At 41.8% G+C, this 561,705-nt stretch overlaps 2 protein-coding genes, 2 long non-coding RNA genes and 2 pseudogenes across 7 annotated transcripts; 2 read left to right on the forward strand and 4 right to left on the reverse strand.

The window, feature by feature from the left end:
- Nucleotides 1-24,074: 24,074 nt before the first annotated feature.
- Nucleotides 24,075-24,274, reverse strand: LOC118154118 (small nucleolar RNA U3; annotated as a pseudogene).
- A 116,069-nt stretch (nucleotides 24,275-140,343) lies between these two features.
- LOC118154052 (uncharacterized) lies at nucleotides 140,344-165,452 on the reverse strand. Of its 2 annotated transcripts, none has more exons than XR_013536339.1 (3): nucleotides 165,204-165,451; nucleotides 164,080-164,265; nucleotides 140,344-140,745 (listed from the first exon to the last, which is right to left on the reverse strand). It is a non-coding gene; the product is annotated as an uncharacterized LOC118154052 (long non-coding RNA). The 2 variants fall into 2 exon arrangements; XR_004743979.3 differs by lacking the exon at nucleotides 140,344-140,745 and adding an exon at nucleotides 155,493-158,042 and having other exon boundaries at nucleotides 165,204-165,452.
- Nucleotides 165,453-210,837: 45,385 nt separating this feature from the next.
- Nucleotides 210,838-317,973, reverse strand: LOC118154053 (uncharacterized). The gene is made up of 4 exons (XR_004743980.3): nucleotides 317,775-317,973; nucleotides 212,943-213,032; nucleotides 211,873-211,959; nucleotides 210,838-211,382 (listed from the first exon to the last, which is right to left on the reverse strand). It is a non-coding gene; the product is annotated as an uncharacterized LOC118154053 (long non-coding RNA).
- Nucleotides 222,633-478,459, forward strand: PCSK2 (proprotein convertase subtilisin/kexin type 2). 2 transcript variants are annotated; one of them, XM_002747466.5, is made up of 12 exons: nucleotides 222,633-223,073; nucleotides 251,524-251,628; nucleotides 363,530-363,643; nucleotides 365,975-366,083; nucleotides 374,471-374,508; nucleotides 416,129-416,205; nucleotides 430,480-430,568; nucleotides 437,389-437,564; nucleotides 454,592-454,807; nucleotides 457,152-457,252; nucleotides 462,420-462,647; nucleotides 475,451-478,459. In XM_002747466.5, the coding sequence occupies exons 1-12, from the start codon at nucleotides 222,897-222,899 to the stop codon at nucleotides 475,935-475,937; spliced, it is 1,917 nt and encodes a 638-aa protein (XP_002747512.1). In that variant the 5' UTR covers nucleotides 222,633-222,896; the 3' UTR covers nucleotides 475,938-478,459. The 2 variants fall into 2 exon arrangements, with proteins under 2 accessions (XP_002747512.1, XP_008994039.1); XM_008995791.5 differs by lacking the exon at nucleotides 251,524-251,628.
- On the forward strand, nucleotides 331,307-340,088 carry LOC128932029 (ATP synthase F(1) complex subunit gamma, mitochondrial pseudogene; annotated as a pseudogene).
- Nucleotides 478,460-487,912: 9,453 nt separating the features above from the next.
- BFSP1 (beaded filament structural protein 1) lies at nucleotides 487,913-524,835 on the reverse strand. Of its 2 annotated transcripts, none has more exons than XM_035298403.3 (8): nucleotides 524,403-524,835; nucleotides 518,207-518,267; nucleotides 508,344-508,439; nucleotides 504,930-505,022; nucleotides 501,127-501,234; nucleotides 492,735-492,955; nucleotides 491,009-491,094; nucleotides 487,913-489,036 (listed from the first exon to the last, which is right to left on the reverse strand). In XM_035298403.3, the coding sequence occupies exons 1-8, from the start codon at nucleotides 524,777-524,779 to the stop codon at nucleotides 488,081-488,083; spliced, it is 1,998 nt and encodes a 665-aa protein (XP_035154294.1). In that variant the 5' UTR covers nucleotides 524,780-524,835; the 3' UTR covers nucleotides 487,913-488,080. The 2 variants fall into 2 exon arrangements, with proteins under 2 accessions (XP_035154294.1, XP_078227544.1); XM_078371418.1 differs by having other exon boundaries at nucleotides 508,344-508,529.
- Nucleotides 524,836-561,705: the final 36,870 nt, after the last annotated feature.

The following is a 561,705-nucleotide window of genomic DNA, read 5'->3' on the forward strand; positions in this document are numbered from 1 at the left end:
TCCTTGAAATTATAGTTTAAAACTATAATGTCCAAAATGGATTTCATGAAACCTTAATGCCTTTTGACATATATCAGTAAGTGTTGCCCCTAGAAATAAAGACACGTGGTTAAAAAATTTAGGAAACACTAAATACTGTATCTCCTCTGGAGAGCTTCAATGCAGATTATTAGATGCACTAGACTGATTTTAGTAACTCTGTTCCATTACAGTCCCTGCTTTATAAAATTCAAAAAATCTTTAATGGTGGGCACAAAACAAAGATACTCAACTAAATGACAGACAAAACTCTTAGTTACTTACAGCTCTGAAGGAGAGAAGGCTGCCACGGAGGACCACACAGGGAATTGCACCAGGGATAGGATAACGGCAAACTGGAGATGCAGGGAACAATTTATGTTTGCTGTATGGCAAGCAGGGTTTCACAGGCTCCCTGTGAATTGGCCAATTTGAATAATTTTGTGGATGCCAGTACATAGAGGTGTCCCTAATTGTCTGGGGTCTAACCCCAGGGTGAGTGGATAGTGGCTTGCAGTGTGAGAGCCCAATTAGGAAAATGGTTTGAGTGTAGGTTTAATCAGTTGCCCCAGAAAAGGAACTGACAGGCCTCCATCCGGGACCTCAAATTGGGTGTAGATAACATTTCCAAAAACAACAATAAGCAAAATAGACCAGTCTCTTCTGTGATCTCTACTGCATTCTAGGGGCTAGAAGCCTGATAACTACATTACTAAGATTCCTGAGGGAACAGAGTCCTGACTAGATGCTGCTAATGGAGAAGCACTTCCATAAAACTTAAAGGGCAAAGGGAGCGATCTACTGTTCTTTCTCCAGCAAGTGGCAGGAGCACATCTGAGATCTGTTAGATGCAGTGTTTTCTAGTCCTTTCCAGACATTTCCCCGAACGTTAATCACCTCGGGTCTGGAAACAGTAGTGATGGCGCCGGCAACTTCCTAACTATGGTGCTTTTTGGATCTAATGGTGGCTTTACCTGATCTTTGCACCTTCAGGCCTTCCAATAGAGTTGTAAGCTCCCAGTCTCCTGCATTAAATGTTTTTCTGCTAGAAATCTACACTGGTTGCTGCTTTCCTGACTGTGTCCCAACAATACAACATAGTTAAATGTCTGATAACCCATGCTATAAAATAAAACAAAATAAGATAACTTAAACTAGCATTTCCCAAACGTGTTTGACCATAGAACCTGACTCCTCATTTCCCCTTCTCCCCAAAACCACCTTCTAATGTCTTGAAAACTCTGTTTCATGGTGCACCCTTTGGAAAACATCTGTGGACTTATATGTTGAGAACTAGGAGTCCAGAAATGTGAGCTTAGTCTCAGCTGTGTGACCTTAGGTATGTCACTTCTTGTCTTTAGTTTCTCTGCTGGATCAAAAGAAGAGTTGGATGCAGGTAAACCAGCCATAGCTCTAATTTTTTTCCATTCTGTGAGAAATGTTGTCCTTATAAACTATCATTGTTCAGGTAGAAAGAAATAAAAATTTAAAAAAGAACTACTGTGTTTTCCTTTGCTTCTCTTCTTTTTTGACTTCGTTTGCATGAATATTTTGTCAAGCTAGGAAAATTCCAAGAAAACGGGCAGCAAGTAAATAAATGCTGGGTAGCTCTTGCTAAAGCGATGTGGTATTTTTAGAACTTTCATATGTTAGTGCTGATCCTAGAAATGGTCCCTTCAGGAATGGGTTTCCTTTTGTACTGACACAGTACAGAAAAAAAAAGAGATAAAAGAAAGAAACCTCTAGCACTCAAACTGAGTAATTTTAAAGTGTAGCAAGCTCCCTGTCACTGCGAACATGCAAGTGGAAACTAGATGTCGGCATGGCAGGGAAACAGAATTAGTTTTGTCTTTATTTTGCTATTTTTCTGAAAATAGCACAGATCATTTATACAGATCCCCACCTTTTACAGACAAGGAAACAAAAAAATCAGAGAGGTTATATGGATTTCCCCAGGTCACACAGCAAATCCATGGCAGAACTGAAAGACAATAGACATCTCCTCCCTATTCCCCACTGCACTCTTCTGTATATCTGGAATTCATCTGAGCCTCTTTGAAGAGTAGTGTTCCATCACTCAACCTTCATTTTTACATCTCTTTAAAGAAGCGGAGTCATTTTAATGTGAGCTGAAAAGAACTCAAGGTTGCCAGATACTGTAGGAAGCTGACGAAGTTGGAAAGTTAGAAGGCAACTTTTGCCCTCAGAATCCTTTTATTTAGGCATCCATGGCAGGGAGACCCCAAGCTCTAGCCTTGCTGTGCCCACTGGTAACAGACCAGGCACCAAAATTCTAAATATCCCACATGGCCCCCCTATCTTCAGACAGTCCCTCTTGCCTCATTTTTGAAACTTCAGTCAAAAGCAGCATTGAAGGCAGCACTGAAAAACCAACCTGAATACTAGCGTCTTCTACATGGCTTGAAAGCAAACCACTCCCCTCAGAGAGGCCGCAAAATACAGCCTAAAGGTGACACCATTTGCACTGTGGCTGCTTGGAGCTTGGAGTTAGGAGCTGGGCTTCCTCTGCCAACTGCTTGACAGAATCCGCGTTCCTGTTCTCAATGCAGCTGGTAGTGGGTGTGTGTGTAGGGTAATGGCCTTTTCTTTTATTATTGAAATGCTCTTGAGGAGGGAACCAAAAAAAAAAGCGCTGCTAAAGCAGAGAGCTGTGTCTGTGACTTTGCAAACAGGTGCCTAGTGCAGATCTGATTTTAACCTGAGCATTTCCCCCAGAGAAAACCCAACCGTGGTGAAGAAGAAAGCAAGCCACTCAGGTTTTCTCTTTTCCTAAGGATGATAGAAAGAAAGACAAAGTAGCATCTTATTTTAAAATCGGAATTTTTACCTATTGAGTTCTACGCTTGCTATTTGGTTGATGGAACCACTAGAAGCTCAAACCTCAGCATCGTGCAATGTACTCATGGCAAACCTGAACATGTACTCTCTGAATCTTAAAAACAAAGAAGTCTGAGTTTTAAGTGAGCTATTTGTTCCTTTTGCTTTACATTATGTGGGATTCATTTAGACTTCTGTGAGAACTTCCAACAGTGAGGAAGCAAGGGACAGTTGCAAAAAGGCAGCCCTGACTTTTCAACAAGTTGTGCTTCCTATGTGGAATCTAGGCAGAGAGATTGTGCTGGAAGTCAAGAAGGCAGATTAGACTAGGATGATTTGTGCCTTGCACGTTTTTTTAAGCGTTAACACTAAGCAACACCTTTAACTCTGCTCTAACACCCTGGCCCCCTTGCTGAATTGATCGCAGGTCCTGTTGATGATTTCCTGTTGATTCCACATCCACTGTCACTCTATCACTCTTCCTTGCCTTTTACTCTTGTTGTTGGCTGCTATAGTCTGAATGTTTGTGTACCCTCAAATTCGTATGTTAGAACCTAATCACCAATGTGATGATGTTAGGAGATGGGGCCTTTGGGGGATGACTAGGAAATCATTAGTGCCCTTATACAAGAGGCCTCAGAGAGCTGCCTTGCCCCTTTCACCATGGGATGAGAATGAGAGGTCACTATCTATGAAACAGAAAGCAGGCCCTGCCTAGATTCCACATATGCCAGCACCTTGATCTTAGACTTCCTAGCCCCCAGAACTGTGAGAAATAAATTGATGTCATTGATAAGCTCTCCAAACTATAGTATTTTATTATAGCCTGGACCAATGGCCTGAATGGACCAAGACATTGACTTCTCACTGGCATGCTTCTTCCACTCTCAGCTCTCTACATTTGGCCCATGTGGCCCCTGGACACAACCTTTTCAAGCCCAGAGGTAATTCTATGAGTCCCTCATTCAAAATCCTATGACATCTTGACCCTTAAGTCCCTTCATGACTGTGATGGGTACTGAGTACCAACTTGATTGGATAGAAGGATGCAAAGTATTGTTCCTGGGTGTGTCTGTGAAGGTGTTGCTGAAGAAGATGAACATTTGAGTCAGTGGACTGGGAAGGCAGACCCACCCTCGATCTGGGTGGGCACCATCTAATCAGCTGCCAGTGTGGCCAGAATAAAAGCAGGCAGAAGAACGTGAAGAGACTAGACTGGCTTGGCCTCTGAACCTTCACCTTTTCCCCATGTAGGATGTTTTCCTCAAACATCCAACTCCAAGTTCTTCAGCTTTGGGACTTGGACTGGCTTCCTTGCTCCTCAAGTTGCAGTTGACCTCACCTTGTGATCATGTGAGTTAATACTCCTTAATAAACTTCTTTTTATGTATACATTTATCCTATTAATTCTGTCCCTCTAGAGAACCCTGACTAATAATGACCTAGCCAATTCTCTTCCCTCCTGCTCCAATATTGAAGCAGACTGCATATTCTTGCTCCTGTTCTTCATACAAGACCTGCCACACTTCAGAGGAAAGGTGTGGCTTAAATCTACCCTTTTCATACCTGAGGATTGTCAGTGATGTGCTCAGGGCTTATGCAGTGTGTCCCGTCTCCTCGTTGCTTTCCTCTTTATGGAGCAAAGGGAGTATATGTGATTTCTCCTTTGAGCAGGACAAGTATTTTGTAAAAGTCTTATTTATTCATCTGCTAGACACTTGTTTAAATAGCAGCTTGTCTTCTAGGCTCCCCAGATACATTAGTAAAGAAGAAAAGCGAAGTTCTTACTTGTGGGGAGCTTAAATTTTGTGTGAGATGTAGATAATAAACAACTAAAGAAAAATAATAATTATGGTTAGAAATTTATCAGGTGGTGTGGTATATTGTACCAGGATAGGAAGGGATGCTACTTGGTTAGGTCAGTCCAGTAAGAAATCTATGGCAAGATGTTATTTAAGTTGAAGTATCAAGGATGATAGGGAGGTCCTTATAGGGGATGAGGTTTTAAGAGAGAATAGGCCTGGAGGTGCAGAAACGGACCATACACAGTAAGAAAGGTATGTTTCAGGTGACCACCTCCCTCCTTCTGGGGTGAAAGCAAAGAAATGTCCAGGGGACTCTTTGCCATTCCTTATTTTTCTTCTATCCAACATTGCATTGGAAGTCCTAGTCAATACATTAAGGCACAAATAAATAAATAAATAAATAAAGATACTGGAAAATAAGAAGTAAAACTATTCTTTATTTGCAGACAGCAACATTGCATATGTAGAAAATCTAAAAGAACTGATGAACTCCCAGAACAAATATGTTAGGTTATCAAGATCACATAATATAAGTTTAATGTAAAAATATCGAATGTGTTTCTAGGGAAGAAATGCCAATTTAGAAAATGACAGTAAGAATGACTACATTATTTACATTACCATCAAAAAACATTACATTGGAATAAACCTAATGAAAGATTTGTTAGACATCAAAGAACTTATTCACCATGATCAAGTAGGCTTTTTCCTAGGATGCAAGGTTGGTTCAACAAACAGAAATCAATATGATCATCACTTAAACAGAACTGAAAACAAAAACCATATGATTATTTCAGTAAGTACAGAAAAGGCTTTTGATAATATTAAACATTCCTTCATATTAAAAACTCTCAATAAACTAAGCATTGAAGGAACATACCTGAAAATAGTAAGATTCATCTATGACAAACACACAGCCAGCATCATACTGAATGGGCAAAAGCTGGAAGCATTTTCCTTGAAAACCAGCACAAGACAAGGATATCCTTTCTTACCACACCCATTCTACATAATATTACTTGTCCACATAGAGGGAAATAACACACACTGGGGCCTATCAGAAGGTGGAGGGTGGGAGGAGGGAGAGGATCAGGAAACAATTAATGGGTCCTAGGCTTAATACCTGGTTGATGAAATAATCTGCATAACAAACCCCCATGATACAAGTGTGCTTATATAACAAATCTTCATATGTACCCCTGAACTTAAAATAAAGCTAAACAAAGGATGTGCAAAACTATACTAGGCTGAAAACCACAAATATTGCTGTGAGAAATTAAAGGAGTCCTAAATAAATGAAGTGATATGTGTAGTTTATGAATTGGAATAGTCGATGTTGCTGAAAATGGCAATTATTTCTAAATCGATCTATAGTTTTAATGTAACACTAATAAAAATCCAAGCAAAATTTTTACAGCAATTGGAAAACTAATTCAAAACTTTTGTGAAAATAAAAAAACCTACAATTTTGGAAAAGAACAAAATTAGAGGACTTACACTCCTTGATTTCAAGACTTATTATAAATCTACAATAATTATTGACATGTAAATAAATGAAACACAATAAAGAGCTCAGAAATAGGAATGCACATATGTGGCAAAATGATTCCAAACAAAAGATCCAGTGAGATTTAAAAACAAAAGAAACTCATTTCAACAAATGGTGATGTAACAACTGGATATCTGTATGGAAAGTATTTTGATCCCTACCTCACGCATCCCTCCAAATTAGAGATTGTTTATAGAACTAAATGTAAAAGCTAAAACTAAAAAGCTTCCAGAAGAAGGAATAAGAGAATATTTTCTTGTTTTGGAGTAGCCCAAATTTCTCTTTGTCAAAGGTATTAAGTACAAAAGTTTTTCTAAAAAGTAAAATTTAATTTGTCAGCAGAATTGCAAACTTCTCAACAAAGATGTCACTAAGAAAGTGAATAGGCAACCCATAAACTGTGGGAAAGGACGAAGGGCTTGCTATAGAATGCTTGCTATTATTAATGTGTAGAATTAATAATACAAAGACAACAACCCCATAAAAGTGGTCAAAGACCTAAACAGCCACTTGACAAAAGAAGATGTAAGAATGGTCAATAAGCACATGGAAAAAGGGCTAAATATAATTAGTCACTACAGAAAAAAAAATTTAAACCTCACTGAAATACCATTATGTCTATTGTAATGGCTAAAATTTTTAAGAGACCATTCACACCAAGTCTTGTCAAGGTTGTAAAACAACTGGAGCTCTCATATAATTCAGTAAAGGAGGTTGTAAAATGCTACAGTCATCCTGAAAAATTATTTGGCAATTTTCATATAGCAATCATGTGAACCAAGCAGAAATCCCATTTCTAAGCATTTAGACAAGGTAAATTAAAACACATGTCCACTCATATGCACTAACTGCGAGAATATTCATGGCAGCTTTGCTTGTTATAGTTACAAACTAAAACCAACTCAAACGTCCATCAACAGGTAATGCATAGACAAACTGTGCCATATTCATAAATGGAAATCTACTCAGCAACAAAAACTAGTGAATTACTGATATGAACAACAACATAGATGAATCTTCAAAATGCTGAATGAAAGCGGTCAGATCTAAGGGGTATGCAGACTGTGAATGTGATTATGTGATGGGCAAGAACAGACAAAACAAATTCGTAATGATACAGATCAGAACAATGGTTGACTGCGGACCACTGACTAGAAATGGTCCGGAGAAAATTTCCAGAGGTGACAGAAATATTTTATGTTTTCATTGGGTAATAGTTCCAGGAGTGTTTATATTTTGCAAACTTAAACTGTACACTTAAAGTCTGGACATTTCAATAATCATAGAAAATAGTTCAATTAAATAAAAACTTAACCTTTCCCTCCTAACTGCCCCAAAAGTAGTGAAAGCATCCTTTTAAAGATTTAGAAAGTCAGAGTGGGAAAAATACTGGATTTGGAAGCTCATGCTTTTATGTTGTTTTTTATCACACCTTCATTTCTATAAATTGTCTTAAGGACTAAAGTTTGACATTTTTTCACTTTTCTGTATTCTGTCAAAGGGACCTGGGGAGTCACGCCCAAAACCATGAAATCTCATCAGATGGGTTTTATGAACACTGTATAACGCGGCTTACCTTCCAACCTGACTCTGGTATAGCATCGCATGGCAGATAGCAGCAGTTAAAGTCTGGACATTTCAATAAACATAGAAATGTTTATTGATGTTGAAACAAATAAAAAGACATATTTGTTTGCTCCAAAATATATTTCCTTGACATATTTCGAAATGGCTGGCACAGAATTAACAGATTGAAATGTCCTTGCAAAACTCTTTTGTGGGGAAAATTTGCATCTGTAGAAAATCACCATTAATGTAGCCAGATCTTTTCCATTCTAGGCCTTTCTTGGATCTGGGAGAGATTAACTGAGAGTCTGAGACCTTCAAAGTCTTAACTCAGGTATTCCTTTCTCTGATTTCAAGACTTTAGACAATAGCTTAACTCTTCCAACCAATTATCAACTTAAGAATCCCTAAACCTCACCTATGACTTCTAAGCTCTTGCTTTGAGATATCCCACCTTTTTGGGCAGAACCAATGTATGTCTTCCTTGTGTTGATTTATGATTTACCCAACATGTTTAAAACCAAACTGTAACTAAAAATCTATAACTAAAACCAAACAGCACACTTTCTCAGGATTTCTTGAGATTGTGTAATCCAGCCTGCAGTCACTCATATTGGCTCAGAATAAGCCCTTTGATGTATATTTTGGCAGAATGTTTTTTCCATCATCAGTCTGGATTGCTTAAAGTGACAACATCAAAAAAATTCACAATAATAACACCATGTACGTGGAGGCTGCACTTCTCTACAGATATTTTTTAACATGTTTTTCAAATTATTTTCTTTCTGAGTAGCACAATATCTGATATAAGGCCCACAGATAGGAGCTGGTTGCTTTGGTAAAGGCAGAGGCAGGAGAAAGAGGTAGGAGCTTCACTCTTTCTTTCTCTCCCTCTCTTTCCCAGCTCATGTACCCTGAGGCATCTCTGCTCAGCAGGAAATAGTTTGCAAACCGCAGTTGCAAGGGATTCTTCTGTGTTACACTTGCCATGTTGGCTTCCACTAGAGTAACTTAGTAATTACTGGTCTCTTGGCCTCACTGGAAACGCATCATTTCTCAGCTTGTGACTAGTTTAAGATTAACAGAGGCGGCCGGGCACGGTGGCTCAAGCCTGTAATCCCAGCACTTTGGGAGGCCAAGGCGGGTGGATCACAAGGTCAAGAGATCGAGACCATCCTGGTCAACATGGTGAAACCCCGTCTCTACTAAAAATACAAAAAATTAGCTGGGCATGGTGGCACGTGCCTGTAATCCCAGCTACTTGGGAGGCTGAGGCAGGAGAATTGCCTGAACCCAGGAGGTGGAGGTTGCGGTGAGCCAAGATCGCCCCATTGCACTCCAGCCTGGGTAACAAGAGTGAAACTCCATCTCAAAAAAAAAAAAAAAAGAATAACAGAGGCAGAATTCCTTAGCTGGTACCTGTCTTTACCTACTCATGCATAGCACAGCCTGTGTTTACAGAGGATTCAAAATCTGATGTTTGTATTTGTACTTCCCCCACCTCCCAGGACCATTGGGATCTGCGCCTGGCCCTTGTATACTAAGGTCCAGAGCTGGCAGAGCTGAATAAACAGTACTGATTCTTGCCACTTTATTTTGCATCCTTAGCTTTGCTTTTTGCCTTTGTTTTTGAATGTTTAGGCCTTTTCCTGTCTGTATGTAATGTTCTGTGTTTGTTTGTCTTTCCATGCTCTCCACTTACCTCCCTCATGTTTTTCCCCTTGCTTTTTCTGGGCCTCAGGAAAGGAAGGAATATATTTATGACCACAAATCTCTTTTCTAGGAATTCATTGATGTGCAATTCTTTACTGTATCTCTGATAATGGACAAGTAGTCAAGGGGAAAGGTCACAGGAAGGGCAAACACAATTGAATAAACACACAGCAAATTCTGAATTGATTTGAGGGAAGTGCAGCAGGATACTGCTCGGGGTACACCTTCCACAAACTGCCTTGCAATTCCTCTGAGAACGCCTTGCTTCTTCCATCTCAAAAAACTTTAAGTATTAATTAGTGAGTGATTAGTTCAGCCTTGAGTTATTGCTCTAATAAAATGGCTGTTGAAGCAGGAATCACGACCAGTTTGAGTATGTTATTGCTATTCTAAGAGACCTGTTTAACTCAACAATTAAGAGGCATGAAATGTACTTTAATAGGCATAATTTGACGATATAAAATTGTTCGTCTGGTGTGAGCCATTCGTCTTCATTAATACATCTAGGGTCCTGTGGAAAATCACTCTTCAAGGAGACCTACAGAGGCTGTTTGTGTTTTTTCTCCCTGTCCTCCAAACTACCTGTGCTGGGAAAACCAATGTTTTTTCTTAATGTAGTCTCTGTTACAAGCTTGAGGTCTTGACTGCTCGATAAAAGCAAATTCTGAGGTAGAAACAGTGTCTTATGTCTCTCCTGTCTTTCCTCACAATGTTATGATTAATAAGCACTTTAAATCAAATTAAAATTGAATTTCAATTGTTGACTTAGGTATAAAATTAGAAGACCTTCCTGTGGAATTCAGTGTATTTATGGAACCTGTGGATGATTTATTAAATTATGCTTTTTACCTTTTGCAGTGGTTCTCATTTTGTAACCAGAGGCAAGCCTAGGTGGGGTCTTCAGTCCTTGGTTCTTGTCTTCTTGGAGGAAAGAATTCAACCGAGAGACAGATGTAGATTTAAGGCAGAAATGACAGTTTATTGAAGCAAAGAAAATATACTTGAAAGGGACGAAGTGGGCAACTAGGAAGATTGAATGCCCCCCATATTTGGGTCAGGAATCTTATCGATTTACTATTTCCTGTTTGTTTTCCTCAGTCTTCTCCCTTCCTCCTTCCCCTTGGGTGGGCTGTTGGCTAGTCACTGAATGTGCAGGGACTCCTCAGTATCTGGGAGGGGCCGCATGCTCCTTTGGGTAGTTGAAGTTACAGGCACGTTCTTTTAGGGAAATTTTCCCTTCCTGGTCAAGCACCCCCAGAGGATGGTTCTATGCCAGTCAAAGTGCCATTTTGCCCCTTACCGTGCATCTCTGGACACACTTGCTCCATTCCTAGGAATTTATTAGAAAGTCATTGCCCACAAGCTCAAGATGTTTCCTGTTTGTTAGGAAAATTTCCCCTCCCTGGCACCAGCTGTGACTATCATTCCTGAAGAGGCCACCTGACAATTGCTTGACAGTCACCTGACGGTTTCCTTACATTCCTTAGGGTTGTATCTCACCCTGCTCATATCTGCCTATCTATTTACTCTAACACTTTCACGTGTTCTAAGAGAGTTAGTGGATTCATCACTTCTTTCATAGATCCTCCCCTTTTGCTTCCCAACATTGCCACCACCCAGCCCTGGCCCTCTCCTGCCTCACTCACCTGCATCCGAGTTTCTGTCATCATGTTTGTCATACATAAAGTCCTGGTGAAGCTTCTCTTTATTTTGGCCTTTTCTTCAATTCCTGGTTTTATAATTCTTAACCCATTTGAAATTGCTTCTCAACAAAATGTTGATAATTTAATAGAGTGTTCTTATATTTTCTTATTTGAAAGCACATTAGTTTAGATAACGTTTATTTGTTCTTCAAGAACTTCACATTTTTCTTTTTTCCCAATGGTTATTGGCTAAATCAGCAAAGTTTTACATTATCCTAAATTTGAACTTTAAAAATAGCAGCATGACAAGGGAAGAAATTAAAATTGATTAGCAAGGAAATGTTCTGGGTTCCTCTTCTTACTCTGCTGATAATTCAGCTCTTTATATAACTATGGATGAGTTTCTAAGCCTCTCAAAACCTCACTTTACTTATCTATAAATTGAAGATAATTATACCTCCCAGGGTTGCTGCTAAAATCAAATGAGGATAATTGATGTGAAAATGCTTTGAAAAATAAGAGTTCTATACTAAGCCAGGTTAGCAATGTAGTCATGCTGGAGAAAGCCTCAAGGGTTGCCTTTCTCCTGCACAGCTGCTTTGTATAAAGCTTTTCTCAGCTTCACCTTCAACTTAGGTGAATATCCATTAGCACTTCAGTCCCCAGTGTCCAAAACCTAACTCAGCATTTTTGTTTTTCTGCAGAAGCTGTAACTTTAGTTGGTTCAAAACATGGCTAATAATGTTACCATCTTGGTCACGCAGACCTGAAACATGAAAATTATTTTCAACTTTGACGGCCATGTCCCAGTATGGGCAGCATTACGGTGGTTTACAATGATTCCCAAATACCACATCAGAAATTTATATTTCTAGGGTTCTGGAGGTTGGAAGTTTGGAATCTAGGTGTCAGTCAGCGTGGTTGTTCCTTTTGGATGTCGTAAGGCAGAGTAGAGTGCATTTCATGTTTGCCTCCTGGCTTCTGGTGGTTGCTGGCAATCCTTGGCATCTGAAGACACATCACTCTAATCTCTGCCTCCATTTTTACATGGCATTCCCCCGTGTGTCTCTGTCTCCTTCCTTTCCTTCTGAGAACACAGGGTCATTTGGTTTAGGGCCCACTCTAACCCAGTATGACCTCATTTTAACTTGAATACACACCCACAAAGACCCTATTTTCAACTAAGGTTATATTCACAGGTAATGGGGATTAGGACTTGAATATATCTTTTGGGAAGATATAATTTTAGTCACTATACACTGAAATATTGTCAGAAGTCCACCTTTAAACTTCAAAATGTCCTGGTTTGGATGATAAATTTGATTGTGACCAAAAACTGACTCTTCACTCTCCTCTCCAGCATCTCATCTTTTTGCAAAGCCAGGAAAGAATGGTTTATTGCATTTTGTCTGTCGAAATCTCTCCCTGTACCATGCCCCTTCATTTCTGACATCTCTCACTCTATTATTTTCCTCAACATCTGACCTTATTAGCCCACCTCTACTGATCTAGTCTGCTATCATCCTCAAACTGCAGCTCAGCCTCTGGCTACCTCCTACCTGTCAGTTCCTGGTTGCCAAATTTAACTCTTAATATGTCAGCCATCACATGCCAAATCACCCTCTTAAGTGGTCTATTTGTCCACATAGACCATTATTTCAATAGGGTGAAACAACTTATTCTTTTTGTAACATATCATCTGGAATTTATGTATTTAATTAATCAATTAATTTTGAGACAGAGTCTTGCTCTGTCACCCAGGCTGGAGTACTGTGGTGCAATTTTGGCTCACTGCAACCTCCACCTCCCAGGTTCCAGCGATTCTCCTGCCTCAGCCTCCCAAGTAGCTTGGATAACAGGTGCCTGCCATCACATCTAGCTATTTTTTGTGGTTTTGGTAGAGATAGGGTTTCACCATGTTGGCCAGACTGGTCTTGAACTTCTGACCCAAAGTGATCCATCTGCTTCGGCATCCCAAAGTGCTGGGGATTACAGACGTGAGCCACTGCACCCAGCCAAATTCATGTATTTTTCTCTCTTTCTTTTCTTATGCAGATAATGTCTAGGACTAGAAAATAGTTTTCTGCCTTTTGTTCAAGACTAAATTAAGTATATTTCGTGTTTGTTGATAATCATCTTTATGTTCATAGAACTTCTTTTAAATCCTTGAATTAAGGGTAAGGATAATTCACAGAAGAGGGACAATCAGCTGAAGGTGAGACATTTGTATGAACACACTGTTTTATAAGGACTGTATCATACGCTTCTTTGGGTAAATATCAGAATTTTGAGTAAAGGGCACTCATGATTTTCTTGATTCTACTCTTCGTTTTGTAATAACTTGGTGTAGATTGCTTTGTGTTCGTACAAATCGGTGAGATCCTGTGGGAGAAAATTATTTTGGAGCATGAGTGGGTTTTCAGCCAAAGACTGTAGGAGGCACACATGACGTCTGTCTGCTTTTTCTCTCTCATAACTAAAATTGTAGTATTTTTGACAGACTTAAACTCTCAGGGATGGTAGCAAATTAAAGTGGTTTCTAAACAGCCAAGTGTGGCCTGAATTCTGCTATAGGAATGTGTGACAGATTACCATCAGGCAGGACGTGAAAGTTCACTGTTTTAAAAATCTATAAAAGAGACGTGAATTTCTCCCATTTAGTAGCTCAAAATGAATGCTTGTGAGAGAGCCAGCAAGCTCGGTGTGAAACCTGTACCATTTGAACATATTAAAAATAGAAAAAAATCCCAGAGAAACATCTTTTCAGAACAGGTTTAGGATGGGCTGGAGGATTCTGACATGGTTAAAGGTTAATCTTTGGCATTCAGAGCAAAGAAATTTAATCTGTTTAAGCTTCAAAGGACAGAAAACTCAAAGATTTCCATTTATTCTGGGGTGATTTTTCTTGGCTCTAGCTAAATTATTTAGGGCAAAGGGGATTTCTTCAAAAAACAAATAAAAGTAAGAAGGAAAAGGAAGAAATACACAGCTCTGGCATAGCCAAGAGAAAATGCTAATGGAAGTGTGAAGGAAATCCTTCTCTAATGAAGAAAGTGAAAGCAGATGAAGGCTAAATTGGAGTTCATCCAGATCCAACAGACATGGAATCATGTTTCTAGATCCTCATTTTTCTAGTACAAAAGAAAGATGGTACAAAAATTCTTACCACGGTGAGCCCCAATCACTCTGGGGCTCACCGTGGTAAGAATTTGCAGGTGGACCTCCAGGAAACGTAAGGTTGGTGCTTGCCAGCTGCACCAGCTGACCCCTACCTGAAAGTATTTCGGTATTAACCCCTACCTGAAAGTAAGTGATTTACCTATGTAAAGTTTGGCATGGGAAAGATAACAAATTATAGTGTTGGTCTTAACTATATTTTAATGTGTATATTTCTGTATTTATACATAGCAATTAGACATAATTAGAATGTGATGCTAATTATGTTAATAAATGATTATACACTTAAAGGAAATACTAAATTGACAAGATGGCAGGCCATCCTCCTTCCAGCTTTCTCTTTGATTGCCTATGAAATACTTTCAGGTAGGGGTAGCCAGTGCAGCTGGCAAGCACCACCCTTACCTTTCCAAGAGGTCCACCTGCAGAGCATAAATGGAGACAAATGCTTGGAAGGCTATTGTTGTAAATATGGATCTCAGTGTGATAGATCGCAAATGTCAGACTGCTAGAGTCCATCGCTGGATTCCTAAGACCAACGCAGAGATTTAAAAAAATGTTTTTTCCCCTCCCTTAAAAAAGAACAACTTTTAATTTTCACATATTTATAAGTAAGGAAATTTGCAGAAGAAGTTGTAAGAAAAGGCAGCATCAATGGCAAATACTTTCCCAGAAATTGATTTAAAAACATTTTTTATTTTCCATTATTTTCATCTTTTTTCATTGGAAGGAGGCTTTAAGAAAATGTCTTTGTGTTCCAGAGAGATGTGAAGCAAACAGAAGCTCTGATTAAAAAGCACAGCTTCCCATCTGGAGGATAATGTTTGTTCAACTCAGCCCGAGATCCTCTAAATTTGCTAGTGATGACGTGTCACTGGAAATTGACAGCTGAGGAACCCAAAGAGCTGTAGCCAAGTAACTATCTCCTCTGTCTCTTCTTTCCTTCCTTCACGTCTGGTGTCCCTAAGAACCAACGACAACATGAGGCGGGGGTGTACATGTATTTCTGAGGGGAGACTTAATTAATTTCCAAATTAAAGAAAAAATTTCAGGGGCTGTGAAGACAGTGATTATGAAGGCTACACATCCCTTGGACTGATAGAAAAACAAGTGCTTCTAAATCTCCTTGTTGTGGATGGTGCTAAAACGGTCATTATATCAGTTTACTGATGAGACATTACGACTCCCCAGGCAAGATTTTCATCAGGCTAGTCACTGTCTCTGAGATGTTCATGGAAACAGCATCCTTCTCGGATAAATTCCTGCTTTTCCATGTCGAGTTATCACGGTCTGATCTGAGGCGCCACTCTTTGGCCAGTCCTGTGGCCTCCTTCCTGTGGTCCTGAAAAGCTAGGTCTGTGTTCTGCTCCAGCTGGACAGAGGACATCAGTATAAGACTGATGAGGGTGGTTTGAGTGTGAAGACTTGGTCTTGTTATTCCCCTGCAGCAATCAGTCACCCCAGAATATTCCAAAGGGACTGAAATAGTGCTGTGTCCATTCCATTTTTACTGCTGTTCCTATGCCAAATGAGTTTTCAGAAAAAATAATTAACAGAAAGGGTAAAAACAAGCTGGACTGAGCAGTTTTACTTCCTGTTGACTGACAACATAGCTACACCAAAATTGACAACTGTGTCAAGAAAACAGTTACTCACGATGTTATGACTCAGAGTAGCATTTTATTGTGCACTTGTTCTGCACCTGAAACTTTAAATATGTGTCTGTCTCTTTTGTTTGTCTTAAAATAATTGTGCATGTTGACCACTGTTCCCTTTAAGGTCACTTACTTCCTGCTTTTGAGTGTTGAAATGTTTCCTTTTTTACGAAGTAATGTTTATAGTAGATTACTCTTTTGGTTTTACATTTACTTTAGGTAGAATTAAAAATTTGATAACCATACATTAGTCCCCAAGTTAAAAAAAAAACATACTAGACAGTGAAATTCAAACATTTTAGAATCTCTAGAAAAAAAATGCTCACCTTATTAATGTAGTCATCAAATATTTATTGAATGTATTGAGTATCCACTTACATGTGGCTTTTCTTTTTTTTAAAATTTATTTATTTTACTTTAGGTGCATACTATATCTGGCATTTCTCCCCATGTTATCCCTCCCCACCCCCCGTGTCTCTCCCCTAACCCCCTCAACTGCCCCCAGTGTGTGATGCTCCTCTCCCTGAGTCCACATGTTCTCATTGTTCGACACCCACCTATGAGTGATATGTGGCTTTTCTAAGGCAGCATCCATCCAGGAGAAATATAATGTGAGCTATAAATATAAGTCACTCATGTCATTTAAAATTTTCTAGTAGCCACACTAAAGAAAAGTTATCAAGAAATAGTTGCTAGATTTTAATATATATAAACATTTATTTTAAGCTCAGGGGTACAAGTGCAGGTTTGTTACATCGGTAAACTTGTGTCATGGAGGTTTGTAGTGCTGATTATTTCATCACCCAGGTATTAAGCTTAGTACCCCTTAGTTATTTTTCCTGATCCTCTCCCTCCTCCCACCCTCCACCCTCCAATAGGCCCCAGTGTGTGTTATTCCTCTCTATGTATCCATGTGTTCTCATTATTTAGCTCCCACTTATAAGTGACAACATGCAGTATTTGGCTTTCTGTTCCTGTGTTACTTTTCTAAGGATAATGGTCTCTAGCTCCATCCATGTTCCTGCAAAATAGGAGATCTCATTCTTTTACTGGCTGCATAGTATTCCAGGGTGTATATGATGGCAGCAGTGGGCATCCAGAGGGTTGCTGCCACTGCGCTGACGGCGGCAGGGAGGTGTGAGCTGTGGCGGCAGGAGAGGCTGTGGGAGCAGCAGTGGCAGCGATGGGTCTCCTGTGCCTTACATCCCCAAGGCAGCTGACTGCACTGCCCTCGCCCTCACACAGCCAGGTGGGACCTGCCCTCAGGCCTGGAGCCTCTGCCACTCCAGACCCTGGCTCCCTGTTACTGTTCTCGCCCGCTGCCACTGCAGGAAGGGTCCAGGAGTGGCAGGGGAGGCAGAGCTGGGCCTGGAGCGGAGCCATGCTCCATGGAGGCCCCAAGAAGGCCCCCACTACACCTGCAGGCTCAGGGGTGTCTGCTCCTGCTGCCTGGCCTCTTCCTGCTCCCAGTGCCAGCTCCAAACTTGGAGTGGGGTTGGGGTCAAGCCCAGGTGCTGTCACAGCCTGGCTGGGTTTGCCCATGCTCATGGCAGTGCTGACACACAAGCCCCCTGCTGCCTTGGCCCCCTCCGGATTTTGGGTGCTGATGAGTGCAGGGGGATGCCAAGAAGGGGCTGAGGACAGCTTCCTCCTGGCCCACAGGTGACCCTTGGCACTAGCAGCCTGGGAGCCATGGACAGTGGCAGGAGGCAGGAAGACTCCTGGGTGGAAGGGGATGGGTCCCTGGTGAGTCCCCACCTTCAAGCCAGGAAGAGCCTGAAGACTGGGAGCCAGGCTGCCTCTCCACAGGCCAGAGTGGGAAGTTGTGTTGCCTTTTCCTGTAGCCCATGGCTGCCCATGGACCAATCCCTGCACATGTCCTCCCCTCTGAGGCCCATAAAAAGCTCAGGACCCTGCCAGAGCTAAGCAGATGATGAGATGACTAGCTGCAGAGAGGAGCTACCCTCTCCACTGGGAGCTAAATGCTTGGGATAACCTGCCTGCAGAGAGGAACTACCCTCTCTGCTAGGAGCTGCACATTTGACAGGTCACCCTGGCTGCAGAAAGGAGCTGCCCCCTGCAGGTCTCCTCTGAGCTATTCTATTGCTAAATAAAGCTCCTCTTCATGTTGCTCACCCACATCTTGTCTGCATACCCCATTCTTCCTGGTTGCAGGACAAGGACTCCGAACCCACTGAATAGCAAGGCTAAAAGAGCTGTAACAGAAAGAGGGCTGAGACATGCTCACTGCTCACCATGTTGCAGGTAGTGAGCAATGAAGAATCTCACCCCAGAATATTCCAAAGGGACTGAAATAGCAATGAAAGGCTGAAAGGCTCTGTGGCCATTTGGGGACCCCAGACCTGGGGGCTCCCTGAGCTGGGGCTGCAACTCCCTCTTTGGCACCCTATGGTTTCTGGTGTCTCCAGGCTTGCAGGTACCACCATATTCCCCAGTGCCAGCCATGGAAGCTGCTTGCAGTGTGCCTGGTCCAGCCGCAGCCTCCCAGAGAGTTGGGGCCTATGCCAGCACCTGGAGCTGCCAGACCCACTGCAGCAGCCAGCATGTCTGACTGTGTGCAGTGGCCAGACTCCACATTTGCTCACACACTCCTCGCCACTCCACACTTGACTCTCTCTTGGCAGGTGTGGGATCCAAGCCTTTGGCAGGTGTGGGATCCAGGCCAGTAGCATGAGCCAAGCACAGCCTGCCAGGACAAATGGGCAAAACAAGCCCAGTGGGCTCGAGCAAAACTCAGGCAAAGGCATCACCGGCCACAGAGGTTTCCAGCCAGAAAAGTGACACCGTAAGGATCCTGTAACATATATGTATCACATTTCTTTATCCAGACTATTACTGATGGGCATTTAGGTTGATCCCATGTCTTTGCTATTGTGATAGTGCTGCAATGAACATATGTGTGCATGTGTCTTTATAATAGAACAATTTATATTCCTTTGTGCATATACCCAGTAATGGGATTATTGGGTCAAATGGTATTTATGTCTTCAGATCTTTGAGGGATCACCACAGTTTTTCATGATGGGTGAACTAATTTACACTCCCACCAACAGTGTATACGTGTTCTTTTGCCTCTGCAAACTCACTCACTGGTATCCTTCACAGGACTGCTTTTGGAGGAACCCAATTTAAAACAGCATGATACCCCAAGCTCACTGGGATTATATATTTTAGGCTATAGAATAATTCACCTCGTCTACAACCTATGAGTCATCAGTTATAATACTGACTCATCTGTTGCATTCTGAAACAAATAAATGCGTGTTTAAAAAATTCTTAATATGCTTTGAAGCTGTGAACACACGTTGCTAAAACATCTGTTTAATTTATTTACTTCAGTCCAATAATCAGCCTGTTCAGCCAGAAATATATCTGCTTGTATAAACTGAACACTCAGGGGACCCTTGATATTTTCTACATTTTAGTTACTTAGTTTGGTATTGCTGGTACACATCTGCCATCTGAACCACCTCCACAATAAACTGAAATAATCACAGCACTGCACTCCCTTGGCTGTTGTGAGGATAATTCCTAAATATTGCTGTGAGGCTCATGGCACATATGAAATTGTTAAGTAACAAACATGGAATGCTCTATTTAAGGGTATCCCCAAGAAACAGATTGAGGTGTATTCATGTTTTGAATTTATCATAATTTGAATTATTATTCTCCTGTATACCACTAGTTAAAAATGTTTTTCATTCAATAGGTTTCCTGGTCACTCAGTTTTATTCTAAGCATAAACTGTACCTGATCATTGTTTTGCTCATGAAGTTCTGATAACACAGAAATTACAAATCAATAAAAGCCCAGAATGACTAATGGGCTAGAGTATAAAGACAAGCCAGTACTTTTATCTCCTTGTTCCAACTCCTTTGCTATGTGACTTTGTCATATGTTAATTTCCCATTGTAGGAAACTTGCTCTGCACCTTGACTCTAGGCTCAGCCATGTGACTTGGTTTGCCCAACAGGATGTTGGCATACACGATGCAAGCAGAGGCATGAAATGGTCTTGTTCTCTCTTGTAGCTGTATCATGCCATGGACACCTGGGTTAGTTTGCTAATGGCAAAGGTGGAGCATAGCCAGGTCACCCAGTTTTGATGAGCTAATGGCAAGCCATTCTTTACAGAGCAAGAAATCCCCCACACATGTTTAGAGCCAAGCTGAGAGCAGAAGAACCACCCAGCTGAACCCAACACAAATTCTCAACTCTCAGATTCAAGGGCTAAACATGTTTATTATTTTAAGTGACAGAGCTTTGAGGAGCCATGTGAGGTAGTGCTGTTACTACCTCTAATATGGTCAAATTCACAAGATGCTTCTGCTACGGCATTGACTAATCTAGATTCCTACCTCATCTCCTCTGTGTTGATGTTACTCTCAGTCTTTCTGACACTGTCTCACTGACTCATTGCCAAGATCTTCTTCCTGACTCAAGAATTCTAAGGCTTTCCAACATTTTTCTTCTCTTGACTTTATCTCTCTTTCTATTCAGCTAGGAGTCAGATTCTGTCTTTGCCATTAACCAAATATGGAAGCAAATGGTTCAGTCTTATAATCCCTCAGTAAGTTTCCTGCCTCCTTTTACCCTGTATAACTATAGTTTATTATGACACAGCCAGCAGCAACAAAAATATTTTATTACTGTGACGAAGAAAATAAATTTTCTTTGACATTCTTTCAGCCAGTGTGGGAGCTGGAGAAACACACAGTGGGTTGGAAGAAGTTGATTGGCAGGGGTATTTTCAATATTTTTTTACACAAAGGGATGCATCTATAATTTTTTTTTTTTTGAGACAGAGTCTTGTTCTGTCTCCAGGCACCAGGCTGGAGTGCAGTGGCTCGATCTCAGCTCACTGCAACCTCCGCCTCCCAGGTTCAAGCAATTCTCCTGCCTCAGCCTCCTGAGTAGCTGGTATTACAGGTGTGCGCCACCACACCCAGCTAATTTTTGTACTTTTAGTAGAGACAGGGTTTCACTCTATTGGCCAGTATGGTCTCGATCTCTTGACCTCGTGATCTGCCCACCTCAGCCTCCCAAAGTGCTGGAATTATAGGCATGAGCCACCGCACATGGCGCATCTATAGCTTTTATGGCAATTGACACTTGAGTCTAAACTGCAATATCTGTTTTTTCCACAAAATTGTGTTAATACTATATTCCAAATAAGACTTTCTTATTTCCATTAATACACTTACTCAGGAAGTGCATACATAGTAGAGTTCTCTTTGTGAGGCCTATTTGTGCCTGTAGCACATTGCAGTATGCTCTTTTGCTTCCTTTGTCTCCTCCATCAAGGCTCCAAAGTAATCTTGAAAGTATTGGGACTTAGTGAAGACTTACTCCCTACCTCCCTAGTGAAATTGTCACTAAGTCTCTTGGTTTTCATGAAATCTTTTCTGGTTTACATTCAGATTCTTCCCACTGTTTTTGTCCTAGGCAGAAGGAGTTTCATAAGCAAACTCTGAAATGAATACTGAAGCTCCAATGTTTAATATTACTTGAGGACTCCAGAATATCTGGAATTATGTCACTGCCTCCTGAGTTTGGTTTTGGAGAGAATTCCTGAACATTAGCCAAGAAGCAACGGTATATGCAACAGAAGTGTATATGAAGGGGATTCCAGAGATGAGTGCAATATCTTTCTCAAGCCTTCTTAAACTTGCAGCCTTAGTATCCTGAGGAGGCTTGGAGTGGAGGAAAAAGGAAATGGAGCCAGCCACTCAACTTCTAACAATATTTGTTTGTGAGCAAGCTTGGGACACACCCAGAAATATATATGGGGCTTGTTTTATGGAGGGTATGCTATATTAGACAGGACAAGAGCCAATGAAGTAAATACTATTTCTGGTTCAAAGGGAAAGTGTGAATTATATATAAATAAAAATTCCATGGACTGGCAATTCAACTTTTTCCAAGCTTCTCTAGTTTTCAATAGTATTACTTTCTGAAATCTTTCATTTGCCTTCATTTAATTGCAAATACTTTGTATTATGCATGACAGAACCAAGAGACAGTGTGGGCCATAAAATATTCACTGCAGATTTTAATTTTGATTCTGGAGTCAAATAATAGAATGGAAATAAGGGGAAAATATTCCAAAATGAGTCACAAGATCCACAAAGGTCTGAAAAAAGTGATTTTAAAATTCAAATTGTATTAGAATATATGTAAGCTAATGAATCATATATCAATGCTACTTTTTTGGAGTGCTAACAGATGGCACTTCCACTGGAGGAAAGTCAAATACTCATCTCTGTGGAAATCCACTTGGGTACACGCAAGTGGCACAGAGTCCATTGGCACTCAGGCAGCTAGTTTTGCACCGCTGTGTTCAGTGCTGTGAACTGGCCTCTCCATAAAAGTCCATCTCAATCTCTGCACAATGCAAACATATAAGCATATGATAAAAGTAAGATGTAGAAGTGTATTGTTGCAAAGAAGCTATTATATCCAGATTCAAAGAGAAGAAACTGTAAAAGCAATGCAACTATACTAAAAGCATTTGCCCCTTTATGAGGAAGAAGAGTTACATTTGGTTATATTGAATCCATTTGCATAGGAAAGGGATAGATATTATTGAAAGTGAAAAGGAGGAAAACTGAGATACACGCTCATGGCCTAGATGCAATGGTTGTTGACTTGGTAGGGTTGCATGGGGCGCTACACAACTTTCTGTAGACACTCTAGGTGCCATGCCCACATCTCCTTAATCCCATTTACCATTTCTTTACTCCAACCTTGGTTTCTGTTTGGTTTTGCTTTTAATGTTCTTTACCCTTGACACTGTCAAGGAGTGTCTGTCATTGGAGGCCTGTCATTGGGCTACTGGAGCCACTTTGCCCACATGTGCGGATTTGAAGTGCTTTGGATTAGAGACCCTTTGAGATGGCCCTTAGCAAAGGTTAATGAGCATGGAGATGTGAGAGCCTAGCTCCTTTGCCTCCAGTCATTACAAACTCTGAGATGTAATTCATGCTTTAGAGCTCTCCTGCAGGATGAGCAGAGACTGGGCTACTCCCCAGAACAGCACCCTGGCTGCAAGACTTCCCCTCCTCTTGCCTTGCATTCCCTCACTGGTTTCTCCTGGAGCACTTCCTTAATAAATTCCTGACAAATTCTTGTTCTGGATCAGCTCCTGAAGACTCAGTTTAAGATACTCTTCGATGGAGAGTCTGATCTACCCACGTCCTCAGCAGAGCTTTCTGCTCAGCGTCAGTGACCAGCTCCAGATCATAGACTCTCTTACAGACAGTGCCACAAACATTTCCTCGGAATACCCAAGGAAGGTGTAGACAGCAACAGGATTCAGAACTCCTTTTCAATCTGAAAAAAACAACTGAAATGATAATAAGCCACAATCTTCCAATGATAGGAATAAAAAGTAACCTTTTTACTTTAATAAATACATTTAGGGAGACTGACAAATTGGCTCTTTTGATAAACAAGAGAATAATTTTACTTCTTCTCAGTCAACTGAAGTTAACAGCTTTCCTATTGAAACCGATTTAAGTTGACAATAAGTTAGAAACTAATCTGAGTCTGTGAAAGAGCTATCATCATTAGCTTATTCAGAATGTTTCTTGGTGTAATGGTTACTATTTATCAAGGGCAGAGGACATTTGCCCTGAGAATTGGGAGGTGCCAGGTGGTGAATTTACACAGGGACAGTGAAGAGATCTATCTAGAGCTCAGAGACATGGTTGATGACAGGAGAAAATTCAATTCTTACTTCTCTTTCTTTTCTTTCTTTCCTCTCTCTCCCTCTCTCCCTTCCTCCTTCCCTCCTCATCTCCTTCCTTCCTCCCTCTCTTCCTTCCTTCCTTCTTGCCTACTCTCTTCCTCTTTTTCTTCCTTCCTCTTTCTCTCCCTCCTTTTCTTCCTTACCTCCTCCCTCCCTCCCTCTTTTTCTTCCTCTTCCCCTCATTCCTCCTTTCCTCCTTCCCTTCCTCCCTTTTTCCTTTCCTCCCTTCCTCTTTCCTTTCATCCTTCCCTTCCTCCCTCTTTCCCTCCCCTTCCTTCCTCCCTCTCTTCTTTCTTCCTCCCTCCTTTCCTGCCTTTCTCTGTTTCTTTCTAGAGCAGAAACCACTCAGACTGCATTCTGTCCCTCTGACTCTGCACAGTCACCAATGGCAAATAGCAGTTGCAGGAAAGCAGCACCAGGAGCCAGCTTCACACTCAGGAGAGAACCCTGCTCTTCTTCCTCGTGTTTCTGGGGCTCTGCACATTCAGAGAAACCTCTCTAATGACAAACTATAGAAATGATCCCTGAAAATATAATCTTCATTATACATTTTCCAAATGCAGGGGCCCCCATCTGAGGAAACAGGCCACACAGCCAGGGGTGAGCGGGGGCAAGCCAGCATTACCGCCTGAAGTGGTCTTCTGGAACTGAGTGGTTTGGGGGTTAGGATTATTCTCCAGGAAGAATAATGATAAGGCACTAACTATGTGTTGGAAGCTGTGGTGGACATTTATTTTGGCCCACTCAGTTGAAACATATTTATTAAAACAGGGTTTAATTGATACTAATTCTGTTCAACATGGAAGCAAACAGGATAATAAGGGATGAGTTAGGCTCTGGTTTGGGGAACCAGAGGACTGGTACTTGGGGTGGGGAGAAGGATTGGTGGCAGTGGACGGGAGATGTTATTATCAGGGAGAAGTTTCAAGATGTTCCAGGCGTTTACAACATTCTTATTTCCCAAAATACCCAGAAAATCAGGTCAAGTAAGACATTCTAGCCCTTCCTTCATATAAGAACATACTTCTTACTTTTTAAAGAAAGTCTTCAAAAAGCAAAACAGGGGTCTTTTTATCAGAACTGACTGTAATGTGAGCTACTTGTGGAATGTGAAAACTGCTTGTCATTCTCAGCGTCCAGTCACCAGAAGGTTTCTCCCCAATGATGAATTCATATAAGAACCTGGCTCTAAATTTTTCCAACACTAAAATTATCTTTTCTAGGAATTCTTTTTTTATTGAGACCACTAATCTTCCTTCTTCTAACTTCGAAGACATCCTCGGCCTTTTCCTCTCTTCATTACTATACTCAGCCTACAGTCACATGCAAATAATTTCTTCCTCACTGTGCCTCTTCTTTCACCTCAAGTGACATATCCATCACTCAAGGACAGGTCCCCGTCACTGGTCATCTAAATAGCGCTGACAACCTTCTAACTGGCTCCAGGCTAAGTGAGTGCAGGTTGCAAACCCAGATTTCTTTAGTGGGGGACTCTCAGATAATGTAGAGAAAAGTATAGAAATACAGAGGAGTCCAGTTATAAGTAAAATTAGCCAGAATAGATATTTTCAATGTAGCTTAATCAGGAGACCCTTTGTTTTTCTCAAGAAACACTCAGAGTTTCATTATGTAGTTATTGTTCCAGCATGTCCGGTGAGGAAGAATTCAACACAGAAATTTTTTTCGGTTTCATATATATATATGAAGAAACATGCGGTCACCTGAGAAAAGATGTTTTGTTCTGCTCTATATTTATGGAAATCGGGCCCCTTACACTGGAGGAAAGCTGTATGGTAGATTGTATTGTTTGTTTGCAATTCCTTCTATCCATGGATTTGCTGTGTCTTTTTTTTTTTTTTTTTTTTTTTTTTTTTTTTTTTTTTGAGACGGAGTTTCACTCTTGTTACCCAGGCTGGAGTGCAATGGCGCGTTCTCGGCTCACCGCAACCTCCGCCTCCTGGGTTCAGGCAATTCTCCTGCCTCAGCCTCCTGAGTAGCTGGGATTACAGGCGTGCGCCACCATGCCCAGCTAATTTTTTGTATTTTTAGTAGAGACAGGGTTTCACCATGGTGACCAGAATGGTCCCGATCTCTTGACCTCGTGATCCACCCGCCTCGGCCTCCCAAAGTGCTGGAATTACAGGCTTGAGCCACCGCGCCCGGCCCTGCTATGTCTTTCTTGTGGGAGGACTTTGCTTCCAATCCTTTTGATTTGGGGTTTGACCGTGTGACTGACGATAACATGGGACTGTAAGGGGAAGGGAGAAGACGACAGCTCTGCACAGAGGCTTGAAAGGCCTGCTCCGTTGCAGCTTGCCTTCTTGAGTTTCCAAGTCCACCACGAGCAGAGGATTCCCCATGCAACTGTGGCTCATTCAGCTCAGTCCCAGAGTGTAAATATGAGGAGCAAACCTGAAACTGACACAAGCCTAGAGTCCAGCCAGCCCAGCCGATTGACCTACAGCTGATCCATGGGTCCATACACAAATGAATATTTATTTCGGGTCACTGTGTGTTAGGTATGTGTGTTACAGAAAATCATGGCATGACATCCAGAATGCATCAATACAGGTTACAAGGGGACTATGTGCCCACTTCATGTGTGGGGCACACCCAAACTGCTTTGCCCTTAAAAAGAACTTTTCAGTCCCCCATTTTAGTTTTCACCCCACTGTTATTATGATTCTTATTATTATTTTGAGACAGAGTCTTGCTCTGTCACCCAGGCAGGAGTGCAGTGGCATGATCTCAGCTCATTGCAACCTCTGCCTCCTGGGTTCAAGCGATTCCTCTGCCTCAGCCTCCCAAGTAGCTGGAATTAAAGATGTGCATCATCACACCTGGCTAATTTTTGTATTTTCTGTAGAGATTTGGTTTCGCCATGTTGGCCAGGCTGGTCTCAAACTCCTGACCTCAGGTGATCCACCCACCTCAGCTCCCAAAGTACTGAATTTACAAGCATGAGCCATCTCTCCTGGCCTCATCCCACTCTTCTGACTTCTGCTCTTTGCTCTTGTGTTCCACTAACATCACATCAAGCACTGTGAGCAATCTGCAAAATGACCAGAATTATACCAAGGAGTTGGAGTGGGAATAAAATAGGTTAATCCTGGGCAGAAGAGAAATTCTGTCATAACTGAGGATGTTGATCACATTTTTAAAGTAGATTAGGTGAGAAATAAATTTAAATCTTCCAATTGACAATGGCTATCACTGGCAGAAATTATCAATACAAAATCAACTTGACAGTGGTGGCAACTTCACATTGTGACATTTGCTCTACAGGAAAAATGAAAAAAAAAAACATTATAAAGGAAGTGTTGAAAACTGCAATGGTTGAGAAAAATTAGACTTGATAGGAATAATCAGCAGAAAATAAAACAATGACAAATTGAGTAAAAATTGACCCAAGAATCAAATTATCGCAAGAAATATTAATATGAAATGATAGTCTTGGAAAAATTGGACCTGGTATGAATAAGGGCCACAGGAAAATACTCTCAATAGCAAAACTGTGATTTGAGGATCTAGACGACCATGGCAAATTTCTGTAGTGTTTTTCGTGTGGGTTCCATGTCCCCTTGGCTATAAGCGTTTGTGCTGTGGACCCATCCCCCTACCTCCAGCCTGGCTGCCTCCTGGGAGTGAAGAAAGTTGTTGTCTCCTGCAAGTGCAGAATCTATCAGTGGGACCCGGCTGCCCCTGTTCTCCTGGTATAGCTTTGGATCTTGTATCAAGGGTGAGTCCATGGATCCAATTCAAAGGGCTACCCTCTCCCTTCCAGGCAGGTTACATTTCATGAGGCCACACTCCAGAGTGTGGAGAAGGCAGAGCGTCAGTGTGCTTTCTATGTCTAGCTCCATCAGTGGGATTTGCTCAAATTCTGACATTTTATTGAAGCAGTTACCTCCTGAAAGGGTGTCACCATTTTATACCAGAGCTTTCTGAAACAGTGGAATTCCTCTTCATAAGGCACTGTTGCCTTGTCTGGCATATATGTTAGCATGCATGTGTGTGTAAAAGCACATGAACTGTTTATGTGTGTGTATGCCAGCATGTGGCTGTGTGTTTTTATGTATGTGCACTGGTGTGTAAATGTAAGTGCATTTGAAGGTGTATGTCTGTATGTACACATGTGTATGTGTGAGTATATGTGTGTCTGTGAATATGATTATGATTTTAAGTGTTTGCCTATGACTGTATAGGAGTGTATATGCTTGTGTGTGAGTGTTTCATATTGTATGTATGTATATGAGTGGGTATACTGGGTGTGTGTGTGTGTGTGTATGTGTGTGTGTTTTTGTGCATTCTAATGAGAACTTTTTCAATTAGAATACACACTGTTTTGGTCATTAATATTATTTATTTTATTCATTTTTGGGGGTGCTTATATTTTTGTTTGTATTTATTTATTTATTTTGAGACAGAGTCTCTCTGTTACTCAGGCTGGAGTGCAATGGCACAGTCTTGGCTCACTGCAACCTCCATCTCCCAGGTTCAAGCAATTCAGGCCTCAGCTGGGATTAAAGGCACCTGCCATCAGTCCCAGCTAATTTTTGTATTTTTTTAGAGATGGGATTTCACCATGTTGGCCAGGCTGATCTTGATCTCCTGATCTCAAGTCAACCACTTGCCTCAGCCTCCCAAAGTGCTGGAATTATCGGCATGAGCCACAACGCCCGGCCAGCACTTTTTGTTTTAATCATACCCCAATACTTTCTTCAATGAGCATCCCTATTTTTTCTCTACTGGATTCTTTTTTTTTAAAATGTTTTTAGTGTCTTTGAAATCTCTCAGCAATTTGTTTCTCTTCTAAATATTTCTGCTACTTTTCAAAATTTCCTTTAATAATACTTTTATATTCTATATATTTTACTGGCCCAATTTCCTTTCAAAGAATTAAAGCCAATTAGACTTTAGGAATGTGGAGAAAAGTGGGGGGAAATCTGTTCATTCATTCATTTAGTAAATATTAATTGAGCAGCTGCCAAATGAGATGTACTCTTTTAAACACTACAACTCTAGTTGTAAATAAGATCCACCTTTCTGAGACTCACATTCTAAGGCCATTATAAGCAAAGGGAACAGCATGTGCAAAGGTACAGTGGTCTGCTCAGTAAAGCTGGTTACCAAGCTAAGGGATTGTGTCACACTGTCATTTTGCTCCGTTGTATTGGTTATGCATGTCACAGGCGCAGACCAGATACGAGAGGAGAGAACCCACAAAGGCAGGAATACCAGGAGGTTACATGGTGGACACCAACGTAATGGACATTTGCTCATACCATGCACCAGGCAAATATACTAAGTTGTGAGGTAGCCCTACCCTTCAAAAGATTGAAGGATCCTGAGGGGTCGAGGGATCAAGAAGGGAATTAATTCCAATGTTGCACTTGGAACTAAGTGAAGATGTCTGGTGAGCAGGAAAATGTATGCTACAGAAACATTCAGGAAAGGTCAGTACTGACAAAAAGGGGCCTGTTTGTCCATAAAAAGCTGCTGAAGTCACACATTGACCATGATTGTTCCAGGAGTGAAAGGAGGATGGAAGATCAAAGCCTAAGAGACAAAGGTACTTAATAACAGACTATTCCACAAAGAGACTATGAAGCAGAGTTGTGGGATTAAAAACCAAGAGAGGAGAACAGATAAATACATTGTAGATGTTAAAAACTTAGAAATAGAAATTACACACACACACACACACACACACAGTGTGTATATATATATGTAGTGTACAACACCATGCTCTGAAATATGCATACATTGTAGAAGTTGTAACTTGAGCTAATTAACATCTGCATTGTCTCAACTACTTTTTTGTGGTGAGAACACTTAAAACCTGCTCTCTTTGAAATTTTAAAAAACATAATACAGTGTTATTTACTACAGTCACCATGTTGTATGATAGATCTCTTGAATGTATGCCTCCATCTAACTAAATGTTTTACCCTCTGCGAAAGGGTATCCAACCGTCTCCACTAACCCTAGCCTCTGATAACTGTCATTCTACTCTCTACTTCCATGGCAGAACCTTTCTTAGAGTATACATGTAAGTGAGATCATGTGGTATTTGTCTTTCTGTGCTTAACTTATTTCACTTAACATAAAGTCCTCCAGGTTCATCCATGTTGTGGCAAATGACAGAATTTTCTTCTTTGAGAAGACTTACTATTATAGTATTCTATTGTGTAGATCTACCACCTTTTCTTTATTCACTCAACCATCAATGGACACTTAGGTTGATTCCTTGTCTTAGCTATTGTGAGTAATGCTGCAATGAAGAGGAGAAAGAACAGGTATCTCTTTAACATGTTGATTTTATTGTCTTTGGATGTATATTTAGTAGCAGGATTCCTGGATAATATGCTAGTTATATTTTTAATTTTTAAAGGACTTCTGTACTATCTTCCATAATGGCTATCCAGATTTACAGTCCCACTAATGGTGTATGAGTTCTCTTTTCTCCACATCTTCCCCAATATTTGTTCTTCTGATTTTTTAAAATAATAGCCCTCCTAACATGTGGGGGTGATAGCACATTGTGGTTTTAATTTGCATCTCCCTGACAGTGTTATTGAACACTTTTTAAAATATACCAGTTGGACATCTGTATGTTTTTTTTTTTAGGGAAGTATCTATTGAGGTTCTCTGCCCATTTCTAAATTGGGATATTTGGTTTTTTTCTATTGAACTTTTTGAGTTCTTACATATTGTGTATATTAACCCATTGTCAGAGGCATGGTTTCTCCTATTCTATAGGTGATCTCTTCAATCTGCTGATTATTTCCTTTGCTGTGCAAAAGATTTTTAGTTTAGCAAAATTTAATTTGTCTTTTTTTTGCTTTCATTGCCCGTTTTTTTGGGGGGTGGGGGTTCATATTCAATTGTCATCCATTGATCTGTTCAATGACTTTTGAATATGAACCCCAAAAACAGGCCCATGTTTACTTCTAGTAGTTTTATATTTTATATTCCCTTATAAAAAATGCTTCAGATAGCTGCCTGGCCCTGACATCTTTTCTGCCATGTGAAGACACAGCATTCAGCCCTTTTTACCCTTCCCTTCATGAGTCTTGCTGTATCATCCAGTTTGGAGTGCAATGGAATGATCATAGTTCACTGTAGCCTCAACCTCTTAGGCTCAAGCAATCATCCTGCCTCAGCCTACCAAGTAGCTAGGACAGTAGACACAGGTGTGCACCAGCATGCCTCAATAATTTGTAAAATTTTTTTTTAGAGGTGGCGTCTTGTTATTTTGCCCAGGCTGGTCTCGAACTGTTGGCCTCAAACTATTCTCCTGCCTCAGCCTCCCAAAGTTCTGGGATTGAAGGTGGGAGCCATCATGCCCAGCCAAATTTACTTTCTTTAAAATATTTCTTTATCCAGTCTCAGGTATTATGTTATAGCAGCCAGAACAGACTGAGACAAAGTCGGTGCTCATGTCCCTCTCATCCCCCATGCTTAGGGCATTTCTCTCTTAGGCAGTGCTGCTTAGGGTTAGGGGAAGGGTGATGCTGTTAATGTGAAAATGTCCTTTCTATCTTCTTCAATGCATCTTTTCTTACTTCTCTGCTGTACTCAGGTGCTGTAATCGCTCATCTGGTTTCCTTGGCTCTTGTGAAGGTATTTAATGAATGGATTGTTGTTTAAATTGATGTTTCTATGGAGGATGGCTGCTGGAATGTCCTATTCTGCCATCTTGCTGATGTCAGTCTCAATAAATTGTAGTTATTCAAGAATGGAATACTACTCAGCAACAGATTACCTACTGATATACATAGCCACATGGAGGAAGCTGTAGAACAGGCACAATTCCTCTAGGGTGGTTGCTGCCAGAATAGTAATTGTTTTTATGGGGCCGAGGAGGGGCGGAATTTCCTTGAGAAAGGAGCACAGCTAACTTTTGGAGGGAAGGAAATGTTTTGTATCTTGATTTGAGTGGTGGTTACAGGAGTATATATTTTTGTTAAAAAATCAAACTATATATTTAAAGTCTGTGCATGTGTGTTATATAAATGATATCTTAATAAAACAACACAAAACAAGAAAAAAATAACAATATATATACTATACTGTCTCTATCAAGAGATGTTTTACTACTCTCCCGGTTTTCACACCCAAAAATGACCCTGAAGTAAAGGAACATTTGGGCATGAGCACTTATTTTGCCTCTCTAAGTATTTCTTAAAGATAGATCCATAGATGGAAGATTAAATATTCCAAGTTCATGAGCACTTTTAAAGATCTTTATATTATTTGCTTTTAGCAGATTTGTTAATAACTGTCTCTCTCTTTCCTTCCCTCTATTTCTCTTGCTTTCCTTCTTTCCTGCCCTCTAGCTTCTTCCTCCCCCTCCTGATTTGTGTAACATACATTATATACATATATGTCTTTGCTGACTGATCACTCTCCTCCAATAGCATTATTTTCTTTAGTTTGTGTTTCTTCGTAACAACATCGCACTGCTTTAAATACTATTGGTTTCTGAAATGCTTTGGTATCTGTAACACCTTTAAAATCAGATCAACATGTCATGTGACACTACTTAAGAGAACGTTCCAAATCTTGATTGCTATTTTTTTTAATGGAATTATCATAAGGTATGTGAATAGTTCTAAAACTGTGCTTAAGGTTTGCCTGAAGCTCACAAATTTAGAAATTCTTCTAAAGATATTGAATAAGTGCAGAGTGTATTGGAACATTATTTAAGCCTAAGTCCTTCTAGCACCAGCATGTGAAGTGTGCATTTTCCGTCTCACTTGGTCCATGTGACTTAGAGTGCATTCCATGAGCCAGTAATGCTGGCATCACCTGGAAACTTGTTAGAAATGCAGAATCTCATACAGTGCCCAGACTTACTGAATCAAGCCTGCATTTTTACAAGATTTTCAGATGATGCATATGAGTAGTGAAATTCAAGACTGAAAGCCCTATGTGGTTGCCAAATCTGTGTGCATTAAAAACCTCTTGAAATATTTCCAAAATGTAGAACAGGTGTAAAGTGTGGCTTTTTGGGGGCAGGGCCAGCTAGGCAAGTAGGATTCCACTGTGACCAGGGAAAAAGTCCACATGCAGGGAAGAGCTGAGAATGTCTAGATGCTAAATATAGTATAGTCCCTAGTAACACCTAATAGAGTAGCCCAAATAAGCAGGGAAGATTCCAATCTAGAGCCCATGATCAAGTCAGGAGGACAGACTATGACTCAAGGGAAGAGATTATGGGGAGGGGAATTGCCTTCTGAATATCTATCCATTTTCTGATTGTTTATGGTTGCTAATGAGGTTGAAGCCTTCTCCTTTGAGTTCTGTACAATCGAGCAGCTTGCATGAGAGTGGCTCCTTATTATTAAAAAAACTCCGTATTTTCCTTTCCAACTTTCATCCTTCATTCACAGGTGATCCTTGCAAATTCTAAGTCACCTAAAAGATAAATTCCTAATGACAGGAATTAGGACAGTATAGTCTTCCTAGTCTATAGATGGGAAAACAAAAACACCAGAATTTTATTAGGTTCCTAATTTTATTAGGAAACTAGGCTATCAGGCTGATCCTAGTTTCTGAATTTATTGATCAAAATTCCAGGTACTTATGGTGAGTATACACTGCCAACCCTTTCTGAAGTTTACTTCAGAGTTTATATCAAATCAGTATCCTACAGCCTGTCGACACCAAGTAACGTCTAAAAGTGCTGTTCAAAATAATAATATTAGCTGGCTTGTTTTGGACACATTGCACTGAATATAATTTTGGTGGCATAATACTGCATGGAATAAATGGCACAAATGAACTAAAATAATAAACTGTGAATGTGAATCATGTTTGGTAACGGTAAGCTATAATGGGTTATGTGTTGATATGTAATTAGTTTAAAATGATTAATTTTGCATTCCTAAGGTAAAATGGCAAAATGATGCTGTATACAAACTCTTTATTTTTTAAACTTACAAGTTGTACAACATTGGACATATTGAGAAAGGCAACCAGCAGAAGTTCAATGAGAAAACAGGACAAAACTTTCCACTCTCTTATTTGAAAAATGGCAATGCTAGAAGTGATTGCTAGAATACTAGAATGACAATGCTAGACCCCGCCATAGTGCTTAGTGCTGATAACCCACCCCAAGGCAGGGTGGAGGAATAAAGTTGTGTGGGGGAAAAAAATCTTTAGAAATGTCAAATTTTGAGAGGCCTGAATAAAAAAGAGGTGTAAGCAGTCCAGAAATAAATGAAACAGCTATGAAAATAAATGCTCCATCCAACCACCTTGAGGTTTCTACAGAGACAAAAAGTCTATCAGTCTTTGCCATTTTGTTTCTCCCCTACTGGGAGGAAAGGTGACATAGGAGACTACATGATCACAGTGACTCTGAACTGATTATCTCCAAACATGGATAGGAACCTAGCAGGGCAGGAGACCACAGGGGAAATAAATACGCTGGAGGGAAAGGTCGGAACAACTGTGGGATAACTTTCCTTCTCCCTCTTGAAAACTCATGGGTTTCACTATACTTTCCCTACATATGTTGGACGGTTGTGAAATGGACTTAGAGAGAAGCGAGAGGTACTGGGGAAGGGAACAACTGCGGCTCTTTGATGAAAGCGAAGGCCCTAAGGCCTGGTTTGAATTGGGAAAGGGATCTGAACGGTGCAGCTATCTATATATATCTCCCAGACCAGATTGAATGAACCTTGGCTCATAAAAGTTACAATTTCAAAGGAGAGAATAGAAACTAGAGTCTCCAACCCCCAACCCACTAAGCTATAGAAAAGTCCTCAATACACAGCCCTCAAACTGAAGGTCTGAGGGCAAGAGAAACCGGCCTCAGGGATTCAAGGAAAATTCACTAACATCATTTAAGAATAAATTGAAAGTTTTGATATAGGTTGAATTTGGTGTCACTTGCAAAAAGCATGAACAATGTCATAATGAAAATAAAAGCAAATAGTCTATAAACACTTTAAAATCAAGATGTTCATCCTTAAAATATATGAGTAGCTCAAAATTAATAAATCTATTTATATGACATATGCTACAATATAGAGTAAAATATGTGCTATATACATTACATACTATAAATAAACATGATTTAAGTCAATATTAAGTAGTAACATGAAGTAAGTCAATCAGTTAAAGGAGAAAATGAAGCAAATTCAATGCCCATTTTTTGGAAAACCAAACAAAATTGCCTATTACAAAATGATTTCTTTTTTTTTGAGACAGAGTTTCGCTCTTGTTACCCAGGCTGGAGTGCAATGGCGCGATCTCGGCTCACTGCAACCTCTGCCTCCTGGTTCAGGCAATTCTTCCTTCTCAGCCTCCTGAGTAGCTGGGATTACAGGCACGCACACCATGCCCAGCTAATTGTTTGTATTTTTAGTAGAGATGGGGTTTCACCATCTTGACCAGGATGGTCTCGATCTCTTGACCTTATGAGCCACCTGCCTCAGCCTCCCAAAGTGCTGGGATTACAGGCGTGAGCCACTGCGCCTGGCCTACAAAATGATTTTAAAATGTATCAACTGAAGCCAGGATTTTGCAAGGTAATATTTGTTAAGTTAGGGGGACTTCATGTCTAGGCATTCTATTTGGGAAAATTTTCCCGTTGAGTTAGTGAAAAGTTCAGTTTTTTCTCCCACATCAGAAATCCAGGGAATGAGGTGCTCATTTCTTTTGTCAGTAGGTAGAGACATTGCAGGTACGTAGCCTAAGCTTAGCATTTTTTACACTTTTATCTAGGAATTCAAACCATGAACCAGAGGCTGGGGCTGGGGCTTACACCTGTAAACCCAGCACTTTAGGTGGCTGAGTCAGGTGGATAACTTAAGGTCAGGAATTCAAGACCAGCCTGGTCAACCATGATGAAGCCCCATCTCTACTAAAAACACCGAAATTAACTGGGTGTGGTGGTATGCACCTGTAATTCAAGCTACTCGAGAAGCTGAGGCATGAGAATGGCTTGAATCTGGAAAGTTGAGGTTGTAGTGAGCCAAGATTATGCCACTGCGCTCCAGCCTGGGGACAGAGTAAGACTCTGAAATAATTAATTAATTAAAAAGAAAATAAACAATGAGCAAGAGACAGAGGAAAAAAAGAATGAACGATCATTTATTTTGGAAGAAACAACTGAGAAGGTAGGTAATGACAAAGATAGCAGTGTCCAGTGGTGGAGGTCTCAGAAGTAGCATAAAAATCAGACAAATCTTGGTTTTTCATTTCCCAAGTCTGGTTTTCTAGCCTCTGCTGACTGTTGGAACTACTTGATAATCTTCCAAAACTTACTTCTTGCCTCAGGTCACCAAGGCCAGTTTTTGTGGCTTGTACCTGGACTCTTGGCTGGCACTGGGAAATGCTGCTTAATGGCGGGGGGCAGATTTAAAATTTCTATTTACGTCAGGAAAAATACAAGGCTGTATGTCACCATTACTATTTTTGGCATTGTTTTGGAAGTAAAATGTAATTAGACAAGAAGAGTATGTTTGGTTTACAGATTGTAAAGAAGGCAGAAAATGCATGATTATTTGTAGACCATCTTATTATCTACCCAGAAAATCTAGGAAAAAGTGAGGAACAAACACAAAATATTATAAGCAATATGATAATTCAGAGGTTGCAATTCATAGGTTGCTGGTCACAAAATTAAAGTACAAAAATTAAAGTTCTCTACCTTCACATAATAGCATATTTGAGACAACAAAACAAATATAAACCATGGCTTGAGCAAATAGAAATACATTCTCTCTCATCAAGTTCAGAGGTGGGCAATGCAGGTATTAGTATGCTCTATCTTACTGGGGAGGTTTTTATTGGAAAGAAATAAGAGGAGGTGATATACTGGGGCATGGTCTGCTCTAACAAGCTTGAAAATATAATTGAAATGTAGATCTCATGTAAAATAGAAACTTAGTTTTAAACTATAAATAAACTTAATCAGATGCATGAAATATTCTATTCTGAATAGAATGCATAAAAATGATATCCTGTGAAAATGCAGAAGAAATAGTGGAACGTTGATGAGGATAATTGTCATGATGCTCAGGTAGCATCCTATAGAAGCACTATAAACCTTTACAGTGCAAGATCACCTGGACCACCTGCTAAAACTGAGTATCACTGACGTCGTAGCAACCTGATGCTAACCTGAGTCAGTCTGAAGGAGACAGCATCTCCTATCAAGTGCTCTCACCAAAAGTGGTGAGTCTAGCCAAGCCTTTTGACTTCACTTTACGTTTACGGGATATAGGGATGAAAACGTAAAACAACTCCTTGAGGAAACAATCATATATTCTGAAGGACCCTTGGCCTGGTCTTTCAAAAAGTCATTGTCATAGACAATTTTTTTTTAACGGTGAGAGGTCTGTTTTATATTAAAGAGATTGAAGACACACAACAGCAGAGTAAAATGAATGTCTTTTGACTGGATTTTGGTTGTAAAACAAACCCAAATGTTCATCAGTTGATGAATAACTAAATAAAATGTGGTATATATTCACACAAGACTGATTCATGCTATAACATGGATGAACCTTGAAGGTATTATCCTAAGTAAAAGAAGCCAGACATAAAACTACATACTGTGTGGGGTTCCATTTATAAGGAATACTCAGAATAGGCAAATTCTTAGAGACAGCAAGTGGATTAGTGGTTGCCATGGATGAAGAAGGAGAAAAGGGAGAGCCATTGCTAATGGGTATAACATTTCTTTTTGTGTTAATGAAAATATTCTGGAATTAAAATTAGATAGCAGCTCTGGTTACACACCTGTGCTAAAAACCACTAAATTGTGTACCTTAAAAGGCTGATGTTTAGAGTGTACTTCAAAATAAATTTAAAAATGTAGTGAAGCTTCAAACCATAACAAAACCCAAAAGCTTCATAAAAGCCATTTTTAAATAAGTGAGGAGATTTGAGTATAGATTGCACAGGGAACATTAGGAAATTATGTAGGCGTGATCATGGTATGGTGGTTAATCGGGCAATGTCTTTTTTAGGAGACACATGCTGATATATTTAGCATTTAAAGTATTGCGATGCATGTAATTTGTTCTCAAATAGTTTAGAAAAAACATAAATAAATTAAATAAAAATTATAAATATAAATAAAACATGGCAAATAATGTGTATTTCAATGGTGAGTATATGGCTTATCATTGTACTCTTATTTTAGCTTTTCGATGTCTTTAAATTTTTTCATGAAGTAAGCTTTGGTGAGGGACGAAGGTACTTAAGACATCACTCAGGGTACTAGAAGGACAACCAGAAGGAAATGGTCACATGGAGATATTAAGTCTATGGTCATTATCTATACTTTCAGTGTCCTCCAATGAGAATACTGTTGGCACTATTTTTTTTTATTGTACTTTAGGTTCTGAGGTATATGTGCAGATCATGCAGGATTGTTGCATAGGGACATATGTGGCAAGGTGGTTTACCACCTTCATCCCTCCATCACCTGTATCTGGTATTTCTCCCCATGTTATCCCTCCCCAACTCAAGCTTAAGATGGGGAAGGTCAGCTGGAAAAAATAAACATGTGAAAATAACCAGAGAAATTCTAAAAACGCAAATGAAGAATGAAAGTGGTCACCAATCTTACGAGCTATTAAACTATTATATAGCTGGGTACAGTGGTTCATGCCTGTAATCCCAGTACTTTGGGAGGCTGAGGCAGGCAGATCACTTGGGGTTTAAAGACCAGCCTGGCCAACATGATGAAACCCTATCGCTACTAAAAATACAAAAATTAACAGGACATGATGACACGTGCCTGTAATACCAGCTACTCAGGAGGCTGAGGCACGAGAATTGCTTGAACCCAGGAGGCAGAGGTTTCAGTTAGCCAAGATTGTGCCACTGCACGCTTAAAAAAAAAAAGAAAAGAAAAACCATCGTATAAATCTAAACTATTTTTTAAAAGTTTGATATCAGTGAAAAAAATCATTTTAAAGAAAAATGGAAGCTCAGAAAGTGACCCAAATATATGCAGTATTGTTCATATTTAAAGGTGGGTTTAAATATCAGTGGGAGAAGGATTATGTAATAACTTGCTTTGAACCAAATTGCTAGCTGTTTGTAAAAGGGCACATGTGGATCTCTTATTCCTTAAATACATTTTAGATGCTGTAAATCTTTAAAAATTGAAACCATAAGAGATTAGCCTGCAGATAATGAAATCATAGCTGTGTTTTCATAATTGAGCAGCAAACAGAGACTTAAAAAAATCACTATACATCTGACATTTCCTCAGTGGAAACTGATGCTATTGTTGCTACTGGGAAGATGAGTCATGAGTCCCCAAATTTAGAGGTGCTGGGGATGTTCACTGCATTGTATTTGTAGAAGGCAGACTTTGTGGAGAAGTCTGCTGTTCCAAACATTATTGAAAAGGAACGTTACTGTTACTCCCTTGTTCAGAAAGAGAGAGCGTGTATTAGTCAGGGTTCGCTAGGGGGACAGAACTAATAGGATAGACGAATATATGACGGAGAGTTTATGAGGAGAATCGACTCACTCAATCACAAGGTAAAGTCCCACAATGTGTCGTCTGCAAGCTGAGGAGCCAGGAAGCCAGTCCAAGTCCAAAACCTCAAAAGTAGGTAGAGAAGCTGATAGTGCAGCCTTCAGTCTGTGGCCGAAGGCCTGAGGGCCCCTGGAAAACGGTGGTGTAAGTCTAAGAGTCCAAAAGCTGAAGAACTTGGAGTCTGATGTTTGAGGGCAGAAGCATCCAGCAGGGGAGAAAGATGAAGGCTGGGAGACTCAGCAAGTCTGCCCTTTCCCTTTTCTTCTGCTTGCTTTTATGTTGGCAGCTGATTAGATGGTGCCCACCCAGATGAAGGGTGGGTCTGCCTCTCCCAGTCTAGTGACTCAAATGTTCATCTCCTTTGGCAACACCTTCACAGACACACCTAGGAACAATATTTTGCATCCTTCAATTCAATCAGTTGACACTCATACTAACCATCACAGAGAGGATCTCACTTTGAGTCGGGGAAGGAAAGGGCATCCTGTGGCTAGAGATGCTTGTCCAAATATCTCAAGGTCAGCTGGGCTTGTCCAGATATCTCAAGGTCAGCTGCAGCCAGAGATGCTTGTCCAGATATCTCAAGGTGAGCAAGTGGATTTGGTTTCAAAGGCAAAACCAAGTATCTGACACCAGCATTTTGCAGCCTTCAAGGGACATCCTGGGGTCCTGCATACTTAGGTGAGTTACGATAATAATGCCACTTTCTGACTTCAGAGTTGCACTGTGAATGTGGAAATGGATCCTAAGAATGAGCGCTCTCTATCCTTGGTTTTGCGATAAATCCAATGCTCATTCCAAAGGTTTCTCCAAATCCTGGTGAAGCTTATATTCTCTTGTTGTTTCTATGTAGGGCAGGATTTACTGAAAACTTAAGGACCAGAGGGATTTTAAATGCCTGAAGAATTAATTCTCCTAACCCTAAGACTTGAAGTCACAAAAGTCACATCCTCCTGATTGTTTCAGGCCTCTACCCTCTGACGTTCCTTGAAACTCAGCTCCTCTCTTTCCAATATGCAGCACAGTCTAGATAGGTCAGCTCCTACTCAGCCTAAGGCTGACTTTTACACATCCCAAGCCTGATGTTCTGCCAAAAAAAAAAGAAGAGATAAAGAGAGAAAAAGAGAGAAAGAAAAGAAGGAAGGAAGGAAAGAGAAAGAAAAAGAAAGAAAGCCAGCCATCACTAGCTGTTAGCAGCATGGAAAATAAAACTAGATAAATCTTCAGAGAGAGAAAGAGAGAGAGAAGGAAAGGAAAGAAAGAAAGCCAGTTGCTAGCTTTTAGCAGCATTGAAAATAAAATTAGAGAAATCTTCAGAAACTTACTTTTCTTTCCTTCCTGCTCCACACCTTTCGATTTCATTATCTGTAAGTGAAAGGGAGAAGCAGAGCAAAAAAAAGGGTTCATTTTTTTTACCACAAATTAAAATTTCGACACAAATTTTTAGGAGGCAGAATGTTTGTTTTAAATAGATTTCTTTTTCTTTATCACATCACTATTCTCATTCACACACTTAGGGTTATTGAAATGGAAATGGATACTTCTGCCCCAGTATCCATTCTTCCCTTCTTTCTCAAGAAGAGAAGCCAAACCTTTTACCTCAGCTTACCTACCAAGGATAAAAACAATTTCTGGTCTACTTTAGAGTTGAGTGTTACTGTGTGACTGTTTCTGGCAAATGGGACAAGCTAAGCAAAAACATCTTGTGACTTCTGGGGAGTACATTTAATGGAAAGGGCAAGCACTAATTTGCTCCTTTCTCCCTCTGCTATTCAAAGCATCACCGTGATGACTGGAGCTTTAGAAGCCATCTTGGTACATGAGTTGGAGTCCGCAGGCTGATGATGACCGCATAGTACACAGAGCTGAGTCCTTGGAAAAGCATGAAGCTGCTAGCCCTGAAATGCTTCCCTCCAGACTCTATTTTTATGGAGTAAAAACAAATTCTATTTTGTGTCACTGTCATGTTATATTTTCTGCTATTTGCAACCAATTTATTAATAATGTATATGCTTTTAACTATGCTGGTTTGCTTGTTGGTTTTGCCTGCAAGTCTTCATTTTCTCACCAACATACTGCATCCTACCAACAATCTTACAGAAAAGTAATCTCCATACTGAGTGAAGGTTGCCCTTTTTCAGCTCTAAGAGAACATACATTTCCAAGCTTCTAAAGCAATTATAGTATACCTATCAGTAGGTGTTCAGCTGCAAGTAAGAAAATTCCTCACTCAAACTACCCTAAGCAATAAGCAACTTGATCATAAGTTGATGTAAAATTCAGATGCTTAACAGGTTGCTCAATTCAGTGGCTCCATTATGTCCAGGTGGACCCAGGTCTTTTTCCTCTCCTTATCCTCCCATCCTTGTTGTCAGCCTCAGCCCCAAGATGGTGCCCAGATGTACTTCTAGGCATCATATCCAGACACTGTCATGTCCACAGAAATAGAGAGACTTTGTTTCTTTCACAGAAACAGGGTTCCTCGCATTGACCAGACTGGGTCACATACCACAGACTCATTGTCAAAGACAGGGGATTATCCCTAGAGGATCTGGAGCTAGGGCAGTGATGAAGGGTTGCATACAAAGAACCAGATGAAGTCCCGTCTGGATGAAATTTGGATGTTTAAGCAATTTAGGACTCTTTCAGTAAAGAATGAATGTCAGGCAAACAACCAATGGCAGCCACCAGAAATATCAACTACACAGTTACATTACATCTTGATCATTAACATAAAATCTTTATGTCAAGTCCAAAGATATGAAGAGAAATACAACTGTACTTCACCTAGTAGTCATCTTATAAAGTAACTTTCAGTAATAAGGTTGAGACCCTCTCTCTAATTGTATCCACTTTCCCTTCCTCGTACACAGATGCTTACTCTTACATATTTAATGTTCTTAATGTCTACGTATTTATGTAAGAATTAAATATTTGTTGGTATCTCTAAGAAACATTTGGTATTACCTAGTAAACCTAAAGATTAGCATACCCTAGGACACAGCAGTTTTATTCTTAGGAGCATACTGTTTTGCATGTTCTAAAAATGTACATAAAAGCATAGAGCTATTATATATTTTTTCAACTTGATTTTTTTCTCAATATAATGTTTGTAAGACTTTGCCATATTGTTATGTGTAGTTTCAGCTTGTGTATTTTCACTGCTGGCATTGTGTTTCATTGTGTCAGTCTGCCACAGTTGACTTACCCATTCCCCGGCTGATGGAATTATGCTATTTCCAAATGCTTGCTGTTATAAAATTCTCTATGAACATATCATATATATCTTTTTGGTCAACATGTGCAAGAGTTTCTCTAGAAATAGTCCTAGGAATGAAACTGCTAGGTCATCAGATGCATACATTTTCAGTTTTAGTAAATGCTGCCAAAGTCTTTTCCAAAACGTTGGTACCAATTTACTCACCAGGCAGCAATGAATGAGAGCTCTTTCTGCTCTGTATGTTTTCCAATACTTGATAGCCTCAGATTTCTCATTTTGGCCAATTGATGGTTAGGGAATTCTATGGTACTGCTGGAATTTCCATTTCCAGGCTAGAGTGTTTCTTCACATATTTATTGTTCTTTGCTGCTCTCTCTTCTGTAACTCTTCCTTTCACGTACTTTATTCATTTTGTTGTTAAGTAGTTTGTCTTACTGATTTGTAGAAGTTATTTATATATTCCGGATTGTACTTCTTCCTTTGTTACATGAGCCTCAGATATATTGTTTCTAGTGGTGGCTTGCCCTTTCACTTTCTAATGGCGTTATTGATGAACAGAAATGATAGATTCTGGTATATTCATGTTTTCTTTCAAAGTTTGCACTCTTTTTCATAAGAAGTCATTTCCTGCTTTGAGGTTGAGAGACTGTTTTATTATATTTCTCCTTCTAAAGTGTTAAGGATTTAAAACACCACATTATCTTTTTATCTTATATGTTATATTACAGAGGGTTTTTATGATTCAATTCTAAGATTTAAAAAATTATTTTGATTTCTTCTTTTACTTCTAAGAAAAGTAGAATAAAAATGATAAATACGTGGGGCTTTTATGTTGCTTAATTTTTTTAAGGATAGTAAAGTAAACATAAAGATAACAAAATTTATTATCTTAACTATTTTACCTATACAGTTCAGTACATTTACATTGTATGCAACCATCATCATCAATTCCATAATTCTTTTTATCTTGCAAAACTGAAGCTGTTCTCATTAAACAACTCCCCATCCTCCATTTCCTATCCTTTTATATTCTTCATTCTCCTTTCTGTATCTATGAATTTGATGACCCTACATACTTCATATAAGTGGAATCATACAATATTTGTACTTTTGTGACTGGCTTATTTCACATAGCATAGCTGTCTTCTGGTTCATGCATGTTGTATCATGTATCAGAATTTTCTTCCCTTTCTTTTTTTTTTTTTGAGATGGAGTTTCGCTCTTGTTACCCAGGCTGGAGTGCAATGGCGCAATCTCGGCTCACCGCAACCTCCGCCTCCTGGGTTCAGGCAATTCTCCTGCCTCAGCCTCCTGAGCAGCTGAGATTACAGGTACGCACCACCGTGTCCAGCTATCAACCCGCATCAGCCTCCCAAAGTGCTGGGATTACAGGCATGAGCCACCGCGCCTGGCCAATTTTTCTTCCTTTTCAAGACTAAATAATATTCCATTGTAGGGTAGAAATTTTGTTTGCCTTTTCATCTATTAGTAGACATTTGATTGTTTCCACCAAAATGAATAAAGGCTATTGTGAATAATGCTGCTATGAGTATGGATGTACAGATACGCATTTAAGCCTCTGATTTCAATTTTTTGGAGCATATGCCTAAGAGTGAAGTTGCTGGATGATATATGGTAATTGTGTTTTTAATTTGTTTAGAAACTGCCATACTGTTTCCATAGTGGCTGCATCATTTTACAACTCTGTCAACACAACAGGGCACAAGGATTCTGATTTGTCCACATCCTTACCGATGTTTGTAATTTCTGTTTAACAGCAGTCATCCTAATGTGCATGAGGTGGCATCTCATTGTGATTTTGATGCATTTCCCTAATAATTATTGCTGTTGAGGATTTTTTTCATGTGCTTATTCATCATTTATGTGCTTTCCTGTGAAAAAAGCACCAATTCGAGTCCTTTGACCATTTAGGAGATTTTTTTTTTTAAGAAATATTCTGGACAGTAATTTCTTGTCAGATATATGGTTAGAAAATATTTTCTCCCTTTTTAGAGGTAACCTTTCCACTCTGTTGATTATGCCCTTTGATGCATGGAAGTTTATCGATTCTTATGATGTTCAACTTTTTTCTCTTATTGCCTGTGTTTTGGTACCATATAAAAAAATATATTGCCAAATCCAATGACTGAAGCTTTTCTCTCCTTAAAGAGGCGATGGTAACAATACTTGCCTGTAAGAGTCTGTTTGGGCTGCTGTAACACCATCACAGACCAGATGGCTTAAACAGTTCTAGGGGCTGGAAGTTCAAGCTCAAGGTGCCAGCAGAGTTGGTTTCTTGTAAGGGCTCTCTCTTTGGCTCACAGCTGCTGCCTTCTTGCTGTATCCTCTCATGGCCTTACCTCTGCACTTGCACATTCCTAGTACCTCGTCCTCTTCAGGAAAACACCAGACTTTTTGATTAGGGCCTCACCCTTATGACTTTATTTAACCGTAATCACCTCCTTAAAGGTCCTGTCTCCAAATGCAGTCACATTAGGGGTTAGGGCTTCCATCTATCAATTTTGAGACTCAGAATTCTGTGAGATAATAAACGTGACTCATTTAGCATAACGCTGCTATACATTTTATACGCCATTAATCCTAGCAGTGGGCATTTACACCATCGCTATTATTGTTTAAGAGTATAATTAAGGGTGTGTGAAATTGAGCTGAGAAGTTCGATATAACAAAAAGTTTATGTCACTTTTAAATGCTTGAGAATCAATTCTACCCCTTAAAAGTTATGTGAATTCATGCAAATTGCTTAGTTCTTCTGAAACTCAGTGGCTTTCATTGTAAAATAGGATAACAGCAGCAGCCTCATTTCAGGTTTTTGAGGGGATGAAGATGTGAATTAAATAAAATAATGCATTTCAGGTGCTAAGCACATGACTGGCACATAGAAACAACAAAATGAATGGTAGCCACTGTAACATCCAAAATAGAGTGGATTTATAATAAATGAAATTCCTGAGGTAACTGATAATTATGTGCAGTGAAAATGACAGAGCCGGAATAGTATGAAAACTTCAAGCCATAGAGTTTATCCATTTGCCAGAGATGCGCCACTTCCATGGTTTTAAACCTTCTAGGAACCATCCCAATGAAAGAAACATGAGCAGTTAAAAATTTCACAGTATCTACGAGGTGAAAACCAACCAGCTGTTTAGAAGAGGCACAACTATTTATGATTTTACAAGTGGACAGCATTTTATTCTGTGAATCTTCAAGAGGTTCTCTATCTCCTTCTGCTGTCTATGGTCTCACAGCTGCTGGGTTCCTGTCCCTCCCAAGCCTGTCAGGTTCTGTGAGCTTCTTTGCATTTAATTGCCTTTTTTGCTCAATTTAGGCTAATTTTGGTTCCCTTGTATGGAACTAAAGATGCCTGTTCCATCCAAATACCCTTACAGGGCACATATTTTGCCTTGACTCTGTGAGAGCTACTGTCCCAAGTCACTGATATATGTTAACTTTTAATCACATGAAGTACATGATGTAGGTACAACTGGGACTCAGAAAAGTTACATGAAGTAGGTACTACTGGGGCTCAGAAAACATTGCCCTAAAGTACGGCACTTTGGAATGCTGAATGCTTTGAACTAAAGGAGGACCATTCCCTCTGACCTTCTCCAACCCACTGTCTCTCACCACTCTTTCCCTTTCAAAGTGCAGGGAGTGGCTTTCTTTGAAGTTCCCTTATATCACTACAGGAAGTCCCATATAAGGGAACTCCAGAGGCATGTAATTTCCATTAGCCTCCCCACTAGAATGTCATCAAACAGAGGGTGATGAAAAATGAGAACACATGGGCACAGGAAGGGAGTACTACACACTGGGTTCTACTGGGGGGAATAGGGGAGGGACAGTGTGGGGGGGCTGGGGAGGGATAGCCTGGGGAGAAATGCCAAATGTGGGTGAAGGGGAGGAAGGCAGCAAAACACACTGCCATGTGTGTACCTATGCAACTATCATGCATGTTCTGCACATGTACCCCAAAACCTAAAATACATTAATAAAAAAACAGTAGATAATTCATAGGAAAGGAGACTTCTGAGGACTATCTGAGGGACTTTACCTGTATACTAAGACAGCCTACGCTCATCATGCATTTCCTCCCTTAGCCTGCCCATAGCTTGTGTCACCACCTCCTCAACAGAAGCCTCAAGACCCCATTTCTTTCTGTAACTCAAATATCTATTTGAGCTTCAACTGCATTGCCCATCTTTGAGCCTTTTGCTATTTGTCAGGTTCCTGTGTAAATGCATGTTAAATCTGTATGTCTTTCTCCTATTAACGTGTCAGCTGTCAAGGCTCTACCAGAGGCTCAAATGATTAAGACTTCAGAAGGTGGAAAGAAAATTCCCCTCACCCCATAGTTCAGTCAACACCTCCATTTTACAGGTGAGGAAACTGAAACACGGAAAGGTTAAAAAGTTTTACAAGCTCACCCAGCTACAAGTGACACAGCAAGCATACAAATAAGACTGTCCATAACCTTGACCACTGCCTTTCCATCCTAGGAACCAAGGTCAGTGCCGCCAGGCTGTTTCTGACAACATCCCTCATTGCAGGCTTAAGGCATCAGGTCATAGCACAGTTAAGAATAAGCAGTCTTTGTGGGGAGCAAAGTGATGCGGATCAGGTGTGTGGCTGGTTATAAATCTACCTTAATTCAGGGATACCTCAAAGTATCTAGAGGAATGAAAGGATTTCATATCCATCACACATTTCTAATTAAATCCTATTTCTTTTTGCTGAACATTTGAAGACGTTGACCAGCTAAGCAATCCAAATTATACACCCTGTCAAGTACCAGGAAGTCAGAAGCAGGGTAAGTATTAGTGCAGGTCAGCCTTGTTAAATCATAGTTCTGTTATTTCCTAGCTCAGGTATCTAGAGAAGGTTATTTAAGCTCCCTAATTTTGTCCCCTGTAAAATAATATCTATCTTATAGGGTTGTTGTAATAATTAAATGAGAAGAAAGTTTTCGGTAGCATAGTTTCTGACAAACAGCAGGTGCCTAATGTACATTAGCTCCTGTTACTGTTGTCCATATGTCCTGCGGCTACCTGCAGCGCAGCCATCCTGAGGTGTCAGTTAACTAACTACAGGACCACTGATTAAATGACTCAAGAGCTTGGGGGTAGGATTGCTACTGTCTAAAAGACAAGGAAAAGGACAAGTTCCTGAATGAACATCTTCTCCATTTCCCCTGAGAGTTGAGCAGAGGAACCATTTGTCATCCGGTCCACAAGTTTTCCAGAGAATAACCTTTGGTTGCTGTAACTACATGGACAATTGGGCAAACTATATCTTCCAAACGTGGTTGCTGAAAAATTCTAGTGCTGATCTAACCACCAGGCACTTTGGCCTCATAAAAAGTAAAATAAAGCTCAACAATCAGAAAGTCCAATTTGGAAGGTTAACTTCTTATAAAAGTAGCTAATGGCAGAGTGCATACTTGAATGAGATGATTTGTTTCATAGAGATGTTAAATATGCAGAGTTTGATGGAAGGTGGGTGGAGATGGAGTGGTTTGGCAAACCAAAGATTTTGGCTGTAGATGATTGCCCTTTATCTTTATAATAACCAGCATAGGTGGTAATGATAAAACCTTGCCATCTGGAGAGAATGCTTATCCTTTTACCTTTACGTTACCACCAAGGAGCGTGCACCCAGTCTAGCCAAGTATTTATGTAACATCACTAAATTAAATAAGCACCTAGGAGCTATTCCTCCAGTGAATATAAGTGGATCACAAGCATAAAGTAGATATGTAGAACAATTAGAACCCTCACACACTGCTGTCGAAAATGTAGAATAGAGCAACTACTGGAAAACTATTTGGGGATTATTTAAAAAATGCAAAAATAGAGTTAAAGTTGACCCAGCAATTCAACTCCTAGGTATATTCCCAAGAGAAATTAAAACACGTGCATGCAAGAAAAGTTGTGTGTGCACATTTATCATACCATTATTCATTATTACAAAAAAAAAAAACCCCTGGAAATGACCTAAATATCCATGAGCTAATGAATGGATAAACAAAATGGTGCTTCTACACAATGAACTATTATTCAACAATAAAAAGGTGTGAAGTATTGACATATGCCACAAAATGGGTGAGCCTAGAAAGTATTATGCTGAACGAGTGAAGGCAATCACAAAAGATCACATATTGTATGATTCCAAATATGCAACAATTCCAGAATAGGCCAATCTATGGAGATAGAAGTAAAGTAGTGAATGCCTAGGGCTTGGGGGAGGGTGGAGCAGGGAGTGATTGCTAATGGGTAAGAAGTTTATTTTTGAAGTGATAAAAATGTTCTAAACTTACATCATGGTGATGATTGCACAACTCTGTGAATGTACTAAAACCATTGAGTGGTACACTTTGGACTGATTCTGTGGCACATAAATTGTATCTCAATAAAGATGAAAAAAGAAAGGATTAAGTAGGCAGTTTGGTTGAAACTAGGGAGGGAAACATTACCCTAAATGTAGCTATGGGGATGAATCACGGATGGAATATCCAGGCCAATAAAATCCAGAGCAGTGCCTCCCAACTGGGAGCGACGCTGCCCGCCAGGGGACATTACCTTTGGCAGTGTCTGGAGACATTTGTGTCATCACACGAGAGAGGGTTGCTATTGGCACCTAGAGAGTGGAGGTCAAGGATGCTGCTAAATACCCTAAGATGCACACAGGACAGCTTCCAACAAGAAAGACTTATCTGCCCTAAATGTCAACAGTGCTGGAGTTTAGAGACCCTGCTTTAGCTGAAAGGAGTTAGGCAAATAGCAGCACCTGCTTCATGGGATTGTTCTCATCTCCACCCCACCAAAAGAGTCTGGGTTAAGTAGAGATAGGAAGTTGTCGCCTAATGGATCATTTATACTAAGAATTTCACAGTCTGTCTACAATCTAATTCCTAGAGTTGCTTACCACCTGGGGTCCACCTTGGTAGAAATTTACCACCATTTAATCAGTTTCCAAGAGCTGGTAGTTTAGAACTAAATAGAAAATACTTTATCATTCATCTGCTCCAACCAGCGTGTTCTGTGTTTAGTGAATCTTTCATACATTCTTGGGAAACAAAAAAAAATTATTGGTAATTTATTTCCAAAGACTGGAAAACAAATTTGTGATAGTTTACAAATAATTGGAATCCATTGTCCCTGTATTATTTTGAAATCTAGCTGCACAGGCTCATAAAATATTGGCAAAGTAGAGGAAGGGATTTTTAGCCATTATGTAGACCAGAAATATTTATTTCATGGAAAATCTATACTGAAGCCAATAAAAACACATGGCAGCTGGAAGACTTCTCATAGTACTTCTAGAGATACTTTATAATTAGCCACACTTAGAGACAAGCCAAGCAGCCAGTCAATCAAGCAAATTAGTGGCAAGGAACTCGGGATAAGGATATGTTATAAAACTGGGCACATAACAAGCACATGCAGAGAATTCTCCCAGAACTTGAGAACATTAAATTGGACTCAGTTGGTCTGTCAAATATAAATAAATTGCCAGGGGGTCAGGAGGTTTGGTTCACTTATATCCTAGAGACTTTAAAATTTCATTTTCTTTATGTATAAAATAAAAGGGTTGGAGTAAATGATGAACTCTTAAAATTAGTGGAGCTTATTAAATATGTCTGGATTTTCAAACCGAATTCCTAGGAAGTCTGAATCCATTAGTCTGGAGTCAGGCATAGGCACTCAGGCTTCAAGTTATGAATGATGTTCATGTACATTCTGGTTTGGGAATAACAGGACATAGTTATCATATTGATCCTGGATGCTTTACCTACACATAGATCCAGGGCTTAGCATGGTGAGGCAGGGATCATCCCCTGCATGGAAATCAGAAAGGAAAGAAATCTGCCAGGGAAGATGAGGGCCTGGTGAAGAGGGTGCTAAGGGGAGGGAGGATTCCCCAGTGCTGGATGCTGTTGCTATGGCAACTCATCTTTTCCCAGCATGTGTTCTGAAAGGCTGCCTGTGCTGTGCGGGGCAGTGGGTGGGGGAGGCTCCAGGTCTGATGGAGTGCAGATTGTTCATGTCATCAATTTGGAGATGAAGCCTTGTGAATAGAGCAGGATAACCAAATAAAAGCATGTCTTAATATTACGGATGAACAGCATTTCTTACTAATCTTAAATGTTTGGGTGTTTGGTTCGCGTTCATTGCAGGTAACCCAAATGGAACCCTGTTTTCTACTTTGTTTTGTTTTCTAGAGATTTTTCTGAGTTGGATACTGTAATGCTTCTCTCCACCTCAAGCCCTCACCTCATGGAGGTTCATTGTATCCTTATTTAGAAGAACAACAAAAATGACCCAAAAAGTTTAGACTGATTGAAGTGAAGCAGCATGCCTAACCTCATAGTGAGCCCCAGGCGACTCCTCTTCCACTCTGAGTCAGTCCTTCTGCATCATTTGTTTTCTCCTCATGCTCCCTGGAAGATGGCAATGACAGGAAGGGAGGAGGTCAGCTGTAGAATGGAATACTAAATGTGGGGAATGAAGGTCACTTGGAGAGCCTGACCCACTCAGGGTTGTTTCCTTGCTGATGGATCAGTACAAGGTGATGGACAGGAGGATGTCTGAAATGCACACTGCATCACAGCTTCTCTACTAACCCATCAAGTCTAGTGTTTATGAGAGCCTGCATTATACTGGATGCTTCCCTAAGCATTTTACATGAAGTACTTGTTCAGTCCCCAGAACAATCCTCTAGCGTAGGTTCTATTTAAAATGGGATAAAATGGGTTTATCCCATTTTACAGAAGGAAAGTTGAGATTTGGAAGGTTTCTATCACTTATTCAAGATCTCGTTGCTAAGTATGTGATAGAACAGGCCCAGACATATATCTGTCAAAGCTTGTGTTCTTGACTACCACTGTCTCCTAACTAATGAGCCATACAGCTTTTCTTCTGTCTATATGAAGGGGTTGGCTTAAGAAATGGTATCTTTGAATAGGTGTCACTTGAAATAAGTTTGGGGAATATCCAGTGAGATAAATATTTTTTATAGGACTTATCAAAGGCTACTTATGATGCTGATATGTACTGATAAAACATTCATCCATTTCTCACATTTATTTGATCTTGGAATAGTTTACTCTCATCTTATAGGACTATTGTTGAACACAATTCACTTTAGGTAATACAGAATTTGCTGAGTGTTAAGAGCCCGATTAGTACCAAAGGCTCTTCTTTCTCTGCTCATTCTGGCTATGTTCTTAATCTGTCATGCTTTCTCTATCCTTATCCCCTCATCTTTTTTTAAAATGACAACTTTATGCAGGTACTTTTTGGTAATAGCCATTCTTACATGTGTGAGGTGACATCTCACTGTGGTTTTGATTTGCATTCCCTGATAACTAGTGGTGTTGAGAATATTTTCGTGTGCCTATGGGACATTTCTATGTCTCCTTTTGAGAAATGTCTATTTAGGTTTTTTGCCAATTTATAAACTTTTTTGTGTTGTTTTATTGTTTTAATCCCTGACATGTTGTGGATATTAAAACTTTATCAGATGTATGTATAGTTTGCCAATATTTCTCATTCTATAGCTTGTTTCTTCACTCTGTGTCCTTTGCTGTGCAGAAGCCTTTTGCATTTGATGCAGTCTCATTTGCCTATTTTTGCTTTTTCTCCTGTTCTTTGGGGTCACATCTAAAACCATCATTGCTGAGACTAAGGTCAAGAACGTTTTTCATGTTTTTTCTTCTAGCAGTTTTATAGTAGTTTCAGGTCTTATATTTAAATCTTTTTAAGTTGGTTTTTTTATATGGTGTGAGATGAAGTTTAAATTCCATTCTTCTGCATGTGGATATCCAGTTTGCCCAACACCATTTATTGAAACTCTTTTTCTCATTGTATACTCTTGGCACCTTTGCCAAAGATCAATTGACTGTAAAGGCATGGCTTTATTTTTGGGCCTTCTATTCTCCTTTATTCCAAAACCATGCTGCTTTGATTAATATAGCTTTGTAGTACATTTTGAAGTCAAGTAATGTGATGCCTCCAGATTTGTTCTTATTGCTCCAGATAGTTTCAGCTACTATGGATTGTTTGTGGTTCCAAACAAATTTTAAGATTGTTTTTTATTTAATTTCTATGAAAATGTCATTTAAAATTTCTTAGCGATTGCATTGATTCTGTAGACCACTTTGTATTATGGACATTTCAACAATATTGATTCTTCTGATCCATGAACAGGGATATTTTTCCATTTACTTGTTTTTCTCCAACTTACTTCATCCTTTTTTTTTTTTTTTTACAGTTTTCAGTGTACAGATCTTTCATCTCCTTAAAGTTATTTCTGTTTTGGGTTTTTTTTGTGATGCAATTATAATTGGGATTGATTTTTTAAATTTCTTTTTTCAGGTAAGTCATTGCATATAGAAAGTTCATTTCACATACACACAAACACGGTCACACACATATACATACACATACATAGTATATTGAAACTTTGTTATATATGGAAATTTCATTAGTGTATAGAAAGACAGCTGATTTTTGTATGTTGATATTGCATCCTGCAACTTTACTGAATTCATTCATTAGTTGTAACCGAGTCTTGGTGGAATCTTTGGGGTTGTCTATCTATAAGATCATGTCATCTTCGGCCGGGCGCTGTGGCTCAAGCCTGTAATCCCAGCACTTTGGGAGGCCGAGGTGGGTGGATCACAAGGTCAACAGATCGAGACCATCCTGGTCAACATGGTGAAACCCTGTCTCTACTAAAAATACAAAAAATTAGCTGGGCATGGTGGCGCGTGCCTGTAATCCCAGTTACTCAGGAGGCTGAGGCAGGAGAATTGCCTGAACCCAGGAGGCGGAGGTTGCAGTGAACCGAGATCGCGCCATTACACTCCAGCCTGGGTAACAAGAGCGAAACTCCGTCTCAAAAAATAAATAAAATAAAATAAAAGATCATGTCATCTTCAAACAAAGATGATTTTATTTCTCCCTTTCTGAATTAAATGCCTTTTATTTCTTTTTCTAGACTAAATACTCTATCCAGAACTTCCAATGTTATGTTGAAGACATTAGACCTGGAGCCTGGGGCCAGTAGAGTCAGGCTCACATTTACTGGGGACAGGCCTGGTGCTGGGGTCCGTGGTGAAGTCAGGTACTCACTCTACCCCCATGAGGAAGGCATCTCCCTGTGCTCTTCTGTGTGGGCTTTGGAGAGAGGTGATGTGGGTTACATGAAGCCATCCTTCCTACCCTCTTCAATATCCTTCTTCCTTATTTGTGCTCCACCAAGGTGTAATCTCTCACCTGAACTCCTTAGCTCTCCGGAAGGTATTTTACCTGTGGATGGTTGTTTAAACTGATGTTTTTGTGAGGGAACAAGCTCTGGGAACTCCTATTTCACCATGTTAGTAATATCACTTCTGTCCATACAGTTTTGAAGTCAGTATTCTGACTTCTGGTCAAATTGAGGATTATTTCTGGGAATGTTCAAATGTTGAATGGTTTCTCAGTTGTTTTACTGGCCAATAAGAAGCTTTTCATATTGAATTAATTTCCAGGACTTTTATTTTTTTCATTTCCCTTTTTATTTCACTAGCACAAAATAGTATATAACCCAGACTGCACCAGACATGCAAGTGAATTTGGCACAAGAGCCGGCATCCTGCCTGTCACTGTGACAGGTAGTTCATCAAAACTCTGACCTGCAGAGGAGAAATCTAAAACTCCCATGTGTATTTAAGGGAACTGGGGAATGTTCATCTTCATTTGCAATAGTAAAGCAATTGGAAATAATTCACCGAGTTTTTCAAAAAGATGCATAGTATTTCGCAGACATTTATGTAAAGAGAATTGCACAATCCTCTTTTCTTTGTAGAGAAACAAGAATTTGAGGATCTGTGTCATTCTGATGAGCTGTGTGGCCCAGAAACATTCCTCAATTAATTCAAGAATTATCTGTGGGCTTTTTTATTTTATTTAATTTTTTTTTTTTTGAGGTGGGGTTTTACTCTGTTTGCCCAGGCTGGAGTTCAGTGGTGTGATCTTGGCTCTCTGCAACCCCCACCTTCCAGGTTCAAACAATTCTTCTGCCTCAGCCTCCCAAGTAGCTGGGACTACAGGCATGTGCCACCATGCCCAGCTAATTTTTGTATTTTTGGTACAGATGAAGTTTCACCGTATTTGTTAGCCTGTTCTGGTACTCCTGACCTCAGTGGATCCACCCTCCTTGGCCTCCCAAAGTGCTGGGATTACACTTATGAGCCACGCTCGGCTACAAGCTTCTATTACAGAATTAGCACTTTGCTAGATCCTGGGGAGATGGAAACAATAAAGCACGGTCCCAGCTACCAAGGAGTTAAAGTCTGATGTCTTCATGTTATTAATATTCATCTCACCATTTACAGTTTCTAGTTTTCTAGAGAGAAATGAATACAGAGGAGGTTTTACTTACCTAGTTTTCTTTTGTGACAGAGCCAAATGTTTACAGATTGTTTAAAGTAACATTATTAAATATCTCCTCCAGTAAGTCTGATAAAACTGATCCCTTCGAAAATAGTTTTGTCAAAAATGTCTTATTTTGATGTTGTGTCGTAATATCAACATCTTCAACAGCCTTTGGCATGAATTAGCTTATGTCACTCCCCAGATAACCTGGTGAGACAGGTAGGGCAGTTGCTACAATTCTGATCCAGTGGGCGTCTTAGAAAAATCTCTGAAGAGACAGAGGGAACTTTTCTAATGCTGGTTGAAGGATTGCACCTTACAGCTCTATAGCACTATGAGATAGCTGTGATCATCTCCACATGACAAAGATAAATGATGTGTTCTGCCCAGGATCATATAGCAGGTTAGTGCTAGAGTAAAGCAAGAATTTATCACTGGAAATGAAGCAAAATATTAATGTGAATTTGCTGCTCTGCAGTAGGATGAAATCAAACACCCCTAAAAATAGTGGGCTTAAACCAACACGAGAGGAGCCAACCCCACACCCACAGTGGAGTGAACCTGTGTGGACTGACCCCGGTCATTCTCCCACCACATTCCATCAGGCATTTAGAGAGTGCCTAAAGAGAGAGTTGAATACCCTGACTTCCCTCTCTGGCTTTCAGGGTGCACAGAAACCATGCTCAGCCCTTTTTAGGTTTTGACTTTTAGGCAGGATTTTGCTACACAGAGCACTTATGCAGAGCTAAGGGAAACTCAAAGAGGTTGATTGTGGCATGAATTATATAAGGCATTAAGGCAGGTTCATCTCCAGAGTTTTAGTTCCAGACATCTCTACTTAACAATTTTCATTATATTATTCTTTAGTTTATTAATTACTCATTTGTTTACTTTTCCATTCATTTACTCATTCATCCACTGTCTCTTTATTTTTGAATTCCCAGATATACATAGCAAGAATAACTGCAGTCTTAGTATAATGGATCAAGCTGCCTCATACTGCTCCATTTCTCAGCTAACTAAAAATTTCCTCCATAGTTTTGGTTGTTAGAACTCTTTAAAGGTTGAGGATACTTATTTTGAATGCAAACTCTAAAATGTAAATATATATGTTTTATTTGAGGTTTTCTTGTATTCGAACTACATCCTTTCCCCACACTGTCTCTCTTGAACATTTAGATATTTTGAAATTGGCTTCCATTGTTTTTATGATTAGTTCTGCTTCCGCATTTAAAAGATATCCTGAGCTGTGGGCTATAATATAATTCCTGCCCCAAATATAGTCTAGTTATTAGGAAGAATATTGGTCAAAATTCAGACACCAGGGCAGTAAGTGATTTCAAAAGAAGCCAGTCAGTGAGCCGAACACCTTTTCCCATTTAAAGCATATTGCTTTTTCCTAATCAAATTACCATATGCTCGTCAAGTTGTTTCTTTCACAAAACTGTTTCTAGTATTTTCCAGTGAATGATGTTAAGCTGGCTACCCTGTAACTAGTTACTCCAGCTTATATTCTTGTTTAAAATAATGGTATTTCAAAATTTTCAGAACTCAGATATGTTTCTGTTATAAGACACTTTGGTTATTTAGCATTTGGACTGCAAGAACTGTGCTTTCTTCACCATCCTTGGCTCCCTAGAACCCAGCAAAGTACTGGGAATATAGTGCATGCATAATTATGGTGGAAATAATTATATTATTTCAATTGTATTTTAGCTCTATTATGCCATTTTCTTTGTCTCCTGGTCCTCACCGTAATGGAGGTGAACTCCAAGACTTGTTTCAGGTTTGTTAGGCTGGGCTTGCTTCTCAGAATGTCTTCTATTGGCCCTACTTCTAATCCTGGCACCCCAATAATTATCTCATAGTTTCCTTCTAGGAGGAGAGGATATGGATGAACAGCTCCAAGGTTACGTATGGTATCTCATTTTATCTTCCCAGCTGGTGCTTAGAGATAAGTCCCCTTATTGCCTTTTCACAGTTGAGGAAACCACAGAGCTGAAGGAACTGGCCTGATTTGACTGTAATAGGAAGTGGGAAATCCAGGGTCTGAGTACTGTTCTTTGACTCCAAACTTATGTTCTTTCTTTTAGATCATTCTGCCTCATTTTCCAAGGATATCTTCTTCTTCAGTTTTAGAGGTCAGCAGCTAGCTTTCTCTGTTCCTTTGCTTCCAAACCTCTAATGCTGCCACTGCCAATACTTTTCTTTCTCCAATCTCTTGTATCTAGATCTACAACACTTGTCCCTTGAACCCCATATTCATATAAGTTTCTGGCTGTGTATCCCACCTCTACCCAATCTCTTCTGGCTGCCCCCTCCCCTCTACCTTCCACTCTATCCAACAGCGCCATTGCCTTTCCTACCAGAGCTGATGGCTCCCCTCTCCAACTAGTCACGTTGAATGCAAAGCTTGCCTTGGAGAACTTCTAAAACTCAGTAAAGAGACAAGGCTGCTATATACAGGAAGTTAAAATATGATTCAAGATCTCAATTGTCATTGAAGATCACAATGTGAGAATGACCTCATAAATATGTATAACTCTCTATCGAATGGACCATTTGTGCTATGAAAGGTGGTCAGGGAAGAACACTTGGAGGAGCAAAATTGAGCTGGATTGTGGAGGAATACGAGACCAAAATAGGTAGAGGACAGTGTTGGGGGTATGCCAGTCTGGGACAATGGCAGAAGGAAATGTGCCAGGGTCCACGTGAACATGGCGAGCTCAAAGGTTGAGGGGGGAACTTGAGTCAAAAGAGCTTCAGGATCTCACCATGAGAAATGATGTGTTCTTTTGAAGAACAGATTTAAAGGCCATTGAGGTTTCAAGGATAATGTTCTGTTTTATTATTTCCATTATTCAGTTCATTCTTTTTTTTTGCAGATTGTTTAGAACATTGCTTTAGCATCTCAGAGGACAGATAAATTTAGAAGCTATGATTTAAACGCTGACTTGGGTATTTATCTGGTTCTATAGAAATGTACCTTTCATTTCTGTAATAATTATAATTATTTTTTCTTCAATTATCTGTATTTTCAGCTTTGCCTCTGCTAATTCTTTCTTAGCAATGACTGAGTTGTATCTATTAAAATGAAATTCTTGTCTGTCCTTTTGTAATAAATTCAGCTGCAGCCTGAGTATTCTAACTGAATAGTCTGACTGCAGCTCTGACCTGACTTCATTTTTGAGACTGTCAAAAGTAATTAGGGATGGACAGATTTGCCCACTCAGCATCTAGAAATGCAAAGATATGGAGAAGGAGTCTCACATATCATTAGCATCACCTTTCTGCCTGCTTTTCATATCTCCATGTGAAATACTCTGCTTCACCGCTGGCAAGGTCTCTTATGGGAGCTGTCCTCCTTCCTATGGAGCATCAGATTTTCCCCTCGATTGGGAAGGAAGAAATGGGTACATCTTTAGAAGATAGGATGGATTTTGTTGTCACATTGGCCTTCCACTGAAAGATATGTGACATAGGGCAATTTACTCATTCTTGCCCATGTTAGTTTCCTCATCAGGAATTAGTTACTTCTGGAGATTTTGTGAGGATCCCATGAAGTAACACATATAATACAACTTGCAAAGTAATAGTTTCCTTTAATAAAATGGACAGAAATTGTATTTCAGAAAGACTTCTTTCTCCCCCAGGAACAACATGACTAGGAGTAGCAATACTTTTAGATGAGGAGAGGTGAGATGCAGAATGTCAGAGAAGTGAAAAGGGGTATGGGTTACTGTTGGAGACTATTTTTCATTTAATAATAAATAAAATCAAAGTATATTTAAAGTATTATTAATGATTTAAATCTTACAGAAAAGTGGAAGTTGCAATACAATACAGTTAGAATACTCAATCAGGTAAGGGTTAAAGATCAAAAAGGAGGCTGAGGACAAAGACGATCTTTCGTGAATTCACAGTTTTGCCAAGGGCTGTTCTTTCTTACCATCCTCTTCTTCAATTAATGGATAAATATCCATACATTTGCAGGACACTTTTGGCTAGTGGAATCCAGCAACATACACTCAGCTAAGCTTTGCCTCTAGGCTGCAAGATAATCTGGCTTCTCAGGATTTAAGTTGGACTCTGTTTTAAGCACAAATCCCTTTTTGTTGAAAAGGACTTAATAACAAAGCTATTCTTCACTGTAAAACCCAACTAACAGGGCTAACCTCAGGCTAACTCTATTACTGTATTTTCTTTTTGGGCATTCCATTTTTAGAAGAAAGGACCAAATGACAAGAATGAAGTTTAAGTTATTCTAAATGGCATTTGATTACAAGAACTCTTCATCCAAGAGTCATGATGACTCGTGGGGTCATGTAATCAAACATAAAAAAAATTGGTTATTGATATAACCCTATACAAGATAATTAGTGAAAATGGAGCATGAAGTGCATAAAGGAGTATTTAGTTTTGGCAGGAAGCAGCGTCAGATAAGACACACTGCAGCCAATGGAAAAAGTGGTTGCCATGGTGACATTGATCAAGATTGGCAGATGTCAATTCTCAGGGTAAGCGGATGGTTACCAGGGATGCAAGGAGAGCTCACAGTGAGGAAATCCGAGGGTCTGAGGAGGATTCTGGGCGATTGACATCTAGACAGAGTGACTGATTCATATGCCCTTGTATTCTCCCTGCCTCAAAATTACCTTTATTTTATTCTGCATCTAAGCACCCTTGAAAGTTAAAGGTACATTCCCAGTTTGGCTGGACTCACCATGAGTCTGGACTGATCTTTTTTTCCTTTACCTGGAAAGATCTGCAAATGTCATGCAAGAGAGACAGTTCTGTCTTCTGGGAGGATTTGAAGCCACTTAGGAGTTCTGTATTTCTGAATTGGATTAAATGCCACCTTCCAAAATTAAAGTGGGATAATCAGGTGTGCTATCTATCACCTTCCAATCCCAAGCCTTCCTCGGTTTGCCTAGAAAATTGGAAACAGCTGAGGCTGTGATGATGCAAACTGAAAAACAAGCCCATTTATAGGAGACAATATAGGATCGGTGCACGTGCTCAGATACAGACACACACACACACTCACGCATGGTTCTGTGATTCAGTCTTTAAATTTAAATTCTCTAAGTATGCATTTAAAAACACAAATTCTCAGGCCTCCCCACAGATTTCCAAAATCAGAAACCCCAGCGTGGAGCCCTGCAATCTGTGTTTCAGTGAGAATGCTAGGGCAGGAGTCTCCAATCCCTGCGATGCGGACTGGTACTTGTCCATCATCTGCTAGAAACCAGGCCACACAGGAGGTGAGTGGCAGGTGAGCAAACATTGCTGCCTGAACTCCACCTCCTGTCAAATCAGCAGTAGCATTCGATTCTCAAAGTAGCAGGAACCCTGTTGTGAAGTGCACATGTGAGAGATCTAGGCTGTGCACTCCTATGAGAATCTAACTAATGCTTGATGATCTGAGGTGGGAGAGTTTTATCCCCAAACCATCCCCCTCACCCCCAACTCCATTCCTGAAAAAATTGTCTCCTACAAAACCTGTCCCTAGTGCCAAAAAAGTTGGGGATCCCTGCTCTGGGGCATTCTGATGGGCGTGCAGGTTGGAGAATCACTATGTTTAAAGAAACAGTAAGTGCTATGAGCCAGTCCCCAGAAGGGTTCCCCTCTTTTGTTTTAGATACTTTAGAGATTAAAGTAATGTTGGCATTATTGTTAATTGTTGTGTTTGGGGAATGAAGGCTCGGGTGTTTATTTTCATGTAGAAATGAGTCCCATATTCTCTTTTAGGTGACTTCAAGAGGGAAATATGCTATAACTTGAAAAGTTTACATTAATCCTTTTTAACTCCTGTATTCTGAGATTCCAACTTCCGTGTTGCATAGAACTGTGGGCTCCTGTCCACTGCATGCCCTTTCAGTGAGTCGGAGGACATGCTCTCCTTGACTCCTACCATGGCTCTTCCATTAGCATACTACAACAGAGAAAAGAATCTGCACAATCACGCAGTTTCTCCAGGGTTCAAAGAGAGCGGCATCGTGCTGATGTACGGAGATGAAATCCTCATTCTCTTAGTAACTGCTACATGAATGCTTTTTATTTGTGAAATTAACCTTTGATTTGGTAGCTGAGATCATGAGGATAAAAAAACACGCTATCTGAAGGAGGCGGAACTATAAAATAGTACCAAAGGGCTTTGCATCATTTCAGAGGAGGAAAGCCTGCTGTGCCTGAGAGAGGAGAGGAGAAGTGAGAAAGCAGAAAAAGGTGGGAGGGGGAAGAGACAACAGCACAGGGTGATGCTGAAGCTCATCTTGAGGAAAGGGGCAGTGATGAATCCTCTGTGGTTGAGTGGTTGCAGTACATTTCTAGATGCCTCATATTAAGTTAAAAAACATTTGTGTTACTGCAGTAGAAATGCTTCTTCTCTCCTCTGCTCTACTTGTAAACATTTTCTGTGTGCAGGATATTTTGTGTGTGGAAAACAAAGTGAAGAAGTTGATTGGATTCTGAGGCAGGGAAGCAGCAGCCAGGAGACAGAGATTGCATGCACATAAACATGCCGTGAGTATGTCTAGAAATCTGGGGCAGGACTTTAAACTTCCACAGAGTATGGAAGTGGGATTTGGACTGTGCTTCATTCAAGTCTGTACGACAGAGAGACCTCAGTGGATGACAAATCTGCATTTATTTGTGGTGGTATTTGTTCATAGTCGTCATTCCGGAGAGCAATTGTACACTGCCAGGTGCAGAGATAAATTGTGGATATTGCCCTCGACAAATGAAAGCAACAATAGTCCTCTCACCACGCTGGACTTCTCTCCTCTAGGTCAATATTTGTGCTGCCTTGTCTCTAAAAATGTAATCAAATTCACCATCGCCCTAATTTAATCCGTGAGCAGAGAGCACGTATAAAGAAGACCTGAGCTCAGTGTACTTAGAACTCATCTTCAAAAATCTCTGTACATCCTGCTTCCTTGACCTTGAACATTGTACAAAATCTATATGTTCTTGATCACAAGGACCTCTGAAAGCAAGTCATGAACATCCAGTGATAACTATCTTGGACACTCTACGGTCTATTTCCAATGGCCACCATTTTGCTCAGCTACTGACCCCTGAATTTTTTTCCTATTTATGCACATTCCTCACTTTGATCCTTGGGCCAGGGGTTCACAAACTCGCTACCTCAATGGTACAATCCAGATAACACAAAAAAGTGAAGTGAGTTTGGAGTAACTAATATGGAGCGGAAGGGAATGCGGCGAACTAGAGAGCCAATGCACCATCCAGCAGGCAGTGGCCACCAGCGCCAGCAATGTGCTCCTGTGGGTGAAATGTAGACCCAGGTTGATAGATCTTCCAATCTTCCAATGACAACTCATTGCAAATTATTACAAATCAGTGCTTGAGCAAAAAAAAAAAAAAAAAAAAGTAGAAAAGAAAGAAGCTCTAGCATAGAACTTAGGATCCCAAGCTTCAGAGACTTTCTGGGTTCAATTTCTGAGTCCTCTACTTCCTTACTGAGTGACTTTGGCCAAATGGCTTAACCTCCAGGTGCTTCAGTTCCCTTATCTGCAAAACGAGGAGAGTAATAATCTTCACCCCTTAAAGTGGTAGTGAAGATGAAATACATTAACAGATAATATACCTGAATCCCTCAGAGGCATGCCTGGAAAGCAAGGCATGATATAGGGGCTGGCTGTTGTTATTAAGACTGAGGGCTGATTTGATCCATGGCATTTATAACCTCTCAAATGGAGGCTTTGGCTCTATACTTTGTGATGCCCCTGGCTGCCCTGGAAATACATTCCACTTGCCTGGCGCACCAGCCGGAGTGGAAATGTCGGTCGTCTGTTATGAATTACTCTGTAGCTGGATTCTGATGCCATTGTTCAGGCCTCCTGTGTCTTGATTCTGTTGGGCGCTGACTCAACTGTTCAGTTACTTGGGATGCAAGTTTCTGCTCCTATAGCCCAGCTCCTTAGCAGGGCTGCCTTTGTGGCATTTCATACGTTCCCTCTGCTCCACTGTGCTGCTGTCCCAGACCCAAAACCTCATTTCCTGAATGGGCTTGCCCAGGCTGCATGTCCTTGTGCCTTTCTGCCCTGTGTCTCCGATGTTGACCTACTCCAGCCTACCTTTGCCTAAACCACGGCTAGAGAAAAAATAATAAGCCGCTAAAGAGTTAAGCTTAGCCTCTGATTTTTTCACACCTACAGTTTAGGAGCTCTGATCCCAAGTAACAGAACATCGTCAACTTTCTCATATTTTCAATATGACACCTCCTGGCCACCTCCCAACACACACACATAATATTAGACAAACATCAAGAAAAATAAAATAGCCAAAAATAAGCTACATAACAACAAGAAATCTATAAATACGAGAAAGGCAAAAATCTGCAGGAAGAAAAGCTGCGTAAGAAAGAGTGAAATCTGTAGCTTCAGTATCTAAAGAAGTAGTAATCAAACTGCCGTACAGCACCAGGGCTCCAACAGCAAGGAACAGGACCCTGAATGCACGATTACACTGAATATTGGACCCTAAAGATTACAAACAGCATCGCTAAAGGTAAAAGCAATGAGAGGAAACTTTGAAAGCTAGACTGGAGGCCATTTATATTTCACGTTGCAGGTTGTAAGGCGCTGTGCCCTCAAGAAATTATAGTCATCTATTTTTACATCTCTCTGCTGAATCAGACCATTTGCTCTTCGAAAGCAAGAACCATGTCGTTCCTATTTTGATCTCTGTGCCAAGCACATAACAGGTCTTCTGCATAGCTGTTTCCTTCTACCTTCACAATAATCCCACAAGACAGGCAAGGCTGGAGATATACCAGATATTACTCCGTTATCACTAAACTTCCTTCATGCATTGTGCCTTAAGGAAAGAATCATGGTTTCTGATCCCACAGAAAATGAGTAAGGACAATGTAGAAACAGAGAAACAAGATGTCTTCATCCAGAAGAACCTTCAAGTTGGCTATTTATCCTCCAATTTGGTTGATTTAGAGGGTGTTGAACAAAGCAAAAGTTGGGCAACAGGAAGAAAACAAGGTGTTAGAACATGATAAATAAAATCAGCATTCTGTCCTATTCTTTTGTACTCTCTGAGCTGTCTTGGGAAACACCCCATCTGCCTAGACGGTCCTGGTTAGGGCCCTTTTTGCCATTCTCCTTGAGGAATAAAGAGACTGAATGCCTTTATGGATCACTCTGTAGCCCCAAAATACGGCCCTAAATTAAATTCACCCCAGATAAACCAACAGTAAACTCACCGGAAATGAGCAATTCGCCTACGACCATGATCACCTTCTCCACATCTCTTGAACTTCTTTAGGCCTCCATTGTTTTTCCATCCACGTTTCTCTACTGAAGTCTCCACCATGACCAGGGAAGGCAGAGGCATGAGAATTCATTGAAACTTGGGGCTTGCCTTAGCTGAGATACTCAAGTCTGATTTGAAGGCACACTCAAGAATTGTCCAAATGAGATAGTTGCGCTGTTTGTTTATTTTGTCAGCAGATTTAAATTACTGGCACTTCTTCCATCCCATGGGTAATTTAAGTGTGGCCGTAGAAAGCAGAAAGTACATAGAACAGTCTTTGTCTTAGAGTGGTAAAGAAGGATCAATATTGAAAAATGAACAGGGTTATTTTATGAAGGTAGAATGAATTGATCTTAACTTCATATATACTGTCCAATTTCCTTGTGCCTTCCATTTGCTTTCTGTAATTTATAATTCTCAACTTAAACATTTAGCCATGAAATTAAAATAGTCTAAAAATAAAGGAGTACATTTTGGAGCCAAATAAATCCACTGCCATTAGCACACAGAAATTTTTATGCTGCTAATTGCTAATTATTCATATGGCTAACATAATCCAAACAAAGACAAAAAGCAGATCTGAGGAGAACTGAAAAAAGGAGCCGCCAGTCAAGCAAAGCAACTTCATCAGATTCCCTGGCGATACATTAACAGAGCTACCTTGCCTACTCCCAGTTTCTCTTGAGATGCCAAACTGCGTGTATCATCTAAAAACAAACAGGCAGGAGAGGAGGGCGCTGGACGGGAGCTCTTCTTTCAGCCTTTTCTGGGCCCAGTTGTGAAGTGGTGAGTTTCGGGGCCCCAGCTGAGCAATGAGCTACTGTCTTTACCAGGTTGTCATTAAGGAGAACTTTTTCTCCTTTTGTGTTTTTGGGCTCAGCTTCGGCAAACGGAATGACTTAATACGCTTTACTGATTATCCTTAGAAGAATTTTGTGTCAAGGAAGAGGCCAGGCTGAAGTAGGGAAGTGATCTTTCCTCGTTCCTTTCTACTCAGGAGCTCCCGTATGCATTTGTTCTGGGAGTGAGTGTCCCTGGCCTCCCATTGAATGAGACAGACTTTCAGAGCTGATTGAGAACGAAGAAAGCATCCACTTCAACTCTGACAAACTGAAGACGAGAGAGGGGTGGCAGTTTACTCAGGGCCACATGCTACTAGGAAGCAGAACAGGGATTTCAAGCCAGATTTGCTGATGCCTGGACCAAGGCTCTTTTAAGAAACTCCTGTGCCCGCCCCTCTTCCCGATGAAAGCTTGTTTCTGCCCTATGCCACGAGGTCTTTGATATACTTGCTGTATCTTAATGGGTGACAGTTTGTATGAAAATAATCTGTGCTGCCATGTGATGTGGACATGTGTATTTTTTCTCTTTTGAATAACAAGCATTATTTGTCTAAATGCTGCAAAGCATAAACATTATGGTCTGAAAACTCCACTCCTAGATAACCTCTACAGATTTTTAAAGGACATGTACACTTTTAGTAATAATAAATATAACATTTATTAGATTCTTATTATGTGCCAGAGACTACTCTAGGTACTTTACATATATTAACTCATATCATTCCCGAAACAGCATTCTGAGGTAAAAGTTATTGTTCCTATTTTTTTTATAAATAAGAGAACTGAGGCATGTGGAACTCACACAGCTGTTGATGGAACACGGATTTAATTCCAGAAAGTTTGGGTTTGAGGCTTGAGCTGCAAGCCACTGATTGACTGGATGCAACAAAAGTTGTAACATGTAGATTTCCACTGTGCCCTGCTGGCTTTCTCCCCCAAAAGTTTGCCAATTTTTAGTCTCTTACCAGGAAAAAAGTCATGCTTGTACAACATACGATATCAATACACTTCTATTTGTGCCACACAGAGACACACGGGCTACTGTGCTAGGGATCCCCCTCTGCATGACTGACCTCCGCCTCATGGTCCTTGGGCCTTTACCTCTCTCTGGCTACCACAGTGCTTGGCCCTAGAGTCTGGGGATTTCCCAAGCTGCAATGCCTTAGGCTCTATGAGTGGGAGTGGGAGTGGGAGTGGGAGTGGGAGGGGGAGGGGGAGGCAGGTGGTATTCACTCCCTCCCTGAGTCAGCCAGTGGCTCCAAGAGAAGCAGAAGGCAGACTCATTGCATTTACCCAGAGAGAGTTTAATGAAGTGGGCAGAATTGAGGACACCAGCAAGGAAGGGTGAAGCCCTCAAAGACCAGCAGCAGTAGGAAGCTATCACCATCTCAAGGGTGGAAGGTGCAAGGGGAGAGAACATGTTATTGGAACCTTTTCCAAGGAAGATCCTTGGAAAAAGGGGCTCTGGACAGGAGCAGTGGCCACGGAGGGGTGCAGCCAAACTGCAAAGAAGCGACAGGGAAATAGGGGAAGGAATACCAGGACTGCTCTCTTTGTCTCCGCCCTCCGGTCTCGCGACGATGGTCCCCCTCAGCGGCTAATCCAACTAAGGTCAGAGGGCAAAGAAGCCCAGAGGATGCCGCCCTTAGAGGTCAGTCTCCCTGGGGCTAGAGAAGGATGGAGAAAAGCAATGAATAGATGGGCGGCAAGAGAATAAGAAGCCGCCGTGGAGCCCCATGATGATGGGCAGGGCCAGGAAACCCCTGGCTCTTTCTCTACAGAGACCTTTAGCCAATCTCCAGGAGCTCAGCGGCGCGCGGCCCTGTTCCCTGCTGCTCCAGATTCCCTCTTGTTGAGGGTCTGAGCAGCTCTTGAAGCCCATTCGGCCGCACCCTGCAGTGTAGACGGCGTTTCTGCTCCTCTCATATCTGCTGCTTTCCTTTCCTCCTACACTCAGTAGACACTTCTCATCCAGTGAGTGTTGTTTCTCACTCGTTCTCTTTGAATTTATGAGTTTAAAGAGTCATCATTTTTAAAAATGCTATCTTAGTAAGGTCTTGAGAAGGAGAGAATTAAAATGCATGAGGTCAAACCACTAAGTTTAACTGAAAAGTTCACCAGAGCCTTGAATCTTTAAATATATGTTTTTCTGGGTAAGTTTATTTATAGGTATTGTATAGTTTAGGTTGATAATTGGATTTTTAAAATTTATTTTCAAGCTAAATTTTAAGATTTTAGGTAAGGATAAGATTTGTAGTTTTCATGTTGTATATTTAATTAGTTACTACTTATCTTACTAAATTCACTTTTTTTAATCATTGTAATTTGGCTGGAGTCATCTAGGTATATGTTTTATATCAGAGCAAATAATACATGTTGCATGCTTCTTATCTTAGTATATTTTTCTTGTGTAACTTCTTTGGTTAGTACTTCCAGAATAATGTTAAATAAGTCTTAATAAAACTTTTGTCCTATTTACAAAATAGAAATATTTCTATTTTACCTTTAAATATGGTAATTCATATTTTATATGTGATTATTCCACTATTTTTATCATGCTGTTTTTCCTTTTAAATGAGAGGGAAATGTAGGATATTTGCAACTTTCCTTTTAAATGTAATGAGCTAATCTTATATTTTATGCCATTTGACTTACATTATATTATGTTAACAAGTTATACATTATATTAGGTTTTTGTATTTCTGTTATAAATATTTGATTACAATGCTGTGTTATTAACAATATGCTCCTGAGTTTTATTTGCTAATATTTCATTAAGATATTGATATTGATCTTTATAAATGAGATTGTAGTTCATAATTTTATTTTCTATAAGTTTTTAATATAGATATTAGAATTTGAACATTTGCAATTTTCTTTTGTCTTGAGAGGTTCAGAATAGTAAGCCGTGTAAGCTGCTACTTCTTGGAGACGTAATTCTTTAAAAGCCTTCTTCGTTTCTTCTGGGGCTCTTCAGCGTTTCTATTTATTTTAGAATTGACTTCAGTAACTATTAGAAAATAGTTAACTTGATCTAGGCTTTTGATTTTATTTCTGAAGTTTTTATACATGTTCTGTTTTGTGATTATTTTAATTTTCTCTATATCAATTGGTGTTTCTCTTTTTACTTTTGCTTACTTCTTTGGTGCTTCCACATTCTTGCTCCTTTTTTTTCCTAGTTAACTTTGTCATTTTCATAGTTTATTATTCCCATGATTTAAATATAGTTTTCCTTTTAAGGTGTATAATCTCTGCTCCCCTCCCCCCATTTTTAGACTCCTTATTTTGTTTTATTTTTATTATTTCCTCTCTTCTGTTTTCTTTAGATTATTTTATTCTTCTTTCTCTTTTTTATTTAGATGCTTAATTTATTTAATTTTGCATTTCCTAATCTTTATATAGTATTTAAGACTTTACAGCGTGTTAAGAATTTAACTTTAGCTATAATAAGTTGTGCTGATTTTTAGACATTTCTTGCTCTTTCATTCGCTGAAGTTTTTTCCCCAAAACTGCCATAGTTTTGACCCTTCAATAATTTATAATGAGATCCTCTTTGTTATTATAATGTTTACTGTTACATTCTTGGGAGTATTGTTATTTTGTGTGGCAAAAAAAAAATAGTTTTAGCAGCCTGCTTTCAAACTGCCCCTGTGAGCCTCAAGTCCTGGACATGTGACTTTCTGACATGAGTAATTTCACCTGCCACCAGGTCAAAAGGTTTTTATTGTTTTGTTTTTAACATGAGGACATGGTGACAAGTGCAAAAGAACAAATTTTTAGATTTAAAAATATATTGGGTTATAAGCCAGAGTTTCAAACCCAGATGTGTCATATTGGTAGTGTTCTCTGATTTTATAACTGAAAACATTGTGACTCTGCACCTGTCTCTCCAGTACTATTTGATCTAGCCTATTCCTGATTTTCGCCTTGTTGAATCTAGTGATTTCTTTTTGTTTACTTTTGTGTGCAAGTCACAGACTAGAACTCAGAAGTTCTAGCCACCTAGATGGCTCCACTATCCCAAGGAAATCAATGGGGGCATGAGTAGGGGCTGGACTGTATCCACTGCTCCTTGGCTGAAGTGATCTTCTTGAAGCCAGTAGCGCACATGTCTTTCTCAGGAAGAGTTTCACTCTCACTCTGGCTGGTGGCTGTACTCAGTCTTAGAGCTCTAACTACATTTACCCCTGGCTTCTATAATGACATATGCAACATGAACTTGCGATGAGATAATATGTATTGTGTTGCTTAACCAAATGACCCCAGGAGCACATGCAAAGCTGTTTGCTTTTTCTTTCTCTCTCTCCCTCTCTGCCAACCTCATACCAGACTTGGGGTCATGATAAACTATAGGATCCTTGTGCACACCACTCAAATCCAAGGGAAGTAGAAGTGTCTTTGACACCAAGAGGAGTGTGATGTCATCTTCCCTATGCCCTCCTTCATAAGGATGAATTGGGCAAAAAACACAGTGTTTCCATAGTCCAAAGGCCCAGACAAGAAACAGAAGCAGAGCAGTGGTTCTCTTCTACTTTCACTTCAACTAACATCAAGGTGTGAGTTCACTTTGCCCACTTCCTTCTCCTAAGCCTTTCTTCTCTTTTTGTCTTTGAAACTCCCTTTTATCTAGTAGACTGTGCCCTAGAATTGCCCTAGTAGAAGGAATTTCAAATCACCATGCAAATCTGCACAACCCTCCATGGGAGAATGCTGGGTCATTGAAAGACTAATGGCGGTAGTATCTGTGCATTAGCTATAAATTATAACTGCAGCTACCTCTTACTTCTCTGTAGAAGGCAAGTGGGAGAGAACCTGTAGCTACACCATGTAGGTTAAAAATTGAACATCAGTGAACACTTGGAAATATCTTACTATACAAAGTAATATGCTAAACAAACTCTCTCGGATCCTTAAGCTTTTGCTATTCCTTATCACGAACTCTTGGATTTGTGTTAGGGATAGAGTTATGTAATCTCAGAATTGGGAATGGTAAAGATTTGGTTCAGGGATTTGGGTAAAAGTTCAGAAATGGAATTAGGCTGGAATTGAAATGGTGTCGTTGCCTGGGGTAAATACCTGGGGTTCATTGTCTCGACCCAAGAAGATTAAAGACATGGACACACACACAAGGAGTGAGTTTAGGAGCAGAGGTTTAGTAGGCAAAAGATAAAGAAAGGAGAACAGCTCTCTCTCATGAGAGAGAGGGGCTCCTGAATGGGAGATTCAGCCCATGGCAAAAGCATTAGATATTATAGGCAGGCTTGAGGAGACAGTGTGATTTACATAAGGCCCACAGATTGGCTGGGCCAGGTGTGATGCTTACATAGCCAATGGGGAAGGGTGCCCATCCAACCCCTATCTTATTATGCAAATGAGCTTTCCACTTGGCCAGTGCCATCTTGTCTTCTCCTCACTGTACACGTGGCTGGCAAAGAAAAGGGAAGACAGAGCTTCCATGTTGGACATGTCTAGCCCCTGGTAGCCTTTTCCTATTGGCACAACTGCCATCATTCACCCATGCTAGCTTCCAGCTTGCTTGCCTGTGTCTCCAGCTCAGTTTTACAGGCTGTTCTTCATTAGAAAATGATGTTGAGTCTGCTTACACTATCTGCCTAAATGATTTCTTTCTAACTCTTATATCAGAGTTAGGTTGCATCCAAAAAGAGTGTGATAAGGAGTCATCTGTTTACCACACTTGATAGTCTCAGGAACGATCCTCAAATGTCATGCTTGTTTATTCTCTGAGCAGACACAAGAATCTTGAATGATGTGCATCTCTTTTGTTTTTTTTTTTAATTGCATTTTAGATTTTGGGGTACATGTGAAGAACATGCAAGATATTTGCATAGGTACACACGTGGCAGTGTGATTTGCTGCCTTCCTCCCCTTCACCTATATCTGGCATTTCTCCCCATGCTATCTCTCCCCAATTCCCCACCCCCCACTGTCCCTCCCCTATTCCCCCCAACAGGCCCCAGTGTGTAGTGCTCCCCTCCCTGTGTCCATGTGTTCTCATTGCTCAACACCCGCCTGTGAGTGAGAACATTTCATTTTCTGTTCTTGTGTCAGTTTGCTGAGAATGATGGTCTCCAGGTTCATCCATGTCCCTACAAAGGACACGAACTCATCGTTTTTGATTGCTGCATGATATTCCATGGTGTATATGTGCCACATTTTCCCTGTCCAGTCTATCATCGATGGGCATTTGGGTTGGTTCCAGGTCTTTGCTATTGTAAACAGTGCTGCAATGAACATTCGTGTGCATGTGTCCTTATAGTTGAATGATTTATAGTCCTTTGGATGTATACCCAGTAATGGGATTGCTGGGTCAAATGGAATTTCTATTTCTAGGTCCTTGAGGAATCGCCACACAGTCTTATACAATGGTTGAACTAATTTACACTCCCACCAGCAGTGTAAAAGTGTTCCTATTTCTCCACATCCTCTCCAGCATCTGTTGTCTCCAGATTTTTTAATGATAGCCATTCTAACTGGCGTGAGATGGTATCTCAATGTGGTTTTGATTTACATTTCTCTAATGACCAGTGATGATGAGCATTTTTTCATATGTTTGTTGGCCTCGTGTATCTTCTTTTCTAAAGTATCTGTTCACATCCTTTTCCCACTCTTGAATGGGCTTGTTTGTTTTTTTCTTGTAAATCTGTTTTAGTTCTTTGAAACTACAATAGGTGTCTTCATTTAATTTCTGCTAATAAATAGATTTAGCTACTTATTATTAATTGAATTCATGTCATTTTCAACTTGAAGTTTGCTGAGTGTACACAACATTCTATTTTAGAGACTTCCTGGTTATGTCAACCTTATTTGGTATAGTAGTTTTGGACTGTGAGGGCATTGGGAGAGTTAGTTCACAGTGGGATCTCTTATTCTCAGCTCCAGGGTAGATCTTTATCTTTTTAATCACAAAAATCACAAATTATAAATCATTTAAACAATACAGGAATAAATAAATAAAGGTCCTTATACTTGGATTTTGAGTTAAGATTGGGGTGAGATGGGCACAGAGTAATATACAAGTACATCAACCATATGCATGAACAGGTAGTAAGAAACAATGATTTCACGTTTTAACTAGGCTGACAATGCAGCATGAAAATGACTGAACTAACCTAACCCATCACCAACAGGAATGCTCTTCTTGGGAACTTGGTTGTGAAGATGAGAAGGGCAGTAATTACATGGGTCTGCATGGTTGAGAGAGTTTAACTTTTTTGTTGTTATTGTTAATTAAAGGCAACTCTTGGGATATGTAAAAGCTGGTAAGAGGAGAGACTCTTCCAACACAACTGGGATTAAATCTGCAGATGGCAAGCGAAGTAGAGCCAACCCCCCTCCCACCCTTCTGTTGTGTAGGGCTGATGTTCCTGGCTTTCCTTAAGGTACCAGATGGAAACCACTCTTGAGCAACCTTCCTTGGTGACTCACTGGCTCATTATCCCACAGCCAGCTCAAGTATTTATCCACATTGTCATTTGATCTGGTGAATTCTCCAGAACATTTGGACTTGATGGGCCATTTTATTGACCCCATTACTGACTATCATGTGTAGTATTTAACTGAAGAGGTAGTTTTGAAGACTCATATATGCTTTCCTATATAAAGGCAAGCATTTGTCCAAGTCAGACAGTCATAGGAAAGGGAAGTAAAGACGTTTGCTCCTATTCTCTCGAGTTCTTGCAATATGCAGTCCCTTAATGAAGCCAGATGCATCCACTTGCACTTCACTCCAGAGTGATCAGTGAAAGTGACTCAGAGCTGTAACTTTAATATGCCACTTATTTTCTGAAGAAAAACATAAGACTGCTTTATATGCAAAAAGTCATTTGTGTCTGTTTCACACATTTTAGGTTCTTTGCACTGGGTTTGAATTTTTACTCTCTAAGAAAATCACCGTATTTATAAGGTTTAGTGCTGCTATAAAATTTTGGTTCCAAAAATATTTGTGAATTCTTTGTCATAAATCATTTTTAAGTTTGTAAATTTGTCAATTGTATAACATTACGTCAGGTAAACTGCGCATGACCAGACGCTGTTATGACCAGAAGCAGGGCACAGTCTATAGTCTCATGCCCGCTTATACACAGGTTGGCAGTAGACACATTCAGAAAGAAAGAGACAAACCTAACTCAGGCTTTATAGATTACTCATTTATTGGCACCTTTTACTACCATTTATAAGCTCACAATTTTTTAAATAAAAGGGAATCAGCCATTTAAAACTAAATGTTTTGGCCAACATGGCGAAACCCTGTATCTACTAAAAATACAGAATTAACTAGGCATGGTGGTTCGTGCCTGTAATCCCAGCTACTCAGGAGGTTGAGGCAGAAGGATCACTTGAACCCAATAGGTGGAGGTTGCAGTAAGCCAAGATCATGCTATTGCACTCTAGCTGAGGAACAAGAGGGAAACTCCGTCTCAAAAAAACAAAAAAAAAGCCTAAATGTTTTATTTATTTATTTAAGATATAATTTATTAGGCTTCGGGAAAAAATTTTAAGTAAAAAGCACTCACAAATCCACCCTTCTAAAGATAACACTGATAACATTTTTGTTTTCCCTATGGTTTGGTAGTAAGAATTGGATGTGAAATCTATTCTGTTAGGGGAGGGTGATACATTTGCATAAGAATAAAAACATATAAAATATAACTGGTAGACTGAATTGGGTTTAGGTATGTTTGAATATGTTCTAAGTGTGATGCCACTAGTATGTGTCAAGAAAAGGACGTTGGGAGAAACAGATTGACAGAAAGAGACTGCACAATATTTACATTTTCGAAACAATAAAGAAGTAAGTCAAGAATTTATTTTGGATTTCAAACAAATAAAGCAGAGGTCTTGCTAAGATGCAACTGAGTAGGAACAACTCCTTTTCGTCCCAATTACGGGGGCCCCCTTCTTAGGACTATGATATTACTATGTCGGTACAAACATAATTGCAGCTTTTGCCATTTAAAAGTAATGAAAAAAGCGGTAATTATGTTTGCACCATCCTAATAAAATGAGAAATGCTGCATGCAATTGAAGTGAGCAGTAATTAAGGACAAAGGTATTTGTGTTCTAGGAAGCTCTACCAAGGGAAGGCCAGGAAAGGAGTTTGAGAGCTTTGCTCAGTGGGAAAAGGAAGAGATCATGAGGGAAATGGACTGGGATTCTAAGCAGAAAAAAATGTTATTGGGCTCTCAGGTTGGAGAGGCAGATTCAGACAGTGTTAAAGGGGTGGGCTTTGAGTTCAGACTCCCTGGGTTTAAATTCTGGTTGAGCAAATAACCTAGCCTCTTGGTTTCCTTGATAGAAAAATGAGAATGGTAAGGGTTGTTGTGAAGATTGTGAGAATGAAAGGATACAGGATGCTTAAAACAGCACTTTAGTTGGCTCACAGTAAAGTAACTGGAGAAGTATTGGCTTTATTATCCCCAGTGACTTGATTGTGCTTAGTGTAGACAAGCTGAGGTCTTGAAGCATTGCTTGCCAGTTGGAGATGGAAGAAACCTGAAGATTAAGACATGGTCAAATGGGTTTTCCTGCAGGGTTTATAAAATGGCACACATTAGTAACAAGGGGAGGGGGCTTCTTCTATTTCAATAACATTCTCTGCACTTTAGAAAATGTATCCTGTTCTATTTTCTACCTAGGGGTTTAGGATTGAGAGATGAGAGACACATTTGTCTATTTTTACACTTTGGTGCCCTAACATGGGATTTGCCTCTTGATTTTTTATTTAATATTGTAATAAGACTTTTCTAGTTAGATATTTTTATATTGTTAAATCTTAACTAATATTATAATATTAATATGCTTATTAATGTCCACATGATAGAATACAATATGATTGTATTATGATGTACTTAACTATTGTTTACTATTAGAAATTTTATAAATTCTGATATTTTACTGCCATGATGTGGCCAAGAGCCTCTCTTATTCATTTATTTCCTTAGGAGCTGCTTATTTAGCACCCGCTATATTCCAAGCTCTCTGGGAGGCACTGGGAATAGCAGTGAACTCAGAATAAATCGCTACATCTCTGATGTTCATTAGGGTAGATTGCTGGAAGCAGAATGACTGTTTGGAAGAAATGAATATTTTAAGGCTCTTGATATCTATTGCCACATACTCCTTAGAAATATGCTGATTTACATGTCTGTAGTAATAGGTCATACAATTCACCTTGAACCAAATATACTGTTCCTTTTTGTTTGTTTTTTTTTTTAACCTTTTTTGTTAAGTCAGGGTCTTACTCTGTCTCCCAAGCTGGAGTGCAGCGGCTCAGTCATGGCTCACTGCAGACTCAAGCTCCCGAAGCAGTCCTCCTGCCTCAGTCTCCTTAGTATCTAGAGCCAACAGTGTATGCTACCAAGCCTGAATAACCTTTTACTGTTTTTTTAAATGGTGGGGTCACTATGTTGCCCAGGTTAGTCTTGAACTTCTGGCCTCAAATTATCCTTCTGCCTCAGTCTCCCAAAGTTCTGGGATTATAGGCATGAGCCACCACACTTGGCCAAATATGATGTTTTTTAGGTATTCACATAAATCTAAAAACATCTCCACCCACTGGAGAAAGCAGATGGAGACTCAATTCTGAGAAATGGTTTTCCCTTTCTACATCAGGACCTTCAGCATAGTGAATAAGCTACAGAGACTCATTTAACTTGGTGAAATCATTTTTAAAAACTGGAAATAAGAATGAGAAAGATGGAGAAAGAATAAAACCTTTGCTATTGATTAACCAAGCAATACACTTTTATAAAACACATACTTCCATATTTTGAAAGCAAAGGGACATGGTTTGAGGATAAGTGTTTAAAAGATTACAACAAAAACAATATTATGGTGAGATTCTAAATGACTTCAATTTCCACCTTTATTTTAAACTATTGGATATGTGGAAATAGGATGCATTGAAGATTGGCCACATGGAAAAAGAAAAAAATGAAGTGATGGGGCAGAACACATTAGGTGCCAGCAACACAGTGAAACTCAACAGACATTAAAAGTGAATGCAAAACTCAGTCCACTGATTAAGCTGTGAGTCTTGTTTTAGTGGACTTTTTATTAAAATGAAAATCTTCCTTTACATCAATGGAATTATGGATTAATTCCTGTCTTTATTCTTGTGGATAAAGGAGCTACCTGCTCAGGATTTTTAAAAAAGATCTCCAAAAACAGTTTCATTTGAAAATGTTTCATTGGAGAACATTTTCTTAGTGTTAAATTTAGAGCCTGATCAGTGGCAGATTAGGTGGAAATGACCCCTAGGCTCACAGCAGGTAATCAGTGTAGGTTCCAGAAGATAGTGAGTTGGTATCCTCCTTAGAGGTCCAGAAAGAGGCACTGGCTCATCTCCTGAGAGGAGAAAGCACAAAATCACATGAGTCTGATACCAGCAAAAGACTACCAACAAGGCTTGGCTCAGAAGCAGGATGCTTGTTTCTGGAGTGGTTAAGTGTTCAAAATCACCATCCTCTCAGGAATACTACTACCACTACTGCAGCTACCATTTAAGCTATTACCGTGTGTTGAATACGCTAACATCTTTCATACACAAATTTGCCATACCTTCTCAAAAGCCAGGGAAAGATATTCTACTGGACCTCTATAGGGCAAAGAAAGCGAGCCATGGAAGGACTTGATTGCACGTGTAAGATCAGACAACTCCCATGAAAAGATCTGAACTCAGTACTTTCTTACTTTAAAAACTTTGAATGGAGGGTTGCTCAAAGAATGTACTTGGAAAACAACGTAAGAGTCCAGTTTCCCAAACTGAAATAAATACAAGGTAAATAGGAGTACCAACAAGATAACTTAATGCTAAATGAGGAGATCTGGAATCCTGAAATCCCTACCAACTCAAGATAAGTTCAATCTCAGGCCCTAGGAAATTGGTAAGGATTAGATCTTAGTTGTAACGGTTAATATACATCATAGGGAAACCTTAGGTCATTCTTGGAACTATAAGCCAGTGCCTCTGTTCTCCGAAAACAGTTAACGTCCCAGGTACAGGTTTCCTAATCAAAATTTCCTTGATCTTAGCTCAGTTTAAAATGACCCTTATTGGTCGCATAAACTATTAAAAAGAAACTAAAATGGGCTTCGCCCTACAGTTCTCCTCAAGTAACACATCTTAGAGTGAAACTTCAGAAAGCAAAGAAAGGAAGCCCCTTTGAGTTGACAATACAGGGGATACCCCCTGCAGATTCTAGTCATTTCCATAACATGCAAAGCTCGCTACAGAGAGGCCCAAAGCAAGCTCAGGTAAGACAGGGCTTGTCCCTCTCCCCTTTTGTAAGTCCCGCCCGGATTCCGGGTAAGCAGATAAGCTGATCTCACGCAAAGTTGAAGTCAGGGCTTATTAATGGCACACACTGAGAGAAGTACAAAAACTGAGACTGTTTTGACATTTTTATGGCAATTCGCCATTGCCATGTGTTCTTGTTAATGATTGCTGTTTAACATACCAATATAAAACAAAGTGGTCTAAAACAAAAATATATTATGTCTCATGGTTATGTGAGTTGATTGGGCTCAGCTGGGCATTTATCATGTGGTGCCTGTCTTGTGTTTGCTTTTAGAAGGCAACTGGAGCTGGAGAACTAAAGACTCAATTGGACCAGGGCTCCAGGTTGGTTCCTTCATTCACATACTGGGCACCTCATCTGGAATGGCTAGAAAGGCTGGAGGCTGGTTGGGCATCTGCCTCCATGTAGCCTCTCCATTTGGATAGCTTGGGCTTCCTGTCATCATAGTGGTCTCAGGATAGTCCTACTTCTTAACTGGTAGCTGACTTCTCCTGGAGAACACATAGCAAGAGACCAGGGCTGGGAACTGCCAGGCTTCTTGTGAACTAGCCTCGAAGTCACACAACATCACCTCTACCACATTTTATTGCTCACACCCACAGGCACAGGCCAGATGTAAGAGGAAGAAGGAGACATATAGAGATAGGAATACCAGAAAGTGTTCTTCATCAGAGTTGTCTTTGGAAACTAGCTACCACAACATGATATCCAGGTGCATGATGAGCAAACTCGTCTTGAACTAGGTATAAACTGGTTCAGGAGTAGAATTCACATGGCAATTTGCACATGGCATGTGCTGCCTACTGGTCATATACATTGGAATCAAGCATTACCACAAAGGGTTTGAGAACTCTAGCCTCTTAATCTCTGCTTCTGCCCAATCTGTCCTTATTTCTACAACTACGCTTAACACTGGCGTTCAGTCTCAGTATATTCCTTTGATCTCACATATGAAATTAACTTTTTCTTCAGCGACTCCCTGGAAGCAGTTCTTTTTCTAGCTACATACATTTGATCTCAAGCTCTCCTCCCACCTGACCCTCTTCTTATTTTGGCTGTGCTGTATTTTTCTTCAACCACTCTTTGTTTTATAGCATGAGCAGCTCAGCACTACCAAACATCACTTGCAGACTTCTGTGACATTCGCTTTAGCTTCATGAAATTTACATTAAGAAAAAGAAAACCTTAATGGATTGATGGTAGTAAAAAAGCAGGCCTCTTTAGTATCATTAATGTCATTTTTTTTCTTCTTGTCACAGATTTGGAGATACAGAGCTTTCTATTTTAAAAAATTATTTTGGGCCAGGCACAGTGGCTCATGCCTGTAATCCCAGCACTTTGGGAGGTCAAGGCAGGTGATCAGGAGGTTGAGACCTGCCTGGCCAGCATGGAGAAACCCTATCTCTACTAAAAATATAAACATTAGCTGAGCGTGGTGACACGCGCCTGTAGTCCCAGCTATTCAGGAGGCTGAGGCAGAGGAATTGCTTGAACTCAGGAGGCAGAGGTTGCAGTGAGCCATGATCACGACACTGTATACCACCTGCGTGACAGAGTGAGACTCCATCTCAAACAAAAAAATAAAAAAATTATTTTCTTGAAATATTTGAAAATGTCATAACACCCAACAGTAGAAAAGTAAGAACACCTTTCCCCATTATCCATATTCTGCTGTCACTGAGACAATTGATTTTTCAGAAAACCCATTGATTTATTACAAGACTCCATAGTCAACTTCTGTTGAATTGGAGAAGACAGCACAATCAAAAGTTCTGAACTATTCTGGTCTTATTCAAGGACAGAAATTTTATCTCCTGAATTTGTGGATAATTGGCCTTCATGATATCTGGTTACCATATAGCAAAATGTTTTGAGAAACACACACCCCTAGAAAGGAGCAAAATTCCTTCCCAAGGATCAATTCAGCAGCTAGAGTCCTAAATATGGGTTTTATAAAGATGTTAATGTAATGACATTGTCAGGGGTGGTCAGTGTTGCCGAGAACAACTTCTGACACCCTCAGATAGGACACACCAGAATTAGCAGACGCATGGCTGAATCTCGCACTGGGTATACCAGTTATATTCCTAAATATAGATAGATTTGGTAGAGTTAAACAAAAAATACTTGACATGTGAAACTATTATGGAGCCTCTTGCACAGTGGCTTTGTGTAAATGATCCAAAATATGTTTAAACAGCCTTGTTTTCTAAGGCAAACGTTCGTGTTTTAGTGCATAAAGAGAACACTTAAGGAGAACACAATGTTGCTCTTCAAATATTTCAGTCCGTCCTACAGAAGAGGAATTCCACTTACCCACTCTTATTCCTGAGGTCAGAACTAGGACAAGTGGGTAGATATTGAGGAGAGATGGACTTCACGTCAACTTAAGAAACACGTAGTTAAAATTAACCTTTTCAGTCTTTAAGGTTGTTGACAAAAAAATAAAATAAAAATTAGCCTTTGTTTTTCAACGTGGAGAGAGCTTCCATGTAAGATAGTGAGCTTCCAGTCATGGACAAAGTTAAGCACATGTTGGGTAACTGCCTTCGGGGGAGGCTGAAGGGGGATTTTTACAATACAAAGGTTTTTTAAGCTCTGTGTGTGTGTTCATGTAATGTACGTGTAATCGTGTATTCACGACAAACTTTGAAAACTAGAATTTTTGGTCGTCACAGAAGAGAGTAAAAGACTCTAAACAGCTTTGCATACATCAGTGATCATTTCAGTCCTTTCACCATTTTGGCACAGCCATACCCCAAAAGCTCTGTAAAAGTTAGACACAGTTTATACATTACTCTCTTCACCTTTCTTCTAGTGCTGGGTTGAACTTTTTATTGTCACAAGAAACTCATGTCTGTATTCATAAGTAAATTGTTAGCATGTCATGGTATTTTAGTAAAAACTTGGTTTCTCTCTAGTGTTGGGTTGATGCTACCCCATACCTTGTGGAAAACTCAATTCAGCTCAACCTTCCATCAGTGGCACTGCTATAATTATGATTGAAAAGTTTGGGCACTACACAGGAAAGTTTCCAGTACACTGGTGTGCCTTACCATGTCAGTTGTTATGGAAGGCACATTGGACCTGGTCATTTCTAGGGGTTTGAAGCTACTTCTCTCACTTTGTGCTACATTTGCTGGAAGGAAGTAAACTAGAAATGAACAAATATTCTCAATGTCTTATGAAAGGAGGGAGATTTTTCTCCTGTAAAGATAAGTTTATTTAAAAATTAACCAAGGGAATCCAAGAAAGCCTTCCGATTTCTTTCTTTTTTATCCCCCCAGGGGCCTAGAATGTTACTGAGTACCAATCTCAGACACATGTTTTACAAATAAAATAACATCTATACACAAACCATTGATCATTATATTAATCATTATATGATCTGCCTTATCTTGAAGGGTATATGGTATAGCTTTTGTGAGCAATAGAGTCATAAAAGAATCATATTTGCTCTGCCCATGCCAGTCTCTTGAATTGAATGCACATGTCCTTAGAAAATTGCAGAGAATTACCACATTGTATTTGATGCTTTTTATGTGACTGCTTGACAAGTTTAATTTTTTTCTAATGGCAGAAGTAATAAATCTTCAGTGCATAAAATTTGAACAAATACAGATAAATGCAAAAAGGGGTCATCACTAAATCAGATAATTTTTGTGAACATGTTAGTAAATTTTCTTAGGTATTGCATGTAAACTTTCCTGGGACTGCAGTGATAGATCATGTTAAGGAAAAAGAGTTACTAATAAGTCAGAAAGCCAGATCTTCTGCATATATGATCACTGTTGCTATGGAAACCAACCCTTTCCTGGATGTGACAAGCAAGCATGCTGAGAAAACGTGAGCTGGTAGCATCATGGTAGGAAGCTGGGAGGAGGAGGCCTGAGCCTGTTGGAAAGCTGTGCCCAAAATGAGGACACCAACAGGAACATGCAGTGCACATTGGTGTCACCACCAGGCTAAAAGAACCTCCAAGGCCTGGACCTGACAAGGGGCAGACCTGGGTGACCTCATATGATACCCAAACCCTAGCTGCAACCCAACCACAGGGCACTCTTCACTGTTGTATCTGAGCACCCAGGGCAAGGCCTGGCAACAGATAGGCAGGACAGATGCTCCCCAAGTATGTGTTGAATGAATGAGCAAAATAGTTATGGTGCTCAGGACCAAGGTGGTCTTTCTCCAAACCTTTCTTTTACTCGTAAATGAGCCGTGATAAGCATGTGTTGTTATTACAAATACAAAAGATGATACAGCAAGCTGACTTTGTTTTTCCTAAAAACGTGTCTCCTTGGCTCCAGCAAAACCCCCAGAACCAGGAACATTGAGCACAGTAGAACTTTGCACTGAGATGCCAGTTAGAGAATCACTAGGCATGGATAACCTTCCTATGGAAAGTGATTTAATCATAGTGTGCTCTGGCTTTGGGCTATTTGCTGTAATCTGAATAGAGAAATTATTTTATAAAAAAACTAAGTGACAGTCTCCCACATTCATCCGGGATCCCTCTTACTATAAAGCTGTAGTTAAAACTGCTAACTACAATTTTAATCAGACCCTCCATGTGGTCTCTGTCACTGACAATTACAAAATTTCTATTCGAAGGGAAGAGAATGAGTTTTTACATATCCCTCCAAGTTTCAAAAAATACAGCGTCTTATAGTCTTTTTTTCTCTGTTTTTGTTCCAGTTGAAGGTGATCTCTTGATGAAGGCTAGATAACAAGGCCCATAATTTTACTATAATATTACAAAACAGGTGAAACAACTCTTTTAAAAAATAATTTATTCATCCATTAATTTTTAATTTTTCTCAGATTTATTAAGGTATGGATGACAAATAAAAGTTGTATATGTTTACAGTACACAATATGATGTTTTGATATATGTATACATTAGTGAAATGGTTAAATCAAGTTAGGTCCTATTTATTTTATAAATGAGAGCAATTTGTTTCCTAGAGATTAAGAAAATACAATTAATAAGAAAATGTGAGCTACTGATAAAGAGAGTAACCTGAATAAAGCATATTAGAGTCAGAGCTATAAGCTTTTGTGGCTGGTTATTAGGAATTTGGAAGCCACCAGCTCTCTGTTAAGGATGAGATCCAGCCTCACATGTCTTATTTCATCTGTACTGTGGAAGTTGCAGCTCTTTTTCTCGTCTCATTGAAAGGATCAGCACATTGTCTTGACAGTTATTTTCAAGGTTCTCCCAGTCATCTATGGGTCAGGATTTACAAGGAAGGTTCTCCTTGTGCATTTTCCGAAGCAGTAAATAAAATTCTAACTTTAGCTTCCTCTTCATCATGATTACGTGAATCTGAATAAAACGCTCACTGTAGTTACCATCCATGTGTATTTGAGCCCCTATGGAAGGGGAATGGCCCATTTCATGTTTTAATGTCACATGACGATATTATAATCCAGATGTCAATTATATTTAAATACAGTCCTTAGAACTCAATGATTATCTTTATTAGGGAGTAATAATTTTGTGGGGTTTTTTTTTCTGCTCTTCTCCCATGGTAGGCAGAATGCTAAGATGGCCTCCAATATTTTTGATTCCTGGTGTAAACACCCTGGATAATCTCCCTGACCTTGAGTGTAGGCAGAACCTGTGAATATGGTAAAATATTACTCCTATAAATAGATATGTTATATGGCAAAGGAAGAAATTTTGAATATATAATTAAAGTCACTAATCAATTGACTTTGGGTTAATCAAAGGAAAATCATCTAGGATAAACCAGACCTTATCAGTTGATCTCTTAAGAGCAAGGTGAGAGGTCAGAGACAGGAAATCAGGAGACCTGCTTTTGCTGGCCTTAAAGAAGATGAAATATGCCATGAGTTCCACAAGCAAAAGGAGCTGAATTCAGTCCATTTAAATGACCTTAGAAGAAGACCCTACAAATGGCAGTCTTGACTGACACTTTGATTGCAGTTTTTCAAGACATAAGTGGAGGATTCATCTAAGCTGTGCCTGGACTCCTGACCCAAGGAAACTGTGAAATCATAAGCAGCTCTTATTTTAAGCCACTGAATTCGTGGTAATTTGTTAGACAGAAATAGAACTAATGTCTCCTCTCTTACACATGTACGTGAGAACACAAACACAGACACACACGCACAATGTCTAAGCTGGCCCCTGGCCCCTTTTGATTTAAGGAAACCTTTGTTTGGGAGGGAACAAAAGAATGTGTAACTACAACCTCATCATAAGAAAAATGCCAGATAACCCAAATTGAAGGACATTCTAAGATCAGAATTCTTCAAAAGTATCAAGGTTATGAAAGACTAAGGAGAACAGCAGCCACCATGCAATGTCGAACCCTGGATTGCATTCTGGGACAGAGAAAGAACATCAGTAGAAAAACTGGTGAAACCCAAATAAAGTTTTGTTCAGAGTACTGCCCCAATGTCAATTTCCTAGTCCCTAAATGCACCATGATTTTCTAAATTGTTAACCTCAGGAGAAACTGGGTGAAGAGTATAGTGAAGCACTCTATATTATTTCCATCAGTTTTCTGTAAGTCTATTTCAAAATTAAAAATTAAAGTATTACATTTGGAAACTGAAGAAAAAATAATCATATTTATTACCCTATCATATGTCTTTATAATACTTTGGTAAAGTATTTCAATATAATTATTTTCCTTTGAAATCCTGTTATTTTGTGATTTAAAAAAGTCATCCTGAGAAGGGGCACACCCAACAGAGGAATCATGGCAGATAAAGATGAAGAATCATTGATTGAAGGCGATTGAAAGTTGCAGATACCAAATGCCTAGGCTACTGGATTAATATCTATGAGGAACGCATTACCAGAGGAAACTCATCACATTGGCCTTAGTTTGGATCGAGTTGATCTGAATCCAAGGTCTTTTCTTTAGCATCCTTCAATGTCGTTCAACAGCTGTATCCTGGAGGGAAATCAACCTAAAATGAAAGGCGAGACCAACACACTGAAAGCTTCTGGCCATAAGTCACAAACCCCAGATACGGGACACTAGCGTCCTGCTACTCTCTCTGTACAGCGGTGCAGAGGCTCATCTTTCTCTGTCATAACACATTTGTTCTGAGCTTGGGTCAGGGTTTAAAGTATTAATTACTTCCTGGGATGTTTGTTTCTCAGATACAGTTCCAAACCTCTAATGTGCACACACAGGCTCTATCCTTCTGCCAGGCAGAAAACAAGTTATGAAAAAACAAACAAACCTTGGAGATATTACTGGCCACCTCCGCAGGTGTTAGTGATGAAGCCAGATTGAAAACAGAATCACATTGGGAGCAACACGTTAGGATGTTTGCTTTAGCAATGGATATTTATCCAAATTGCTGTGTGATGCAAGACGCAGAGAGGAGAAAAGAGGGTTGCCAAGAAAGAAAGTGGGATAAGGAATTTGGCTGCATCATCAGGTCTACTCTAAAGACAGCCACAAAGTCTACCCCTCAGTAACGGACGAACACTTGAGAACCAAACCTACCTCCTTCTTCTTTCCTCTTCTGACCTAAAAAGGCCATGGAGCCCTACTGGAATAAACTTCCTTGGCTGAAAATGGAAACATAAGTTTGCTCTATTTCATGCTAAAACAGCTCTTTATAAATAATTTAATAAAATGAAATGAAAGAGTACAAGCTGTTTTGGTGGCAGTGAATTATGTTTTAGTCAGCTTGTACGGAAGTAGAGCAATATTAAATCACTATGTCAAGGACGCAGGGATGTTTACTGCCCTTCCGCACTTAGAGTATGCACTCCTACTCAGACCTCTGGAGCAGAGATGCCACAGAATTTTGCCTTGTTTGGCTGTTAAATGTTTTGATGCTGCCCCTATAAGGGCCATTATTATCTGTGAGAGCTAGCAATATTCAGTCAGATTCGGAACTCAGAATGGCAGAGAGAAATCTTAAAATCATAATTGAATGTAAATGTTCACTGAGGGTCTGGAAACATTTCATTGGGGCTCTTGAAGGAAGTATTTGGAGGAGCTTCTGATAATCTTATTTAGGGATGAACAGAGGTTTAGGATGTTTCTAGGACCTCAGCAATCTTTCATAAATACTGTAAGGCTATATAATCTAGCTATGAGTTTTCTATATTGACCAGATTTTAAAACAAGGCAAATGTATCTCCAGTTCCCTCCAAGAACTTCCTGACCTACTAAATAGAAAGTGACTTTGAACACCTACTATCTGCCAGATAATATTCTAAATACTTTGTATGCATTACTTCCTTTAACTCTTGCTGTATTCTTACGAGTTGAGTACTACTGGTCCCATTTTACATTTGTAAATTCTTTGTGGAATAAGGGTTTTTTTAATTGTTGTTACTGTTATTTGCTTTTTGAGACAGGGTCTCACTCTGTTGCCCAGACTGGAGAGCAGTGATCTGATCAGAGCTCACTGCAACCTCTACCTCCTTGGCTCAAGCTATTCTCCTAACTCAGCCTCCCAAGTAGCTGGGACTACAGGTACGTACCACCATGCCCAGCTAATTTGAAAAATTCTTTATAGGGATGGGGGATCTCATTATATTACTAAGCTAGTCTTGAACCCTTGGGCTCAAGCAATCCTTCCTGGCTGCCCAGGGAGTGGTGTGTGAGGAGGAAGAAGGAATAACACAAGGACAAGGGGTCTCAGGTGGGAACACGTTTGCTGCATCCCAGGAGGCCGGTGAGGCTAGGGCACCAGAAGAAATGTCAGGTGGGGTTGAGAGTTAGGGCCCTAAACATTATTCTAAGAAGCCCCTTTTGGAGGGCTTTCACATGATGAGAACATGAACCAGCATGCACTACAGAGTTGAGATGCTCTATTTTGTCTTGTGACAAAGTAAAGGAGAAAGTCATCCTATTCTTGGTAGTTTTGACTTAGCTACAACCCACCCTCCAGGAGCACGGTCCCTCTCCCTACATCAGTCATGTGTTACTTGACCACAGGTCTGTTCTGGGCTCATTTCCACTGGCTGATGGATGTATGTTATCATCCCAATATATATTATTCCACACAAAAGCTTCTTGCCCGTAGGACAGGGATTATGTGTTTTTCTGTTACCATTCTCATTCCTGCCCCTGGCATGGTGCCTGGAGTACAATGAGCACTCTGGAAAGACATGCTAAGGAGAAAAAAAAGTCAGAACGAAAAGACGTGGAGATGAGAAAGGAATGATAGAGGAGTGGTGGAACAAAGAAGGGGAAGAAGGAAGGAAAGGGAGGAGGGTGGGCAGAACTTGGAAGTGTAACTGCCCAAGGGGTTCACCTTGCCTGCTGCCTAGACAGAGCGATTTATCAAGACAGCAGGATTACAATAGAGAAAGAGTAATTCATGCAGAGCTGGCTATGCAAGAGACTGGAGTTTTATTATTACTCAAATAAGTCTCCCTGATTTGAGTAGTAAATTAAATAAATTGGGGATCAGGGTTTTTAAAGATAATTTGGTGGATACAGGGCCGATTAGTTGGCTTGCAGATGAAATCATAGGGAGTTGAAGCTGTTCTCTTATGCTGAGATCCTGGGTAGGAAAAACAGATCCGGTTGGCAGGTTTAGGCGGGGCCATCCAGTTGTTAGAAATGCAAAAACCTGAAAAGACATCTCAAAAGGCTGATCTTGGGTTCACAATAGTGATGTTACCTGTAGGAGTAATTGGGGAAGTTGCAAATTTTATGACCTCCCGAATAACAGCAGGTAATATTTAGAATTCCAGAACGTCTTATTCTAACTTGGCGGCTGGTGGCCTTTCATTACTTTTACAAGAACAGTTTAGCTTTTGAGAAGAGCTATTGTTTAAACTATAAACAAAATTCCTTCCCAAGGCTAGGTGAGCCTATGCCCAGGAATTACTAAGGACAGTTTCAAGGTTAGAAGCAAGATGGAGTTGGTTAGGTCTGATGTCTTTTGCTGTCATAATTTCCTTAGTTATAATTTTGCAAAGGCAGTTCCAGAAGGAGGCAAGCAGGTTGCCCTTGGAGTGGGCATACCCTGTCTGCTACACCTGGCCTCTCAGTTCCGCTGTCTTTTGTAGGCATTCCCTGTTCAATTCCTCCTCACTGTAGTCTATGGCAGAAGCAGTCTGAAGCTGACCACAGGCAGAATCTCTTTGTCTTTTATCTCTGCTGCTTTTTCGCCTGGACTCCAAGGAAACCCATCTTTCCTTATGTTTACTGCTTTGTGCAGACACCAAAGAAAGAAGAGCAATGGTGTCTGGACCAGCATTTCCCAAATGTGCCTGGCTAAAAATCTTTGTCGGCCGGGTGCAGTGGCTCAAGCCTGTAATCCCAGCACTTTGGGAGGCCGAGGCGGGTGAATCATGAGGTCAAGAGATCGAGACCATCCTGGTCAAAATGGTGAAACCCCGTCTCTACTAAAGATACAAAAAATTAGCTGGGCATGGTGGCGCATGCTTGTAATCCCAGCTACTCAGGAGGCTGAGGCAGGAGAATTGCCTGAACCCAGGAGGCGGAGGTTGCGGTGAGCCGAGATTGCGCCATTGCACTCCAGCCTGGGTAACAAGAACGAAACTCCGTCTCAAAAAAAAAAAAAAAAATCTTTGTCACGTGACAAAAATGCCCTGTGAATAAGCTGGCAGCCTGGTGGGCCAGGCAGGATCTGTGACACAGTGAATGGGACTCTGTGGAACCACTGAATTGTCTTATTACAGTGCCTGCTCTGCACAGCTCACACTCAGACACTGGAGCCTGCGTTCTTTGTCCTTGAGGAGACCTAGAAGGTAGGCAGGGATCAGTGACAAGGCTGCCGCTTGTACCTTGCCTTCACAGTGGTAGGAGGCCGACTGTGATTCACACACACCACAGCAGGCTCTTCTATGCTCTGCTGTATCAGTTGCTCACATGGCCTTTTTGGCCTCATGTCTTGGCTGTTCACAGTTCACTGGAGTGGCTCGCACTTCCTGAGCACTGTGAGTGCTGTCAGCACTTTCCCATTGCCTCTTGTAATCCTCAGGACTGCCCTATTAGCCAGAGGTGATTCTTGTCCCCATTTGAGAGATGAGGAACCTGTGCCTAAATCAATCTTAAGTCCAGATGGATGGATGAAAACGCTTTCCTTACTGGGCTCCCTGAGGTGGTGTCTGAAGTGGAATGACTATTCAAAAGGCTGCTGCCTGGCATCTGCTATCCCCTTCCCTTTCTAACAGATCCTGGATTTGCTCAGCGTGCCTGGTTACCAGGTATCAGCTTGCCAGACTCCTTTGCCATGGAGGGTGCCCATGGTAAAGTTGATATTACTAAAACTGATGTTCTTCAGATCCTGATTGAGGAAGGTTAGAACTCTGATTGACCCACACCGAGGAGAGGACAAAACAAGGATCACCCTCAATTGTGTGGTCATCCATGCAAACTACATGGAATTGATCATATTCTCAAGTCCATGGCCTTCTATCCCTACACTCTGAGTTAATACCTGATGGGGAGATTCTGCGTGTGACAATCAACAATAATACAAGGCAGGATGTAGTAAGTACTTCAGGTGTGACCGAGATTGCTAGGAGGACACAGGAAAGGGAGACTTGTTCTGACAGGAGGATCTGAGGACACATTATGGCTTTGAAGGAAGCAGGGAGGCAGAAGCAGAAGGTCAGCTCAGTATGTGTGAGTACACACACAGAGGTGGCAGTGTTGAGGGATGGCAGGACATCAGGGGCCAGTTCCGTCTGTGCACACACAGCAGTGGCGGGGAGGAGTGAGGGGGTTTTCTCCAGTTTTTCAATCAGTACCTGTTTCCCTTTTTCTCATGGTGTGTCCTTCATCTTTCCCACTCAGAAAGCATCTTTCTCTTCCTCTCTGGCCATTCCAAAACCACAATTAATGCTCTTTCCTGGTTAAATATCCTTATCCCAGTAGCACTTTCTCTTCTGAGTCAGGTAGGTGCCGGAAAGAAAGAGATAGCTCAGATTCCATTTGGGGAAGATTTATCTGCATGTTACTTATGCAACTCAGTTTTCACAGTGCAATGATTTAGTCACAAACCCGGCCCAAGCCACCTTCAAGACAGGTGGCACAACCCTGGGAAGGGCACTGACAAGGACGCCCCAGGGCCCAGGAGCCCAACGTGGGGATTTGTTGTTTGCTTCGGTTTTGTGTCTGTTTCTCTGTGGTAGCGTTGTTTTCTCTCCCATGAGGATGAAACCATGGCTGATGGCAGCTCCCAAGTTTTATATTTCACAGCTTCAAAGAGAGATTTTGAATTTCTCCTCTTTTTATCCTTCTGGGACAAGGATTTGTTGTCCTGGATTGGGCTAATTGAGGACCCAAAGTAATGCCATGGCAGCCCAAAGTTGCCAGTTGGATCATGAAGTTCAATCCCACTTGATCCTGCTCCCAGGAGAAGAAGGTGACAGGGAAGATGGATCCCCAGATATGTGACTCTTATTTTCATTCTCTTTTAGCGTCATCTCAGCACAGCCTCTAAGGCAAATATATTATATAATTTACCAAATAGTAAATGATTTCTGGACATTTGAGCTGTTGCTTATTGCTTTCTGTTTTAATGCTACATGCCTTGGCTAAGATCCCAAGGCCTCCTGCTTCCATCTCACTTACCTGCGCTATTTCCTGTTTTTCTCCCTGCCATGTACCTCTCTAGGTTGTACTAATTCAAGCTGACATCTTTTACTTCTTTCTCACTTCCTGCTTATACCTTCTAATTAGCACCTTTTCTATAATTTATTAAGCCAGAATACAGTGGTGACAGACATCATGCTGCCTCACTGACTAGATATTTTATTGGGTGTTCCTTGTTTTCCAACCAGATTGTAGGTCCTACTAGCAAGAATCTTGTTTTATACTTCCTTCTCCTGTACCTCATATCATAATGTCAACCATATCTGTTAGGTTTTGCTGCATAACAAACTATCCCAAAGCTTAGTAACTTAAAATAATGGCCATGGCGCCGGGCGCGGTGACTTACGCCTGTAATCCCAGCACTTTGGGAGGCCGAGGAGGGTGAATCACGAGGTCGAGAGATTGAGACCATCCTGGTCAACAAAGTGAAACCCCGTCTCTACTAAAAATACAAAAATTAGGTGGGCATGGTGGTGCGCGCTTGTAGTCCCAGCTACTCAGGAGGCTGAGGCAGGAGAATTGCCTGAACCCAGGAGGCGAAGGTTGCGGTGAGCCGAGATCGTGCCATTGCATTCCAGTCTGGGTAACAACAGGGAAACTTCGTCTCAAAAAAAAATAAAAAAAATAATGGCCATGGTATTTTTTTTTTTAGCTCATGGTTCTGTGGATTGGCAACATGAGCTAGGCTCAGTTAGGCTGCTCTGCTGGCCTTGACTGGGCTCATTCATGCATTTGTGGTTAGTTTTTTGTCATCTAGGGAGCTCTGCTTCTGGGAGTTGGCTGGTTATTGACTGGAGTGAAGGGGTGGCTGGGCTGCATGTCGCTCATCATCCAACAGGCTAGCCCTGGCTCATTTACATACAGTTAGCAGACTTCCAAGAACAGCAAGAGAAGAAAGCTCCAATGTGCTAGTACTTTTCATGTTTCTGCTTGTGCCACATTTGGTTCTCTTGAACCAAAGCAACTCACGTGGCCAAAATCAGAGTTCGTATAGGAGGAAAATAATGGAGCTATAAAGAGGGGAATAACTTGTACCCATTTTTGCAATCTATTACATTAGGTAGATTCTATTTTTTAATTAAACATACTTTTATAAATGTGCATCTGCCTGCTTAAATTGTGTATATTTTTAAAAATACCTCTTCAAAATATTAGTAGAAGTGATTGTCTTGAAATGTTTTCCTTCTGTAGCTACATGCTATTTTTTATTGGCCTTTTTTACATTCCATTTGCTCTCTCTCTGTTTCTCTCTCTCCCTCTCACTCTCTCTCCCTCTCCCTCTCACTTTTCTTTTTGGTCTCACTTGATCATTTCATTGAATGGATGGACTATGTTTATCACTTTGAAGCTGGATCCTGTGCAGTAGGTTTGTGCTACTGTGTGTGCACATGTATGGTAAATAGAGAAGTCTTTCTCTTACGTCAAGGTTTGATTTCTCATTATTCAGAATCACGCTCTTTAGACCCAAGTCAGGCAAGGATGAGAACAAACTGAACACGTGACATTTATCTGTGCCAATTTTCTCAATGTCCTATGACAGAAAAAGCAATGATACTAAAACTGGCGGGACAAGGCATTCATCACTTAGAATGTGTAAGTCCTGTGCCTTCTTCCAAGCACACTTGGGAAAGTCATTCTGAGGCAATAATGCTACAAGAGTGGCAAAGAGCTGTGGTCTATTAGCTTTCCCATTGGACAGCCAGGGATCCAGGGATGTTGCCATTTATCTTCATGTATGATGCCCATCCCATCCAGAGAAGGCCCAAGGATGTCACTGACATGCCAGGCCTGCAAATTACTTCAACTATTTTGACCAGTGGTTACCCAATATAAGTTTTGTTCCCTTAATTTAATGCCTCTATATGGAGAAATGTATTGTACATCTAGAAAAACTGCTCAGACCTTCTTCCTTTGGAAGAGTTGTATCAAATTGTAAATCTTTTTGAAATAAAATGCCAAAATAACAGCTTAAGAGATTGCCTTGAGAGGAAGATCCAGAGGGACAGACTTGCACAGACTGCTCAACCAGCTTCTAGCACTGCAGAAGGTTTAATCCCCATCATAAGCCCTCATTTTATATCATGCATAGTAGCTCTGCTTCTCTGATCAAACCATTACTAATACAGACAGTTTTCCCCTGGCCCTCTCAAATCTTACCAATTCCTGCTGCCTCAAGCACTGGGGAGGAGTATAGTTGGCCTAGTTTGGGTTCTTCCCAGAAACAAATTTTGAGAAAAGGACTTGAGAGTACATCATTTATTTGGGAGATAGTCCCACATGACACAGTGAGAGAGTGAGGAGAGTGTGACAGGGAAGAGAGCAGAGCCAATAAAGGGCATATTGATGGGTGTTCCCCCTGGGCTCTGCACTGCAGAACAATCAGCCTCAGAGTCAATATCCCTGTGGGCAAAAAGGCTGGACCTTTGTCCACTTGCTTCCATCCTCTGTTGGGTGAGGGTTGCCCAAGAGGTATGAACTCCATTGCTCTTCTTGTGTGATCCTGCGTGCAGCTCCACAAGCTCCGAAGGTGCCAAGGAGAGCCCTCAGGCAGGTGGAGACAGGTAGAGCTGCAGCTGAACTCAGGGAAACTGGGAGATGTGGATTGTGGCATCAACAGCATCATCTACATAAAACACCCCCTAATGAATAAACCCAGGACAGAGGATCAGCAAACATGGGTTTTGGCTTCCTCTCTGTGATTCAAACATGAGCTTTGCAGTGGCAGAAAACTACCTACTCTCTCTGAACCTCTAACTTTCCACCTGGGAAATGATGTCATTGGACTATTTTTTTAGGCCATGTAAAGGTATACTAGACAAAGATGTATAAGGAGACATGGCATTATCAGGAGATGGAGAAACACTAACTCTGTCCTCCTCTTAAAGTTGTGTCTCTTCTCCATTAAAATCCTAATAAAATCTTAGTTCCATTTATGAGAGTGAAATGTTGTCACCTTTTCCTCTTGTCCTTTAAACATCCCCATCACTATGAATCAGGTTTTGCTGCATACAAAGCAGTTGGTTTCCAGCAACATTTATCTTCTTGTTTATAGTCTGTGAATCGGCTGTGTCTCAGCTGGGCTTGGTTAGAATCAGCTGGACTTGGCTCATGGCTGCAAGTTGGCTTTATGTCTACTCCACAAGATTCTCTTTGACCAGCTACTGGGGATATGCTCTTCTCATGGAGATTCACAGCATTGGGAGAAGAAAGCCAAAGTGCGTAAGCATGTTTAGGGCCTCTGCTCCAATGCAGTTCATTAATATCCCATTAGCCAAAGCAAGTGACGTGGGTCAGGACCAAATCAAGGAGTGAAAAAATGTACTCAGCCCACCATGAAGCCATGGAAACTGCAGGGACATCTAATTCTATCACTGAGAGAGAGTGAAAAGTTGAGAGCAATAATGCTACCCGCCACACTGTGCTCACATTCAAAGTCATCTTCCATGTGAGCCTTAGTAATACCCACTGTCTTGGCCTTTCTTTAACCATTGTAGTATTGCCTGGTGTCTTCACCTGCTTTGTGCTGCTATAAGAGAATACCACAGCCTGGGTAATTTAAAATGAAATAAAATTAACATCTTACAGCTCCAGAGGCTGGGAATTCCAAGATCAAGGGGCCCACATCTAGCAAGGGCCTTCATGCTGTCATCCCATGGTAAAAGGTCTAAAGTGCAACTAGGGGATGGGAACCGAACTCATCCTTTTATCAGGAACCCACTTCCAGGACAAGTAAACCCCTTCCTCAATAATTCGTCACAAGGGAAGATACCTTATGACCTAATCAGCTCTTAAAGTTCCCACTTCTCAACACTGTTGTATGAGGATTCAGTTTCCAACACGTGAACTTTGGGGGACACATTCTAACTGCAGTACCTGGCTATGTCTGTCAAATAGGACTTAGTCTTACTGGTCCTGACATCTGTTCACTCCTGGGGGGAAAATGCTTGTAGTCAGTGATCTGAGCACACTGTCCTGCAGCCATTCTCCAGCTGCTGTGAGTGAGTTTTGGCTGTTAACGGTCCATGGTGTTCTCGTTCTCTGGGGCTATTAACAGATGGGACATCTTTCTACTGATGGGGCATCCTACCCTGGGAATGGCAGCGCAGAGACGTAATTGATTTATATGGAGTACAGAAGCCAGCCTCCTTGCCTCAAGGGGAGGATAATTTGGCAGTATAATTTGTGCTCTAGAGTCTCCTGAGAATCAGGCCAAGTCTAACTTTCCTTTGACATCACATTCTTGAATTTCTCCTTTCTATCTTAGTTCTTTTATTCCCTGCAGTTTTCTCCTAAAGGATGTCCTCAAAAAATCACATGCACCTAGGTCCTTTTTCTCAGACTCTGCTCCTAGCGAACCCAACCTATCTTTTGATGTCTCTTAGTACCTTCCCTGTATTCCCCCACACAGGTCCCAAACTGTAACTATACATGAAATACATAAAAATTTAGAATTTTTTCTTATTTAGGGTGTACAACAGAAACTACCTTGAAGTCTACTCCATAACCCTAGTCATCTAAAATATTCACTTCACCTGGACCATGTGGCCATCATGATTTCTTATCCAGTATCTTACAAGATACGCATATGTCTGTAGGGCCTCGGTATTCATCACTAGAAAGAATTGTGTCTGGTCCAATGGGTTTTGACCTGGTGAGTCCTGAGGGTTTCTAGCAGCTGCTTTCCCTTTTCTTTCCAAGAAGATGTTAACCTGGAGCCCCAGGAGAGTTGAGATTGATGTTCAGGGAAGGAGAAGGGCATCAAGTAAACATGGGCTCTGGAAATTACCCATCTATGTTCAAATCATGGTTTTGCTATGTGTAAGCTGTTTTCTTGGCCAAGTTTGCTAACGTTAAGCCTAATTTGTACAAATAAAGGACAACGATACTTGAAGAACAAAAACGTTCTCCTCTACACCCAGAAATAATGTGTGTTAACAACTGTGATTTCCTACAAGACTGTGAGCCACTGGTTACTGACACGTTTTAGTGGTAGCCTGAATCTGAAGTTTGTTTCAAGAGGAGCCAATGGGATGATACATGATTACGAGGCAGCCCTGAGCCTGGAACATTATGGTGATAGCTTTCATTCATTAACAGCTTCTTACCTGGCAGCCCCTACACTCAGCCCTTTGCCTGTGTCGACTGGAAATCCCATTAACAACTTTATATTATTCCATCTCCTGCCTCCTCGCAACTATGAGCAGTTGGTTAGCCAAGTGACCTTAAAAATGTTTGCAGCTGCTAACTTCCATCTCAGGAAATCAAGTTTTAGAAGAAGGTAAAGGAATTGGTCTTAAAAACATGGAAGTGTGTGGACTGGAAGGATTGTATGTCATGAAAAAACTCAAACTCTACACTCAGTGGGTACCCAGTTAGAGCATCTAAAATATTTGGAGCAAAGAGGCTTGCAGCGTTTTTAATCAATTATGCATTGAATGATGCATTTTTGTTTTCTTTCTGCAGAAGCAGGTCTTTATCACCTCTTCTAGACCCACTGGTTCCATCAATTCTCCTAAAAGTACATGATACCCTTATTTCAGTTTCCTTCTGTATGTCCGAATTCTTTCTCCAGCGTCTTCTTCATGTTCGTATTTCTGCCTTACCCCATATAAATTGCCTGGACTTTGGGGCCCTAACCCTGATTTAGAGGAAGAGAGATCAAAAAGATAAAAATATCCTCCTTTCTTTTACACCCAGGAAAATGCGTGGTTTTCTACAAGGCTGTGAGCTGCCGGGTGCATAGTGCTTATTAGCAGTGCCCTGGCTCTGAAATGATAGCTCCGTGGGTTTTTTCCATATCCACATCTTACACTGGCACCAAATGCAGCTGTATAAATCTCCAGCCACTAAATTCTGCTTTGCAATTCCCCAGGCTGTTCATTTATTATTAATTACGACCATTATTTACATAGAACTGGAGAGTTTTACGTCCAGGCTGAGGCCTGGCTAGGATGCAAAGCAGTAAGATGAGCTCGGGGCAAAAAACTCCGGGTATCAGTGGTCTTGTCTGTATGCACCATCTTCATCCCCTACTAAAGGCAGAGGTGGTGAAAGGAGGTGCGAACAGGCACAGACAGGAAGTCAAGGGAGGAGCAGGCCTCGCATGAGTTTTTTGTGCTCTAATGAGTTTCCTTCTGAGGCACAGGGAGCTGCTGAGAGCCAGGGGGGCAATGCATTCTGAAGTTTTGCAATAGATCATTTTATATAGGAATTTATGTATTTAATCCACAGCCAATCATTGAGTTTAATTATGTGCTAGGATAGAGAATACAGAGATGCACAAAGCAAACATGGTCTCTATCCCCCTGGAATTTACATTCTGTTGAATCCAAGGTCAAAACTGAGGTTGGGACAGGAGTCTGGGTGTTAGGAGAGGGGAGGGCCATGGAGAGGGGTAGCCAGGTGTCAGGAGTAGAATCAAAAAGCAGGCAATGACTCAAGAGCAAACAGCGTGAATGTTCTTTTTTATGAAGAGCCATTCCCAGCATGGCAGTTTTCTAGTCCTAGATTTTTGTTCTGATTCTCTCTTGGAAGATGAACTCGCAGGAGACTCCAGCATCAATGGAGTATGGCGTCAGTTGCATTCAACACTCCCTACACCAGCCTTCTAAGCGCCAGGCACCGTTCTGGGGGCTTTCCACACATTAACACATTCAATTGTCATAACAACTTCTAGAGGTAGAAACTGTTATTGTTCTTACCTTGTAGGTGAGAAAATAGAGGTACAAGAGCTCAGCTATCTTGCTGGGCTACCCAGGTGACAATTCTGAGGTAGTCTGGATCCAGCGATCCTCTCAACTGTGGGGTGCCTTGATGTGAAGATGCTGCCATGCTGCCCTCGGCCTCTTCTCACATCCAATTATCATTTATTTGCTCCCCCCCACAAAAAATTGATCCAATACTGACTACATACTTAGTGCTAGGAATACAGAGACAGAAAGCAGATTGATTGGTGGTTGCCAGGGGCTGAGGCCATGGAGGGTAAGAGATAGGAACTGCCTAATAGATTATGGGGTTTCCTGTTGCGGTGATTAAAATATTTTGGAACCAGATAGAGGTGGTGGTTACACAACATATACTACATGCTACTAAACTATTCACTTTAAAATGATTAATTATGTTATATAAATTTCATGTCAATTAAAAAAAAAGATGGAGGAGGAGGCAGGGAAAGGCGAGGGAGGTGTCCCCACTGCATCATAATGATGGATTCTAATGGAATCTTGCACATTTCTTATATATTGCTGAGGAGACCCAGGGGAGGCAGGGATTCATTCAGCCTTAGTAATCAGCATTTATTGTATTCAGCTCTTTTCTTGCATCAGTTATTTCTTTATTCAATCATTCAACCAAAATGTATAAAACCTTCCCAATCCCAGGAGCTGCAATAGGTTCTGGGGGCAAAAGCATGAACCAAACAGGTGCCACCTCTGCCCTTATGGAGAGGATAGACAAGTTGAGGGGGAAAGGCATGAGCTGGACAATTGCATAAATAAATGTATATACTGGGATGAGGCACTTGATGGATAAACTGCACCCCACGATGATCAGATTAATTCGTAGTTCAGAGAAAAATGCCCAAGAAAATGGCATTCAAGTTGACACTTGGAGGATGAGCAGAAGAAAACTAAGAGAAAACAAAGAGCAAAATATTCAAGTAGAAGTAACAGTAGGTGCAAAGGTTCCAAGGGAAGACAGAACACAGACTCTTAAAGGAACTCAGAGTACATCAGTGTAGCTGGGTCATGAGGAGTCAGGCAGGTGAGGTGAGCATGGTGGGGAGGAGCTTGCAGACCAACAAGGATGCATGAAATGTACAAGCAGTGGGAAGCCCCTGCCAAGTTAAAGCTATAGCCAAGGGGAAGAGAAGGGAGAAGAGTCAAATTATGTTTTAAAAGATTGTTCAGGTTCCAGAGTTCTAAATGGTTGCAGTAGGTAAGCTGCAATCAGGGAGACCAGTGAGGAGACTGTTCAGGAAGTTAGTGATGAGGCAAAAGTAGCCCGGGAGGATGGCAGGAGTAGAAACAGTAGACAGGAGTGGAGTGGGGAAATCCCAAGGAGCTTGAGTTTATGAGTGTGAGGAGTGAAGAGAGGAAGGTGCCAAGAAGGACTCTGAAGTTCTGGGTTATGCCATCTACTCAAATGAAGACTATGGCATCACTCATTTTTTTAATGCTTACTCAGCTACTGGAGATGGGTACTGATAGTATCTTGCTCATTTTTTGAATAAGGAAACAGCAGCTCAGAGAGGTTAAGAAATGTGCCCAAGGGCATACGCTAACAAGTGGCAGAGGAAGAACATAAATGAAGGGTGGGTGGACATTATAACCCAAGCTCTGTCACCCTCTGCGTGGCACCTTCTCCATGACTGGTCCTATGCTATTGCCTTCCACATGGTGTCTGTGTGTCTCCATGTTTTCTCTCCAGTTAGATCATTCAGCCACTGAGTAGTTGTTAACCTCTTGGGAACCTTCTCAAGACTGGGCACCATCCAATAAACTAATCAATAAAACTAATTTGTACCAATGAGGGCCAGATGCACACATTTTATTACAGGCTTTCTGAACAGTGCCTTTGTGTGACACTTCATGAAAAGCACTTAGGACTTTCACACATGACCTGGTAGCCGGTAACCTCACTAGAAATCTTGCATGGCGTTTCTCTTCCCACCTGTGTACGACAGCACTAGCTCTGTTGGAAGGAAAGGGCTTAGGGCCAGGTCAGAGTCCCCAAGTGAACTGCCTTCATCCATCAGATCAGGTTTGAGAAGAAACAGAATGAGAAGTCTGTGGTGTTGATTATTTGCAACTTCAGCAGCCGTCCTTCTTGAAAGCACACTCTAGAAAGAGACATTGATGGGCCTGGGATTTTCTAGAAGCTGTTGGCTAGCTCTCAACTTATAAATCAGGAATTTTAAATGAAATCTGGACTCCCAAAAAGTATTCAAACAACCTTTCTTTCCTTTTTTCTTTTTTTTTTTATTTTATTGCATTTTAGGTTTTGGGGTACATGTGAAGAACATGCAAGGTAGTTGCATAGGTACACACGTGGCAGTGTGATTTGCTGCCTTCCTCCCCTTCACCTATATCTGGCATTTCTTTTCAAACATGGTTCTTTATATTATGAAAAGGTGATAGTAAGTCTAATAAACCCAATGTATTCGCATATCACACTCATGATTTCTTTCACTCTCAGAAATAACGGAAAGTGAGCAACACAAGAAATCTAAGGGAAAGTTGTTGTCCAAATTTAATGCAAACTTGTACAGATGACCCAGCCCTGTTGATTCAGTATCACACATGTTCTCAAGCAGTTTCAGATATTCTCTCTCCTCCTGTGGAACTCTGTGGCTGGAGTGGGACCTCACCGCTCAGAAAGTACCAACCATTCTTTTGTTTTAAATTTTTTTTTTTTTTTGAGATGGAATTTCGCTCTTTTTACCCAGTCTGGAGTGCAATGGCACGATCTCGGCTCGCCACAACCTCCGCCTCCTGGGTTTAGGCAATTCTCCTGCCTCAGCCTCCTGAGTAGCTGGGATTACAGGCACACGCCACCGTGCCCAGCTAATTTTTTGTATTTTTAGTAGAGACGGGGTTTCACCATGGTCTCGATCCCTTGACCTCGTGATCGACCCACCTCGGCCTCCCAAAGTGCTGGGATTACAGGCTTGAGCCACCGTGTTTTAAATTTTTAATTTTTGTAGGTATATACTAGGTGTATATATTTATGGAGTATGTGGGATATTTTGATACAGGCATACAATGAGTAATAATTACATATGGATAAATAAGATACCCATCACCTCGAGCATTTATCCTTTGTGTTACAAACAAACTAATTGTATTCTTTTTATTATTATTATACTTTAAGTTTTGGAGTACATGTGCAGATCTTGCAGTATTGTTGCATAGGTATACACATGCCATGGTGGTTTGCTGCCTCCATTCCCCTGTCACCTACAGTAGGTATTTTTCCTAATGTTATTCCTCCCCAATCTTCCCACCCACTGCTATCCCTCCTGTAGCCTCCCACCCACCAACAGATCCCACTGTGTGATGTTCCTGTCCTTGTGTCCATGTGATCTCATTGTTCAACACCCACTTAGGAGTGAGAAAATGTGGTGTTTGGTTTTCTGTTCTTGTGTCAGTTTGCTGAGAATTATGGTTTCCAGATTCATCCATGTCCCTGCAAAGGACATGAACTCATCCTTTTTTATGACTGCATAGTATTCTCCATGGTGTATATGTGCCACATTTTCTTTATCCAGTCTATCACTGATGGACATTTGGGTTGGTTCCAAGTCTTTGCTATTGTGAACAGTGCTGCAATGGACATACCTGTGCATGGGTCTTTATAATAGAATGATTTATAATCCTTTGGGTATATACCCAGTAATGGGATTGCTGGGTCAAATGGTATTTCTATTTCTAGATCCTTGAGGAATCACCACACTGTCTTCCACAATGGTTGAACTAATTTACACTCCCACCAACAGTATAAAAGCATAACTATTTCTCCACATCCTCTCCAGCATCTGTTGTCTCCAGATTTTTTAATGATTGCCATTCTAACTCACATGAGATGGCATCTCAATGTGGTTTTGATTTGCATTTCTCTAATGAACAATGATGATGAGCATTTTTTTATGTTTGTTGGCCACATAAACGTCTTCTTTTGAAAAGTGTCTGTTTATATCCTTCACCCACTTTTTGATGGGGTTGTTTGTTTTTTTCTTGTAAATTTGTTTATGTTCTTTGTAGATTCTGGATATTAGCCTTTTGTCAGATGGGTAGATTGCAAATGGGCAGAAAAATTTTTTCTCATTCTATTAGTTGCTGTTTCACTCTAATGATTGTTTCTTTTACTATGAAGAAGCTCTTAAGTTTAATTAGATCCCATTTGTCTATTTTGGCTTTTGTTGCCAGTGCTTTTGGTGTCTTAGTCATGAAGTCCTTGCCTATGCCTCTGTCCTGAATGGTATTGCCAAGGTTTTATTCCATGGTTTTTTATGGTGTCAGGTCTTATGTTTGAATCTTTAATCCATCTCGAATTAATTTCTGTATAAGGTATAAGGAAAGGGTCTAGTTTTAGCTGTCTGCACATGGCTAGCCAGTTTTCCCAACACCATTTATTAAACAGGGAATCCTTTCCCCATTGTTTGTTTTTGTCAGGTTTATCAAAGATCAGATGATTGTAGATGTGTGGCATTGCTTTTGAGGCCTCTGTTCTGTTCCATTGGTGTATGTCTCTGTTTTGGTAACAGTACCATGCTATTTTAATTACTATGGCCTTGTAGTATAGTTTGAAGTCAAGTAGCATGAGGCCTACAGCTTTATTCTTTTTGCTTAGGATTGTCTTGGCTATGAGGGCTCTTTTTTGGTTCCATACGAAGTTTAAGGTTTTTTCCAGTTCTGTGAAGGAGGTCAATGGTAGCTTGAGAAGAAGGTCAGTGGTAGCTTGATATTCTTTTAGTTATTTATAAATGTACATTTAAATATTATTGACTATAGTCACTCTGTTGTACTATCAAGTATTAGATCTTATTCATTCTTTCTATTTCTTGTACCCATTAACCATCCCTGTCTCCCCCATATTGCCCCCACTACCCATCCCAACCTTTGGTAACCATTGTTCTATTCTCTATCTCCATGAGTTCAATTGTTTTAATTTTCAGCCCCACAAATAAGTGAGAACATGCCAAATTTGTTTTTCTGTCAGTGCCTTATTTCACTTAACATAATGACCTCCAGTACCAACCACTTTTTTTTTTCTTTTTGAGACAGAATCTAGCTCCGTTGCCCAGGCTGGAGTTCAGTGGCACCATCTCAGCTCACTGCAACCTCCGCCTCCTGGGTTTAAGTGATTCTTCTGCCTCAGCTTCCCAAATAGCTGAGATTATAGGTGCCTGCCACCACACCCAGCTAATTTTGTATTTTTTTCAGTAGTGACGGGGTTTCACTGTGTTGGCCAGGCTGGTTCGGAACTCCTGATCTCATGATTCACCCAACTCAGCCTCCCAAAGTTCTGGGATTACAAGAATGAGCCACCATGCCCGGCCACCAAGCATGCTTAAGTAGGTACATGTAGATATGTGTTAAGAAGAGGTTTGTGCCTGACTAAGACCCTGATGAGTTAATCTGCTCAATGCCACTGATATATAGTCAGTAGGAAATGCCATATTTCCTACTGGCAGTAGTCAGGGCACTGTGTTTAATAATCACCTCTATCTCAGGTATGCACCCTGTGAGCTCAGAAGCAGGTACAGTCAAGATGAGAACATCTGGCTGCTTGCTTTCGAGTGTGTAGCTTTCCTGCCAGCCTTTGTCTTCTTTGCCTTCAATGATGGGCTGGCTTACTGTCAACAGATAAAGAAAAACATTCCCAGTAAAATCCCTTTTATGTATTCGATTTTCCAAATCAATGAGAAATTATGTTTATAAAGACACCCTCCATCAGACCCCTGTAGAGGAGTTTTTTGTGTCGAAAACTTACTCTGATGGAAAACATTACAGAAACATTAAAAATTCTTCATCCAAAAGCTTGGAAATTATGTTTTTCGAAATCCCTCAGAGGCGTTGATAAAGTCTCTAAATCCTAACAATCTTAAGTTTGCTGTTGGTTCTAATTTTTAGAAAGTTGTTCTAGGGCCATAGCAAGTTCTCCATTTTCCTGGAAAACGGAGCAATGAAAAAATAATGCCCATTTTAGCAAGGAGCGTATTTTAGTCTTTTAGGAAAACCTTGGAAATACCAAAATATAAGTTGGGCTAAATCATTATAATCATTATAATAAATGTCTTAAATGGTAACATGAGCACTTCATGTAATAGTATAAACATGGGCAAGACCTCATTTACCACTGGAAAGTTCTGCCAAAGGAGTAATCTTCACATTGAGTAGGCTCCATATGCTTATGGCATATATTGTATATTGGCCAGGATTCTTCAGAGAAACAGAACCAGCAGGACACACACAGACACACACACACACATGTACATATATAAACCAAGTTATTTATTTATTATATATGTATATATATCTCCACAGATACTGATAGATTGATTGATTGGTTGATTGATGTAAACAAATAAATTGGCTCCCACAGTTACACAAGATTAAAAAAATCACATGATCTACTATCTGCAAGCTACAGATCAGGAAAGGTGGTGGGGTAGTTCCAGTGTTCCTGAATATGACAGAGATAGTACCATACATTGAATACAGATATGGAGCATATGTAGCCTTCTGGAGTACCTCGCCTCCTAGCTGGTACTATAATTAAATCCTCCAAAGGCCATTTTGTCATTTTATCAAGCCAGCTGCTTTAAAATGATGGGAAATGTGGTAAGACTAGTGAATTCCAAAAGCATCGGCTCATTGCCACATTCCATTGCTGTGAAGTGAATTCTGTGATCAGCAGCAATGCTGTGTGAGATACCATGGAGGTGGACAAGGCACTCACATACCACTAAGCTCCTTGTTTCTTATAACTGATTGACTAGCAGCCTTCAGTCTTCACTGAATATTTTACACATCTCTAGGAATAAAATAAAGATAGCTTTTTGGTAATTTTCACCTAAACTGTTGATATTCAGCACTGTAAGTGAATGAAATCATTGCAAGCACTGAAGGGTAACAAATAAAATAGTCACTATTTACTGATGATGTGATTATCTGCATTGAAAAATATCCCAATGTACACACTATTTATTATTACACATTCAGGAAGATTGAAAGACTGTGGATACCAGATCAATATACATCAGCAGCTAATTAGAAAATACAATAATGATGATGATAACAGTAATAAACCCATAATCAAAACCAACAACAATTCTATGAGGTGAGAAATATTTATCAGAAGAAAGAGATCCTGTCTTTTGTGGGAACATGAGTGGAGCTGGAGGCTCTTATCCTCACCAAACTAATACAGAACAGAAAACCAAATACCACATTTTCTCACTTATAAGTGGGAGCTAAACGATGAGAATATATGGACACAAATAAGGAAACAACAGACACTGGGGTCTACTCAAGGGCAGACGGTGGGAGGAGAGAGAGGAGCAGAAGAGTGAACTGTGGGAAACTGGGCCTCATTTCTGGGTGATGAAATAATCTGCACAACAAACCCTGTGTAACAAACCTTCACATGTATCTCTGAACCTAAAATAAAAGTTAGGAAAAAACCAGAAATATTTATCTATCAAAATAAGTATAAAACCTTCATGAGGAAAAATTTAAGACTTTAGTGAAATATATACAAAAGAATCTAAACAAAAGGAAAGATTATATAGCATGTTCCTAGGTAGGAAGTTGAAATTGCAACTATTCTGAAAATCCAGCAGTTTTATTTCTAGGCATATACCTTACAAGAATTATCAGAAATGAACACTGAGAGGGAAAGATTATAGATGATCTAGAATATTCATTGTAGAACTGTATATAAAGGAAAAATAAAAATCAAGTTGCTTAACTGTCAATCAATAGAATAAATGTATGTATGTATCTGTGTATGTGTGTATATATATGCCACATATATATTACAGTATTTAAATAAAATGGGAAAATATCGCACAATTAAAACATATACATAAACGTGAAAATTTAAGACAATGTTGATTCATGAATGAAGATTGGGAAAAAATATACAGAATGTGATGCTGTGTAAAATTTTAAAACAAAATAAGACTGTATACTCTTCAATGGATATGCTTTTATGTAGTAAAAGTATAAAACTATGGCTGCATGCCAAATTCAGAATCATGACTGCCTCTGGGTCAGAAGGACATGTAATGGGTGAAGGAATCAACTGCATGTGGAATATTTTATTTTATGAGACAAGGTCTGGCTCTGTCACCCAGGCTGGAGTGCAATGGGGTAATCATGGCTTACTGCAAACTCTGCTTCCCAGACTCAACCAATCCTCCCAAGTAGCTGGGACCACAAGTGTGTGCCATCACGTCTGGCTAATTTGTGTATTTTCAGTAGAGAAGGGCTTCACCATGTTGCACAGGGTAGTCTCGAACTCCTAGGCTCAAGCAATCCACCCAGTCTTGGCCTCCTAAAGTGTTGGGATTGCAGGCAGGAGCCACTGTACCCAGTCAGAATATTTTATTTTTTAAGTAAAAGAGGAGAATCTGAAATAAATGATGTTGATATTTGTTGTAGATATGAGTGACAGGGGGATTCTCAGTTTAGAGAAAAAGGTCAAGAGCCCAGTACTGGTTTCATGAGGCAAGGCAAGAAAGTGGATGGAAAGGTCAACTTCAGAAAAATAAACATTAGAGACCAGCAATTTCATCTAGCATATTGGCCAAAACTACCTCATTCCCCAACACACACACACACACACACACACACACACACACACACACAGGCATGCACACCCCCACAGCAGTTTCCAGCATCTGAAATTTCACCAATGCTTAACAACTTCTTTGGACGAGAAATTATTTCTGATAAAAAAGAAACTCTTGTTAAAATGCAAATATTTTACCTTGAGGTTAACAAATGAAGCCTTTAATAGTTATAAATAAAAGGAAAGTAATATTCAGTCTAGTCTGTACTGCATAAAACTCTATGAGGTAGCTCTTGTTATCCCTCACGTATTATATAAGAAAACCGGTTCAGCACAAAAGGTCGATGAATATTGCTGAAGCCCTCATGGCTGTCACTGGGATTTCAATCCACATCCCTGTGACAACAAATCCCTTACACTTTCCACTGCTGCATGTGCTTCCTTATCAGTTACTGGAGAACTCAGTAGACCCTGAAATTGGCACCTCCAAGAGCAATTTTGAAGAGGAGTGAAGAATAGACCCCACAAGGGAGTCCCTAATTATGGACATGGGCAGATTCTGCAGCAGGTCTAGATCCCTGGTGAGGGGACACGGTAGGTGAAATAAACCTCCCTCACAATTTGGTCTCTGGCTAGTCCCACAGTCGAGCTCATTAATCTTACAGATTTGCCAGGTGGTTCTTCACTCAAGACCTCAAGCGACAGCCATATATAAAGTTACATTGGCCTCACTGGTATTCTGATAAACTACACTTTATCCACCATTTCAGAACCCAGGACTGCTCCTCCTTCCCAACCTACACTGCAGAAGAATTGGTGCCCCAGCAGGTTTGAAAACACCATCTACAGCTTCCTGGCTAGAGTCTGAATCTATAGAGACAGCAGGCAGCATCTGAGAGTGGACATTTAAAGGGCCATTAGTTGTTTCTGGTTCTGAGATTGACATCAAAGGCTAAGTAAATAATGTAATGTTTCTGATCAGAGTCATGCAGATAGCAATTAGGACTGCATTACAGGGATTATTTATGTCTATCTCTGTACCTAAGATCAAACTCGGCTAATTTACCACTCTTATTTTAATTCCATCAATTACAGAAATAAATTGCCAATAAAAGCTTATCTTTTGAAAATGTTTGTTTTAACCTTTTATAAAGCACTCAGGGAAAAACGAAAGAAGTACTTCCTAAGTGACTAGTAATTGATCAAGTTCGGGAGAGGGATACAGTGAAAACTACTACTTCAAAACAACAGCAGAACACTAACAAATGGGGATAAAAGAGGGATGGAAAAGTCTCCCTGGAGTATTCTGAAGCAAAGAATTTCAGCTTATAATGGAAACACATGTGAAAACTGAAAATTATGTTTAGAACATTACATAAAGATGAGCTAATGTGAAGAGACTGGTCTATTCAACTCACGCATCCATTCTGTCTCCCAAGTGTTTATTGAGTACTTACTAGGTGCCAAGTTCTAGAAAGATGGCAGTGCGCTCCGTAGCAAGGTCCCTGCCTCTGTGGAGCTTGCAGCTTTGTTGGGGAGATGACGATTAGATATATATACATATAGTCAAGTACAAAATTGTTGTATTAAGAAGAAGTGGGTAGGCGGGAAGGCAGCTATGATGTCATGCAGCAAGATGATATAAGCTCAAATGAAGAGTTCAGAAGAAGGACCCTTCAGAGTAGACTTACATAGTGGATTCAAGTTAGTCAGGTGGAGGACAGGGGGATCATTCCATGCAGAAGGAATGGCCTGTGACAAGGTCAGAAGGCAGGAAGAACACTGGAAGAGCTGAAGGACACATAGAGTGGCTGATATTTACTAAGCCCTGACTTCAAATCAGGTTCTATATAAAGCATTTATCAATATTATCTCATTTTAATTGAATTATTCTTAATTGATTTGGCTTCATGAAGTTAAGTCACTTACCTAAGGACACAGAATCAGTACGTTTTCTATTTTGGTACGAAGGGATGCCTAAGGCTCTGGGGAGAAATCACCCATGTTTTTGTTTTGAGGGGAGGGATATGTAGTAGGGAAAAGATGATGGTGCGGGTGGGATCACTGAGATCTCTTTCAAACCCTTAATGAGATATTCACTGGCCCAAGGGTTCGTGCTCAGCATTATGTGATCAGCTGGTGAGACACAGAGGATTCCCAGGTTCTTTTATTAATGCACTAAGGCAAATATGCCATTGCTGCAGTCCAAGAATAATGCCAAACACATCACAAATGATGAACTAAGAAGAGAGAAATAAAGGGGACAGAGTAGCCTATTGCAATAATGCAGGGCTGGGAGAAATACTAAGAAAAGTGGTGTAAAGAAAGACCATGAAGGAAGCTTGGCTGGGATTCAGCAACTGACCGCATGGGGTTGGATATGGGCCAAGGAGGGTTATAAGTCTTGACGATTTCCAAAGAGAGTAATAGGTCTTGGCCTTTCCAAAAATAGATTGATAGGCCTTGGCTATTTTCAAGAAAACTGGTATGTCCTGACTATCTCGGAAAGTGATAGGTCTTGGCCATCTCCAAGGACGTTTGTAGGTCTTGGCTATCTTCAAAGAAAGCGATATGTCTTGACCATCTCAAAGGAGGGTGATAAGTCTTGACTATTGACTATCTGCAAAAGGAGAGTGATAGTTCTTGGGCATCTCCAAGAGGCTGCTCCTGACCAGGAAAGACATAACACACTGGAAAGAGAGAAGTCAAAGGAGCAGGCAGTTCACCTACATGATGGGAGCAAGATGGATTGTCATGAACGTGAATGAGAGGTTAACCAACACAAGCCCAGGGATCTCCAGCCCTGGTGCCAATGGTGCTGCTTTGACAGCAGATGATGCATCTGTACCCCAGCCACCACATTCTCAGACCATAGTCATTATGTTACTGTTTTTGTGCCGAGATAAATGTAAGACTTAGTGCATACCCAGGTCCGTGTGGCCCCCTGGTTGAAATGTGGGAATCCAGAAGGGTAGTCTAATAAGCGGCAGGCAGGCCTCCTCTGTGCTTCATGGACTTTGCACGTTCCTTCCTTATGACAATTTGTGCCACCTTGTCCTGAAATACCTTTCTATTTGTCTTGGTCTTCCCAGCTGAACTAAAGTTTGCTGAGGGCAAGAATTGTCTCATGTCCTTCTTGTGGTTTGTGTCCCCAGCATTTGGCACAGCTCCTAATTTGTCAATTGGAGCCCTCACTAATGTCTAAAAAAGGCTTACTTATTCAAAGTCTGTCCCTCATTACCCTTACTTGGAGGATGGATTTCAGGAGAAAGTCTAAAATATAAACACTATGGTTTGAGACAGAGAATCTTAGCTCTAGAAGGAGCCTTAATCACTCAGCCAGACTTCTGGATTACACAGGAGATAAAATTCAAGTCCCCAACACAGGAATGAATTATCCAAGATAGCAGAGCTAGGGTGAAAAATCCAGCTTGCACAACTCAGTATCTCCCCATGCTCCATAGTAACACCTAAGTATTCTTTCCAAGCTTATTCTGGCCTAACTGTCATCGTGATTTTCGCCATGATGTCTTAGAAGACCAACGTGCCTAAGGTAAGGTAGAGGGCCTAGAGAAAGAACACAGGTCCAGGAACACACTCTCTTAGCCTCTGCTTCTGCCCTGACCTGCCCTGGTGCACTAAGTGCATACATATGCATGGGGTTATGAATTAATGATTTCTTCCCAACTAGAGTGCTTAGACTCATGAAGGCAAGGACAAGGTCTGGTTTGTTGACTCATGTATTTATGGCTATGGCATATGGTAGACAACAAAAAATATTATTTACATGACTACATAAATAAATGGATAAATAGCCTCCTCTATTAATCTTCAATTCAGGAATGCTATCATGGCCGGGGAATTCCAAGCTTCCCAACCTCTTTTGTCCCCACTGATTTCTATAGCCTAGCCCAAACTTACAGGTAAAGAGCAACTGGTTAGACCCAGTGCTGGGAGAGCTGGTATGAGCTGGATTAATATAGGGTTTATAAGTTCTCCTATTTTGTTGAATGCAGCGAGAACTAAACAACTCCTTTTCATTTCAGGCTTTTTGAAGAAACAGCACGTATTATTTAAAGAACAACAACAAAAATAAACCCTTGCAAATATTGCACACCCATTCACAAGCAGAAGATTAATACAATAATAACACCTTGGATATGAAAAACAAACAGTCAGTGAAATGCAAACCTGGCTAAAAGAAATTACCTTCTTTCTTAGAGAAAAGTCACAGGAGACTGGGGCACCAATTATTTTTCTCAGCTCTGGGCCTTTAGGGTGTCAGAGCTTCTTGAAAAGGATCATGCATTATGGAAAGTGTTAATGTACCTTATTATTCCATTTCTCTCTGATGAATTCTTTGGAATCAATAAAGGCACTTAACAGTTAAGAATTTTGTTAGGTTGTGTTTCAATACCAGGAATCTCTTAGATTTATATAACACCTATCTTCAGCCAGTCCTTTTGAAGCAATTGTAGAGGAAAACAGGTTCTCCTGCTGTGCAAACTCAGTGAATCATGTCGACTTAGGGTGTTTTTCTCCTTGTGGACTCATTGAGTATTGAGTAGGACGGAGTTTAGGCAAGTATTGCAAGTTTTCCGTATGTTTATCTTGCTGTTTGTATGTTTTCAAAATATATAATTCCACTAAGTATGTATCCAAACAGTGGCCTGAATGATGAGGAGGAAAATAACTATACTGTTTGATAGAGAACTTGACTTGATATTTGGCTGGGAAGATCAGACAAGAAGATAGGGAAAGTTGACTAATTTTGCAAAACAATAATGCAGAAAAAAAGTCATAAGGCAGCCCTTTGCACAATCGTTCCATGAAGGGTAAAGCTAGAGAATTCAAGGGTGGGCATTTTTGATTGAGGCTAATGTGTTATGAGAAGAAAGGAGTTGACCTTGAAGGGAAGAAATAGAATTGGCAGAAATGAGCACTGAGACTAATCCAAGAGGCATCCTGGGGTGACACAGTATTTGTGTTGATTATGCATTTCTTGTGATTCTCATCTATTTTAAATCCATTCATGAAGACAGTGATCAATGATAAAATGTAAAGACCTGAGTGGATATCATCAGATGAAGGAAAAGAAATGAAGGTCAGTGTTCTACCAATGCTGATGTACCACTTTGAGCTGCAGAATCACCTGCTTTGCAATGTCTTATTTATCTCAACGACTTTGTACACCTCAAGCCATAGAAGATCCTGTAACTAGAACATTCTATTACTTTGTGATTTAACCATCCTTTGATCTCTTAATTATACCAAGGTCCTCTGATAAAATAACCTGCTTCAACATAAGACTTAGCAGGTTTTCTGTGAGCCCTACACATAATGTATAGCTACCAAAGAGTACAGAAGTCTCTCATTGTTAAAGCTGAACCACCTATACCAACTGAAACTCATCTGTACGTTTATGTTCATTTGGCTGAACTTACATTGAAAACCAACTTCTCTGAAACCCCATATGGTGCTGAGCATTGTGAGAGATATCACAGCCCTGAGTCAAGCTAATTCACAGGAACCATGAATAGTCTTTAAATAGGCACATGCCAGGGGAAAAAAAAGGCTATTAACAGAATGAAAATATTCAAGAAAGTTGTCATGGAATAACAGTGATCAGGGGTTGCGGGGGGAGGATGACAGGATAGGTCAGTTCAATCCATGCACATTAGTTCAGCATTCGGGGTTCTCTTTGCTTATATACATCAGACTTTCTTAGAATGTACACATTTTGAGAGACATAGTACATGTGATTCATTTTGGAGAAGTTTTCTTTCTCAAGCGCAATGAAATTATTTTGCTGTGCAATGAAAATTCAGCAGCCATTCTGATAACCTTCCTGGTTTCTATTCCATGTGCCTGGGGCAGGTTTCTTTGAACCAGTCATATCTCAGTACATTATAACGTTGGTCTTGTCTTATTTTTTCTTCTGTGCCTGCCAGCATATCAGTCATTTTCCTAAAGTTAATAGGAAGATTATACAGTAGTAAAATCTACCAAGAAACTTCTATGGCTTGATAAACACCCCCTCTTCCACCTCCATACTAATTAATTTCAATTCTAATCACTTTATTCTTTATGTGAAACAAAACATCTAAATTTGTTCCCTATAATCTTTGTCTACCTTCAGATTCCTAAAAATATCTCAAAACATGCATAAACATAAGGTTCTGAGAAGCAGGCTTTATCTCTTAACCCTTACCATTTTTCTACTTGAAAACTGCATTGTCAGAGAAATCAGATGCAAAACATTCTCCTTTTAGCCAAAGAAACATTTCCTATATCTTTGTGATGTGGCTTATTCAAAGCGGATTTTATTTTGGTTTCATATCACATTAATTACACTGTTTATTTCTTTTTTCTTTGAGATTCCTATTTATCTTTTCTTGCTGTCTCCAGAATACATTTCCTACTAGCAGGAAGCCCTGAACAATGAATAAATAGAATCTAAACTTTACCAGGGTTGAAGCCACTGATATCTAAATTTTGTTTGCTGATAGCAATAGACTTTTTAGTTAAAAAAGAAAGTAACAAACAAAAAAGATTAAGCATCAAATTGGAAAAAAATAGGTCATTGCCTCTAGATCAGGGTGTTACACATCAATCTGTTGGCTCTAGGGAAGTTTGTGGGCTACATAAGTGCTTGGACTGTGCATTACCAAAGGAAAGTAGCAAGAAGACCTTATGGCTACCTCAAGGACCTTCATAGAAGCCCTAAACAAGGTTTCATTCAATCTTCCTATTTTTAAATAAAACACTGTGGAAGTGTATGAGTAATGAGACATAAAACAGTATGCTTGTAGTGGAAAGAGCACGGATGGAGAGTCAGGGAACTTGGATTCTAGTCCCTAAGTTACCTTCTCTGGAGGCATTTGACCTTTGACTGATCTTGTCACCTTTCCATGGCTTGGCTTCTTCATTTGTGGAATGAGAAGTTGAATAAAGAAAATTATCTTTCCTAGTTCTAATGAACTATGGGTTGTTCTGAGAGTGGAGTGAAACTCATCTAGAGGATGATTTTGAGATGTCATATCATATATTCCATAATGTCTGTGGTCAGCAGCTGGACAAAGAAACAGTCATGACTACCTATAGAAGCCTTGGTTCTAACCACATCAGTTTACTGAAATGTAGAGCTTGTGTTAGATTGACCTTTTCCAGTTTCTCTTCTTAATTCTCTCTATCCCACTTCTCTCTCCACCTTCTACTCCTCACACCCAGAGGTGGGGAAAAGCCTAGCTCATTCTGTTTTGACTAGTGGTCAAATTAGAAATATATCTGTAGAGGTGAATCAATGACATAAATGTTGATTTGTCATGGGACAGCTTTGTGGCTGATGGAGTCTAATTGGTTCTTTATTTCTATATTTGGTATTTTGCTATCAGATTTTTTAAAAATTCAATTAATTGCCATGGGATGGTTAAGTCAATTGCTTTACATTCTAGAGTTTAATCAGTCAGTGTTCCCGTACACACCACTGACATTTTGGCAGCATAGCAATTAAGGCACTACTTGCCCTATTTATAGGTAATGAGTGCTTTTGAGTTATAGAAAGGCAATAATCCTCAATTATAGCTTTCCTAAATTCAATTTAATTTAAAATTTTTCCCAGATTATGTCTTTTTCCATGGGAGAACATTAAGTATTCTTCCTTGTATGCCCCGATTTAACACTGTAACTTGGTCCGATATTTAAACAGCAATGTATAAAGTAGGATGCTTAGTAGTTTATGGGTGCACACTTGAAGATTATGGAATAATGGTGCAGGAAATAAATGTATGTGACTGAAAAATGCCCAGGCCACTTGAGAAGCAGTACCTTCAAAATCACTAATGTATGAAATCATGCTGGAATACTTGTGAGCTTTGTCTTGCCACTTTGTGAGGCCAAAAATGCTGGACTCTCTTTCTACACTTTTCACAAATGCAGATCACGAACTAACAGTACCGATTATGAAGTCAGTGTTGAAACTGCCTCATACTTAAGTAGTGATGAACAATGATGATCAGTTTATATAAAGGTTATTTACATATATATCTGCATATAATTCTGCCAACTACACGATAAGGTATTATTGTCTCAACTGTGCCAATGAGTTGGGAAGCTAGTTTGAAGTTAGAAATGTAGATTTAAGAGTCATTAAGATCCATCTCACTTTGGAAAATAATAGACGATGCCACTTTCCAGAATCTTAGAAAAGGAGTAATGATATGCTGTTCTAGAAACTATATGAAGGAAGGGAATGTTATTTCCTTCAGCTTACTTGTCATGAGAACTAGCCTTAGCTGAAGCAAAGTCACTTTTTGAAATGCACTTGTTTTCTTAAAAGGATAGCTGGTCTGATCCCATGCATCGAAATGTCCAGGACTCAAGTTCCAGTCCAATAGCTCGTTAGGGTCTTTTCAGTCTGCAGGCTGCACTCGCACACCGTGGCAGGCAATGTGCCTCTGGATTTTCACGCTCCTGGAGTAGTTGAGCTGTGTTTGCTGTAAGGTGTCATGTTTGCTGTATGTCTGGGAAAACTTAATGAAGCATTGTGCACGCAGAGGCAGGATGATGCTGACATTAATCATCGCTGCTAACTTCTAGATGTGAAAGCAGATGGTGAAACCCATGGCTTCTCAGACAGTGCAGGTTGAGGATGTAAGTTGATCCTACTGGTCTTCCTTTAGAATCCTATTTTCTTTTTCTGTTGTCATTTTGATATTCCTATTGAAGGAACAACTGTTAACAGAAACATTTAAGGACTATATGGGAATGTGAATGAGTGTGCAAAGCTGTGTGAAACCGGGTTTACTTTAATCATCCTCTTTTTCAAAAGGAAGTTAATAAATATGATCAAAAACAACAACAGGAAAAATCATAATAAAAAATACTTTCCAAGAAGAACCCAAATACTTCAATCATTTGAAGGGCTGAATTCTGGGATCTATGAAACTCTTTCCTTCCAATGAGACTGTCCTCTCCTTTCCCAGTTGATTTCCTTTGTTATGAAAGCACCTGGGAAAGGTGTTGGGTTCACATGGAGTCAACCAGGCATGGCACTCCCACAGCACTTTACTGGCAACAAGAAGGTTGACTGTGTTATCTGTTCCATTTGTGAAGTGCTCCAGGCAGAGGCTTATAAAATAACTGTGCGACTGTTGGTTTTGTGGCACTATGAGTCTTCTTGCTCTCTCTCACATCTTCTTCTTGCCCAGAATCACCATTAAGTACTTTTAGGCATACTGAAAACATATAAAATCATGTTAGACTTTCAAGAGCCACTTGGTTGATAACTCATGGCAACTACTTTCAGAACACCAGTGCAATTGCCAAGTGGGCTAGCAGTACGCCTTGATCTATTTCAGTATATAAGTAACTGTTTGGTTTTAGAGTTAACTGTTTACGGAAAAATTAGAATTCCTGAACTAATACTTTCATACATGAAAGTGACATGGGATCTAGACTTAAATGGCCAGAGCCAGGTCTCTGACACTTTGGAAAGCAGTGTACCCAGCCTTGGGATCATGCTGACAGGTTCCCAAGCACACTACAAAGTGAAGGGGCTACCAACATCAGTCCCACAAGTGCAGTTCTTATAAAAGAGATGCCCATAGGATATTTTTAAAAAGCCTTTTATCACTATGAAAGCCTTTACTACTGTTGAGAAGAAGATCTTTTGCACCTTCTAATGATTTTATTAAATACTAAGCTAACAGAATAAGACCCTTTTTAGTGCCTGAAATAAATCATCTGACTTTTAAACCTCTCTAAAGACTATATAGAGATGAAATTATATATAATGTTAAGAAAAACAAGAATAATTAATTGCCCTTTTATTTTTCAAAGGTGATAATGTTCATTTGTAATTCTTACAGAAGGTGCAAACTGTGAGTTGAATCTCCCAAAGAACCAGAACCAAAATAATTATTCTTAAAACATGATAGCCTCCAGCCAGTAATATAAGCAAATAGATACAAGGTAGCATTGTACAGTCAAGTAAGCTATACACTCTTCATGCAGCATCCCAGGAGTTAATTGAACACCCACTCTAGATGACAGACCAACAAGCAAAAGGAACTTGAGATCTTTAGGACCACCTTTACATTTCTGTATAAAGATGGGCACACTTCTCAGTCACCAGCAGAAGTGCATGTTACGTTGTTTGACTAGCAGTGGAGATTGATTTTCATTAAACTCTCTGCAATGGACCAAGTTATTTGTGTCTCTTCAAAATTCATACATTGGAATTCTAATCCCAATGTGATGATATTTGGGAGACAATTGGGTCATGAGGTTAGATTCCTCATGAATGTTAGCAGTGACCAAATAAGAAGAGAGCAGAGAGGTAGCTCACTCTTTTTCTACCCTGTGAGGAAACAAGAAGAAGACAGCAGTTTGCCACCCAGAGTAGGGTCTTTATAAGAACCTGACCCTACTGGCACCCTGATCTAGACTTCCAGTCTCTAAAACTGAAAATAAATTTCTGTTGTTTATAAGTCTATGGTATTTTGTGATAGAAGTCTGAACTAAGACACTCCGTGAATTTTCCTCCCTGATCCCTGTTGTGACCAGCCATACACATTTATAAGTGTGTTCATGGTAGAGACTGTTGCCTTAAGACTACAGGTATAGATGTCGTGACTGTGGTCTACCTCAACTTTGCTATTTCTGCAGTGAAGGGTTGGGCTGCTCTATACATTCCTGCACCCATCACTAATCTTTCTATCTCCCATGTGATTCTAAAAATCATTAGTGTCTGGCAGATTGTATTTTTCAAACATGACTGTACTTATATCTCCCATCCTATGTGATCTTCTTACAATGTGATTTTAACACTCCTCCCATTGGGTGTTAGAGTCTGTGTGCTCTGTGCTTGAACATGGACAAAACCTTCTCATTGCCATGACCAATAAAGTATAGTGTACATAATGCCATGTGATTTCCAAGAATATGTTGTAAAAATGCTATACATTCCTGCTTTTGGAGCACTAGGTCTTAGAACCCAGCTCCATGCAAAAAAAAAAAAAAAACAAACTAACTCACGCAGAGAAGGTACATGGAGATTCCATGCATAGGTGTTCCATCCAATACATGGGGATCCAGCCCAGCTGAGATCCCAGCCAACTGCCGGCAAAATCCACCAGGCATGGGAGTAATAATGCTTCTAGATGATCCCAGCCCAAGCCACCCAGTCACTCTCTTTGAAATCCCCCAGCTTGGCCCCAGACATCAGAGGGAAGCAGCCAAAGCATTTTCACTGTGTCCTATCCAAACCCCTGACCCGAAGAATCAGATAGCTGCTTTGTGCTATTAGGTTTTAGGGAAATTTGTTATACAGCAGTAGTGACTGGAATACTGGCAGAGCTTAGACTTGGCTTGCTTGCAAGCCCTGAAACAGAACATTGTTTTCTATCCTGAGAGATATTCTGCAGCCCACAAAACCCCTCAAATTTCCACAATTGGCAAGCTTCAGTAAGAGCCAGTTGGGGATTGTATGAGCTCAAAGTGGCTCAAGAAGAACTTGGCTTTTTTCTGAAGCACACATTTTTAAAAGTAAATAAAAGTCTACTTTATCCTTTTTTTTTTTTTTTTTGAAACGGAGTTTCGCTCCTGTTACCCAGGCTGGAGTGCAATGGCGCGATCTCGGCTCACCGCAACCTCCGCCTCCTGGGTTCAGGCAATTCTCCTGCCTCAGCCTCCTGAGTAGCTGGGATTACAGGCACGCGCCACCATGCCCAGCTAATTTTTTGTATTTTTAGTAGAGACGGGGTTTCACCATGTTGACCAGGATGGTCTCGATCTCTTGACCTCGTGATCCACCCGCCTCGGCCTCCCAAAGTGCTGAGATTACAGGCTTGAGCCACCGCACCCAGCCTACTTTATCCTTTTTAAAAGCAATTTCTCAATCCTTTGGTGCCTCAAAGGATTGTATTCTCTTACAGGAAACTCTTAAGTGGGAAATATGTCCTCCTCGCCTTACACAAATTTGAAAGTTCTCCTCTACCTTTAGGCTGACCTCTCCTACTTCTTACCACTCCCCTTCCTCCACCTACAGAAAACAGGCTCTCATCCAGACCCACAGAAAATGATCTACTAATATTTTATTTTATTTTATTGTTATATTTTGAGACAGAGTCTTGCTCTGTCACCCAGGCTGGAGCACAGTGGCACAGTCACAGCTCACTACAATCTCTGCCTCCCAAGTTTAAGCAATTCTCCTGCCTCAGCCTCCCGAGTAGCTGGGACTACAGGCATGCAACACCCATGCCTGGCAAATTTTTGTATTTTTTGTAGAGATGGGTTTTTATCATGTTGGCCAGGCATGTCTCAAACTCCTGATCTCAAGTTATCCACATGCCTTGACCTCCCAAAGTTCTGGATTACAGGTATGATCCACTGTGCCTGGTCTGATTTACTAATATTTTAGACAAATTGAATGCCTCAAACACTTTGAAGACCAGTTATAACATTCACAGTTCTATTGCTTAGTCACCAGAAAGAGCATCCATCCTTCTCCCAGCGTCACTGAAGCTCTGCTCTCGACTGAGCTACCTGGCATGAACCTTTCTCCATGCATATATCTGAAAAGGAAAACAAAAAAGTCACTAATTCAGGTGATCAGACCAGCCTCTACTCCTGGAGCTTGTCCCAAAGTCCACATCTGTGGAGTTCGGTGGTAAACAATGCCCACGCACCCAAGTGCCCCTTGTCAACACAAACAAGTCAAAGGCCTCTTCAATTTCCTTTCCTCATCTATCTGAGAGGACAGACAATACATAATTTCCGCCTACATCAGGCTACAGCAAAAACACATCTTGTTCGGAACTAGACACTTGCTCCTAAGAATGACAGTTTGATTCTAATCCGCGGGAGTAAGAGGAAGCAATGAAAGCAAAAAGCAGATGCAAGGCCCTCAAACTGCCATGCCCTGAAGTCGGGTCACTCTCGGGATCAGCTTGTCCTGACAGCAGGAGGGAAACATCTGATGAAATGCAGGATTTCTGTGGCAGAAGAAAAGACCCCTGCATTATGGATGGAAGTCTCTCTGGGGAAAGCAGAAAAAATGTTCAAAGACCAAGGGATGATTTGTGACAAAGAGAGAGAAATAAAAAACTGTAAGCAGCAGTAAAATCCCAAATTACTAGCTACCAAGCTGGTTATTGATTACCAGTGTCCCGTTTGAAATCAGCCCAGTTCTCAATCGAAGGGTATATAGATATTACGCATGTTACAGTCTACAACAGCAAAGATACTTTTCCTGAAGGTTTTAGCCACTTTTGAGGTCATGCTTGGGCATTTTCAGCCATGTTTGTCTTACAGAAAACAGCACTGTACCAATTGTCACAATATTCTGGTACTTGGAGAGGGCTTTAAACGACATTCTAGATCAAATGGGCCAGATACAGATATGCAGAGCATTTCATTCAACAGCTGCAGAATACCCATTCTTTTCCATTGCAAATGGAGCATTCTTCAGGACAGATTATGTGTTGAGCCACAAAACAACTTATAACAAATTTAAGAAGATCAAAATCGTATCAAGTATCTTTTTTGACCATATGGTATAAAACTAGAAATCAGTAACAGGAGGAACTTCAGAAAATTTACAAATGAAGTTACAACAGCATGCTCCCAAACAACCACTGAGTCAATGAAAAGCTTAAAGGAAATATTGATTTAAAATTTTTTCGAGACAAAGGAAGCTGGAGACACAACATACCAAAATCTATGGAATATAACAAAAGCAGTTCTAAGAGGGAAGGGGAATTTTCAGCAATTAACGTCTATATTTAAAAAGAAGAATGATTTCAAATAAGCAACCGAGCACTGCACCTCAGGAAATTAGATAAACGAGAATAAACTAAGAGCCGGGAACTGTGGCTCATGCCTGTAATCCCAGCACTTTGGGAAGCCGAGGCAGGCAGATCACAAGGTCAGAAGTTCAAGACCAGCCTGGCCAACATAGTGAAACCCCATCTCTACTAAAAAACAAAAATTAGCTGGGTATGTTGGTGCGTGCCTGTAGTCCCAGCTACTCAGGAGGCAGAGGCAGGAGAATCACTTGAACCCAGGAGGCAGAGGTTGCAGTGGCCGAGATTATGCCATTGCACTCCAGCCTGGGTGACAAAGCAGGACTCCATCTCAAAAAAAAAAACAAAAAAAAAAAAACAGCTAAGACTAAAGTTCATAGAAAGAAGGAAATAACAAAGATCAGAGCAGGAAATAAATTAAATAGGCATTAGAAAGATGATAGAAAATATCAATGAAACTAAGAGCTGGTTTTTTGGAATGATAAACAAAATCAACAAATCTTTAGCTACACCAAGAAAAAAAAAGCAAGAAGACTCAAAGAAAGTCAAATATGAGAATGTGGTCATTGCAACTGAAACAACAGAGACATTATGCATTATGAACAATTATACACCAGCAAATTGGATAACCTAAAAGAAATTGATAAATTCCTCGGTGTACACAAGCCACCAAGACTGAATTATGAAAAACTAGAAAATCTTAACAGACAAATGAGTAAGGAGATTGAATCAGTAATAAAGAGTCTCTTATCAAACCAAAGCCCATGGCTTGATGGCTTCACTGCTAAGTTCTATCAAACATTTAAAGAACTATTACCAATTTTTGTCAAGCTCTTCTAAATAATTGAAGAGTGGGGAATACCTCCACAGTCATCTGGACAGTATGTTGTACAAATGAAATACATACAATTTTTTCTGTCAATGTAAAAAATACAAAGTAAATTAAAGTTTCTAAAAAGGAATATTTTGGCACTGAACCAACTCTATTAGAAAGAACCCATACAATAAACCCTGGTATCCACTGAGGGTTTCTAGTTCACTGAGACGACCTCTATCAATTGCCTCATCTCAATTTTCCACATACTGGGGAAGTCCACAGTCTACCAGGTTTTTTTGTGAATTTCTGGAATGTAACAAATGTTCTCATGGTACCTCTGACTTGGTACCATGACATCTTTCAGTTCATGTTGTTTCTTCTAAACCCTCCCAACCCAAAGATAAAACCCAGCCTCTTCCCCAAAATGTACATAAAATACCTACTCTCATGAAGCATTTTGGAAGAAGAAGACCACTATGCATCATGTAGCAAGCAGTGCTGGAGCACATGGCAGGTGTTCCCACTCTATAAAGTCTTTCTCATAAGCCTACCATCCCCACAGTCTCCCTGGCCCTCGGCTGTCACTTTTGACTGTGAGCTGGGTGCTCCACATGCCCCTCCCTCCTATCTCCTCTTTTCTCCTCTCTTTCTCTTCTGAAGAACAACTGACCTCCATCTCCTCCCTCCCCCCGCAAACCCCTGCATTTTCTCCTACAGACCATTTAAATTGTTTCTTTGGTTTTCAAGCTCCAGGGAACAAAAGATCCTAAATAAAGTTAAAGTTAGTTCTGTACCTAACTGGAATCGTGATGGCAACTAGAAAGATAAGGTGAGACTTGCCTCTTTCTAGTAGCAACAAGAAAAACACTTCCCGTCTTGATGCTTGAGTTTCTCATCTCTGAAATGCCAAGGTTGGATTGTGATTCCCCACTTTGGCATTTCCCTTAAGCTCACTGGGGAGCCAACATTGTGCATGTGGAAAAGAAATGTCAGCATATTGGCATCTGGGCTAATGAACAGATCTGCTAATTATGTTTTACGTGAAATATGAAATTCAAAGAAAACACTAGGGGATATTAGCATACTAAACACAGTCCTGTACCATTTAAAAAATGTGTTTATTACTGCTCTGTCACTAATCACTTACGAAACTTTGGAAAATTAGTTAACATATTTATGCTTCATTGTTTTTCCAGTTCTGCATTTGTAACATGCTGTAATCAGTGTTGGTGATTTCTAAGGCACACTGCAACCACATTGGACAACTGATAGGAATATGCAAAAGATATACCAACACCCTATGACTTATATTACTATTTTTAGGCATAAGCCCAATAGAAATGTATGTGTGTGCCTACCAAAAGACATGTACAAAAAAATTCACAGCAGCACTATTCATTATAGCTCATTAGTGGGATGTATGATGTCCTCCCTAAAAGATATATCTGCATCTTGATCCCCAGAGCCCTTGAATATACGTTAACTTGTCCTTGAAGATGTTAATTAAGTTATGGTTCTTGAAACAGGATCATCCTGGATTACCTGGATGAACTCTAAATCCAGTAGCACGTGTTCTTATGAGAGGCAGAAGAGAGCAGGGTTAAAGAGGAAGAAGAGGAGAAGACTTTGTCAAGACAGGCAGAGACCGGGATGCCACACAGCTGAGAAGTGATTGGAACCACCAGAATCTAGAAGAGGAAGGAAGAATTCTCCCCTCGAGCCTTCAGAGGGAGTGCCGCCCTCGTCAGCACCATAATTTCAGACTCCTGGCCTCCGGAACCACGAGAGAATACATTTCTGTATTTTTAAGCCGCAGAGTCTATGGCAATTTGTTGCAGTAGCCCCAGGAAAGAATACAAGTCCTGAACTGGAAACTATCCACATGTTCATTAATAGTAGCATGGATACGTGAATGGTAGCGTAGTCACACAACAGAATCTTTACAGCAACGAAACCACAAACAGCATGGATGAAGCTCATCAATGTGTTGTTAATGAAGGAAGCAAGACTCAACGTACATAATGCATCATCTTGTTCATGTAAAGTTCAAAAACAAAAAAAAGTCATTTTGTGAGAGATGTCAGAATTGGATCTACCTTTTAGAAGGGGCATTGATTTGGAGGGGGCACAAGAACTCTCACTGGGGTGCTGCAAGCGTTCTGTATCATGATCTGGGTAGTGATTACATAGTATGCTTTTTTTGTTGAAATACGTTGAGTTGTATACTTAATATTTCTGCACTTTATTGTATGTATATTCATTTTCAAAAAGAAGTTTTAAACTATGTTTTTAGACTGGACATGGTGGCTCATGCCTATAATTGCAGAACTTTGGGAGGGTGAGGAGGGCAGATGGCTTGAGCTCAGGAGTTTGAGACCAGCCTGAGCAACGCGGCAAGACACCATCTCTGCAAAAAATACAAAAATTAGATTGATGTGATGGTTCATGCCTGTAGTCCCAGCTACTTGGGTGGCTGAGGTGGAAGGATCACTTGAGCCCAGGAGGTCAAGACTGCAGTGAGTTGTGTTTGTGCCACTGCACTCCAGCCTGGGTGACAGAGTGAGATTCTGTCTCAAAAACTAAATAAAAATTATTATTTTTTTGATCTTAAAAATCTTATTTACAGAGCTAAATATTTTGTTCATAGAAATAGAGAGCATTTATCAGGGTTTATTATATGCTTTGGACTAGATTAGAGAGAGAATGGTTAGCTATGGTATTTATATGAGGAGCATTTTGTAAATTTAAGGCAGAATTGTCGCATACTGATATAGCTAAATTCATATGTTCAGAGACTGTACAATAGTTATTTAGGTTTCAAATATTTACATCTAAATATTACAAAAATTCCTCAAGTGTGAATTCTACTTTAAAGTCATTCAAACATGACCTTACAAAAGCAAGTTGACATGAGCTTTATATCCCCCACTCAGTCCACGGCATTCACTTTAGAAGCAAATAAGCTCACCTCCTCCCGGAGATCCCCCTTGCTTGCAGTTGTGTGTGATATAGGCGACTGTGTCTACCTTGTGCTGATGGGTTCATCTTTAGTTTTTATTTTATTCCTCACAAGTCTCTGTTTACATGCTATTTTGTAAGAAGTTCTAACTGATTTTCATATGTGTATGATATACAGCCTGTGTAGGTCTTAAGTATTTTTAGCATTTAGGCATCAGGATAAGAGCTTCATGTACTGATATTCAAATTGAAGGTAGGTCCATATGTTATAATAATAAGTAATGCTAGTAGTGAATTATAATAATAAAGCAGTTTGCTTGCTGTGCATTTTTGGCTGATTGGACCTATGAGAGTATCTACCAAGATCAACCATGTATTGAAATAATTAATATGAGCCTTTCTTTCTGGTAGAAAAAAATTATTTTGCTACTCCAGATGTACAGATTCAGTTAGATTCAGTTATCACCAGTTAAACTCAAAATGCAAGAAATCGAAGCTGGTTTTCTCAGAACTTGCCTCTGCTTCCCAAAAGCCAAGTAAGTGATGACACAAACAGTTCAGTTAATTGAGGAGTTTGAGAAACGGTTTTTCTGTTCCATTTATGGAAATTCCTCTCCTGCCCTCTTGTAGCTTTACATTTTCATCAAAATAAGGAGGATACGATCAATGAAAATTTCTAAACTTTCAGCTTTTTTTATTTTTATTTTTTGCTTATTTACCTCCAGCTCCAATCCTTCCCAAATGGAAATTTATAGCAGTGGAACTGCCCCTGGACACATTTTCAGATGTAATCTTGGTATTCAGAGGACTTTGGCAGTAAAGTGGCTGCCAGTGATTAGTAAAGACATAACCAGTTTGCTTGGCATGATGCGTTGTGATGTGTCTCTCTGGGGTGCTGGGATAGCCTAAATTCTTCCGAGTGGGTGTTTAAAGCATATATGTCAGTATTTGTAGGAGGTTGTTCTGAAGAACTGGAGTGCATGTGGCATGGGCATGTGGGAACAGATGGACCCTCAAGTGATCCAATCCCCTGAGTCCTGAGTTTTTTAAATCAGTCCATGCTCTCCATGATTTTTTAAGGCCACTACTTGTTGAACACCTCCCAGGTTCCAAGCACCGTCCCCATGGCTTTATTTGTGTTGTCTCATCTAATTCCCGTAGCTGCTGCTGTGGTTTCCTGAGCATCACACTCACCATTCCTTGCACACTGTCAGCTTCCTGCCAAAATCACATGCGTCTCTAGTTTTTTGTTGTTTTTTTTTTTTAATTCTTTGGCAATAGGAGCATAATGAGCCATGCATAGGTCGGACCAGATGTGCTGGAGAGTTACCACCTTGAGGTTATCTCCCAGCCAATAACAGACAGGACATGATGAACAAAATCCTGGCTTCCCGGCCTCTCTGGTGGGACAAAGCTTGAGCATGTTCGGTAATGTTTCCTAGAAGTCTCAGCAGTACTCTTCCTGTTTCTTATTATCACCCTTCAGATAATCCTTGTTTTAAGATGAGCTTCTGAAGGTAGAAAAAAAAAAGACAATCTTCATATACTTTTGATAAGCTATTTTTATTCCTATCAAAGTGCTGCAGACTGTTTGTGCCTTCCCTCAAATTCACTGTTGAAATCCTAACCCCCAATGTGATGGTCTTAGGAGGTGGAACATTTAGAGGGTAGTTAAGTCATAAGGGTGGAGCCCTCATGAAAGGGATTAGAGTCCTTATAAAAGAGACCCCAGAGAGCTCCCTCACACTATTCCTCCATGTAGGGACACAGTGAAAAGGCAAATAAATGTCTGTGAACCAAGAAGCAAAACCTGAATCTGCCAGAGCCTTTAATCCAGGACTCTTCAGCTCCCAGAACTGTGAGCGATAAACTCATGTTGTTTATAAGCCACTCTGTTTATGGTATTCTGTTATAGCAGCCTTCCTGGACCAAGACACAGAGTAATTAACTAACTTGCCCAAGATCATACCACTAATGAGTAGGAGAACTGGAATCAGTTTCACATTTACCTGATAGTTTTCACTACACCACTCTGCCTCATAAAATCAGAAGAGCTAATTTTCCATGGAGATGGCACACAGATACGGCTTTACACATCTAGAACATCTAGGACCTGCAAGTTCTTTCTTAGAGGCATAACCAGTTTGCTTGGCATGATTTTCCGGTTTTTACGTCTTCATGGGGAGTTTTCTTGTTTCTTGCTCATTTGTAACAAAGTAAGTTTGGTTGCAGCTTTGTACATGACTCATACCCGGTTACCCAATTAAGGTGACCACAGCCTTATATTATCACAGTATTCTATACATGGCATGCTGGCTGCCTTCCCTGTCTCCTGCAGATCTGCTCTCTAATCCCCTTCCCTCTACTCTCTGTTGCCCTATAAAACTGACAAAATCCCACATGTGAGCAAAAAGTCATGGAACCCAAAGTCCATGAGTCCCACTTTTTCCAATCATACTTTGGTAATAGTGCAATCAGTTTTTCAAAGCGGTCAAAATTAGGTAGTGGGATATGAGAGCAAATGATCCTTGAAATAAAAACAAAATTCTCTGTTTCACATTGTAATACAAATCCATTTTAAATGTTAAAGAAAAAGAAAAATATGAACGAGGAGAAAAGTCTGTGTTTTTAAACGCCCCACAACAGAAGCACATGTTAAAATGTCATATTTTTTAAGTTCTCAAGATAAAAAGTAGGGCTGAATGCTTAAAAGTACAAAATGGGTATTTTTAGCTGTGGAAATGCGTAATGGAAAAAAATAGGTATGGAGAAATTGATTAGGTAGGCAGAAGGAGAGAAAATATCCACGTAAATACAGGACATTTGCATGAGCAGAGTCAGGGAGAGAGAGGAGGAATTAGAAGGTAAAGCAAAAATGAAGTCATTTTCTACAGGCTCCATAGATTGTGGCCAGAAAACAAAAGGAATGTTTTGTTGGGAGGGTGGTGACCCTTACAATGTCCTTCCTGGTTTAATAAAATTTTACCACATTGAAGTAAGTCTCAGATCCACAGCCTTTTCCTCAACTGACTGGCGTTGCCTCAGTCAAGTAACAACTTTAGAATTCACTTCTCCCTGTCTTTCAAAATGATGTCCACCTTCTCAGTTTTAGATGAGCACTTTGCAGCATGTGGACTGCTCTGGCTTGCCTTCCAGCCCCACTCAAAAACCCAATCCTCTGTTAAAGTCCATGTGCTTACTGGCAATTCTATCTGCGTGTCATGCGATGTTTGAGTTTGTCCACTCCTCACCACCTGTCATCCCATCCATCTGGCTTACTCCCCACTTGTTCTTTAAGAACAACCAATTGTTGTTTGAGTCCAGGAGTTCAAGATAAGAGTAGGCAACGTAGTGAGAACCCCATCTCTACAAAAATAAAAATTAGCCAAGTATGGCAGGGCACACTTGTAGTCTCAGCTAGTAGGGAGGCTGAGGCAAGAGGATCGCTTGAGCCCAGGATTTCAAGGCTGCAGGGAGCCATCATTGCACCACTGCACTTTAGCCTGGGCAAAAGACCCTGGCTCATTTAAGAAAAGAAAAAAGAACCAACCAATAATACCTTTTATGGTAAGTCTCTTTGGTTAGCTACACTCAACAAGCCCTGTAGCATCCTAAGTGGCGGTTAATACAGAGATTGTCACATAGGATCTGAATTGCTTGTTTACTGCTCACTCTCTTTCAATAAACTAGGAATTTCTTAAGGGCATCAGGCTGCATTTTATTTATTTTTGTGTATCCAGAGCTTGACTGAGACACTTAAGGAGGTAGCGGGGGATTAATGTTAAAGTGAACCAAATTGAATATGTTAAATTGGTGTTTGAATCAGTCTGTTTCTGAAGTCTTCCTTGGCTCCACAGTTTGCTAATCCTTTGTCCTAGGGGGTTTCTAGACATCATTTTGGATATTTGTCCTTAGATGTCTTGACGTGAGTTAGCATCAGTAAGGGAAGTGGGGATTTCCAAATTGTACCCAATATAACAGAGTCACTAACAGGCCAAGATCTGTGTTACCTCCACAGCCCTGTACCTGGCAAAGCGCAAACAGAGTCTCCTTTTAATGAATCTAAGTGGATGCTTCACACAGTGAGGTTTTATTTTTGTGGACTAGTACTTATTTTATGGCTCTGGTAGGCTGAATCACCTGCTTTTCTCAGATGAGTGCCTTTCAGATGGCCAGGGCTGCCAGAGGGTCCAGCACTCAGCTCGCAGGAAACTGGGTCGCCTATGATACGATGTCACATCTCTTAAGATTTGGCAGTTTGGGAGGGAGTGGGTTGGGCACAGCAATCAGATGGAATTGACTGCTGGGAGATGGCGATTTGTTGCATTTTGCATTCTCCGTTGTACAATGTCTTTGATTGCTAGCACTGCCATTTCAGGTTTGACATCTTTCTATGGGGAACATCTGTGGCATGTAGCATTTTCCTTCGTACTGACAAGAAGGCAGACAAGGCACTGCTAATTTTTTTAAATCACATGATACAGTGACATATACAGTAACAGTTATGCTGTATCTAGGCTTGAATTACTTTTCACATTATTTGACAGCTACCAGTTTCTTTATCTTGCTGCTTTCTCTAAGTTGTGGATTCTTTTTTTTTAACTTACATCTTTGTGTCAAGCTGGAATTCCTGGACTCTGATCTGAGGCCAAAATGATAGTTTTATTTTTCTCATTTCCTCTAGGGACATGGCCTTTTAAATATGGCCCCCAGTCATGCAGAAAAGCCACAAAAGGGGCATCAGAGCCCATTCTTTTCCCAGTCCTCCCATTTCTTCTGTATGTTTTCTTTTTGATGTTTTCTGTTATTATTTCCATCTCAAAATCTACCATGGTCTTTGTGGTGTTCCAGGCTGTTCAGATAGGAAGGATGGCTCGGCAAAGCGGTCTGCACCAAACCTCAGTCATTTTATGCTCGAATTCCTTTCCTTTCCTGTCATACACAATGAAATTATCTCTGTGTAATTACTCTCTATTAGGAGTAGCATCAGATGAATCCCTGTGGGAAAAATTTCAGGCATCAATGGTAGTTTTAAAAACTCTTCCACATACCTCCAAATAAAACTGGTCCTACCTTTTCCCGCAGTACCTGATGTGACTATGGAGCACTGAACTGGCTGTTCAAATACTCGTTCTAGTTAATACACTAAATTGCTGTGGGACTCTGGACAGGACGACTGACCACTCTGGCCACAGTTTTCTCAAGTGTGAAGGAAGGGAAAATATTCTAAATGGTAGACACATTGCTTATAGTTCCAAAATACCACATAGTAGTGAATGGAAGCTTCTGCAACATTTTAAAAAGCTTCCTACACTTAGACATAAGGTGGTGACAAAACTAATGACAAGGCAACTCCCTCTGAAGATTTATTATAATAAAGACCTTCTAGTTGTTTTCCACCAAAAAAGATATAAATATGACAAAAATAAACAAAGAATATAGAAATTTTTCCCCGCCATTCTTTTGGTTGAGATTATTTTAATTGTTACTCAGTTTGTACCACACTTTGTGGATTGCTTAGCAAGATATTCCTAAGAAAAATAGTATCCCTATGGAAGTTTTGTTTCTGGTGATACTTATTTCCGTTTATAACATAAGATATGTGTTGGCTTAGACCAGGCACTGCCGTCTTTACAGCTATGCAGAGTATTGGATTCCGTGTGGCAAATTATGATGGCAACTCATTCTCTGACATTCCTCCCATGCGGGAATGGAGTCTAAGTTCTCTCCCTGATCTTGGCAAGCTCTGGGACTCCTTTGAGTAACAGAATATGGCAGAAGTGACACAAGATGCCTACAGATCCAGCCCATAAGAGACTGGCAGCTTCCACCTCCTGTTTCCTGGAACACTCATTCTAAGACTGCTCTTCCCAAGAAAAGCTTGCTGTCATGTAAGAAGTAGAAGTGTGACTGCCCTGAGGCCACCATGCCTTTAGAAGCCCAAGCCACATAAAGAACCTTTGATGAGACGCCGTGTAAAAGGAGAAAGAGGACAAGGGGTACTAACACACCAGACGTGTGGGTGGAGAAGTCATCTGTGATATGATTCCTCTAACCCCTGCAGCTCCAGCTGATGTCACATGAACCAGAGAATAAGCACCTAACCAAACTCTTCCTAAATTCCCAAGTCTCAAAAACATGAGCAAAATAAGATGTTTACTTTAACCAGTAAGTGCGGGGTAGTTCGTCGTACAGAAATAGGTATCTGGAATGAGCCACCGGAACCTCTGAGAAAGAAGACAGTTCTCCTTTTCATACAAAAATTATGAGTGGTTCACTGTCCATCTATGACCTTCTGCTATAGGTACAAATGGCTGGCCCTGTGACTGAGAGCCTCTTTTAGTGGGAATCAACAGGACATTGCTCCTTCATAAAGTCAAATATTTGCCTCTGCTAATGAAGCTATGGAGGCTCTCTTTTAGCAATTGTTTGGAAGAGCTTAATGGATCTAAAATCCCAGGTGGAGTGTGTTTGAACAGAAATGTGGGTAAAGTTCTTTGTACGATGTTGTAAAAGCATGAATCAGCAGAACACCACTTCACCTGAGAACAGGATTTGGGGAGTAGAAATAACGGATAAAGCATCACAGATGGCCGTAAGTAACCTTCTTCTACCCTAGGACGCCCCGTGATGCACTCTGTTTTGCTGTGCGGAACTTCACTGCTAGATTTTGTTTTGGGACTAGAGGAATTTTGGCCAGCTTGAGCCTCGTCTGTAATTATTTTTCTAGTTCTTTCCAGGTTGCTCTTTTCCCTCTACTCAATTTGCATGAGTAAATCCTTCTAGCTGCAAGTTTTGGGGGCTTTTAAAATTTATTAGCTGTTTACTATCATGAATAGTGCTGCAGTAAACATACATCTGCATGTGTTTTTATAATAGAATGATTTATCCTTTTTTGGTTATGTACCCAGGAATAGGATTGCTGGGTCAAATGGTGTTTCTGTTTTTATGTCTTTGAGGAATTGCCACACTATCTTCCTCAATGACTGAACTAATTTACACTCCCACCAACAGTGTGTAAGTATTCCCCTTTCTCCTCATTCTTGCCAGCATCTGTTATTTTTTGACTTTTTATTTTTTTAATTTTTAAAAAGTTATTTTACTTTAAGTTCTGGGATGCATGTGCACATCATGCAGGTTTGTTACATAGGTATACACGTGCCATGGTGCTGGTTTGCTGTATCCATTGCCCCATCTTCTACATTAGGTATTTCTCCTAGTGCTATCCCTCCCCAACCCCCCACTGCCTGCTATTTATCCCCTAGCCCCCCACCCCCCAGGCCCTAGGGGGCCTCTCCCTGTGTCTGTGTGTTCTTATTATTCAACACCCACTTATGACTTAGAACATACGGTGTTTGGTTTTCTGTTCTTGTGTCAGTTTGCTGAGAATTATGGTTTCCAGTTTCATCTATGTCCCTGCAAAGGACATGAACTCATCCTTTTAATGGCTGCATAGTACTCCATGGTGTATATGTGCCACATTTTCTTTATCCAGTCTATCATTGATGGGCATTTGGGTTCCAAGTCTTTGCTATTGTAGACAGTGCCACAGTAAACATATGTGTGCATGTGTCTTTGTAATAAATGATTTATAATCCTTTGGTTATATACCCAGTAATTGCTGTGTCAATAGGTATTTCTATTTCTAGATCCTTGAGGAATTACCACACTGTCTTCCACAATGGTTGAACTAATTTACACTTCCACCAATAGTGTAGAACTGTTCCTATTTCTCCACATTCTCTCCAGCATCTCTTGTCTCCAGGTTTTTTAATGATCACCATTCTAACTGGAGTGAGATGGTATCTGAATGTGGTTTTGTTTGGATTTCCCTAATGACAAGTGATGATGACCATTTTTTCACACTTCTTGGACTCATATATGTCTTCTTTTGAAAAGTGTCTGCTCATGTCCTTTGCCCACATTTGAATGGGTTTGTTTCTTTTTTCTTGTAAATCTGTTTTAGTTCTTTGTAGATTCTGGATAGAATCTGCCATCTGTCAGATGGGTAGATTGCAAAAATGTTTTCCCATTCTGTTGGTTGCTGGTTCACTCTAATGATTGTTTCTTTTGCTGTACAGAGCCCTAGAGTTTAATTAGATCTGATTTGTCTATTTTGGCTTTTGTTGCCATTGCTTTTGGTGTTTTAGTCATGAAGTTCTTGCCTATGCCTCTGTCCTGGATGGTTTTGCCTAGGTTTTCTTCTAGGGTTTTTATGGGGTTAGGTCTTATGTTTAAGTTTTTAATCCATCTGCAGTTAATTTTAATGTAAGGTGTCAGGAAGGGGTCCAATGTCTGCTTTCTGCACATGGCTAGCTAGTTTTCCCAACACCATTTATTAAATAGGGAATCCTTTCCCCATTGCTTGTTTTTGTCAGTTTGTCAAAGATCAGATGGTTGTAGATGTGTGGCATTGCCTCTGAGGCCTCTCTTCTGTTCCACTGGTCTGTATCTCTGTTTTGGTACCAGTATCATGCTGTTTTGATTACTGTAGCCTTGTAGTATAGTTTGAAGTCAGGTAGCATTATACCTCCAGCTTTGTTCTTTTTGCTTAGAATTGTCTTAGCTATATGGGCTCTCTTTTGGTTCCATATGAAGTTTAAGATGGTTTTTTCCAGTTCTGTGAAGAGGGTCATAGGTAGCTTGATGGGGATAGTGTTGAATCTATAAATTGCTTTGGGCAGTATGGCCATTTTCACAATATTGATTCTTCCTAGCCATGAGCATGGCATGTTTTTCCATCTGTTTGTGTCCTCTCTTATTTCCTTGAGCAGTAGTTCTCCTTGAAGAGGTCCTTCATTCACATCCTTTGTTAGTTGTATTCCTAGGTATTTTATTCTCTGTGTGGTAATTGTGAATGGGAGTTCACACATGATTTGGCTCTGTTTGTCTGTTATTGGTCTATAGAAGTGCTTGCAATTTGTGCACATTGATTTTGTATCCTGAGACTCTGCTGAAGTTGCTTATCAGCTTAAGGAGATTTTGGGCTGAGATGACAGGGTTTTCTAAATATGCACATGTCATCTGCAAACAGGGATAATTTGACATCCTTTCTTCCTATTTGAATACCCTTTATTTCTTTCTCTTGCCTGATGGCCCTAGCCAGAACTTCTAATACTGTATTAAATAGGAATGGTGAGAGAGGGGCATCCTTGTCTTGTGCCAGTTTGCAGAGGAAATGCTTCCAATTTTTGCCCGTTCAATATGATATTGGCTGTGGATTTGTCATAAACAGATTTTATTGAGATACTATCCATGGATACCTAGTTTATTGAGAATTTTTAGCATAAAGTGCTGTTGAATTTTGTCGAAGGCCTTCTCTGCATCTATTGAGACAATCATGTGGTTTTGTCTTTGGTTCTGATTATGTGGTGGATTATGTTTATAGATTTCTGTATGTTGAACCAGCCTTGCATCCCTGGGATGAAGCCTACTTGATGGTGACGCATAAGCTTTTTGATGTGCTGTTGCAATTGGTTTGCCAGTATTTTATTGAAGATTTTTGCATCTATGTTCATCATGGATATTGGCCTGAAGTTTTCTTTTTTTTTTGTTAAGTCTCTGCTGGGTTTTGGTATCAGGATGATGTTGATCTCATAAAATGATTTGGGAAGGATTCCTTCTTTTTGGATTGTTTAGAATACTTTTAGAAGGAATGGTACCAGCTCCTCTTTGTAGATCTGGAAGAATCCAGCTGTGAACCCATCTATACCTGGGCTGTTTTTGGTTGGTAGGCTGTTAATTGCTGCCTCAACTTCAGCCCTTGTTATTGGTCTATTCAGGGTTTCAACTTCTTCTGGGTTTAGGCTAGAAAGGGTGCAAGTGTCCAGGAATTTACCCATTTCTTCCAGGTTTACTGGTTTATGTGCATAGAGTTGTTGGTAGTAATCTCTGATGGCAGTTTTTATTTCTGTGGAATCGGTGGTGATATCACCTTTATCATTTTTTTATTGCATCTCTTTGATTCTCCTCTCTTTTCTCTTTTATTATTCTAGCTAGTGGTCTTCTATTTTGTTGATTTTTTTAAAGCAGCTCCTGGATTTATTGATTTTTTTTTGAAGGGCTTTTTGTGTCTCTATCTCCTTCAATTCTTCTCTGATCTTAGTTATTTCTTGTCTTCTCCTAGCTTTTGAGTTTTTTTTAATCTTGCTCCTCTAGCCCTTTCAATTTTGATGATATTGCTTTGTTGTTTGATCTGAAATCAACACCCTATTTCCTTGCTTCTCATGTGGGCCTTTATTGCTATAAATTTTCCTCTAGACACTGCTTTAAATGTGTCTCAGAGATTCTGGTACATTGTGTCTTTATTCCCATTAGTTTCAAAGAACATCTTTATTTCTGCCTTCATTTTATGGTTTATTCAGTCAGCATTCAAGAGCCAGTTGTTCAGTTTCCATGAAGTTGTGTGGTTCTGAGTTAGTTTCTTAATCCTGAGTTCTAATTTAATTGCACTGTGGTCTGAGAGACTGTTTGTTATGATTTCTGTTCTTTTGCATTTGCTGAGGAGTGATTTACTTCCAATTATGTGGTCAATTTTAGAGTAGGAGTGATGTGGTGCTGAGAAGAATGTATATTCTGTGGATTTGGGGTAGAGAGTTCTGTCGATGTCTATTAGGTTTGCTTGGTCCAGATCTGAGTTCAAGTCCTGGATATCCTTGTTAATTTTCTGTTTTGTTGATCTGTCTAATATTGGCAGTGGAGTGTTAAAGCCTCCCACTATTATTGTGTGGGAGTCTAATTCACTTGGTAGGTCATTAAGAACTTGCTTTCTGTATCTGGGTGCTCCTGTATTGGGTGCGTATATATTTAGGATTGTCAGCTCTTCTTGCTACATTGATCCTTTTACCATTATGTAATGGCCTTCTTTACCTCTTTTGATCTTTGTTGGTTTAAACACTATTTTATCAGAGACTAGGATTGTGACTCCTGTTTTGCTTTCCTCTCCATTTGCTTGGTAAATCTTCCTCCATCCCTTTATTTTGAGTCTATGTGTGTTCTTGCATGTGAGATGGGTTTCTGGATACAGCACACTGATGGGTTTTGACTTTTTAATCCAATTTGCCAATCTGTGTCTTTTGATTGGGGCATTTACATTTAAGGTTAATATTGTTATGTGTGAATCTGATCCTGCCATTTTGATGCTAACTGGTTGTTTTGCTCACTAGATGCATTTCTTCATTGTGTCGATGCTCTTTACCATTTGGTGTTTTTGGAGTGGCTGGTACTGTTTTTCCTTTCTATGTTTAGTGCTTCTTTCAGGAGCTCTTGTGAGGCAGGTCTAGTGGTGATGAAATCTCTAAGCAATTGCTTGTTTGTAAAGGATTTTATTTCTCCTTCACTTATAAAGCTTAGTTTGGCTGGATATGAAATTCTACGTTGAAAGTTCTTTCCTTTAAGGATGAATATTGGCCCCCACTCTCTTCTGGCTTATAGGATTTCTGCTGAGAGATCTGCTGTGAGTCTGATGGGCTTCCCTTTGTGGGCAACCCAACCTTTCTCTCTGGCTTCCCTTAGCATTTTTTCCTTCATTTCAACACTGGTGAATCTGACGATTATGTGCCTTGGGGTTGCTCTTCTTGAGGAATATCTTTGTGGTGTTGTCTGTATTTCCTGGACTTTAATATTGGCCTGCCTTTCTAGGCTGGGGAAGTTCTCCTGGATAATATCCTGAAGAGTGTTTTCCAGCTTGGATTCATTCTCTCCAACACATTCAGGTACACCTATCAAATGTAGATTAGGTCTTTTCACATAATCCCATATTTCTTGGAGGTTTTGTTCATTTCTTTTCACTCTTTTTTCTCTAATCATGCCTTCTCATTTTATTTCATTGAGTTGATCTTCATTCAGTCTCTGATATCCTTTCTTCTGCTTGGTTGATTTGGCTATTGAAACTTGTGTATGCTTTGCAAAATTCTTGTGTTGTGTTTTTCAGCTCCATCAAGTCATTTACACTCTTCTCTGAGCTGTTTATTCTCATTAGCCTTTTGTCAAACCGTTTTTCATTTTCTTTGTGTTGAGTTAGAACATGTTCTTTTAGCTCAGAGAAGTTTGCTATTACTCACCTTCTGAAGCCTGTTTCTGTCAGTTCATCAGACTCATTCTCCATCTAGCTTTGTTCCCTTGCTGGTTAGGAGTTGTGATCGCTTGGAGTAGGAGAGGCGTTCTGGTTTTGGGTGTTTTCATCCTTTTTGTGCTGGTTTCTTCCCATCTTTGCGAATTTATCTAACTGTTGTCTTTGTCATTGGTGACTTTGAGATGGGGTCTCTGAGTGGATGTCACTTTTGTTGATGATGCCGTTATTTCTTTATGTTTTTTAGTTTTCTTTCTTACAGTCAGGCCCCTCTGCTGTAGGACTGCTGGAGATCCACTCCAGACCCTGCTTGCCTGGGGATCACCTGCAGAAGCTGCAGAACAGTAAGGGTTGCTGCCAGTTTCTTCTTCTGTTACCTTCATCCCAGAAGGATGCCAGCCAGAGCTGAGCTCTCCTTTATGAGGTGTCTCTTTGGTCAGAGAGCTGCTTGAGGAGACAGTCTGTCCCTTATAGAAACTCAAGTGCTGAGCTGGGAGCCCTGTTGTTCTGTTTGAGCTGCTGGGCAGGTACGTTTAAGTCTGCTGCAGCAGAACTCAACCACATTTTTCCCCAGGTGCTCTATCCTGGGAAGTGGGGCTTTATTTATAAGTTTCTGACATACTGCTGCCTTTTTTCAGAGATGCCCTGCCTGGCAGGAGGTAGCCTTGTGAAAGTCCACCAGCAGAGGCTTTGCTGAGCTGCTGTGGACTCTGCCCAGCTGCTGTGTGAACTTCCTTGCAGTTTTTCTTTATAGAGGTATTGTTAGAACTGCCTTGGTAATGGTAGTCTGCCTCAGAAATGGCGGACTGCCTCAGTAAGGGCAGACTGCCCTGGTAGTGGTGGACTGCCTCAGTAATGGCAGACATCTTTCCCCCCACAGAGCTGGATCATCCCGGGTCCAGTTGTGCTTGCTGTGAAACTCAATCTAGAGCATTTCAGATTGCTGGTATTTATGGGGGTGGGCACCCAGCCAGATCACCTGGCTCCCCGTTTCAGCCCACTTTTTTTCAGTTCAATGGGTGGCTCTGTCTCCCAGGTGTTCCAGGTGTCAGTTGAAATGGCTGCCCGGATTTGTGTGAGTTTTTGTGTGGAGACCCGCTGCGCCAGCTAAAACAGCAGTGCTGGAAATTTGTGGCACTTTTCAACTCAGGAATCTCCTGATCTGTGGTCAGTAATAACTTGTTTGGAATGCAGTGATCACTCACCCTCTGCATTGTTCTCATTGGAAACTGCACTCCAGGGCTGTTCCTATTCGGCCAAGTTATTACATGATTTAGCTCCCTATTTTCCCTCTGACCTTATCTCTTGCCACTTTCTTTCTAGATGACTATGCTGAAAACACACTGACCTCCTTGCTGTTCTTCCAACACATTGCAGCTTTCCACCTGAGAACTTTTGCATTTGCTGTCTCCTCTATTGGGAATTCTTTCCTCCCACTTGTCCACATGGATCAAACCAGGAAGGCTGTCTCCTGATTTATTTACATGGATCAAAACTTGTCCTCAAGGCTTTGCTCAGTATCACCTCCAGGGCTTTGCTCAATATCACCTTTTTAATGAAGCCTTTCCTTCACCACCCTTCCTGAAATTGCACTTGCTGCCCAGCCTACCCATGCCCCACCCCCACTTTACTTTTCTCAAGGGTTGCAACCACGATCTGACAGTCTGTATGTTGTATTTGTTTGTTTATTACCTGACTCCACGGGGCAGGACATTTTACCTATTTTGTCCACTATTGTGTCCCCATGGCCTAGAACAGTGTCTGGTACATACACACATTCAATAAATATTTGTTGAATGAAATAAATTATGCCCAATACTGATAACTTCCAGATTTCCAGCGACAACCACAAACACTCTACTTTTTAGACATGCATATCCAACCACCTAATAAACATCTCAAATTTGAAGTTCCAAAGACACTTTGAGTGTTACAGGATAACTGAACTTGTCATCTCTGCTCTAGACCTGCTTCTATCACTGTATTGACTCTATGAGTGAATGACGTCACCCTTTGCCAAGTTTCTCAAGCCAGAAACCTTAGAGTTCATGCCAACAAACGCACTGCCTCCACTCCCCTCATCCAATTGGGTGCTCAGATCAAGTCTTTTGAATCGTCTTCTCTCACTGTTCTGCTTTATTCATTTCTCGCCTAAATAATTACAGACTTCCTCCAAAGCATACTCTTAGTCCACAGGATTGTTCCTTCTGCTACCTTTTCAAATATCTCCACAGTGATATGCCTTAAAAGCAGTAAAATCAAACCATCTCCCTCTTCAGAAGTCATCACTGGCTCCTCCATTTCCTAGATGTTTAAGCCTGCAATTATTAGCACAGGGTTTAGGGGATCATCTTTCCTTTCTAGCGTGATCATCTCTCCCCTCCCCTTTTCAGTACTCCCACCTGGCTACATTCTTAGGTTCCCCAAGTGCATTCCTCTCTCCTAGGCTGCCTTTATTTCTGCATTCTCTCCATCTGCCTACAAAAGCCCAGGTCAAATGTCACATCTTTAAGAAAGTAAACTCTCCCACCTTGGAATATTAATATCTCTTTATCTGTACCTTCCTTTAGGTACTCACTGTCATGGCCATTCCTGTGTTCCTTGGGTCAGGGAGACAGATCCTCCACTTTCTCTCAGAGTGCCCTGACCCCAGCCAATGCTGTTTCCTTAAATAAATGGGGTCTCAGTGAGAACTTATGAAATAAATGAATGACCTCTACAGTCCCAGGCTTTGAATTCCATGCAGCTATTTTTAGTCACCAAATCCGTCTTGCCAGTCCCACTTGTTATCTCATCCTGTTCCATCTCTCCATTTGTTTAAAGAGTACTAGCATTACACTAGGCAGTTTGCATCCAAAGGATCACAGGAGGTTCAGACAACTTAAGAAACCAATAGCATCTGAATCCTCAAAACAAAATGTTCGTCCATTTAGAGTCAAGTTGGAAGGTCAAGTCTCTCTCTCTCTCACATGCATACCTATATGTATACCAACTATGCAATAATATATATATTGTATGAGCACATGAGCCAATTGAGTTTATGTGATTATGAATGCAGGCAAATCCCAAGATCTGCAAGATGAACTGGAAAGCTGGAGACCCTGGAGAGTCACAGGTTTTGTTCCAGTCTGAAGGCCAGCAACCTCAAGACTCAGGAAGAGCTGAGGTGTCAGTTCAAGTCCAGAAGCAGGAAAATTTCTCTTACTTGAGAGAGAATCTGCCTTTTATTCTATTTGGGCTTTCAACTGATTGAATGAGACCCACCCACATTAGGGAGGGCAATCTGCTTTCCTCAATCTATTGGTACAAATGTGAGTATTATCCAAAAGCATCCTCATAGAAATGCCTGGAAAAATGTTTACCAAGCGTCTGGTCACCCCGTGGCTCAGTCAAGTGGATACATAAACTATCACAGAAGGCAAACGTAGTATATTCCATGGATCCCTTTTTACTGGTTTTGCAAGCCCTTCCCTTGGCTTCTGAGTGTTTGGGTTCCAATGGCTTGCATCTGTGCCTCTCTTCAGGGGCTCCCTGGGACTACTGGCACCACACTGCACACTTGGAACAGACAGGCAGCACAGAGAGCAGGGGGTCCCATGGAAATTATCTTCCCTGCGGTAGCCCTGGCTGATGACTGACTAACTGATGGTGCAGGAATATGAAAGCCCAGCATCCTTATTTCCACTTGGGACTTTATTTACTCCCTCCCTCACTGTGTCCTTCTGGGATTTTTATATACATATATATAAAGTTGCACAGGAATTCTTATCTCGGGTGGTTTCTTATGGAAACTGGCCTAAGTAAGCAGCCTTTCTCATAGTATCTTGTTGGCTTTGATAAGCATTGTTACTTTCTTCCAGAAGTCAATCCCTACTCAGAGTTTGAGGAGATCATCTAACATTTCCTAAAGCGTTTGCATCATCAAGTGGTCTAATAAAAGCCTCCTTTCAGTTTCGTATCACTAAGCAGCAAACTTCTGAGTTAGGAAGGTGTGAGCTCTGGAGTCACACCTAGTTCTGGTCTTCTATGGGCATACAAAAAAAGAGAGTCAACCTTGCCGCAATGTCTTGCAGGGATATTGCCTTCTTCAAACCTCACAGAATGAGAATTTGAAGCAGCCTGCCATTTGCTGAAGTTTTCTGCAAAATGAGACCACAGGAAGAAGCCCACTCTAATAATAATAAGATCCATTTAGCCTTTAATCTACACACATGCTGATTTACATTACAATCGCTGGTTGCTGGAGAGGTTGCTGGATATGAGACATCCTGTGAAATAAAGTAGTTGTTCACCAGGTGGATGCAGGGAGAGGCATTCCCAGCCAAAGCAGCAGCAATGAAGTCACGGGGCTGGGAATGGAGCCACATGTTGTGGAGTTATAATTAGTTCATTACTGTAAAACATAGATCAACTCAACTCAAAAAAATAAGGATGGACAGATAGGCCAAGTTCACTTCCAGGGGAAATTCATCTGTTAGGTAGTAGTTTGGCATTAAATAACTATCAAAGTCTTCAATCAGGGAAGCCACACAATTCCATGATGTTGATAGAAGTTCATTTGGGCAGCAGTATGAACGATGACCCCAATAGATCAATAATGAAGGCAAAAGACACTAGACAGCGCTCTTGTGATGTGAGTGTCCAGGTCAGAGGGTAAGAGCCAGGAAGTAGGATGGGAGGAGAGGGTAAGAGCCAGGAAGTAGGATGGGAGGAGAGGGTAAGAGCCAGGAAGTAGGATGGGAGGAGAGGGCAGGTCACAGTTCCATTGTTCGGTAGAACTGGCAGGAAGAATGGGTTTTTAGTGGACCTGTCATTGTAAATACACATAGTGCTGTGGCAGGCACCGGCAAAGCCAGTCTCCTGGGACCTGTCTTCATCTCTGAAATTAGGGCCAGGTTCGTTATGAGTTCTCACTAATTACTTGCTGACTCATTAAATCTGACACATCCCTCATCTCAGCCATTCTTTGGGAGGTGCTCTTACAGTCAGTAAAACGATGAAACAGCAAATAATGTAACTTCAATAAGTCTCCTAAATTTTTTTGAATCTGTTTCTACATTTATAAAAGGGGGCTGAGCAAGAATCTTTACTGATCACTTCCAGCCCAAGTACTTCAAGTCAGCCAGTTCTCAGGAGAGTGAGCCAACAGCTGCCTCCTGGGGAAATGCTGGCGGAATTCTTGGGAGATGATCAGGCTGGGGGAGCATCTCCCCACATCTCCCCTCCAAACCCAGGGCTAACTGTGAGACAGCTACATTTGTTGATTGTATTTGTGTTATTCACAGGCGCTGAAACATTGTTTCGGCAACTCCTTTTAGTGGAGGAAATAAAATGAGCCATATTGCAGGGAAGATGGAGCTGTGTTTCCAAGGTAAGCCCGTTGGTAGTATAAAACTGTGTTTTTATTTAAAGTAAATTTCCAGTTGGCTGAATTTATGCTGCCTTTGATGCCTACTCAGTGCTTTGAATACAACCTGCTTCTCCTCGCTTTGTTTTCCCCAAGCTCTGAGAGGGGATCCCTAGATTGCTGATTAAAAGCTATTCAGCAACAGCCTGCAAGTGCTACACTGATAACATTCTCTTTACTGATTCATCAGGGCTGCCCTGGTGCAGGTGGGAGCCTGTTGCTGAGTCTCTCCAGACAAGTATTGTCAGCTCTGACTTGAGCCTGCAGGATCTTGTGGACAAAGAAGCTTAAGGGAGGACGGAAAGTATCCCAGGGCAGTCTTGTCCCAGACTCACCCTTGCTTGAATTACCTTCGCATTTTGTGCTTGGCTCACCAGAACACTGCTTTCCCTTGTCAATTTCGTGAAGTGAGTAGGAGGCTCTATGGTGAACACTGTGTGCTCCTGGTTTAAAAGAGAAAGAAGTGAGAGGTTCTGTACAGTTCTGCAGGGATTTCAAAGCTAACCCTTGATGACTGTGTTAAGGGAAGGCAGGGCTCACACGCAAGTGAGCCCTCAGGGCTGGAATTTCCTTTGATCAAAGTGCTGGCCTGAAAAGACCACTGGACTCAGAAGCTTTGCTTCCAACTTCACAGCTTTTTCATCTATAAAATCATGGGGAAACCTTACTTAATTTCCATTGCTTCTTACAAGTGTAAGATTTCGAGAAGCATACCCCAAGTCATTAATAGTTCTCATTCTTGATCAGTGAAGTGAATAGAGAAACCAAGGGAGAAAGAGCGTCCTTGGGTCCTTCTACCTCCATGCTTTAACCATGCTCATGGATAGGAAGAATCAATATTGCAAAAATGGCCATACTGCCCAAAGTAATTTATAGATTCAATGCTATCCCCATCAAACTATCATTGATTTTCTTCACAGAATTAGAAAAAAAAACTATTTTAAGTTTCATATGGAACCAAAAACGAGCCTGTATAGCCAAGACAATCCTAAGCAAAAAGAACAAAGCTGGAGGCATCACTCTACCTGACTTCAAACTATACTACAAGGCTACAATAACCAAAACAGCATGGCACTGGTACCAAAACAGATATATAGACCAACGGAACAGAACTGAGGCCTCAGAAATAATGTCACACATCTACGATCATCTGATCTTTGACAAACCTGACAAAAGCAAGCAATAGGGAAAATATTCCCTATTTAATAAATGGTGTTGAGAAAACTGGCTAGTAATATGCAGAAAACTGAAACGGGATCTTTTCCTTACACCTTATACAAAAATTAACTCAAGAGGGATAAAAGACTTAAATGTAGGCTCTAAAACCATAAAATCCCTAGAAGAAAACCTAGGCAATACCATTCAAGACATAGGTATGGGCAAAGACTTCATGACTAAAACCTCAAAAGCAATGACAACAAAAGCCAAAATTGACAAATTCTATCTAATTAAACTCAAGAGCTTCTGCAAAGCAAAAGAAACTATTATTGGAGTGAACAGGCATCCTATAGAATGGGAGAAAATCTTTGCAATCTATCCATCTGACAAAGGGCTAATATCCAGAATCTACAAGGAACTTAAACAAATTTACAAGAAAAAAAAAAAAACACCCCATCAAAAAATAGGCAAAGGATATGAACAAACACTTTTCAAAAGAAGACATTTATGTGGCCAACAAACATATGAAACAAAGCTCATCATCACTGGTCATTAGAGAAATGCAAATCAAAATCACAATGAGATCATCTTCTGCCAGTTAGAATGGTGATCATTAAAAAGTGAAGAAACAACAGATGCTGGAGAGGATGTGGAGAAATAGGAACAATTTTACACTGTTGGTGGGAGTGTAAATGAATGCAACCATTGTGGAAGACAGTGTGGTAATTCTTCAAGGATTTAGAACCAGAAATACCATTTGACCCAGCAATTCCATTACTGGGTTTATACCCAAAGGATTATATATCATTCTACTATAAAGACACATGCACACATGTATTTACTGCAGCACTATTCACAATAGCAAAAAACTTGGAACCAATGCAAATGTTTATCAGTGATGTGAACATGTGGGTTGAAATGTGGCACATACATACCATGGCATATATGCCCCATGGAATACTATGCAGCGATGCAAAAATATGAGTTCATTTCCTTTTCAGGGCCATGGATGAAGCTGGAAACCATCATTCTCAGCAAACTAACATAAGAACAGAAAACCAAACACTGCAAGTTTTGACTCATACATAGGAGTTGAACAATGAGAACACATGGACACAGGGAGGGGAACATCACACACTGGGGCCTGTTGGTGAGTGGGGGGTTAGGGGAGAGATAGCATTAGAAGAAATACCTAATATAGACAACAGGTTGATGGGTGGAGCAAACCATCATGGCAGGTGTATACCTATGTAACGAGCCTGCATGTTCTGCACGTGTATCCCAGAACTTAAAGTATAATTTAAAAAAGAAAAAATAAAAAAAAAGATCTATCTAAGGTGCTGAGGAGCTGGAGGAACCAAAGTAATTTATCTGCAAACAGGAAAACTTCAGAAAATGAAAAAGTGTGCTCTTAATATTTCCATCAGGACAACAGGCCTGAACTAGAACAAGGCAAAGAACTGTGTCTTTGAATACAAAACTACTTGTTACTAATATATGAACATTCTCACTGAGGCTTCTTCACGGTTTTTACCTGAAGAACAGAACTGATGATTACATGGAGAACCTTGTTCTGACCCCTAAGATGAAGTGGGTGGGTTTTGATTTCTTGTTACCAAGGTAACCTCTTTCAACGAGCCTTGAAAAGATAATTACTCAGTGTGAAGACTTTTGCTTTGCATGGCACAGCAATACAGTTCACAGACAATCATTTACATAAGAAACAACCAACACACACAGAATTACCTTAATTTTATGAAGTGCAACTATTCAGAGCCTAAATATATACCTTTAAAAGAACTTAATCAGCATTAACTCACCTTAACATATTAGATACGATTTTAGAGCTCTAAGGAATCAAAAATAAAAAGCTTGCCCAATTCTTCCCCATTTTACAAATGATGCTGAGGCCTAGAAAAAAATTAAATTATAAGCTCAGTCATCTCAGAGCATATTAACAGCAGAACTGGGACTAAAAATTGAGTTTCCTGACCCCTGTGTTCTTCTCATCACTTTGTGTATTTTTATAGCTCTCCACCCATGAGGCAGACTATATTTTTAAAATATTATTTTTAGAAATTAGTAACTGAAAATAATTCAAAAATACAGAGAAGCATAAATTACAGTAAAATATCATATAGTCCTTCCATTCAGAAATAACCATGGGTTAATTTTCCATATACATCCTTCCAGGCACCTTTCTACAAACAGATCCTATCTTTTTAAAAGAGGACGAGAGATCACATTGTACTGTATTTTAACCTACTTTTTTCCTTTAATATTTTATTGTAAATATGTTTCATGTCATTAAACTTGCATTTATGGCAGCATCTTGTTGACATAGTTTATTTCCATCGCAGTAGATTTTACACATGCAATGTGCAGACTCAGTGAAATTGAATCTCAAATTGGGCCTACCCTGAATTTCTTATGCCCAAAAGTCAGCCTCAATTTGCTCTAAACACTACTCTAGTAAATCCTGGAATCCCAAAAGAGAAAAACCACCGTAGTCACGGCCTAAGCTGTCCATAGCTCTTAGACAGCAGGAAAGTTACTCAGTGCTGTTTATAAGAGAAATGCATATTAAAATTGCAATTACCATTTTTCTCTTATTAACTTGGAAAAGGTCAACAAGCCTGACAACACATTATATCAGAGAGCATGCAGCGTGGGGAAATCAGCACTTTTATGTATTGCTGTGGGAAAGAAAATCGATAGAGCCTCTATAGAGAGAAATTGGGCAAAATCTGCTAACATTACAAGTACCAACATCCTTCAATTCAGCAATATCTTTCTAATTCTAGGAAATATTGGTCGTATTTATCATCCAAAGTGCAAAATGATATGTGCTTGAAGTTATTGATTGCATCATAGTTTCTAATCAAGAAAGATTGAAAGTATCATAAATATCCATAAATAGGGGATTGGTGGGCTTATCCATAGAATGCAAAACCAAGCAGCCATAAAGAATGTGGCCTTTTGCATATTCATGTAAGGCAAGTTTCAAGAAAGTGGGAAAAGCAGAAAAGCAGGATGATACACACAGTGTGTTTCCATTTATGTAAGATAAAGAATGTATTAACTTTCTCAAGAATACACAAGAGTCTCCTTTGTCATCCAGAATCTTGGGTACAATGGAAACTGATATCCTTAAACACACAGCAAGTTGGGTTCAAGTTTCGGCAAATCTCTACTGATTAGCAGCAAACAAGTTGTGTTTCTCATGTCACTTTTGCCGTTCATACAATAGTCTGCTTTTTCTCTTCTCTCTTTTTGTTTTTCCTCCCATAGATGGCTGTTTTCCTCATCAAAGAGATTGGGCAAATTGAATAGTGTTTAGTAAAAACTAGAAAACGGTAACTTTTGTGTGAGGATAAGACTGTGATTCTCTAGTTCAACACTGCATTTGTCCTTTTATAAACAAAACTTTTGATCTGAGCCCTAAATTAGTGCACCAGGCTCCAACCAAATAATGAGGTTGAAAACAGAAGGAAGGTTACTGTCACCATCTTCTCAATTGCTGCTCATTACTGGTTATCAGGGACTTGGGCAAATAAGTTCTCCTGCAAATAGAGATTGAGTGACTGATACTAGAAGCCTGGACTTAGAACCTTGTTATATCCTCGGGATAATGAGCCAAGTGCCTTCCCTAATGCCTTTCGTAGCCACACACAGATGTTTTCCACACAGGTTCTGACCTTTAAAGTGTAAAGCATTAACTTTCCTGTTATAAGAAAGAATCCAACTGACTGCAACCAGTGACTATCATTCTGCAAAAGGATGGTCCACAAATCAGGTCATCAGACCTGTTGATATCCTCCATTTGTCATGGCTTTGTCTGCTTTCTTTACATCGTCACTCCCATAGCACATAATTTGATGTCTTCTACACTTTCATATCTTGTGCTAGAAGTGTAAGAAAAACAAATCATATCTTTAGATAGCTCAGCCAGCTTTTCAGAGCTTTAGTGATCGTCTGTTTGATTTTTTGATGAATCTGGAAACCATCATTCTCAGCAAACTGACACAGGAACAGAAAACCAAACACTGCATGTTCTCACTCATAGGCAGGTGTTGAACAATGAGAATATGTGGACTCAGGGAAAGGAGCAGTTAAGGGGCCTAAGGAAGGGACAGTGGTGGGTGAGGGATAACATGGGGAGAAATGCTGGATATAGTCAAAGGGGGAATCGAGGCAGCAAACCACCTGATTATATATGCACCTGTGCAACAACCCTGCATGACCTGCACATGTACCCCAGAACCTAAAGTAAAATAAAAATAAATAAACAAAAGAAATCTACAAAAAGAAAAAAAAAGTTTCTACTTCTATGTGTCCATGAATTGCTGAGGGCAAGAAACTCAAAACCCAAGTTCTCTCAGATGAAGGTTTGCATTATTCTTTATGCCACCTGATGTCCTGGAAAATACTGTCAGGATCCTTTTCATAACCTCACAGCACTCACATTTACATAATAAAAGCAAATGCCAGTGATTCTCTGCCTGCGTAGTTTTTCTTGCCTGTGTACAAGGCAAACCAAAGCATCAGAGATCTCCAGAAGCAGTCCCTAAGCAATGGTGAACAGGAAGTTGGTTTGTCAAACCTAACGATTTTGGTTTCCTCATTCTTCATTTGTGATTACTTAGGCACGCAGACTCCCAGAGTTGTCCACTGAATTACACTCCAGCTGTCCAAAGTGGGGAACTGCTGGTTCATGCACATAGTTACAAATGCAGCAGAGATGAATGAGATAGTAAGAGTTTCCTTCCCAGTAATATGAGATAATAAAATATCAAAAGAAATCCCAGTTAATAATACACATATCAACCAATACTCAATTTTTAAAGCATTTTTTTGGTAAAATTTATGGACAAGCTAGCTGTTGAAAAAATAAGACAATTCCTTGAAAAGCGGAAAGAAAGAAAAAGCCAAATTCAAAGAAGTAAACAATGCTGAAACTAGCATTATCACTGTTTGTCTCTGATCTCAGGCGTTCTCCATGTCAAATTTTAGTGAGACATGTGATGGGGAGCAGGAAAAAAATCCTGGACCCAAACTGGGTGGGAGTGCTGAAAAAAACATTCAACATAAAGCTGGGACCTTCAAGAGATAATGCTCTCAGGTGTAGACAAGGAAAAAAACCCTTCCAAGAGGAGAGAGGATGGTGATCCATTCATGTCTCATGTCTTGGCCTTGGTGATGGGAGAAACATTAATAATAATAACTTTTTAAAGAAACTTCCTTAGGAATCTCTGACCATAACTACCATCAGAAGGTTAAGAGCAGAATTACCTTAATCTATGAGTTCTGAAACAATCCATGCCCTGGAATGTAAATTAAAGTGTTCCTGGGTTAGTAGTGTGTATAAGAAACCAGCAAAAACCATGGTACATCCTTTTTAGAAGGCTATCATCTTGACTCAAAACTCCAAAGCATTCCTAGAGACAAAGCTCCGAGAAAAAGGAGCTCACAGTCAAATATTATCACATACAGGAAACAAGGTAATGTGGGTGACAGGAAAAACAAGATAATCATACTGGCAATGGCTACCAATATTGGAATTAATAGATACAGAACACAAAATAATTAGGGTTAATACATGGACAGATATAAAAGCATTGGAAATATGATGAAGAAAGAAAAGACACCCAATATTGACCAGGTATTTTTGAAGAAGAAACATATAGAACTTCTGAAGAAAACTGTCATGATTAACATCAGAAGTTTCATGGGTGGGGGAAGCATGGGGTTAGAGACATCCGAAATGAAAGTCATGCATGAATGGGAAAGCGGATCTGAGAAAAAGTACAAGGAGATGTGTGGAAGAATGCAGTGCAGAGAGACGGCAGGAAGGAGCATAGGATGGAGAGATCCAATATGTGTAATCAAGGTTTCAGAAAGAAAATCAAGAGGCAGTGGGCCAGAAGCAATAGCTGAAGAGATAATGCCTGAGAAACTTCCAGAGCTGCTTGCCAAAAGGATTACATTAATTGTCAGATGCAGAAACCACATTTATACCAATCAGCAGAAATAAGAAACTCGTAAGTAGACATATCCTTGTAAAACTATATAACATATTTTTATTTAAAAAAAAATCTTAGAAAAAAGACAAATCTATGACAACTAGAAAGAGAGGTGCTGCCTCAATGACAGCCAAAGGCATGGGACTGTGGAATACACTTTCAAAGCACTAAAAGAAAAATAACTGTGAGTATAGAATTGCACAGCTAGCAAAGATTAACTTGGGAGGAAAAATAAGGTTAAAGACATTCTCAGACAACCAAAATGGAGACTATTTTGCCAAAGGATCTTAACTACGGAAACCTCAAAAAGAAAAACAATGAGGCCTGGAAAATCTAAGACAAAAGAAGGAATGATAAACAAAGAAAATGATAAGCATGTCATAGTAAATGTTTGGGGTTAAAAAATAAAGTTGAATTAAAATCCTTGACAGCAGCAGTACAGAAACTAGGAGCTAGTGAATGAAAGTAAAACATTCTACAGTAAAATCTTATTTTGTTCATGAGAAGCCTAAAGATTATGCTGAATCTTAGACCTTGTTAAACTTACATTCCATAGGTGTAGCATTTTCAAGGGGGCATGCAGAAGCCTTCTGAGAATGGGGATACTCTGTGTCTTGATCTACATACTGGCTGCAGGAGACTGTTCATTTGTGAAAAGCTGCAAGTTGTGCACTTGTAAGATATGCATTTTTCAATATGTAAATTATACTTTTTTCTTGTAAATTTAAGTTCTTAGTAAAAATTCAAAGCACAAAAGAGAAATCACTAGAGTGACTATTTAAATAATAGAAATAAGGCATATAAATAGGATATACCATTTCAAAACCAGGAGCGAAATAAGTGAATTAGAGAAACACTATAGAAGAGTTAGTGCAGATATTAATAGTAACCAAAATAGACTTTCTACACAAAGCATTAGCAGTGTTAAAGTAACTTTTTCCAATTCTGTGAAGAAAGTAAATAGTAGCTTGATGAGGATAGCATTGACTCTATAAATTACTTTGGGCAGTATGGCCATTTTCATGATACTGATTCTTCCTAGCAGTAAGCATGGAATGCTTTTCCCTTTGTTTGTGTCCTCTCTTTTTTCCTTGAGCAGTGGTTTGTAGTTCTCCTTGAAGAGGTCCTTCATATCCCTTGCTAGTTGTATTCCTGGGTATTTTATTCTCCTTGTTGCAATCATGAATGGGAGTTCACTCATAATTTGGCTCTCTGTTTGTCTGTTATTGGTGTACAGGAATGCTTGTGATTTGTGCACATTGATTTTGTATCCTGAGACTTTGCTGAAGTTGCTTATCAGCTTAAGAAGAATTTGGCCTGAAACAATGTGGTCTTCTAAATATACAATCATGTCGTCTACAAATTGAGACAATTTGACTTCTTCTTTTCCTAATTGAATACACTTTATTTCGTTTTACTTGCCTGATTTCTCTGGTCAAAACTTCTAATAATATGTTGAATAGGAGTGGTGAGAGAGGGTATCCTTGTCTTGTGTTGGTTTTCAAATGAAATGCTTCCAGATTTTGCTCATTCATTATGATATTGGCTGTGGGTTTGTCCTAAATAGCTCTTATTATTTTGAGAAATGATCCATAGATGCCTAGTTTATTGAGAGTTTTTAGTATAAAGGGCTGTTGAATTTTGTTGAAGGCCTTGTCTGTACCTATGAGATAATCATGTAGTTTTTGTCTTTGGTTCTGTTTACGTGATGTATTTTGTTTATTGATTTGCGTATGTTGAACTAGGCTTGCATCCCAGGGATGAAGCTGACTTGATAGTAATGGATAAGCTTCTTGATGTGCTGTTGGATTCAGTATGCCAGTATCTTATTGAGGATTTTTGCATCAATGTTCATCAGATATATTGTCCTGAAATTTTCTTTTTTAGTTGTGTCTCTGCCAGGTTTTGGTATCACTGTGATGTTGGCTTCATAAAATGAGTTAGGGAGGGTTCTCTCTTTTTCTACTGTTTGGAATAGTTTCAGAAGGAATGGTACCAGCTCCTCTTTGTACTTCTGATAGAATTTGGCTGTGAACCCATCTGTTCCTGGACTTTTTTTGGTTGATATGCTATTAATTGCTGCCTCAATTTCAGAACTTGTTATTGGTCTATTCAGGGATTTTATTTCTTCCTGGTTTAGTCTTGGAGGGTGTAAGTGTCCAGGAATTTTATCCATTTCTTCTAGATTTACTGATTTATTTGCATAGAGGTGTTTGTAGTAATCTCTGATGCAGTTTCTTCATAGCTTTGATGGTCTTTACAATTTGGTATGTTTTTACTGGCTGGTACCAGTTGTTCCTTTCCATATTTAGTGCTTCTTTCAGGAAGGCCTGCCTGATAAGGCAGGCCTGGTGATGACAAAATCCCGCAGCAGTAGCTTGTCCATAAAGGATTTTATTTTTCCTTCATTTATGAAGCTTAGTATGGCTGGATGAGATTCTAGGTTGAAAATTATTTTCTTTAAGAATGCTGACTATTGGTCCCCACTCTTTTCTGGCTTGTAGGGTTCCTGCCAAGAGATCTACTGAGTCTGATAGGCTTCCCTTCATGGGTGACCTGACCTTTCTCTCTGGCTGCTCTTAGCATATTTTCCTTCATTTCAATCCTGGTGAATCTGACAATTATGTGTTTTGGGGTTGCTCTTCTTGAAGAGTATCTTTGTGGTATTCTCTGTATTTCCTGAATCTGAATGTTGGCCTGCCTTGCTAGGTTGGGGAAGTTCTCCTGGATAATATCCTGAAGAGTGTTTTCCAACTTGATTTCATTCTCCTCATCATTTTCAGGTACACTGATCAAATGCAAATTTGGTCTTTTCACTTAAGCCCATATTTCTTGGAGGCTTTGTTCATTTCTTTTTATTCTTTTTTCTCTACTCTTGTTTTCTTGCTTTATTTCATTGAGTTGATCTTCAGTCTCTGATATCCTTTCTTCCACATGATTGATTTGGCTATTGAAACTTGTGAATGCTTCATGAAGTTCTTGTGCTGTGTTTTTCAGCTCCATCAGGTCATTTATGTTCTTCTCTAAACTGGTTATTCTAGTTAGCATTTCATCTAACCTCTTTTCGAAGTTCTTAGCTTCTTTGCATTGGGTTGTAACATGCTCCTTTAGATTGGAGAAGTTTGTTATTACCCACCTTATGAAGCCTGTATCTGTTAATTCACCAAACTTATTCTCCATCCAGTTTTGTTCCCTTGCTGACAAGGAGTTGTGATCCCTTGGAGGAGAAGAGGCATTCTGGTTTTTGGAATTTTCAAAAACCTTTTTGCATTGGTTTCCTCCCATCTTTGTGGATTTATCTATTTTTGGTCTTTAAAGTTGGTGACCTTTGGATGGGGTCTCTGAGTGGACATCCTTTCAGTTGATGTTGAAACTATTTCTTTCTGTTTGTTAGTTTTCCTTCTAACAATCAGGCCCCGCTGCTGCAGGTCTGCTGGGGTTTTCTGGAGATCCACCCCAGATCCTGCTTGCCTGGGAATCACCAGTGGGAGATTCAGAACAGCAAAGTCTGATGCCTGTTCCTTCCTCTGGTAGCTTCGTCCCAGAAGGGTACCTATTGGATGCCAACTAGAGCTCTCCTGTATGAGGTGTTTGTCAGCCCCTAATGGGAGGTATCTCCCAGTCAGGATACACAGGGGCCAGGGAGCCACTTGAGGAGGCAGTCTGTCCCTTATCAGAGCTCAAATGCTGTGCTGGGAGATCTGCCGCTCTCTCCAGAGCTTCCCAGCAAGGACGTTTAAGTCTGCTGAAGCTACCAGGTACCCACAACCGCCATTTTTCCCATGTGCTTTGTTCCAGGAAGGTGGGGGCTTTATTTGTACTTTCCTGATGGGCTGCTGCCTTTTTTTCAGAGATGCCCTGCCTGGCAAGGAGAGAATCTGTTGACACAGTCTGCCTGCAGAGAACTTGCTGAGCTGCCGTGGGCTCTGCCTAGTTCAAACTTCCTGGTGACTTTGTATACACTGTGATGTTAAAACTGCCTACTCAAGCCTCAGCAATGATGGACACCCCTCTCCTCACAGAGCTCAAACATTGCAGGTCGAGGTCAGACTGCTGTGCTGGCTGCAAGAATTTCAAGAGAGTGGATCTTAGCTTGCTGGCCTTCATGGGGGTGGGACCAGCCAAGCCAGATCACTTGGCTCTTGGCTTTAGCCCTCTTTCCAGGCACTTTCCGAGGGGTGTGAACAGTTCTGTCTCACTGGTGTTCCAGGTACTACTGGGACATGAAAAATGAAATGCAACTTGCTTGGTGTCTTCCCAAACAGTTGCCCAGGTTTGTGCTGGAAACCCAGGGCCCTAGTATTATAGGTACTAGAGGGAATCTCCTGGTCTACTGGTTGTAAAGACCATGGAAAAAGCACAGTATCTGTGCTGGAGTGCAGGGGACAGTCCCTAATGGTTTCCCTTTGCTAGGATAGGGAGTTCCCCAGCCTCTTGCACTTCCTGGGTAAGGTGACACCCCACCCTGCTTCAGCTTGTCCTCATTGGGCTGCATCCACTGTCCAACCAGTCCCAGTGAGATGAACCAGGTTCCTCAGTTGGAAATGCAGAGATCACCTACCTTCTGTGTCTATCTCACTGGGAGCTGCACACTGGAGCTGTTCCTTCTTATTTGTTTTTTGACATAATTCAGTTCCTTTTGATTGTGAGACCAAGATTCCTTGTGACCTGTCTGATAAGAGCTGTCCCCAGGTTCTAGAGGCCACCAGTTTTCCTTAACTTGTGGCCTCCTTTCTCCGTATTCAAAGCCAGCAATGACAGATTGAGTTCCCCCCATATTTTGAAACTCTTCTTCTTCCAGCTTTCTCTCTCTCCCCAGGTGGGAAACGTTCTCCACTTTTAAGGACTTGTGTGATTAAAGTGAGCTCAAGTGAATAATCCAGGATATTTTTACCCTATCTCAAGTTCTGTAACCTCAATCACATGCAAAGTCCCTTTTGCCATACATGTGAGGTGACACATTTACAAGTACCAGGGATTAAGGCATGGACATCTTTGGGAGATTTCTTACTGCTTACCACAGTAGGAAAGAGGGGTGGTTCCCACAGTCTGGGTCTCATAGTTTGGGAACCAAGTAAGCACTTTAAGCCGCAGAAAAGCCTCAAGTGGGGGAAGGAAGGAGAATGGTTCTGTTCTTTCCTTTATTCCTGCTCTCCCTTCTCTGCCTTCACTGCCTAGATGTCAGGATCCAAGCCATGGGCTGAGGAAAGCCAAGGAGGCAGAGCAGCCCTTCCTAACCGAGCTGTGGGGTATCTGAGTGCATTCCAGTGCATTCAATGCTTAAAGAACACTTTCATGGTTTCTTCAGGGTTCCCTACAGGGTATTTCTCTCCTACAGCTCTCTAGCAGAGGAGATTCATCTCTATCCAGATGGCAAATGTACACTGAGAAGAAATGCAGGAAGTCAGTCTGAAGGGCTCAAGCACATGGCAATAGGTGGAGTTGCAAGTGAGGACTCAACTATATGAAATGGGCTGTGTAAAAGAGTGGGAGACAGCAATGAGGGGCTGTGGATCAGGGACCGGGAAGAGGTTCAACTATCCAATGGGCTCTAACACAAAGTCTTAATTTCATCAAGGGCGGGGGTTTCCCTAGAAGCAGACACTGAGAGGAAAATTCAAAGGCAAACTGTTTACCTGGATGTTTTCTGCCACACCAGCAGAGACATGGGGAGCTTACATAAGGAAGGGAGGCATCCTGTAAGGTGTGCATTGTTACATCAACTGAGTAGTGGACAACTGAAACTTCATCCCATGGGAGAGTCAGGAAAAGCAGTGTGAAACACAGTGCAGAGCTAGCTAACCTGAGGGGCAAGGGAGTTGGGGAACTCACACATCATCTGCCATCACTCACTGGCTGAGTGCCCTCTTGGGGAGTGTTTAATGCTCCAACACTTCTGGCTTGGGTGGGCAGAACATCCTTGTTTAAAAAAAGTCCCCAGTCACAGAATTGCAGGGCAGGCATCTAAAGTTATCAGCTGCACACTCACATAGTAGACTTCTAGACAAACAAAAGATGTGTCCAGGCCTGGGGTGAAATGAAAGGGAAGAGTAAGAGAAAAGTATGCATGCTGTTGCAGTGCCCTTTAAGGAATAGAATCTATCCCACAATCTGGATAGGGATAAATCTAGAATGGAAAAGAGGGCTTCAGACTAGAAAGATACCAGGTTCAAGAGGACAAGAATATATAGTGACTGGGGAGCCATGACTTGTATGCAAAACAGTAGCAATAAAAACCAAAATGTATAATAGCTCATTTACATGGCCCAAGAATGAGAGCAAGAGCTGTGGGGAATGAATAAGGCAGAGGTGAGCAAGCCTTTATGGAGAAAGACTGGCTGGGACCGGGTCTTCATTGGATGGATCAGAGCTAGCAGAATGCTTTGCATCATTTGTTTTGGTAACCTCTTTCTGCTGTGACATTTAATTAAAGCTAGAGGGAAAATGAATGTGGCCACTGCATGAGAAGGGGTATCTTCCAAGGTGCATTCTAGGCACGGCCATGGAGCACATGGGGCCGTCCTGGAGCACAGGATGAATGCTGTTTGCTGTATGCTGAGACTGCCTGGGAAGAAAAGATCCCACAGCGGTATTTCAGGGCTGAAATGGTTTTCTCAGCTCCTTTTTCCTAATTTGCTGGAGACTGGTCCAGAGAAAGTAATTAGAGTTGCTTTGGTAATGTGTTTGCTTTACCACTTTCAATTAAGGCCAAGAATAGAGTGAGAGGAAGAGAGAGTGAGTGCACAACGGTGGAAGCATTTTTTATTGCTCCCACCAGTTCTCCATGCAAACTTGCACAATATTTTCTTGGTTATTTTAAACTAATGAGCCCCCAAGTTGTTTTATTTTAAGCAGCTTCGTTCAGGTATAATGAACCTACAATACGCTGTACATACTTAAACTATGCAATTTGGGTAAGTTTTGACATATACATACATGATGAAACCACTGCACAATCAAGATAGTGAATATGTCCATGATTCAAAAACGTTCTTTGTGCTTTTAGAAAACCCATCCTCCAGCCCCTCCTGCCCCTACAGGCACTCTGAACCAGACAAGCACCTGCTTTCTGTCACTACAGGTTCGTTTATATTAGTAGAATTTTATGGAAATGCAGCCACACAGCATGTACTCTTTTGTGTATCTGGAATTATCTTGAGATTCATCTATTTTTTTATGTATCAATAGTTCATTACTTTTCATTGCTGAGTGGTCTTAAGTTTTCAAGATTACAAAATCAAATATTTCTTTAATTTTGAGACATAGTCATTGCATCATCTTCTTAGGGCTGCCTTAATGAATTACCACAAGCTGGGTGGCTTTATACAACAGAAATGTATTATATTGTATTACATTTCTGGAGGCTGGAATTCAACATCAAGGTGTCAGCACATTCCCCTGGAAGGCTCTGGGAAAATCGTACCCTTCTCTGAGCTTCTGGTATTGCTGGCTGTCCGGGGTATTCCTTAGCCTGCGGGTCCATCATTCTCATCTCTGCTTGTATTATTCATGGTGTTCTGCCTTGTCTCTGTCTCTGTCTCTATGTCTCTCCACCTCTTCTTAAAGTGACACCAGTCATATTGCATTAAGGGCTCACTCCATTCCATTATGACCATATCTAAATTAATTACATCTGCAATGGTTCTATTTCCAAGTAAGTTCACATTCTGTGGTTTCAGAAAGGACTTGAATTTGTGGGGGATGGCCTACAACACCGGACAGACATCCTACTTCATTGAGTGTTATATGGTTCTATTGAATTAAGTCAGGAAAGGAGTTAATACCTTTTTTTTTTTTTTTTTTCTAGAATTCTTGACCTATCTTGAGATCATGTGAGCTAGGAGTCACATTTTCCAAAGTGTATTCCAAATAATTACACATAAAGTCACATTCTCTAAAACTATGATAGTGTGGTCAAATAAGTTTGACGAAGGCTGTTTTTCTTTAAGTGTCTTTATTGAAGGCTTATCAAATCTTCAACATATACAACTAGAATAAACTTGGCTCTTTTCATTGCCTTTCTCAGCACAGCATTGCCTTTAGAAGAGCTGCAAAGGAACTGAAAAGCAATTTAAATCTTCTTTGCAGAACTCTTAAAAAAAAAAGAGGGAAAATATACTACATTATGTACAGTAGAAATGCCCCCAAGATCCTTATCTGCTCCCACAAAGCCAACTGATCGCCTTGCAGCAACTGTCCCCATACTGTGGTTATCTGCTGAAAAAACCTCCCCAAACCTTTCTCCCAAAATATAATCTAAGCTAACACTGTCTCATCTGTCCTCTTCTCCCCTCCCACCTCCCCAAATTCCTTTTTTAATAGAAAAATGGAAAGCTCTCTGCCCTTTCTAACTTAGAAACATTCAGCTTTTAGGAACTCTCTGGTTTCCCTTCCTAACGCAAACACACTAAAACTGTCTTAGAATGGACAAACGGAGGGATGGTAGAAGATTGTCAATCATGAGAAAATCTGCTGAACTAAGTGGGGCAGGATGAACCAAAGGAGTCATGAGAGAGGACAATGGCAGACACGCCAAGAAGATGATACCACTATCTGTTCTAAGTCCAAACCTCAAAGATTTCTGGAGAATTCCTGAACAATGAAAATTGTTATCTTTGATCCCTCTGATTGGCCTACTCAAAAAGGTAGATCATCAGCTTAGATCATCCCTTCCAGATCATCAGCTTAGGCAAAAATCGTGCAAACAAGATGCACTGTTTCTAGACTGCCAACGGTTTATTTTTCTCCTCTGTCTTATGACTCCCATTTTTGCGTTTGTTTTCTGGCTCATTCTACCAACCGACTCCTCATGTGAGTAAACAATATGACTGCGAAATAAACTAATAAGCATGCTGCAGAATAGCTAACAAACATCTCTGAATTTTTCTTTGATAAAAAACTTTTTTTTCATCTCTGCACATAAATGATACTTCACAGGGAATATCCAAGGAGGGTATGCCTTGTCCTCTAGCTCTTTTGGAAGCTCTACACATGCCTTTAAAAGACTTTTCAGTGACACAGAGCAGGCTTCAAATGCTTATGCAAACACATTCAATTGCTAGTGTTCTTACCAGCCAGCTCTGCGGACCCCAGTGTTTTCAGTTGGAAGCCACTAAAAGGTAGCCGAGCAGCCCACTGGACAACTACCATATACAGGATATACTCAAAGCACAAGGTAATTCTTCCTACTTTCTTCCCTTTAATAGAAATTCTCTGCTCCTGGGTGAAATCTTGGATAGGTTTAATGAATTAGGCGGTAGACAGGATCATGGTCACTTTAGCACATAAAGGCTCAATTTGGAAGTTAGAATAACCGGTTCTTGATAGTAATGAAATGTTTGTGCAAAAGTTAGCGTACCATCTTCCATTCCCTAGCTAGGCCCACTGTGGCCGGATCAGTTTCAGGAGGTGGGTGGAAGCAGGGGTGGTTCTACTTCATTCTTTCCCTGCAATGTTCCCTCCTCCTGCAGTGACTGGCTGCAGGGAAGAGCATGCACTGTGGAAACACCACCTTCTGACTTACTGGGTGTGTTCTTCACCTTATGTCATGACTTTCTGGTATCAGGTAAGTAGTTGCCAACACTTTCTCTTAGGAATGCACTTGTGGGCTTTTCCAGATCCAGGCCCCATAATGTAGACCATGTTTCTTCTTTGGTTGGTCCCAATGTGTTCAGTTCATGGTCAGATGCTCACTGCTGGGGGTCTCTTCATCCCTTTGAGGGAGTCCCCTTGCTGATGGTCTGAAATAGCTCCAGGGGCACTCTCTTTCTTCCAGAGTCAATGGCTGGTCCATGGGAGACACTCACACACGCTGTGACCCGTGGTGGACAGGGAATGCGCTCACTTTCCATATGCAAAAGCCACCCACAGACAACCACCAAAGGGTCTCAGCAGCCCTTCTCTGACCTCTGAATTTATTGGGTTAAGAGGCAGATTTCCATATCCTGGGTCTCCAAAGTTTAAGGGGCTGCATATAAAGTTCTGAATGACCTCATTGAGCTCTTCTCCCCAAAAACTAAGATTGAAATGAAAGAACAGGTAATGTCTCTACAACTTCCAGCAATACAACGTTCTCTAAATACTCATTTAAAAATCCTCTCTCTACATCTGCACTCTCTTAAAACTCTAGATGAGGTGCTCAAAAGTTTCGAAGATGGTTTTTCTTTTCTTTTATTTTTTTGAGACGGAGTTTCACTCTTGTTACCCAGGCTGGAGTGCAATGGCACCATCTCGGCTCACTGCAACCTCCGCCTCCTGGGTTCAAGCAATTCTCCTGCCTCAGCCTCCTGAGTAGCTGGGATTACAGGCACGCACCACCATGCCCAGCTAATTTTTGTATTTTTAGTAGAGACGGGATTTCACCATGTTGACCAGGATGGTCTCAATCTCTTGACCTCGTGATCCACCGGCCTCGGCCTCCCAAAGTGCTGGGATTACAGGCGTGAGCCACCGTTGAAGATGGTTTTTCTTTGTAAATGCTGCATGTGATGAGCTGGTGCCTCACTTTGGAATTTCATTCTAATATATCTTGGTTCTCATTAGAAATTAATTTTAAGATCCTGTTAGAATAAGACATGTGTTAAAGGGCAAAAATGTTAGCACATCCTTTCTCTGATAAAGAATGCCAGAAATTGGACAGGCCCAGCACTGTGTGATCTTTCTCTTTGAAGCTGTACTGACCTGATTTTCTATGTATAATATCATGTAGGAAAAAAAAGAAGACCCATGCAAATGTAAAAACAAAAATCATGACTCAGCAAAAATGAAAGTAACAAAGTTAAATTTTAGGTGCCTTTTTGAAGTTTAAATAGTGCATTCCAAATTCCAAAATAATTTTTGAGATAAAACATTTTTAAATAATTAATTTTAAAAACTACTTTAAGAAACAATCCAGATGTTCAGAATAAGTGGCTTATTAAACTCATAAAAGCAGCTTATATTTTGGATAACTTGACAGTAATTACAAATAATCATCTAGCTCTACATTTGTTTTCTCTTTTATTCATATATAATATATTCACATATAATAACTAAATATTTATGGGTTACATATGTTTATTACATACATAGAATATCTATTGATCAAGTCATCACCTTGGATATTTATCATTTTTATGTGTTAGTATCATTTCAAGTCCTCTCTTCTAAGTACTTTGAAATGTACATAACATTGCTGCTAAGTATAGTCACTCTAGTCTGGTATTAAACATTAGAACTTATTTCTTCTATCTAACTGTATGTTTGTACCCATAACCAACCTCTCATCATCTCCCCTCCCCACCCGCCCCTTTCCCAGTCTCTGATACCTATCACATTATTTTCTATGTTCATGAGATAAGTTTTAAGTGCTCCCTGAAATAGCTCCAGGGACACTGTCCTTTTTCCAGGATCAATAGCTGCTCCACAGGAGACACTCATACATGCTGTGACCCATGGCAGACAGGAAACGCACTCACTTCCCATATGCAAAAGCCACTCACAGACAACCACCAAAGGCTCTCAGCAGCCCTTCAAGATCTCTGCATGAGTGAGAACATGCAGTATTTGTCTTTTGGTGGCTGGTTTATTTCACTTAATATAATGGCCTCCAGTTCTATTCATCTTGTTGCACATGACATTATTTCGTTATTTTTCATGGCCAAATAGCATTGCATTTTGTATCTATATCCCATTTTTTAATCTCTTCATCCATTGATGGACAGTTAGGTTAACTCCATAACTTTGCTATTGTGCAACTTCCTATGATAAACATGTGAATGCAAGTCTATTTGACAGGTTGATTTTTTGTTTGCTTGTTTGGATAGGTACTCAGTAGTGGAACTGCTGGGTTGTATGATAGTTCTATTATTAGTTTTAGAGAAATCTCTATACTGTTTTCCATATTGGTTATACAAATTTATATTCCCTCCAACAATGTATAAGAGCTCCCTTTCCTCTGCATCCTCACCAGAATCTGTTATTTTTGTCTTTCAGTAATAGCCACTCTAACTGGGCTGAAATAATATCTCCTTGTGGTTTTGATTGCATTTCCCTGATGATTAGTGATATTGAGAATTTTTTCATAAACCTGTTGGCCATGTGTATGTCATCTTTTGAGAAATGTCTATTCATGTCCTGTGCCCATGTTTTAATGCATTTTTTTCACTGTTGAGTTGGATATCAGTCTCCTGTCTGATGAGTAATTTGCAAATATGTTCTCCCATTCAACTCTGTTAATCGTTTCTTTTGCTGTACAGAAGCTTTTTAGTTTAATATAGTTCCATGTATTTATTTTTACTTTTGTTTTCTGTGCTTGTGCAGTCTTAGCCATAAAATCTTTGCCTAGAGTGATTTTTGAAGTTTTTCCAATATTTTCATCTAGTAGTTTTATAGTTTTGGGTTTAAGTCTTTAGTCCATCTTTAGTTGATTTTTGTGTATACAGAGACACAGGGGCCCTGCTTCATACTTTTGCATATGGTTATCCAGTTTCCCAGCATCACTTATTTAAGAAGGTATCCATTCCCCAGTTCATATTCTTGGCAGCTTTGGCAAATATCAGTTGACTGTAAATATGTGGATTTATTTATATGTTCTCTATTCTATTCCATTCATCTACATATCTATTTTTATACCAATAGCATACTGTTTTGGTTACTAGAGCCTAGTAATATGATTTGAAATCAGATAGTGTAATCCTTCCAGCTTTGTTCTTTGTGCTCTAGATAGCTTTAGTTATTTGGGCTCTTTTTTGGTTTCATACAAATTTTAGAATTTTTCTGTCTATTTCTATGAAAAATGATGTTGCTATTTTGATAGGAATTACACCGAATCTGTGGATTGCTTTGAGCAGTGTGGTTATTTTGACTAGATTGATTCTTGCAATCCATGTCTTTCCATTTATTTGTGTTGTAGATTTCTTAATAGAGATCTTTTACCTCCTTGGTTAAATTTATTACTAGGTATTTTATTTTTCTTGTAGCTGTTGTAGGTAAGATTGCCATGTTAATTTCTTTTTTGGCTATTTCATCCTCATTAGCATATAGAAAAGCTATTGACTTTTGTAAATTGATTTTGTATCCTGCAACTTCACTGATTTTTTTTTTATAATTCTGTAATGTTTTTGGTGAAGTCTTCTGGTTTTTCTAGGTATAAGATCATGCCATCTACCAAAAGAGACAACTTGATTTCTTGATTTCTTTTCCAATTTGGAAGTCAATTTTTTTTTTCTTGCCTGATTTATCTGGTTAGGACTTCCAGTACTATGTTGAACAGAACGGTGAAAGTGGGCATCCTGGTCTTGTTCTAGTTCTTGGAGCAAAGGCTTTCAACTTTTCTTGACTCAGTATGGTGTTAGCTATGAATTTGTCATATACGATCTTTATTATTTTGAAGTATGGTTATTCTATGCCTAGTTTGTTGAGAGCTGTTATCGTAAAGGGTGATGGATTTTGTCAAATGCTTTTCCTGTGTCTACTAAGATGATCCTATGGTTTTTGTCCTTCATTCTGTTGGTGTGATGTATCATGTTTATTCATTCATATATGTTGAACCACTCTTGCATCCCTGAGAAATCCCACTTGATCGTTAGGTATTATCTCTTCGATGTGTTGTTGGATTCAGTTTGCTAGAATTTTGTGGAGGATTTTTGCATCTATGTTCGTCAGAAATATTGACCTGTTGTTTTTGTTGTTGTTGTGTCCTTAACTGGTTTTGATATCAGAGTAATGCTGCCCTCATAGAATGAGTTAGAGAGGATTCTCTTCTATTATTAAAAAATTTCAATTGTGCTATACAGTTAAAAATAAAAATTAACCAAACATTTTTATGGCATGCCTTTTAGTAAGTGTGTTTTTAGCCTCATTTTAAAAAGTCTGAAACACCACCTATATATTAAGAAGAGTCATTTCTGAGTCGTAGGATTGTAGGAAACTTTCAGTTTTTACCTAATTTAGTTTTAGGTCACATTTTTCTGCATTACCTGATTTTTTACATTGAATATTTTCCTCTCTTATAGTAAAAAGAAAAATTTTAAACATGTTTTAATTGAAATAAAGTGTATTTCTTTCAAAAATTTGCAGTCTTTCAATCAACATGGTTGTGCTTGAATTTACTGTTACAAAATGCAATAAGAATTTTTCATTTTAACCATAATTTTGTTTCAATTCTGAATTGGGTGGTTTTATATTTGAATATGTCTTTAACAATTTCTTAAAATATGAACCAAACCACTTGTAAATAAGTCTATTTATAGTCTCATAATTTGATATATATTTCTTTTATTCAGTGGCTATAAACCAATTGTATGCAAAAAAAAACAGCTATGAAATTCAAATTTGTAAACATTTTTCAATCACACAATAGAAAAAAACCCTTAAGAACTGGGCAGCTTAAGTTCCAATTAAATAGATCGCTTATCAATATTAGATATATGCATTGCATCTGTTTTCAATAATATATACAGATTTCTACTCTGTGTGTTTACTTAAATATGTATTCTATGTTCATTGTAAGATTACTATATGCTTGACTTATATCAATTCTTCCTAGGCCCCATAGGAGGAACTTTATCTGCTAATGTTACATATTGAAGAAAGAGGAGAGAGACACAGCAGGGCTTAATATGTGCAATATATTCTTAATCAGTCTTCCTTGGGAATCATAGAGCTTATGGATGTGGAGTAAATGTGCAGCAAGAGTGATCTGGTATACCATTATCTTTTAATTGGAGTTTCTATTCCTGTCACTGTTTCATTTGCTCACCATAATAGCTTAAACCGTAGCAATTGGCAGAAGCAACACTGTTGGTTTGGACTGTAGACAACAGGACACATGCAAGTCTTTTATTTCCAAAGAGGCTTGGAGAGGAATTTCGGATTTTGCATAGATTTTGCTTGGGGAACCAATTAAATCTGAAAATAGCTAACTGCATGTAAAGCAGATTCCTGAGGAGTCTTTGCATCCAAGCAACACCTGATGCATCCTTCCCAACTCCTTTTCTTATTTCTTTCATATCTAGCTGAAGGTTATTTTTTTTTACCAGTTTAAAAGTCTATTTTTCTGCTAATATTATATAAGAAGACTGAAAAATTGAAAGCTTTGTGTTTGTGTGTTAATGAGCCAACACATCAATCCATTCATACATAAAATGTGAGCAGACAACTTTGTCCTTGCATAATAGATGGTGAAATTTCTGATAGTACTTGTCTTTGTTTGGAGGCAATTCACAAATGGAAATGGGAAATGCCGAGCCTGGCTAGCCTAGACAATTACATTTCTATTTCTAAGTTGCCTGTCTCTTTGTGCAACTAAGAGTTAAGTACTATCCTTATAAAGAACAACGGAGTTTGTTCCCAAACTCATTTATACCAGTTTTCAATTTCTGAAATTATGCACTCCTTAAATGTCATGTGAAGACAATGAAATATGAGTGCAAAGAGTTTTTTTTAATAAAACTTAGTTGAATACTTTGGAAAATCTCAATAAAGATGAATAACTTAAAATTTGCTATGAATTAAAAATGATGGCGGCTGGGCGCGGTGGCTCACGCCTGTAATCCCAGCTCATTGGGAGGCAGAGGAGGACGGATCACGAGGTCAAGAGATGGAGACCATCCTGGCCAACATAGTGAAACCCCGTCTCTACTAAAAAATACAAAAATTAGCTGGGCGTGGTGGCGCGCCTATAGTCCCAGCTACTTGGGAGGCTGAGGCAGGAGCACTGCTTGAACCTAGGAGGCGGAGGTTGCAGTGAGCCAAGATGGCACCACTGCACTCCAGCCTGGCATCTGGTGACAAAGCAAGACTATGTCTCAAAAAAAAAAAAAGATACGATTGTAAAAGATTGGGGAGAAAAATGTTAAAGTAGGAAAATTCTGTACTCAAATTATTTCCCCTTGTTTTTTCTATGTGTTGTCATTGTAATTTCATTATTGTTCCTTTCTTTTTTTTTTTTTTTTGAGACGGAGTTTCGCTCTTGTTACCCAGGCTGGAGTACAATGGTGTGATCTCGGCTCACAGCAACCTCCGCCTCCTGGGTTCAGGCAATTCTCCTGCCTCAGCCTCCTGAGTAGCTGGGATTACAGGCACGCGCCACCGTGTCCAGCTAGTTTTTTGTATTTTTAGTAGAGACGGGGTTTCACCATGTTGACCAGGATAGTCTCGATCTCTTGACCTCGTGATCCACCCGCCTCGGCCTCCCAAAGCGCTGGGATTACAGGCTTGAGCCACCTCACCCGGCCTATTGTTCCTCTTTAAAGAAATTTAAAAAAAAGCAAAACTAATAGGTGAGTCAGAGGATCGTTCATACAAGAAACATTAAGCATTCCTGAGCACTGGGGATTAACTCATCCACTTGTAAGATTCCTTTTGAATCCTATGCCCAAAGAGTCTTATTTAGGTGGTGTAGGCACAATAAGATATGTGCATCTGGATTTTGAAAATTATCACAAATAAATCCAATACAAGGTAGGCTGTTGATTGACGATCCTTCTTGAATAGATCATATCGCTGACACCATTATTTTTCCAAGACTTGCCCTATCCAATAAATCAACTCTAGAAACTTTAACACCATGAACAAGCCATTCGTTTGAGAACAGAGACCATGCGTTATACTTACTCCAATCCTCCGAATTCAGCTCCTGGCGCTGTAAAAATAGCACATGGATTGAGAGCCAGATGTCGTGTTCTGCAGAGAGCCGGTTTGGTAACAAGTTTCATCTGTGTGACTGTTCAGTGCCTTGATGAGCTGAGAGGTCTGGTGTGGAGGAGGGCTGGAGGAAGGCTAACCCTTTCTGGAGAGGATCTTTGGGAATGCAAAGAACAACTTAAATATCAAATTCCACATCAAAAATTAGCAGTGTTGAATTTGATATAGCTCTTGGAATGACTGAATCAGAGCTATTACCAAGCTTCAAACCAGCAAAGATTTGCACAAATATGGGATTCATTGAGCAAATCAAGTGCAGAAATCATTCAGACATTCAACATTTTAAAGGAATGTGAACATTTGCTATATATAAAACACGGGTCTGTTCACAGGAGAAATGCAAATGTGAACCAGAGGTGCCTCCGTTTCTGGCATACAACCTGTGGAAAGAACCACATCTCATCTTTGCATAGCAGATGATACTTATACTGAGCATTTTACATTTTTCTAACATTTAAACCTCCCAGCAGCTCTATGAGATGCTGCTATGATTCCCAGATTATTCTGCATAACAGTCTGCAGATTTCCAAATATATTCCCACAAATTATCTTATTTGATCCTCACAACGGCCCATGGGGTAGGCTTCAAATATCCTCCCTTTGCATACAAGGAAACCAAGACTCAAAGAGGTTAAGTAACTTTCTCAAGATCACACAGCTGGAAAGTAAAAGAGTTCAGAATCAAGATCTAGCCAAGTGCTTTCTTCCTCACGCTGTGATGAAAAGCTGGCTTGCTTGAAGTGACCACATTATTTGTGTCTGTTCAGGCAGATTTATAAAGCTAAACTCATCATCTATTTTCCTTCTCTCACAAAATACCCAGCATCTTCCTATGACAAATGCAAATGTGCTAAGGGCTTCTGAGAAACCAATTGTTTTAGAAACCACAAGGAGGAACAATGTTATCTTTTTCAAAAATCTCTCTCTCAAAAAAAAAAATCTGTACCTTATTTCTAATTTCATGGGTCCCAACCCCCTGCAGATTGTGGAAACATAGATTTAGAGTGGCTGACCTCATGGTCCACTCCACTTACCTGCAGGGAAGACTATCTTCGAAACAAACAAAAAATATAAAACTTAAAAAATTATTCTATTTCCGAAGAGTAGAGAAAAAAAAACCTCAGAATGAACTGTAGGTGTGAGGCTGGTTGCATTTCCCCAAAACAGCCACATCAATAAATCCTTCCCATCTGCTCCTCTTACAAGGTGACTTGACACTCCTCCTATGGAGGCATGAGTCTAAGTCCTTCTCCTTGATGCTGGGCAGCTTTTGTGACTTTAGCAGAAGTGTCATTACACAGCTTACAGAGCTAGGTCATAAAAGGTGATACAGTTCCCACCAAGTCTCTTGGCTCCTTGTGAAACCCAACCATCAAATTTGCCAGATGAGAGAAATCACATGGTGAAGTTCTGCCTAAATACTCCAACCAACAGACAGCATTCACCAGCAGACCTGTGAGTGAAGACAACTCCAGAGGATTCCAGCCCCAGTCATCAAGACACGCCTCTCCTTTCAGGCTTTCCAGCTGAGCTTTCTGACATCTGGGAACAGAAGCCGCCTTGCCAAACCTATGCCCTGTCCAAACCCCTGACTGACAGCACCCATAATCATAACAAAATGGGTATTTTACGCCACTACATTTTGAGGTAATTTGTTAGATAACAATAGATATCTATTGGGCAACAATACATAAGTAATAAAAGACTGAGCTTTCTATCATTTATCTTGATTTTAATATCAGGCTTTCAGGATAATTGAAGCACTAAATATGAGGCTGTTACGTGTGATTTAAGGATGTTAGAAGTCCAGATTTACAGCTTCTAGTCATTGTAGTAAAATTAAAGTGATAGGTGTGTTCAAAATAAAAGGTGAAAAACTTAAAAAACAGTGTGTAATTGCTAACCACCCATCACTGAATAAGTAAGCAAACAATAAAAAGAAAAGAAATGGTGAAAATCAAAGTAGAATTCAAACTCGATATATTATAGAAAAATAGAGAAAATGTCTTTTTTTAAATGACCTACTGAGGGACACCAACGCCACAATTATAGCTGAAGCTTAACTTTCAAATTACAAAATACCTAATTACATTGTGTTTAAGCAAAATATAAACCAATAGGTAAACTAATTAGAAATGGATTTCATTTTCATATCACTTGTTCATGCATGTAATGTTACTGTTTCTTTTCCCTTCTCCTTAATATGAGAAATGGAAAAATTAAAAGAGTTGAAAAGAAATTTTTAAAAAATTACTTTAGAGAAATATGTATATATATTTTACTTTTGTGTTTGAATTTTAGCTGCTTTAAAAACTTAACAAGTGCCCAGCAACTCTAGTTTCAAAAAGCTGTAAATGTAAGAGTAGCTTAGGCTTGTGACCTCATTGTCCACTCCACTTACCTACAGGGAAGACTACCTTTGAAACAACATAAATATACAAACTTAAAAAATAATTTTAGTTCCAAAGACTAGTTAAAAAATATATCATAATGAACTATAAGTGTGTGGCAGGTTTCATTTCCCAAATATAATATAAAAAATATACAATAATGAAACAGGCCAATCAACTATACCATTACTGTGTTGTAGGATATCTGCTGTCTGACTCTCTTGTTTAGCTCTTGTCTCAGAGATAGAGGTAGATGAACTTTGGAGAAAATGGGCTGAAGAGGGAGACAGAATCATAACAATCTGCTTCTCCTTTATCTCCATTTAAAGCCATGGTATTGATGGATCCCAATGCAAAAAAGCTGTTCTCTTTGTAGTCTCTCTTTACGGTTTTGTAATACTCAATTAATATTGAGAAAATTTTTGCTCAGCAACTTCCTTCTAACTTTGGTATCTGAAATTTTCTCTCCTCAGAATTTACAAACAAAATATAAAACTTCTGGAAAATGTAACTGTTTTCACCCTTCCTGACACTTTCACAATACTTCGTGCCCTCACAACCCAGGAACAATAGAAAATCTCCAGGAAAAAATCACTACGTGCTTCTGCAACTCATCTCTGTTTTCAGATTTGCCAAATGCCACAAATCTAAAACTTACAGATAATTCTTCTTTCTTCACTAAAATGCTTGACTATATTAAGATCCTGTCTTAAAAAACAAAAAAGAATGGAGTTTCATGTGGCTTAATAGAAAATACATGTTCAATAGGATTAATCAAATTACAAAGCAACACCAAAATATGAATAACGGGGAAGTCTAGTTATTAGTCAGGGCCTCCTCTTCCAAATCAAGAGATAGGCAGTAATGCTGCCTCATGGTGTCCACTGCAATCACCTAAGGATGTTTGAAGATAACCTACCTGTGTAATCAAACCCAGGTTCAACTGCTTGCCCCTCAAAAACCAGATTCGAGAAACAAAGGTTGGTGGAAGGAAAAGCAGGTTTATTTGGATAGCCAGCAAACTGAAAGGATGGTGGACTATTGTCTTAAAGCACCATGTTAAGTTAATATAAATTGCAGGCTCTTTTTATGTTAAGTGCAGGGGGAAGAGGAGGGGATTGGGATCAATGGGTCACCAGTGACCATGGACATCTGTGTGCCAGTGAGGGTCTGAGTAGGTTGGGAACTTCTTTATCCTTGGTCACGTCACAATGCTCCTATAAATCTTTAACAAAACGTAGTTAGTCGTTTACATACTTCTTCAATCCAAGAGTTTAAAAAACTAAATGATTGCTGTTTTTGCATATTATCTCAGTGCTCTAAACTATCCTAGCTTATGTGTAGAAATATCTAAAAGCCCCTTAAACAAAGATGGAGTTAGTTATGTTAGTCCTTTTTTTGTTTCGTGTTACACCTGGACCTCACACACTAAGACACAGATTGAATAGGGCTGGGGCAAGACCTGCGTGTCGGGCTCTTAAGGCCACATGGGTGATTTTAATGCACAGATAGGACTGAAGTCCTGTTTGAGAGAGGGGAGTCTTTGTTGCCTTCCACAGGAGCTGCAGGAGTTGAGAAGAAGCAAACCTTCTAAGTGCCATTTTCTTGAGCAGTGTTGTGTTGGGTGTGGTAGTGGGTATATAAGAAGAACGTAAAATATTGATCTCTAAAAATTTCTTTTTTTACTTGCAGAATTTTTCTCTCCCACAAGCTACATGCTTTAAAGTGTAGCTTATTAAGGAAATGTACACAGTGGAGTGAGTCCTGTTTTCCTTTTCTTTGTTTTGCCTCTAAGATCAGATTCAAATCTCTTTGAATCCCAGTAATATAAACTGCTGGTTTTGGTGGATCTGGAGAAATGACGGGAATAATAAACACTTCCGAAATATCCAAAGTTAAACCAAATAGCAAATTTGGGTGACAAAGTGCCACCTCCAGTCTAAGCAGGTGTAGAGGCTAAAACCTGCAAAAACATCTAATGAAGGCAAGGTTTGCACTTTGTTTTCAGGAAGCAGGAAAGCACCTGCTGTTTATTTATGCTTCTCTAAATGCAGGTGTTTTAGTCTAAATATGAGTGGGCTGGCTTTTCTTCTGAACAAGCTGTACTCAGCTGCTCCTGGAGTCTTAAATAATTTAACACATTTACAGATAAGGCTGTAACCTAAGCCGTGAATCAAGCCACTGCAGTCTTGACTCTATAGTTTTGCCTTTGCTAGAATGTCATATAGTTGGAATCATGCAGTATGTTGCCTTTTCAGATTGGACTTTTTCACTTAGTAATATGCATTTAAGGTTCTCCTATGTCTTTTCACGGTTTGATAGCTCATTTTTGTCAGCACTGAATAGCATTCCATTGTCTGGATGTACCATAGTTTATTCACGCATTCACCCACTGAAGACCACATTGCTTGCTTCCAAGTCTTAGCAATTACAAAGCTGCTATAAAAACATATGCGCAGGTTTTTGTGGGGACATAAGTTTTCAGCTTCTTTGGGTAAATACCTAGGAGTGTGATCGTTGGGTTATATGGTAAGAGTATGTTTAGCTTTGCATGAAACCACCAAACTGTCTTTCAGAGTGGTTGTACCATTTTGCATTCCCACTCATGTTAAATGAAAGCTTGTTTCTTCATATCCTCACCAGCATTTGGTGTTGTCAGTGTTGTGGATTGGGGGCATTTTAATAGGCATGCAATGTTATCTCATTGTTTTCATTTGCATTTCCCAATGATATATGATGTTTATTTACCATCTACATATCTTTCATGTTTATTTACCATCTGTATATCTTCTTTGGTGAGGTGTCTGTTCAGATCCTCTGCCCTTTTTAAATGGGGTTATTGTTTTCAAAACTCTTCAAGAGTTCCTTATCTATTTTGGAAACAGTCCTTCATCAGATACAGCCTTTGCAAATAAGAAGTGCAACAACATAATAAGGGCTGCAAAATAGAAGAAAACCTGAGTCTGTGATGATCATGAGATGTCTTAACAGGCCCAGTATCTTAACTCTGCATCTCTTCTACATGATAGGGAAAGAAATGTCTGTCTGGTTTTTTTTTTGGAAAGAAAGGTGGAAGAAAGATGGAAAGAAAGGTGGAAGAAAGATAAAAAGGAAGGCAGGAGGGAAGAAAGGGAGGGGGGAAGGAGGGAAAGAAGAAAGGAAGGAAGGACAGAAGGAAGAAGGGAAGGAAGAAAGGGAGGAACGGGGAAGGAAGGAAGGAAGAAGGAAGGAAGGAAGGAAGAAGGAAGGAAGGAAGGAAGAAGGAAGGAAGGAAGAAGGAAGGAAGAAGGAAGGAAGGAAGGAAGAAGGAAGGAAGGAAGGAAGAAGGAAGGAAGGAAGGAAGGAAGGAAGGAAGGAAGGAAGGAAGGAGGAAGGAAGGAAGGAAGGAAGGAAGGAAGGAGGAAGGAAGGAAGGAAGGAAGGAAGGAAGGAAGGAAGGAAGGAAGGAAGGAAGAAGGAAGGAAGGAAGGGAGGGAGGGAGGGAGGAAAAGCAGCTTGGTACTATTAATTTCCTTCCATGCTGGGACCCTTCCTTCCCTCACGCAGCAACCAGGACATAAGAAGTAATCAGTGCACATATCCTGATTGTTTCCCAGGAAGAAAATGTGTTATAACCCTGTGTTCCTTGTTATAACGCCACAGTGATTATGCGAGGAAATAATTTTGAGCACAACTCTTTTAGTCCGTGACTTCTCTTCTCCTCTTCATTCCTGTGGTGCTTTTTGTTTTGTTTTAGAGTTGTCTCATTTTATCTTGGCAAGAGTGTAGTTCACATCCACTGTTCATGCTTTATCCCCTTCCTCTGGGGAGCACTGCATCTCCTCCACTGGCCACATTTCAAGGAAAAGCTGCCATCACAGAACCCTGACCTTTTGGCTATAGCTAAGCGAACTGGAGTCCTTCCCTGGGATTTTCCCTAATCTTACCCCAAATCCTACTACAGGCCACCATTGTCTCGCTCATGCACTGTTGATTAGACCCCACTGAGATGCCCTGTTCCCTTGCCCCTCCTGAGCTCCCACAGACTACTCTCAGCCAGTTTCTCCAAAACTATATTCAGATGGTATCAATTATCTCCTCGACTGTCTCTTTTGACTTACCATCTCACTCTGGATAAAATGTGGAATTTTCACCATTTCCCACGAGCTTCCCCACTTCATTTCCAGCCACTCTCCTCTTGCTGCAGTGGCGTTCCTGAACACGCCAGGTGCACTCCCACCTCAGGGCCTTGGCACACGCCATTTCCTCCACCTAGAACCTTCTTCCCACCAACAGTGGCTTACCCCTCATGTAAGTTTCTGCATGAATGGCACCTTAATAAAGAGACCTTCTCTAAGCTTCTAATACAACACAATCCCCTGCCAGCCTCTCTAGCCACATACCCTGCTTTTTTCTTCTCCTTAGCACTTAACACTAACTGATGTTCAGGTGGATTTTTTATTTATTATCTGTCTTCTCTCATGAAATTTTAGCCTTTACGAGAAAAGGAGCATTGTCTGTTTTTGTTCACTGCTGTTTCTCCAACATTGAAGATAGTGCAGGTCCTCAACAACTAGCATCCTGAATGGATGTCTAACTAGCCCATTCCCTTGTTGAATACTTCTACGCTAATGTTTTTCAACCAGGTCCTAACAACTTCTGAATGGACATGTTTATAAATGTCCTAGGTAATAAAAGAAGATGAAGAAGCTCAAAAATAATCTTACAAAAGGCCTTCTTTTTAAAGATAAGAATCTGAAACCCAGGGTGGGTTGAGTGAAGTGTTTAAGAACGCACAGCTATTCATTGCACAGTTGCTTTGGTGAAAAATAAAAACCCCGGCTGAAGCTGTTTACCAGCCTCACAAAGGAAGGCACCCGTGCTGCGTGTGAGCCTCTTCTGATTTCAATTACATCTGGAAAACTCTGAGCAGGAAGCAGGTGCAGCCAGCTGGCTTTGTTTTCTCATAGGCCAAAGCAATAGATGGCCTCGACCTAAGCACGCTTTCAAAGAAGGTACTGGGGAAATGGAGAACAGAAGGTCTCCCTCCTGCTCCTCCTGTCTCTCATTACCTTTGGCTACACAAAGGGATTCAATAAATATCTGTCAAGTAAACAACTCCCATGCCCCTGGAGCCAGAAGTGGGGCAGCAAGAGGGAACATGCCCGAGGGGCACAGATCCTCATGCTGGTTTCTACCTCCCAGTTTCCGTTCCTTCCGCACCTTCTTACTGCATATGCACACTCTCAGGAGGGCAGCATATTACAATGATAAATGATTCCCAGCTTGTTTGATAGCAGAGCTCTGTTTCAAGGAATCCTGATTCAAATCTCATGGATTTTTTCCAAACACTTTGAGAAATGCTGGCGTAACATAGAATCGCAAAGTGTGAGGCAGTACTGGCTGGCTTTTTGGAGCATTCCTTCCATTTACCAGTGAGGGAACTGAGGTCTAGAGAGATTAGTGAAAAGCCAGAATTGCCCACATCCAGTTACCACAGCGCACGCTCCGGATCCTGGCCTCTCTACTAACCCAGGCCACCTAGTTGATTATGCCAATTTTGATATCTGGCAAAGAATGAAATTCAATGGCGTTATTCCCACACAGTGCAATTCTTAAGTAAGATACTTGTGTAGATAATTAAACCCTGCAAAGAGTTAATACTAATTTATTTAATAAAATCTAACTTATATAGTATACATATATATACACACAAATGCGTGTTTAATTATGTATATATGTATACATGTATTATATGTACATGTATGAAGATGTAGCGGTAGAGCTTCGCATATATGAGGCATAAAGAATAATATAAGAAACACTGAAAAAAAAAAAGAAAGAAATGCTGTGCACCCACCAGTCAGTTTAAGATGTAAAACATTCAAAATACTGGTGAATCTTTCTATTTAACCCACCCTAGAGCATTAAGACTTTAATATGAATTTGCTAATTACCCTTAAGGTTGAATGTATTTTATATGTTCATTGACTATTCATGATTCCTATTCTAAAAATTCATAATGTAACTAGCCGATTTTTCTATTGGAGTGTTCATCTTTGTCAGAGTTCTTTATATTTTCTGGAGTTGAATCCTGATTATATACACTGATATCCATATGTGTGTGTGTGTGTGTGTGTGTGTGTGTGTGTGTGTGTGTGTACGATATATATATAATTTTTTTCCAGACTGTGGCTTGTCTTTTTAAATTTCTCATTTTGGCCTACAAGAAACATAAGTTTTTTGTTCTAGTATGGTTGAATTTATTACTTTAAGTTTTGTGATTTTTAACTGTGAGAAATTCTTCCCTACTCCAAGTTCACAAAGATATTCTTCTATAGCTTCTTTAAAAAAAATTCGTGATTTGCTGCTTGTGTTCAAGTCTTTAATCCAACCTGGAATTTATATTTAGACAGACTGTGAAGGAGGGATTCAAATATATGTTTTTCATATGGTTAAGTAGTGATCGCATCGCTGTAGAATATTCCATCCTTCCTCCGTGGATTTGCCAGCCCTGCCATTTTTTCTTTCCATGTCTGCATGGACCTGTTTCTGGGTCCTTTCTTCTGTTCTATCATGTGGTCTCCTGAAGCCATAAAGCTGACAGCAGAACTGAGTTTTATTTTTCCTAATAAAAAATCACAAAAGCTAGGTCATGGGTCTGCAAGACCTTATTTTACTGTCCCCCTTTACTTGAGTGTATGTTTGTTAATTTCTACAATAAATAGTTAAATAAACAATTAACTACTTTGCTAATATATTAGCAAAGTATCAGACGCATTGCTGTGTTCTAGTTGCTTTTAAGTCATGGTGCTTGGGGCCACCAAATCTCTGGTTTTTGGTTCTCCTCTTTGAAAGAAGGGTGTCTTCTTCTCATTCACTACCTGTTCTCCTGCCTAAGGACACTCAGCCCTAATGACTGACCCACTGGGAGCATTTTCTGACCCTCTCAGGCTGCACTGGCTAGGTGGCCTTTATCCATGTCTCCCTCCAGCAAGGTTCTTATCCCAGCATATCTCAGGCTTGGATTTTCCTGTCTTGTTTTTGCCGTTACACTGCTCCCAGGGAGTAGGAATGGTGTCACATATATTTGTTTCTCCATAATCCAGCAAAGTATAGATGGTGGCACCTTATGACTGTTGGGTGAAGGATGAACTGGATAAGTGAATAAGTATGAGTAAATGCTTAAATATTCTTTTAGGACATTTGATAAATCAATAGTTGGTTTGATAAATCAATAGGAAAGAAATGAGGAAACAAGCAGGTTGCTGACTCATAAATTTGGTTCTGAGATGATTCCAAATGCTAAGACCCAGATTTTGTCAGTAGAAAGCCTGGAAAAAGCTCCTTCTAAAAAGTACTATGTCTGGGAATATCAGCCAAATATGTTACCTAATGCATGTGGAAGCATTTTCCAAACATAAAGGCCCTATACTCCTATACAAAATAAGGTAGTGTAACTATTATTATTGACAACTTCTGGTAACTCTTACAATATTCCTCATTGCCTTTTGCATTTCCAAAACAGTAGCTTTTTAGAAATCCAAGCTGCATTGGAGAAATGACAAGATCATTTTCTGAAAACATGAAGAAAAACAGAGTATGGGGTCTATCAACAGAGCAGATGGCACAATTCAGCAAAGAGCTCAAAGATAATGTGACCTGCCTGCCCCACCTTGATGACAGTTTGAAATGCACTTGGGGATAATGAAAACCTTTTAACACCAGGACAGATTATTGGTTAAATGTGTCTGTTTGGAGTGGTGCGACATTTGCTTTTTGTTTTCTGGATCAAGCACAAGTAGTTCCGTGTTGCTGCTACGAGTTGTTTTCACCAAGAAAGAAAAAAGCTTCCTCTGGATGGAAGTCAGCAAGATGATTCTCTTCCACATTCTACCACTTACTATGATGTAGTATCTCTACTTTTCTTTGTTATTTTTTCCTTTTGTTTCTCTAAAGAAGTAGCAAGAAGCTAATTCCAACAGTATAGGGAGAACAACCTATGATCTTAAAAATTAAATACCAGTAAGCAATGACTATTGTCTTCATAGAGGAGAATCTGGAGCCCAGAAAGGTGAAGAGATTAGACATAGGTCATATGGCCACTGAGCTGCAAGCTTTCCTGACCTTAAATCAAGTGGTCTATTCCCTCCTCTGTGGATTTTTTAATTACTCTGCATTACAACCCAATTAGAGTGAATCAAGCAGATACTATGTAATGCTTTTTTGGAACAGAAAAAAAAAATGGGACAATTTGGTAATTGGACCACAGATGGATTTGGTGATAAATTAGCAAAAGACTCCAGGCATTCTTGCTGCTGGATAACCATTCATTAGTTGGTCTTACCTCAGAAGCTGAAGACTAAATTTTCAACTGAGAATGTGAAAAAAAGCATTTATCTACTTAGCATAGTATGAGACTACAGAAGGCAGTGAGGTGTGGCATGTGGTTTTATGAAAATTAATAATATGAGTGCCAGAGGAGAGGGAAAAGCAAGAACAGATGTGTAAGCGTGTATAATCAGAAAGGCATTATGTGCATAATCCTAGCAGCTTTATTCAATGGTTTATTCCATCTCAGTAATCATGTTGGTAGATGAGCTAATTGCAAATTTGTTAAATATTGATAACCAACAATTTCTGCTAAGTGACAATGAACTGTCACAGTTGAAAGGATTACAGATCCTACTGCAGCGTAATTTCATAGGCCATTTCCTGTCATTGCCCCCAAATCCTATCAATCCACTTTCTACCTATGGCACCATATTAAAAAGCAGGGCAAAGTTGTCACAAGCGCCCAAATAGGGAGAGGCAGATGGCAGGCAATGGCCTGTCAGCGAGTGAAATACTGAGGCTAATGCCTGCAGATTTTGAGCTCAAAGCTCTCCACTGCCCAAGTAAACTTGAGGAATACATTGTTCAGAGATCGATTCCATTCTCAACTCTTTTATGTAAACACTGCCCTACTGAAGGAGAAAAACCAGAGTAATGCTTAAAATTCTTTTCACCAATGATTTTTCTCTGACTCCCAGAGTCAAAGGCTACTTAAAGTTGTAGTCTTTGGACCACGGGTATCAGCATCACCTGTAGTTTGTTAGACATGTAGTATCCCAGACCCCACTCCAGACCCGCTGCCTCAGGATCTGCTTTGGAGCAAGATTGGCATCCCCAGGTGAATATTATGCACTTTGACGTCTAGAGGAAAGCACTTCAACTTTTTCAAGAGGAAGAGTGTCTTTAGTGACTCCAAATCACATGGCCATAGAAGCTTAGATGAAATAACCCAAAGACATGGAATTCTGATTTTTAGGAGATCTGTTTGTTCATTCCTGAAGTGCATTTGGAGGTTAGCCCATCTGTTCTGCAAATCTCCATCATAATTTCCATAGCCACTGTAGTAACCGTGGTTAGTATCTTTCCATTATCCAGCATATGGCAGTTTCAGTCTTTTGGAGCTCTCTGTCAGCTGTCACGACATGCCCCATGAGTTGAGGTTATTCATAGGTTTTCTAGGTGACACAAAGTACATTTTGTAGGTTAATTCCTTGGAATTCTTACTCTTCGTTAGGCAGTTTCCTCAATCAGAATCTGCTTCCATCTCCACAGATGCTGCAAACTTTCTTACGTACCTGCTCATTAACAAGTCTACCTTTGTTCATTTCTAGTTAGTCTATTTATAAAATAGGTTTTTCATTTCACTCCTACATTTGCCGTGACAGTCATGACTGATCAACTAATTCCTTGTCTGTGTACTCACAGTCATGTGATTAGTCACTCTTTCCAAACGTCTAAGTGCCAGGTTCATTGCTCAGTGTTTACACTTCTGCTTAATTGTTTTTGCACATGGTCCAATGTGACCACCATGGTCAACTTCACAACTCTTCAGGCCCGACACCTGGCATTAATCAAATTTCCCTCTGTGTTTTCTAATCTAATTATGGGAAGACCAAGCCTAGTCCTTCCTTGCATCTGTCTCAATCCCTAGTCGATTCTCTGTGTCTTATGGGCATGTTTAGTAAAATCCCTTAAAACGCTCTTTATTAGAAGCCATACAAACTTGAATATTCAGTTCAGTCAACAATCATTAATTCATACATAAAAATGAGCATTTATTTAAGGTGTATTAATCTCATAAAAAAAAGTCTACATAGACCTGGACCCTGCCACAAAAACCTGTGGACTTATCCAAGGCAGAAAGTGACATGGGGTCACGGAGCAAACACATGTTTGGTAGCACATGTGTTTGTGTGAACTGGGAGAATCAGGTATAATCAGTACATGTTAGTATTAACACTGAGGATCGAGAAGCAGACTTGAAGAGGTCTAATATAAAAACTCATTTTTCAGCTGGGCACGGTGGCTCATGCCTATAATCCCAGCACTTTGGGAGGCAGAGGTGGGTGGATCATGAGGTCAAGAGATCAAGACCATCCTGGCCAGCCTGGTGAAACCCCATCTCTACCAAAAATACAAAAATTAGCTGGGCATGGTGGTGCACGCCTGTAGTCCCAGCTACTCAAGAGGCTGAGGCAGGAGAAGTGCTTGAACCCAGGAGGCTGAGGTTGCTGTGAGCCGAGGTCACGCCACTGCACTCCAGCCTGGTGCCTGCTGACGGAGTAAGACTCTGTCTTAAAAAAAAAACCTCGTTTTTCTTTTTTTTTATTTGTAAAATTTATGGAGTATATGCGAAATTTTGTTACATGTATATAGTGCATAGTGGAAGCTTTTGTTTTCAAGCATAGAAGTTGGTTCCATTTCTATGTTACAAGACCACCAAGATGCATATTCAAATAGTGTATTGCTGTTCCCAGGAGGCTTATCAATATGTCAAATGCCTTACTGCAGAGACAAGTATCTGGTATCACAAATGAAACAGGCTACTCTAGATAAATGATGTTTACATCAATTTTTCATTAAAAGATATCTAAACACATGAGGATAAAGACACTCAAAAATGTGTTTGTTATACACCTCTCTGTCTTCTAAAACATGGCACTTTAATATTTGAAAACTGAGAGTCAATGTGAAAAAATTGCACCTAAATTAAAACAATGACCTCAAGGGAAATAAAAACTTTGCTCCTTCACTGAGTTGGTTGTCATCATTATTCTTTTTGAAATGGTTTCCATGCCTTTCCTTTCGCTGCGAGTTGTAGCTTTCTTTCTGCTTTCATTACGTCTTTATGCAATTACTAGGTCTGCCTCTTCCCAGTTATAACTTGCTGCTTCTCATCTGATGCTAAGGGTGGAAATTAGGTCACAGGGACTGTTATAAATGTGAGCAAAGTGAGAGATAAAAGGCCCAGAAGTAGGAATTCCGTGTTCTCTTGTAAATTAAAGGCAGGGGATTTAGATAATAAACATTCTCATATCACTTTGGATATTTGAAATGCCTTTTGTAGGCTTATTATAAGTTTCCAACTGTGCTCCAGCTAAAAGGTGTGGGGTACATGATCGCTGTACTACTAAGGATTTGCTATGAAGTACAATGATCTATAAAGGAATATTCCAGACAAGCAGTTCCTTACATCCACCTCCATGCCTGAAGAAGGGATGTTAGTTCATAGCCCTTAGAGTCTCATCTTTGTGGAGAGGGCAGTGTGGGCAGTGAGGGGGATCCCTTCCCATTGCAAGAGGGCTGTATTCCTCCTGCCCCAAGGCAAGGCAAGGGTGTTGGCTTCTCTCAAGATTCAGGGAGATGGCATCGCATGCCTGAGTAAGAGTCTGGTTGTACAACAGATCTGTCACTTACTTACTAGAGCCGGGAAAGAACAGAATTAGAGAGAGATGAGAGGACAGAAGGGCAGTCTCCCTCCCACTGGTTGCTGTGTCAGCAAGAAACGGATTTCCTATCAGTCAAGTGGACACTAAAGAAAGTAACTGGTCTACAAGAAGGCTGCCACCTGCAGTGTACAGCTACCAGTGGCAAGATCTGAGCAGGTACAGAGAAGCTGAGCCAGGTAGGGAGCCCTGTGTGAAGGACAGCACAGCAGGGGACACGTAGACCATGTGTGGACAGCAAGAGCCAGTCAGTACTAGCAGCAGAAGTGTTTTCCCATGAACATACACTGATTTTTTTTATTGAGATCTTCAAACCTTTTATTTTTAAATGAAAAACAAACCTGCACAGTTTTAAATTTACAAGTTTCTAAAGAGAACAGCATGAAAAAGAAGTCCTGCCCTCTGCCACATTACCAAACATCCAGTTTCCCAAGTCCCCTTTCAATAGGCAAATGCTGTCACTAACTTCTTGTGTATCTTTTCTGAAATATTCAAAATACACTCAGACATATAAATAACACCAGTAAGTATGTGGATATGGGGGAGTCTGTACTTTACACCAGTGGGAAAGCATACCTCATACGTGTCTAGTACTTTACAATTTTCGTTTAATGAGATATCTTGGCAACCTTTACGTATCAGAATAGACATAATATTCCACTTTATGGGTATGCCATATTTATTTAATTAGCTCTCCATTGATGGGTATTTGGGTTATTTCCAGTCTTCAGTTATGACAAACAATGCTGCCATGTAACACCTTGATGTGATAGACTAAAAAGTGATCCTCAAAGATAACAGCCCTGATCTCTGACTCCTATGAATGTTACTGGATATGGCAAAGATTTTGCAGCTGTGATTAAATTAAGGCTCTTGAGGTGAGGCAGTTACTCTGTATTATCCAGGTTGGCCCTATGCAATCACATGTATCCCTATAAAAGAGAGACAGAGGGGATTACATGGGAGAAGGAGTTGTGGGAACAGAATGAGAAGAGATTTGAAGATGCTATTGCCCGAAGGCCACAGATGCCAGAAACCCTCAGAAACAAGAAGAGGCAAGACACGGATTCTCCCCAGGGGCCTCCAGATGATGCATGGCTGTGCTGACACCTTGGTTTTTACCCAGTGATGCTAAGTTCAGACTTCTGGCCACAAGTAATATGAGAAAAATAAAACTGTTGTTTTAGGCCACAGTTTAAGTTTGTGGTTTTTTTTTTTTTTTTTGCAGCTCCAGGAAAGATATATACTTGGACATTAAAAAATGGTGCGTATTTATGAGCAAATCTTCACAATAAGTTCCCAAAAGATGAGGACCTACAAGTATGCACTTTTAATTTTTATTGGTATTTTTAAGCACCCTGCATAGGGGGACGTCATTCGATATCCCCGACAGCAAAACATAACTGTTTCTATGTCCCGACACTCTTGTCATCCCAAACTTATTAAGTGCTTAGGCAGGATTGCAGTGATGTGATCTTGGCTCACTGTAACCTCCACCTCCCAGGTTCAGGCAATTCTCCAGCACCAGCCTCCTGAGTAGCTGGGATTACAGGCATCTGCCACCATGCCCTGCCAACTTTTTGTATTTTTAGCAGAGACGGGGTTTCACCATGTTGCTCAGGCTGATCTTGAACTCCTAATCTTAGGTGATCCACACACCCTGGCCTCCCAAAATGCTAGGACTACAGGATAACTTGTTTTTATTTCTCATTTGTCTTTTGACTTTACTTATCATAATTTTTACCACAGAAGATTTTAAAATGTTTATGTAGTTAAATTAATATTTCATAGCTGCTAGCTGTGGGGTCGTGATTTGAAAGTCTTCCCCACATCAAGATTTTAAGTATTTTTTTCTAATTATTCATGTTTTCAGTTTTCATATTTAAACCTTTGATGCTTTTAAAACTCATTTTGCTGTAAGATGTAAGAGGCGAATTAAATGTAACTGTTTTTCCACACATCTATCCTGGTGTCCTAACACTATACAAAATGATTCATCTTTTTAATATTTTATGTATGAAATTCATACATGTATTTGGATCTATTTCTAGACTTTGTCTTCTGCTAAAGGGATCTTTCTGTCTACATGTCTTAAAATAATAAAATAAATCAAGCTGTAAAGTGTGAATTCTGAGTTTCTGTGTGCTACTCTCATGGAGAGGAAACAAAAGAACTAGTGAACACTGACTCTGCAGTCAATCATCTGAGCAACCACATCGGGAGCCATCAAGGCAGCGGAGGACACAGCAGAGAGGAGCTGAGCCAGGCACCAGCTTGTCTGAGTTCAGCACAGAGTGAGGAGAACTTCTCCAATACAAGAAAGAGTGAGAGAGTGAGTGAGTGAGTGAGTGCCCCCTCAGGGATTTGCATTGTCCACAAGGACTAGTCCAACACTGGGAATAGGAGAATCCCCCCTTCCACCACCCCAACCACCACCACCCAGGCTTCTAGACAGAGGCTGAGAGCCACCCAGACATTGTGTAGGGGCAACTCTCAAGACAAGGGACCTCAAGCCTTGGGCCCCAGAGCAGACCAGCACCAGCACCAAGCCCCAGTAGAGACCATAGTCATGGTACCTGGGAGTAGTAGGATTGCTCTACCATCCCTCACTGAACAGGGTTCACTGCCAGGCTTCTGGTCCAGCAATCCTGCTTATGCCTGAACTCAGCCAGAAGCTGCAGCCTCCTGCTGTCCTGGGAAGTATGTGAATGGCAAAGCATGTGACTCCACCCATCCATCACTGGAAGCCAGATGGGCAATGCCTGCTAGTGTTTCTGATCCAGTGGTCCCACTTCTTCCTGAACACAATTGTCAGGCACAACCTCTGTTGTTCTGGGAAACACCCAGACAGCAGGGAAGACAACCACATCCATCCTCACCACTGGCAGCCTGGAGCATAATGCCTGCTAGAGCTTCCAGCCCAGCGGTCCTGTTTCTTCCTGAGTTTGCTAAGGTATGCAGCCTCTTGTTGCCCCAGAAACACCAGTATGACAGGGCAGGTAATCCCACCCACCCTGCTTCTCTTAGTCAGATAGGCAATACCCACTAGAGCCTTGAGTCCAGGGATCCCACTTCTACCTGAACTCTGCAGCAGGTGCAAGCCTGTGTTCCCTTGGGAAGCATTCAGACAGCAGATTAGAACCAACCTAGCTAGGATACAGCCTATCTGTCAACTGCAGTCCCTACCTAAAGAAGCCCTGTGGGCCAGAACACCCAACAAAAGCAACATGGACACAGAGACAGTAATTGGATGGGGTGTCTTCAAGACCCAGGAGCAGACTAGAATAAAATCCAGTTGAGTGATCCCACCTTATGCCACAATCAAATCCTCAAGGGCATCAAAGAAAATAAAAGAAAAATAAACATTTAAAAGATAACAACTTCAAAGGCTGAAGGAACATCAGCCACACAGATGAGAAAGAAAGAATTCAAAAAGCCAGAATGTCTTCTTATTTCCAAACAACCACGCTGGGTCCCCAGCAATGGCTTTTAACCAGGCTGAAACGTTACAAATAGAATTCAGATTGTGGATAGGAATAAAGATCATGACCATTCATGAGAAAGTTGAAACCCAATTCAAGGAATCTGAGGAATACAATGAAATGATACAAGAGATAAAAGATAAAATGGCCATTTTAAGAAAGAACCAAATTACACAAAGAGAGCTGAACAAAAATAACTGAGAGAGTTGAAAAATTCACTTCAAGAATTTCATAATACATTGTAAGTGTTAATAGCAAAATTGGCCAAGCTGCGGAAAGAATCTCAGAGCTTGAAGACTGGTCTCTAAATAACTGAGTTAGAATAAAATAATAATGAAGAATGAATAAAACCTCTGAGAAATATGGGAGTATGTAAAGACACCAAATTTATGACTCGTTGGTGTTCTTAAAAGAGAGGGAGAGAAAGCAAGCAACTTGGAAAGCTTATTTATACACAAAAATTTCCCCAACCTCACTAGAGAGGCCAACATTCAAATTCAGGAAATGCAGAGAACCCCTGTGAGATACTATGCAAGACAGCCATCCCCAAGACACATAATCCTCAGATTCTCCAAGGTCAACTAGAGAGAAGGATTATGGGTCACCTACAAAGGGAACCTCATCAAGCTAACAGCAGACCTTTCAGCAGAAACTCTACAGGCTGGTAGAGATCTGGGGCCTACATTCAGCGTTTCTAAGGAAAAGAAATTTCAACCAAGAATTTCATAGACATGCAAACTAAGTTTCATAAGCAAAGGAGTAATAAGATCCTTTTTAGACAAGCAAAGGCTAAGAGAATTTGTTTCCACCAGACTGCCTTACAAGAAGTCCTTGAAGGAGTGCTAAACATGGAAAGGAATAATCAATACCAGTAACTGCAAAAACACACTTAACTACATACAGCATTGATACGATTAAAAAAAATCCACACAATCACATCAGCAGAATGGCCAGCTATCGACATGAAGACAAGATCAAACCCACACATATCAATATTAACCTTGAATGTCAATGGGCTAAATTCCCCCAACTAAAAAATACAGAATGACAAGTTTGATAAAGGAGTGAGACCCAACCGTAGGCTCTCCACAAGGGACCTGTTTCACACACAATGACATCCATAGGCTCAAAAAAGAGATAAAGAAAAATCATCTAGCATGTAAATGGAAATCAGAAAGAAGCATGGTTTTCTGTTCTAATTTCAGACAAAACAGACTTTAAGCCAAAATGATTGAAAAAGACCATTAAATAATGGTTAAGAGTTCGATTCAACAAGAAGACCTAAGTATCCTAAATATATATCCACACAACACCAGAGCATCCAGATGAAGAAAGCAAATTCATACAGACCTACAAAGAGACTTAGGTAATCACATAACAGTAGAGATTTCAGCATTCCCACTGATAATACTAGGCAGATCATCAGGGAGAAAAACTGATGAAGATGTTCAGGACGTGGGCTCAACATCTGACTGAATGAGCCTAACAGATAGCTACAGAACTCTACACCCAAAACCAACAGAATATATATTTTTCTCATCTGCACATTGCACATACTGTAAAATAGACCACACAATTGGCCATACAACAATCCTCAGCAAAAAAAAAAAAAAACTTAAATCATACCAAACGCACTCTCAGACCACAGTGCAGTACAAATAGAAAACAATACTAAGAAAATCACTCAAAACCATACAAGTAAGCGAAAATCAAACAACCTGGTCTTGAATGACTTTTGGGTAAGCAATAAAATTAAGGTAGAAATCAATAAATTCTACCTTAAGAATTTAAGAAAAACGATGATACAACATACCAGAATCTCTGGGACACAGATAAAGCATGTTATAAGGAAAGTTTATAGTGCTGAGGGCCCACTTCAAAAAGCTAAAAAGACCTCAATTTAACAACTTAATGTCACATATAGAGGAACTAAAAAAAATAAGAGCAAACCAACTGAAAGCTAGTGGAAGAAAAGAAATCACCAAAATCAAAGCTTAACTGAAGGAAATTGAGATGTGAGAGGACTTCCGTCAAGATGGCCAAATAGCAACAGCTCAGTCTGCAGTTCCCAGTGACAGCATGCCAGAAGAGAAGCGATCTCCACATTTCCAACTGAGATACCAGGTTCATCTTACTGGGGCTGGTTAGACAGTGGGAACAGCCCTAGGTGGACAACCTGAAGCAGGGTGGGGCATCACCTCGCCCAGGAGGCACAAGGGGCCAGAGAGGATCGGTCTCAGCCAAGGGAAGTCATTAGGGTCTTTTCTGGACATGGGCAGAGCCCAGCACTGCAGTTCAGCAAGGCCTCTGCAGGCAGATTAAAGTAGATTCCCTCTTTGCTGAGTAGGGCATCTCAGAAAAAAAAGACAGTAACCCATCAGGGACTTACAAAGCCCCAGCCTACTGGGACAGAACATCTGGAAAAAGGGCCGGTTGTGGGTTCCACTTCAGCAGACTTAAACATTCCTGGCTGGCAGCCCTGAAGGGAGTGACAAAGACCCCAGAACAGTGCTTGAGCTCCATTAAGGGACAGACTGCCTCCTCAAGTGGCTCCCTGATCTCCCGTGTATCCTATCTGGGAGACACGTCACACAGGAGAGCTCTGGCTGACATCTGACAGGTACCCTTTTGGAACGAAGCTACCAGAGGATGGAACAGGCAGAATTCTTTACTCTTCTGCAGCCCCGTGGGTGACTCCCAGGCAAACAGGGTCTGGAGTAGACCTCCAGCAAACTCCAGCAGAGGGGCCTGACTATTAAAAGAAAAACTAACAAACAGAAAGAAGTAGCATCAACATAAACAGAAAGGACACCCCCTCAGAAACCCCATCCAAGAATCACCAACGTCAAAGACCAAAGGTAGATAGATTCACAAAGATGGGAAGGAACCAGCACAAAAAGGCTGAAATCACCAAAAGCCAAAATACCTCTTCTCCAGGGATCACAACCCCTCATGAGCAAGGGAACAAAACTGGATGGAGAATGAGTGTGATGAATTGACAGAAACAGGCTTTAGAAGGTGGGTAATAATGAACTTCTCCAAGCTAAAGGAGCACGTTCTAACCCAATGCAAAGAAGCCAAGAACCAGAAGAAAGGTTAGATTAAATGCTAACTAGAATAACCAGTTTACAGAAGAACATAAATGACCTGATGGAGCTGAAAAACACAGGACAAAAACACAGAACTCTGTGAAGCGTAAACAAGATTCAATAGCTGAATTGATCAAGCTGAAGAAAGGTTATCAGAGATTGAAGATCGACTCAATGAAATAAAATGAGAAGGCAAGATTAGAGAAAAAAGAGTGAAAATAAATGGACAAAGCCTCCAAGAAAGATCAAATCTGGATTTGATTGGTGTACCTGAAAGTGAAAGGGAGAATGAAACCAAGTTAGAAAATGCTCTCAAGGAAAATATCCAGGAGAACTTCCCCAGACTAGTTAGACAGGCCAACATTCAAATACTGGAAATACAAAGAACACCTCAAAGATATTCCTCAAGAAGAGCAACCCCAAGGCACATAATCATCAGATTTACTAAAGTTGAAATGAAGGAAAAAATGCTAAGGGCAGCCAGAGAGAAAGGTCAGGTTACTGAAGCTCATCAGACTCACAGCGTATCTCTTGGCAGAAACCTTACAAGCCAGAAGAGAGTGGGGGCCAATATTCATCAACCTAAAAGAAAAGAACTTTCAACCCAGAATTTCATATCCAGCAAAAGTAAGCTTCATAAGTGAAGGAGAAATAAAATCCTTTATGGACAAGCAACTGCTGAGAGAATTTGTCACCACCAGGCCTGCCTTACAAGGGCTCCTGAAGGAAGCACTAAATATGGAAAGGAACAACCAGTACCAGTGACTGCAAAAACATACCAAACTGTAAAAACCATCAACACTATGAAGAAATTGCATCAACTCATGGGCAAAACAACAGCTAGCATCAAAATGGCAGGATCAAATTCACACATAACAATATTAACCTTAAAAGTCAATGGGCTAAATGCCCCAATCAAAAGACACAGACTGGCAAATTGGATAAAAAGTCAAGACCCATTCATGTGCTGTATTCAGGAGACACATTTCACATGCAAAGACACACATAGGCTGATGGAGGAAGATTTACCAAGAAAATGGAGAACAAAAAAAAAAGCAGGAGTTGTAATCCTAGTCTCTAATAAAACAGACTTTAAACCAACAAAGATGAAAAGAGACAAAGAAGGGCATTACATAATGGTAAAAGGATAAATGCAACAAGAAGGGCTAACTATCCTAAATATATATGTACCCAATCCAGGAGCACCATGATAAATAAAGCAAGTCCTTGATTGCCTGCAAAGAGACTTAGACTCCCACACAATAATAGTGGGAGACTTTAACATTCCACTGTAAATACTAGACAGATCAACAAGACAGAAAATTAACAAGGATATCCAGGACTTGAATTCAGATCTGGACTGAGAGGACCTGATAGACATCTACAGAACTCTCCACCCCAAATCCTCAGAATATAGATTCTTCTCAGCACCATTTAGAATTACACTTATTCTAAAATCAACCGCATAACTGGAAGTAAAACACTCCTCAGCAAATGCAAAAGAATGGAAATAATAACAAACAGTATCTCAGACCACAGTGCAATCAAATTAAAACTCAGGATTAGGAAACTCACTCAAAAACCACAAAACTACATGCAAACTAAACAACCTGCTCCTGAATGACTACTGGATAAATAATGAAATGAAGGTGGAAATAAAGATGTTGGAAACCAATGAGAACGAAGACACAACATACCAGAATCTCTGGGACACATTTTTATTTTATTTTATTTTATTTTATTTTATTTTATTTTTTTATTTTATTTTATTTTATTTATTTTATTTTATTTTATTATTTGAGACGGAGTTTCGCTCTTGTTACCCAGGCTGGAGTGCAATGGCGCAATCTCGGCTCACTGCAACCTCCACCTCCTGGGTTCAGGCAATTCTCCTGCCTCAGCCTCCTGAGTAGCTGGGATTACAGGCACGCACCACCATGCCCAGCTAATTTTTTGTATTTTGAGTAGAGACAGGGTTTCACCATGTTGACCAGGATGGTCTCGATCTCTTGACCTCATGATCCACCCGCCTTGGCCTCCCAAAGTGCTGGGATTACAGGCTTGAGCCACTGCGCCCGGCCTTCTGGGACACATTTAAAGCAGTGCCTAGAGGGAAATTTATAGCACCAAATGCCCACATGAGAAGTGAGGAAAGCAAGTATGACAAAAACAAAAATGGACAAATGGGACCCAATTAAACTAAAGAGCTTCTACACAACAAAAGAAACTATCAACAAAGTAAACAGACAACATACAGAATGGGAGAAAATATTCACAAACTAGGCATCTGACAAAGGTCTAATATCCAGCATCTATAAAGAACTTAAACAAATTAATAAATCTAAAACAAACAACCCCATTAAAAAGTAGGCAAAGCATATGGACACACAATTTTCAAAAGGAAACAGGCAGTAGTTCATGCTTGTAATCCCAGCACTTTGGGAGGCCGAGGCGGGCAGATCACAAGGTCAGAAGTTCGAGACCAGCCTGACCAACATGGTGAAATCCTGTCTCTACTAAAAATACCAAAATTGGCTGGGCATGGAGGCATGTGCCTATAATCCCAGCTACTCATGAGGCTAAGGCAGGAGAATCGCTTGAATCCAGGAGGCAGAGGTTGCAGTGAGCCGAGATTGCACCACTGCACTCCAGCTTGGGTGACAGAGTGAGATTCTGTGTCAAAAAATAAAAAAATACACACAACTAAGAAGCAAATGAAAAAATGCTCAGCATCATAATAATTACAGAAATCTAAATCAATACCACAATGAGATGCCATCTCACACGAGTCAGAATGGCTACTATGAAAAAGTCAAAAAATAACAGATGCTGGCAAAGTTGTGGAAAAAGAGAATGCTTATCCATTGCTGGCAAGGAATGTGAATTAGTTCCACCATTATGCGAAGCAGTGTAGCAATTTCTTAAAGAACTTAAAACAGAAGTACCATTCAACCCAGCTATCCCATTACTGGGAGCATACCCAGAGGAATAAAAATCATTCTACCATAAAGGCACATGCACATATGTGTTCATCACAGCACTATTCACAATAGCGAAGTCAAGCAATCAACCTAAATACCCACCAACGGTAGACTGGGTAAAGAAAATGTGGTACATATACATCATGGAACAATAGACAGCCATGAAAATGAATGAGATCACAGTCTTTGCAGCAGCATGGATGGAGTTGGAGGCCATAATTCCAAGTGAACTAACATAGGAACAGAAAATCAAACACTGCATGTTCTCACCTACAAGTTGGAGCTAAACATTGAGTACACATAGACACAAAGAAGAGAACAATAGACATCTGGATCTACTTGAGGGTGCAGGGTAAGAGAAGAAGAGAATCAAAAACCTGCCTATCAGGTATTATGCTTACCACCTTGATGATTAAATCATCTGTACACTAAACCCCCGTGACATGCAATTTACCTATATAACCTGCACATGCACCTTGAACCTAAAATAAAAGTTGTTTTTTTTTTTTTTTGAGACGGAGTTTTGCTCTTGTTACCCAGGCTGGAGTGCAATGGCGCAATCTCGGCTCACCGCAACCTCCGCCCCCTGGGTTCAGGCAATTCTCCTGCCTCAGCCTCCTGAGTAGCTGGGATTACAGGCACGCGCCACTGTGCCCAGCTAACTTTTTGTAATTTTTAGTAGAGACGGGGTTTCACCATGTTGACCAGGATGGTCTCGATCTGTTGACCTCGTGATCCACCCGCCTCGGCCTCCCAAAGTGCTGGGATTACAGGCTTGAGCCACCGCGCCCGGCCTGTTTTTTTTTTTAAAGTGAATCTGGTTATTGTGTCCATTGAGTCTCCTGGCTCCAGGCCAGATGTGAAGAACATTGTGGGAACTGTAGCCTTGGAAACCCCACAACAGAAGCCCCACACCACACCCTATCTTCCTGCTCCTGCCTGTCTTCCACGTGAGGTTAAAGCACAACTTGGGGGAGTGTTAGTGGGGGCAACTAAAAGACACCCCACTAGAACCAGGGAAGAAGATTCCCACTGAAGGGCTCAGGAGGAAGATATGTCAGGACAATGCAGGGCACTTGGGAGGGAAATCAAAGAAAACCATTACTGTTTTTACCAAAATGGTTACATGGATGCCAAGTTACAATTTGAGCTGGTGACCCAAAACAAGCACAGCTGCAGGAAGTCTCAGGAATCCTCTAAGCTTCCCACCACAGAAACCGTGAAATCTTTAAAGCCACACAGGGTCACAGGCACCCAGCATCAAAGACAGGAACTGTGTTCAGAACAGCAGTGGACACACTGTCCCTGCTTCCCACAGATCCAAATGTGGGAGGGGAGCTATATAGAATTTTCTCTGACATATCTCTTTCCTGTGATTATTCACCAATTTTGCCACATTTGCATGCTGCGTGCAGCTCTTTTAAAAGTATTTTCACCTTTGTTTATTCACTTCTTTAAACCTTTTTAAATGCACCAGCATGCATAAGCTGACTTGATGTATGCAGGTCTTCCAGTTCTAAAAAATTAAATAAAGTCGGTGAAGTAGATGCCAGTGGCAGGCAAGAGCAGAAAGTCTGGAGAGGTCAGCTTGTGTCTCATCATATTCGTGGTAGAAGTTCCTGTCAATCAACGTTGTGATAGCATCAGTCTTAAGCACTGCCTCAGACACTAGAGGCTCCACACAGAGCTTCCCAGGTCTTACAGGACCTGCGCAGTCTGAAAGATAAGCCTTCAGAGCTCATGAGCAGAAAGGCGTCTACGCTTTGGAATACTTCTTTCCCTGGCCGCAGGCAATTTCGTATATCAGAGCTCATGAGCAGAAAGACGTCTATGCTTCTAGTTATTCTAGATGGGCCCCCATCTCAGGGGAAGCCCCAGCAGCAGAAAGTCTTATTAAAATTAAAATTAGCTAAGGAGGAAACAAAAGGTAAACTTTTCCTCCTTCTTTACCTTTAAAGCACTGGTCTCAGAATGGTACAGCTCCCAGGGAATTGTGTGACAGGAAGGTCTGCCTGGGGTCTACTGTGGCAGGGAGGAAGAAAGTGATGAGAGAAGCTAGATCGAGACCACAGATGCTGCAGCTAATGCTCATTCAGTCAAGTCTCATACCCAGCAAGAAAAACTTCACACAGTAACATTTTTCATCCCTGACAGCACTTCACATTGAGCTAGTAACTCTTCCTTTAAGAGATTATATAGGTTTTGATAAAAATGTAAGGAATGTGAGCCAGCGGGCTTTGGACATCGAGAATAAAGGCCGCAGGCAAGATAGGAAACTCCACAACTTGGAATCTGAAAAGACTCAGTCCTAATGATGTGTCCCTACACGTTCATGCGCATACACGGAGAGTACCTTTTCTTGTTCTGTATCTTGCATAACCAAGAACTGACTGAGCTGTAGAGTGCTTTTCAATTACAATCCATTCCATTTAAGAATTCTGAGCTGTCGGGCCTTCTTTTCTTTTATTGGAGCAAAGAGAAGTCATATTCTTTCACAAGAAGATGTAGAGAAAATGTGAAGATAATATCAAAACATAATAAAATGTCCAAAGCACTGATGTATCTACACATTCCATCTCGCAGACTTTGATTATTAGGAAAAATGATCAAGGATAACATAGACACAAAAAACTTACTAAGTGTTTTTCATAGATACAGATTCTTTCTTATCTAGCTGTATTACCAGACAAAATGCATTTTGCTTTTATTTATTCTCCTTTAAGCATCACATGTTAAAACTGCAAGAGATAACGATTTAATAACAGGTACTGAATTTATTCTTCTGCTTAAAACAATCCCCAAAAGGTAAAATTTGTGGAACAATGATTTTCAAGACATTAGACATCAGACAATGAAGGCGGAGATCCCTGAGAGTTGATGGAAAAAAAGTCACCTCTGCAATAACCTCAGCTACTGCCTTGAAAGAGTTCCCATTCTTGGCACAGTAAAGAGAAACGAAGGTAGAGGCCAGCAAACTTCCTCAGTTTGTAGGATGGAGTTGAGGGTCCAGAAAGAACAAGGCCACAGAGTTCACAGGACAGAGTACCAAAGAAGAGAGGAGATCCGCAGAGGGTCTCACTCAAATATTCAGCAAAGTACTGACAAGCACATACACAAGATTTCCTGCGGTCAGGGAAAGAAGTATTCCAAAGGAAAAAGACTCAAGGTCAAGAATAGTGCCTTCCCACCAGCCAGACTGGAAAACCTCATCATGCCTAGGAGCATTCTGTAGAGTGCTTAGGAGGCTTTTGCCTCAGTCATGGAGAAAAACGAACTGTTCTTGTCTTGCTTAACACATTTTAAAAGTAAGATCCAAAAGAATAAAAGTATTCCTGAGTAACTGAATTGTATCCTAGAAAAAGCAGCTCAAGAAAATTTATAGAAATAAAAACTATCTATCATCACAAAGCCAGGCAATGCCGGACATCCAATCAATGATAACAAGTCATAACAGATCCAGGAAAATATTATCTGTAATAAGGGGGAAAAATCAATCAGTTGAAAGTGACCCAGACCTGACCCAATGTTAAAATTAGCATTCGAGGACAACAAAACAATTATTATAATGGTATTTCATACGTTCAAAAGTTAAGTAAAGACATAGATTTTTTAAAGTCCTAGTCCGATTTTCTGGGGACAAAAACTATAATATCAGAGATTAAAAAATACACTGGATGGGATTAATGGCAGATTATACCTTGCAGAAGTAAAGATTTCTAAACTGGAAAACAGCAATAGGAGCTATCTGAATTAAAACAAAGAAAAAAAACAACTTTCCCATATTCTGTTGGGTAGAGAAGCAAGTCACAAGTTTCACCTGTGCTCATGGAGTGACATCATACAAGGGGACGACAGTGGGGGTCTCCTTGGGTGGATCCATCACACTATTTAAAAACACAGATATGACTTTATTAATATAAGACAAAGTAAATCTCAAGGCCAAGAATATTATCAGAGATAGAAATGGTCAGTTCATAATGTCAAGGGAATCAGTTCATCAAAGAGATGTAACAATCCTGTATATTCATGCAGTTAGTAAGAAAGTTTCAAACTGCATGTAGCAAAAACTGATAGAACTGCAAAAAGAAATAGACGAATCCACAGTTAGAGATTTCAATATTTCTGTCCTGATATTGATAGGAAAAATAAACAAAAATACTAAGTCGTTTAAAGTATGTTCTCTGTCCACAAAAAAATAAATTAGAAATCGGTAAGAGAAGGATATTGAGAAAAATACTCAAATATTTGGAATCTAAACAATACGGAAAATCGAAACCAGAATTTTGTTCATTGATAAGATCAATAAAACTAATTAACATCAGAAGTGAGTGAGATGGCATCATACAGTGATGAGAGAAGCTAGATCTAGACCGCAGATGCGGAGCTGAGGGACACTGAGTCAATGAATATTAAAAAAGAAAAGTAATACTGTGAAAGATGCTATGCCAATAAATTAGAAAACGTAGTTGAAAAGGACAAATTCTTTGAATGGCACAAACCACCAAGTCTCACTCAAAGAGAAGTAGATAACCTGAATAGCACTATATCTATCAAAGAAATTGATATAGAAAATTGATAGATATTGATAGAAAATGGATAGAAATTGACAGATTAAAAAAAAAGAAAACATTCTCAGCTGGACATGGTGCCAATCCTAAAAACAGGGCTGATGATCTGAACGGCACTTTTGACAACCTCCTCAGGTTAGGAGAACACATGCCGGAGTCCTGGGCCTGTCAAGGTAATCCCCCCACTTTTGGTCTAAGATTCCAGGAGTCAGGGTGAAATGAAAGTAAACTAGCTCTCACATGGGCTACAGATAGGCTTTCACTCTTCTGGGTAATCCAGGAAATTCCAGACCCTAAAACCAGATTAAGATTATGCCTGATTGCTAGTGCCTTTAGGTACCTAGAAAAATCCACGGAAAATCTTATTTGGAAAAATAAATAGTAAATCCTATACTGTAAGTTATTTCCACAAATAATTTTTAAAATACAATATCCAGCACATAGTCAAAGATAGATGAACAAACATACAAATGGACAAGACACTCTAAGTAACAATCAGCAGAAACAATAAACAGGAATAAGCAGACATACAGAAATATTGAAGAAAGAGATCAATATGTGAGTAATTCTAAGTAACAATTGACTGTCTAGGGGAGTTACGATGATAATGTTATTTGTAATAATATTATGTACATCGTAAGGAATAAATTAAGAGTAATGACACTTCTGGAGGCCGAGGCGGGTGGATCACGAGGTCAAGAGATCAAGACCATCCTGGCCACCATAGTGAAACCCCGTTTCTACTAAAATATAAAAAAAAATAGCTGGGCATGGTGGCAAGCCTCTGTAGTCCCAGCTGCTTGGGAGGCTGAGGCAGGACAATTGCTTGAACCCGGGAGGCGGAGGTTGCAGTGAGCAGAGATCACGCCACTGCACTCCAGCCTGGCGCCTGGTGACAGAATGAGACTCTGTCTCAAAAAAAAAAAAAAAAAAAAGAGTAATGAAAATGTTCTTCAGCTCCAGAGTTGACTGTTTAATTATATGGTAGATGCCACAGAGGCAAGGAGGAGCCAGCTACGGCCCATGTGCCACATCTGTCCTGTGGCCTTTTCTTTTTTATGTCAAGCAAGGAAAAAGTGTATGCCTTTTACATTTTTCAAGGCTTATGTTACAAAAAATAAAAATATGTGGTAGACTTTATATGTTCTGTAAAGACATATACATTTACTTTCTTGTCCTTACAGAGAAAGTGTGGCCCTTGCTATGGAGAAATGACAATGAATGAACTGCAGAGACACACAAAATGGTTGGATCTTAAACACATATCATTGAGCCAAAAGGAGCAAGACCAAAAGAAAAATCTCCAATATGATTCTACTGGCATACATTTTGAAAGCAGACAAAATTATAGCTTGAAAATCCACTCTTTGGTGGCGAAACTCTAAAAGACAGCAAGGAAATGGTTACTGTAAATGTCAGGAGGATGGCACATCTAGGTGAGAGAAGGGAACGTGATTGGGGAAGGAACGGATGGGAAAATGAGCTTTAGAGTATGGCAATGACCTATTTTTTGGTCTGCATGACTTACTCTGGTGCTTACAGTAATTAGTTCAAATGTATATTTACATTTTGTGCATTCTTTCAGTATCTGTATTCCATTTCATAATAAGAGGGGTTTAAAAGGTGAACTTTTGTAATCCCAGCACTTTGGAAGGACGAGGCCGGTGGATCACGAGGTCAAGAGATCGAGACCATCCTGGTCAACATGGTGAAACCCCATCTCTACTAAAAATACAAAAAATTAGCTGGGCATGGTGGCTCATGCCTGTAATCCCAGCTACTCGGGAGGCTGAGGCAGGAGAATTGCCTGAACCCAGGAGGCGGAGGTTGCGGTGAGCTGAGATCGCGCCATTGCACTCCAGCCTGGGAGCGAAACTCCGTCTCAAAAAAAAAAAAAAAAAAAAGGTGAACTTTATGCAATTTTTTTAAGTGGAGCAAGGAAGGAAAGGAAGGAGGGAGAGAGTGCAGGAGGGAAGAAGGGAGGGAGGAAGGGAAAGAAGGAAGGAAGGAGGAGAAGAAGGAAGGAAGAAAGGGAGAGAGGGAGAGGGAAGGGGGAGGGGAAGGGAGAGGGAGGGAGAAAAGAAGGATGTCTGTAAAATTTGGTACACTGGGCAAGATTGATGTTCTTCATCTAAATGAAAAATAAAAACTTGTAAGCAATATTTTCAACTACCTCTTGATTTGATAGGTCATTTTACAGGAACTGACTGCCCATTTGTATGTTTTTAAGGACTTGGCTTAAAGAAAAGGTCAATGTTCTTGCTGTGCATAAAATGTTTATGAAACAGCCATGCTTTTCTTTCTTTGTTTCCCCACCTGTGCCCAGACACCCCACCTTGCAATGTCTTAACGACCTACCTTGCCCATGCTGGTCTGAGTGCCTTTCATGGGTATTCTCACCACATCCTCTCTCAAATTGAGCATTTTTTCCAGGGTTGTCAAGGCCTTCATTCTTTTTCTATCTCCTCTTGCTCTTTGAAAATATTTCGCTTACCTTTTCTTCCCTGAAAAGTGATAAGTATGGTGAGTGACAGTTGGAGCTGCCATATTGCACAACTCCAGCAGGAGCCCTCACATCATGGCAACTCCCTCTAGCTGTGCAGGGCCCATACCATATAACACAGGCAGCACCTGGCCAGCACTGTTTGGAGTAGTGGGTATTCAGATTTCTGTGGGTTTAGGGTAAAGGGGAATGGGTTAAGTCTATTGCATAGAGGATTCAATTTAAACAGCAAGTTAACTTCTTGCTCTAAAAAGAAGGATGGCGCGTGCGCAGTACTAAAGCTACATCTGGTTCATGTACCTCCTAAACTTCCATATAGATTGTTGGAGCTGATTTTCACAATTAAATCTAATGGCAGTAACCACAGTAATTGACATTTGCGTGAACTGTGTTAGACAGATCCAGGGTTAGGTTGGGGCTCTGTCTCTTACTGACGTGAGAGCTTCAGTAAGTTGCTTCACCTCCTTGGGCCTCGTATTCTTCATCCTGAAAAAAAACGATGATGATAATGACAAGGGTAAATATTTATCATACCAAATGAAGTGAGAAATATACTTAATGCACAGTGCCTGGAACATTAGAGAATACTCCTAGTATTTATTCTCTCACCATTCCTGCTTCCCTCTGAAAGTATGTCCCGCTCCCATCCAGTCCTCCAATTCAGACCCCAGGAGTGACCCTCTGCACCTTGTACTCCCTCTGATTCCCCACACCTGTCTCTGCCCTGTCCACCAACTCCCATTCAGGAACCTTAATTTCTATCTGTTTGTACTAGCCCTCCTGAGACTTTCCCAAACCTCCTGTGGGACACTTACCCCCATTACTGTCCCCTCTATTTACTTCATTCATTCATCCACATTCATTCATCCATCCATTCATTCACCCACAATTATATTGAGTGCAGAGTAGCTGGAGAAGGCTTCTTGGAAGAGGTGACATCTGAGCACCTGGATCAACTGAAGGAAGGAGCATGGGGATTTCCAGAGAAAAAGTATTCTAGGAAGAGAAGATGATATGCACAAAGGCCCTGAGACAGATGAGTTTGAGGACCAGGAAGGAGGCAGAGAATCTTTGTTGAGTACCAGGTTCTATGTAACAGGCCTTCTCTGGGTTCGAGGAGGCTTTGACAGGTTTGAGCAGAAGGGTGACACTTTTAGAGCATCACAGTCCGGAGGCAAGGTTGAAAGCAAAAAGACCAGGTAAAAGAGCATTGCATAGGTCCAGGTAGTGAAGACTAGGATGGCAACAGGTGGTCATTCTAAGGCACAATTCTAATCAGGTCACTCTCCTTACCTGGCCCATGCACACATACACACACTTTAAAAAAGCCAGAGTTTTCCCTGGCCTGAGGAATAAGGTCCAGACTCTGGACCCCTCTCCCAATTCATGTCCTACAGGCAGTCACAATTCTGTGCCTTCACACCTGTTCCCTCCACCTGGAATGTTCTTCCCTCCCTTGTCTTCCCATTTATTCTTCAAAACTCTGCTCTTGAGTTCCCCTTGGAAGTCATCCTTGATTCCATTCTCTCTGTTCTTCCCAAAAGACTGAACTACTTTCCCTCTGAGCTGTCTCTTCCCCCATACCATAAAGCTATTATCACAATTATCCCTGTGTCCTGTCATGAGCCACCTTCTTTTCAAACCTTTCATCCTGTACATTGCGAGCATTCTTATGTGTCGTATTACCAGATTTTAATTTTTTCTATCTTAGGCCCTTTGCACAAACACTGACATAGGGAATATGTTTAACTTGTAACTAATTTCATGCAATAGTAAATCGAATCTTCATTCTGGTTAATTTTTCTAGTAAAGCAGATTACCTGAAGTTGGTTTTGTATATCTTTGCTAGAATGTCAAAAATGTGTGTTGACATCCCTTTTGATATTTTCACCTCAATGTTCATGTGTCAACTGCCAGTTGCTATGTGAGCTCTGATTTTGAATTTAGAGATCAACGTTCCTCACATTTCTTTTTCTCCAGCATCTGTCTTCTCTGAGCTTTGAGTTCTCTGACATCAGACTTCTTGACCTCCAGTCAATCATCGAGTCACTCCTCCCTCTCAATCAAAATCAAATCAAAGTCATATACCCTAGTTGGGTCAACTGGACTGCAGCATTAAGAAAATCTCACCAAATACATCCTTACATGTTCTGACTTTAAACACGTCATGCATTTCCCTTCAGTCCTTTAGCAGGGCTCTGTTCTATTTCAGTGGATGCTAAAATGCTGTCTTTCGCAGATACTTCTGCTTGGAAATTTCATGGACAGTAAGCAGAACGATGCTACCTATTGTGGGAGGTGGTTTGGTTTTGGCCGGGCCACAATTCTTAAGGCCTGTCGTGAATTTCATTTCCTGTTGCTTATCCTGTGTGTGTTAACTTTCTGCTTGGTAAAACTGCAAATTCCCAATGAAAGCATTCTACAATTGATTAGACCCGGGCCGCCCGGCAATTTCTTTCTAATCTCTTTTATTGTGCTTTCCATAAAAATGACAGCCCTGGTATAAATTCTAGTTTAAATCAATACCAGTAAGTGCTAATCTCTTCACAGCACTGGAGATGAAAATGTCAAATGGTACCTGCTGGGCATTAGAACTCCCACTGTAAATCATCAAAAACTAAAGCAACACCAAATAGATTTTATTTTCCTCTTTAAAAAAAAAACCATTTTAGATTCATTATTTTTTTTGCAGTTAAGTTATTCTTTTTTCTTTTCACTTATGATCTGGTTAGATGAGATTGATGAAGTGAATTTGGCACGGCCAATGTGTTGATGACTGATGACACAATATACAAGATCCATACCTGAGCTAGGAAGAGCCTGAGGATAAAGTTGATATTTTAGAGTGTGATACATATATTTAAGTTTCACTTTAATCCTTCTTCAGATGATAACACCAGGATAAAGTAGAATCTTGGTTGAAGAAGCTACACCACAAGAAGGTTACTGGTAATGGTACGATCAGAACTTCTGGTCCCTTGTAGCCCGTCCTTGAGGCTATTGCCAAAATTACCACAAGCTAACTAAAGGATGCCCTCAGTAAGAGTTGGCTGCCTGGAATCTGAGCATCTTACAGACAAGATATAGAAAAAAACAATGCATAGTTCAATTGTTAAGTGTTCAAGTGATCCTGGAAAACTGGGTAAAAGTTTTTAAATCCAGGAGAAACTTAACTAAGCATCTTGCCCAACTTCCTGCACTACTTATTTTATCAAATAAGAAACCAAGGCCGGGCGCGGTGGCTCACGCCTATAATCCCAGCACTTTGGGAGGCTGAGGCAGGTGGATCACGAGGTCAAGAGATTGAGACTATCTTGGTCAACAATGTGAAACCCCGTCTCTACTAAAAAATACAAAAATTAGCTGGGCATGGTGGTGCGCACCTGTAATCCCAGCTACTCGGAAGGCTTCTCCTCGGAAAGCTGAGGAGAATTGCTTGAACCCAGAAGGCGGAGGTTGCAGTGAGCCGAGATCGTGCCATTGCACTCCAGTCTGGGTAACAACAACGAAACTCCTTCTCAAAAAAAAAAAAAAGAAAGAAACCAAAACCTTGGCAGATTTAGTGACAGTCATGGTCACAGATTTAAGGCAATGCAGTAGATCTCTAGATATTTAATTAGAATTCCTTCTGCTTTCATGACAGATAAAATACAAGGACGACACCCATATTGAGCACCACCTGCAAAAATCTGATGTGGGTGTGTATGTGTATGTGTTCATAAAAATAGTTAATACTCAAAAACAAAATTAACAGAAAATTAAAAAAATAGTTAATACTCAGAGAATAAACTTTTAATATCTGCTAACAAAACAGAGAAGTGGCGGGAAAAAGCAAATGTTACAGACAAAGTGAAGACTTAATTTAACTCTAGATGCTCCATGAGTACAATGGAGTGATAGCCAGATAAACCCATCTCAAGATGAAAATGCATTTAACACACCTGCCCTACCAGACATCATAGCTTAGCCAGCCATGAATGTGCTCAGAACACTTACATTAGCAAAATCATCGAACACACCTGCCCTACCAGACATCATAGCTTAGCCAGCCATAAATGTGCTCAGAACACTTACATTAGCAAAATCATCGAACACAAAGCCTACTTTATAGTAAGGTGTTGTACATCTCATATATTGAACACTGTGCTGAAAGTAAAAACAGAATTATTGAATGGGTACTCGAAGTATGATTTCTGCTGAAGGCGTATCACTTTCTCACACTGTAAAATCAAAACATCACAGATTCAACCATCATAAGTCATGGACTGTCTGTAGTTAGTTTCAGATGTACTTCTAGACAAAATATTTTTCCTATTGTGTGGTTCTCTTCCATCTCTCACAGAGTACGCTAATTGTCAATGAAATGCTTGAGAAATACGTAGCCCTATTTTATTCAGCTACTGGATGGGTCAAAATGAGTACATCCCAATAACATCAGGCACATTCGTCTGTGATACGGACTCTTTTGATCCAGTCTTTACTATTTTAGAAGTAGTGGTGAACTGTGTAAAATAATGGTACCTTTCAGAGAGAGATTCAAGAGTTGATGTGAATTGAATATATTTTTCAAGGTGTTATAAAGTATGTCATGTTTTCGGTATATGAAAGTGTCCACAGGAATTTGATAGCATTTTTTAAAAAAGCAACACTTATGCAATGCTAAATTTGTGAAGTTCTGCACCCGAATTAGAGCAAAATAAATATGCTCAGTTTATAAACCCAATCACTCCTATTCCTTCTTTCAAATCATCTCTCCTGTTTTTAAACCTTTACTTATAACTAGAATACATCACTAATTGCCTCTAATACTCTAAAACTATTGAATGCTTAGGCCTTGTCTAACTGTCTGTAGAGAGCTATTTACAAACTTAAGTTATATAAATGTAATTTCTATTTGTGAGTCTGAGTTGTAGCAGCTCAGAGGGAGCTGGGAAAACCAGTCCAGACCACCAACTGGTAAGTGATTAGATTTTTTGTAATGTAGGATTTTTTAACCTGTGGATTATATGTTTGTTGGTATAAATGTAATACCATTGTTCACCTTGATTTTCCTGGAGTAGCAACCAGCAGTTAGTAGTAGCCCACCTGCATAAGGGCAGCCAGCGTTAACAATAGTTTTGTTCTGACCTTCTTCTTCCCCATTTTTGTTTTTTCAAACAGGTTTTTTAAAAAGTAAAGATTTAAAGTCAGGAGGTGGGCTTTTTATTTTGATTATATACTAAATTCTTAGAGTAAGTAGAATGGGAAACGAGTGACTGATAAATCTAAGATTCATAATAGTCCTGTAAAGACTAAAAGGCCAGATGACTGCTTTGGAGCTTTCTGTAGGTACCTAGCCATCTGGTTGTTAAATGTTTTCATGGATATTTAAAAAGAGGACCACGTATTTATAATAACTGTTCTTCTCTAGATTTTCTGCTTTGTGCTTTGACCTGGAATGCATTATTATTGTTTATGTGGAAATGAAAAAGGAAAGCACAAGCTTTTCCTATATATTATATTTCGGTTTCTATTTTAAAATAAAAACAATTTTCCCAACAACAGTAGCGTATTATTCTTGCTCAGAGGTTCCTTTATTCACCAACTGCATAGAGATTTTTAAAGCAAAAACGTAAAAGGAAGTATGAGACAGCATCCATCAATATTTTAAACCTTATGGCTACTTTTTATTTCTGTTATTATTGCTGTAAGTAATAACCTAACTTCATTCAGTTCAGTCACTATTTGGCTTGCAACTTTTACAAAGCTAACATTTGTCAGACAGTTGTTTTTAATAACTAAAACATCTTCTCTGCAAGGAAATCTGAACAACCTGTCATTAAACTGTTGTTTTATAAAATAAATTTGAAAATGCCAAAAATAAATGTGTTTTCCAGGAGGAGTCTGGTGAGGTTAAGTCGCCTCCGAGTTCAGGCATATAGGTTTTTGATGCACTGCGTTCAATCTGAAAATAACTTATCTACATTTATTTTGCAGCCGTTCCTTTCTTAAAACTTTTAGCTCCATTTAGAGATAGGTTAACTATATTATTCATGCTAATAAGCTAGATTTTGTTTGTTTCTCTGGATTATCTGTAGTTCCAATCCAAACACATGTGTGTCTCTTGTTACAATCATATTTTTTACTGTAAACTGACAGGTTCCTAATTCATTTAAGACAGAGTAGTACTACTACAGAAAGTATAAAAATTTCTCAAACACTTTCCACATGCCTCTGTGGAGAAAAAAAAAAGTTTTTGAATTAAAAAAAAAAGAAGAAACAAAAATAAGTAGCCCAAAGGAATGGCAGAAAAAAAACAACTCATTGAGTATACAAGGCAGCCATCAAGCAAGGACCTTAACGTCATGAACTCGGGACAGTTTCATGACCTGACAACAAACATTTCTGCAATCCTTGTTTAGTTTATAAAGTTATTCATCAGTTTAAGTTCATTAACAGTAATAACTAAAGTGCAGGGTCCTCAAAATTACCTGTCCTTCCCCCATCAGTTTAAGTCCTGCAAGGCCAAGCAGATAACAGAAATGAGCAATGTGGACTCAGTGGAGACTGGCAAATTGTAGAGAACGTGGAAAGGAAATAGCCTCTGCTTAACTCTGACAAGCTGGTGGCAGGGGAGAAGGACGATGCAATGTAACTAGTTCAACTCACTTTTGCAGAGATGCCAAAGATCCAAAAATTGTTGCAAATTCCCCCAATTTATAAATTTGACAACTCAAAATAATGTAAACACTTCTGGGACTGCTAATGTGAGAGCTTTAACTAAGGATGAGAAACCACTTTAGAGTTTAATAAATGGGAAAGGGTAAACCATAGAAGGTCACCACTTTCAGCGTCCTGTCATTACACTTAATAGTTTCCACTTACCAGTGAACAAATGCTCACTGATTTCAGGGGTATGTGTCATACAGAAGAATGAATGTACATCAGAAACAGAGAGATCAACATCTGATTGCAGGTTCTGAAGAGAATGCGGCAGTCAGTGGGCTGAACAATGATAGGCCAGTCAGACTGGAGTTGCCACTAGTTAAGCCATAGAGACCCAAGCGAATCCCTCAGCCTCTTGTGAAGAGTCTTTCTAATTTTGAATTTTAGATTAAAAAAAAAAAAGCCTGATTTACCTGAACCACAACTTTAGCATAATAGATGGTGAACATGAAATAATAACAAAAGTTTCATTACAGAAGTGCCTAAGAGAATTCACATGCCTATCTCCTCCAGAACTGAGGTCCAAAATTCAGAAGGAACTGGAACTTCAGTGAGCATTCTGAGAAGAAACTCAAAGGCATTGAGGATGGAAATAAGAATGCTGAGGAACGGTGAACTGGACAATGTGTGTACTCCCTGCCCAGAGACTTTGGGAATCCATTTTTACATTTCTGTGTGCTCCTTCCCAGCCTTTGCGTGCTTTTACTTCTAAAGGCTGCACTGGTGATGCTTACAGTGACTGCCCCAAGGATGTTAGAGCTGCTTATACAGGGAACCTGGGGGTTTGTACTCCCATGACTTGGTCCTTAGCCAATGATAGCTCCCACAGAGGCAAAATCTAGGATGTAATTTATACTCTGGAGCTGCCCTGCAGGCCCAGGCTGAAGGGAAGATTTTTCCTGAAATCACACAATTGCTTTACTTCTTTCCCTTCCTTGTCCTGCTTTCTCCACTTCCTAATCAGAGTGTCTGGGAGCACTCATAAATTACATGTGAATCCTTCTCTCTTGGTCTGCTTCAAGAGTCTATACTAAAACTTCCACATGTTTCTCAAAACTGGCTTACTTTATTAAGAGCTATATGTTTCCATTAAAAAATAAAGCATGCCTATTGTAAGCAGCAAAAAGAAGGAAAGAGAGAAAGAGAGAGAAGGAAGGAAAAAGGGAGGGAGGGAGGGAAGGAAGGAAGGAAGGAAGGAAGGAAGGAAGGAAGGAAGGAAGGAAGGAAGGAAGGAAGGAAGGAAGGGAGAAAGGAAGGGTGGGCTACATTTTTCTTGCAAAAAATTAAGACATTTTTACAAATGAAACAAACCTTTGTTTCAGAGCTGAGAAGGTTCTGGTGTGTGTGTGTGTGTGTGTGTGTGTGTGTGTGTGTGTGTGTGTGAAGAGTTACACTTCAAAACTTACATAAGAAATAGTTGCATCCTTCATGACATTTTCAACTAAACCATAATGAGTGGTATAAATCTCACTGTGCAATTAGCTACATTTAGGCATTAGACAGGATATAACAGCCATGAAACAAAACAGAACAAAAATCACTTTAACTAAGACAATAGAGGTGAGATGTTATTATGTAAATCAGGATCTATCATTTCTTGAATTTGGGGATCAGATATGTTACTTCTTACAAACAAAGATATAAATAAGATAACATTTACAGTTCCATTATTTTCCCATATTTTAAAATCAAGAAAATATTTCTTTAACAACACAAGTTACATCATTTAACAAATTCCACAGTAATTTACAAGTAAACAGATACATAATTGGGCTAACAGATATTTGTAAAGCTACTTGTAACAGAAACAGTACTAAAATCATAACACAGTTTTCAAACGTAACTTAGTTGAGTACTTTATATCCAGTGATACTTCAGATGCATTTGGTGATGATTGCAAAAATCAGTAGGTAAATTAAATCTCAGGAGTTTCTACTTTGTGCTTAAGCTCTGTGGGCTATTGTTTTATTTCAATGATCTGTCAATTTGTCAATTGTAGGTACATCAGAACTGAAAACAGTATTCTCATAGGTGATATAATTCAAGTCCTTTTTATTTCTAAGAAATTGAAATGAGAAGAACATTGAAGAGTAAAAAGTGTCTTAGACTGTTGAAGAATAACTTAGGATGCGGAAACACGTTGGCAAGTCGTGTTACAGGTGACTTCCCTCAATTATAGTAAACAACTTATTTAGGAAGGTCGTTTTTTAAGTACAAGTAATTTAGTAAGTATGCACAGAAGTTTTGTATTGTAGAAAATTTTTGCCTAAAAATCTAGTAAGAAGATGAAATATCATTTTGAAACGTAAAACCTAGAATCTCATATCCAACAAAAATGTAATCACAAAAGCCAAATATCACTATCTTCAGGTCCATGAGGTCTCAGGGAGAAGAGCACACAACCAAAGCACTTTGCTGAGACATTCTCCAGAAAAGAGAAATCAATCCAACAGAAAGCCACAGTCTACAGGAAGAAACAATTGTGCACTGTTTATTTCTAACTAAAAAGGTAGTAAACGAGTATATCTATAAGAATGTTCAATCACACTTCCAAATAATCCCAGTGTGGCTGGAGGTAAAGTGAGAAACAAAACAAGAAATTCTTCTTCTTCTTTTTTTTTTTAATTTTTTATTGCATTTTAGGTTTTGGGGTACATATGCAGAACATGCAAGACAGTTGCATAGGTACACACACGGCAGTGTGTTTTGCTTCCTTTCTCCCCTTCACCCACATTTGGCATTTCTCCCCAGGCTATCCCTCCCCAGCTCCCCACCTCGCTGGCCCTCCCCTTTTCCCCCCAATAGACCCCAGTGTTTAGTACTCCCCTCCCTGTGTCCATGTGTTCTCTTTTTTCATCACCTGCCTATAAGCGAGAATATGCAGTATTTCATTTTCTGTTCTTGTGTCAGTTTGCTGAGAATGATGTTCTCCAAATTCATCCATGTCCCTACAAAGGACACAAACTCATCCTTTTTCATTGCTGCATAATATTCCATGGTGTATATGTGCCACATTTTCCCTGTCCAGTCTATCATCAATGGGCATTTGGGTTGGTTCCAGGTCTTTACTATTGTAAACAGTGCTGCAATGAACATTCGTGTGCATATGTTCTTATAGTAGAATGATTTATAGTTTTTTGGATATATACCCAGTAATGGGATTGCTGGGTCAAATGGAATTTCTATTTCTAAGGCCTTGAGGAATTGCGACACTGTCTTCCACAATGGTTGAACTAATTTACACTCCCACCAGCAGTGTAAAAGTGCTCCTATTCCTCCACATCCTCTCCAGCATCTGTTGTCTCCAGATTTTTTAATAATCGCCATTCTAACTGGCGTGAGATGGTATCTCAATGGTATATCAATGTTTTGATTTGCATCTCTCTAATGACCAGTGATGATGAGCATTTTTTCATATATTTGTTGGCCTCATGTATGTCTTCTTTTGAAAAGTATCTGTTCATATCCTTTGCCCATTTTTGAATGGGCTTGTTTTTTTCCTGTAAATCTGTTTGAGTTCTTTGTAAATTCTGGATATCAGCCCTTTGTCAGATGGGTACGCTGCAAAAATTTTTTCCCATTCTGTTGGTTGCCGATTCACTCTAGTGACTGTTTCTTTTGCCGTGCAGAAGCTGTGGAGTTTGATTAGGTCCCATTTGTCTATTTTGGCTTTTGTTGCCAACGCTTTTGGTGTTTTGGTCATTAAGTCCTTGCCTACTCCTATGTCCTGAATGGTTTTGCCTAGATTTTCCGCTAGGGTCTTTATGGTGCCAGGTCTTATATTTAAGTCTTTAATCCATCTGGAGTCAATTTTAGTGTAAGGTGTCAGGAAGGGATCCAATTTCTGCTTTCTGCATATGGTTAGCCAGTTATCCCAACACCATTTATTAAACAGGGAGTCCTTTCCCCCTTACTTGTTTTTGTCAGGTTTATCTAAGATTGTATGGTTGTAGATATGCTGTGTTGCCTCTGATGCCTCTATCCTGTTCCATTGGTCTATATCTCTGTTTTGGTACCAGTACCATGCTGTTTTGATTACTGTAGCCTTGTAGTATAGTTTGAAGTCCGGTAGTATAATGCCTCCCGCTGTGTTCTTTTTGCTTAGAATTGACTTGGCTATGTGGGCTCTCTTTTGGTTCCATATGAAGTTCATGGTTGTTTTTTCCAGTTCTGTGAAGAAAGTCAATGGTAGCTTGATGGGGATAACGTTGAATCTGTAAATTACTTTGGGCAGTATCCATTTTCACGATATTGATTCTTCCTAACCATGAACATGGAATGTTTCTCCATCTGTTTGTGTCCCTAGAGGGCAATTCTAATTGGAAGATGTCCAGCAGACCTAAATGGTTCTAGAGAGAGGGTCCCTCTGTCACTATGAAAAGGAAACCATTAGTTCCTTATGCCCCCTAGCTAGTCACCTTTATATTCTAATGGAAAAAGTAAAGTTTAGGGTCTCAGTACAATTCTACAATCCTTTGTTGAGCAATTACAAAATGTAGAAATCACTGGTTTTGCCTTCACCTCTCCCCCAAGCCAGGCAACCCACACTCTCTCCTCTGTTTCCCTCCAAATTGTACCCCCCATTCGATCAGCTTTTCCAGCTGCTGGTTAACCCCAGCTTTTGGGCTTGACCTCCTCTGAAGGCATTACTGGGTCCTCCTGTTTTCCTCCTACAACATCCAATGGAAGTACCAATACAGCCCAGATCACCACATGGTCCATGCTGAACCTCATGTAAAGGCAGGGGCAATGTGGATGGGAGAGAAGAAGCTTTAGTGGAAAGAAGAGAGTTAAAGTTGACTTTCCTAAATTTTCAGATTCCATTATAAGGATTCCACCCCCATAGTGGAGAGTGGTTTCTACGGTTGGAAAAATAGAAGGATGGAAACCATAGTATTGAAAAAAATGACTCATTATTTAATGGAAAAGCAACCTGGCCTTGATCTAAGCCATGCTGAAGGATGCTCTGCCTCAATGCAACCTTTCTGCTGTTCAGTCCATGCCCACTGATCATGAACCCAGAAGCCTCAAATTGCATATTTAAGCCTTTCTTTTTCATTTGCCCTTCCTTGATCTGAAACGCTTTGGTGATTACACAGTTTGAGACAGAACTCTGTCACCAGAAAGAATTGTGTTCTTTGTTCCATGGCTTCTCTTCATTGGATGTGTGTGTTGCCTTTATAAATCCTCAAGATTATTTAGCAACCTGAGACTGTGATCTGGGTGGGCAATCCATGTCACGTGCTTTATTACCATCAAACTCAAAGATGAGGGAAAAAGAACAGTCACAATCTGTCTGTTGAAACTGTTGCCTTCCCCTTGCCCAGAGCCAACACACAGCATCTCCACAGAAGAATCAGTCTGCCATGCTAAGACAAGCAGCCAACTGACAGCCAATGAGACAGGAATAATACAAAGTGAATGCAGGGGAATAGAAAATTCCAGGCAGCAGCTTCGCATGACTGGCAAAAGGAAACTATTGAAATAGCTGCAGAAGCTAGGAACTGATGAGACCCTGCAAAACTAGGGTGTGGGCCAGGCTGCTTAAGATCAACTGGACACAACATGGTACTGGATTTGACCTAGGTTTCACATAGGATCTCATTCTATGATCATTATTGTATTGAATCACACACCCCCCAGGGCCATAAAGATACAAGCCCCAAACCCTGCAGCATGACTCACTCTTGATATTCAAGTGTGTGCTCCCTTTATTGAGTGTGTACTTTTGCTTTGCTATAAATCTCAGTACTTTCACTATTTTCATACTAATCTTGAATTCCTTCTCACTATGGTGTCAAGAGCCTGGACATCAGCTGAGGTTGAGGTCTCACTGGCATTTGGGGACCATCAGTAGAATCAGAAGGCTCTTTTCCCAGTTGTATCAATGTAGTGATATGAAAAGACAACTTTCCTGCCCACATGCATTAGTAACCCACTAGGCCACTGAATATTCAGTGTCTAGGTTTCACGGAGGGTCCTGTGGTACATTCATGATTTGCAAAAGTAATTATAGATGGCAGATTTTTAAAGGAGTTGCCTTTGCCTCAGAAATACAATAAAGAAAATTCCATTTAAAAAGGATACACTGGGATATAGGGAGAAAGGGAAAAGCAAAGATATGGGTTTCTCCCATAACAGCCTTTCTTGTCCTCTTAAGGAAAACTGGAATGCTTGAGGGCCAGCTGCAGGAAAATTTATTCCAATTAAGCAAGTCTTTTTAAGCATCTTTATGCTTGTATTTGTGAGCAAAACCTTTGAATGGTGGTGTAATTCTCTGCCCATAGATGGTTTAATTAATAGCACCTAGCTTAATTCTAAGCTCATAGGTACTCAGCAAATAAGTAAATGGTTGACTCAAATGAATTCTATCACTTGGACTTAAAAGAACTCTCAGAGGAACTGAGGCTTAAAGAGGTGAAGTAACTGTCTCAAGGGCACATAGCTGGGAAGTTCTGGAATCCAGATTTCTATCCAAATGTGTTTAAGAAGTGCATGCTCTTTCTCCTGGCTGTGGAGATAGGACTAATAGGGTCATAACATCATAGTTAAGAGCACGGGCTCAGGGGAGGGTTGGGGGTGGCAGACTCCATGGATTTGAATTCCGGCTTCACAACTTAGTAGCCCAGTGACCTTGATCAGGAAACAACTTAATCTCTTTGTGCCTTAGTTTTAGCACATGTAAAATGGGGATAAGAAACGTATCTGCTTCAAAGCCTCATTTCAAGTATTAAAGGAGTTAACATATGTAAGGAACTAAAACAGTGCCTGATACCTTATACATAGTGAGCACTCAGTGCATCGTTTTAGCGATTTTACATGATTACTGAAGTCAGGGAACATATTTCATCCAGTAATAAAACATTTAATTTACATTATAAGTTTTAATTTACATTATAAGTTCCTATGTGCTGGATGTCTTGAAAATATAATGCACAATGAGAGAGTAGAGGACAGTGACTGAAAATCATCACAATCTTCTTTTGCACAAAAACTATGCGTTAGCATCATCTCCATCACCACCATCACTTCCATTATCTTCATCACCAACTTCCATTTCATAACATATTTGCTTTCCCTAAGGAGTGCCTCCTACTAACTCCAGAGCAAAAGTACTCCTGAGTATCTTTATGAGTTTGATATGTAGGTTTGGGACTGGAAATTTGAGGGGGTCTTGAGTTCCATGTCTCAGTTAATGCAATTCTTTCCAGAGTAGCCAATTAGTACACAGGAAGTCCAGCAATAAAGGCAAGTAAAAATGAGTAATCTCGAGAAACTTTCAGTTGCTTTGGGGAGGATAAAGATTTCTACAGGCCAAACCCAATTAAGGTTTGGGAAAACTCAATTTGGGACTTTAATAAAATCTGATCTCTGCTTTTATATATATGTGTGTGTGTGTGTGTGTGTGTGTGTGTGTGTGTGTATAATTAATATATATGAAATATATATATATATATATCCTTATTTAAAACCCAAAACAATCCTGTGGACCAGATAGCTTATGTATTATTTTTGAGAAAAACCTGAGTAACAAAAGGTTATACAGTTCGTCTAGCACCATTCTGATGAGGCTGACAATCTGTGTCCCAAGATCCTTTAATATTCTTGTCACCAAAACCAGAGACTTCCAAAATCAGAAGATGAAAGACAAGAGGTAGAATGCAAGGTGACTTTCAAGTGCTTGAATTTCCAAGTGATTATGGTTGGATATGTGATTGTAAGTCTATGCTGTTCTTTTTAATGACTTGATTGTGAAGCTGTAAAGACAGTTCCTGCCTCTGTTTGGTGGTCTCATTAGTTTGCCATTCTCCTCATTGTTGGCAATTTATTCCAGTTTTCCTTTCCTATCTTCACACCATTCATTTCAATGCAAGGAAAAGATTTCAGAAGCCACTGCATTGCTCCCGATAGTATTAAATCTTACACTTTATATTTAAGATATTTAATATCAAAGCTGCAAAACTGCCAAATGGATAAATTTTTCTTATTGATTATACATTTAATAATTTTATGAGAAACTTCATGTTTATTTCTGTTAAGAATGATCAGATTGAAGATAGCTTAAAGAAAAAACCAGCCCGAATTCCACCACTATGCAATACGGTCATGTAACAAACTTGCACATGTACCCCTGAATCCATAAAAATACAAAAGAAGACATTTTAAACACCTATTTCTTTGGTTGTGTTACAATAACAAAGTGAAACCTTATTTTTAAGTTGTTATTTCTTCTACATGCAAAAAATATTCATTGTGGTGCCTACTAATTTATTCTCATTCTATTCATTTTAATAATTGTTATCATATTTGGAACATGTGATTACATAAAATAATCATCTTTTTGCCCAGGACAAAGTAATGAAAGAATTAGAAGAAACTTATCCCCAAACTTATACACATTTGGAGTATTTCCATCTCGTGAACTTCAGATTTATTTTCACTGTGACCTCTTATTTTGAAATTGCTTCTCAGAGTCACCTCATTTGTGCCTATCTTCATGGTAAATTGTTTTTAGCATAGCAATATTCTCAGATCAATTGCCGGTGGTAGTAATGTTAGTATCAATCATCTACAAACACGTAATAGCTGGGAGACAAATGAGATACACCACCCCTTCTTCTTTTAGCCCAGCACAATTTGCTCTAATTTCCTGGGAAGTCTGAAAACACATCAGTTAGGCATTAAGAATTCTTTCAGCTCACCTGATCTGCAGAGGCAGAAAAGTTCAGCTCTGTGAATTTGGCCAGCACCATGGACAGAGCCACGATACTACTGTACCAGATGGTGGTTCTGAGTGCTGTCACCCAGAAGGGTCATGTAACTATTATCCTGCCTTCCTAAACCTTTACATTATTTTCCTTCAGTGAGCCCTCCTCCTCTTCCTCCTCCTCCTTCTTCTCCTCATCCTCCTTCTCCACCTTTTCCTTTTTTGTAATTTCCTAGCCCTTAGGATTTTCTGGTTGCTTACAATTTGAATTCTAGTTGTTTAGCCCTGAAGACTTTTCCCAAAATTGCAAATTGATTTCGCAATTTTTTCCATGACTCTTAACATGATTCTTTTTCGTATCATTTCTTTTGCCCCCAATATATGTCACATTTTTGCTGTTCTAAGTTGCATTCGTTTGCTTTTTTTAATGTTGGCTACTGTGTTCACCCAGCCAACCTCTCAGAAGGCTATTTGTTTTCCTTTCATTCATCAAAAATGCCATACTTAAATATGTCACAATTTGAATGTAAATGTATCCCACGTATAGCATGTGTCATCTTTTACATAGGTGATATGTCAGTCAGGATCTAGCATGACAGAGATGGTTTACACAGATGGAGTAATTGAGAAGACTTTATTGAGGGACTACTTACAAATGAATGGGAGAATCAAGCAAATGAAGCATGATGAAGCCCACAGGACTAGCAACAGACTGGAGTTGTTATCCTGTCAGGCCTAAAGATACAAGAGAATAGCGAGGTTAATAGAATCTGGAGAGGGCTTTCTGATGGGAGCTACAGCATTTGGGAAAGAAATGACGTTAATATGCAATGAGCCAGGAGAAAGGGGGCCTGGCTCAGGAAAATATAAACCCTGAGATGACTCTCCCACGCCACTCTCCAAGTTTTTAAACAGCACTTCCTGTTGGCTGAATCCAGTGGGAGGGCATAAAGCAATGAATCTCATTGACATGGTCCATAAAAGCCAATCTCCAGGAACAGCACACAGAGGAGAACCATGGAGAGGAGATCTGAAGGGAAAACAGAAATAACTAGACACATATAGTGTGCATTGTTGCATCTACAAAATAACGTTGAAAACTTGCAAAGGCATTAATAAATCCAGTTCCTATTGTAGAATCCAATTTATCTATATTGACCACTTGGTACTTATAACAAGTGACTGATCATCAGGGGTCTCTTGCTCAGACAGTTTGTCCTCTCCTAAGGATTAAAGCCAATTATTCATCATGGGGGTCCTCACTGAATGCCACTCACCACTCAATACATTAGACAAACATGAGTAGGTAATCACCGTTGTCTAACACTAGCATAGCTTAGAAAAGCCTTCAGGTGAATATATTCAGTCATACGTGAACAAGTAACATCATGTTCTACCAAAATCTTTTTCTCAATTTATTTGATGATTTATAACAGCTTTCAAACTTCCCCTTGATTGAGGTTGAACATAACCCTTAAAATCTGAAAACAGCCACAGTGCTGTGGTTTTTGACGAATCACCTCAGCTAAAAGTCGCAAGCTCATGCTTCTTATTTATTCATCTGTTCTTGCCAAGGAAACTTGCCAGCTCCTCCTGGTGCATGTCTCCTGGGAAAAATGAGAGGAGAAATAATAAGGGCACCTTGAAGAAACAATGTAATTATACATAAAGTACTGTAGGCAATGATAGAAGTTTAGATGATTTTGCCATCTCATGTGGAACTAAGAATAAGAGCCCTCCTTTCCCTGCCAGTGGAAAAAAAATATGAAGACATATTCTGGCCTAGAATATATCTTTTTAAATATTTATTTTTAATAACCATTTTAATCCTGGCATTTATATACAGCTACATGGTAAAATAACTAACTGGCTTCCCTCATGAGTGCTGAATCCATGGTTTGGCTATGTCACCCCCATACTCTAATAAGCTGGGTCAACCCGTCATCAACAAGTCATCAGATATAAATTAGTGACATGTTTATGTTATTGGCTATGAGTTAACATTGCTGTTGGGCCCAAACGAATGAAAAGTCCTTCTTAACATCTACAAATAAACAACAAATGCTTCAAATGGCACTCTCTCCACTGGCATTTAGAGGCAATGTTCGTATAGCACCATACCACTTACAACATTTCAGCTTTTTAGTCAGTAGCTTCCAATATACTTCTGCTTCATAAATTGTCCCTCACCCTAATGCATTGTTCATCTTTGATGAGCAGATATCGTAATAGACATCTGTTGTTTTTATCTGTCCAACATCCTTGCCCCTTTCTCTGGAAAAGAGCCCTTGTATTTTCCTCTGTCTAATTAAAATTTCTCCATTCTTAGTCTAGGCAATTTAGCTTAGTCTAACATCTCATGTCAGCTGCAGGAGAAGGCACAACACACAGGCTGGCCAGGTAGCTGATTTCAGTCCTTGAACTCAATTGGGAAAGAATTAGTTACATGCTACAAGCCAAATTAATGAACCACTATTCCAAAATTTCATAAACATTACTGGGGAAAGGAAACTTTCCTTTGGGTTAAGCCAACAAAGAGGGTAATGAGCCCTACAAGTGAAGATGGCAAAAACTCTGCATCCAGTCATACTTGAATCTGTAGCTACCTCTGGACCTTTGAAGGATGTGAAACCAGAAAATTTCTTCATTGCTAAAGCCAGTTAGAGTTGTAGTTCTATATCTTATAACCAAAAAAAAAAAAAAAAAAAAGAATTCTGATTAATGCAAGTGAGAAACTACCATCTGCAACGTGTGCAAAAATTTAAGGATAACATAACTAGGTTCTGTTACCTATTCTCAGGTCTAGGCTTCATACTTTTACATTATGGTTGAGTCTGAGCTAATACAATTTCGAAAAAGGTAAGCCTTACTTCTGTTGTCATCACATTGAACATTGCCATCTGTGTCAGATTCAGACCCCAGAAATGCTTACTTGGCCATTCTTTATTATTATTATTATTATTATTATTATTATTGCATTTGGGCTCTGGGGTACATGTGCACATCCTGCATCCTGTAGGATTGTTGCATAGGTACATATATGCTATGGTGGTTTGCTTTCTCCTATCCAAAAGCACACCTAATCCAATCATGTAAAACTCTAGTGGGAGAGTGGTTCACTTTTCCATGCACAAATGAGATTATTGAAAGTTTTTTTCTCTATAGCCGGGCGCAGTGGCTCACGCCTGTAATCCCAACACTTTGGGAGGCCAAGGTGGGTGGATCCCGAGGTCAAGAGATCAAGACCATCCTGGCCAACATGGTGAAACCCCGTCTCTACTAAAAATACAAAAATTATCTGGGCGTAGTGGCATGCACCTGAGTAGTCCCAGCTACTCAGGAGGCTAAGGCAGGAGAATTGCTTGAACCCAGGAGGAGGAGGTTGCAGTGAGCCAAGATTGCGCCACTGCACTCCAACCTGGCGACAGAGCGAGACTATGTCTCAAAAAAACAAAAAGTTTTTTTCTCAACATTTCAGAACACTCCCCATGTGTATTACAGATATTAATCTTTAAAGTAATCCTTTAAAATGGTTCTGAGTCAATTGTTTATACTAACTTATGAAAATATACTTTTATCAAAAATGTCTGTAGTGGTGGACCTTGCTTGGCATGTAGTGAAGATTACTGTTCGGCAAATATTCTCTTCCTTCATCCAAGCATGTTATTCTCGGCCATGATGGAACAGAAGCCTTGTTAAGTGTTTTTGCATGGCTTGGCTTGGATTTTTAAGCTCCAGTATTAAGCCATAAGAAGAGCATGTCTTGGGTAGGTAGCTGCTACCACTGCAGCCTGGGCTACAGAAAAAAGTACTTGTGGAACAGACAAAAACCAAACACAGGCTGGCACCAAGCTGAGCCAACCTGCAGCATGAAGTAAACTACTCAGCCAATCCCATTCTAGATCAGCCAAAACACAGAAAACTGTAAGGTAAGAATAAAACTCCTCGTAAGCTATTACAGCTAGGATGATTTTTTCCACAGCACTGCAGGGAAACTCTTCAACTGCTGTACTTTGTATAAATGCACTTCCATGCTTCATGTACTGGTGTATAGGTCATGCAGCCAGTATTCCTTAAGAGAAAGGAGAGGCACGAGAGAAGTGGATCCTTGATCTAAAATATTGTCATTGAATGTCAGCCCTTAACTTGATCTCAGACATAGTCTAAGCAAATAATCGCCACCCCAATTTATGTTGAGACCAAGAGGGGGAAATGACTTCCCTCAGGTCACATGACTAAAATATGACATCAAGCCAATGTCAAACAAAAGAATCTTTACTTCCAGCCTCATGATCTTCCCACAATGCCACTCTAACCTCTCTGGGGCATTTATAGATAAATTCATACTCTACTTTAACATTTCACTGTCCTTGCATTGAAAATGCTCGTTCCTCTAAGGACTAGCTTATAGCAAAATACAGAACATAAAAACTAATGATATTGGACATTTGCAAAGGTTTTCACTACCAGAGAAGGGAGGAAATGCCAATTTGTCTATTTTTTGTTATCAGTGGTGGGCAGAGTAGTTTTGGCCCAGACTGCTTCCATTTCCCTGAAAGTCTGTATCCTGAAAGTATGGGTTTATTTTGTTTTACATCTATGGCAATAATTATTTAGAGAATATACTTCTATTTTCATCTTTTTGAATGTTGTCTATTAAAGATATTAATTTTAGAAGAAAAATAACTATTGAGTACTAGGGTTAATGTCATGGTAATGAAATAATCTGTACAGCAAACTCCATGGCACTAGTTTACCTATACAGCAAACGTTCACATGTCTCCCTGAACCTGAAATAAAAGTTAAACATAAAATAAAATACTAAAATAATTGAAAAAAGAAACTCTACAGGAAGATGAACTGAGACCCTGTAGATTGCTTAAACCTGAAGTGGTATACTCGGATGATCTTAGGGCGAGAAAAGCCAAACACATGAGTCAAGAGGCTGGGTGAGGATTCTTGTGAACTGAGTATCTCAGGCCCTGGTACATGGCTTGGGGAGAACCACAGCAACTAACTCTAGCTAATTGTGACCAGGTTCCAAATCTTTGGTTATTCCAAAAGAAGTCACATCTCTGAATTTTTATATGAAATAATAAATGTTTAAAGGATCGTGACTATTTTTATTGACAGTGTGTTTCATATAAAACATACCTGTGAGCTGAATGTCACTGGTATGTAACTTCTGGCATAAATTAATGCACAGTGAATAGCACTGCAATAAACATGGATGTTCAGATGTCTCTTCACTGTACTGATTTCATTTTCTTTGCATATATATATATATATATATATATACCCAGTAATGAGATTGCTGGATTATTGGTATGTTCTATCTTTAATATTTTGAGGAACCTCCATACCGTTTTCCATAATGGCTGTACTAATTTACATTCTTACCAACAATACTATGAGTACTCTTTTCTCTACATCCTTGCCAGCAATTGTTACTTTTTGTCTTTTTTATATTTGCCATTCTAACTGGGGTAAGATGATATTTTATTATAGTTTTAATTCGTATTTCTGTGATGTTAGTGATGTTGAGTATTTTTCCATGTATCTGTTGGCCATATGTATGTCTTCTCTTGAGAAATGTCTGTTCAGGCCTTTTGCACATTTTTTAATTGGTTTATTTGAATTTTTGCTATTGAGTTTAGTTCATTATATATTCAGAATATTAACCCTCTGTCAGACACATAGTTTGAAAACATTTTCTCCTATTCTGTAGGTTGTTTCATCACTTTATTTATTGTTTCTTTTGCCATACAGAAACTTTTTAGTTCAGTGTAATTTCTTTTGTCTATTTTTGCTTTTGTTGCCTGTGCTTTTGAGTTTTTATTCAAAAAATTCTTGTCCACTCCAACTTCAAGATGCATTCAATCTGTATTTTCTTCTAGTAGCTTCATAGTTTCAGGTCTTGCATTTAAGTCTTTAATACATTTAGAGTTGATTTTTTTAGATGCTAAGAGGTTGGAAACTACTTTCATTCTTCTGCACACAAATATCCAGTTTTTCCAGAACAATTTATTGAAGAAACTCTCCTTTCTTCAATGTGCGTTCCTGGCACCTTTATCAGAAATAATTTGGCAGTAAAGGTGTGAATTTATTTCTGGGTTATGTATTCTGTTCCGTTGGTCTAAGTATCTGCTGTACATCCATCAACAGGTCAGTGAACAAGCAAATGGTTAGTGGTATCGGTCGCGCAATGATTCTAACCAACAATAAAAAGGAATGAAACATTGTTACACATTACAACATGGATAAATTTCAAAATGGCTGTGCTGAGTAAAAGAATCTAGACCAAAAACAAGCACACATTATGTTATTCCCTTTATATAACATTCAAGAAAAATGCAACCTCACCTCTAGTGGTATGAAGCAGAGCAGTGGCTGACTGAGGATGGGGAGTGTCGGAGGGAGGCATAGGAAAGTAGCATGAAAAATATTTTGGAGAAAATGGATATATTCATTGCCTTGACTTCAGGGATTATTTCACAGGTGCATACATATATCAAAACTAGTCAAATTGCAAAACTAGCCAAACTTCACAGTTTGTTATATGTTAGTTATACCTTAATAAAACTATTTTTAAAAATTAAAAAAGAAATTATTGCATAACGAATGTGTTATTACAAATTTAAAATAATCTAACTAGGTCCTATATTAATTATAATATATAAATTACAGGATTTTAAAAGAGGAAATAAATCTACAAACTAGGATTGAGTGACTAATTCTAGAAATATCTGTTTGTAATGGTGTACTTTTTGGTTCACTCCAGTATCATAAGACAACAAAGTAGATATTGTATAGTGAAATTCCCTAAAAATAGACAATGCCATGTTTTGCCAAAACATCTATGAAAGGATAAAGTATTTTCAAAAGAGTAGAAAATGTCTGAGAGCATAGCCATAAACTTATAACTGTTCCTCCAGCATGTTATGTAACATTATACATCAATTTATCTACTCGGGGTAGGTCATCCAAATTCATACTAAATAGTATATAATTACCCAGAGCATTCAGATCAAAGTAAGTACGTTCCTGGAATCTTATGTTTCATTATAATGGGCAGAGTTTATCTTATAAAATTACTGTACAACTTCGAATATGTTAACTTTTATTTTACACATAATTTCTTTATCCTTTTAAATTCTTGTTTATATTTGCTAACAAGCCATATAGTTTGTTCTCTCATATTATTTCTGAGTTATAGGGAGTTTGAGAAATTAAAAAAACTCGTTGTTAAAGATAATTTCCATAATTATTTAAAGAGTAAATTGAGAAAGATTTACTACGTTGTTTAAAAGACCATGAAAAAGGAAAGAGAAATAACACAAGGTAGAGAATTCATGAATAGGTAATCACTTTCTACAGACAATAAGCAATGTTCCAATAAACCCTGAGAAATAACTAATTAATTTTCCAAGTGAGCAAACATTGTTTTGTAGTCCCATAGACCTAAAAAGGAATCTAAAGATAGTGAATAGCAATGTGTTCCTAATTTTCAAAAGAAGATTAAAAGGGCCTTTGGTTCTCATTGTTCAGCCACTTCAAATTCTATCAAAATAATAGAACCTAAATTAGCACAAGAAGCAAATTTTCACTGTACTGAAAAATAAAGAAGGAAGAATTAGCTTTTGTTTATGAAGAGTTGATTGGTCTGAATAAATTTTATGACTTTTTGATGAAATTACAAAAGGAGTATAACCCAAAACACTGTAGATTCAATGCCTTGATGATAACAAACACTTGAAGTCATATGAATTCTCTCCACTATATTAATTTGAGATGGCTTAAATAATAAAAGTCAGCTGAGAATTTTCAACTAAAGGAAAAACAGAGACAGGTTATTTAAGGAAAAGATACCAGTTGGCAAAAGCTATAGGAATTGGAGGTAGGACCAACTGAATCACAGTGATTTAGACGTGGGTGTATACTGAGAAACTAAAATTTCCCAAATACCTGAATTTTTAGTTATAGCAAATGCGAGAGTATAGGTAAATACTAGAGAAAAATGAGGTGAGATCTTGGGAAATAAGGATTGTCTGGAGGGAAAAAAAAGACTTGATCAATGCTGAGTTCAAAATTGTGCAGAAATCTGTAAAGTGGTAACAATATTTCAGAAAGCCTACATATGGGCTAGAATGGAGGGAACAGACAGGACAGTGTCTTTAGGAAGAATCCACTGAAAGAGTTGTTAAGGTTTGGCTCTGTGTCCCCACCCGAATCTCATCTTGAATTGTACTTCCATAATTCCCAGGTGTGGTGGGAGGAACCCAGTGGAAGAAACTTGATGGGGGCAGTTTCCCCACACTGTTCTCATGACAATGAATAAGTCTCATAAGATCTGATCATTATTATAAGAGGGGGTTTTCCTGAACAGGCTCTCTTTAATTTATCTGCCACCATCCATGTAAGGCGTGACATACTGCTCCTTGCCTTCCACCATGATTGTGAAGCCTCCCTAGCCACGTGGAACTGTAAGTCCAATAAACCTCTTTTTTTTGTAAATTTCCCAGTCTCATGTATGTCTTTATCAGCAATTTGAAAACAAACTAATACAAGAGTACAATATGATAGCAGATAATTTTTCCTACCCAATTAACGTATCACTACTACATTTAAAGTGTTTGGAATGAATGCAGCAAAAATGGCAAAACCCAACCTGATTTTTAATAAAACTGTACTTTAAATTGTCATTTTCAGTGGTGCATACCTTATTTCTCTCCAGATTACACACCTCACACAATTGAAATTAACAGAAAAATTAGATCTTTCTCCGGTAATCCAAAGAATTTTCAAAGGTTCTGGGGACTCTCTTAGGGCTGCTTCTGGCTTCCTCTGTCCCCCCAGTGGTAGATTTTCCTTGACCTGATGCTCTATGGATCCAAAGTTCTCCTTTCAGAAGTACATCTAAATGGGAGTATCCCAGTCATGCCTCAGGTGGTTTAGGTTTCTCTCAAAATCACCCAAGATCTCTTGATTTCTAGTATGAAGCCATAACATGAAAATGTTCTAGTCTTGTTTTGCAGAACAACATCTTCAAAGAGATTCTAGGGGTCTGTGGCACATCTGAGCCAGAACCAAATACTGGCTCATCATCACTACAAATACAAACCAAATACATCATCACTCCAAATACAAAAGTAAAGAAATGAAAAGAAATTCCAGATATTGATGACTTTCATATCTGGTACCATCAATATGTTTGTGTCAGTTATTCTTTTCCCAAGTACACAAAACTGATAAATATGAGACCGTTTGGGGGAGATTACACAAAAATAAGTGTGCCTATTGGCCACAATATATTATTAAATACTATGACGATCATCAACATTTCTCAAACTATTGATGATGTTTCCTACGTTACAGCTTATGTTTTGGCAACTCTTTGAAATCATAGACTTTTGACTCTGGAGTATCTAATCCAACAGTCTCTTTTTACAGATGAAGAGATAGAGGCTTTTAGAGGTGCAATGGGTTGGCCCACAGCCAAATAGTATACATAGCTAGTACTAGCAGAGCCTGCAATAGGGTTCCTGGCAACTGGCTTCTTGGTCCATCCTCAAAACGTGCTGCTGCCATTCTCTCTACTGTTCACCTTGACTACTGTTATTGGAAAAAGAAACTTGAGAAATAGTTGTCTAAAAGAGCAACGTGTGTGTGCACACATGGGTGTGTATTAATATTTCAAATAACAATCTATCAATAGATATCCAAGGGACCAATACATTTCCTCTTCCACTTGCTTACTACATTGTTGTGTACTGAAAATTTAGCATTTCGATAACCAAAAAAATTATCTATTTGTTATTCTGTCCTGACAATACTATGATGATGTGAACTTTATTTAAACCACTAAAAATGACTTATTTTAATTAGTCATTCAGGTTTTACTTCATTTGTGGGCAATTTTACACAGTTTTAGTTATTTAAAATGTAGCTATATGAGATTCAACATTTACCAGCATTTCTTATTTGGAAACGATTTAAGAAATTAAGTATAGAATTGTGGTTTCAGAAATAAATTAATAAATATTTCCAGAAAGATGGTAATTTTATGTACATCTTCAGAGAGATTTGACTACATTAGCAACACTCTTTCCCAAAACGTATCGTCTTCTACATGGACTTAGTTGATGCTCTTTGGATCTACTTCTTAAGTACTTAAATTTTTGCCTCTGTTAAAGCTTGTGAAATGTTCTCCATGATTGTGAATGTGTCTAATGTAATTTTTATACTTGGTGCCATTATTTTAAATGACAGCACAGAGCAGGAAAAACGATGTGGTATTGCTTCATACCAACCTGGCACTTTGATTCAAAATATGGATGAACTACAATCAAAAGAGGAGAGGAAGAGCTGAGGGTCTCGGAATAAGAAAACCTTGTGTTATAATCAAACAGATGGACTATGAGTGGCCAAGCTGTGGAACAAGACAGACTGATAGAAAGATGGAACAAAAGGCAGAAATGAGTCTCTGAGAAGTAGTGAGCTGAGGAGCCCAGAGTTGATCTGTTTCCCATTATTAATACTTTTCCAGAAACCTTACCTTCCCACCATGGCCTTAAGTCCTAACACATAGCTTAGTTTTCTTAGAGGAATTCAAATAATACTAATAAATAATGTCATACAGATTTCCAATGTTTTCATAAAAACCTTCAGCAATGCCCACAATTTTATTTGACAATTTTTTAAAGGGCTTTGAGGGGGCCAGCTATGTCAGCAAACAGACCTGCTCTGAAGACAGGGGGTACCGGGGCATTAAAAGTGTAATTATTTCTACCGATGGTGCTTTTCTTGCGTATATTCAGACTTGTGTAGATTTGGACTTCATGCTAAAATTAAAAGAGAGGAATCTGTGTATACATGAGAGTATGTGTGTAATGTGTCGATGGTATAAATTCCTCTCTCTCTGAATTGTATGCACTTGATCACTAAGAAAAGATCTCTTACCTCTTATCCAAGTAAAGCAGAATTTTTAGTTTGGAAGTTAAATGATACGAGATCAGTGTAAATGCGCTGTAACACAACAATATTTAAATTGCTTTAAAACGCTCGTCCTCATTTCGTTACAGAGAGTTCGTGCTTCCTCCCTCTCAGGCAAGAAGAGGAGTCACTCTTCAGCAGTTAGCAGAGTCCGGTGCGAGTGCCCGTTTCTTAACTGGGTAACTTAGTTGCCTCCCGCTCTCGCCTGCCCCCCTCCCCCTCCCGGCCCCCCACCACCACCACCACCGTCGCTGCACCTGAATTCGCCTCCAGCCTAGGACGCTAAGCAGCGACTTGGCCCGGCACCTGGGATCGGCGGCTACGCCTTCCCCAACTGGCACCCACGCTGTCCTTGTGCAGTGGAACGTCCCCAAGTCTGAGAATGCGCCTCCCGGAGTGTCCACCCCGGCCGCGTCTCTCCTGAAGGCAGATCTTGGAGGTGCAGCCAGGACTCCTAGAGGAGCCTCCTCCAGTCACCGCCGCGGGTGGGGCGAGCGCGGGCTCCTGCTAGGTTTCCCAGCGGCTTCGCTCCTGACCTGCCTGGAGCCTGCAAAAAAACAAGAGCTCGTCCTTGCACTCTCGCGCCCCACAGATCACCCCTAGAAGGTCCTTTCCCCAACCCTCCTGGTGCCAAGGAGAGCAAACCTCCCCAGAGATTTGCCCCGGAGATTTACCCCGGAGGAGGGTGAATATTTGCTTTGTTATTGGGATAAAGGGTGGCAAGTATGCTTTGAGAGTGTGTGTGTGTGTGTGTGTTTATGTGTATGTGTGTGTGTCTGTGAGAGAGAGAGAGCGAGAGAGAGAGAGAGAGAGAGATGTTTTGCAGCGGGAAACAAGCAGGGAAGAGGCACAGAGGCCGGCGCCCCAGCTCCCCTCGGGGCCTCCGAGAGCCGCACACACAGTAATTCCCTTCCCAGAGCCTACAGATTCCCACAAACAATGACATCACTCCGCCGCCGCTGGCCTGATTACAGCTGGGGGGATTTTCCTGGGCGCTCGGCGGCCAGGCTGAGAAGGGGGAGCTCTCCGGTGCTGAAAGGGGCGGGGGCGCGGGCTCCCAGCGCTGCACCCCCAGAAGGCGGAGGCGGCCGGGCTGGGCCGGGCAGGGCCGGGGGCGGGCGGGGGCGGGCCCGGGGCGGCCCAGGGCGGGGCCCGCCGCTTCCCCCGCCCTCATTGGCCGCCGGTGGACTCACGTCACCCGAGCTGGTGCTCTCCTCCAGCCCCTGGGGAATTGGAGCTGAGGAGGAGCTGAAAATGCAGATTTAGCATCAAGCACAGACCTACACTCGCTCTTTCTCTCCGGTACACACAGCTCCACATTCGCACCCGTGCCCGCGCGCCGGGCCGCCTGACTGCGCGGCTTCCCCGCCAGCCAGACGCTGGAGAACACACACTGATTCGCTGCTTTCCAAGATCCTATTCAGTCTCTTTCTCTATACAAATATTTTTTTCCAAACTATATATATATTTTTTTTATTTGCACCCTCCCTCCGAGTCCCCAGCTCCGCCAGCCTGCGCGCCTCCTAGCACCACTTTTCACTCCCAAGGCAGGATGAAGGGTGGTTGTGTCTCCCAGTGGAAGGCGGCTGCCGGGTTCCTCTTCTGTGTCATGGTTTTTGCATCTGCTGAGCTACCGGTCTTCACGAATCATTTTCTTGTGGAGTTGCATAAAGGGGGAGAGGAGGAAGCTCGCCAAGTTGCAGCAGAACACGGCTTTGGAGTCCGAAAGGTAAGCTCTCTCATGCATTTCGCATGTTGTTTCAAGACGGGGGGCAGCCCTGCGCAATCTCATTGCAGATTTGCAAGTTTTCTCTCTCTCTCTCATGCGATGCAGATATTCTGCCATGGGCTCTTTAACACGATATTGCCTCCGGTGATCTTTCACCGGTTATGTAATTAAAACGTCCTTCATCTGTGCTAGTAAGGTCATCAAAATAATTTATTGCCCTTTGACTTGATGGCGAAAATAGGATAACACCTTTCAAAGGATGCCATGCTTCCGGGATGCTGTCCGAGGTACCAAGTTCTCGAGGCTGCCTGGGGATGGAGGGACGAAGCCCTGAATGTCTGAGCCTGGCGTTGGCTGCTTGGCCAGGGATGTCTCCCCCACTCCCGTGCCCCGGAGAAAGAATAGTTTCCTACTGACAGGGCTGGACGCTTGGACATTGCAATTCACCTCGGTGCTTCTCCCACCCCGCGCCGGGAGGACTTCCCTCCCAATGACTTCGGTCCCTGCTCTTCTCCGGGAACGACGGTTTCCTTCCTGACTCTAGCAGATTTGCAAACATAAACTGGTCTACAAAATCGGGGCGGAACTTCTGCGTCCTCACCCCCGCCCACGATCGCCCACCCCTGGAGCGCACTTCTGGTTGGCTCCCTAGTTCCCAACTCCCCGCTACAGGAGCTGGAGAGGTGGATTTCGAGGGGGATTCCCTACGGAGAAGTCTAGGTGTCCTCTCCTGGTGCGTGGGCGGCCAGCCTGGCTTTCCCACGAGAGCGTGGGGATCCCCTTTCCAGTAAGTTGTCAGAGTTCGAGCGTTTGGGCAGATAGGTGAGCCTGCCAACCTTGGAAACCTTGGGACTCCTTTGGAGATTCCAAGGTACCCATCCTGGGTGGACAGAGGAGAGAAGCGCACTGGCTGGGGACTGTGGCTGACCTGCGTGTCTGTCCTGCGAAAGATGTATCAGGGATCTCCAGTGTCCTTAGGGGACCTGGAGCCGGCTGGGGTGGAGTGTGGGTGCAGAGAGAAGCTGGGGCGAGGGGAACCCGAAGGACAGAGATGTGGATACCAGAGGGCTGTGTGGAGGTCAATGAGATTTCGGGCTTCATCTGCTCCTGATCCCAGGAAGAAAGAGGCGTGAGACGAGCGGCGGGTGCTTTTGTTAACTGGTTTTACCTTGAAGGGCCGTTCAGACCGAAGCTCCTATTAGTCTTCCGTCCTGACTTCCCACGCCTCCTGCCTCTCTCCCGGCCCCCGCCAGGGCTCCTCCAGGTGTGGGGGGCTCTCCCTCCTCCTAAGGGCGTAGGCAGTATCGGGATTTCCACCCCAGGTGGGTCTGGCGACGAGTTTGACAGAGGTCTGAGAGGAGCCGGGTCTGCCGGTGGCGCGCGGGCGGGTCTTGCGGAAAGGAACTTGTTGCTCCGGGAAGCGTGGGTGGAGCAGGGGAAAGCAGGCGCGGGCAGAGGGAGCACCCCGCTGTGGCTTTGGCCCAGGGCAGGCTGGCTGTCTTGAGGGACACTAACTCAATAAACAAACAGAACTTCCTCCCTCCCTTCCACTCCCACCCCAAACTTAGCAAGACCCAGGACCCAAGAGCCATTATGAAATATAGTGATTATTATTAGTTATAAGGAGCCTTATGTGCTGGAGTCCTTACATACATTTTTACTTAATGTTCTCAACAACTCTGAGGAAGCTGATGTTATTATTGAGCCTATGGCCCTGATGAGGAAATTGGTTCAGACAGGAATGCACGATAAAAACAGACAAGGGCTTCAATCCAGATCTTTCAGAAGTGAACCCATGCTCTTTACTACCCAACCAAGCTAGGTGCTTTCAGGGACTATGGGGCATTGGAGTAAGCTGAAAAGGGATTTTAATTCTTGAGTGTGATCTTGCTGCAGAACCTGTGGCTCCCTCCTCCTCCCCCACACCTTTTCATGGGTGCAGGGGAATGGGAGGGAACCACAGGTTTCTGAAAACCGTTGCTCTCAGCGATTTTTCTCTTCTCTTTGCTGCCCCCTTTGAAAATGTGTCCTTAGGATCGGAGACCAGATAACTAGGCCTCTTTGTCTTCCATTCTTTCTTGGAGAGGAGCCCACTGATTTTGCATCACAACCTGAAGGAAACCTGAAGCTCCCATGTGGGAGACTTCACCTCTCTCCTTACCTCTCCATAACCTCTCAGGTAGTACGTTTCAACCAAATCCAGTGATTTTTTTTTCTCTGCTACACATTTAAGTAATAGGGGCTTCCTGGTGCAACACCTGCCTGGAATAAACTTCCTTTTGGATCCATGTCTTGCCCATCCTTCAAGATCTAAATTCAAACATTTCCTGGTGCTCCAGATCACAGTGAGGTTTCCCTCCTTCAAATTTTTATGGGACTGATAGCAAACACTGCACTACATAAGCTAATAAATGCCATCACTTGACTTCATTATTTCATGTATGTAAGTAAATAGGGGTGTTGTGTTTCTACTTGGAAGGTAAATATTCAGGGATGATACCTCCTATATTTCTCATTTCCTCCCTGTAACCAGCGCATTACTGTGTGGCCAGCCTTGAAGGAAACTTCCTTGTCTGTGTTTACTACTCCAGATTTCCCAGACACTGTCCTGTCTTGCTTTCCTTATGCTGTTAAGTATTTTTGCCAGCATTTTTTATTGTGCACCTTAGAGGCCCGTATGTCCTTGTCGTCTCTTGCTCTGACCCTCAGCATGCCTCCCAACTCGCCACTGCTCCCTGCTCCACAGCTCAGTGTCACACACACAAGATTCTGTGTGATTATATATGCATCCATATGAAGGGTCAGCAATGAAGACTAGAAGAACTTGCTTTTTTATTCAATTATCTTATTCTAACTTCACAAATCTGTGATAGAAATTACTGACATCACCTGTAAGTATCAGATGAAAATCTTAAGGCTTTGAGAAGTTAATCTGTTTGTAGCTGAGAAATGAAGGACTCAGACTGAAAAATAATTGCTTTTCCACATCATGCTGCCTCCAGGAAGCCTTCTCTGATTGCCAGGAACTCTTTTCTTGAGATACAGTTTTAGAGTTCTGACATTTTCCCTTTTATTTTTACTTTTTTCAATATTTATTTGCTATTAGCACATGAACATATGTCATTAATGTGTACATGTATGTACATTTTCAAGTAGACTATAAATCTTCCAGCAGGAGAAATGATGCACTATATCTCTATATAGTCTTCATAACTAGCATGGAGGTCTGTAAGTGAATATTTAATTACATATTTGTCAATTATTTGATTGATTCTTACAAGACCATGAATAAACATTTATGTTTTCTCTCTAAAATGAAATAAAAACATCTGTAACTCTACCTCTGAGAGGGTTACGGGGATAAAAACTTTCTATTTTATCATGACCTGGCCCAAAGACCTGTGGCCATCAGAGAAGGTGCATATGTCTAAGAGAGTATATGAATTTACAGTAATGACAAAAGCATTATTCCAAAGAATGCCTTAACATTCTCAATATGCCACTAATTTTAATTCATTTGAAACAGAACAAAAAACTATTTTTGAAGCAATCGGTTGAGGATTAACCAAAAATCAAGTAAGAGTGAGGGTTTTAAAAGAACCTGATATTATACTAGGGGTTCAGTTTATTATGGTACGTTTTATTTTTTGTGCACAGAGAACAGATGCTGAAATGATTATACAAGTTAAATCATGTGACAATTTTTATAATAAATTTTTTAATTTTAAAAACAACCTAATAATCATTATGCTTCCAAATACTAAAAAGTAATCAATTTCTGGTCACTTCACTTTTATTTAAGTGTAATTTAGGAAAGAGCACAGCTTAGCAAATTTTCACAAACTGAGCACACATGTGTAAGCAGCACCTAAATCGAGAAACAAAATATTACCAGTATTCCTAAGTCCCTTTCTCACTCATTTGCTTTGTTTTCAGTTTTTGGTTATTATAAATATGACTTTTGTGGACATTGAAGTCTATGTAATTTGGCAAGCACACGTATGCCCTCCTGCTGGAACTCCTAGAAATGAAACTCTTGAGTAAAAGGATATGCATACATTCAGCTTTACGAGACCATCAATTTTCTATTGCTGTGTATCACTAAAAAACTTAGTGGCCTAAAACCACACAAGTTTTTTATTTCAGAGTTTTTATGGGTAAGGAGTACGGCATATTTTAGCTGGGTCCTCTGCTCAAGCCTTCACAGGCTGAAATCAAGGTAGAGCCTGCTGTGTCTCGTCTAGAGGCATAACCAAGAAACAACCCTCTTCTGAGCATATTCACATTTTTAGAGGAATTTTGTTTCTTGTGGTTTTAGACCTGAAGTCTTTATTTTCTTACTGGCTGCTGGGCCAGGACCACTCTCAGCTCCTGGAGGCCTCTCCATAGCCCTCTGACACCTCACCCTTCAAATATCTGGTTTTAGGAAGAGCCCACTCTTCCTAAAAGGTTAACCTGATTCGTTCGAGCCCACCAGGATTGTTTCCTTTTTGATTCTTCTGATGAACTCAAAGTCAACTGATTTAGGACTTTAATAACATTTGATAAATCTCTTCACCTTTGTGTAATCTAATCACAGAAGTGAAAGCTATCATCTTCCCAGCCCCACCTATGCTTTCCACACTCAAAAGAAAGATGAATACATAGGGCACGTACCCCAAGGAGCAGAAATCTCAGGGACTGTCTCAGAATTCTGCTGGCTACAAAGAATGACATAGTTTTCCTAAGTAGTTACACCAATTTATATTCCCACCAGCAGTATGTGAGAGTTCCAGCTCCTCCACATTCTCACCAACATTTGACATTTTACCTCTTGTTTCCTTTTAACTACTCTGGTGGTATGTAGTAGTGTCTCACTGTGACTTTAATTTGAATTTCCCTGACGATCAACTCAAGCCAAACAGCTCTTCGTGTGCTTATTGATGATTTGGACATCCTCTTTTAAACATATTTATTTCAGATGGTTTGCCCTGAAAAGTTTTTCTTTTGGGCTGTCCATCTTCACTTTTTATTTGTAATATTTCTTTACCTATTATGGATAGAAATTTTGGGTCAGATATATGCATTTTGAATATTTGATACCACTCATGTAATGGTGCCTTAATGCTACGACAATGCTGAATCCAGATTCTATGCTTTTACTCCATTTCATCATGTGGCCAAATGTGAGTCAAAGGAAGAATTCTCTTGCAGTATTTCCACATCCCCTATTTACAGTTCTTTAGATCAAAATTGACATGGTTTGGAGGAAAAAAATTAAAATAGCATATAGATTTGATACCAAGCATTCTCCAAAAGACTTCAATCTATGAAGACTTTAAGGACAATTCTTCTGGAATTAAAAGATTTACCACAGTAGCTAAGGGAAAATAGCAACCTATTACTTTGCTTCCCTAGATATGGATGCCATTCACGTTGTGCCTTAGACTGAATCCAAACTCATCCTTCAAGACCTCTCTTCCTGACCTAGACTACAGTGCTCTTGATCCATTTGGAACTTTGATGGTGTAAAATCAGTTCCTTTCCCTGATACCAGTCATAGCTATCAGAACACTCACTGCTCCCAGTAACCCTCTTGTGGTTAAAGAAAACCAGAAACAATAACGTTGAAAGGTAAAGATGGTGGGATTTGGAGACAGATGGCACTGGGAACCTAAGTTACTAAATCTCTCAGAGGCAGACATTCAGCTAGGAAATAGAATTAAGTGGCCACCAGCAAGTGGACAACTAGCATACTTCTTTGTTTCTCTAAAATTCCCAACTTAGATATTATCAGTAGCAGAAGAGATGAGCTCTTTGAACAAAGCAAGTCTGTAGTTACAACCTGATTAAAATACAAAAGAAGGGAAAGAGGGGAGGTACACCCTTTTCCTCAACTGAATGAATACCTAGAAATCAATTTCTATTTCAGAAGGTCATTAGATCAAAATGTTGTAGCACATCAGAGAGTGATGCTATAGTTAAGTTCACAATAATTATATATTCAGCTCAAACTAACTGCTCAAAAAGCCAGGCTTTAAGAATAAAACATGAAATCTGAAGTTCAAACTTTTTCTCCTAACTAGAGCAGTGGTTCCATTTTTCACTGAGTTCAGATTCAATGTATCAAAAAGAAACTCTGTACTGAATTTGTAAATTATTATTTGAGATACAAATAATCACAGGACAGTTCAAAAACTGACATTACTGTTTCACTTTCCTTATTAAGGTGTATTTCCTTTAGCTAATTTGACCATAACTTTTTGGAAATTGTTGCAATGTGCTGACATTGCCTGATAAAAATAATTGAATAAGACAAGTTCTTACATTGCAAGTAGAATAATGACACATGTCTTAACTTCCTGACATCCAATGAAGTAGACTTGAGAATCTTACAGAGTACTGGCAGTACCCCATCAGAAAGTTGACAAAAATTGGAAGAAAACTGTAGGATCCTGGGGTCACTCTTTGTTTATAACTTTAAATTTGACATTAACTTCCATAAATATCCAATTGTTCACCTAGTTTTTTCCTAAATAGATTCATTTCATGCTCAATTTGTATCAAGGCAGAAGAGTCCAAAGAATAGTGAATAATATACAGAATCACTTATTGGAAGCATCTAGAACGTAAAGAAAATAACTTAGGTTTAAAACATTTGCAAAGTGTTGCAAGTCATTAGAGAAAAAAGTTTTGACCTGGAATATTTGGATTTCACTCTTCTAAAGTTTTAAGTAGAGGCAAAGAAACTGTCAGCCTTGCTTTCTGTGTCTGGCAAAACTAAGCCTACAATAAATATTTGTTGAATGAATGACTTAAGTAATGTTGATTTTAGATTTAGTAGACAATTGCATATCTTTCCTCATGAGATTTAAACAAGCACACACACAAACAAAAAAGTGGTCCTTCTATTTGCAAGAAGGTAAACATCTCAATGTCGGGACAATATTTTTACATATTGTAGCATTCATGAGTACCATGAGTGGAAATAATCAAATTAAATAATGAGGTAAGTTAAGAACCCCTGATATGAAAAAGGTAATAACTTTGATATTTTTGTCAGAATCACACATCATCATTATTTTTAAAAATACCAAGTAATTAAAAAATACAAGAAGGTCTTTTTTTATTATCTTGGATCTCATTATTTAGAAATAAACATTACCAGCACTAGATAAACTCTGCTGCAGATACTTCTGTATGACTATGTATAGAGAGAAGAGAGATATGAAAATTGTCTTATAGAGCTGGAATACATCATATACACTAAGTTTTAAATCATTCAATTTAATTATTATAGAATTTAACAGAAGAGAAAGTCAAAAGAAAACTATGGAAATTGTTAAACTTCTGATAAATATGTTATATAAAGGAGATATTATTTCCTAATAGGCCTCTCTAAAATTAATAGAAAATTATTGTATCTAATATTTAGGAGTTTGTAGTTATTTTATTTATTTATTTATTTTTTTTTTTTTTGAGGCATAGTTTTGCTCTTGTTACCCAGGCTGGAGTGCAATGGCACGATCTTGGCTCACCGCAATGTCTGCCTCCTGGGTTCAAGCAATTCTCCTGCCTCAGCCTCCTGAGTAGCTGGGATTACAGGCATGCGCCACCACTCCCAGCTAATTTTTGTATTTTTAGTAGAGACGGGGTTTCGCCATGTTGACCAGGATGGTCTCTATCTCTTGACCTCGTGATCTGCCCGCCTCGGCCTCCCAAAGTGCTGGGATTATAGGTGTGAGCCACTGCACCCGGCCTGTAGTTACATATTTTATACATACATGGGAGATAGATAGATTACATATATTTAATTACACATTTACTTATTTAATTACATATTTCAACTTCTGTGAGTTATGGACTCAGTGCTTTGTAAAATGGGAGATTAGCATTGCGACACTTTCTCTCAACTTCCCTGCTTCCACATTCCAGTGTTTGTTAGGTATATCATTATTTTTGCATCATGTTATATATAATATTAATATTCTACTAATAACCATAATTACATATGGTTATTATGGTACATTATAGTATTGCTTATGTTGGTTCTATCTTAAAATTCTAATTTTACCACAAGTCCTTTTATCAGAATTTCAATTACAAATTCTTCATTTTCATTCATCTTTTGAGTAGCTAGGTTTTATTGAAAAGTGAAGACATTAGCCTAAGCATGAAAAAGGGGCTGTCCTCATTTTCAGATTAAAGGGGGAAAAACTGGCAGGGGAAGTCCTGTTTGTAGGTCACAAAGGATAATGTGGTGATAATATCCACTTAGGAGTCACAGTTATTTCAGAGGATTAAGAGGCAACATCAATGGTCAGAGGGAGGAAAGACGTGGTAGGATGGGGGCTTCGAGGAGATGAAAGTTTGGACACTACTAATGGGCATGAGAGAGGGAGCAAAGGGCAGATCATGATTTCTGGGCAGTACTGCAGAGCCAAGTGGAAAAGAACGGATTTGTGGTGGCACCAGCAGAGTCGTTGTCTTAAGGAACATTCAGATTAGGGTTGGGAGGTGAGAAAAATGGAATCTTCCAAAAAAAAGAATGTCAATGAAATAGAAGAATAAGTACATTGAAAATAACACTGAGAGAGCTGAAAGGGAGAGAGCTATGGGTGATGAGTGAGATATTGAAGCTCAAAGCTCCAAAAAATGAGCACTTCCAGATAATGATGGAGTTCACAGAAGTGACTTATCAAAGTAAAAAGACGGTGAAGGTGATCAAGACGCTAAAAGTAACATGCACAAGGATTCATCCACATACACATTCATGCCATGGCAAGAAACAGGATAGTCAAGGAAGAGTGTTGAGAGAAAACAAAGCGAGATCCTAGAACAAAATGTTCAAGAATTTTGGACATGAAAGGAGGAGCCAAGCACGGTGGCTCACACCTATAATTCCAGCACTTTGGAAGGCTAAGGCACATGGATCGCGAGATCAGGAGATCAAGACAATCCTGGCCAACATGGTGGAACTCCATCTCTACTAAAATGCAAAAAAGTAGCCAGGCATGGTGGTGCAAGCCTATAGTCCCAGCTACTCAGGGGATTGAGGAAAGGGAATCTCTTGATCCCGGTAGGTGGAGGTTGCCGTGAGCCAAGATCATGCCACTGAACTCTAGCCTGGTGACAGAGCAAGACCCTATCTCAAAAAAGATAAAGAAAGGATAAAGAGGAATCAGGAGAGGAGTCAACACGTGTACTGTTGGAGATATGGAAAAGAATCAAGAGCACACAGGGCTATGAAAGGAAAGGAGGAGAGAGTTAAGAAGGAAAGAATGAGGCAACCGTAGCCATGATTTTAGAGATGAAGTCATTGTTGAGATAGGAAGAGTCACCCTAGCACTTTGGAAGAGGAGACAAGTGTTAACTTGGGTCCCCAGAAGTAGGCCCTGGAATAAGGACTTAAATGCAAGTAGTTTACTCAAGGAGTGATTATAGAAAACACTGGTAGAGGAGTGGGGAATTGAGATGAGGAAAGGAAGACAGGAATAAAGGGTACATCATGGAGCAAGTTGTCACTGTGGGTAACTGGAACTTCATCCCACTGGGAAACTGGGAGCTCGTGTAGCATACGTGCTTCAGAGTTATCCTGCCTGAGGAGTGAGGAAGTTAGGGCATTTATATGCCCATTGCATTCACGTATTCATTGATGATTGAGAGTTACTCCAGGCTGGTGTTAACTCACCAGCATTTTGTCCTGGCATATGCTTAGACAGAGCAGAATGTGACCATCCAGAAAAAAACTCACCAACAGATGAAGAGACTAGCACACACCAAATGGTAAGGCCTCTCCTAGGGGTTCTGAGCATGAAAGTATGTCTTCTACGGGAAAGAAGCCCAATCATAAGGGAATCATTAAGAATGATTAAGTGTTGGCCGGGCGCGGTGGCTCAAGCCTGTAATCCCAGCACTTTGGGAGGCCAAGGTGGGTGGATCACGAGGTCAAGAGATCGAGACCATCCCGGTCAACGTGGTGAAACCCCTTCTCTACTAAAAATACAAAAATTAGCTGGGCACGGTGGCACGTGCCTGTAGTCCCAGCTACTCAGGAGGCTGAGGCAGGAGAATTGCCTGAACCCAGGAGGCGGAGGTTGCGGTGAGCCGAGATCATGCCATTGCACTCCATCCTGGGTAACAAGAGCGAAACTCCATCTCAAAAAAAAAGAGTGATTCAGTGGAGGTACCAAATACAAACCATCCCTTTAAGAGGTATGGTGGTTAAAATAGGGCAAGAAGAAAAGTAGTGTTACAGTCACTTGATGTGGTTTTAATGCTATTTACGAATTAATAATTTTTAAGCACTTGGCAGACCACTTGGAGACTGCTGTCCCGCCAAAATATTGTGACATACCTTGCTGATCAAGTCTGCATTATTCTAACTGGTTTATCCAGTCAATTACATTTTTATAAATCACTACAGTTACAAAATGACAGCCTTTCAGAACAGGAAGGGATCCTAGACAGACATTAGTTTAACCCTTCGTACATGAGGGAAAGCAGATTAAACACTATGTTTATATGCTTAACTATTGCAAAAAGCACCTGACCAACTTGGTCTGACCATACCAATTCATTTCAAGTCCTCCTGGTCTGCTTTTTCTTGTTTTGTTTTGTTTTGTTTACCATTTTACCCCTAAAACTTTTATGAATTCCAATTTTCCAAGCAAAGCTATTCATAGACTCAAGGATTCCACACCAGCAACCTACTGGGTTTGTCGGTAAAAGGCAGAATAGGAATTTATACTTCCTTAACTACTCTCTTAGTGACTAAACAGTGCTACATATTTAGTGAGCACCCAAAAAATATCAAAATAAATAGTGAGAAAACAATTAAAGGCTTAGCATCATCATTAGATTCTCACTGTACACCCAACAGGTGTGTCGTGGGATGGTGCAATCAGGAAGATCAAGTATGCTAGCAAGGGTTGTAGGAACATCCTATTTAGTGCCTATATTAAGTCGATTTCATTAATTGCGCTTAATAGCCTAAACTTTTGTGACTTGATGGTTAATTAAGAATCCAGTGACAGAGGATAGTAAGATGATCCAAAATTCCTATCCCTCTTTGCCTTTAGCTTCTCCTTCACTTCGGTGGGAAGAAAAAAATATCAGTTTTATCAAGTGGCCATCAATTCTCTTCAGTGATGATGGAAGTTCTAACACAAGAAGGTAGCTGGTATCAAGGAGTCCATTCTAGTCAGTTCCAGCTGACTATGTTTCTAGGAACTGTCGGCCAAGAATGCGAGACCAGAGAGAACTTGCAGAACCTAAAATATGGAGAGAAGGATGGGAAACAAGCCATTTGTGATCTCTCGAAGTCCAGTAACAGCACCTTAGGCAGAGGGGAAGGGACATGGTAAGGTGGAAAAGAACCTTGGAGAGCTGTGCCTTCAATGACACTTGTCATTAACCCAAATTTGGACCCAGCAGCTGAAGAGAGAAACAAAACATTCTGGCCATAAACTGGAAAAGGAGGAAAGGACCAAAAAAAGAGCTAAAGGAGTTTCAAAACAATGGGCCAAGAAATTAGCAAGAGCTACAGTCACACCACAGGGACATATAGAAGGAGAGCATGATTAAGGTCATTCAGCAAACATATACTGAGTAAGTCTGGTAAACAAATACAATGCTAGACACTAAGACATGGATTTGGGAACAGGTAAGCAACGGGGATTCAATCTTATTGGTCTAAGATGATTCCGATAGATAGAGGAGAAATCAAATCCCATGTGAAAACACTTTTTAAGTCTCTGCTTGTGTTGCATTTACTGTCTCACTGGGTAAAGCAAGTCAGATGGCCAAGTTTAGAGTCAGTGTGGAAAGAGACTAACTAAGGGAATGGACACAGGGAGATATGCACAAAACATGGACCATTACTCCAATTTCCTACTACAAGCCCCTCTGACAGTTGCAACCTCTCTAGTTGCCCCACCGAAGGGTGAGAAGGTTGGGATGTTTAACTTCCAGCTACGATTTCTTCTTGTCTGAGGGTTGCTCCTGGGAAACATCAAATCTCTGGTACTTCTGCCTGCTGTAAGTAGATCAAGCATGCTTCCCCTGCCAGAGAATACCCTCAGGTGAGAGGTGCCTGAAAGATATTGGCATGTGTCGATACTCTCTGCAGGTGACCTCCAGGGTGGACCAAGGGAAGGCAGGAAGTGCATCAATGTCATGCACTACACAGAGGACCTAAAGTTAGGTAAAATTCAGGTTGGTCAGAGACTAGAAAGAAACAGTTTGTGATGAGGTTGTACATCAGATACCCTCTACCTGTCTCATTACATGGGTGTCATTCTAGACTTGATGTAAATCAGTTGTTCAGGTCTTAGGGCGTACATCATAGTTTGAATCCCACTGTAGACTGTAAGCTCAGCCCTAGAATAGTTAGTGTATGTGGCTACGCATTCATAAGAGTGTCACACAATCTAGGTGTCTATCTCATTCAGTTTGGAAAACTGATTCAATGGTATCAACAGTGCATTATCTGAACCACAGCCAGTGAGCAACATGGCTCAAATGCTTTTTGCAATAGTTATCAAGCACATAAGCATGGTGTTTGACCTGCTTTCCTTCATGCATAAAATGAAGGGTTAAACTAATGTCTTTCTAGGATCTCTTCATGTTCTGACAGGAAATACAAATGAATGGGAGTGCTCCGTGTAGAAAACTCTGGAAAGCTTTTGTGTTAGATTTAATATATAGTGCATGTGAGGCAATGACTGTCAGCAGAAGGAAAGGCTTCACAAAGCAGGCACTAATACATTGAGGTGAATTTACATTGAGGCTTGTAATTCCAAGAGGTTTAAAGAAAGATGTTTGCAAAGGAAAGCACAGGATGTGCAATGAGGTGGGCAGAGTTTTTAGTAGGATTGCAAGTAGTTTTGTCTGTCTAGATGGTAAGGAACTGGGAGATAAGGCCAAAGAAGTGACCTGGGGCCAGTTCATGAGCAGTCACTCATACTTTGCTGAGGCATTTGGATTTTGCCTGTAGGTGGAAGGAGACATCGAAGGGTACTTGAGAAGTGTGGCAGGATGAGCACATACAGGATATCCCAGTATAACAAGTTGAGCTAATAGTGAGCTGGAGAAGCCTTGATCTCTGCCTGGCTTCTTGTCCTATGGAATCACTCATTCTGGCAACAGGTAGCACATCATTTAATAGATGATGCCACTAGGGAGTCAGGTTATGCGTCTTTGATCCCACTGCCACTGGCTGATGGCATCAGTGATACTAATGGCTTGATTAATTATTGTCCTTAAAGTCACACTGAATGGCTGGTAGAGCAGCCAGTTCTGTCCATGAAGCTTAGTCCAACTAAAAACAAAAAAATTCAATGCACCTCCCCTGACATACAAATACATGAATGCATAACAAATCCCCTAACTTAGAAGCCAAGAAGAAAAGGACAGTGGTGTATCACTGTGATCCCAGCTCTCCTAGTAGGGACGTTACTCCCTCATATTCCAACGAAATAATGTTCCTTTTTAGTTTTTTCTCTCTGGGATGATGTATGGAAATGTTGCCTGAGGCTAGAAAGAAACAGTTTGTGATGAGGCTGTACTTCAGATCCCCTCTACCTGTTTCATTACCTGGGTGTCATTCTAGACTTGATATAAATCAGTTGTTCAGTTCTTAGGGGGTACCTCATAGTTTGAATCCCACTGTGGACTGTAAGCTCAGCCCTAGAATAGTGAATAACCATGGACAACACAAGCTGCTTCCTGCTGTGCTCCTGCTTATGGGGAAGAGTGGATCCTGGACTTACAGAAGAGAATGGAGCATTATCGATGGAGAATAAATACTTAGGAATGGCATAGGAGTCGGCAGGGCTGGCTTACAGCCACGTGTGCTGAGTGCTAGGTCAATGACTTTCCCCTATCTTCTCTAGTTTCCCTTCCACACAGCCTCTTACAAATCAGCTAATCCCAGAAGAACATTCATCCATGAGTTATTTTATTAACAAGTGTGTGCTTAGCCCTATGAAGATGAGACACATTGAAAAACATTGGCTCTGCAGACAGAAAGACGGCATATTCAAGTTTATGCCCAGGGGAAAGCACACTGTAAGTTCTACAGACCAGTTTATAGGAATTCATCTAATCTGAGATCTCTATTCAGCTTTTACAAATGCCTATTTTATGTATTGATCTTTGGGAAACTGTTTTAGCAATTGTTCTCTAGTTCTACATGCAAAGGATACTCTCAGACCATGCTAACCTGATGACACACCCTAATAAGCTGAAGCTGAATGAGATCTCCTGTCACATCTGGTTACTCAAAGACGTAACATTCTTACTCCACAGGCCTTGAGCTGTTGAGAGAGGAGCTGAAGTCCCACATAAAGAATTGAGGCTCCTTCACTCATGAAGCTGTTCACTTCTCCAGTGAAATCATACTTACTTTATTCATCTACATAATGTGGCTTGTTTGCCTTCTGTATGAAATTTTCTTACACTGTTTCTCATTGGTGGGTTTTATGGGACAGCATATGATTTTCTGTGCATCCATATGCCTCTCTACCTCTGGGACTGGAATTATTATAGCCCTTTATAGTTTATGAGTCACTGAGTTAACTCAAAATGTCCAGCTCCTCATTCTCGTTTTTTTCTCTATGGCCCAGCTGTGCTCTCCCCCACCCCCCCACCAAAAAAAAAAACTTTAAAAAGGAATACTAAAAATAAATAAATAAAAGCTAGGTACTCTGTATTTCATTTCCAATAAGCTGCTTCTTGTTTGGGTAATTTTTTGTTGTATTAGAGACAAGGTCTCATTGTCACCCAGGCTGGAGTACAGTGGTGTGATCATAGCTCATAGCAGCCTCAAACTCCTGGGATCTAATGATCCTCTCACCTTAGCCTCCCAAGTAGCTAGGACTAGAGGCACACACCACCATGTCTGGCTAAGTTTTTATTTTTTTTAAAGATGAGGTTTTGCAGTGTTGCTGGTCTTGAACTCCTGGGCTCAAATGAGCCTCCGGTCTCAGACTCCTAAAGTGCTGGAAATACAGGCCACCATACCTAGCCATGTTTGGATAATTATAGCAATTGGAGTCCAGTGAATGAAGCTGTATTTTTTAGTTATTTAAGGCATTCTCACACTTGAATACTCAGAAGCATGTGAGTAAATAGTGCCGAATGTACCCACAATTGTGTCTTGTGCTGTTTGCAAGTCACTGTTAGGTAGGTGAGACCAGAGCAGTTGCTCTGAAGTTGAGGCAGCTGCATTTAAGACTGTATGTGCATCAAGAAGCACACACCGTTCCCAACACTTTGGGAGGCCAAGGCGGGTGGATCACGAGGTCAAGAGATCGAGACCATCCTGGTCAACATGGTGAAACCCCATCTCTACTAAAACTACAAAAAATTAGCAGGGCATGGTGGCGCGTGCCTGTAATCCCAGCTACTCAGGAGAGAGGCAGGAGAATTGCCTGAAACCAGGAGGCGGAGGTTGCGGTGAGCCGAGATCGTGCCATTGTGCTCCAGCCTGGGTAACAAGAGCAAAACTCCGTCTCAAAAAAAAATTTTTTTAAACAAGAAACACGGGGTCCAAAGTGGCTCCTGCCGGAGGTCATGGCGCTCGCAAAGGCGAGGTCATCAGTTCAAAGCTAACCTGAGCAACCTCATAAAGCTCAAACTGATTGGCAAAAAAAAAAAAAAGAAACACACACCGTGATGTGTGTGATGCCCCTGCCATGATGCATCACTTCAATCTACTGATGAGAAAGTAGATGATTCCAGTTGAGAGACAGTCTGCAAAATAACTGGCCTATACTCTTTGAAAGTATTAATGTCATAAAAGACAAACAACTAAGAAACTCTTCTAAATTAAAAGAGGAATGACAACCACATGCAACGTGTGATCTTGGATTGAACTTTGGGCCAGATTTTTTTTATCTTTTATTTTGCTACAAAGGATCTTATTAAGACAGTTGACAACATATCCACAATATCTGTAAATGAGAAAATATTATGTCAGAGTTAACTTTCTGATATTGATATTACACTGCCTTGTTCTTTGAAAACACACTTATTCTCAAATGATTCACGGAAGTAATATGTATATGTAGAAAAATAATTTTTTAAATGCAGTAAAATGTTAACAGTTGGAGACTCTGGGTGACACAGCTATCTGAGTTATTTTCACTCTTCTTGCAAGTTTTCTATAAGTCTGAAATTATTTCAAAGGCAAAAAAATTACTGCTAAAAGAAAAATATGTGTACATTGATGCAAAACTAACATTGAGGCCTCTCCCTCTGTGAAATTGAGCTGGGTCAAACTTCGTTGGCGACAATGGGTTTCTGCCCCACCTCTGCCACTCTTGAGCAGTGATCATATCCACATCATTACTTTTTAAACCTCACTTTTCTCATCTATATAATCCAGGTGTCAACTAGAAATACCTGGACCCTTGGGATGTAGGTAAGATCCACTCAAATCCCCATAATGTGCCTTGTGGAAGTCTTAACCTTTCCCAATATTCCTATAAATTCTGAGAGTGAAGCTAGACTTTCATTTCACTTCCAAATAAAGTTTTCTGTTTCCACTAAAACTTTCCAGTTAATAACTTACGCCTCCATCCTTCCCAAGCAATCTCCTCACAATGGGGACTCAAGTGTGAAATTCAGCAACTCCCTTGATTTCCTCTCACCAAAAAACTCTTACCACTCATCCAAGACATCTGTGACTAGAATGTATTTTCCTGAAGATGTCACAGGTGCCAGGAGAGGATTTACGTTGCAAACACAAGGAACTTTAAAGTAAGCACCTGCTTCAAGGAGTCCTTTCATCCCCTCACTACTGGGCATGGGCAGTGGCCTCTTCCTGCCCAGCCTCACACCTCTTCCAGACCCTCCCCACTTTCTTTTATCTGCCCCTTGGTCTCTTTAGTATCTCCTCTTCATGGGTGCAGGCAGATTCTTTCCAGGCAGAGCAGATCAGAGCTCCTTGCTCTCCAGGCACTCATGACCTCACGTATCCACCAACCATCACAGAACTCTCCCAAATAGAGACAGTTTTCTCCCTAAGAGGAGTTCAGATTATAACATTCTCACCTTCATAGTCTCTGTAAAGTGAGACATAGTACTAGATCCTCGTGGAAGTCATATCCCGTGCAAAATTGCTGAGATTCTATGAAGTGCACATGCTTTATATTTGACAAAATGCAAATTGACTTTTCTGTCAATGTCCATTTTTTTAAAGTATATAAAGCATGTTGTAGAAAATAATATAGAGAAGTGAAAGGAAGTAAATTAAATATTCTAACATTCACTAACTGTTATTAATATTTAGGTGAACCTTGGTGGACATCTTTTTACCTGGAACCCCTACTTGAACATGCTGTTTTGTTTTTGCAAAAACAATATATTGTGAAGGTCTTTCTGTGTCAGTGAAGGGAAATACAGCATCGTTTCAAACCCTGCATGGTATTCCTGCTTTTTCTCCTTGTAAGTGCAATAAACTTTCTTTCCTAGAAATCCCCTTCTTCCATCACAATCTTTTCTATATACTCTCTGTAACTTTGTCTCAGTGAGACTGAGGCTGATATTTCAACATTTAACTTGTCCTTGATACCCTTGCTCTCAGATATACAAAGTTGAAAAATAGAAAGAAAAGCAGATAGATATCAAACACAAATTTCCTCTAGCCTTGTTATCTATGTGGAATTTAATAGGGTGCCAGTAAATTTCACTAACAAATCATGTTTTATACTGACCTGGCCAAATGCAGCATTCTTGTGGGTTATCTCAGCTTTTAAAGGGATATCTTGCTCGTGAAGATATTAGCATGTAATTTTCTAGTTTAGACATCTACTCATCGCCCCTTTTTCTCTTTTATTTAGACATAAGTCTGACCCCAAAGCTGGTGTTTGGGAGTAGTTAGCTTCTTCTATTGTCTTCTATGGCTGCTCCAGAGAGCTTGGACCTGACTACAAATGAAAGTAACAGAGAATGTCAGTCTTGTCTGTAATTGACAGGAATTTTTTTTTTTTTTTTTTGCTAAAATACCTGAGAGTATTTTAACCTCCTGTTCAATCTGATGAGTTCCTTTTCATTCTGCATTTCTTAGGATGTACCTTCTGTCTTGTGCTTATCAGAGTCCTAGACAGCTCAGAGCTAACAAGTGCAATGTGCTTTGCTCACTGGACCACAAATTGAGTATTGTTTGGCCAGTGCAATGCTTCCAATCTGTGTGCCTTGTGGAGTGACATGTGCCCTCCAGTTTACCACAGTGCTCATCACTGTCTACTGTCTTTTACCTGATCCACTTAGGTGGCCTGGTCAACCCCAATATATTAAATGTTTTATCAATGCCCAAAGAACACCATAACCTTAGTCATCCACACTGAGTAACACAACTACTTAGTAACTCTTTCTAGAATCTGGAACCTCCTGATTTTTTAGATTCACTCAACAGATACCTGTGACATGATACTCTGCACACAGTACCCATGAACAAAACAGGTGTTGTCCCCCATAGAGCTTGCAATGCATTCATTCTGCAGACTGTCTCCTGAGAGGTCATTCTTTGCAGCATACCAAGATAATTTTGAAAGATGATTTACACAACGTCAGTAGCTCAATTTTCTTTTATATTTTAAGATTCTTCTGCTCACTATTACTGTATTTAAAAGCCTTATAGGTGGCTCTTCCTATAAGTAAGAAGCATCTCCTTATGATCCACTTGGCTGTGGGTTGGAGCAGCTCTGCTGGGATTGACTGGGGATGCTCAGTTGGAGGGTTGACAATGAGAACATGATAAGACATGATCAGACAAATTAGAGTAATTACTCACGATCAGCCTTCCATAGTAAGTCACAAACTTAAAAAGGAGAATGTAAAAGTATGAACCAAGAGAGGTTCTACGTTCCTGGTTTAAGAGTAGAATAGTAAATGCAAGATATCCCGGAGAAAGTGCCTGAAGGAATGATCCCTCTACTCTGTGCTATGGAAATTGGTTGGGTCCAGCCCATTCCATGGGGAACATGATCCAAAGTAGACCTGAGGAATGTGGTCTGTCCCTAGTGGTCTTTGGCTGTCAATCAGACTATCCTATCCTTGCCTGGGAGAGCAGCCGTGGTTTCACTGATATTAAATAATTCTGCTTGAAAAAAAAGTGGTTTCTCTTTAGTGATGAAAATAGACACTTTATCTGTGTTTTAGATTAGACACAGTCACTCTTTTTTCAGTGATAATTTAAAAATAAAATCACTGTGGAAGTTGTTCTTCTCCTTCCCTTTGCTCTGAAGTTAAAACTCAGGCCTGTCTATTAGGAAGTTTCAGAATTCTCACTGAGATCCGTTTGCTTCGCACATAATTCAAGGAAATCAATGGTGGTGTCTGCATAGATATCAGTGATGTGCAAGGCCCATTTCCTACTTGACTTGGAAGGAGAAAGAAATGTTAGGAAAAGTGAAAAACAGAAAAGAGCACCTCGGTTCTTTTCCACATGGTCTCTCATCCCTCAGCAGCCTAGCCCAGACCTAAATTCAGATGAGCTTCCCTTTCTCTCCCATCCCTACTGCTGGGCATCATGTTCTGCCCATAAGAGGTTGCATGCAATTGAAGGAAATCAAGAATGGTCTCTGGGAAAGTCAGTAGAATGCAGAGCTTATCACTGTTGGTAAAATTCAGGTCCCCGAATGAAACGGACAAGCAGTTATCAGCTGAGACAGTTTTCAATCCTTGATGATTGTTTCATCTGCCAGTTTTTATTCCTTAAACCTCTTGACAGCAGGCCCACTTACAAATAAAATTATAAAAATCTTATATAGCAAATGATGTCCAGTGTTCTACCAAACTAGATCTCGACTAAGCCTGACTGAAGACCATGAAAACCAGCACAGTGGACAAACACAAAGAAAGCAGTCAAAGGTAAAGCAAGGCGTCTGATTCAGGAAGTCTTAACTGTTCTGAGGGCTCTGAATCCATCTGAGAATCTGTAATAAGCAGTAGACTCTCCTGAGAACAAGCGAATGCACAGATGCACAAAACTTGGAATGGAGGCCATGCCAAGGTCACAGACCCTCTAGAGCATCTACAGATTCCCTAAGGGAAGAGAACTCTGGTGTTTAAAAGAAGCAGGAAATAGGCTCCATGAGAATTTAACACTTCTTTTTATCTGTTCACAATTGGTTGCTAGTTCCCTGGAGTTCCCTACTGCTGGGAAAAGGGAGTGTGTGGGTTCAGAGAGGTGCTGTAGCTTGGAGCCATAGTTGTCAGTAGGAAAGGAAGTAAGAGGGAAAGAAAGAAGACAATGAGAACTGTTGCTGAGATCCATACATTTTTGTGACATAATGAGAATTTCTAAAAACTCTGCAAGTCTGACTTAGCAGCAGCATTATACTTTCACCCAGACTCAATCTTCTTGCTGCGAGTTCTTTCACGTTTTTTCTCCTTCCCTCTGGAACCATGCATATTTTGCCTTAAGAGAACAAGGTGATGATATAAAAGAAGGGTGTATGTGTGCATGTGTGTGTGTGTGTGTGTGTCTGTGTGTCTGTGTTTCAGTGAAGAAAACATTTGAAAACATACTAAATGCCCACAGTATAAGAGGCTTCTTACTGGGACACTCAAATGAGTGTTTGGGAATCTACCACTGTGTTCAATATGTCTTTGCTATTTGCAAGATTTGCAGTCTACTTAAGAATCTCAGGAATGCATCGATCAGCCTTACATCCTTGAGATCTGTGTGGGCCGCAAGTACATTATACTACTGTAAGTCACACAGCATCTGTCTTTCTCTCCCTGCGGTGGAGCTCATGCTTGCACAAAGCTCTTAGGCAGCTGCTTCTCAGATGCTCAGAAGACAGTAGATCTTGGATCTGCACTCAAAAAACAAGAGATAAAAAAGGCCCAGAAAAATAACCAATGCCTACAGGTTAGTCTTTTGTTAGGTTCATGATCAGATCAGTCAATTTACCTGTTTATCGCATAAATGTAAGCTGGTCAGAGGTTCAAATTTTAGCTTCTTGAGACCAATTAGCTTCATTTTCTTTCATAGCCAAGAGAGATCTTCTTATCAAAGAATCCAGAATCACGGGTCCCAAGACCACAGCAGTGAGGATGTCACGCACCAGCCTGGCTGTCCTTGAGTCCCACTCATCTCCTTCAGGAATTCCAGCCCCAAATCTCATGGATTCATAGTCATGGTTACAAGGGGGCTGAGACGCAAGCAATGTGGTAGGAAGGGTACTGGATTTACACTCCGGAGAGCTGGGTTCTCTGCAGAATGCTCCCATTCTTCTGGTCAGGCCCTGCCCCTCCCTGAGCCACAGTGTCTTCTCTAAAAACCCAGGCACTTAGACCAAGCCAAGGATGCAACTCAGCTGCCTCGGGTGACACAACCACAGAAAGGGAGTTTAGTGTGTTACCTTAGGAAGTCGAGAGGTAGGTGGGTTCTGATTTGAAACTAGGAAATACATGACCCTTCTGAGGACATTCAAATTTAAATTTTAAAATTTTTCACTTTTTTTTTTTTTTTTTTTTGAGACAAAGTCTGGCTCTGTCACCCAGGTTGGAGCACTGGAGTGATCTCGGCTCACTACAACCTCCACCTCCTGGGTTCAAGCGATTCCCCTGACTCAGCCTCCCATGTAGCTGGGACTACAGGCGCACCCTACCACACCCAGCTAATTTTTGCATTTTTAGTAGAGACAGGGTTTCCCCATCTTGGCCAGGCTGGTCTTGAACTCCTGACCTTGTGATCCACCCTCATCGGCCTCCCAAAGTGCTAGGATTACAGGTGAGAGCCACCACACCCAGCCAATATTTTTACATTTTTAACTTGCATCTTGGAAATAAATTTAGACTTTAAATATGTTGCATAAATAGCACATAGGTACACCTATGTTCATGGCAGCATTTATTTACAAGAGCAAAAAGGTAGAAGCAACTCAAGTGTCCATCTACAGATGAATGGATAAACAAAATGTGGTATACAAGCGGAATAGTCAACCTTAAAAAGGAAGGCAATTCGGACGCATGCTACATGGTGAACCTTGAAGACATTGTGCTTAAGTCAAGCCAGACACAAATAGTCAAATACTGTATGATTCCACTTATAAATCGAATTTCAGAAATCAAATTCCTAAATACAGAAAGTAGAAAGGTGCATGCCAGGGCTAGGCAGTGGGGACTGGAGTTAGTGTGTAATGGGTACAGAGTTTCACTTTGAGATGATAAAAAAGTTCTGATAATGGAAAGTCGTGATAGTTGCACAATGTGGGTGTACTTAATATCACTGAACTGCTCACTGAAAAACCTTTAAAACTGAAATTCTGATGTTACATACTTTATCACAATAAAAATGTTACCTTAAAAAAAAGCAGAGTTTCCACATACGCTTTATTCAGCTTCCCAAGTTAACATCTTACATAACCATAGCAAAATTACCAAAGCCAGGAAATAAACATTGATATAATACTATTAACTAATCTACAGGCCTTATTCAAAATTTTCCAATTGTACCACTAGTGTCCTTTTTTCTGATTCAATCCAAAATATGATTGTATTTAATAGTTATGTCTCGTTAGTTTCCTCTAACTTGGAAAAGTTCTGCGGTTCTTCTTTGTTGTTTATGAACATAATGACTTTAAAGAGTACTAGCCAGTTACGAGTTCGTCTGATGTTTCTACCTGATTGAATGCACATTGTGCATTTTTGGCAAGACTATCACATGAATGGTGTGCCCTTCTCAGTGCATTATATCATGACTCATCACTGGTGAGGTTAACTTAGATTGCTTGGGTAAAGAGATCTCTGCCAGGTTTCTTCACTGTAAAGATACATTTCTCATTGTTTATTGTTATATTTCACCTATTAATTTTAGCATCTATTAGAGATGTTTGACAGCCAAAATTATTACTGTGATGTTTTCTGAATGATGATATTCAATGTCCATCATTTCTTCTACATTTATTAATTGGAATTTCGCTGTAAGACAGTTTTCCCTGCACCTTAATTTACATTTAATTTCTTTAAGAAACCTCTAGAACAAGCCAGAATTATGGTAAAAATATGTTCTTCTGATATCCACTGGCACTTAACTCCAAATTTTCTATCTAGTATTAAAAATTCTGAGTTCTAGGCCAGATGCAGTGGCTCACACCTGTAATCCCAGTGCTTTAGAAGGTCAAGCTGGGCACATCACTTGAGCTCAGGAGTTTGAGGTCAGCCTGGTCAAAAGAGCAAAACCTCATCTCTACTAAAAATATAAAAATTAGCCAGTCATGGAGGTAGGTGCCTGTAATCCCAGCTACTTGGGAGGCTGAGGCAGGAGAATCACTTGGAACCAAGAGGCAGAGGTTGCAGTGAGCCAAGATTGCACCACTGCACTCCAGCCTGGGCAACAGAGCGAGACTCAAAAAAATCAAAAATTAAAAAAATATATCAGATCCATATTGCCTTCTACAATAGGAAACAAAAGGTCAAGTTCATACCACCTGATAGTGTTCAAAGGAGAAAGTTTCTGGAAAGCAAAATACAGCACACTTACATTTTCTTCCCTTCCTCTCACTTTTTTAATTTTATTAAATCTTAACATTATCCAGAGTGTATCAGCAGGGTTAAGTAGAGAAAACATTTAAGAACCATTGAGCCTGGAATATGCATATAAAATGCTTATGTTAAAGTTGCCGTAGGGAATGTGGTTTTTTTTGTTGTTGTTGTTTTTTTTTTTTTGAGATGGAGTTTCGCTCTTGTTACCCAGGCTGGAGTGCAATGGCGCGATCTCAGCTCACCGCAACCTTCGCCTCCTGGGTTCAGGCAATTCTCCTGCCTCAGCCTCCCGAGTAGCTGGGATTCCAGGCACGCGCCACCATGCCCAGCTAATTTTTTGTATTTTGAGTAGAGACGGGTTTTCACCATGTTGACCAGGATGGTCTCGATCTCTTGACCTCGTGATCCACCCGCCTCAGCCTCCCAAAGTGCTGGAATTACAGGCTTGAGCCACCGCACCCGGCTGGGAATGTGGTTTTTAATGAGCAGGAAGTAAATCACGAAAGCTGCAATGTTCTAAACAATTTGTATTCACAGAAAAGACCCCTACTTAAGGTGGCTGTGCCCTTGAAGATTATCCAGTATCTGGTGCTCTGACTCCAGGCCCTGTGCCAGGAATGTCCCTTGAGAGTCCTTATCAGAGCTGCTCTGGGACAGTGTCACCAGTTGACAGACAGAACCAATATTATAGTAGAGTTTCGAGTTAATAGTCTTGAAAGCTGAAGAACTAAGACTTATTTTTTCAGCTAGCTACTTGTTTCTGTAGTCTATCGCTGAGTAACAAACCAACCCAAAATTTGCTGGTATAAAATAATTTTATTATACTCATGAATGTGGGAATTTGTGATCCAGACAGGGAACAGTGAAAATGGTTTGTCTATGGTCCATGATGTGTGGAGACAGTTGGGAAGACTCAACAGCTAGAGGATGACTGGAATGGCTGGAGTTGGAATCATCTGAAAGCTTCTTCATGTGTGTATTTAACACCCTAAATGGGATGACTTGAAGGCTGGGCTCTTTCAGGACTGTTAGGCAAAGCACTGCACATGCTTCTCAATGTGGCCTGGGCTTCCTCCTAACATGGCAGCCTGAGAGGAGTTGGACTTCTTCAATGGTACGTCAGGACCCTAAGAGCAAGTGTGCTCCAGGGAACAGTGGCCTCTTACGACAGATTCAGAAGTCACATGGCATCACTTCCACTCTTAATTAAAGGGATCATGTTCCCCAGATGTAAGGGCTGGAATCATGGACCTCAATTCTTGATACGAAGAGTGTTAAAGAACTGTGGCTATGACTTTAAACAACCACACTTTTCAAAATTAAAACACTAGAAAAATACAATTTTTAATAAAAGTGGAAGAGAGTCTCATGAGCTGAATGCCCTTCCCTTCCTCCAAAGGGTTTAAGAAACATTCCCCAAGTATCCCTTTCACTGAAATAAATTCTTCTTTGGGTTCCCATAGCAGTTTGTCAATAATGCTGCTACAGCACATTGTATTCTAACAATAAAAAGAGTAACTTATGCTTGAGTGCAAGACATTATTCAAGCACTTTTCATGCATTATCTCGCTTAATTCCCATAACAAAACATTTTATAAGTAAAAAACCTGAGGCCTACGAGGGTTAAGTAAGTTGCCAAAGGTCACGTTGCTGTTACGAGGAAGAGTGAGGATTTAAATCAAGGCAGTCTGGCTTCAGAACTCGTGTTCTTAAACCACTCCACCACAGAGGACGATTAATATATTGCTGTGTGCAAATTGCCTTCCCTGTGAATTGTGAGCTATCTGTAGGCTGAGACTACATCACCATTACCTTTCTCTCTCCAGCACCAAACACAGTGCCTGGCTTATGACAAGGAATACAAAAATACACAATAGAAAGATGCACAAAAGAGAAGAAACTAAATGTCAATAAACAGATAAAAAGATGCTCAAACTTTCAAAATAATTAAAAATATTCAAATAAGATGACATTTTGCCTAAAAATTTGCTAAAATTAAAATATCATTAATAAATGTCAATCCAGAATTACTTAGAGAAGGGGAAATGTATGTTTTTATTCTTACTTTCTGTTGGATCTTGGAATATACAACCTTACAGGGAAACTTTTCAGAAGTATTTATCAAAATGCCAAGTGTCCATAATCTATGACTTAGAGATTGAATTCCTAGTATATATCCTACAGGAAAACTCTCATCTATACAAATAGTAATAGCTACAAAGCTGTTCATCATAGTATTTTTAATAACAACTTGATTGAGATATAATTCACATGCCATAAAATTTGTCCTCTAAAAATGTGCAATTCAGTGATCTTCAGTATAGTCCCAAAGTTGTGCAATCATTACCAATATTGAATTTTAGAATATTTCTACCACTCTGAAATAAATCCTGGACATTAACAATCACTCTTCATTTCTGTCTCCTCCCAGGCCCAGGCAACCACTAATCTAATTTTCACCTCTATAGATTTGTCTGTTCTGGACATTTCATATAAAGGAAGTGATACAATATATAACCTTTCTGTCTGGCTTCTTTAACTCAGCATTAAGCTTTCAAGGTTCATCCATGTTTTTACCACATATTATTGCTTAATTCCTTTCTGTTTAAAAATAATATTCCATTGTATATATGGATCATATTTTGTTTACTGTTTTACCAATTGATAAAAATATGGGTTATTTCTAGTTTTTGTCCAGCCTTTTATTTGCCCCAATTTATATTGCTACTTCAGGAAATTGCAACCTTAAAAATATGCCACTGATTGTTTTCAACAAATTCCCTGGGGGGTAGGGTAGGGTTTTTCCAGCTGAGCAAACGCTGAGACAGATCAAATAACAACAAATCCCATAAATGGAACTTTTCCAGATAGCTTCCAGACAATTATTTAGAGATGGGGCTTTTTGAAGAACTCTAAACCCAGTCTGCACCCTGTAGTATTTGTTTGGCTACTGGTTTTCACAGCTACTGTGACTGTGAGAATGTTCATGTTCAAAGACGCTGCAGAGCAATGGAGAAGAAGACGGTCATAGGGCAATTTAAGCCAGCACACAGTTTGCCATTGTTACTGAGATCCAACTTTTGTATAGAATAAATCCCCTTTGGGTTGCTGCAAGCCTCTTGTTAATTTCCAGTGTTCTGAGAAAGTTGATTTGGCAATTTTTTTTCAGAGTTCCATTTGCTTGTATATAACTGTTGATTTTTTAAGGTTCTTACTATATCATTCCTGAAGTTCCGCTACCCCAACACACAGCATTATCTTCAAATGTAAAAAAATAAAAATGGAAATATCTTAATATGCATCAATAACGGAAAGGCTAAATAAGTCATGGTATATCCCATGTAATGGAATAATATGCAGCAGTTCTAAAGAAGGAAGTAGTCTGGGTGATGAAGTAATATACACCATAAACTCCATGACACATGTTCACCTATGTAACAAACCTTTACATGTACCTCAAACCCAAAATAAAAATTTGAAAAAGGAGGTAGTAAGTGGAAGTCTGTGATAGCATCTGACAAGAGAAGAACCACTTTGCATAATAATATGTTGGGGGGTGTGTTTAAGCAAAAAAGATCTAAAACTCACTCATTTTATTATTTTATTATTAAGGAAATAGTCATTTGCTATTAGAAGTAGGAAGCCTAAAGAAAAAAAAAATTTTTAAAGGTAACCCAACTCCAATACTGTCAAAAAGGAAAACATGAAGAATTTTTACTTCGTTACTTGTGTTTTTCGGTTTTCTATATTTACTATATATTTCCTTATATTAAAAATAAAATAATAATAGTAGATGTTCTTTAAGAAATATTTGAGCCATACTGAGGCTCTATGTGATCTAAAAGTCTCAGATCGACCCCATATATGTTAGAAAACCTTTCTATCAAACCATCCGCATCTGCTTCCCTTTTCTTCCTAACACTTGTTGGCAAGACAAACACCAAAATTTTCAATAGCAAATACTTTGAGTCGTGGAATGCTTTTTGGTTTAGGGACTTTTTTGAGAATCTGATGAAACCATGTGTCCAATTTCCAAAAGATGTACATATTTACACAATTTGTCTATAATTTGTGAGCATTCAATTAAATTAATTAACGAGGTTAAGAACTGCAGTGTGTCTTCATCAATGTGAAGACGTGGAGAAAAGGGAGAGACCTGGGAACTTCAAGGCTCTATATTTATACAAAGGAGAAAAAAGATGCCCAGAGAGGAAACAACCTGCCCACAGTTATACTGATGGTAACAGACATGAGCCACATCTGGGTCTCCAAACTCCCAGGTCAAGGCTCTTCCCACCAAGTTACCTTGAATCATAGAATGAATGTCTGGCCTCTTCAGGTTCTCCAAGATTCTTAGAGGGCGTGGGTCACAGACAAGCTCTCATTATCGTGACTTCTCTGACTGACTGTGACCTAATCTCAAGGGTCCTTGGGATAAGAAGCTAAAGGGAAACCTGACCTGCCATACAACAGGTATTTACTACATTTAGATGTTCCCACTGTGCTTAGCCTGATAAAAGGCACCAAGGGATCACAGAAAAAGCCCAAGACTCAAGACAGACAGTCCAGCTGTGAAGACGTGACTAGAATACATCACAGCTTAATTCTGGAGCAACCAGATGATACCTGGAGCATGCACACTAGTCCAAGGAGGACAGGGAGAATCTGATGAGGGTGTGAATGCAAAAGCAAGGCTCCGTGGAAAAGGAGATGGAATCAAAGGATGTGCAAAAACTTTAAAAATGGGAGAAAGAATTAAGGAGCAAAGGGAGAGTGGCCACCACATACGCAAAGGCAAGAAGGGAAGGAGGGCAGTGACAGGGAAATAGAGGGCTATGTCTGACAAGAGGCTTGCCAGTGGTATAATTCCCCATGCATGGAACCCTGCAAGCATCCCTAGCTTTGGTGTCCCTGTCCCTGGGCCAACCCCAGAAGCTAACTATACCTGTGTCTGTTTGACTCTTCACAGCTTCCCTTTGCTGAAGGCCTGTACCACTTTTATCACAATGGCCTTGCAAAGGCCAAGAAAAGACTCAGCCTACACCACAAGCAGCAACTGGAGAGAGACCCCAGGGTGAGTTTTCCCCAGAAACCTGCCTCCCAATCTCTGCTGCTACGGCTGAGCCCACCGACGGGATATGGAGGGGCTAGCAGGGGATTTTGAAGTAAAGGCACTTATTGTCTTATGATGGGACAAATGGATGCTTTGAAGAGTCATCCCAGGGCTCCTCTGTCTTGTGCATAATAAATAATCACAGGCCCCTTTGTATGGCTGGAGGAGGAGGAAGTTGGGATACCACCCTTTTACTGCCTGTCTTCTCCTGAGTTATTATTGGATGAGGACTTCCGGTTGCCTGGGAACACATTTTGGGCTGTGATGGATGGGAAGACACCAAGCAGTTTAATGAGTCATTTTGTGGAAGGTTCTACTGGCAAATCCACATTCTCAGAGGAGGTTGCCATGCCCCATGTTGTGAATGGAAAGAATGAGGGAGCCAGTAAGTGACCGGCTCACAGCAGGCAGTGGACTTCTCAGTATCCACCCATGACTGTGGCCATGAGACTCTCTCAGCCTTTCTTCTTATCCTATGTTTTATCCTATATTTTCTTTTCTTTTTTTTTTTTTTTTTGAGTTGGAGTTTCGCTCTTGTTACCCAGGCTGGAGTGCAACGGCACGATCTCTGCACGATCTCGGCTCACCGCAACCTCCGCCTCCTGGGTTCAGGCAATTCTCCTGCCTCTCTCCTGAGTAGCTGGGATTACAGGCACGCGCCACCATGCCCAGCCAATTTTTTGTATTTGTAGTAGAGACGGGGTTTCACCATGTTGACCAGGATGGTCTCGATCTCTTGACCTCGTGATCCACCCGCCTCGGCCTCCCAATATCCTCTATTTTCTAGCACTGATCTAATTTACCTTCATGTCTCAGATGTCTACTTGATGTTCATCACCCCCATTTTTTAAAAATCTTCAATCTTTACCTTACTCTTGGACTCCAGGTCCCATTTTCTACTCCCTCTGATGGCTCAAATTCAACTTTTCCCCCATCAAACATATCATCTTAGCAACAAGGTGGCTTTTCTCCCAGTGTTCCCACTTCTTGCTTTCAGAATAGGACCTTTAGTAACCATATCTTCCACCATCCCCCGTATCTATACACTCATCCAAATGGGTAGATTCCGACTTCCGTTACACGAATCACTAAGAGGAAAGGTATGTAATGACTCAGAGAAGTTGCTCTCTGCACACTGAACGCAGTGTAACCTCTTTCTCAGGACTCTAAGGGACCAGCTGATGAAAAGTGTGTCAGATGTTTGACTTAAGGATTTTCACAGGAGATTTCTTGTGAGCTGATGGAATCTGAAAATTCATTCTTGTGGGGCTTTTCATGTGAACATTTCCCTGGGTTTAATTTAAGCTTCAATTAGGAATTCAGATAAAACAGTCTCTCAGCAGATCACCAACGGACAGCCACGGGCAATTTTTTCTTTAACTTCGCAACCCAAGAGTTCCCACCTTCCCTAAAGAGGGCTTTCTGCTCTAGGAAGCCACTTTAACTTTACTTTTGCAGTAACAATTAAGCTGCCTGTGCTGTCAGGCAATGCCAAGTATTCTTAAAGGATCTGCCATCGAAGTCTGGCACCAAGACCTAAGGGAGAAGTGCTCTACTCTGTATGGTAACAGCCTTGGCCTTGGCTGTATCAATTCATTGCCTGGGGATACCCTGGACAGCCTTATGGACAGGGATCTTGTCCCATTGGCTTCTCTTCTTCCATGATTAAAGGCGTTGCTCCAAGATTACTCAGAAACACACAAACTGGGGCAGAAGTAAAGAGATACTTAAAAAGCTTGGGTTGGGAAAGAAAACTGAGGAACAGTAGAACTCAAAAGTCACTGTTTAGTCAAAGAGACTATTTAGCACCACTGGGCTGAGCTTTTCCCATTCTAGCACTTATTGATATGATCTCTAAAATGCTGATTCTTGAAGTGTACACTGACATTTTTAAAACAGAAAATTGGGTTGATTGGGCAATAAAAAGAGGAGATCAGGCACTGGTGATTCTAATCATTTGTCCTCCTCAAAATATTATCTGTTATCACCAAAAGGGGTGTCTATTTCCCCTTCATTACCTATTTTAAGGGTCCAGGTAGCCAATTGCCTCTACCTGTAGTGGTAACCATCTGCCCTGCCCATGAAGACCAACAGAAAACACTAGAGAAACTAAAGAAGACCAAGTTTTCTATACCTTTTCTCTCTCTTATCATCAAGATTAAATGTCAGGAATGTTGTCAATAATAAGCTCATTCTAGGAAAAGAAATAAAACACAAAAATCTCATAATTCTTTGCAAAAAGAAAAAAAAGCTGCTAATGCTGACTGCCTTGTTCCAAAATATTAGATTAAGGTCTGAGTCTTTCCTGCATGATGTTCCTGTGGTTGTCTAATTTCAGTCTGAGTCTTTCCTGCATGATGCTCCTGTGGTTGTCTAATTTCAGTCTGAGTCTTTCCTGCATGATGCTCCTGTGGTTGTCTAATTTCAGTCTGAGTCTTTCCTGCATGATGCTCCTGTGGTTGTCTAATTTCAGTCTGAGTCTTTCCTGCATGATGCTCCTGTGGTTGTCTAATTTTAGAATCTGCTGACAGAAAAATAGAGCGGCAACTGTTCTGAAACAGAAATCATTGACTATGAACAGTACGAGAATAGTAAAATAAAGATTCTGCCTTGCAGGTTTATAGATGCTAAATAAACGAGTAAATAAGTCTAGTGTAGGAATACCCCAAGTGGGGCTTCTCTAACACATTCAAGCAGGTTGCAGAAAGAAAAGTAAATGAAAGTGTAGAGAGAAAAGGGGAAGGACCAAGTAACCTGAAAGAGGTCCAGGCTTTTATCTCTTACATAGATGTTGCAAGTTATGCTTTATAAACAAAGAGTTTAAGAGTAAGTTATTTCCTCATCCTTGAAATGTGCTCTCTCCAAGATCTGCTACCAACCTAAGAAATAAAAAAGAAATAGGTAGAAACCCAAGATAGTTTTTGTTTTTCTGACTTCAGACCAGAAATTTCAATGATGTTTGTCTCTCCTGTAGCAACTAATTTTTATGTTTAAAGGAAAACAAACAAACAAAAGACTAGAAAGAGCTAAAGTGCTAATTTCCATATGTTCATCCTTCTTCATCAGTATGCAGACAATAGCTAAGAAAACAGATTCTGGTGTAGACTGTGTTAAAAACGGTCTCTTCTCTTTCCACTTCTTCCTGCTAAAAGGTTAGCTGACTGCCGAGTATCATCGTTTAGATGCTAAAAAGCAAAAGTTGTGTCTTGTTTATTTCTATAATATCTTTGCATAGTTGGGCATGCCAAATGAATGAATGATTGATATTTTTTCTTCAGGGTTTTAATACATGGAATAGTATTACCTTTCTCATCTTATATTTTCTCCTTGTCCCAAAATGTGTCTCCATTAGGAAATAAAAGTACTATATAGTCTTCTCCCAAGCGCCTCTTTTACATACATTCCTAATTGTTGGTAACAGAAACCAATGACTGTTTTATTACTTCCAAGGTTTATCACAAAGAATCCCATGAGGAACCAGTTCTTCATTTTCAAAGCTCAATCTGCCTTCTTCCTAATCATATTCACAGACGTGGTACAGGCACCAAAGCAGGACAATGTGTCTGGAAGGTTTGGATAAAAAAATAATCTGAAGATATAATAAATCAATCCAACACTGGGATGAAATAATAAAACTAAAAATACCTTTTGAACATCAGGGAAAAAAATAAATATTTTATGCCCAAAAGCTCTGTAAGATTTGTTAAACATTAGCTAGAACAGCACCAACAAATCTTAAAGCCAAACCTATCCGCAGTTCATGGTCAATCTGTCAATACCTCATAAATTCTACAAGTACTTGAGAAACTTCTGAAGACTAGATTTATTTAAGATAATATTTGCTTCACAGTTCTGTCAAACCATTCTTGCACATCTGAAGTAGAATATTAAAATGAAATATATTTTAAAAACATGAAGGACTCATTGTTCTGTGAGTAACACACACTAGTCTTATGGAAGCCAAATAATTTAATAAAAAATAACCTGAACTTCGTTTCCTGAGAGAGGTTATATTTGATTTGAGAATTAAAAACATATATTTCCTTTACTAAGCAGTTTTTCTAGACCATGCAATTGTTATTCAGTCATTTTTAAATGTGTTTCAGTTTTACAAGTCAGAAATGTCTATCAGTTCAATAAAACTTTCCTTGCTTTTCTCATCTCAAGGAATGGATTTTCCTTTGTGTTCTATATTTAGAAGTGTATCTTTCTAGCTTCTTTCTCATCCAAATGTATCCACATGTCTAATAACCACAGAAGGCAGCCACACCATCTGGTGGTGATCTGTTTTTTTATCTTTAAGGGTCTATTCTGGAATATATTTGCAGAGTTTTCAAGATACTGCCAATAACCCACACAAGTTAGCTTCCCTGGATAATATAATCACTTCAGAAATCTCATAAAACAACACCACTGGAGCAAAAGAAAATTTTTATATTCTTTAAAATTAACTGGGCGTGATTCATATGATTTGTGTGTATTGTGGCCAAACTGTTCTTTCCTTTCATTTGGATTAGTTAACTATTTGATTATTTATTATCAATTAAAAGGGAAGAGATGGGAAAATGCTGTTATCTTTTGGAAAGTCTTCTTTCTTTTCCTTTTTTGTTTTTTTGTTTTGTTGTTGTTTCTTGTTTTTTTTCTGAGATAGAGTCTCACTCTGTTGCCCAGGCTAGAGTGTAGTGGAGTGATCTTGGCTCACTACAAGCTCCATCTCCTGGGTTCAAGCAATTCTCGTGCCTCAACCTCTTGAGTAACTGAGATTATAGGTGTGTGCCACCATACTTGGCTAATTTTTGTATTTTTAGTAGAGATGGGGGTTTCACCATGTTGGCCAAGCTGGTCTCAAACTCCTGACATCAGGTGATCCACCTGCCTTGGCCTCCCAAAATGCTGGAAAGTGTACTTTCAAATTAAAAATGTCATGGAGAAAAATCTCCTCCTCTTCTGTATTGACCACACTTTCCTCCAGTGGATAACTAGTGGAATTTGAGGTCACCTCTACTTACCGTCATCACCATGACTGCATGAGAGCCTCACAGCCTGGGGGCTGGGTAAAAACAGAAATTAGATCATTTTAGTCCCTTTTTTAAGGGATTTATACCCAACGAATAGGCTGTTTTTTATCCTCATGCTTGTTAACTCTAAGAGGATGAGGTCTGAGGTTTTGAGGTGCTGCTCTGAGAAACATATAGGAACCCTCCAATTTATCTTCCAAATGTTTTCTTGAAGGGAAAAAATAAAGCACATAAATTTGATTATATTTTACTTATTATGAAACATAGTCATGGTAAGTTTATTAATATTATAAGGAATACAAAAGTTAAAATAGCATTTTGTATTTTTCTAGAACATTTTATTCTAGAGGGCATTCATGGCTGCTATTTCTTTATATTCTCATTTCCTTGTAGCATAAAGTGGACAAAGGGTGAGTTGTGAGTTTCCCAAATTCTCATAATTTGTAAGGAGCCTTAACCACTCCACGGTGCTGCTCTACACTCATTTGTATTCCATAATTAATTTTCCCTGCTCCTCTGCACAAAGAGAATTATAGAGCAGGAGGAGTCCTAAGGAAACATTGATTCAGCCCTTGACCTTGAAGCATTAAAATGTAATTTTACCATTGAGGCAAAATAGACCCAGAGAGAGAGAGAGAAGGTGACTTCCCTGGGGCCACACAGCTATAATTGATAGGGAGAAAATATAGCTCATGACTCCTCTCAATATGAAGTCTGACTTACATAAAAGCTAAGTGAGAATTGACATTGTTTATAAACTTATGGTTCTCTAAAAAATTGTTTGCACTAATTAGTCACTGAACTTTCTCAATTGAAAATAATGTGGTGCAAAGAAGTGAAGTTGCATCATAAGTTTATGTCACTTACATGAATTAAATGAGCTCAGCTATAAATGAAAAAGTGAAAAAGGAGAAGGAAATTAAAAGGGTGGCACTTCGACTCAGTTCTGCTTAATTTGCTTATGCCCTGGAGTGGCCATGCACTGAAGGGCACTGAGTAAGCAGTTGGCCTCGGTTCCCTGGCGACCCTCACAGTGGGAGCATTTTGCCCTTCTGAGGGCGAGCCTACAGCATTCAAAGATAACATTTTGGATGCAAAATATTTCCTAACCGCAAGCTGACTTCTTCATCTGCCATGAGAACACCAGATTCCACTGTGAAAGGGAAATTCTACACTTGTCATGTATTGAGACAAAATATCAGTTTCTAACTGCCTTAAGAAGTTTTCAAAGTTAATTTTAACCATGCGTAAGTTCTACTCTGCACACTTTAGAATTCACTGTCTAAGGCATGATTCCTCTAGGAAAAAGTAAACAAAGATGGGGTCTTCGTTGTGAATTTCCCAGAAACGGATTCTGTGATGCAGAGTTGTGTGCCAGAGACTTCTTGGAAAGTATGGAAGAAAACACTGGGCATATCAGAGGTCGAAGGATAGGATATCAGAGGTCGAAGACCAACTTAATGAAATGAAAAGAGAAGACAAGATTAGAGAAGAAAAAGTAAAAAGGAATGAGCAAAGTCTCTAAGAAATATGGGACTATGTGAAAACACCAAATTTACATTTGATAGGTGTACCTGAATGTCATGAAGAGAATGAATCCAAGCTGGAAAATATTCTTCAGGATATTATTCAGGAAAACTTTCCTAACCTAGCAATACTCATCTCCAGGTAATAAAGAGAACACCACAAAGATATTCCTCTAGTAGAGCAACCCCAAGACACATAATTGTTAGATTCACCAGGGTTGAAATAAAGGAGAAAATTCTAAGGGCAGCTAGAGAGAAAGGTCAGGTTACCCATAAAGGGAAGCCTATCAGACTTACAGCAGATCTCTCAGCAGAAACCCTACAAGCTAAAAGAGAGTGGGGGTTAATATTCAACATCCTCAAAGAAAAGAATTTTCAACCCAGAATCTCATATCCAGCCAAACTAAGCTTTATAAATGAAGGAAAAATAAAATTTTTCATGAACAAGCAAGCACTCAGAGATTTCATCACCACCAGGCCTGCTTTGCAAGAGCTTCTGAAAGAAGCACTACACACAGAAAGGAACAACCAGTATCAGTCATCCCAAAAACTTACCAAAAGATAAAGAGTATCTCCATAATGAAGTATTTATATCAACTAATGGGCAAAATAGCCAGCCAGCATTAAATGGCAATATTAAATTCACAAATATCAATATTAATCCTGAATTTAAATGGATGAAATGCCCCAATCAAAGACACAGACACGCAAACTGAACAAAAAGTCAAAACACATTGGCACTCTGTATCCAGATCCATCTCATAAGCAAGGACACACAAAGACTCAAAACAAAAGGTTGGAGGAAGACTCACCAATCAAATGGAGAGGAAAGAAAAACAAAACAAACAAACAAACAACCAGGAATTGTAACTTCTGTCTCTGACAAAATAGACTACAATAATATCCAAGACTAAAAGAAACAAAGAAGGACATTACACAATGATAAAAAGATCAATGCAACAATAGGAGTCAATGATCATAAATATATATGTACCCAATATAGGGGCACCCAGATATATGACAAGTTTTCAATGACTTATAAAGAGACTTGGACTCCCACACTAATAGCGGGAGACTTTGACACCACATTGTTAATATTCGACGGATCAACAAGATAGAAAATTAACAGAGACATTTATGATTTGAGCTCAGACCTGGAACAAGAAAACTCAGTGAATATTTATAGAATTCTTCACCCGAGGTCCACAGAACATACTTTTTTTTTTTTAATACCACATTACACCTATTTTGAAAGTGACCACATAAATGGAAGCAAATCACTCTTCAGCATTTGCACAGCATTTCACAGATTTAAACGAAATATTGGTTGGCTGTTTGTTTATTTTCTTTCCTTATTCCTTCCTGTGTCCGCTGTTAAGCACAATCATCAGCATAAAAGAGGTTTTTAATACCTATTTCTAGATTGCATTCCAGCCTGGGCAACAGAGCAAGACTCCAGTTCTCTCTCCCCCTTTTCTCTTTCGCTTTCTTTCTTTCTTAAAAAAAAAAAAAAAAAAAAAAAAAAACTGGGCAAAGGTAGAAGCTGAACAGCGGTGTGCTTGCAACAGGAGCCTCGGTCAATTTTACCAGAAACTTAGAAGCAGGGATGGCCCTTCAGAGTCACCCAGTGTGAGGCAAAGGGACCAGGCTTTAATGCCTCCGCAATGACCAGTTATTGGCACGGGCACTCCCTCCAAGAAAACATTGCCTTAGGTAAATCACCTCCAGCTACCAAACGCAATTCTGAGTGAAAGACAGACTCTGAGCCACATTTAGCAGCTGAAGGAAATGTGTGCCGGCCCTAAGAAGGAAATTTTTCATTACAGCTGCCATGCCCACTTCACTCAACTTGCCTGTAAACTCACATTTGATTCAGGAGGCATTTTCTGGGAGTCATTTCCAAGCATGGATCATCCCTAAGTGTATCCAGGAGCGTGAAAATGCACTACACACTACCATCCCTTGAAGGAGCTTACCACCTTGGAGAAGTGTGTTCAGATCTGCTGCACTCCATGAATCCCACTCGGTCCCACTCTGATCTCCTTAGTTCACCTTTCCTGGCTTGGCGGCAGGTCAGAGGAGGAACATGGCATTGTTCCTATCAATGCCCTTGGGAAGAATTCAGGCGGATGCTGATACTTATGGAGATGAAAAAAAAAATTCCCAGTTTACACCCAGGCCTGAGAGCAGACATTTTCTCCTGAAGTCCAAGGATACAGTGAGGCTTCATGCATAGGACAGTGGTTCTCAATGGGGCACAATTTTGTCCCTAGGGAACATTTGGCAATGTGTAGAGACAGTTTAGAATGTCACAATGGGTAATGGGGGGGGGGTTCTACTGGCATCTAGTGAGTCAAGGCCAGGGATGCCACTAAATATCCTGAAGGCACAAGACAGCCCCATGACAAATAATTATCTGGCCCCAAATGTGAATAGTGCTGAACCTGAGAACCCCTGGCATATGGGGAACAGCCCTAAAGTCAGTTCGTCACCGTGTGTTTCCTCTCTGCCCCTGTCCGCAGTGTGACCTTACACAGGTTAGTACCTAACTGTTGAGGTCTCAGTTTCCTCTTCTACCAAATAGGGTAAGAATTAGCCCACAGGATCAAAGGGAAAATCGAATGCCATAAAACAGGTGATGCATTTGCCACTGTGCAAAACAAATTATCACAAACAAAGCAGCTTAAAAGACCATGAATGTATTGTCTCACTGTTTCTATAAATCTAGCACAGCATGGCTGGAGCGGGCTTCAATCAAGTGATTAGCCAAACTGGGTACTTTCCTATCTGAAGACTCTATGGAAGAATTCCCTCCAGGCTCCTTCGAGCTATCAGCAGAGTTCGGTTCCTTGGGATTGCAGAACTGAGGTCCCTGTTTACTTGCTGTTGGCCAGGTTTGTGCTCTGCTCCAAGGGGCGCGTGCCTTTCTTCTCTTGTGGCTCCCTTCATCTTCATGCCGTCAACAGTTATCAAATGCTTCTTGCATTTCTCATCTCTTTGACTTCCCCTTCTGCTTTCACAGGCTTTACTGGAGTCACTCAGATAACCAGAAAAATCTCCCTTTCTTAAAGTCTGCAAAAGAGTCAAAGTTCTGCCTGATCCTTGACTTTCCAGAAGAGTGGACATGCCTTCCCAGATCAGGAGCTCTCCCTGCACAGCCCAGCTCCCCACCCACCCCTGCTGCCCTTTTCCAGAGATTGCACTGAACTAAGAGGGCAAACCAAGAATCTATAAGCACATGATCTCAACCATATTTTGAACCCAAATAGTGAAGCCAAGAGACCAAAGTGAAGCAGTTTCTGACTTAGTCTCCCATCTGTGACCAGATAACATGCCAAGAGGTCACAGGGTGTAAGCCATTCATGAGTGATGCATGTTGAGAGTTACTTGGCAGCATCAGGAAAAGGAGATACGCAATGGGGGAGGTATGCAGAAGAAGCAGGGTAGAGGTGTCTTTATGGATTCCCCAGCCTGTGGGAAAAATTCATCTGCTCTAATCCTCTGCTTTCAGAATACAGCAGGGAGGACTTCTAGCATCTCCTCTGGGCATTGCAGATATGCCTGGCTTCCCGCCTCAAACAGCTGCTGCTAGTGCTATAGTTAACTATTTGTGGGAAACAGGGGAGAATTATTTACCACGGCTTCAGAAAGGCACAGGGAAAGCTGCTAATGAGTAAGCCTGGTTTTTGTTTTTGTTTTTTTCTAGATGTTGTGAGCACATTTTTAAATAATGGGTACTATTTGTGCTGTCATGCTTCCTAAAGGGAAAGGAAGACTCTCTGGGAGGCATCAAGCTAGCAAAGCTAGAGATCTCTGGGGAATTTTAACTTTCTTTGGGAAAATTCTAACAAGCCCCAGTATAGAGAAAAGCAACATGGAGAAAATTGGTGGTTCTGTATCATCTTTACAGCTCACAAGATGAAGACTCTCCAATGGTGGGCTGGCAAACATTCTGGACTTCCTGGAAGATCTTAGATGTTTACAGGGCAAAATTCCCCTGACCTGCCTCACTTGATTCCCTCCCAGACTTTCCCCAAGATGTAAAAGGAAATGCATTTATATATCCAAAATGCCTCTATTATATCTTCTAAAAATGATTATCACGTGTATGCTTATTAAATTTACAATGTAACTCTCTTATCTAGTTGTCTGCTAGCAAACCATTTGTTCATTCAACAAATAGTTACTGAGCCCAAACTATTGACTGGGCACTGTTCTGCATACTGAGATATAACAGTGAACAAAACAAAGTCACCCTCCCAGGGGGCTTGTGTGCTAGTGGCGATGAAGGAGAGAAACAAAAAACAAATGACCAAGTAATTGTATGACTGGTGGTCACAATGCTATGAGAATGAGTAGAGCAGAGTATGGGTAGAGGGAGAGCCATAGAGGGGTGCTTCTATTTCACAAAAAGAATATAAATATAGGGTTGGGCTAGTCTGGGAAAGTGGCATTGAAATATAGACCTGAAGGAGATGAGGAGGGTATCCATGTGGCTATATGGAGGAAGAGCACACCAGGCAGAGGAATCATTAAGGGAAAAGACCTGGAACCAGGACACACCTGGTATGTTCTAGGAACAGCAAGAATGCCATAAGGCTGCGAAGGAGTGAGCCAAGGGCAGTGGGGAAGGAGATGAGGTCAGAGAGGAACAAGAGAGCAAGACCATGGGTGACATAATAAGCCAGGGAAAGAACTTTGAGTTGACTCTGAATGAGATGTGGCTCCTCTGCCTATGGACAGACTGTAGACTATGGGGTGGAGGTGGGGGTAAGGAACAATTGGACTAGAGAGATCCATACGAAACAATTGCAGTATTCCAAAGAAAAGCCGGTGGCATTGACCAGGGTAGAAGTGGTAGAGACAGTGAGAAACAAATTAGATCTGGGAGTACGCTGTGAAGTTAGAGTCTTCAAATTTGTTGATACATTTGCTGATTGATTAGATGAGGAGTGAGAGAGGAAGCGAGATGGCGAAGGTGACTCCTAAGTTGTTGGCCTGCAGTACTACAGAATAAAGATGGCACTTAGGCAGGTGGACAAGATGGTGAGAGGAGCAAGTTGATGGGGACCAGTTAGGCAATTAAGAGTTTAGTTTTAAGCACGCTAACATTTGAGATTTGTATTAAGTAACCAGGTGGAGATGTGACATGAGCAGATGGACTTAAGGATCTAGGAGAGAGGTCAGAGTTGGAGATATCAATTGAGAGGCATCCATATATAGTAAGCATTTATTGCCAGGAGACTAGTTGAGCTTACCTAAGAAATGAGTGTAGATGCAGAAGAGGAGATGTGTGGGACTTAGCTCTACGGTACTCTAAGATTTAGAACTCAAGGAGAAAATGGGACTGGCAAAGGAGACAGAAAAGCAGCAAGTAATCTAGAAATAGAATCAGAGGTCAAGAGAAGACCAAGTTAGTCATTGTGTTCTAGCTTGTCTACATTTTACCTTAGTGAGTTGGCCGTCCCTATAATTCTTTCTTATTAGAGGTATCAATGTTTCTTCACTTTTTTCCTCTCTGATCTATTTTTCAAATGCTTTCTCAATGGGTATTGAAATACATGGTCACACATGAACTTAGGAAATCAAAATGGTGCTATGAATTTTGTTTCAACTGGATACTGATGTATCTGGGATGGATGGTGTGCTTTAAAGCAGCAGAGGGTCACATTTGACCCAGAATAATGAGAATCTAGATCTTAAACCTGCAAGCCCAACTAGGCACGAACTCAGAGCCAAGACCTTGCTCTGCAAGCCGCCAGGTGAGGTTACCGGGAAACAGCCTCTGTTTGGCATGGCAAGGGAAGAACCTGAATTGGGCACCTCTTTTTAATTTTAACAAACTATAAAAGCCATGAGAAAGATCACGTTTGACTATAAACCACAGAACCTTACCCTCCAATTAAGGAAAATTAAAATCTAAGTTGTCATTGATTTAATTCTGATCACACTTTCATAGATTTCAGGAAGATAGAGTTCTTAAAATAATCTCCTGTTAAGAATCAAAAATCTTTCTAGAATATAATTTCTCACTGCTCAAACCCCTGCTTCAGAATAAATTGTATTCAATATTTAGCTTAAGGAGACTATAAATGTTCCTTAGTGGTGACATAAATGAACAGTGTACCTCAAAGAAAATTTTTTAATACTCTTTAGAACTCCCTCTGGGTATTTTAAAATTGGTTTAGCTATTTTCCCTTTTTGATACCTATTGACATGTTTGTGATCACATCTCCATCTACAAAAATGTTTCGTGCTCTTAAAGCCAAACCAAGGGAATTTTGAAAACGAGTGGAATTGAATTCCTGCCATTTCCAGCAATTTCAAGGCCTTGTGGTTTCAGGAGAGGATAACAGTGCAGCCACATCTAGAAATGAGTAAACAGCAGTTAGGCAAAGAGATTCATGTCTGAATAACAACCCAATTGCTGGAGTTTATCTAATTGGTTTGCCATTATCTGTACCGAAAACGTTGTGTTTTTCATCTTCTCTGCAATGACCATGTCCCATTTAGCAATAAAGAACTTAATGCCTGAAAGAAAACAGGTAAGACAAAACAATTTTCCATTTTCCCTTCCCCCTGAAAAGGGAGAGCAGTCCCCCCCGCCACACACACACACACACACACACACACACACACACACACACACACACAAGTAAAGAATGCTTTAATGGATGTTAGTCTGTGAGGACACCTTAGAGACTAGACACGGAAAAGCTCCTTCTCCCAGCAGAAGCAAAGCAAAGCAACTACAACCTATTGTGTGAAGAGAGACCCAAGTGACTGTCTATCAGGGAGAAAGGGGACATGATAGAGAGAGTCCAATCTGAGGCCATTCTTGAGTTCCAGTAGTTAAACTGACACCATTAACTGTGCTCTCCTTGAACTCACCATTGTATCCCCCAGTCTTTGGTTCCCTTGTCTACACAAGGAGGAGTGTGGACGAGTTAGTCTCTAAAATGCCCTCTCAGGTCCTAAATCTGAGACTTCAGGGACAAACTGGAAGCCCTTCCAACTACTTAATATCAAAACCAAGACTAAAAACTCAGCTATTCTCACCAGTTGGATCCTTCCTTTACATGTCTTTCTTTTCATCTGAGAAATAAGGCTTTTTATTTAAATCAGTGTTTTAAAGTGTTTGCAAGAACTAGCATTTATATGTTGGTATCCTCAGCTTATAGAAGACACCTTCAAATCCTGTACTGTTCAGACCAATTCAATGGAGCCCTAAAATTCCATTTCTTGTCCCGGGAAAAATGTCAGATGATGAGGTAAATAATAGCTCCTCTATCATATTTAATGAATTGGGATTTTGTTTAAGATTTCACAGGTATCATGGATGTGAAGGAGTGGGGAGTCCTTCAAATAAAAAATAATGTTTGAAAACCTTTGATTGCCAAACAAGTTCAATTCTTCAGCCCAATCAGTGTGTTCACCGGGGATAACAAGCTGGATGTCTAGAAAGGTCATGCATATAAATCACAAATTGAGGTGGGTCAGCTGTAAGCAAAACAGCTACTCAAGCAAGAAAATAAACGACAAAATGATCTCCTCTATGTGAGGAACACAAGAGAGGGATGGGGACTCTGGTGAACCTGAGTGCGAACACCCTCTTAAAAGGAGGAAGTAGATTCTTATTCTCAGCCGATCGTTACCTCCAGTAATGGACACCCATGGTTGCCACATCTACAATTTTTGAAGAAAAGCAGCTACTGTCAATCTTTGTAAAGAATCTTTTATATTTTAAAAAATATTAGTGGGCCGGGCGCGGTGGCTCACGCCTATAATCCCAGCACTTTGGGAGGCCGAGGCGGGTGGATCACGAGATCACGAGATCGAGACCATCTTGGTCAACATGGTGAAACCCCGTCTCTACTAAAAATGCAAAAATTAGCTGGGCATGGTGGCGTGTGCCTGCAGTCCCAGCTACTCAGGAGGCTGAGGCAGGAGAATTGCCTGAACCCAGGAGGCGGAGGTTGCGGTGAGCCGAGATCGCCATTGCACTGCAGCCTGGGTAACAAGAGCGAAACTCCGTCTCAAAAAAAAAAAAAAAAAAAAAATTAGTGATTCAATTAAAATGTCTTAACATACTGTCCAACCTAAAGAAAATATATCAGCAGAAAAAATTTCCATGCACTATCATTTTGCAATCCCCAGGATGGGATGACCCCTGGTAGGACACCTCTATGACTAGTCCTTGACTTCACTATTTGCCAAGGTAGTCCACATAAAAGTTCTTTACAGGAATCCCAAAGCTACTTCCTTGTAGCCTTGGTTCATAATCCACTTTCTCCTTTCTGAGACCAAATTCATCTATCTTCCAAGTGAGAACACTTCAAACATTTGGAAATAGTTATCATGGCCCTGGACTTTCCCAGAGTAAATATTCTCGGTTCTTTCAGATATTTCAGATGTTTTAATTGAATTTGGCACTTCTTCCCCTTCCTTTCTTGATCACACCTCTCTGAACATTATTGGAGAACAATGCACTATACCATCCTGGTATGTTCTGATGATTTCAAAGTAGTATTGGATACTCATTTCCCATATCTTCCCAAATTTTAAAAGCTATTCTTCTATTAGCACATCTTAAAATTATGTTAGCATTTTTTGGAAGTCATAGATCTCATGTTCGTTAATACTGACCCTACAATTAGCTAAAATGTCTAGGTTCTTCTAAAATACACTCATAATCCATCCTTGAAGAATAGAGATATTGGTTCTAAAACAAGGAACCTTTCAAAAGGATTTACTTTTTGAATTTTCATCTTATTAGAGTTAATTCTGACCTGTCAAGATTTTATTAAATTTGGATTCAGTCTCCTTTCCACTCCTTGTCATCTATGATTTTGATCACCATCTATATCTTCAACAGTTCTTAAGAAAAAAGTTAAATAGTACAGAAAAAAATGACAAAGTTCAGAACCCTTTGTCCAGGGTGATATGAATCTATTAATATAGACTCTTAAGGAGTATTTTACACTGACCCCGTATTAAAAGGAAATTATAAAGCACCCAAGGTCCCAAAAGTGTCATTCCAGTTTAATGAAAAACAGTGTCTCACCAGGGAGGCTGCTTGAAGACTGTGTTTATATGGCTTAACTCCATCACTCTGAATCTGGTTGGTTTGTGTGTGTAGATGGCTCTCTGAGAAATCAGTTTATTTGCCATGGAGCAACCTAATTTGGTCATTCACATGACCAAAATTATCAGACCAACATGTTTTCAATCTGCCTTGAGGCAATTTGAATTGCATAGATAACTTGTCCACACACCTGCAACTGATAGATGTTTCATCATGAAAATTTTAATCAGAGAATCAAAACCAATGAGTAATTGTTAATTTCAAGGGTGCCAGGTGGCACGCAAGTGTAGACCAAACCAAATTTTTATAAAACTTAATTATTAAGTGACTTCCTTTAAATAAGTCAAGATATCTCAGACATAGACTAATCAGCTAAGGATCATATTCTCCACAGCTGAAATATTACCTATCATTGAACTTCTATCAGTGCTTCCAAAGTAATTATTCTAACACCTATTCATGTGACATGGGCGAGTCATTTAACCTTCACTAATTGCCATCATTTTATCTTCTCTACCATTAAATAATAATGAAAGTCCAAATATTCTGGAAATAAATTTTCTTAATTTTTAATCCCTATCATGGAATTACAATGAAAGTGCAGATGTCTGCAAAGACTTGCCTAAGACTTCAAAGCTAGAAGTATGACTTTATCTTTGAAAGTACATGTTAATTTCACAAATACATTATAACTTTGCCAGAGCAGAAAAAGTGATAATGTCAACTATTCCTTTTGCATCTTTTTAGTTCTCTACTTGTTTTCCTTGACTGCTCCTACTCCATGAAAAATATGAGAGTGAATTAAAACAGTGTTCCTTAAACTATGTTATGCTGGAGTCCTTGGGTTTTCTACCAGAATGGTGTGAATAATAAAGATATTAGGATAAACTAGATCATGCTGCAATAACAAATTAACTTCTAACTCCCAACGGTCTAATATACAAATTCTTCCTTTTCACTGTGCTACAAGCCACAAGTCCAGCATGAGTTGGATAGAGGGTCTAATTAATATAATGCTGTTGAAAATTCCACCATCTTGAAATGCCACTATTCTAGCACAAGACTTCTATGACATTAGAAGAGAAAGAGAAAGTGAAAGCATAATAAACTCTACACACTTGTAAATGCCTTAGCTTGAAAGTGTTACATATCACTTTGCTCACTACCCATGAAGCAGAACTAGGCAAAATGAATGTCTTAATGAAAAGAAGCTAAGGAGTATGGTTCTCCTGCGTGCTCAAGAAGGAGAGACAAACTGGATTTGGGGAGCAGTAGAAGTCCCTTGCATAGTGCTTTAATTTTATTCAAAACAACAATAAACATGTAAATAAGAGCCCATGTTCTATTCTTCTTGGTGATCCTTGGGATTGAGACTTTCCCATAAGTTCAGCACCCATGTTTATAATTATATTGGCAACAATACTACCATGCAGTCTCTAGCTATTGAGAAAGGGTAGAGTATTGACACCAAACTGGGATGCTTGTATTGTCCTAAAATGATTGGAACAGTATCTCTCATCACATGTGACCTTCTGCAATAAGGCCTGGCTCCTCCTCTATCAATAGGTAGAGTCTATTTCTTCACCCATGTGAAGGTTCTGTAACATTTTATCTGGTAGAATGTGGTGGGAGTGATACTGAGCCAATTCTGGGCATAGCCAGCCTCTACCTGACCTGGTAGCTTCCACTCCTTCCTCTCAGAAGCTAAAGAAGTGTGGCTATTCTGAGAACACCATGTTGTGAGTAGGTCAGGCCAGATGGAGAGACTGATACACTTCTGAGAAAGGCCAAGCGCCACCAAGATACCAGACCTATGAGAGAAGAAGCCATCTCAAGTGGATCTTTTAGCCACAGTCCCAACTGCTGCTACCTGGAGACCAACTATCCAAATATGTCTCTTCTGAATTCCTGATCCAAAAGATCTTGAGCCACATAAACTTGTTGTTTTAAGCCATTAATTTGTAGTGTAATTTATTATGCAGCAATTGATAACAAGAAGACAAACAAATTTTCCCACCAGTGTAGAGGAGATGAGTGTGGAGAACTGAGTCATGGCATAGAGCACATTAAAATGGACTCTGAGACACTGCACCCCAGCAGTCTACAGCGTAGTCACATTGTGTTTAAATCAGTGTTGTTTCTTTGGCCATTATTGTGTTTGTGGTGTTGTTTACATTTGACTTGTAAACTTGTTTTAGTTTTATAGTTGTATAGGAACCATAATCATTAGGAATTGTTACTCTATTTTACTTTGTGCCAATTTTATATATATAATATTGGGAGACTAATGAAAAATGGTTTTCCTTATAAAAGAGTCCATTTCTTGTTCAAGTTTAGTCAAGTTTAAGAAACCAATGCGTTTGAAAAAGATCTAAAAGAAGTAGGCTTTTCCAAAGTGTAAACTTTGGCATGAAACAAAAGCAAGGCCTCCCTTTAGGTGCAGTGATATTAGCAGGTAATAGTGTGTGTGGTGAGAGGAGAGTCAAAAGAAGAATTGGGATTTGTGAGTTCTAATCACAGCTCAGCCATTTTTTGTCTATGTGGGCTCCAGATAACCACTTGGCTTTTATGGTCCTCAATATCGCCATCTGTTAAATGATTAATGACATCATCTGTGCTTATTTCATGGGGTTACTGTGGCAATCAAATATGATGGATAGAAAGGCCCTCTGAAAACTGTGAAGTGTTGCTATTGTTCATAGAGATTCAAGCCAGAGTCTTAAGTTTTGTGCTGACAAATCTAAAAATAACCTGACTACAAATGTGTAGCAACTGAGTTTCAAAGGACCTCAAATAAAATTATTTTCAAAAATTCATGCCAGTATAAGATTAAATAGGAAATACATTGGATTTACATGTTCTCTGAAGTATGAGGAAACTTGCAGTCTGCTGGGATCCATCACAACTGCTTGGTCTGGAAAAAAAAGAGGACGAATTCAGAACGCTTGTCCCTCTCTGAATTTCTGTTACCTCCTAGTCTCTCTGGAGGGTAATCTTATGGCCAAGATTATGAGCATTGAACAAATTTTGGTTTTAATCTCAGGTTCAGCACTCCACTTGCCACTTACATAAGTTTACATTGGTATTTATGATCTCACAACCACATATATAAAATGTGGGTACTAATAGTACCATGTGTGTCGAGGGTTGATGTGAACATTAAATGAAATGACACTAGGCTAAATGTTCAAAAGATGATAGCCATGATTAATCATATTTTGTTCTCTAGCATTGGATTACATGGTGACTGATACTGATCTCTGAAACTTGCCTATGTGTTAGCATTTTTGTTCACTGCTGTGCTTTAGCAATTTTACATATAATAAAAAAATAGTTATGCATGGTGGTTTTATTTTCGTTTTACCAAGATGATACAGTTTACAGTTTAAAAAATCAAATGCAAGGCTTATAATTAAAAACAGAATCATTTTGCTGCAGCTTTCCCAAATCCCAAGTCTCAGTCCCGCAGAGGCATCATCCACCAGTTCTTTAAGTGTTTCTTGTGCTAATTAACTCCACATTTTAAAATAATATGTGTATGCTGAAATGTGTGGATTTGTTTCATTTCAGATGTTGTCTATTGGCTTTCTTCTATGGAAGATGAGTTTTCAACTTTTAAATTTAACACACACACACACACACACACACACCACATTTATATTTTTTCCAGCTTTTGAATATAGATGTATCACAATATGGCGCTAAATTAATATTCAGTGTTTATATTATTGTGAGTCCTTAAGTATTATTTAAAGTTGAGCCACTTGTACCAATAACATTTCCTCCTCTCTCAAACACCTTTTTGTTACCCTAGAGTTCATGATGGCCCTGTAATCCCAGCACGTTGGCAGGCTGAGGTGTGTGGATTGCTTGAGCCCAGGAGTTTGAGACCAGCTTGAGCAACAAAGCAAGATCTTGTTTCTATGAAAAAATCTTAGCTGGGTATAGTGGCACATTCCTGTAGTCCCAACTACTCAAGAGGCTGAAGTGGGAGGATTGCTTGAGCCCAAGAAGTGGAGGTTGCAGTGAGCTAGGATGGTGCTCCTGAACTCCAGCCTGGGCAACAGAGTGAGACCCTGCCTCAAAAAATAATAATAATAATAAGATGGCCTTTTTTTTTCCATTTGCTCACTTTCCTATGTCCTTATGTCTAATTTTCCCTCTACACTAATAGTTTGCTAAATTTTTTCAGTGTGGTCAAATGCACCTGCTAAACAATCCATTGCTTTATTTGGTTGCTGTTCACCCTGGAGACAGCATCCTTCGGCTTCACTCGGCAGTGGTTGCTCTCTGGACCAGCTCACGCCTCTTACCCTAGCACTTCCTTCACTGCTGTCTCAGGAATTCCCTGGTGGCTGGATAGTGTTGGATTCCTCTTTCCTGGAACACCTTGATTTCTCTATCTTAGTTTATTTTCTCATTCTGTTGGAGAATGTCCTTTGTGAGAGGTGACTTCTCAGGACTTTTAGTCTGTGTTCAAATCAACTAATAGTTTGACAGGTTATCAATCATTAGGTTGGGAACAAACGTCTCTCAGAAATCTGCAAGTGTTTCTCTGTTATCTCTGCCTACAATGATGCCATTGGGAGGTCGAGATCCTTCTGATTCCCAATTCCTGGTAATCCTCTTTCTCTCTAGAACTAGCTCTTAGTTCTCTACATTTTGCAATGAAACTCATTTCTCCTATTTGATTTTTTTGCTTGTTTTACTTTCATTTTTTTTCCATGAAAGCTGTGTTTCACTATTGACATGACATTTGAATATTCACTGCAAAGCTTTAAAATGTGTGTGGCCCATCCACATGCAAATATCCTGGTTTCTCTGATAAAATTGCTGATACTATTCTTGAAGTGTTGATTCAGTAAGTGTTTTAAGCAAGACTTTTTTATTTTTATTTTTTTATTGCATTTTAGGTTTTGGGGTACATGTGCAGATCATGCAAGATAGTTGCATAGGTACACACGTGGCAGTGTGTTTTGCTGCCATCTTCCCCTTCACCCACATTTGGCATTTCTCCCTAGGCTATCCCTCCCCTCTTCCCACCCCCACTGTCCCTCCCTTATTCCCCCCAGTAGACCCCATTGTGTAGTACTCCCTTCCCTGTGTCCATGTGTTCTCTTTTTTCATCATCCGCCTATAAGCGAGAATATTCAGTATTTCATTTTCTGTTCTTGTGTCAGTTTGCTGAGAATGATGTTCTCCAAATTAATCCATGTCCCTACAAAGGACACAAACTCATCCTTTTTGATTGCTGCATAATATTCCATGGTGCATATATGCCACGTTTTCCCAATCCAGTCTATCATCAATGGGCATTTGGGTTGGTTCCAGGTCTTTGCTATTGTAAACAGTGCTGCAATAAACATTCGTGTGCATGTGTCCTTATAGTAGAATGATTTATAGTTTTTTGGATATATACCCAGTAATGGGATTGCTGTGTCAATTGGAATTTCTATTTCTAAGGCCTTGAGGAATCGCCACACTGTCTTCCACAATGGTTGAACTAATTTACACTCCCACCAACAGTGTAAAAATGTTCCTTTTTCTCCACATCCTCTCCAGCATCTGTTGTCTCCAGATTTTTTAATGATTGCCATTCTAACTGGTGTGAGATGGTATCTCAATGGTATATCAATGTTTTGATTTGCATCTCTCTAATGACCAGTGATGATGAGCATTTTTTCATATGTTTGTTGGCCTCATGTATGTCTTCTTTTGAAAAGTATCTGTTCATGTCCTTTGCCCATTTTCGAATGGGCTTGTTTGTTTTTTTCCTGTAAATCTGTTTGAGTACTTTGTAAATTCTGGATATCAGCCCTTTGTCAGATGGGTACGCTGCAAAAATTTTTACCCATTCTGTTGGTTTCCGATTCACTCTAGTGACTGTTTCTTTTGCCGTGCAGAAGCTGTGGAGTTTCATTAGGTCCCATTTGTCTATTTTGGCTTTTGTTGCCAATGCTTTTGGTGTTTTGGTCATGAAGTTCTTGCCTACTCCTATGTCCTGAATGGTTTTGCCTAGATTTTCCTCTAGGGTTTTTTATGGTGCCAGGTCTTATGTTTAAGTCTTTAATTCATCTGGAGTTAATTTTAGTGTAAGGTGTCAGGAAGGGGTCCAGTTTCTGCTTTCTGCATATGGTTAGCCAGTTATCCCAACACCATTTATTAAACAGGGAGTCCTTTCCCCATTGTTTGTTTTTGTCAGGTTTATCAAATATTGTATGGTTGTAGATATGCTGTGTTGCCTCCAACGCCTCTGTTATGTTCCATTGGTCTATATCTCTGTTTTGGTACCAGTACCATGCTGTTTTGATTACTGTAGCCTTGTAGTATAGTTTGAAGTCCGGTAGTATAATGCCTCCCGCTGTGTTCTTTTTGCTTAGAATTGACTTGGCTATGCGGGCTCTCTTTTGGTTCCATATGAAGTTCATGGTGGTTTTTTCCAGTTCTGTAAAGAAAGTCAATGGTAGCTTGATGGGGATAGCGTTGAATCTGTAACTTACTTTGGGCAGTATAGCCATTTTCACAATATTGATTCTTCCTAACCATGAACATGGAATGTTTCTCCATCTCTTTGTGTCCTTTCTTATTTTGTTGAGCAGTGGTTTGTAGTTTTCCTTGAAGAGATCCCTTACGTTCCTTGTAAGTTGTATTCCTAGGTATTTTATTCTTTTGTAGCAATTGTGGATGGCAGTTCGTTCTTGATTTGGCTCTCGTTGAGTCTGTTATTGGTGTATAGGAATGCTTGTGATTTTTGCACATTGATTTTGTATCCTGAGACTTTGCTGAAGTTGCTTATCAGTTTCAGGAGTTTTGGGGCTGAGGTGATGGGGTCTTCTAGGTATACTATCATGTCGTCTGCAAATAGAGACAATTTGGCTTCCTCTTTTCCTATTTGAATACCGTTTATTTCTTTTTCTTGCCTGATTGCTCTGGCCAGAACTTCCAGTGCTATATTGAATAGGAGTGGTGACAGAGGGCATCCTTGTCTAGTGCCAGATTTCAAAGGGAATGCTTCCAGTTTTTGCCCATTTAGTATGATATTGGCTGTTGGTTTGTCATAAATAGCTTTTATTACTTTGAGATATGCTCCATCGATACAGAGTTTATTGAGGGTTTTTAGCATAAAGGGCTGGTGAACTTTGTCAAAGGCCTTCTCTGCGTCAATTGAGATAATCATGTGGTTTTTGTTTTGGTTCTGTTTATGTGGTGGATTACATTTATAGACTTCCATATGTTGAACCAGGTTGCATCCCTGGGATGAATCCTACTTGATCATGATGGATAAGTTTTTTGATGTGCTGTTGCAATTGGCTTGCCAGTATTTTATTGGAGATTTTTGCATCTATGTTCATCATGGATATTGGCCTGAAGTTTTCTTTTCTTGTTGAGTCTCTGCCGGGTTTTGGTATCAGGATGATGTTGGTCTCATAAAATGATTTGGGAAGGACTCCTTCTTTTTGGATTCTTTGGAATAGTTTCAGAAGGAATGATACCAGCTCCTCTTTGTGTGTCTGGTAGAATTCGGCTGTGAACCCATCTGGACCTGGGCTTTTTTTGTGTGGTAGGCTCTTAATTGCTGCCTCGACTTCAGACCTTGTTATTGGTCTATTCATAATTTCAGCTTCCTCCTGGTTTAGGCTTGGGAGGACACAGGTGTCCAGGAATTTATCACTTCTTCCAGGTTTACTAGTTTATGTGCATAGAGTTGTTTGTAATAGTCTCTGATGATGGTTTGAATTTCTGTGGAATCTGTGGTGATTTCCCCTTCATCATTTTTTATTGCATCTATTTGGTTGTTCTCTCTTTTCTTTTTTATCAATCTGGCTAGTGGTCTATTTTGTTGATCTTTGCAAAAAACCAGCTCTTGGATTTATTGATTTTTTTGAAGGGTTTTTCGTGTCTCTATCTCCTTCAGTTCTGCTCTGATCTTAGTTATTTCTTGTCTTCTGCTAGGTTTTGAGTTTTTTGATCTTGCTCCTCTAGCTCTTTCAATTTTGATGATAGGGTGTCAATTTTGGATCTCTCCACTCTTCTCATATGGGCACTTAATGCTATATATTTTCCTCTGGAGACTACTTTAAATGAGTCCCAGAGATTCTGGTATGTTGTGTCTTCATTCTCGTTGGTTTTGAAGAACTTCTTTATTTCTGCCTTCATTTCATTCTTTATCCATTCAACATTCAAGAGCCAGTTGTTAGTTTCCATGAAGCTGTGAAGTTCTGAGTTAGTTTCTGAATTCTTAGTTCTAACTTGATTGCACTATGGCCTAAGAGACTGTTTGTTATTATGTCAGTTGCTTTGCATTTGCTGAGGAATGCTTTACTTCCAATTTTAGAAGTGGTCAATTTTAGAGTAGGTGTGATGTGGTACTGAGAAGTATGTATATTCTGTGAATTTGGGGTGGAGAGTTCTGTAAATGTCTATCAGGTTTGCTGGTTCCAGGTCTGAGTTCAAGTCCTGGATTTCCTTGTTAATTTTCTGTCTGGTTGATCTAATATTGACAGTGGAGTGTTAAAGTCTCCCATTATTATTGTGTGGGAGTCTAAGTCTCTTTGTAGATTGTTAAGAACTTGCCTTATATATCTGGGTGCTCCTGTATTGGGTTCATATATATTTAGGATCGTTAGCTCTTCTTGTTGTATTGATCCTTTGACCATTATGTAATGACCTTCTTTGTCTCTTTTGAAGTTTGTTGCTTTAAAGTCTATTTTATCAAAGATGAGAATTACAACTCCTGCTTTTTTTTGCTCTCCATTTGCTTGGTAAATCGTCCTCCATCCCTTTATTTTGAGCCTTTGTGTATCCTTGCATGTAAGATGGGTTTCCTTGATATAGCACATCTATGAGTTTTGGCTTTTTATCCAATTTGCCAGTCTGTGTCTTTTGACTGGTGCATTTAGCCCATTTACATTTAGGGTTAATATTGTTGTGTGTGAATTTGATACTGCCATTTTGATGCTAGCTGGCTGTTTTGCCCGTTAGTTGGTGCAGATTATTCTCTTATTTTTTTTGATGCTCTTTAGCATTTGGTATGTTTTTGGAATGGCTGGTACTGGTTGTTCCTTTCTATGTGTAGTGCCTCTTTCAGGACCTCTTGTAAAGCAGGCCTGGTGGTGACAAAAATCTCTGAGTACTTGCTTGTTCATGAAGGATTTTATTTTTCCTTCACTTATGAAGCTCAGTTTGGCTGGATATGAAATTCTGGATTGAAAGTTCTTTTCTTTAAGGATGTTGAATATTGGCCCCCACTCTCTCCTGGCTTGTAGGGTTTCTGCCGAGAGATCTACTGTGAGTCTGATGGGCTTCCCTTTGTGGGTGACCTGACCTTTTTCTCTGGCTGCCCTTAGTATTTTCTCCTTCATTTCAACCCTGTTGAATCTGACGATTATGTGCCTTGGTGTTGCTCTTCTTGCGGAATATCTTTGTGGTGTTCTCTGTATTTCCTGGACTTGAGTATTGGCCTGCCTTGCTAGGTGGGGGAAATTTTCCTGGATAATATCCTGAATAGTATTTTCCAGCTTGAATTCATTCTCTTCATCACATTCTGGTACACCTATCAAACGTAGGTTAGGTCTCTTCACATAGTCCCACATTTCTTGGAGACTTTGTTCATTCCTTTTTGTGCTTTTTTCTTTAATCTTGGTTTCTCATTTTATTTCATTGAGTTGATCTTCGACTTCTCATATTCTTTCTTCAGCTTGGTCAATTCGGCTGTTGAAACTTGTGCATGCTTCGTGAAGTTCTCGTGTTGTGTTTTTCAGCTCCTTCAATTCATTTATATTCCTCTCTAAGTTGTCCATTCTTGTTATCATTTCCTCGAATCTTTTTTCAAATCTTTTTTCAAGGTTCTTAGTTTCTTTGCATTGATTTAGAACATGTTCTTTTAGCTCACGGAAGTTTCTCATTACCCACCTTCTGAAGTCTGATTCCATCATTTCCTCACCCTCATTCTCTGTTCATCTTTGTTCCCTTGCTGGCGAGGAGTTTTGGTCCTGTGTAGGAGGCGAGGTGTTTTGGTTTTGGGTGTTTTCCTCCTTTTTGCGCTGGTTTCTTCCCATCTTTGTGGGTTTATCCTCCTGTGGTCTGAGTAGTTGCTGACTTTTCGATTGGGTCTCTGAGTGGACGCCCAGATTGTTGATGGTGAAGTATTTCTGTTGCTTAGTTTTCCTTCTAACAGTCTAACTCCTCTGCTGTATGACTGCTGAGGTCCACTCCAGGCCCTGCTTGTCTGGGGTACACCTGTAGCAGCTGCAGAACAGTGAGGGATGCTACCAGTTTCTTCTTCTGCTATCTTTGTCCCAGAATGATGCCCACCAAATGTCAGTCTGATCAGTCCTTTTTGATGTGACTCTTTGGATATTCAGGGGTCAGGGAGCTGCTTGAGGAGACAGTCTGTACTTTATAGGAGCTCGAGTGCTGAGCTGTGAGCTCTGTTGTTCATTGAGGACTGTTTGGCAGATACTGTTAGGTCTGCTGCAGCAGAACTCATAAAACCCTTTTTTTTTCCTCAGATGCTCTGTCTTGGGGTGTTAGGGCTTTCTTTATGAGTATCCGTTGCACTTTCCTGCCCAGCTAGGGGGCAGTCTAGTCACTATTTGCCTGGTGAGGCTCCGCCCTTTAGGCGTTGGCTCCGCCCTACTGTGGCGGGCTCTGCTCTGTTGCCTTGGGCTTCATCCTGTTGCTGAGGGCTCTGCCCTGCTGTCTGTGCTCCGCTCTGTTGCCTCTGTATTGGCGGAGTCTCTCTGTTATGGCAGGTTGCCTTGGCAATGGCAGGCTGCGATAGCAATGGGAGTATACTTCCTTAGAGGCAGATTGCCTCGGCAATGGGGGACGCCCCTACCCCACTGAGCTGCGCCATCCCTGGCTCAGTTGCATCTGCAGTGAAACTCTCACCCCTGGGCATATGGAATCGCTGCCCTGCTTGTCCCTGTGGGGGTGGGACCTGCCGAGCCTGGATACCTGGCTCTCTGCCTCAGAGCCCCTCTTTTTCCCTTTCCTAAGTTGAAAGGTTGACTCTCTCCCAGATATTTCAGTCGCCTGCTGATTGGGGACCAGGATCCCTGCGATTTCCCGTGCAGCGACCCACTGCGCTGGCTCAAGTGTTGCCTCCCGGGAATCTCCTGGTCTGGGTCACTGTCCAAGTCCCGTTCAATCAGATGGATATGCTAATCTGCCCTCCCAAATCTCAGATTGCTGGTTTAACAGGGCATCCAGATCAGTGCGCCTTGTGCGGAGTGCCACTGCGCTGATGCCTTGGCCTCAACGGCAGTGCCGGCCAAAACAGCCACGGCAGTGCTCTGTGTCTCTCCTCCACCTGGGAATCCCCTCGTTCTGTGGGCAACAAAGATCTGTCTGAAAATGCAGCTTGAACTCACCCTCTGAGCCTTCTCTGAGAGCCGCAACCCGGAGCTGCTGCAACCCCGAGCTGCTCCTACCCCACCATCTTGAAGAGTCCCCAACTTTTTTATTTTTTATTTTGTTATTTTTAATTACACAAATAATGCACAAATGCATTTTTATGCTAAACATCCAAACAAATGTAGAAAATAAAGAAAAAAACACACTTGGTCTGAATCAAGCTCATCTCCTCCTCAGAAGAAAGCACTTACCAATTTGATGTGTAGCTTTCAGACATTTTATTATATGTGGACACGGGTTATACATGTACATATGGAAGTAGGGAGTTTAATTTTTGTATCAGAAGAGTTTTTAAACAAAATTGAATCATATTATATATACTATTTTGCAAATGTCTTTTTTCCATTTAGCAGAATATCTTAGAGAATTTGATTTATAAGTACACACATATTGAATTTTTTTCTTATTATTGACTGCGTAAGATTCCAAAATGTAGGCATGCTATTTAACTATTAACCTGTCAATAGAAATTTATTTCAAACTTTTCACTACATAAACAACATTGCAGGCTTCTTCATGTACACATATAACTGTTTCTTGAGGATAGCTGTCAGAAGTGAAAATGATGGGTCAAAGTTATGTTTTGGTTTTGGAATTATGCCTTATCCCAGAATGATGCCACGTGGAAATTAGACACAGGCCCTGCATTTCAGAAAGTGTGGCTGAGCCTGCTCCTCAACTTCAGAGTCACCTGGAGGAAGTTATAAAAGTTAAAAAGGACCTAGGCCTACAGAGGGTGGGCCATGTCTAATAAGAAGGTGGTTTTATTCCAGCTTTAGGTAGGGAAATGCTCCAACATCTATTAGCTCTACCATTAATTCCCCAAGTCAGGAAGTGATAATGAGGTACACCTGGTGCCTGCGTGTTTACAATCAAAGTAATACCTGAGTAATTGGCACTTTCCATGTGCCTTTTGGCTTTCTAGCTGACCAAATAAGCATATATGCCAGTAGAGTGTGGCAAATGATAAACTCCCACATCAACCATTTGGGGTCCTGTATCTGCTGCAAAAATCGATTGTTCAGATCTGCTCTTCAGCAACCTCAATGGATTATACCTTTCTATCCACTGCATTTTCACTTGTCTGGAAGGTCTTTCAAGCAATGTGGCTATAATTTGCAACCAAAGCTGATTTCCTGCCATTTTTGCCTTTTCCTTCTTTTTCCTGAAGACCCTTCCTCTGCCTTTTGAAAGTGAATATTTTGACTTGAATGTATAGTAAGCCAGGTGAGGTTCACCTTCAGGACTCTTCATTTGAGGTCAAACTGGGCATGTGACACTTCTCAGTGGATTTACCATCCATGTTGACTACCCACCTACTAGGCAGATTTTGGAGACAACCTCTTTGTCCGCCTAACTGTGCAATGGAATTAGGCTCCTTCTCCCTTATCTACAATGATCCATACCTGAACTTCCAGGAAGTTCAGCCTTCCTGGAACTCGCCCTTTATCTGAACACTTCTCCCGGTCCTGATGAAGAATGCAGCCTAGAAGGAAAGCCAATGAGCTTTGAAGGCTGGTGCTCCTGTCCTTTGGAAGCAAACCTCAGTAAGGACTAGATCTCAAATGCGGGTTCTTATACAACTAGCTCCACCCCCTGCTATGACACCAGGGTTCCCCTGGTGATGCTGAGGATGTCTCAAGGACCTCTCACTCAGCTATTATACCAGTTCAGGCTGCTTGTTATGGGCACGCCAGTGATCATATATAAATGCTTTGTTTCTCTTTATTCTAATTAATCTGCACACTTAACTTGGCTGGTATGGGTTCTCATCCCTGGCTCATCTTTTATCATATTCTCACCTTTATGTTTGCTGCCCCCTGTTGGTTGCTGTGAATCCCAGTGAATTCCGTATGTTAGCCAAGCAATTGCAGGTCATGGCCAGCCTATGCAGCAAGCCAGGTGTTCTAATACCTTTCTTACAGGCACAGGAATGCTCCTGAATCCTCTGAACATTGCCCTGCCACTCTCACCTTATTCTCATGCGTACTGCTCCCACCTGTGGATAAAGGTTCTCTATGGGAATTGCAGGGAAGCTGCTATTCCTAGTATGATGTCCCAATAAGCTACTTGACTATTGCCCTTAAGTTACCTCCCCTTCCCTATACTATTCTCAATCTTTGACCTTACCAGTGCCATTTATGCAATCCATAACATTCTCTCCTACCCTGGAATATTCTCTATTAGTCTGACTCCACCTTTCAGGAATTTCTCATGGTGAATGCTCCACTGGGGACACCATTTTGCTTTCCAATGCAGTTATGGATGTCTATATATGCATATGTATATATATATAAACATATGCCTATATATGTTTATATATATGCGTATATATATATATATAAATGGCAGGTATGTATATATATACATATATATGTATATGTATATATACATATATATGTATATGTATATATACACACATGCATACATGAGTGTGTATAAGGATTTATGTTTATATAGCTGTGTATCTGCACAAATGGCAGAAAGCCAATCCCTATCTCTCTCTATATATACATCACACAAACACACATACACACACATATATGTATACATACATTCTGTGCATCCTATTATAGAATGATACATGTATATATATATATAAAATATCAAAGGAGTCAAAGAAAAGAGAAGATGTGGGAAGTGACTCTTAATCAGCCATTTGTGCTGCATCCTATGTAACTTTAAGAAGAAATATGTTTATTTCATTGGCTGTGCTTGTTTTTAACCCAAATATTCACTTTAGCCCCTGGCCTGATCTTTTCTAAGACAAGCTTACTCAAGCAAAGAAAGAGGGAAGCTCCCCAGTGTCACATCAAATACAGATAAGTTCATGCCAACATAATACCTCCTCCTCATCTTATTACTGTAGCTCAGGATAAAAAGATAATCTCCAAAGGAGGCCTAAAGAACAGCCACATTAATTAAAGGAAAGAGGCTTTTTTTTTTTCCTAAGAATTGCCTAATAACTAATGGACAAGCAAAGGAGACTCATTAGTGGAAGTATTTCCTTTGAAAGAACACACATGCTGTGGGAAAAAAAGAAGTGTTATTCCACGCTTTTCTCCTTTTAAATAAAGTGACACCTTTTGTTTTTTTCCTGCTAATAACACAGGCTTGGAAGAATGAGTCTGAGGGAGGCTTGTAGATAAGCTGCCACAATTCAAAATTTATTCAGTGGAAAGATTTTTCTTCATTGCCCATGGCCTTGTCGGTAGAATGGTTAAGATTGGGGATCTTAGGGAGTTAGACTTAAAAGTGATGGCTTAGACCCCACTATCCCAGTTAACTGATGAACCATTTGCCATGAACCCTTCTGGTAGGTCCTGCCCCATTGAGCAACTGGGCAGGGAACCCCATCACCTCAAATACTACACTCTAACAGAAAGTCAAAAGATGCTATAATAGATAGATGGATAGACAGGTGGATATACAGATAAACAAACAGGATCGAAAGATGATAGACAGAGATATAGATAAATATGTAGATAAATGAATAGGTAGGTCAAGAGACTACAGAATAATTGAAAGGTAAATTCTGTAGAAAGACCTAAAAGGAAAAAAAGATATTTACAAGTGGGGGCACTCAGGGTGAGTTTGAATTTTTAAGGAGATTTCTAGGAGACATGGAGTGATGTCTAGAATTTGGATGATAGCTGAGATCTTACTTGGAGCACATTTTGCCGACACCCCACCATGAAGGTTACACATAGAAACAGCTTCAGACTCTCCAGAAGGAACTGTCGAATTTGATGTGCACATATAGAGCTAGACCAAGTGAACAGGGCGCTGAGGCTGGGCTTCCACACATTAAGTGCCTACGAATCATGTGAGTGATTAAAAGATTTCTTAGGCCAGGCCTAATTTCTAATCATCTCTCTCTCAAGCCAGCATACGGCCACTCTATGGGTTCAAGAGTGAGCATTTTTCTGAAAGGCACTTACAGCTTCAGTTTCCTACACTGAAGAATTAAGTCACTGGCCATTTTGTCATGCTAGAGAAAGAGGCAGGGAACAACTCCATCTCAGGTGTCAGCACTTCGTGTTGCTTACCCTACCTAAATCCAACCAGCACGCTTGCCCAGCCCCGGATCAGCTGGAGTAGAAATTACCCATCCACTTCTCTTCTGCCCAGGCCTCTCTTTATGATTACAGATGAGGAAAACAAGCCTGCCAGATGACAGTTTACCCTTGCAGGGCCATGGCCAGAATCCACATCTCCCAGATCTAATGAGTGGCTTCAGCCATGTCCTTCATTTACATTGATGTCGTTGACAGGCATCCACGTAGCCCTGACTCCTCTCATGGGCATTCTATTATATCAACTCCACCCCCACCATTGCCACCTCACCTAGTTTGGCAGTTAACAAAGCTCTGCCATTTTCCCAGTACTGTGTGAGATGGGCCAGAAAGATATTGTTGTTCTCACACGGGAACACTCTTCCCACTAGATGGAGAGATGGAGGTTTACGGAGCTAACAGTCAAAGAGTGACAGTCTTCATCCAGGTCTTCAGCAGCACCAGCCTTGGCCTCGTATACATGGCCTCTGACTACTTCCTCCCTAACAAGGCTCATCTAATCTGGAACTGCACCTTGTGCTTCCCCAGCTGTGAGATACGGCACACTATTGGCAAAGCCTTTCATCTGCTCCTTCCACCATCACCACTGGCTCTGCTTTGGAGTTATGCGCTCCATTTTCCCTGTGGTTTCCTGTGAGAGAGCACAGACATGCACAAGCTGTTGTTGAAGGACAAATTGCAACAAATTTAGTTTCAAGATCTTGCTGGGCTTTATTGCAATTTTACAATTGGTCAACACTGAATTCCACAAAATAGAATAAGTGTTCAATGAGCCTAGCAGAAGAGGTTGGCTTTCTAGACAGAGATCATAGTTGTACTAGGTTTGTTGCCTGATGTGCTCGACAAGACAATATGCCAAGACACTGGGTTGCAACAGAGAAAAGGTTTAATCATAGGGCCACCAAGTGAGGAGAAGGGAGGGAACCTCAAATCTGTCAAAACCTTAAGGGTTTTGGAATGGGCTGATGGGTGGAGATTGACGGGGTGAAGAGTACAAGGTGAAGTCCTGGGACAGGGAGATAAAGAAACTGTATTCTCGCGCTGATTTCTTTACTCTGTGGAGGTTTTCACACTGGTTGGCATCAGCTGTTTTGCTGGAATTCAGGATCTGGAAAATACCTTAAGCAATTCTTAAACAAAAGTCTTGTGATTCTAATGTCAGAGATTCTATCTATAGGAGCAGTGGGGATGCCAGTGGCCAGTGTCAGGACTGCGTGACTGTCAGGATCAAGGAAGTGGGTAAAGTCCTTTGACTATTGGTAAAGTCCAATAAATAAGCTAATTAATGCTTATTTATAACTGTATTTCTGCCCAGAATTCTTCTTAACCCTGTGAGGATGGCTCCAAGAGGGGCTGAAGAAAGCAGAAACAAAGAACAAAGGATGTATCATTATTTTTCAAAGTTACTTTTTCTTATAGGGTGGGGACAGGGAAAGGAAACAATAGAAAAATAAGTGATTAGTTAACATCAGCTCATGTCAGGCTACTTATTTTGTGTAAGGAATACAGCAAAGGAAACTTTATGACCATGGGGATTGACCTGTTTGGGAATTGGCTGCTATTTCTCTCTCTTGATTTCTCAGAAGGCTGGATAACAGCATAGTTTAGGTTTGCTGTTGTGGAACTTGAGCATGGATGACTCCATTTTGAGTTTTAGTCTGGTCTACTGAAGTCTAGTGCAAGAGTTGAGTCCAAAACAGCAAGCTCCTACAATTTTCAACACTGTAAATCTCTCGGTAGCCCTGAATCCTTCAGCAGACTGTATGTTGAGCTACTGCTGCAGACAACTGCAGACAGATTGGCCACACAAGAGCGGTAACCTTCAGACCAAAGCTCAGAGGAAGTGCCAAAACACGAACAAACCCTGGATCAGTTCCGGCCCTGGCAGTCACGACCTATCATTACTGTTAAAGAATTAGGGGTGGAATATTGGAATTTTCCTTGCTCCAGATTTCAAGGCCATAGTCAACTTCACCTAGGCCCCAGCACATTACAAACCCACCTATGAGTCAGTACTAACGGCAGACTAGTGGCCTCAAAGGACACTTGAAGAAAAACTCTTACTACCGGACCCCACCAGAACTACCGAGATGATCCCACATAACCCGAACTACAGAGTTACCTTAGTTTGTTCAGTTAAAACTGTATTTTATGTGAGTTTTAACTGATAGAAAACATAGTTTTCAAGGCCTGCAGAAAATGCATAAATGTAAGGCAGAAATGGCCAGGACATTCCTCCAAATAATTCTGCATGGAAAATAAAATCTTGCTGGCATTACTGGATTGTTCTTGTTTTCTCCACATGAACAAGGTTTGTATAATGAAGGAACCACTCTTCCTGGAGCCCCGTTGCCAAAAACTAGCAATAAAAGAAGACCTTAGTACCTAACAACATAATAGTGTATAACAAAACCCAGATGTCTCTTGAATAAAAGGTTAATCAAATGCTAATGTTAAACTAAAGAGTTTCAAAGACAAGAGGAGAATGTTAGAGATAAATGAAGAAATTAGGTGCAGCCTCTGCATGGCTTGGAAGAGCAAGCTTTCTGCACAGGAACTTTTTTTTAAGGAAATTAACCTTTTCTTTAACACCTAGAATGTGTCAGATGTTTCATAAGAAAGATACTAAATACTTTTCCAGGAGCTTAATCTTTAAAGGAAAAGCAAGAGTTCTAAGATGTACTTGGAGGAAGAAAATGGAGCCATTCTGGCAATGCAGTGCTTTGGGTATTACCTTTCTGTCATAGTTTAGCAGATGTTTATATATAAATCCTGGTTTGGTTAGGAATCCAGTAAGAATTTGCAATGTTTTTAAAGCCCACCTGCTTTGCTCATGAATTGCAGAACAGCTCATGCCTCCCTCCCCATCACCCTCTGCCCTGGTCTCCATCATGTGAAACAGATCGTGCTCACAGTCAGAGTTCTCTAGAGAAACAGAAGCACTAGGGTGTTTATATATATATATATATATATATATATATATACACACACACACACACACACACACACACACACACACACACACATATCTATGTATGTATGTGTGTATATATATAAGTCCATGGCAGTCTGGAGGCAGAATTCCCTCTACCTTAGGAGACCTCAGGCTTTTCTCCTAAAGCCGTAGGATGAGACCCATCCATATTTTGAGGGCTATCTGCTTTACTCAGCTCTGCTCATTTAAATGTTAGTCACATCTAAAAAATACCTTCACAGCAACATCTAAACTGGTGTTTGACCAAACATCAGCGCCTCATGGCCTAGCCAAGTTGACACATAAAATTAACCACACAGTCCAGTTGGCAAGACAGATAAAGTTGCAAGTGACATAGAAGGCTATTGGGGGGGACTGCTGAGAGAAGGTGGGGAGTCCACAAGGGTGAAGGAGAGGAAAGTACAGCAAAAAATAATTGCAAACACTTATTCATGAGGTCGGAAGGCATTTCAAGGATCTCGCATCAGCACATGCGTGTGTGTGTGTGTGTGTGTGTTAAAATGGGGCAGAAATAAGAGAGAGATACAAATGAACCTGAGGAAGTAAACAGGTCAGGAGGGGAAGGTTGATTCTTTCTTGTCTGCTCACATAGGAGCAAGTGGGGTCGTGCAGTTTTATTTCTAACTGTGGCTTCAGCATCCACTTACCTTATGGAAGGAGGTCCTCAATTCTCCAGGAAAGCTGGTGCTTAGAGTCAGCAGTGCCATTAGTAGCCACTGGTGGCGATGTCCTTTCTCAGGAGAGCACCAACCACGCAACTCCTTTGGTTAAGATTATAACCCTGGCCAGCCAGTATTCCCCTAAGCCACCCTAGTGGGAGGCCTGGGGAACCTTCCCAAGCCTCTGGGCTTTGTGTCATACCTGGACACGAGGCTTGCCTGCCTTTATACTCAAGATAGCTTTACTTTGGGGACCTCACTGCCCTTGCCTTACACCTGACCTTGATGTGTTCACCCCTAGTTCACCCTGAAAGAGTAGCCTGACTGGGAATCTGGGGTTGGGATGCTTTTTTCTTTCTGTCCCAGAATGCCTTGTCTTCCTCATGCAAGGTGATGAGCTCTCACCCAAGGGTCAGCTCTGCAAGCTGGATCATGCAGCTGTACATACCCTTCCCCACTTTCCATTCTAAATCCACCTGACCAAGCTGGACCTCTTCACCAGGCCCTTGCAGGAACAGACAATTCTGCTCAGAGGAGATCCCTTCTCGTGGAGGATGACATCGACATGTCCTTTCATGCAGCTTCCAACAACCTTCACCTCAGCAGGTATCTGCTACCCTAGGGCACATGAGGATGCCCTCAAAGCCAATGAAAATCCAGGACGGCATTTCAAAAAGATGAGAGGCCAGGGATTCAGCAACATGGTCTGTCCCAGAAGAGGGCAGCTTCAATGGACAGCAACAGCAGGACCAGAGCAGGTACAGTTCCAAGGGCCCAGAAGACAGCTCTGAGTGCCTGAAAGAGGAAATGGCAGTGAGTCGCTACTCACCTGCTCCACCACTAATGGCGGCAGCAATGCCATGCCTCATGTTCTCGGCTGAATCGTGTCCCCCTGATTTGTATGTTGAAGTCCTAAGTCCCAGTACCTCAGAATTAGACTGTATTTGGAGATTGGGCCTTCAAAAGGATAAGTAAAATGAAATCACTAGGATGAGCCTTAATCCAATATAATGGGTGTTTTTATGAGAAGGGAAAATTTGGACACAGACACACAGAAGAAAGACCACGTGAAGGCATAGGAGAAGAAAGCCATCTGCAAGCCACAGACAGCAGTGTGAGAAGAAACCAACCCAGTGGACACCTTGACCTGGAACCTCCAGTCTCCAGAATTGTGAGAAAATAAATTTCTGTTGTTTAAGCCCCCAAGTCTATGGCGCTTTGTTACAGCAGCCCTAACAAATGAATCTTCCTGGCTTCACTCTAAATCAAGTTGTAGTCAGCATTTCCAAAAAAAACTGCGTGAAGCTATCCTAAAGGTCTGTCGGCAAAGGAAAGCTGGGATCTTGTGCTGTACTATTAATAGATTACAGAAGGAAATAAGCATGACAGATGTTGCTGGAAACCACCTGTGCCTAGAAAGAAGCAGTTCCTTTCTCTCAACTGAAGGACAGCAGAAGCATCCCAGACAGGCTGAATAAGCAAGTGATCAAATATCTTATCCTTCTGGATATAAATCAATGCGGAGATACTATGTCCCAAACTTTTCTCAGTTGCTTAGGCTTGTTAGATTAGTCAATATCTAGGCTGAAGAGCAAAATGAGAGGTGGAATTGGTCTTTTCAAAGTCTAGATTGTGTACCTAAAAGAAGTCAAATTAGTTTTGCATACGAAAATACACAGCATGTCACATATTCATATTTGAGAGTCAGTATGAAGCTCCTTGTTTAACAACTAAGGCTCTGATTGTAATAAATGTGCCACTTGAACTTCAGTAATGGGAGAGGTTATGTGGAGATGGGGTATGTGGGAACCCTCTGTACTTTCCACTCGTTTTTGCTGTATACCTAAAACTATTCTAAAAAATATAGTTTATTAATTTTTAACAACTGAAAATAGTAACTATTTAAAAATTCCTTTATTATTCCAAAAACCAACACGTCGGTTAGTCTGTATCTATCAATACATATTTTTAAAGAGTATCACTTTAAAAATAAAAATTGCCCATACCCAAAGCTAAACATCACTTAACCTTTTTTGTTTATATCCTTTCAGTGTTTTGTCTTTCTCTCTTTTTTCTTATTTTACAAAGCTGGCATTCTGTTGTAAAATCAATGTTTGTTTTACTTTCCTTTATAATATAGCTTTTGAAAACTGCAATGTTTTTCATTGTATGGTTATAGAATCGTTTATTTAACAATTTATTTTGGAAGAATGGCCATTTTTAAATTTTGTAGAAAATGAGCTTCAGAAAACGGTGTCAAAAATAAATTCTCGTTTGTACTCTTTGATGTACATCTGATTATTTGCAGACGATAAACTTCTAGAAGTAGAATTGTGGCATTAATCAGTTTGCTCACTGTTTAGATTTTTTAATACGTCTCTGTCAAGAGGATACTATTGTCATTTTTCCTCTTCATCCATTTGGCAGGCCAGAGATGGCATCTGATTTTATACTAATTTGCAGGTGCTTTATTTTTAGTCAAGGCAAGTTTCTCCACATATTTCTCAATCATTTGTAGTTTTCTTTGGTGAGAAGACAGTGACCTTGAGTGTGCTTCCTTCAGCATCTATCACAGGTCACTGCCTGGCACAGAGTAGGTCTTCAATCAGTGACTGAATTAATGATTTGCCTTCTTGTGCTCTTGTCATCTTTTGTGAAGTGCAACACTTCCTTAAAGATCTGTATGATCCCATTTTGTCATAAGAATATTAGCCCATTTTCTACCATTCATATGGAAAACAGTTTGTTCTCTTTTCTCATTTACATTTCTAATAATTATATTTGTCCCTGCTAATTATCGCTGTGTGCCTAGCCTGGAATGTGTCCTCTACATATTTTATCTTGCTTAATTCTTACCAACAACCTAGGAGGTGAATGTTATCCTGTTTACTAATGGGGATATTAAAACTATTCCTAGAGGTGAAATAACTTGCCCTAGTCATACTCTGAAAAGATAGTAGGGCCTAGTTCTATGTGAAATTCCACAGGCCTTCACCTTTAGTGCTGTTACATTATACTTACGTGGGATTTTTGAAGGAGGTAATTGTCTTCGCCTATTTTCTGCTGCTATGCCACAATACCAAAGACTAAGCATTAAAGAAAACAAAGAAAAGAAGTTTGTTTGGTCTACAGCTCTGGAGGCTTGGAAGTCCAAGAGCATGGTGCTGGCATCTGGTGAGGACCTTATTGTGTTATCTCACGTTGGAAGGGCAAGCAAGCATGTAAGACAGGGAGAGTAAACGGAAGCCAAACTATCCTTTCCTGAGGAGCCCACCCCCACAGTGCCTAAACCATGCCTTCAATAAGGGCATTAATCTATTCATGAAGGCTCCACCCTCATGACCCAATCACCGCTTAAAGTTCCCACGTCTTAATACTGTTACAGTGGCAATTAAATTGAGTTTAGGAGGGGACACTCAAACCATAGCCATGATATATTCACCTGGATCAAAAATAACATATATAGGTGTAAAGTTAAAAAACAAAACTCCTCTCATTTACTTGTTTTTACCCATACTTACTTTACATAACCACTATTATTAATGTCATACATACAACCTTCTTGAGCCTCTTGACATATATGCAAAATAGGCATATACACTCTTTTCCCCTCTTTTGACACAGATGGCAGCACACTATAAACACCATTGTGTGTCTGCTGTTTAGACCTTTCTTATTAGTACGTGAGCAGCTTCCTTGGTTTTTGTTTTGTTTTGTTTGTTTACAGATAAATGATACTCCATTACATGAATGGATTATATTTTAGCTAACCAGTTCAATGTTATTTCACATTTCGGTCCTATCCACCTTTGGCTATAACACACAGTGTCACATTTATTGTTGACTTCATATGCAGTTGTATCTGCAAGATAAATTCCCAGAAACAGGTTGGTTACAACGAAGGGTGTATACATTGATAATTTTGATAGATGCTACCAATTGTCCTCCACAGCAATTGTAGTACTTACGTTTACAGTACTTCTGAGGCAGAAGAGGTTTTGATTTTATCAGTTAGAACTTGTGTTTGGCTGCTAAGATCAGAGACCTAACTACAGCAGCATAAACAGATAAGAGTTTATTTTCTCACATAAGTAGAATCTGGAAGCAGGCAGTATCGGGCTTATATGAGAGCTCCCTAAAGTCATAAGGACCATAGGCTCCTTTGTTTTTTTGGCTCTGTCATTCTGAACATACAACTTCCAATCTCGAGATCACAAAATGGCTGCTGAAACTTTATTGTCACATCTCTGTTCCAGACAAGAAAATCCAGAAAAATCTCAGGGTGAAAACTGCCCTTCACAGGTGTATACCTATGTAACAAACCTGCACAATCGGCACGTGTACCCTAGAACTTAAAGCATAATAAATAAATAAATAAATAACATGCCTTTGATAGGAGTCCAAAAATAACATTGCCCACACCTTTTGGCAAGACATTCTGGGAAGTATAATTTTGTGATTTAGCACATTGCTGTCCTTGACAATATAAGGCTTAAGATTCTGTTAGGAAGGTCAGATACAGCATATGGATATTGAGTAGATAAGCAGCAATCTCTAAATGTGTCCTGTATCTTGATCTTTTATTCATAGAGTCCTCATTCCAAAATCAAATAACTATTACCTGCATTTCTTTTTTTTCTTCTTTCATGGCCTCAATTTTAACTCTAATTCATTTTGAATTTGTGTGTGTGTGTGTGGTATTTTTCAGTATTTTTTCTTGTTTTAGAAAGGAAAGTCCTTATAGAAAGATCTGCTCCTATTTAATCTTTCCAAGAGAATAAGAAAAAATATTTCTGTATTTAAAAGATAAAATCCCAAAAGCATTAGGCAAATTGATTAACCATATGCATCTACATGGTTAATCTATTTGGAATTTATTTTTGTGTATGGTATGATACAGTAATTTCTTTTTTAGTAATTTCAATATCACTTGCTGATGAATTTATCTAGACCTGATCATTTGAATTTATATATACAAATGGTTTAAAATCAAATATTTGAATTGAGTTTCCATTAAGCTTATCGATTATTAGAAAGAGGAGAAATTAATACCTTTACAATATTGGGTCATGCCCTTCAAGAATATGGCATGTCTCAATTTATTCACATCTGGTGGGTCCTTCAGTAGAATACCCTCATTTTCTTTATTTGGGTCTTACATATAGCTGGGTTATTATTGTGACTACTTTTTCTTATTAGGTTTTCTAGAATGCTTTTGTTTTTTGTTTTTGTTTGAGAGAGTCTAGCTTTGGTGCCCAGGCTGGAATGCAGTGGTGCCATCTTGGTTCACTGCAAACCTGCTTCCCAAGTTCAAGCAATTCTACTGCCTCAGCCTCCTGAGTAGCTGGGATTATAGGCACACATCACACCTGGATAATTTTTGTATTTTTAGCAGAGATGGGGTTTCACCATGTCAGCCAGGCTGGTCTTGAACTCCTGGCCTCAAGGGATTCGCTTGCCTTGGCCTCTCAAAGTGCTGGGATTGCAGGCTTGAGCCACTAAGCCCAGCCCTTATTACATTATCCAAAACTCTATTGCTAGTACATAGAAAAGCTATGAAGTTTTTACATGTTGATTTTCTCCCGCTTGCAGAACTCTTATTAATTAAGACAGTCTATAAGATGATTCTCTCAGACTTTCTAAAAAGAAACTCATATAAAGCATAAATAATGGTCATTTAACTTGTGTTTTATATTATTTTTATCTCACGCATTTTTCTTGCCATTGTCTTGGCTACAACCACCAGACAAATGAATATCAGCTGTCAGTGTGGGCATCCTTGTCTGGCTTTCATTTTAATAAGAATGCCTCTATTTTGTTTCTATGTCCCTTGGTTTCTAACAAATACCCATTACCACGTTTCAAAACATTTTTTATGGTTCTAATTTACACAGAAATGAATGAGAAATGGAAATTTTATCAAATATATTAAACACACTTGAAACATGTATCCAAATAATCACATTGCTTTTTCTTTTAACAAATTAGTTCAATAAAGTGTATTATATTAATAGATTTCTCAATATAAAATCATTCCAAAATGATGATTAGATTAGATTAGATTTTGTCATGAGATTATCTTGACAGATTTATCTTTAAAAATGTATATTCCTGGCCGGGCGTGGTAGCTCACGCCTGTAATCCCAGCACTTTGGGAGGCCGAGGCAGGTGGATCACGAGGTCAAGAGATCGAGACCATCCTGGTCCACATGGTGAGACCCCGTCTCTACTATAAAATACAAAAAAAATTAACTGGGCATGGTGGTGCGTGCCTGTAATCCCAGTTACTCAGGAGGCTGAGGCAGGAGAATTGCCTGAACCCAGGAAGTGGAGGTTGCGGTGAGCCGAGATCGCGCCACTGCACTCCAACCTGGGTAACAAGAGCGAAACTCCGTCTCAAAAAAAAAAAATCTGTATTCCTAAGATGTATTTGTCTGCAGTTTCCTCCTCTGGCAGTTCCTGAGAAAACTCAGGAATTGTTCAGCCCAACGAATGAACTGGAACCTTTGTGTTTTTCTGTGCTTCTTAACCGTTTAAATGGTAAAGATAACATGCCTCTTGATGGTCACTGTATCATTTTTAAACTGGGCTGGGCTGGTCCCTTTCTGGAGGTGTACCTTTGGTGTTTCAATTTCTTTTAAGCTTACTGTCTGTTTAGGTTTCCACCATTTCCTTAGTCAATTTTGGTAATTTATATGCTCCTTGAAAGTGCTTATTCAACTCAATGACCAAATTTGTTGCTGTAAAGTTGAATAAAGTATTATTAAAAATTTCTTTCAGTATCTGTACTTACATGCTTTCATTCCTAATGTAATTTACTGCTATTTTCTCTCTCTCTCTTTTATCATAGCTTTAAAAGATGTGCCTATTATATTTACCTTTTCAAAAACTCAAAACTTGGCTTTGTTAACCAATATTAGTCTCTTTGGGGTGGGTGGGGGAGATTTTGCTTCTGCTTTCATCCTTAAAATACCTCTTTTCTGTGAAATTATTATTTCTTTTGAAATTATTGTTTTTGTTTCCTGAGTTAATGCTAAGTTGTTTTATTTGTATAAGAGCTATATATGTCTTAGTAATAAACAATATTTAATAAAAATTTCTTTTTGAGTCAAGTTTTGGATTCACCTCAGAGGCTTTGAAATAAAATCTGTCATTTTTATTTCTTTCTAAGTAGTCTATAATTATTTTTAAGATGAGTATTTGAAGAAAATGTGCAGTATCTGCTTGGCAATTGCAGTTTCCTACGTAACTATTAAATCCAGCATGTTCACTGTGCTGCATAAATCCTCTGTCTCCTGATGTCTTTTGCTTTTCCTGGTCTGCCACCAAAAAAATAGGTAACGACTCCACTATAATTGAAGTCCAGTGGAGTTCTCTTTTTATTTCTAAGAGTACTGCTTTCTGTATTCTGAAGCTGTGTTGACCACTTAAAGGTTAGTGATCGCTGCTTCTCTTAGTAGATGTTCCTTTTAACAGTGAAACATTCCTCTTTGTTTCTTTGAGCACTTTTCATTTCACTGTTTCTCCCAATGTTACCATGACCAGCCCTGTTTCTGAGTTGGTGGTGGTTTTCTATTTATTTAGCAGATCTTCCACCATCCCCTCCTAGTCATCCTTCCTCTCCGATGTGTCTGGTTAACAGTTGGTAACTGGCACTTGCTTTGGTTTACTGAGTTTGATAACACTTGCTTTTTATGAGGTGTCTAAGTCATTCACCTTCAGTAGAAACGTGTCACTGATTGCAGGTTCCTTATATTCCTCGTTTCAAAACCTGCGTATTTTATGTTTCTGTGTTTTCTTTCCTCCCTTTCCAGTCTTCTGCTGGCATAGCCAACTTTACTTGATTTCTCCTGCCCTCACACAAGATAGTTTCAAATTGAATTCAGAAGCCACAATCCGTTTTCCTCTGAACTCTGTAAAACATATTCCGTGTTCTCTTAGCATTTGCTATTTCCATTGGAAAGTCTAGCACCTGGGAAGCTCTATTTGATCCTCCTTCCTTTATGATGTTTTTCCCCCTTGTCTAAAAGTTTATGGGACTTTTCCTTTATCCTATAAATTCAGAAATTTTATTAGATGTGATTTATTTTCAGCGATCTTGTCTGTCATTCAGTTAACAATCCGAACACTAAAACTTTTCTGCAAATCATAAATGATTGCCTGTTTTCCTCCATCTCTTCTGTTCTCTTCTTCTCAAACTCTCATTACTAACTAGAAGACACTCTAGGTCCCTCAACACTTCTTACTCTCCCTTCCTTTAGTTCTTTCTCTTTGCTCTGCTCTCTGGGATAATTCCTTAAATTCATTTTCTCATTTATTAGTTTGGTGTTTAGCAATGTCCATTTTACTGCTAAATTAAATTTGGGATTATAATAGTTTGTAATTGCTTGGAGAGCTCTTTTTCTTATGCTTTGTTTTTCTCATGGCAAATTGTTCATATCACAGTGATAGAGGCATCCCTCATTCAAAATTGTAATAATCTTCCCTGCCTTTTCCACTGTTTCAGTGAGGTCTGCATTTATACCCAGTTAACAAATATATGTGTGTGTGTGCATGTGTGTGTATACAGACACATGTATAGATTACATATACATTTACATATACATACATAGGTATCTCAAGAGTTTGTTTTAAAATGTCATACGTATGTTATCCTTTAATCCCAAGCAACCTTGTGAGGATTACACATTTACCACATGTACAACTATTATTACCACTTCCCGAGCAAGGAGACTGGGCAGAGCCTGGAAGCCAACCCAGACAGTCTGACTTGAGAGCCAAGAATACTCTACCACCGTGCAATACCAGCATCCATTCTTTACGCTCAGCTGAGTCTCCTGTTTCAAGCTGCAGATTCGTCCATAATTTTTCTATCTACCTCTTATTTATTTATTTATTTTCAAGACAGAGCCTTGCTCTGTCACCGAGGCAAGTTAACAAAAGCAGTGGTGAGCTGCAAGTTAACAAAAGCAGCTCACTACAGCCCAACTACTGGGCTCAAGCCATCCTCCTGCCTCAACCTTCCAAGTAGCTGGGACTACAGGTGTGTGCCACCGTCCCAAGTTAACGGTTTTAATTTTATTTTTGTAGAGATGGGGGTCTTACTATTTGCCCAGGCTGTTCTGAAACTCTTGGCCTCAGATGATTCTTCTGCCCCAGCCTTTGAAAGTGCTGGGATTACATGTGTGAACCACCATATCTGGCCTCTCCCTTTTTAAATAAAAATAATGTATCCGTATTGACAACCACTATGGCCTGCACCCAGCCCCTCCTCAAGCAAGCTGATAGCCCGGCATCCACAAAAGTGCTTGTGCCAGGGATGGCACAGACCTGGGGTTCAAGCCATGCCAGCCTCTCAGGGTACACAGTTACAATCACATAATTTCTAAGGGTGCAGGGCTTGGATGTGTTTTGAAGCCTCAGAACCTGGTGTCTGTCCAATTTTACTGCTCCAGCCTCCGATGGCCGGCGAGCAGAAATGTGACTGCGAGTGTAAAGCAGCAAGACAGCCTGAGCGAAGCGGACTCCTCGGGCCAGAGACACAGCTTGGCAACGGTGAGTGCCAAGGGCCTCTGAGCAGAACGCGGACAGGGCCCGCTACACAGCTCAGCGTCTCAAAAATTCGCAACCTCCCAGAACAAGACAGAGTTAATCAGCTACATAAATCGAGTTAACTAGCTACATAAATCATGAAATGTAAATATAGGCTGTTCTTATCTAAAATTATAAAGAATTGCCAATTTTTAAAGGTAAAGATTAAATGAGATGACCTTTTATAGACATTCCTACTGCCAACACTGACAAACCACTCACACCCCCCACCCCTCAGGACTTCACCTGTGCTCACCTTGACGCCATCTGTTTCCTGTCTTCCAGAAATTCTTCCAACCTGGTCTGCCAAACCCAGCCTCCTGGGTTTTCCAGCTCTGTTGCGTATTTTATCCTAAATGAACACCCCCTTCAGTTATTTCAGCAGAATTTTGATAGGGAGGGAAAGAGAGCACCTGAGCTCAAATCACCTTAAAAATGAGTCTGGTATTTATGGCAGATTTTGTGCTGCATATTTTTTAATTAATTATCATAATTTTTGATCGGAATAATGTGTGAGAAGGATTTTTGTTGGTGAAGTCACTTCAACCCTAAAAGTTTGGGCGAATTCACTACTACTATAAAAGGTAAGCCACAGGCCCACTGTGACAGCTCTTCACAGTAAAGTAACATATGTCTAAGGATCCTCTGTTCTTTTGTTAAACATCATATTTCACTGCAGACCAGAGAGCAGCATATCTAGAGAGTAAACTAAGCTTAAATGAGCTTCAAAGTGGCCCCTTTATATATTTATTTTTAAGGGCATTTTAAAAGATTAATATATCCATGCCATATGAATTTAATTATAATTGCATAACCTTTATTAATTAAAAGAGCTGACATTTGAGCAGAGAAGTTAGTAAACAGGGTACTGTATGCAGTAGGAATAGCCAAGTTCAAGGTGAAAAAATGAGCTGTTTACATTAGAGAAATAGCAAGGAGTCCCAGGTAGCCAGAGGGGAGGGAAGCAGAGGGCAATAACAGAGTGCCAGGCAGAGACGTGGAGTCCAGATCCTGTTGTGTCTTGTAAGCCATGGCTGTGAGCTTGCATTTTCTTTGCAGAGGGAAGTGAGAAGATTTGGGATTTGGGAGAGTAGTTTGGTGACTTCACTGAGGTGGTGTTGGTGAGTGTCAGGTGCTATGGTGGAGTTGCCTGGGCAAAGAGAGCTGTGGACTTATGATGAATGGATCCAGGTTCAACACTACCGTCTGAAGCAACACTAGCTCAGGTTGGCTGGACTGTGTGCTTCAGGCTGCAGGAGGGGATCAAGGGGTTGCCATGGGTCTCTTTTCAGGACTAGCCCCTCCCTGGAGCTTGCTCATTACTTAGCAATGGCAAGAGTGGTTTATATATTTTGACAGGATATTTTTGGTTCGGAGTCCTCAGGGTTATATCCTCGTTGTGAACATCCTTCCTTATCAATGTAAAATCTTATTTGCTCTTTGCTTTTGAGTCTACTTTGTCCAGTATAAATACTGCCATCCTTGCTCTCTTATTATTATATGAGCCTGATATACCTTTTCTAATTCCTTCATTTTTTTACCTTCCTATGTCAGTTATTTTTAAGCTAATTTTAAAAATGACATGCAGTTGGATTTTGTGTTTTGATTTAAACTAAAAGTATTTTTCTTCTAGTAAAAAACTTGAAGGCATTTGTATTTATTGTCAAGGCAAATACATTTGCCCTTATAACTTTCAGATTAGCTCCTTTTCTCTGCCTTTTATTTTACTCGTTATAATTGTATTGCTCTTTCCCCTCCTCTTATGCTTTGGAAACCATAATCCATCTTTTTATTCTTCTCATAGTTGTCATAAAATGTAAACATATTTGAACCCATTTCTCTAATTGTAAAATGTCAACTATCAAACAATATTTATTAAATCAATCCTGAGTGAGATACTACATGTTAGCGCCCTGTTACTTCCTCTCTACTTGACTACTTTCCCATTTTAATTGACAGAGGTGGGCTTTTTATACTTTGCTTTCAGTCACCCTCCTCCACAGTCTACATTTTATAACTCAGCTTGAAAGGAATGGTTCTCACCACATAGAAATGGAGTGATCTTGGCCCTCGGGGGACACTTGGCAATGTTGGGAGAAAGTTATGATTGTCACTGGTGGGAGGGTGGGTGTTTGCTACTGGCATCTATTGGGAAGAGGCCAGGATGCTATTCAACATTCCACAACGCACCGGACAGAGTCAACAACAAAGAATTATCCAGCCCAAAATGCCAATAGTGTTGACACAGGAAACTCCACTTTAGAGGTTTTGTGGCTCTTATGATTATTTTAAGTTAATATTACTAATCGTATTTAAATTAGTTTGACCACCAGGACTTTCATGTCCTCACTCCTAAATTTTTAAATTACTGTTTATCCTTTGACAGGCTACAAAATATTTTCAAGTAATTTTTTTTCAAGTAGACTCTATGCATGGGAAGAAATGCCAGATGTGGGTGAAGGGGAGGAAGGCAGCAAATCACATTGCCACATGTGTACCTATGCAACTATCTTGCATGTTCTGCACATGTACCCCAAAACCTAAAATGCAATAAAAAAATAAAATAAAGAGGAATTATATTTCCCTAAGCTGCCAGTATTGGAGCAAATCTTTCTAATACACTCACTGGAAGCATATGAAGCTATTAATCAGTCATTCCCTGTCCTCTGAGAAGGAATATTTTTCTGGTAGATGTTTTCCCTCATATATTGCACATGTCACACCTCCATTTGTTAATTGCCTGTTTTTATCTCACCCAATTATCTATTCCTAGAGTCTATGATGCAATACTTTTATGCATGTTAGCTCTTGCCTAATATATGTGTTACAAATATTTAACCTATGATATTTAAGATATCACTGATACTTAATATTTCTAATTTTTATGTACAAAAACTTGAAAATTTTATTTTTTTAAATTTGCCTCACTATCTCTTTCTTCATTTTTTTTTTGCCAGAAAAGTCTTCTCTATTCTGAGATCAACATTTTCCAAAGTGTCTCATTTATTTGTTTTCACATGTGATCATTTTAAGAAATGAGGATTTATTTTGGTGTTTGAAAATACCCTTATATGGTTAGGCAATTCTCACAAATTGGTTCATCAAATAATTCCTCCCTTATGGAGAAATAGGAACTCTTTTACACTGTTGGTGGGAGTGTAAATTATTTTAACCATTGTGGAAGACAGTGTAGTGATTCCTTGATGGTCTAGAAATAGAAATACCACTTGACCCAGCAATCCCATTTCTGGGTATATACCCAAAGCATTATAAATCATTCTGTTATAAAGACACGTGCACAAGTATGTTTATTGCAGCACTACTCATAATAGCAAAGACTTGGGACCAACCCAAATGCCCATCAAAGATAGACTGGATAAAGAAAATGTGGCACATATACACCATGGAATACTACGCAGCAATAAAAAAGGATGTCCTTTGCAATGACATGGATAAAACGGAAACCACAATTCTCAGCAAACTGACACAAGAACAGAAAACCAAACACCACATGTTCTCACTCATAAGTGGGTGCTGAATAATAAGAACACACAGACACAGGGAGAGGAACATCACACACCAGGGCCTGGGGGGTGGGGGACTAGGGGAGGAATAGCAGGGGTTGGGGGGATTGGGGAGGGATAGCATTAGGAGAAATAGCAAATGTAGATGATGGGGTGATGGATGCAGCAAACCACCACCATGGCACCATACCTGTGTAACAAACCTGCACAATCTGCACATGTACCACAGACCTTAAAGTATAATAAAAATAATAACAATAACACGTCATCCTTCCTTTCTCATTTGAAATGCTACCTTTATCATGTACCAAACACAAGGGCCAGTTTCTGGGGTTTATTCCTTGTTTCATCAAATCTATCTTTTCTTACCCTAAATTTCATTTCAATTATTTTGGCTGTATAATATGTTTTGATATTTGCCAGTTTTCCTTCATTACAATTACTTTTAACAACCATGTTTTCAATTTTCCTTGCCCATTTATTATTTCAGAAGAATTCTAGAGCAATTTAATCTGTTTCAAAAAATATCCCTTGGGACTTTTGATTAGAATTGTATTACATTTCCAAATACCGGAAGAATTATTGCAATACTAGATATCCTCGACCCATCTTCCATTTCTCTTTCCTTCCACGATTTTATTTCTTCATTGTTTCCTCTGAGTTCTGAAAGAGTTGGGATTTGGGAGAAATGCAAGCTCACCGCCATGGTTTACAAGACCCAACAGGACCTGGACTCCACGTGTCTGTCTGTATCACTCTGTTCCCTATTGCTCTCTGCTTCCCTCCCCTCTTGCTACTTGCTATTTCTCTAATGTAAAAGGGACTCTTCGCTATTTCTCTAATGTAAACAGCTTCTGGAAATTCTTCTCAAATTTCCCTTTTCCTTCACTGATCCAATTTTCCACGTAATCTATATGTGGAAAAGATAGCCATTCTTCCGGTGCAGGAGTTTGGAATTTAGTAATCCTATTTCTGCCCTTTATGTGATCTTTACTGTTATCAAATCATTTCATTTTGGGGACTCTCAGGTCTATTTTCATGACTTTGGAAATAAGAAAACCACTCTTTCCCCTCCCTCATGTCTGTTTTGGTGAAGAGCATTGATTCTAACTGTTTGGAATGAACAATCCAGCATTCTTAGAGTCTAGGATTGTCTCTGTTTTTCCTCACAGAGGCAGGTCTGTGTTTAGCCCCCTTGCTCACAGTTGAGAGACTGTTTTCCAAATATTTCAGGCCTAGAAAAGGAAGGAGTGAAATGCTGAGGTTTGCTCAGGTTTTATTTTCACCTGTTTAGAGACCCAGGGGAAAGTGTCAGATCTCAAGGGATGATCAAAGCATTCAGCCTGATTCCCACCCCTTTTACTGAGGCAGCCATGAGTTAGCCCCAGCAGGGTCTCCACAGTTCACTGGCTACACCTGCCCTCATTAGAAGTGCCCTGTCCTCACAACAAAGGCATCTGTGTCTATTGAAGCCAATGTGTGCAGTGCAGTGGGCGCCTGCTACCCAGTGTCGTTGATGGAGTTAAAATGCATCTCCCCAAGGCCTGGCTGGCTAAGTGACTGGATGTGGATGGGTTCCCTGGAGATCCTTGCCCAGCTCATCTGCTTGAAATGTGGAAGAAATGCTAGCTAACTGAAATTAGACACCTGTGTCCCACCCACTCTCTCTCTCTGGATATTTAAGAAGTAGAGAGGTGGCTAAGGGAAAGTTGAACTTTATTTATGTCTCAATTTTTACAGTGAGAATGCTTTTATTTTTCTCATTTCTCATTTTCTTATTTTTTAGTTATTAAAAATAGAAAGGTTTTAAAAAACAAAGTTCATGGTAATTCCTAAAATACTGAATTTTTGTAATATGAGTTGAGGTTTTACCAAAATTATCCTCATAAAGGAGCAAGTTACCTTCAGGCAAAGTCCTCATAAAACCTCTTATAATAGCATATAATAGTCGGTGCTCTCAAAATTATAATAACTTGTAAAATAAATTTGTATCTAGGAGAGGCATAATTTACCTTAACCTTAATCAATGCTAATTGAGCTCTTATAGAACTGACCCAATAAAATAAGTACAAAAAGCATGCAAAGAAATTTAATGAAGACGTAGTTGTCGTTGCTTGGGAGGGGGCCTTGCGCTTCAAGAGTGTAGTGTCGTTGTTAAAAATCCTTCTAAAATCAATTTAGAAGGCAAGACACTAAGAGTGCAGAACATCATCCACAGGATAAGTAAAGAGCACAAATGTATTTGATGTTAGAAATTTGGGAATGTGAACTTAGGTTTTAGGATAAAATTCCCAGCACTGGCTGGGTGTAGAGACCAACAGTTCTGTAGCTCATCATGCTGGTGGAGGAGACATTGGTAGCAGCTTTGCTCAGACAACTCTGTGTGAGACTCAAGAAGCAGCTGGAGGAGGAGGAGGGCTCTGATGTCAAAGGCCCCCGGGAGGAGTTGGGATAAAATAGTGTCAGGACCTGGGAGAGTAAAAAAGCAGTTGTTTGAAATCTATATTCCATATACATAATTTTAAATGTGTGTGAGTAAACAGATTAATTTCCATAAGGGGACGTTTAACTGATTCCTCTACAGTTCAAAGAGCTTTTATATTTAAGTTGCCTATAAAACATTTTTTGGATAGTCTTGTTGGAGAAAATGGGATATCACCTTATATTGGAGACTGGTGATCACTTTTTATTTCAATTTTTATTTACATATAAATACATATATTATATAATCAATATTATATCTTTCTCTCCTCTTTAATTTATATACTTGGTATGACGGCAGCCTTGACCTTCACACTAAGTCAAAGTGTGTGAACCCAGAAGGGTCAAGGTTTAGGATGTAGACAAGTAAAAAATCTCACACATTTTGTCTAACTTCTCTCCATAGGCTGTCCCTGCTTACCCCAGAACTTCAGGCAATCCTACGCCTTAAGAAAACAAGAATATTCTTGTTGGGCTGCAGTAGGGGTGTCATGCTCAAGTCAATACTAAATTTTTTTTAATCTTGGAATTCCATGACCCAATATCCATTCAACAACTCCCTCCACCAACCAATATCAGTTTGCTTTTTCTTTTTTTGAGTCTGAGTCTCACTCTGTCCCCCAGGCTGGAGTGCAGTGGCACAATCTCGACTCACTGCAACCTGCAACCTCTGCCACTTGGGTTCAAGTCATTCTCCTGCCTCAGCCTCCCATAGCTCGGGTGACAGGTGTAGCCCAACACACCCAGCTAATTTTTGTATTTTTAATAGAGACAGGGTTTCACCAGTTTCTATCAATTATTCTTTATCATTTGCCCTGAGCATGTTTAAATTTACCAGCATTTTTTTCAGATTGTTTTGTTGCTATTGTTTACTATTACTGCTTGTGTCCCATTCCTCACCTCCAAGCGTCCTTTTTCTTCTTACTGAAGTACACCCCTTAGTAGTTCTTCAAGTAAGCGTCTGTAGCAAAAACAATTTTGGAGCCTTTTATGGCTGAAAATGGTCTTCATGTCATTTTCATTCTTGATTAATATATTAGCTTGTAGTAAAATTCTAAGTTCGCCTCCCTTACCTCAAGAAACAGTGGAGCTATTCCCTTTACCTTCATGGGTAGACAGCCCTCTTTCAGCTTCTGAATTCACACAAGAAACCAGGATCCAGCCCATACTGTGAATGAGATTTGTTTGGCCCCAGTCCTCAGAAAAGCTTTGAGAAACCCACTATGATGGTACTATTCAGCACTGGTTACAAATAGCACGAAGAGCTTCAGATCTCACCCTTCCCCTAATATGTTGTTGGTGTTGTTATTCCTGTCTCCTGTTTCTGCTTAAAGAGGAGTTCCCTCCTTGTTTTTGAACATGGAGATATATTTAATGATACCCTTTCGTATTTGATCTATGTTTGGAATGAGAGAAGAAGGCTCAATGAGAGCTCACTCTGACATCTTGAACCAGAGAACTTGAGAAAATTTAATAAATCTATAATCTATTTTTCTCATAGGCTTTTTTCTATGAATTCTCACCTTTTCTCATTTAAATTTTCCCACATCTCTTATGTCAAGTTGTTTTCTCCTACATTGTTCAAGCTCTTGCCAGGCAAGGGGATTGGTATAGCTTAGAGATATTTTAAAAATATATATATAATATATATTTATATTATTGTATTACAACCATATATATCTATCTCATATATTGTTATAATATATAATGTATAGTATATAACCACATATCTATTACATGCATATTATATTACATTATAACCATATATATCCATTACCTATATTATCTCATATACAATATATTAATATAATAATATATAATAGATATAATAAATATATGTTATAACATATTAATAATATATGGTTGTATTATAACCGTAATATTATATATATTTTATACATATATACGTATATTTGAGACAGAATCTCACTCTGTCACCCAGGCTAGAGTGCAGTGGTGCCATCTTGGCTCACTGCAACCTCTGCCTCCCGGATTCAAGAGATTCTCTTGTGTCAGCTTCCTGAGTAGCTGGAACTACAGGCATGCACCACCTCACCCAGCTAATTTTTGTATTTTTTGTTTAGATGGGGTTTTGCCATGTTGGCCAGGCTGTTCTTTAACTCCTAACCTCAGGTGATCCACCCCCCTCAGCCTCCCAAAGTGCTGGGATTACAGACATGAACTACTGCACCTGGCGTATCATATATATATATATACACACATATATATATATACACATATATATATACACACAAACATATACATATATATTTAAATTAGATCTCTCAATTTATGACTATATATATTAGAGGTCTCATTCCAGAACCATATGTGTGTGGGTGTATAATAAATATAAATATACGTTATAACCATATGCATCTATGTAATAGATATATATATATGCTTCTGGAATGAGACCTTTCAATTTCTGGTTATGCAGCTGTGAGTCTTGGGGAAAGTTACTTCATCTCTCTAAGCCTCAGTTTTTTCATCTAAAAAATGGAAATAATAAGCATAACAATTTCTTAAGGTGGTTTTGAAGAATTAATGGTACTTGGTAAGGAAAGTGCTTACCACAAACTAAACACTAAATAAACATTAGTTATTTTATTATGATCTATTGTAAGTTTTTGTGTTATTTACATTATGCTCCTAATGTCTAGATATATTTCTGCCACATAATAGTCACTTAATAAATATTTATTAAGGAATTAATAGCAGTAACAGATCTAAAGCCTAAAAGAGAGAAAATAACAGTATATTTTGAGTTGAGGAGATGGAATTTCAGCATAGCACTCTTCAATCAGTTTTTCCAACCCATGATTTCTTATATTTTTAAGAGCCAATTACTGACCAATACATAGAATTTTCTGAAACAGATCACAGGAAGCCATTGTAGTGACATTGGACTAGTGGTCTGGGTAGAAGATGAACTTCTCCCTTTTTCTTGTTTACCTGTTTTCTCTACTTAGAAACTTTTCTGTTGTGTAATTTCCATAAGGCAACTTGCACATGTTTTTTAAATCCGTGAGCCTGATGGGATGATTGGTTTTGAAATCACTCCTGAGTTTTCACTGCAGCTCAGTTCTTAATTGTGTGACCATGTACAATGGAGCCTATGATTCAGTCTCCCCATATGTAAAATGCAGATAATAACTGACAGCAAGTTTTTGCCTATTGTTTTCAAAAAGAAGACATAGTAGGCAGAGAATCTGCAGCACACAGAAGCCATGACAAGAATATAGTTAAAAGCAGTTCCACCTGGCCTCCTAGTGGGTTTTGCATTGTTTTGTTTCTGACTGAATCATCTGCCACAGTCAAGCCCACCTCAACAGGCTGCAGCTCCTCCTAGCTCTCTCTCCTTTCAATCTCATTTCACAAGTCTTGTAACGCTTTCATTGCCTCCTCCTGTTACCATTTTTTTGTTTCCTGCAGGTTGAGATTCAGGACGTTCTAAGAGGGAGTTCAGTTTCTGCTCTACTGAAAAATAATTATGTCAAGGCGGCATTTTCCAAAATATGTTTACTAATAAATGCTAGGCAAGAAACTATTTCTATGGCCCAGGAATCTAGGGAGATACTCATATAAATAATATGAAACAGATGTCTTTATCTTAAGGCTATTTGGCATTAAAATATCAGAAGATTCTGTCGCATTTCTGGGAACAGGGTAAGCCACTTGCAACATGAACATGTCTTTTTCTGAGGCTCGAGAACTAGTTTTCTGAAAGGCACATGTAGGGAAGTATTCTGATGGAGCTAAATCCAAACAGGGTAATAAGACAAGAAGGCTGATTGGAGGAAAGAAGGGAATGAATCCCGTCTAATCTGGTGACAAGGGCAATGCCATCAAAACCCAGCCTTGGCTGCAAATCTCAGCTCTCTGCCACTTCCCAGCCATGTGATTGCAATGGGTCACTTTAATTTTTTTTATTGCATTTTAGGTTTTGGGGTACATGTGAAGAACATGCAAGATAGTTGCATAGGTACACATGTGGCAGTGTGATTTGCTGCCTTCCTCCCCTTCACCTATATCTGGCATTGCTCCCCATGCTATCCCTCCCCAACTCCCCACCCCCCACTATCCCTCCTCTATTCCCCACAACAGACCCCAGTGTGTAGTGCTCCCTTCCCTGTGTCCATGGGTTCTCATTGTTCAACACCCGCCTATGAGTGAGAACATGTGGTTTTTCATTTTCTGTTCTTGTGTCAGTTTGCTGAGAATGATGTTCTCCAGGTTCATCCATGTCCCTACAAAGGACACGAACTCATCGTTTTTGAAGTCTGCATAATATTCCATGGTGTATATGTGCCACATTTTCCCTGTCCAGTCTATCATCGATGGGCATTTGGGTTGGTTCCAGGTCTTTGCTATTGTAAACAGTGCTGTAATGAACATTCGTGTGCATGTGTCCTTATAGTAGAACGATTTATAGTTCTTTGGATATATACCCAGTAATGGAATTGCTGGGTCAAATGGAATTTCTATTTCTAGGTCCTTGAGGAATTGCCACACTGTCTTCCACAATGGTTGAACTAATTTACACTCCCACCAGCAGTGTAAAAGTGTTCCTATTTCTCCACATCCTCTCCAGCATCTGTTGTCTCCAGATTTTTTAATGATCACCATTCTAACTGGCGTGAGATGGTATCTCAATGTGGTTTTGATTTGCATTTCTCACCTTGAAAATGGGTATAATACTACATCTCTCAAAAGGTCATTATAATTTAATTAGAAAAATGAAGCGCATAGCCTAATAAGTATGATTTCAAGACAAGAAAAAACATAAACACAGACAAATGTCTTATTTTCCATATGTATTTTTTGCATTCCTAGCATTCGCAATGGTGTCAATCAGAGTAAGCACTCCTTAAATTTTTGTTGAATAAATAAATGTACAAAAAAGCTTTATTATTTCACTGAATAGGTAACTAATCGAACCTGTGCAGGTTTGGCACTATGCCATATACACAAAACCCAAAAAGAATATTATCATTGTAATTAAGTTGAACACAATGCATTTTGCTACTGTTAGGCCTTCGTATTGTGAGTGCTACAGTCTTTTCTTAGCCTGACATTTTTCTGCAAATGTGTTACTTCCAAAAGAAGGGCAGAATTTGCATGAATGGCGTTTTGGTACTAAACACTGTATTTATTAGGATGAACCATTTTTATAGGGCTTTCTAAAACACAATTATATGGGCATAAGATGGACAATACAACCTTATCTCACTTTAGCCAAAGCATATTGGCAGTGCAATTTGTGCAAGGTTTATGTGAATTCCTGTAGTTCCTCAGTCATTTCTTGGTTTGTAGATAAATTGTCATGTTAAATAGATGATTCGTTTTCAACTTGGCATTTTGATTTGCTTTCTTACTTGTTTACTTGACACCAAACAAGTAAATTACGCCCCCACAAAAAAAATACATTAAAATAAGCCCTTTGGTGACTGAACCTGCATACAGACTGATGCAGAAAAGCCTGAAGCTTCCCAAAGAGAATCTGCTGAATTCTCAAACAGAAGATGACGCCAGGCGGGCAACGACCGCTTGTGTCTAGTGGGCATTAGATTTATAAAGTGAAACTGCTTTTCTCCAAGTTTAAAAGTATAACATAAGGTTTGACCAGGCCTTGCACAAGTGGAGTGCTAATGAGAAATTAGGGGCCTCACTAAAGGGAGGACACTGTTCTCAGAGGAACAGTGACTCAGTGGCTCTCAGTACCCTTCCCTGATTTCTCATTATTGCTTTGTCTATGCAAGACTGGGTTAAACCACTGGGTTCACTAACAGAAGCACTTCCAATGACTCCAGAATCTTTTTAATGCCCTATGCAAAGAGTTCAGAGCAATATGTGATGAACTACACACAAACTCTTTCGGCCTTGATAACTTTCCTGAGGAAATTGATGTCAGACCTAATAATAATACTTTTGCCGTAAGTCTTAGAGGAAAGTCTCTCTTGAAACTATATTGGTATTTAGAAAAAGTTTTGAATCTAAATGTCATGCATCTCTCATCTAGGTAGATAATTTGTGAGGCAAATAGTCTAGATGTTATTTGCTCATTCATTCATTTCCACTAAAGTGAAATGATATGTTACTGTCTTATCAGCCGAATCAACCTAGAAATAAAAGTGTCAGCCATGTTAAATTGTGAGATTATTCAGTCTTATAGATTATAATTCCCTATATCTGCAAAGTTATTCCACAGACTTTATATTTTAATTTGCCCAATTATTTTAGGGACCCTACTTGCCAAGCACTGAGAATATAAATTTCCTTATTCCTTGAATCAGGAATAGTCTCTAATCTCAATGAATTTTCAGGCTAATGGAAAAGACTATCATAGAAACAGTCATTATAAGCTCTACGAACAGAAATGAAGAATAATTAATTCTCCTTGGTGACCAGAGGTACATAGAAAGAAGAGCTGAATTTGAGCTGAGAGTCCTAGAGGGATGAGGAGAGTTTGTCAAGGCCCATTCTGAAGTGAATAACATGTAGGAGGAATGCGCCATCAGGAAATGTGACACACAGCCTGGTGTGGCCAAAGGGTGGTGATGGCAGTAGCAGAAGAGAAGCAGCCTGAGAGATGTCTAGGGCCAGAACAGGAGCCATAAGATCTCTACTAGCACAGCTGGGCTTCAACTATCCGTGTCTTTGCATGCTGCTTTGGCAAAAGTGAGTGAGCTGATGAATGCCTTCTATCCTTTCACCAAGATTATATTGAATCCCTTCCACGTATCTACCAGCAATGTTCTAGGCTCTGGGGATACAACATACTCCTTGATTTCATAGAGTTTGCATTCTATTAGGTATAACAGATAATTAATTTTAAAAGCAATAACTAAAAATCTGTATGTCAAGAAATAATAAGTACTCTGCAGAGTACTAAAGCATGGAGTATTAGTCTATTCTCACGTTGCTATAAAAACACCTCAGACTGGATAAATTATAAAGAAAAGAGGTTTAGTTGACTTATGGTTCTGCACACTGTACAGGAAGCATAGTGGCTTCTGCTTCTGGGGAGGCATCTGGAGGCTTCTAATCAGGGTGGAAGGTAAAAGGGAAGCAGGCATCTTCCATGTCAGGAGCAGGAGGAAAAGAAAGAGCGAGGGGGAGGTGCCCCACTTTTTTTTGTTTTGTTTTGTTTGAGACCAAGTCTCACTCTGTCGCCCAGGCTGGAGCAGTGCTGGATCTTGGCTCACTCCGCCTCCCAGGTTCAAGTGATTCTCATGCCTCAGCCTCTCAAGTAGCTGGAATTACAGACACATAATACCACACCCGGCTAATATATATATATATTTTTTTTTTAGTAGAGACAAAGTTTCACCGTGTTAGCCAGGATGGTCTCAAAATCCTGAACTCGTGATTTGCCCGCCTCAGCCTCCCAAAGTGTTGAGATTACAAATGTGAGCCACAGTGCCTGGCCGCTATGCGCTTTTAAACCACCAGATCTGAACTCACTCATTGCTTGAGAATGACACCAAAGGGATGACGCTAAGCTATTCATGGGATCCACCCCCATGACCCAACCACCTACCAGCAGGCCCCACCTCCAACATTGGGGATTACAATTCCACATGAGATTTGGGTGGCAACACAGATCCAAACAGTATTACATGATAATGTGATAGAAGAAAACTAGGTAGGTGACACAATTCGAAAAGATGATCAGAGAAGGCCTCTCTAAAGAGCCTACATTTGGGCCAAGACTTGAATCCCCCCAAAAAAGAGCTAAACATGCAAAGATCTGAGGGAAGAGCATCCTAAGCAGAACTGCAAAGGTCTTAAGGAGAGAACAAATTCCCTCTTTTTTTAGACTAGAAAGAAAGGTGGGTGGCTGCAGTGAAGGGAGTTTTGTATGTGTATCACATAGCTATTATTGCATAATAAGCCATCCCAAAACTTAATAGCTTAAAGCAACCATGGTTTATTTAACTAAGTGTTCTGTGTGTCCCAAGGAGAGCAGAAGCTCCCAAGCATCTTGAGGGCTAACCGCAGAACTGGCACATCACCACTTCTGCCAAATGTATCACAGAGTAAATATCAAAGGAACTCAAAGGCTAGCCCAGATTTAAGGGGAGGGGAAACAGACTCTGACTCTTGATGGAAGAATCTGAAAAGTCACATGGCAGAGGGAGTGAGTGAAGTAGACAGAGAGCAGTGAAGTATTGTGGCCACTTTTGCACAGTCCACCAGAAATTGAAAAGATTAACCAGAGGCAAGTTATACAGAGCTTGACAAACTGTGCTGCTGAAGCCATGACCGGAAGAGAAGTGAGTCAGTGAAGAGAGCTTCTCTTTTCACATGGCCATAAAATAATAGTGAGAGCTATGGCAGCAAGGAGGAAACAAAAGCAGCAGTGAAATGTGTTAGACAATTGATGCACTGGGAGAGACTGTTGATCCAAGTGCAATATTCTCATCCTTACTACGTTCCAGAAAGTTAATAGAAAAGCTGAAGTTCAAAAACAGTCTCCCAAATTAATTTTAAAAACAATGAATGAAAATATATGTGTCAAGAAATATTAAATACTCTACAGAGTACTAAACCATGGTATATTGGTCTGTTCTCACATTGCTGTAAAGGAATACCTGAGACTGGGTAAATTATAAAGAAAAGAGGTGCCCGGCACAGTGGCTCATGCCTATAATCCTATCACTTTGGGAGGCCAAGGTGGGTGGATCACTTGAGGTTAGAAGTTCAAGAACAGCCTGGCCAACATGATGAAACCCCATCTCTACTAAAAATGCAAAAATTAGTCAGGAATGGTGGCAAGTACCTGTAATGCCAGCTACTCAGGAGGCTGAGGCAGAAGCATCACTTGAACTTGGGAGAAGGAGGCTGCAGTGAGCCAAGATCGTGCCACTGCATTCCAGCCTGGTTGACAGAGAGAGATTCCATCAAAAAAAAAAAGAAGAAAATAAGTTTAATTGGCTCATAATTCTACAGGCTCTACAGGAAGCACAGTGGCTTCTGCTTCTGGGGAGGTCTCTGGAAACTTCCAGTCTTGGCAGAAAACAAAGGGAGAGCAGGTATCTTCCATGCCAGGAGCAAGAGAAAGACGAGGGGGCAGGTGCTACACACTTTTAAACAGCCAGATCGCAGGAGAACTCACTATCATGAGAACGGCACCAAGAGGTGCTATTTCCATGCAGTGGTCATTCCATCCATCACACTGTCCCCTTGATAAGACTTGCTGAGACACTTGCTGACACATTTGCTGATACCTAATCAGCTTAGAAATGCAAAAGTACACCTCTAAAGATGAAATTTGACCCTTTCCCCCAGGTTCTGTCTGGAGGTTAGGTTGCTATCACAAAGTAAAAAACATTGATGATAATAAGCAATAGTGATATGTTTTCCTATGTGGCAATTTTATTACCTGATATTCACAACATTTCAAAAAGGTAAAGAAAATAATAATATATAAATAGCCAACACTGGTTGAGGACTTGCCTTGTTCCTCTTATCTTGATCTCTGAAATGCCAAAAATAAACGTTCCCAATCTATGTATGTGCAGTTATTCAAACTATGATTTCTTGAATTGAAACAGAAGTCTTTGGCTGGGCATGATGGCACACACCTGTAATCCCAGCACTTTGAGAGGCTGAGGCAGGCGGATCACAAGATCAAGAGATCAAGACCATCCTGGCCAAGATGCTGAAACCCTGTCTGTACTAAAAATACAAAAATTAGCCTGGCGTGGGGGGCGTGTGCCTGTGGTCCCAGCAACTTGGGAGGCTGAGGCAGGAGAATCTCTCGAACCCAGGAGGCAGAGGTTGCGGTGAGCCGAGATAATGCCATTGCACTCCAGCCTGGGCAACAAGAGTGAAACTCCATTGAAAGGGGGAGAGAGAGAGAGCGCGCATGCGTGCAAGAAAGAAAGAAAGAAAGGAAGAAAGGAAGGAAGGTAGGAAAAGGAGAGGAGAGGAGAGGAAGGAGGGAGGGAAAGAAAATAAAGAAAGAAAGAAAGAAGGAAAGAAAGAAAGAAAGAGAGAGAGAGAGAGAAGGAGGGAGGGAGGGAGGGAGGGAAGGAAGGTATCAAAATCAGTCTGTTCCCTCACTGAGGAGTCATTTCCTTAAGATCGGAGAGTTGGTTTCATTTATCTTTATGTACCTAGTAGGTCATAGAGCATCCTGCACCAAGTAGACCATCAAAAAATATTCAAGGAAAAAGTAAATAAATGATCTTCCTCAGAGACAGAAGGGGAAAAATTTAGAAAGATCAGCAACTAGAGTAGTTTGAGGCCATTAAACATAGAGCAAACCTCTTTGAATACCCTCCATTTTCATGTCTGCGTGTTAGTTGAACATAATAAAACCTTCTGCTTATAAGAAAAAAAATGTTAATTTCTATTCTGCATTGTAGCAGATTTTAGAAAGATTTCCATTGAAAACACCTACTTTTTTGGGCCAGGTGTGGTGGCTCAAGCCTGTAATCCCAGCACTTTGGGAGGCCGAGGCAGGTGGATCACGAGGTCAAGAGATCAAGACCATCTTGGTCAACACGGTAAAACCCCGTCTCTACTAATAATACAGAAAATTAGCTGGGCATGGTGGCGCGTGCCTGTAATCCCAGCTACTCAGGAGGCTGAGGCAGGAGAATTGCCTGAACCCAGGAGGCGGAGGTTGCGGTGAGCCGAGATCACGCCATTGCACTCCAGCCTGGGTAACAAGAGTGAAACTCCGTCTCAAAAAAAGAAAACATCTACTTTTTAACATTTGGTGCTAAATTTGTAAGTTCCTATTTCTGAAAAAAATTCACTAAAGTTGACTAATTTATGTCCTGATAAATATTACATGGATATCTCATATGTATCTATTTCTTTAAAAATGTAAACACATATGACCTGATTCATATCCCAATAGAAGCAATGACGGGGTAGGTGGTGGCATCGTCTTTAACTGTAGTAGTAAGCTGCTGGTCTTCCAAGGTGACCTAGCAAGCAGATGACTGAGTCCAAAAGTGGTGATTTATCATTTCATTCTGGGAGAATGTGAAGAGTTCTCAGCTTTTAAGATGCACCTTATGCCATTAAAGTGCACGTTGACAATGATGGATGTGCCTTCATTATGTAGTTTATTGCAGGTAGATCAGGGCTGGGACGAGAATCTACATCTTGAGATCCTAGAACAGTACATTTTTAGGAAGCATGACCCCCATGACTGACCTCACAAGGAATCCAGACTAGAGTGAAATAAGAGACTGTGAGTTTTAGACATCAACAATGGCTGCAAAGTTGATTTTATAGGCCTAGTGATATCTCCAGAGAATAATTCTCTTTCCCTCCTTCTGTAATTGGCATATACTCTAAATGCCATTAGAGCCAGCTTGCGCTAAAAATCTGTAGGGATAGCATTGCTCCCTCTTCCTCATTCAGTACATGGCCATGTCAGGACTAACTAAACAAAGGGACCAGATAAATAGAAGATATTCCGTCCAGATATTATAGCCTGACTGCTTCACTCTGCAACCTCTATTATTGAGAATTATCTATTTTGACTCCAAACACGTCGTTTCATCAAAGGTTCTTTACAAAGCAGATGACATTGAAAAGCAGGTTCACAATTTTCAGGTTTAGAGACGAGATTTGTATGGACTTCAGCACTTGGAAGTCAGCTCACCATTCTGACATAGTCCTCCTGCCAAGCCCAAATTCTGAAATCAGTGTGGGAGCAATCAGAGGGTGACATCCACCTTGGAGTCAGAGAAATGAGGGACTTCTGATTCCCCGTAGTTTCTCAAAAAGTAAATCCTCTTTTCCTTAACTGGCGCTTTTCTCTTTTGAGGGCCGATTACAACCTACTTGTTAAGAACCATTTAACAGTTCCAGAAATACTTCCAAAACCATTAACTTACTTGCTCCATATATCTCTCTAGGAAGTCAATAGGCCAAATAGTAACATTTGTAGCCAACAAGAAAGCCAAGCGCAAAGTGTTCAAACAACCAACCCAACAACAAACTGAAACCCTGAATATCGTCAGAATAACAAAAAAATTGTCTGACCTGACCCCTAATAGGGAAGTTTCCTACTGTGCAAAGAATAGTGCATACGACAGTGGGAAATTTCCCAGTTAGGGGTCAGGTCAGATTTTTTTTGTTGTTATCCTGATAACATTTTTATCTTCTAGACTTTGAGAAGAGAGGTGCCATAGTGGTGGAGCAGTGAGTGAGTGTGTGTTCCCAGGAATATTTTAGGTATAGTCACCAAGCTGGCCCCAAAGAAACTATAACTAAACTGGGAAATAGAGCAGATAAATTCTGTGTCTAGAATACAAACTCCTCAGATTCATATGTCCCAAACCCAGTTGTTTTCCCTCTCTTTTCAGGCTCTTCCCACAAGTACTGACTTTACTTCCCAGCAGGAGAATTTGAGCCACTAACCTAGTCAAGGCATCTTCCCCTAAAGATGAATGCTATCCACTAGAAATATAAAGGATGCCACACAAGTGATCTTAAATTTCCTAGTAGGCACATTTTAAAAAGAAAGACAAGGCAATTAAAATGTAATTTTAATAATATATTTCATTTAACCCAATATATCCAAAATATTACCATTTCAACACATGATTAATATTCTAAACTACATTAGTAAGATAGTTACACTCCTATTTTCATCCTTAGTCTTCAAAATCCAGGGTATATTTTCCACTCACAGCACACCTCAACTCAGACCAGCCATGTTTCCAGGGCCTCAAAGCCACACCTGGCCAGTAGCTGACACAGTCTAGCTCCAAAAACGTGAGTGAGCTAGACCTCAGACACGGTGGCTTACACCTGTAATCCCAGCACTTTGGGAGGCGGAGGCAGGCGGATCATGAGGTCAAGAGATCGAGATCATCCTGGCCAACATGGTGAAACCCCGTCTCTACTAAAAATACAAAAATTAGCTGGGCATGGTGGCGAACACCTGTAGTGCCAGCTACTCAGGAGGCTGATGCAGGATAATTGCTTGAACCTGGGAGGCGGAGGTTGCAAAGAGCCGAGATTGCACCACTGCACTCCAGTCTGGTGCCTGGCAACAGAACAAGACTGTGTCTCAAAAAAAAAAAAAAAAAAAAAGATTTTATAAAACTCTCTCTTTAGGGATGTGCTTACCTTCCCCCTTCTACCTCTGCTGCTCCTGACCTCCATCACCAGAAGAGACCCTAAAAGCAACTCATATTTTTGTTTCCAAGAGGGCCACTGACAACACTAAAACCCAGGAGGAAGCAATTGACAAGACCTTCAAGTGACTCACTTTGCAGGGAAAGCAGAGAGAGGCTGGCAAACAAGAAAAACATAAGCCCACTCTTCTCCCCCTCGCCAACCTCATTCCCCAACTTGTTTGCATCCTGAAGAGGGGAGAGCCTCCAGAGTTGCTTTCTGGGTCACTGTGGGGTGATTCAGCCAACAATAGGCTATAATTATAAGGTTTCTCTCTGCAAGTCAACTCTTGTTAACGGCAGGCGGACATGAGCATTGAGGCTGACAGGCTGGAAGATGAAAGAGTAGTTGTTTGTACCCTCTGCCCACTGAAAAATCCAGCCCCAAACCCATCTGAAGAACATTTCCTAATAGATAATGAGACACAAATCATGTATACCTGATTGTAAATGAATAGCTCATATGCACAAAGCAAAACTCCATCTAAAACCTCCATTTCTCAGCCAGGATAGCACTCCATTAACGACATGCTTTTGTTTCTTCCAAAGACTAAATGCTCCTTTTCAAGAGAAAATAGATCTATCTCATCCTCACCTCCCCATGTCCCTACCCCCACTTCAAAGAGATTGCATTACTCTGTGTATTAATATACCCTGCCACACAAATATGTAGGTGACCAAAAACTGAGCAGTTTTAGCCATTTAATCCCTGTCTTGAAATAGCAACTCACTGGATAAATGGACCTACCTTTAGCAATTTTCAGGATTTCCAATCTGCTTTGATTTCCTCTCTAGGTAGCTTTTTATTTTGTGTTGCAGCGGACACCAACTTTGCCATATCAGGAAAAACCAGAGCCAGTCTTGAAAACAATGCTGAGGCTTTTAGACTCACACCCGGGACAGAATTGGGAATGAATCAAGCCAGGCAGGTTTTTTCAAATCTACAGGAAGGGAAATTCTTCTGCTCCAGGCAATGTTTATTACCCATGTGGAAACCTCGTTGGTTTGGTGGTGGTGAGCTAACAGGGTATGGCCTGAGTTATGCTCTGAATAGCTTACTTTTACTGCCTAGGATGTGAACAATTTGGGGCAGGACAAGTCTATGTAAAGTGGCCTAACGTGAGGTGCGGGCTGGTGTCTAGCTTGTCTGTGAAGACAGGTTTGTTTTTTCTGCTTTTATTACACATTAAACCAGATGAACCCAAAGACTCTAGTTTTTACATTTCAACGATTTTTAAAATTCTATCTCTTGCAGGGAATATTGATTTATTTTATTGATTCTTTTAAGATCCCTTCCAATCTTTAGTGTCTGCTAGTCACCGGCCTCAAAAATGGAATTTTCACGTGTTGCTTTTGCCACTTAACATTATCAGACGCTTCTTGAATGTTTACTAATGTATGTGTAACTCCTTTCATGCTTGCTGTGTCTACTGTTCCTTTTGTGTTAGCAAAATTCGGGAGTGTGCTGATGGCTAACTTGCAGAAATAGAGATTTAGGAGAGACATAATGAAGAACTTCCTTACAACACGAGATATTAAATGCTGAAAAGGCTTTTCAATTCCTTTTTGAAATAAGTCAGGGCCAGCACTTAGCCCACTCTCCCCGAAAAGTCTCTGCACCATTCTCTGTGGATTCCTCAGGCCCAACACCCAGGAGCCAGGGCCTGGGACTTCTGGGACACCTCCCAGGGCTCATTCCACTCTGACGCCTGGCATGAATTTGTCCTAACTGCCTGACTCTCAGTGTGACGTGATGGCGGTAACTGTGTGTCTTCCTGAATGTGTTGGTTGCAATGGGAGGTGTTGGGCCAGAGAGTTGAATAGAGAAAAGGAGGGAGAAAAAAAGAGGAAATTAGGTTTTTCAGAACTGCACAACCAAGGATTTGCACACTTATTTATGGGGGTGAGCGGTGAGCTTGGTTGACCCCGGATGCTTTTCTGCGCTGTAAGGGAACCAGCAGCGGGCCGATCACTCTCCGGCTCTCCAGCGGGGCCGCCCTCCTGCGCGGAAAGCGGCCGGGGGCACCGCGCCCCTCTCGCGGGTCTCTGCGGGGCCTGCGACTCCCGGCGCCGTTCTCCTGCCCTCCCCTCCCTCCACGGGCACGGGCGGAGCCGAGGGGCCCACACAGCTCCCTCTGCTCCAAACGGGGCAGAGAATGAGAGGAGCCTGCAGCCGGGGGGCGCGCCCGTCCTTCTGCACACCGCAGGCTCCCGTTCTAGGCAGTGAACAAGGGAGAGAAGGGAAGCCTGGCGTAGGGGTGGGTCTGGCCCTGGGTGAAGGTGAATCGCCGACACGGCCTCCTGCGGGGCTTCGGTGTCCCCTCCGGTGGCTGTCATTCTGTCCCCGTGGCTTCACCCCCGGCCGCTGTGAATCCAGTGTGAATCCACGGCCGCGCGGACACACCTGCCAGGCAGGCACAGGAGCAAGGGCCTCTAGGACTCCCTGGACACGAAAGCCGCGTCCACGCCCCCGGGTCAAAGATTAACGCCCAGCTTCGCTGGCGTCTCTGTTAACAACGCGATCATTCACTCTGGGAGCCAGTGCGCCACCGCCGCCTGTGTTCCACTCCTAAGCCTTACCCTCTTTAAGGTTCCTTCTTCATAGGTCAGGTGGGTCTCTGGTCCTCCCGCATAGGGTTGCTCAGGCATGGAAAGCACTCGCACCCGGTATGGGCAAGTTGTGCCTGCTCAGTAAATTTTAGCAACCGTCTCACAGGACCTGCCTCTCTTTTTGCTGCCCTCACACATTTCTGGTCTCTCTTCCATCTCCATTGTTACTGACCCAGGATTGGCTGATGTAAGTGAAAAACGGGTGCAGTCAGTTAGCTAAGTCATGCAAATGCTTTAAAATTGTACGTGTATGTGTGTGTGGGTGTGTGTATCAGCCTCCGGGTATATAGAGGTGAAATACCATGAAATACCAGGTCAGCAAGCACTTGTGCAGTTTTCTTCAGATAACAAATTTGAAGACACAGCCTCTACTGGTTCCCTTCCCTCCCTTCCCTGTCTCTCTTTTCTTCTCCACTAGAGCTTTCTGGGGCCATCTCCAAATAAACTACTTGCTCTCAAATCCCAGTGTCAGGGTCTGATTCTAAGGGAACCTGGAGTGCTGGCAACCGAGCACTTTTTTCCAGGACTCAGGATGGAATCTTACAGGAGATACAGAGCCCTGTAAAAAGTTAGAATCATAACGCAGCATCAAATTGTGCTTGATCATTAAACTAACGATGCCTCCTTTCTGCACCACCCCCATGTTTCTGATACTGTGATGTGTGATGTTATGGTTCTCATATGTAATATTGTGTTACGGCAGATAGATTATAAGACTTGAATGGACAAGGAGATTTCCTGTGACATAAGTAATTCTTGGGCCCTACGTAACGCAGGCTTTTTAAAAAATCTGGTTCAGCAGCCAAACATCATTAAAAATTAATGCTAATATTTCCTCTTTCAAAGAATGATAATGGGAACATTTCCTAAAGTCCATTTTTCTTTCCTTCCTTGTTTTCTCAGCTTTTTGAGAGTGTCACATTCTCTCTTCTTGCCCCGACATCTCCCAGCTTCCCGAAAATTCTGACCCAAAGTCTTTTCTTCTCTCCCAACAGATGCTTCCTGCTAGCTCTTAATTAGGTAAATCAACATAGCCTCTCCATATGCACTAATTTTCTCTCAGCTCCCAAAGTCTCCCTAATAAAGAAGAACTTGAGAGCTGTCCCCCAGTACAAAGTGGTGAGCATGAGGGGGAGAAATGTGAATTACTTATGCATAATTTTCCCCCATTAAACTTTCTTCACAAAGATATTCGTAGTCCGAGATTCACTGAAATTATCCAAAGCTTCTTCCAGGCCCAATTGACCCATCATTTCTTTCCTTTTCTCACTGGTGTGGGCATAATTTCCTGCCATTTCCTACTGTGCTGCCTGCCAATTCTGGCGGTGTCCATTAGTGTCCCTCTTGACAAACTCGGATTTGAAAAATGGGCGACTAAATCTTCATTTATTAGACGTGTTTTTCTTTTACTAACAGCTGCCATCTGTTCCTCTCCACCTCAATACGACTCCCCATATCCCTCCAGCCTTCTCTTTGGACATTTTCATCCCAGTTCCTTTTTATTCAAGTGCACATTCAATTGCAAGACAGTTTTTGAAAGAGGAGAAATAAGAAGTAACAGAAAATAGAAATGATAATAAAATATTGCCCCCAAAATAAAAGAGACATGGGAAGAGTTTCTTTTTTTAAAGAGAACACATAAACAACACATGAAAGGTTGGAAAATAACAAAGAAAATAATATTTAAAAAAAAATATCTAGATGCAGGAAGGACTGTTATGGAATGGCTGGAAAGAATAATAATAACCAAATAGCTGGAAGGTTGCCTGCAGCGAGATGAAGAGAATAAATCAGAAGGGAAAAAATGTTTGCCCGATTCTATTTTGCAGACAGTCTTTTAAAACGTATGTGTCATTCAGATTTGTTTTGATGTGTCAGTCATCTCCAGCATTAATCCTGGGCTTTGGATGCAACTTAGTTGCACGACTGGATGTGTGTTTTTTTGTGTGTGTGGTTTTTTTTTTGAGACGGAGTTTCGCTCTTTTTACCTAGTTGCTGGAGTGCAATGGCACGATCTCGGCTCACCGCAACCTCCGCCTCCTGGGTTCAGGCAATTCTCCTGCTTCAGCCTCCTGAGTAGCTGGGACTACAGGCATGTGCCACCATGCCCAGCTAATTTTTGTATTTTTAGTAGAGAAAGGGTTTCGCCATGTTGACCAGGATAGTCTCGATCTCTTGACCTTGTGATCCACCCGTCTCGGCCTCCCAAAGTGCTGGGATTACAGGCATGAGCCACTGCGCCCGGCCTGGATATGTTTTAAGCTCTGCCGTGCAGGTTATATTCTGATTTACTTGCTTACAGTGAGCTCCTACCTGGAACACAGTTCTGAATGCCAAAGAAAACCAAAGACCATTTCCAGTTCAATTTCCGTCTACAAAGTGGTCAAAGAAAACTCCAGTCCTTGAACTTGCATTCCAGTCTCTTATGCGCTGTTTAGAGATTCTGCAGGGGCTTCATGCCTGCCCTCTACGAGGGATGAAGGATGTGACCCGCTCTTGATGAATGGACATTTGAGATCTAAAATGTATTGAGGTCGAGTTGTCATCACGTTTTTCCTTTGCCCAAGTCCTATATTCAAAAAAAAAATGAAATTTTTCATCATTTCATATAAATGAAAAACAACATTGCTAGCCCGTTTCAAAAGCAAAATGCATTCTGCATTGTATATGAGTTGGATAATGTCAAGTGTCTGTGATTGCAGCGTGGGAGTTGTTTTGGTCTGTTTTATTTTGACTTAAGTCAGGAAACAATAAGTATGTTTGTCATTTTCTAAGCAATATGGTCCAAAAGCACTTGTGGCTGGTGGTCTTTCATCTCCACGGGGCATTCCACCCAGCAGTCACCATCTGCCAGGGATGCCTACCAATGTCAAAGTTCTGCTAGGTTTCTCTGAAGCCTGCTTCTGCTTTCAGCAGCTTTGAATAAGCTACAGGGCCACAATTTACTTCTATTGTCATTTCTTCAGGGAGACAGAGAGAAATACATCTGCCACATTAGACAAGAAGCCCATGGGAAGAGTACACACACAATCAGAACAGCCATAGCAGGATTACACAGTTCAGCTGCAGTCAGAAAGCGGGGAATAAGGGAGAGAAGAAAAGCCCCCATCTCGTTATGTGTAATGCTCATTTCTGAGCCAGTGTTTGAAGACAGAGCGTGCTTTGTGAGAAAAACATGTTTTTTCATCAGATAGGATGTAGTCAACCGAGAATTAATCATTAGTGAGCCATTAAATAATTAGCTGTAAATTGTAACTAATCTCTGATGATTAAAATGACTTCTTTTTATACCTGGGCTCCTATAATTCTCCATTTTAAAATAGTTACCAAGCTACACCCTGGTAAGATAAAGGCAAAGAAAGTTCCAGTAAGTTAGCTTTGTCTATGTAACAAGCCATTAAGATGTAATAGATTACCACAAAAAGTATTTATTAGTTCACTATAATCTGGGTCAGATATTTAGGATGAGTTCGGTTGGGTGGATCTTCTGCTTGTCTTGCCTGGGGTTCTGTTGTGAACTGAACGCGAGCCTGGAAATCTCATCCAGTGAGAGGGTCCCAAACCTGGAAGAGGGTGTGCGCGGAAAGAAAGGAGACAGAGAGAGGTCTGGAGGACTGGATGGGCTATGCCCATACAGCGATTTTATTTGTGCAGTAGGTTTCCTTATATCCTTTTTTCTTTAACATCATTACCTCAATGCAGATCATTACTCAAACAATAAAAGGAACAGAAAATTCCTTGGGGGATGATTCTGAGGAACTGTCAAAGGGAACAAATACTAATTTAAAAGATCAAGGGGGAAATAGGTGATGCTGATGATCGATATTGTCAGAACAATCAGTAACTGGATAACAATCTTTAACTAGAAGTCACAAGCTCAGCAGTAAACCGTGCATCTGAGAGAGACAAGGACCACAGGGGAGGTCGCCAGGCTGAAACAATGCCTGGTAAACAAAGTCTTAGATCAGGAGCCAGAAAGCGGGGGAACACAATACCCAATTAACTCATTTCAGTGTTCACCTGGCCATTATCTCATCAGCCAAGAAGGCTGAGGATAGTGTCCTGCTTCTTAATTTCCTCTTTCATTCTCTTCTTAATTTCCTCTTGCTCATAGCTCGACAGCCTCCAGCCAGGGAAAATGTGTAAGGAGTCAAGCTCATCTAATGGTGGAGGCCAAGTTGTTAGCCTCTCGCAGGGGTGACCTCCACAAGGTTCCTCAGGTAGAGGTAGTCAGCTGATGGTGTGAGCAGGATCTGATTGGTCTTGAATGGCCTCACTCACATTTCTGGTTTTAATGCTGGCTGCTGTCTGGGAGGTGCAAGGGAGTGGGACCTGTATGTTTCCAACACAGTAGCCTAAGTTTATTCACATGCTGGTGGTCACAGTGTTCCAAGATGCAGCAAGAGAGAACAAGACCCCGTGCAGACGTATTTTTCAAGCCGTTGCTTATAGCATGTTCACTCTATTCCATTGGCAAAAGCAAGTCACATGGCCAGGCCTAGGGCCAGTATGGGCAGGAAATCTCAAGGGAGTGAACATTGGGAGGTGGGGAATAAATCACGCACATTACTCCGACCACCTACCACAGACGTGTTCTTGAACGTGCTTTTATCTGTACCACCAGACCAAAACTCTTTGAATCATGTAAGCATGTATCAAAATGGATCTCAGCTAACTTCAAATCCTTCTTTGGACAACTTAAATTCAGAAAGGTGACTTTTTTGGGGCCCAATGTCACATGACTAACTTGATACTACATTAATTATGAAGGCATTGGCAAGCATCTGGAATCAGTGATACAATCATTTGACTTAATTTTTTGGATAGGAAAATTTATTAATAAGGCAGAAAAATATATAGGACTAAAGAGTTTAGAAAATATTTTCAGAAAGAAAAGGCAGAGCTCAGATGGGCAGGTAAACAAGCAGAAGTAGTGTGGGAAAACCAACTGAAGCTCAAGGTTTTATGTTTCTCTCATATTATTTTTAGATTCGTAAGGCAGAACTTCTCAATCATTCATGTGCATATGGAGTGCCTTTCCAGGGAGAGCTCTTCTACTGCAAAAGGTGTGTGCCCAGGAGACACTTAGCTTTGATCCATGTTGTTTTCAGAAATCATGTAAAACTCATAGGACATATTCTGAAACTTGAATTCCTCCTCCTACAGTGAACCTCAGGGAGACTCCTTCCCTCATTCCCAAGACACGTCCTCCTGGAATCCATGTCTTCTTTTCATAACTGCAGTTATCCACTGCAGCAGAGAAGAGACGAGTTCTCATGTCTCCACTCCCTGGCCAGTCCACTTTTGTATCCAGGTCAAGTTCCTCAGGAAGCACCGATCAGGGAGTGAGGAAGTGAGACAGGAGAAGAAAGAAACACCATAAAGTGTATATTTTTGAGGAAATTACCAGTGTGGGCAACTGGGGCTCAGGCTTGCTGAGGACCTCGGACAAACTGTGGAGAACCTGACTCAATCATCCACCCAATGGGAAGAAAGTTGGGTGTTTATCTGCAAACTCCCTGTCAGGGACTGCTGGAGTGTGCTCAGGGAAGATGAGTTCTCCAGCACGTGACTCTTTCTTAGGCACACGTCTAATGAATCAGAGAAAAGCCTTCAGGTAGAGACAGTCTTTGGGAGTTTCTAAAAGCCACTTCCAGCTTGCAGAAGAGAATGCAGAAGGAATATGGGCAAGGTTAGAGTCCTTCTGCCTTATGCATCCTTGGAGAACTAACCAGAAAGTAAGGACTAGCTTAAATGTAATGGTTGTGACTAAAACCAAGGCAAGCACATGAAAAGCATCACATTATTAAAACAAGCAAAATGGTGGGCATCCAACAGCCCTGTTGATTATTTCTGCTTTTCCCCCTTCTGCTGACTGATTGGGTTATGCTGTCTTTATTATGCCAACCAGTAATGTCTCAGCTGCCTTAAATAAATTGTTTTCAATATCATCCACCCAAGTCACTCAACAGGAAAGCGGCAATTTTTTTTCATTGTTTTCCATTAGGAAGCAATATTAGTTAGATCTGGGTTTCAGTCTGTCCCTGTAGTCTCTCAAAACTGTGACCTTGGCCAAGTTATCCTCTTTCAACTTCAGTTTCCTCATCTGTTAAAAGACAATAGCCATTCTGACCACACAGGATTGCAGTGAAAGAAGTATGGTAAGCGGCTCACTCATGAAAGGAACACATGTCCTCCCTCTTCCCCACTCTAATACTCTCCTCACTGCTGAGGAATGAATTCAATTCTACTTAATCAATTTATGTTGAAGTTTTACTTTGTGTGGATTCCGTCTTGGATTGCCTAACAAGTATAGAGCTAATAACCCTTTTCTTCTAAAAGCTTTCTGTATGGGGGAAAGACAGGCATATAAAGCTCCAACAAAATCAGGTAATGATAAGTACTTCTTTCCGTGTGAAGAGCACCATGCTCTGACCGTACAGGGAGAAAAAATTATCCTCAATTTTCTTGTAACTGACGTAACAGTAGTTGATTCCATATAATGCACACTCAACTGCTAGAGTCTCCAAGATTCCCACCAACTGCCATCTTCAACAGAATTATATTACATATGAAAAAACCTTTCACTAACCTCCAATTGATTCCAACATTCCAAGACTATGAAAAAGAGTTAAAAACAATCTAGAAACTGTTGACTTGTATCAGACATAGATTTATTCAAACAAAACAGAGAGACAGCAGGTTTTTGAAGTGAGATTGTTTTGTCAATTGGGCATGACAAAGGAAAAAAAATAAAAATTATTCTTCATGCTCTGAAAATCTTCTCTCTTGTGATATATGACTCTGTTACAGTACCTGGCATGTAGTGGTGTTTAACCAATGTTAGGGAAGAACACCTGTTGATTAAGCAAAGCTTAGCAGACTTACTGCAGTAAGACAGAACATTGTCTTAATGGAGAATGGTTTTATGAACTAGGTGATTTTGAAGTTGGTCTTGCAAGTCAGGGAACTTGTTGGGACTGGAAACGTTGATGAAAAGTTTGTTTACTTTGCGTTGGTAGGCGCATGGAGGTAAGGGTCTTGAAGGGAGTATTGATGAGTAAGTCATCAATCTTGATAAGTAAGCCATTTCATTGGTGTTATGGGATAAATTGTGCCCCCCTAAAATTCATATGCTGAAGGCCCAACGCCCCGCTTCCTCAGAGTGAGACTGTATTTGGATATAGGCCTTTGAAAACGTAATTAATGTTAGGCCATGTCAAATGGGTGAGCCCTAATCCAATATGACTTGTGTCTTGGTTCATTTGTGCTGCTATAACAAAATACCATTGACTGAATAATTTATGAAGAACAGAAATGTAGTTCTCACAGTTCTGGAGGCTGGTAGGTCTAAGATCAAGGCCAGCAGTTATGGAGTCCATGAGGAACCCAGTCTCTCCTTCCAAGATTGAGTCTTGTTGGGCATCTTCCAGAAGGGAGGAACACTGTATCCTCATGTGGTAAAAGTGACGGAAGGGCAAGCAAGGTGAACTCTTTCTGATGCTTCTTTTATAGGACATTAATTTATTCATTAAAGTGGAGGCTTCATGACTTAATCACTTTCCAAAAGGCCCCACTTCTTTTTTTATTATTTATTTACTTTTTTGAGACACCGTTCATTTTGTTGCCTAGGTGGAATGTAGTGGCGTGATCTCAGCTTACTGCAACCTCCACCTCCTGGGTTCAAATGATTCTCCTGCCTCAACCTCCCTAGTAGCTGCAATTACAGGCGCACACCATACCATGCCCTGCAAATTTTTGTATGATTAGTAGAGACAGGGTTTCACCATGTTGTCCAGGCTGGTGTTAAACTCCTGACCTCAGGTGATCCACTCACCTCCACCTCCCAAAGTGCTGGGATTACCGGCGTGAGCTGCCTCGCCCGGCTGAGGCCTTACTTCTTAACACCACCGTAAAGAGAATTCAGTTACAACACAAGAATGTTGAGGGACATTCAGACCGTAGCAAATAGTGTCTTTATAAGAAGAGGAGATTAGGACACAGACACACACAGAGGGATGACCATGTGAGGACACAGGGAGAAGACAGCCATCTGCAAGCCAAGGAGAGGGGCCTCAGAGAAAACAAAACCAGCCATAACTCTGACCTCAGACCTCTATCCTCCAGAACTGTGGGCAAATGCATTTCTCTTATTTATAGCCACCTGTTCTCACAGCCCTAGCAAGCTAATGTAATTGGTACTTCCAGGAACAGGAGGTTAAATAACATGCTGAAGATCACAAAGCTGTTAACGCGGAGCCAAGGTTCTAACCTCAGTCTCCTGAACTGCAAAACCAAGGTCTGCATATTTTAAACTTCCCTCTGAAGCAGAAACAAACTATAAATAGGGACTAAACAGAAAGTAACTAAAGCTTTGTTATATCTTTTTTCAGTTGCTCAGTTTTCCATGGGCAGCACAGGGCACTCATTCTGTTTCTTTTTTCCACAGCATCCAGCCTAGGTTGCCATTTTTAATTTATAAGGTGTAAAGGCCAGCTAGTGTTTTATCCAGGTGAACTGACACTCTTGTGTCCCACCCACTCTCCTCAGGCCTGACTATTTCTGGGCACAGAGATTCTGTGATTTCCAGCTGCCAATACTTGCAACCTTCACCTGAGGCAGTTCCCACTTGGCCCTTGTTCAGGGCAGATTGGAAGTTCTGTGTAGGGAATGCTCCCTACCAGAGAAGCCCTCGACAAATGATTGATGGGAGTTGGTGGATAAAAAGTCCAGTTCCCTCCTCCCTCACATGGAATGACTCCGAGACATGTTCTGTTCCCAGAATTTCCCAATGGGATTGACCCCTACTTATGCACAGTAGTAACTGGCCTGATAACACACCTTGTATTGGCTGCCTTTTCTCCCGTCAGTGCTTTTTGGGATCACCTCCTAGATAAACGATACTCAAGTTCTTATCTTAGGGTCTTCTTCTGGAGAAACTCAAATGACACCAGGCTACAACTGCTGGCTCCAAAATGAGTCACCTCCCCTCTCCAATACCTCTGTATGGACCTTTAGATCTCTTAGGCAAGAAGCCACATTCTTTAACGTGACCTGGAAGAGCTGGCATGATCTGGCATCTATCTGTCTATTCTTATCAGGGTTCTTCGGTTTAACAACAGAAGTAGAATCTGGGTGACTAATGCAAAAAATGAATTTATTAGAAGGACATCTCTTACAGAATCAGCTTGGGAAGATGGGAACCAGCCTCATTTAGAGATGAGTAACCAAGGCGCTGCCATAAGAACCATCAACTTAGGACACCCCTGCAGACCCCAAACTGCCTTGGTCCTCATCACCCTCTTCCTGCTGCCAGATTCCACCACCCAGATACTCCCCCTACTGCTGAATGCTTAGCTACCAGTAGCCCCTGTGGGAGTCTCTAATCAGCATGTACCTTATTGCCCCTCCCAAGTTACAGTGGCACAGGGGCAAAAGTGACAATGAGCACCCATGACTAAGCCTAGCCCTTAAGTGGACTCCTGTGGTTCCACTTGACCTCTTTTGCTTCTGTCATTGCAGTGAGAGGAATATGCATGAGCTAGGCCACTGGAGGCCTGAGAAGAGCATACCTGGGCTAACTCAATGGTGGCTTGAGAAGAACATGCTTGGGATAGCCCACTGAAGGCTTGAGAAGAACATGTCTGGGCCCAACACGCTTAAAAAGCACGCTCCCACAGTGCATGGAGAAGGGTTTATTCCTCTGCTTCAGTGTCTGCAGAAGGAAATGGGGATGTCCCAAATAATCAGGGTGCTAAAATATTGGGCTGCCAGAAGACAGACCCCCTCCTGCCTCACAGGCCCCTCCCCTCACATCCTCATCCTGATGTCCAGCTTTACCAGGCTTTGTGCAGGTCACAAGGCCACCATGCTTCTCCCTGCTGCACAGTGTGCTCTCCTCTTTGCATAGAAGTCCCCCCTCTTCTGCCCAGTCAACTCTTGGCTGCGGAATTCAGGTCACCCTTCATCAAAGAAGATTTCCTGAGACCACAAACAGGTCAGATCCTCCGCAAATGCATGCACAACAGCTTTCCATTGAGAAATTCATCTCCCTTGTAATTGCAGTGTCATTCACATCCCTCCCAAGAAGTCAGTTCCCTTTGGGTCCAAGCTATGTCCACTTTTACTCACCCTACGTGCTCAGCACCAAGCAGAATACCCAGCACATATTAGGTACTAGATTAATAGCTGTTGAAGAGATGAATAAGTGAATGAAAACATTTATAAGCTGCTTAATTTTGATTTTTCAGAAATCACTACATAGTTTGTAAACAGCAAAAGACATTGTCCTTTTGGCTCAGAGATGAGGCAGCTCACATTTTCAATGAGAAAGATGTTCTTTCATGACAGACACTAAAATAACCCAATGTGGCATGTGGTCACCTTGATTACATGTTTCCAAAGAAATATTTTTTAATATCAAATATTTTTTAAAGTTTTTATAAAGCCTTCCATCTATTCAATGGTAGATGATATCTCAATTAACTATTGCTACATAACAAGTGTCACAAGTGCCTCCAAAACTCAGAGACTAAAAACAATGATAACTGGTTATTGTCCATTCATCTAGAGGCAGACTGGGGTGAACTGATCTAGATGAGGCTCAGCAGAAAGTGGCTGTGCTCCATGTGCTTCTCATCTTTCTCAAATAATTGTGGGCTATCCCAGACATGTTCTTCTCAAACCACCAGTGGGCTAGCCCAGGCATGTTCTTCTCAAACCACCAGTGGGCTAACCCAGGCATGTTCTTCTCAAGCCACCAGTGGGCTAGCCCAGGTATGTCCTTCTCAAGCCACCAGTGAGCTAGCCCAGGCATGTCCTTCTCAAGCCACCAGTGGGCTAGCCCAGACATGTTCTTCTCAAGCCACCAGTGGCCTAGCCCAGGCATGTTCTTCTCAAGCCACCAGTGGGCTACCCCATGTATGTCCTTCTCAAGCCACCAGTGAGCTAGCCCAGGCATGTCCTTCTCAAGCCACCAGTGGGCTAGCCCAGGTATGTTCTTCTCAGGCCACCAGTGGCCTAGCTCATGCATATTCCTCTCACTGCAATGACAGAAGCAAAAGAGGTCAAGTGGAATCACAGGAGTCCTCTTAATTCTAGGCCTAGTCATGGGTGCCCACTGTCACTTCTGCCCCTGTGCCACTGGCCAACACAACTCAACATAATCAAGTCCAAAGTCAAGAGAGGTTAGTATCTCCATCCACAATGGGCACAGCGAGGGATGAAAAATCAAAGCCAACAAGCAATCTACCTCAAGATTAGAGGTTGGGTAAATGATAAGAAGCATTTAGAAAAGCAAATGGCCAAATGGCAATCAAGTCTTCCATCAGCATGTAGGTGTATATGCCTTTGAAAAGCTGTCAGAGACAGTACTCCTCAAAACAGTCAAAGTCATCAAAAGCAAGAAAAGTCTGAAAATTGTCACATCCAAGAAGAACCTAAGGAAATATGATGAATCAAAGTAACACAGAATCCTAGATGAGATGCTAGGTCAGAAATAAGACATTAGCTAAAAACTAACTAAATCTGAATAACATATGGGCTTTAATAATAATATGTCAACAGCGGGTCATCAGTTGTGAGAAACGTACTATATATTAATAAAAGGAGAAATTGGGTAAGGAATATACTTTCAACTTTTCTATAAATCTAAAACTATTCCAAAATTTAAAAATTGTTTTAACAAACACAGCAGTCAGATGGAATGTGGTTTATGACAGCAAGAACTGTTGCTTGTCTAACCTCATCAAGTTCTTAACCTTATTACAACCGTACACATGATAGATTTGTTTTCTAGGGAAGAAAAAGCCCTTTTCTGGGACTCCGAGATGAAGGATTTATTTGTACCTACCTGAGTCATGTGCTCAGAGAGGGATTGGAGGTGCATAAAAAAGGTTCCTGTCAGAATCTCCAGTCCTGGGAGCCCAGCCGCCTACCCTCAGTCCCTATGCGGCCTCCCTTTGGGATCCTTCCAGCCTCATTTCACTGTGACCTTACTCCTCTCAGCATATCTGTGGTCTTCTCATCCCTCCCGTTCCTCTGTTTCATCTCTATAAAAAGACTGGATGAATTTTAGACCCAACTCCAAACTCCTATTAATTTTGCAGTAACACAGTGTAAATAGGCTAACTTAAAAGTCCACAGCTACAACAGCATCGTTTATTTTTCAAAATCTAATTCCTTCAAAGAAAGCCCCTTTAACTGCTGCAGCCTTCACAGATTAAGCCTTCTTCAAGGAAGGTGTCATGAAACCACAAACAGGTCAGATCCCCTACAAATGCATGCACATCAGCTTTCCTTTGAGAAATGCATCTCCCTTGTAATTACGGTGTCATTCACATCTCTCCCAAGAAGGCAACTCCCTGTGGGTCGGGGCTGTGTCAGCTTTGGCTCACCCCTGAGTCCTCAGGACACAGGACAGAAGCAGATGCGTTTTGCGAGGGCGCCCAGCCTAACTGTAAGTCTCCTGAAGGCAGGGGCCAACATGAATACATACTGTATCCCCCAAAGATTTAGAAAAATGCTGGACCGTGTGCCCCGCTTCCACCCCCACCCCGTAAATGCCAACGAAGGAAGATTCTCTCCGCCCTTCCCCTCTCCTCCCTGGGGCAGAGCGGCTCCGGGACCGGCTCGCTGCCATGGCAACGCGGCGCTCCCTCCCAGAGACCGCGCTCCACCGAGTCGTGGAGCAGCTGCTACCGCTGTGTCTCCGCCAGTGCCATTTCTGCTTCCTCGAATTTTAAATTGGCCAGGATAATACAACAAATTAAGGTATTTGCTGGTTTCTGTTACCATTTTTTGGGAAATCATTTTTTCCATATTAATGCATGGGAAAGAGATTGCCAGCAAACATATCGTTAATTTCACTGAGAAAAAGCTTTAAATGCTCAGTCATGTTTTTCTAATACACAATTTAATGCTTCCAAATTTATTTACTGCTGCCTCAAAAATTCCAAGTAAATCATGCTTTCATACACGCACGCGATGCCCATGTTGAGAAGAAATTTGCTAAGTGGCTGTGTTTGTTGAATCCTGAGCCTGCCTCTGCACCTAGAACAATCCTACTGAAATGAAATGAATGCTTGCAAAGATTTCTCACTTCCGCCTTTAAAGAGTTCCAGTTTATGGATGGTAGGAAAATGAACAAAGGGCATAAAAGGAAGCAGGCTCATCATGCATTCACCAAAGCGAAATTTCCAAACAGTAGTTACAAAGCATTTTTGCATTTAAGTGTCATTACAGATTCGGAAATATATTTTTTTTTCTCTGACTTCTCCCAGAAAAGTTTTTGGGATTTGGGAATTCTATGTGTACATTTTCCACAATGGAGTTTCCTTCTGATGTATGGGTGTGTATTTTATATATATGTTACATATTTTATATGTAATATATAAATATTATCCAACATATATTACATAATTATACAATTACATATTATAAAATTATACATAATTTTACATATTGTAGGATTACATATAATTATAGAATTATGTACAATTTTATATATATTAAAATACATAGACGATTTAATATATAGTATCAGTGGGGATATTTGTAATGCAGATAACTACTTGCAGCTTGAAACATTGGCTTTCCTGATGCACTGAATGTTTGGAGAGAAAGGGTGCTATTTATGGTAAACGGAAGAGGAGAGAAGGAGGCAAGTTCAAAGCTGAAAAAGATTTTCGAGATTATTTTCCAACCTAATGCCCTATTTTACTCACCTAGAAGATGAGGTCCAGAAGAGAAACTGACTTGGCTAATAACGCACTACCAACTTGTGGCTGAGCTGTGAGTTAAATGATGAAACTGAAGCAAAATCACTTGGATTTCTGCATGGGAGTTGTCAACAGTCCTGAGATTACACTCAAGGACTCCAGTGCATTCAACTAAATGTCAATTAGTATCTAAACTTTGCCAGAACACAGCAAACAGCAGAGCTAAGACATCCTGTGGGTGCTCCTCCCTCCCTGCAGCCTGGCCTGATCAATTAGAGTTCTTTGGTTTCCAGAACATGTTTGCTATTTTCTTCTCCAGCTCCATTAGCAGGTTGGAAATGGCACACTGGCTTTTTAATTAATAATAATAATAATTAAAATACTAAACACAGTGTTGACTAAAAGCAAACCATTATTCTCCCTTAATCAGTTAGGCTTAGTAATTTATCTTTGTATTTGGCAAACCTTCAAAAGGAGTAAATCAATGTTAAATCCAAAATTTAATGACTCGAGGGTTTTTGGAGAAAAATAAACCTACTAGTGCATCACAAAAAAGGCAGAGACTGGATAAGTCTGGGCTGTTTTACAAATTGCTGTGTTCTACCACTAAAAAGAGGGTTATCAGAATTATTGCTAGTTACATATGGGCTAACCCCAAACATCTTAATTTCCTTACAAGTCATATTTAATTTTTGAGCTTATAAAAATGTCCCCAATTATTTAGAAGCAAGATCATTTTATATAGAGTTCTACTGTTAAAAACAGACACACCGTTTCATTACCAGCAAACCCTATGTGAGTGATTCTCCACATGCTTTGTCGAATGTTTAAATTGAAATACTTATTACACATATTGAAGTATGCATAATATTGCAAAATAGACGGTTACCAAGTAAAATATTTCACTCTTTCAGCTAACACGTGCATATCTTTAACAACTGACAAATTACATAGGCAGGATTGTTACACAAAATGAAAAATTTTTTTCAACAGCAAAGCAAAGCATGTTTACACGCATTAACTCATTTGTTTTTATCTTGTCCTATATTCCTGAAACTCACAGAAGGTAATCTGTTATACAAATAGATGATAGGTGTGGAAAATTGAAAGAGTATATGAAGGAAAAAGAGAAATCTCCCTCTGGCTGAGGCCTGAGTGACCAACCTTCAGCAGAGCTGAGGCTACCATGTTCTCCGGCGCCGGCATCTCTGGGCTGTCGTCCTGGACCTTGCAGCTGCAATGGATTCAAGTTCGAAATATGGCAACTTTGAAGGATATTACCAGGTGACTAAAGTCCATCAAAAACATCCAGAAAATTACCGGGTCTATGAAAATGGTAGCAGCAGCAAAATATGCCTGAGCTGAGAGAGAGCTGAAACCAGCTCGAATACACGGATTGGGATCTTTGGCTCTGTGTGAAAAAGCTGATATCAAGACGCTTGAAGACAAGAAGAAACACCTTATTGGTGTGTCCTCAGATCAAGGACTGTGTGATGCTCTTCACTCCTCCATTGCTAAACAGATGAAAAGCGAGGTTGCTACACTAACAGCAGCTGGGAAGGAAGTTATGCCTGTTGGAATTGGTGACAAAATCAGAGACATACTTTATAGGGCTCATTCTGACCAGTTTCTAGCGGCATTTAAAGAAGTAGGAAGAAAGCCCCCTACTTGTGGAGATGTGTCAGTCATTGCCCTTAAATTACTAAATTCTGGATATGAATTTGATGAAGGCTCCATCTTTAATGGATTCAGGTCTGTTTTCTCCTATAAGACAGAGGAAAAGCCCATCTTTTCCCTTAATACCGTTGCAAGTGCTGAGAGCATGAGTATCTACGATGATATTGATGCTGATGTGCTGCACAATTACCAAGAATACAGTCTGGCCAACATCATCTACTACTCTCTGAAGGAGTCCACCAGTGAGCAGAGCGCCAGGATGACAGCCATGGACAACGCCGGCAAGAATGCTTCTGAGATGATTGACAGATGGACATTGACATTCAACCGTTCCCTCCAAGCTGTCATCACAAAGGAGTTGATTGAAATCATCTCTGGTGCTGCAGCTCTGGATTAATGAAAATCAAGTTCCATCCTCAGACAAGAGTAAAGAAGGAAAATTCAGCCAGCTGATTTTGTTTTTAGCTTACTGTTGTCTTTGTCGGAAGAAACTGTTCCTCCATTGTTTGAATTACCGAAGACAGCAAGATATTTATAAATTATCTTACAATAAACAACTTAAAATAAAAAAAATAAATCTCCCTCTCTAGCAAGCACCTCTTTCATCTCCACACCCCATAGGTGATCATTATTATCGTTGGTTTGATATCTGTCTTTTTATAACAGTACTGGTTAATAGAAATGTAATGTGAGCCACAACTGTGTGCATATTAATTAGCCATATTTTTATAATAAAAGTAAAGGAAATGAGAGAACTTAATAATATATTATGTAATATAGTATATCCAAAATATTATTTCAACATGTAATCAATATAAAATTATAAATGAGATATTTTGCATTTTTTTGCGCTGTCTTCAAACACCAGTGTGTGTTTTATACTTAGAGTACAAATCAACTCAGATCACCGCATTTCAAGTGCTCAGTAGCCACACAGGGCCATGACTACCTGTGAGACAATACAGCTGCAGACCTTCCTTTCTATATGAGAGAGAGAGACTGTGAGATAGTACATCAGCTAAGTATTCTTCACCAGGTGCCATGGCTCACGCCTGTAATTCCAGCACTTTGAGATGCCAAGTTGGGCAGATCATGCGGTCAGGAGTTCAGAACCAGCCTGACCAACATGGTGAAACCTTGTCTCTACTAAAAATACAAAAATTAGCCAGGCGTGGTGGCGTGTGCCTGTAATCCCAACTACTCGGGAGGCTGAAGCTTGAGAATCATTTGAACTTGAGATGTGGAGGTTGCAGTGAGCCAAGATCGCGCCACTGCACTCTAGCCTGGGCAACAGAGTGAGACGTTGTCTCAAAAATAAATAATTAAATAAATTTTTTTAAAAAAAGAATCACTTTGCTGCCAAGAACAGAAGTAACAATGACAAATAATAAAGGCTTCCATCAGCCTATGTAACAGGAAGTCTACAGATGGCCACATCCATCAGCCTATGTAACAGGAAGTCTACAGATGGCCACGTCCATCAGCCTATGTAACAGGAAGTCTACAGATGGCCACGTCCATCAGCCTATGTAACAGGAAGTCTACAGATGGCCACGTCCATCAGCCTATGTAACAGGAAGTCTACAGATGGCCACGTCCATCAGCCTATGTAACAGGAAGTCTACAGATGGCCACGTCCATCAGCCTATGTAACAGGAAGTCTACAGATGGCCACGTCCATCAGCCTATGTAACAGGAAGTCTACAGATGGCCACGTCCATCAGCCTATGTAACAGGAAGTCTACAGATGGCCACGTCTGAGGCTGGACCAGCAGCTAACAATCCAGGTCCCAGATTGCTATCTGCAATTGTCTCAACCATCCCCTGTGGTTGTAAGGTGGTTGCTTCAGGTCCCAAGAGCGTATCTTCCTACTCCAGCCTCTGAAGACAGGAAGCAGAAGCATAGCTGAGAAAGAGCTCTTTCATCATTCATGAAGGGGTAACAATCTTTGTCAGATGCCCCCTTTATAGCTCTTGCTCAGAACAGATCACATGCCCTTCCCAGGTCAGAAGGTGGGTATCTGGCTATTTTAGCATCCACAGTGAGAAGCAGCAATAGGAGAAAGCGATTGAAAATGGTTGAAAGGTAGGCACCCAAAGAACTGACATGGATAGATCTAAAAGTAGCATTCCTGACTCAAACAGCATGCCTGCCTCAGAGTTGGATGGACCCTTCCAACACACTTCCTGTGGGCCGTGCCAATCACAGTTCCTCCAAAACATATGTAAAACATGTAAAAGAACGTTTCAGCACATCTGCAGCACGTTGGGCTGCAAATAACCCTGTACAGTTTACACTTTCATGAATATCACCTTCATTTTACCGAAAGTTAACTACCTTTTGAGGTCACAGCCAAGAAGACCCTGAGTCACGAACCATCCCTTAAACCCAGGTCTTCCATCTGCAAACTCACTGCTTTTTCCATTCTTAGCTGCAATCTAATTGACAAGTAAAGAATACTTCATGAAAATTTAAAGTATAATTAAAGAATCTCAAGTTGAATTGTATGACAAGTTTGAAAACACACTGTAAGTCCCTTTCCAGGATAAGCTCTGGTATTTATAAAAATTCAAACACCCAGTCTGTGACTGACCACCAGAAAAACAGATCTTGGGACACTAAATGATCTCTACTTTTGCAATGGTTGTTCATAAACCTCAAAGTATTTTTATGCCCATTATCTCATGTGATAAAAAAAAAAACCTCTGAGATTGGCAGAAGTGTGCAAACTTTTTTGATAAGTGGTAACTAAGACTCAGAAAAGTAAAGTAATTGGGTCAATATCAAACCTGTAGGCTGACTCAGGTCTTGGATGCTAGGAACTATAAGTAAGATGGATATCAGAAATCATCAGAGGCTCTTCTATCATCAAAACCCTTTCATCACATGCTAAGCACTGTTCTGAACCCTTTACATTTGTTAACTTAATTTCACAAGAGTCCTATAAAACTGTGCATCAATGCTGTCTTCAGAACAAACTAAATTTGCAGGTGTTCACATTAGACAGTTACTTCTCATTAATGTCTACTACATGATTTGGTTGAAGTTCAGCTGATCTAGGGTGGACTTAGCTTGGGATGACTTTAAGCTCATGGGCTGGGTTCAAGTGTACTTCTGATTAATACAAATAACATCTTGCTTGTCTATTTCACACTCAACAGACCTCACACACAAATATTATTTTCTCAGTCCTCCTGAATGGGAGTTGGAGTCTCTCAAAGGAAATGGGAGGATTCTGACAAGTAGAGAAATGCCCCATAGCCACCTCTGTCAAACAGCCAAGTGAAATTGAAAATAGGGCACTGGATTTGATAAGGAAGAGGTCACTGATGAAGCCGTCACCTGAAATCTGGGCGGGGTGCCATCAGGCACAGGTTTCTGTAGGGCAACAGTTCTCGAATTGTGTCCCCTGAACCAGCAGCACCAGTGTCACTTGGGAATTGGTTAGGATTTTCTAAGACCCCACTCCAGACATACTGAATCACAGACTCAGAGTGGGGCCCAGCAATTTTTGTTTTAATAAGCTTTTAAGAGGACTCTGATGCTACTTTTTTTTTTTTTTTTTGAGACGGAGTTTCGCTCTTGTTACCCAGGCTGGAGTGCAGTGGCGTGATCTCGGCTCACCGCAACCTCCGCCTCCTGGGTTCAGGCAATTCTCCTGCCTCAGCCTCCCGAGTAGCTGGGATTACAGGCACACACCACTGTGCCCAGCTAATTTTTTGTATTTTTAGCAGAGACGGGGTTTCACCATGTTGACCAGGATGGTCTGAAATCTTGACCTCGTGATCCACCCGCCTCGGCCTCCCAAAGTGCTGGGATTACAGGCGTGAGCCACCGCACCTGGCCTCTGATGCTACTTTTAAATTTGAACACCACTGCTCTAATAGGATGCAGAGAAATGAACTGTACATAGAATTTACCATTGCTGACCCTTTAGAAAGCTGATGGTTTTCCACTGTAGCATTCACAATCTTGACTGTATGCACCCTGCCTTTATTTTACTGTATATGCAATATAGTCTTTGAAGTGCCTGTCCTACCAAGAGAATCCTACACTATTGTGGGCTTTGGTTGAAAAGCACGAAAGTCACCCTGGATTGAATCCTGGGTTGTTTCTTGGTGGGGAACATAAAGATCGTTAATGGGTCAATTGATCAAATTTGAATAAGATATAGATTAGATAACAGTATCGTTTCAATGTTAATTTCCCAATGCTCACAAATGAACTGTGGTTATGTAAGAGAAAGTGACTGTTTCTAGGAAACACATACTGAAGTTTTTTAACTTCAGGGAACATACCGTTTGCAACTTACTTTCAAACAGTTCAGAAAAAATGATTTTGCATGTGTCATATGTATATGTGTGGAAAAAGAATGATAAAGCAAATATGGTCAAATGTTATATTTAGAAAATCTAAATGAAGAGTATGTAGGAATTCTAAATACTCTTTTCCCAATTTTTGTACTATTTCCAAATTAAAAATTTACAAAGGAGAAGCAAGCAGAGCCACCATGACTTGTGCTCCAGATGTGTGCAACTGACTTGGCGGAATCTCATGCTTTGTGTTCTATCCTGTTTTGGAGCGTAACTTTCCTCCCTCCAAAGGAAACAAGACACATATATGGAAATGCTTATGGATCTACGGTGATCATCAGGCATGGAGCAGCAAGGGAGCATGAGCTTCTTGGCACCTCCCAACCTGATGATCTTCATGGCTGGAAATGTCCCCCTTCCTTCTGAGTTTCTCTGACATTAGTGTCTGTCCTGGGATATTATTGCTCATTTGTCAGTACTAAGAAGTAGTTTAAGAGAGCAGCCTCTGGGGCCACTTCATGTATTTATGACTTCAAACAGCAAGGGTTCAAATTATGCCTCAACCATGCTAACACACGGAAGTTATTCAGTAAGTCTTCACTCTTGCTATGATTTCCATACATTTCTTCTTTCTAAGTCACCACCTATGTTTACGTCTTCAAATCTAGATAGTTGTGTAGTCACAGGATGTTCACAGCACGTTAAATTCATCTGGTCCATTCTCTCATGTCACACCTGAAGAAACAGAGGCCCCAGAAAGGCTAAGTAACTTACCCAAGTGACACAACTTGTTGGTGTTACTAGCTCAAATCACTTGTGCCTGGAATCCTTTCTGCCAGGATACTCTCCAGGCTGGGGATCTGAAAGAGCAGTGGTGTGGGCACTCTGATTTCCAGAGAAGGTCTTTACATAGGAAACAATTTTGCCTGGAGGGAGCCAGGCACCTTTTTATGTAGGAATAACGTCTCTCACTAGAGTCATCAGAGTCACTGGAATGAGAAATTGCCAGGTACCACAGGCACACTGAATTGTAGTTTATTTTTCAAATATGTGGTAACTTGAGGACACTGGAAATGAGCATGGTACAATGACAGACAGAAAACAGTGAGTTTAAATTTGCCAATTAACTTGGGTATGTCACGTAATGCCCACAAGTCGTATTCTCTGCATCCACAAAGTGCAGTTAACAGTGCTTCTCTCCCAGTATGGTGACAGTGATCAGACCAGACGCCTATCAGGGGCAATGGGTCCAGGGCCATGGATGGCCAATGAATGTTCTTTGCTCCAAAAAAAGGTGATGGCTGACTTCGGGGCAGAGAAACTGGTGGCAAAGTTGAAGCTGGTGAGGGCCAATAGGAAGAGGCCATGGTGGGTGGAGAACAACACCTGGAATAAAATGTTCCTGCTCTGAGAGAAGTGGAGGACCTGGAACCATGAGACCAGTACGTCTCACTCACACATCTATTGTATGGGCCGGGGATGAAGATTTGCCACCAACTGGATCTTCACACAAGTTATCAAATAGTGATATTTCATTTCTGATTACAAATTCTCTTACTCGTGTTGGGTTTTTCCTGCAATTAACTAGCTATTTACAAAGGCATTATCGTATACAGCCAAAGGCATTGGTTTCAATGCCTGAGACAACAAATCTGGTGTAAAACTGGCAACTCGGAAATTCTGTGAGTTTGGGCAAGTTACTCAGAGTTTGTGAGGCTCAATTTCTTCACTCATAGAATGGTGGATAATTGTTTGGTTACTACTGCTGTGTAGCAAGTTACCCCCAAGCCTAGAGAGGGAAGGAAACAACAGGTTTTCAGCTATTTTGTGGTTTAAGAATTTGGGAAGGGCTTGCAGTTCCCACTTGGGATGCCATATGCCTGCAGTCAGGTGGCAGTGGGGGTTGGGCTTGTCTAAAGACTCAACAGGGCTGGATGTCCAAGATGTCCCATCATATGATACAGGCTAAGAGGCCAACTGAGGACCAACCAGAGGACCAAAGCTTAGCCTCTCCAGCACCATAGTCTCGGTGGCGGGGTAGTCAGACTTCCTTACACCGTGACTGGCTTTCCCTAGGTCAAAACACAAGATGTCTTTTTCTGATGTATTCTTGGAAGTCAAACAGCATCACATTGTGTGGGTGTGGGGGGAGGGCGGTGGGGGGCTGTGTGTTTTTTCCTTGTCTGGTTTTTATTTGTTTACTTGTGGGCTTTTTAATTTATGTCAGTAGGTTTAGGGGGAACAGGTAGTGTTTGTTTACATGAATAAGTTCTTTAATGGTGATGTCTGAGATTTGGTGCACCCATCACCCAAGCATTGTACACTGTTCCCAACATGTATGTAGTCTTTTATCCCTCACCTCCCTTCCACCCTTCCCCCTAAGTCCCCGAAGTCCATAGTATCATTTTTAGCCCTTTGTGTCCTCATAGCTTAGCTCCCACTTATGAGTGAGAACGTACGATGTTTGATGTTCCATTCCTGAGTTACTTTCTTAGAATAATGGTCTCCACTTCCATCCAGGTTGTTGCAAATGCCATTATTTTGTTCATTTTTCTGGCTGGGTAGTAGTCCATGGCATGCATATATATATATATATATATATATATATATATATGTATCTCACATATATATATACATATATCTCATTTTCTTTATCCATGCCTTGATGGATGGGTATTTAGCCTGGTTCCATAATTTTGCAGTTTTGAATTGTGCTGCTCATCATAGCATCACTTATTTCATGATAAATCAGTCGTATGCTCACCCAGGTCAAAGGGAGGAACATAGGTTCTACCTCTTGATGAGAAGAATATTAAAGAACTTAGAGACATGTTTTAACACTGTCACAATTATAATATCGCATTATAAGATTGTTGAAAAAATTAGATATATAATCATTACAAAGTGTTTTACATTTGGTGCTAATGTTGAGATTTTTATAATTGCATATACCAGAGAAACAAGTTTCTGTCTCTCAGCTGGAGAGATGCAGGTTTTAAGACACAAACACAGGTATATACCATCCTTTCTTTAAACCACTCGAACCCAGGCTAGCAACTAGTTGAATGCCATTGATTGCTTAGAGGAATTAACCAAATACCTTCTCTGGGTCCCTAAGATCCATTGATTTCCTGCTTTTCTCCCCAGCTTCATGCGAATGTCACTGAATGGTGGGAGGCTGTTTAAATGGGCAGAGATATTGATTTTCCTTTATACTTTTTGGAAAGCTCTTTGCTTACCAGGTGCTGAGCAAACATCAGGCAAATGGTAGTCCACATAGAAACAGATGATGTGAGGAGCAACAACAGCAGTTATGGCTTCTGAATGTGAAGCTGGTTAAGCAGCAGGTACCCCCACTACACACTCTGGTTTTAGATTCAAAACTACACGTCATTGTTCACACTTTGTCATTTGCCAACTGATGATATAGCTCACCCAGATGGCATTAAGTAGCATAGTGGAAAATATTCCCAACCAATCCGTGAAAACAGTTCCATCCCTCTCGGAAGAGGGTTGACTGAAAGCTGAGATGAACTGAGGGCTATGATGGGGTAATGCGGTGCATTAGGTTGGGGTCTGCATCCTAGGTGTCTACGTGAAAAACTGGTTATACCCTTGGAAATGAAAACGAACTTCTTAGTTTGTGTCATTGGTGAAGAAATCTCTGCGTTTCTTTGACATAGAGGACATTCAAGAAACCACACATCGACATTATGTTGCTCTTGACACCCAAGGAAACTGACGTGTGGTTAACTTCTCCCAAAGAAAAAGCCAGGGATTCCCTCAGGGAGTCAAAGGGCAGCAGATTGGAAATCACTTGCAATTCACACCAGTGGAAGGAAACCAGTGATGGAGGATGGAAAAGAGCTTTGTTTCCAGCATGTGTTTCCTGAATGTGACAGCCCTAGAGAACTTGCTCCAAAGAACAGTAAAGAAGAATCCCAAAGTGCAATACTTTTTTTATGATTTTGTCAGATATTCTGAATTTAAATAGATTATTACTTTCGACAGAATGCGGCAAAAACCATGGTGAGGCATTCTTGGGCTTGCTTTTCAGTTTTTGCGATGTCCTTAGGGAAAAGGCCTTACTGGGGCCGGTTTGCCAGGCTCTGTCCTTGGAGCACATTTTCAGCACTCGGTTGGAAGTACGTCCATTTAACCCTCAGCTGCAGATGAGAACAGGATGCAGCAATTTTAATGCAAACCAGAAAATAAAATTGGCTTTAACAGCCAAGAAGGAAATAAAGAAAAATCTGCCCCATCTTACCTTATAAAGGTAATTCCTCTGTTTTCCCTGAACTCCCAACACTTTCCCTTTGTTTTCCCAATACTCCCATTTAAAAGTATTGGGAGAGGTGTGCAGTGGCTCAGGACATAATCTCAACAACTTGGGGGTCCAAGGCAGGAAGATCACTTAAACTCAGGAGCTGGAGACCAGCCTGGGAAACACAGGGAGACCTGACTCTACAAAAAAATTGTTTTTTTTTTATTAGCTGAGTATGGTGGTGCATGTCTGCAGTCCTGCTACTTGGGAGGCTGAGGCAAGAGAATTTCTTGAGCCCGGGAGGTTGAGGTTGCAGTGACCTGTGACCGTGCTACTGCGCTCCAGCCTGGGGGACAAAGCAAGAAACTCTCTCAAAAAACAAAACATATTAGGAAAAGAGAAAGAGAGAAATAAGGTCTAAATGTCTCCTCTCTGCATATGATGTACCTGGGTTCAGGTCAGGCAGGTATGGAACTCAGGCCAGTCGTTCTTACCTGTCTCTGAACTCAGGCACTTCCACACCTGTGTCCCCTCCAGACTCAGGTTCTTTCTTCTGAGTAGAAAACTTATGGTTTTTAAATTGTTGCTACTGGTTTTGTTTTCAAGTGAACTTTTTGCCTGTTCTGTCAGGATCATTTCAGGAGAGTAGCAACCCTGAAGAAAACTCCCTTTTTCTTTGATGTATCTTTCTTTTTTAAAAAATTAAATAAAGACTTAGTGAATTCCTAGTTTGCACCTGGCACTTCTGGGAACTCAGAAACAGAGTGAGAGAGAGCTCATTCCTGGGAAGAGGGATGGTACTAGGAGACCAGACAGGGCTGGGACCTTCCTAGGACTCTGAGTGCTATTGGGAGGGCAAACAAATGCATGTCATTCCTAGAATGATTAGGAAACACTAGCAATTCAAAGGGAAGACAGTCTCAACGAGCTAGTATGGTAGATGAGTCCAAATTGATAGCAGAACATCCAGCAAATCAACCCTTCTTAATTCCAGACAGAATTCTCAGAAAGGATATAGGAATGTTCACATAGCACCTTACTTTTGAAGTGATTTTGCTGACCTCACCAAGGCATGCCATCTAGTTTTCATTAAGAACAGCACACATTTTTAGGGAGATTTGTTCAACAACTAATATAGAAAGCTTCTTAGGGATACGCAGCACTTTTCAGACCCCATAAAACAGTTGCATAAAAGTGATCAAATTTCACATTGTGAAACGAGGCGCAATGTGGCTTTTAAAAATGCTGATGAGGCACGAGCGACCTGGTAGCTTCCATTTGCTTGTTTGACCACAGTACGATCCGAGCATGTTTGGAAGTGGAGGAAAAAAGTAAATAGAAATCACACTCCATCAGAGAACCATGGTGGGCTTGTTCACATGTAGGAAAGGTGGTGGTAGAGGTGGTAATCGTATTCTCATATAAATCTCATGTAAACCATAAATGCAAAGCTGTATTATGGAAGCAGCAGAAGCTTTTTTTCTCAGGCAGTGAGACAAAATATATTCTTGCACCCTGGTTTTGTTGCTCCCCCCTCCATGTAAATTACAGTTTAATGGCAAATACAGCACTAAAGCATGGGACACAGACAATAATATGGTGCTAAATGATTACTGAAGTCACAGCTGTATGATTCAAATAATCTTGTCAGAGGACAAACTGACAAACATAATGACAGGTATCATCAGGAAGTGTAGTAGATATTAAAGATATTAAACCTTTCCAAGTCATCAATTCTGAAAAAAAAGAAAAAAGAAAAAAAGAAAAGATATTAAACCTAGTGGTTTATGCATCAGTGTTTTGCCACGAGATGCTAGTGAATGCATCCTGGACAGGAAGTCCATAGAGGCACAGCAGAATTTCGTAAGGACATGAGCCTGTCTGGATGCAGGCAGATAGGGTGGGTCGGACTCTGGTGCCTTGAAATCCAGGCTGAAGCACTGTTGCATTCTACACAAGGAAAATGTGCTTATGGATATGAGAAGAATCTAGAACTTAGGTATTTGGGAGACCAAAGGCAATTTTCCCTGGTTGATGCTCTGTCTCATCTGTGAAGCCCTGCTTGTAGAGAGGATATGAGTGAGGCCACAAAGATGTAGAGCTAAGGAGATGGTATTGTTCCTTTGGCTGGATCCATCATGAGATTCTAATCCAATAACAATAATTCTTGTGTCTTATAAAGCCCAGTCCTTGAGTTACACCCAGCCTTTCAGTCTTTCCAGCTGAGGACCCAGAAATAAGATTACAGAGACTGTTAACAAAATGCCAGAGTTCTGGTCTAGGTGCTGCTGTGCCCCACATAGAAAGCCAATCACTGAGAATGAAAATTGCCAGAGAAGAAGGCTTTAATCAGAGGCTGCAGTTGAGGAGATGAGAGATCAGTCTCAAAACCAACTCCCTAATTAAAATTAGAGTTTTATATTGCAGGGAAGAAATATAACTACATACAGGAAAACAGGAATTAGGGCGGGGTAAGAAAGAGAAGTTGGTCAACAGGAAGCAGGTTGTTGCTTAGACAATCATGGCAGGTGAGAGGTCTAGCATCTCATTGTCCAGATGCAGTGATCTGATGAGTTTCAGTTCCTCAGTGCTATCTGGGAGGCCTGAGTTTCCTGATAAAGGAACTCAGATAGGACAAATGTAAGTTTCTCAGTTTTCAAGACTGGGAGGATCCGTTTCTGTGTTTATTCAAAAGAAACCTTAAATATCAGTTCTATGAGACAATTGGGCCAGTTTCAACACAAGCCATCCCTCTGTGCCATCTCCAAATTCCTGACCTCAGAATCTGTGAGTGTAGTGAAATGGCTGCTGTGAGCCACCACATCCTGGGTTTGTTTTGCAGCAACAATAGTTGAAACAAAAAACACTGAGCTCATGATCCACTGACATCTCATCATTGGCTTCTACCACTTAGCATTGCAGGCCCAGCCCAGTTTGACTTTTTTATTCCTTTACAATTAAAATGTTTTGGGTTTTTATTGTTGCTGTTGTTGTTGTTGTTGTTTCTGCTTGAATACTTCTGGAATTTAGTCTCTATCACTGTAATTTAAATATTCCCTGGGATAGGGCTAAATATAGATCTCATGTTATTAATCTTGCCTAAAGTGAGCCTTTCAGTCTATACATTGAAGTGTATTGCTTTGTGGCTTTTCCAATGGTTCCATTTATTTGTTTGTTTGTTTTCCTGGAACATTGTTAAGAGCATTCCCAAGCTGAGGAGCTGGTCCCCACTGATAAATCTGAAGCTTTGAGTTCAAGCTATTCCCTTCCACTGCCCATCTCCCCTGTTACTGCTTCCCCAGGTCTAAGGACCAGCAATGGAAAAGAGTAGAGTGGCCTCCTAACTATGCATAGACTCAGTTTACTGTAAGTTGTAGTGAACACTAGCAATGGACATGTCTGGAGTTAATGCTTTGACCTCGGGGTTTTAGGACCTAAGGCTCAACATTTGCCATTTATTACATCCACGCAACCCACCCCAACCCTGCCTGTTATGTGACGCATTCCCCCTCTCAGGCCTAAGTTTATGGCTCTCTGGCTAGAAATTCCTAAGCATGGGATCTATCCCAAATGTGGGCACAAATAAAAACAAATGGGACAAGAAAACCCACCCTTTACTTCCACCTCCTGAGGCTCCTCAGTAAGGAGATATTGAAGCTTCTAGAGTAAACACACAGGAAGCATGGAGGAAGAGTCATGCAGGTCCCCATGAAGAGGCATCTGACTTGAGGTCACTCCCATTCAATAGCAGTAGCATTTGCTATTGAGAAAGCATTCATAAGTATTCCTATCCGCCAAACCAACTATAACTTTATTGTTGAATCTCTCTTTCTCTGTTTTGTATTCTACATACCTATAATTTTCCCTTTCAACATTTTTATCTCATTCTGGTATAACTGCTACAATTTACCTTTGTCATTACCTGCCCATTTCTGCGTTGTGGATTCTGCTCTTTGCTGCTTCCAATCCAGATTTAATTTGGCTTTTGTGCTTGACGTCCTCTTCTTGTCTCTATGATTCTTCAATTTACTTTTTTTTTTAAAGTAAATTTTGTTTTGTATCTTTGGTTTTACCTTTTGTATCTTTGGTTTAAAAAGGTAAAATTCTTTATTTTTACTATTTATCTTGATGTGTTTTTTTTGCTCTCAGTCTTACTGATTTGGGCTCCTGTTTCATTGAAATCTTGATGTACATCCTAATCAATATACCAAAAAAATTTCTTCTGGTTCTTATGCTTAGTTATTTTGCAGTCAGTGCTTTTCCCTGAATCTTCAGCAGGATGTTCCCTTCCCCTGTTCCTAGCATTTCTCATTCCAACTCTCCCATGTGGGCTTCTTTTTTCTGGCTTACTTATTTTTGAATAAGATAAGCTTTATCCAAACCCAGAATTCACCACCAGACTCACTGCTGTGTTGTCTCAGGTCTGTCCATTAATTAAGTCACCTTCTGAGATACAGCATTGGAAAAGCACAGTTCTTTGCCAAATTCCCAGTGTTTAAAGGATCGGCTGTGTACAGCAGCTCACACCTGTAATCCCAGCACTTTGGGAGGCACAGGTGGGCAGATCACTTGAGGTCAGGAGTTGGAGACCAGCCTGGCCAACATGGTGAAACTCTGTCTCTGCCAACAATACAAAAATTAGCTGGGTATAGTGGCACATGCCTGTAATTCCAGCTACTTAGGAGGCTGAGGCAGCGGAATCACTTGAACCTGGGAGGCAGAGGTTGCCGTGAGCCAAGATCGCACCAGTGCACTTCAGCCTGGGTGATAGAACAAGACTGTCTCAAAAACAAACAAACAACAAACAAACAAATAAATAAATAAAAGATTGCAGGGTTGAAATTGAATCTCTTCCACCCTTACTGCGTATTTCTCTGAGACTCTGAACAAATGAAGTGATTAAAAAATGACAATCCACTGTAATCATTGACACCAGGGTTCTTATGTTTCCAGTCACACCCTTGAATTTTGTGATTTATAGCTACCAACGTGAAGTGAGCTGCCACCAGTATCTACCTTCCTTCCATCAATTTGTATATTTTGGAAATGTATGTCTTTTCTTTGATACATATTATTTTATGTTGACCCTTTCAAAAAAGGGTTTTTACTGAAAAATTATCTGCCAGTATCTACTTCTCTTCTATCAATTGTGTATTTTGGAAATGAATATGTCTTTTCTTTATTTTATGTTTACCCTTTCAAAAAAGGATTCTTGCTGAAAATTTTTCTTGTTTTCATGAACCCTAGAGAGATGGACTGTCAAATGTGTTTATCTATTCAGCTGCACTGAATAGCTATGCTACTTAGCAGCAATTCTTTTGAATTCTAGCAGCTGATGGACTATGAGTTCTGCTTTTCATGGCATGTCTTGAGTACCTCAATGAAAAACTCAAGAGCACTAGGCAGGGAGTTAGTATCCAGAAGCCTCTTTTTGACAGATGATTCTGGCAGAAAAACTGTTTTTAAGAGGGACAGACACAAGAGCAGAATAAGTACATGTGCTCTCAAAAGTCAGACTTGTTTACTAAAAAATCTATCTCCACAACTGTGTTTTCACAGTGTTCCATGAACATGCCCCAGGACCACCTCTCAATACCCATGTATGCAACATGCATTTTTGCATCTTCCCAATCCTGACCAGCCTGCTTTAGCGACTCTTCAGTGAGAACCATGCATTCCCAAAAGTGTAAGGTTAACCTGGCCATAAGGGTAATTGATTTTCTGTAATTTGTTTGTATAATGCATGATCTAGTCCCATTTTACATGAAGGACAATTGGAGTAGACAGTTTAAGGAGTAGACTGTATACTGTAAATGTTCTTGAGTGATAAGGTGTGTGTCACACCCAGCAAATTACACATACACACATATACAGCAAAATTAGCATCATTCAGAAACATTGTTGAGATGGTGTTATTATTTAATGCTAATTTAGAATTCATTTAATATTAAGCAATCTATAAAGCCCGTTTGTTTCTTTGTTTGTTTGTTTGTTGTTTGTTTGTGACAGAGTCCTTGCTCTGTCACCAAGACTGGAGTGCAGTGGTGCAATCTAGGCTTACTGCACCCTCTGCCCCACTGAGATCAAGTGATCCTCCTACCTCAGCCTCCCAGGTAGCTGGGACTACAAGCATGTGCCAACATGCCTGGCTAATTTTTGTATTTTTTGTAGAGATGCGGCTTCACCATGTTTCCCAGGATGGTTTCAACTCCTGGACTCAAGCACTCCACCCACCTCAGCCTTCCAAAGTGCTGGGATTACAGGCATGAGCCACCAGGCCTAGCCTATAAAGCTCTTTAATAACCTCTTTTTTTGTTTTTGAGACAGGGTTGTGCTCTGTCACTCAGACTGGAGTACAGTGGCATGATTGTAGCTCACTGCAGCCCTGACCTCCTGGGCTCTAGTGATCCCCACCTCAGACTTTCAAGCAGCTAGGACTACAGGTGTGCACCTGACTAATTTTTTCTTTTTTCTTTTTTTTTTTTTTTGGTAGAGACAGTGTCTTGCTACATTGCCCAGGCTGGTCTTGAATTCCAGGCCTCAAGGAATCCTTCCACCTCAGCCTCCCAAGGTGCTGGGACTACAGGCTTGAGCCACTGCACCTAGCCAACATTTATTTTTTATCACAATACAGTGAGACTCCTGTTGTAATTATCCTAATTTTGCAGGTGAGAAAGCAAATCTACAGAAAGCTTAAGAAATTTGAGTAGCAGGTGGTAGACTTAATGTATGGGCCTAGACAGTCCTTCTCCAGAGACTGACTCCCAGTCTCCCTTTAGTCAGCACTCTCTGTATTACATGAGAAGAAATACATGTTGCATCCGTAGCTGAACTTAATACAACTCACACCAACTATACAGGAGAGAGATTCATTTATTTACAAATTCCCAGTAGCCACCACAACATCTGATAGTTAATAAGCCCATCTTAAATGTTTGTGGAAATGAATGGAATTAGATGGTAGCTTCAATTTGACTCATATAAGAAAATAGTATAACCCACGTGTAGCTGTCCTCCTGAGGATGGCCTCTGTTTTCACTATCTGTCAGCTATGAAACAGGACTCCTTCATCTCTGCACAGATATCTTCAGTAGAACTTGTCAGCAATTAACCTCACTTCTCCGGCATGAATGCTATTTCCCTTTCTGCATGTGGCAGGCAGAATAATGGCCTTCCCAAAGATGTCCACATTCTAAGCACTAGAACATGTAAATATGTTATGCCACATGGCAAGTGGGGGTTAGGGTTTTAAACAAAATTAAAGTTGCTAATACGCTGACTTTAAGACAGGGAGATTATCCTGGATTATCTGAATGGGCCCCATGAAATCCCAAGTATCCTTACAAGAGGAAGGTGGAAGAGAAAGTTGAGGTAATATCATACAAGAAATATTTCACCCACTGTTTCTGCCATTGATGATGGAGAAATGGGGTCATGAGCTAAGGAATAAGAAAGCCTCCAGCAGCTGGAAAACACAAAAAAAGGAATGCCTCCCCCACCTAGAGCCTCTAGAAAGAGCACATCACTGCTGACACCCTGATTTTAGACCTCTGATCTCTAGAACTGTAAAAGAATAAATTTGTGTTGTTTTAAGCCACTAAGTTTGTGGCCATCTCTTACAGCAGCCACAGAAAACTTCCCACCGCAGGATGGAAAGCCGCTTTCTCCTGGCATTGTTCAAAGGGCTAGACTAAGTGCATGGATTGTTCTGTACCTTCCAGAAGCACTATCGCAAAGTCGATTCATTACTTTTCTCATTTGTTCCGCATCACCATGCTGGGGCTCATTAACGCCCTGTCACCGGGTGCTCCGTGCGCAGGTAGAAGTGTGTTAAGAATCAATCGCTCTGACCTTTATCCCTTGTTGTGGTTTTGTCATTTGTGGGCTGCTTGGCTTGATATACGAATTACTCTCCAGCTGCCTGGTGCTGGGGAGGCACAGTCACCAGCCCCCAAATATTTCAGACATATGCCAATTGCAATTTCAAAGCACATTTTTCTTTCTACCATCACCCTGGAACTGTTCCATTGGCAACGAACGAAATGTGAATAAGAGGAAATAATTGACAAGGCATTGCTGTTGACTAAGGGGCTAACCTTTGAGGAAGATTAAAAACAGATATCCTCAAAGAAGAAAGAACTGAGGAAGTGAATCTTCTCTCCTTTTTAACTCTTTAGTTCATTGTCCTCATCCAAAAATTAAACCGTCTTCAGCGTGTGTTAGTTTAAGGAGATCAGGAATTTTCAAGAATCCATTTGTATTCTGTAGCAGACAGCTTGCTTGTTTGTTCCCCATTGAAAACTTACAAGAAGCAATACTGCAACCTATGTTACAGCAAATAACTGGTGGGTGTATCCCTCCATGCGAAAGACATGCCACGCATAAAAAAATGTGCCTAGAAAAACAAGTAACTGTGGAAGGCTCTTTTCCCAGTGCCTTGTCACCTCCTTTTCTTAGTCCTTCTTCTCTTGATGGTGCCCAGCCTGAGCCCTGGGTCCTTTGTTGTTGATTTCAGTAGCATTTCTCCATGACTTGCAGGAGACTGCCCAAAGCTTTCAAAATTACCTTTTCCATAAACTCCTCTTCCTTCCTCCAACCAATCTCAACCACCATCTTTGCAAAAACTACCTAATTAATGAGTTCATGTACAAGTGTGGGTAAGTGGTAACACCTGGATGTGTTGCCCTTCCCAGAGGACTTGTTTTCCAAATCTTTTCAAATAGAGACATAATCAGCCTGGATAATGAGTGCTCAGAATTAAAGCTTAACCCTTCATGGTCGGAGTGCAGTCAGTGGGCACGTGCTCAGGGGAAGTGATATGGGCCATCAGGGGCCTTCTTTGTGCCCTTCAAATCACATGATTTGTGCCACTACCCAAACGCTGCCCCTGCTTCCACCCTGACAATGAAATGGTTCTATGAATATATTATCATTATAGCCAATGACATTTATCGCATGTTTCATTATTCTCAACAAGGAAAGTTTATTTCATGCTTACTCTCCAGTAAGCTTGTGAGGTCAAGAATTCCATCATCTCCATGCTATACACCAGGAATCAACAAACTTTCCATAAAGGGCCAGAGAGCAAATATTTCATCAGGCTTTGAGGCCATAGGGTTTCTGTTGCAATTACTCTACTCTACGGCTGCAGCGTGAAAGCAGCCATAGGCAGTGTATAAACAAATGGGCATAGTTGTGTTCCAACAAAGTTTATTTACAAAAGCAGTCAGCAGGCTAGACTTGCCAACACCTTGGTCTGGATGAAGAAAGCACAACATGGGGAATTTGAGGACCTTCCTCAGAACATGCACAAATCAGAAGCTACCATGCCAGGACCCAAAGCCAGTTCTTTCTTACTTAAAATTCAGTGCTTGTTCACTGAACCCCACTGTTTGGGGCACAGTCTTTAGCATTCAGGAGAGTCATAACTTTGGATCAGATCAACAATACTCTCCACCCACCCACTTCCCCCATTTTCATCACACACACTTGTAAGGCAGCAGCTGGCAATGGGGTGCCATCATTAGCCTGTGGTCATGGAAACAGAGTCAAGGTAACTGACCCACAGGACCAAGACACGTGACCTTGATGCTATTAGCTCTTTCCATTGAAGCTTGCTGGCCATATACAGCATAATTGAATGAAACTGCAGAACATATTCAGTTAAATCCACCTGTGCCTTCCAGAAGCACATTAATGAGGCCTCCCTCCAGCACAGAATGGGAACTAAGCAATCCAGACACGTCCCCACCCAGCATCCTCCTTCTGGTACACTAGCAGAACTGGATCATGCACCAACAAAATGAAGGAAGCTTTGCAAGAACAAAGCTTTTGGAACCTGTATTCCTGGGTGGTGCCGGGACAATTCATTCCTAGCCAGGTGCCATGACCACCTTCTCTGTGGGTCCTGTTGGCTCCCCTTAACCTCTCACCCCCAGACGTCTTTCCAGGAAGGTGTAATGCTCAGTGCACCGATCAGATGTGGGGACACTGATTGGTCACAGCTGGAGAAAACAGGGACAGAGACTTCTTGTCCTCCCTACCATCCTTCTGTTCCTCCTCCCGTTTGTCCTCCCAGGAAGCCTCCTTGTTAGACTGAGGCCCTTCAGCCCACCTGTGATGGGAAACAGAGCCATCTGCCTGGCCCAGGCAGGCTCTCTGGGGTGCTACAATGCACATGGCCAAAGCTATTCAGGCATTAACGAGGCTTAGTGAGCTTTGCTTCTTTACAGCACTCCCATCTCAGGAGACACTCGTTGAGAGAAACTTGTCATTTTGGCCAAAGACAGCATTTAGAGACTTTCTAGCTTCTCTGGAAAATTGTTCTCTCAAGCACACCCCAGTCTAACCACCCCTGCCTTAACACCTGGCACAAGGCCTCCATCTTTTAATATCCTTTTCCTTAATATAATTTCCTAAATCCATCTCCTAACATTCCCCTACCACCTAGGAACAAGCACAGCCCTGGCTACAATGCACAAGTTCCAGCCAACGTAGAAGCTGAGATTTCACCTCCTTGGGGTTCCCATTTGCTGCCTTTGCACCTCGCTCCACAAGAAACTTCTTTCGATCCCTCCCTAATTACATTGATTTATCTCATGGTATACCTTGTATCCAGAGCTTTTGATGATAGATAGCAATTCATTAATATCTTGTCACTAAGACGCAGTGACTGGAACTGTGGTCAGAGGCACGCAGCCATATCCTCCCTCCTCAATTGATCGCCTTTATTCTTGCAAGATGGGCCAACCTCTCTAAATGAGGGCAATCAATACTGTGCATTCAGCCATAATTGTGGCTTAACTGGGTATTCTTTGAAAACCTAAGCTGTGTGAATTGTCTATAATTGGGCTTTCCAAAAAGTCATACCTCCTGCTCGAGGAGGCAATTAAGCCGGCAGGCTCCCTGTCTGCTGCCTGCTCCCTCCTTCCCGGCGTCTGACTGCTATGGTCAAGTCTTCCCTCCACCGACCTCTCTTCAGATTCCTGTTTGGCTCTCGACAACCAAAGCCAGCAGTTGGCAGCAAAGCAGATGAACTAGAACATCTGAGCCTTGGAGTGGCCTTTTTCTTTCATAACCTCCCACATCACTTTCAGCGATGGCTTTTGGGGGGGTTCCTCGCTTAATGAGCAGTGTCCAGCTCATCCGCTCAAACACTGAGATAACATACTGCCTTGCAAAGGCAAAGGCAGAAAAGCTAAAGCCCCAATAGTGAGCCCTCATGTAAACTGTGGACCGTGGGTGATGACGATGTGTCAGTGTCAGTTCAGCACGTGTAACAAATGCACACGTGCCCCGGTAGGGATGGTGATAATGGGGAACCTGTGTACGTGAGGACACAGAGGATATGTGGAACTCTCTGTGCCTTCCTCTTAATTTGCTGTGAACCTAAAACTTATCTTAAAAATGAAGGAAGGAAGGAAAAAAGGAAAAGAGGAAGGAAGGAAGGAAGGAAAGAAAAAAGGAAAAGAGGAAGGAAGGAAAAGAGGAAGGAAGGAAGGAGGGAGGAAGAAATGGAGGGAGGGAAGAAGGAAGAAAGGAAGGAACAAAGAAGAAAGGGAGGGAGAGGGGAAGAAGGGAAGGAAAGAAGGAAGGAAGGAAGGAAAGGGAGGTAGGTAAAGTCTAACAAAAAGATATGGAGACATTCCCCTCGTGCAGATGGGGACTTGTGGTGCATTCAGGACACACGTAGGAATGGACTCCAACTGGCTTCTCTTCCCACATTTGATTTGCTTTGTCTTCAGTTAGCTAAGAGCAAGAAGAATAAAGTCCAGGCATCTGGGCCATTTTGTAGTGAGACGAGCCTGGCTTGACGGGTTCTGGAACACTGGAAGTCATATCCCGCCACCTTTCTACTTTACAAAAACATTAGCAAAAATTGTAGAAGGAATTGCTGCCATGTCTTGAGTTTACACGGTAGGCCAGTTGCTTACAGGCACCATCAATTTTGATCCTCAGAACAACCAAAGTCCAAGTGGGAGTGGACAGCACAGTACAATGGAGAAGCATGCAGGCCCTGCAGCTAGACTCTGGAGTGTCATGTCAGTCTGCAAGGGCTGTCATACAGGAGCGGGGGGGCGGCCGCAGCCAGAGGCTTACAGGACAGAAATGTATGGCGGTAAAAGTCTGAGATGAGTGTGTCATCAGGGTTGGTTTCATCAGGGCCGTGAGGGAAAAACCTGTTCCAGGCTTTTTTCTTGGCTTGTAGATGCCCGTCTTTTCCCTGTGTCCTCACACCATTCCCTCTGTTGGTAACAGTGCCTGAATATGATGACACCGGTTATGTTGGATGAGGCCCCACCCTAATGGCCTTACTTTAACCTGATGACCTCTTTAAAGACACTGTCTTCAAATACAGTCCCATTCTGAGGTACTGAGGGTCAGGACTTCAACATTTGAACTTAAAGGAAACAAAGTCCAGCCCACATCAGGCATGTCCCGCGGCTCTGCCCTTGTCTAACAGTATAACCCTGACCAGCCACCGACTTAGGGTCTTCGGGCCTCCATTCCTAACCCCGCATGTGGTTGTCGGGAGAAATGACTGAGATAAGGTACATGAGTGCTCAGGGCACTGCCCAGCGCAGCCCTCAGTAACTGTCAGCCATCACTAGGGCTTATTCTTATTTCACATGTGAGCAAACTGAGCCTTAAATGGGCTCCACAGCTTGCTGGAGCTCCCACAGCTGGAGAACAACAGGTGCGGCAGGGCCTATAACTCGTGTCTGCCTGTCCCCAAGACCAAGCCCTCATCCACAATCCTATGCTGCCTCCTTCACAATATCACATAGAAAGCAGCTGTGTGCCTACAAATAAGTTAAGCTTTGTTCCTCTTTCTGAGATGAAGGATACACAACCCAATCCATTTCAATTCTTACCAGCTTCCCAAAGCTTGAAATGTAAGTCCCCAGCCCTGCCTCTAACATTCCTTGTGAGAGGAAGAACTTACTCTGTCCCTGTCTGCTGCCCAGCCCTGTGAGCACACCCCAGAAATGCCTCAGGTCCTCTCCCCTCCCCAGGAAGACAACAATGACAAGGATGACCAGGCCAGGGGCCAGAGGGGTCAGCCCTAATCCTGTGTCCCATATGGATGTGTCCTCAAGCCCATCCATGGCTGTTAGAGCTAAAGTGTTTTAACCTATCAGGAAGAAAAAAATCCTCAGCCCATAATAAAGGCAGGTTACATTACCATGCAAATTAAGAGGTTTTTAATAAGTAAAAGATTCATGCTCTTTGGGTACTTTTGCTGCATTTTTAATACTTCCCCCAGCACACTGGCTTACCACATTGGCCGCTCGTTGAAATTACCTGCAAAGTTTTAAACACTGCTGAGGCCGGGGCCCATCCCTAGCAACTCTCAGTTCCCTGCTCTGGGGTTTGGGCTGAGCATAGGGCTTTTGCCACCTTCCCAGATGATTGCACTGTGCAATCAAGGCTAGGGACCGCTGCTTGGCGAGGACACCTTGTTGGCTTGTAGTGACTTAACTCCAGTCTCTGCCTCCTCCATCTCCATATGACTTCACCCTGTGTGTCTGTGTGTCTTCACATGGTATTCTCCTTGTTTCTTGGCCTCTTAGCATAACGACATCAGCTGTATTGGACTGGGGACCCATCCTAATCCAGTATGACCTCATCTTAACTAATCACACCTGCAGTGAACCTATTTCCAAATCAGGTCACATTCTGAGGTACTGGAGGTTAGCACCTCAATGTATCTTTCAGGGCAGCACAATCCAACCCATCACAGTGTTGAATAATTCTCAGTGGCACCGGAAATAATTTTACACAATTAAGGACATCATAGATTAATAAACTCCAGCATTTTCAGCAACACGTTAGTTTTGTGTTTCATGCTCCTTTTCTTGCTCTCACTTCAAGCAAAGACATCCCTCACCCTCTTTGGAGGCAGGTCTCCCCTTTGTTCCCCTTTCTCTTGGCGCCTCCCTCCCCAGCACAGTCAATGCTAATTAACAGCTATTTAATTATCAGCCCAGCAGAGAAGTGATCGTGGCCCAGGTCCTCCGAGAGTTGTATGCACGGTTAAGTTGTCCCAGATACTGGAAGGTTGACTGTGTTATGTGCCCCTAGGGAGAGGCAATGTGGCTTAGTCGAAAGTTCATAGCATTGAGAATCTATCAACCTGATGACCCTGCCATGTTTTAACTGTTGGACAATGGCTTCCAAACCTTCTTTTCCTCAGCTGTAACGACAGCTAACCCCACAGTTTTGTTGGGAAGATTAAGGACAGGAGTAGTGGCTTATGCCTGTAATCTCAGGACTTTGGGAGGCTGAAGCAAATAAATCACCTGAGGTCAAGAATTCAAGACCAGCCTGGCCAACATGGTGAAACCCCATTTCTATTAAAAAATACAAAAATTAGCCGGGCATGGTGTCACATGCCTGTGGTTCCATCTGCTTGAGAGGCTGAGTCAGGAGAATGGCTTAAACCCGGGAGACGGAGGTTGCAGTGAGCCAAGATCATGCCACTGCACTACAGCCTGGGTGACAGAGCAAGACTTCGTCTCAAAATGAAAAAAAAAAAGATTAAATGTAGTGAAAGTACCTTGTTAAGTGTAGAATAATATGCAAACACACAGGGATGTTTTCTGCTTCATCCTAGTATGGCCATAACTGGCAAATCGTAGGGAGACTAGAGGTGGGCAAGGGATGGGTAGAGTTGCTTGGGTAACATTTGTACACAAATGTCAAATTAAGGTTCAAAAGTTGAACTGGAATTGTGAAATATCCATTGTTCATTTTAAATAAAATATTACCTAGTATCAATTCTACTGACACTATTCCAAAAAATCAAGGAGACTCCTCTCTAACTTATTCTACGAAGCCAGCATCACCATGATACCAAAATCTGGTGAAGACACAATGAAAAATAAAAACTACAGGCCAATATCCCTGATGAACATAAATGTAAAAATTCTCAACAAAATACTAGCAAACCAAATCCAGCAGCACATCAAAAAGTCAATTCACCACAATTAAGTAGGGTTTATTCCTAGAATGCAGTTAGTTCAACATATGCAAATTAATATATGTGATCATCAAATAAACAGAATGAAGAAAAAACCATATTGTGATCTCAATAAATGTAGAAAAAGCTTGTAATAAAACCCAATATCCCTTCAAGATAAAAACCCTCAACAAACTATGCATGGAAGGAACAGACCTCAAAATAATTGTAAGAGCCAGCTATGACAAGCCCATAGTCAGCATCATACTGAATGGGCAAAAGCTGGAAGGATTCCACCTAAGGACAGGAACATGACAAAGATGCTTACTCTCACCCCTCCTATTCCACTTAGTACTGAAAGTCCCAGACAGGAATCAGGCAAGAGAAAAAAACAAAAGGCAGCCAGGTAGGAAAAGAAGAAGTCAAATTCTATCTCTTCATTGATTATATGATTCTATACCTAGAAAACCCTAAAGACTCCACCAAAAGTCTCCTAGAACTAGTTTTAAAAAACTTCAATAACATTTCAATTTACAGAATTAATGTGCAAAAATCGGTAGCATTTATACACATCAATAACATTCAAGCTAAGAGCCAAATCGAGAATACAATCACATGTATAACAGCTACAAGAAGAATAAAATACCTAGGAATACATCTAACCAAAGAGGTAAAAGAGCGCCACAAGGAGAACTACAAACACTGCTGAAAGAAGTTATGAATAGGCCAGGCGCAGTGGCTCACGCCTGTAATTCCAGCACTTTGGGAGGCCAAGGTGGGTGTATCACAAGGTCAAGAGATTGAGACCATCCTGGCCAACATACTGAAATCCCGTCTCTACTAACAATACAAAAATTAGCCTGGCATGGTGGCCCGTGCCTGTAGTCCCAGCTACTCAGGAGGCTGAGGTGGAAGAATCTCTTCAACCCAGGAGGCGGAGGTTGCAGTGAGCCGAGATTGTGCCACTGCACTCCAGCCTGGAGACAGAGCAAGACTCTGTCTCAAAAAAAAAAAAAAAAAAAAAAAAAGAAGTCACGAATGATACAAACAAGTGAGATAGCAGTCTATGCTCGTGGATTGGAAGAATCAGTATCATTAAAATGGCCATACTGCCCAAAACAATCTACAGATTCAACACTTTTCCTATCAAACCACCAGTGTCATTTTTCACAGAATTAGAAGAAACTACTCTAAAATTCATATGAAACAAAAAAGAGCCCAAATAGCCAAAGCAATCTGAAGCAAAAAGAATAAAGCTGGAGGCATCGCATTACCCAGTGGCAGACTATATTATAAGCCTACAAATCAAAGCAGCATGATAGTGGTACAAAAACAGACACATAGAACAATGGAACAGAACAGAGAACCCAGAAATAAAGCCACATACCTGCAACCATCCCATCTTAAGTAAGTCAATAGAAGTAAGCAATGGTGAAAGGACTTTTTATTCAATAAATGATGCTGGGATAACTGGCTAGCCAGATGCAGAAGAATAAAACTGGACCCATTTCTTTCACCATATACAAGAATTAACTCAATATGGATTGAATATTTAAAAGTGACATCAAACAATAAAAACCCTCAAAGAAAACCTAGGAAATACCATTCTGGACATAGGCCCAAGATTTCATGATGAAGACTCCAAAAGTGATCACAACAGAACAAGAATTGACAGTTGGGACCTAATTAAACTAAACGGTTTTGCACAGAAAAAGAAACTATCAACAGAGTAAAAAGGCAACCTAGAGACTGGGAGAAAATATTTGCAAACTGTGCATCTGGCAAAAGTCTAATACCTAGAATGTATAAGAAACTTAAACAAATCAACAAACAAAAACGAACAACCCTATTTTAAAATAAGCAAAGGACATCAACAGATACTCCTCAAAAGAAGACATACAAGTGGCCAAGAGACATGAAAAACATCACTAATCATCACAGAAATGCAAATCAAAATCACAATGAGATACAATCTCACAACAGTCAGAATTGCCGTGATTAAAAAGTCAAAAAATAATAAAAGTGGCAAGGCTGTGGAGAAAAGGAAACACATACACTGTTGGTGAGAATACATATTAGTTCAGCCACTGTGAAAAGTAGTTTGGAGATTCCTCAGAGAACTTAAAATTATCATTCGATCCAGAAATACCATTACTGGCTATATGCCCAAAAATAAATAACTCATTCTACCAAAAAGACACATGCACTTTTGTGTTTATTACTTCACTATTCTCAGTTGCAAAGACATGGACTCAACCTAGGTACCCACTGATGATGGACTGGATAAAGAAAACGTGGTACATCTCCTGTACACCATGGAATACTATGCAGCCATTAAAAAAGAACAAAATCGCATCCTTTGCAGCAATGTGGATGCAGTTGGAATCCATTATCTTAAGCAAATTAACATTGGGACAGAAAAACAAATACCAGATGTCCTGACTTATAAGTGAAAACTAAACATTAGACACACATGGGCATAAAGATAGGAATAGTAGACAACAGGGACTACTAGAAAGAGAAAGAGCAGGGAACAAGAGCTGAAAAACTGCCTATTGGGTACTAAGCTCACTACCTGTGTGATGGGATCATTTATACCTCAAACTTGAGCGTCATGCCATATATCCATGTAAAAAACCTACCCATGTGCCCCTGGAATCTAAAATAAAAGTTGAAATTACAATAAAAAAAATTTAAAGATATTATCATAGAAATAATAATAATACCCAGTAACGAAAACTTCTCCTTTCTTATATTTTTTATTTGTACAAATGTTTAGGCCAATGGTCCTATTTGAGGAAGCATTCTAAGTTAATACAGAAGTGAACTCTACGTTATTTTCTGAGAAGAAGAAGAATTAAGTTGTAGGCGTGTTATTGGTATCACATCTAAATGGTAATAAAAGGCATAGTATATGGAAGGTTAAAATTCAGGGGAAAAGGAAGAGAGAATAAGTCAGTGACCTTTTAATAATAATGTGAAAATATAGTTTAGACACTAGGAAATATTTCTCTGGCATTAAGGGCTTTATCCTACATGGAACTGTACCACTGCAGTCTTTCCCAGAGGTCTTCTAAAATAGTTTATAACCTAATTTGTCTGGTCATGGTAATTTGATTTATAGTGGAAAACAATCCAGATGACTAATAAGAGGAAAATGGGTAAATGATGGGACATGACTCTGGAATATTTAGGTAGCCATTAGAGATTAAAATATGAAAGCTAAGTAGCAGCATACTAAAATTCTTGTTGTAGGATACTCAGTGAAAAAAGTATGCACAACTTTATAGGATGATTACTATTCTTTAAAAATTAGGTATGAATATGAATTAAGATTGAATGAGAACCCAGAACAATAAAAATGATTTATAAGATTACTTTTGGGAAAAAAAAGTTTTCCCAATTATTTGTGTGTAACAAGTGAAAGCGTATATTTTTAAAGGTGTTCCTCTCTTTTGAAGTGTAACTGGCAGACTCAGAAAACCCCTTCCAGTCTCAGGATTCCTAAATTCCGGAGCTGCAAGGAGGCAATGCCCAATGAGTATAGCATTCCTAAGCATCACTAGTTTCCATTAAAACCTAATTTGTGGAATTAAAAATTAATTTCATGGAAATGAATTTGAGCAGTCTTTTCATTAGAGTGCACTTGGTCTAAATGAGTTGGAGTGATTGTAATAGCCCTTCCTGCACTGTTATTTGTAAAGGTGAAATCTGATGTATTTTTGCTCTGACGCTACTGAGAAACAACATATTGTTGAGAGTTTTCAAACTTCCAGGTGATATTCGCTCTTGCTCCCCGAAGATCCTCTCAAGGAAGTTATAGGAGTCCAACAGAATGAGAATCCTTCAGCAAAAGTCAACCAAGACCTCCCTTTATTGAGTAGAGCAGATAAAGCCCTCTTGTTGTGGGACCAAAATGGGAAGAGGCAATGGCCAGGGTCAGACTCCTTTCCCAAGTGCAAGAGGCACTCTTGCTTCCGTAGTATAAGAAGGTTGTGAGAAGGGTGTATCATGTCTATGTTTCTGGGTGGAGAACTATACATTTGCTTCGACATTTTAAATATTCTATTAATGAATATGCATGCGAGCACACACACACACACACACATACACACAGAGAGAGAGAAAGAGAAAGAGTGCTATGAGACTATGCTGCACAAATCTCTGACTTTAGAGAAAATAATTGACCAAGGACCCCAGCTGCTGCACTCTGAAATCCATCACTGTGCCAACAACACCACACTTCCCCAGTGACTGAGAGCAGCAGGGAACACAGGCAAGCCATTTCTGGGAGAGACAGGGCTCCTCAAATTTAATCCCCAACAGTTTTACCAAACCATCCTTAGGTTACAGGGGAATCAAGGATGAATTCGCCCAACTTTGTTCGCTGTTCTTTACTTGGGGTCAGGCTGACATCACAGTTTCTTGTATTTTTCGCTCATAAAATACTTGCATATTTAATCCCATCTTGTCAATGGCTTCCTAGAGGATATATATGTGTGTGTGTGCATACATATGTACATATGTGACAGTATAATGCACATATATATGCACACATACACACATATATTTTATATGTATACCTATGGGCTTAAATATATACATGTACCTTTAAATCATAATTTATCTCCATTTGATGGGCATTAGTTGTGTGAAATTTTTGCCATTATAAAAATAACCATATATCCCCTTTTTCTAATTATTTCACTGTTTCTTTAGGGAGAGTTTTTTTGTTTGTTTTTTAAGCTTGCCGCAGTGACTGTGACTGTCCCTTGCGGAATACCTCCAAAGAAGCCCCAGAGCCAATGCCACACCTGAAACTTGTTTTCCACATGTATAGATTTTCTGATATGGCTAGAATTTCTCTGGCAAATGAGTTTCAGGCCTTCTTGTGTCAGTATGCAGAGCAAAGAAGTGAGGGACTGGCCTTTCACAGGTTCCTCTTCAAGGCAGTGCAACAAGGAGGGGAAGGGTTTTTGTCCACATCTGTGGTCTCTTCATTCTCTTCTTGCTGTCACTCTTGACCCAGATGCTGCTCTCCTTCTCTTAGCTGGTATCCATTAGAGTTCTTGATTACAAGCAACAGAAATGGATTCTGCTTCACTTCAGCCAGAGAGAAGTTGTCAGGAAGATATCGGGGGCTCACAATCAATGGGCAGCTGGAGGATCAGTCTTGAGAGCTCTGGGGCTGGACTGCAGGAACACAGTGAGAATCTTTTACCAGGAGAGCCTAGTGAGTGAACCTCCAGGATAAATGGGCTCCAGGGATTCCTGGTCCTTGCTTCTCCTTCCCAAGATTCAAATCCTGGGAGAGAGACACCCACGGAGGCACCCCTGAGACAGAGGGAGACTTTAGTACCTGTGGCAGGCAGGCACCTACAGCTTTACTCCCACCAACACAGAGCCTGATGGATTGGAGGTAATTCCCCCAAATACACTGGGGAGATTTGGGAAGAGGAAAAGCAAATGTTGGGCTACAAAAAATATATATAATAGTAATATCCAGCAACACCCTTTTATATGTGTGCATAATCCCTGGGTTTGTACATGTTCGGGGACTGGCCACAGCTGTTGCATGATAAATTAGTCATTGTCCAAGTTAAAGCAAGTTTCCTGATTGAGACAAAGCCTAGCCATTGCCAGGAGCCCGCTTGAACTGACTTAGCTCGTAAGTTGCATTTCTATCCAAGAGCGCGGGTTCTTTCCGACTGTCCAAAATTGAAATGTTGTCAGCGCAAAGACAGCAACGCCATCCATCAATTTCTTGTCCGAGGTTCTTCTCTTGCCTTCCAGGGCTTTGTTGTGGGATTTGCTGGCTCTCCAGGCAGGCTCCATTGTTTGTCTGTCTGTTCTTGGAGAAGTTTTCTTTTTTAGCAGACTCTCAAATGCGATAGCACTGTCAACAAATTAAAGGCTGGGAAGCTCTCCAGAAAAATGATCCATGCTGTTTTCACTCTCTCTCTTCCTGAATCCACATCAATCATCTCTCCTTAATAGAAATGTTCTGTTGTTTTATTTCACTTAACAACCCTTGCCACATTTTCTTTAAAAATACTTTCCTCAGCTGCGTAAGGTGGCTCACACCTGTAATCCCAGCATTTTGGGAGGCTGAGGCAGGCAGATCATCTGAGGTTGGGAGTTCAAGACCAGCCTTACCAACTTGGAGAAACCCCATCTCTACTAAAAATACAAAATTAGTTGAGCACAATGGTGCATGCCTGCAATCCCAGCTTTTTGGGAGGCTGAGGCAGGAGAATTGCTTGAACCGGGAAAGCAGAAGATGCACTGAGCTGAGATCGCTGAGATCGCTGAGATCATGCCACTGCACTCCAATCTGGGCAACAAGAGAGAAACTCCGTCTCAAAAAAAAAAAAAAAAAAATACTCTTCTCTATCTAATTCTTATTTTAATGAAACTCACTCTGAGCCATCACCAAGGCCTGTCTGTTCAGTGCAACCGTAAGTAAATGCTCTTGAAAAATAGTGGTAACGGGTCAGGTGCAGTGACTCACACCTGTAATCCCAGCACTTTGGGAGTCCAAGACAGGCAGATCACTTGTGCTCAGGAGTTCAAAACCAGCCTGGGAAGCATAGTGAGACCCCATCTCTACAAAAAAAATACAAAATGATAATAATAATGGTGAGGTGAGCATGTATATGAGATGAACTTGCTTTTGTCAAAGACAAAAATACACCCAAAATACAAATGAAATTTTGATTCATGGAAACAAATTCCAGAAGAGGGAATGTTCAGATTATATTCAAGTAATATGTCACCATTGTCATTCCAGGTAAAGGTGGCTTTGCAGCAGGAAGGATTTGACCGAAAAAAGAGAGGCTACAGAGATCTCAATGCGATTGACATGAACATGAACGATCCTCTTTTTACGAAGCAGTGGTATCTGGTGAGTTGTCTCTACGTTCCTTTGGACCTTTCTCATCTTGAGACTCTGGATAAAAGATGTATTTCCACTTCCTCGTTACTCACTAGGATATTAGCCAGTGTCCAACTCAGTGACCGTCTTTGTCCCCTTCCATGTGTATGGACTTTCTGTCACCATCTGTACATCTAGTTCTCTAATCTGCGTTCTTCTGGAGCTGCTAAGTCGCCCTGGTTTCCTAGAGTCAAGGCTATGACCAACAACTGTTCGGTTTCTCTTTGATTCTGAAAAAGTGCACCAGTGTATGACTGAAGACTTACTTGCAAAACTATGTGAAAGTCAAATCAGAGTTTTGGGAGGAGTAATGCAGGGGTCTCAACAGACAGTGACAGGGGACATAGTGAAGTCACAGACCTAAGAGAAGGGATCCAATGACTCTCCAAAGGGCCAGCAAGAAGGCTTGGAGACTAAAGTAGCAAAAGGAGCATCTATTAATACTTTTTAAACAACGGCAGGAAATCAATTCCATGGGGCTTAAGTGATGCAGGCTTAGAGGCACTGAAACCCACCAATAGTTCATCATGATCCATTTGGATTGGCCGAGCTTTGTTTAAAAAGGGATCCGTGGCTCCAAACAAACCCAGACTGCAGGGCGTATTGACAGAAAGGGAGTGACTAATTTGTAAATGTAAACGAAGCCTTGCTTTATTCAAGATTAAAAGGTGATGAACAAGAGAGAGAACTAAATTACAGCCTTGTGGACCGCTACATTGCATGAATTCATCATGATTTCCCTCCTGGGGCCGCACAGCTTGACTCTGCCTTATGCTTTTTGGCATGGAAGTTCGAAAATCCAATATGGGTAATTGAAGGAGTGTATTCGTGTTAGTCAGAATAGGCTAGGTTTGTTGCAATAATGAACAACCCTCAGATCACAGTAGCTTATCAAAAGCAAGGCTCGTTTCTCATTCTTGCTACATGACCAATGCTTCATAACTGCTTAGAAACACAGGCTGACCAAGCTCCATCTGAGCTCCATTCCCACGCTGCTTTCATAAGCCCCTCAGCAAGGAAAAGGGGTATTTTGTAGAATTTTTAAAAGAAACTCTTAAAGATTCTGCCTGGATGTGAAAAATGGAACATGAGATCACATGTCATTAGCCAAAATTAGTGATCTGCCATTCTAACTTCAGAGTGGGTGGAGAGGTAGTCTTAACTTGTTCCTAGAAGAAAGAGCACAGTAAATTTTTAAAGATCCGTAGCAACAATCACCCAATGTTTTAGCAATGTGATAGTAGCCACTGATCACTGTGGGCTATTGCCCATACGAGCTCTGACTTCATTATTTTTTTTGCAATCCACCCTTGAGAAAACCTACACAGTACAAATACGCATGAAAAGACAGAAGTGAACATATTATCATGGAATTGCTCTTTGTTTTCCTTTCTTTTCTGAAATATTTTTGGGGGCCAAGGTGAGGGGCTTTAGGATTTATCTTTCTGCATTAGAACATGCACTAAAGGTGAGCCAATTTTCTTTAATTCAGTTCAACAAATACTTCTGAACAAGACTTAGTGTGTTGTTCAAAGCACTTAGTGCACTGAAATTACGAAGATTGACTAGGACATGTTACCTTCTGCAAAAGGTGTTATTTAGTAAAAAGTTATACTCAAATGAAAATAACCCAAAACAAATGCTTTAAATTCAAAACATGAGGGAGAATTTAATCTTAAATCAGGGAGGGTTTCCTGCAATAACAGCTTTTTGTGTGTGTGTGTGACAGAGTGTTGCTCTGTCACCCAGGCTAGGGTGCAGTGGCTTGATCTTGGCTCACTGCAACCTCCGCCACCTGGGTTCAAGCCATTCTCCTGCCTCAGCCTCCTGAGTAGCTGGAATTACAGGCACCTGTCACTAAGCTCGGCTAATTTTTTGTATTTTTAATAGAGACAGGGTTTCACTATGTTGGTAAGGCTGGTATTGAACTTCTGACCACGTGATCCACCCACCTCGGCCTCCCAAAGTGATGGGATTACAGGTGTGAGCCACCTCACCTGGCCAATAACAGCTCTTCTATAGAAAAAGTTTAAAGATAGCAATCTAGTTATAAGATATTAGGGAATTGAAACAATGTTTGCATTTTTACAGAAAACACAAATCGTTTATACCAAAACAAATGGAGAGGAAATGCTATAGGTAGGTTAGGAGGGATACTCAAAAATACTGTTTCATGGAAGAGGGAGCCTTTGAGCTGGTCCTGGAATATTAGGTGGCTGTAGAGCGTGTCAAGTAAATATGTACATGATGCTTTTCAACACCAAACTAATACCATTCCCTGCTTTGAAATTCCTGTACCAGATCAATACTGGGCAAGCAGATGGCACTCCTGGCCTTGATTTGAATGTGGCTGAAGCCTGGGAGCTGGGATACACAGGGAAGGGTGTTACCATTGGAATTATGGATGATGGTGAGTATTTTGAAGCCTGTGCATCATTTGGACATAAGAGCGTGCCTTTGCTTGCCTTAGGAAAAAAGTTGTATTTTTCTGGAGATGCTAACCAGAGACAGAATAGCAGGATACTGGGCCTGATGACCTGAAGACCACACTGTCCTATGACCAAATCCTCACCTTTCTTCCAATCAGTGGTCCTCAAACTTGAGGTTGCACTTAACAAATATTTTTTAATTAATAAATAATAAGCTAAACAAATGAATAAATGAAAGCTGCCTGTCACTCAACCATAATTTCTTACTGAGCCACTGCTTACACTTTACCTTCAAATGTCTTCTAAACCTGTTTATAGTTACCATCAATTTCTCTAGACCCACACTATCCAATGTAGTCACCACTAGCCATATGTGCCTGTTTAACTTTACTTTTTAATTAATTAAAGCTAAATAAAATGTAAAATTCAATTCCTCATCACACTGGCCTCAAGTTCTTGATACCCACATGGGGCTAGCAGGTGCTGAAATTCAATTCCATTTCCATCATCACAGAAAGCTACATTAGTATGACTCTAGATCCATAAAACAGCTTTGCAATAACAAGATTGAGGCTTGGGGAAATTTGACTTTATTTCTGCTTTCAGAATGAACCCTTGTAAAGTAGCCTTTGATTACCTTTTATTATAGACACCCCTTACATGCTACCAGAGACTTAGCAGAGCCTCATTTTCTATAGCTTGTGATATGAAAACCAATGATTGGCATTTTCCCAACCACATGCCTCCTTGGCCCTGCCAAGATTCTGGAGAATCGCCGTCTGTAGTCATTTCATTGGTGATGTGTTATTGACCTCCATCACCCATCTGGGTCCGCCAGCAAAAAGCTCCACTGTGCATTATTGATCCAATTATGTACAAAGGCTACACAGAGATGAAACAATGGAGCCTTTCCTATCTGAAGATCCTCAAAGAACACTATGTTCCTTAAAGCCAGGCTTTGATGCAGAAACATTGCAGGAAAACAAAATGAGCCAGCCTGCTTAAAACCTGCGTTGTCTTGTGTGGGCTCATTAAATATCAACATAAAAACAATGCATCGATGTTTTCTGAAGTGTGAGACATTTTTAAGTGGATGTAAAAGCTTCCTCCAGAGGCCAAGGGCTCTTGCAAGGAGAAAGCAGCCCTGCATGAGAGTGTGTGTGCTCAGATGTCAGAAATTTATAAATGTTTCTTCCTTCCTACCACTTGTTCTTGGAAACCTTTTCCAAGGGGGTTCAGGACAACTCACCCAGAAAAAAGACACATCAGAGTTTCAGGGAAACCTTCTAGGAGATACTGTGAAGACCATTTCTAATGGCAGATCTACTGGGTATCCCCAGCTGGGGATCAGAGAAGCCACCCTAAAAGTGGTTCTAAAGTGCCAACACATGCACATTGCTCTGCTCTTAGGAAACCTCCAAGAGTACCGTAGATGCTCAGCTCAGAATTATTTAACTGAAGCTCCTTGACTGACTCCTAAAGTCATCAGCTCCTGACTCATTTCGACAAGGAGAGGGAAGCCCTTTAGAAAGTCTCAGCAGAATTTCTCATTTGATGATCTTTCTTCAGCTGATTAATGGCCTTCAGGTTTCCAAAAAAAGTAAAGTCTGCCCCCCCAATTATAATTCCTGCTTTCTCCTTTGTTTTACTCAATTACTGCTGAAGAATGAAGCATCCCAACGTTGAGTGGTTTAGAAAAACAGCCATGTTATTATGTCTCACAGTTCTGTTGGTTGCTGGAGTTCAGCTGGACAGTTCTGCAAGTTCCACTGGGGTCTATGATGCAGGTGGAGTCAAATAGCAGTTGAGGCTGAAGTCAACTAGAGGCTCCACTGGGAGGCTGAAATGGCTCAGCCTCCCTCCCTCTCCATGGAGTCTGAGGGCCCCTCCTCTCCTCTCATGAGGCCCCCAACAAAGTGGATGGATTTCTTATGGTGGCTTAGGACTCCCAAGTGTAGGCATTCCAAAGAAGAGGAAGCAGAAGCTGCTAGTCCTCTTAAAGGCTGGAACTGGAATGGGCACCGGTCACTCTGCCACTTATTTTGAATGAATAGTTTCAGAGCCAATCCAGATTCGAGGGGAAAGAAAATGAACTCAGAATTTGTGGCCACTTTTCATGCATCACATGCTATTCGGTATGATAGCTGAAGAAAAGTAGGATGCCCAAGCCATTCACCAAGTCCATTGTTGAATAACAAGATGAGCACATCTGGGACAAGGGCAGCCCCCCACATGGTGAGGACAAGGACAGATACTCAGCAGCCTCTTGCCATGTAATTGGCCATCTCTGCCCTCACAGCTAGAACCGGGAAGGCTGGCAACACCGGTACTGCATTCTCTCGCTTAACAGCCTGCATGCGTGAACGGTATACTGCCATGTCCCAGATATTTTCTCAGCAAGATATTCCAAAATAAGGTTAAGGAGACACACAGATGCTAACCCTGATACCTGAGGGCAAAACTAATGTCATATTCTATCAACACTGGCTTTCTATATGTTGGCCTGTGTGGCAAATATTCAGTCATTTGTGTGCAGAAGTTTCAATTTGTGGACTGCCAGTCTTAATTGCTGCCCTCCCCTCTCTGATGGCCTGACTCTCAACTCAGCCATCATACCCTCTGCTGGATCCAGTGACTCAATGGATGCTCAATAAATATCTTCTGACTTCACTTAGGTTCAAAGCAATGTCATTTCCACATGCTACATATCACTAGGAGAGGGCCTCCATGGTTAGCTGCTGCACAAAGGCACAGAAATTATTTCTGCAGGGTCTACTGGGACATTCCAGGTATGTAGATGTCAGCAAGGACCACACTTAATGATGACAACTCCAACCCTTTTACTGTAATGGAATTGTTTAGAGTTGGAAACTTGACCTGGAAAGTGGAATGTGACCATGACAGGACACAGGGATGGACAAGACTCATCCAGCCCAAGAATAATTCAGGTCAGGTGGCCAGTTCTCAAGATCATGCAAGATCAGAGAAGGCCCTTAGCCATTATCAGATGGAGTCAAGGAAGTGAGGCGGATGGCCAGTGAGTCAGGTCAGAGAGAGCTTCAAGCCGAAGTAAGAACAACTAACAGTAGAAATGACCAACATTTATTGAGCAATCACCATGTGCTAGGCACTGCTTCGCATTTTGGAAATACAACTGCAGTTATTCCCTAAGGCTCACATTATAATAATCCCCATTTTACAGATGTAGAAACTGAGGTTTATGTAGGCAGGAAACTGCCCAAAGTCTCACAACTAATTCTAACCTCCATTCTTGGTGCTTGAAACCTAATCCTTTGCTCTTCCTTCCTGGTGAGACGTTGTGAATGGGAGCCTCATCCATGTGAGTAAAAGTTCAAGCCTGAGGACCAGACAGTCACCCACACCCTGCCAAGAGATTTAGAACTCTGCATCACATAGAAAAGCAATAGGAAGGCCCTGCTGTGTAACAAATGATCCTGTATTATTCCATTTTCACATTACTGATAAAGGCATACCCAGACTGGGTAATTTATAAAGAAAAAGAAGTTTAATGAACTCACATTTCTATGTGGCTGGGGAGGCCTCACGATCATGGCAGAAGATGAAAACACGTCTTACATGGCAGCAGGCAGGAAAGAGAATGGGAGCCAAGTGAAAGGGGTTTCCCCTTATAAAACCATCAGATCTCATGAGACTTATTCACTGCCTCAAGAACAGTATGGGGGAAACTGCCCCTGTAATTCAGTTATCTCCCACTGGGTCCCTCCCACAACACATGGACATTATGGGAGCTACAATTCAAGATGAGATTTGGGGGAGGACACAGCCAAACCATTTCAAACCCCAACACTTAGCTGCTGAAGGTTGCTATTTATCTTTGATCATGATTTTGTGGCACAGGAATCTGGGAAAAGCCTAGCTGGGCATTGCTCACTTAGGGTTGCTCATGTGGTTGAGATGTTAGCTGGGCTGCAGTCTTCTGAAGGCCCAGCTGGGCTGAGCGTCGATGATGGTGCATTCCTCTGGCTGATGGTTGCCACTGGAGCTCAGCTGGAACCATCAAAAAGGGTGCCCACATGTTGTGCTTTACTATAATTTGGTCTTGAGGTCTTACTCACCAGAGTGGCTATAAACTGTCCTATCCCGACAGGACTCCTGGGGATTGGCTGTCAATGTTTAAGATGTGCCTGTCTTAGTCCGTTCCCGATATTATAACAAAATACCTTAAACTAGGTCATTTATAAATAATAGAAATTTGTTTTTCACACTTCAGGAGGCTGGGAAATCACAAATTTGGTTTCTGATAAGGGCTTGCTCTCTGCTTCCAACATGGCCCCTGGTCACTGCATCCTGTGGAGGGAACAAACACTGTGTCCTCCCCTGGCAGTAGGGGTAACAAAGGAATGAACTCTCTCCCTCAAGCCCTTTTATAGGAGCACTAATCTCATTCATGAAGGCACAACCCTCACAACAATCATCTCCTGAAGGCCCCACTTCTAAATACTATTGCAATTAAGGATTAAGTTCCAACATATATTTGGAGGGAAGTAAACACTCAAATGACAGCATTTCACCCCTGCCCCCCAAAACATTTGTATCCCTCACATACAAAATACACTTGTTGCAGCCCAATAGCCCCCAAAGTCTTCATTCGTTCCAGCACTCACATAAAAGTCTAAATCCCAGAGTCTCATCTAAATGTCATCTAAATCAGAGATGGTGAAACTCAAGGTATGATTCATCCCGAGGCAAATTGCTCTCCAGCTGTGAACTTGTAAAATCAAACAAGTTTCGTGTTTCCAAAATACAACGGTGAGACGGGCGTAGGACATATATTCCCACTCCAAGAGAGAAACAGGAAAGAAGAAAGGGGTAACAGGTCTCAAGTAAGTCCAAAATCCAGAAAGGCAAACATAAATTCTGAGGCTTGAGAGTAATCTTTTCTGACTCCATGTCCCACCTGCTGGACACATTGGGATGGGAGCCGAGCCTCCAAGGCTCCTAATGACCCCTCCCCATGGCTTCACTGGGCACAGCTGCCAAGGCTCCTCCCCTGTGGCTTCACTGGGCACAGTCCACGCAGCAGCTCTCCTGAGGTGGAGTCTCATGCCTGCGCTTCTCCCATGCTGGAATCACGTTAGTGGCTCTGTAGTTCTGGGAACTCAGAGTAGTGCCACCCCCACACTCCATTGAGCATTGCCCTAGTAGGGGTTTTCTGTGGTAGCTCCACCCTGTGGCAGTTCTCTGCCTGGGCCCCAAGGCTCTAGGGTTAGGGTTAGGGATAGGGTTAAAGAACTGGAGCTCAAGACCAGGGTTCTGACATGACACATCTCAAGTGAGCTATTAACATTCTATCTAGGAATATGCATGTGGAACTCCTTCTTAGTTCCCTGAGGTCTCCAGGACTGTCACAGCTTCCTGAGAATTGGGACTTTTATGGATTAGACTTTCTAAAAAGTTTCAAACTGATGATCGGATACTAATGATTAGAACAAAATTATACTCAAGTATCTTTCATTTGTGTGCCTCACTGGTTATGATTGTCTGGTGATCAGTCAGTGCCCCCATTGGCTGTGAGGCATAGATAGTCATACAGCTCAGGTTCTGAGTCTAAATCATCCGTGTTTTTCCAGGACCAACACTATGCCTGGCATTCACTGCTGAGAAATAAACAAAAGCATGAAATATAAGAAAGAATATGCAAATATTTTAATAATTAAAAATAAGCTGACTAGAAATATATGTCCAGTACCATGCACCTTAAAAGATAATAAAATATACAAAAATATTAAAATACCATCTAATCACCAAATTACTGTTTTCGATTCTTCAGTCCATGATCACCTTTTCTGAATCATGTTTGCTGTCTTTCACAGTTGTGTCAATAATTCTCTCTTTCTCAGACCACTTTTTTTTTTTTTTTTCGCTCTTGTTACCCAGGCTGGAGTGCAATGGCGCAATCTCGGCTCACCGCAACCTCCACCTCCTGGGTTCAGGCAATTCTCCTGCCTCAGCCTCCTGAGTAGCTGGGATTACAGGCACGCGCCACCATGCCCAGCTAATTTTTTGTACTTTTTAGTAGAGACGGGGTTTCACCATGTTGACCAGGATGGTCTCGATCTCTCGACCTCGTGATCCACCCGCCTCGGCCTCCCAAAGTGCTGGGATTATAGGCGTGAGCCACCGCGCCCGGCCCCCAAGCAGATATTTTTTAATGTTCTGCTCTTCTGTGTACCCACATAACTCCAGCGATGTGGTAGATCGTAGCACGAATGATAATAAGTAATAAAATGTATTAAGTGTTTACTATGAGCTGAAGATTTTCAATGAATTGTCTCTAATCTTGAAAATTGCTTTGCAAAGTAAATAATAGTCCCATTTCAAATACATGGAAACCAAAGCTCAGAGAGATTATGTCACTTGGCTAAAGACACACAAATGTTTCAGTGTCTGAACCTGGAGTGGAACTAGATCTGCTGATCTCAAAGCCTATGCTCATACTCAGTGTCACCCCACAGCCTAAACTGACCATTTTGGTGGCAGGGTGGGGTTTTTGGTTTGCTTTCTGGAATCTGTTTGTTTTCTACTAGAAACAAGGCCTTGCTGTGCCTCCCAGGTTAGTGTGTGGTGGTATGCTCATAGCTCTCTGCAGCCTCAGTCCTCTCCTGGGTTCAAGTAATACCCCAAATCAGCCTCCTGAGTAGCTGGGACTACATGTGCAAGACACCACACCCAGCTAATTTCCTTATTTTTTGTAGAGACAGGGTCTCACTGTTGCCCAGGCTGGTCTTGAACTCCTGGCCTCAAGCAATCCTTCTTCCTCAGCCTCCCAAAGCACTGGGATTACAGGCATGAGCCACCTTGCCTGGCCAAAATCGATCATCTTTGAATTAGGATCCAGAACAAGGGTTAACAACTTTTAAAAACATCAGTCTTTAAATATTCTGACTCCTTTCCCTCTGAAGACCTTGAGAGGCAAGTGGGAAGAGAAGGTGTAATGATTTGGCGAGGGGACTATACTCTCAAGCTAGAGGAGGCACCCATAGTGACAGCAATTGCTCTACTCATCGAAATATTAACAGTAAAACCTAACACATGTACTGCAGACCAGTGACTCTCGGTCCAGTTACTAATTGTATAACCCCCCCCAAAAAAAAAAACAAAAACAAAGGAAAATTTCTTTTTAGAAATATGCATCCTAATTCCAGCTCCTTTTTGGAAGGCAAATCTTTAATGTCGGCCCAGCTTTAGTAAGCATGCAGTGAAGATACCGGCTTTGGGAAGGATTTAATGATACTTCTGGCCTTTAGCTATTGCATCCCCATATAGTTATTAATGCACCAGCTGCTGGGCCAATCACACCACCTGCATTAATTCATTTAATTCCTGCATTGTTCTCACCCCCGGCTGGTCTAAAAGGAAAACTAGCACAGAAAGTCCAAGCAACTTGCCCAAAGCCTTGCAGGCAGTTATCGGGGTAGTTGGGACTCAAAGGCCTGTCTCTGACTCCAGAAATCTATGTTTGTAACCATTATGCTAGATGGCATCAAGAACCTGCCTGTTTCTTGGAGGACTAGGTGCCCAGGTGTAACTGCAGCAAAGATGATATGGTTTTGTAAACCCAAATGAGAGCCTTTCAACTGTCCTTGAAGTTTCATGATGCTTTCTGAGGTCCAAGTGTCTGCTGAAACTCAGCAGTGCTCATAGACCATGATTTTACCCTTGGAACAAGACAGGCCACAGTTCAGGAAAAGGCAGGACTCCTGCTGAGACATCAAGCCTCAGGCTTCCTAGAAAGCCACATTCGGAGGAGACAAGCTTCAGCTCCCAACCAGCAACACCTCGCTGGAAACCATTTGCCTTTGCCTAATGGCTTTTCTCGCCTGGCCATGTTCTCTTATTATTTCCATGGCAGAGTACATTCTCCTAATCCATTGCTGTCCATGCCCTGTTAAATAATAATCACTTTTCCTCCCCAGGGCAAGTTTCATTTCAGAGAAATGCCAGTTGCTTTAAAAATGTCAAGATTTCTACAAATCTCTTTTAGATCAGTGCTCTGATGAGCCATCCATCTCACTGTCACGAAGCCCCTTAGTGCTGACATTTATGTCAGAAGTGTTATCCTTGGGCCTCATACTCTAATTGGCTTCACTCTCAAGTGTGTCTGGGGTGGCTGTCCCTCCACTCTGGTGTAGAAGGTGTAGCCCACCTTCACACCTCCACATGGAAGGCAGGTGCAAGGCTGGGGGCTTTGTGACAGGGCACTCACCCTCATGGCAAGCTTTCTGGCACCAGCCCCATAAAGAGGGCACTTTCTCGGGCAGCTTTCCTGAGGACACAGTGGCAAGTATTAACCTTTGGTTCCTGTATTATTGTTGTCTTTTCACAGGAATTGACTATCTTCACCCAGACCTGGCCTCCAACTATGTAAGTACAAACCAACTTTGATGGGGAAACAGATGCATCTTAAGTGTCTTGGTGCCCCTGGCTGTTAGGAACATGCACATGTCTACATGCACGCATGCAAGGACACAGGAACATGCACACACACACAGGAGTACACCCACAGGAAGGTATGCATGCACACATGGAACACACACGCACAGAAACATACACGCACACACACACATATGCACAAAAGAAGATGCCCGTGCATGCGCACCCATAGGCACACATGCATACACACACATATGGACACCCACAAAGGCAGCCACACTGGAACTGTCTATCCCATTGGAGCCACAGCTCAGGCCACAGGCAAATGGACAAGGCATGCAGCCTGGCAGCAGGCAAAGGCAGTGGCTTTCAGAGAAGAAAGAAACCTGAAGTCTGAAAGAACAGAGTGCCAAGAAAGTAGGTACAGGAGACGCAAGAGAGACACTTGGCAAGGTTTAAATCAACTCTAGCTGATGATATTGAATTGAAGGGTGGAAATGAGCCATTTGGGTTCTTGTTGGACAAAACCAAAGGCAAAAAGCCAAAAACTGCAGTGACGCACATTGCAGGCCTAGACTTATGAAAGTAAGAGCATTATATTTTTTGATGATTTGTGCCACTTATGACCACTCCACTGACTCCCCCCCGCCACAACACTGAGCATTTAGTGTCCCTTGACAAACAAGCAACGTTAGCAGAGAAACACTGAAAGCCCTGCTGGGCTAGAACCACACACTCTAATTTTTGGCTCAGCAAGTCACACACTGCTTTCCTGATGAAACCCACAAGCCCTTTAAACAGAATCAATCACTTTATTTTAACCCCAAGGAGTATAAGATTCAAGCATTGGTGCATTCACTTAAAATTATCCAAGCTATTTCCAAGCTATACTTCCGAGACCTCCAGATCTAGGTGTAACACATGTTAGCTGAGTCATTGAAGAAACTCGTATTTAGAAGAACAAGGGCTTGCATAAGAGAAAGGACGGTTACCCAGCAAAAAGTGTTTGGGGGTCACCAGTCAGGGTCATTTGTCCTGGAAGGCATGTGTATCTACATTGCACAAAGAAAGTGAGATTATTCCACGTGTTCTGTGCACTGGGCAACAGGAAACAGGGCATCAAACGAGTCTTATAAATCTAGAAGAGTATAAATTGAGAGGAGGACCTTTTATCATATTAGGGAAAACATATTAAATGAATCATTGGCACAGTCCAGTCAGTGTAGCCCAGAGAGAAATGACAGAAGTTAAACCAAAATTATATTCCCTGCAATGATAATAATCCTTATCTATGGAGAAGACCCTTGTAAACTGCCTGTGCCCAGCAGTCTTGTGTGTGGCATCTAAGGAAACAGCCCTTCTCCCTGTCTCCCCATGGTGCTTTCCCTACTGAACACATGAGTGGAGCTAGGCTGCTCATACACTTCCTTAAAGGACTGCCCTGGACACAGTCCTTGCTGCCTCTGCTTGACTTTGGCTTACTCCCCTAGTGCCTCCGCCTCCCCCTGCCTCCTCCATAACTTCAAGGCCCTGGAGATGTGTCAGGCAGGGGACTAAGAAGCACTGCATTGCATTTTCTCCAAGGCTCTGATGTATCTGAGGCCGTTCCTTACAGAAAGCAAGTGTGGCAGGGATCATGGCCTTCAGGGTCAATGGTCCTGTCTCTGAGGGCTCCACCCTCTGTGGATAGAGGCATTGATATTCTCCACAGTCCCCTCCATCTCCAGGACCCAGTGCCTCACAGGGCAGCCATGTGGGGTTCTGCCACTTTCCCAAACCATCCTTGGGGAAACGATCATCCTGCCAGTTGGAGGACTTCAAGGTGGTGCGGCGCCTGTCAGGCTGGAAAGGTGAGGGCACATGGCCTGTCTCCTGTGCATAGCATAACCCCACAAAGACCTAAGACATGGAGACCGACTTCAGCATCCTTCCCTTCTCCCTGCGTAGCCCAGGCAGTTCCTGTCAGGCTGCTCCCAACTCCAGCTGCCAGATTTGAAAAAGAGGGTCATTAATTTGGGGCAAGAATCCTCGGATTCTGGTGAGCTGCAGGTACAATGTTAGTGGACGGTGTGATCCATCTGCCAATACCCTCGTCTGAAATTGGAACTTGAGGCCTCCAGACTGAGCCGTGCCAGCTCCTCTGAGATCTGCAGTGCCAGAATATACCTGAAGAACTCTATCGGTTCTGTGAGTCTCAAGTTCTTTTTTCTTCTTTTCTTTCTTAAGAACATTTTTTTGGGATTAAAAAATAAATGCATGTCCTCTGTGAAAAAATCTGGAAAAGCATAAAACAGATTCAAAACTAGCCATAATATCACCATTCTTAATATTTTGACATATTTTGGGCCTTTCGTTTCTATGTGTCTATTTTTAATGAAATGAGGCTTTTATTGCATTTTCTTCCCTTCCGCTTGGTATGCCATGAACTTTTTTATGGTATTAAATATTCTTCAGAACATGATTTTAACAGCTATATGGCATTAGCTCGTGCTGTAATTTATTTAAACATTCTGATCTCCAGTTGCTGAACAACTCAGTTGTTCCCAACGGGTATTTCACTGTAAGGGGGAGATGAGATGGCAGGTGGTGACATGGGTGGACTTCAAGCCATGCCATGCTAAGGAGAGCTGAAAGAGCTGAGAAAGCTTTTCCTGGAAAAAAGAAAACAAGCACATTGAGTATGTTTTCAAATATTTAAAATTCTCCTTGTAGAATGAAGCATTCCACGGTTCAGTAATTTCTCCCAAGAAAATTCCCACCAATGGGTGGTAACCACAGAAGGAATATTTTAATTCAGTCAAAGGAAGAGCTGTCTAGTGATTAAGATTAGTAAATAATTGAAAGTAACATAATCCCAGCACTTTGGGAGGCCGAGGTGGGTGGATCACGAGGTCAAGAGATCGAGACCATCCTGGTCAACAAGGTGAAACCCCGTCTCTATTAAAAATACAAAAATTAGCTGGGCATGGTGGTGCGCGCTTGTAGTCCCAGCTACTCGGGAGGCTGAGGCAGGAGAATTGCTTGAACCCAGAAGGCGGAGGTTGTGGTGAGCGGAGATCGTGCCATTGCACTCCAGTCTGGGTAACAACAGCAAAACTCCATCTCAAAAAAAAAAAGGAAGTAACATATTCTTTATACCTGAAAATATTCAGAAGGAAGATTGACGGCCACTGGTGCGATGTTATTGAAGAGATGACAATGTTTGTGCTGAAATTAAACTAGATGAGACCTAAGAATTGAACAGGAAATGTGATTCCTGTACAAAACTGCACGTCTCAATAACTTTCAGTCAGAGCAAAGTCTGAGTCTTCAACATGGAACCTGACAATGAAATGATACAGATTTACCTATGGCTGCGAATGTGTCCTGCCTCTTGTATAGACAAGAAAGCTGAACATCTAAATATCTCATACTTGATTCCTCAGCAGAGAGCCCAAACTGGCTGGTTTTTAACAGGCACAGTGTCTCTCTCACCCTGGGTAGAGTTCAGAGTGACAGCTTAGGAGCTACTAACCACATTCATCTTCTTTATTTTTAATTAAAAATTTTACACTATCATTAACACAATGAGGACAGCAAATAGAGCAGACCAGCCCAGGAGAGCAATGAAACCAGTAGACAGTGATAGGCTCGAAAATTGTTTGAGCAGAGAATTAATGGGCAGCTTCACACCTTGTTAAGGGACCTAATGGCTCAGGGGGGATGAGCCGGGCTGGTGCCCTTTGAGAGAGGGGTACTTGGCGGAGTGTATGCTTGGGTTTCCCTAGAAGCAGACTCTGAAGCAAGGGTTTGAGTACAAGCAGGTTATTTGGAAGGTGATCCCAGGAAGCAAGGGTAGAGGAGAGGGAATGAGTCCGGGAAGGAAAGGCATTTTGTAAATGGGGCAGTTCTCAAATAAGACAGTACTGTGGGCACTAACGCTTCATTCCACTGGGGAGCTCTGGGAGACAGCATGGAATATGTGAGCCAGAGTGATCCCCCTTGGGATGTGATGCCTCAAGAAGCTGGGGTATTTATGTGCCAACTGTATCAGTCATTGTTTGAGGGCTTATCCCAAAAGATCTTCCTACCTCCCCTTTTTCCCTCCAGGGGAAAAGCCCTGGGCAAAGGTGTGGACAGACAGCTGCAGCTCACCAGGGACATGAAGGTGTCAGCCTGAAGGGGGATGTAGCAACGTCTGCTCCAGAGATGCCTTGGAAATTCATTAAAGGTTAAAATAAACAGACATGTTCTATGCTGAAAAAACTCCCTGTGGTTACTGATTTATTTTCAGTGAGAACAGAAAACTCTACCCAAGGCTCTTCAAAAAAAAATTGCCTTATAATCAAACCAGGCAAAATGTTTCTAAAACCAGAATTATTTTCAAAGCTTGGTTATTCTGGATGTTAAGAGAAGAAACAGCATATGCTGGTAGTCCAATATTCTTTCTGTTAAACTGAGAATAAAATACTTGGAAAACTGCAAATCGATATATAAATGCAAGTTGTTAGTGTTAATCTAATTCAACAACTCTATGCTGAGCCTGTTGAACATTGGGAGTAGAGGATAAGCACAGCCACTTGGATTATTACTCTATTGCTCTATGATTGAATTTCATCAGAAATTCAACTGGTAAAAGTTCACTATTACAAATAATTAAATTTTTCTCTTTCTACCCAACAGTAACAACATGAAATGGGTACTAGCCAAGAGACTATTTTAAACCAAGTTAAAATTATAGCCTTTTTTACCCATCTTTGCTATACAAACTGGGTGTTTTCTCTAAGTCAGTACAATGGCTGTGGATTGAGTCTGCTATGTGCAAGCCCCAGAGGAAGAGAGGTAAATAACGTACAGGCACTTTCTAGAGAAGCCGGCAGGTCAGTAAAGACGCAGGCATGTGAGACGTGACTGTCAGGTGAGGGGCAGGCAGACAGGGAGGTCATGGTCTCTTTACCGTGAGCTCCCAATCCAGTGAGGATTGCCAGCTGGGTTCACAGCTCTGGCCCAAGTCCAGGGGTTCTGCTAGGTCTGTGGAACAAAGGGATACTTCTTCAAGAAGGTGTGGAGTGTCACTTAGGTGGCAGCTTTCAGGACATGGAGGTGGGTGGGGTAGAATGTCTCCTGCTTTGAAGCTTTGCCGAAAGTCACAGAAATGGGTGGTGGGTCTGTAGAATCCAAGGAGAGCCTTCTTGCTGTGTGCTGGGGTTTTCTCGGAAGTAGACCCTGAGACAAGGATTTGAAAGCAAGTCATTCATTTGAGAGGAGACCCCGGGAAGCACCCACTGGGAAGGAGGAAAGTGATGCCAGAAAGGGAGAGTGGCCTGGGGAGCAAATTACCCCTGAGGGCAATGGGAGCTCAATCTCCCTGGGAAACTCAGAAGCAGTGTGGACAGAGCAGGCCTCAGCTACCCACCAACTCCTGTTGACCACTGGGTGAAGGCCACTACCCAGGAGTAGAGATGAGGTGGGGAGATAGGATTCACTCTAGAGTATTCTGGCCTTCTCTGCAGACAAGAAAAATAGGTTCGTGCAGACAGAGACTTCAGCATAGTTACATGTGCTGACAGTTGGAAACAGCCAGCTTGCAAGGGTAGGATTCTGATCATTGGCAGTAGTGGAAACTGAGCCAAAGCTGAGAATGACTCCTGGGTCCCTACCTCATGGCTGTGCAGCCTTAGAGTAGCAGCCATATCAAATATCTTTGAACCTTAATTTTCTCATCTGCGAAATGGCTACAATGAATGTCCTGTCAGGTTCGTTTCAGGATATCGTTGAGATATGCCTATCAGGCCTGGCATGTAATAGATGCTCAATAAGCCTTCATTTCCTTTCTGTCTTCAAAGAGTTGAGGTTACAACTCTGCACAATTTCAGGTTATCTTGATGGAGAAGCAGGGGTGGCCTCAGGAAACCAGTGCAGTTGTTCATCGGACCTCTCAGTGAGCTCAGGGTCTTTAAAAGAAGAAAGGGTGACTGATCCAGGCTAAGATTGTGAGGCTTGAACAGTTAAGGGCAAAAAGCAGAGGATACCAACATAAATCTCAAAGGCTTTCAAAACTAGCATCCAAGCGAAGAGAAGGTAAAGTCAGGAAGAAGACCCATTCCTTGTGGTCAGGGATGTAACAAAGGACGCCCCCGAGGAAGCAGGATTTCGGACCTACATCTTCTTCCCTGTCACAGACCTTAGAACTAGATAAATGTTCCGGGATGGTGATAAGGGAGGGTTAATCCCTAAGGTGAGCAAAGGGATTATAGGCAGCAACTACTCCAAGTGAAGTTTTCTCTGAGCCAGGAAGATTACATTTCTTAGTATTTAAGCCATTGCAGGGTGGGACATCAGCTCCTGTTCTGATGACTGGGAGGATGGGCCACTTCTGCACTCCATCTTCTAGCTTGGAAATTGAGTCTGAACAGCTTGGAAATGCTCTGATCAGCTCTAAGATCCTGTGCTGAGAATCTGTCCAGATTCATACAATCGTCATGAGCTTTTCCAAGAATTCTTGAATGTAACCAGCACAGATGTTTGCACTGACTCCAACTCCACATCCTTCCCTAGACCACAGCTTCTGCCAAGGGACCCTACAGAATCTCCCTTTAAAGGGGTGAAGTATATTTCCTACCCCTTGACTTTAAATGGGCCTTGTGACATGTTTCAAGACATAGAAAAATCTAGAACTGCCTGTGCCAGTTTGGAGCCTAGGCCTTAAGAGGCCTTGTGTGCTCCCACCTGCCTTCCAATGCCTCTGCCATTGCCAATAAAAAGGCTCACCTGCTGTAACCCAGAGGAAGATGGGAGTCATGGGGAAGAGCTGCCCTGCTGCCACAGCCTGAAGCACCACCCACGCTGGCCTACAGACCTGCAGTAAGAAGCAGAGCTGCCTAGCTGAGCCACACCAAAATCACCAAACCCCAGCCAACACACAGAAATGAGCAGGCCAGCCAAGCTCAGCAGAGCTGCCTAGCTGAGCCCAGCCCAGACCACCTGGCTGCCAGCTGAACTGTGGACTTGTAAGCTATATACACATCTATTGTTATATATTAGATAATATATAATACGTCTGCTGACTTAATATGGCTGTTTTTGTGCAGTAACTGTTACAGCTGCCCATGCTAGAGCCCCTCCTCCATCCTCCTACAGTACTTGAGGTATACCCCAGTCTGAAGAGAATATTGGCTTCTAGGCCTACCCTAGACCTACTGAGTCAAAATCTTTAGAGATAAGCTTCATAGTGTATATTTGTTTTAAAGTACTCCAAGGTTTTGATGGTTAACCTACTCATTCACTTTGGCCCTTCAGTCAGGCATTCAATCATTCATTTATTCATTCAACAATGCAGTTCACCTATGTTTAACATCACAGCTGGATCATAAGCTCTTTGTAAGGAAGTGTGTACTGTGTATGTGTTGTGTGTCCCTCTCAACACTTAGCACACTGTTAAGGTGATGTTTAATACATGTTTGTTAAATTGCATTAAATGTTAATTCACCGGTATTATTGCAAGTAAAACCAGGAACTAAATATATGGTGACCCTGTATCGGTGATTATCAGAAACTGTAGCACGCACCGCCCTCTACGTAATTCCTAGTTCTCAACCACCTCATAGATGAATGCCACCATTGCATCCTTCATCACGTATGATACTGACCAAGGAAAGAGAGGACCCTGGAACCTAACTGAGGTTTTATGGCTTCAAGGTAAAGAGAATATGATTCGAGAGGTGAATAATCCACATGCGAATAACAAGCGGTTTCTTTTCTGTAATGTCTAGAATCCTTCAAGTTGCTGGAGATGCAATTAGGTTCCTAGATTGGAGAGGACAAATTATGTTCTTTGGTTTGGTTCAAAATTTGGAACATTATTTAGGCTCTAGGGTTGTTATTTCACCAACAAAAGCGAATGTAAAATAAGAATGCCCACCCCTACATTTCTGCACTTTTCCATTCTTTAGATGGGTCCTGACAGGTGACTGTCTCTGAAGCGGGGACCTGCTGAGAGCTCAGAAAAGCTGCCAGCACAGGAAGTACCTTAGGCTTGACAGAAGTGTGCCTGCACATTGAGCCCCAGGGGGCATGTGGCCTCCATGATAAAAGGGCAGCAGCAAGAAACAAGCACAGTACTCAGTCCTGAATGACTCAGATGCTATGAAGTATTGATCACATACATTGCTTCTGGCTTTTAGACTTATGAATATTTAAATAAGCACATTAATATTGCATATGAAATTGAGGTTTAAATAACCTTTGTTTCTTATTGAAGGAAGGGCTGGCATTTTCAATGTGCTCTTGAATGCTGGCCGGATCATAATGAGCACTTTATCACCAGGAGGCCAGACTGAATACCGAGAAGGAGGACTTTTTAAACATTACTTTGATAGACCATCTGTCAAATGACTATCACTTGACACTTGATGCAATTCATATACTAGAGGAAACTGTCCATCTTTACAGGAACATACTTTGCCTTAAAAATGGGGAAGAAATGAAACCTTGCTTAACAAAATGAAACTACTTATATGGACCTAAACTTACAGCTCTAGCTGAAAGCAAACAAAACATCTGGTCAATCGATTTTAAATTGTTCAAGTGACTAGTATCTGTTTCATTGAACTTAGCATTTTAAAAAGCTGTATTGTTCCCATTGTGTGCAAAATGCTATACTAGGGGTCTGGATTATGAAATGTGAAAAATCCAGTGCCTGATCTTGGGGAGTTCACATGTAAGTATATAGTTACATTGTAATATGCTTAGTGCTAGCCTGAAAATAAAACACCACCCACATGGGCAAGAATACAATAGCCCTAAAAATTAGAGAAAGAAAGATGCTTAAATGCCGCTAAAGAATGCAGCTCACCACATGGGGATGAACTTGTTTTCTTGGGTCAATACAGCGTATGAATTCATCTAGAAGCTTTATGAATATGATACTAGACAAATGGGTAATTGGATTTCATCTGGAGATTTGCTTCCATCTAGAAACCTAAATTTTAAAAGTAGCCCACAAAAATTATTTTCTTACCCCAAATTCCCTAAAGCCCTTTGACAAACTCTCATCTTTTTGACTGAATTTAAGTGGCTTAAAGACCAGGGTAAAGTAAGTCTTGCAACACTTTTGCTCATGAGGGAATGAACTAGAGGCCTCATTCCCCACAAAGGTCATTAAGAGAGACTTTTCATAAATAGAAGACTGAATTATGGATGGATGGATGGATGGATGGATGGATGGATGGATGGATGTGATGGATGGGATGGATGGATGGATAGATGAATGGGATGGATGGGTGGATGAATGGGTGGGTGGATGGATGGGTGGGTAGATGGATGGATGGATGGATGAAAAGATGGGAGGATGTTAATGAGACTACTGGGATTTTATTTCATTTATCACCAGACACAACTGTTCAGAAAAAGTGTAGCAATGTTTACATGATAGGCCACAAGAAAGTCATTTATGCAAATACAAGAAAATTGAATGATTACTATTCTCAACTGCCTTTGTTTCCTTCTTTGTCTTCACTATCAGTATATATGCACTGAATTCCCAAAATGTGAAATATCTTACTGGTATTTTTCTTTGAGTCTATCTCAGAGAACCAAAAACCCTTAGGTGACCAAGACTTACAAATAATTAACTTGGCAATAACTCCTAGCTGCAGCTGTGATTCAAAATGCTGCACCTGCTGAGCTGACATCCATTTCACTTTGTCCCTCTCTCCATGTGCCTGTTTCCCAATTGTACTATCTTAAAGCCACAGTTCTGGATGTCTGAGGTGGGCCTGACCTCCTGACCCAGGAGGAGAGTAGTGGATTGATGCCACAGCAAAGTGGGCAGTCATCCACACTGCTTGCCCGGGTCTTGTTGCCAAGCAGCAGAGCCCAAGCAGGTGTGTCTGCTGGAGCCACACCTACATGGGATCATTGCCTGGGCAAATGTGGATCTGATGGAGACGAAAAGTCTGATCCATCACCCAATTCCAGTTTCTGAAGCAGGAACAAAGACCAAGAAACAATGCCCAGGCCTCAGTTAAGGAGGCTCAGTCTCTGAAGCCATGGAGCCTTCTAAAATGTGGTAGACTTCTAAACTATGACTCCTGTGTTTAAGAATCGTAAGCACTGTAACTTTCATTTTGGCAAGAGCTCATTCTTACCTTTAAAATCTCTTAATCATTTTTCTTTGAACACAAAGACTTTATGGTAGGCAGAACTATAAAATGAGCCCCCAAGATTTCTACCCTCTGCTGTAAACACTTGTATGTTTATGGGTATTGAGTATGGGCAGGGCCTGCAAATATGATGAGATGTCACTCTTACAATTAGGTAATTAGATTGTATTATATGGCACAGTTAGAGATTTTTTTTCAGATGTAATTAAGGCTCCTAATCAGTTGACTTTAAGTTAATCAAAGGAGAGATGATCCTGGGTAGGCCTGAACTAATTAGGTGAGCCCTTCAAAAGGGACTCTGCAGGTCAGAGAACGAAGAAGTCAGAGAGATTCTAAGCAGTGGAGACTCTGACCTTTTGGCCTTGAAGATGTAATTGCCATGATGTGAACAGGGTCACATGTCAGGGAATGGTGGGCTCCCTCGGGGCTGAGGCCTCACTCCTACAACCATAAATGACTGAATGAACTTGAAAGAGGACCCCAAACCCTAGATGAGATAGCTCCAGTGACACTTTGATTTCAGCCAGGTGAGACCTTGAGCAACAGCCACAGTTAACCCATGTTCAGAAACTCTGAGATAAATCTGTGTTATTTTAAGCCACTATGTTTGTAGTAATTTGCTATACAGCAATAAAAAAAAAAAAGAATACAACCTTCTTGATTATAGTGGATATTTGAGCACAAACTGAATGACTTGCTACCTCTCTGAATTAATAAAAATAGACCACTCTTCAGGCTTTACTTTTTCTTAATATGTTTGCTTTTATCTAGAAAATAAGTATACTCTGCCTATTGTCACATGGGGCTCTTTCATAAATAGTAATTCTGCTGCAACTAGAGGCTCAGAGAAATTCAGCGAGAAAGTTCAGAAGACTCTTGAGCCAGCCTCACTGAATTCAAATCTCACCTCCAGCTAATCCTTAAGTATGTGACCCTAGGCAAGTTAGTCTCTGTGTCTCAATTTCCTCATCTGTGAAATGGGTTAATCATGATACCGACTGTATTGGTGATTGCAATCACTCGATTTAATAGTGTATGCAAGGCCCTTAGGACTGCCTCTGGCACATAGGACACCCTCAATAAGCATTTGACATTGTTAAGTTACCTGCCCAAGATTGCAGTTAGAATTCCCCAGGGAAGAACACAAGCCTAAGGTTGTCAGACCTCGAGGTATGTTCTCTTAAACCCCCCTCCCTTCTTGCCTTAAGGACACATATGAATTTGCAGAAAGCATTTTTAAAATGAAATTTAAAAGGGGCAATTAGTGTGTTATTTTAAGATTTCTTTCCACTTTCCTGCTATAGAAATATGCCAAACTTCACAAGGAATAGCCTTCCTTTATTTTGCTTTTTAATCTAACTTCAAACCAGACCAAAAATTATAGAACAAAAAGTACTTAACCCATTGCCTGTTTGAAGAGTTATATTTTAGTCCTGAAAATCACCTTATAAAATATATTCAGGATAGACATAGGCTCATAGACCTATGGAAGATAAGACATGTATGCTTCCTCCTTCTTAAAAAAGTGAAATTTCTTTTCACATATTCACACACACACACACACACACACACACACACACAAATATCAGAGCTAGATGGAGAATTTGGATGAAAGAGATTGGATTGATTATTACTACCTAACTACCTTGGCTTGGCTTCCCTGGAAGCAGACTAAGATGGAGGTTCCTGATGAAGTGGTTTAATGGGTAAGGCTTTCAAGAGAAGAGAAGAGAGAGCGCAGGACAGGGCAGGGAAGGAGCTGAACAAGGGTGTGGACTCGGCTGGAGCTCAGCCTTAACCTGATCTTACGGGGAGGTCCATGGCCTGAATCTCATCACAGAGTGGTCTCTCCCTAAAAAGGGAACCAGCATTTTGCACCCCTGTGGTCATCAGGGAAGCAGGGCCGCACCCACAGCATGCACTGCACATGCGTTGCATCTCTGCGGGCCTCTTGAATGAGGACAAGGCCTATGCCTTATTGTCATCCATACCCTCCATGCTTAGCACATCACTTGAAACAACCCATGTGCAATGACGTTTGTTTGCTGAATGAACGAATGAAGTCAAGAGAGAGATTGAACCTCAAGGACTGAAAAGAAGGGCTCCATCTAAACCAAGGGTAGGAGGGAAGACAGTAGGACAGAATAACCACGAGGTCAGCAGAATCATGACCCCAAAGATGTCCATGCCCTCATCCCTACAACTTGTGACTATGTCTGGCTGCCGGCCCTATGTAAATGAACTTTGAAGATGGACTTAGGGTTACATTATAGGGAGATTCTGCAGGTGGGCCAGATGCAATCATGTTGCTTAAAAGCAGGAAAGGAAAGCAGAGGACTGCGTCAGAAAGAGATGTGAGGACAGAGGAAGGGGCAGGGAGATTGCAAGCATGAGAAAGACTGAACCCACCATTCCTGACTCTGAAGGGGGAGGCAGGAACGCACAAGCCCAGGCACTGGGTGGCTGTGGACATGGGGAACAGCCCTCAGCTGATAGCCAGCAAGGAACCAGGGAGCTCAGTCCACAAAGCACTGAATTCTGCAACAATCCGAGTTAACAAGGAAACAGATTTTCACCTAGAGCCTGCAAAGAGAAACACAGCCCTGCTGAGACCTTGATTTTAGCCCAGTGAGACCCAGATCACACTATGACCTACAGAACTCTAAGAAAATAAATGAGTGTGGCTTAAACTTGTTTAAGTTTTCAGTAACTTGTTACAGCAGCCACAGAAAAATGAATACAGGGTGTCTTTAATGGAGATGGTGCTCTCCCTCCACCTAGATAACTAACCATTCAAATCTCACAAGCAGTACCCACCATCCCAGCACTGCTAGCTTAGTGGAGATGCAGGTAAACCAGTTCTGAGACCAGCAATGGCCTGGACAAGCCCAAAATGGTTCTACCTAGAAGTCCAGGAAATCAAAGCCCCTCAGGAGGCAGACATCATAAGCAAAAAAATATGTGGACCTAAAAATCGACCCATCTCCTGGGACCTCTCAGTCCTTGTTCAAATAGATGCACAAGAGCCCACGCCCTCCCACCTACCCACCAAGTGCTTTCTCAGAGCAGACAAGCCCCACTCTGGAGTGGTGGAGGTGTGGTGTAAGAGCATTCACCAGTGTTTCCATCCCCTTTCAATTCCTCCAAGTTACACAATTGAAACTTACAACCTGGGTACACACGAGGACGGGCTTTGCTGTCCTGAAGTCAAAGCTGTAACAACTTGAGGAATTTTATAGGTGTTCTTGTCCAGTTCCTCACTCTACAGAGAAAAGTGAGGCTCAGGAGGAAGGGGAGTTGTCAGAGGTCACCCAGCAGGTTAGAGCAGAGCTAGCCCTAGAACGCAGGTCTCCAGCGTCCTCCTGTGACTGCAGGTATCCGCCCTCTCCAGGTCGGTTCTCAATGCAGTACTGAGGCACATACAGGGATGTTGCCAAGTGCTCAGAGGAAACCTGGTCCAGCAGAGAACCACCTGCAGACCCTTCTGTGGAAGCCACATGCTTCTTGACCCCTCTTGGTGCAGCCTTCCCCCTGCCAAATCCTCCCAGCACACTCTCTGCCACCTACAACCCCCACATCCAGCCACCAAAAGGAGCCCGTTGGAGCAGGTTATGCCATTCTGATCCCTTTGCACCATTTTTTGTGTGCCCCACTGCTGCTTTGGTCTGTTTTTCCTTCTAACTGCCAGCTCCTACTGCTCATTTTATGGTGAACTGCCCCAGGGCTACTGGAACCTCCATTGTCCCCCATGCATGGAGACCCGGTATGTCTGGAAATTTACATCCCATCTTAGCAGCCATTCATTTATGACTCACTGTGGAGTGCGAAGACCTTGTCTCATGTTGGGAAAATGCTGAGGTTTAAGTAACCTCCAGTGTTCCCCGCAGGATCAGGCAAAAACTGCCCTTGCTGGACATTGCCTGCAATTATGTACTGGCTTGACTGCTTCCCCAGCCCTCCCTGTCCTGCCTCCTGGAAACCTTTACTGATTTCCCCTGGGAGCACATTTTTAATAAATCACTAGCCTATAAGCCTTCATCTCACAGTTGGCTCTCAGGAATCCTGATCTTACATTAGAGCAGTCTGGAACTTTGGGCAAAGCAGAATTTTCCATCCTACGTGGCCAAGACAGAGAGAATCTTTGACATAAAAATAAGATTAGCCTCTCTGCCATGGTAACCCCGCTGCTGACTCCCAACCTATGGGAAATTATTTTTCACAAAGAAAGAATCCTTAATTACTAACCAATAAGTAAAACCTGAAGCCAAGAACAGGAAGCCAGGCTTTGGCTCTTAGCAATGTTCCTTAACATCACCGGGAATATTATGGTGAGGTCTGTACTTTCCATGTGGCATGCACACAACCTCTTCCCAATAAGTGCTCTGCTAGGCGGAAGAATAAGATGTATTACAGTGTGTGGGAGATGTTTTCAGTAAGCCAAGGGAAGAGACGGATTTTGTTTTATAACTCAAGCATTGCTGATTTTTTCAGTAAGGAGTTCAATGTAAACCTAAGCTATTCAAAGAGCACTAGTTCACGGACTCCCATTGATATATTGCAAGCCAAAAAAAAAAAAAAGGATTATTTGGTCTTTATAGTCCTCGGCTTCCCCATCTATAATTGTCATCCCCAACAAGATTCTCATTGTCTCCAGAATCAAAGAGGTATAATGATTATTCATAGGGCTGATTGAACACTGAGTCTTTGTTGATCTATCAAAAAACAGAAATTAAGTAGAACTTCTGAGAAGGTTCAAGGTATTGAAGCTGTTCTGGTATGGACGTTGGACCACCCTCTGTTCTTTTCTCCACAGCACCCTACCAGCATACACACATATCCTTTCTCTAACACATAAAAAACGTTCCAGTAGACTCGGTGGAAAGGAGCCAGTCCCTGTGTAGAGGCCCGTGTGATGACAGATGGGTGCTGAGTCATTTTGATACACTCAGCACGTTGCAGGGATTCTTACCAGGCACCTTCCCAACAAAAAATATATTACCTGTGAATAAAACCACAGCCAAGGTTCGTAACCACTTCAATTACTCACAAGCAGTCATGATGATCCTATACTACGTGGCAGCTTTATTGGGGAGTATTGATTTGTGGCTCCCTTGATTATTAAGAACTCGCAATCCATCTCAGCCTCCCATGGGGAGAGTTGATTGTTGGCTAGCTAAGTATGAGGTCCATGTGTTCTCTCCCACCCCTTCTCCCTGCCGTGGTTCTGGTATTTCTTTCTTGGCTTCTGCAGAATAGCAGGAGTTTGGGTTCCCAGAATTTGTTGAGTATTTACTGTGTGCCTGGCTTTGCGTTTCATATGCATGATCACACGTAATGTGCATCTCAAACCAGTGAAGTGGGCACTTTCTTATCCAGCTGACAGACGGGAAACTGAAGATCAGAGAGGCTAGTGATTTGCCCTAGCTCACACAGCCAGTGAGTAGCAAAATGTGAAGTTCACCATCTGTCATGCTGACTTGATTTAACCCAGCCCCCTCCAGCCTCCCACGTCTCCCCAAATGGCATTGCCATGGACACAATGACTAACGTCCCAAACGTGTGCATCATCCTTGCCTGCCTCTCCCTCCTTTTTCCCCTTGGCTGCCCTATCTGCCAGCTCTGCTCAGCAACGCATCTGCCTCTCTGTTCCCACCATTGGCATCCTGGACCAAGCCAGCTTCGCTTTCCTCCTGAACACCACAGATGCTTCCTGCTTCCACTCTTACCCTCTGCAATGCATTCTTTCCAAAACCACCAGAAAGGCTATTACAAAGAACAAAGTAGGGGAGGCCATACCACTCCAGTGCTTAAAACCAGCAGGTGGCTCTCCCCCTTCCCTGTGAGGACAGAGGCTCTCCCCCTCCTGCCTCTGTCCTGCTTGCTCACTGTACGCCACACTCTACAGTCTGGGATTCTCCCTAACTCAAGGCTTAGAAGGCTCTTACACTAGCTCTTCCCACAGCTGAGTCCATCTCAGCTGACATTGCACAGCCTGTGTAACCACTTCCTAGTTCTTAAGATAGTCTCTGGTTCGGTATTCTCCCAGTGGACTGTTAGCCCAGGAGGATGAGGCCACGGGGATCTGCCTGTCTTGTTCACCTCTATCCTCAGCATAGCATCATGGCTGGAACAGAGTGAGCGGACAGTAGGTCTCGGTGAGATGACTGGCTGAGGATTGAACACTTGGCTTTCCTCTTTTTCTTTTGCCTTCACCCTTAAATTTCTTCTGGCCACGCCTCCTCGCATAGCTTCTATCTCTGACTTTTTGCTATGCTTCTCCTTTTGTACTGCTCACAGTAGAATTTATTTATTTATACCTCAGTCAACACCAGCATTTTGTTATGAAAGAAAATCTGTTGGTCAATGCCACAGAGAAGACAATTTTCCCAGGAAATGGGCACTTCTTAGTACGTCTTTAGGAGCTTCTGGGGAGACATGCTAAATGTCTTCATAGCCATAACCAAAAAACAGAAAGCCTCTCTATCCAAGGCTGCCTTATCAATCCCAAGAAAACAGAACTAGAGAAAGCAGCAGGAATAATTCTCTTGATGCTTTTAATTCATTCATTTGTGTTATATGTAATTAACAATAGGCCATCTGATTTCTCAAAGCATGCAGTTTCAAACTAAAAAATTAACCTCAGTTTTTTTCCACTCAGCTAAGTATCAAAAAGATTTTGAAAAATAAAAACAAAAAAAAGAGGAAACAAACAACATGAGCATGTTCTTAACTAAAATAAGCTTTGCTTATCCACTGTTCCACTAGAAGAGATTTTTCAAAATATCGAAACTCTGTTCACAAGTCTCTCTTGAGAAACATGGTGTTACTGTGTCGCCATTATTAATATCAAACTTGATGCACCATATTTACAAATCCGTCCAAAGGGAAACAAACCTGCCCTGGAAACAATGCTTATAATTATAATCATGGATTCTATTGGTTCCTCACAGGGAATGCTTAAAATATCAATTTAAATGCAAATGAATCTTATCATTCCAAATTAGACTCATCCCATTGTGTTGAAATTAATATAGAAAATAACATCCAACACTAAATTACAAGTAATTAATATTGACACAGTGAAAAGTATACAGTCTCATTTTGATATTTGGGGAAGAAAGTCTTGTTTGTGTGTGTGCTATTGTGTCCTGTAAGCAACATCTAGAACACAATACCCCTAATGCCTGGTAATTATGCAGGATTAACACAGCAGAAACCTGAGAGGGAGGGCGAATGGCAACGATACACGGTAGGGCCCAGTAAGCTCTTCTTTGGGCCTGAGGAAAAGCATTTAAACCTGTATCTAAGTGACTGCATACTTTTTTTTTTTTTTTTTTTTTTGAGACAGAGTCTTTTTCTGTCACCCAGGCTGGAGTGCAATGGTGCGGTCTCAGCTCACTGCAAGTTTAAGTGACTCCCGGGTTTAAGTGACTCTCCTGCCTCAGCCTCCCAAGTAGCTGAGATTACAGGCACCTGCCACCATACTCAGCTGATTTTTGTATTTTTAGTAGAGACGTGGTTTCACCATGTTGGCCAGGCTGGTCTCAAACTCCTGACCTCGTGATCTGCCTGCCTCGGCCTCCCAAAGTACTGGGATTACAGGTGTGAGCCACCACGCCCAGCCACTACATACTATTTAAAAATAAATTATTTGAGGCTGGGCCCAGTGGCTCATGCCTGTAATCCCTGCACTTTGGGAGGCCGAGGCGGGTGGATTACCTGAGGTCAGGAGTTTGAGACCAGCTTGACCAACATGGTGAAACCCTGTCCCTACTAAAAAAAATACAAAATTAGTTGGGTATGGTGACACATGCCTGTAATCCCAGCTATTTGGGAGTGTGAGGCAGGAGAATCGCTTGAACTGGAAGGTGAAGGTTGCAGTGAGCCAAGATCACGCCATTGTACTCCAGCCTGGGAAACTAGAGCAAAACTCCATCTCAATAAATAAATAAATAAATAAATAAATAAATAAATAAATCGAGGCTTAAAAATTAAAATTTTTTCACAGGCTGAACAAGGCGGCCCAGCCCTGTAATCCCAGCACTTTGGGAGACTAAGGTGGGAGTATTGCTTGAGCCAGGAGTTTGAGACCAGCCTGAGTAATGTGGCAAAACCCCATCATTACAAAAAAATTAAAGCTTAGTTGGGCATGGTGGGGCATCTGTAGTCCCTCCTATTCAGGAGGCTAAGATGGGAGGATCTATTGAGCCTAAGAGGTTGAAGCTACAGTGAGCCATGATCACACCACTGCACTCTAGGCTGGGTGACAGAGTGAGACCCTGACTCAAAAAAACAAGATAAAAATATTTCTCTTAAATGTAAAGGCAAAGAGGATTTTTGTCTCCTGTGTCCCTAGCCTAAGGGTTGGCTAACTACACAGGCTCTGGCCACCTGTTTTTGTAAATAAAGTTATCAGAACACAGCCACACTCACTTTTTACTTGACGTCCGTGGTTGCCTGCGTGCTCTAAGGGAAGTGTGGAGTCGTTGTGACAAAGAACATACGGCCTGCAAAGCCTATAATGTTGACTATTTGATCCTTTAAGAAAAGGGCTGCTGAAATCCCTGATCTGACCAGCCGTGTATCAAGATGTAGGAAAAGGGTTTGTTAGAAACTTAAGTCCAGAGATAAAATGCTGACAGATGGAAGTTGTGTCAGTGTGCACTGACACGCTCAAAGTGAGTAGTTATGGATGCAGCATCTAATAGCATTTAGGACACTTACCAAATCAGAGGTCTCCACATTTTTAAATCACACATCCCTATTTGTAAAAAATGTTGAGTCGTCTCTCCTAATACATGTATAGCTATTTATTCGGACAGTGTATGTGTGTGCTACTATCATAATTGGCTATGTAAACTATAAAGCGTATCCAAGAGAGACAATTTTAAAGGATAGAATATAAATAAATATTAAAAAGTTAAAATGCACACTCGTGTTCATGGTAGTGTTATTCACAGTAGCCCGGAAGTATAAGCAACCCAAATATCAATCAATCAACGGATGAATGAAGAAGCAAAATGTGGTACACACACATAGTGGAATATCATTCAGCCTTTTCATCACCTTAAGATCCTAAGGTCCGAAGACGTTTTTATTCAGAATTTCAGGGAGGACATTGTGTGTAAAGTACATGCTGCAACAGGGATGAACTTTGAGTACGTTATGCTAAGTGAAATAAGCTAGTCATGGAAAGACAAATATTGGTATAATCCCACTTATATGAGGTATCTAGAGCAATCAAATTCGTGGAGACAAAAGGTAGAAAGGAGGTTACCAGGGTCTAGGTTGAGGGGGAAGATGGGAAGTGACTGTTTAATGGGTATAGAGTTTTAGTTTTGCAAGATGAAAAAGTTCTGGAGATTGCTTGCACAAGTACTTAACATTACTGAAAATGTTACACTTAAAAACGGCTAAGATGGTGAATTTTGTTATATATTTTTTATGGCTATTAGAATGAATACATTGTTTTTAAATCAAAGTAAAAACAAACTTAAAATGTTTTCTCCCAGCACTCCAGCGGATCACCCTGCACATCCTCCCGAGTGAACATGATGCACTTTGGGGACCTTTGCACTAAACACCCAGTGTGCAGCCCCATCCTTAGTGTCATCGGTGAAAGATTCTGTATTAAAACAGAAAATCCTCTGCCCAGTTAGATGTTAAGATTCCTATCTTAAAGGGAGATAAAACAGAATAGGAATGATGCCAATAAGGAGCATGCAGACAGGGAGATCTGGGTCCAATCCTGCCTCTAGACTTAGTTGCTGAGATTTGAAACAAGTTAACCAACCTCTCTCTGCTGTACATGCTGCACATTCCTCAGATACAAAAGAAGGACAGCAATGTGTTTTCATTCAACACCTAGTTATTGAGGGCTACACTACACCAGGAACTGTAGTATATTAGTTACCCATTGCTGCATCTCAGATTACCCCAAAAACATAGCAGCATAAGACAATGTATACATTGTGTGTGTGTGTGTGTGTGTGCGCGCGCGCACGCGTGCATATAGTTTCACACAGTTTTTAAGGGTCAGGAATTCAAGGGCAGTTTGGCTGGGTGGCTCTGTGTTTCTCCTGAGGTTGCAGTCAGCATGCTGGCCAGGACTGCAGTCATCTGAAGGCTCAACCAGGGCTGAATCCACTTCCAAGATAGTTCATGTGGTGGTTGTTGGCAGGCGGTCTCAGTTTCTCCTTGCATGTGGCTCTCCACAAACTGCTTGAGCATCCTCATGACATGGCAGCTGACTTCACCCAGAGCAAGCAATCCCTGAGAGGGACCAAAATGGAAGTTACAATACCTTTGTGATCTAGCCTCAGAAGTCACACATCACAATTTTGCAAGGTCCTATCAGTTATATGGGTCAGCTTTGTTCATTGTAGGGGACTGTATACAAGGTCATGAATATCAGGAGGCAAGAATCACTAGGACCCCAACGGGGAGGCAGAGACAAGTTCCTGAATAGAGCAGACATACTTTCTACCCTCAAGGACTTTAGCATCTAGAGGGTAAAATAGACTCCAAAGAAATAACTGCAGAAATAATTATGATCTGGGTGCTTTGCTACAGTGGAAGAGTACTGGGTGTTACAAATGTGTTTAATATGGAGAATCAGATCTGGGCTGCCAGGTAAGGGAAGGCTTCCCTGGAGTTGTCCCTATGCTGATGCCTTAAGAATGAGGCGGAGTTAGCCAGGAATCTGGCAGCAGAAGGAATAGCTTGTGCAAAGGCCCAGAGGCAGGAACATGCTCAGCCCTTTGAAGGATCTGAGGAAGGCCAGTGTGTGTGTGCTGGGGGAGAGAAGTGTATCCATACAGGAAGGAAAAACATGGCATGAGATGACATTGGAGAAGTAAAAAGAAAACTGACTGTGAAGACTTTGTGAGCCATGAGGATTCATAACTTCATCCTAGGAGCAAAGGGAAGCTTCATGGTGTTGGGGACGGGGAATAACATGCCTGGATTTGGTGTTTTTCAAAGATTTGCCAGCTACGGAGACAGATTTCGAGTGAGCAAGAACGGAGGTGGGGAGAGCAGATGGGGGGCTTTTCTAGGAGAAAGACTATTTGCCAAAGAGCTGATATGGTTGAGAGAGAGAGAACGTAGTGAAAGCACCCTGAACTTTAGAGGCACTCCCAAAATAGTCTTTCTCTCTTCCTCTTAAAACAGAAACCCTCAGGGACTCCTGAAATAAGATGATATCTGCAAAACATCTATCTCTAAAAAGAGCAGGAAAAAAAACACAATCGCATAGCGCGGGCCTCATTAGGCACCTTGTAAGTTCAGGCACTAGGTTCCTGAAGGAGTCTTGTGCACAGGAGACACAGGAGAGGAGTCAGCAGTGAGCTCAGTGCCTTGCTCTACCACCAGCAGGAACCCGGACCGACCCGCAGAGAGCGCTGAATAGCATTTACGACGCTTAATCAGAAAGCATGCAGCGTTGATCTGGAAATTAATTGGATGCTCGGATTTTTCGCACATCATGGAGAGTTAGATATTACAAAGATTTTGGCAGGAATATATTTAGCAACAGTATCACTGATGTTCAGTCCCAAGCAGGGACCTGTATCTACTCTAGGGCTCATTATATTCTGAGTGACAACGGGTGCTTCATAAATCTCCTGTGATTATGATGATCAACCAAGTCACTCAGAGTGTCTTTAATAGATAATGAGAAATTGCACCAGAGTTGGGGTTTTCTAAATATGAAATCAAACCGTGATTCTCATGACCCACTGTGCTTTCATTTATTTAATCATTTTTACTTAACTGATTCGCTATTTTAACAGGTTGTTTTAAGTTAACTGTACATTACCACCATAAGTGGAAACTCTCACTTGCCATATAAATAAGACAATCATAAAAATAGATATGGTCTACCCCTAAAATCCCCCATGCACTGCCCAGGATGGGCACAGCACACCCTGAGAGCTGCTGGACCTGGATGTGCTTGCAGTCAAGGGTCTTGGAAGGAACAACCATGGTCATCAGTTCACCATGAACCGATGTTCAGCCGTGATACAGGGAATATGCCCCTATGTGATATAGGGTATATATAATAGAAGGTATATGTTCATACGTTTCTATATTGATACAGGGAGAGAATGGTGGAGAAAGAAAGGGAGATCTCACAAGTGAACAACAGTGAATATAGATTAAACCTGAAGAAACAATGCTCTTTGATTTATGAAAAAGGTGTGAACAGATGCTCAGGCCTGAACACTGCTCAGACTGCAGCTTCAGGGACCATCAGCTAAGAGACTTATCTTCTGGACTCACTGCCTGGGGTGGAAACCAGGGCTTGTTTCTCTTTTCTCTCTAATCTGGGAAGCAGTGAGGACTGGAATGGATAATGGCTCAGGACAGGATTTACAGCTGCTGAAAGGTTCCTGCAGAAAGGCTAAAAGCCTTCCTGTTATAGGAAAATCCTACGGATATACCTAAAGATAGGTATCTGTGAGGTGAAACCTGCCTGCAACCTCTTACACTGTTAGTGCAAATGTCAAATAGTGCAATGCCTTTGGGAAAAGTTTGGCAGTTTCTCATAGTGTTAAACACACACTTAGCATACAACCTAAGTATGTACCCAAGAGAAACGAAAAATGTATGTTTGTAAAATGGCATATATATAGCAACTTGATATTTGCAAAAATTAGAAATAATTCCAATGTCGATCAAGTGAATGGATAAACAGGACCGTGTTGTGTGTCTACCATGGGATACTGTCCCACAACAAACAGAACAAACCACTGCTGCATACAGTACAATAAGCAAATCTCCAAATGTTGTTAGCTGACAAAGACAAATGCAAGAGAGCATACTGTCTGTTTCCATTTACATGAAGTTCTAAAGCAGGCAGAATTAAGATACAGCTTTACGGATCAGAACAGTGGATCCTAAGGTAGGTGGAGATGAATTGAGAAGGGCATCATATGATGAGACCACTCCCCAGGGTGATAACAGTGTCCACCATGTTGATTGGCATGATGGTGACTCAGGTATACATACAGCTAAGATGCAGCGAGCTGCATGCTTAAGATTATATGTGCTACCGTAAATTATATCTCAATTTAAAAACATCATTTAAAACACAACCTAGAAGTGAAAGAGCCAGTTTAGAAACTGGTTACTACCAAAAATGCCCTGTGAATGTGGGAAGAATGAGTGGAGAAACCTGCCCATGTCTTGCCTCAGCATTTCCACCGCCCACCTGCTCACCTCCCTTGTTGGTCTCAGGCATAAATGAAGATGATAGATGTCAGGGCACTGGGAAATTCTCCGATTGCTGTACACTCTAAAAGGGGTATTGCTTAATCATTGTTACTAATTTCTTAGAAATGCATCACTCTTTTTTCCATATTTGCCTTTGTAATATAGAATCAAGGCTTCCTCATCATCAGAAAGACTCAAACATTGCAGAAGTGTAGATAAAATAAAAAGTGCAATTTCTCCTCTTTCTCTTCTTTTTTCCTCCTCTATACAACCCACTCACTTTCCAATTTTGGTGACGTGGCAGTTCTACGTGGATCTTTCCAGATTTTTTTTCTCCCCCAACTGCAATCATACATTACATTGTATCATGCAACATGCTCTTTTATCTAACAACATATTTTCTCCCACAATATGGATACACCATCATTTATTTAACCAAGCCCCCAATGACTGACATTTTGGGTTTCCCCTAAAGTTTTGCTATTATAAACTACAAGATGAATATGTTTCCTTGACTATAGATCTTCAAATCCTTGTGTGAATATCCCTTTAGAATAAGTTCTTAGAAGTGAAATTTCTGGGTCAAGTAGTACATGCTATTAATTTTGATAAACCTTATCAAATTCAATATTCTCTGAAAAGATTGAATCAATTCGTAGTCCTCCCAGGAGAATCCCTTCTCATTTTGATCTCAAAGACAGGAAAAGTAAAGTTTGAGAGAATGTTGAAATATTCAAAGTTTCTCCAATGCCCTTGAAAAAGAGAAGTGGAGCTGTCATCAACATGGCCTTATTTTCACTGCTGACTTGAAACTTCCATGATGAGGAAATAAAACACATGATTTAAAAAACTCAACAATGAGATTAATGAGAGTTGAGAGCCTATGACTTGAACATTTGCTGGCTAATAGACGTAGGGATGGAAACAGTGTTGTGCCAATTACTGTAATTAACCAGAAATGAAGATGAATGGAAGGGAGCCTCCTCTGCCTGCCAAGCTTCAACTTAAATGCTGAGTCATGAGCTACTGGCGGAGACTGGAAGGCACAACTTGGGGTAGTGCAAAAGGAAATAGCTCTCATTCTCCCAAATGTGTGCTGGGTGCTCAAAACAGACAGTGAAGCCCCATCTCTACAAAAATGAAAATTTAAAAATTAGCTAGGTATGGTGACAGGTGCCAGTAGTCCCAGATAATCAGGAGACTGAAGCAGGAGGACTGGTTGAGCCCAGGAGGTTGAGGCTGCAGTAAGCTATGATTGCACCACTGCACTTCAGCCTAAGTGAGAGCGGTACCATGAGAAAGACGAAAAGAAAGAGAGAGAGAGAGAGAGAGAGAGAGAGAGAGAAAGGAAGGAAGGAAGGAAGGAAGGAAGGAAGGAAGGAAGGAAGGAAGGAAGGAAGGAAGGAAGGAAGGAAGGAAAAGAAAGAAGGAGGTACAGAGGGAGGGAGGGAGGAAGAGAAGGAAAGAGAAAGAGACAAAGAAAGAAAGGACCATCCTAACTGAGGGGTCCCAAATATCCCCCATCTCATGTAGCTCATCCTTTAGGAAATAGGACAGTTTCCAACTAACACAGTTAGGCTATATCCCCCAAAATACTATTTTTTTCCTTGAGTGGAGTTAAACTCTTTCTGAACCTGAGGGAATATGGCCCTGAAGGAAATGATGCCTGTTCCTGTGATGAAATGACCGAACAGGAAAAGCACTCAGCATCTCACCCACCAAGTCAGGGAGAACTCATGACCCATCCAGTGGTCATTTTAGTCAATTTTGGGAAGAAAACAGTTCTTTAGAATAGACCCCCTAAAGAGGCTTGAAAGAAAAGTTAGTACATTCCAAAGCTATGATTAGAAATAATCTGTAATTCTCTACCAGGAGAAGACTGCTTTATTATCACATGCAATTACTAGTCCAATAGCCAATTGCTGTTTGTTTATGTTAACTTTTACTTACAGGAAGTAAATTTTTTTCCTTTTGGTGCACTGTTCCATGAGTTTCGTCAAAAGTTCATACAGCCAAGAGGCAGAACATCCCCATCACCCAAAAAAGTTTTCTCCTGCTGCCCCTCTTCCTACCTTCAGTCCTGGCAGCCACATATCTGCTTTCTATTCCTACAGTTTTATCTCTTCTAGAATGTTATACAAATGGAATGATACAGTGTACAGCCTTTGAGTCTGGCTTTTCAAGCATTCTGATTTCTCAGTGTGGTTGCATATATCAATAGCATGTTCCTTTTTATTGTTGCATAGTATTCTCTTATGTGACGTACCACAATGTGTTTATCTACTCCCGGTCTGGAAACATTTGGATAACTTTCAGTTTGGACAATTATAAATAAAATCATTATATACATTCACATGCAGATTTTTGTATAGAATTTAGATTTCCATTGTCTTGGGATTGAGGGGCTGTATGGTGAACCAACTGCTATTTAATGTCTAGAAAATGTGACAATCCTCGGAGTCATGGAGTCTAGAAACAGTGCAGTTGTCCTGGAGTTGAGGATGCTTTACTCTGTGAATATCATTCTCACTTGAATAGCCTCAGTCTGTGAGTGAATGGGCTGCGACAGGCCTTGTGTAGCTGTTCCTCCCAGCTCTGTCTCCAGCATCAGATAAGGACTCAGGCTGTGAATGGTGATGTCTTCAGTCCAATGAGACGAGATCATAACTTGCCCATTTTTATTTTAGGTTCCATGTCAAGCGAAGCTCAGATACTTCATTTCTTTTCCTTTTTCCATCAATTTTTGTATCTTAAGAGTTTCATAAAGATTTACAAGCAAGTATATCTCGAGATTTGTAACTGAATGAATAAATTTAAATGAAATTCTGAGTATTTTTCCATTTGATTTTTTGGAAAATATAGGCAGTTCCAAAATTTGAACAATAAATCCATTTATAATGTAAGATTATGCTCCCAGAAAGCTAAAGAAAAGTTAAAATTATCATAATTATATAATCCCTATTGTACTTCAACTCTTAGACATAACTTTCAATCATTTAACTTCAAAAAGGTGAATATTTTTCAATTTTTTTCTTTTTCTCAATCACTATCAAGCACAGTTGAGTTAAATCCAATAAGTATTCTGTTGGGACTAAAGATTTTCTGTTCAAAGCACATTTAATGATTTCTCTCTTGTTTCAATTGTATTACATTTATGAGTCCTCTATTTTTTACTTCTAGTGTCAGTTTATTTCATTTCCATTTCCCACTTGCTTTTCTAAAATAACAACAAAATGCAATTAAAATGTGTAAGGAATGCTGCTTACGACACCTCCATACCTACATGTGGTATAAGTAAAAGTAGTATGGCACTGGCACATTAGAAAAGGAGGCTTCAAATATCAACATTTAATGTAAAAAAGTACAAATACGGTAATGGAAAGCGAATATTTGAAGGTTTGAAAACTCTTGGAAGCATGCTTGTGTTTCTCTGCCAAATTTCAAAGGCAAACAATTTTATTTTTATAATTTTGTTAGCTGGGCATAGTGGTATGTGTCTGTAGTCCCAGCAACTTGGGAGGCAGAGGCAGGAGGATCATCTGAGCCCAGCAATTTGAATCCAGCCTGGGCAACATAGCAAGACCTTGGATCTGTTTTCTGTACCTATAGTTTTGTCTATAATAACGACAAAATGATAATAATAATTTTTTAAATATACAGAGTGTAAGTGAGCTCTACCTGACAACTCTTATAATGTCAAATGAAAATGACATCAACAAAACAACTTAGCCAATTTTTGAAATTTGCGTATTTGTTTATCTGATACATTTGTTGAGAGTCTGCCTTGCCCAAGTGCTAGCAAGTTAAAAACCCAGTGCATATCCTTGAACCACTTGGAGTGAACTGGAGGGAATGGAAAAGCGAGGGACATCTATTTTCAGCAGAATGTCATGTGAGGAGAGGCCATGGAACAGGGAGGCACGGGGGTTGGATGAGCTCTCTTCCTGGTTCTTGAAAATGCAAATGATGGTGGCAGCAGGAATGGCAAGAAGCACCATGGGTCAGGGTGTCATCTCCAAAAGGTCTAGGGCAGAGTATTTCCTTCCCAAGAAGACAGTGTCCCAGAATTCACCTGCTGGAACCTCTCTGCACAAAGGGATTGTGTGATTAATGTGGATTTTGGAGTTTCATCTTGTAGAAACTTAATAAGGTATGTGCCCAGCTTCCAAATGAAGGCTATAATCACTTTTCCATAGTTTATGAATTATGAAGTTGGATTCCCATCCCAAATGCTGTCAAAGTTTTTTGGCTTCAAAACCAATTAAAATGATGAATAGCTGTGAAAGGAACCAGAAGTGCATTTAATCTTTCTCCAGAACAGTTGGGGATCAGTCCTTTTTTTGTCACATTTCACATTAGCTGGGAACATAAAATTGGTCTTGTCCAAAGGCAAGATTCAAACTACCTTTTTTCCCCCCAACTATAAACACTGAGATATTTACAAAGTGCCTGTGCTTCCTTTCTGCTTATCTCCCAAGATCACGGCACTATTTCCATCTTCTCCTCTTAGCAATGTTATCCTAAAAAGAATCATCAAAGCAAAGATTAGTTGTTACAAGAAAAACCAAATAAGCAAGAAGATTGCTGGCAAGTTTTGGGGCTTGGTTTATTATGGATGTGAAAATGAGCGAGAAACCCAAGTCCCTGAGTCCACCTTTCATGATGATAGTCCTGATCTGGTATCATTTAATATATCTTAGGTCTTAATGTTCTCATTCAGTGCTGAGTGTGCTGGGATAAGCAAGGTGTTCACAGTCTTGTACATTTTTTCTTTACTTTTCATTATAAAACTGAGCTGCAGTACAGAGAGAAGAGAACACGTTCTAAGTCAGAAGATCACATTTTTTGCACTCAACCACTTCTAGCTGTAAAACATTGAACAAATTACATATTCTCACGGAGTCTCAGTTTTCTTATCTGTAGAATGGGGGTTATAATATTTAATTCTCCAAACTGCTGTAGGGCTCACATAAAATTAATTCGTGCTGAATTACACACATTTATAATTTATACATAAAACTTATATGCGTGGGTACAATAGCAACAGACCCCGATAAAATATTTAGCGCTCATATACAGGAGGAAAAAATGTTGTCTAAGATGTGTTTAAGACAAAGTTTCTAATCAATGATATTTGGACACAACAACCCTTTGGATGAGGTGACTCAGCTATCAGTGGACTCATCTTTGCTATTTTCAGAGCTGAAAAAGGAGAAGCAGGTGATACTGAAGTTGTCTAATCAGTCTCAGGGGGAGGGTTGTAAACTAGTGTCTCAATCTCTCTGAGGACATCTGGCATCAAAGATAGTGGCTTGACCTCGCCAGCCATTCAAAGGCAAGCAGAACACTCACAGAGGAGGTAAGGGCGGAGAAGCTTTGAGCATCTCTACAACATCAGAGAACACCCGGTTAAAGGCAAGGAAAACACAAATTGACTTGTACCTCGTCACCTTGACAACACAGATTTAGACTCTGGCTGCTACATTATCTTCTGGTTCCTTTTCCAGAACCGCTCTCCTTGAGCTGATTTACACAGTTGCTATTGTAGAGCCTTGTCAGTGTACCAGTCTTTGTGGAACTGCAAGAATCAGGCTTGGATCGCCCAGTGAGCCAGCTAGTCCTGGCGCCTTCAACCTTCAGCCTTCTCTCTGGGCAAATCCGTAACTGCAGCTGTTTTAAGCCCATCTGCAGGCTGCTCTCCTCCTGTCCTGAGGCCCAAAGGGCATCCCCGAGTGATCGCTCGACTTAACCTCTTATTAAGATATCAATTAAAGGCCGGGTGGGGTGGCTCAAGCCTGTAATCCTAGCACTTTGGGAGGCCGAGGTGGGTGGATCACGAGGTCAAGAGATCGAGACCATCCTTGTCAACATGGTGAAACCTCGTCTCTACTGAAAATACAAAAAATTAGCTGGACGTGGTGACGTGTGCCTGTAATCCCAGCTACTCAGGAGGCTGAGGCAGGAGAATTGCCTGAACCCAGGAGGCGGAGGTTGCGGTGAGCCGAGATCGCGCCATTGCATTCCAGCCTGGGTAACGAGCGAAACTCCGTCTCAAAAAAAAAAAAAAGAAAAGAAAAACAAGATATCAATTAAGATATCTTACTAAGATATCAATTCCATTGCCTTTCCTAAACCCACATCTTCTCTATTTCCTTCAACTTCGAATTAGCCAGTGTTTCCACATCACCCTCTCCTGATGTGTAGGGAATGAGGTGATGATGGCTCACAGCACTGCTGGGGCTGCTTTCACAAGAAGCTCACTCAAGGTCAACTTTTTTTTCTTTTTGAAACAGGGTCTCACTGTGTTGCCCAAGCTAGGATCATACAATTGCACAATCATAGCTTGCTGCAGCCTCAACTCCCAGGCTCAAGAGATCCTCCCACCTCAGTCTCCTGGGTAGCTGGGACTACAGGTGCGTACCACCATGTCTGGTTAAATTTTTTTAATATTTTTTGTAGACATGGGGGTCTTGCCATGTTGCCCAGGTGGAGTCAAGGTCAATTTTGTCATCATGGTGGGCACAGAGAGGCCTCAGCAGTGAAGGCCACTAGGAAATGGGAGAAATCCAAGCAGGCTGGAACAAGGCTGGGAGAATCGGCCAGTTCTAGGGCAGTTGCCTAAGTAGAATGGGTCATGAATTTGGATCTGCTTCAAGCAGCATCTATGGATACTCAGGTCAAATTCGGACAATGAGGCCAAGTAAAGACTTGAGTGCAGAATCAAAGTACACTCAGAGTTACCCACGTGCATCTCCATTTGTGCTAAATCCAAACTATGCCTTACAACACTATTAACTTTTATTTATCTGTATCATTTGTTAGAATCTAGAAAATATATATTGTTTCTTTCCAGGAAAGACGTATAAAAGTCAGGGTATAAAAACAAGTGTGTGTTGAAATATAAAAAAAATTTTTTTTTAATTTAATTCAGCTTGGCATTGACTTTGTCTATAATAGGGTGTATTTTTAAAATTTTAATTTTTAAATACACCCAATTTGACAGAAACTTTAAGCAACAAGGGTCAAAAATAATTCAGACCTTAATATTCATCAAAATTTGTTTAACAGCAGGAAACCCTCCACTCTGAACTTTTACTCTTCTTTCTTGCAGAATCAATCCCTCCGGCAGCCCTCAACTACCAGAAGCACAAAAATTCAATATTACGCTTAGTAGTCGCACACGTTGTCTTGCTTTCTTTTGTTTTCATTGAGTCATTCGACCTCTCCTTCAGAACCAAAGAAATCCACTGTGACCACTCTGTTCTCAAAGCTGACTTTTTCCATAAAAAGAACTTCGGTCTCAGACATGCCAAGAAGTTCTTGACGCTCCCAAAATTAACACCCTTCAATCTTTACTATTAGAGATTGAACTAACTTGTTTCAATGTCCATTCACTTCTGTTAAAGCAGATAATATTGGGAAAGGCAATGTCTGAATGTATTTCCGCCAAGATGTGAAATCAAAATCAATTTCTTCCTGTGGAAGAGTTTAGGTGGAAGGGAAAGAGAGAACACAAGAAAAGATTATAACAGGGAGGCTATGGATACAGAAAGGAGAAGCAGGGAACCAAAGGCAAACCTGCCACCCATTTCACAAATAAAAGAATCGGTGTGGGCTGGGTGCACTCTCATGCCTGTGATCCCAACACTTTGGGAGGCCAAGGTAGGAGGGTCACTTGAGGTCAGGAGTTCAAGACCAACCTGGACAACACAGTGAAACTCTGTCCTAACAATTTTTTTTTAACTAACCAGGCATGATGGCACACACCTGGGGTCTCAGCTACTCAGGAGGCTGAGGAGGGAAGATCACTTGAGCCCAGGAGTTGGAGGCTGCAGTGAGGTGTGATTGTGCCACTGCACTCCAGCCTGGGTAACAGAGTGAGACCCTGTCTCAAAAAAACAAACAAACAAAATACAGATTCAGTCAGTCTGGGCTGGAATCTGAGATTCTGCATTTCTAACAAGTTCTCAGGTAATGTCAGTGCTGCTGGTACACAGACCACAGCATTAGGATATATGAGGACTAGGATATGAGATATTAACAAAGGTGTTAGCTCAGTAGTTCTCAATCTGGACTATACCTCAGAACTACTTAAAGAGGTTTTGTTGATTTTGTTGTGTTTTTTTAAAACTACTGATGTGTAAGCCCCACCTCAGATCAATTAAATCAGAATCTAGGAATTGCTCAAGTATTTGTATTTCTAAAAGCTCTCCAGGTGGTTCTCTTGTGAAACTTGAGTTAGGAACCACTGTTAGCTGATAACTAAAGGTGCTATTAAAAATTCATAATAATACATTCGCTCATGAAGGCTAATGAGATACCCCAGCTGAGGGCATCTTCCTCTGCAAGAGCGACTTGCTATTGTACTATGGGGGTAAATAGTTGGTAGTCAATCAGTCTGTTCAGGGACAAGTGGCTAAATGCATGCATGAATGGAAATGTTTGAAGCCAACGGTCTACAGAATGAAAAGAATTACCGCCCTAATGTCAAAATGACAAGCGGCAGGATGGGTATTTAAGGACAGATCAACTTTTCCATCACTCTTTCAAATCCCCCAGAGAAGTACTTAATTCTTGGTTCACTTTTAAGGCTGACTTTGTTAATAACTAGAGGAGTCAAAGCCCCAGATTTTACCATTACTTTATTCCGCTGTTTCCCAAACCAACCACAAGTCTCTACACACCTTTGAAACTTTTCCTATTGGTGTCATTATTTACCTAATATGTTTCTTTAAATAGACTCACTTTTTAACGTAACAAATGTATTTTAGAGGGAAACTACAAATCACTATTTCAAATAGAAAAATAACTAATCTCCGATGACATCAGTAGAATTGACTGTCAAATAAATGCAAAGTAAGCAACTGAAGCAGGGCGTGTCTGCCTGCCAGTGCTTGCCTCTGGCAGATAAGAAGGATTAACAAGGATAGGGAGGTGTTAAAGCCACAGGAGCACTTAGCTGAGCTTTGTCACTAGCATAGTAAGAAGGATTGCGGGAGTGTTTTGTGAGGAGCCACAGTCCTGCTGTGCAGCGCCATGTTATTTAACATGGAAAGCATCTCATGGCATTCTCAGCCAATGACTGTCAGACTGTACTCAGAAAGCCAGGGGCCACCGGGTAGTGTTGGAGAGGCCCTAGAAAAAAAAGGAAGCATTTCAGATTCTGAGGAACTCAGTCATCAATGTTATTTGTCTTATTTAGTGTATGATTTTTAAAAAACATCCTACTTGTATAAGGAACAGCATAATCAACAGAGAACAAAGAAACAGGTTGAACCCTGCTGTTGAAATCAAGAGAATTAACTTTCTTACTGGAGGCATATTTGCTGGTTTAGGCCTCAAAGGCATTATATCAACCTGGGATATGAGAATTCCCTAAATAAAACCATGTTATTAAAAAAATGAATCGACTATACAAAATAAGACATGTGCTCCCTTAGAACTCTAGCGAAGTGTAGCCCTCTGTGGGAGGTTAAATTAATAGCTAAATTTATATACTTAGATTTAAGCAGAATGATCCACTGATATTCTAGGAAGTAAAAGCACTCACTCTTTTTTATTTGTTAGGTATTTGTTTTTCTTTTAAACAATGCATGTAGTAGAATACGACAAATATAATTCTGATGCAGAGAAGCAAGATTGCACACTTAGAAGACAGGCGTCTGGAGCCAGATTGCCTGGTCTTAATCCCCGCTCTGCCCCTCATCATCTGTGTAACCTGGGGCAAAGTATTCAACCTCTCTGTGCCTCCATTTCCCTGCTCATAGGGTGGGGATGATACCACATAAGGACATAAGGATGAGCTGATGCATACAAAATATCTAAGAGTCCCTTATACCAAATATGCACTCGGTATGTGTTACCTGATATCATTATGGCAAAAAAAATCCACAAAATGTAATGGAGTGAAAACTAAGCCTTCCTTCCACCCTATACCCCACACCTTTCCCAAGGCAAACAAGATAGAAAGACTCTTGTGCTTCTTCCCAGAACTAGTGTATACTTACCATCAAGTCCATCCCTCTCTTCCATGCAAATGGGAGCCCAGTATACACTCTACTCTACACATTGCCTTTTTTGCTTAACAATATTTCTTGGGAATGACTTCATTGCCAGTTTCATATCTCATTCTTCGCCAGAGCTGCAGAGTTTTGCATCATATGAGGCCCCAGAATTTCTTTAACTCATCCCCAGTGTTGGAGATTTAGGTTGTTTCCAATCTTTAGCTATTACAGTCACTGCTGGAATGAATATATTTAAAAATACGTCTTTCATTTATATGCAAGTATGTCTTTTGGGTAGAGTCTTAGAGGTGGAACTGCTGGGTCAAACAGTCCATTCATTTTTATTTTGATAGGTATCGCCAAATTTCTCTTCAAAGAGATTGTGCCAACTTTCACACCAACCAACTGTGCACAGAAGCACCTGTGTCCCCTCATTCTCAAAATAATATTTTAAATACATAAGCAAGATGTAAAGGTAATCAAGTCTTTTAGTCTGTTTGAGCTACTATAACAAAATATCTTAGACTGAGTAATTCATAAACAACAGAAATCTATTGGCTGCAGATGTGGAAGCCAGCATTCCAAGACCAATGTGCCAGCAGATTTGGTGCCTGGTGAAAGCCTATTCCTCATATGCAAGGCCTTCCTGCACATCTTCACATAGTGGAAGGGTTAAACAGGCTCCCTCAGGCCTCTTTTATAAGGGCACTAATCCCATTTATGAGGGCTCCACCCTCATGACCTAATCACCTCCCAAGGACCCCACCCCTTAATACTGGGGATTACATTTCAACATACGAATTTTGAAGGGACACCAACATTCAGACTATGGCACCAAGGAATGCTATTATATTGACATAGTTATCAAAAGATTGAAATTACACATTTGTGGAATGCTAACATATGTCCTTTATTAATGCATCAAATGACGAAATCTGGTGGCAGGTGGGGTGTGCTGAAAAGATACTTTTTAGCATACCTGAAACAACCCTAATGTGGAATGAAAATACAATTGATGACATGCTCACAGGAACTGCTAATGATATTGTGGTTTGTACTTCCCATTTGTAATTGAAGGAAACACTCGGTTTGAGGTTGTGGCTAGTGCAAATAAAGATGTAAATTTTTCCACCCAAGTTTTAGAGCCTATCTTGGAGTCAGCTCTTAGAGCTTCATTATAATGAACAGCAGCTTCTTTTTAATATATCAGGTCAGCCCCAGGAATTTATGCTTTTAGAGGAGCTCTTAAAATTCATGTGGGAATCAGCCTCCGTCTAGCTTAGTACATGCTTCATTGGCCTTCTAAAATAGCAAGTCGAGCAAGAAGACATAGACAGGCAGAGACCACTCTAAAGATGCCCTCCAGAGGTGTCTGCCTTAGCTGTTACTTAGAACGACTGTTCACTCCTTCCTGCAACACAGCTGCTCTCCTCCCACACAGAGTTTTGGAAAATACCAATTAAAGACCAGATTTTAAGCATCTTTTAAAAAGGTAAAGGCACCTTTTTAAATTTGGGGCACCCTAGTAGCCATTAGGAATTCATGTTATTATTTTTTCATCTGTTTAGTGCTTAGAACCTCACCCAAGTCTGCTGATAATGGTGGCAATGAAGACCAAAGAATGGAGCTACTTAGTTCTGGAAAATACTGGCCAGGCACAGAGGCTCACACCTGTAATCTCAGCACTTTGAGAGGCTGAGACAGGTAGATCACTTGAGGTCAAGAGTTCTAGACCAGCCAGTCTAACATGGCGAAACCCTGTATCTACTAAAAAAAAAAAATACAAAAGTTAGCCAGACACGGTGGCTGTAATCCCAGCTACTCAGGAGGCAAGAGAATCACTGGAACCCTGGGGGCAAAGGTTGCAGTGAGCTGAGATTATGCCACTGCACTCAAGCCTGGGCAATAGAGCAAGACTCCATGTCAAAAAAAGAAAAAGAAAATGAAAATGAAAGAAGTCCAGCCACCCAGGACACAGCTTGGGGAAAGGTGACACCTGTGTGGCCTGACTGTTAAATTATATCATTTCTCTTATCTGGAGAGTGCTTCAGTGATTATAGAAGTGGCTAGAATTTCCAGGAACAATAAGAAAGTGATTGGAAAAAAAGTGCTAAATCCACAGTGGGAGAATACTGTGTCACTGGAAAAATAGATGACCCTGGCAGCCTTTGGAGCATGGAAGAAAGAGTCAAACAAATTTCTGACTATGTATCTTTTCCTACATTTTTTGAATGCTGGAGAAATGTTAAATTTCATTAAGTTTGCAGCCAGATTTAATATAGACATAAATCCCTTTAATGTTGGTTTCAGTCAAAAGTGAGCTGAACGTTATCGTTAAACCAGTGCATGTGGGAGAATTATTTGAAGAAAATCAAAATAGGCACAGTTGGGAGCACGAAGCCGTGACCATATTAGAGGCAAGTAGGCGCAATAGCAAAATTTTTTAGGCTCTAATGGACTGGGCTATTTTGCTTCTCAGTTTCCATACAGATGAGCTTTGTTCTGGGGCAATATGGTTGCAGTTTGAGAGTCTATCTGAAGAAGCTCATTTCTCTTTCATTAGTCCATGAGCACAGTGCAATTTCAGCTAATACTGTTACACAGCTCCTAGCTGGGTTATTTGGTTAAATGCCTTCAGGGAAAGTAGCAAGACAGAATAAAAGGACAAATGCAATGCGGTTTCTTGTTCTGAGTTCCTGTGGCTGTGGAATTACATTGGCAGTTGATCATATACCACATCGTACTCGTGATCATAAACTCCTGTTATCTGAGGTGTTATTCAAGTCTTGTATTATTTGATGTTTCACAAGAAACATCTTGTCTTCTGTGGTGCAATTTCCTTGAGGTTGGGTTTGTATACGAGCACAACTATAGAGACTTGTTTCTCGTCAGAGTTCATGGACATGCTAGTAGGTATATAGCGCCATTTGTGTGAAATTGAAAATCACATTCCCTACTGGCAGGTGAACTGCGAAACAGCACCCTACACTCCCTTTGGGCAAATTAGAAAAGAGACCCCCTTATGGGTGGACAAATGAACAAAAAGTAGCCCCTCTGGGCTGACAATTCTTTTTTAAAGCCTCCCCCACCTTGGGGTATGGAGGTGGTGCTCATGGCTTAAGTAAGTCCACTGCAGACCGTAGTTGCTCCCTGTGGGCAGGAACCCCTGCACAATGCACGATCCGCACAACTGTATATTACAGCCCTGTTAACAGAAAACACTTTCACAGTTTTGTAGTTGGACCACAGAGTTTGCTGCTCAGTACTCTAAAAATATCTATTCAACCACATCAGTGGGTGTCCATATTCAATACATTAGCTTTCTTTCTTAAGGCAAGTACCTGCCACGCTCTGCCAAGGGCAATATTCTAAACTTGGAAACAAACAAGACACTCATAGGTGGAAAAACTACAGGGTGGTAACTCCTATGGGCTGCCCTTGACCAGTGGTGGGCAGTGCAGTGGCAGAAACCATGGTGGTACTTCCTCATCATCACAGTGTAAAGCTCTCCTCAGCCTCCATCAGTACCCGGTGAGCTGAGGCCCAGTATCTGCCTGATAATCCACCTTTGACTAGCATGAGACGCAGGAGGAGCAAGCTTGAAACTCCCAACAAGGTAGTCAGACTAGTTCATACCCGATTCAGCAGCTACAGCCCAGGAGAGAATGGGGTATGGAGCATGTATGTCTCAGAGCAAAGAGATCTGCCCAGAAAGACAAAGACTGAGTGAGATGCTATAGTGTGGGCTATCAGAGGGCAGCCTGGGAGCCCAAGAGCCCTCGGACTTTGGTCAGGGATTGGCAGACTCTTTCCAATAAAAGGCCACAAGGTAAATACATTAGGGTTTGCAGGTTTTTGTCACAACGACTTATCTTCTGCTGTTAGAGTGCAAAAGCAGCAGCAGGCAATTCATAAACAAATGGATGTGGCTGTGTTCCAATACAACTTGACTTACAAAAACAGACTGTGGACTGATTTAGCTGGTGGACCACTTTCTGTGACCTTTGCTGTAGGTGATCAAAGACAGAGGACACACAGGAGAAGTCAAAGGCGAGGCACTGCCCATACTGCGTGGGGCAGCCTGCTTGCCAGCTTGCGTCCTTCTTTCATTTTACCCTCACAGCAACCCAGTAGTAACAGTTTTACCACCTACATTTTGAAGATGAAGAAACTACAGTTTCTAAAAAATAAGAAAATTTCCAAGGTCAAAAACAGCCTCGTTTCAAAACCAAGTCTGTTTGACTTGAATGCCTCTCTTCCTCCCCCTACGCCAAGCTGGTACCTGCAGACATATTTGTCTAGGGCGGCCCAGCAAGGGAAATGCATTGATCACAGAGGCATTAAATTCCAGATTTGGGGGTATGGATGGCAGTGCCGGGGCCAGGTGCAATCTCAGGAGCCTCAGAAGCTTCTCTGTGCATGTAAAAGCAATGGGCATAGCAGGAGTTCCCACCTCTGTCATCACCAGCCTTCCCATAGACCAGCCCCAAATCTGAAAGGTGCCATTTGAGGGCCTGCGTCTTTGATAGCCAGGCAAATACAGCACCTCATATATAAAAAGCCAGAGGAATCTGTGAATATAACAAGTGACTGTCCTTTCTTAGCGTGGTGCAGGCCATCTGTTCGAAAAGATGCAAACAGGGCCAAGTTGTAATTATTAAACTTTCTAGCTAACAGCAAGTCTCATCCTTCTTTCTAATTATGCATTCAAATATTCAGAAATTTAGCCCTAGAATTATTAAATACCAGAGACGGGTTTTTCCCCCCTTGCACTAAACTTTTAGAAGAGAAAATGAGCCATCATCAGAAGTTCCTTCCAGAAATAACTCCCAGAGAAGCCCTGAGGTCAGCTTGGAATCAACCCAACCTTCTCACTTTTGGTGTGATGGTACGATGATAATTCAAGTTCTTAATGATGACTCTGAATCATCTTGATCCTGAATCATCAGAGATTAAATTATTTTCACGAAACAGCTAGTCTTTTCTAAAGCAAGAAAATCGATAAAAAGATTTTGGAAAAGTTAGAGAACTCCAAACAAAGCAAGCATCTGCAAGCCTCAGTGACCAGAACATTAAATTCACCAGACACCACCTGCTCCAAATGTCCATGTTAATCGCAATTACAGAAAACTCCAGTGGCATAACTTACTCCTGCACACAAATAACTTTATGGGAGGCAGCACTGTAATTCAAATCAATCAATGGCCTGGTTTGGCTGTAAAAGCATAAACAGAACCATTGCAAAATATTGTCCTTCCTTGCTAGAAACCATTTGATTTTTAGCCAGAAAACATACAGCCAAACAAGAATAACAACTGTTTGCCTTCCTTAATGTTCAGTGTAGACTGCTACCCAAGGAATCAAGCATTAGTCATCAAAAATTAATTGCAAAGGCAACAAAACGATTGGGGTCCCTGAGTTATCATCCATTTCAACATTCAGAGGCCAATTTGACCCCAGATAATACACGGGCTTTCTTCTTGTTATAAAAGTGGTCGCACAGTTCTGAGGGTTCTCAGCTGTAAGCTCTGCTCTCAGAACTCTCCAGGTCCTCCTTCCAACCCCCGCCGTGTCGGGGCAAACTATCTTCCCAGAGTCAGGAGCAGAGCCAAGAGCCTCACCCAGACAGACCCCAGTGATAATTATCAGCTCAAAAGATAAGCCCAAGTGGAAAATTTGGGAAGCAAGTCACTCAGGCAGCAGCTACAAAGGGACAGACACTCTCTAGTTTTTTCTCACTGACTTCACTTCCCCCTGCCAGCCTGATAGAAACGTGGCCTCAGTCAGCTCAGGTTTCGACCCTGCCCTCCCTGTGTCCAGAAGCTCCCTCAAGCTTCAAAAGACTCACACAGCCCTCCAGAGAGGGAGACACAGCCAGTGCTGGCTTTCATCATCTGTCCACTCCAGCTTCTGCAGCAACCCCATTCCCACTGGCCTCAGTAGTCAGTTCACCCAGATCCTGCCTAAACCCTGGATGCTCATTGTCCTGACCACCAGAATGTCTTAGGCCAGCTGGTTTTCAGCATCACGTCTTCACAAACCTCAACCTCCCACAGAAGGTTCTGCCTCTCCCTGCTCTGCACTGGGGATCAAGGGAATGCAGGATGGGGCTGCCCCAAGCCTGCAGCCTCACAGGGGCACTTCTGCTCTGCGACTACATGCCCCTGTCATGGGTTGAGTCCTAGGCCTCTCTGAAGCTGGACATCCCAGCGTGCCCCGTCCCACTCCAAGAGCACAGCTCAGAAGGAAGAGGCAGTCTCGGGGGCCTACTGAGAGGCCACTCCTGCTGGATTTCCAGCCCACCTCACCTCAGGGAATTTTAATTCTTTCTATAGAGAAACAAACCCAATTGAGCAGATACTCTTCCAAATCTACTGCTTAAGATTCAATCTCAGCTTTGAAGCTCAGAAGAAAAAGCATTAACTCATGTTTCTCTCAATATTCCTACCCCACTAACTCACTCTACCAGGAGTGCTCTTATCTTAAAAAATTCAGAGGTTAGAACAGAACGCATTTGGGAAGACAAATAAGTTGCTATTTCAAGGCAGTATCTCTGAAAAGAACTGAAATCCAGATGTTGCTTGGAGAGTCACTGGGGGAAAGGCCAAATCTGAGAGGGTGTCCCTGGGAAAAGGATTGTGGGCCAGAAACAGAATTAAACTTTAAAAGTGAATGAAAGCTATTTGGAGCGTAAGTGGGGAAGGAGTCAGAAAACTGGCAACTCGCCAGTAATTAAGGCCAGTGGAGACAGGAAGAAGACTTCCTCCTCTCTAAAAGCCACATGTTGAATGAAGACCCAGATCCTGGAAATAAAGAATAGACATGCTTAGGACTCCAGGCAAATGACTGCACCAAATTTCAGGGTGACTCCTGCCCAAGTACAGCATTTGTTTAAATGAATTAGTATTACAATTCTGATTATTACAACTACGGGTAATTAGCTGCCCTTTGTCATCTAAACAAGCAAAACAAAAATTAATGGAATTAGTAGAGTTTCTCTTAAAAACATCATGCCATTACATTAGGCTTACAAACTTGTGTGTGTCACAAAACTAGTGTTACCTTATGATAAAGCACAGTTCCTAAATATGTCACAGGATCCGTAAGATCAAGAAATGCCAAAGCTGGAATATGCCTCTAAGCCAGTGTTTCCTGGCCCAATGAATACTGTGAACCAAGAAGCCATCTGGGGTCTTCATTTCAGACCCCAAAAACAAAGGAGAGGCGAATAAGATGAGGAACTTCAGAGAGATCAGCATCTCCAGGCAAGCAAAGAAGGGAATGGGGAAGGAACGGTTTATTCACTAAACAATGGTGGATCATCTGCCATCATAGACCAGAATAAAAGGCAGAGCAACTAAAGACCTAAATGTTAAATTAAAAAAGAAAAATGCAGAATCACTTAGATAGTTTAAGTGACAACGTAACTGATTTACGTGGGGAAAGATTCTCAATGGGAAAAGGGAGGTTTTGGATGACATAGAATGGCACACTTTTGACCATATGCTGTAGGGCATAAGGGTTCATACAGACACTTACTGAAGTTTGCAATGGTACATTTCTTCGTTTGATTATTCGATTTACCTCTGTCCCCCCAATAAGGCTATAAGTTACATGAGGGCAGGGATGCCACCATTGGATTCCCATACTTAGCAAAGTCTCTGACATATATTGGACTATTAACTATGTTTGTTGAGTGAATAAATAAGATCAACTGTGGACAACTTTAGGGCATTGGGCAGGAGTTTAAGACCCTTAAGGGGAAAGGAAAGCAGCCTATGCCAGTCTGAAGGAAGAAGCAGGATGTGAGCCTTCTCCATGAAGCAAGGAAACTCTAGAGGGCATCTCACTTATGACGTGAGAGCTAGAACATCTGGCCATCTGTGCGGGGAAGCAGCAAGGAAGCTCACCCTAAGCTCTGGGTTCCAGGTGAAATCCATTAACCCACAAGGGATACATCGACTTAAAATGAAGAGAGTCCTGGAGAACATAGGGCTTAAGTTTGCTCACCCCTTGAAGGCTTGAAATAGGATGAAATGGGGAAGCCTGGAAAAAAATATCAAGAGAGGATAGAAAGTTCCAAGGAGACGCTTTGGCTCCAACACAATTTTGCAAGGGCTGGCCCAGCGCAGCACATTAACCCAGCCCTCCAGGGAAGACCAGAAACATGTAAAGCCTTGCAGCACGTTCCCTTTACCGCACCTCCGGCTCCACGGACCTAATGAGGTTGCACTGCCTTGTGTTTTTCAGAATGCCGAAGCAAGTTACGACTTCAGCAGCAATGATCCCTATCCTTACCCTCGATACACAGACGACTGGTTTAACAGGTAAACTGGGCCTTGGGAGGTCTCTTTCACTTTAGACTCTGGGTTTTATTTTACTTTGTTTTGTTTCAGGCTTGGCTACCACCAGCAAAATAATCCTCATGCTTCATTAAATTATATTGTGATTTTTCTTCTTGGTGGCTACATTCTCTAAAGTGGAATTTTTAATATTACAATCTTCCACTAGAATAATCTTCTGTCTGATTTGTTCTGCTGAACTTGAAATTATTTATCACTTTAATCCATTAAAGAGAAAAGAAAATGGAAACAAGAAGTCCTCTCTCAACCCATTACAAGGTGATTTAAAACATGCTGATTTTGCTTTATGTGCTGAAACTATTGTACACAAGCTTTTTGCTCCATGGGTCTGTGTCTATGTGTTTTTGAAAAGCGTTCTGTATCTCTGAAGGTTTTCAAATACTTCAGAGGCAGAGGTTTGAAGTATTGCTTGGGATAAACATCCTACCATGTCAGACTACCCAAAGAGCCCATCCAAGAGTATAATTTTCCTTCAGCCTGTGTTTGCTACTAAACATAGAAATGTGATCTCTTTTTTTCTTCAGGTAAACATTTTGCTTAAATGGTTAATTGCATATAAGAGATATGAAGAAATAAAGATATGAGGCTTGCTTAATGAAATAATGCTGTAATTTTTAAACCTACTGTTTCTCTGTTACAGATGTCCTTGGGTGAAGTTCATAAAAAACATATGAACTTCAGTTAGTTGTATAAAAATATATGATGTGTAAAGCACTTTATTCAGTTTTTTTTTCCTCATAGCACTTTAAGTCGTAGATAACACAAAAGTTGTCATTTTCACTTTAGTGATAAGGAAACAGGCTCAGAAGGGTTGAAGGGCTTCCTTGGTCAAACAATTCAAATGCAAGTCAAAGCCAAGATCAGCCCCACGCTTCAACTTGTTTCCAAATCCATGTTTGTACTATTCTTTGCAAGTATCATTTGTATTATTTGATACAGGAAGCTTGATGACCAGAGTATGTTCGAGGGGAGAGCCTCAGTAAACAAGAAGTTTAGACTCTGTCTCTAAAATTAGTGAGTTGACCTGAGACCTCCCCCACCCCGCAATCTCATGAGGGGTTGACACAGGGTACACAGGTTCTAGGTACAAATGCAAAAAAGAAAAAAGAAAATTAACTTTTAACATTTTGCAAAGATCATTGCTGATATCAGATAGTACAATTCATTCTCTATCCACGTCACCTGCAACCTGAAAATGACAGGCAATGCTTGGAGGATGAGAATGTATAAAAAAGGTCTGAAAACTTTTGGCATGAAATATTTTACCTCTATGACTTCTAACCCTAGATCTTAGCATATCCTTAGCTAACAAACCATTTCAGACACAAGAATGTGAGGTTACTAAATGAATGCCGTTAAGCCAGGGTTTAGACAGAATTGGGAATGGCCATCTGGAGCACAGTGCTGAGAAGAGCCATGAGAGGGTCTGGCTTCAGCAGGACTGATTACCAACTGTCCGCATGAATATCAGAAAGTGCGATGGCGACACGTGTGCTGGCTACTTGCTGTCTTTCTGTAGCTAGAAGGTACTAAATTAGTCGTTGATTAATTGATGTAAGCACAAAAATACAACCAATGGAATGGTTTTCCCCCAATCTCATTTTCTGAGCCCCAACACAATCTCCCCTAGCCAAATCTTCCTGGGACATGTGCTGTAAAACTACTCCTTAAAAAAACTAAAAAAACTAGGGAAATGTCTTCCCTCTTAAATACTTCATTTGCAAACTTGCTCTCTAAAGTATAATTTTAAACCAACTAAAAACCTCCAATTAGGACTGATTAGTGCTTAGGGCAATAAAATTCGTCACTGTCAGTGGTAAGAATTCCCAAGTGTCCAATTACCCGAGACACAGTCATAGTGACTCAGGCGAGCATGATGCCCATGCCTTAGGGAGCCAGTGACTAATACAGAGTGTCCACTTTGACCAGTAAATGGGTTCTTCTCAATTATAAAGTTATTTTCAAAGATCCTCACCCACTATGGCTTGTTATTACAAAGACTGGATGATGCCGCCACTCAAATCATAACAACTTTCAACACATAACTACCATCGTAAATGATTATAGGAGGCAGGTGGGTGAAGCTCAAGTCCACAGCACTGGGGGAATCAGTTCAAAATGTCACTGTGGTCCTGGAGATGATTCCTGCTTGACTGAAGGAGAATTTAAATAAAACATCCCTTCCATGAGTGTAGGACATGTTTATTTAAAACCCCTCTGGGATAAATGATATTATGCCTGATATTTTCTTCAATATTACTTATGGCTTGAGGGAGGATGGAAGAGAATGACTAGAGTATAGAGGTGATTAAAATGGTTACGAATTAGTCATGGTTAAAGCTCTGTGATGAGTACATGGGACTTTATTTTTGTATATCTTTGATTTTTTTCTAATAATAAGTGAATTTAACAAGCGTAGGGCATACAAAGAGGCAACAGCAGAACTGGGACTTCAGTTTGGTATCATGAAACTCTTCGTTTTGGTGTGCACGCTCCCAAGGAGCTTGCAGTGTCACATGAGAAGGCAACAAATGTCCACATTACTACAGTGTAAAAATGTAGCCCAGGCTAAAATAACAGAAGGAGAGCTAACACACATTGAGCAGTTACTGTATTTAAGGCACTGATCTGTGCTTTGTATGTATTCACTAGACTAATCCTCATGCTAACCCTCTAAAATAGGTATTATGGTTTTCCCCATTTTGGAAACTAAGGCACAGAGAGGTTAAGTAACTTGTGCAAGGACACAAAGCTAATAAGAAGTGGAGGCAGGACTAAATGCCAGTGGGTCATTGGTCTAGGATTTTACTGAAGGCAATAGGTAGAGTTGGGAATAGGGAACAAATCTATCCCTACTAGGGCAAGGATACAATCTGGTCAAAGATGGGCTGGTGGGGAGGTGCAGGATATGTTCAAGAGGTGGTCTGGATAACTGCCATGGGATTTGGAGGCTGGTGCAGAAATCAGGATTCTAAGAAGGATCCACAAGTGCAGTGGGGAATAAAAGGGTTGGACAAGTTGCTAGGAGAAAGAAAGAAAATTCGTGGTTGGGTCAGAAACTGGGCCAGGGGCATAGATGAGGCTTATTCTCTCATTACACTCAAGATACACTGCTACTCTCAGAAGCCCCAATAGCGTGGAGCCTGGCACTTGCTCTTGGCTGGCACAGGACCCAGCATAAGCCTTTCACCAACTGTGCAGACACCAAGTCATCCCACAGGTTCTTCAGGTGTTTTCTGGGCATAGGCACCAAATCTGATGCCCCATCTCTGTTCAGCAGACTTGGAGCTCTTGAGAAATGTGGGGCCAGAACTCCGCATTTAGGGCTGACATGCTGGCCAGCAATGGGCTTGTTGATGGGCTTGTTGCTATTAACTATTCCAGCCACAAAAGCTAGTTACAACGCAGGAGCAGTTGTTTCACAGGAAAAGGCAGTGTCTGTCCAGCACAATATTCTCACTCCTGTGAAAGTTGCAAATAAAATGCACTAGAAGGGACACTCAAACAAGTAAAATGTTCCCCTTGGTTGAGAGTCTGAGTTCAACAGCAATGCATCTCTCCTAGGTTTTCCTGACACTTTAAACCATCATCTCATATCCTCTGCACCTACTCATTGTTTTCTTTTATTAAACTCCAAGCCAAGGATGCTTTAGGAAAACAAACTTCATACATATGCAGTACTGCTTTTAGGGAATGTGTATATTAGAATAGCTTGTCTTGTGCTTGATCTGCTTTTATTGGATTGCTCCTGTTTAAGCAGAGCAAGTGTGTTTATTCTACTGTGAACCATTTAATAATTACATGCAGTATCTGAGCTCCAGGGATGTACTTGAAACACGGCTAAGAAATTTTCAAAAAGAATATAATTTTTTCCTAGCTTGCAAGGAGCAAAATACATTTGACCAAAAATAATAATAATAACTCAAATTGCAAAAAGGTAGAAAATAATATACATTTAATAAGCATTAGTAATGTGCCGAACAGTTATAATTGACTTGCTGGGAGGTATCAGGATTTAGCGTCACATTTTTTTCCTTGCTGGCACTCAAAAAGTATTGACTGAGTGCCTGATGGATGAGTGGCATACCTTTTCAACATGCCAAGGTGCTGAGTGGCCTTGACGTCTGTCCATTTTCAAGCTGCCTACTGCTCTCAAGGTCTGCAGCCCACATTTTGTCAATAATCTTGCAGCCCTGCTCGGTTTTGGGTCAATGTTTGGTGATGCATTGCAGACCTGTATTCCATTACTGTGCTGTTGTCCATAAAAATCCCTCTTGCATAGCATTTCTTTGACAGGCATTCACCACTGAAATGTCATCCCTGCCATTGCCGATATTTATGAAGCATCAGAGGACGCAGCATACGCTATCTGTTAAGCCCTAAACAGTGAGAGATTCTGGGTTAGATGCAATTCTTGGCTGCAAAAAGTTTACTGTAAATTCAGCCAGAAAGAAGACATTTATTACTCAAGCAACCAAAATGCAGGGATGGAAGATGGATAAATGGAGGCTGAAGAACATTTATCTCTTTGTGAGCCAATGTGATTGATAGAATTAGTTAAACGTTCAAATAAGAAAGATTTTCTGTGGTTAACTTTTATTTTCTTATTCAAAGCCATATTTCATTCTGAAGAACCCTACGCAACAGGCCACAAACAGAGTGTGAGAAAAATGGCCCTCTCTGATTGGCTATTTTCACACTGATGTAAACCAATACCTTACCCTGCTGACACTTAACGGTTTTGAAGTAGATAAACATCTTTCCTGTATGTCTTTATAAACGAATTCTGAAACCACCTCCTGGATAATAAAATGCAAACTGCTTTCAAAGACATCAACTAAGTACGTTTTATATGAGCTTCGAGACTACCTCATAAGTCGATATTAGCTCAAAGGTTACTGCTTTTAACCAACGCTTTCTACATCCAAACCAAAACACAGTGAAATCCAACAGAGTTTAATTTTTTTTATTTCTAGTCCCCTACTTGGATTAGAAAAGTATTTAGTATTTAAATTTTCCCTTCAGCTAAAAGGAGCAGATGTAATATAGACTTAGCAGTTATGGAGAAAATTATAAAGATTGTGAAAGAAAGACCTATATTTGGGTATAATTACTTCTACCTTGTAAGCTAGTGTACATGCCGTATAGGGATTTTATAGTCCTCAGGTGGCAATAACTCTTTTCTTTAGAGAGAAAAATATAGCGCATTATGTAGGCAAATGTAACATTACATTAATTGCTTGGTAGGGAATGAGTGATCCCTGAATCTGTTCCCTTATCTATGAACTGGGACTAAAGCTCCCCACCTTGAAGGCTTGTACTGGGGATTGGAGACAGCTACAGAGTGCTTGGTACAGAGCATGGTGCATGGTGAGCACTCCCTAACCAACAGCCAATAGAGTTGTGAAATTCAGTAAAGAGATTTCTACAGGAGCTTAGTCAAAGATTATTCAACTGCAAAGAAAAGTAGGAGAATTGATGCTACAGGAGTAAATGGATGGTTCAGCCATTAACCCATCTTTCTCAGACATCTGCTTTCTCATGTAAGCTTGTGACAGAAACTGGGCAACAGTCAGCTCAAGGTTAAACTTTCTGTCAAGATTCTAGTGCCTGCGTTTCTGCACAACTGATTGAAAAAAGAGTTATAGCCAAAGATACCTTGTATGCACGACACAAGGTTGATCTATTAGGAAACTTGAAATGTCTAGCATCTGGCCTCAGAAAGATGAGGAGCCTGATCACTTCTCCAGAAAGCAATGGGTGCCTGCCAGCAGACTTGGGGACTTCGTCAGAAGCAGCTTTGCTTATTCTCACCTATCCCCTATTCTAACCCATTCTGTCTGACCTATTCATTTCTCATCTGTTCTATCAAGTAGGTTCTTGAAACCCTAAAGTCTTACCCTGTAGAGCTCATTGAACATTAGCCAGCAAACGTGGTTGATGCCAAACTAGCCAGGAAGTCTCTGCATTTTAGTGCTAATATGTCTAACACTGGAGCTTCTTTCTCCAAAGCCACGGCTGAAAAGACTGCAGCTAGCCACCATGGGTCTTCTGTTGTCTAAGAATCTGTAGATGTAGGTAGACTGGAGACCAGAAGACAAAGACAGCCACTATGTGCATGAACGTGACAAAGTTACACACTGGCTTGCTGACTGATCTGTCTTATCTCCTCATCTCTGAATGCAGATTCCTGAAACACTGCCGTAGAAGCTGGCTGTCAGAAACAGAACTAAGGAGCTAGTGGAAACAGCAATAGGACCAGTAGCCAGGAAAGCAGCCAGGAAAGGAAGAGAGATTAAAACAATAAAGAGGAAAAAAATCTCCACATCAAAATTATCCTAAAATCCAAAATTCCAAAATATCTGGAAAAAAAACACCTAAAAAATGAAAAATGAGGATATCAGTTTATACCATATGAAATTGATTCTATGAAGCAGTTTTGAAAAAGACTTATTTATAAGGTATTTATAGCTTGTTCAGGGTGATAAATGCATGAGTAACATCTATTTTAAAGAAAAGTAAATGAGGGGGAAAACATACGCAAAAACAAAAGCATGGACATGAAAAGAATGAATTGCAGCTGAAAAATACAGCCTGTGGAATAAAATCTCAATAAATGTGATAAAATATAGCCTGGATACAGCTGATGAGATAATTATCAAATTGAAGATTACAGTCTGTTTATAAAAAACTAAAGCAAATGTGATTCTTCATGGTGAAGCTTTGATAGCATTCTCTAAGTCTGGGATCAAGATGTGGGCTCTCTCTACCATCTCTTTAATTCAAAATTATGCTACCTTTCATAGCCAATCAAATAGTTATAAATTTAAGAAGAAAATTATGAAATTTACAAAAGACATAAAGGAGTCCTAAATTAATAGAGTGGCATACTAAGTTCATGGATAAGAAGATGGAGCAATATAAAGACATGTCAAATTAATCTATTGATTCATTGCAATTTCGATTAAAGTTTCAATAGATTTTTCAGTAGAACTAGATGAAATTATTTTAAAATTGATATGGAGAAACAAGTGGCCAAAATAGAAGAAAACAAATAAGGAGGAGGGAAAAGAGGAAGAGAATGAAGATAAAGAAGAATAAGATGAAGTAGAAGTTCAGCAACAGAACAACAGCAAGATGGGGAAGCTTTGCCAACTGGATACCAAAAACATTACATAACGATAATAATATGAGATCGTACGGCTAGCACAGAGAGAGACAAAAAAGATCAAGAAACAGAATAGAGAGTGCAAAAACAGATGCCACATAAAAGGAAGCCGAGTATATGATTCATATAGCAATTAAAATGATGAGGAAAGGATGAAGTGAATGTATTCAATAAGCGGGATAATGATGCACATGGGAGAACAGGCATCCATTCCACATATTGAGTATAAATAAAAAATTAAAGACCTAAATGGATATAAATCTTTTAGGAAAAAATAAAGAAAAACATCTTTGTGATCACGACATAGGGATGGATTTCTTTCTTTTTTTCCCCAATTGATTTAGAAGTTTATTTTGCCAGTTAGGGATTATGACCCATGACACAGAATGAGGAGGTCCTGAGAACAGGTGCCCAAGGTGGTTGAGTTAGAGCTTGATTTTATATGTTTTAGGGAGACATAGGACATTAATCAGTACACTGAAGTAGACATTGGGTGGTCTGGAAAGGCAGGACGTCTTGAAGCAGGGGCTTCCAGATTATAGGTAGATTCAAAGATTTTCTGATTGGCAATTGGTTGAAAGAGTTATTATCCAAAGACCTGGAGTAAATAGAAAGGTGTGTCTGGATTAAGATAACAGTTTCTGGAGACCAGGATTCTTTTCGTGTGGATGAAATCTCATAAGTGGCCACTCTTAGAGGCATTAGATGACAGCTGTTTCCTGTTCTGACCTTTAAAAGGTGCTAGACTCTCAGCTACTCTCTTCAGGATCAGAAAAATATCTGGAAAGGGCAGGGGCTCTCTACAGAATGTAAATTAGGGATGGATTTCTTAAGCTGCTAAACCACATGGAAAAGGAAATTATTGATAAAGCTGGCTACATTAAAATTAAACACTTTTATTCAAAAAAGTCACAGTAAATAAATTTGGAAGACAAGCCGCAGACTAGAAAACATGTGCAGAAAATTTTATGGAAAACAGGCTTAATATCAAAAATTTGTGACGAACAACTATAAATAAATAAATAATACCTTAATAGAAGAAATGGGCCAAGGTTATTAACAGGCAATTTGCAGAAAAGAAAATGTAAGCCAAATAACCTACGTGAAGATTACTTTGCTAGTGATGAGGAAATCCAAAATGAAACAATAACATCTCATTTCACACCAAATGGTCTACTAAAAATGGTAACATTCGACAATGATAAGTGTTGAAAAGGATTGAGCAACAGGACTGCTCATACCTTGAAGGCAGTACATAGCCATGTAACCTGTTTTAAGTTCTATAAGAAAACCCCAGAGAAACTCTTCCTTATGTGTACATAGAAATAATAAACAAGAATGTTTCTTTTCAAATTATTTGTAATAGCAAGCAAATTGCACAATCTAAATACCTACCATTAGAAGCATAAATAAATAAATTGCAACATACTTATAAAGGGACTACTACACAGCACTAAAAATGGATGAACCAGAATTCACGAGTTAACTTCAGAAATTGTAGTGAATAAATCCAATTTTACATCAATTATATACTAGGAAATTTTTATGTAGAGTTTGAAAACATGCAAATCGTGGCATATATGTTTATGCATACCTGATTATAAAGTCATAAAAACATTCTGAACAGCAAACTTACTACAGTCATTACCTCTGAGGAAGCAAGGAGAGGAAGGAATGGCATCAGAGAGGGTCTCAATTGTATCTATAAAGATTTATGTTGTTTCTTGTTTGTTTGTTTGTTTGTTTGCTTGTTTGTTTTTGAGACAATCTCATTCTATCACCCAGGCTGGAGTACAGTGTCACAATCTTGGCACACAGCAACCTTCTGCCCTCAGGTTCAAGCAAATCTCATGCCTCAGCCTCCTGAGTCACTAGGATTACAGGCATGTGCCTCCATGCTCAGCTATTTTTTTGTGTATTTCTAGTAGAGACACACAGTTTCACCATGTTGGCCAGGCTGGTCTCAAACTCCTGATCTCAAGTGATCTGCCTGCCTTGGCCTCCCAAAGTGCTGGGATTATGGGAGTGAGCCATCACACCTGGCCTATAAAGACTTATGTTTTTCAAAAATAATCCAAACTGTGAAAAATGTGTGGCTTTGACAGACTTGGATGGTGGCTATATGAGATTCATTGTATTGTTCACTGAAAGTGTCTATATTTTTTAAATATTTCATAATTTCACATTTTTAAATAGTAAACCTGAGCCAAAATTGAAACTCCAAAGTGTTAGACAGGTCCACTCACCATTAAAAGACCCACTTCTCTATGCCAGCTTCAAAGTGTGTATTAAATAAACAAATGCCAAAAGTCCATCATGCACCCTGAACACACCTAATGAGAAGGCAGGGAAATTCTATACAACTAAACAAGACAGCCGTTTTTTTCTGTTCATCAAGGACTGCTTGGTACTGATCCTTGTCACCCAACATCTCTCTTTGTGGTATCCTTCAAATTAGTTTATTTCACTTATTACTATAATTTCTCCTTCCAAACAGGTTATCAAGTAGTATCTAATAAAATTACAGGAATAATCAATAGGAATAAAATTTAAATGTGCTAGTTCCGGTTATCCTAGTAGCTGTAACAAATAAATCTTGGCCCTTGGCCCTAAAAGCTTAGTGGCTTAGTGGCTTAGCACAAAAAAAAAAAGTTTATTTCTCACTCACCCAGCAGTCCATCTCTGTGTTCTGGTGGAAGAGCTCCAAGTAGTAATTCAGGGATGCAGACTCCTTTCATCTTTGGCATAGGTTTCCAATGTTGCTGGGCTTCTTTGCATCAAACTATGTGAGGGGAAAGAGCCTGAATGATTGCCCAATGGTGGTGTATATGGGCCAGGCTTACAAATAGCTTTTACCCATCTGCTCACATATTTGCCGTAACTCAGTCACATGGTCACATATAAGTGCAAGGAAAGATGGGAGCCTTACTGCAGCCTGGGAGAAAAGAGAATTAGTGGTGACTATTTAGCATTTTCTGCCACCAACAAAAGCCATGTTGCAAACTGAGAGACAATGTTGTACCAGAATACTTGGGTGAATGTTGATATGGTTTGGCTCTGTGTCCCCACCTAAATCTGACCTTGAATTGTAATCACCATAATCCCCACATGTCAAGGGCGGGACCAGGTGGAGATAATTGAAGCATGGGGGGCAGTTTCCCTCATGCTGTTCTCATGATAATGAGTGAGTCTCACAAGATGTGATGATTTCATAAGTGTCTGGCATTTCCCCTGTTTGCACTCATTTTCTCCTTCCTGCCGTCTTGTGAAGAGGTGCCTTTCACCATGATTGTAATTTTCCTAAGGCTTTCCCAGAAATGCTGAATGTCAGTCAATTAAACCTCTTTCCTGTGTAAATTACCCAGTCTCTGGTATTTCTTCATAGCAGTGTGAAAACGGACTAATAGAAGTATTAGCAAATGACTGAACTAAGAAACCAGCAATAGCAAATTTAATTACCTGGTTACTTTTTTAGTCATGGTTCTCCAGAGAATACAACCAGTAGGATGTGTATACATATAAAAGGAGGTTCATTATAAGGAATTGGCTCTCCTAAGTCTGGAGACTGGCAAGTCCAAAATCTGCAGGGTAAGCCACCAGGCTGGAGACCCTGAGAGCCAATGGTCATCTCGAGTCTGAAGTTAGCCTGCTATAGAACAGGAAGAGCCAATGTTACAAAGGCAGTCTTCCAGAGAATTCTCTCTTCTCAGAGGAGGCCAGATACTTTTGTCTGTTTAAATCTTCAACTGATTGGATAAGGCCCACACACATTATGGAGGGCAAACTGTTCTATCTAATGTCCATAAATTGAAACATGAATCTCATCCAAAACACCCTTGTAGAATCACCAAGAATAATGTCTGATCAAATATCTGGATACCTCGTGGCCCAGTCATATTGACAAGTGAAATTAACCATCACAATTTCAATCTGCAGGTTTCTGATAGGATTACATGATAGTTAAAGATCATGGTTAAGAGCAGGGCTTTGGAAGCAGCAGACCTGAGTTTGAATTCTTGTTCTGTCTCCTATTTGAGAAGTGACTTCACATCTATCTAAGCCTCAGTTTTCTCATCTTTAAAATGGGGATAGTAATAGGCTGTTGTGAGGATTTAATAAAATAATGCATGTAACACTCTCAGCACAGGGCCCATCCCATAGTAGGTGTTGGTAAAAGAGAGTTGTTTTATTCACATTGCTGGGTATATCTGACACTATACCTTGAGTGTGCAATACATATAGAAATACATGCTTTTGACTGGAAAAGCTAAGCGAGATTGTCGAATCACTCTGGTGAAAAAGCCAGCAGTGTGGATGGAAAGGGCATGCCTGTTCTGTCTCAGGAAATCCACAGGGTTGGGCACAGGGCCTCAGGTTTTCATTTGGACACCCCAGCAGCCCCTCAATACAGGCTGTTCACAAAAGCCCCAGTATAGTCCCCATGATAGTCCAGGTGTGAGCCCTGACTCCCCACACATGAGCCATGGTGTCCCTCTAGCCTTGTTCATTCATTGTATCAGTAATCTACTGCCATGATAATGCTGCATAACAAATTATTCCAGAATTCGGTAGCTTGAAACAATAAGCATTGATCATTGTTCCCAAGTACATAGGTTGTTTGACAGTTCTATTGATCTAGACCAGGCTAGGCTTGCCTTGGCTGAGCTCACCCTTGTGTCCCTGGTTGGCTGGCATGTTGCTGGGGGTCACTGGTTTAAGATGACCTCATTCACATGTCAATGGATGGCTGTTGGCTGGGGTGTCAGGCGTGACAGATGATGCGTCTTTCATCATCCAATAGGCTAGCCCGGGCTTGCTCACATGGTGCCCATACAGGGCAGCAAGAGAAAGCAGAAAAGCCACAAGATCTCCTGAGGTTCAAGTTCATCACTTCCACCACATTCTTTCAGTCAAAGTAAATTACAAGCCCAGTCCAGATTCTGAAGCCCAGGGTTGTGAGAAGGCTTGGTGTTAGCAACAATAGTAAGAAACCTCAATTTATGGCTAATTGTTAATTAGTGTCGCCTAATTTAGCAACAAAATGTTTCTTCCCATATGTTCCTCTGGAGAGCCCATGGCATTCCTCTCCCACTCTTAAGAGCCAAAATTAAGGATACAGAAGACTGATTTCGTATCTTTATTTTGTTCAAGCTGGTTCACATGCACTTGTCCTCCAGCCTTTGGTGAACTGTTTTCGGACAGGAACAGGTTAATCACCTTCAGGGAGGGTTGTGGGATGGTCGTGGGATGGTCCATTAATTCAGCATTAGTCCCAGATTTGGCTAGCCACTTTCTCACTGTGCATTCTGGGCAAGCATTTTGGGAGATCTTGTCAGGGTCAATTATTAAATAATAACGAAATTAGTGCTGAGTTGAATTAGATATGGAATTGTCTTTTAGTTAAAAATTTATCTGTTTAGCATGTACCAAACAGCAACCAAGCAAGCCAACTTTAATCAGAGTCCATTAAAGTTTTATTTTAAAATATATGTGTGCATATAAAGCATATGTATACCGTTTATATGTGATATGTAGTTGACATAGGTATATTTTTAAGTGTATAATATTTGAAGATATATAATGTAAGAGTATCTATTACATACACAAATATAAGTGGGCTATAAATATATAAGTAGATATAAGTACAAATATATGATTAAATACATTTATTTAAAGTATATATGAATCTATATAAATTATGCATATATTTTATTATATACTATGTGTAAGCTTCCAGGCCATTTCTGCAGCATTTTACTTAGACTTTAGAGTAAAGGTAGTCATGAAAGACTTTCCCATCAAGTTAAACCATTACTAAGCACTTCAGTCTCCAATGTGCTTGGCAGAAAAACTGAAAGGCAAGTAGATAATGGTTTGCTCAGCACTGTAAGTTTCCACAGAGCTTCAACACAGGGCCGACCTCTGCAGTGACACTGAGTTTACATATCTGGGTACATGATACGTGGATTTCATTCTTGCTCTAAAGAGAGTTTTGAGGCATGAGATATGTAGCCTTTATGGAGGCAGGATTTATTTGACTCATAGAGAGAAAGTGTGTGTGTGTGTGTGTGTGTGTGTGTGTGTGCGCGCGCGCGCACGTGCTTTCAATTCTTGGGTGTGATTTTTTTTAAAGGGCAGGTGCAATAGCTTTGCTTGCCTCAAGAGGAGGACCCAAACAGTGCACTGGTTGACACTGCAGAAAGAGAAAATTCCTAGGGATATGTAGCCGATGAGCCCTGCCCACATTTCCTGATTGTATGCCACAGTTTGAACAGTGAGTGGAAAGACCTGTGCATTCCATAGGTCATACTCACACTGTCCCAGCAGACCTGGGAGTGTGATCCATTTGATTCAGTAACTGTTCTACCCACCATTAAAATGGACTTTTCTGGTCGAGTGCAATGACTCACAGCTGTAATCCCAGCAATTTGGGAGGCTTAGGTGGGAGTCACTTGAGCCCAGGAGTTTGAGGCCAGCCTGGGCAACATGGGGAAACCCCCATCTCTCTAAAAACTTAGCCAGGCATGGCACACACATCTGTGGTCCCAGCCACTCGAGAGGCTGAGGCAGGAGAAACACCTGAGCCTGGCAAGTCAAAGCTACAGTGAGCCAAGATTGCACACTGCACTCCAGCCTGGGTGACTAAGGAGACCCTGTCTCAAAAAAATAAACAAATAAATAAACAAATAAAATGGACTTTTCATGGTTGGATCTGGTAGTTCCAAATGATTTGTAGCATCAGAATCTTTTGCCTCTTGAATGCTGTTTGGGTCTGAAAACACAGCATTCTGAGGATTCAGTTTATACTTGTTTCAGTTCGCTATTGCAGCTTAACAAACCACCCCACAATGGGGTGCTTTACAGAAAACTAAAAGGTACATAATGATTTGCTCAGCACTTTATAAGTTTCACATAGCTTTAACACTAGGGCGGACCTCTTCAGTGCCACAGGTTTTACTTGTACATGATATGGAGATTCATTCTTGTTCCAAAGAGAATTTTGAGCTCATGAGAGATGTAGCCAAATTCTTTTCATGGCATATCTAATGTGTCTTTACATTCTTTCAAAGCCATGGGACCCGATGCGCAGGAGAAGTTTCTGCTGCCGCCAACAACAATATCTGTGGGGTCGGAGTAGCGTACAACTCCAAGGTCGCAGGTAAGCCGTCCCTGCCAAATAGTAGGCCCCTAGAAGGCATCACACTGATCTCAAGGCTGATGGTGGCCCAGCAAAAAATCCCACTGGTGCAGGAAAGCTGGGATCCACAGATTTACCACAAGTGAAAAAAATGTGTTTCTTATAACCAGCACAGTAATAATATCCATACAGTTTTAAATTTTTAATTTAAGCATAATATATGTTCAGAAAAGTGAAAAGATCTTATGTACACATCTCAATGACTTTTCCCAAACTGGTCATACCCATTGTAGTGATCAGGAAACCAAACATGATCAGCACCCCAAAGCCCTTAACGTTCCCTTCCAGTTACTACCCAAACACCCAAGAATAACCATGATCTTGTTTCCTAAAGGCGAAAATATTGGTTATTACCAGTTTCTGAACTTTATATAAATGGAATTGTCAGTCACTATTCTTCTGTGTCAGTGCCAACAACATTTTGATGACACTCAAATATAGACTAGAGAGCACAAAGTGGGGTGTACAAATCATTTGTAAACATATTCAGAGCTCTTCAAAATGTTTTGCACAATGGTACTCATCTTTAAAAAAATAAATTCCACCTCAAAGCTTTTCCTTACATTTCATTGGATAGAATATGTAACAATCTCCTCTTTATGGAGCCTTTAGAAATGAGAGTGGCAAATTACTGAAAATTTAGAAACCAACATCACTCCCCCATCAGAAAAAAAAAAAAGAGAGAACGAGAGAGAAAGACAGCGACTGAGAGATGTATAAGCTTTCAACGAGATGTCTGAGAATAGAGTGGCTCCAGTCTTGTTCCAAGTTTTGCATCAGATTGGTTCTTAATTTATTCAGGTTGAGTCACCCAACCAAACTTGTTTTTCTTTTTTCTTTTCTTTTTTTTTTTTTTTTTTTTTTTTTACAACTGTCTTGATATTTTATTTTCCTGGCAATTTAATAGAAGCATAAACCTACTTTTTGCTGACATTTGCATTTCCATGAAACTAAATAAAGCAAAAGTAACCTGTACAGACCCACTATTAACCTCTTTCAACACTGCTTGCTAAGAGGCTTGCCTGAACTGGGTGCTGAATTTCACAAAAGAACCCATCTGGCTGTTTCTGAAATGTAAATAGAGGAGGCTTTTCCCCTGGGTTTCAGTTCTCCTTACTTTAATGCTGGCATGAAAATGTCAGGAGCCATTATGAGCTCCAGGGAAAGAATACCACTCGGTTAATATTTTATAAGACAGGCTCAGACCTGGGATGGTATCTAAGTGAGGCGGGTTCTCTACTCACAGGACAGAAGTGGTAGCAACTGAAAAATTCAAACCCGAAGGAAAAAAGTAAAATGACCACCTGCAAAAGTTAAGAGTTAGGGGGAGCTCATAGCTTTCGGGAGGTTCCTGGGAGCTTCTTTTACCATGTGTTTCTCTTCCGTTTTTTCCTCCTCTCTTATTACTTGCACTCTGAAAACATCGGAGCACTAAGTGCTCATCAAATGTACCTAATTCTCCTGCTCCTTTAGTTTGCACTCCCTAAAAGCAAAATCAGAGACAAGGATTCCCGTCGAGCAGTTAATGTGGGAGGTGGTCGCCGGAGGTCGGAAGCCGGAAGCCGGAGTGAGGGAGTGGGGGAGGAAGACCGGAAAGGAATGGAGGCCAATGAAGTTAGTGTCATGGACAACAGGGGCCCTGTCCTGCAGGTGATTCTCTCAGGGAGTGTGGAGAACACCCCTCAGAACTGACCCTGCTAAAGTGAGGAGGCTGTGGGATATTCAGCCAACTCCTATCATTCATTTTTTAGGGGGTGGCTGCGGGCCTGTCCAGCCTTCCCAGCTCGCTTGGACTGAGTGGAGCTCCTTGGCCAGAGGATGCCCCCAGACAAAAAGCCAGGGAGCAGGCCAGAGGACCCAGGCAGGTGCAGCAGCCTCTGCGTTGCCTGCTGAATGCAGCCTGACACCTGAAAGACATGACTGGGCTTCTGTGAAACTAGGGCATCCCAGCAATGCTTTGAGGTTCCAGAAACCAAGAACAGCCACCCAAAGATTTTGAGCAAGGGAGAGACCCCTTTCTTTCTTTCCCCACTCCCTTAGCCCCAGCTTGGCTCCCCTTTACCACGTACGCTGGTTCTAACTGCAAAGGTTGCGAGGCTCCAGTCCCAAGCCTGTGCTTTAGGACACCCAGTGTCCTCTGGCTCCCTGGGGAGACAACGTGAATTCTTGAGGTAGCACTGGAGAGTTACTCATGGATTGTAAAAACAGCAGAGTTGATCTTACAAATTTAAGGAAAACATTTTATTCATCCTGGCTGGCAATTCCAAAAGTTGGCTGATTTTTAATTATTTGCTAAAAATGAGCCAAACCCTCCAGAGAATCTTTCCATTCTGGAGCTTTCTGGGCTCAGGAGGTCTAAAGCGCCACCTTGTGGCCAACTTGGATCGTTGCTTGTCTCAAAGTCGAGGTGTTCATTGCAGGTTACCGGGGAGCCCCTTCGATGACTGAGGTCCTTGCCTAGCACCCTTACACACTGTCTCCAGAAAAAGCCCAAAGTTAAAATGCAATTGAATCTTAGTCCAGGAATTTTAAAAAGAAGAGTGTAAATGAGATTGTAAATTGAGTCCTCTGAACAGAAAAGAGAATTGAGCCATCTCTTCATCTGCCTGTCTTCTGTTCATAAATTTTGCTCATTTTCCAACAAGCCTTCGGTCTTTTTCTTGTTGATTTGTAGGCATTCTTGGTGCATCCCAGAGGTTAGTCCCAACCCATTTTAATCAGTGCAAAGATCTTCTACTTCACTTCTCTTCACATCTGTCTTCGTTTCAAACTCTGTGACTTGTAGACCCACACATACGGGATGTCCCCAGAGTCATCCTGCCATCTTCAAGCTTTAATAGCCAACGTTATTTGAAAGTTTATATACATTTCCTTTTTCACTTTAGTTGTATAAATTTTGAAGAAAAATATTTACATTATTTTTTTATTTTGAAAATGCCTTTATTTGAGTAATCCTCTTTCGAAAAAGGACCCCATTCTTTTCTTCTTTCCTTTTTCATTTAAACTTTTTAAGTAAATGACATCTTCAATCCAAAAGACTGAGTCAAAAAATTAAAACTAAATGTGTTATTTAAAAGCCTCAAAACCAAACAAATGTACCACAAACATAATGACCTTCCAAATTTTGGTTCTTGCAAATTCATCAGATGTATATTTCTGAAAATCTTAAAGCTTGAGACTGCATCTAGGAGTCATAACACTGTCTCCTGCCTTCAGGCCTTTTGTATGGTCCATAGTTGCTGTGAGCACCTTCCCGTTGCAGGAGATGGAAGCTGGCAGACTGGGCCCCTGCCCCACACAGCTCACAGTCGAGGAGGAGACAAAGACAGGGAGCAAATTAGAAACATCAGATAACAACTCATGCAAGAGGACAGAGAGTAACGGGAGCTCAGGGACAGGAGGTGACTGGGGGTGGGTTTCTGCAGAGACTCTCAGAGCAGCCCCAAGATGGGACCAGGCCAGGTGGATTTGGTCTTACTCACCTTCCTTTTTAAACCAAAGCATACAGATTTACACGCAGGGCTTCAGGATGAGATTGCCTTTGATTGGAGATTTTGAAACCTATTTTAAAACCACACTGTTGACCTTGTGAAAATGCCCTGACGTTTCTCTACAGCTATGAATTGCTTTCACATATTATTATCGTTATTATTATTATTGGCCAATGAATCTCATAACACTGCAAATAAATTTATATTTTAACTGAGCTTTTCAATAAACAAGTAAAAGATCACTGTATGTACAATGACAAACAGTTTTCAGAACCTAAAACCTGGATGAGCGTCAGCTTCCTCCTTAGCCTCCAGAGCTAACATTGTGAAACAGGAGCAGAAGCAGAGGGGATGCATCTCGAATCCACTGAGCCATGCAGCCCCCAGGACACCAGAGCTAGCCACAGTGCCTGCTGCACAGGTACTCATGGAAGGCTCTAAATGAATGGATGGGACCACAGAGTCACCTCTACTCATTAATGTGCTGTGCAGACCTGCCCCGGTAGCAGATAGAAATGCTTGATATGTGCCTGTGTCTGTCCATGCTGATCAAATACACACATCAGCATTTTTAGGGATGTGAAGACACTGACTCATAGCTCCTTTAATTTCTTGATTTCTCTCTCTCTCTCTCTCCCCTCCTTCTCTCCTCCTTCCTCCTCTCCTCCTCTTTCCCCTTCCTCCTTCTCTCCCTCTTCTCTCTCTTTCCCTCTCCTCTCCCTCTCTCTCTGCCTTCTCTCTCTCCCACTCTCTCCTTTCCCTCTCCCTTTCTCTCTGACTGTTCTCCCTCTGCCTCTCTCTCCCTCTGTCTACTCTCTCCCTCCCCGTCTCCTCTCCCACTCCCTCTCTCTCCCTCTGTCTACTCTCTGTCTCTGCCCCACATTGCCCTGTAGCTCCAGGGGCAGAGGAGAGGCCCCCTCTAAAAACCGTTGGGTCACCCTGAGCCTCTGTCTTGGCTGCTAATGGTGCAGTTGCTTGCAAAATTAATACTGTATCTCATTCAATTAATGCATGCCTCATTCCTCTTGAGCTTAACAAGATTAAAAGAATGTCGGGCGCCTGGCCCCGAATATGAATGAGAGCCTTGCTCTCAGTCTGTGGCCACCCCATAATGTTAAAACAGTCAGAAGATTAATGCACACTCGCTCTGAAGTTCTTGTGCAGCACAAGGGGAGCCCATGAGGGTGATAAGAGCTGCAAAGAGGAAGAGGGTTCAAGGCACAGCTGGAAGTGCCAACCACCAGCCCTGGCACAATCCAGGGCTCCCATTGGTTGGTTTGTGGGGTAGCAGAAGGCTGCTTTGGCCAGGGTTGAATTTCTCTCACCTTCCAGTTGAGGTGGACCATTGGGTCCCGGTCATCTGGCCACTAGACAAGTTCAAGAGCATCTGAGCGAGTGAATGCCTCTCTCTGTTTATTTCCCACCCACAGAATGGACATGACTTTGCACAAAAAGAAGCTCCATTGATCAGTTTATTCTGTGGCTTTATTGGCGTCCTGCATTAAATAAACTTTTCCAATAAAAAAAGTATAGGTGGACCAAAAGCAAAATATAGAGTCTTAAATTTCCTATCTCCTTAAAAAATGAACCATCAGGTTTAACATCTGGAAAGACTAGGCTTATTCTAGATAAGATTCCTCCAGGAGAAAGACTGTTAACTGATAACTGGATGTTTGTTGGCAAAAATGATGGTTTGACTTATGGGTTAATGATAGAAGATGGATGAGCAGAGCTTGTTATTCATTCTTCTGGACCTGTTATTTCTGTTGGGAAGAAAATCAACTAATAAGGCAATAATGCCAGATATTTATTCCCCAAATATTTGTAGAGCTTAAAATAAACACCAAGCATCATGTTGATCCTCAAGGACACGGAAATGAACGAAATAGACACTTGCCCTCTACTCAAAGACCATGCCATCTAGTGGTGTATGAAACACTCAGATAAACAGTTGTGATCTAAGGTTAAAGGTGCATTGAGGTCAATTGCAGTCCGAGCACAACAGGAGGACTATGAAGAGGAAGGTGAGAGCCTCGAGTCCCCTGAGGTCTGAAAGTAGCAGACCCTCAGCAAAAAAAGCAATTGCATGTCCATTTCGGGTGTCTGGCAAGAACCTGGATGACTTTTACTTTTATTGATGTGCTTGCCATGTCAGAGAGTGAGGTTTGCGAAATAGTGTCCTTGAGGCATAATATCCTTTGGCCATGGGGGACAAGGAAGGAGTTTTGGGGTCCAGGTTTTGACTGTGCATGGCCCAACCCCTTCATTCCATAATCGTGGTGGGTGGAAAGACTTAGGTCAGCTTCACTAGCACTCTAAGCTCCTTGCCACGTAATCCTGAGCCCACTGACCCGTCCAGATGACAAAGTCTGTAGAGAGGAACGTGGCCCTGTCAGAGAAGTTTTGAGGGTAGAGATGGAGAAACAGCATGCCCCTCCCAATGGTGGCTACTGACCTCCCCCTGGAGAGGCCTTTTGTGGATGGCCAGAGCCGGGGTGGAGATCTAGGAGCACCGCCGCTGTGGAGGCAGTGCAGGCACCTTCACCCTGTGCTCCCTGGGTCAGGTTTATGTGCCCCTCACTATTCTAGGCTGCAGGACTCTGCTCCTTCCCAACATCCAGCAATAAATCACTCCCACAACGTATCAGAGAGGAACACAAACTCTACAGCAATGCTGTAGGGAAGAAAGGAGAAGGGGGCGTCTGACACAGAATTACAATTTAGAACAGCGGTCTCAGCCTTTCTCTCCAAAGTCCCTCTCAGCTACAGTGCAACTGGGAGCTCCTCCTTCCTGACCCCACCCGCTCCTGTACTGCCCCTGCGCCTCTCTCTGCCCCCTGCTCTCTGCCCCCTACCTGCTGGAATTTCTCCTCAAATATCAAATATCGATTGCCTCCAGCATCTATCATATGCAGTAGCTTTCTTTCTCCCCTAAAACTTGGCTGCAGCTGACACCCAGTTATCTGAGGCCGGACTCCTATTTAGAAACAGGTTTATCAAAGAATCTCTTCAGCAAAGGTGGTCCCTCCCATTAGGAATTCTGGCAAGGTTTGCTAGGGGAATAAATTGTCTTTAAATCACTACAGCAGCAAAGACGTGGGTGGGATGCAGAAAGGAGCCAGCAGGACTGTCTCCACCTCCTTCTTGATGCCTGGACTTTACGGTGTCCCCAGTGCACCTGAGGTCTCCCACCCTTCCAACCACATCCAGAGCCCGAGCCCTCCTCCATCTTCTTGTCTCCTGCAACTGGGGAACCCAAACCTGGTGTCCTCTGCTCAACATGTCCACAGGCATCCGCATGCTGGACCAGCCTTTCATGACGGACATCATCGAGGCCTCCTCCATCAGCCATATGCCACAGCTGATCGACATATACAGTGCCAGCTGGGGCCCCACAGACAACGGCAAGACAGTGGATGGGCCGAGGGAGCTCACACTGCAGGCCATGGCCGATGGCGTGAACAAGGTAAGCGGGTCGGCCCCCTGGGCCCCGGCCATTCACAAGGCGGGACAAAGCGGGTGGAGTGGTGAAGGCAACTGGGTGAACCACGGGGCCAGGAGATCAAAGGCGGAGCTGTCACCCTGTGTGCAAGTCCAGATCCTGCAGAAATCAGACAGCACAGGGGCTTAGCCATGCGGGAGGCTGACCGTGGGGAGGCCTGTGAAGGATAAGGAGAGAGGGCAGAAGAGCCTCAGTCATGATGCCCTCCTGGCTCCTTCGAATGACAGTGGGAGGAAGGGGGCCGGGAAGGGAGGGTCTCAGACAGCAGTCCACCCGCCAAAGCTGCCCATCACAGGCAGAAAGGGGCCTGCACTGGCACCCCCACCCCCTGCTTAGTCGTTGGCTGGAAGCAGTACACAGGACATGAGGTCTCGGCGCACATGGGGTGGTAGATCCAGGGGGCAGCAGCCAGGACTGTGAAGGCGACGCTCGATGGTCGCGGGGCAGGAGGTCTGAGCATGCGTTCTCACAGCCGCTGCTCTGGAATTAGCCCCGGCTTGGGCAGAGCCGCTGCTCTGGGATTAGCCCTGGCTTGGATGAGAAGGAAGCAGGGCAGAGCCTCCAAAGGGATGATGCAGGTCAGTGCTGCATAGGGAGGGGAAGGGAGCCCTTCTCTGAGATACTGGGGCTGGAGCCACCCCAGAGCAGACACAAACCCAGGCTCAGGGACCAGAGGATTTCCGGGCTCCAGCCTATCAGCAAGTGACTTAACCTGGCCTGTAAAATGATGATAATGTGGGGTCATGGAGTCATTGTGATGTGTAAATGAGATAAATATGCAAGTGCTTGGCACTGAGAAGTGCCTGTAAAGGGTCAGCATTTGTCCCAGTCTCAACTGTCACTTGAGCAACCATCCCAAAACTTCATTGCAGAGAACACAACTCCTGCCGGCCCAGTGGCTCACGCCTGTAATCCCAGCACTTTGGGAGGCTGAGGCGGGCGGATCACCTGAGGTCAGGAGTCAAGACCAGCCTGGCCAACATGGCGAAACCCTGTCTCTCCTAAATATACAAAAAATTAGCCAGGCATGGTAACAGAGGCCTGTAATCCCAGCTACTCGGGAGGCTGAGGCAGGAGAATCGCTTGAACCCAGGAGGCAGAGCTTGCAGTGAGTCGAGATCACGCCACTGCACTCCAGCCTGGGCAAAAAGAGAGAAACTTCATCCCAAAAAAAAGCAAAAAGAACACAACTCCTTTACCACACCTGGGATGCTGTGGGTCAGGAATTTGGACCAGGCATATTGGGGATAGCTCATCTGTGCTCCATGATTCCTGGGGCCTCAGCCGATGTACTTGTTACTTTAGCATCCATTACCAAACTGTTGTGACTTCAGCTGTTCCGATGCACCCATCTACTTGCCACACGTGGCACAGCTCCCACCCCTTGGCTTACGAAGTCTTCTCAGGCCTGTCCTCACTGTGAGGCCGACAGCGGTCCCCTCCCTGTGCTTCCAGAGGACTGTTTGTAATCAGCCTGGATGTGGGACTCACACAGCAAGGTCATCGCCATGTGTGGAGTAACAGTGACACTGGTGCTAAGTGAGGGAAATGACAGTGCATGAGATTTTGTGTGTGGGCTTTTGGATCTCCATTTTAGGAATTTTTTTTTTTAATTTGCTCCTTATATTTTGGTAAATTTCAGATAGGTGAAATGGCTATAGAAACTAGCACTATTATGAATAAATTATAAAATGCATCTGTTCCACATATACATTTAAATTATGTGTAGTCTGTTTATGGAAAAATGCATAAACTCATTACTTATACATGAATAACACTAAAATAAGTGAACATACAGAACACCGTGTGTTTAACACCGGCATAAAAAAGAGAATATTGGAGAAAATAAGAGTGGGCAATTGAAGGCTGCTTTTCCATACACTTCTTGAGGTCAGAAAACATGTGTTTTCCTGCCCAGACCATCCTCAGGAACTGGCTGGGGGCTTGAGAACATAGTGGATGAGCTGTTCCGTGGGCAGACATGGAATTAGTGCAGACACTAATGTTACAGTTGAGAGGCTGCAGGTCACATCGAAATCTATGACTACAGTGGATGCCATTGCTGCCCACCGAGATCCCCTTTACCAGGCAAGCGTGGGGGCCACCTCAGCCGCTGTGAGTGTTGGCTGCTGATGGCTCACAGCGGCCCCTCTCACAAAGCGTTGCCCTGAGAGATGGAATCTTCTCTCCCAGAAAGTTATGCCCCCCCACACCCAGGGCACAGCCCACAGCCAGTGACTAAGACAGGAGCCTGCTTGCCTCCAATAGGGAGGAGTCTTCAATGTAATTTATGCTCCAGAGCCACCTGTAGGCCAGGCCAAGACTAGGCTTTACCCAAGACTGCATAGCTTTGGGGTTCCTTCCCCTCTCTATCTTATTTCACTCCCTTGCTCACAGGTCGCTCCTGAGAGGCCTTCCTCAAGGAGTCTGGGGCAGCTGAATCTCTGTCTCAGGCTCTGCTTCTAGGGAACACCTCCCACAAACACTGCCCCAAAATTTACCTATTAGGTTTCCCTTTTTCCTCTGGCTGCCAGGAAGCTTAGAACTAAGTGTGTGCCTATTACCATTGGTTTTTTAGACTCGATTTTCTACCTTCTTTTTTTTTTAAGACAAGGTCTCACTGTGTCACCCAGGCTGGAGCTCAGTGGCCCAATCTCAGTTCACTGCAGCCTCAACCTCCTGGGCTCAAGGGATCCTCCTGCTTCAGCCTCTCAACTAGCTGGGACTACAGGTGCACAACACCATGCCCAGCTAATTTTTTGTAGATATGGGGTTTCACCATGTTGCCCAGGCTGGTTTCAAACTCCTGGACTCAAGAGATCCTCCCACCTCAGCCTCCCAAGGTGGGATTACAGGTGTGCACCACCACAGCCAGCCTCTTCTACCCCATTTTTCTCCATCTCTTCACCACTCGCAGCCTCCAAAATCATCCCTTAGCTTCTGTCCCTGTGGCCTGTGTTTGTATTCCTAGTGAGTCTAAGCCTCTGAACAGTAGGCAGTGTAAAATTTGTGAAAGAACTGATGAAATGAGCTTAGTCTGATTAGATTATATTTAGCCATGAGAAATCTTTGAATCCTTACTAAATTGTTGCTTGCTTACACACATTCCTCGTCTTACCAGACTGAAGCATCTCACTAGACAAAAACTGGCAAGTTCACATGTAACTTCCCCAGGGTCTCAGCCCTAAACAAATAGTAAACAATGTTTCAAACAAAGTGGAACCCTTCAGCTCAGGGGCTGGCCAACCTTGGCACACAGGCTGGATCTAACTCCTAGACTGGCTTTGCAAAGTCAGTTTCCTCGGAACAGAGCCAGGCCCTTCCAGGCCTTTGTGACACTCTGAGCACCTCCACCCACAGCTGTCACAGGCCCCTGGGGAAGGAAGGACATAGGGCACCAAAGGAGAAGGCTCATTTCTCAGAATCAGGCTTTTCTGGATACTGGCCCACGTCCCCGTCTTCACTAAAGAGACGGCACTGCACAGCAGCAGGTCTGTCCTGTTGCAGGGATATTTCAGCAGGTGGAGAGCTCCTTTTGACAGGGGAGAGTCCTGAGTTTTAACCTCAGTCCCACCCCCAGTGGCTGAGGAACTTCAGACTAGTCAGTGCCTCCATTCCTCACCTTCTGCCAAACGGTCTGAGACAGTGCTTCTCAAAGTGTGGCCATAGCCCACCTAGGAGAGTGAAAACTGCAAAACCTCAGCGCCTCCTCCCCCCAGCCAATAGATGCCATATTTTAACAAGATCCCATTAAATTATGCAAGGTATAATTTAATGGGATCTCTACATATGATCTTGAGGATCCAAATCCTGTAATCCTGAGATCCTAAGACCCTAAAATATGGTTTCTTAAAAGCTGTAATGAATAGAAAAGGGCAGCAGAGGTGACTCATTTCCAGAAAGGAGCAGCCATGTATTTCCTCACCAGGGTGATGGGTTGAATGGGTGGGTTGTGTGATGACTGAACCACACGCCATTTGTCCCTATGTTGAAGGAACAGAGACCTAGGTAGCTCAACTAAATAGGTTTCTGGTAAGAATGCACCAGAAGGGGCTGGGTACAGTGGCTCATTCCCATAATCCCAACACTTTGGGAGGCCAAGGAAGGTGAATCACCTGAGGTCAGGAGTTCAAGACCAGCATGACCAACATGGTGAAACCCTATCTCTACTAAAAATACAAAAAATTAGCTAGGCATGGTGGTGGGCACCTGTAATCCCAGCTACTTGAGAGGCTGAAGCAGAAGAATCACTTGAACCCAGGAGCCAGAGGTTGCAATAAGCTGAGATTGTGCCATTGCACTCCAGCCTGGGCAACAAGAGTGAAACTCTATCTCAAAAAAAAAAAAAAGGAATACACCAGGAGGGATCAGGGCAATGAGATGGATTCAGGCAAGGCTTCATAGTGCCTGGGACCAGACAGGCATCCTGATCCAAAGTGGCTGGAGGACGCCAGCCCCAAGAGTGTGTGGAGCGCTACATGAGGGCTCTGCAGTCATGGGGCTCGGCCATGCCCACCCTGTCTGCTTCTTCCTGCATTTGTGGCTTTCACTCTGCAACCCATCCTTCCTCTTTCTTGAGGCGTATGCTTAGAGGTGTTTCCACTTGGATGCCACCCCATTGGCACCCTTGCTTGTTACAACCTGTCGGGCTCTGCACCAGCTGCCATCTGCCCTAGACGCTTTCAGGGAAATTTTGGTCCAAAACTAGGGGAGACACCATCCTCAAGATGAGGCTTCAAAACTAAGAAAATGTGGTTCTGTTGGGGAGGTTCAGAACTTGCAGGGTCAGAGGTCAGTCAGAAGGTTTCCAGCCAAACCCCTTTCTTTCTCCTCTGAGAACATCAAAGGATAGTTGTCTATATTCACAGTCTTCTTAGGTGTCTGATGGAGCAGTTTCTTCTGAGCTGTTCAATTCTTTCAAAAGTCTGAACAGAAATGTAAGACTGTATGCACCTGTATTAGTCCATTTTCATGCTGCTAGTAAAGACATACCTAAGACTGGGCAATTTACAAAAGAAAGAGGTTTATTGGACTTACAGTTCCACATGGCTAGGGAGATCTCACAATCATGGTGGAACATGAAAGGCATGTTTTACATGGTGGCAGACAAGAGAAGAGAGCATGTGCAGGGAAACTCCCCTTTTTAAAACCATCAGATCTTATGAGACTTGTTCATGATCATGAGAACAGCATAGGAAAGACCAACCCCCATGATTCAGTTACTGCCCACTGGATCCTTCCCACAACATGTGGAAATTCAAGATGAGATTTGGGAGGGTACACAGCCAAATCATATCAGCACCTCTTCTGTTGCAGGTTAAACCATGTCCCAGATATTCATACGTTGGGGTCCTAATCCCCAGTACCTGAGAATGTGACCTTATTTGGAAATAGGGTCATTGCAGATGTAATTAATTAAGATGAGGTCATAATTGGAGTAGGGTGGGCCCCTAATCCAATATGATTGGTGTCCTTATTTCAAAGACCAAAAAAAAAAAAGAAGAACAGGAACATCAGGGTACAGATATGCACACAGCATGTGAAGATGAAGGCAGAGGCTGGAGATGCATCTGCAAGCCCGGGAAAGCCAGAGATGGCCAACAGCCCACCCAGAGCTGGGAGAGGAATGGGATAGATTTTGTCTCCAGAACTTCTAGGAATGGAATAGAATCTATTATTTCTTCAGAACTTCTAGAGATGGATCCTATTCCTAGAAGTTCTGGAAATGGAAGTGTTAGCAAGGTTGGCTGACATGCCTGTCTCCAGAACTTCTAGGGAAGATATTTCTGTTGTCTAAGTCACCCAGTGTGTGGTCCTTTGGTTGTTACTTTGTTCCTTTGGTTGTGGTCCCTTGGTAGCAGCCCTGGAAAACTAACACAACTTCCAATCTGAGAACGGGTGGTCGAAAAAGAGGTTTGACAGTGTGGGAATGACCTGGTCACTGTTCAAGGTCACCTTGAGGTCACCTGGCCCTCTCCTTTACAGCCAAGATGGCCAATAGTTGATCCAATGACAACTTTTTTCTTGTTCAGGACCTTGAGAAGTCTCCCTCCCTCCCTTCTCTGACATAGCTTCCTTGAAGGAAGGAACATGGGCAAATGTTCATGATGCAGTCCCAAGAGAGAAAGATGTTTCCAAGTTGGGGACAGTGCTGTGCTGAAATGCTCCCAATAACATCACATTGGTAGCCTGAAATCAGACATGGAAATTGACGAACACTATAAATAAAGCCCTTTTATGCCCCCCTCAGAGAGCTGGTTGTTAAACATTAGCCAGCACACCCCTCTTTAGACTACTCTTCTGACTTCCCTTAAATCATAGCACTCACATACCTGTGTGTTCTCCCTGCATGTAACAGCCACCCTTCCCTCATGAGTCTGGAAGTTCCTTTTGGGAAGTGGAAAAACTGGAGGAAAAACACCTGAGACCTCAAGGTTTTATGTTTCCCCAACATGACAAGTTTCCCAACCAGAGTCCTAAGTTCCCCCAAGACTGTGGAGGACCACTTTTCTAAGTAAGTCAAGGAAAGATCTCACACCTTAATAGATTCAGCACTCTTACATTAAAGGCAAAGATCCCAGAAACACAATTCACAATTATGAAATGGGAAACAGAATCCTCGAAGTGAACATCATGGTGACAGCAGTGAAATGTCCATTGCTACCCTGTTTAGGAAATAATGAAGGTGCTTTATTACAAGGTCATGCCAGTCTGCTGTTGAAATTCAACCCATCTGAAACAGCAACAGGAACCCTGACATTTGAGTGACACAATGCAGTTTACAGAGAATGTCTGCCAACAGGATCGGGTGGCAGGAAGTGATGTCCCTGCACTGTTTCAATGCCTGGTCTCCTTAAAAAGTATTTAGGAAGAAACTTTTAGGCACAGACAGCCTGTTTCTTTATTGCATTATTCACTGTGTGACAGGAGAGAAACGGTTGCACATCCAAGCCCCAGACCAAGTGACAGCAGGTGCCCAGGAGAACACTTGGCTGATCCCCCTTTCCTCAGCAGACATGCCTTTTCACTGAGAGGCACTTTTTTTGACACCTGAGGCCAAAAGAAAGTCAGGCGGGTAGGCGATGTCTGCCCTCTGTCCAAACTGACAGGACAGATGGTGGCAGTGCTCCACACCCCTGGGTGCCTCCTTCATTTTCCATGGATTTCTGCACTCCTCCGCTGCCTCTCAAAGCGGGATCTCTCTCCCTCCTCCATCTGTAGCCTCCCTGGCTGCAGGTGAAAAGGCCCTTTCAAGTGTGCTAGTCCTGTGAAACATGCCGAGCCCGCTGACGCTTAAGAGAAAAGATTGTTATGACTGATCTTCAGATGACAGCATGAACACCGTTGAGAAAGTGGAGTGAGCATAATGAAAAATGCATGATTTCTCATTTGACTTTTCCCCAAGCAGTGGGAATAAATTTCCCCAAGCAGTGGGAATAAATTTTCCCAAGCAGTGGAAATAACGTTTTTCTTGTTTCAAGGTGACAATTTTTTTGGAAGTGAGGGTGCCTTGTGCATTAGTGAAGGTTTTCTCCCAGTGACTTCCACTGTCTGGTTTACTCTAAGGGAAAATCCACTTCTGAAATGCAATCTTCACATAAACAAAGGAGTCAGATAATTACCTGTTACACAAAGACATTTCTTAAGGTTTGTCTTTGAATTTTAGCATCCCTACATTGTTTTGTTTGACCAAGGTAGTAAGGATTAAAAGGAAGAGAACAGAGAGGAGATAGGTAAGAGACTTTTACTGGGACACACATTGTTTGACATAGATCTCACCATTTCCGATTGTCCGACGCCTGCTTCACATAAACATCACCCACCTGGTTCCTTAGGGGTTTGAAGTTTGCACCCCCTACATTTGCTTAATAAATACTGAAGAGAAGCGGTGAGGAGTGGGCAAGAAGGAAATCCTTTTTTTTCTTTAATTTTAATCTTTAGCTTTGTAGGCTACATGTTGGGTTTACAGTTACAGCATTTCTCACATTGTGTATGGGAAGAGAGTGACAGTCAGAGATCCCTAAATTATGAAAGGGTTCAATAATTGACTTCTGTCTCAGTTTGGGCTCTCTTAGAAGCAGATCCTGAGGCAAGATTTGGAAAGTAGTTTATTAGGGAGGTAAAGAGAATACCAGTAATGAATGGGAGGTGTGCAGGAAAGAGACAGGACCGGTTAAGTGTATGTTATCCTGCCAGCCATCACTCTCAGCAACTGGAGCTTAATGCCACTGGGAAACTTTAGAAAACCACATCGAAACTTGAGAACACACCCCAAAGGTATCCCACCCTGTGGCAAAGGAGCTGGAATAAAACCCATTAATGAAGTTTGTTCCCAAAAGGTTGTAAATGCCCCAGTGCTTTCAGCCTGAGGATGATGCACAGAGCAGCCTTCAGCCTCTTGGGAGGAAGCCCTTAGACAAAAAGATGCATGCATATACTGATATTTGTAAACTCCCAGGCACAAGGAATTCTAAGGTCCAAGGGATATGGGCCCACACACAACTGCCAAAGTACAGTTTAAGCAATACCTAACCTGAGACCTAGAGTCATCACTCTCTGGATAAATAAAGCACTAGCAAGATGATGTGTTTACTGTTCAGGAATAGGATGTAACACTTGCGAAGAAGGAGCTGCAAAAAACAGCCATTATGAGACACCACATCTTATTTTGCTCCGACAATCAGAAAGGGAATTCGGGTAATGCTACAAGGTCTTGAAAGTGACAACTGATTCATAAACTTCTTTCCACAACTTGAGGAAATGCAGCCATCCAGGGCAACCCTGGCATACCTTTTGCTGGCTCTGATAACTACAGTTCTTCTTAATTACTCTTTGGAGTTGCTACTGGAGGAAATATTTTAGGAATATTTAAAGACAAGGTTACAAAAATCTCCAGGGTACAGATGAGACGGAGCACTGATTGTTTATTCCCCAGGGGGCTGCAAAGGGCAAATCACAGATCTCAGGTCTTCTCCCAGCTGGAATGTATGGACGGGGACCACTTACAAGACAGCCACCATCCAGGAAAGCAGGGGACAGAAGGCTGCCTGGGGAGACAGTGATTAATCAGGCATCGGCGAGGGGAGGCCACAGTGCCACCTGCTGAAATTTAATCAGTCATAGGTCGGATGCGGTGGCAGCAAGTGCCAGGGCCTCTGGCAGACAATGAATGCCTCCTGCCAAGGAGCTCTCAGGATTACTCCGCTAGCCCAGATTTATGCTCTGCGGCCAGATGAAGGTCACAACTGAGCAGAACTGCTGCAGCGTGGAATCTGCAGCTCAGCCTTGGAAACAGCTGGCGACGTTACCATCCCTCCTTTCATTTTCTGGGTTAAAGAGAACTATGAGAAAAGTCTGGTGGATTTCAGGTGATCCTTGTGACCAACTGTCTCATTTTCCAAGGACTTTCCTGGTTTTAGCACTGAAAAGTCCCACATCTCAAGAAACCCCTCAATCCTGGGCAAACCAAGAAAGTTGATCACCCACCTTCGGCATTATTGGTAGCATTGGCCCACCTGGGCCCAGTGAGACTGTCACCCGGGGTTAGAAGTTGACGTGATTGTAAACTCAGCAGCACCTGTGACATCAAAACAATTCATCACCACAATGGCTGGATCCTTTGAGTAGTGAGACAGAATAACACAGGGTTCTGGTCTCCAAGGAGGTTATACAGAAAAGCAGACAATAATTAAAGACGACCACAGGTGCCATCAAACACCGAATTGAGGTGAGTAAATCAGAGGCCAAGGCTGACTGCACCATCTTTAGCTTGGCTGTGCCAGAGAACCTTATACCCTACTCCCACTGAACTACCACAGAACCCAGAGGGGCTCTGCAGAGTCTGGCACTGACCAGTGAAAGTTCCAAACTACGGTGGCTCATGCCTATAATCCCAGCACTTTGGGAGGCCTAGGTGGGTGGATCACCTGAGGTCAGGAGTTCGAAACCAGCCTGGCCAACATGGAGAAACCCCACCTCTAAAAAAAAAGAAAGAAAGAAAGAAAGAAAGTTCCAAACTAGGAAGGATACTACCTATCATCACTCCCACTCACAACTCATTGATTAAAATGACTTATAAGACTTCACTCAACCACAAAGAGGCCTGGTCATGGGCTCAGACCATGGACAGTTGGAAATATTTAGCAAGCAGCAGCACTGACTACCACAGTGTGCACTTAAGCAGTTAGGTAGCTCAAGAGGTAATCGGCTTACCTAGTGAGGACAAACATGAAAATGTCAGAGATGTCATTAGTTGTGAATAGTTTGAATAAAACGTTCATGAACTATGAGTGCAGAAAGGCAATATTCATGAATCAATACACTGTTTTTTGTACAATTTAAAATATGTGTTTATTTGGACTGGGCATGGTGGCTCACGCCTGTAATCCAAGCACTTTGGAGGCCAAGGTAGGCGGATCACCTGAGGTCGGGAGTTCAAGACCAGCCTGACCAACATGGTGAAACCCCGTCTTAAAAAAAATAACAGTGATAAATAGATAAAATATGTGTTTATTTTAAAATTCATATTTTAATAACAGATTAAAGTGCTATAACGGAAAAATTTCTGCAAGTCTAAATGCAATACACAAAAGAAAAAGGAAAAACAGAGTAACTATATATGCATCTAGATAATAAAAATCTAGCTCAGTTTCTTAATATGGGAAGAGCTCTTACAAACCAATAAAAATAATACTATTAGGCCAGGCAAGGTGGCTCATGCGTGTAATCCCAGCACTCTGGGAGGCCAAGGTGGGCAGATCACTTGAGGTCAGGAGTTTCAGACCAGCCTGGTCAACATGGTGAAATCCTGTCGTCTCTACTAATAATAATAAAAAAAAAATTAGCCAGGCACAGTGCTTGCTATGCACCTGTAATTTCAGCTACTCAAGAGTCTGAGACAGGAGAATATCTTGAAGCCAGGAGACAAAGCCTACAATGAGCCGAGATCACACCACTGTACATCAGTGTAGGTGACAGAGCTAGACTCTGTCTCAAAAAAAAGAATACTATGAAAGAAAAAGAATGGGCAGAGGATATTATGTTTTGGGTATTGGGGATTTGCTACTCACAAAGGGGGATTATTCACAAAGCAAGAATACAAATGAGCAGGAAAGACACAAAAAGATAAATTCAACTTTAGTGAAAAAATATATAACTCAAAACAATGAAGTTCTATTTTTGCCCACGAAATTGGCAAAAATATTTTAAGAAATCACAATTCTAAACCATAACTCATATGAACTGAATATGGAGTTCTCATGCACTGCTGGTAAACACATAAACTGTTAACAAGCTTTATCAAGAGCAATAATATGGCAGGTGGACCAAAAATCGTCATTCATTTTTTTCATCCAAAATTTTCTCTTTTAGAAATGCAGCCTCAGAAAATAGATGCAAAGACATGTATAAGATAACGTTCATTTTAAACATATAGTACTTTTGTAAAAACTAGAGACGGTATTCCAGGTACATTCAAAAAGAGGTGTAAATACATTGTAGAATGGCTATGTAATAAAACTAATTTAAAAAAAGTATGGCGTAGAAGGTTATTTATCACATAAAGAAATGTTAATTATATAATAGTAAGAAACACCTTTTAAGCAGGCCAAGAAGGTCAATCTATTTTTATTATCCCAATTTCACTTTCAAGACTGTTCTTATACTTTGCATTTGTATGTAAAATTGGCAGAGATCCACAAAACATCACCAGTGATTATCTATTTATGTAAGATTATAACGGATTTTTATTTCCTTCATCTTCTATATTCCAATTATTTTACAGTAAGTATTATTTTCATACTAAAAAAACGCAATAACTTTTTCTAAGATATGCTAATGTTATATGAAGAAATCAAGGTAACTGGAAAAAATTACCATAATTGCATGTTTACAAAAAGATAAGCTCTCCCAGGCTTGCCTCACGAGGGGTCTGTACGCTGCACCACCGTGGACTGGTGTACGCTCTGGTCCTTAACTTGGGTCACTATACATTGGTTAGGGTGAAGGGACTGACTCACTTGAGCCAACGGTTTCTCAAATTTCTACCTCCTCAAACGTAGGTGATGCGCTGGGGACACAGCAAGCCACTGTGCTAGTCTCTGGCTGGAATGTCACCCTAGCTGACAGTAAGCAATTTGTAACATTCTTTTTATATGATAAGCAAAATTAAAAATTTGCATGAACATTTCACAAGTGTTGGGCTTGTGAGAGGCCACTTTAGGTCATGCCCAGCAAGTTCCAACTCACTGCTCTTTACCATTGGGGTCAGCAGGGTTTCACATCCTGGACGGAATACTGGATGCTGTTTTGGCAGTGGTGAGGAGGCCGTCCTTTGCATAGCTTAGTAGTCTCCCTGGCCTTTATCCACTGGATGCTATTAAAACACACACACAGTTGTGACCACCAAAAATGTCTCCATCACTGCCCCCTAGAGCAAATGGTTGCTCCACAATGGTTGAGAACCAGGGTGGTTACGTACACGTCACAGTGCCTAGGTTAAAAGTTTCCATTTGATGAAAACTTTTGAAAAACACTATAATCTCACCAAACTCTAAAAGAAGAGTTACACTGCTCATTTAATTTCACCTAAATGAATTTGCCTTTTTTTTTTTTAAGGCAGGGTCTTATTTTGTCACCCAGGCTGGAGTGCAATGGTGTACTTACAGCTCATTGCAGACTCAAACTCCTCAAACTCCTGGGGTCCCAAGTAGCTAGGACCACAAGCGTGCCCCACCACGTCAAGCTAATTTTTTATTTTGTACAGATGGCGGTGAGTGGGGCTCTCGCTGCTTTGCCCAGGCTGGTCTCAAACTCCTGGCCTCAAGTGCTCCTCTCACCTCCAGCCTCCACCTCCCAGAGTATTGGGATTACGGGCATGAGCCACCAGGCTGGCCTACTTGCCTCAGGCAGCTGGGGCTGCAAAGGCATAGTGCACAAGGCATAAATACAGGGAATCATGAATAATTAGGGTCACAATCAATCTTCCACTCACTGAGCATGTGCTGCAAGATTAGGGCAGAGACTCCGCCCCCCAGCAGACAGCCCCGCCCCTGCAGACCCAGCTCCGCCCACAGCACTGGCTCCCGGGCCATGGCATCCCTTTGTCCTCCAGCCCCAGCGTCACCCTCTAACTCATGGGTGACTTCCCATGTCCCTTTTGGGTTTCAGGCTTTTCTTTATCACCTGTTCGCTGGATAAAATTCCCTCTGTGACCTGTCAAATGTGCCAGTATTTGCCTGGCTGAATCTCGATTGATACATTGTATATTTATTGGGATAATGTTACATTTGTATATTAACACAGGGAAAATGGATGTCTCTGTGATCCTGTCTTTCTATTCAAGAACAAGGCCAGTATCTTTCCATGGGATTAAATCTTCATTTTCATCCCCCCTTCCATAGAGTTCAGAGAGTTTCAAAGCCTCATTTAGCACTTCCTTAGCTCTTTTCTTTTCTAATTTGTTTAGTTTCTTCCTAAGTATTTTATCCTTTCCGTGGCTAGTATAAATGGGGCTGCCTGTAGGGTGTCTGTGGGGACTGATTATGTAACGTACTTAGCAAGTCCCTGGCATGCAGTAAGTGCTATAGAAATGTTTGCCGTGATTGTCAGCCTTTGTTTTCTGCCCTCTCTCCTCTAACGGGTTATGGTTTAGATGTGAGCCATAGTTGTTCTGTCTTGGTTTCTGCCTAGCTCCTGTTCAGGTGAAGCTGAAAGGCAGAAATGGTTCATAGGGCATTATTTTAACAGGAAAGTGTTAATGCAACAGGGGGTAATTTACAAAGAACAGAAATTTATTTCTTGTGGTGCTGGAGGCTGGGAAGCCCAAAATCGAGGCACTGGTAGGTTCAGTGTATTGTAAAGGCTCCATCTTTGCTTCCAAGATGGTGCCTTGTTGCTGTGTCCTGTAGAGGTGACAAACGCTGGGTCTTCGCATGGTGGAAGGGTTAAAAGGGGACTAGCTATTTCCCTGGAGCCCTTTTATAAGGACAGTGATCCCATTCCTGAGGACAGAACTCTCAGGACTTAACTACCTCCTAAAGCTCCCACTCTTAAGACTGTCACATTGGGTCTTACATTCCAAATATGAATTTGGTGGGGGACATATAAGTTCAAACCAAAGTAGGGTGGCATGCCAGCAACAGCCCCGTCTCATAACCGGTGCTCAGTACCCTTATGGAGGTCCCTCCCCGCTCATTTCTGCCCCTAGAACTCGGGTTTTTTCCTCACTGGCCCATCTTCTCCAGAAGCCAAGGACCATTTGGTGCTAAAGCCCAATACACTAGAAGCAAGGACACAATTATTGTTGCCTCATGTGACCTACCTAGCTTAGGAAAACAATGTTTAATATTCCTAGAAAACCAAGTATTCTTGTGGGCAAATCTGATGGTTTAAAACAAAATTAATGCTTGCTGTTTCCTGTTCAGAAACAGGCTGACAGTTGCTCTCTGTGTATCAGTGAACTGGCTACTTAACAAACTGCCCCAAAACTCAGTAGCTTAAAATAACAATCATTTCATTTTGCTCTTGGCTCTACAGGTCAGCAGGGATGTTCTGCTGATTGGGACCAGGCTTGGCTAATCTTAAGAGAGTGTGCTAGACACTGGGATCAAGGATGGCCTCTCTCCCAAGCCTGGCAGCTGGCAACAGGGGCAGTGAATTGGTCTGGAATACTTGTCTCTTGTCAATCAGGAGCTAACCTATAGGCTTATCGTCACGGTGCAATGGAGTTCTGGGAGAGATCAGAGAACATAGGCATTCTTGAGACTTATGCTTGGAACTGACACAGAATCACTTTCCACCACATTCTGTTGGCCAAAGCAAGACATAAAGCCAGCTTGGATTCTAGGGGTGGGAAATAGACCCCTCCTTTTGATGGGTGGAGCTGCAAAGGCGTAGTGCACAGGGCATAAATACAGGGAATCATGAATAACTAGGGTCACAATCAATCTGCCACACTCCCCACACGAAGAAGAGGTTGTTTAGCTTCGATTTCCTTATTTTAGCAAAGGTTGCTTCACCTCACTAGCAGCCTGCATGTGGATTGATTCAGGAGAAAGTTCTGCAGATGGCCTCACCCATTTATCATAATTCACATCAGTTGCACTTTGCTATTTTTTTTTTTTTTTTTTTGAGAAGGAGTCTCACTCTGTCGCCCAAGCTGGAGTGCAGTGGTGCGATCTTGACTCACTGCAACCTCTGCCTCCTAGGTTCAAGTGATTCTCCTGCCTCAACCTTCCTAGAAGCTGGGATTACAGACGTGCATCACCATACCCAGTGAATTTTTGTATGTTTAGTAGAGACAGGATTTCACCATGTTGGCCAAGCTGGTCTCGAACTCCCTACCTGAGGGGATCCACCTGCCTCAGCCTCCCAAAATGCTGGGATTACAGGCATGAGCCACCACGCCCGGCCACACTTTGCTATTTCTTGATATCGAGCCGAAATCTGAGTCTGAGAGATCCTCTGCACCAACTGTAGGGATGATCTATTTCCCTTGCTGTCCCAAAGATCCTTGTTTTGGTTGGAGTTTTCCAGCATAGATCTATCAAGATGTTGCAAACAGTTCCCAGCTAGTGGCTGAATAAATACTTGTTCACTTGTCGATTCAGTCAATCACAGGCTAATTAATTCCCAGTCCTGTTAGAAGCAATTGAAAATGTCTCCTTGTCAGGAAGCAGAGAGAGCTTGGAGGTAATCCAATCATCTCTCTTCCTTCTGGCTTCTCCACCCTTAAACCACTGATTCTGTGTCAGTTCCAAGTGTAAGGACTGTGGACACCTGGTGGCCACATAGGGAGAGACTTCCCATGATAATTTCTTCTGTCTTCTGCCTCTAGAGGGATCACAGAGTCACCCTGGGCCAGGCTGTGGGGTTGCTGGAGGTCGCACCTGCCCCTTGCCTCCCACACTGCATGGCTGTGCTCCTGTCTACCCTCCCAGCCCACAGGCAAAAGCTAAGCAGCCCCATGCCCCACTACCTTGGGAGTAGGAAAGTGGGAAGCCAGAAGCAAATGGCCCAATCCTGGGTTGTTTAGGTAAAGAGGAGAAACCCAGAGAAGACAGGGGGAGAAAAGGATTTTTAAAAACCTCTAGGAACATGGTTTCAGGAGAAGAGCCATGCTGACTGCAGGGATTTATGCAAAGCTTGCCATTTAAACTAATTAGCATGTGGCAGTCACTGCTGTGCATACTACTAGGTGTTTAAGATTTTATTTACTGTGTGTTTTACTTGCTCCTAGTAGACTTTCCTCCTGTATTTGGTGTTCCCTTTCACAAGTAAAATGTCATATATTATTGTGTTTAAGAGGATTCTAGTATGATCCAGTTGAATAAAAAAGAAAAAATATATACATATGCACACACACAAAGTAAGATTTTTATATATTTTGGGATAAATCTATGCTTTATATTTACAATGTCTACATATCATATTTAAATTTATATATTGATATATAGCTATTTAAAATAAAAGGAATGTATCTTCTATAAACGTTTTACATAGCTTATGTAGCTAAGAAAAAATATATGTTCATATACTTACATTTTCACAGAAAAATGTCTGATACAGAAGGGGATGTAAGAATGAGTTAATAATTACCTCTAGAGAGTTTTTTATTTTCCCTTCCATGTACTTAGACTTTTTATCGTGAACATGTACTACCTTTATAGCATTTTTAAAAAGCAGTTTATTTGTAAATTTTAAGGCAATTCTTCCCACTTTTCTTACCTGATTATCCCCAGCTTAAATTGTAAATTCAGGTGACTTTTGTAGATTGGATTCTTCCTGGAAAAAAAAGTTTCCCACAATGCCCTGCCAGAAGTATATGGCATCCAACCCAGTTTGAAAAGTGAGCCCATCTTTAGGTTCAGCTGCTGAAGAAGCCCAACTCCTGACCCTCCTGGGCCAGGCACCTCCCCTGGGCTAGGACCCACCCTTGCCCCCTTGCAGCCCAGGCTGTGGGGTAGCAGCAGCATCTCCCCTGCTCTCCCCAGGGCCGCGGCGGCAAAGGCAGCATCTATGTGTGGGCCTCTGGGGACGGCGGCAGCTACGATGACTGCAACTGTGACGGCTACGCCTCCAGCATGTGGACCATCTCCATCAACTCAGCCATCAACGATGGCAGGACTGCCCTGTACGATGAGAGCTGCTCTTCCACCCTGGCTTCCACCTTCAGCAATGGGAGGAAAAGGAACCCTGAGGCTGGTGTGGTGAGTGCAGCCCCTTCTGTCCTTGTTTCCTTAGGGCCACTGAGCCTGTGTCAGGATGGGATGCTGGGACACTGACTTGCTCCCCTCCTGTCCCCTCCCTCAGAGCCTTAGTTCAGGCTCTGAGGGGAAGACCCCTTTTCTACATGCCCAGCCCTGCTTTCTAATAAGGCACAGACCTCCCATCTGCAAGCTAGTAGCACAATCAGTGAGGACTCCTTTCCAGATCGTTTTCCATAGATTTTCTTATTTACTGTTTTTGGCTTACAAATAATGATAAAGTCTGATTTATCAATCAGTTGCCCCATTCTGTCACTTGCAAGAATAACTAACTCATTGTAAGAACCAAGACATCACTCTGTGACCCCATCTGAAACAAGAACCCATCTGTGTATTTATAGTAATTTAAGAAACAGCATTCGTGGATGGACTTTTCTGGATCCATAAACTTCCCTAAAATTGCACATGCATCTGTTATTTTCTCAGGGAAAGAGTTGTGATTTTCATCATATTTTAAAATGGATCTGTGATTTTTAGAACAAAAAGGTTAATAATCATAGATTTAGATCATTGCTCTTTTTTGAGCAAAAAAAAAAAAAAATCTTTCTTTCTTGGCAACTAAATGTAATGACGAATTTTCCAAGCCCCTGAGAAATGCATCATCTGTAAAGCATAATAAGCCTTTTTGGATCTTTTCCTCAGATCAGCATTTTCTCATACCTCCAAAACAGGATTTTAGTACGTGGTCCGGTAGTCATGCATGAGTTATACCCTGACTGGCTGTACCCATCTCCACTGAGGTTTTTCAAGAGAGGAAGACAGGAGCTCAGAGCAAATCATTATTATCATCCAGTGTTTGGATCCCACACCCCCACGTGGATCCCGCCTTAGCAAGTTGACCATGCCCTCATGTGAGCCAGGAGAAGCCCTCTACCTGGAAGGGACACAGACCTTAACAGCCTGTCCCTCCCATCAGCCCTCCTGCATTCCCCCTTGGTCTTGGGGAGGATGAAGAATGTGTCAGCTCCTCCCAAACAGAAGGGGGCTTTCACTCATCTTATCCTATAAGTTGTATGGACAGAAAGGGAGAAGGGCAGAGCAGACAGGGACAGGTGAGGTGACATTTCACTCTCACTCCTGGAAGCTAAGGCCTCTCATTGGTGTAACCTCATCCTCAACCTTTATTTATGACTATTTCTACTTGGGCTGGGGAGAGTCCTTGGGTTTCCTCCAAATACTATAATTTTGCTGAATAGATGCCCTTAAATGTCCTTGGTAATTTCTTCCTCAAAATAATAGGCTCTCTTGAGGATCCTACAGACAGAGGAAGAATTCCTGTTATTTATACATGATTGTAATGAACACCCTGGCTCTCCCAAACGTTGAAAATGAGGTTTTTCACTTTGTGAAAGCCCTTTAAAAATCTGTTCACCAGTCTCCCCTCCAAATAAGAGTTGTGGAGCTGATACCCATGTATTGGGTTGTCTTGACTCACTCAACACGTCTCAGAATCTCTCAGTGGATTTTACATGTAGAGAAACACTTTTTAATAGCCTGCCCTTCTAGGTAGACTTTAGCTGAGTGTGTTGATTCTTCCCTCTTTAGGAATGCCCCTCTTCCCCCCACGAAGGAAAAAACAATGTTGATGAAGTGGCCTTTGGCCTTCCAAGGATCAGTCCCCAGGGTGGGGGAATTGGCATCACTTTCCACCTCATAGGGTTTTCTTTTATTCAGGAAATAAATCTCTCTCTAGTCTCTGGAATAGCCACATGTAGGCTTCTTTGAACAACTGATTTATCTTATGGACAGTGTAACTATAACTGGTTATGTGTCTCTTTTTACGTGGGCCACCAGGAAGCTCAGATAAAATCTAAGGCAAAAGAGAGAGGTATATGGATGCTAAGTTTACCCTTAGTTTCATCTTAATCTTCTTGGGAACAAAGCATAGTTTAAACAAAAGAAGTAGGTCGAGCACAGTGGCTCATGCCTGTAATCTCAGCACTTTGGGAGGCCAAGGCAGGTGGATCACCTGAAGTCAGGAGTTTGAGACAAGCTTGGCCAACATGGTGAAACCTCATCTCTACTAAAAATACAAAAATTAGCTGGGCATGGTAGCACATGCCTGTAATCCCAGCTATTCAAGAGGCTGAGGCAGGATAATCACTTGAACCTGGGAAGCAGAGGTTGCAGTGAGCCAAGATTGTGCCACTACACTCCAGCCTAGGCAACAGAGTGAGACTGTCTAAATAATAAATAAATATGAAGTAGATAATCCCCTGCTCCACGTTGTGTGGGGGTTCAAAATAGCATGATGTATTCACTCATTACTCAATATCTTCCCTTCCAGGCAACCACAGATTTGTACGGAAACTGCACTCTGAGGCATTCTGGGACATCTGCAGCTGCCCCCGAGGCAGCTGGCGTGTTTGCACTGGCTCTAGAGGCTAAGTATGTTCATAGCTCTGGGTCCAGGGCCAGCTCTGCAGGGTGGACTAACACGTGTCTCTTTGCCCACATGCCAGGTGTCCATGGAGGCAAAAGTGGATGTGAGAGGCTACGAATAGTCAGGGCCAAAGAACTCTGCTGTGCATTTCTAAGTGACCCATGTGCCTGCCTGCACACGTGCATGTACACACACACACACACACACACACACACACACACCATCAAACCACATACTTGGAAGCACACATCACCACCCAGCAGCACATATCAGCAACTTACTCAGACACCCAGTGAGGGCAGAGATATTTCCTTCTTGATCAGATTTACCCCTTTATCCTCTGTGTATTCCTGGGCAGTTCTACTCCAGTGATATTCACAGACAGCTAAGTAAAGAGCTGGTGTTTCAGAACATCTAGCAAACAAGGTGCTGCTAATCAAGATTTGTTAATTTGCGAGGTGGATAAACTTTTTAACACTGAGACGAGATGGGCAAAGTCACACAGTGTAGACCAAGAGATGGGCTTTATGGGGAAAACTTCCAAGCTACAGGTAAGAGGAGGCCATCTCCAGTGACCTCACCATCCTACAGAGAGGCCACATACTGGACATACCTTGGATTTAAGCAGCAGTGGAGGTACCTGCCCACCTACTACTCTGCCTTCTTTTAGTGATACCTGAGGCTGGCCTTATGTTCGCAGAATGAACACATGGGCCTCGGACACCACATACATCGTGTGAGTGTAAGTGCCAGGTGTGTAGGGAATTGTCATAGAGTGCAGCTCCCAACAACTTGTGAGAAGTTGGATTCAGGCTCCTGGGAAAGGGGAGTAGAGTAGCTAGGCAACCGGAGCCCCCAGCATCAATCTCTAGGCAGCCCAGCTTGTCTCTCTCTACGTATGCAGCGCATTTTCTGATTTGCAAAGGAGGCAAGAATAGAAGAGGGCTTCAAAAGATTACTTAGTTCAACCCTCTACTTTCACGGAGAAAAAGCATAATTATACTCCCTTAACAGATCAGACCCCAAATTGAGAGTGACTCCTCTCTTTGGATAAGTCTAAAGTTTGATTCCTCTAACAAAATTCAGATAGAAAATGTGTGATGCCAAGACACTGGTCAAAGCTTAACTATTAGGCACAGAGACCTCTGCTTTTGCAAGCACAGAAACCAAAATTTATTCACATACAATGTATGTTTCCTGAAGATGAAACCATTCCTCTCAGGGCCTGAGTGCATCCTAGAACCTGAGCCAGACTTGCTCACTTCATCGGCAAGCAGACAAACAGCAGAGCCTGCTGCCTCTGGCTGAGCGGCGCAGGGCCGGGGAGTAGGAGTGCTCCTAAAGTGAAAAGGGTTTCTGGTCGCCCTTTCGACCTCAGAGGTCAGGACTGGACTCACAGTCTTCTGCGATTTTTTCGAAACAAAATCCTATGCCTCTACCTAGACCCACAGGCATACAAATGAAAGACCTAAATAAATCAAAGTGGAGGACCGAGGCTGCTCTAAAGAGATTCATGACTCTGCCTTGATCAGCACATACACCCAGATACCCTACAGGAAAGAGAGCAGTCACCATTTAGGCACGCTTTGTTTTGAAGCAATGATCATGAATTTAATATTCTCTGTTGGCATAAAGAGGGAAAAAAAAGGTAACACCTGGCAGCTTGTGGATAAGTCCGTCATGGGAGCTGATCCTAAAGTTCTTCAAAATACCAACTTTCTGAGGTTGGAAGCAGACCCTGAGATGAAATTTTGGTGCAAGTGATTTATTAAGGAAGGGATCCCAGGAAAGACAGGAAGGGAGTAGGGGAAGGAAGTTAGGGATGGGGGAAAATCCAAGCAAGGGCACGACCTCAGGATTTCTGGCCTTAGCCTAATCCCCAGTGTAAATTAGGCCTCAGAGTTTGTTCTAACTCCAGGCAAGGGAGCTGGACTGTCATCTTCTTGTATGAGTCAGTCATCGGCTAAGAGCTACCCTGGAGAAACTCCAAGGCATCTCTAGCTTTAGGCAAAGCGACTCCAGTAGCCAAAAGTGAAAACGGTCATTCAGGATGAGATACTCCAAACAAGAGGCCAGAGGGAGGAGGAAAAGGGCCTCCACAGGCATGACAACAAATTATCTAAATGTATGCCCAACAGGACTTGAAAGGGAGAGAATAACACTCCTCCCACCATGACCGCAGGGGAGAAAAAGAAAACCATCTCTCTCTCCTAATCAGCGGTCACTTTGTAGTTTAATATCTTAATGTAGTTTTCTGCTCAATGCTTGAAAACGCCTACTTGAGTCACAGGAAATATTGCTCCCATCTCCCAGTATCACCAATGTCAGAGAAATTTCAAAGAATTTTCGTGGGGGATGACTGCCACCTTCAAATATTTCTCTCGTATGACCTAGTGCTTTCTCTGTGGTTCTAGAGGATGAACTAGGCTTAAAAGGTAGATGTCATATGGAGATCAGTTTTTGTCTCAAGAAAATCATCTGGAGTAAAGTGGGACTGGAACAATGTTTCCAAACTGACCTTCCAGGGGATGGAAATTTTTTTTTTTTTTTTTGAGACGATGTTTGGTTCTGAATTTTTTTTTTTTTTTTTTTTTTTTGACGATGTTTCGCTCTTGTTGCCCAGGCTGGAAAGTAATGGCACAATTTCAACCTCTGCCTCCCAGGTTCAAGCAATTCTCCTGGCTCAGCCTCCTATGTAGCTAGGATTACAGGCAAATGCCACCATGTCCGGCTAATTTTGTATTTTTAGTAGAGACGGAGTTTCTCCATGTTGATCAGGCTGGTCTTGAACTCCCAACCTCAAGTGATCTGCCTGCTTCGGCCTCCCAAAGTGCTGGGATTACAGGCGTGAGCCACAGCACCCAGCCTGCTGGGATGGATTTTTAATGTAAACTCTTTAGCAAGTATAGTATACACAAAGAAATTCATTAGGTATGGCTCCATGACATTTTAACAAAATGAACAGACCCATGCAGCCTGCACTCATATTAAGAAACAGACCATTTCTGTGCCCTGTTGCTCAGCCTTCTAAGAGATTCCTCCATGTTGCTGTTTGTAGTTATAGGTCATTCATTCTCATTGTTCAATATCACTTTGTTGTATAAATGGATATTTGCATTGTTTCCATTTGGGGCTACTATGAGTGATATTGTAAGGAACATTCTTGTATATGTCTTCTGGAGAACATATAAATGTATTTCTGTTGAGTGTCTACTAGGGAGCCAAAATGTTGAGTCATAGATATATATATATAGATAGATAGATAATATATGTGCAATTATCTATATATATATGTGCAACTCTGGTAAATACTGCCAAATCGTTTCCTGAATGGACACACATTGACCCTACCTTGAGCAGTAGATGGGAATTACAGTTGCTCCACATCCTTGCCAAAATGTGGTATTATTAGTCTTCTACATTTTAGCATTCTTATGGATGTGCAGTGGAGTCACATTACAGTTTTAATTTGCATTTCTCTCATAGCTAATAAAACTGAGCACACTGGGGAAATTTTTTTAAAAATACATTTCCAAGCCCCATCCAAGCCTCACTAAATATAAATCCCTAGGGATGGGTGGCCTAGGAACCTGACTTTTCAATGCCTGTTCCCCAGGAATGCTTAAGCTGCCAGCCTATCCCTGATCTGCAGACTAGGGTGTGAGGATGACCAATAAGGCAGTAGCTCTGTGAACCTGTGACTCTGCGTGCGGAGTATGGGTAGCTGGCTTCTGTTTCTGATTAAGTGTTGGTGTTCTGTCAAGACTGAATGTCTCTGCATGAACAGCAAATCCAAATAGTCATATCCAAATAATAACAGAGAGAAGTACAATTTATTTATTCATTCTACTTGTGGAACAATGTAAGGACTTGATTTTCCTCTGAGTGAAGTGATTGCCACTTGGATGGGAAGAGTGGGGGGTTCCCCACACAGAAACCACTGGGTTAGCGATTTAAGCCATTAAACACTGGTTCTCAATACTGGCTGTCTATTGGAATGGTCTGAGAAGTGTTAACAATTTCCAGTGCCTGGGTGTCACTCCCAGAGGATCTGATTTCCTTGGTCTGGGATGAGACCTGAACAATGAGATGTTAAATGCCCCAGGAGAAAATGTTCATGTGCAGCCCAGATACATAACCTGTGCAACAACCTGGCTCAAAAACAAATCATAATTTGCAGTTTGAAAAACGTAGGCATTGAGTAGTAATAACACTAATTTCCAAAAACGGTAACACTTACAAGAAGCCTAGTTTATTTACTGAATGAACAATGGGCCAAGGACCATCCTGGACACTAAGGACACAAATATGCTGAAGATAATTTCTCTACCCTTGAAGAACCGGTAGCCTTGTTTTCAAAAATGGAACACACCCACATGACGGTTCCCAGATGAAGAAAGAGCATGGCCGGCACCCAGCAGCTCCCTGTGTCCCCTCCCAGTCACTACCCCACAAGGCTGACCACTAACCTGACCTCCAACAGCATAGATTCGTTGTTTTTGTTTTTATGTTTTAATCAGGTGAAATCATACTCTGTGTTCTTTTTTCTGCCTGGTTTCTTTAGGCCAACATGGTATTTATGAGACTTTTCCATATTATTCAGAGTACCTGAAGTTCATTCATTCTCATTGCTGTACAGTACCCCATATTCTGTAAGTTACACCTCAGTTAGTTTACTCATTATTTTTGGATGGTATGTGGGGTTTTCACAGTTTGGGGCTAGAAGCAGTCTAGTACACAGATCTGGTGAATATGTACACATTTAGTCAGGCATATGCCTAGGAATAGAATTTCCAGGCCATAGCTTAAGTTTAACTTTGGAAGATACAGCCAGTTTTCCAATTTGGTTGGAATAACTTGCACCCACATCACCAAAGTACATGTTTTCCATTTGCTCCACGTCTTCTTCAACACTTGGCGTTGTCAGTCTTTTTCATTTAGCCATTCCAGTGTGTGTGTTAGACTTCTGAAATCAGTTTAAGTAAGAAAAGCAAGAAGATGTATTTAATTCACATATATCTGAATAGTGCATAGACACCCTCCCCTGAATTTGAGAGTTCATAGGGACTCCAAAATCTTAGAAGTCTGTGTCCCAGGTGATATTTCTCTTAGTCATTGTGTCTCTCTCCCTTTCTCGCCCTTGCCCTCTCACTCTCTGCTTCCTGTATCCAGCCTGGGTCTGACCTGGCGGGACATGCAGCATCTGACTGTGCTCACCTCCAAGCGGAACCAGCTTCACGACGAGGTCCACCAGTGGCGGCGCAACGGGGTCGGCCTGGAATTTAATCACCTCTTTGGCTACGGGGTCCTTGACGCAGGTGCCATGGTGAAAATGGCTAAAGACTGGAAAACTGTGCCCGAGAGATTCCACTGTGTGGGAGGCTCCGCGCAGGACCCTGAGTAAGTGGGGGCAGTGGTCCCTCTGCTGCATGTGGAAAGGGCCCCTGAGATGGCTCCATGGCATTGGCATAATATCACATTCCCCCTTCATGTTTGGGGCAACTGAATTTTTTTTTGGACAGAGTGTCGCACTTTGTCACTCAGGCTGGAGTGCAGTGGCATGATCACAACTCACTGCAACCTTGACCTCCTGGTCTCAATGATCCCCCTGCCTCAGACTCCCAAGTAGCTAGGACCACAGGCATGCGCCACCATGTCCGGCTAATTTTTTTAAATTTTTGTAGAGACAAAGCCTCACTATGTGGCCCAAGCTGGTCTCAAACTCCTGGGCTTAAGTAATCCTTCTGCCTTGGCCTCCCAAAGTACTGGAATTACAGGTGTGCACCACAGTCCTCGGCCTGGATTTGACTCGGGGACAACCAGCTTCCAGGCAGAGCTGTAGGGTTGCACAAGTTCAGGGGACACCATTTACATAGAACAAGGAGCCCCTGCTTCTGATCGTGAGCCCTAACAGTTTCAGTGGTGTATGCCATTATTTCTAAGGGCACAAGTCAACTACTGTAAGCATCACCCAGCTCAATAAGGAGAACATGACTAACATCCCCGAAGGCCCCCCATGACCGCCACTGTCATCTCTACACCAGCGCCATATTCTTACTTCTAACTCCATAGCTTAATTTGCCTGCTCCGTTTTTGCTAGAATCGTACACTATATCCTGTTTTACAACTAGACTATTTTGCTTGGAGTTGTCTTTGTGAGATTCAATCATGTTTAATGTGTACTTACAGCTTATTTTCGTTGCTGACCAGTGTTCCAGTGTATGGCTGTAACACAATTTATTTATTTGTTCTACTCATGGGACAATGTAAGGACTTGGTTTTCCTCTGAGTGAGGTGGACTGCCACTTAGGGGGATTTGAGCGAGGGGTTCCCCACACAGAAACCACTGGGTTAGTCAACTGCACCCACTTTCCTTCCACCTGCCTCACCTTGGCAAGAGGACAGGTCAGTAAGGATATTTCTTTTGTTGATTTTTGGTTTTTGGTTTTTTTTTTTTTGAGAAGGAGTTTCACTCTTGTTACCCAGGTTGGAGTGCAATGGTGCGATCTCGGCTCACCGCAACCTCCGCCTCCTGGGTTCAGGCAATTCTCCTGCCTCAGCCTCCTGAGTAGCTGGGACCACAGGCACGCACCACCATGCCCAGCTAATTTTTTGTATTTTTAGTAGAGACGGGGGTTCACCATGTTGACCAGGATGGTCTCGATCTCTTGACCTCGTGATCCACCCGCCTCGGCCTCCCAAAGTGCTGGGATTACAGGAGTAAGGATACTTCTTAATTTCTCTCTGTCCTCATTGATGCATTAGTAAAATGGAGATCATTAATTTTTACTATTATCACTGAGGTATTATTTACATACCATGAAATACACAGAACTTAAGTGTTATCATTTGAGTTTTGATAAATGTACACACCCTGGTAACTACCGCTGAATCAAGAGATAAGGCATTCCATCAACCCCGGAAGATTCCCCATGCCCTCTTCCTGCTAGTCCACATGCTCCAGACACCCTTTGTTTTTATTCCTCTCTCTGTAGATCAGTTTTACCAGTTCTTGGACTTTTTCCAACTAGAATCTCGTGGTCTGCATGCTATTGTGCACAGTTTCTTTTTCTCAGCATGAGGCTTGTGAGATTGGTCCGGGTCACTGTGTACAGTCATAGCTCATTCATTCTCATTCTGTCGTGAGAATATACCTCCATGGCGTATGTCATTTAAATGGCGGTAAAATTCATCCCCTGCCTGGGCCATGCTTCTGAGGATCATTGAGCCTGGCCAGAGTTCAACCCCTCTCAGACCTTTCCTCCTCATCACTCTTCATTGGTCCTAGACGCCCTGCAGCTCTTCTGCTCAGTTACCCAGACCTCCGATCTTGACTTCACCAACTTAGACCATACTTTTGACCTTTCTGACTCTCTGCTTTAGCTATTCTCAGCCTTCATGCCCTGTCTCCCTTTGGCAGCATGGTGACGCCTATGAGTCCCATCTCCGTCTAACATTTTCCAAATTCATTAGATTAAATACGTGGGATTGCAAGGGAAACCAATTATGTTGAAGCCAACTACAGAAATGTCTTAAAAAAAAAAACAAACTCATGCTGAAATATCTGTTCCCTTGTCAGCACATTAAGTAAACAGCTCTAGCAGGAAGTCTAATGGCCCCAGCAATGCCAGAGCCGCAGTGATGACTAAATGCTGGGGCAAGATCATTCAGTGGCTGTGAGGGGCTCTTTGACGACAGAGTCCGAGGAGGTGCTAACACCACTCTGCTTTGTGGCCTGCATTCATAATCGAAAGAGTAGCAAAGTTTCTGCTATAAGTCAGTGAAAATTAAGACGTGGGTTTTTTCATTGAAATTATTAGACCCCCCTGAATTCTATACTCATGGGCCCCAAAGTAAGAGACTCTTCTCTCTTTCGTCAGCTGTAAAATGGAGCTAATGTCTTTCCTCCTCAGGCTGCTGGGAGACTTTAGCAACACACAAGTCTACAGCAGGCACACAGTAGGCACTTAATAAATGTAATGGTGCTTCACCTTCTCAACCATTCCTAGCTCATGCCTGTAGAATAAAGAAAGATAGTAATCTCCAGAATTTTTGGTGAAATAATTGTCTGATTTTTTTTTGCAAATTCCAAATTACGTATCCTCTCAGCCTAAAATATCCTTCAGTGGGCAAACCTGTGCCCTGGGATGCCCATCCTCCCATGAGCCAGCAGCCTGCCGTAGAAGGGCAGCCTAACATAGGTGAGCATCCCGCCACCACAGGCCAGCGAATTGCTGTAGAAGGGCAGCCCACCATAGGTGACATCCTCCCAAGGACCAGTGTCCAGCTATAGATGGGCAGCCTACCATAGGTGAGTGTCTTCCCATGGGCCAGCATCCTGCCATAGACTGGCAGCCCACCGTAGGTGAGCATCCTCTCATGGACAAGCATCTTCCCATGAGTGAGCATCCTCATTGTTTACTCACTGAACCCCTAGAAAGTGGCACCAAGTGGATTACTGCCAAGCTGAGTGTTTTCTCCATTAACCAGTCTATTATTTTGGAAGGCCTCACTCTAATCGGCACCACATGGAAAAAATAAAGCTTCAGCCCAAGTCCTATAATAATGTAAAAACATAGAGCTGCCCAAGTCTCAAGTGAGGTTATAAATGTGCTGTAATAAAAACAGCTACTCTGCACAGTTCCTCACCATTTCCAAAGCTGCTGTGTCCACGCATCACTCTATTCCCTTCTGTACCCCTCCTCTTGGGAAGACAGGCTTCTCTGAGCTCCAAACAGGTTCATTGACACAGTCAAGGCCACAGAGGCTGTAAGTGTAAGTGAAGACTGAAACTCGCTTTTGTTGAGTGCCGGCCACATGCCATGTGCTTTCTTTCATACACAGAAGTTTCTTGAGGCTGTGTCTTAAACTCACATGGTTGGGGCAGGGAGGGTGAATATTATGCAGCCTTAATGACAAACTGGTCCCATGCTGTGTGCCACAGAGAAGCACCTACTAGATGTGGTCTATGCTAGGCATTACCACAGTAATACAGGAATACGTTACTGTATTTAATCCTTGGAAGCCTGGGAGGTGTGTCCTATCATTACTTTTCATTCACAAGAAAACTCAGATGCAGAAAGGATTTTTTAAAATGTGCTCAGAGTCACAAAGGGTGGAGCAGGACTTGAAGCAAAGCCCATCTAAACCCAAACCCCAGGCTCTTTTCACCACATGACTTTGACCTTAATCAGCTCCTCCATGCACACAGGTCCTACATTAGGCCCCAAATGAGAGCAGCTCTGCTGTGAGCTCACAGTGCCATTGCTGATAAAAGGAAGGTGGGAAAGGTCAATGGCATGCCAAAGGTCACCCAGCTACTAAGCAGCCAAACTGGGATCTGAGTTCAGGCAGTTTGACCCCTCATGGTGGGTTCTCAGGTATCTCAGTGACTCCCCCCTGGAGAAGGTAAGGCTTGGGTGGGGGAGGGAGTTCCAGTAAACATTCCCCTGGGGATTCTGAAACACCCACCTAGTGGGTGCTTCCATCTCCCAAACCCCATCACTGGCATTCCGGAGGCCCTGTCACTGCCAAGGTTTACAGTATCTTTTGGGAGTGAATAAACAGAGAAACAAGACTGGGAACCACTGTCCAAATGAGGGATTTAAGGCTAAACCCTACTCATCATAACTAACTTTACCCAAAGTCAACATGAAATGAACCTCAACAACTGTTTCCCTTGTTAGAGTTCAGAATAATTTTTTGAGAAATTTGGAAGTGCAGAGACTTTCTGCAGTAGTGAAAATGTTCTGCACTGCCCAATACAACAGCCTGTGGTTACTGAGTGCTAGAAATGGGATGACTGTGATTAAGAATCTAAAGTTTTCATTTCGTTTTATTCTAATGAATTTAATTTTAAATAGCAACATGTGGTTAGTGGCTACCATCTTGGACAGCCAGGTCTAAGGCACATCTGTAGCTACATCTTTGCAGGAAGAATGCTGAATTGTGCAAACAGAATGGGAAGTGGAGATTTAATAACATCAACTCTATGAAAGGACATCAAGAAGATGAGACTCTAAGAAAGGCTGACTGGTCCATTTTATAGCCTCATGCCTTCCCCCAGCACGACATCCAATTGCAGCATCCCAGAAGCCTAAAGGCAGCCTTGGGAGAGAGCCGATAAGAACTGCTGCTAAGAAATTCTCTCATAGTCACTGGGCCAGCACGTTACTTCCACCGTCTCATTTAATCATAGGAGGCTGGCCTCCCTAGTCTCAATGTAGGTGAGAAAACAGGATCAGACAGGTAAAGTAGATGGCCCTAACTCCAAAGTCCTATCCGTTTTACAAGGCCCTGGGGCCTGGACCCTCATTCCCTTACTGCAAAAGGTGAAAGACTTACAATGTCTGAGCCTTTACAGACACTCTGCAAGCAGCAGGTTGGGGCTGGAATGTCCCTCACAGTCAGTGCAACTGGCTCAATATCTACATTTAGCTGCACATAAGCAAGATTCACAATTAACACAAAGGTGGCACCATTGCAATATTTAGGGGAAGAGTTAGCTTGGATTATACTGGGGCCCTCTTAGTCAAGGTACCTGTCAATACCAGGCTTTATTTTCTGAGATTGCACTGGACAAGCAGGACAGACCTCTGTTCGTCAAGCACCGTGTGATTATGACAGAGGGCAGGAGGGGAGCAGCGCGGGACGGAGGAGAGAGAGGGAATGAAGGCTTATGCTGAGATGAATGGCACTTTGTCTTCCACTTTCTGAATATGCTTAGCATTGCATCATAATCTGCATACATGTGGAATTTGAGGCCAGAGGGAACACTGGATTTCATGTTCAAGTCCCTGAGGTCTGAAGATGTGATCATCCCAACATCTCACAACTAGCCGGGATCTTTGTTCAAGATCAATGAAGGGTTTTCAATGAAAAGAAACTGGAGAGCTATGTTAGCACTCACTCAGTTGGGCCCTCCCCAGGGAGAGGGCCCTTGTCTGCCATATTTACTGGTGTACCCTAGTGCCTAGAATAGTGCCGGGCATTTAGTAGACAGGTGATACATATTTTTTAAATGAATGAGGGAATGAAAATATTCAGCCAGCATCAGTGGGACACAAGGGAAATGTCTAACTGGTGGCAATAGGACCAGTGGGCCAGCCAGGCAAGGGTGGGAAGGAGGCCCAGCCTGGGTTAGAAGGGCTCTGCCTCCTCTCTGTGCTCTCTGGTCCCTCATCCACCCCCACACCAGAACTTGTTCTCAGATGCAGATGAGTTAGGTCTAGGACAAATACACTTGTTGGAGAATGCAGGGCTGCATGGGGAGGTTTGGAGACCAGCCCCCGGGCTGGCCCTGCTGCTTGCCACGAAGCACACTCGTGGGTCAGTGGGGTGGAGGAATCAACAGCCGTGGCAATCGCCACATAACGTGCAAGGTTGCACAGAAACAGCTTCCGAGGTGGAGTGAGTGGTGATTGCCAGGCTTGTGGGTTTCCTCAGTATTAATCTTCCCAGAGAAGGAGTCAATTGGAAAAGCAATTTTCTAAAGAGGCTTTATCAAGAGAGTCAGTGAAGGATGCTCAGCTACAATCAAAGGGGAAAATACACCTGACTGTGACAAGCTGTGCCAGCTGTGTGTGGAATGAGTGGAGCCAGCCCAGGCACACTGTGACCTGCCCAGCACAGGCTGCCCCTGGCCCCTCTGTGCACCCCAAGGAGACTGTTCACTGGGTTCCTTTAAGGCTGTGCCAAAATATGTGAATTTTAACTGAATTTGGAAATAAATGTTAAAACCTGGCATCAATGCCAAAAGCAGCATGGGAGTGAGAGGTCAGCGTGTGCTCGGCCCTGTGCCACCTGGGGGACCATGGACCAGCATTCCCGAGCTACAGCGTCTTCCTGCACGTGTTCATGCCCACCAGACCGTACTACATGGGAAGGAGAAGACCTCACCACGGCCACCTGCTGGGTGTCCTCATGTGACTGCCACAAAAGCAGGCATTTTAGGCACTTAAGAAAGAGTGGCTGTCATTGTTATTATTTTGATTATTCTATCAAAACAATCACAGCTTCACAACTTTTATTTTTTTTGAGATGGAGTCTCACTCTGTCACCCAGGCTGGAGTGCAGTGGCACGATCTCGGCTCACTGCAACCTCTGCCTCCTGGGTTCAAGCTATTCTCCTGCCTCCGCCTCCCTAGTAGCTGAGATTACAGGCACGCGCCACCATGCCTGGCTAATTTTTGTATTTTTAGTAGAGTCGGGGTTTTGCCATGTTGGCCATGCTGGTGTCGAACTCCTGACCTCAGGTGATCTGCTCACCTCAGCCTCCTAAAGTGTTGAGATTACAGGCCTGAGCCACCGCACCCAGCCACAGCTTCAAAACTTTACCATACAGTTGAAGACTCATAACACAGGAAGCCTTCCCCAGGGCCTCCTGGGAAATAACACCTATTTCTCAACACAAGGCAGTTTAATCACTTACTTGCAGCAAACAATATGCAATAAAATAGAGATGTAAGCCACCCCACGGCCCGAGTTTGACTTTAGAGGACTTGAACACTAGGCTTTTGCATATCATCTCTCATAGGTCAAAGAAGAACTTTTTTTTATTATTGAGACTGAGTCTCACTCTGTCGCCCAGGCTGGAGTGTGGTGACATGATCTTGGCTCACTGCAACCTCCGCCTCCTGGGTTCAAGTGATTCTCCTGCCTCAGCCTCCTGAGTAGTTGGGATTATAAGCATGTGCCACCACACCTGGCTAATTTTTATAATTTTAGTAGAGATGGAGTTTCACCGTGTTAGTCAGGCTGGTCTTGAACCCTGACCTTGTGATCCACACGTCTTGGCCTCCCAAAGTGCTGGGATTACAGGCGTGAGCCACCACACCCAGCCTAAGAAGGACTCTGAAACCTCCAGAAAGCATGCTTCCTTTTCTGCAGCAAACGAGCTCCAGATCACGGCCTGGGACCTAACACCTTGTGACTGTCTTAAGTATTTCTGCAGAGCCTCTTTTCGTTCCACCACCAACTTCCTCCGATTTAACCTTCTTCTAAATCTACAGTTCCTGAGCGTGTATCTCCTTTTTGCTTTAAAATAAGAATGCCTGATTCCTTTTCTCCTCATAAATGCAATACATGGTCACTGTAGGAAAATCCAAAAAGACAAGTGAGAAAAAAAAATAGAGAAATAAGAAACATCCTGAAAATACTGTTCCTACGCTTTCCCAATGCCATGATGCCAACCAAAAACCTTACCTGTGAGGAGAAAATGCTGTTCTTTTCTACCAAGTTTGCTGCCTCTGGAATTGGCAGCATGCTTTTCATTTAATTTCATAATAACAACATTCCCAGAAGAATCCAGCCACATGTCTCCTCTCTCGGGGACCCAGCCCATGTGCAGAAAGCAGTTCTCATGGCAGGGCAGGATCAGGGAGTTTTTCTAGCTGGCAGTTTCTCCATGGTGCTGAAAAAGCCAGACTCCCCAGGGGTAGCTAGCATGGCCTGTGACCCCCCCAGGCACACCCCAGCATCCAAGGCTTCTAGGAAAATGTGTGATTCTTAACATAAGTTTATGTGTTTGTCCTTACTCCCACCTGTCTTTCCGCTTTCCAAGGTGCATGGAATATTTCAGCCACCCTCCATCTCTCCCTCGCACCCTCTCTCACAAATGCACAACACTCATTCTCAAGACCTTTAGCCTGGGCGATTGGTGGCCTGTGTTCTGGTTTCCCCTTGTCCGCCTCACTGTCCTTTCCCTTCCCTCGGTCTTAGTCTCTAAGGCCTTCCCCATGACCGTGGGGCTCCTGGGAGAAACAGATATGACAGCTGCCATGGAAGATTCACACAGACAGGAACACACTAGCTCTTGTGTTTCTGCAAATGAGGATCCTTCTTGGGACTTGAGTCCCAGGCTCCTCTGCCATGCCCTTAATGTCAAAACAGTCTCCAGCTTAGATCTATCTTTATAAAAACTTCTTAAGGGTTTTTAAAAAAAGCAAAAGAAATGAGAGTAACTGAGCCCACCATTAGAATGAGACCTGTATTCCATATCACCAATGATGACATGAATGTAGTCAACAGGCCTCAGACACTGTGCAGAGGCATGTGGTTGTCCGTTTCCAATTACTCTTCTCTAGACAGATAATGCCTGTTTTAGGTTGGGTTGCCTGGAAGCAAAGCCTGAGATTGGGTTTGAGTACATGTGCTTTATTAATGGAGGGCCTTTCAGGGAGAACTGTAAGGGAGGGAGGGATTTGAGAGGGGAAGAAGCATCCCAGAAAGGATGTGGAACCAGGTATGTGCTTGTGGCCTGATCCAAGCGAGGGCTTTGGAGCGTCAGCACCACCACACAGGTGTCCCGCTTGGGGGCAGGACCACTGGTTTGTGTGTTCTTTTTTCAGCCAGGTTTCCATAGACTCTGAGGGTGATTCTTCAGAGACACAGGCAGCAGACCACAGTTAGCAGCCAGTGCTCACAGCAGCTGGGGTGGTGCACAGCCCAGAGAAGGGGACCTGAACTGTCACCGTCCACCAAAACACCCTTAGCCATTGTTTGCCTGAAGGTCGTCTCAGGTTTGGTCCAATCCACATTTCTTTCCTTTCGTTATAAGAGATCGTCCCAGCACTAGAACAACTCTTTTCATGTAATGAAGGACCTTATAGTTAATTCACAGAAACTTCATGTGTGGTGGGCTGTGGGCTGATTTCTAACAAAAGTCGCTGTTTCATCACTGATTCTTAGCCAACTGAAGAAATGTTTTCTGTTTTCTTCAAGGGCAGTAATGCCATTTTTCTACCAGAGTTTCTACAAAATGACTTGTAAAGGGTCTGTCACTATGACTCCAGTCCACAAGGGTCCTGGGTGCAAATTGGGACAGAAAGCAAATGTTCTTAGAATTCAGCTGGTGGTTTGAGTCCTTAAGATAACAGTGACTATTGCATTTGACAAACGATTAGTAACATTTCATAATATTTAGAACGGTTGCTACTCGGAGTTACAGTCTTTGGTTGTTGGCTTGTGAAAAGTTACAAGAAGTCCTAGGCTACAGGATAGAAAAAGGGGCCCAAATTCAACACAGTTCAGAGCTGGGGTCTCTCTTCCTGTTATCTTTCTCCGTTGCCTGCAACTGTGCTTCTCAGAGACTCCCAAACCACTCTGGCTCAATTCTGGAAGGAAAGCTCGATTCTAGCCTGCCGGCTTGTGCATAGAATGTGGTAGAATGTGATGTTTCCCCCCTACCTTGAGGTTCTGAACAAATATTTCTGAGACCTCCAGAGAGGCAGCCAGAATATCTGCAGAACAAAGCTACAGTTTCCCCAGCTGCTTCGCCTGAAGTCTGTGAGCCAGGCAGCAACTGAATGCCCTTGAAACAGAAGTCCAAGAGACTCTCCACCTGTTGCTGTTCTTATCAAATTCAAATTCAACATACATAAACAAATTAAGCCTGCATCGTCTGGTACAGAAGCCACCATTCACATTTGGTTATATAATAACATGTTAGATTAATTAAAACTGAATAAAATAAATCAAAAATTCATTTCTTCACTCACATGATCTATATTTCAATTGTTCATTAGCCTCACATAGCCAATGGCTACCATGCTAAAGATTTTATATATAGAACATTTCCATCATCATAGAGCCTCCTATTGGCCAGTGGTGGCCTAGACATTTGTAAATATACTATGTATAGGAGTTTGTATGGATGTACACATATAGACACATTTTATATATGTGTATGTACATATATAATGTATATGTATGATAATTCATCTTGCCAGCAACTGTTCAGAGCAGGAATTAATAGCTCAGATCGTGCAAATACCTGCCCACAAGTGGACTTTCAGTCTGAGACTCTGCACTACCCTACACAGCTGTCCACCGGTGAACTAGAGCCCAAACAATCTTTGTCATTTATCACCTTAGCTGTTCTGTTTCTGACTTTATTCTGGATAAATAGCATCTTCTTTGATAAATCCAGGTTATAGCCCTTCATTACCCCAACCTCCAAAGTTGGCTTAATGCTTGCTTGCCACAAAATGGATGGTTTCCCCAGGTCCTGGGAACAGAGAGACCACCCTCATCATCACTGGATCCCCATAACTGATGGACACTCGATACACCATTCAGCATCAGCATCTGGGGCTGGGAGAGGGGACCACAGCAGCACTCCATGAAACCGTTTAAGTATATATGTGTAAAGTTCCTCTAGAGAGTATCGATGAACTGCACTGTATGTTTCAGCAAGCCCTCCCAGGTTCATGGCCTTGGTTCCTAGGGCGATGCAGAGCCAAGGCTGGACTCTGAGCTGGGTGTGCAGCCAGTATCTTCTTGTAGATGTGCTCTACAAGATGTGTGTTTAAAAATATCCACTATCTTATGCTCCGAAATAAAAGCCATGCTGAGGAAGAATATTTGCAGAGGCAATGGGCTAGGGAAGAGGGACCAGTACCACGTGCCAAGCATTGTGCCTGGTGCTTTGTACATGGTCTTACTTAACCACACAAGAACCACCCACAACAACAGTGAAACTCTGAGCACTTAAATAACCTGCCCAAGCTCTCCTGAGCAGTAAACATAGAAGCAGAATTCTAACCCAAATGGGTTTGTTTTCAAAGTCGGCAGTCTTTCTATTACACCATGTAATCCTCAAATGCAATTTCCTTTTTTCCTTCTTTCTAGCGCAAGAACTTTGAGCTTCTCATTCTCCAAGGAGGGCATCAATCAGAAAGGAGACTGGTTGTAAAGACAGCCTAGAGAGTACTTAGGCTGAACCCTGCTCCAACTCTGTGGCCAAAAAGACCCCCAGAGTCTCCTGATGATTCATTGAACTGTCTTTCACTAGAGTTAATTTACCATTTTCAGCTTTTCTTAATGGTAGCAATAGCAGTCACATTAGTAATAGCTTATATTTATTCAAGGTACTTACTTAGCACTGTGAAAGAAAGGTATTATGAGTTTCTGCCTCAGTATGTGTTGTCCCAAAAGTCCAACCTGTGACAAGACTTGGGTGCTGACCATTTTTTGTTTGTGTTTGTGTTTTTTGAGATGGAGTCTTGCTCTGTGGCCAGGCCAGAGTGCAGTGGATCTCAGCTCACTGCAACCTCTGCCTTTCAGGTTCAAGCGATTCTCCTGCCTCAGCCACCAAGTAGCTAGGATTACAGGCACACATCACCACACCCAACTAATTTTTATGTTTTTAGTAGAGATAGGGTTTCACCATGTTGACCAGAATGGTCTCAATCTCTTTCTGTCCCCGTTATCCTCCCGCCTCGGCCTCCCAAAGTGCTGGGATTACAGGCGTGAGCCACCGCGCCCGGCGGGGTTCTGTCAGTGTTTTGAGAAATGATCCTAGGTAACACATGTGAGGAAGTAGGGATGTAAAATAAGGGAAGAGGAGAAAAGCCAACAAAGGATGCATTAATGAGCAAGTTGCCACCGTGGGCAGCTGAGCTCACTCCCACTAGGGACACTGAGTTGTCATGCTGAGGATTAGAGAAGCCGGTGTCAAAACCTGTCAATTGTTGGGAGAGAGCTTCCCCTCGGAGGTTAAATCCCTGACACTTTCAGGCTGCCCTGCACAGAGGCTGCGCAGTCTTCTGTGGAGATGGGAGGAATCCCAGGGGAACACGGGGAGATTCTCGTTCCTGAGGTGGGAAGCAGTGGAGGTGCAAGGGAGCTTCAGCTGCAGGTGAACTCAAAGGGGACTTAGGAGACTCTGGAAAGGCATCACAGCATCTGCTACATTCTCCTTCCACACGGAAGTTTCCAAGCATAAGTAACTTGCTCACAGCTGGGCACAGTGGCTCACACCTGTAATTGTAGCACTTTGGGAGGCCAAGACAGGCAGATCACTTGAGGTCAGGAGTTCAAGACCAGCCTGGCCAACATGGTGAAACTCCGTCTCTACTAAAAATACAAAAAATTAGCCAGGGTTGGTGGCACATGCCTGTAACGCTGGCTACTGGGGAGGCTGAGGAAATAGAATCACTTGAACCCAGGAGGTGGAGATTGCAGTGAGCTGAGATCACACCACTGCACTCCAGCCTGGGCAACAGAGTGAGACCCTGTCTCTAAAGAAAAAAAAAAATGTAAGTAACTTACTCAGGCTGGCACACCCAGTGTGGGAATTAAACCCAGGTCTGTCTGATCGACCCCAAAGCCCTTGCTCTTTCTACTACCTGAAGCTGCCCTCAAAACCCTTGTAAGGAGCACCCACCATTGCTTATGCTATCTCCTCTCCACTCTGCCCTCAGGAAAATACCATCCACTGGCAAGTTGGTGCTGACACTCACAACCGACGCCTGTGAGGGGAAGGAAAATTTTGTCCGCTACCTGGAGCATGTCCAGGCTGTCATCACAGTCAACGCAACCAGGAGAGGAGACCTGAACATCAACATGACCTCCCCTATGGGCACCAAGTCCATTTTGCTGAGCCGGCGTCCAAGGGATGACGACTCCAAGGTGGGCTTTGACAAGTGGCCTTTCATGACCACCCACACATGGGGGGAAGACGCCCGAGGCACCTGGACCCTGGAGCTGGGGTTTGTCGGCAGCACCCCACAGAAGGGGGTGCTGAAGGAGTGGACCCTGATGCTGCACGGCACTCAGAGCGCCCCGTACATCGACCAGGTGGTGCGGGATTACCAGTCCAAGCTGGCCATGTCAAAGAAAGAGGAGCTGGAGGAAGAGCTGGACGAAGCTGTGGAGAGAAGCCTGAAAAGCATCTTTGGCAAGAACTAGCGCTGCTCATCCACCTCCCCGGCGTCCTCCCTCCCTGCCTCCGCCTCTGTCCTCGCTCCATGTTTCAAGCAGGCACCTAGCAATTCCATCTCCCATACAGGCGATTCCGTCTCCTTAGTCTGAAGCTTTGCTCACTGTCAATGATTATTTTCATTACAATGGAAACAATCTTTTTTACTCTATGCCCCAAATATAGTGTTCCCAACAATATCCATGTCCTATGTGTGACTCTAAATTCTTTATTTCTGTCATTCAAATGGGTGATATTCTGCAAACAAAACTGGGACAGCTTTCCCCTCAATTTTTTTTTATTTCTGAGAAGAGAAAAGAACGCATTTTAAAAGCCACATACAGTGACTCCAAAAACGATTGTCTGTGGTCTCAAATGAGGAGCTGTTACATAACAAGAAAATCAAAGCTGAGGACAGGGGGTGTGCTCCACAGCTCTGAAAGCACAGGAAATACTGTGTTGCTGATCCTTTGGGGAGCGATGTTTCATATTTAATGGGATTTGCCAGGGACATAGGTTAAGGTGGTATGATTCAAAAGATGCTATTCACAGAGAGCCCTAGTCACTGCACAGGGAAAGAGATCCAGGAAGCATGAGTGCTGGACATTTTACTACCAATGCCAAGACAATTCACTCTACTCAGCCATGGTGAATAAAAAACGTACAGAGCATGGCTGTGTTCTCACCAGCTGCTGCTCTAAGTTGCATTAAAATCCACCACAGCAGCCCAAATTTTTCTCAGTTTGTATAGCGTTTGTCCCAGCCCCAATTTTCTGGGGCTCCTCACATAGCTATCCAAAAGAGAAAAAAAAATGAAGACAAACCTGGCAGCACATCTGGTGAAGAGCAGTTTACTAGCTTTTCAAACAAGAATGTCCCTTTTCCTAAGTCACTTTGTGGTTTCTTAATCTGGTCTGAGTGAGAGGACAGAGGAGGATTTTTTTTATATAGCTTTACACACATAGATATGGGCTTTGATTTCCAAATAATATAATGAAAGAGAAATCTCATACTCCCCCGCATTTGGATGTCATTGACATGTTGGGAAAATGGCCTCTGTTCTGGAAAAGTCATGGGAGGTTGAAGGGGCGCATTTGAAGCTGCGAGCACATTTTCACAGGGTTCTCCAGTTGTATGGAGCCTCTTCTGCCAAGAGAGGACCATGCAACGCATCCCAGAGGAACCTGAGGCCTGAAGGAGGCAAGAGAAGACCTCCGTTAGGAAAGCACACTGTTACCTTCTCGGCAACTAAGTAATCCATGAGACCATTTAACATGGAAGCCAAAGGTTATGGTCAATCCCAAAAGTCACTATTTTATTCCCAACTAGACATTACCCAAGTGACCTGTTTTCACTTTGTTTACCTCCCCAGAGATTGGTTTCTCATCCCCAACCCCGAGGCATACCCATTCTCAAGAAATGCTTTGTCTTCCGCCTCTCCAGGCACCATCTCCCTTCCCCGGGAGCACAGAGCTTAGCCTGGAGCACCTTTCCTTCAAGCCAGCAACACAGAACACTAGGTTCGATTCCCTGAAGGCAGCCCCTTCAAGAGAGAAGTCTGAAAACCCCATTTGCTTTCTTTTCTCCCATACTGGCATGGATCTCTGTCTTCTCTAACACCTTGTGACCTTCTCTATCTCATGCTTTAAAGTGTAATAATATGATTTTTTAAAAGAAATTTATTACTTGTTGCAAAGGTCTTTTTAAACCAGTTTAGATTTCAAGAAACAAAATAAATGGAAATCATTGAAAATTCATTTCACATTAATGGTCTGAAAATAAACCAAAGGACATTATGTGTGCATGTGTGTATAAGTGCACACAGAAATATATATACATATGTAGACTATATACATGTGTGTATATATGTGTATATATACATACACTTGTATAAATGTATATACACATATACCTATAATGTGTGTATGTGTATTTATTGAAGAAACATACCATGTTCATCTCTAAAAGAATATTCAGAGAATATCAAGATGATATTTTCTTGCTAAAGAAAAAGGCCAGTGAAAATTCAGGTGAAAATGTTCATCACTTCCCATTACATCACTTCTGTAATTTTGCAGCTCTCTGTATAAACATCGAATGTCTTATATAGCAGCAAAAATATAAAATAGTTGTCCATATTTTCACAGGTGTGGCATAATTTATAAAATTAGAAAGCAGCTTATCAGCTTCTTAAGAGAAATGGCAAGTTTTGATATGAGTATACAATATATAAAAATATATACAGTGCTATATATAAATATTTGGTCTCTATTTCATTCTTTGCATCAGTATTAACACTAAAATATATCTTGCTAGTGATGTTTTTATGATATCCCTGATCCTAATGCAAGAGACAGTTATTTATAGTCATTTATTTTAAAAAAATGAAAATAAGTGAATAATGATTAATTGGGTTAACATTGTTGCTCCCTATGACAAAATTTTATAAGTAAATTTCAAAAGGCATGTTGTAAATTAGGAGGCTCAACAATAAAACATGACCTTCCAGAAATTATGTGAGATGTGCTGTATCATATATGAAAATACTTTCCTCCTTTCTAGAGACAGCTAATTTAAAAATTGCCAAAGAGAGATCTAAAGAGCCTGCTTTAATAAGTATGCACAAAAGACTTATAATTAGCATATAAATCATACACAAATTATGATCTACAGCAGTATTTTTCAAACTCGAGTTACATCCATTAGTGGATTTTAAAATCAATTTAGGAGTCAGTTTTTAATAAAATAGCTTAGAATACAGTAGGAGAGAAGAAAATCATAGGATAGGATAGGATAGATCATGCATATTAAGGATAAGTATTGTTCTGAAATATTTGTTTCAGATGTGTGTGTACACATATGTGTGTCTGAGTGTGTGTACTGGCTCACAATGTAAAATACATTTTTCATTGTGGGTAATGGTCAAATATCTTTTAAAAACACTATTCTAAGATACATTAATCAGGCTAGACTAAGTTATACTATAATAACAGCCTCAACATCAGTATTAGTGGTTTACTACAACAAAGGTTTATTTATCATCCAGACAAGTTCCAGTAAAGGTTCAGGGACTCCCAAGGCCACACACCTCCATGCAGTGACTCAGGATCCAGGCTGCTTCAGCCTTATGGTTTGTAATCATAATACAAGACTGCTACAATCACCATGCAGAAGAGAACCCGAAAAGGACATTCATCCACTCCTATCTTTATCCTATATATCACCACTTCCACCCATTGCCCACTGGCCAGTCCTGGACAATAGCCATGGCTAAATTCAAACCAACTGGGGAATGCGTGACAACTAAGGGAATATTATTAGCATCTCTACCACAGAGAGTGCTTGACATTCCCTTAAAACATATTCTTAACATGGCAATCACTCTTCATGGATAGTACCATGAACATTATTACAAACTGGCTGTATCTTACCCCATGAGACCACAGACTATTCTAGAAAAAGATTATAATAATTATTCATAAAATATTAATATACTATATTTACCAAATTTCCTTATAATAACAATTTATAATTCTGTTCTCTGATACAACACTTAAACTCAATTATTAAAATCTTATTAGCTGGGCACGGTGGCATGTGTCTGTAGTACCAGCTAATTGGGAGGCTGAGGTGGGAGGCTAGCTTGAGCTCGGGAGGTGGAAACTGTAGTAAGCCATAATCACACCACTGCACTCCAACCTAGGTGACAGGGTAAGACACTGTCCCAAAAATAAATAAATAAATAAATAGAGTCTATTACTAAAAACAGACAGTAGAGGATATAAGGCCCAAGGTTTGATCTAGTGATCCTGAGGCACTCCTTTTCAATACTTCTGTTAAAGATTGATTTTCAAAAAATTAAGTTTAAAAAACTATTTAAAAAAAATTCTTGGCCGGGCGCAGCAGCTCATGCCTGTAATCCCAGCACTTTGGGAGGCCGAGGCGGGCGGATCATAAGATCTCTACTAAAAATGCAAAAATTAGCTGGGCATAGTGGTGGACACACGTAATCCCAGCTATTCAGGAAACGGAGGCAGGAGAATCGCTTGAACCTGGGCGGCGGAGGTTGCAGTGAGCTAAGATTGAGCCACCGCACTCTAGCCTGGCGACAGAATGAGACTCCCTCTCAAAAAAAAAAAAAAAATTCTTACGGTGTTACTATTCTATGTCTTAATTATTATCACTATAAGTTAATGCGTGGCTTTCATGGGATCAGTGCATTTGTTCGGAGCGATTATATGAAAACCACACAGTGCAAGACCTTCAGGACACATATAGTTAGAGAGAGAGAAAGAAGTGCTGAATTAGGGGAAATGGTGATCTCATAGCTAAAGTATTTAGAAGCAAAAAGTTTAATTTGGTAGACATTTTTAAAAAGTAAAATGGGAAGATGATGAATAGTGGTTGTGGAAGAGAGTTAGGGGTCCTTAAAACTCTCACAGTGTGAAATGCCAGAGACAGAATGTCTCCTAGGCTACTAGGCGGTTCAGTTGTGGCCAGCCAGGGTGGTTCTTTGTCTCCAAAGAAGGAATGAGTCAACAGAAAAGGCAGGAGGATGGAGAGCATTCAGCACATGGGAGCTTGTAATAGAAGAGAGTCAGGGCGTCCAAAGCTGGAAGAGTGTCTGGCAGCTTTCAGGGCAGGGAAACGTGAAGGCTGACATAAGGGAGAATTCCAGTCCCTGAAAAGCTGAAGGCTATCAAGGGATAGAGGCCAATGCATTGGGAGAGCCACCCCCAGAAGGAGTGCATTAAAGCACCACCACCTGCCAGCGGTCCCATTGCAAGATTACCCACAGCCTCCTCGTGCCTTATTCAGCTTCTGGAGAAAATATTAACACCAGCATAAATGACACAAGCAGCTAGATCTACAGAAAGCAACACCTTCTCTGTGCATTGTAAATTAATCAGCCAGTACTTGAGTTTTTCCATCAGTCTCGTGCGTTTAGTTGAACTCTTTCCTTGGTTTCAGAAAACCCTGATCAAATTTGGTTTTGGATTTATAAGGACCTGGAATCAAAGTCTGAGAACCTGGGGTAAATTCTCCAAGCCAACGTGCTGGCTTCGTTTTTCTCTTAGAACCGAGAAGAGAGTCATGTTTGTGAACCTGGGAATAGGATGAGGTGAGGAATCTCAGGTGAGGAATGCAGTCGGAGATTCTGTTGCTACATTTTTAATGCTCAGCCATGAATGGTTTGGGGTGGGAAGGGGTAGGAACACAACTAGAAATCTCAGCTCACAGAGTTTCAGATGCCAGAAGAGCCAAATGAGGCTGGTAATTCCTTAGGCCTAAGGTCAGTTGTTACGATTTCCACCCAGGAGGCTTGGGGCCAACCTGCCCTCCCCATCCCAACATGGGGTGTGCCACCTCACAACACCCTCAGAAATGTCCCTCTGAATCCAAGAGGACGTCTCGTAGGCTACTCCAACTGGATGAAGGGAAGAGGCTAAAATTTGTCTTTTTGTTTTCTGGCACCATGTCCTAAGACCACTGATGGGCCACATGTGACAGGTAAGCCACTCGGCAAGCTCCTGGTCACCAGGATGCAAGACAAGCATGCAGGTAAAGGGGCAGGTGTGGCTGGTCAGGGCACCAACCCAGTCGAGTTGAAGAGGAATGATTCGTCTGATAGTCAAAAACTCTGTTTGAATACAAGGTAAGTCAGCGTGGCTTTTTACGCTGTTTGTTTGCTTTTATCCATGCCTGAGAAAATGGAGTCAAACATTGTATCAATCAAGATACCAATCATCAATGTGCCAAATATCATGTGAGTGTTGGGGTGACCATTCACCAGCGGTGTCCTAACACAAATCTATGTTAGAAAAGGTTAGGATAAACTTGATAGTAATGGCTGCTTGAAGATTTTCTCTTTTTTTTTTCTTCTTTTTCTTTTTCTTTTTTTTTTTAATTTTGAGACGGAGTCTCACTCTGTCACCCAGGCTGTAGTGCAGTGGTGTGATCTGGCCTCACTGCAACCTCCACCGCCCAGGTTCAAGCAATTCTCCTGCCTTGGCCTCCCTAGTAGCTGGGATTACGCATGTGTGCCACCATGCCCGGCTAATTTTTTTTTTTAGTATTTGTAGTAGAGATAGGGCTGGTGTCGAACTCCTGACCTCAGGTGATCCACCTACCTCAACTTCCCAGACTGCTGGGATTACAGGTGTGAGCCACTGTGCCCTGTTGGCTGGGCTGATGTCGAACTCCTGTCCTCAGGTGATCCACCTGCCTCAACCTCCCAAACTGCTGGGATTACAGGTGTGAGCCACTGTGCCCTGTTGGCTGGGCTGATGTCGAACTCCTGTCCTCAGGTGATCCACCTGCCTCAACCTCCCAAACTGCTGGGATTACAGGTGTGAGCCACTGCGCCAGGCCAGATCTTTCTCATAAGCTTCAAGTCAAGGAGAGAACTAAACGGAATTTCCCGACATGAAGGTGGAAGGAAGAGACAGGTAGTGAAGCCAGGTTAGAAGTGTCTTCTAAGACATTAACTGAATTTAGCGGCAGACTCTGTTGGTGCATCATCTGTATCAGAGAGTCTGTACACTACAACCTATGGACCAAACCCAGCATGCAGCCTGCTTTTGTAAATACAGTTTTGTTGGAAGCAACTGTGCTTGTTTGCTGTTGTACTGTCTGTGGCTGATTTCACACTACCACAACAGAGCTGAGTAGTTACAGCAGGGGCTGTGAGGCCTACAATCTGACTCTATACAGAAAGTTTGCCAACCTCTGCCCTGTATCTCCTTGGCCCACCTAAAGGTCATTTCTAGACAGTTTCTATGCATGCCAAAGGCCATTTTATCGCTCTGCCCAGCTGCCAAGATGCTTCATACCTCATCTGGAGCAGGCCAGAAATGCTAGGGCATCAATGCCCCTGGGCCATCCTCTCCTGAGAAGAATGGGATGGATAGCTGGTGGAGGGACAGCTCAGCTTCCTCGCCTCCACCCACTCTCTTGAAGGCTCCCCAGTGGGATGGAGCCCCAGCTGCCCACAGTGGTGGCCAGCTCATTAATGCCCCTGTGTGGATATGTCCCTTCCTCATCTCATGCCCCTTCCTCTCCAGTCCGGAGACAAAAACCACACCAGTGGTTTTAACAGAGAGAATTTAATACAAAGCACCATCAAATTAGTATAAACAATTGTTACCTAGTTAATTTGAAAAGGAAAAGAAAATACAAGTATCACATGGACCAAAAAGTTCAACATTTGTGGGAGCTGGGGGCTCATACCGTGACAATGCCCTCCTGGCCTGGGCAGGATCCTAAAGCATCCATGGCAGCCCAGCCTGTGTCACCTACCACAGTGCCAGAGGTGGAGCACAAGTGCATGTGTTAGGACCTTAAAGATGGTGAGTTAGACCTGGCCGGGTAAAGCCAGAGGACACTCAGGTGGAGGTCTGTAGTGGCTCCGATGAGGACATCGGTCATCTGACCTGGGTACAAGTACATGAGGGCAAAAGACTAAAGAAACCACCCAGCAGCTGGTTCTCTCCAAGGTTTCCCTCAGGACTGCTGGCACTCTCTCACAGAAACCCATGCAGTTCTTTCCTGGTAAAACCAATGCTTACAGGCCTTAGGGTTCTCCCTAAGCAGGTGGTGTGGGGCTGGTCATGGAGTACAAGTGCCTAGTGGACCACTTCTGGTCAGAACTTCAAGAAGTAGCTAGCTACCACCTAGGAGTTGAAATTAATGTAACTTGGAAGTCTCAGAGATGGGAGCGTGCTGGGACCCAGACCAAGCAGGGGCATCAGCAGGCTGGTGCGGGCATCTCTGCAGAGACTGCAATGAGGCTGGTCCTGTAAGGGCTGGGAAAATGGAAAACTGGATTCAGCTGCTGCTTCAAGAAGAAACGGCCACCACCGGGGTGAAGAAGCTCTCAGTCCGTTTGGGCTGCTGTAACAGAATGTCATAGATTGGGTACGTTATAAACCACACGAATTTATTTCTCACTGTTCCGGAGGCTGGGAAATCTGAGATCAAGGTGCCAGCAAATTCAGCGTCTGGCGAAGGCCCACTTCCCTGTTCATAGATGGCACCTCCTCACTCGGAACTCACATGCTAGAAGGGGTGAGGGGGGTCTCTGGGGTCTCTTTCATAAGGGCACCAATCTGGTTCACGTGGGCTTTGCCCTATGACCTAATCACCTCCCAAAGGCCCCACTTCCTAATACCTTTACCCTGGGGGTAAGGGCTTCAACACATGAATATGCAGGGGACATAAACATTCAGACCATAGAAGGATTGCTGTGGTGGTGCGGACAAGAGCAGAAAGCAAACAAAAGGGAAGGAGTGGCTTCTCCCTCCTCCAGCCTTTCAGCCTAGCCACAGCTCCCCTCTAACAGCACCTCCCAGGGAGCAGCTGGCTAAGCAGGAGCTGGCTGCAGAGTCCCAGACTACGGGGTAGAGCGGGACAAGTTTGAAGCCAGAGACTGGAGCGTACTAACTAGCACACCAAGCTTCCGGCAACACCACCCTAACAAACCTCCTGCACCCAAGACCTTTCTCAGGGTCAGCTCTGGGGGCAACCCAACTTAATCCAGATCTCCTTATCTACTGATATCAACCTTATTAATTAGAGTTACCTTTGGGGTCTTTGGGGTTACAAGCAAAGAAAACAACTAGTGGAAACAAGTAAGCAGTGTGTCAAAAGCCCTCAGGCCTGAAGAACTGGCCAACACCATCCTAAAAGAAAGAGTGATAGGAGCAAGGCTGGGGACCTAGAAACACAGCAAGGATTGGTAGGTGACCTTGCCAAAATGCCCCCCATGGGGGACAAGTGCCAGCACTTGCAGCCTTAGCTATGTTGGACTCAGATATCTAATTTCATGGAGGGTGGATCTGATTGGGCTGGTCTGGGTCACTGGCCCACCCAGAGGCGAGAGAGAAGCAGGATATCTTGATACATTAGGCCGTATCCAGTGTGGGAAGAGCAGCTACTCAATACAAAACCAGAGCTGTCACCTGAGGAACAGGAGATAGGAGTGGCAGATGTAATCTGCTGTCTTATGTGAAAGGAAGCATCTATATATTGAGGAGAAGGAAAGCAAGACAGGAAAAGGAGGCCAGTGCAGGGGGCATTGATAAGTGCTTTTCTTCACCGGCATCTGAGGCTCAAACCCACTGGGGATCTCCAAGAGAATGTGTAGAATATGCCTAAAAGTTACCCTAACAGTGGAGTGAGAGAGCTAGGGTGAGAGAGACCTGCTTCTCCAGGTTCTGTCCACCCCTGATTGAGGGCTGCTCCTGGGAGCATGAACTCCCCAGGACAACCAGTCTGCCCAGTGTATGGACCAAGCATGCACCTGTGGCCACAGGAAACTCTAAGGCAGAGTAACGTGTGCCTGCTGTGAGACGCTTGAGTGCAGCCATGAACCAGAACAGCAAGAGTTGGGGGATCTGGTGAGACACCAGGTGGCTAATACAGCAGCAGTGATGGGGCATTGACTCAAGTTCTGGGAAAAAGAGTGGGGCAGGAGCCGCATAGCTGCTCAATGGAGCTGGCAGCCTGGGAGAGTCTTGCTCCCAACAGACCTGAAGCTGTCTCAGGGAAGAGGAGATCGAGACCCTGCCATGGATGCTATGAGGAGGCCTCCTCTGAGCCCATGTTACTAACAAGAAACTCTTTATAAAACCAAAGTTTTCATGCATATTTCAAAGACCCTGGGGAGAGAGAAAGCCAGGAAATACACCCATTCTGCAGCTCTACAGGAGAAAACAGAACCAGACTGAGACAATGGAGTGTCAAGAAAATGAGCAAGCGAGTCAAATCCCTGGGGCCGCTACACAAAGAGCCTGACTAGGCCCCAAAGTGTGCACTGCAGCCAGCCCCACATTTCACAGCATGGGCTCAACCTGCAGGCTGAGGTGCGCCTGCCAGGCAATGGTGCTTACCTGGTCCCCGCCTCCTACCCTGACCTTACCTCCTTCCATTGTCCCCTGCAGTCCCCTTTATGTCTCCTGGAACAGGCCAAGCTCATTCCTGCCCCAGGGCCTTTGCACTTGCAGCTTTCTCTGCCCGAAATGCTCTGCCTTCAGCTCTGTATGTGATGCCCCATGTTGTCATTCAGGTCCCATGTCAGCCCTTCACAGGGTCTTCCCTTACCACCCAATCCAAACTAGACCCCCTCCATCACTCTAGCAGGTCACACCAGCTGAGTCCCTTCATGGTACAGTCTCTGACTTTCTCTTCGCTACCTGCTTACATGGCATTTCCTTCCTCCCCCACCAGAACATCAGGTCTGTGAGAGCGGGAGCATGTCTCACTGTTCCTTGCTGTCTCCCAGTGACCAGGACCATGCCTGGCACAGAACAGATCCAATCCATTTTTTTCTTGACTGACTGAATATAAAAATGACCTTTCTCTCCAAAGCAATACCCCCTGCCTTTTTAAATATTATAAACTGAACACATAGTCCAGAAAATAAAAAGACCCAAGGAGAAAAAGAAAGACTTTGCAGTGGCTGTTAATGCTAAAGGTATAGACCCACAGGCCCAAAGCCTCGTGCAGCCCGGGCTCCAGCTAATGGGTTCCACCATTCTCCCTTAGCTTTCAAGTTATAAATATTTCAAAACTCAGTGGAGTGGGTTCCCCATTCATCTTTTAGAAAAAACAACAAAAACCTAATTCTTTCTTGAAATCCAAACCTCAGAGGAATTTGGAACAAGACTGTTGAAAGCTCTAAAGAGAAAGGAAAGGTGACTCCATTTAGCATTCTATTATTTGTAACCAAGAAATAACAGAATGTAATTTGTGACTGTCAATTTCCTCTAATAACATGTAGTTATCTTACCAGACGCTTTCTGTAGGCTGATACTATAACCCATTTGAACACATTTCCTCAGTTCCCTTATTTTGGAGAAGCTACACAGGGAAGGAGAAAATTTTTTAATTGGTATAAACTTATTTTTGGACTGCGAGTAGAAAGACAGATACCGGAGGGCAACATAGAAATTTGTGTAAAGTTTCTGATTCTGAGTAATTTCTATGTTTTAGGATGTAACACAGTAAGTACCAGCATGGCACGTGCGTGTGTGAGTGAACACACAAGAATATACACACTCATGTGTGCCACTGCTATATTATGGTCATTGGGGGCATTGATAAATCTGAAAAATTGCCCCTTAATGGCACAGCGCACTGTCAAGCACATAGCACATGTTCAATAAATGCCTGCTGGACTAATTAACTCACTTCTAAATAAGGAACTTACCCAGTGACACTTGATTTTGCATCTTGAAAGCTGACCTAGAATTGCAATCTCTGAGTGAGAAAAGTTTAAGTATCTCATACCAAGTATATTTGGTATATATATGGTGGCAGATGACACTGGTGCCCTGCCTTCCATGTATTTCCAGGTCTGACTTACAAATGCCAGCACCTAGACATCTTTGCCTCAGAGCTTTCTTGGCCACCTAGAGCACAACTCCTACTGACTGCCAGGAGTAAGTGGATTAATACCCCAGCTCCCTCACCCCTCAGGGAGGCTGACTGAGATGCAAGATCTACACTGTCTCCCAGAGTTGTTCAGTGGCCCTCAGCAGGAGCTGATTTGGTAACACGCACCTTATTGGTGGCCTTCTCTTCCCTGCCTTCCCCAGTCTCCTGCTTGTGCATCCTAAATTCATATTCCAGTGAAACCTCACATTCTCTGCTTTGGGATTAGCTTCTGGGAGAATCCACACTAAAACAGACGCTTTTAATCATTTCATCTCTAATAAAACACTCGTCCACATAAGCATGCACTTGTGCTTGAAACGAAATGAGGATGAGCCAATGTCATCGACCAGCATGTTTCTGTGTGAAATCCAGAGGCTATCTGAGTCTCTAATGAAACGTACGAACCGGGATGAAGAGCATGTCTCTTTTCTAAATGAGGATGGTTTGTGGCCATTTAACACAGCATCCTTGTCCTCAGGGAGGCTGACCCCCTACCTTCCCAAGGTCCCTGTTAATTAGACAAAGGACGTGCACGCAAAGAAAACGTTTTAATGAAGGCTTCCTTGGCAATGCCAGAGGGGTCAGCTACGGTCTAATCCAAACAGGAACCCTCACCCTTTTAGCATTTGCTCTAAATTATCAAAGCATTAGCCCTACAGTGGCCCCAAAAACATTTTCTCCATTAAGCCTGGGCATTTTAGGAGCCCTTCTCTCCCGATTTCTTCTTGTCTGACTTGGTCTTTCCAATCACGGTCTCCACAATCACAGCGGTTTCTTCATATGTCTGAATGCTCTCCGTGGAAATCTTCTCAATGGATTCTACCACTTCCACTGTCTTATAAGCCAAAGCCCTGGGAGGGCCTTTTTCTGGCAGGCTTCTGCTGGTAGTCACTAGCCCCTGGACTCCATCCTGACTGGCCACAGGCTTTGGAGGCTGGGGTATAGACGGTTCCTCTGCACCAGGTGTGACCTCGGGATAGAGTCTCCCGGACCCCTCATCCTGCTCCTCACCCTCACGTTTCTCCTCTGGGCCTTCCAGCTCTGCACCATCTGGCTCAATCTCCTTGTCTACAGGCTGCTGGCCAACTGGTTGTCCATCTTCTTTCTCCTGCAGACCCACCTGCCCATTCTCTAAAGGGGGCTTGGGTGACTCGGGAGAGGGCTCCACCTGGCCTTCATAAAGCACAGACTCTTCCGCAATGGAAACAGCCACCTCACCTTTGGCTGCAATGGAGGAGACACAGAACCCAGGGTCCACGTAACTGGCATCCCCTGTGACCAGCACGTGCCGCTCTTTGGTGTAGAGCTCAGTGGGGGTCTCCGGCTCTTTGGGGGATTTCACTTTCTCCTTGATCATCCTGTACATTTTCCCAAAGCCTTTGCTTATCTGCGCTCCGTCTGGCACATCCTCCGGAGCCTCTTGTTGTGTCAGGGGACTTGCTTCTTTACTTTCTGATTCAAACTTAGATTCACTTTCCTCTTTAAGTACCACCTGGACCAGCTTTGTGTCTTCCAAACCTTTTAATGGTGCATCTTCCAGAGTTCCACTGCTTTTGTCTTTGGCTATAACCTCCTTCCTCCTTGGGACATTCTTGGGGAGGCCTTTTGGTCTTGGTTTTGCTGCTGTTATGTCCTGCAGAGCCCTGGTAAGATCTGGAAAAACACACAGGCAGAAAGTCAAGTATAATTGTTATTGAGAGAGAAAGAAAAGGCGCTGGTTGGAAATAAATGCCTATAGTGCTAGGGTGGGATTCCCTCATACGGAGCAGAAGCAGTGGAAGAAAGGCCTTGGCTTTGCTACTCCATAGCCCAGGCTACGGTCCAGCTCTGCACACCAGCTGGGTGACTCCGGACAAGTCACTGGATGCCTTTGGGCTTCCAGAGAGAAGGAAACCCAAGTCAGAACTGTGTTCTGACACCCACAGTTCACCACCACACAGGCAGAACCCAGCAAGGCATGCAAGCCATTGTCCTGACACTCAGTGGGAGCCGTCGCCAAGCCATTGTCGTGACATCCGGTGGGAGCCCTCACCAAGCCATTGTCCTGACATCTGGTGGGAGCCCTCGCCCCTGTTCCCACTGCAGCCCGCTGAGCTCACAGCAGACACTTGGATCCACAGAAGCCCATTCCTCAAAGTTATTCTCTCCTCTGACTTCTTCAAAGATGGCAGAGCTACCTGGGGGCTTCCGACATGCACAGATGGCCTTGGGCCCGGGTTTGGAACCTGTCCACGGTGGATCAACCTCATTCCATATTTAGTTCAAGCTAGATAAATCCCACCTGCCTGTGACCAGCCTCCCCTTCCTCCCAGGCCAAGAGTGGAAATGATACTATGAAATTCAGAAATGACAGTAATACCCTGTCCCCAAGTGCATCCTCCTGCATCCAGACTAGCTGAAAGAAAACACTAAAAGTTAAAGAAAACACCCGAAAATCTCACCTAGCATAATCTATGAGGCTTCCCAGCTCCACCCACATAGTGAATTTTGAACTTTTTCAATCCAAATGTCATCCCCTGCATCCCTTGCCACTGGTAACCACCGGGCAAGACAGACCAAGCACGGGCATCAAGCACGGCTGACTCACAGTGCAGAGAGCCAGGTGAGCTGGCAACAGCAGACACAGGTCACAAAGCCACAGGAGCAGGGGATGCAGAGAGGGAGAGGGCACAGGAAAACTGCTGGGAGCTGCTGTGCGAGGAGGAGGTGCTTACAGGACTGCACAGAATCTCAGGGCCTGGTGACAAAAAAACCGCAAGAGCCCTGCTTCCAAATTATTAAGAATTTCAGAACAGCATTAGCAGAGCAGAAAGCCAAGCTGGGACCTTTCTGAGAGCAAGCTCCAAGCAGGGCTGCGCACCTGCAGACCTGGCCCTGGGCATCCGGCTGTAGGGCCACTCCCTTTCAACCACGTTGACTCTGGAACACCATTTCCACAAAGCCCTCTGAGCTGTCTGGGAAATAAGAATTTCAAGGCCCTATAGGCCTGAGTATCCACATTATCACCTTCTCTTATTCTCCCCAAATGCTGGGTTTGTTCAGAACTGGGAGATTTCGATGCCAGGTGAGGTCTCACAGATCAAATGTTGAAGGCAGAAGCCACATTTGCCAGCCAAGCTGTTTCTGCCTGGTTTGAGGTAGGGGAGAATGAGCAATGACCAAGCAGCTACTCTGCACTGGACACCATGTCACGTGCATTGGCACAAACCCGTTGATTTATCGTGGGGAGCTGGCGGAACGCAATCCACTGTTCACTTACTGCCAAAGTGAGGAAGCAAGAAGCGAATACTGAGTTGTACTTTTCCCCTTGTACTTTAAATGCCTTGTGTTGCAAAAGTTATTGCTGTCAAAACATAAATATAAAAGTACAAAATAAATGCCTCACATTAGGAATGGCATGCCCAAGGTAGCCTAGCCCCCCAGTCGATTTTTCTCCTTATAAACTTGTCAGCTCAGTCCCTTAGCAAGCCAGAGAGGGCAGAGGGTGGGATGGAGTCCTCCCTCACATAAAAGCATTTCATTTCCAGATGGGTCAGAAGCCAGCATGAATGTTAAAGCCAGGAAGAAAGCCGCTTGGTCTTTTCACGACAGAAAAAAACAGAAGCCCAGAGCTGGGGAGCGTTACCTTTCCCACTGGGTCCAGTGCTGAGAGAGACTCCATGGCTCGGGGTGAACAGGGGAATGGGAGTTTCATTGAAGGCAGAGCTCAGCCTGGCAGAAAGAACAAGCCGAACAGATGGTCGGGGGCAACAGCGACTCTCGCCAATGTTGAGCAAAATGAAAAAAACTTTCTCTAGACCAAACTGCTCATGAATTAGATATCGTTCTAAACAGACAGCCATATACACATTTACAAACTGGATGAGGACAGAAAGGAAACAAGCATTTCTTTGAGCTCAAGTCATAAACTCTGAAACATATCTATAAAAAGTTACAAAGTGGGGATTGCTTATATCTAGAAATGTCACTTCTCCATTAGACAGTACTTTTCTTTTGCCTTTTTGATTTTTTTAGGGTCCAACCCAGGGTGACGTACTTAGAGCAAATAGGGCATGATATCGCCAACTTATTTGTATATATATGTATACACGTGTGTGTGTGTGTCTGCGTGTGTGTCTGTGTGTGCGTGTGTCTGTGTGTGTGCGTGTGTGTGTCTGTGCATGTGTCTGTGTGTGTCTGTGTGTGTGTGTCTCTGTGTGTGTGTGTGTGTGTGTGTAAATAGAGAAAAAATGATAAAGCAATTGAGGTAAAATATACACAATTGGTGAATCTGAAGTATTCAGGGGTTTCTTGTTCTATTCTTGCAACATTTCTATCTATTTAAAATTAGACCAAAATCAGAACTTATAGACAAATAAAAGAGATAACCAGCCACCATTCTGTGAAGCCCTGTCCCCAAAACAAAAATGTTTACAAAATCATTTAAACGCCAGTTCCATACTTACTCTTGTAGATGTGGGCATAAAGTGTTCACTGTGACATAAATGTCATTTGGAATCATGCCAGATACACTGACCAGCACTGGAGAAAAAATGAAATTCTGCTTTTCCTGCCAAGCATTTGGGTGCTCACAGCCCAGACGGAGCACCCAGGGCGAAGGGAGGAGGTGGGGACCTCAGTTGTGGGGCTTCTCTTTTCATTCAATCTAAACCCAGGAAATTAGCAAGACTGAAGTGAAGAATCACAAATTAATTCCCTGGAAATTTCCCTGTTCTCTGGAAAATCACACCACTGCACCTAAGAATATGGAAATAACTGGAGAGAGAGACTTTTCCAGCTGTCTTAAAGTGAGTAGGGATCGAGTCACAGCTCCACTACGGAGGAGACCAGAGAGCCAAGTAGTGACAGCCACAGACTGACCCAGTGAGGTGCTAAGAATCATGAGGGTGCAGCAGGAGCACCATCAACACCTCTGAGTGCCCTTGAGTGCCAGGCTCTGTGCCAGGCAACTCACCTGCAGCACCTCATTAAATACTCCTGGGCATCCCAGCTGCTGGGACACTTATGTCCCCAGAGGCCTCTGGGCAAAACACAGGCTTCTCAGTGAGGCCTTTTCTGACCACCCTACTTAAAATTGCAAGCATTCCTGCATCATCCTTGTTGCCACCACCCTCCTCCCTGCTAGAACTTCCTCCTTAGCACTGGTCATACCTTCATCCTCTGTCTCCCCTATTCATTTTCCAGTGCCCATGGGGTCAGGAATTTTTGTGTTTCCTTCCCTGCCACATGCCCACTGCCTAGAACTGTACCTGGAGTCTCAATAGGCACTCAACAAAGGCACTCTGCAGTACGCACTCAACAAAGAATTGTGGAAGGAAGAAGTGGCTGGGACAGGGCAGACACACTCTCACCTGTTGCCTTCAATCTCGATGATGCGATGGTACCGGTCCAGCTCATTCTTCAGGGTTTGCTGGGCGACCGCCAGCTGCCGGCAGTCATAAGAAGACTTCTCGAGGACACGCTCCGTCTCCTCAATCTCCTTGCGCAGTGTCTCGATCTGCTCGTTATAAAGCTGAATCTCATCGTCGTAACACTCATGGGCACTTTTAATAGCTTGTTCCAGAGTTGTTGTCTGTGGGCAAGGACACGCTGTAAGAAAATCCATCCCTCCTCCCCTAAGAGACAGACCTCACCAGGAAAAGGAACCTGAACTCAGTGAATGTTTTATTTTGTTTGTGTGTTTCTCTGTCCATTAGAGATTAGCAATGAATCACGTTGAAATCCTTAAGCTAAAAAGCAATATGAAAACTAAGCTTCTAGGTCCTTGAACAATTTTTTTTTAATAGAGGATCCCACCTTGTCACCTGGCAGGGGTGCTTCGTGTGTGTCCACAACAGGCATTTCCTACATCCAGACCTAAATGTACCTACTGGACACCTTGGAAGACAATCATTGCCATCAAAACCCAGATCTTCACTTTACACCCTTTATGCCCTTGGATTATGAAATTCCTTAAGTGAAAATGTAGTTTTCAAAGGTGTTCAGCAAGATGGCCAGGCATGGTGGCTCACACCTGTAATCCCAGCACTTTGGGGGCCAAGGCGGGCAGATCACCTAAGGTCAGGAGTTCAAGACCAGCCTGGCTAACATGGTGAAACCCCGATTCTACTAAAAATACAAAAATTAGCCAGGCATGGTGGCCAGTGCCTATAATCCCAGCTACTCAGGAGGCAGAGGTTGCAGTGAGCTGAGATCATGCCACAGCACTCCTACCTGGATGACAGAGCAAGACTCTATTTAAAAAAAAAAAAAGTGTTCAGTCATAGATCTGTTGCATCAGGAAGGAGGAGGAAGGGAAGAAAGGGTACACATGCTAGGCACGTTGGGGAGATGTCTGTCCAGTCTGCGTTGTCCCTGTGTCTGATGTCAGCCCCACCCATCCACAGGCAGAGTCCCACCAACAAGGTAAGCCCATTCTCCTGTGCAGAGTTATAGGAGCAGGGGTGGGCCTGACTCAGGCTGGCCTGTCATGCTCTTTCTCTCCTGGGAATCTGCAAAGGGGTCTCAGAAATCACAGACCTTGTGGCAGGTTCTAGACTACAGAGGCACATGAACAGGTCTGAGGCTGCCGCTCTGGAGCGTTGAGCTCTCGTGTGCATGGCAAAGCTGAGAAAGGTGAGTGTTTGGAGAGGAAAAGAAATGAAGCCAAAAGGCAAAGACAAACAGAAATTAAACAGGCAGCCATGGCAAGAGAAGGAAGAGGAGGAAAAGGAGACAGAGAACAGCTGCCTCAGATCCCAGTTCCTGGTTTCTAATTCCTGACACACACGTGCTCTCAGATTTCATGCCCTGCCTTTTATACCCTGTTCCTTTGAAAAAAAAAAAAAAATTGTACCTTTCCAGTGGAGAAACCTGGCAGATAGCACCTTAACCAGGCGATCAGAGTTAATGTCACCCGTATGAGGACACGTCCACATGCTGCAATGCTCAGGACACAGCGTCACTGCATGGGGTCTTGCCAAAACCTCCATCTAACCCTGAGAAAACAGCAGTGAAACCCAAACGGAGAGATGTGCCACGAAAGCCACTGGTCTGGGTTCTTCCAGAGCATCAGGGCCGTGACAGACAGAGAAAGCCTGGGCAACCTCCCAGTCTGGGGGAGACAAGCCAGACATGACATCTAAATGTGAGTAGGATCTGGACTAGGAAAAGCACAAATGAGGCAACTGCTGAGACTGTAGTGCAGTCTACTAATAAGATAGGATCATTGTTCATTTCCAGGTTTTTATCATCCACCCACGGTTTGGTGAAAGCTGGGTAAGAGTTATATATCGAAAACCACTGTGCTGTTTTGCAACTTTTCGACAATCTAAAGTTACTTCTGAATGAAACAAGAGTCCCCTTCCTGTTTCAGCTAGTGTGATCTGGTTTCTGTTCCTCTCAAGAAATCTGGATTCAAACAGTCGCCTGTAATGGCAAATACAAGTCACACTAATGCCTGGTGCAGCCACATCTCACCCACACCAGAGTGTCCACGCATTCTAGGAAACACTTCCGAGGAATAAGGAGATTTAAAAGACCCCTTTGAGGCCCAAATCTCAAAGAAGGGTTGGAATTACATGGTGGGGGAAGTGTGTGGGGCTGTGGAGGACATAAGAGGGGCCATGTTGGAGGATGGGGTGGGAGCGCTCATGAGACAGACTATTCTCACTATTCTCTTTTGAGACAGGGTCTCACTCTCTTGCCCAGGCTGGACTGCAGTACTGCCATCAGAGCTCACCGAAGCTCTACATCCTGGGCTCAGGCAATCCCCCATACCTTAGTCTCCTCAGTAGCTGAGACCACAGGTGCATGCCACCATGCCTGGCTAATTTTTTGTAAAAATCTTTTGTAGAGATAAGGTCTAACTATGTTGCCCAGGCTTGAACTTCTGGGCTGAACTGATCCTCCCACCATGGCCTCCCAAAGTACTGGAATTATAGGCATGAGCCAATGTGCCTGTAATCTCTCACTTTTCTATGTTTGAAATCTTCCATAATAAAGAGTAAAAGAAAATATTACATATGAAGAGAATGTACCCCAGATCACTGACCCAGGAGCTCTGGGGCGGCCATCCCCTTTGGATGTGACTTCCCCAGCCCAGAATTGGGGTAGTGGCTCATGCTGATAAGTTCGAAGCTGGGTCAACTCATCAACCTCACAACAATGTTATCAGGGGGTGGGAGGGCTGCCATTATTTCCACTTTACAGAGGAGGAAACTGAGGCACACTGGCAAAGTGGCTTGTCCATAAATACCACAGCAGGATTCAAATCTACAAGGTCTGAAACACCTCCTAAAACCATGAGCCACCCCTGCCCCCCACCTCAGCCTCCTCCCTGCTGCAGGCAAGTAGTGTGCAAGCATACACACACACATGCATACACACACACACATACACACACACACACACACACACACACACACTCCAGGGCCCCTGCAAACGCCCTGTGCCTGCACAGCAACAGGCCAGCACCAGCCTGTTCTCTCTGAAGACATGGGAAAGTCAGTGTGAGCCACACAGAGACCGCTCCTTGCAGGTTTTCACTTAGCAAAGTTTTAAACTAAACAAAATGTCACTAACTGGGAAATGGGAGACCAGGTAAGTCACCTGTGATCTTTCTACCCTACAAGTGGAGTGCAATCTTTGTCTATCTCATGAAGTGATGACTTGTTTTGGTAGTGGTGGCAGAGGCGAACGGGTGGGGTGTTCTCTTAGGTGTGCATGTGTGTGTGATGAAGGCTGGATGTCTGTGTAAAGAAGGCTGTATGTTTTGAAGGCCAGAGGTCCTCTGCTGCAGCACTTCGGGAGGAGCTCCTGCCCTGGGCGTCCCTACAGCCCCCAGCCCCCGCATGACCATGAGGCCCAGGGCCCTCCAACCTTGCACAGGTCACGGATGCTCTGCAGGATTCTGCTGAATCCAGTGAAGCGATGACTGGATTATAAAACTTGACTGATGCCTATATTGACATGGCTTTTATAGCGCCACAATTTAAACCTCTCATCAGAAAGAGGGGTGTTCAGGAAAAACAGTAAGAGCCCCCTTTCTTAGGAGCTGGACAGGAACAGAGATGCCTGTGACAAGAGCCACTGCGGCATGGTGTCCAGTGCCACCCAGCACCATCCTGGCTGAGGATAATGAGACACAGACCCTCCCCAGAAGCCTGTAGTCCAGCAGAGGAGGCATGCCCAGGGCACCTCAGAGGGAGGAAGAGGCTGCCAAGAGGAGGTAGGACCTGTCCTGGGAACCAAGGAAGGAAAGGGACTTCCAGAAAGGAGAGAAGGAATGAACAAAGGGGCAGGTCCCAGAAACTGCAGGAGGGGTCAGGAGACGAAGAGAAGAGAGGGTGGCCCAGGGTTCCTCCAAGGAGCCATGTGGCAACCTGAACTTTATCCAGAGCCAGGTGATTGTTATTCCCACCTGGGCTGTTAGATTGCCTAGTTTATGTCTCCCCACTGGGCTGTGAGCCGCTGAGGGCAGGACAAAGGTAGGAGCCTGAGGCTTGCCCCATCTGGAGGGGCGAGCTCCCACCTCAGTTCTTAGGACCCCAGACACCTTTGGGTGCAAGGTCTTTTACACACACACACACACACACACACACACACACACACACGCACACGCAAGAAACTCATTACACACTGTCTTAAACAAACTACACCACTAGATGGTGCTAAGTGACTTTAACGAGAAATGCGACATGGGCGGTTCCCACTTTGCAATTTTAAAAAGTGACTTTCTTTACTTCCCTGTCACAGAAACTCTCAGTCCATGCAATTTACGGAGCCAGAATTACCTGTCGTTTCCTCTCGGCCTGCCCAAAGTGCTTTCTCCTGGGATCTTCGGGGTCTACGTGCACTTATTTGAAGGAGAGGCTTCCAGCTCCAAACTCAGCACTGTCCTCCCATCCTCCGCCCAGCGTCTCCCAGTCCGAGCCCGCAGAGCCACCTGCAGGGCTTGGGAAAAGGGGGCAAGCCGGCCCGCCCCAGAGCTCCTGGGTCAGTGCTCTGGGTGCCTGTGAATTTGCATTGCTGACAAGGTCCCAGATGGTGCCGCCGCTGCTAGGACGGGGACCTCGCCCTGAGGACCCCTGCTGTGGAGGGTTTAGGAAGCCTCGGACGCCCTAACCATAGGTGGAACCCGCTGCCACGGGCCAAGGGCGACCAGACGCTCTCCCGCAGCCCGCCCTTCACCGAGTCCCAGCCACAGTGTGGGCCTTGCCCAGACGTGTGCAGCCACATCTTCCTTCAGCTCTAGCTTAACCGCCACACTGGGAGGCCACCGGGGCCTTTAAACCCAGCAAAGACACAAACATTTGGAATGAGGCCCACTCCTAGGACGCAGGGGGACCTGGTAGAACTCTCTGCCTGCCCTGGGGTCCGCCCCTACCCTGTGGTTCTCAGTGTGGCTCCTGTACCATCACCGGGACACCCCAACACGCAGCCACACCCCAGATCCACTGAGTCAGGAGCTCCTGGGAGCACCCAGCCACGTCTGGGTTTTCATCAGAGCTAAGGAGGCAGAATTTTGGCCCCCGTGAACTTTGCCTCTTGTTGCGACCCTGTGAATATGTTACATGGCAAAAGGGACTTTGCAGATATAATTCAGGTTCTTAATCAGTTACCCTTTTTTAAGAAAAGGAGTGTATTCAAGATTATCCCCAATCATAGGAGCCCTAAACACAGAAGTCAGAAAAATGCATAAGTCAAAGTCAATGAGGTGAGAGGCAGGAAGAGGGTTCAGGGCAGGCTTCACGCTCCGAACATGGAAAGGCCTGAAGCCAAGGAGCACAGGTGGCCCTGACAGCCACTCCTGGACAGCAGCCAGCACAGATACAGGGTCCTCACTCCTGCCAAGAACTTGAATGAGACTGGAAGCAAATTCTCCCCTAAGAACCTCCGGACAAGGACCCAGGCTGGCCAGCATCCTTCTTTCTACCTTTCGAGACCCAGAGCAGAGAAGCCCATGGAACCCGCCCAGACTTTCTCACCTAGCAACTGCGATGATAAAGGTGCACTGTTGAAGCCCCTGCTGGTGGTGACTCATTAAGGCAGTAACAGAAAACGGACACAGCCGTGTTTCATCAGCCCCACTGCTGCTGAGTATAAGCACATCTGTCATTTTACATGAAATGATTCAGTAATATTTTTATAACTGTTTTAACATAATTAGTTCCCCCCACCTTTTTTTTTTTTTTTTTTGGAGACAGGGTCTCACTCCATTGCCCAGGCTGGAGTGCAGTGGCTCAATCATCTCAGCTCACTGCAGCCTCGACCTCCCCAGCCTCAGGCAGTCCTCCCACCTTAGCCTCCTAAGTAGCTGGAACCACAGGCGTGAACCTCTGCACCCAGCTAAGTTTTGTTTTGTTTTGTAGAGATGGGGCTGATCTTGAATTCCTGGACTCAATCAACTCACTCACCTTGGTCTCCCAAAGTGCTAGGATTACAGGCATAAGCCACCGTACCCAGCCTGGTTTCCTTTAAATTATCTGTACTTTATTTTATGCCTTCACCATCATTTTTCTGAGAAGGGGTCTCGGGTGGAAGTGGAGGAGGCGGCACAGAAGAGACGCTTGAGACCCTGCGGTAGAGATGAGTGCAGCAGAGAAAAGCCAGCAAGACCTCCTGCAGCCACTAAGGACACGAACGCGCAGCCAACCAGCATTCCATTTCTTGCTCTCAGAAACTAGGTTCATCTCTTGTGGAACTTCTTATTTTTATATTCAACAAATACACACACGTATATAGAGACAGGAACATTCTTTTTGTCCCAGAACTGGAATTTACCATCTAGACTGGGCTCCATCTTCTTTCTCAGTATCTAGGGCAGTGGTTTTGAACTTTATCACCACCGCCCCAGCAAACGCCACATTTCTCATTGCATGTCATTACACAGCAGATAAATGTGTGTGTGTGCGTCTGTGTGTACTTCAACAAATCCATATGGATATAGATAAAACAAGGGCTTCACAAAACAAATCCTCTCTTTTGCTTGCTGTATACCCTGTTATTTCTCTTTTTGTGAGCCAGAGTCTCACTCTGTTGTCCAGGCTGGAGTGCAGTGGCATGATCTCAGTTCACTGCAACCTCTGCCTCCCAGGTTCAAGCGATCCTCCTGCCTCAGCCTCCTGAGCAGCTGGGACTACAGATGCTCACCGCCACGCCCAGCTACCTCTTTGTATTTTTAGTGGAGATAGGGTTTCACTGTGTTGCCCAGGCAGGTGTCAAACTCCTGAGCTCAGGTGATCTGCCTGCCTTGACCTCCCAAAGTGCTGGGATTACAGGTGTGAGCCACCACACCCGGTTGTTATTTCTTATATTTCAGTCTAGCATTTTGTTGACTTCCTTTTCCATGCCAATCAATTCTACTGAGTTCATTTGACATCCAAAGACGAGTTGTCACTAGCTGTTTGGAAAACACTGGGCTTGTATCCACTTCCCTAGTCACATACACAGCACACACACACCACTCACTTCACACACATGTCACACATATATCACACATACACATCACACACACACCACATACACAAATACGTCCAACCCTCCTTCTGTTCTGTCAGAGTCTCAGAAGAAACCACACGTGCCCAAGTCACCTGGGTGAGGCATGTGGTCCCTGAGGCAGGGTTTGTCTCGAGAGAAGGAGTGTGAAGGATGTTACTTGGTTTCTCCTGCTGCGATCGTCAGCTCAGGGGACCACCACAGACCTGGGTTTGCTTTCCCACAGCCCCTGAGGGCTACTGCACTGTGAGTTTTGTGCGGCGTGTGCTGGGGGTGGGAATTAGGATGTGAACTCCAAGGTCCCAAAATGAGATCCTGAGCAGCCACGGAGGGCACCGGAACGCAATAAAAAGCACCACGTGTGGGTGTGGCTTCACGTTTTTTCCCATTTTGTGGGCCCTGGAAGGACGGAGAAACGCAAAACCTCCGGATGGTCAGGCTTTCTACAGAGTGCTATTCTTACATATTTTGTTCTCTTGTCCCCATGTGTACTTGTCAAACCAAATGTCAACTTACTTTTTGGTTTGCAAATGTGGTTAGAAGCCGTACAAAGGTGCAGCGTTTTAACCGAACTCTACCCACGGAATGACCTGCTGTAGGTAATGAGAGAGAGAGAAAAAAAAAACTGGAAGGAACCAAGGAAGATGAGCCAGGAAGTCGCCAAGAAGTCAGGCCACAGGACACTGTGGGGCTTTTCTGTTTTGTTTTCAAATTAAGCTTCACTCAAAAGGTGAGGAGCGGTTAGAAATGTGAGCTTTCCACCAACACGTTTCTAAAGAGGCAAACACCGACACAACCGCTCTTTCCAGGTCGTAATCAAATTCCAAAGGAGAAATGTTATCATGAGAAAAAGACAGAAGCACAGCTTTGAACGAGTAGAGGATAAAAAAACGTCCATTTCTTCTTATTCTTACCAAGCTTCACCTGGGCAAAATGACTGCATGAGGTAGACACTAGGCGAGCAAAGCCTCCGTGGGGAAGGCATGACTCAAAGGATTCCCGAGAGGCACCTCTGAGTGTGGTGCCTGTGCCCACTGGCTCAGGACCCTGCCAGGTTACGGGGTGCAAGTCCTGTGTCCTGGAAAACCCCACAATCCAGGGAAGAGCAGGGCGCTTGGTCACCCACTCGGAACGCCCCGTTATGTTCAGAGCACAGGACATGTTCAGCGTGTGACAGCTCCGCAAGCCGAGTGCGTGTGCCTGCACGTGATGCCTCCATAAAACGTGTGGGAAGCCCCAGTGCACATGGGGCAGCCTCGAGCATACCTGGGCCTGCAGCTCCACTCTCTGTGCCTGCAGGTGGGAGAGCACCTCCCGGCCCTCTTCCAGCTGACTTCGCAGGGCAGCCACCTCCCGCTCCGTCAGGAGCTTCTCCTGCACAGAGAAGGCCAGAGTCAGACTCACAGGACATTCAGAGAGGAAAAGGGCAGAGACGGTGTGGGGCCCTGGTGTGGATGGCATGCCCGTGTCCACCTGAATTCTGTGTTGAAGCCCCTGAATTCTGTGTTTTAGGAAGTGGGACCTCTGGAAGGTGTGAGGTTTAGATGAGGTCATAAGGATGGGGGCCCCATGATGTGATTAATGGATTGGCGTCTTTGTAAGAATAAGAAGAGACACTAGTGCCCCCACCTCCACCCGCTTTGTGTCTGTCATATGAGACACAGCAAGAAGGTAGCTGTCTTCAAGCTAGAAAGAGAGCCTTCACCAGACACTGATTCTGCCAGCACCTTGATGTTGGACTTCCAGCACCCAGGACAGTGAGAAGTTAATGTCTGCCTGTCGGCCCCCACCTATAGTAGCTTGAGAAGACTAAGCCAGGCCCACAGCACAGCCATCAATGCCTTTTGCTTTGTCTTCAAAGTCTGAACCTCCTTGGGAGTGTGAAACGCTGGGATCAAGTACCAGGAGACCTGGCTATGCCACGAACCTGCTAAAAGACTCTAAAAAAGGCATTTGACTCTCAAACCCTCTGTTTTTCCTTCTGTAAAAAGGAAAACCTAGAATGCAGACTCCCATTCAGTTCTATGTGCTGTGTCTAAGAAGATAAAGGTCATGCAGAGCCGCTGGCCACGTGCTGTGCTCAGACATCAGCGCAGCACAAAGCAGGAGTCATACCCCAGTGGGTGAAAGGGAAGCAGCACTCTGGAGAATGGCTGGAAGGAAATCCTCCGACCTCTCCACACTCTGCCAAGCAGGTGCCTGTCTCCTGACCTGCCTTTCCAAGTCTATTCAAAAATACTCAGATTGTTTCACAAAGGCCTGACTGCTCAACAGCTGTGAGTTCTGACACAGAGCACATTGACTCGAAGCCCACAGAATCAAACACCAAGTCTACACCAAGGGTTCCTGTGTCCAAGCTCGTGAATGGAAGGCGGCCTCTGTTTCAAATGCCTTATAAAGTGGCTGCAGCAACGACACAGACACACAGGAAGTGGGGGCAAGACAAACATGCAGGAAGTATGGGTCAGTCTCTGCCCTGACCACGTGGAGAAGGTGCAACTCAGGCCATACTGCAGGGGCCTCCTCCATGGTCTCTGGCACCTCCTGTGTTTCTCGGAGCAAGGAGCCATACATTTCTCTCCATCTCTTTCTGCCTCCCTCCCCCTTCTCTCTCCTTCTCTCTCTCTCTCCCTTCCACTCTGCTTCTCAGTCTCTGTATCTCAGTCCCTGCCTCAAAGCTACAGATAAGGAGGCGGCTGATCCCTGGGGATCAGATTTGAAAATACGCTATGCTCTGCAAATTCTAGACCTGCAGGATGCCAGTAGACACAGTGCAGATCCACAACCCCAGTCTAACCTGATTGTAGAATTCCTTAGCTAAGCCTCATAAAGATATGATGCTTTCTCAATCGGTGCTTCTCCATCCCAAGCATGCACATGAGTCCCTGTGGATCTGGCTAAGATGTAGATTCTGGCCCAGTGGGACTGAGCCTGGGCTGTATGCTCTGCACGTGTCACAAGCCCAGGTGATGACATCCGAGTCAGCCCCATGTCTGTCTACTTATGACTTAGAAGGATCTTATTGCAAGGTAATAAGATGATCCAATTCAAAAGGTATGCTAGGATGTAAAACACCTTTTAGATACAGGACAAAAGTGGGTTTAAAAAATAAAAATAACATCTCTGGAGACGGATATCTGGCAAAGAAAATTAAAGCTTCAGGAAAAGCTTTTTTAGGCCTTTGTAGCAACTTCGATTACATCCACTAAGGAGAACAGGATCCCGAAATGGCAATCGACAGGCAATTCGAACAAGAATACCCTCATGAATGCCAAAATAAATAAATAAATAAATAACTTTCCTGTCTCTTAGATGATACTTTGCAGGGTTCAAAAGTGTCTCCTGGCCAGGCACGGTGGCTCACGCCTGTAATCCCAGCACTTTGGGAGGCCAAGGCAGGCAGATCACGAGGTCAAGAGATGAAGACCATCCTGGCCAACATGGTGAAACCCCATCTCTACTAAAAATACAAAAATTGGCCGGGCATGGTGGCATGCGCCTGTGGTCCCAGCTACTCAGGAGGTTGAGGTAGAAGAATCGCTTGAACCCAGGAGGTGGAGGTTGCAGTGAGCTGAGATTGCGCCACTGCACTCCAGCCTGGCGCGAGCGAAACTCCGTCTCAAAAAAAAAAAAAAAAAGTGTCTCCTAAAGCAAATTTGGGGATTTCTTTAGCTCTGTATAAAACAATTAAGATAAAAAAGTTCAGGCAGCCAGTGACCCCAGCCCATGAGTTCTGCAGCAGCTTCCCTGCATGCTGCTCCTGGGCAGGCCCCAACTCCCAGGAAGCCCATTCACTGACTCAGAGCATGGCCTGAGCATACATCTAGGCAATTGCATATATCACCAGGGTTCAGAGCCACCATCCTAGGTCATCCTTGCAAAAAGACCCAGAACCTTATTTCTTGACCAATCCACCAAACGCTGTACTAGCCTACCAAAACCTCTGGAGAAGGGAAACTGTAACATTTTTATTTTAATTTGCATCATTCCCAGTGTTTGTGGTGTTTTTGTTTCTTGTTTGTTTGTTTGTTTGTTTGTTTAGAGATGGGGTCTTGCTATGTTGTCCAGGCTAGTCTTGAACTCCTAGCCTCCAGTGATTCTCCCACCTCAGCATCATGAGTAGTTAGGATTACAGGCATGAGCCACTTCACTCAGCGTCAGTATATATATATATGTATGTATGTGTGTGTGTGTATATACATATATATATATATACTGATATAAATATATATCATGCTCTGCATCACAAAATTCCATAAACCACATTAGAAAAAAAGTATTATCCTGCTGAGCAGAGAACTAAATGAAGTAGGAATCTGGAACCTCATATCAGAAATAATGTTTCATATCCAAATCTTTAGTTTTTACAAATCAGCTTCAACAATCTCCATCCTTTTCCACTAGTTTCCATGCCACAGGCTCACCTGATCATTAGCAGAGCTCTGTCTTGAAAATATTTTCACTAATTATCTGAGATTCTCTGCATTTGAAATTCATTATCAGATTGATAGGGAGAACAAGGAAACAACCAATTTTTTTAATGGGCAAGAGACTTGAGCGGATATTTCCACAAAGAAGCTATGAGGGTGGCAGATGAGTGCACAAAAGGATGCTCAGCTTCCTTAGTCATTGGGGGATGCAAATGAAAACCACCACCATTACAAGAGCAAAGACACATGAAAAAGCTGACATACCAAGTGCTGGCAAGGACAGGGAGCCACAGAAACCCTCACGCATTGCGGGTGGAGATGCAACAATGGCACACCGCTTTGCAAAGCAGGTTGGTCATTTCTTATAAAGTATGCAAGAAAGAACAGCTCCTAATTCTCAAGAGAAAACACCAAAGAAAATGGTCAAGGACACAGTTTACGTCCTCACATGTCTGAACATTGGCATTCACAGTATGAGTAAAAGATCAGAAGAACAAACTTCAGATGAGGATACAAGGCAGGAGTGGGGAGTGGACCCCCGGTGGCTGCCCTCCCAGTCCAACCTGTGAGCCCTCCCCTGGGAGTCTCCAGATACAGCTTCTCCAGGGCTGGTTTGCCTTTTTGTGTTCCAATTCTTACCTCCCTCATCCCGCTCGTCACGATGGATGCTGGAGGAACGGTGTGGATGATCTGCTGCAGGATGCTGATATAGGTCTGAACTTCCAGAAGATTCTGTAGGGGAGGGAAAGCATTCTCATTGTAAGTTGAGCCATGCTGTTTTTCCTTCTAGTACTAGATGAGCACAGGAATGGACACTTCCACACACTTCACCTTCACAGACAGGACAGACCACAACCAGGTTCAGGAAGTAGAAGAGTGTGGCGCGTGTGCTGCCGTGGTGGGCCTGCCTGCCCACATGTTTCCACCATGTAGAGGGCATTTCATGTCTCCTTTAATCCTCACAAGAACAACAGGGCAGATGAATAAACTAAGGCCTGCTTTATTTCACTATTTCTCTTCAGTTACATGGGTGCTTTGCTGCATCTTTCACAGAGCCCATGGTGGCAGAGGCACAAAAAAATTAAAAAAAATCCCCCCACCAGACATGGTGGCTCATACCTGTAATCCCAGCACCTTGGGAGGCCAAGGTGGGTGGATCACTTGAGCCCAGGAGTTGGAGACCAGCCTAGCCAACATAGTGGGACCCCATTTCTACAAAAATTTTAAAAATTAACTATGTGTTGCAGTGTGCAACTGTGGTCCCAGCTACTTAGGAGGCCGATGTAGGAGGATCACTTGAGCCAGGGGTGGGTGGAAGGAGCAGCAAGCTGTGATCACACCACTGTACTCTAGCCTGATTGATAGAATGAGCCCCCATGTCACAAATAAATTAATTAAAAGGCCCTGGAGGGCACAAAGTACCCTTTCCAACACCAGGAGTGTTTCAAAGAAGGGGCTTTGGTCAATCAGGCCTGGACTAAAAGATTTACTAGGTATGACCTCAGGCAAGCTATTTAAACCTCCCCTAAAATGCAAGATCTTCTATAAAACAGGGATAACCACCTGTAGGGATGCCTCATCCCCTTTACCAGCCAGTGACCCTGTCCCCAGCTCTGTGAGTAATGACAAATAACACAGCACTGTCCAGAAAACAGCCCTTGGCCAACAAATGGTTATCTTGTCCAGAAAGCCACCAGGCAAATTCTAAACCTGCAGGATGGCAGTAGACTCCCTGATCCCAGTGGCCCTGCCTCATCCCCAACCCAGGCCAATTTCTTACGGCACGGGAGTACAAAAGACCAACTCTCTGACTCCTTGTGGTGTAATTCACATTCACACTCCAGAGTTTCCATGGGATCATGAGAAGACCACAGCTGGACTCCAACTGAGGACACATCCTTGCTCTGCTCCCTGCCCTGTCCTGCCCTTTTCCTCCCCTTCTCCTCTGAGCCCTCCACTAAGACATCAATGACAAAAAATCACTGCCTAGAGCTCTGCTAATAGGGAGCCTGACCTGAGCACTATTTCACAAGGCTGCTCTTGGGATCTGCTGAGATACTGCAGGAGAGCCTCACAGTGTGAGCCATCATCCTCACCATCATCATCACCATCATCATCATCACCATCATCATCCTCACCATCCTCACCATCCCCATCACCCTAACCATCATCATCCTCACCATTGTCATCACCATCGTCATCACCATCACCACCATCCTCACCATCATCACCATCATCCTCACCATGCTCACCATCATCATCATCCTCACCATCATCACCATCCTCACCATCATCACCATCATCATCATCCTCACCATCATCATGCTCACCATCATCATCATCCTCACCATCATCACCATCCTCACCATCATCACCATCATCATCATCATCCTCACCATCATCATCTCCATCATCCTCACCATCCTCACCATCATCATCATCCTCACCATCATCATCACAATCATCGACATCCTCACCATCATCATCACCATCATCTTCACCATCATCCTCATGATCATCATCACCATCACCAACATCATCATCATATCATCATCCTAAATGGCCTGGAAGAATTATTTGGGCTGCTTCAAAACTGCTCCCAGGCACTACTCCCAGGATTCCATCAAGTAGAGCAGAAGCAACAAGGTAGGTGGGGAGGAGAAATGGCTGGGCCTGATGGAAAGCTGGAGGGACCCCGATGGGAGCAGACAGGCCTGGTGTACTGACACAGATACTCACTGAGGTAGGAAGGGAATTGGAGGTTCACTAAGCGCTTACCTGTCTTCCCACATTGTCTTAATTTGGGTTTCCCCAGAAGCAGACCCTGGGAGAGGGATCTGAGTGTAAACAGTTGACTGGGCAATGATGTCAGGAAACATGATGGGTGGGGTGGGAAAGAAAGGCAGGAAGGGAGGGCAGTCAGCAAGGGCTATTACCAAAGGGTCGCTACTGTGGGCATCTGGAGTTCAGTCCTGGTGAGGATCTCTGCGTGCCAGTGCAGAACAAAAGCCTCAGAGTTGGTCTACAAAGGCGAGAGGGAGCTAGGGTGTTTATATACCAACTCCCAACAGTTCCAGCTGAGAGTGCTCCCTGCTCCCAGTGACAGGAATTCCCCAATACCCTGCCTATAGGCAGAGCAGCCTGCAGCTGCTTGGAGAAGTCCTCAGGCAAAGCTGCAGACACAGCAGTGGAAGGAGGCCAGAGCTCCTGGAGAGGAAAGTCCTGGGGCCCCAGGGATCTTCACTAGATCACCCACATCATTGCTGGGAAGGAGAGCCTGCACTTACACTTCAAAGCAGCTCAGGGAGGTCAGGCCACTAGATCACCCACACCACTGCCAGGAAGGAGAGCCTGCACTTACACTTTAAAGCAGCTCAGGGAGTCAGACCACTAGATCACCCACACCACTGCCAGGTAGGAGAGCCTGCACTTACACTTCAAAGCAGCTCAGGGAGGTCAGGCCACTAGATCACCCACACCACTGCCAGGAAGGAGAGCCTGCACTTACATTTTAAAGCAGCTCAGGGAGGTCAGGCCACTCACCCATGGTCAAACAGCTGCAGGATCTGATCTTTCAATTATGCCAGTGCCCCCCAAAGTCAGGCCTGTGAGGAACTGCTGGAGGCTGGGGGAGTCTGAGCACTGCAGAAAAGGAAGCTCCTGAATAATGTGCTCCTGCCATTAACCGGCTCAGAGGCGAGAGCGAAAAACAAGACTTTTTAATGTATTTTCTGAGTGGAAATAGTTGATGGACTGCAGTTTAATGAAAACAGATCTATATAAAATCACTTTGTAAATTATACTGTACAACGTAGATACTAGTTCCCAACACCACAGCCTTCAAAACACACCCACTACTGCCCACTCTTCAAAGCTCGGCTAGAGTTCATTAAGCCCTATCCAGCGACCAATTCATCCCTATTTGGTTCAAGGGAAAATGCACAAAGGTAGGCCACTCTCACGGTCTCCATTTTCAGCCACAGTGCCCTGGGCTTACCTGACCGAACCCAAACTGGGTTTTCTAGAGGAAAGGCCTCAAGGGGTCATGGTTACCTTCTTGTGCCTGTCCTTTGCCGCGCTGATATCATCTTGCAGAAACTGGGCTTCCAGCTGAAGGCGCAGGTTATGCAGCAAGGCTTCATCAGCTTCCTGCAATGAGAGCCACACATCCCTGGCCACAGGCACCATGAAGCACGGGGTAAAGCTGGTGAGCATATGAGCACACAGACCACCTGGGGGCTTAGTGAAATGCAGACTCTGCTTCAGTAGGTCTGGGATGGGTCCAAGATTATGCATTTTATCAAGGCAATGGCTTAGCCCATTGGACCTGTTCTAGAATAGCAATTCTCAGCAGAGGGTGATTTTGCCCCCAAGGGGACATTTGGCAGTGTCTGGACACATTTTTAAACATCACCACCTGAGTGGTGGGGTCCTTCCACTGGCAACTTCTGGGTAAAGGCCAGGGACGCTGCTAAATACCCTACAATACACAGGACAGCAGCCCCCCACAACCCTGCACATGAGGAATCCTCCTGCCTAAAGTGTCAATAAGGCCAGGGGTAAGTAACCTTGAACTAGAAAGATCAGAGTGCCAGGGTGCATTTGCATACCAAATAACCTTAATATTTAAGTAACCTCTATATTTGTTCTATAGCTTATCATCAGTGAGTTGGGTTTCTAAGACTGAAAGAAAGAAAATCCTTTTCCCTTAAATCCTGAAATCTGTATTCTAATAGTTTTTTCCCAAGGACTGTTAACATTTCCCTTGAGAGGATGCATCTTTAATACAAACATGTGTTTTTTAGAATGACTGTTTTGTGAATAGCATTTGTTTGTTCCTCTAAGGATGGAAATTACATTTATCACAAAAGGCTGGATTTTCTCAGGAAACTTTCTGATAATTCACTGGTTCTTACCTCATTGATCTTGCTTGAATACACCAAATAGGTATGAAAGAATTGTTCATGCTCTTAACAAGATTGTGCTATGATGTCCAGAAGTGACTCATATACTTCAGTACCTTCACTGTGAGCATTACGTGGGTTCATCAGGATTCCCCATTCTCCCAAGATACCTCTGCCATGCACACCTGCCAACACCTGAGGCCTTGGGAAGCGGATTTTTACTGACTCATTAGTGACTTGCTAATAAACATAATGAATATTAGCAATGGGCTCTCATTAATCAAGGGGGACATGTAGTTTGGCTAAAACATGTGAGAGACACTCCCCACACTCGGATAAACAGAGTACGACAGTCACGATATGTGGACTGGCCATGAGATGTAGACGCTCCCCACCCTGTGCTACTAGGGTTTCGGTTCTTGCAAGGCCTTGAGACTGTACTCTTAAAAAAGGCACTTGGGGCCGGGCGCGGTGGCTCACGCCTGTAATCCCAGCACTTTGGGAGGCGGATCATGAGGTCAAGAGATTGAGACCATCCTGGCCAACATGGTGAAACCCCGTCTCTACTAAAAATACAAAAAATAGCCAGGCGTGGTGGCGTGTGCCTGTGGTCCCAGCTACTAGGGAGGCTAAGGCGGAAGAATTGCTTGAATCCAGGAGGTGGAGGTTGCAGTGAGCCAAGATTGTGCCACTGCACTCCAGCCTGGCTACAGAGCAAGACGAAAGAAAGAAAGAAAGAAAGAGAGAGAGAGAGAGAGAGAGAGAGAGAGAGAGAGAGAGAGAGAGAGAGAGAGAGAGAGAGAGAGAAGGGAGGGAGGGAGGGAGGGAGGGAGGGAAGAAAGGCACTTGGGGCTAGGTGCAGTGGCTCACGCCTGTAATCCCAGCACTTTGGGAGGCAGAGGTGGGTAGATCACCTGAAGTCGGGAGACCAGCCTGACCAACATGGAGAAACCCCGTCTCTACTAAAAATACAAAATTAGCTGGGTGTGGTGGCACATGCCTGTAATCCCAGCTACTCAGGAGGCTAAGACAGAAGAATCACTTGAAACTAGGAGGTGAAAGTTGCAGTGAGCCAAGAATGCGCTACTGCACTCCAGCCTGGATGACAAGAGTAAAACTCTGTCATACACACACACACACACACACACACACACACACACACAAAGGCACTTGGTTGCTTAACTGCTCTTGTGAAAGACCACTGCTGTAGCAAGATTTCTAATTGTCTGATGCTGCAGTAAAGATCCTGAAATTCTGACTCTATTGTAGCCTCTGCCTTGAATGAGCTTTCCATGAAAGGTGATCTCTTAGCACCTCCGACACCAGAGTTGAGACTTCAAGGAGCCTACAGAGCAGGTTGTATGGGCCTGTATCACAATAAATGTTAATATTTAACAAATCTCTCTCTGTGAATTTGTTCTGAAGCATTAGCAAGATTGTAGAGAGTGGCCAACCCTCATCCAACTCAAACTGCTGAAGCTCTTTGATCTACCCAGGAGAACAGATGATTTTATCTTACAGAACTTATGAGCTGTGCTAGATCAAATTAGTCAGTCTGCAACCCCTAGGAATGTAACTTAAAACATTTCCTTCTGCGCTTCCTCCTGCCTCAGCCTCCCACGTATCTTGGACTACAGGCACGCACCACCACACTTAGTTAATGATTACAGGCGTGAGCCTCCATGCCTGGCCATTTGTATTTTTAGTAGAGACAGGGTTTCACCATGTTGGCCAAGCTGGTTTTGAACATCTGACCTCAGGTAATCCACCCACTTTGGCCTCCCAAAGTGCTGGGATTACAGATGTGAGCCACCATGCCTGGCCAATTTTAAACTTTCTGGAAGTAGCCTTAGTAAATAAAATAAAAAGAAACAGGTGAAATTAATTTTAATAATATATTTTATTGTGCCCAGTATACCCAAAATATTGTGTTGTCATGTAATCAATAAATTAATAGTGGTATCTCTTCCATTCTTGTTTTCAGATGAGGTCTTTGAAACTGCTGTGTATTGTACACTCATAACACATCTCAATTCGAACTCCCCACATTGCAGGTGCTCCACAGTCATGTGTGGCTGGTGGCCGCCATGCTGCATGGCACTGCTCTATGGGAGCAATTTTCAGCAATGGGAGATCTTGCTCCTCCTCAGTGCTCCTCCAGGTTTCTGTTCCAGGGTGCATTCCCAGGTAAGGAAACCTCGACAGAAGGGGGAAGGACACCAGTGTCCAAAGGTGTTCCTCACCCTGGCCCCTGGACTCTCCTACCTGCTCCCTCCAAGTCTCCTCCTGATTCCTGGCCCTGGCACTGGGCCCCTGCTGCCACCAGCACCGCTGTCCACTGAGAGAAGCAAGAGCTCATGGGAAATCCGCTCCCTTCAATAAATCTACATATGGTCTGAAGTTTTTAAAGTTTTTTTGTTTTAAATCAGAAATAAAAGAATGTACCAAATTACAAAAAGGGACACATTTTTCCAGATCCAGGACACTGAACTGTTCAAACTACAAGAATATGAACTCTAACTATGGGACTTAGCTTCTGAGTTCATTCATGTGTTTAATTAATTAGCCATTGACCTTTAACAAGCTCTGCCTTCAGGGGGTTACCATTCTGGGCCCTTAATGATGGGTCCTCACATCCTGTGACCCAGGGATAGTGAGGAAGGGTCCAATGAAAACTCAGCTGCAGGGTTGCTTTTTCCAAAAGGCATGTGCTGCTCAGCCTGGGGACATCAGGCCCAGACTGATGCACTACTGCAAATCCGGGTGTTCCTACCCCAGGGGAAGTGAGCCCCCTTGGAGATCCTGGTGCCTGGCCTTCTGAATTACCCAGAAGTATTTCACAAGCCTGGTGAAGCCCTTTCATTAGAGAAATGGTGGAAAAGGAAGCCTGAATCTTTCCAGCAACAGAAAAGGGTGGAGGAACCACAAAGACCCTAGGTAATTTGTAAAATACAAAAAACCAGCCAGACCTCAGGAAAAACGGAAACCAGGGCAGTCCCAGGGATCTACGTAGCAGGAGACTCTTTGTCCTCAGAGTGACCCAGCTCTGAATCAGTTCATCCTGCATCCCTCCACCAGGAGAGCTGTGATTGGCCAATACCGGCCACTTGACCACCATCTTGCCTGACAGCTGGACCACATGATGGGAAGGAAACTCACAGTGTTGGGGATGCATCCCTATTCCCTTCAGAGGCAGTGGTTCCCCGTGGAGTGATTCTCAGCCCCGGGGACAGGACCACACCCTCAGAGAGGCCTGGCTAAATCTGGGCCTGAGGTGCAGAGGTATTGGGTGGATGTTCTGTCTTCCCTCCACCCCTTTTAAGACTGCTAAGGTTCTGACCTTTCAAAAGGGGAAAAATAAAAAATAAAATAAAATAAAAAGACTGCTGAAGATGGGGTGGGACACAGAATTCTCAATCGTTCTTACCAAAATGCATCCACGATTGAGCCACGAAGCTGAAGGACAGGAAATAGGGCTTCAAAAACCCTTTGTGTGGTTATTTATAAGAAATCAAACATTCCAAATTTTAGAAATAGAGGGGACCCTAGGGGTCACTAACTTTTGTTAGTCCACTGGTCCTCTAACATGTGCCGTCCTTTGAACAAAGCAGTCCATGGAAGCCAGTACATTGAAGCAAAGCCAAGAGGCCACCATGCCCAGCTGCCCTCTTCCCTCAGAGACCCTTCAAGCAACTCCATGCAATGTAAGGGCTCTGCCAAATGCACCTTGAGGTCCAGAGCCTCCCTCCAGAGATGCAGGGCTGAGGCCAGACTGATGCAGTACGTCACTGAGCTCTTGAATGGAAGTTAGTGGAAGACAACAGGGCTGGACGCTGCCATGGGCTTCTCTCTACTAGCCAAGAGCTGAGTGCTGAGCCCTGACTCAATCCTTCCAGGCGCCTGTCATTCTTCCCCACCTCCCTCTTAGATCATGCCAAAACCACCAGCACTGGGTCCCATCAGTTAAATCTTTAAAACTGCTCATAGTGATAGTAAAAGGTCAGTATTTTTTCTTAATATAGGGATTAAGCAGATTTTTTTGCAAGCACACTGTCCTGCTTTGAAGATAATCACCTGATAAGCTGACCCCAAAACCCCCAAAGGTGAATAGGGGCCACTGGAATGTACAGCTGCTGATATATTGAGGAAAATTTGTTTTGGAAGTGTTTTCTTTTGTTTGCACCAGAACTCAGAAATGTGTAGACGCTGTGTTTTTATTAGGCTGTGGATGTTGTCAGCTGAATTTTCAAAAGCTTCACCAGCAGAATCATCTAGATTTTTCTGAATTGAGATTATGGGTCAATAGTCTAATTTTGCAAAACATTCCAGCCCTGATATTGTCTATGTCCTAAATCTAGACCAGTCGTTCTCAAAGTGTGGTCCCTGGATCACAACACCTGGGAACGGATCCAAAATGCAAATACTCCAGCAGGTGCCAGACCTACTGGCTTCGGATTTCTAGGGCTGGGGCCCAGGAGTCTGGGTTTTAACGTGGCTCCACCTCACCCCAGGTAACACTGATGCACACTGAAGTTTTAGAACCACTAATGTAGACTATTTACAGCCATGTGTTTAGAAAGGAGCTGGAAAAATAAGTAGAATTTGGAGCATTATAGAAAAATCAGTCCTTTTAACTCAAATGGCTGAGATTAAAAAGGGGGAAAAAAACAGCCTTGCTGACCTATTCACAGGGATCCCAGAACTCCAGCAAAAACCCAACTGCTACAGAATGGGTATTAAAGGTCATTAAGATTTCTAGTTATCTGGTATTCAGGTTGTTCTTCCAGGTGCTAATGCTGGCCTGAAGGAGGGCACTGGGCAAGTTCTACATCTCACCACCCTCTCTCTTGCCTCTGCCTTAGTTTCCCCAACTCTGCTCTCTCTCCCTTTGCATTCATCCTGACTCTTCCTCTGCTCCCCTTGCCTCTCCACCCCCAGCCTCCTCCTCTTCCTTCCCAGTTTTCTCTCCTCCTCTTCTCTGGAAGTTCATTTCTGGGCTCAGAGGAATTCTTGGGCATACGAAGGCATAGCCCTGAAGATAGGGCTTCATGCCCGCACTCCCCTACACTCCCTGGCATCTTGCTGCTTTCCACAGGCACGTTTAAGAGACAAATGAATTACATGAAAAAGCACACGTCAGCCTTTAAATATTTTTTAACTTGTTTTTAAGCAAAAGCATTTGACTAGAAGTCACATCATTTTAAAATTCTGGGGATTTTTAAAGAAGAAAGGAGAGGGAGATTTTAAAGTCTGCTGCTGACAGTTTCCTAGATAAGCAAATCAGGCATCATAGCAGACCAGTAACCTCATATGTCTATATTTGGTGACTGTGAGTTCTAGCAAACCTGAATGTTTTAAAGTCGTCTGCAATTCCTACTACATCAAAAGGCTGAGAAGTTGAATAACTTTGGCCATAGGTTGTGGGTAACGTGTTTAGGAGTTTATTTCACTTCCAAGTGTAATCTGGCTGATAAAACTACAGGAGCTCTTTCTGGAGGCTTGATTACACAGGCAGCATGAAGAGATGCACGGTGGTTTTGTGAAAGCAGGGGCCATCCGTCCTTTCACATACACTGCGACATCTTCCAAGTAGGATGCAAAGACTGGGTCAGTGATGTGCCATGGCGGCACCCAGGGATGCATTCCTTGCACAAGTGAGGCCAACAGAAATGGGCGCTGAGACTGAGTGGAGAGCTAAGACCAGTTTATCTGATGTAAGAAAACAGCCAAAGATCCGGAGGCCAAAATCACTCACACGACCAGCTGACACAATGTAAATTTCAGTGTCTTTCATGTCATCTGATGATCTCAGCAGACACAGAACAAAAGGGTCCACTGTTCTCCTGGCCCTGCCCTTGAGGGACTATCTGGGTTCTCCAGAAGTGGACCCCAAGGCAAAGACTGGGTACCTGTTGCTTATTTGGGAGGCTATCCCAGGAAGCACAGGTAGGGGAGGGCAGTGAGCCAGGGAAGGGAACAAAATCAGTGAAGGAGTGTGATGAGCAGGTTGCCATGGTAGACAGCTCAGTCCTGCTGGGGACCGTCTAAGGGACGATGCGGAACACGGCTCTGAACAATTGCTATGAGGGGTGGGGAACTTATCCACCTACCCCTGTCCACAGCAACTGAGGGTTGTTCCTGGGGTGTCAATGCCCAGTGTTTCTGGACTGTCCTTATGTGGGCCATGCTTGTTCCCAGAGCCCGAGAGATGCAGGCAATTATCATCGTGTTCAGCATGTCTGAGTGACCATCGGGGTGGCCCAGGGCATGTGGACAGGACACCAACATCAAGGTCCATGGGGCCAGCTATAGCTGAGAAGTCTCTGGCTTTGTGTCTGGCCTCCAAGTGATTCCCTGACTATTCTTCAGAGGTAGAGAATGAACCACAAACACAAAAGACCCCAACTCCTGTCTACCCTTACCACGGCTGAGCTGCGAGGCTCTGAAGTCATTTAACCTCACCAAGGGTGAATGTCCTCACTGGCCCAGAGAAGGATTTGGACTAGGTCATTTCTGAGGATAAAACCTGCCCCACCAAAAACCACAGGCTGTTCTGAGGCCGCCACAGGCTCACACAAGGCCCTCCGCGGCTCCCCGCATCTGCCTGCTGTGTTCGTGATTTCTACTACTGGCCAAGAACCACCTACATCTTATTCACTCTGTCTTTTTCTTTAAATGTACTCATTTTTACCTAGATTTACTTGGAAAGGAACATTTTATGTCACCCACTGTAAACAACAGGTAGCCATAAAAAATTCACAACAATTAAATAGCACTCCTCCATGCACTTTCTAAAGTCACCTCCCATTTCACCAGGGTTCTGCACCCACACTGTGGAGAAAATCAAGCTCCTGTCTGTCGCATCAAGTGCTCTGTAATAACGACAGTGACCAGGGATTGAGCACCACCAGGTGACAGGCAAGTCATACACATTATTACATCATTTAGTTCTCACCAGTCAGGTTGACTTTCACTCCTGTGGTGGGTGAGGAATATTGTGGTTCCATTTCACAGGGGAAGAAGCCAAGGCTCAGAGGGACGAGGCAATTGGCCTACAGTCTCACAGATGCTCAGCAGTAGCTGGGGTTCCTCGTCCCAAACTACACTCCTCTTTGGGGCTGTGCAGCTCACTGTGAGCTGTACTGTCTTACCTGGACCTAGGAGCCAGTCATGCCAATTCCCTGTGCTGGCCACGCCCATGTCCCTGGTAGCATCTTCCCCCAGAACCTTCATCATATTCTTATGGGGCTGATACTTCAAATGTCCGCATTCTATGTCACGATATCTATGAAGGTGGACTATGTGATGCCTTTTCCTTATTTCTCGTTATGTTGCCTTATTTTTTCTATTGAGAATATGTATTGCTTTTGTAAAAAGAGGAAAACAAGAGAAAGTTTAAGCTTGTTTTTTTGAATTCACTGTTATTTTCCATCACGGGTAAAAGAGAAACCCCAATCTTTCTCCCCTTTCTTTGAAGAGTACCTAGGATGACACTGCGTGAGTGACAAATGAAGAGAAAGCCCCTCATGCAGGGATGACAGATGCTCACAAAGTACCATGTGGAAGTGTTGGGGACAGGGTCTGGGAGGGCCTGAGTGACTGGCAGCCCGAGGTTGCCACCCAACACAAGAATGGGGACAAGCTACAGGTGCCAGTAGAATAGCAAGGTGATGTCGGATATTAACAAGGCCCAACTCCCAGCTCAGATGTCCGACAGGCTGGAGGCTGTCGTTCTCCACCCACTATTGAGTCTGTGTCTTCGGATCCTTACTGAAGCGCATTCTTACTGCCATCTCTCTGTTTTACCTAGGCTGCCCATGTGTCCCACTAGCTGGCTTGAGACAGTCCCAGTCTGCATTGACTGACCTGTGTAATTATGGGCAGCACCCTCTTTTGCACACTGTCCTGGTTTGAACACACAATGCGTGCTCACACGCAGATAACACAGACAGTTAACACAGACAAAGCAAAACTGGGTTTCCCCAGATTCTACTTCTGATTTTCCCCTCAATCAGCAGAGTAATCCTAGACAGCAAAGGCCGGACAAAGCAAAGGGATGGCAGACATCCGGCACTAACCCTGACTGTCCAAAGTAGCTGCCTGGAGTTCCACGTGGCAAAGAAGCCTAAAGCATACCTAGGCATGACAGGGAAGAGTCTGTGGCTTTGTCAGCAATTTTGATGAGTTGTAGGCATGGAAGGGGCAGGGAAGGGCAGACATGTGACCTAATTAAGCAGCCCTTCCACGAAATAGTCTCCATGGGTCATTCCACTCTGACATTCGAGCTCAGAAATGATCAGAAAAGGGCCAGGCTTAAAGTTATCTGCCATCCCTGGTTCTGACCCACCCTGGTGGTCCAGAATCATTCTGCTTTTTGGTGGTGAGATTCTCCTGGCAAAAGCAGAAAACGCAATCAGTTAGTTAGAATGATGATGGAGAATCCCAAGAAGGAAATTACCCCTGTTCTGCAAAGAACAACTCCACACAACCCTGCAGGAAGGTCAAGTGGCTATGAACCCTGGCACCTCCCCTGGGGCTGTTGGTCATGTATAAATGGGAGTTCTAAAAAAAGTTGAAATTTCTTCCTCTGTTCTCTTGAGACTTCTCCTGTGGAGCAGCAATCTCGAAACTCTTAGCCAACAGGACAGAGATATCACCGTGTCCAAATAACCACTTCCCAATGCAAGATCATTCCTAAATTTGGTGTTGGGGATCAGTACCTCTGACAGGTAAAATAGCAGCTTGTCATTGTGATGCTGGCAGCTTTTGCCAGCCTAGCATAGCCAACAAGCTTCATAAGTCTGTGTTTCCCTCATGCGAGGGGGGTGTGTGTTTAGGTGTGTGAGTTCACTCACAAAGACTCAGTTGAAATTAAGAAGTCAGGAAAGAGCAACTGCAAAAGAAGTAGTGACCGCTAAAGCAACACAGAGAAGAAGCATGTGAAACATGCCTTTCCGCCATTCGGTTCAACCCTGCGATTAAGCTACAAAACCCAGTGATGCATCCACTCACCTTGTTCAGCCGCTCAAGCATTTCTTTTAGCAGCAGTTGACACTCACACTCATTTTCATACCTGCAAATTGGACACATAAGTGAGAGTTGGGTGGTTACCACGCCTTGGTAGGTATGGATCACATAATCAGCATTAAATTCAACCTGGGTACGATGCCCTCTTCTCTAAAGAGAGGGTATTAATTTTAAAGTAGTAGCTATGGAATGCTGCATTTTCTAGCTGACTGCCTCCCAATGCTTTTCACATTTTGGTGTGTGCAGAAAGTGGTAACTTTGCACACTGCATGGGGTAACCAGGGGCAGTCAGTGGAATAGGAGTCTCCCAGCCTGAAGGCCCAAACAGCCCCTACAGCCTTATTCCCAGACACCCCGAGGATAAGGGAATTATATTCTGGCCTATCTCTAACCCAAGTGCAGCAGTGGCAGAAATAGGAGACTGCCCTGTACAATCTACACCACCGTTAACCTGACCGTACTTGGATTTCCTATACCATTTTATTTGCTGACACACATAACATGTCTATTTTTCTGGATTACGGCATTTAATCCTTACAACACCCTAGAAGAAAGCAGTCGTTGTTAGTGCTGCGTTAAAGATGAGGAAATTCTGGCAGATGCTCCCAGCACTTCCCCCTCCTCCCAGAAGCATATTCCCACACAGCGACGGCCTCCTCTGGGCAGGTGGGTGGGGCAGGCTGGACATGCCAGGGAGTCAGGCCCCTGGGAGCAGCCCCCAAACTCTGAAGGAGGCAAGTTGGCACATAAGTACCCCAGCTCCTTCTCTGCTCAGCTGGGATTACTGAGGCAGCTTCTATTCCCAGCAGGTGGAGCTCCAGTTGCCCGTGATGGGAACTTGCTTGCTAATGCACTCAGCACTGGCTGTCTTCCCCTCCTGTCTCATCTCTTCACTCCCGTACTGATGCTCCCTGAGATCATGTTCCAAAGAAGCTGCTTGCCCTCAACTCCCTGTCTTAGGCTTGGATTCTGGTGGACTCCAAACTAAGAGAAGGGTGGAGTCAGGACAGAAACTTGAGTTAGACACCAAAAACTGCTTTGATAACCACACTATATTGTCTGAATAGAGCAACAAACTCCCCCAATTTAAACATTTACAAGATTAAGAAAGCAACAGATACTAGGATCAGGTGTATTTTTTTTTTTCTTCTAGTTGATTTCTTTCTGGACTTCTAGAAAATGATGGGGATTGGAAAAGCAGAGACTTCAAAAATCATTTTGGTTGGAATGAAGGTTTCCCTCTAGGGGAATTTTAACCCTGAAGAGAGAAGATTCCTTCCTAAATGACCCCTCCCCTTGTTCCCTGTAAGGTAATCCCCAAACACCCATTCTCATCTTCTTCAGTAGTTAGAGCCCTTGATGTTTGGCAAGTGCAAGATTGCCTAGAAGAGAGACTACATTTTCCAGCATTCCTTGCAGCCAGGTGTGGCCATGTGACTAAGTCCTGACCAATGGGATGGAAGCATAAGTCTCCGTGGCAGCATTCAGGTACCTTTAGTAAGCAGTGGTGTCTGTGTGCTCTTTGCTTCTGATTTTCCAACCCTCCCTCCATCCTGCAGCCGGAAACATGGATGCTGCCTTCCTGAAGGCCACACAGAACCTTCTGTGTCCCAAATACTGTAGAGCATCATCTAAATTGCTTATCCGTTCCTTACACAAGCGAGAAACATTTTAGATAAGCCAATATCACTTTTTCTGTTTTTTTTCGGGGTGGGGGGGGTGGCAAAATATGCATAACATAAAATTTACCATCTTAACCATTTTAAGTATACAGTTTGTGATAGTAAATACATTTATAATCTTGTGAAATCACCACCAACATCCATCTCTGTAACTCCTCACCTTGCAAAGCTGAAACTCCATACCCATTAAATACTAACTCCCCATTCTCTCCCTCCTCGGCCCTGGTAACCACCATTGTACTTTCTGTATGAGTTTGACAAGTCCAACTACCTTATGTAAGTGGAATCATACAATATTTTTCTTTTTGTAACTGGCTTATTTCACTTAGCATAATGCCTTCAAGTTTCAACCATATTGTAGCATATGTCAGAATTTCCTTCCTTTTTAAGCGTGTACAATATTCCATGTATATGCCACATTTTGTTTATTACTTTGTCAGTGGACACTTGAGTTGCTTCTACATTTTAGCTATTGTGGACAATGCTGTTATGCACATGGGTGTACAAGTATCTCTTCAAGACCCTCTTTCAGTTATTTTGGGTATATGCGCAGAAATGGAATTGTTACATCATATGGTAATTCTATTTTTTAATTTTTTGAGGAACTGCCTTACTGTTTTCCATAATAGCTGTACCATTTTATAGTCCCATCAACAATCCAGAATTTCTCCATATCCCAACAAACACTTATTTTCTGTTTGTTTTCTTTTTTATAGTTGTCATCCTAATTGGTCTGAAGCAGGCCAATGTCAGTTTGGAGTTTATGTCATTTATAGTTGAAATCAACCCTAATTAACACCAAACCCAACCCACAAAGCATAGTTTTCTGTGCCCTTGCATGCCTATGCCATGGGTTCAAGTCAAGTATTCTGCAACCATGAAAAGTGCTAGAAAACCACACCACTGTGTTCTCAGAACGAAAAGTCCTGAACTCAAGGAAGAACAATCATGAAGATGTGCAGTGTGCATACATTCCCAGATCTAAAACCATCTGCGAAGCCGAGTTCCATCTAGGAAACTAAACATCTTTGCACAAGTTTTACATTTCACATCAGAATGTTACATTTAGTAGTTTATTTTGTGTGTTGCCCTAACAGAGCCAGAAATTATTTTTAAATATATAATTAGCTTTGAGAATAAAACTGTTCATAAAATGTAATTTTCTTATTGCTGTTTCGTACTGGAAACATCTAAGAGTTTCCACAGCTTAAAAACATGTTTGATGATCAACACATTAACCCGATATTGTGGGAAATTTTCATGTGTAAATACAGCCTAGATATTGTATTAAAGAGAAGTGATTTCACTACAAAGAATTCATGATAATGTATGTGTTTATACAAGTATATTCATAAAATGAAAAAACTGGCTTCAATTAACTGATTGTTTCACATAAATTATTTTTAGTTATCAACAATTTGGATAATTGACCCTGTCATTGCATTTTGGTAGTTTTGTTTTTATTTCATTCTTGTTTTATTTAGTGTTTTGTTTAGTCTTTGACCTGTTAAAGACCTGATTTTAAAATTATTCAACTGCCAGGTAGAGACTATGCCTAATGCTGGCATGGAACTAAGGCTGTACATTCTAGCCCCTTTCTGCATATTTTCACCTGGCTTTAGCTAGCCATCAACTCACACTTGGTGTGGATGTGGATGTAGATGTATGCGCCTATGGATGTGGATGAGTGTGATTTCTATAATGAGTTACAGTTCCCACTATCCTCTCAGGTCCTCTCCCAGGCTCAGTTTCCAAATGTCAAAATCCAAATGTCAAAACTTCTCCAAGGGGGCAAAGGGAAGGAATAAATTAACATGAATTTTAAATAAATCACAGAGCCTGAAGGAACTGCTTCATGATGGGCATATAACACAGAGCCAATCAGTAAAAGACCAGGAAAACCCAACGTGGCCTTTCCTTCAACAAGGACTCATGGATGTCATGCTTGGCAGCCGAAGTACAGTAGACTATGGTCTAATGCCAACACAAAGGCCATCCAGGGAATCCTGATGGCCCATCAACTTCCCTGGATGTCTGAACCACAGGGCACTTTCCCCCTTTGCTTTGGAGAGCATGAGCTTCGTCTGAATGAGGTTCTATTTTTGGGCCTTACACTGCAGGAGTCCAAGAATGGATTCTCTCAAGATACAGTGTTCCCTAAAGAGCATAGGCCCAGGGTGAGAAAACCCAGGTTCAAGTTCTGCCACCCACAGGCCCTCTCCCAGGCTCAGTTTCCCCATGAAGTGCTACAACAGGTGGATTTTCAGGTCACTTCTACCAGCTCCAAGTCTGTTACTACAGATCAAAACCCAAAACAAAAGAGCTGACAGGAATCGAATCAATAAATGTGATTTGATAAATGTGTTCAAACACAACATTGACTAATCTACCCAAGATTCAGATTCAGAAACTGGAACTCAAACATAGAGCAGGTTTGGAGAAATTCTCTGGCTACCCTACACCAGGGGTTTCCAAATCTGGCTGGAATGACCAGCGACACTCATTAAAAATATAAGTTTCTGGGCCCCACTTGAGGCCCAGGGTAGGGGTGGTACATCTGTATTTTAAAATTCATTTATGCAATTTTAAATGGATAAGTATCTTACATGGTTAAATATTTGTGTGTGTGTGTGTGTGTGTGTGTGTGCGCGCGCCCGCGTGATAGAGCCTGGCCCTCCAAAGTAGCTGGAACTACAGGCACACACCACCACACCCAGCTAATTTTTGTATTTCTTGAAATAGAGATACGGTTTCACAATGTTGGCCAGACTGATCTTGAACTCCTGACCTCAAGTGATCTGCCTGCCTCAGCCTCCCAAAGTCCTGGGATTATAGGCAGGAGCCACCACACCCGGCCCATGGTTAAATAATTTTTTTAAGATATAAAAAGATACTCTGTTAAAGTCTCCTTTCCACCTCTGTCTCCCAGTTGCCCAGTTCCTACTCACTTATGCCCCTCAGGTAGCCAGTGTCACTGGGGCATGTGCATGTGTGTGTGGGGGGGGGGGGGTCTTTGTGTGTCTACCGAAATTCTTTTTATGCAAGTAAAAAAAACCTCTACTCTTCTCTTTTTTTTTTTTTTTTGAGACGGAGTTTCGCTCTTGTTACCCAGGCTGAAGTGCAATGGCGCCATCTCGTCTCACCACAACCTCCACCTCCTGGGTTCAGGCAATTCTCCTGCCTCAGCCTCCTGAGTAGCTGGGATTACAGGCACGCGCCACCATGCCCAGCTAATTTTTTGTGCTTTTAGTAGAGACAGGGTTTCACCATGTTGACCAGGATGGTCTTGATCTCTGGACCTCCCAAAATGCTGAGATTACAGGTGTGAGCCACCGCACCTGCCAACGTTTAACTTTTAAATTGCAGATCACTTGGGGAGCTTGTTAAAATGCAGATTCTGATTCTGGAGTTCTAGACGGGTGATGGCAATACTGCTGGTCCATGGACTGCACTTTGAGTAGCGAGACTCCAGAGGACATGTATTGAACATAATTCCCAGGTGTCAGCTGCCATGCCATGAAGGTAATTAGACTTAGCATGCTCGGGACCTAAATTCCAGTCCCAGGACAGCAATTCACTAGCTGAGGGAGCTGAGGGGCCTTGCCTCAAATCCTCACATTTTCTGAGCCTAAGTTGCCTCATCTGTAAACCAGGGGCAGTACAGATAAGTCTGTAAGGATTAACATTGATACATCTCAAAAACAAATGTGCTGGCTCAAGCCTGTAATCCCAGCACTTTGGGAGGCCGAGGCGGGTGGATCACGAGGTCAAGAGATCGAGACTATCTTGGTCAACATGGTGAAACCCCGTCTCTACTAAAAGTACAAAAAAATTAGCTGGGCACGGTGGCGCATGCCTGTAATCCCAGCTACTCGGGAGGCTGAGGAGGTGGAGGTTGCGGTGAGCCGAGATCGCGCCATTGCACTCCAGCCTGGGTAACAAGAGCGAAACTCCGTCTCAAAAAAAAAAAAAAAAAAAAACAAATGTGCTGAGCAAAAGAAGCCAGACAACAGAGTACATCCCGTTAGATTCTATGTGGAATTGTAGAACAAGCAAAGTCAATCTACGGTGACAGAAATCAGAACAGGTGCCTCCGGTCTGGGGCAAAGGGGACTGACTGGGAAAGGGGAGGAGGGAACTTTCAGGGGTAGTGGAAGTATCTCGCTTGTTTTCCTGGTAACACGGGTATATACATTTGTCAGAACTCAATGAACTGTGCACTTAAAAGCTGTGCATTTTACAACATGTAAGTTATACCTAAATTTAAAAATATATGAAAAGTAAATGGTGTAACTTCGTGTAAGCTGTGGCGTGCCATCGAAATAGAAGCTAGTGTTAGCTTAAGGAAAAGTGCCATCTGTGTGCAGGGATGAGGTCATTGATCGCCAGGGGACCGGAGACGGCCCTCCACCCCTGCTAACGGGGCAGCGTGCTCCCAGACCCGCGCCGCCGGGGAGGCCCACGCCCTGCCTCGGTTTCCCCCGATGGCCGCCGCTTACTTGCTCCGGAACTCGTCGAGCGCTCGCTGTGCCTCGGTGCCCTGGCGCTCCAGCCGGGCGCGCTCGGCCGCCAGGTCCCGGGCGCGCTGGCGGTTGCTATCGACTTGGCGGGCGAGGGCGTCCTCGGGCCCCGCCAGCTCGCCCAGGCGCTGGAAGGCGTCCAGCTGCCGCCGGAGCCCGGCGTGGCGCTGCTCGAGCGCTCGGGCCCGCTGGACGTGGGCGGCCACGCGCTCGCCGAGCCCCTGCAGCGCCGCCAAGCTGGTCGCCCCAGGCCAGGCCTCGTCGGTCGGGCGCTCGGGCTCCGCCGTGCGCGAAGCCTCGTCGGCGCGCTGGTACTGCTCCTTGCGGCTCTGGAAGACATAGCTGCGCCGGTACATGGCTGCTCTGGCGCGGGCGCGCGGGCGGCGCGGAGCCGGCTCTCCAGGAGGCCCCCGGCGCAGCCCGCAGCCCGATAAATAAATACCGGAGGCCCCCGGCGCGCTGCTGGGACGTTCCAGAGCCGATCAGCAGTTGGGCGCCACGCTGGGCCCGGGCGCGGAAGAAGAAAAGAGCAGCGGCTGGCTTTGTGCGGCGGATTAGCGGCCCATACAGCTCCGGGGTTGGAAGGTTACACTGGGCAATGAGGGTTTTGTTCCCTGATTGTTCGGGCCTGTTGCTTTTGATTGAATGGAGGGTCAGGGGACACGGGAGGCATGACGCTCTTTTGACTGGTTCCACTGGGGACTGTGAAGGAATCCCCAGGCGAGCTCTTTAAACTTGGACTAGCTCAAGAGCCCAAGACTTGTCACTTGTCTCCCCTCTCATTAAAACTCTCAACATAGAACTCTTTAACAATGCTTTTTTTTTTTTTTCTGATTACTTAAGCAATTTCTTTTGTCTTTTTATTTCCAAGTGCCTGGCTATCCATACAGCAATTCTTTTTCATAATCATAACATGACATGTAGGACCGCTCCCTATGCCAGAGGTTCTTAACCACGGATGCAAAATAAAATGTCATGTCTCTGTAAGTAGTAAGGTTTGTCACAAGTAATTTGTTAGTAATACCGGTGCTTGTTTGTGAAGAGCCTACAACTTAGGAGACATTCACGATTATGTTATTATAATTCACCCATGCTCTGATGGAGTTTGACACCCTTTCTTGAATGGAAAAAAACAAATAGAGCCCCATACATGGCACTGCTATAATAGGTGGCTCACGCCTGTAATCCTAGCACTTTGGAAGGCCAAGGCGGGCGGATCACTTGAGGTCAGGGGTTCGAGGCCAGGTTGGCCGACATGATGAAACCTCGTCTCTGCTAAAAATGCAAAAATTAGCCGGGCTTGGTGGCACGTGCCTGTAATCCCAGCTACCCAGGAGGTTAAGGCAGTAGAATCGCGGAACTCGGAACACCGAGGCTGCAGTGAGCCAAGATTGTGCCACTGTATTCCAGCCAGGGCAACAGAGTGAGACTCAATCTCCAAAACAAAACAAAACAAAAAAAGATTCTTTTCTTTTCTTTTTTGACATAAAATGTAATACAAAAAAAGTGTAATAAAAAAATGAGACGGGGTTTTGCTATGTTGCCCAGGCTGGTCTCAATCTCCTGGGCTCAAATGATCTGCCATGAATTGGGCAATCCTCAATTAGAGAATAAAGGATTTTCCCCACTGTGTTTCATTTTAATTTTTATTATGGAACTAACAGTTGGATTTTCAGGACAATCTTTTAGAAAAAGAAAATACGTATATATATATATATAATTAATAGCTAGACTTAGACAAATTTAAAAGTAAATTGTGTGTGTTGAAAGAAATTAATACCACTTGACCTGAATATAAATATTTTGTCATATCTCCAACTTTAAAAATTATCAAAAGGGCTGTTTTCTTAAAAGGATTAGTAGTACCATATAATTACTAACTATATGAATTGCATGTGATTATACTACAAATTAAAGTTATAGTTATCAAAGATAGGGAAAGAAAATTATACAGATCTTTGTGGAGTTTGTTATTACTCCAGATCATTACCTTAAGATAATAGATTCGGTCAGGAATAAAGCTATGTAGGGCCCTAAGCTATGCTGGTGGCGTGGTTATTGTTCTATTTTCTTAAACCATTTAAAATTAGATTCGGCCAGGTGCAGTGGCCCATACCTATAATCCAGAACTCTGGGAGGCCAAAATGACCTCTCGTGAGGTCAGGAGTTCAAGATCAGCCTGAGCAACACAGTGACATCCCATTTCTTTTATTTGTAAAAACAAAAATAAATAAAAGTACATAAAATTTGATTGTATGGTCATATTGAGGAGAACCACATGAATATTTTTGTAGGTGCACATATGCCATGCTGATAGCATGGTAAATTGACTTCAGGCTTCCTCAAGAGCAAGACCAACATATAGCAAGAGTTATAAAATCATTTGTTCGGCCAGGCGTGGTGGCTCATGCCTGTAATTCCAGCACTTTGGGAGGCCGAGGCAGGCGGATCATTTGCAGTTAGGAGTTCGAGACCAACCTGACCAACATGGGGAAACCCCATCTCTACTCTCTACTAAAAATATACAATTAGCCGGGAGTGGTGGTGCATGCCTGTAATCCCCAGCTACTCAGGAGGCTAACACAGGAGAATTGCTTGAACCAGAAAGGTGGAGGCTGTGTTGAGACAAGATCGTGCCATTGTACTGGGCAACAAGAGCGAAACTCCATCCCAAAAAAACAGAAAAAAAAAAAAAGAATAATAAAATCATTTGTTCCCTTTGATACCATGTATCAGTCAGCTATTGCTACAGAACAAACTGCCCCAAAACTAAATGGAATAGATGTATTTATCACTGCACTCCCTGGGGCTGGGAGCTCAGCTGGATGACTGTCCTTCCAGCTGCAGGTCTCCTTTCAGCGGGGGCAGCTCTGCTCCCAATGTCCCTCATCCTTCTGAACTAGAGATGATGAAAGCACAAGAGCAAGCCCAGCCATACAAGCTCATCCCAGGACTTTGCATCATGTCTGCGGCATCCCATTGGTCAAAGCAAATCACATGGCCACAAATAAAGTCAAGAGGCAAGGAGGAGGCAGGGCTCAGCCTGAGGCCCTGGCAAGGGTGTGGGTGGATAATCCCATCATGCTGGAGTGGAGACTCGGGACCCACAACTCAATCTACCACACATGGGAATCCCATTTGAGAAAAATATATCCTAGAAACATAACAAAGGAAAAGATAGTATTTCAATTTAATCCAGTGAAATAAACGCTTAGAAAAGATCTCTTCACAAAGCATAGCCTCAGAGTTAAGTATTGCACAAAATCAAGTCTCTGCCCTCAGCATGCAGGAGGCAAATCCATACTGACTAACGAAAACCCAAGATAATCTGGATAACTTCTAAAATAAAGATCTTAGCAAAATGCTGTGGTTGTATTGTCGACCTTCAGGTGCGCTGGGAAATGCAATCCTGCTATGTGCTTAGAAGTGTGCCATATTTGTCAACAGCCCTGAAGACCACATCACTGGTGGGAGATGGTTCAGTCAGAGTAGAGATCATATGCATAAGGAAGAAATCATTGCTGAATGAATTTGTTAATTCAAGAGCCATGTTTGTAGAGAGAGAGTCCACAGGACTTAATGGAAGGTCAACTGTGGAAGAGTCACTCTAAATACAGTTGAATGGCACTAGTTTGGGGGCAGGAAGTGGATGTTGTTAGAATAGAGACTGAGGTTAAGTGATGGGACGAGTGATGTAACCTATCTAGTCCAGTATGGGCACTGGCAAAATGAGAATAATCACTTATATAAGTAGGGTAACCATACACCCCAGTTTGCCTAAAACAGTCCACATTTACACCCACTATCTCAGCATAAATATAGTAAGCATCATCTTTCACTGTCAAGGGTACCTTGGTTTGTCTGAGAAAGACACGTCTTTTGGTCTGGCCTGCATAACCCAAATATAGAGCCTAAATGTGATCATAGGAATCATGCAGATAAATCCCAAAAAAGGAACAGTCTATTAACAAAAACAGAAGGGAGATGGTAATCTATACAAATGTTAATATAATAAAATACAAAAGAGAAGCTATGAAAATGTTCCAGGTTAAAAGAGACTAAAGAGACATGACATTGGCTGGGGGTATTGGCTCACACCTGTAATCCCAGCACTCTGGGAAACCAAGGTGTGTGGATCACCTAAGTTTGGGAAATCGAAACCAGCCTGATCAACATGGAGAAACCCTGTCTCTACTAAAAAAAAAAACTTAGCTGACGTGGTGGGGCATGCCTGTAATCCCAGCTACTCCGCAGGCTGAAGCAGGAGAATCACTTGAACCCAGGAGGCGGAGGTTGCAGTGAGCCGAGATTGTACCATTCCACTCCAGCCTGGGCAACAAGAGCAAAACTCAATCTAAAAGAAAAAGACATGAAATCTAAATGCAATATGGAGCCAGGTGTGGTGGCTCATGCCTGTAATCTCAGCACTTTGGGAGGCTGAGGTGGGTGGATCACCTGAGGTCAGGAGTTCAAGACCAGTCTGGCCAACATGGCAAAACCCCATCTTTACTAATAATACAAAAAAATTAGCTGCGCATGGTGGCTCATGCCTGTAATCCCAGGTACTTGGGAGGCTGAGACACAAGAATCGCTCCGGTAGTTGGAGGTTGCAGTGAGCCAAGATCATGTCACTGCACTCCAGCCTGGGTGACAGAGTGAGACTCCATCTCAAAAATAAAAATAAAATAAATAATAAATGCAATATAGATCCAAGACTGGATCTTGTATTGGAGGACAAAAACTGCTATAAAAGTTATCACTAGGTTCATTATCAAAATGACAATATAGACAGTAGATTAGACTATAAAATTGTATCAAGATTAAATTTATTGAAGTTTATGACTATGCTACAGTTATGTAAAATATCCTTATTCTTAGAAAATATACTCTGAACTATCTAGGAGCAAAGACCTATGATGTATGCAACTTATTCTCAAATGATTCTGAAAAAAAAATGACATGTATAAATATAAACATAAATATAAATAAGTATGGAGAGATAGAGAGAAAGGAAATTAGATAAAATATTAACAAGAAGTGAATCTGGGTTGTTTGTACTATTCTTGCCATTTTTCCTAGAAAGTTTGAAATTATTTTCCAAATCACCTGCAAAAAGTGTGATCATCTTTTGCAGTATAGACATTAAATAAATATTACTTGTTTTATGTTATAGCTATATATATATAATATGTAATATACCTAGCTAAGAGGGGAGGTGCAGAGAGAATGGCTTAGCAAACTGCAGTAACAATAAGAGAAAATGGTCGATAACCATTAAACAATTTTACTTATTTATTTCATTTATGTATTTGTCTTTTAAAAAACAAGGTCTTGCTGTGTTACTCACACTGGTCTTGAACTCCTGTGCTCAAGCGATCCTCCTGCGTCAGCCTCCCAAAGTGCTGGGATTACAGGTGTGAGTTACCACACCTGGCTCCACTGAACAATTTTAATCTGGTGGAATATACTATGATATAAATGAAAATGCCTATAACAAACTTGAAGGGGAAAGAAAAGCAAAATACCAGATGCATGGCGATTTTAGCCGTATAAACATATATCTTTAAATCAGAAATTAGTGGAATATGCCAGACTTAATGTTCATCATATCTTTTATCCCATTTAAAGCTGTTTAAGGATGGGTGAAGTCGTTTAGGAGGCCAAGGCAGGTGGACTGCTTGAGCCGAGAAATTCAAGACCAGCCTGGGCAACATGGTGAAACCCCATCTCTGCAAAAAATACAGGTACATGCCTGTAGTCCAGCTACTCAGGAGGCTGAGGTAGGAGGATTGCTGGAGCATGGGTGGCAGAGGTTGCAGTGAGCTATGATTATACTGCTGCACTCCAGTCTGGGTAACAGAATGAGACCCTGTCTCAAAATATAAATAAAATAAAATTATTTAAATGTAAAATAAACTTTTAAGATTTTTAAATTAACATTTCTTCACTAACGAATATCTTAAAGCCTGAGTAAAATAGGCATAGATGGTTCGCCTTTTAGTCAATTTCTTACTCTAGCATTTTGAGTCATTCCCTGCAGTTAAGATACATTCTGAGTTTCCTTTGGACGTTTAACAGAAACAAAAGGTAATGGAAACAATCATATATTCCTTAGAGGTGGGTTTCACGTTAGGTCTCTGCTTCTCTGCTGTCTCTATTGCGTGACCTTGAATAGGTCCATCTGTTTTCCAAAATGATGGATTTAAGCTAAAGAATATCTAAGGTTTCTTTCTGCTTATTATGAGCAGAATTGCGTTCCTCTAAATCTCACGCGTTGAAGTCCTAACTCCCTCAAAAGGTGGCTGCCTTTGGAAATTGGGCCTGTAAAGAGGTAACAAGCAAATTGAGGCCGTTAGAGCGGACTCCTCTACGGTACTTTTTCTGGCAAACAAATACACTGCTCTAACACTCCTTTTCCCAGAACATACAAATGTCTGCCACAAGAGGGCAACCCTGCACTAAAATTGAATGCCCTGCCACGTGGTCTCAGCAGGGTGCACAGCTTGAAGCCCTTCCACCAAACTGGATCAACTCAAAATGTAAGTCAATCATGGAAAGTCTCACTTTGAATAAGGTGGCTGACAGCCCGGGAGTGAAAGAGCAGGCAGACCCCTGGTTCCTGGATCCCTGCTATCCCTGCTACCCCTGCTTCCTGTAGCCCCAGTCTCTAAAGATGTACCCGTAAAGTATGCTCAGTGCTCCTGCATGTGATGAATCTGCAGGAAGTGACATAGCAGACGGAGAAACACATTCAGAAGCAAGGCTGTCTCTCCAACTCACACAAGCAGTTGACTCTGAAGAGTTTCTGGGAAGTGAACCCTGGGATTCAAACACTATGAAAGGGAACAGTAAGCACCCAACCTGCTTTTCTCAGGGTCTAATTCAGAAACTGAAGCAAGTATCAAAAAAAAAAAAAACCAACAAATGTATGTGACAGCTAGTGTTGTGCCAAGTTCTTTGATGGGCATGGACAAAAGGCAGGATTACCTAAATTAATGCAGGATCCTCAGCTGAACCCTAGACAGCAAAAATAAAATCTATGAGGGACATTGTTATGACAATGGATGAAATTTGAATATGGAATGCGGATTGATAAATATATTGTAACAGAGTTAAAATGTCTAATTTTAAACATTGTAATATGACATGTAAGAAAATGACCTTGGCTGGGTGCTGTGGCTCATGCCTGTAATCCCAGCACTTTGGGAGATAGGAGAAATACTTGAGTCCAGGAGTCTAAGACCAGCGTGGGCCGCATAGTAAGACTCTGTCTCTATCCTCGCAAAATGCAAAATACAAAAACTGGCCAGGCATGGTGGCACACATGTGTAGTTCCAGCTACTCGGGAGGCTGAGATGAGAGGATCACTTGAACCTGGGAGGTGGAAGTTGCAGTGAGCCAAGACTGTGCCACTGCACTCCAGCCTGGGTGACAGAAGGACACTCTATCTCAAAAGAAAAAAGAGAGAAAGAGAGACAGAAAGAGAAAAGAGAGAAAGAAGAAAGAGAGAAAGAAAAAGAAAGAAAGAAAGAAGAAAGGAAGGAAGGAAGGAAAAGAAAAGAAAGAAAAGGAAGGAAGGAAATAACCTTTAGGAAACAGGAGGTGCACACTGGTCTGCAGATAAGGAGACACAACGTCCAACTTACTCTCGATGGTTCAAACAATAAGTAATAGATATGCATTTATGTTGATATGAACATATATAAATAGATACATAAACTTATGAAGCAAATACATAGAATAATAAAGCAATTGATTGGTGAATTTGGGTAAGAGTTATAGGAGTTACTTTTACTCCTCCTGCAACTTTTCCATAAGTTTGAAATTATAACAAAAGAAAAAGTTATCTCTCAAAATCCCAACACCTCCAGGAAAAGTATGCTGAGAACAGGTGTTTCTTATTTTTTTTTAAGATGGAGTTTCACCAGGCTGGAGTGCAGTGGTATGATCTCTGCTCACTGCAATCTCCACCTCCCAGGTTCAAGCGATTCCCCTGCCTCAGCCTCCCAAGTAGCTGGGACTACAGGCGCGTACCACCATGCCCAGCTAAGTTTTTGCAGTTTAGTAGAGACAGGGTTTCACCATGTTGGCCAGGATGGTCTTGATCTCCTGACCTCATGATCCACCCACGTCAGCTTCCCAAAGTGCTGGGATTACAGGCGTAAGCTACCGCACCTGGCAACAGCTGTTTCTTAATGATAGCAAGAAAATGCAGAAATCTTCCTTTGATTCATCAGAAATCATGGTCTCAGCAACCAGGATTTCATTGACAACCATGGTAGGAGTTTTACACCTACTGAAATGATGGTACAGATTTTCAGACACATCTGGACTTGCCTTCTCTGCACACAAGATGATGGGGCACAGTCTCAGGATGTCCTTGAGACGTTGTCATACCAACTCATCGTCATTCTGGTTATGCATGAAAAGCAGCCCTACCCATGACCTCAGAAATGTAGAAATGAGTCATTGTCCCAGTGGGTGCCATCCTCAGGACTGAGTTTGGAGAAGTCTCCTTTACAGTTATAATTTCTGTATTATATTCCATGGTATTCATATTTCTGCTCTGTATTTCTCTCTAAGATATTATTAAACAGACCTACCACCACTTTTGAGTTGGGTCAGCCTACATCTGAACCACAGCCCCTTTTCTTCCGGGAATAGATTGGCAAGTGATTCAATGTATCACCAAGCCACAGTTGTCCAACTGGCATGCCCACTGTGTCCTAAAAAGGGAGATGTTTCAGCACTGCTCAATCAGTTAGGAGATAGATCCCAAGGAATTGGGAACACGCATCCATGAATATATTTCTTCTCCTCCTCCTCTCCCTCCTCCTCCTCCTCCCCCTCTTCCTCCTCTTTCTAGTCCTTCTCCTCCCCCTCCCCGCCCCTCTCCCTCCTCCTCCTTCTTCTTCTTTCTCTTCTCTTTTCTTCTTCTTTCTTCTTTCTTCTTCTTCTCCTTCAGTGGGATCTTGCTCTATTGCCCAGGCTGAAATGTGATGGCACAATTTTAGTTCACTGCAGCCTCAACCTCCTGGGCTCAAGCAACCCTCCCACCTCAGCCTGCAAACTAGCTGGGACTACAGATGCACACCACCGTGCCCAGCTAATTTTTAAACTGTTTTATACATATGGGAGTCTTGCTGTGTTGCTCAGGTGGCCTTGAACTCCTGGCCTCAAGTGATCCTCCTGACTCAGCCTCCCCAAGTATTGGGATTACATGTGAGCCACCATGCCCAGCCCATGAAGATATTTCTGATGGAAATATACATTCATATATTCATAGATTGAAACACACATTTTGTGGGGGTGGACATGTGGCTCTCGCCCAGCACTTTGGGAAGCTTGAGCAGGTGGATTGAGCCCATGAGTTTGAAACCAGCCTGAGCAACATGGTGAAACCCTGTCTCTATTAAAAAAAAAAAAATACAAAAAATTAGCTGAGCATGGTGCTGTGCCCCTGTAGTCCTAGCTACTCAGGAGGCTGAGGTGGGAGGATAGACTGAGCCTGGCATGTCAAGGCTGCAGTGAGCCATGATCGTGTCACCACACTCCAGCATGGGGGACAGAGCAAGACTCTATCTCAAAAAAAGATTAAAAAGCAAAAGAAAAGAAACATACATTAGGTTGTCCGCTGTTTTATAGTCTAGGTGTACTTTTCTATTGACATCCGCAGGGGCCGACCGAACACAGAGCAGGTTCTACCTTACAAAGCTTACTAGCTTCCCAGCATTGACCTGAAATTGGGAGTGGCGGGGCTTCCCAGCATTGACCTGAAATTGGGAGTGGCGGGGCTTCCCAGCATTGACCTGAAATTGGGAGTGGCGGGGGGACAATAGTGCAAGCTATTTTATGAACTATTTTCATAATGGTCATACAGTTTAGGAGTACAGTAAGAGATACTAAGACTATACATTTTAAGCCCTAACCTTCAATTCTCAGACCTAAACTCCATATAAAGTTTTCTAATGAAATTTCTAAAAATAGTCGGTTTACAGAAGATCACCATTGTTCAGCAGGGTCTGGTCAAAATTTGAAGAATTACCTATTCCAACCACCTGACCTGTTAGTTCATTTGGTAAGGGGCTATGAGTGATGTGAATATTTCCTGCTGTTCCACCCTCTACCATCTGCCTGTTCGTGTTCAGCTCCTACTGACTTCCATGGCTTCAGTTATTTAAAATTTGTGTCATCAGGCTTCATTTCTCACCCAGCATACATCATCCTTCTCTCCTTTGCCTGTCACCCTCGGCTCGGACACCAACATCTTCCCTGCTCCTTTACGCCTCCCACCCCACCCCTCATGTACATTAATGTATGCAGGAAGATGTCTCAAGTGGTCTTCAGTTCTACACAGCCACACACCCCATACCCCAAGACATTATTCCAATTAAGCTCCCCCACTATTATCCCGGCAGACCTGCCAAATGAGTATCTCACTAGACTGCAGCTCTCTGAGGGCAGGGCTGATAGCAATGCTGGGCATTCTCCAGTGGCCATTCTTCACCTCAGGATGCCCCCAGGTCCACCCTTCATCCTTCTCCATGCCTCTCTAAACCCCAAAAGCCTGGTCCTCCCAGATTGCACCACCTCCAGGCGCCTCCCATGTCCTCTAACTTCCTGTGGGGTTTGACAAATGGGAGTCACTAGCAGATCAAAAAGACTTCCTTCTTGCTTCCCTCCTGCTTAGAGCATAGTCTCTCTTCCAAGATCCTTTCCATCTGCTCCTTTAAAGCCTACAGGTAGTAACAGCTTCCCACTATTGCTACTACCCCATGGGCACTTCACCATGCTTTGTTGATTCATTTGACTTGTTAGCTACCTAGAAGACTGAGAGCTACAAAATCTCATTCATCAACTAATAAAGCTTCTGACACAAAGTAGATGCCCGATAAAATGAATTAAAGAATGAGAGAGGCCAGGCATGGTGGCTCATGCCTGTAATCCCAGCACTTTGGGAGGCTGAGGCGGGAGGATCACGAGGTCAGGAGTTCAAGAGCAGCCTGACCAATATGGGTGAAACCCCATCTCTACTAAAAATACAAAAATTATCCAGGCGTGGTGGTGTGCGCCTGTAATTCCAGCTACTCAGGAGGCTGAGGGAGGAGAATCGCTTGAATCTGGAAGGCAGAGGTTGCAGTGAGCCAAGATTGTGCCACTGCACTCCAGCCTGGGTAACAGAAAGAGACTCCATTTCAAAAAAAAAAGAATGAGTGAATATTAAAGACAGGAGCTGTAGCACGCACCTGTAATCCCGCTACCTGAGAGGCTGAAGCAGAACGATGACTGGAGATGGGAGTTGAAGGCTGCAGTGAGCTATGACCATGCCTGGGAGTAGACATTGCACCCCTGTCTGAGCAACATAGTGAGACCCTGTCTCAAAAAAAAAAAAGAATTGATGAATATTAGATAGAAACTTGAAATATAAAGTTTTTGCATGTTGGGAGGTTTGTCTTGAAACTCTTAAATGGGAAAGCTGAATAGTGCTGATAGATCATTGCAAGGGATCTTACCAGCAGCCCAGGCCCTCTCATTCCACATTCACTGACTGGGCTGCTTCGAGGGGCATGGTCAAATTTAGCAGCAGCCCCAAATTGAAGTTTACTTTGCTCTCTGCTATATGATGCTCTCTGCTAGGTTTACAGTGTCTTTCATCATTAGAGGGAGTATATAGGGACAGAACAAAAATACATTTATTAAGAAAGAGAACAGTGCACAAGTCAGCAGAAAGACGGTAGTTACAAAACACATGGAAAGAAAAACTTAATTCCTTGGGAAAGAGCTTTCTATTTTAAGATGAACAAAATAAGATATGTCCTTAAGTAATAGATAATGAAGACACTTCCCAGGCATCCTCGGTGGCTGCGGCTTTTTAGATGTCAACCGAAAACAAAATCCATTACAAAGGGTAGCATCCAAGTTGGATTTGGGTTGCTTATTTTGTTCTGTGGTCAGCCTTTGCTGAACATAGCAGTCTACACCAGAGCCACAGAGCTGTGAGTGGTTCTTGTCTCTAAAATGCCCTTGGACTATCCTTGGTGAACCTAATTGTATGACTTAACAAGAACAACAATTAAACAGGATATTTTGGACCAAATTCTCTCAGGGTGCATTATTTTTTCAAGGTAACCTTAGTTTTGGGGTAATACACACAGTATATCCAAAAGTGCCACTTTGGGATGGTTTGCTACCTGATGTCCTCGTAACCACTAAAATCAATTTCAAGGCATTGCAGAGTCAACACACATTTATGTTCCCCTGCCTGCATTTGGGGCAATCGCTAGCTGAGTCGCCTGCAGGAGTGTTCTGGAGCTGCCTCTTAGGAGCTCATGAGAGCCAACTTTAAATTTTCAGGAATTTTGCAAGCTGGTTGACACCTCATTGGTAGCTTGAAATCGGCCACTGTGAGAGTATCTACAGCACAGGAATTTACAAACACTACAAATGAAGACTTCTCTCTCCTAGAAAGTCAGCTGTTGACCAAGTGTACTGGCTCATGCCTGTAATCCCTGCACTTTGGGAAACTGAGACGGGAGGACTCCTTGAGCCCAGGAGTTTGAGACCAGCCCCGGCACACACAGTGAGCTCTCATCTCTACCAAAAAAGAAAGAAAGAAAGAAAAAAAATTTGCCAGGTGTGGTGCAATGTGCCTGTAGTTCCAGCTACTAAAGAGGCTGAGGTGGGAGGATCACTAGCGCCTGAGAGGTCAGGGCTGTAGTAAGCTGTGATCGCACCATTGCATGCCTGCTCTGGTGACAGAGAGAGACCCCATCTTAAAAAAAAAAGTCAGTTGTTGGCCGGGCGCGGTGGCTCGAGCCTGTAATCCCAGCACTTTGGGAGGCCGAGGCGGGTGGTCAAGAGATCGAGACCATCCTGGTCAACATGGTGATACCCCGTCTCTACTAAAAATACAAAAAATTAGCTGGGCATGGTGGCGCGTGCCTGTAATCCCAGCTACTCGGGAGGCTGAGGCAGGAGAATTGCCTGAACCCAGGAGGCAGAGGTTGCGGTGAGCCGAGATCATGCCATTGCACTCCAGCCTGGGTAACAAGAGCGAAACTCCGTCTCAAAAAAAAAAAAAAAAAGTCAGTTGTTAAACATTTACTAACAGCACCTATAAATAATACAATATCTCAATTGATGGAGACTTTGGCGTTCTTTTCTCAGTCTCTTTAAGCTCAAAGAGAGTCTTCCTAAATGTATTGTTTAACATGGAATCCTAAATTTAAATGCCACTTTCAAAAAACTTAGACTAGGGCCGGGCGCAGTGGCTCATGCCTGTAATCCCAGCACTTTGGGAGGCTAAGGCGGGCAGATCATGAGGTCAAGAGATCGAGACCATCCTGGCCAACATGGTGAAACCCCGTCTCTACTAAAAATACAAAAATTAGCTGGGCATGGTGGCACATGCCTGTAGTCCCAGCTACTCTGGAGGCTGAGGCAGGAGAATTGCTTGAACCCAGGAGGTGGAGGTTGCAGTGAGCCGAGATCACGCCACTGAACTCCAGTCTGGCGCCTGGCGACGAAACGAGACTCTGTTTCAAAAAAAAAAAAACTTGGACTAGATTTAGAGTATATAGCCTGAGAAAATGGTTTGTTTTCATTTCTAGTTGGCTCAAGATGTTTCTGAAAAATAATTTATAATAAATTGCCTTATAAAGTTAAAATGCCTTCCAAAATTTTATACATCAATTTCAAAAACTAGGGAAGTCAGCCAGTAAATAAAGAGAGAAAGAGATTTAGCTCAAAATAGTTTCAGCACAGCTAGAGGAATCTGTCTCTGTTTAAATGGAAAAGGAGGCAGTTGCTCCTAGCTAATCTCAAGATTTTTTTTTTTCCCCTGGAATAATGGTTGACCATTGGCTCTGTTGTTTTTGGCCAGCTCTTCTACAAAAACAAAAATTTTGTAACTGCAGTGACCTAACTTGGGAAACAATTTTATAACATTTACTAGGAACCACAAAACATGTGTTTCACTCTTTCTGAAGACCAACAGTGGGGGTAAGCAGAGAGCATATTTTGCCATGTAACAAAGAAAAAAATTGATACAGTCAACAGCCAGAGGAGAATTTCCGTTCAAAGAAGGGTCATCCAGAGCCCATGAAAAGTCGTCTTCCACGTCAGGAGCCCATGAAAAGTCATCTTCCACGTCAGGAAGGAATATGCCTCACACAGTGTCACAACCAGACAAAATCCTGGATCAATCCAGCTTGTTATTACAGCATAAATGGTGACCTTTATTTATCAAACAACAAATTTTAAGCTGGGCAGCCGCGGGAACAGTGGTGAGTTGCAAAAACATTTTAGAAGAGCCAGGAGAAAATAAAACATTATTGAACTTCTTGATGTGGTTGGAAAAAAGAAAACCTTCTGGCATGTGACTCAGATTTCCATTGGGTGAATGCAGACTCAGCCAAGTTATACAACATTAGTTCTGTTGATAGATTACAACAAATCTATCAGCTCATCTATCAGAAAAATCCACCAGCAAAATGCCCTCAAAAGCTCATGAAATATGTACCAGTGAAGATATGTGAAGCAACTTGATACGCTGTTGTAGGACATGTGGTCATTAAAACTGTGTCCACTAAAGTTAAATAGTCTAGATGTAAATCCTTTATGACCCATTAGCTACCTGACTTAGACAAGACACTGGCCCTCTGTAACCCTCACATGCTTCATGTGTAAACTGGAGGTGACAGAAGTTTCCGAAAGAGTTGCTGTGAGAGTTAACTGATGGTAAGTGCTTTATAAATACCAGCCTTTATTTTTTGCACATGGCTTATGTTTATTTTAAGCATCTGTCTTAGCTTGGAGTCCCCCAGAAGCCAATCCTGTGGCAAGGATTTGAGTACACGTAGTGTATTTTGGACATGATCCCAGGACACCAGTAGTGGAGTAGGGAGGTGAGACGGGGAAGGGAAAGCAGCCAATGATGGGAGGAGGACCACCATCACCATGGGAGCAACTGGATCTCAACGTATCTAAGGGTTCTAGGAGACAGAATAGAAGACATCACAGAGACATCCCAGGCAAGGTGTGCGAAGCTGGGTACTTGTCCACAACCCCCCGATCCATCATTGGTTGAGGGCTGCTCCCTAGTGTATAGCACCTGTGGGACAGAAAGTGGTAGATGGTTCAGAGTAAGCAGCCTTTAGCGCATAGAGGCGAGTGCTGAGGGGTACGGGAGTGCAGCACACTCACTGCTAAGCCCCAAATTATTGTTTTCAGATCATCAAATTAGCTGAACCACTTCTACATGGTTATTTTAATGGATCAGCCCACTGTAACAAAACCAAACCAAAAAGCTTTGTTGGACAGGCGCCGTAGCTCACGCCTATAATCCCAGCACTTTGGGAGGCTGAAGCAGGCAGATCACACGGTCAAGAGATCGAGACCATCCTGGTCAATATGGTGAAACCCCGTCTCTACTAAAAATACAAAAATTAACCAGGTGTGGTGGCACATGCCTATGGTCCCAGCTACTCAGGAGGCTGAGGCAGAAGAATCGCTTGAACCCAGGAGGCGGAGGTTGCAGTGAGCCGAGATTACGCCACTGCACTCTAGCCTGGTGACAGAGCAAGACTCTGTCTCAAAAAAAAAAAGAAAAAAGCTATGTCTATTCTATGCTGGTTTTAGTGGAAGTACTAAGACAAGAAATAAATTACCTAACATTCAAAAATTAGCATGAGAGTTCCCATTAAATCGACACAGAGTTGGGAATAATACATGGCGTTAAAACCGTAATTCTGTTTTGAACCTCTTACCACTTCCTCAATATCCATCACCTAAAGCTACAGATGTATCTAATATTTTTCACAGTGCTTTGGAATAGCCAAGCCTTCATGAAAACAGTAAAACATCCCTCTTTTTCCAAAAATCATCAAGCTTTTAGCAGCTGCAATAATAGGCTTCCCCAGTAACTGAAACCACTCAAGTTTTTAGGACAAATAACATTTTAAGATTTTCCCATGCATCCAGACAAAGGCTCAAATACCGAAACAATCATTAACACCTACAGACTGCATTCCTAAGCTGAGCAATGTATCTGTTACATAATCTGATCATTTGTGTTCTTGTCATGTGAAAAGGGGAAAGTCAATATTTTATCAGTGTCTCATTATTGGGCTCTCAATGCAATAGAAATTGACATGGAAACAAAGGAGTTTTCCCAGGAGAGGCTTCAGTAGCGCTTATGCCCAGGCATAAGGGAGGTAGCACAAGAGTAAAAGAGAATTCCCTGGCTGACTCTCCAAAAAGAGCAGGTAGGGTTTGTTTTTTTTTTAATTAGGCAAAGCATGAGCACTGACACTGGGAGTAGGGAATGCAGGCTGGGCTGAATGAAGCACAGGAGGGGCAGAGTATGCAGGTGGCATATCTGGTTGTGGTATATCTGGATGGTTTTCTTGAGTAATGGGCCATCTGATAATCTGGCCAGCAACACCAAGGCTGTAAATCAGTTGTTCAGCATTTCTTCCTTGGTCTGATATTTAGGTCTCCTAAGGCCAGATCCTGGAATTCTTTAAGTAAAAGGCATGATTAAACATTATGAAGGAGGAGGCCAGGCACGGTGGCTCATGCCTATAATCCCAACACTTTGGGAGGCGGAGGTGGGTAGATCAAATGAGGTCAGGAGTTCAAGATCAGCCTGACCAACATGGAGAAACCCGATCTCTACTGAAAATACAAAATTGGCTGGGCATGGTGGCACATGCCTGTAATCCCAGCTACTTGGGAGGCTGAGGCAGGAGAATCACTTGAACCTGGGAGGCGGAGGTCACAGTGAGCGGAGGTTGAGCCATTGCACTCCAGCCTGGACAACAAGAGTAAAACTCCTTCTCAAAAAAAAAAAAAATTAAAAATAAATAAAAATCCCAACACTTTGAAAGGCCAAGGTGTTGGGGAAGCAGGGGCCTAAGATAGCCAGAGTGAAAACATTTTGAAATCAATTCCATCTTAAAACTAGTGGGGCACACTCTTTTCCAGTCACAACCTGCGGTCCTAAGGTGTTTACAACGAAGGCGGCAGCTTGGTAATGCCTGCAAGGGCAAACTCCTACAGCAGCGGAGAGTCTAGATGTCCCAACACCAATAACAAGATCCGCTTTCAGGATCATTACAGTTGTGTTGGATGTACCTGCACACTAACCTGCCAAAGGTAATTTTCTTTAAGTCAACAGAATAATAAAGTTTTGCCATGCTGTCGGCCCAGCTGCACATTGGCACAGCTTACTTTAGTCTTCACATGGACAAGACCCTAGATGAGAAAAATCTGAAATAAAAATGGTATGTTCCTCCTCTTGCCTTCTGAAAATGTGCTACTCTAATGTGCTACTCTGCAGCAGAGTAGCTTCCAATAAACTATCTCTTCTTTCACTGCACTTTACCACTCACCTTGAATTCCTTCCTGTGCCAGATCCAAGAATCCCCTCCTGGGATCTGGATCAAGACCCCTGTATTAGTCCATTTTCACACTGCTATAAAGAACTTCTAGGCCGGGCACAGTGGCTTACGCCTGTAATCCTAGCAATTTGGGAGGCCGAGGCAGGCAGATCATGAGGTCAGGAGATAGAGACCATTCTGGCTAACACGGTGAAACCCTGTCTCTACTAAAAATAGAAAAAATTAGCCATGTGTGATGGTGCATGCCTATAGTCCCAGCTACTTGGGAGGCTGAGGCAGGAGAATCATTTGAATCTGGGAGGCAGAGGTTGCAATGAGCTGAGATTGTGCCACTGAACTCCAGCCTGGGCAGCAGAGTGAGACTCCATCTTAAAAAAAAAAAACTTCCCACTATCCAGTCACCTCCCACCAGGCCCCTCCTCCAACTTTGGGGATTACAATTCAACTTGAAATTTAGAGGGGACAACATCCAAACTCTATCAGTGCTCAAGTTCACAGATGGCTGCTGCCCTTAGGCATCAATCACGTCTGTACCTGAAATCACTTGCCCGTCTATACCACCAATCTTATTCACTTATTTATTCAACAAATATGTATTGACAACCTACTCTGTGCCAACACTCTCTGGGCCCTGGAATACAGAAGTGAAAAAAATAAAATAAATCTGGATGCGATGGCTCACACCTGTAATCCCAGCACTTTGAGAGGCCAAGGCAAGCGGATCACCTGAGTTCAGGAGTTCAAGGCCAGCCTGATGAACATGGTGAAATCTTGTCTCTACTAAAAATACAAAAACATTAATTGAGCACGGTGGTGGGCACCTCTAATCCCAGCTATTCTGGAGTCTGAGGCAGGAGAATTGCTTGAACCCAGGAGGCAGAGGTTGCAGTGAGCCAAGATCGCACCATTGCACTCCAGCTGGGTGACAACAGCAAGACTCCATCTCAAAATAAATAAATAAATAAGAAAATAAAAATCCCTTATCCCTGTTCTTGTGGAGCTTATGTTTAATTGGAGAAAACAGAAAGTAAATAAGATAAACAAGTGAAAAATAGAGTATGATAAGTGGTGACAAGTGCTATGAGAAAAAGGAAAAAGAGAACTGAAAGGATGATGGGGCGTCTGGTAATTTTAGACAGTCTGGTCAGGGAAGACCTCACTGAGGAGGTTACATCTGAGGAGAGAACAGAAGGAAGTGATGGGAAAGCCACTTCGATTCTTGAAGAAAGAGCATTCTAAACATAGGGAAGAATAAATGTGATAGGATGTGCCTGGTTTGTTCAAGGAAGGATACAGAGGCCAACATGGCAAGAAGCAGAACAGATGAGCATACAGTGGAGCAGGTCGGATGAGGTCAGGAAGGGCAACCAGAGGACAGATACCACAGGACTTCTACAAATCCTCCATAAGGATATGGCTTCACTATGAGAATAAAGGGAAGCCTTGGAGAATTTTGGCAAGGAGGTGGCATAAACTGACCTACAGTTTAACAAGATCGTTTTCATGGCTGTGCTGAGAATGGCAGAAGCAGAGGGACCAGCCAAGAGACCATTGCAATAATCTAGTTTAGAGGCGATGGTGAATTAGATGAGGGTGATAGCAATGGAGGTAATGAGCAATGAGAGAATTCTGGGAATATTTTGAGGGTAAAACCAACAGAATTTGCTGATGTGGGATATGCAAGAGAAGAGAAAAGGATAAATCTGAAGATTTTTGTCTTGAATAGCTAGAAAAATAAAACTGACATTTACAAGATGGAGAAGATTGGAGGTAAAACTGATTTTGTTGGGGGGGGAATCTCAAGATTTGTTTTAAGTATGGGAGGTTGAGATGTCTATGAAACATGCAAGGACAAGTGTTGAATAGAAAGTTGCATCTACAAGTCTGAAGCTCTGGAGAGAGGTCAAGGATAGCCACAGATTTGGGTACCAACAGTAGAGAGAAGATATTTAAAGTCATGAAACTGAATCAGAAAACCAAAGGAATTAGTGTAGAGAGTAAAGAGAAGTCTAAGAATTGAGTATGCATGGGGACCCTGGAGGTTAGAGGTCAGGAGATGAGGAGGAACCAGCAAAGGAGCGTGAAAAGCAACAGCAAGGTAGGTGGGTGGAAAATCAGGAGGAGGGTGTGGGATTCTGGAAGCACGGTAAGTAAGGTTTTTCAAAGTGACAAGAAGACATGACTGACTATGTTCTATGAGATGAGGACTTAGAATTGGCCATTGGATTTAGCATTGTGAGATTCCTTGGTCACCTTGATGAAAGCAGTTTCAGGAAAGTGGTGGGAAGAAACTATGAGAATGAAATGCCAAACGCAACAAGAACAACTAAAATCTAAGGAATAAAATTCACGGAGTAGACAAAAAAAAAAAATTGTCAATGAAAGAACCATTACTTCAATCAACAACTTCAACAAATATTTAGTGTTTATCATCTGTATGCCAAGCGATATTCAAAAAAAATTCACTGGCAATTCAGTGTTGAAGAAAACAAAGTACTTGCACTCGTGGAGCATATATTCTATTAAGGATAAAGAGAAATAAACAAATATACAATATGTCAGTTGCTGATAAGTGCTTTAAAAATCATACAGAACAGAAAAAGTATAGATGGTGGGGACAAGTAGGGTGGCAAACTACTTTAGATAAGGTGATCATCAAGGCCGCTCAGATTTCTTAGTAGAGGGCTCATCTTATATCAGAACTGGGATCTTTGAAAAGACCTGTTAAAAAAAATACATACAGGAGATCGATCCAAGATGGCCGACCACTAACAGCTCAGGATTGTAGCTCCCAGTGAAAGCCCAGAGAACGAAACGACGCCACACTTTTAGACGAATTTTCGTCACTCACCGGTCAGCCGATTCCCAGTGGAGGAGCCCCACGGGTCGCCAGCGCGACTCTTGTGGCCACCACAGCGGTTTTGCCGGCGTCTCGGCGCAGCAGCTCTTCATGCAGAGCCAACGGGACTGCTTCCCCTACTGACCGGAGTTTGGAGCTCCGGGAAGTCAGAGCCGCTTGTTGCGGACTCAAGAGGGAAGCCAGACCAGAGATTCCCGGGCAGAAGAGCACCATCAGTCTTATCGCTGCTATTTAGGCTGCCACAGTGGGTTGCTCGGATCCCAGCACTGGGAATCAATAACTCGGACGTCGACTCAGAAAACTAATTAGAAAGGCGGTTCATCTACAATGAAGGGAAAAAAACAGCCTAAGAAGGCCGAGTATACTCAAAATCAGAACCCATCAGCAACGGAACAAGCCCTGATGGAAAAGGACTCATCAGTAACGGAACAAGCCCTGATGGAAAAGGATTCATCAGTAACGGAACAAGCCCTTATGGAAAAGGACTGTGTTCCATTATCTGAAGTAGGCTTTAAAAGGTGGATGATAAGAAACTTCTGGGAGTTAAAGGAACTTGTTCTAACCCAATGTAAAGAAACTAAGAACTTGGAAAAAAGGTTAGATGAAATGTTGAAAAGAATAGACAATATAGAGAGGAATACAAATGAACTTATGGAGTTGAAAAATACAACACGAGAACTTAGTGAAATATGTACAAGCTTAAACAGCCGAGTGGATCAAGCAGAAGAATGGGTATCAGAGGTCGAAGATCAACTTAATGAAACAAAACAACAAGACAAGAATAGAGAAAAAAGGATAAAAAGGAATGAGCAAAGTCTCCAAGCAATATGGGACTATGTGAAAAAACCTAATATACGCTTAATTGGTGTACCTGAATGTGACGGAGAGAATTAATTCAAGCTGGAAAATACTCTCCAGGACATTATCCAGGAAAATTTTCCTAATTTAGCAAAGCAGGACACTATTCAACCCCAGGCAATACAGAGAACACCACAAAGATATTCCTCAAGAAGACCAACCCCAAGGCACATAATCGTTAGATTCAGCAAGATCGAAACAAAGGAGAAAATATTAAGGGCAGCCAGAGAGAAAGATCAAGTTACCCATAAAGGTAAGCCTATTAGGCTTACAGCAGCTCTCTCAACGGAAACCCTACAAGCTAGAAGAGAGTGGGGGCCAATATTCAATATACTTAATCAACAGAACTTTCAGCCCAGAATTTCATATCCTGCCAATTTAAGCTTTACATTTGAAGGAAAAATAAAATCTTTTAGGAACAAGCAAGTACTCAGAGATTTTATTACCACCAGGCCTGCTTTACAAGAACTTCTAAAAGAAGCATTATACACAGAAAGGAACAACCAGTATGACCCTTTCTAAAAATACACCAAAAAGTAAAGAGCATTAACATAAAGAAGAATTTTTATCAACGAAAGGACAAAATAGCCAGTTAATATCAAATGGCAGCAACCCTAAATTTAAATCGACCAAATCTCCCAATCAAAAGATACAGACAAAATCTAACGGTATATCCAACGATATACATAGACTCAAAATAAAGGGTTGGGAAAAAAAACGTACCAACCAAATGGAGAGCAAAAATAAATAAATAAAAAGCAGGAGTTGCAATTTTCACATTTGACAAAATAGATTTCAGGGCTACAAGGATACAAGGATAAAAGGATTAATGTAATAATAAGAGATCTTAACGCCCAGATACATAAGACCCATAGTGAGATTTAGATTCAACGAGACAGAAAATTGATAACGATATCCGGGACTGGAACTAAGATCCAGAACAAATAAACTCAATAGAGCTCTCCATTTTAAACACATAAAATATACATTATCCACAAAATCTGACGATATATCTAAAGATATACAAAGACTCAAAACAAGGGGATGGAAAAAAACTCACCAACCAAATGGAGAGCAAAAATAAATAAATAAAAAGCAGGAGTTGAAATTCTCACACTTAATAAAATAGATTTCAAAGCTACAAGGATGCAAGGGTATAAGGATTAATGCAACAATAAGAGATCTTAACACCCAGATACATAAGACCCATAATGAGATTTAGATTCAACGAGACAACAAATTGATAACGATATCCAGGACTTGAACTCAGAGCCAGAACAAATAAACACAATAGAGGTCTCCATTTTAAACACATAAAATATGCATTAACCACTTTAAACACTCAAAATATTGATCGGCCATTATTGAAACCCATTATAGGAACGAAGTAATATTCCTTTTTCCCTCTTTTTCTTTTTTTCCCCTTCTTCTTCTCTTTTTCCCTCAAAAAAAAAAAAAAAAAAAAAAAAAGTGATACCTTCTTAATTATCTGAAGGCCAGAAGCTGTGGCTGTGGTATCAGATCCAACTTATTTGCTTTCTTGTCTATAAGCTGGAAGGCGAGAGCCAAGTTGGCTAAAGGGTAAGCTGGGGAGGCAGGATTTGTGGGGTTGGCAGGTGACCACATCCCATCTTCCCCTTGCACTTCCCCCATCCATTCACCCAGTTATCACTCCTCTAAGTTGCCCATGAACTGAAGTTCTCAAGATCACTAGGTTGGCAGGCTAAGGTGGGAGGATCGCTTGAGCCCAAGAGCTGAAGTTGAAGTAAGCTGTGTTTGTGCCACTGTACTCAAGGTTGGACGACAGAGTAAGACCTTGTCTCAAAAAAGAAAAAAAAAGATCACTAGGTTAAGAGTTTCTTTTTCAAATCCTTTCCATTCTCCTTAAACACCTCCCTACCCCAACCTCACATTTCTTTTCTTTCTCCTGTCATCACAGCCTACCATTGAATCATCTCACATTTCTGCATAAAAAAAAAAAAAAAAAAACATACATTTCTGGTGGCAAGTCTGTGTAAATACAAAAGAAGTCACAATTTAATTATCTTTGGTCACAAGATAATTAAACTATAGTGGCAGATGGCATATTTTTAGCATTAGGGAATAGAAACTATTATGTAGAATATTATGTCCCCCAAATTTAAAATCTACATAAAATGCATGATTTTCTAGAAGAAAAAAAGAAAGACAAAGTGCCAAAATTGACTCAAGAGATAGGAAACTTGAGAAGAAGAAAAATATATAAAAATTAGTTTAAGGCTGACTTTGTTAGATTTATGTTTAAGATCAGGTATAGGCTGGGAGCAGTGGCTCACGTCTGAAATTGCAGCACTTTGGGAGGCCGAGGTGGGTGGATCAACTGAGGTCAGGAGTTCAACAGGCCTGATCAACATGGAGAAACTCTGTCTCTCCTAAAAAAAAAAACATAAAATTAGCCAGGCATGGAGGCACATGCCTGTAATCCTAGCTACTCGGGAGGCTGAGGCAGGATAATCACTTGAACCTAGGAGGCGGAGGTTTCGGTGAGCCGAGATCATGCCATTGGACTCCAGCCTGAGCAATGAGAGCAAAACTCTGTCTATAAAAAAAATATCAGGTCTAAGGACCTGCTGGTTTCTCAGGCCAATACTCTGAAAGCTTTAAGGTAAAGGTAAGTCTTGCCTTATATCACTTGTTTAGAGAAAAGGCAAAGAAAGGAATAGTCCCAATTTATTCTTTATTTTGGGGTAATAATTGGCCCAGGATATCACAAACACAAAACAAAAATAAAATATAGGCCTATCTCCTTTGTGAAAAGAAATGTAACAAACCCAGGTAAATGACTAATAAGCCATGTCTAGCAGTGGCTCCAGAGAACAAATCTCATGGCCGAGCAGAATGTATCATAGAAGGCCAGGATAGTTTGGCATTAGAAAATCCATTAATATAATTTACCACATTGACAAATTAAAGGAGGGGAACGCCTAGTCAATGAAACTAAATACCCACCACTGATGAAAACTCTTACAAAAATAAGACAAGAAATGTATTTGACATATTAGAGGACATCTGCCAGAAACCTAGCATAAAGCACGGAAGAGGTGATGGAATATTAGAAGCTTTTCCACTGAAGTCGGGAACAAGATAAGGGTGGCCACTAGTTAGCATTATGCTTCCAAACCTAACCCAAGCAATGACAAGAATTAAAAATTAGTTACAGAAACTACAACGGGCCAGGTGCCATGGCTCATGCCTGTAATCCCAGGACTTTGGGAGGCCAAGGTGGGTGGATCACGAGTTCAGGAGTTCGAGACCAGCCTGGGCAACAGAATAAAACCCTGCCTCTACTAAAAATACAAAAAAATTCGCTGGGCGTGGTGACTGGCACCTATAATCCCAGCTACTTGGGAGACTGAGGCAAGGAGAATTGCTTGAATGTGGGAGGCAAAGGTTGCAGTAAGCTGAGATGGCACCACCGCACTCTAGCCCGGAGATAGTGCAAGACTCTGTCTCCAAAAAAAAAAAAAAGAAAGAAAAAAGAAATAGAACTCTCATTGTTTGCTGCTTATATCTCATGCCTAAAACATCTGAGAAAATTAAATGGAAAAGTACTATAATTAATGAGGGCTCAGTAAGATGGATGGCTATAAGACTAGTATTCAAAAATCAAATGTTTAATAAGCAATAACGAATTATAAAATAAAATTAATTAAAATTACAAAATACTGGCCAGGCATGGTGGCTCATGCCTGTAATTCCAGCACTTTGGGAGGCTGAGGCAGGCGGATCCCAAGGTCAGGGGATCCTGACCATCCTGGCCAACCTGGTGAAACCCCATCTCTACTAAAAATACAAAAAAAATTAGCTAGGCATGGTGCAGCTGCTTGGGAGGCTGAGGCAGGAAAATTGCTTGAACCCAGGAGGCAGAGATTGCAGTGAGCTGAGATCTCACCACTGCACTACAGCCTGGGCAACAGAGGGAGACTCCATCTCAAAAAAAAAAAAAAAAATTACAAAATACCTTGAAATAATCCAATTAAGCCATGCAGACTCTATATGAAGAAAAGTAGGGCAGGTGCAGTCGCTCATGCCTGTAATCCCAGCTCTTTGGGAAACTGATGTGGGAGGATCACATCAACCCAAGAGTTCAAAACCAGCCTTGACAACAAAGTGAGATCCTGTCTCTACAAAAAAATAAAACAAATTAGCCAGGCATGGTGGCGTACCCCTGTGGTCCCAGCTACAAGGGAGGCTGTGGCAGGGTCACTTGAGCCCAGGAGGTCAAGGCTGCAGTGAGCTGTGTTCATGCCATTGAGCTCCATCCTGGGTGACAGAGAGAAATCCTGTCTCAAAAAAGGAAAAAGAAAAAGAATAGTGTAAAGTTTTACTGAGAGTCACAAAGGAATGCCTAAACAATTACAGAAATATGTCTGGCTGTGGTGGGTCATGCCTGTAATCCCAGCACTGTCGAAGGCCTAGGTGGGTGGGTCACCTGAGGTCAGGAGTTGGAGACCAGCCTGACCAACATTGTGAAGCCCTGTCTCTACTAAAAATAGAAAAATTAGTCAGGTGTGGTGATCCATGCCAGTCATCCCAGCTACTTGGGAGGCTGAGGCACGAGAATCACTTGAACCCAGAAGGCAGAGGTTGCAGTGAGCTGAGATCGTGCCACTCCACTCCAGCCTGAGCAACAGAGTGAGACCGTGTCTCAGAAAACAAAACCAAACAGACAAATAATAATTACAGGAACATGCCATGTTCACAGGTGAAAAGAATCAATATTGTAAAGAAAATGGATTCCCCACAAATTGATTGTTAGAAACAGTGCAACGCCAATCAAATACCATCAAGATTTTTAAATAGAACTTCACGAGAAGATTGTAAAATTCATACAAAAGAGAAAATGTATAAGGATAACTAAGGACAATTTTTACAGGAAGAACAAGGGCCTGTCAAATATTTAAAATATACAGTAAAGCCAAGTAATGAAAAAGGTGATATTTGTATAAGAATGAAGAAATCAGTGGAAAGAATAGAGCAAGCAATAGAACCATGTGGGTCCACTTCTACATGGGAATGGAATATATGATAAAAATGGCATTTTATACCAATAGGAAAGAATAGGCTAGTTAGACAAAAAGTTTTGGGGAAAATGGATATATATTTGAGAAAAGATAAAGTTAGATATCTCATGACATATAAAACTAATTCCAAATGAAATCTTGCAAAATTTAAAATGCAATAACCAGCTGGGTGCAGTGGCTCATGCCCGTAATCCCAGTACTTTGGGAGGTTGAGGCAAGAGGAGTTTGATACCAGCTTGGGCAACATAGCAAGAAATCTACAAAAAAATACAAAAGTTAGCCGGGCATGGTGGTGTGTGCCTGTTGTCCCAGCTACTTGGGAGGTTGAGGTGGGAGAATCTCTTATGCCCAGGAGTTCGAGGATGCAGTGAGTTATGATAACACCTCTGCATTCCAGCTTGGGTGACAGAATGGAATCCTGTCTCTAAAAAGAAAATAATAATAATAATAATAATAATGAAACACATGAACACAAAACTATATCTATTAATATCTATCTGTCTATCATGTGTGTGTAAATATGTAAAGCCACAAGGACAAACACTGGTCTGTACATTTTAAAACCAATAATAGAGGTTAAATTTGGTGAAGGGGAAAGAATTGTGGGGGAGTGAAGGTGACATTTTTCTGTCCAGAGATTTTTTTTTAATAAGAAGATATTCCCAGATAATTTATATAATTAATTTTTTAAATGACCTCTTTATTATTATATAAACATGTGACAGGAAAATTAATAGGGAACATTAATTTTCTTCTTAGACATTTTCAGCATTTTTTCCCCTGATATATCTGTATTTTTTTAATAGCCAGAAAAAATGCACCAAAGTCATTTCCATTTTGCAATTATTTTTAATGCTGTTTGGCTCAATCTGCTGAATGATCCAGGCCCATCCATGTCCTGGCCCAGGACCCAGGCCCTCTCCCTGGGCAGCCAGCGAGGTGTTCTTGCCAGAGCTATCCCAACTGCTGCCTCCCTGGCTGCCAGCGTCACCTTGGCTACCTGCAGAGACACTCCTGCTGCTGCCTGGCCGGTGGGGAGAGCTCCCTCCTGTTGCAAGGCTGTATGAATGAAAAAGCAAAGTGGGGGCAAATACAGAGGGCCAGGCCGTGCAAAGGAGAAGTCCATTTCTGCAGTATTCCCACCAGGTCCCATGTCAATCTCTCTGAATAATCTGGTCCTTGAAGTTTCTCTTTGGAGAAATTTGAGAGATGTTTCCCAGCAGCTGGGTCAAAAGGCCTTTGGATGCATTGCCTCATTACATATCCTTTCCCACCTGCCCTGGTGTTGCGGGGTACCTCATCTCTCCACTACCTCAGACTGTGCGGGGCACCTCATCTCTCCACTACCTCAAGGGGCTTCTCTGCAGGAGCTTACAGAATGGCTTTAGCTTTCTCTGCCCTCCTATGTTCCCTACAAATATTCCAGTGACTCAGTCCTGGGTCCTCCTGGCTCAAGGGAAGTCCGTATGTCCATGAGTGGTTGTAGGAGGGTGGCTGGCATGACCCAGCAGACTCTCTGAATCACCTTTTCAGATTTGGTGCCTTCTTCCAGGTCTCTTGCCTGGAGCTTCATATGTATAACAATCTCATTTGTTATTTTATTTGAAGCATGGAATTGTAGCCTGAGTCTTTCCACAGTTTATTTTGTGATCAATCCTTCTCACCATGTGTTTATGGTTCCAGGCTGTATAGTTGGGGGGTGATCCTGAAGAACACTGCTCATGAGTCATGCTGCTCTGTTAATAAACCTGTTATGCAGGAAAACCCAGCTGAAAGGCAGATCCCAGCTGCTCACTACCAGCTTTCACTAAGTGGATACAATGGCCTTTTCATTGGGTATGAATTTTAGTCTATTATTTTTCTTTAAAAAATAAAATCAGCTGATGAGAAGTTAAAGTATGCTGACTTTTTTTCAAAAGATGTAAAAACTCAACTCAGAAGGACGCCAGCCATGATTTGTGGCTCACATTCTCTACATTTTCTCTGAAAAGTTGATATTCCTGATTCCTTACATCTCTCCAAGATGCCTAGCAGCTTATACATACAGAGATAGCGGGATTTTTGCTCAGCAAGAAAAATATTTGTTTCCTTGTTTTTTGTTTTGATGAGAAAACACTTGTCTTTTCAACCTCATTAATTTTTTTTGTTGTTTTTTGAGATGAAGTTTCACTCTTGTTGCCCAGGCTGCAGTGCAATGGCACGATATCAGCTCACCACAACCTCCGCCTCCCAGGTTGAAGCAATTCTCCTGCCTCAGCCTCCCAAGTATCTGGGATTACAAGCATGTACCACCACACCCAGCTAAATTTGTATTTCTAGTAGAGGCAGGGTTTCTCCATGTTGGTCAGGCTGGTCTCAAACTCACAACCTCAGGTGATCCACCCTCCTCAGCCACCCAAAGTGCTGGGATTCCAGGTGTGAGCCACCATGCCTGGCCTCAACCTCATTAATTTTTATAATGGGTAAAATTTTTTCATTATATTAACCAAAAAGACTCTGGACTGAATAAAGTATAGCATCCAAACCATTTGAAATGGCTTCCTGGCTGGGAAGACACTGCAATGGTCTCAGGGCAGTTTCTGGCCTTGGGGAAAAAAAAATGGAACCTTGGCCATTCAGGAAGGGAAACTCAAGAATCCAGGCCTTGCGTTCCACTCTTTTTTTCTCTGACAGCTTGGAAGTGGAGTCATGCTTTATTTACTGAATATGCTCTTCTTGTTTCTTGTAACCATGGTGCTTTAGTTGAGTGTGTCTTGTGTCAGACTACTGCTGAGCCAATATTTATCATTTTAGAAATTTCCATGAGTCATAAAACAAACCTGCAACCCGCTTGCTGTACCTTCTATGGGTGTTTCTTTCCTAGAGTTGTTTAAAGCAGAAAGAAAAGCTGCTGAACCTAGAATCCAACACTTGGTGTTTATCAGAGCACTTACATACTTTCTCCTTCGTGGAGGCTCCTCTGAAATTTCAAAATCCCTTCAGCTCATATCCAAGGTGTGCCGCCTGCTATCTGAGGTGCCCTGCCCACCCAGGAGTCCAAAACCCTCTCCAGAGGGCCAGGTCTGGGCTGAGAAAGAAAGAAGGCTTTAGAGGTTTGCAGAGAGGAAGTGACTCACTGGCTCAAGGGGTGGGAGGGAAGGCTTTCCATGGAATAGAGAACAAAAATGAGCCAGCAATTCCTTCCACCTCCTGCGTGGAAAATTTTACTAGGGGCCCACCTGTTAATGACTGAGCCTGAATTTACTGACCACTCACCTCCACTCCCCCTTCCAAAAAGAAAAGTAAAGAAAAAAAAAAGGCAGGACCAATTACAAGATGTGACGTGTTTGCCTCATTTACAGATAAGGATGATGAAGCTAATGCTGTCTGCTCCTTTTGTGCCAGTCAGCTCCCTTTCCCCAGACATGGATAGTCGGGGAAACCACAGTAAGTCTACAGTCTAGAAAACTACAGCAATTTATTGCTTTTGGCGTTTAAAAACAAAAAATGCCCTCTAGAGCCCTGCTTTGTCTAGAGCCCAAGGCCTAGAGTTTATAAATGAAAATTTAAGAGCCTGCCGTAGTATTACTAGAACAGGATACTTCACAAATTGCTGAGATTGTGACAGGCACTCAATATCTCTTCTGCAGAGTGCAGACCTCACCTTTTAGAGTTAAAGTGGTCAAATTAGTGAATATCTTGAGTCTCCAGGTGAGGACAAGGAGTCCCAGAAGAGTACACCTTGCAGAGGTCATGGCTAGTCAACAATAGGGCTAGGCAAGACTAGAATTTGTGTCATCTCAGCTGGGGTCCCCAACCCCTGGGCCATGGACCAGTTTTTGTCTGTGGCCTTTCAGGAATGTGGTGAGTGAACATTACTATCTGAGCTCCACCTCCTCCTGTCAGGTCAGCGGCGGCGTTAGGTCCTCATAGGAGTGGGAACCCTACTGTGAACTGTGCATGCAACGAATCTAGGCTGCACGCTCCTTGTGAGAATCTGACTAATGCCTGATAATCCAAGATGGAAGTTTCATCCAGAAACCATCCTCCCACCACCATTCCCCTGCTGCCCCATCCGTGGAAAAATTGTCTTCCACAAAACTAGTCCCTGATGCCAAAAAGGCTGGGGACCGCTGATCTAGAGTCAAATACTTCATTGAAGGACTGGTAATGGAAATACTGGAGCAAAACAGTTACACTAAAAGGCACTCAAATTTCAAATCATGGCCATTGGCCTTTGGCTATCTGTTTCTGGTATTCTTGAATACAACTCAGAGTTCCCTCAGCAGGGTGTCTCTCGCCGAACCATCATTTGACGTCCCTCCTCCCACCCCACAAAAGACAGGAAAACTAGGAAGTCAGCCAGAGCAGACCCCAAAGGAAATAAAAAAACGAAAAGGAAACCCATTACATATCTACATCTGTCTTATGTATCTTGGTCCACGGGGTCTAATTTTTTGGTAGGAACATGGCGCATTCTCTTCTTCCAAACATTCAACTTTGAATAAACCCTCCAGCCATCTCTTCCATATTCATATTTGCCAATGTAAGTGAGGAATGATGCCATTAACGCTCACCCACTTCCTTCCTCTGCGGATGCTCCACTCATCAAACATCCAGTAACATCTCCCTGGTGTGATCTGCTGCATCAGGTAGGATCCTGAGAATTCCCAGGAGAACCCAGGCCAAGTTTATCTTGGAGTTTCTGTTTTCACTTGTGACCTCCTTCTTCATCTTTGTATTCCTAGTAGCTAACACGGCCACAGCTGGTACACAGTAGGACCTCAGGAAACACCCATCAAATCTAAATGAAAAAATCTTCAGTTAGATTTGACAGTGGCTTCCCATTGTGAATGTAAACAAGATGCCTGTTTTAACACCAAATGCAAAAACTTTTTAACACTTAGCTCCTCTCTTTCATATGAGGAATTCTGGAGAGCATAATGAATAATGGGATGTATTGAAAGCAACCCTTTAAAAAGGTCAGGTTACAGCTGGGCACGTGGCTCACACATGTAATCCCAGCACTTTGGGAGGCTGAGGCAGGCGGATCACAAGGTCAGGAGTTCGAGACCAGCCTGACCAACATGGTGAAAACCCGTCTCTACTAAAAATACAAAAATTAGCTGGGTGTGGTGATGCATCCCTGTAACCCCCACTAGAACCCTGGAGGTGGAGGCTGCAGTGAGATCGCATCACTACCTGGGAGACAGAGCAAGACTCTGTCTCAAAAAATAAAAATAAAACGGTCAGGTTGCTCTGACTCCTGCTTGGTTAGCAAGTATTAGTTTGAGCCATACGCCAGGCACAGTGGTTCAAGCCTGTAATCCCAGCGCTTAGGGAGACTGAGGTGGGTGGATCACCTGAGGTCGGGAGCTCGAGACCAGCTTGACCAAAATGGAGAAAACCCGCCTCTACCAAAAATATAAAATTAACCAGGTGTGGTGGCACATGCCTATAATCCCAGCTACTCAGGAGGCTGAGGCAGGAGAATCGTTTGAACCCAGGAGGTGAAGGTTGCAGTGAGCCAAGATCTCACCACTGCACTCCAGCCTGAGTGACAAGCGTGAAACTTGGTCTCAAAAAAATAAAAAGATTGAGCCATAGAAATTCTGATTTGTATAGGTCAAAGAGTGTTGACTTATAAAATTATTCAACCAAATATAATAGAAAATAATATAACTATAGATCCATTGCTTAATACTGAGGCTATAACTCTGGTTTTTTTTCTTCCCTTTTAGTCTAGCTATATTGCCTAGGCAGGTCTCGAACTCCTGGGCTCAAGCTATCCTCCTGCCTCTGCCTCCCTAAGAAATGGAATTACAGGCGTGAGCCACTGTGCCCAGCCATAATTCAGTTTTTTCATTACCCCACTTTTATCTCTCACCATATCTATGTGGCCCTACATGACCAGAGGCGGGGTTATCTTTCAGCCTCATCTGGGTCCACCTACCTTGGCTGTGCAGGCCCCAGCCACAGTCTTCCTTCTCTTCTTTTAACATGCCTTGCTCACTCCTTCCACCTGGGATGCTCTTCCTCCAGATTTTCACATGGATGGGTCCTTCCTGCCATTTAAGTCTCTGCTTAAATCCCACCTCTTCAGAGGAGATTTCTTGATTTCTCTGAGCACTAATTTAAATAGTGCCCACTCTACTCTGTCACATCACCCAGTGTTATTGTCAACAACACACCTATCATTCACAACCTGGTACTTTTTTGTTGTTTGTTGGCCTGTGGTAGGCTAGAATGTAAACTCCAGGGCAGCAGGAATCTCGTCTGTCTTATTCACAGCTCTGAACAGAGTAGGCACATTGTGGGCACAAAACAAATGTTGAAAACAGTGAATTCAATCATTTTTAAAAAGCAGCAGAATCAAAGTTGCAGTCATTATTTCTACCAATATTTCTTTATTTTGTTTTACTAATTTTGCCATCCTGGAATTCCTTTATTCAGGGGTCCCCAACCCCTGGGCAGTGGCCTGTGGCCTGTTATAAACTGGGCCACACAGGAGGTGAGCGGTGGACCGGGGAGCCTTACTGTCTGAGCTCTGCCTCCTGTCAGATCAGCAGTGGCATTAGATTCTCACAGGAGCACGAACCCTATCGTGAACTGCGCCTGTGAGGGATCTAGGTTGTGTGCTCCTTATGAGAATCTAACTACAGTTTCATTCTGAAACCAACAACCCCTACCCCCACACTGTCCATGGAAAAATTATCTTCAGCCAAACTGGCCCCTGGTGACAAAAAGGTTGGGGACTGCTGCTTTACATGATATTGGCCCTTTTCCTTCCATCCTTCCTGCCTCAAACTTTTCTCTCATTCTTAGAATCTCTTCATCCCTTCTTGATGCCTTCTCAGTTAATTTCTTGACCGAATCTTTGGATTCATATGCTTGATTTTGCATATATCCAGTCTGTTTCCCAGCCCACCCACTGATTCCTTTAGTTCTACAATAATATTTATTTTCCTTTCTATTTTGTTGTTGTTGTTGTTGTTGTGGAGGCAGGCTGGAGTGCAGTGGTGCGATCTCAGCTCACTGCAACCTCTGCTTCCTGGGTTCAAGTGATTCTTGTGCTTTGGCCTCCGGAGTAGCTGGGATCACAGGCATGCGCCACCACTCCTGGCTAATTTTTGTATCTTTTAGTAGAGATGGGTTTTTGCCACGTTGGCCAGGCTGGTCTTGAACTCCTGGCCTCAAGCGATCCACCTGCCTCAGCCTCCCAAAGTGTTAGGATAACAGGTGTGAGCCACCGTGCTTGGCTCAGTTCTACAATATTTTATATTCCTAATGTCTCCAGTTTTTCCATAGCTGCTTGTTCCTGCTACTGGCCTCCTAATATCTTTTCTTGCCTCTCTGAAAATATTTACTGTGCTCATTTTAATCTCTTGTGAGTTTTTTTCTGTGTGAGTTTACTCAGCCTGCTGCCCTTCCTTCACAGTGCTTGGATTCCTCTTACTCTCATTATCCTCACTGGTAGACCCATACCTGTCCTGAGGATTTTCATCTCCCTGGGCTTGTGTACAATGCCTCAGGGAGGGGTGAGAACTGGTTCTGTTCCTGGAGAGTTTGGGAAGACAGGTGAGGGTGGACCATGCTGGGGAAACCACCAATGTTATAATCTCGGCTTAACCTCATAGCTCATCCAGGAGGCCCTGTCCCTTGTGGATAACTTCTGATTCCCCCATTCCTCTGTTCCAAGTTATAATTACTTAGTCCTCAGAGGGAGGGGAGGGGAGGAAAAGCCCCAGGCCTCAGTAGCCCACTAGCATGCATTGGTATCACCTCCATATCCCAGCAGGGCTTCAGCACTGCCCTGACGTCACCTAGCAGCCTCTGGGGTGGGCACTTTGCTGTTTCTGAGTTTGTTGTGTCCTGCAGTAGCAGTGCGTGAGGCAGAAGTCTGCAGAGAATAATGGGATGGGCTGGGGAAAAATCAGTCCCAACCAGAGAGCTTGCTACCACCAGCCCATTGCTGTCTGTGACATGTTTTTTCCTCCTCTGTCACTTCCCTCCCATTCTTAACCACCATGTGAACCAGTCCTTTAATTTTTTTTCTAAAGTGACTTATTCTGAGCTTTTAGAAAAGCTCTCTTGTTTTTATATGTTAAAGTTTGCTGTGACATTTCTAGTGTCTTCATTCCTACCCATCATGGTTTTATGACTTGTGATTACACTCAATCTTACATACGTGCTGTAGAGTCTGAACTCATTCCATCTAGCCTTTAAAAAACACTTGATTTCCTTGTTTGCCCCTTTCTGAATCTTTTGTGGCTCATTTTTCTTTCTCTTGAAGTACAACAACAAGCCGATCAGAAGTGTAAAAAGAATGTATCATGCTTATGAAAAATGGAAGACAATCTAGAGACATATGTACCCCTGAGACATAGTGCTGAATGAATAAATAAAACCAAGCTGCAGTCCTGCATGTATTGTTGAGACCATTTGTATTTTTTTTAAACGCCCTATGTTATAAAGGTCTGGAAGGTTCCACGTTAACTGATGAGCCGTGTGATGCCCACTCCGACCTTGGTGTGTATATATGTGTATGCAAGGAACTGTGGGAGTGTTCATAAACATTTCCCAAAAACTTTCCTAAAAATGTTTAATTTATTAGATGGGCTTCAGGGTAGTCCATGAGCTCCCTGAGGTTAAAGACCAGGATTTGTGAGTAGGAACAAATGTCCAGCTTTCTAGAGAGAGGGTTCATACTTTTTTTCTTGAGATGGGAGTCTCACACTGTCACCTGTGCTGGAGTGCAATGGCATGAGCTTGGCTCACTGCAACCTCCACCTCTCGGGTTCAGGTGATTTTCCTGCCTTAGCCTCCCGAGTAGCTGGTATTACAGGCAACACTACCACACCTGGCTAATTTTTTGTATTTTTAGCAGAGACAGGATTTCACCATGTTGGCAAGACTGGTCTAGAACTCCTGACCTCATGATCCGCCCACCTCGGCCTCCAAAGTGCTGGGATCACAGGCGTGAGCCACCCCACCCGGCGAGTTTATACTTTTTATAAGAATCCCAAAGGGAATATATGGCCCAAGAGAGGCTAAGAACCACTGATCGAGATAATCATACCACTTTCTACTCCATTATCTCATGGTTTTAACTCCATAAGCATGCTATCATCTGAAAAACATACATACTTGGTCAATCTTTGATGTTATAAAATAGTGGTATGTGACTTTTGCTCTACCATAAGGACTAACAGAGAAATCAATAATGTTACCATGTGGTACCGCATCCTTCCCATGAATATACTTAAATATATTTAGCCTTTTCCTAAAATAGATGCCAGGGCCCTTCAGCACCAGGCTATGGGCAGTAAGGAATGTTCAGAATGTATTTTCTACAGCTTCTATTTGTTTCACTTTGCCAATTAACCTCCTCTGTGGTATTAAGCAAACAACAGGACATAAAGAATTTCTCTTGTTCGGCCACACTCACAAGTGCTGTGTCATGTGGCCTGACGGTAAAGGGCTTGGGATCAGATCCTGTACTCCTCTGGGCTCCCAAAGAATGTCTCTTCACCTAACCCCATCTGCGGGATGAGGCCAGTGATAATATCTACCTATGGCAGTCATTACTGGTTATCTCCCAATATCCATTCTCCCCTTCTTCCTTAGTAAAGGAACAGCAGTGCTTTAGCTAAGCACACTGCCAGTCAGAGAACAGACCATGTTTCCCAGCTTCCCTTGCAGCCATGTGACTACGTTCTGGTCAATGAGATTAAAAGGAGAAATCCTATACAGTACAGTGTGTGGTCCAGTAATATGAAATAAAAGTTTCTATGGTCTAAGTTTCTGGAACTTTTTTTTTTTTTTTGAGACAGAGCCTTACTCTGTTGCCTCCCAGGTCAAGCAATTCTCCTGCCTCAGCCTCCTGAGTAGCTAGGACTACGGGCACACGCCACCACACCTGGTTAATTTTTGTATTTTTAGGAGAGACAGGATTTCACCATGTTGGACAGGCTGGTCTCGAACTTCTGACCTCAGGTGATCTACCTGCCTCAGCCTCCCAAAGTGCTGGGATTACAGGTGTGAGTCACCCCCCAGCCAGTTTCTGGGATCTTTCCATTAAAAAGGGGAGCGTATGCTGGGCAACATAGGGAGATCTTGTTTGCACACACGGATTTTTATTTAAACCCTCTTGTTTAAATAAAAATATTTAAAAATTAGCTAGGTCAGTGGTGTGCTCCTCTGGTCCTAGCTACTTGATAGGCTGAGGTGGGAAGATTGCTTGAGCCTGGGAGGCTGAGGCAGAAGTGAACCATGATCACACCGCTGCACTCCAGCCTGGGTGACAGTGAGACTCTGTCTCAAAACAAAGAGGATGCCCTTTTTTATCTTTTTTTCCTCCTTTTTAAGGTCTAAAATGTGAAAGTAATAGCTGGTGCTCTTACAGTCATCCTGGACTATGACGTAACCTTAGGAAGACAATCTATGCATAACAAAGCTAGCTGGGCATGGTGATGGTGTGAGCTTGTGGTCCCAGCTGCTCAAGAGGTTGAGATTGGAGGATTGCTTGAGCCCAGGTGTTTGCACAACTGCACTACAGCCTGGGTGACAGAGTGACACACTGACACACTGACTTAAAAAAAAAAATGAAAGAAATTAGGTTTTGAACACCACCAAGTCAATATAACAAATTTGAATTGTTTGCCTCTGTACTTTTTTTTTTTTGAGACAGAGTCTTGCTCTGTCTCGAGGCTGGAGTGCAGTGGTGTGATCTCGGCTCACTGCAACCTCTACCTCCCGGGTTCAAGCGATTCTCCTGCCTCAGCCTCCCAAGTAGCTGGGACTACAGGTGCATGCTACCACACCCAGCTAATTTTTGTATTTTTAGTAGAGACAGAGTTTCATCATGTTGGCCAGAATGATCTTGATCTGTTGACCTCGTGATCCACCCACCTCGGCCCCCCAAAGTGCTGGAATTACAGGTGTGAGCCACCTCACCCAGCCTCCTCTGTACTTTTATGTGTAAAGTAAACCACGCACACACACACACACACACACACACACACACACACACACACACAAATGCAATAAAGGCTAAGCCACTATTTTGTAAGTCTTTGTTACTTATCACCAAACACAACCCTTACTAAACTACCACTTCT

Source organism: Callithrix jacchus, chromosome 5 (genome assembly GCF_049354715.1).
Source record: "Callithrix jacchus isolate 240 chromosome 5, calJac240_pri, whole genome shotgun sequence".
Classification (NCBI taxonomy): Eukaryota; Metazoa; Chordata; class Mammalia; order Primates; family Cebidae; genus Callithrix; species Callithrix jacchus.

Bases quoted from the DNA above. Each gene is read 5' to 3' on its own strand.
- PCSK2 (XM_002747466.5), top strand. From the start codon at position 222,897: ATGAAGGGTGGTTGTGTCTCCCAGTGGAAGGCGGCTGCCGGGTTCCTC. The intron at 251,629-363,529 runs GTGAGTTTTCCC...TTGTCATTCCAG, and splicing joins AACTGGAGAGAGACCCCAGG to GTAAAGGTGGCTTTGCAGCA. The intron at 416,206-430,479 runs GTAAACTGGGCC...ATTCTTTCAAAG, and splicing joins ACAGACGACTGGTTTAACAG to CCATGGGACCCGATGCGCAG.
- BFSP1 (XM_078371418.1), bottom strand. From the start codon at position 524,779: ATGTACCGGCGCAGCTATGTCTTCCAGAGCCGCAAGGAGCAGTACCAG. The intron at 508,530-518,206 runs GTGAGTGGATGC...CATTTCACTAAG, and splicing joins TGCTTGAGCGGCTGAACAAG to CCCCCAGGTGGTCTGTGTGC. The intron at 492,956-501,126 runs GTATGCTCGAGG...CCTTGCCCACAG, and splicing joins GAGTGGAGCTGCAGGCCCAG to ACAACAACTCTGGAACAAGC.